The sequence below is a fragment of the Perognathus longimembris genome, chromosome 17 (assembly GCF_023159225.1).
Source record: "Perognathus longimembris pacificus isolate PPM17 chromosome 17, ASM2315922v1, whole genome shotgun sequence".
NCBI lineage: Eukaryota > Metazoa > Chordata > Mammalia > Rodentia > Heteromyidae > Perognathus > Perognathus longimembris.
In genome coordinates, this window is record NC_063177.1 from 16067194 (window position 1) to 16567752 (window position 500559).

At 46.3% G+C, this 500559-nt stretch overlaps 9 protein-coding genes, 1 long non-coding RNA gene, 3 other non-coding genes and 1 pseudogene across 21 annotated transcripts; 6 read left to right on the plus strand and 8 right to left on the minus strand.

The window, feature by feature from the left end:
* The first annotated feature begins 8745 nt into the window (after positions 1 to 8745).
* On the plus strand, positions 8746 to 23653 carry Mnt (MAX network transcriptional repressor). The gene is made up of 6 exons (XM_048366015.1): positions 8746 to 9235; positions 14137 to 14713; positions 15297 to 15338; positions 15479 to 15590; positions 19885 to 20077; positions 20256 to 23653. Exons 1-6 carry the CDS (start codon positions 9163 to 9165, stop codon positions 21032 to 21034), a joined length of 1776 nt encoding a protein of 591 aa, XP_048221972.1. The 5' UTR covers positions 8746 to 9162; the 3' UTR covers positions 21035 to 23653.
* A 3063-nt stretch (positions 23654 to 26716) lies between these two features.
* Positions 26717 to 69539, minus strand: Sgsm2 (small G protein signaling modulator 2). Of its 4 annotated transcripts, XM_048365168.1 has the most exons (25): positions 69073 to 69539; positions 61848 to 61923; positions 45568 to 45730; positions 45134 to 45295; positions 44785 to 44852; positions 44558 to 44703; positions 43351 to 43485; positions 42701 to 42825; positions 42225 to 42292; positions 41722 to 41882; positions 41456 to 41582; positions 39912 to 40046; positions 35658 to 35811; positions 33570 to 33634; positions 33332 to 33477; positions 32724 to 32852; positions 32506 to 32528; positions 32346 to 32403; positions 30814 to 31194; positions 30415 to 30539; positions 29576 to 29658; positions 29340 to 29449; positions 28907 to 29003; positions 28397 to 28564; positions 26717 to 28225 (listed from the first exon to the last, which is right to left on the minus strand). In XM_048365168.1, the coding sequence occupies exons 1-25, from the start codon at positions 69127 to 69129 to the stop codon at positions 28137 to 28139; spliced, it is 3051 nt and encodes a 1016-aa protein (XP_048221125.1). In that variant the 5' UTR covers positions 69130 to 69539; the 3' UTR covers positions 26717 to 28136. The 4 variants fall into 4 exon arrangements, with proteins under 4 accessions (XP_048221125.1, XP_048221124.1, XP_048221128.1 ...); XM_048365167.1 differs by having other exon boundaries at positions 32346 to 32528; positions 69073 to 69538; XM_048365171.1 differs by lacking the exon at positions 61848 to 61923 and having other exon boundaries at positions 32346 to 32528; positions 69073 to 69537.
* A 1036-nt stretch (positions 69540 to 70575) lies between these two features.
* Positions 70576 to 85420, plus strand: Tsr1 (TSR1 ribosome maturation factor). The gene is made up of 15 exons (XM_048365172.1): positions 70576 to 70729; positions 70911 to 71014; positions 72201 to 72420; positions 72894 to 73028; positions 73850 to 74274; positions 75112 to 75271; positions 75714 to 75868; positions 76311 to 76507; positions 79347 to 79509; positions 80170 to 80280; positions 80943 to 81075; positions 83522 to 83638; positions 84563 to 84703; positions 84815 to 84889; positions 85006 to 85420. Exons 1-15 carry the CDS (start codon positions 70633 to 70635, stop codon positions 85182 to 85184), a joined length of 2412 nt encoding a protein of 803 aa, XP_048221129.1. The 5' UTR covers positions 70576 to 70632; the 3' UTR covers positions 85185 to 85420.
* Positions 80393 to 80486, plus strand: LOC125366609. The gene has a single exon (XR_007213904.1). It is a non-coding gene; the product is annotated as a small nucleolar RNA SNORD91 family (small nucleolar RNA).
* On the minus strand, positions 80783 to 106293 carry Srr (serine racemase). Of its 4 annotated transcripts, XM_048365175.1 has the most exons (8): positions 105459 to 106293; positions 97839 to 98010; positions 89211 to 89337; positions 88947 to 89050; positions 86978 to 87097; positions 86788 to 86862; positions 86286 to 86495; positions 85363 to 85678 (listed from the first exon to the last, which is right to left on the minus strand). In XM_048365175.1, exons 1-8 carry the CDS (start codon positions 105491 to 105493, stop codon positions 85463 to 85465), a joined length of 1059 nt encoding a protein of 352 aa, XP_048221132.1. In that variant the 5' UTR covers positions 105494 to 106293; the 3' UTR covers positions 85363 to 85462. The 4 variants fall into 4 exon arrangements, with proteins under 4 accessions (XP_048221134.1, XP_048221132.1, XP_048221133.1 ...); XM_048365177.1 differs by lacking the exons at positions 85363 to 85678; positions 105459 to 106293 and adding an exon at positions 80783 to 80991 and having other exon boundaries at positions 97839 to 98287; XM_048365176.1 differs by lacking the exon at positions 97839 to 98010.
* On the plus strand, positions 81210 to 81297 carry LOC125366608. Its single transcript, XR_007213903.1, has one exon. It is a non-coding gene; the product is annotated as a small nucleolar RNA SNORD91 family (small nucleolar RNA).
* A 3934-nt stretch (positions 106294 to 110227) lies between the features above and the next one.
* Smg6 (SMG6 nonsense mediated mRNA decay factor) lies at positions 110228 to 360223 on the plus strand. Of its 2 annotated transcripts, XM_048365165.1 has the most exons (19): positions 110228 to 110414; positions 115227 to 116979; positions 117594 to 117786; positions 118229 to 118339; positions 124463 to 124569; positions 124820 to 124898; positions 127707 to 127817; positions 129080 to 129292; positions 170589 to 170650; positions 182874 to 183019; positions 234756 to 234872; positions 237271 to 237439; positions 249713 to 249914; positions 334700 to 334876; positions 339454 to 339600; positions 351888 to 352041; positions 354977 to 355188; positions 355482 to 355563; positions 358509 to 360223. In XM_048365165.1, the coding sequence occupies exons 1-19, from the start codon at positions 110327 to 110329 to the stop codon at positions 358637 to 358639; spliced, it is 4254 nt and encodes a 1417-aa protein (XP_048221122.1). In that variant the 5' UTR covers positions 110228 to 110326; the 3' UTR covers positions 358640 to 360223. The 2 variants fall into 2 exon arrangements, with proteins under 2 accessions (XP_048221122.1, XP_048221123.1); XM_048365166.1 differs by lacking the exons at positions 110228 to 110414; positions 115227 to 116979; positions 117594 to 117786; ... (3 more) ...; positions 127707 to 127817; positions 129080 to 129292 and adding exons at positions 151906 to 151911; positions 160850 to 160855.
* Positions 122695 to 123090, minus strand: LOC125365233. Its single transcript, XR_007213675.1, has 3 exons — positions 123019 to 123090; positions 122915 to 122916; positions 122695 to 122784 (listed from the first exon to the last, which is right to left on the minus strand). It is a non-coding gene; the product is annotated as an uncharacterized LOC125365233 (long non-coding RNA).
* Positions 218598 to 218711, minus strand: LOC125366617 (annotated as a pseudogene).
* LOC125366614 lies at positions 315834 to 315938 on the minus strand. The gene has a single exon (XR_007213908.1). It is a non-coding gene; the product is annotated as a small nucleolar RNA U13 (small nucleolar RNA).
* An 854-nt stretch (positions 360224 to 361077) lies between the features above and the next one.
* On the minus strand, positions 361078 to 364997 carry Hic1 (HIC ZBTB transcriptional repressor 1). Its single transcript, XM_048365173.1, has 2 exons — positions 364793 to 364997; positions 361078 to 363363 (listed from the first exon to the last, which is right to left on the minus strand). The coding sequence occupies exon 2, from the start codon at positions 363341 to 363343 to the stop codon at positions 361205 to 361207; it is 2139 nt and encodes a 712-aa protein (XP_048221130.1). The 5' UTR covers positions 363344 to 363363; positions 364793 to 364997; the 3' UTR covers positions 361078 to 361204.
* A 9163-nt stretch (positions 364998 to 374160) lies between these two features.
* Positions 374161 to 375376, minus strand: Ovca2 (OVCA2 serine hydrolase domain containing). The gene is made up of 2 exons (XM_048366203.1): positions 375074 to 375376; positions 374161 to 374897 (listed from the first exon to the last, which is right to left on the minus strand). Exons 1-2 carry the CDS (start codon positions 375246 to 375248, stop codon positions 374401 to 374403), a joined length of 672 nt encoding a protein of 223 aa, XP_048222160.1. The 5' UTR covers positions 375249 to 375376; the 3' UTR covers positions 374161 to 374400.
* Positions 374779 to 384500, minus strand: Dph1 (diphthamide biosynthesis 1). 2 transcript variants are annotated; one of them, XM_048366201.1, is made up of 13 exons: positions 384415 to 384500; positions 382068 to 382220; positions 381885 to 381948; positions 380359 to 380480; positions 379569 to 379726; positions 379293 to 379414; positions 377253 to 377321; positions 376788 to 376944; positions 376589 to 376689; positions 376061 to 376139; positions 375644 to 375784; positions 375387 to 375484; positions 374779 to 374897 (listed from the first exon to the last, which is right to left on the minus strand). In XM_048366201.1, the coding sequence occupies exons 1-12, from the start codon at positions 384473 to 384475 to the stop codon at positions 375404 to 375406; spliced, it is 1308 nt and encodes a 435-aa protein (XP_048222158.1). In that variant the 5' UTR covers positions 384476 to 384500; the 3' UTR covers positions 374779 to 374897; positions 375387 to 375403. The 2 variants fall into 2 exon arrangements, with proteins under 2 accessions (XP_048222158.1, XP_048222159.1); XM_048366202.1 differs by having other exon boundaries at positions 375387 to 375481; positions 384415 to 384481.
* A 5924-nt stretch (positions 384501 to 390424) lies between these two features.
* On the plus strand, positions 390425 to 466456 carry Rtn4rl1 (reticulon 4 receptor like 1). The gene is made up of 2 exons (XM_048367303.1): positions 390425 to 390763; positions 463329 to 466456. The coding sequence occupies exons 1-2, from the start codon at positions 390751 to 390753 to the stop codon at positions 464651 to 464653; spliced, it is 1338 nt and encodes a 445-aa protein (XP_048223260.1). The 5' UTR covers positions 390425 to 390750; the 3' UTR covers positions 464654 to 466456.
* Positions 466457 to 500559: the final 34103 nt, after the last annotated feature.

The following is a 500559-nucleotide window of genomic DNA, read 5'->3' on the forward strand; positions in this document are numbered from 1 at the left end:
CTAGAAGGAGAGCCAGGAATTCCCAGCTGGGGGACGTGGCTGACTGCAGCAGCCAGTCAACCTCCAGGGAGCCGGCAGCTTGTGTAGCTGCTTTTCCAGAAGAGCAAACTTCCCCCAGAGCTCTGCTGAACAACCCCCCGCTCCCCACCCTGGGGTGGGGGCTGTAGGTGAGTCTGGGGCCTGGGCCTGTGGATTTGCTGTTCATGGACTTGGTGTCTCTTGCTGGCAAGGGTGAGCACGGTGGTCTGACTTCATTTAGAACAGACATCACTGGATTCCTGCCTTCAGCTCCAACTGCGGCTATGCTATGGAACTTTTTTTTTTTTCCTGGTCCTGGAGCTTGAACATAGGGCCTGGATGCTGTCCCTGAGTCCCTTTGTGTTCAAGGCTTGCCCTCTGTCACTTGAGCCACAGCACCCCTTTCTGGCTTTTTCTGAGTAGTTTATTGAAGAGAAGAGTCCATGGACTTTTCTGCCTGGGCTGGCTTTGAACTGTGGTCCTTAGATCTCAGCTTCCTGAGTAGCTAGGATTACAGACGTGAGCCACAGGCACCTAGTTTGCTTATGGGGCCTTATAGACCAGATTCTGGCCAAGGTTTCAGACTGGCACAGATAGACTTGACTTGTTCATTCACAAAGGAAAGTCGCTCTTATGCCAAGAGCCAAGCAAGAAGGCACAGTGCCTGTGCCCTGACTCAAAGGGAGTGGCTTTTATTTAGCTCCTGCTGGTTACTGCCATGTGAGAAAGTATCTCACATGTGGCTGGATCTTCTGATTGTGTTGAGAGAAGCCAAAAATCCAGATTTATGATATGAGTACCTAATCATAAATCCTGGCAGTTAATCAGTATTTCATTTCTGGGGAGGGGGAGCCCTGCATGGTAAACCATCATGTTCTGTCTTCTTCTATGACTGGCTGGTAGAGCCAGTGTTTACTGCCTTCACCTTTCCCAACTCTTTCACTTCCCCCTGAGGTCTGCCTGCCCTCCTTTTAAAGGGCTTTTCTGTCCATAGGTCTTGTTTGCACTTTTCTTCCATTTCTGGATGATGTCATCTGCTCTTATGACTTCAGCTACTACCTTACAACATCCAAACATTAATCGTGTCTAAATCCAGTCCTGTCCTGAATGTCCACCATCTGCATACTTGGAGACTAGTGGACAGCTCCCCCAGACCATGGACATGTCTTAACTAATGTCTGTGTCTCCATTCCCATCCAGGTGCTGTCCAGATTAGAAATCTCTGCTCTTGCCAAGCGCCGGTGGCTCCCGCCTATAATTGTAGCTACTCAGAAAGCCGAGATCTGAAGATCACAGTTCAATGCCAGCCCTGGCAGGAGAATCTGTGAGACTCTTATCTCCAATTAACTTCTCCCAAAAGCCAGAAATGGAGCTGTGGCTCAAGTAGAGGAGTGCTGACCTTGAGAAAAAATGGCTCAGGGACAGTGCCCAGTGTTCAACCTCAGGACCTGTACAAAAATAAAAGAAAAATCCCTACTCTTCCCTTTTACTAAAGAAGACCTCTCTCTCCTATTCCTGTCAGCCTCCTCCTGAGAAGCCCATCAACCCCAGCCCCACTGACATGGCCTTCCTGAATGTTCCTCAAGGCCACCTGGGCTACAAAAACAGCCTTGATGATTTCTGAAGAGTTTCAGAGGAAGGCAGCAGAAAGAGCAGATCTCCAAATCTTGGGGGCAAGACTAGATGAGGAAACCTGCCTTGAATCCTTGAGAAGAAAGAGTAAGATGGAAAATAGGGCCAGATACAAGTGGAGTGAGATCAAACACCATGAAACCCCTATGGGAAAGGTCCTTCCTGATGATGCCAGGCCCATCTTTCCCCCTGCAGTGTACTCAAATTATTTTCCTTTTTTTTTTTTTATTTTAATTGCCAGTCCTGGGCCTTGAACTCAGAGCTTGAGCACAGTTCCTGGCTTCTTTTTGCTCAAGGTTAGCACTCTACCACTTGAGCCACAACGCCACTCCTGGCCATTTTCTATATATGTGGTGCTGGGGAATCGAACCCAGGGCTTCACATATATGAGGCAAGCACTACCACAAGGCCATATTCCCAGCCCTGTATTTTCCATTTTTATCTTTTTATATGCATATATACTATAAACAAATGTGGGTCATATTGCATATTCTTTTATAACCTTTTTCCATTAGCAGTATATTATGATGACTTTTATTCTGACTAGAACACTTGTGAAAATAAACATTGCTAACAAACACACTGCTGAGAGTCAACCAGTGTTGCTGTTGAGGTATATTAGCAGCGCTGTTTCCTTCCACATAGTTGAGACTCGATTTTCTAAATGGTTCTTATTGTGCATAACACTTCAGTGAATATCATTGTATAAGAAACTATGCATTTGTTTTAGGATAAATTTACATGTGTTCCTAAGGCAGAAGACATGCCTCTTACAGAAGCGGTTTTCTATACTTCGGCAGTTTGTTCACTAAAAAGGCTATGATCATTTGCATTTCCATGAGTACGTTTTTGCCACATTTGGAGAGCACTAGGAGGTTGCATTTTGAAATTTCTTTATCTTTGATGGGCCACAGATTATTCCATTGTTGGATTTTCTGATCTATAAACTCATGCATTCCCATGTCTATGCCTCTGTATATACATATATTTGTTTCTCATGTTCTAGATTTATGTTCTGGGTGGGTTTTGTTTTTTTTAAACAATTTTTGGGCTTGAACTCAGGGCCTGGGCACTGTCCCTGAGCTCTTTTGCTTAGGCAAGGGCTCTGGCACTACTTTGAGCCACAGCACCACTTCTGGTTTTCTGGTGATTAATTGGAGATGTGTCTTAATGGACTTTCCTGCTCAGGCTTGGCTGTGAACTGCGACCTCTGATCTCAGCCTTCTGAGTAGTTAGGATTACAGGTGTGAGCACCAGTGACCAGCTTGTGAGTTCATCTTTTTAAACCAAAGGTTCTTTTTCCTGTTCTGTAAATTACAAAGACACATCTTGCCAAGGCTTCCTTCTGTTTTGTCATTTACCTTTTCCTCTGGGGTGTGTGTGTGTGTGTGTGTGTGTGTGTGTGTGTGTTCATTCCCACGCTCTTGTTACATGTACTGGGGCTGGAACTCAGGGTCTTGCACTTTTGCTTAGTTTTCAAAGCTAGAGTTCTATCACATAAGCCACAGTTCCCCTTCCAGGTTTTAGCTGGTTTGTTGGAGAGACTTTGCTGCCCAGCCTGGCTTGGGACCACAATTCTTAGAACTCAGCCTCCCAAGTAGCTAGGATTACACGTGTGAGTCACTGGTACTCAGCACCTCTTCTAAATGATTACTTTTGTTTTCTTTTTATAGTTAGGAGATTCTAGAGGAAATCAGACCAATCCCACTATGACATTTTTTCTGTTAGCTCTCATTGGTACAAAGTTCCTTGGTGGAAAATGGCTATTTTATGATGGCTTCTGGGGGAGTTGTTACATGGGCACTTGACTGTAGGTGTGTGGTGTGTGGGCTAGGCCTATAACTACTCAACCATAGAGCGACTTCAGAAAGACAGCTGGTCGCTCATTAACAGGGACAGTGACTGGTTCTGTATAGGCTGTACCTATATAGGTGTACCAGGTCGGTAGCCTGGAAGTATGAGGAGAAATGCGGGCTGGCATGTGACGCCCTTAGGTTGGGTTCTGAATGGTGTCTCCACTCCACTGTCCAGGAGAGAGGCTGGGGCTCCTATTCGTTACCAGTGGTGTGGTGCAGCCAAGCCCTGGCTCTGGGATTTGCTGTGGGCTGGCCAGCCTGTTTCAGTCACTGCCTGGGCCTTACCAGCTCTTGTGAGTATTTCATAGCACTGCTCCTTCATCTCATGAGTTTGGAAGACTTGGAGCTACAGCCTGGCTTTGGAGTGTGAGTTTGGGCTGCCAGAACAGTAGACTTTGGTCCTCTTTGTGGGGCTCAGCTTGCATCTCCTGGAGTCCTGTGCCCTGGGAGCGGCCTTCTCTATCTCAGATGACTCCACCCCTGCGTCTTCCAGCTGGCTGTCGACTCATACTGCACACTCCACCCTCCACCTCTCTTTACTCCTCCCTTTGCCCATTCCATCCCTTGACTTGGATCCATTTCTCTCAGAAAGCCACCTCTTTTTTTCCTTCCAGGAGTTTCTAAAATCCTCATCCTGTCCTTATACCTTCCCACCAGATCAGCTTCTTCTACCCAGTCGCTGACCCAGCTCTAGCATCCCTGCTGTGGTTTCTCAGAGAAGCCCAGCATGTGGCTCCTCCTTCTGAACTGCATTTCTTTCCTCCTTACTCAGAGTCCACACCCAGAGTGATGCCAGGATAAGTCTGCCCCTTTCCCTCGTCACCCTCCCAGGCTAGATGAAGAATGGCCACCTTTCCAGGCAATGCCCCCACCCCATCCCCAAGGTCATGGAGCTCCTGGACCCAAGTCTGATTCTCACTCTTGGACTCAGCTCGTTTGTGGAGCTGCTGTCTGCAAAGTTTAATAATTATGTCTTTAATGAGGAAGGAAGGAGTTCACTCCTGTTCTTCACCCACTTCTGAGGCGTGCAGGGCCTCTTAATTCCACAGTGACCAGCCTCTTCTCTACTGGACACCTTGGTGACTGTCATTAGACACCTTCTCTTGGGAGGTCCTGCCAGATGACCCCAACCCTTCCAGCTGTGGTGTGAGGCAACAAAAAGGGAAACTTACCTGAGCAAGAAGGTGGAACCAGACTACTTGTGCCATGGGTTCTAGAGTGGGGGAGGGGAAAGGGAGATGAGACTCCTGTGAAGGAGTCCACTCATGACCAGTGGGTGCCTGCTGTTACTCTAAATCTTGTTCATTCTGACAGACTTGGCAGAAATGGGTTCATTTGACTAATCCAGCTTGTAAGCCTACCTTGTTTTTGTTTTTTTGTCCCAGCACTGGAGCTTGAATTTGGGTCCTTTAGCTTATTTTGCTCAAGGCTGATTCACAACCACTTGAGCCATAGTTCCATTTTCAGCTTTTTGCTGGTTAGTTGGAGAGAAGAGTCTCAAGACATTTCTGCCTGGCTCGCTTTGAATTGAGATCCTCAGATCTCAGTCTCCTGAGTAGCTAGAATTATAGGTGTGAACTAGCAGCACCTAGCTTAAGCCCACTTAATTTTAAGAGCAAAATGATCTGGGAACCTGACCATCTGATATGAATATTTCAGAGTCTTGGTGTATGTTGTTGGATCATCAAGCCCAGTGGCAGAACTTGAAACTTCTTCAGTGTAACTGTGGTGAAAAGCTCCCTTAAACCATTAGCAAAATAAGCTAGACTCAAAGGGTGGGGGGCAAAGTACCCTGTGGGATCTAGTATGAGAGTGTGTACTTTCAGTTTCTCATTGCTTGGAAGAAGTCCATAAAGCCTTGGAATTCTCCACACACAACCTGGCCTGGTTTGGGGGCTGGTGGGTGGAAGACAGTCTCCATAAGGAATTGTTTCTAGCTCAGCATATTAAAAACTGGGGGATGTAATGAGATTTGAACAGGGCAGCGTCGGGTACCAAGACGAGAGTAAGACTGAAAAGAGGATCAGCATCTTCTCCGGAAGTGCACAGTGATGGGTGTCCTCTTCTGCCCCCAAGGTCCTAAAAGTTAGAAGCCATCAAGAAACTTTAGGACCAACTTTGGATCACTCTCCAAGCCTGCTAAGCTTTCTGCTGAACAGTGACACATTTGCCAGAGTCTCCCCTGACTCCACCCCTTTGGAACAGGAAACTGGCTTGAAATGTCAAAACACCCCTCCATTCTGCTCCACTTTGGGGGTGCGGGGGCGTCCATCATGGGGCTTGAACAGCCTGGGCGCTGTCCCTGAGCTCTTCTGTTCAAGGCTAGCACTCTACCACTTGAGCCACAGTGCCACTTCTGGTTTTCTGGTAGTTAACTAGAGATGAGAGTCTGATGGACTTTCCTGCCCAGGCTGGCTTTGAACTGTGATCCTCAGATCTCAGCCTCTTGAGTAGCTAGGATTGCAGGTGTGAGCCACCCGTGCCGGCCTCCTCTCCACTTTTATGGTCCCTCCTTACAGGGGTCTCCACCTTCACTATCCATTCCCCAGCTGGAGGAAGCCATAGTTGATAAGAAATGCTGTTGAGTAATTTTCAGGTTCCTATAAGCAACAGGCCCAGCAAAAAGCCACTTTTCTAAACTCTAGCTTTTGCCTAATTCCCCCTGGCTGCTGTCACTGATATGACCCAAATAAACAGATGATCATGTGAAGCCAGTAAGGCTGTTTGTTTTAAATAGCAAGCATATCCACTAAGCTCTGGGCCAGATGGGTTATTGGAAGAGGCCAGCATTCAACTCTGTGTTCACCTCCAGTTTCATCCCAACCAGACTAAAGTACCTTCCAAATACTGCTCAGAGAGGTGCCTTCTTAATGATACAGAGCTGGTCCCTGCTGAGACAAGTCCAACAAAACTGGACTTTGGCCTCTAGAAAGGACTAGGTGTCTGTGAGTGCCATGATTACCTGTGGACAGGCTAGGTGCAGCTCCTGGGCTAACTTGGTCAATATCATCTCACATCACTTTAGAGTAGGAGACTCCCCTCCCCTGCTTCGCACCTTCAGTTTTTGGCAGTACTGGGGCTCCTGCACTTACTAGGAAGATGCTCACTGTTGAGTCCCAGAATAATTATTATTGGGTGGTATTGGAGTTTGGACTGAGAGCCTTGTGCTTTGCCAGGCAAGTGCCCTACCACTTAAGCCACATCTTCAGCTCCAGTATCCCTTTTCTCTAGTTGTACAGAGTGGGTCAGGCCCAACCACACCTAGCAAACATCACATTGTGAAGAAGGCGATGTTAGGGCCAGCACAGATCGTGCCTTCCTCAATCATCATCAAAGTCAGTGTCACCAGATATTCATGTATGATGGTCTCTTCATGCTCTACAGATGCTGGGGCACTAAATATGCCAAGATCCAAGGCTCTGTTTGGGCAGAGGGGAGGGCGTTTGATTTCTATGATCTCTGAAGGTTTTCTTTCTCACTGTGATGGTCATAAACGAGCATGAAGGAGTAAAAGACTAAAGCCACCAAGCACTAATTTATACTAGCTCTCTATGCTCCTGGCCCTTTTTCAGCTGGTCCCGGAAATAGGCGCATACACCTCTGAGGACACTGTGTGGATGGGATGGCAGCATGTTGAAGCCCAGGCCCCAGCTAGGATCGCGACTCCACTGGCACAGTCCCACTCTCCTTGACTGGTTAGCCAAGACACTTGGAGCCATAAATAAGGTTATGTCCTATGCCTAGCATTTGGACAGCAGAACTGGATATATTCCAGGGTGCCCCAAATATCCCTTCAGCCAGCTGGAGCCTGTCACTACCAATTGTACCAATGAGAATGGTGTGACCTCCATCAAAGAAGCCAAACAGGGTTGAGTTTTCAGCTAAAGGAAACCTCTGTTGCACAATCATAGTATGTTAAGCCTAAGCCTCCCCCCTCCCTACCCCCGTCAGCTTTTTTTTCTAGTTGGAGGTCCCGCCTCTGAACTTGCTTCAAAGGGGGATAAATGTTCTCCCTCCTGTGGCGGGGATCTTAGACAAGTCCCTTCCTGTCTCGGGGCTTCAGTTTCTTTATCTGTAAAGTGAGAGGATTTAGACAGGCTGGCCTCGGGGTCTAACTTTCTGATTGTACCCCAGGAGCCTCTAAGCACTGGAGCCAGGTAGAGAAGGGCGGGCGCGCCTGGCCTCCGGGAGACCGAAGTTCAAGCTAGTCGCTGCAACCCCGCCCCGCGCCCAGCCCGCGGCCTCGGCGGCCCAGTGGCCTGGAGGACCGGGCTTCCGCACTCCACGTCGTTGTTACCAATCTGGACCACACACCCCCCCAAGCTGCGTTTTAGTTGCTTCTCCCTGACGGCCGCCTGCCTCCTTGGCCCATAGCAAAAGGTGGCCTCTGGGGTGGCACTGTAGGAGTCTCCACCCTTACCAGACACGCACGGACAAAGACAAAAATTTAGAGGAAGAGACTTGGTTTTAAATAGGAGGGTGGTGAAAAGTAGAGGCTGGACCTGGTCACTACTGTAGATTCCCTTTAGGATGTATCAGCCTGTGTTCACCTATGGCCCCATCCGAACCCTCGTATGTGACCCTCCAGACACTGGCCCTTTAAACCGAAGGCTGGCGGTGCGGGGTGTCCATGTGGAGCTGCTCCATGCCGTGTTGTCCTGCCCGCCCATTGGCCCGCGGCCCGATTACGTAGCCTAATAGGATGCGAACGCACTGCGGGGGGAGGAACGGAGAGAAAACAAGGAGCCGGATCAGCCCTCCGCTCCGCGGGTTCTTCCGCGGCCAGCTGTCGTCAGCTCCGCCCAGGGGCGGATCCCGGGGGAATTGCGACAGCCGGGAAGTTGCGGGATTTAGGACACGTGTGGGTGTGGGAGGGGAGCGGAGACCTAGGCGTCCAGTCATAAATTTCCTTAGCCTGGCATATCCTTAGTTCAGCTAACCTGTCTTGGATTCTCCACTCTTCCTTCTTTCCAACCGGGAGAGACTCGACGTGAATAACCCGAGCACCTACCCTTATGCTCAACTTGTGGCTTACCACCGGGGCGGGGCGGGAAAGCGGAAAAACAGCGCACAAACCTGATTCCACCTCCCTCCCCCACCCAGGCCACGTGCGCGCGCGCGCGCGCGCGCTCTCTGCTCGTAGTGGGCGGGGTCAGCCGGCGCGCGACCCGCCCCTCCCTCCGTGAGGCGCCGCGGCCCTTCGGGCGGGGGCTCCGGTCCGGGCTTTGGCTGCGGCCCCGGTGTAGTAGCGGGGGCGGCGGCCGGGGGCAGCGCGGCTCCTTCCCTTGTTGTGTGTGTCGGTGCCTCCTCGCCATCTTGTTGCAAAGCCCTTTCTTGTCGGCGGGACTCCCGGGGGCCGCGGGGCGGGAGGCATCAGAAGGGAGGAAAAGAGGGAGGGAAAGAAGGGAGGTAGTGCCGCCTCTTTTTTGGCATCTATTTTTTTTGCATTTATTTTTATCTTTTTGCAAATAATTTGGGAGACATTGATTTTTTCTATCCGTGCTCCCCCGTTCTTTCCTGAGGAGTGCGCTGCTCCGCCCATCCCTGTCGCCCCCCGGAGGTGATCCCTCCCTCCTGCCCGCCCGCCAGCCTGACCTGTGCCTGGCTCGCGGGCCGCAGCCTCGGCCCCGGCGCGCCCCCGGCTGCTCTCGGCGCGATGAGCATCGAGACGCTACTGGAGGCGGCCCGCTTCCTGGAATGGCAAGCTCAGCAACAACAGAGAGCACGTGGTGAGCGGCCGGGCTGGGCCCCTGGGGCACCGGGTAAGGGGAGGCGAGTGACCCTGGTCCCTGAACCCACGCGAAGCCGCAAGCAGGGCCCCCTCTTCGGTGGCCGTGCATAGCTTCCCCCCAAGAGCTGCCGCCCAGGAAGAATGATGTGGGCAGTGAAAATAATTAATGAATTCATTAACATGCAGCAAAGGACCTGGTTCATTCGGGCACCACCCTAGTCGCCTGGCACCCCGGTACACTTTCCGTGGGGGGCTCCCTTTCGCGTGGGCCGGCGGCACCCAGGGTAGCATTGAGGATGTGTGAGCCGGGGGTTGAGGTAAGGGCTGATGTCGCGTGGGGGTGGCAGACCCGCGTGTGCGTGCGTGCATGGAGATGTGTAATGGGATCCACGGAGAGCAGATGAACGGACGTGTACACGGATGTGTGTACAGCACACGAGTGGGCGTGTGTGTAAGGGGTGGGGGTGGGGATTACTCTACTCGGAGCTGCTCTCCGGCTTTCCTGGTCCCGGCAGGAGGGTGCGGGGGGCGGGGGGGACACTCCCGGCAGATCTACGCGCCGCTCGGGGCGGAGGCGGCCTTTGCAGAATGAAATGACATCGCGTGTCTTATGATCCTAGCCAGCCCCGCCTGACCCCGCCTCCCAGAGCTGGGCTGGGTCCCGCGTCCGGGGTTTGAGTGAAAGGCGGGCTGATTGAGCGTGTCCGCAAATGCCCCACGAGCTGTGGGGGCAGTTCCTGGGCCCCTTCGCGCCACCCGGCTTTAGCCGGTGTGGAATGTGGCGTGTCTACGCGTTCCAAACCCGCTCTCGGCTGGAATGTTGCGTGTGCCTGCGTCCCAAGCCCGTTGGTTACACCGGGCGGTGACGTGGATGGGCCCCGCCCCCGACCACGTGCACGGGGGACACTCCCGCTGGGGACGGCGGGGCCGGCCCCTCCTCCCCGCCTAGCTCTCGGCCGGGGGCGGGGCCTGGGCGGGGCCGGCCAGAACCCTCGCGCCGGGTTGGGCCCTGGGTCGGGCCGCTGGGCTTCTCTCGGGGAGGGAGCCTTTGCCCTGGAAAGGAGGAGCGGAACTCACCCCTCGATTCTCGCCCGTATTTGCTCTTGAGGCGAGGGAAATGTTCAGAATCTCTGAGTGACAAGACACTTAGGACTTAGATTTCCCCACCTACCCCCCAAATCCTTCTCCCTAGTCCCTCGTGGCCCTGCACCGGCTGGAATGATCCGGACTGAAAAGGGATAAACGTCGGCGTTTCCTCCTTAGAGAAGAGAGACTAGGATTTTATGATCTGCCCCACGCATCCTTGGTGGTGCTGCAGAAATAGGGGCTGAGGAGGGAAGGACCGCTCATCTCCACGCTGCCGAGGAGGCTTCAGCCCCCGAACTCTGTGTGTGTGTGTGTGTGTGTGTGTGTGTGTGTGTGTGTGTGTGTGTGCAGTTCTCAGGGACTCCGTGCCTTCCTAGACCCCCTAGGACCCCTGGGCCGGCGGGTTGTGGTGGCGAGTGCTTCGCCCTCCTTTCCGTTCTCTCTGCCTATTGTTGCTTCAATGATGAGTCATGCAGGAGGTAGTAGTGTGTGTTGTGTGTGCGCGTGTGTGCGCGTGTGTGCGCGCGCGCAGGCAGCTTACGCCGGCGCCGGAGGGGGGGCGGTAGCCAGCCAGGGGCGGGGAGCTAAGGGTCCGCAGGCCTAGTCCAATCGGACTGGCCTCTTCAAGGTCAAGAGTCACTAGAGATGTGCCACACTCAAGTGTTTGGGTTTTGCAGGACTGGTGGGTTGGGACATCAGCCTACACGTCCCTCCACCCTTTTTTTTGGGGGGGGGGGGTCCCAGAGCTGGGTGAGGCAATGGGCGATGCACTAGCCAGAATGTCCTAGCCGTAGGGGGAGGACTGAGCACCAGGTCTGGAGATGCTAAGTTCCCTCCTGCCACTGTCAACACAATGCCAATCGGGAGTGTCAATCTGTGTCACTATGAGGCACCAAGAGGTGTGCTCGAGGTGAGCAGGACTGACCTGCTCTTGCCTCCAGGGTGCCCTCATTTCACCCTCATCTTGATTGAAGGATGGCCATATGGGGAAATGGAGAAGACCCTCCCCCCCACCTCATTCCTTCCACTCCTGCCCAGTTAAGCCCAGGGCTGGTCAGTTAGATGGAGGTGGGTGACATACGCTGCTTTGCAGGCAAAGGAATAGTTCTAAGAAGTTGTAGAGTCCTGCCCCTCCTCCAGGTGGTGAGAACTGGGGGTTAGCCAAGTTAGCTACTGGGTCACAGCTTCTTGATGCTGAATCAGGGAGTCTTAGGGGATGGATGGTGCTAAAAAGCCAAATCTGTTCCAAGAAAACATGCATCTAGAGTTGGTCTCAGCAGTTTAACCTCCAGAGTTCACTTTCTTCTTCTTAAGGTTCTGTCCTCTAGAGCAGCAAGAATGTGAGAGAAGAGGGTGGGATGTGAATCTGATGACCAGCTCTGAACAGAGATCCTCCTGTCCATTCCTCCTGCAACCTCAAGGGCAGGTTTTCTGGCCTAGACCAGACAGTTGGCTAACATGCTGGATGGACCTGAGGAAGGGTGCACACAGGAGCCTGTGTGAGAGAAGAGGAAAGGAAGGGCAAGGCCTTCCTGTGTTCTGCAGGGTGGCTTAATTTGGTCTTCCCTGGGGTTAATTTGGGCTCTTCTCCCTTGATTGGAGGATACTAGCCAGAGTATCCAGAGACTCCTGTCCATGTCCCACCCTAGATCTGCTTTGTATGCTAAGCTCTCTAGTAGTCTGTTGGAGAAAACTGGTGTGCACATTTGTGGATCCCCTTAACCTGGAGCTCTGTGCCTGCTAAGTCCCTAGGCCCCTCTAGCTTAAAAAGATTGCAGGTAGCACTCCTACAGTCTTGCTCTCTGGGCCTTAGGCTCTGGATTATCCCAAAGGGTGGGGATAAGTTCCTTGGGGGCAGGGGCAGCACCTGGGTAAGGCCTAGGGGAGATAAGTATGCATATATGTGGGTGAGAGGAAGTACACCTGTGGGTGCAGAACCCTTGAACTCTGTAGATTGTTCTTGAGGAAGGTCATAGCACCTGTGTATTTGGCCCTTCAGTGCCCTGGAGAGGGTGTCTTTGTGTAGGAAATGAGTGGCTGGGGACAGGAAGGATTGGTGACTGGTTCTGGCCTGGGGCAGCCTCCCTCCCTCCAGTCAGAGTTGCTCATGCTAGGCCAGGTGTGATGGACCTTTGCCATTCACCAGGTCCTTCCCCGCACCTGGGAGGCTTGTCTTCTTGGCTCTGGAAGAGGGGAAGGGAGGAGCAAAGGAGGTTGCCATCTCCTAGGGGAGCTTTGACTTGCTTTAAAATACAGGATTTGACTAGGTTCCCAGGACCCCTGGCCTTGGGGCCCTGTCTGTCTGCCCACGGACAGTGGGGCACTTGCTCCTAGGCTAATGGATATTTGGCTTTGAGGTTAAAGAAATGGAGATAGGGACTGTGTTAGGCCCTGAGCTGAAGGGCCTTATCTTGCCAGGCCTAGCCTGCTAGAATATAAGTCTGGAGCTGGAACTCAACAAGGCTTCTTTGCCAGTGTGGTTTGTAGGACACTGGAGCAGAAGGAACAGGTTTTCTCTAGGGCTGTAATCTAAGCCAGGGCAGGTGGGGAGAGGCCTGGAAAAGCAAGGCCTCCCCACATTGGAGCAGGCCTGCCCAGCTTGGCAGCTTAGCTTTCTGAAAGGCAGGGATGATCAGAAGAGGCCCTCTGAGTGGCAGCCCTGAGCTCTGGCTGCTGGGAAACCACTGAGCGCTTCGCTCTGAATACTTCCCCTCTGCTTCCTCCTTGGGCTTCTTCCCTGTGGGCAGGGCCAGCAGCTGGCCTGGGGCCTCAGAGCCAGTAACACTTGTGGAGGTTGTTCTGCTCTGTCCTAAGGAGGACTTAGCCCCCAACTCACATGGCCAATTTGGGCATGTCCACTCAGTGCTGTGTCCGCTCATTCACAGAGTGGTGAGTGCAGCAGGCGCAAGGGGCTGGTTGTCCAGTTCCTGCTTGTCTTGAGGCAGTGCAGCCCTGTAGCCAGGGCTGGGAAAGGACAGGGCAGAGAAGGCAAAGAGACACCCTGCTCCTTCTGTCCTCTGTCAGCTCCTGAGCAGGCCTCACCATCCTGCTTGGCTTTCAGCAGAGGAATTGAAGTGGCCAGTGAAGGTGGCCTGAGCCCATGGCGCTTCTCTCCTTCTACTAAAGAACCCAGCCTACCTTTCCTTCTGCCTCTTACCTTTCTAGTTTGTGCTGCTGCTGCTGGTGCAGACAGGAGGGACTGGGAGAAATGATTCCTAACACAAGGGGCAAGTGTGTTCATAAGTGGTCTCTTTGGAAAACAGAGGCCTGAGACCTAGTCTGGGAGTTTAGAAGTCCAGAAACGTGTCTCATCAAGGTGATATCCCTGCCCTACCTGTGACTTGGAGCCCTTGTGCAGAGGGATATGAGCGTATGTTAGTCCATATTGACATGGAAAGTACCAGGCATCTGGCTAGGTGTTAGACTTGCTGTGTGACCTGACCTGTCTGTGTTCACTTACTGCATCTGTGAAGTGGAAAGGGCTTCTCTGTACTTACCACATCTGTGAAATAAAGGTACTGCCTGCCCTGTAACAGGTGCTTTGTAAGTGCCGTGAAAGGCTTCCTCCGTTCTTCTATGGGGGCGGGCCTCTTCCCAGCTCTCTGACCTCATCTTGCCCTCTTGGGCACTGGCTGATCACTTGCCTACTCACTCAAGCTTCAGGCTGCCAGGCCTAAAGCAGCACCCTCACAGCTTCTAGTTACCTTTCCTGCAGCCTAGGCAGGAGTGTCATGGAGCACTGACTGGGTGAAGCAGCACCCAAAGTCATCAGCCCCGCTGACACTCCCTCCCATGTGTTCTTTCTCTGCATAGAGGAGCAGGAGCGGCTTCGCCTGGAACGGGAGCGGGAGCGGGAGCAGGAACAGAAGAAGGCCAGTAGCCTGGCCAGGCTAGCACATGCCCTGCCTGTGGAAGAACCCCGCATTGAGGCACCCCCGCTGCCCTTGTCCCCACCAGCTCCCCCACCAGCACCTCCACCTCCACTTGCCACTCCCACTCCACTGACTGTCATTCCTATTCCTGTAGTGACCAACTCTGCCCAGCCACTGCCCCCACTACCCCCTGCTGCCCAGCCTCTGCCCCTGGCACCTCGTCAACCAGCCCTGGTCAGCACTCCTGGACTCAGTATTAAGGAGCCTGCCCCATTGCCTACGAGGCCACAAGTACACACCCCTGCTCCTGGACTGCCAGACTCCAAGACCACTGTGGCCCCTACTGGCAGCCCCAAGCCTTTGCAGCCCCTCCCCACACCCATCCTGACCATAGCACCCCACCCTGGAGTACAGCCTCAGCTGGCCCCTCAGCAGCCACCCCCACCCACACTTGGGACTCTAAAGTTGGCACCAGCTGAAGAAGCCAAATCCAGTGAACAGAAGAAGAGGCCTGGGGGGTGAGTCGGGAGTGGGGCCGGTGGGATGGAGAGAACTGTCTGGCACCTGGGCTGTGTGTGCAAGAGAAGGTATCCTCACCAGCATGTCCTACCCAACTTAGAAATACCTCCTGTACAGACCAGACACGGTTTTCACTCTGCTTTTTCTGTCCTGAGAATGAATGGCCATCGCCTTCTTGTTCTCAGACCCTCTCCAATGCCATAACCCAGGGGCTTCTGCCACTTCCAGGCCTTTGGGAATGGGCCAGGGTCAACTGGCTGCTGAGCCCCAGCATCTCAGCTGTCTGTCTCAACAGTTGACCCGGGAGAGATGGAGGGTTACAGGGCGGGCGTGTGGATTGAAGAGCATAGTTACGCCCTGGGTAGATACAGGTTCTGCATAGGGCCGGGCATGTGGATTGAAGAGCATAGTTAGGCCCTGGGGAGATACAGGTTCTGCATAGGGCAAACACTTTCCATTGCCCATTGCTGCTATTAGAGTGTTGGGGACGAAAAAGCCTGTGTCATTTGGGGGTGGCAGCCGGGCTAGGGAAGGCAGCCTATTCAAGGCCCTTCCTGAGCCTCCTGTCTGTCTGGGTTTCAGGATCGGGACCAGAGAAGTCCACAACAAATTGGAGAAAAACAGGTGTGCGCGCGTGCGTGTGTGACTCGGCCCCAGCCCCGCCCTCTCCTGGGATTCGCCCACCCTGGGTTCTCCCCCCCCCCCCCACTCCTCCCCAGCCCCGGGCGCTGGCTGACCCGAGCTCGCTCCCTCTCCTCCCTCAGGAGGGCCCATCTGAAGGAGTGCTTCGAGACCCTGAAGCGCAACATCCCCAATGTGGACGACAAGAAGACCTCGAATCTGAGTGTGCTGCGGACGGCGCTGCGGTACATCCAGGTATGGGGGAGGGAAGCCGGGCCGGGCGGTGCCGCGCCAGGCCGCAGCGCCAGCTTCCTGCTCCGCAGCCCGCCCCGCCCTCCCGCGCTCGCCGGCTCCCCCGCCCGCCTCCACGCGGACGCTGAGCACATGGCCCCGCTGACGTCAGCGGGGCTCCCAGCCCGGGAGGGGAGCCGGCGGTGGGCGAGGGCGCGTGCGCGGGAGGGAGGGAGGGCGGCGCGGCGCGGCGCGCTCCTCTCCCGCGCGGCGTCTGCGGCCCCGGGCTGCGCCGCTGGCTCGCTGGGCGAGTGTGAGCACACCGCGCGTGACTGGGGCGACCGGGCCTGGCGTCGCTCCGCCCTCCTTGACGGCGGGAGTGGCCCGCGCGACCGTCGCTAGTGGCAATAAGTGGGACAGGAAGGTGGGGGAACTCCTGGGCGGAACCTCCCTCCGCTCGGCGGCGGTCCGCGAGGCTTAAGATCCTCTCGGTGTGGCGTACGCGCGGAGAGGCCGCGACTTGAAAAGGCTAATGCGGCGATCTGAGAGACAAACAGTCCTGGGCTCTTGAAGAAAAAAAAAAATGAGACTTCCACCCGTGTTGGGGGAACCAAAGAGGTGGTTGTTCTTTTTCTTTTAATCTTGTAGGGAACCCTCTTGGCTGCAGGTCCCCTCCCCTGGGCACGGGCGCCCCCCTGCAGCCGTGGGGAGCTAGCCGGTAGGGCAGTTGCCATGACGGCCTGGAGTTCTGGTTTCCTTGGAAACGGTCTGCGGGCTCGGCGTGCCCGAGAGGCGGGGGATGGGCGCGCGGCCGCGCGCGGCTGCCTCCTCGAGGCGGCCGTTGGGAGGGATGGGCGGGGCCTCGGGCTCCGGGCCGCGCGGGCGGGTGACGCCCCGGGGTCTCCCTGTGGGCCCCTTTGGGAAGCTTTCAGAGGGGGAGAGGATAGACGCCCACTTGGCCGGCCCCCCCTCGGCTCCCCTGTGGGGGGGGGCACAGTCCTGAAGCCGCCCGAGCCTGACTTGCTGGGAGAACCCGGCGCTGCTGCGTCTTTTCCCCACCCGCCCGCTCTCCCCTCCCCGCCGGCACACTCGCGCCTTTCCACCCGCCCTACCTTGCGAGGGGGAGGGACTGGCCGCTTTCCCGGTCGCTTCCCGGCAGCCAGGAGGGGGCAGGGCTAGCATCGTTGATTGGCTGGGCCAGACTTGGGGCGGGGCTCCTGGGCGCGCGGAGGGAGGGTGCGGCTGGCGGAGTGACGCAGCAAAGCCCGTCCGCGTGGGTGAGCGCGTGCTCCGAAGAGGCGGGGCCCCTTGCGGCTGGGTGGAGGGGCTAGCCGCGGGGCGCGGGAGGGGCTCCTGGTTACCCGGGGGCGGGGGGAGGGGGGGGAGCAGTTGAAGGTCAGATAGCTTACCAACGGGATTTTTTATTTTTTTGCAGAATTTAAGCCTGTAATTTAGGGTATAATTTGTCTTTAGCCAAGTGGCCTCTTGACAAATTCCTGTTGCTAGGCTGTGATATTTTCTTCAGTATGGTGAAGTTGAAAAAGTTGTAGTACCGAGGAGAGGTTTTGAAAAATTGAGATTATTCATGCAAATAACCCCAGGCACTGTAAAGGTTACTGTTATTAAGGATTGTTGCCGAGTAAAGGAGGGACTGCTAAGTTCCCCTATAGATGCATACTTGGGGAGTCTTGCCTAATAAGTGTACTTGGAAGTAATTCAGAGACTCAGAAGCAGCAGAAGGAAGCTCCTTAGGCTCCTGGCCGGACTGACTAGGAAGTGGGAAGGATCTGGGCAAGTTGTTGCTGAGACCTCCTGGATACTCTAGAGGCAGTCTCAGATAGTGTTGGAGCTTCAGAAGTAAGAGAGGTGTGGCAGTAAAGAAAAAGACATGGAGCCAGTGGCTCAATAATCCTAGCTACTCAGGAGGCTGAAATCTGAGGATCTTGGTTCAAAGCCCACCCAGGCAGGAAAAAGTCTGTGAGACTCTTATCTCCAATTAACCACCAGAAAATCGGAAGTGGCGCTGTGACTCAAGTGGTGGAGTGCTAGCCTTCAGCAAAAAGAAGCCAGGGACAGTGCTTAGGCCTGAGTCCAAGCCCCTGGACTGGCAAAAAATAAAATGAAATCTTGTGGCCTGGAGGTGCAGTCCAGTGGGTAGAATGCTTCCCTAGCTTGCATGAAGCTGGGGGTCTGATGACCCCTATCACCAGGAAAAAATAAATGTGAAACAGCATAGACTAAAGTTAGACTCTGGGGAAGCTTTCCAGGGACTTGTAGGCCTGTAGGGAATTGGACTGTGGGAAGAAGAGCTTTTGGTCCCTAATCCAAAAGTCAAGCCTTCCTGGAAGCCAGTAGAGTTAAGAGTGGCATCCACAGTCAGTCACCAGCCAATGATAGCTAAGTTACCAAGGGCCTGCCATTGATGTGGCCTCCTGTGCAGTCCCCCAGGGTAGAGCCAGGTGAGGCCACACAGGTGGGTGTGGTGTGGTGGTGGTGGGATCTCTTTCCTACTCTGTCTTTCTAGCAGAATGTGGGGAAAACAAGTTAAACTTGCAGTAAGGATAGTTAGTAGCAGGGGGCTGTGTAGTCAAGGCCAGTATGGAGTATGGCTTTATCTACATTATGTCTCCAGCACTGATAGTTTGAGATGAACATCTGATAGTATCTAATTTAATACTCAGATATGTGACAAGGGTATTGAGAAGGGCTTTGAGGTAGGATGATATCCTGGCCAGGCTTTGAACTGAAGAAGGATAGTGGAGGAGGTTTCAGGGACACAGGCTTGGTCTTGGAGCAGGAGCAAACAAGACAGTGGTGAAGATGGGAGGGTCTGTGTATAGGCATTGAGATAGACAGGGTTCAGAGGGGAAAACCAAGACAAATAGTGGGTCTGGTGTATGACAAGTGCATGTACTTGGACATATTCCCCAAGTATTGGAGGCTAGGTGCTCAAGAGAAGATTGATAGACTTGGAGCTCATACCTGTAATCTTAGCTACTTAGAAGGCTATGATATGAAGATCATGGTTCAAAGCCAGCCAGGGCAGCAGAATCAATGAGATTTTTTTTTTTTTTTTGCCAGTCCTGGGGCTTGGACTCTGGGCCTGAGCACTGTCCCTGGCTTCTTTTTTTTTTTTCTTTTTTTTTTGCTCAAGGCTAGCACTCTGCCACTTGAGCCACAGCGCCACTTCTGGCCATTTTCTGTATATGTGGTGCTGGGGAATCGAACCCAGGGCCTCATGTATATGAGGCAGGCACTCTTGCCACTAGCCCATATCCCCAGCCCTCAATGAGATTCTTATCTCTAGTTAACTATCACAAAATCAGAAGTGGAGCTGTGGCTCAAAGTGGTAGTGTTAGCCTTGAGCACAAAAGCTCAAGGACAGTGCCCAGGCCCTAAGTTCAAGCCCCATGACCAACATAAAAGAAAGAGATAGAGGGGCTGGGAATATGGCCTAGTGGCAAGAGTGCTTGCCTCGTATACATGAAGCCCTGGGTTCGAATCCCCAGCACCACATATATAGAAAATGGCCAGAAGTGGCACTGTGGCTCAAGTGGCAGAGCAGTAGCCTTGAGCAAAAAGAAGCCAGGGACAGTGCTCAGGCCCTGAGTCCAAGCTCAGGACTGGCAAAAAAAAGAAAGAAAGAAAGAAAAGAAAGAGATAGAGAGAGACTCAGGCTGGGTACCAGTGGCTCACACTTGTAATCCTGGCTTCTCAGGAGGTAGTGAAGACATGAGAAAGATGTGTGTTGAAGGGAGCTTAAAAATGAGGTGTGGCCTGGCAGTTTAGAACTGTAAGTTAGTCTGTGCAAAAGGGTAATTGGAGAAAAGGAGACAAGAGAGGTGGCTTTCCCGGAGTTTAGTTTGTCATCTCTAAGGACCAAGTTAGCAAGGGTTGGAAAAGTAAGATCCATCTGGGGCTCTTGAGGGAACAGGTTCTGAGGAGTACCCTGTGGTGTCAGTGACTGAGCAGAGGGGGAAAAGGTGGTGGCAACATCTGGAGTGGAGGTGCAGAGATGAAGCAAGAAGCAGTGAACTTGTTCCTGAAGGGTCAGGAACAAGTTGAGCTGGGCGTGGGAGAGCGCCCTCACACTTGGATCCAGACTGGCCTATATCTGCTTGCTTTCAGTGGTGTGTGTTCAAGAACCCTGAATGCCTAGTGTATGAGGCTGGCGTGTTCTCCAGTGGCACAAGTCCTGCCAGGCCCCTTGTCACTGTAGTGTCCCATGGGCCTGCTGGTGTGAAGTGAGGTTTTGGGAGTACCATGCGGCCTGTGGCTGCTGCTCAGGGTATCCTCCTGTGCCTTGCCCTGTCCCCAGTCCCTAAAGAGGAAGGAGAAGGAGTACGAGCACGAGATGGAGCGGCTGGCCAGGGAGAAGATCGCCACACAGCAGCGGCTGGCAGAGCTCAAACACGAGCTGAGCCAGTGGATGGACGTGCTGGAGATCGACCGCGTACTCCGGCAGACGGGCCAGCCTGAGGACGACCAGGCCTCTACTTCCACTGCCTCTGGTGAGCCCTGGCGCTGTGCTAGCCCAACACCTTCGGACATTGTTAGAAAAGTTGCTCCCTACCCCATCCTGTCCCCAGGCCCCTAGTGGCATCTCTGTCTGCCCCCACCCCCCACCCCACACACACACTTGTTTTCTGTGCCCTTCTGACCTGCTTCCTACTCCTTGTTCCCCCACAGAGGGTGAGGACAACATAGACGAGGATATGGAGGAGGACCGGGCAGGCCTGGGCCCACCTAAGCTGAGCCATCGTCCCCAGCCGGAGCTGCTGAAGTCTACCCTGCCACCTTCCAGCACTGCCCCTGCACCTTTGCCATCACATCCTCACCCCCATCCTCACCCAGTGGCTCTGTCTCCTGCCCATCTCCCCGTGCAGCCGCCGCCGCCGCCACCACCACCACAGCAGAAGACCCCGCTGCCAGCACCACCTCCCCCACCAGCCAACCCTGCCCAGACACTGGTGCCAGCTCCGGCTCATCTGGTGGCCACAGCTGGGGGTGGTTCCACAGTCATTGCCCACACAGCCACCACCCATGCCTCAGTCATCCAGACTGTGAACCATGTTCTACAGGGGCCAGGTGGCAAGCACATTGCCCACATCGCCCCCTCGGCCCCCAGCCCCGCTGTGCAGCTAGCACCTGCCACACCCCCCATTGGCCACATCACAGTGCACCCTGCCACCCTCAACCACGTGGCCCACCTTGGCTCCCAGCTGCCCTTGTACCCACAGCCTGTGGCAGTGAGCCAGCCCGTGGCAGTGAGCCACATTGCCCACACCCTCTCACACCAGCAAGTGAATGGCACAGCCGGGTTGGGGCCCCCAGCCACCGTCATGGCAAAGCCAGCCGTGGGGGCCCAGGTGGTACACCACCCCCAGCTGGTAGGCCAGACAGTGCTTAACCCAGTGACAATGGTCACCATGCCCTCCTTCCCAGTCAGCACACTGAAGCTGGCGTGAGGATGTGGCAACTCAGAGGCCCCCAGTGGGGGCAGGGAGGGGGACCTGTCCCTCCCTCTCCTACCCACCAGCTCCACACATTCCAGCCAGGCCCAGGCCCACCCAACCCACACCACCCCCAGGCCTCCTAGGGGAAGGGGGTGCAGAGACACTGAGCCAGGGGAGGGAGAGACCCCCAGGGAATTGGGGGCAGGGCAGGGTATTGCCCCGCTGCACTAGGGTTTGATAGAATAACTGCTGAGGATGTTGGTGGAGGTGCCACCCACCTGGCTAGTGCCAGCTCCTGTCCCCTGCAGTCAGTGTGATGCGGCCTCGTGCTCCCTGGCTTTCCCTCCCCCACCCACCTTCCTGTGCTGCTGCTATTGCTCTATCTGGTGAGGGGACAAAGCACCCCATCCCTCCCTCCCTGGCCTCCGTGTCCTTCTCTGGGACTTTCATAGAGAAAGTGGGGGGCAGAAATGAAGCCACGCGGGCCTGAAAGCTGGGGACAAGCCTGATGAGGGGCCCTTCTCTGAGTACAGGGGACAGATCCGATGAAATGGCTGGACTGGAGTCACACCCAGACAGGTGGGGGCCTGGGCCTGGTGCTCACTAACCCACTCAGAGTCACTGATTTGTTCCAGTAGAAACTATTTAAAATGGTTATCAACAATAAACCAAGCTGTTGCCAAGCTTCCCCATCCCTCCCACTTGGCTCTTGACCTCCAGAGGGCAGGCTGAGTTGAAGCTGTGGGAGATGAAAGAGGAGCCATCCTGTACCGCTCCCCTCACCCTGAGCTTGGCATTCAGCTTCCAGGAGGTCCTGTCTGGCTTTCGTGCCCTTGGTACTGTGTGGGGCCCACTCTCCCAGGAGCTGGGGGGCAGGCCTTTATAGGTCTGGGTTCCAGGAGCTTAGAAGCCACATTGTTGAGGCCTCAGGAAGTTGATGTCCAGGGACATGGCCAAAACCCTGAACCCCTTCCCAAACCGCCCTGGGATCTATGTAATAGGGGGGGCAGAGCTGGTCTACCCCCTGTTCAATGGAGGCTTTAGGGCCCCTCCATAGTGGGCTCTGCAGTGCACTGCCACCTCCCGCTGTGGGAAGTCTTAACTGGGCCAGTGACAGTGCTACACTTGGGGTCCGGAGGGAGGGTGCTGTGCTCGATGCTCTGCCTCGGCTGTGGTAGACTTTGGCTTCTCTTTGTGTGGATATTTATTACAAGTGGCCTTGTGTCAAGACACTCAGTTACACGCACACATGCACATTCAGCTCCCCACTGGACACTCACCAATGGCCTTTTGGTGTGGGGAAAGTGAATATCCCTAGGTGTTAAGTTTGCACTGGAGTCCAGTTGTGTGAGGGACCAGGAAAGGCCCACTGGATCCTCTGGAATGCCCAGGAGGGCACTTAAATGAATTTCCCCCTGAAATAAAGATTCCTTAGATGCCTAAAGAACTCCCAGTTCCTTCCTGGTCCTGGAGACCTCCCAGGGGACTTATTTCCATTTGTCTTGGGGTGGGGGTGGGGTGACAATAGGATGAGGTCTCCACTGACACCTCTGGCAGGGGAGCCCACCCCACAGGCTGGCTGTCTCGGCAGCCACTTCCACTCTTGCTCTGAGGGGGGAGGGGAGGCGGCTTCACTCTGGTGATGGTGAAAGAGCAGGGTCTGGTGCCAGCACAGAGCACTTTGGCAGACTTGCCACCCCCACTCACTTTTCCTTGTGTCCTGAGGCCAGTTCCAGAGTTCAAACTCCTGTTGGCCAGTCGCCCTCAGGCCTGCAGATACCTCATCATCCACCTGCCCTCCCCTCCCAGCCCCTAGTAGGGGGTCCTGATCTAGTGCCGAATGACTCTGTCCAGACTGGTGACGATGGGTGTTGTTGCTGTTGTTTTTCTTGTTTGTGAACTCTGTAATGCTGTGTGCCCTTGTGGGCAGCCACTTCCTGGCCCTTCCTTGGGCATTTCCCCCTGAAAGCTGTTAGGACCATATCTGTCCTCATCCTGTGGGACCACCTAGCCCTTCCCTCCCTAGCCCTTCCAGCCTGGGACACACACACACACACATACACACACATCTTACCTCTCATGCGTGTTTTACCCTTGTTCGGAGTGACTCACTGGCTGGGAGTCTTTACCTCGGGGAGAAGGGGGGAGTGGTTCCTTGGGGGCCAAAGAAGGGCAGGGAATGCCTGGAGGATAGCTGGGGTCACCATAGCCCCTGCTCTCTGGGAATAGCTGCTTCTCCCCCATCCCAGGGTCCCACCCCCAAGCCCCAAAGAGGTGGCCCTTGTTTACAGTGAGGACTCGGTCACTGTGTCTCCGTTTCCTGAAATACAAACTGTAGCGACCCCAGACTGTAGAAATTTTTATGTGTTTGGATACATCTGCTGTGTGGGAAAAAAACAAACTACAAAACCCCTAATTTTGTACATATTGTATTTTTACTATTGAACTGTATTCTAGTGGCTGTTCATGCTCCAAAACTTTAGGTATTGAGACATGAATACTATCCATGTAATAAGCACTTGCCTGGAATAAAATATAAAACTGAAATAAACCTGCACTGAAACCTGAGATGGAGCTGTCAGCCTGCAGCATCTGGGTCATTTTATTGCAAAAGGAGGTAGAGGCTCACTCAGGAGGCAGGGGCAGCAGGAATCTGCCAGCAAGGGCTGTGTAACAAAACCCTGTCTCAAAACACAAAAATGGCCAGACGCCTGTGACTTACACCTGTAATTCTAGCTCCTCAGCAGATAGATCTAGGGGATATTGGTTTGAGGCCAGCCTGAGCAGAAAAGTCTGAGAAAAGGCAAGGCTGAGGACTGGAGGCTTGGCTCAAGTGGTAGAGCTAGAGCACCAGCCAAGCAGAGCAAGCAAGCTGAATGAGTAACAAGCCCTGAATTCAAATCCCAGTACTACCCAAAAGCAAAGCCATCTGGAAGAGTTGGAGACAGCTGAAACAGCTCAAAGAGTAGAATACTTGCTTAACAAGTACAGTCCAGTCCTCCAGCTGTCCTGAGTTCAATACCCAGTAGAAAGGACAGGTAGTCCATACCCAGGATTGTTTGCGGAATAGACACTTATAGCAAACCATTTGAGACCCCAGTTATCACATGCCTCCAGCTTAGCACCTTTGGTCATCCTTACACCTTTGCTATATTTTATACTTCAACCATATATATATGTATATTATATATATATATATATATATATTTTTTTTTTTTTTTTTGCCAGTCCTGGGCCTTGGACTCAGGGCCTGAGCACTGTCCCTGGCTTCTTTTTGCTCAAGGTTAGCACTCTGCCACTTGAGCCACAGCGCCACTCTGGCTGTTTTCTGTATATGTGGTGCTTCAAGTATACGAGGCAAGCACTCTTGCCACTAGGCCATATTCCCAGCCCCTCCAATCATATATTTTACAAATAGCCCATTGGAGGAAATAAAGAGGTAGCCTAGCTGAGCAGATAAAGAAACAGGTTTGAGGTGGCCAAGCAACTTGTTAATAATGTCACATGGTCACATAATTGCTGGGCACCTCCAAGCTACATTCAGATCTCTCAATAGAATTTTCCCTCTAGCATTTGACACAGTTGACCTGGCCTGGCAGACACAGAGTGGGAGGGCAGAGTCGATCACCCCAGGAGTGTGGCACAAGCAGCAAGCAACTTCCAAGAAGGCCACTTTAGCTTTGGGTCATGACAAGACATCCTAGGGGTCCATATAGGTTTTTCAGGGAAGAGAAAAATAAGAGGAGGCCAGAGGCCAAGAAGTCATGTTACCAGCCGGATATGGAGGATCTTGTTCCCACCTTGTCATCTTAACCATCCAGCTCTTTGGCAGGCTGTCTCTGGAGTAAGTGGTGGGAAAATGAGGTCAAGGAACAGCTAGCTGGGCCTAGCCTCAGACCAGGCTGGCTTCTCCTTTATTGCACCTGACAGCTCCTCACAGAACTGGCCATGTGGATATAGGGGATTAGCCCTGAGGAAGGGAGCAGTAGCCATAATGTCCTGGAGGTTTTTTCTCCATTGAATGAAAAGGCTAAGCATCAAGCAATGTCAGTCCAAGTCCATCCCTGCCCCACAATCTCATCAGCTTTCACAAGTGAGATGTGGGCTCCCTCTGCTGGTTGATCCCGGAAAAGCTCAGGAGGACTATGGTTGAGGTTAACCCTTTGTGAGCACCCACTCCTTAGAAGCACTGCCCAGCATTGAGAATGCAGAGGCACCTTGCTCTGTGATGATCCATATCATCTGAGGGTAGACAAGATATCCTCCCTGTACTCAAGAAGTCTCCATAGTGTATCTGGAGCCTTTGGGAGAACAGTGCAGAAAAGAAATTCCAATTTTGAATCCAGTTGCCTCCATTTACTAATCCTTGCTCTGTGAGAGAGGAGGATTCACTTTCTGAGGCATGTCTGCTATTTCCTGCTCTTGCTAGAAGACTGTCCTCTGTCCTCTGCAGACCATTATTTTGGCTAGGAGACTCCTTGTGGTGCTAGCCCAGCCAGGGTCTGGGTAGAATAGGAAAAATGGCGATGATTTCTCCCAGGTGGTCACAGCAGAAGGAATTTTGGTTTCTCCAGGCCAGAACCAGCTGGAATATTCCCCAAATCTCCTAGCCCCAGAGTTCCTATACCAACTAGCTTCTTTGCCTGTATGGCTCAGGGCACTAGTCTTTGTTTTTTGGTTTGGGGGCGCTTTTTTTTTGTGGCAAGGGCTGAGGCTTCTACTTCAGGGTCTGGGTGCTCTCCTGCAGCTTTTTCTGCTCAAGGTTGGTACCAAACCTGCACATTAGATCTAAGACACTTTTCTGTCTGGGCTGGCTTTGAACCATGATCCTCAGATCTTAGCCTCCTGAGTAGTTAGGGTTACAGATGTGAGCCACCAGTGCCCAGCATGTGTTCCATCTTAATAGGATGCTAGGGCCATGGGCTGGACTTTCAGCCGAGTCAGTTGGGGGTAGTCCCTAGTGCCCAGAAAGTCATTTAGAGCCAGAAATCTTGTTGGGTGACAGAGGTCCTTTGCCTGGAGCCACTGAAGGTGTAACCAGTGGCACTGTGGGGTAGGCAAGAGCTTTACATGTTTCAGCAGGGTCTGTGCTTCTTGCAACTTCAGGGCCCAGCCTAACTCAGGTAATCTCAAAGGCATTGCTTAGAGTGCAAGAGTTACAGTCAAGAGGGACAGAGGGACAGGTCCTTCAGTGGTGGAAGGGGACCAGAGGATCCTCTTGTTCCCAGTAAGGCTTCAGCAACTCGCTGCTGCTGCTGCTGCTGCTGCTGCTGCTTAGGGGTGGGGGTGGGGAGGGAGGAGGCATAATGGGATGCTGGAGGGTGTGGCTCAAGTGGTAGATCACTTGCCTAGTAAGCATGAAGCCCTGGATTCAACACACAGTGCCACCAAAAAAGGATAAATAAATAAAAAGATAGAAAAGTACACAGAAACCTACTTTTACTCACAAGATAAACGTCACTGTCAATTTGATGTGGGACCATGATTTGGGGGTGAGGTTCCTCCAGGGTGTTGAGTATTTGGGGTCTGGCCATCAAGTTCTTGACTAATCCATGTCATCAAGGCTAGGGACTGGAGAGTTTATGTCTAGGAAACTCTCTAGGTTCCCTTTCTGTCATCCTTGACTTTGGAGGCTGGCATCTTTACTGTTCAATCATGGAGAATACAGAACCCGCCAATACATGGAGCCTCAAACATTGCCAAATGCTGTTTATTGGTCTATTACACTGAAGAGTATAGTTTCTGAGCCAAAATACACACACACACACACACAGTCTGTTCCTCACAAAACCACTTAGTCACTAAGGCAGGCACACATTTGCCACTCGTGCTTGGAGGCCGAGGACACATGGGCAGCAGGGGTAGGTGGGGGGAGGGGTGGTGGTGAAGTGCGGGGGGGGGGGGGGGGAGGGGCAGGAGCAGGTCGGGGAAGGTGTGCTAGGTGTGGAGGCTGCTGGCGCGCTCTCATGGTTCTCAGATGCAGGAAGTCTGCAGATTTTGGTGACTGCCAAGCAAGAGCCAGATGTGTGGCCTCCAGGCTCCAGAGCCAGGCCTAGCTTGCACATGTTTGGGTGGTGGGGGGTATGGAGCCAACAGAGCAAGCAGCATGCCTAGGCCTCAAGTCAAGGACAGGGCCCTTTCTGGTACACCTATGAATACAGTTTCTGGGTGCCTGGGTCTTCTGGCATCCTGAGATGCATGTGGAAGGCAGAGTTGGCTTTGCTTCTCCCCAGGGACAAATGAACCCAGGTAACCCCGAGCCCCTCAGCCCCAAGAACTCAGCCAATGCCTGGGCAAGCAACCAAGTGCATCCCAACAGAATCACCCTGGGCTACCTCGGAGAGCAAGTGTTCCTACTACATTCCAGATCATCCAACTGGCAAGAATGTGACTTATGCAGTCTTAGGGGTGGATCTAGTGCATAAAGCGAGGGCAGGGTGGCAAGGCAACACTGTACAGACCCATGTGGGAGTACTGCACAGCGGTGGGGAGTGGACAGGGTCGCCTCAGGTGGCCAGAGGCAGTGGCAGTGCTGCTGAGGTGGGGTGCTCCCACCCGGGGCTCATCTCTGACTGCCCAAGTCTCAGGGAGAGGGCCCAGATCACATGCCTGATAGGACAGTTGTAACTGTCCCGTTGGGACTGCAAAGGGACTCTCAGGAGAGATATAGCACAGGTCCCCTTACCCCCTACAACTCTTTCTAAGTGGTGCTCATGCCACTAGAGCCTTCCTCCCACCCCCTGCTAGCCCTACAGATTGACTAGAGATGGGTACTGGGGAACAGTCCAGGCTGAGGCTGCAGGTGGCAGTGGGGGGCTATTCCCAGTTGTTTTGAGAGGACAGAGTAGTTGTCCCCCAAGGCAGCTGCTCCCTGAGGCCAACTCCTCCCATCCCAGTCCTGGTCTGAGGGTATCCTGGCCCAACTTGCCCTACAGGGCCAACACTGCCCTCAGTCAGACGCCAGGCTCACATCACTTTGTTAGGAACACAGCTAGGCTGGCAGGGGCGGCAGGGGGAGTTAGGACCATCCGAGCTGCATTTGCCCGTCCTTTGTCTGTTGATACTCAGGGGCCTGGTGCTTGGGTTGTCCATGCTGCTGCCCCAGGTACAGCCCTCACTTGTTCTCTATGAGCATCTGCACCTTGTGGACAAGGTCCCGGGCAATCCGCAGGATCTCCTGGGCGTCATGATGCTCTGCCCGCTCTGAAGGAAACATAGGTAATTGTAGCCAGGTCCAGAGGCAGGGCAGTAGGCTGGAGGAGCCCTGTGGCTGGCCGCCCTGCCTGTGGGAAAGGGACCCTGGTATTCCTGAAAACCCTCCAGTTCTTCCCAGGCCCTGATGGGGACAGCAGGGATGGCTGGTCCAGCTCATACCATTGAAGAACTTGATGATGTCGGTGAAGTCCATGTTGTTGTCGCGGATAATCTCTCGGTAGGCCTCCACCAGAGCCAGGGCGATAAACAGGACAAAGTGCTCTGATGAGATGTGCCTTGCTGCCCAGATCACCTCCCACACGGCAAACACGTCCTCATACAGCAGCTCTGCAGACAGGAAGGGGCTCACCAGCATAGGCCTGGTGCTAATGCTGCCCTGGCTCACCTGGCTGCCCACATATAGCACTTCACTTCCTTGGGGAGATGAACTTTTAATACTTAGGGAAGACATGTAGTTTGAAAACATTCCAAAGGTCATCACCTATCAGTGTGATGGGGGCAGCCTGGGCTGTTCCGTGTGCTTTTCAACCTCGGGGAGGCTGAGGCCGAGCTGGCAGAGCACTGGCAGTGGTCCAAGGCTCGCCACATGGTGCCAAGATGCACTGACTGGGGAGAAGAGGGATCTCTCACATCTGTGACCCTAGCCCGGTGATCCCATCTATGTCTTACCTCTTTTAAAATCCAGCAGGAACCAGCGGTAACAGAAGTAGAAGTGGGTGTAGTCTCCATTCTGATGCATCAGCTCAAATAGCTCTGAGTCCAGAATCTCACAGGGGAGAAGGAAAGAGACTGATCCAAGGCTGCCTCCCTGCCCCCCTCAGCTGCCACGCACGGGGATGCGGCACAGTGCGCTGCACTGGGCGGGCCAGCTAAGGTCTCCTTGGGTGAAGGCTCTCTGCTGCCCCCTGCCTGTCTCTCTGGGAAGTATTCCTTCTGGAGTTCAGCACCATCACACATGCACACTTAAAATTCTTCTGTTTGTAACATGGACAACAACGCTTTTTGTTGTTTTAATGAACCTTCTAGCACACTTGGTGGTCTTAGTGGATAAACTAGCCTAGCACTGCCCAGTTAAGAGCCCCCAGGTGGCTTCAGACCTCACCTGGATGAGAGACCGCATGTTGGCAAAGTGGGAGTCCATGGCACCCCCGTTAGGGAAGTTCTGGCTCATCCTCTTCATGAGGTGGCTGAAGCAGCTGTAGGCCAGCTGATCTGCAGTGAGACGAGTGAGACCAGCAGAGCTCATGTTCCCACCCTTCCAAACCTAGCCATCTTCTCTCTGCATTTTGTCACCCAAACCCAGCTCCACTTGGTGAGTCCCCTCTCTGTGTCCCTCACCATTGTCGAGGATGACCAGGAGAGGTGCCAGCAGATCGCACATGCCCTGCACATAGCCCACATCCAGGTGCTCCCACACGTAGCTGAAACACCGGGGACAGTCACTATGTCACTGCGGCTGTGCTGTCCTTCCTTCCCTGTAGATACCTGGGGACAGGGCCTCTAGAGTAGCCTGCTACCCACAAGTCAGCCTTCCAACAGCCATACAGTATCTCCTGTGAGCCCCACGCTAGGAGCCTGGGAGACTATACATGGCCCATTCCCCAAGGCACTTGGGGACTCAGGGAAAGAAGAGGCCACCACAGCTTGGTATGTGGGACAGGGGAACAAAACTAGGAAAGGCTACCTGAAGAAGAGTGGCTGAATAGCTGGGTGCCAGTGGCTCAGCCTGTAAGCCTAGCTACTTGAGAGGCTGAGATCTGGGGATCATGGTTCAAAGCCAGCCAAGGCAGGAAAGTCCCCATGAGACTATAGTCTCCAATTAACCACTCAAAAACCAGAAGTAGCACTGTGGCTTAAGTGGTAGAGTGCTACCCTGGAGCATACAGAGCTCAGGGACAGTACCCAAGCTCTGAGTTCAAGACCTACAACCAACACAAAAAAAAAAAAAGAAAAAGAAGAAGAGTGGCTGAAGTGGGGGTCTGACAGACCTCAGGGTGCAGGATAGGGTGGGACCACTGCAGGGAAGTTGGTCTAGAGAGAGGGCAGCAGGTGTGAATTAGATGTAGGGGAGAGGAATAGGATATCTACCAGAACTAACCCCTCACAGAGGAACTGGTGGTGGCCTGGGCATGGGCCAGGGTCCCTGCTCCCCTCCCCAAGCCCGCCCCACATGGCACCTGCACATGATGTCTCTGAGCCTCTCCAGGTTGGAGGGAGTGAAGTACCAGTAGTTGCGGTCACATCTCTGTACGTCCTTGTCTATGCGGTGCAGATTTAAGGCCACGGTGTCCAGTAATTCTATCTGGAAGAGTGGATGGCCCTCAGGGGTGAGGCTGGACAGCCTCTCCCAGGTTGAGGCAAGAGGTGGGAAGCAAAGAAAGAGGCCCAATAGGGAAACCAGAACTCTTAGAACAAGGTCCTCTGAGGATGCTGAGAGATGGGCTTAGGGCTCCATGTCAGAACAGGCCGAGCACCCCACCACCCCAGTAGCCGCTCCCTAGGTGTTGTTGGGACATCCAGAGTACCTCTGGAGCCACTGGGAACAGTACCAAGGGCCACAAGGAGTTCTCACGTACAGTGTAGGCCGTAGCACACACAGCCTCCAGCTCTTCTCCTGCCTCCATCTCACTGGCTCTGGAAGCCTTCTCCTGGCTGAGCTCCTCTGGCTCCAAGAAAGGGTGGCCTGCAGGGTCTGGCCTGTTAGCGCCTTCTCCACCTCCATCCTCTTCAAAGCCCACACCCTGGCCCTCATCCAGACTAGACTGGATGCCAGAGGCCACCGAGTAATTTCGGGAGGAAGGCAACCCTGAGTCTGGAGAGTCAAACTCTACAGACAGCTGCTGTTCCACCACTGCTGTGCCTGGAATCCCAGCTCCTGCTTCCAGCTCGGGCTTTGGTCTAGAATCTTCAGGGCCCTGGGGGCCTGGAGGCTCCAGATCATCCACAGAGATGAACACCTAGTGAGAGTGAATCCACAGATATGGGCTCCTCTCAGGATCCCAGGACCTTGCTTTCTGTAGACCCAGCCCCCTCCCTGGGTCAGAATGCAGCCCAAATAGAGAATTCTCTTCCCACACTCCTTCTCCATTTCTTCCACCATCCCCCCGATTCTGGGCTTCACATTTTTGCTTAGCTTTTTCACTCAAGGCTGGTACTCTACCACTTGAGCCACACTTCCACTTCTGGCTTTTGCTGGCTAATTGGAGATAAATCTCTGATTTGTTGGCCTCGAACTTCCATCCTCAGATCTCAGCCTCCTGAGTAGATAGGTTACAAGTCACTGAACCCAGCTGTATTTTGTCTTTGAGATGGGGTTTTGCTAACTTTGCCTTGGCTGGCTTGGAACCCTTGATCATCCTGCCTCTGGCTCCCAAGTGCTGGGATGATAAGTGTATACCCCCAACACTGGGTCCATACTTCTTTAAGTCTTGCTTCAATGTATGTTTTCTGTTATTATTAGGAAGGGTTTAGTAAAGCAATAAGAGGCAATTTTGAACAAAAAAATAACAAACTGATAGCAGTATTCTTAAAAAAGAAACTTAGCAGTGTTAACTGGGTGTCAATCTTGCTGTCTAAACACAGGAGGGATGCATGGAAGAACTTGCCACTCATGCTCTCTCTGAACTAGCGCTGCATGGCCACTTCTACAAGGCCACAGACAATGTGTGGGGGAGGGCAGACCCTGCCAGTGGACACCAGTGGGACACAGAGTGTACTGGGTACCCTTGGTGCAGCCTCTGTAATTAGAGGCATGAGAGCAGATGGGGAAACTGAGGCCAGAGAGGGCAAGCTGTTGTCAGACACATGGCAAATCAGCAGGGGTAGAGGATGGATGCAAGACTGGACTCCAGGGTTGACTGTTGCTATCCTTGAGTTCTGTCTATAAGGAGGGAGGGCGTCCCTAAATCCCAACAGACTCCCTTCCTTCCCTGCCAGTCTGGTGAAATCAGCATCTTGTTAGAAAACAAGAAGTTGGCAGCAGAGGAGCAGCTACCCATTTTTTTTGGTGGAAGAAAATGAGATAGACACCTTAAGCCTTCTGCCTTGGGTCCCACTGTCAGTGAGTGGATAAAAGGCTTCCGCCCCCTCCCCCCACCGTGTGGCTCACATCATTGCTGATGGTCGAATCTCGGTGGATAAGGCGCTGCACGTGGCTGTCAATGCTGCTGCCCGAGGAGAACTTGGTGAGCATGGCTGGGTGAGCCTCCCGCTCCCGCTGCCTCACCACCACCTCACAAGCCTTCCACTCCGCCAGCACCTGCTGGTACCTTGCCGCCACAGCTGTGTCCACCTGTACTTGGACCACATCACGATCATGGCAGAGGGTACCCCAAAGCCTCCTCTTCAGGGCTGGCAGACACTGGATCTCTGGCCCAGAATCTCAAGGCTAGAGCGGGGCCTCGGGTGAGGGCTGTGGGGCTGTGCTGCTCTTTTCCTCTGCCATGTTTCCCATCTCCTGTACCCGACAGGCGTAAGGTTCTGTTACCTGTTCCATCTCCTTCTTGCTCATGCCAAACTTGTAGTGGCTGAGCAGGAAGGGCCAGACATCCTTTCGGATCTCGTGTTCCACACCTCCGTAGTAAACCTGCCGCAGCAGCTCCAGCTCCTTGTAGTTCTGAGGAACCCAGTGGTAAAGACTGTGTGGCTCCCATGCTCAAGTCCCAGCCCAGCTGACCAAGCCCCATCTCAAGGAGAACTCAGGCTATGGCTGGGACTCCTATGCTGGACCCCAGGCAAACCCTGTTTGGGGGAGCCAAGTCCTCTTGTGCCCCCTTCAGCTGGATGAGCTCTAGCCCCATCTCCTTCTTCACAGGGCAGGAAATGCAGCCCAGAGGGAGCCAAATGTCTGCCTGAGATCTCTGGAGCAAGTTAAGAAGCAGAACAGGTTCCCAGCCCAGTCCCTTCCCATGGAGACTCACAGACCCAGCAGTATGAGATTCTATGGGGACTCAGGCCACTTCCAGGAAGTCAACCCACTCCCTACCATGTTCCACCTGGAATCCTCATTCCTTCCAGGAAGCTACCCCCAGAGCAAGCAACTGTGCACAATGGCTACCCACCCCAGCCCTTTACCCATAACCCCAGAATCTGTACCTTTTTGTCCTTCTGGTACTTGCTCCACACATCCTTGGTGAGGCCTCCAGAGGCCCCAGGAGGCCGGTCAGGTGGAATGATGTTGTGATGCACCAGCGCTGACAAGTGGGTCCGCACCGTAGACAGGTGGCGGCAGTAGGCTAGCCCTGTGGTGGGCAGCCAGGACCCCATGATGGCGGGTGCCTCCTTCCCGCTTCCCGCCCCTACCATTCCCATCCCCACCTCATCACACACTCACAGCCATAGAAGGCCCGGGACACGATCTGTCTCTTCATGCTCTCGCACAGTAGCCGGAGGGGCAACCTGTGGAAACAATGTGGCGGGACCCACTGGTGGGGGAGGATGAGCAGCGTATTCTGGCTTGGGAGGCAGGCAGGTATGTGGAGTAGCAGATCACTGGGCTCCTCATCCCTGCTTCCCCTCTCCATAGGACTGCTCGGATCCCCCAATATTAATGCTGGGAAACTAACCTGGCTTTAGTGAATCTTGGTTTTCTCATGGAAAAATGGAGAAAGCTACCTGAGAGTGACCAGGAGCAACAGAAAAAACATGAAGTGACAGGTAAAGGAAAGCACCCAGCCAATGGCCCACACAAAGGCTGTGCGCACATTGTGCTTTCACACGACAGCTGTCAAGGGATGTGTTGAGTGCCCTTGGATATGTGTTTGTTTTGTTTCTGTTGCCAGTCCTGGGGTGTGGACTCAGGGCCTGAGCACTGTCCCTGGCTTCTTTTTGCTCTAGGCTAGCACTCTGCCACTTGAGCCACAGTGCCACTTCTGGCTTTTTTTCTACATATGTGGTGCTGAGGAATCGAACCCAAGGCTTCAGGTATACGAGGCGAGCACTTTACCACTGGGCCATATTCCCAGCCCCAGCCCTTGGATATGTGGCCCAACAACAGGCTTTGTGTCTACACTGGGGAAGTGAGCTGTAAGTGGGGAGCACTTATGATATGCAGGCACAACTCTGGACATGTTTTTTTTTGTTGTTGTTTGTTTTGTTGGTCGTGGGGCTTGAACGCTGGGGCTTGGGCACTGCCCCTGAGCTCTTGAGCTCGAGGCTAGCACTCTATCACTTGAGCCTCACTTCTGTGATTAATTGGAGATAAGAGTCTCATAGACTTTCCAGCCTGGGCTGGCTTTGAACCTTGATCCTCAGATCTCAGCCTCTGGATCGGTCTTGGGGAGACTTTCTTGCCCAGGCTGGCTTTGAACCATGATCCTCAGATCTCAGCCTCCTGAATAGCTAGGATTATAGGCGCGAGCCACTGGCACCTGGCCGTTTTATTTCTTTAAGCTAGTTCTAAGGCTTGAACGCAGGGCCTGGGCACTGCTGAAGGCTACCTTCTACCACTTGAGCCACAGGTCCACTTTTGCTTCATCTTTTTTTTTTTTTTTTTTTTTTTTGGCCAGTCCTGGGGCTTGGACTCAGGGCCTGAGCACTGTCCCTTGCTTCTTTTTGCTCAAGGTTAGCACTCTACCACTTGAGCCACAGTGCAACCTCTGGCCTTTTCTATATATGTGGTGCTGAGGAATCAAACCCAGGGCTTCATGTATACGAGGCAAGGACTCTTGCCACTAGGCCATATTCCTAGCCCCACAGGTCCACTTTTGACTTTTTCTTTTTTTGCCAGTCCTGGTCCTTGAACTCAGGGCCTGAGCACTGTCCCTGGCTTCTTTTTTTGCTCAAGGCTAGCACTCTGCCACTTGAGCCACAGCACCACTTCTGGCCATTTTCTATATATATGGTGCTGAGGAATCAAACCCAGGGCTTCATATATATGAGGCAAGCCCTCTTGCCACTAGGTCATATTCCCAGCCCTGACTTTTTCTTTATTCATTGCCAGCCCTGGGGCTTGAACTCTGGGCCTGGGTGCTCTCCCTAAGCTTTTTATGCTCAAGGCTGGTGCTCTACCAATTGAGCCACAGCACCACTTCTGGCTTTTTCTGAGTAGTTTATTAGAGATAAGAATCTCACAGACTTTTCTGCCCAGGTTGGCTTTGAACTGTGATCCTCAGATCTCAGCCTCCTGAGTAGCTAGGAGTGCAGGCGTGAGCCACCAGTGCCAGGCTTCATGTGGTCTTTACAAGTGTCTTAGAGAGTAGATGATAGCACCCCCACTTCATGGGGTGGGTGGCGGGGAGAGACTGAGATTGAGAGATTTAGAAACTTGCCGAAGTCACATGGGAAGCATAAGTAAAATTTGAACCCAGGTCTGTCCAATTCTAAAGGCGACCCTGCCATGCAAGCAACACAGACTGTAAAGACAGGACACGTGGATAGACTCATTAAGGGGAGGCTGGTATCCCAGGCTCTGCCTACTTACCGGTCGGGGACACAGCTGCAGTGGCTGGGGGTTGCATATGGGGAGCTGCTGGAGGAACAGGAGAGGCAGGAAGAACCCTGGCCACACAAGGGCTCCAGGTGCCAGGCTGTCAGACCGGGCCCAAAACCCTGCATCTCGATCATGTCGCCAGCATCTGAGGGCAGGAAAGGGCCATGGTCAGTGCTTGCCAAGCCTCTTGCCTCAAGCATCCTGTAGCGCATATGCCCACCTCTGTGCCCAGAGCTGCAGCATGAAGTCATCATCAGCTGAAAACCACAGGGGTGTGGTCCTGCCTAGTTCAAAGCCCAGAGATTAAAAATGGTAGAGAAAGCACCCGGCACTTCCCAGTCTCTCACAAGCCTGGAGAGGGCCAGTAAGAAGTCTTTGAGTGCAAAACAGAGTACTCAGACTGAGTTGTGTCTACTTACCTTCTAGAAAAGTGTTTGCTGGTAATAGAGATCTTACTAGCAGCAAACACTTTTCTGGAAGGTAGGGAAGCAAAGAAAAGGAACAGCAAAGGCCTAAGCTCCCAGGCAACCTGGCCTTTAAGGACTCAGGTTGGTTTGCTCAGGCAAACTCTAAGGTGCTCAGAAAGGTGCTTGAAAGCCTTCAAACTCTGACTCCTCTTCTTCAGAGAGTCTCCACTTCTCAAAGCTCCCAAAGAGCCCTGGAACCATCAGTCCCACTGTGGCCCTTGCCTTTCCAAGGGTTCTAGAGCTAGTGGCCAACAGCTACCTCCAGACACCCTGCGACCTAGTCTGACTGTACTTGGCATAGCAGCTCATAGGTGAGCTGGAAGGGAGGACAGAATTCCCATGGCTACCAGGGACTCTACAGGGCAGAGGTGGTGACTAGGCCCACAGGCCCACCACTTAACATCAGTCACAGATGAACATGCCCAGGTGCGGCCTCAGAAGACGGCTCCTTGGACACATCTACACCGCTGCAGAAGAGCCTTCCATCTCAGTTGGCCCTGCTGGGTCTACATCAGAACCGAATCAAGACCCTGGGGACTTTGCAGGACTGGAGTAGGGCAGGGTGCTGCACAGGAAGGACACTGGCAGCTCCAAGGAGCAATGGAGGTGATGCTCAGTGAGGCAAGGAAGTGAACGAACTAGGAGGGGAGGGCTGCAGACGTGAGGGGGAAGAGAGCAGAGAAGAGGAGAGAATGAGAGCGCCATGTAGGTTGAGACTTCTTTTAGCAGCAATTTTCTTAGTGATTCTAACATGAATTTGACTCAGCCTAAGCTCTGGTCTGTCATGATCTGAGGCAGGCCTCAGCCAGGTTTCTCTGGGAGCCAGACTCCAGTTCTGGGTATGCCTTGGTGGAGAAGACTGAGCTGCCTTGTCCCACCATGGCTGGGATTGTATATAAATATATATATATGTGTGTGTGTGTGTATATATATACATATATATGTATGTATGTATATATACAGATATAGATATAGATATAGATATAGATATCTGGCCCTTCAGCTCCACCAGGAGGCAAATTAAGGGAACATACATGGGGCAGAGGGGCTGCGGCTCTGGGAGTGAGGGGCTGCAAGCTATGAAGAGAGGGAAGGGACAAGTGCAGGAGGGGTGGGACAGGAACCCAACTCATGCCTCTGTAGCAGACAGAAGAGAGGCAAGTTCTAGGAGGACCTGGGATAGGAATCAGCCCAACTGGGCAGGCAGCAGGCAGCAGGCGGACAGGCAGGGGAGGACAACAGGTGCAGAGGTCAGAGGGGTGGGCACAGAGGGAAACAAGCTCATGCCCAGAAAGCAGGGGCCAATCAAGGCAAGTCTCCTGGGTCAATGCTTTTCACCTTAATTCTCCAGGAAGGAGCTGAACCAGCCAGCATTGAACACTGTCTGAATTAACCCAGTACAGACAGCTGGAGCTCTGGCATGACTGGGTGAGGGGTAGCAGGCAGAATGGGGAGGGTCTGCTGGGTCAGCTTTGACTCTGACTCTCTCCTCTGAGCATGAGGAAAGTGTAAAGCAAACAATCCAACAATCCGGGTAGGTGAACCCCACAGCCCCTAAGACTCCGAGTGAAAGGTGCCTGGCCTGGAGCAGAATTAGAGTGAACAGCATCTCTGCTCTGTGGAGGCAGCGGGAAAAGGAGGGAGAGGAGGGGAAGGAGAGGAGATTTGGACACCCCGCCACTTGAATCACATGCACAAGTCAAGCATGTTGCAGGCCTGAAAAGCAACAGCCAGCAGAACGGACTCAACAGTGTTGTCATTATGGACTAGAGTGGAAGTGGGGCTTCCATCCCTCGCGCCCCTCTGCCCCCCTCCCCCCAACCACCTATGGATTCTGTTCTTAAGCTCTTCCCCCTTGGCCAAGTATTGGGAGCCCAAGCATACTGGCGCTGTCTGGCACCTGAATTCTGCAAGAGGATCCCCAAACCAATCCTAAGGCCTCTGGAACTTAAGGTTTGGCAGTCTTGCTCATCTTGAAGGACTAATCAGTGGGCTTTCTTTTTTTTTTTTTTTTTTTTAATCAGTGGGCTTTCTATTGGCAAGTCTGCTAAGACAAGGGCTTCTTCTGCTGGAATCCTTCAGCCTTCTGCCTAGTTGTTAATTTGTGGATCAAAAAGGGACTCCTGGGGCTGAGAATATGGCCTAGTGGCAACAGTGCTTGCCTTGTGTACATGAAGCCCTTGGTTCGATTCCTCAGCACCACATATATAGAAAAGGCCAGAAGTGGCGCTGTGGCTCAAGTGGCAGAGTGCTAGCCTTGAGCAAAAAGCCAGGGACAGTGCTCAAGCCCTAAGTCCAAGCCCCAGGACTGGCAAAAAAAAAAAAAAAAAAAGGGACTCCTTGGTTCCCATTAGACCTACCCTGTGCAGCCAGTTAATCTGCAAATAAGCAGCAAGCCTCAGTCCAAGTCTGCAAGGAACCAGATGGCAGGATATGTGCAGGCAGTAAACCCAAGAAGTAGTATATTTGTACCTAGGCCTGGCCTATGGACTTGTGCTGGAAGGGCTGAGAGGGAGGGCAGGCCTGAGGGCGGGCATGTGGCAGGAAGAAGGGCAGCTAGCAGGGTTGGCTGAGGGGTGAGGGGTGTGTTGTAAGTCATGAGTCTGTCTGGGATAGGGAGGCTTGTCACTCATGGTCCAGCAACTGGGCTAAGGAATGTGCTCCTTTTGTGGAAGTGTAAGAGGAGTGTTATATATTCTGAGGCTCCCTTTACAGGGACATGGGAAATGGGAGAAGCAATTAATTCTGTGTCATGGAAGTAGACAGGGATAGGGAAGTTCCCTAACTTCCAAGAGAGCAGTGAGACCAGCCTTTCCTCAAGAGTCCCTTCCTTTTCCTCAAAGGGTTCCAGGCTGCTGGTGCTCCAAAGAGTAGGACTGCCTTTCCACCAATCTACATCTGTGCAAAAATAACTAATAAACAGGCAGTAGATAGAGAAATGCTGCCAGTTGTGGACACTGTTGTGCCATTTCCAATGAAGGGAACCTGTACAGTCTGAGACTCTGAGGTCCATGAGATGGGAACCCACTGCTGGGATATCCTTGGCATAGCACCAGGGGCCAGGGAGAATACTGAACTTTGGGATAGATATCGTTCAGCCCATCCTATGCATCAGGGGTGTATCTGTGACAAGAAGTTTGGTCCATGTGCCCTAAGCTTGTGTCTCTTTCTGGACAGCCCAATGAGACATTTCTAGGTTTCATGCTAATGCACCAGGCTCAATTTCTAACACCCTTAAGGAATGCTGCAAAAACTAAGTCCTGAGGTGTTTTCTTATGATGGCCTTCACCTCTTGCCTGACCTCTACAACCCCTACTCTTGCCCCAGAAAAGCACAGTACCTCTAGCCTGTTTCTGTTAAGTCAGAAATCAGAAGCATGGGGATGTGGCTGGCCTTCCTAATTCAGCAGAGAGAAAGAAAGAGACTACTATTGCCAGGCATTTCCAGCATGAAGGTCAGAAGAACGAAAGACTGAGGCCCATGAGAGGCAATCAAATAATCATTGGCTCCCCTCAGTGGCTCTTCTTCTCTCGAAGCACAAAGCTCTCTCCAACACCGCTCTCTCCAGTACCGCACACTTTTAATGTCCCCTTTTCTTGCCAGCACCTGCCCAGACTCCTCATGTCCTCCCTGGTCTGTAGCCTGACAGAAGGAAACCACCCTAGGTGCGAGTCCCCTAATGCCAACACTGCTGTTTGAGCCCCTGTGGTGGGTGGCAGGTGGGCCCAGGGGGTGGGGTGGAGGGTAAGGTGAGTCAGGGAGGGGGAGGGATAAAAACCTTTCATCGGATTGGGAGCTGTGAGGTTCCGCGAGCAGATCATTGAGAGCATCGCGTGTAGTTTATCCTCCTCTTCCTCATCATCGTCCACCGAGGCCGCGCGGCTGGCCGCTAGGTGGTGGTAGTTAATAGTGACTGCTCAAAGAAAATAGCGAGAGAGGCAGAGGCATGAGGACCCTGGTGAAGGGGGTCTGGGAACCTTCCAATGATTACTAGGTGAGTATGGAGGAAGGTGAGGGACTGGGAGAGCCCCAGAGTGCTACTCTTTGGAGGGATCCTCTCTAAGAAGAAGAGAAGCGAGCCATCTGGCTCTGTATGTGTGAAAGACAGGGACTATATGGGACAGGCTAGAGCTCAGGTGCTCACCATCCCTGGCCAAAGCTGGACAGAGTTACAGATTCTGATCATTCACCAGCTCCTGTCATAGTCAAGTTGGATTGAGTCTGAAGACTTCAGGGGTAAATCTCTCTTTTGAGGCTGTCAATTCAACCTTCTCCTCTCAGAGTTTTCCCAGAGCCACAGTAGTGGAGCCTGAGTCACTCAGCTGAGTCTCAGCATCAAGCACTCAGGATTTCCCTCTGGAGACTGAAGTGACCAGAAAGGGGAAGGTCAGTGATTGAAGAGGGGGAAACAGAGACCAAAGAATCTAAACTGTGTCAGCCTGAGAAACATCAGGTTCGCAAACCCATTCTGGCTAAAGATACCTTGTCAGGTGTATCTGGGAGGAACAGGCTCCTCCAAACCTTGCTGCCCTCCAAGACTGCTGGGAGGATTTGCTTGGTCACCTGCCTGTCAACCCACGCACACTTGTTGACTACTTTCTGGCACCTGTTAAGAACTGCAGGGAGCAGGTGGTCTAGTTGGCAGTAAGTGTTTGGGATGGCAAATTCCCTCACCTTATCTTCAAGAAATGTTGAGTCTAGTTCAAAGAAACTCCTGAGAAGCAGCAGCACTCTGATTAGAAAGGGAACTCTGGTGTTATTATAAACATATCCTCAGACCTTCAGGTTGGGAGGTGTGTGTCAAGTCAAAGCAGGATGCATGAAGACCCAGTGCCTTCAGGGCCCCAGCCCTCATATCCCAAACCCAAGTCATCCTCCAGATGCAACCCCTGCTCAGGGCAAACCTCCTCTCATCAGGAGCTGGTAGGAGGAGGCTTCAGTGAACAACTGGTACCATCCAAAACCATGCCCAGGTTGTTTCATGGGAGCCTGGCAGCCAGCAGGTGGCTAAAGAGGTAGTGAGGGTGTGCTACCCTCTATTTCTAGTCCCTTCACATTGACATCTAAGAATCTTACACAGTGATGCCTGGGTCTACTGAGCCGAGAGATTCCAGGTAAAGAGATTAGAATACTGCTAAGTAGATGGGAGGCAGGCTTTCCAAAGGAGGACCTATGGGGAGGTCCAATGAGGAGGCTAAGCGATGAACTTCTCAATCTGGCCTGGCCAGTGGCCTACGTCTGCTACCCTCTTGGATGATGTGGTGCTGCTCTACCTCCCAAACAGCTCTCTCCTCCTCCATTGGGAAAGCTTGGGACACTCACTGTGCTCATGTCTGTGCCCAGGGTAGATGATCCGGAACACGTAGTCTGTGGTCCGCCCCATGCCCAAGTCCTCCACGTCCACAGATCGTATGCTGCTGCGTTTCCGTAGCCTGGGGAACACCTTACCCTGCAGAGGGAGGGGGTGGTCAGCCTGTCCAGAGCAAAGTCCCACCCAAAGCTGCTCCTAAGAACTCCCTGTGGGGAAAGGAAGGGAGGTACCTTCCTTCACCCAGCCCTGCACCCAGAACCCCCCTGCCCTGAGGTACCTTCCCCTGCTGGGTCCACAGCGGGGGCTCAAGCTGTCCTCGAGGCAGCAGCCCATTCTCCAGACAGGACAGGAAGGACAGCAGGTGTCCTCCCTGTGGGAAGTGCAGTGGCGGCCTCTGGATGCCATCCTGGCTCACCAGCACGAGCGTGCCACCACTCTCTGGGGGGTGAACGTGGGTGAGTGAGGCCACCTCAGAGCTCCCTGTCCATCGCCACAACTCCTTGGCTAGGTTCCATAGCTGGTTAGGAGGATAGCCAGGCTGGCCAAGTGACTTTTTAATAGGGACAGCAGGAAGACTGGGGATGCAGTTCAGTAGTAGGACACGTGCTTAGCATGTACAAGGCCGTGGATTAAAATCTCCAGCACCACAAAATGAATGAACTCATTGATTAATAAATTGACTACTTAATAGGGACAGCAAGAGAGACACAAAGAGTCTGACACATGATGGGGAGAAGGTATCTTCCCTCTCACTCCTTTGCCAGGAACAAACAGACTTACTGTGCTGATGGCAGTGGATGCAGACAATCTGACTGAAGGGTACCACCAGGGCATAGTCCCAGTAAACACTGAAAAGGAACCAGTGTGGTGTTACTGTGTCCCAAGTCATACAATCTGCCTTCTTTGTCACTTAGCCCTAGCACCCCTTAAAACTTCCCTGAAGACAGGATGGTCTAGAGCTCTGTAATGACCTCAGCCAGCCTTGTCCCTCTTTGCTCCATGCTGTCCTCGTGGCACAGAGCCCGTCCGTCTCAGCTGCTTAGAGGTTGGCTTGAGCACGACTCATCATGGCCAGCCCAGGCTCAGTCTTAGAGGGTTTGGGAATCGCTCCAGGCAGCTTCATGCTGCAATTCTTGGCATTGGGATAGGAGCGAGCCTTGCCTCCCTGGAGCAGATTGAGTTTCTCCATTGCCCTCCCTATGGTCAAGTCTCCACTGATTTCCCTGCCTCCTGGGAGCAAGTGCCAAAGGCCCCACCTCTTTTCCAGCTCAGAGTCCCCCAAAGTCCCATTCATGAGCTGGTTGGGGGTCCATTTCAGAGTTAAGCTCTCTGCAGACTGGTGCAGGGAGAGATATCCAGGGACAGCCTCCATGTCCTCCTTCTACAGGGAAAAGACAACAGAAAACAAAGACAATGAGTAGTGGGGAGACTCCCAAGATGGCACAGGGAAACAAGCAGAAGGTGGAAGGCAGGCAGGCCAGGCTGGGCCAGCTCTGGGGTCCTGAGCTGCAGGTTGGGCAGAAGCAAGAATGATCAGGAAGTCACACAGTATATCTGGTTATCTTCTCTTCCTGGTTGTCCTGGTGCTATTTTCTCTGTCAGCCTCCTGGATGCCAGGTGTGTCCTAGGCCAGCCACACACACACTGGGCATTCACCCTGCTTGCTGGCTGCCATTTTTGCCCCTGGACAGCCTGGTTCTGTTAGCCAGAGCAGATGTCATCCCTGGCTCCTGCCAACTCCAGGCTAGGAATGAGTCATAGGAGACATCGGGGTGGGGGTAGGGCTGCCCTTCTCATTCTCTCTGGTCAAGCTCCTTAAGCAAGAAAGAACTTGTGGCTAGAGGCTTATAGATGTGGACCTTCAGAAGAAGACTGAAAGGAGGGGGGAGGCATCAAGCCTTCCTACCGGCTGAACCAGCACGTTGTTCTTGCCATAGAGCAGCCGAGTTCTTGAGTTCTGATGCAGGGATTCCACATACTCTCGAGCGCAGGCAGCTAGCCTGTCCTCGGACGCACTGCCACTAGAGTGCCGTTTCCGGATCTGCCAGGAAAGCCACAGCTCAGCCCCTGGCCTTGGGAAGTCAGGTTTAGGCTTCCATGCCCATCCTCTATAGTGAGCCCCAGTTTGCTTTTTTGTGTGTGTGCTGGTCCTGGGGCTTGAGCTCAGGGCCTGGGTGCTGCCCCTGAGTTTGCTTTGCTCAAAGTAAAGCTCTACCACTTGAGCCACAGTTCTACTTCCAGCCTTTTTGTTTTTGACAGTTCACTGTTCTATTTTTATTTATTTATTTATGTTTGGCCAGTCCTGGGGCTTGGACTCAGGGCCTGAGCACTGTCCTGGCTTCTGTTTGCTCAAGGCTAGCACTCTACCACTTGAGCCACAGCGCCACTTCTGGCCATTTTCTATATATGTGGTGCTGGGGAATTGAACCCAGGGCTTCATGTATATAAGGCAAGCACTCTTGCCACTAGGCGATATTCCCAGCCCTCTATTTTTATTATTTTAACTGTTTTCTTGTTGTCTTTTTGTCTTTTTTTTTTTTTTCCAGTCCTGGGCCTTAGACTCAGGGCTTGAGCTTCTTTTTGCTCAAGGCTAGCATTCTACCACTTGAGCCACTGCGTCACTTCTGGACATTTTCTGTATATATGTGGTGCTGGGGAATCGAACCCTGGGCTTCATGTATACAAGGCAAGCACTCTTGCCACTAGGCCACATTCCCAGCCCCTTGTTGTCTTTTTTGGTCCTGGGATTGGATGGGGATCAAACCCAGGACATTTGCTGGGCAAGTGCTTTGCTACTAAGCTACATCCCACCCCCTTCAGTAGTTTATTGGATATAAGAGTCTCATGGGCTTTTCTGCCTGTGCTGGCTTCAAGCCACAGTCCTCAGATCTCAGCCATCAGAGTAGCTAGGATGACATCATGGCATGGGCCACTGGCGCCCAGCCCCAGTTTGCCCTTAGCTAGCCTCTGATCCAAAGACAAGCATGGGCTCTGGGCATTTAGGCAAATGGTAGTGTGGACAGAAGGCTTTTCTAGGTGGCTACTGCATTGGGGCAAGTTTTCTCTTCTTGTAGACCCATAGCTATAACCTAGGGTGGGAGGGAGACACCCACCCCCAGGGCTGGGCGCTTTGCAGGAGAATCCTGGCGATTGGGGGGACCTCGGATACGGTGTCTCTGGACCAGCTCATCAGCAGAGGGGTCAGTCCAATAATGATCAGCTGTCTTGAGCTTTGTGTATTCCAAGGCACAGGGGCCCACTGTGGAGACAGGGATGATTAACTTAGATGGGGGCTCCCTTAACACCTGTTCCTCACACCACTAACCCCTCTCAGGCTCACCTAATAGAGAGGCCAGGATTGGGCCAAACACAGGGTCTGCCAGTAATGCTTCTTTCTCGTAGTACTTGCTGCCAGGAGGACAGAGGGACAGGGTCACTGCCAGGGTGCGTGGACCGTGTCCAGCTTAGTCAATCAGGCTCACCAGGAAGAGATGTCAGTTGCCAAGAAGGAATGAATACACAGGATGGGCTTTGTGGGGTTTCTGGTGTGGTCAATGCTTTGGAATTGCTAAAGGGGGAGGTGCAGGCATGCCTAGCTGCCAGGGGCTATTAAGGGTGGGGGTTGGGGGTAAGGCCTGTGCAGGACATGGGCTGGGGGAGAGGGTTTGGCTGGGGGATAGGGCAGTCACCTGCAGTTTTCCACCAGGTACTGCACAACCCTGTCCAGAACTTTCTCGATGAGTGCTGTGCGTACCCATATGTGTTTCAAGGCCTGTGGGCTGAGGGCTGGGGCCTTCCCACTGGCTGAGCCCTGTTTCCGCAGAGCCTCATGGCCACCTCCGGAGGATTTCCTGCAAAGACGAGTAAGGATTTCAGCACAATGGTCCAGGGGTAAACACCAAGTTGGTGGCACCAGATGTGGGAACTGGTGAGCTGAGACAGGCTGGGCTAGGATAGGGAGGTAAGGGAGTAGGACAGGACCAACTGTCACCCTCAAGCTGGTCCCTCATGGAAGTAGTACAAGTTCTGGGCCCAGAAGCCAACCTTTGGGTAGGTTGTCCTGGAAGCAGCAGATGCCAAGCAGAAGGAAAGACAGGTGAGGAGGGGCTAGTCCACAGCTCACCTGCCTTCTACTTGCTGCTGCAGCTCCTGAACCTTGTGACAAATCTCCCCAGCCACGGGGCATGTCTTCCCCACCTTGGTAAACAGAGCTGCCATCTTGTCACTGCGCAGGAAGCCAGCGGTACGGCGTCTCAGCTGATACAGGAGGCAAGCCTCCACCGCACCTGGGCCACAAGAGAAAACAACCTGAGCCTGGGTAAGTGGGGGACATTCTCTTTTCCATGACTGTAGAGAGGGAGGCAAGGTCAAGGTCAAGGGCAGGCCATGCCCTTTGCTACAACTAGGGGAGGGGGAAGGCTGGGGAAACATATCCTAATCTCCTTCCAAACCTCGCCCTTCCTGTTCCTCTGTCCCCACTACAGGTGGACTCAAAAGAGCTGTGGCTGTGTGATGTTCAAGCAGCTCCTCTTTTACATCTGGTAAATAGCACCACCCCAGATGGGCTATGAGGACCAATGCCACTCACTGGGGTGGTGTGAATAGTTCCAACTGTCCATGAAGACAAACAAGGACAGCACCTACAGGGTGGGGATGCAGACAACACCTGGCCCACTGCCTTCCCTGGAAAGCTTAGTGATGTGGTTGCTAAGGAACCAGGTTCTAGAGGAGCTGAAATATTGATGAAGCCACTGCAGAGATCGACCTGACAGTGGCCCCTGGATTATTGATGAGCGCAGCAGCTGAGAGTGAGATTTCTCTCATCCATGCTGAGAGGGTTTCCCTTCATTCATTCATACTTTTGGGGGGAAGGGACATTCAGTCTCTCTATTCATACCCTACTTAGCCCAGAAACCCTACAGGAAGGAAAGAAAGATTTGGTGGGAAAGGGCAGTGATTTTTCCCAGGGCACATATGGACTCTAAAAATGTTGGGCCATGACGAAGGCCCAACATGACGAAGCCTGGCGGCTGAGTGAATGGTGCTGGAAACAGACCAGGGGCTGAAGTCGATGGAGCATGTTGCTGCTTTTGTAAAGCCTGGGTAAGTAAATGACTTAATGCTTCAAGCCTTGTTTTATCATCTGTGAATTGGGAAAGACATCTTAGGACTGGTATGGGACACCACATGAGACAGGTTGTGTAGAACTCCTTATGGAGGGTAGAGATCTCAGAAGATACTGGAACCATGTCAGTTCCTGACTGCCAGCCTTCCTGTTGAGAGCCTATTCTATACTTAGTAAGAGCCAGATGTGGCAGGACCCAGATGCAGGACCCAGATGCATCACATGATTACAGGGTGCCCCATAGAGCCCATAGCACCCATGGAAGGATTGCTCTCTTAAATCTGGGGGACTGAGGTCCTGTCAAGTTTATGTTTTTTTGGTTTTCTTTGACGTTTACTTTGACTAGTACTGTTGGGATAGGCAACTGCCCTTAGGAAGTGATTAGTGAAAACTGACTTCCTAAGCTTTTGTTCTGCCTTTGAGCAACTGACAGTCACTGCTGTCCTATAAAGTAACCTCATGGTTAGGGGAGGTCTAGAAGGGAGAGAGGACCTAAGGACCACCTGGAGGATGGCCGGCTTGGTGACAGTAACCTAGGGGAGGGAAACAGGCAGGCCACTGCCCCTGACAGTGTCCTGCTCAGGCCTTGAAGATCTTGGAAAGGCACAGCCTTTCCGTCACAGTGTGATCACAAATCTGTGCACACATATATGGAGACAGAAGAACTGGCATGTCTCATGCATGTATAAGGCATGTGGGAGGATCTATGGCTCTAGTGTCCACACTGTTCTCCCCAGAGTCCGCACTGGTCCCTGGAGGTCTTATGTGGATCTAGCATGTACAGGTGAGTGACTCTTGGGTCTGGGTTGCTGCAGCTATAGGTGTGTTGTGCCTGTGGGAAGGCAGTGATCATTTCCTGGAATTAAATCCTCATCTAGATGTAGAGATAAGCCATGCTAAACAGAGCAGTGTGGCAGCAGGTGGCACCAGTCCTGCAGGGCATCATGTGCCTCCATGATGTGACTAATTGCAGGGATAATGAGTCATTAGCCTTGCCACCTTCCCCAGGCGACTGCAAATGCAGCCAGGCTGGGAGATGGGAGTGGCCACTCTGCTTGGCCTCACCCGCCCTCCTAGCCAGCCTCTCGGCAGAGGCAACCGGTTCTCTCCAGAGAGCAGGAGGAGGCAGTCCTCAGCAATTACTGCAATAAAGGAGTGCTGAGGGAAATCCAAACATCACGCCCAACCCCCTGCTCACCCCATGGCTCCTGAGTTCTTTCCGTGAAACTTAGGCAAGACGCCAGGCCCTGTCTGGGGAAGGAGAAATCCCTCTCACTCTCCACTTTGCAAGGGACCTGTTGTGCCAGATGTTTTTGGCCTAGTTCCACACCTCCCTTCACCAGTGATGGGTGAAACTATACAATGTTTTCTCCCATTCCCATGGTGGTATCCCCATGAGCAAATGAGCAAATTCAATGACAAATACTGTCCTGTGTTAATATGTAGGCATAAATAATAATAATATTAACAACAGATAATTATTACCCTAGGAGGGCTTGTGGATGGGCTTCTTGAGCTCCAAAGGCAGCCTAGAAATTATGTATAAACTGTATGTAAATTGTTGACATGCTCTAGAATGCATGAGTTGACTTTATTGGGGTGCGGGGGAGATCCTGAGGCTTGAACTCTGGGCGCTATCTCTGAGCTTTTGTGTGCAATGCTGGCACTCTACCACTTGAGCCACAGCTTCACTTTGGCTTTTTGGTAGTTCAGTAGTTCACCAAAGTCTCACAGGCTTTCCTGCCTGTGCTTGCTTCGAACTGTGATCCTCAGATCTCAGCCTCTTGAGTAGATAGGATTATAGGCATGTGCCAACAGAGCTCAGAGAGCTGATTTTTTTTTTTCCTTGCTAGGGAATCCATGGCTTTCAGCTTCTACAGAAGGCTACCTGATCCCTCTAAGAAATTAATAACTCCTCTAACATTTGAGTTTAGCAGAAACCCAAACATTCCCACTGAATGAAACTCCCTCCTCCCTCTCTCTTCCCCTCGAGCTCCAATATACAGTGAATACTACATTCAGAACTGTCTAAAGAGCCATTGCCAACAATATCCAACTTTGTTCTGAACATACTTTTCCAAGAGAGGCCTTTCACACTCAGATTGAATAGGGGACTGTCAAGCTCCCTTCCCCAGGGGGAAGTTTGTTAAAATCACAAGCTTGGGGCTGGGGATATGGCCTAGTGGCAAGAGTGCCTGCCTCATATACATGAGGCCCTGGGTTCGATTCCCCAGCACCACATATACAGAAAATGGCCAGAAGTGGCGCTGTGGCTCAAGTGGCAGAGTGCTCGCCTTGAGCAAAAAGAAGCCAGGGACAGTGCTCAGGCCCTGAGTCCAAGCCCCAGGACTGACCAAAAAAATAAATAAATAAAATAAAATCACAAGCTTATTCTCTCTCCAAGCAGATATCTAGGACCTCACTCCTCTTTCTGTACCAGATCTGCCACCAGGACCTGCAGGGTGAACAGCATGTAGGAGATTGCCCAGAGATAAAGTACTAAGTTGGCTGATTCCACCTGCTTACTAACTGATGAGCTGTATGGATCCCAGGCCCCTAGTCAAGGAGGTTTCAAACCCCTCTCCCCCATCTCAGGGGTCCAGTACAAACTGAATGAACCACAAGGTGACAGCCTTATTTACCATTTGACTCACTGATGGGACAAATACGTGAACTAATACTGGATTGGATGGCAAGGTCTGGGCAAACAAATGAAAATAAAGAGATAGGACTTAACGAGAATGATCCTCTCACTGCCCACACTGATCTTCCCATTGCCTTCAGTTTGTGCCAGATGAGCTCAGGGTACCTCTTCTACTGTCATCTATCCCATCCCACTGGCAGAAAGACTCAGAGAACAGCAGCTCTGAGTGGGCAGGAACACAGCTAAATTTAGCTTCAGCACTTTGCCATGAACACCCCTCCCCCCACTGAAAAGTCTGATGCCATCTTCCCAAGGAAAGCCTGGGAATTATAGGCGTCCCTCACCTACCCCCATCACCACCAGACCCACTAGCCCCTGACATACCCTTCAAGCCCAGTAAGTTACTGAGCTTAACAAATGCTACCTGGGCTGGAGACCACAATACTAATGAAATCCTATAGGGCCCTGCCTCCAACTCTTCCCAAGGACAGAGGGATGGAAGGTAAATGGAAAGCTGCTGAATCTGCTTGTATAAGGCTGATAGGAGAGGCTGGATAGTGAAACACCTATTTGGCAATTTGGCTCTATCAGTGAAGCAGATAATCTCTGTCCCTGCAGCTCCTCACTTCTGGAATTTTTCCTACAGATGTAACTGAACTGATCACATGTGTAGCAGCATAGGACTAGAAAGACCCACATGTCTATCAGAAGGGGTCAGGTTGGCTTGGATTTGTGGTTCAAGTGGTAAGCCTATGTGGTAAGTGTAAAGCCCTGAGTTCAAACGTCAATACTGTCAAAAAAAATAGGAGACAGGGTAGGTGAATATGGTAAGTTCACACGGTAGAATCTTGTGCAACTCTGAAAATCAATAAGAGGCTCTCTAGGAACGACAGCAAGTTTTCCCAAAGCAAGATGCAGATTAGTGGGATTGCATGACATCTCTCAGTTACAAAATGGGTAGGTTGACAAAGATTATTACTATTATCTTTTTTTAACTATGATTTTTTTTTTTTTGGCCAGTCCTGGGGCTTGGACTCAGGGCCTGAGCACTGTCCCTGGCTCCAAGGCCCAGGATTGGCCAAAAAAGAAGAAGAAGAAGAAGAAGAAGAAGAAGAAGAAGAAGAAGAAGAAGAAGAAGAAGAAGAAGAAGAAGAAGAAGAGGAAGAGGAAGAAGAAGAAGAAAGAAAAACCTCTGAAAGCCAGCAGCTCACACCTGTAGTTCTAGCTACTCAGGAGGCTGAGATCTGAGGATCACAATTTAAAGCCAGCTTGGGAAACAAAGTCCATGAGACTTTTATCCCCAATTAACCACCAAAAAGTGGAAAGCAGAGCTGTGGTTCAAGTAGTAGAGTGCTAACCTTGAGCAAAAAAAACTCAAGGATAGTGCCCAGGCCTTGAGGTCAAGCCCTAGAACCACCCCCCCACACACACATACACGCACACGCACATGCACACACACACACAAACAGCTCTATAACTGTACACAAGACACCTGTAAATGATAAGCAGAAGGGAAGTCTGTGAATGAGACCAGGGGAAGGAGTAAGGCATTAGGTTTGTACTGTCTATATAGTAATGATTTTAGAACGAGGTAAATATTAACAGTTCAAAAACTTCAGTTATAGTGCCTTAGTAGGTGGATCACCAAGAGTTCCTAACATGAGATGATGACAGGTTTTCTCCAAATAGGGTCTTCCAAATGGCTTGCTTCCTTAGCCAGCACCTGCTTAGGGCAGCAGTTGGTAACCTGAGTGGGGTAGGGGTCAGAGCAATAATACCATGGGCTGGAACAAACTCAGGTGTCTCAGGAGCTTGTAAAAAAAAACTGAGGCTAGGAATATGGCTTAGTGGTAGAGTGCTTGCCTAGCATGCATGAAGCCCTGAGTTTGATTCCTCAGTACCGTATAAACAGAAAAGGCCAGAAATGGCATTGTGGCTCAAGTGGTAGAATACTAGCTTTGAGCAAAAGAAGCTCAAGGACAGTGCCCAGGCCCTGAGTTCAAGCCCCAGGACTTTCAGGGAAAGAAAAGAAAAGAAAAGAAAAGAAAAGAAAAGAAACTAGAGCTGCCAGGAAATGCTGCAGTGGGTGGAAAGGGGTCCTCGGGGGCCTCAATAACAAGGTGCGGTCTGGGTTCCTCATTCCATCTTGCATCTCATGTGCAAATGCATCTACATTCAAAATTGTAGCCAAAGAGCCTGTATAGGCCTAGCCCCTGACTAGCCTGGTTATAGTATGACCCACTAAACAGCCTTCAAAGGACTAGCCAAATTTGGTTGAGGTATAGGAACACTCCCCCCGCAAGCTGGCACATCCTGATATGAAGCTGAGGGGCTGAGGTTGGGAGGAGAGCAAGTGTGGCAAGAGTGTAGCCAGCTCCCTGACCTGTGGCTTAGTCTCATCTTTACTCCCAGCTACCATCTGTGCAATGGAGGAGTTCCTTCATGGTTTCCATAGAGAACCAGAGGGAGGAAATTGTGTATAGCACAGTCAACATGGGTGATTGAATGGGTCTGAGAGCTTTCAGGGGCACTACTCAGAGTAGAGTTTTCAAAAGCTGAATGTCATGGGACACTGATGGGAGGAACAAAGAGGCATCACCAAACCTCTCTTCTTTCTTCTCTGATAGGCAGTTTTCACCCACCCAGAGTTAGGTAACGACCATTCAGAATGAATGTTTCTACTATAGACTGAGAGGGCTTTTCCTCTTAGCCCACACTGGCTATGAGCCCCCACTCTGGGGTGCATTCAGCCTTGTTCAACCTCAAAATAAGAAAGCACTCTTCCCATCTAGACCTTGACTGGGAAGAGAAAACTGGCCTGATATTCTGGACTAAGGTGGGGATAAATGAGTCTTGCCACACATACTCATTTCCCTTGCGTTCCTGGGGGTGTAGGACAGGGTTTGCAGGCAGAAGGTTCATAGTGGTTTCTGAAGGAATAGGGCTAGGCCCAGCTGAGCACAGTCACTCAGTTTGACAAGGGACTCACTGACTCCTAGGGTGTCTCTGGACGCCTTGAGCACCATTAAATGATGGCAGCTGAGTCTGCCTAAGTGCCAACTCCTCAGGAATCTCCCCACTCTTCCAGGTTCTACTCCTGGTGAGTCCTCAGGGGCACCAACCCCTCCCTGGGCAGCACAGACTCTGGGCCAAGACAATTGAGTTCCAACATTTAAAGCCATTGGCTCCTCTCCTTACTAGCTAGCTGTCTTACTGCAAATCAATAACCTTCCTTTGCTTTGCTGCAATCAGGGCAGATAATATGTCCTGCATCAATAGATGGTGGATGGTAGAAAGCAACTAACCATGAATGGTACAAAAGTCTTCGTGATGGCTGTCTGCATGCTGAAGGGGGTCAGGGAGCAATGGTGCCATTTACCCTGTGCTCATGCACATCCCCTGCCTTCCCTCCCACACTTGCCATGGTCAGGTCATGCTGTGCTCCGCTCTCAGGCCACTGAAACTCAGGCCCTGAATACTGGTGCCCAGAACCACCCACCTTGCCAAGGACTCCAGCAAATGACACTTCTCTTTCCTTTATCTTCCAATTTTCTCTCTTAAGATACTTCTCATTTATATGAACGTTTTATAACTTGTGCAACTTGAAAACACCCTACCTCCCTTGGCCTTGTGTCCTATCTGGGGTATGGCCCCACTTAGCTGTAGCTCTTTATGTAAAATTTCTCAAGAAAAACATCTATACTTGGGGCCAGGAGTTTGGCCTAATGGTAGAGTGCTTACCTAGCATGCATGAAGCCCTGGGTTTGATTCCTCAGTACCATATAAACAGAAAAAGCTGGAAGTGGTGCTGTGGCTCAAGTGGTAGAGTGCTACCCTTGAGCAAAAAGAGTTCAGGGACAGTGTTCAGGCACTGAGTTCAAGCCCCAGGACTGGCAAAAAAAATAAAATAAAAATCTATAATTGCTATCCCTTTTTCTTCCTCCTCTCATTCTCTTTTCCTTACTAACATTTTTTTTTTTTGGCCAGTCCTGGGCCTTGGACTGAGGGCCTGAGCACCATCCCTGGCTTCTTCCCGCTCAAGGCTAGCACTCTGCCACCTGAGCCACAGCACCCCTTCTGGCCGTTTTCCATATATGTGGTGCTGGGGAATCAAACCGAGAGCTTCATGTGTAGGAGGCAAGCACTCTTGCCACTAGGCCATACTCCCAGACCCCTTACTAACATTTTTTTAAGGTACTGGAAATCAAACCTAGAGCCTCATGTACATTAGGCAAGTGCCAATCCTCACATCTGCTTTCTGGGAGTAGGATGAGAGATTAGTAAATAGCTATAGGTACATTCTCAAGTGACAAGGCCAGGGTGTGAACTTGGGTCTGTCTGATTCCAAAGATGCAAGTCACACTGCATGCCCTCAGCCATGCCTCCCCTTGCCCCAGCCCCCAGCACAGGGGGAGGGGAACCAGTTCCTTCCTAAGTAATGGTTTCTAGATGGAAGGCAGAGAGCTAGTCTGAGGATCAGTTATTCACTGAATAGAGGTGGGAAGGAATCCCTTTTACTGGAAAGAGACTTGCTGAAAATTGTCTGGAGTCTGACTCTCAGAACGTACTGGAACATCTCTGGTTGTAATATCCCAGGTGGGATGTAAGCCTCCCATGGCACTTGCTGCTCTCCCTGCTCATTAGCATCTTCTTGCCATTACCCAAAGGACCTCACTGCAGGGCAGACCTTCCTGGCTAATGAAAGCTGCTTAGCAACAGGAAGCTGGTTAATAAAGCCTGATGTTTCTCCTGTCGACAGGCTCCACCCCTGTCTCCCATTACAGTGCACCCTCAGCCTGAAGGGACCTTTAAGTTGACCCTTTAAACACTGGAGGGCTAGGAAACTGGTGAGGTGGAGGCTAGGCTGGTTGGGCCCAACCCCCACCCCCCATGCCTGGGGGTTGGTGGTCCTGTGAAAAGGAAGACATTGAATCGGAGAGCCAACTGCCATCCAGGACACCTTAACTAAGGGTTAAGTTCAACTCCAGTGTCCATTCAGAATAGAGTAAACCAAGATACTGTGGAGGCAGACACACCCAGGGCTGAGCCAGAGGGGAGGACAGGCCCAGAGAAGCTTTTGATGCCTAGATTACCTGGATTTACCTCAGATCTTTCAATGAACAGCCAAGTAATAATTGAGTCTTCAAGCACCTGCATTACTATTTCAGATGCAGGATTCAAAGGCAGAACTTGGAATAATTTGCTGTTGAACTTGCCCTTGAGCACTCTGTCCCTTTGTACATGTTAAAAACACCTCCAAGGGAGGGATGCAGGAGATATTATCTGATGGATGTGAGGGTGAAGTTTATAAGCTACAGGAAAAACATGAAGCATTGATTTAATAGTATTTTTATTTTTCCTTTTGTGGTGCCACAGCTTAAGCTTGCTAGGCATAAGATTTTAAGATTTAAAAAAAAAAAGGAGTGGGGGCTGGGAATATGGGTTAGTGGCAGAGTGCTTGCCTAGCATGCATTAAGCCCTGGGTTCAATTCCTCAGACCACATAAACAGAAAAAGCCAGAAGTGGCGCTGTGGCTCAAGTGGTAGAGTGCAAAAAGAAGCCAGGGCCCTGAGTTCAAGGCCCAGGACTGGCCAAAAAATAAAAATAAAAAAGATAATGTGTGTAACCCTAGCTACTCAGGAGGCTGAGATTTAAGGATTGTGGCTCGAAGGCAGCCCAGGCAAGAAAGTTCTGTGACATTCTTTTTTTTTTTTTTTTTTGGCCAGTCCTGGGCCTTGGACTCAGGGCCTGAGCACTGTCCCTGGCTTCTTCCCGCTCAAGGCTAGCACTCTGCCACTTGAGCCACAGCGCCACTTCTGGCCATTTTCTGTATATGTGGTGCTGGGGAATCGAACCTAGGGCCTGGTGTATCCGAGGCAGGCACTCTTGCCGCTAGGCTATATCCCCAGCCCCTGTGACATTCTTTTTTATTTATTTATTTTTAATTTATTTATTAATTTAAAAAAATTTTGACAAGGTGTTGTGCAAAAGGGGTACAGTTACATAATAGGGCAGTGTGTACATTTCTTGTGATATCTTACACCCTGTTTTTCTTTTTTCTTTTTTTTTGGCCAGTCCTGGGCCTTGGACTCAGGGCCTGAGCACTGTCCCTGGCTTCCTTTAGCTCAAGGCTAGCACTCTGCCACTTGAGCCACAGCGCCACTTGTGGCCGTTTTCTGTATATGTGGTGCTGGGGAATTGAACCCAGGGCCTCATGTATACGAGACAAGCTCTCTTGCCACTGGGCCATATCCCCAGCCCCACCCTGTTTTTCTTTCCCTTCCCTAGATCATGTAGACATATATACATTACAGTGTACCAAAAACATATACAGTAGCCACGTGGCCTATGCCAAAGGAAATTTACCTAGGACTTTAAATGTAACACCAACAATAGAGTTTGCTTACTCCTGTCTTATATGAACAAACATACATAGCTTTTGAGCTACTGTGATCCACTGAGAGGTCTATTTTTTTTTTTTTTTTTTTTTTGGCCAGTCCTGGGCCTTGGACTCAGGGCCTGAGCACTGTCCCTGGCTTCTTCCCGCTCAAGGCTAGCACTCTGCCACTTGAGCCACAGCGCCGCTTCTGGCCGTTTTCTGTATATGTGGTGCTGGGGAATCGAACCTAGGGTCTCGTGTATCCGAGGCAGGCACTCTTGCCACTAGGCTATATGCCCCAGCCCCGAGAGGTCTATTTTTGACCTCTATATGTTGAGTAGTTGTTTGGTTTTAGTTACATAATGTAGGGTCACTGACCTATACCTGTGGGAAATACAATTTGACAAGAAGTTTTTGGTTTCACAGACCTGGTCTCTACTGTCTCCCCCTCCCCCACCTTAACAGTCATATATCAAGGAGATCATGCCCCTTTGTTTTCTGTGTTCTAGGCTTGTCTTGCTCAACGTTATTTGTTCAAGTTCTGACCATTTCCCTGCGAATAACAATATTTCACCATTTCTAATCGCTATGTAGTATTCCGTTGTGTATAGGTACCATATTTTTTGGATCCATTCATCTGTGGAGGGGCATCTGGGTTGTTTCGCTATTTTGGCTATTGTGAATTGTGCAGCAATAAACATGGAAGTGCAGATGTCTTTTTGATATCTTGGGACCTGTTGTTCAGGATAGATGCCTAGGAGTGGTATGGCTGGGTCATAGGGTAGGTCTATGTTGAGCTTTTGGAGGAACCTCCATACTGTTCTCCAAAGTGGTTGTATTAATTTGCACTCCCACCAACAATGGAGAAGGGTTCCTCTTTCCCCACACCCCCTCCAGCATTTGTTGTTGCCTGAGTTCAGAGTATAGGCCATTCTAACTGGAGTGAGGTGGTATCTCAGGGTTGTTTTTATTTGCATTTCCTTTACTACCAGGGATGTTGAACATTTCCTCATATGTTTCTTTGCCATTTTTATCTCTTCTCTTGTGAAGTCTCTCTTTAGCTCCTTTGCCCATTTCCTAATTGGTTTACTGGGCTTGGAGGGGCTTAGTGTTTTGAGTTCTCTGTAGATGACGGATATTAGGTCTTTGTCTGTTGCTGTGCTGGTAAAGATCCTTTTCCATATGGTTGGCTGTCTTTCTATTTTGGTGGCTATGTCTTTAGCTGTGCAGAAACTTTTTATTTTGTAGTAGTCCCATTTGTCGAGTCCTGTGACATTCTTATCTCCAATTAATCAACAAGAAGACAGAAGTAGAGGTATGGCTTGAGTGGTAGAGCACCAACCTTCAGTGGAAAAGCTAAGGGACAGTACCCAGGCTATGAGTTTAAACCCTGGTATCAAACACATGTAGACACACACACACACACACACACACACACACACACACAAACACACAGAGGGCTATTAAAGATCTCTTTTATATTATGGTGGTGTTGAGCCCATCGTTGGTGCCTCAGGTGAGCAGCACTGAAGCCACACTCTGTGCCCTGAGAGGCAGGAACAGCACATGGATAACCTCCCACCCCCATCCCTGCTGGCAGTCACATTTGCCAGCAAAGCTTCCTCACAAGGAAGCTTTCTACTTGCAGGGCTTGACTGGCTCCTAGATAGACAATTTTAGGGACAGCCACAGCAAACACTGAACCAATGTACCTTTCTTGTCTGTCCTGTATCTTGCCCCACCTCAATTCTGTGGCAGGAAGTCTGGCCACAATATCTCTGGGTTTGTCCACAGCCAGATTTTAACCTAGTGATTCTCTTTTTATTATCTGTCTGTCGGTTGGTCGGTCAGTTGGTCTGTCTCTCTTCTCTCTCCCTTTCTCTTTAGGTCTAGGGATTGAATTTAAGATCTCATGAATGCTAGAACAAGTACTCTACCACTAGAGCTACATCCATGCTCCTTAGGGACTCTGGTTCTGTTTTACGAACCCTCCAGGAAGCTTGTTTCAGATCCAAGTATCTGTATCCATATCTGTCTGTCTGTCTACACACACACACGCACACACACAGAGTATTGGAGTTTGAACTCAAGTCATGTGCTTACTCTGTCTGTTTGTCTGGAGCTCAACCACTTGAGCTAGACTTCCAACCCTGATTTTTTTTTTCATACTGGTCCTGGGGCTCTGAACTCAGAGCTTGGGCATTATCCCTCAGCCTTTTTGTTTAAGGCTGGTGGTCTACCACTTGGGCCATAGAGCCACTTCTGGCTTTTTGCTGGTTAATAGGAGAAAAAAAAATTGTCTTGGGGCTGGGAATATGGCCTAGTGGCAAGAGTGCTTGCCTCCTATACATGAAGCCCTGGGTTTGATTCCTCAGCACCACATATATAGAAAACGGCCAGAAGTGGCGCTGTGGCTCAAGTGGTAGAGTGCTGGCCTTGAGCAAAAAGAAGCCAGGGACAGTGCTCAGGCCCTGAGTATAAGCCCAGGACTGGCAAAAAAAAAAAAAGATTTATCTTACAGATTTGTCTGTTTGGGCTGGCTACAAACCTTGATCCTCATATCTCAGCCTCCTGAGAAGCTAGGATTATACATGTGAGTCAGTAAGGCCCAGCATGGCCCAAATACCAGTATTTGAAGGAAGCTCGTGCCTAGATCTGATCCTCAGCCACCTCCTAGTCCTCCTTTTCCTAGCACAGAGGGAAAGCATGGAGTTAAGAGCTCCAAGGATGCAGTCACTCTATTGTTAGACCAGTTTGCCCTGACTTCACTCTGACCCTGACTATATCATGCATATTTTATGAAATCCCATTCCTCCCAGAACAAAGCTGAATTCTGGACAAGGGTAGCACAACAGCACAAATGGTACAAACACAGTATTCATCTGGATCTCCTTCAGAATAAAAATGCATTCCCAAACACTTCCCAGAGTGAGAGAGATAGGGATAACAGAATTTCTAAAAAGCCAGAGGGTGTCATTTTCATTCAATACATATCTAGATCTCCCTCCTTCTCCCCCCAAGAATCCTGCTTATGATTCTACTGCATGGAAATGGCTTGCAGATGGAGAGAATAAAAATGTTGATAATCATTGCTTTAAATCAACCCTGTTTTGAGCCCAGATTTGGAATATCAATTAGTGTTATTTGGAACACCAATTTTGACAAAGTACAAGAAAATTTTGAGGGGGGGGTAAGGGGAGAGTCTCAGATGTCCCAGCTGCCTTGGCTTGGTTCTATTGGCAACCCTTCCTGCTCACGGTCTCCTCAGTAACTATGTACTGCGCGCAAAGCAGAGGCAGCAAACTGGCAGAGGCCTGCTGATACCTTTTGTCTGGCCCACACATTTTTAAAAATGGCAATTAGTCGTCTGCGTTTACACAGTAGAAAATTTCATTTTAAAAATCCCATACTTCTGTTTTTTTGGTTTTTTTCTTAAAAATAGAGGCCATGGGAAGCCCACATCCCCATAGAGGAATTGTGGCTGTCTCAGGGCAACTCTATCCAGGTCACTTTCAGTTCCTGCCACTACCTCCCATCTTCCATCTGGTCAGCTTAGCTTGTAGACATTTCTCTGTCTAGGCCTATATGCATTTAAGTTTGTACTGTTGGTCCTAAGGTATCTTTTGAAGACCCGCGGAATAAGGGCTCGTCTTCTCCCTGGTCTGAGCTTAAAATACTGAGGGCCTTGTTCTATTTCAGCAACTGAACTCAACTGAAAGTAGTAAAAACAAAAAACAACAACAAAAAAAAACACACCCCACATTCCTTTAGAGTGTGATATCCTAGCCTTCTGGAAAGAACCCCAAGCTCCCAGGCAAGAGACAAAAGTGAAAGCTCCACAGCTTCCCAGAGGCTTCTGAACCAATCACAGGACAGCTGACAGTTGTTTCCCACCCAAACAGCCAGAGTGTGGACAGCCTCAGCTTCTCTCCGGCTTGTTTTCCTCCAGTACCTTTTCCCTCATCTCCCATCCCTACCCACACATGGCACCCATGCACAAACTGTGCTCTTTGTTTCTGTTTTCTTTAGCATGTGTGCTTGACAAAGCCAAGCACCAAGCCACGTATATATAACAGGGCCACCTGCAGAGCCCCTCTGGTGATGACAACTAAGGGACCTGGTACAACTGGAAAGAAGAATTTTAAGGCTCTTCCAAGGTACTTACTGTGAGACTGGCAAGCTTTTTTTCCCCTAGCACAGGTGCCCTTGAGAAAAGGCGAGATCAAGTTGTGAACTTGATCATGTCATAGAACTGCAGAAATATACCAAAAAGGGAGATGAGGGAACCTAAATCCTACAAGCCAGTCTCCAACCTCAATATCCAAAGGAGAGAAAGAAACACATTTTCTGTTCTTACAATGCTAGAGACATTCATAGTCATCAACTCAATCCCCACAAAAACTTCTTGAGGTGAGAAGCATTGCTTTGATTTGTGTGTGTGTGTATGTGTATGTGCACACACTCTGGCCTCCCTGGGGCTTAAATTCAGGGCCTAAGCACAGTCCCTGAGCTTTTTTGTGCCCAAGACTAGTGCTTTACCACTTGAGCCACAGTTCCATTTCTGGCTTTTTTTTTTTTTTTTTTTGCACCAGTCCTGGGCTTGAACTCAGGGCCTGAGCACTGTCCCTGGCTTCTTTTTGCTCAAGGCTAGCACTCTACCACTTGAGCCACAGCGCCACTTCTGGCCGTTTTCTGTATATGTGGTGCTGGGGAATCGAACCCAGGGCTTCATGTACACGAGGCGAGCGCTCTACCACTAGGCCATATTCCCAGCCCCACATTTGTTTTCTTATCTCCCTAAACAGAATGTAAGTTCCTGGAGCAGAGACTTATCCATCTTGTCACTGCCATTTTCCTGCATGCAACAGGGGAATCACAGATTATGTAATCTGGAGCTTTCAGCAAGTGTTTGCTGCTGGACTCATGAATAGGGCAACACTGTCTCACTACACAACTACCAAAAGCATCCCTTCAGCATCTACACCATGCATTAGCCCCTGGTTGGATCCTGGGTGTGAGGGGGAGCAATAGCCTGCGTGCAGAGATACAAACACAAACATCTGCAAGTTGAAAAGGTTTTTATGGATATTTTCCCCTTCTATGGATGGAAGACTTTGACTACCCCTGCTAGCCGAATGCTTAAATACTTTTGCATCCAACCAAGTACATGTAGAGTTAAGATGATGTAACTACTCAGGCTGAATTAGTCAGAAAGTAAATGTGTCATAGGAAGTAGAAAGCATCCCCAAAGTACCAATCTTCCTCTAAAGTTCAAAAGCGGGTAAATCAGAGAAGTGGTTCCCAACCCTTAATTACCTCAGGCAAGGTTTCTCAAAGTATGGTCCCTGGACTGGCAATATCAGCCCTATCTGTGAGCTAGTTGGAAATGCAGATTTTCTTGCTGGCTCAAGCCTATAATTTTAACTACTTAGGAGACAGAGATGGGGAGGATCCCGGGTGAGGCTGGCACAGGGAAGAGTTCATGAGACTACTTCAACTCAGTGGCTGGGTGTAGTGGCGAATGCCTGTCTCCAACACAGAGAAGCACAAGTAGGAGGAGTGCCAAGACGACACTACCTTGAAAATAATGAATGCAAAAACAGGCTGGAGTCAGAGAATCAAGAGGCAGAGGACCTGCCTGGCAAATATGAGGCCCCAAGTTCAACCCCCTAATACCACCACCACCAAAAAAAAGAACACTCCCTCTCCAGCATCAGGTGACCTCTATACCTACTAGAATCAGATACTCTAGGCCTAGGAGCCAAGCCTGTGTTTTGTTTTGTTTTTTGCCAGTCCTGGGGCTTGAACTCAGTCAGGGCCTGAGCACTGTCCCTGGCTTCTTTTTGCTCAAGGCTAGCACTCTACCACTTGAGCCACAGCGCCACTTCCAGCTTTTTCTATATATGTGGTGCTGAGGAATCGAACCCAGGGCTTCATGTATACAAGGCAAGCACTGTACCACTAGGCCATATTCCCAGCCCTCAGGAGTGTGTTTTAACAAGCCCTTCAGGTAACTAAAATTGGAGAGCTATTATCCTAGGGAACTGAAAATGATAGATTCTTAGGCCCTGAAAATCCAATTGAATAGATCTGGGATGGGACCCAAGGAGAATTCAAGTGTTTTGGGTTGATGTGGACTTGTGGCTAAACATTTGAGTAGTAAACCTAAGGATTAATCTTTCTCTGCTCCAGGATGACATCCTCCTCAGCTCTAGACTCATCTCCCACCCTACCAGACCTAAGCCACTCACTCACCACACAAAGCAATGATGTGGCTGCTATCCTCATGCACAAACTTCCTGGTGACAGCCTCCTCCATGATTTGCTTCACCTGTGGATAAACAGATAACATCATTATTTTTATTTATTTTACTTTGGGAGGATACTGAGGACCAGACCCCAGGGTCTTATACATGGTAGGCAAGCACTCTACCATGAAGCCACATCTCTAGCCCAGTATTATTATATATCTGTGTGTATTAACATATTTATTAATTGACTGATTAATTAAATACTTCCTGCTCCAAGCCTTTTGGAGGGGAAATCAGGAAAACAGATGTCAAACCCATCAACTAAATGGTGTGGAGGTTCTAATCTAGGTGAAAGTGTCCTGCTTTGAGGATAAGAGGCACCTGTAATCCTAGCTTTGAAGCCAGCCAGGGCAGGAAAGCCTGTGAGATTCTTGTCTCTCATTAATCACAGAAAAGGCCAGAGTGTTGCTATGGCTCAAGTGATAGAGTGCTAGCTTTGAGCAAAAGAAGCTTAGGGACAGTGCCCAGGCCCTGAGTTCAAGCCCCAGGGACCACCTCCCCCCAAATAAATAAATAAGAGGCTATTTGTTCCCCTGCATTCAGCTGGGGCAGGGCTTCAGACAAATAGCCAGCCTCTCCTCTTCTCTTCTCTGAGGTTAGGATCCATTCATCCCTCAGGGACATTTGATATGTTCTCATTCTTTCTTTCTAGGTTCTAAAACTGATGTGTGTCACAGTGAGACCAAAGGAGGATATTTGTAGAAGAACACAAAGGTGCAATGTCTATGTGCATCTGATTATATAAAATAATATTTACTGAAATGAACTTCAGGAAATGGAAACAAGAAATTTTTCTCTTTGTTGCTGCCCTTTCCTTCCTTTCATCCTTCCTTCCTTCTTGTGGGGCTTGAACTCAGGGCCTGGCCACTATCCCTGAGCTCTTTTCCTCAAGGCTAGTGCTCTATCATTTGAAGCCACAGCTCCACTTCCTGGTTTTTGTCTTGTTTTTTTGCCAGTTGTGGAGCTTGAACTCATGGCCTGAGCACTGTCCCTGACTTCTTCATTTTTTGCTCAAGGCTAGCACATTCTACCCCTTGAGCCACAGCGCCACTTCTGGCCTCTTACATATATGTGGTAGTTGGGAATCGAACCCAGGGCTTCATGTATACGAGGCAAGCACTCTTGCCACTAGGCCATATTCCCACAGCCCCTCCACTTCCTGTTTTTGAGAGATTAAATGGAGGTTAGAGTTTCACAAGGATTTTTCTGCCTGGGCTGGCTTCAAACCAGGATCATCAGGGGCTGGGAATATGGCCTAGTGGCAAGAGTGCTTGCCTCGTATACATGAAGCCCTGGGTTCAACTCCCCAGCACCACATATACAGAAAACGGCCAGACGTGGCGCTGTGGCTGAAGTGGCAGAGTGCTAGCCTTGAGCAAAAAGAAGCCAGGGACAGTGCTCAGGCCCTGAGTCCAAGCCCCAGGACTGGCAAAAACAAACACACCAAAAACAAAAACAGCCCCACCGACCCAAAATCAGGATTATCAGATCTCAGCTGCCTGAGTAGCTAGGAATATAGGCGTAAGCCATTGGTACCCAGCTTTGTTTTCTTTTTGTCTTGTTTGTTCATTTATCTGTCTTTGGGAGGGCAAAGGGGACACAGAAATGGAGGGACAAAGGGTAAACAAATGTAGCAGTGGTACTCACTAGACACTATACTGACAATGAACTATACAATTTGTAGGAAGGGAATGGGAGGGAAAAACTAAGAGAGAGAGTGAAAGCACGACATTGTCTGAAAAGAAATGTACTCATTACCTGACTTATATAACTGTAACCCCTCTGTACAGCACCTTTATAATAACAATTAAAAAATTTTAAAAAGCCTGGGCTGGGGATATAGCCTAGTGGCAAGAGTGCCTGCCTCGGATACACGAGGCCCTAGGTTCGATTCCCCAGCACCACATATACAGAAAACGGCCAGAAGCGGCGCTGTGGCTCAAGTGGCAGAGTGCTAGCCTTGAGCAGGAAGAAGCCAGGGATGGTGCTCGGGCCCTGAGTCCAAGGCCCAGGACTGGCCAAAAAAAAAAAAAAAAATTTAAAAAAGCCTGAGGTATAGAGGCCTTAGTAAAATCTTCCAAATACCTTATTTATTTATTGCCAGTCCTGGGCCTTGGACTCAGGGCCTGAGTGCTGTCCCTTGCTTCTTTTTGCTCAAGGCTAGCACTCTGCCACTTGAGCCACAGCCCCACTTTTGGCCATCTTTTGTATATGTAGTGCTGTGGAATTGAACCCAGGGCTTCATGTATATGAGGCAAGCACTCTTGCCACTAGGCCATTCCTCAGCCCCTTCCAGATACCTTATAAGGTAAGGGACATCTTTTTCTTTCTTCCTTTCTTTTTTTTTTGGCCAGTTCTGGGCCTTGGACTCAGGGCCTGAGCACCTTCCCTGGCTTCTTCCCGCTCAAGGCTAGCACTCTGCCACCTGAGCCACTGCGCCCCTTCTGGCCATTTTCCATATATGTGGTGCTGGGGAATAGAACCGAGAGCTTCATGTGTAGGAGGCAAGCACTCTTGCCACTAGGCCATATTCCCAGCCCCTCTTCCTTTCTTTTTTTTGGCCAGTCCTGGGGCTTGAACTCTGGGCCTAGGAACTGTCCTTAGACTTCTTTTGCTCTACCAATTAAGCCACTTCTGGCTTTTCTTGTGATTAATTAGAGATAAGAGTCTAACATTTTCCTGCCCAGACTGGCTTCAAACCTTGATCCTCAGATTTCAGTCTCTTGATAGCTAAGATTATAGGCATGAGCCACTAGCACCTGGCCACTATCTTGACTTCTAACATCACTGGTTAGTTTTGCAGATATTTATTGATTTTGGTGATACTAAGGTTTAAACTCAGAGTCTGGTGCTTGCTAGACAGGTGCTCTGCCCCTTGAGTCATGTCTGGAGTCCTAAAACATGTATTTTTTGTTTTCATAAATAGAATAACAGGGGCTGGGGATATAGCCTAGTGGCAAGAGTGCCTGCCTCGGATACACGAGGCCCTAGGTTCGATTCCCCAGCACCACATATACAGAAAACGGCCAGAAGCGGCGCTGTGGCTCAAGTGGCAGAGTGCTAGCCTTGAGCGGGAAGAAGCCAGGGACAGTGCTCAGGCCCTGAGTCCAAGGCCCAGGACTGGCCAAAATAAATAAATAAATAAATAAATACAATAGAATAGAATAGAATAGAATAGAATAGAATAGAATAACAACCTTTAGTGTTTGTAGCTGTTTGGGAGTTTAGTTTTTGTTTTGTTTTGTTTTGTTTTTTGCTTGTCTGTGTAATTGTAAGATTCATCCATGTTGTATATATGTTGTAGATAGATATAAACGTTGTGTGTAGTTGTAGCTGGTTCATTCCAGATTGTGTGAACGCACAATTGACTGGCATCTGGGTAGTTTCCAGTTTAGGGTTTTTATGAATAGTCTTGCTGTGAACATTCTGGACACATATTTTGCTGAACATATGTATTGCTGGCTTTTTAAAATTTATATTTCTAAGCAAGGAATTTGTGATGCATATATTCTGCTTTGCTAGACTTTGCCAAAATGCTCTCCAAAGTCATTGTACTAACTTGCACTCCCATTGGTGGTTTATGAAGTTCTAGCTGCTCCCAACATTTCAGGCAAGCAATATTAAGATGTGGGGGAATGTGTAGGAGATAGATGCTAGCACTAGAGATCAGAAGATAATTTCCTCAACTCTAGTATAAAAACCTGCAGTAGGCAGAACTGGTCTTACCATTCTTTGGACAGTCAGTTGTAGTGTCCTGATGTTGCCTTCATTTAGCACTATACGGTTTGGAGAGTGGTAAGAGTCCAAAGCTTGCAGAAGGGGAAGGAAAGGGAAGAAAAAGGAGCCAGGCACCAGTGGTTCACACCTGTAATCCTAGCTACTCATGAGGCTGAGATCTGAGGATCAAGGTTCAAATCCATGAGACTTTTATCTCCAATTAACCACCAGAAAACCAAAAGTGGCACTGTGGCCTAAGTGGTACAGTGCAATCCTTGAGCTGAAGAGCTCAGGGATAGCACCCAGGCCCAGAGTTCAAGCCCCATGACCGACCATTAAAAAAAAACACATACACACAAAAAACCAGAAGGGAAGAAAAGGAGAAGGAAGAAGGGCCCAGAGGGTCTTCACTTCCTCCTTGATGGAACTGCTCATTATCAGTGGTTAGGTAAATGAGGATGGGATAAGATACATTCCTGTACTCTAAACTGTTAAAAGGGTCCTAAATGACTTCCCAAGGGGTATTTGTGTTTATTAGCAGAACATAATACCACAACTAAACATCCATAGGCATCTAAGTACCTGGTAGGACATATTTTTTGGGTTAGGAGGCTCTATAGTAGTTACTCTTACAAAGATATTAGAGGTCTCCGTGAAAAAGGCTGGCCTTGCCTAAATTGATTCTGGTTGTCTCTTCTTGGGGAGAGAAAAGGATTATGCTTTTTCTTTTCTTTTTTGTGTTGGTTCTGGGGCTTGAACTCAATGCCTGGAACACTGTCCCTAAGTTTTTTGCTCATGGCTAGCACTCTACCACTTGAGCCATAGCTCAGAGCTTCTGACTTTTTTGGTGGTTAACTGGAGATATGAGTCTCATGAATTTTCCTGTCTGGGCTAGCTTTCTTTTTTCTTTTTTTGGCCAGTCCTGGGCCTTGAACTCAGGGCCTGAGCACTGTCCCTGGCTTCCTTTTGCTCAAGGCTAGCATTCTGCCACTTGAGCCACAGTGCAGCTTCTGGCTGTTTTCTATATATGTGGTGGTGAGGAAGTGAACTTAGGGCTTCAGGTATAGAAGGCAAGCACTTTTGCCACTAGGCCATACTCCCTGCCTCCATCTGGGCTAGCTTTGAACCATGATTCTTATATCTCAGCCTCCTGAATAGCTAGGATTACAGCTTGAAACACTGGTGGTTGGCATGGATTTTTTTTTTCTGCAAACCAAGCACTGAAGGGGGAAATATATGAAGTGGAAAGCAGGGAAATCTGTCAGGAAGACACATTATACAGCTACGCCATATTTTGGACATGCCTTGGTGTGTGTGTGTATGTGTGTGTGTGCATGCACGTGCGTGCACGTGTGCACATGCACACACACTTGTTGATGCGGGTGATTAGACTTCAGGCCTCACATTCTCCTTAGACTCTCTCCTCACAGTTGGTACTCTATCACTTGAGCCACATTTCCAGTTTTGGCTTTTTTGTTGGTTAACTGGAGATGAGTCTCTTTTCCTTTTGTGCCAGTCCTGTGGCTTGAACTCAGTGCTTGGGTACTGCCCCTGGACTTTTTAGCTCAATGCTATCTCTCTACCACTTGAGTCACAGCTCTACTTCTGGTTTGTTTGTTGTTTTTTTTTTTTGGTAGTTAATTGGAGAAGAGAGCCTCACAGGCTTTCGTGCTTGGCTTGGCTTTGAACCTTGATCCTTAGATCTTGGCCCCCAGGGTAGCTAGGATTACAGGCATGAACAACTGGCACTCAGTCATGCTTGAGGTTTGTTGTTGTTTTTAAGAATCATTGTTGGAATAATTCAGTCTTCTAAGTACTGGAGGAAAAAAATCATTGTTTTCTGAAAAATCTTTTCCAGAATGCCTAATCAACCCTCAAATTCAGATCTCACCAATAATCACAGCAAATGTTTAATCAAATCTGTCTTAAATTTTTCGGTATGGCTTCCTTCCTGCATTTGTTCATACTCTTCCTGAAAGTCTCTGTCACCAGACCACTTTCTTCCTGGGGATAACCAGTAACTATTTTTTTTCTTTTCTTTCCCCTCCAGAGTTTGGGATTGAATTGAACCCGGGCCTCAAGTGTGCTAGGCAAGCTGTCTACCAATTTGGGGAGATCCAGGCAGAGGCTTAATGCTGATTTGATAGACACCCCCCACACACACACACCAGCTTAGGAAATCTTCATGTGGCCACTTCACAGCAAAGGCACAACAAAGCTTCTCACACAAGATGGGAAGGAGATGCCTTATGCCAGGGAGGGGAAAGGGAACTAAGGGCATAGTAGGTAACCCACAGTAAGGAACTCTGGGGGGAGTTTTCCAAGATTCTATGAGAATCCCGAGTCTCCTCCCCCATCTGAAACTCTAAGAAGGTTTAAGAGAACCAATATGGTAATTTTTAAACATGAGATAACATTATCCCTGTTTAAAAGGGGTGGTGGTGAAGAAATCAGGGCTCGGAGAGGTTAAGTAACTTAATCAAGGTCACAAAGAAGTAGGTTCAGGCTAATCCAAACTTCGATTCTACCAGTCCTCAGTCTCCAGGATCAACTGGCTTATTTATATATATAGTCACCGTGTGCCAGACAGTGGATAGCGCATAGTGAACAAAGCAGGCAGGTTCCCTGCCCTCTTGGAGTTCATTCGTCTGGCAGATATAGCCACCAAAGTGGTGAGGGAAGGAGGCCTCCATTCATTTCCTCTACTCTGCAGGCTTGAGCTCTCACACGCTGGTGAGTCATTCATATGTGCACCCTCCTCCCCCTCCCCCAATGAACATGGGCTTTTCAGCAGGATCAAGGTAAGATAGCTAGTGCAGAGGAGGACTCTTCTTTCTGACGTGAGGGCTTCCCTCAAAAGCAGAAAGAAATCGAGTCTAAAAACACCATTCTTACACACACACACACACACACACACACACACGGATTCGTGGGTAAGGAGGTGGGCGTGGAGGGAGAACAGAGAGAGTGCAGCAGACCAGGCAGCCACGACTCAGTTGCCGGAGGGATACCTAAGGGGGTGGCAGGACGCCGCTAGCGGGAGCTAAGCCCCCCAAATCACCCGCGCGGCGCCGCAGGATGCCCGTGGGGATCCGCCCCCTCCAGAAGTGGCACCGGGCAATGAATGGGCAAAGCTCCGGCTCTCCAGAACCCGCCGCCACCCCTCCCCCGACCGCGGTCCTCCGGGACTGCTGCCGTCACAGGGCGGGGAGCTGTGGGAGCGCGAAGCAAACAAGCACAGGGGTGCCACCTGGTCCCCGGGCGCTGCCCCCGCGCGGAGAGCCGCGGCCGCCGCAGCCGCTCCGGGACCCCGCCCCCGCCCGGCCCCGGCCCGGCTCGCAGGTGTCCGCACCCGGAGGTGGGCGCGGGCTTCCCCGTCCCGGGGCCGCGCGGACGTAGCGCGAGCCCCCCCCACCCCCCGCCCCAGCCTGGGGTCCGCACCCCGACTTTACCTCCTTTTTCACGTTCCACAGCAGTTTCTCTTTGGCTGCGTCCTCCGCGCTGCCCATGGTGCGGAAGGTGGTGGAGAGGCGGCCCCGAATGGCCCCGTGAAGCCCCCGCTCGCTCTCGCCACCTCCGAGCCGCTCAGCTCAGCGCCCCACGCGCAAGGCGGAGCCCCCTCCCGCCGCGCTCCCCGCCCGCCGCCGCCGCCGCCGCAGCCACTGCCCGGTGATCGGCTCCGCAGCCATCTTCCGAGCCCCGCACCGACGTCAGACAGCAGGCCCGGCCCCTTCCCACGGCTGGGAGGGGGGGGGGGGTGCGCACGGCGAAGGGGCGGGGGGCCCGGGCGCGGGGCGGCTGCGCGCGCCGGGGGGCGGCGGGCCCGGGGACCGCTGTCATGGCAACGCGCCCGCTCCCGCCCTGAGGGCGCAAACTCGCATTGTGAGCGCCGGTAGCCAGCCCAGCACTTGCACAGTCCAGCCACCTCTTGGACCCCAGAGGCTGCGCCTCAATTCTGATAGATGCCTCCCTAATTCCCACCCGCGAAGCTGGGAGGCCAAGGTCTCGCCCACGGGGAGAGCTCGCGATCGTCACCCGGTCCCAGGTCGCCTCCGAGGGCCCTCAGTCCGAGGGCCTCCGGTCGCTCAGTTGCAAAGCTTGTCGGAAGATCAGTGGGAAGGCAGCTGCTGTTTGGGGAGAACAGGAGCCAGAAGGCAGGAGGGTCACAGCCAGTCCCCACCCTTATCTGGGCTCTCCACATCCTATCTGGACCTTGTAACCGCTTTGTGGGGATTGGGGCGCCGAATGTAGTGAGGGACCGGCGGGAACTGTCCGGAGCCGATGAGGCGAGTGAAGAGTCTTCCACGCGACTTGCCTTTGGAATTGAAAGGGTGTTGAGGGAAAGAAAAAGGCTGCTGGGGTGAAGAATGCCTTTGGTCGTCAACTGTAGAGCGGCGCTCCTGGATCTGAGAGGAGGGGCTTAGGCCTCCCCGTGCACGAGTAGCCTTCCATTCAACATCTTTCTACGTGATACCACTTAACAGCGCAAAAAAAAAAAAAAAAAGGAAGGAAATAACTGGCAACAAACTGGACCTTTTGAAACAAGAGCTAGAGCTGGCACTATATCGGCTTTTTTTTTTTTTTTAATGTGCCGGTCCTGGGGCTTGAACTCAAGGCCTGGGCACAGTCCCTGAGCTTTTATGCTCAAGGCTGGCGCTCTGTCACTAGAGCCACAGCTCCACTTCTGGGCTTTTGGTGGGAGACGAGTCTTCAGGACTTTCCTGCACGTGCTGGCTTGGAGGCGTGAGCCTCAGATCTCAGCCTCCTAAATCGCTAGGATTACAGGCGTGAGCCACCGCTGCCCGGCTACATCCGGCGTTTTAAAGTCGCCAATCGCAGAGTGCGTCGTGGGAAAAGTTCCCGTCGCGGTTTCACTGAAACTGACAGGTTGGTGGAGAAGATCTCACTCCGCACGGAAGCCCCGCCTCCGGAAAAGGCGCTCCGGAGGGAGGGGCCGGAAGCATTCCGCTCGCCCCGGAAGTAGTGCCGGCTTGGTGCACGTGAACGGCGGCATGGCGGCTCACCGCTCCGGCCCGCTGAAACAGCAGAATAAGCCTCATAAAGGGGGGCGGCATCGGGGTCGAGGGTCGGCACAGCGAGATGGCAAAGGTGAGGAGACAAGGAAGGTAGAAGGGCTGTTTAACTGATAATAACTGCCTTTCCTTATGCCTGTACTGATGTAGTTAGGCCTGGTCCAGGGCAAAAGGCCTTTGGGGAGGTGGGCATAGAGAGAGGGGCCTCTTTGTTTATCTTCCGATCCAGACACGGTCTTTTCTGGTCTTCTTTCCAGGCCGCGTAGAAATGAAAATCCTGTGCAAGAAGATGAAAAAAGAACTGAGCAGAATAGACCAGAGGCATCGCGCCAGTCAACTCCGAAAGCAGAAGAAGGAGGCGGTGAGAAGAGTGGGGGGTTGGGAAAATGGTGTGGACTAACTGCAATTATACAGGGATGTGACTCTGGGAAGGGCTGCAAATAACCTTAGAATACAAGTTGACGCTACACTATTGGTCTAGATTCTTCTGTCCTTCCCCCCCCCCTCCCTCCCCCTGGTAGATAGTCAGGGCCTAGGGCCTGCGCACTTGACCCTGAGCTCTAGGCTAGCGCCCTACGACTTTGAGCCACAGCTCCACTTCCTTTTCTTGTGTGGTTAATTGGAGATTACAGGGACTTTTCTGCTTTGGCTGGCTTTGAGCCATGATTCTCAAATCTCAGTCTCCTGAGTAGCTAGGGTTACATGTGTGAGCCACCAGTGGCCAGCTGTGGTCTAGATCCTTTTTTTTTTTGGCCAGTCCTGGGGCTTGGGACTCAGGGCCTGAACACTGTCCCTGAGCTGCTTTTTGCTCAAGGCTAGCACTGTACCTTTTGAGCCACAGCACCACTTCTGGCTTTTTCTGTTTATGTGGTGCTGAGGAATCCTACCCAGGGCTTCATGCACACTAGGTTAGCACTCTTACCACTAAGCCATATTCCCAGCCCCAGCCCTAGATTCTTCCCCCCCGGCCAGTCCTGGGCCTTGGACTCAGGGCCTGAGCGCTGTCCCTGGCTTCCTTTTGCTCAAGGCTAGCACTATGCCACTTGAGCCACAGCGCCACTTCTGGCCATTTTCTGTATATGTGGTGCTGGGGAATCGAACCCAGGGCCTCATGTGTACGAGGCAAGCGCTCTTGCCACTAGGCCATATCCCCAGCCCCCCCTAGATTCTTATTAGAGCATTCTTTGCTTAGTCTGAGTGCCTGAAGGCTTCCCCCATACTTGGTGGCTTGTTTTAAGGAGGATGCTAATCCGTGCAGCCCCTAGCTGTATTCTTTTTTTTTTTTTTTTTGGCCAGTCCTAGGCCACGCGTGAACTCAGGGCCTGAGCACTGTCCCTGGCTTCTTTTTTGCTCAAGGCTAGCACTCTACCACTTGAGCCACAGCGCCCCTTCTGGCCATTTTCTGTATATGTGGTGCTGAGGAATCGAACCCAGGGCCTCATGTATACGAGACAAGCACTCTTGCCACTAGGCCATATCCCCAGCCCTCCCTAGCTGTATTCTTGAAAATGCTATACTGGAGCAAAATTTTCTGTTTCTTTTCTCAGGTTCTGGCAGAGAAGAGACATTTAGGCAGCAAGGATGGGCCTCCTCATCAGGTGCTGGTGGTGCCCCTGCACACCAGGATTTCCCTGCCTGAGTCCTTGGGACTGCTTCAGGATGGAGACTTGGGAACAGTATGCTTGAATGAATGGGGCAACACTCACAGCTTTATGCTACTGTGCCCACATTTGAAACATCGGTGGTTTTTCACATTTGCAAGGCCAGGTTAGAGCATATAATATTCTCTTCTTAAATTTATTTATTTATGTAATTAATTAATTAATTTTTTTTTTGCCAGTCCTGGGCCTTGGACTCAGGGCCTGAGCACTGTCCCTGGCTTCTTTTTGCTCAAGGCTAGCACTCTGCCACTTGAGTCACAGCGCCACTTCTGGCCATTTTCTGTATATGTGGTGCTGGGGAATCAAACCCAGGGCTTCAAGTATACGAGGCAAGCGCTCTTGCCACTAGGCCATATCCCCAACCCCTTAAATTTGTTTAGTTTACTTCTCTCCCCTCTCCCCTTCCCCCCCCACTTGGTGCTGAGAATCAAACCCAGGGTCTTACACATTCTAGACACATGCCATACTGCTGAGTATAGCCTGGTCTTGAACTGATGACCCTTTTTTCTCAGCCTTCATAGTGCTGGGTAATATTTGCTGAGTATAATGTGCTGTACCTGTTCTGTGTCTTATTTCCAGGGGATCTGCACACTGTGTTAGACATGGCTAAAGTGGCTGATACCATCCTGTTCCTCCTCGATCCACTTGAAGGCTGGGACAGTACTGGGGATTACTGCCTTTCCTGCCTCTTTGCCCAGGGCCTTCCCACCTACAGTGAGTTGGAGTATTAGAGGCCAGGACAGAAAGTGAATTAGTGTTTATTGTGTACCTATAGCTTTTCAGGCACTGTGCTTGGCATTTGGTTCAGGAATATATATGATGGATTGTATTGATGGTGGAGTGCACATGCAGATATTAAGTTTGATAATTTATGAGTGATCAGTTAAGGTGCCATTTTATTTCTTTTTTTTTTTTTTGGCCAGTCCTAGGGCTTGGACTCAGGGCCTGAGCACTGTCCCTGGCTTCCTTTTGCTCAAGGCTAGCACTATGCCACTTGAGCCACAGCGCCACTTCTGGCCATTTTCTATATATGTGGTGCTGGGGAATTGAACCCAGGGCCTCATGTATACGAGGCAAGCACTCTTGCCACTAGGCCATATCCCCAGCCCCTATTTCTGAGTTGACATTTGATAAGAAGAATGTAAAGTTTTGTTGTGACATTTTTCTTTTTTTTTTCTTGTTAGTCCTTGGGTTTGAAACTGGGCTTGGACTTTTTTTGCTCAAGGCCAGTACTCTATCACTTGGCCATAGCTTCACTTCTGACTTTATTTGGTGATTAATTGGAGATAAGAGTTTCATGGGTTTCCTCCCGACTGGCTTTGAAGTGCTGTCCTCAGATCTCAGCCTCCTGAGTAGTTAGGATTACAGGCATGAGCCACCAGTGCCAGCATCATTGTGACATTTCTTTAGGGTGGCTGAAGGTTGACTTTCTCAGTGATCTCTGGGATCACAATAGAACTGTTGGCTTGTTTGAACTGCAAGAGGATTTTCATGTAATGAGGCAATAATTACAACACCCTCTCTTTTGCTTTCAGCACTAGCTGTCCGAGGGGTTTCTAGCCTCCCACTGAAGAAACAAATAGATGCCAAAAAGAAGTTAAATAAAGTAGTAGAGAAGCGCTTTCCTGATGACAAACTCCTCTTGTTAGACACCCAACAGGAGGCAGGCATGCTACTTAGACATTTGGCTAACCAAAAGCAACGGCATCTTGCTTTTCGAGATCGGCGAGCCTACCTGTTTGCCCATGCTGCTGATTTTATGCCTAGTGAAGAGAATAACTCTATGGGCACCTTGAAAATCTCAGGTTATGTTCGTGGGAGGACTCTGAATGTAAATAGCTTGCTGCATATTGTTGGACATGGAGACTTCCAAATGAAACAGATAGATGCTCCCATGGATCCTTTCCCCCTAAATACTAGAGTGATCAAGACCCAGAAGGACTCAAGCATGGCAATGGAGGTGAGATTGATGCTTTTGCGTTTTTGTTTTTCTCCTTCCCTTTCAATGCTGGAGATCAAACCTAGGACCTCATGAATGCTAGACAACCATTTTCTCACTCGACTTGTGTTAAGGATTTATGTACAAGTTGGCACAAGATGGAAATTTAAATCCAGACAAGGTACTCTACATACCAGTGAGGAGATAGTTTGAAAAACAAGGCAATAAATAACTACAAGTATGTAGGTAAATTATATTTATCTAGTACTTTCGAGATATCCTACACTACATTGGCTCTGAGTTTATAGGAGGAACACAGCATGTGGTCATTCTCAAAGAACTTAGGAAAAAAGGGCAAATACCAGTGAAGTAAAGGTTTTAAGATAGGTTATAGTTACCATATGGACCTACTACTGTAGAAGCTGAGGAAATAGACTGGCAAATCACAAAAAAAGAAATCAGATAGCTTAATGTGGAATAGGGGCTGGGAATATGGCCTAGTGGCAAGAGTGCTTGCCTTGTTTACATGAAGCCCTGGGTTCGATTCCCCAGCACTACATAAGTAGAAAACGGCCAGAAGTGGCGCTGTGGCTCAAGTGGCAGAGCACTAGCTTTGAGCACAGAGGTTCAGGAATGGTGCCTAGGCCCTGAGTTCAAGCCCCAGGACGCCCCCCCCCCCAAAAAAAAAAAAAGAAAGAAAGTGGCGGAAACAGCTTGATAGGAATGAGAAGTAGTTATAGGGATAAGATTATGAAAGATCAAGAGCTAAGCAGAGGTGTAGAGTTAAAATGCCATTTGAAATGGAAACAGCCATTTGAAAAAATTTGGTTAATGTTTGACTGGCCTTTCGTTTTTCAGATTTGTGCTGTAGATGCTGCAACTAATATGGAGGAAGATCTTAAGGTACTAATGAAGGCAGACCCAGATAGACAGGAATCTTTGCAAGCAGAGGTCATCCCAGATCCAATGGAAGGGGAGCAAACCTGGCCTACTGAGGAGGAACTGAAGGAGGCAGATGGTTGGTAGTGGCAAACATCTTTGTTATTCACCTGATCTGGAATTGTAGATTTTTGTCTAGTTCCTTATATAGCATATCCTATGTAGGGTAGAGTGGGATGAGAATAACATTGGAATTCTGTTACTTCCTATATCCCCAAGTGCTATAGATTGCACAAAGCAAACATTGGACACAACTTTGTTCCATTTCTCAACATTGCATTATTTTATAATAAACAGATAATAAACAACTCTAGATGTACTGAAAGGCTTTATTTATCTGTGTAGGTCTTGCTAGTTGTGGGGCAGTTAGTTACATTTGAAAGTGCTGTACTGACCTGTCTACTAATGTTGTAACACATGTTGACAGTAGTGTCCAGCAACCTGTGGAGGCTAAAAAAGACCCAGGGAAAAGGAGGTGCATAATTTTGGGGGAGGTTTATAACTTGTTTGGGCTTTTACAGATTTTGTGAAACAAAGTTCAAAAGTGGTAAAGAAAGTTCCCAAAGGAACATCCATTTACCAAGCTGAATGGATTTTGGATGAAGGCGATGGCAGTGATGGGGAAGGAGATGAGTATGACATGGAACATGAGAATTTTATGGAGGAAGACTCTCAGGTAAGGAAATGGATCCTTAAACCACTTATATATAGAGCCCAGTACTAGGTGGAATGCAATCTTGACATTGCAGACAGTTTCTTAGTAATAACTGATTACAGGGAATGAGGTTTTAGAGATGAAGATTATTGATTAGAATTAGGTATTCTTGGCTGGGGATATGGCCTAGTGGCAAGAGAGCTTGCCTCGTACACATGAGGCCCTGGGTTCGATTCCCCAGCACCACATATACAGGAAAAAAAAAAAAGCGGCCAGAAGTGGCACTGTGGCTCAAGTGGCAGAGTGCTAGCCTTGAGCAAAAGGAAGCCAGGGACAGTGCTCAGGCCCTGAGTCCAAGGCCCAGGACTGGCCAAAAAAAAAAAGAATTAGGTATTCTTAGCTTACTGGGCTTTGGGGTAGAGATGAATGGGCTTATTGTGAGATAATTGCAGTCCTTTTACAGGTTGAGAGTGCTGAAGAGGAAGATGAAGAGGAATGTGAAACGATGACAACAGGAGAATCTGTGCGTGATGATCTGTATGATGAGAAAGTGGATGAAGAGGCTGAGGAAAAAATGCTGGAGAAATACAAACAAGAAAGACTGCAAGAAATGTTTCCTGATGAAATGGATACCCCCCGTGACGTGGATGCCAGAGTTCGGTTTGTCCACAAATCTCAGTTGAAATAATAAGTTTTTATTTAAAATTATGGTTCAGAACCATGTCATCATAATATAAAGAGAGAAAGACATTGTCCTTATATTCTATTTTGGAAAGGGAAACTAATATATGATCTGTGGAAAAGACTAGTGTTAAAATGACTTTATTTATTTTTGCCAGTCCTGGGGCTTGGATTTAGGGCCTGAACACTGTCCCTGGCTTTTGCTCAAGGTTAGCACTCTGCCACTTGACCCACAGTGCCACTTCTGGCCTTTTTTATATATGTGGTTCTGAGGAATCAAACCCAGGACTTCATGTACACAAGGCAAGCAGCACTTTTGCCGCTAGGCCATATTCCCAGCCCTGACTTAATTTATTTACTTCTTTATAATTACTGGAGCTTGAACTTGGGGTCTGGGTGTTGTTTCTGAGCTTCTTTTGCTCCCATTGAGCCACAGCTCTACTTCCAGCTTGGCCTCTGGAGATGACAAGTGTGGAGTACCATAACTGCCTAGATGTTACAGGACTTGAATGAGGGAGAAATACTAAGGTTAGCAGAAACTTCCTACAGAAGCTAATCGTCAGCTGAAGTATAATGTTTGTGGGTTTGGGAGAGATGTGGTAGGACAGCAAAGTACAGGCATGAAAGATAATCCTGCCTGCTCTGGATAGGAATCTGAAGCCAGAGTTAATGTTGGATGTTACAGTGGTAAAGGCTATTGCCAAAGATTTAGTTTGTCTGGTTAAAGAGCCACTCCCTGTCTGGCACCAGGATGCCACTCTAAATACTTATCCCCAGTGAGAAGTTTGGTTCTGAAATATTTATTACAAGTTGTTTCTAGAGTATGGTCTTTGTTTAAGCTATTTAGTTTTTTTCTGTTTTGAGAAGAGGAAAAGTTTATTTTGATTATGTGTTTAGATTTTTTTTTTTTTTTTTTTGGCCAGTCCTGGAGCTTTGACTCAGGGCCTGAGTACTGCCCTAGCTTCTTTTTGCTTAAGGCTAGCACTCTGCCACTTGAGCCATAGTACCTCTTCTGGCCATTTTCTGTATATGTGGTGCTGGGGAATCCAATCCAGGGCTTCATGTATACGAGGCAAGCACTCTTGTACTAGGCCAGCCCCTGTGATTAGATGTTTTTTTTTTTTTTTTGAGAAATGACAATTAGAATTCCCTTCCATTAGAATTCTCTCTCCATTATTGTCTTGTTTTTTTCCTTTTTTCTTGATGGTCCTGGGGTTTGAGCCTGTTTTCCTGTTTAGTAGGCAGGTGCCCTACCGTTTAAACCACACTCCTGGCCTTTTATCTTTTACAGTTATTTTTCAGGTAAGGTCTCCTGTTTTTGCCTTGGTTGGTCTCTGACAGCAGTCCTACCTATGCCTCTCTCTCTTTTTTTTTTATTGTTATAAGGATGATGTACAGCGGGAGATGGAATTTTATTAACTGATTTTGGTTGGGTTGACCTTAAACCATTTGGCCCACGAGGATTCTTCTGTTCTCCACTTTCAGAGTATCTGGCATTACAGACATTATCTACCATGCCTGATCCTCTTAGGGGTTTTTGTTTTGTGTTTGTGCCAGTCTTGTGGCTTGAACTCAGTGCCTGAGCACTATTTTTGAACTTTTTTGCTCAAGGTTAGTATTCTACCACTTGAGCCACAGTTCCATTTGTGACTTTTTTGGTAATTAGTTGGAGATAAGAATCTCATGGGCTTTCTGGCCCAGACTGGTTTGGAACCCTGATCCTCATATCAACCTCCTGAGTAGATAGGATTACAGGTATAGACTACTGGCACCTGACTCTTGTTTTTTGAGACCGGTCATGGCTCTGTAGCTCAAGCTGTACTGGTAGTTTCTATCTGTCACTGTCAGAACTCTGAGTGCTAGGGTTACATATAGAGAGAGAGAAAAAGAGAAATATACATACACATATATATATATAAATTTTTTTGCCAGTTGTGGGGCTTGAACTCTGGGCCTGGGCGCTGTCGCTGAGCTCTTCAGCTCAAGGCTAGCGCTCTACCACTTGAGTTACAGTGCCACTTCTGGTTTTCTGGTGCTTAATTGGAGATAAGAGTCTCACAGACAGGCTTTTCCTCCCCCGGGCTGGCTTTGAACTGTGATCCTAGGATCTCAGTCCCTTAAGTAGCTAGGATTATAGGTGTGAGCCATTGATGCCCGGCTTTAGTTATATATTGTTTATTTTATTTTTATTTTATTTTATTTTTTTTGGGGGGGGCCAGTCCTGGGGCTTGGACTCAGGGCCTGAGCACTGTCCCTGGCTTCTTTTTGCTCAAGGCTAGCACTCTGCCACTTGAGCCACAGCACCACTTCTGGCCATTTTCTGTATATGTGGTGCTGGGGAATTGAACCCAGGGCCTCATGTATACGACGCAAGCACTCTTGCCACTAGGCCATATCCCCAGCCCTTTAGTTATATATTATGGTGCTCAGGCTTTTTTGTATGTATGGGTAGGTCCTGGCACTTTTTTTTTTTTTTAGCTAGAGCCTTAACTAAGACAGTGGTATTTTTTTCTGCTTGTTTGGTTGGCTGGTTTTGGTGCCTGTCTTTAGGCATTGTCCTTGAGCCTTTCTTGCTCAGGGCTAGCCTCTACCACTTGAACTACAGCTTCACTTCTGGCTTTTTGGTAGTTAATTGAAGATAAGAGTCTCAATGACTTTCTTGCTCTGGCTGGCTTTACACTGAGAGCCTCAGATCTTAGCCTCCTGATTAGCTAGGATTATAGTATAGGCATGAGCCACTGGTGTCTGGCTCCTTAGCTGTTTTAGAGCTAATGTGAATCTTATGTAGTACATATACTTCAAATTTCTTATATTTTAGCTTTCAGAAATACAGAGGCCTCAAGAGTTTCCGGACATCTCCATGGGATCCTAAGGAAAACCTTCCTCAAGATTATGCTCGGATCTTTCAGTTTCAGAACTTCACTAATACTAGGAAACGTATCTTTAAAGAAATTGAAGAAAAAGAAGCTGAAGGAGCTGAGGTATCTTATCTGCCTTCCTGTCCATCCTGTAATTTGTGAGTGCAGTCATGTTGCCTGTTTTATTTCTTTCTTTTGCTCTTTTTTCTTGGGGGGGGGGCGGGTACAAGACTGGGACTTGAACTCTGTATTTGCTGCTTTAGTGGCACCATAACACTTGAGGCACACCCCTAACCCCTAAGAGATGGTTCTTTCTTTTTTTTTTCTATTTTACTTCTCTTGGCTTGAGAATGAGTATCTAATTTAGTTTTGTGCTTTCCTGCAGCTGAATCAGCTGTGTTAACAGAGTTATATCTGAGTAGTTGAAATGTCTGTGAGAGGGAGTCTTTCAGGAAGAAGATTAGTTTTATGTAATCTGAGAGACTAACATTTGGAGAAAAGTTTTGTCATTATTGAGACTTTAAGAGTAATCCTGTGCGCTGGGAATATGGCCTAGTGGCAAGAGTGCTTGACTCCTATACATGAAGCCCTGGGTTCTTCAATTCCCCAACACCACATATATAGAAAAAAAAAATGGCCAGAAGTGGCGCTGTGGCTCAAGCGGCAGAGTGCTAGCCTTGAGCAAAAAGAAGCCAGGGACAGTGTTCAGGCCCTGAGTCCAAGCCCAGGACTTGGGGGGGGGGGGGGGGAAGTAATCCTGTGATCTCTGTTTCCTTCTGGTAGGTTGGCTGGTACGTCACACTTCATGTCTCTGAAGTCCCTGTCTCAGTGGTTGAGTACTTCAAACAAGGAGCACCCTTGATTGCATTTTCTTTGCTCCCTCATGAACAGAAGGTAAATTAGTATCTGTGGGAAATAGTCACAAAAATGTTTCCAACCTATTCATGACATTTTGCTGATTGGGATATGAAGATTATGCCTTTATGATGTAGTGATTAAAGAATCATAGAGAAGTCAATGATGGTTATACCCAACATGTCTGAACCTGTCTGAAGCATCTCAGTGTTGCAGTCTGGTGTGGTTCTGAGACTTCTCCAGGATACCTGTGTTTTTCAGATAAGAATAGCAATAAAAATAAAAGGTATGTTAAGGTTTAGACCTCTTGTCTGTGTGACTGGTTGTGCACATTAGGATAGGGACAACTGCTCCAACTTTTAGTTGGTGGTGTAAGAGTTGAGAAAGAGACTTGAATGAATATGGTTTGAAGGCTGTAGTGGGTCGATGAGTAGAAGGGCACTGATTATTGCAGCAGAGGTTGCTGATTATTGCAGCAGAGGTTGAGCTCTTTTACGTTAGTTGTAGGAAAGTAAACTAACAAGTGCATGAGAACTCTGAGCATACTAATGGCAATTAAAGGGCTAATCTGTGTCATCATCCACACTACCCACTAACCAGTCTTTTCAGGTTTTAGAGTGAATCTGATGTCTGCTTTGCCTTCTTTCAGGTTAGTTTGTTGTATTCCTAGATTAGAAGCTTTTTTCTTACTTGGTCCTCAGATGTCAGTATTGAACATGGTGGTGAGTCGGAGCCCGGGCAACAATGAACCTGTGAAAGCCAAAGAGGAACTGATCTTTCATTGTGGATTTAGGCGTTTCCGAGCCTCACCTTTATTCTCTCAGCACACTTCAGGTCAGCAGTGTGGAAGCCTTTAGGTTCTCCACCATCTTACTTTTCTTTTTGGAGTCTGGGAGTGGTGGAAGGAGGGAAGAATACAAAGTTCCAGGTCTTATATGTCTGGGTTTGAAGTATTTTCGGTACTCTGGCTTAGGAGCCAATGATGTTTTTATGTCTGAACCTGTCTGAGGCATCATAGTGATGTTGCTTCTGTGTGGTACTGAGGCTTCTCTGTCATGAGTACTTGTATCCAAGTAAGTTTTGAATCATTTGGCAGTTTTACATAAAGAGGGGTCCCAAAGTGTGGAAAACATGGTGTCTGGCAGTGAATTAAAGGTTGGTGACTTTTGTGGCTCCCAGTTGAGTAAAGAAGAGATGGTGAGACTGCATTTAGAAGAAGGTGACCGGGGATACTTGTGGCAAAATTAAGTGTACTCCTGTATACTATGAGATAGGTTATCCTCTAATTTGGCCTTTTTTTTTTTTGCCAGTCCTGGGGCTTGGACTCAGGGCCTGAGCACTGTCCCTGGCTTCTTTTTGCTCAAGGCTAGCACTCTGCCACTTGAGCCACAGCGCCACTTCTGGCCATTTTCTGTGTATGTGGTGCTGGGGAATTGAACCCAGGGCCTCATGTATACGAGGCAAGCACTCTTGCCACTAGGCCATATCCCCAGCCCCTAATTTGGCATTTTTGAACATCACCATAGCTCATTTAGCTTCCAGCAATGGGAGGAGGAAGACATGAAGGCATTGTTGGTAGTCTGAATAGTTTTTATTCTCACACCATGCTATCTAAACAAAAGACTTTTTTTTGCCAGTCTTGGGGCTTGAACTCAGGGCCTGAGCACTACACCACTATGTCTGGCTTCCTTTTGCTCAAGGCTAATACTCTACCTACTTCTTGAGCCACAGCTCCACTTCCGGCCTTTTCTGTGTATGTGGTGCTGAGGAATCGAACCCAGGGTTTCATGTGTGCTAGGTGAGGACACTACCACTAGGCCACATTCTCAGCCCAAGAAAAGACTTAAATATTTTTCTTTTCCTCTGGCTTTCGTATTAAGGCCAAGGGTCAACAGACTATAGGTTTTAGGCCAGATTTGTCCAACTTGTTGTTTTTGTAACCCAGATTCATTGGAAGACTGTCATTTTAATTTTCTTTTTTTTTTTTTTTTTTTTTTTGTCGATTGTGGGCTTGAACTCTACTCTGGTCCTGGGTGCTGTCCCTGAGATCTTCAGCTCAAGCTTAGCGCTTTACCACTTGAGCCACAGCACCACTTCTGGTCTTCTGGTGGTTAATTGGAGATAAGAGTCTCACAGACTTTCCTTTCCTGCCCCAGATCCCCAGATCTCTTTGAACCTTGATCCTCAGATCTCAGCCTCCTGAGTAGCTAGTATTACAGATGTGAGCCACTGGTGCCCTGGCTGTTGGTTTATTTAGTTATTTTTCCAGTCCTGGCGCTTGAACTCAGGGCCTGAGCACTGTCGCTAGCTTCTTTTTGCTCAAGGCTAGCACTCTGCCACTTGAGCCACAGCAACACTTCTGGCCTTTTCTTTGTATGAGGAATCGAACCCAGGGCTTCATGTATATGAAGCAAGCACTCTTGCCACTAGGCCATCCATATTCCCAGCCTCTGTTTGTTTATTCTTTACATAGTGTCTCACTGTATATCTCAGGCTGGTCTTTAATTGTAATCCTCCCACCTCTGCCTACTGATTTATTTTTATATATATATATATATTTAAGTCTCCAGGTGTATATATTGTTTGTGGTTGCTTTTGTGTTACAGTGGCTGAGCTAAATAGTGAAACAGCATCTGTGTGGCTTCAAAGCCTAAAATATTTTTTTATATCTAGGCTGAAGCATTGGTCAGTGCCTGTCCAACACAGTATTGTTTTAGCAAAGCATTGATTCCTAAATGAGGTGGGGCTTTCCAATCCTCAAATCTCAATCTCCTGTGTAGCTAGGAATACAGCTGTGAGCCACCAGCACCCTGCTTGAAGAACTTTTTGAACCCTAAATACAGTTGAAGCTCCAATTGATAGCACAAAGTTACATCTTTCAGATGTGTTGAGACAACTTTTTATAAACGTTTTTTCATTACTAAACATTTTTTTCAATTTTGTACTCCAGGCTAGCCTCAAACACATAATTGTCTTGTCTCTAACTTCCAAGTGGTGGGATTACAGGTATACACCACCACACATACTCTGTGAGGTAGGGGAAAAAATTGGGTATTAGTGAAGTAAAGAAATATAAGCTGCTTTTGGTTTAGGAGTTGGCTTTGTACAGATAGTCTTTAAAAAATATTGAGTTGTTGGGAAAGAGCACTTGCCTGCCACGCACAAGGCCCTGGGTTTGATTCTCAACACTAGGGGAAGAGTTAACACTGATATAGCCCTTTCTGGATTATTTATGGTTTCTCAAAATGTTTGTGATTTTTCTTTTTCAATCCTATGGCAGCGGACAAACATAAATTTCAGAGATTCCTAACTGCTGATGCGGCTGTAGTGGTGACAGTGTATGCACCAATCACTTTTCCTCCTGCATCTGTCCTGCTTTTCAAGCAGAAAAGCAATGGTAAGTGTTCACAGTGGTGAATGTGCCTACAGGCCTTTGTAGCATTATCACTGTTTCCTGTGTTTAGATTTGGGAGTCGCCTGGTATGGAAAAGGTTAACAGTGATTTTCAAAATACCTCAGTCTCTGACTCACAGTAGGTCTAAGCTACTGATGACAAACTGGGTGCTGTGTTTATAATAGGTATGGGGAACAGGCTCAGAAGCAGTATCATTTAGTGGTCTTTACTTTTACTGTAGTTTCAGGATATAGCATAGTGCATTGCTTTTTTTTAGCAGTCCTGGGGCTTGAACTCAGGCCCTGAGCACTGTCCCTGACTTCTTTTTTTTTTTGGCCAGTCCTGGGGCTTGGACTTAGGGCCTGAGCATTGTCCCTGGCTTCTTTTTGCTCAACGCTAGCACTCTGCCACTTGTGCCACCGTGCCACTTCTGGCTGTTTTCTGTATATGTGGTGCTGGGGAATTGAACCCAGGGCCTCATGTATACGAGGCAAGCACTCTTGCCACTAGGCCATATTCCCTGCCCCTCTGACTTCTTTTTGCTTAAGGCCAGCATTCTAGCACTTGAGCCACAGCACCACTTCTTTTCTATGTATGTGGTGCTGAGGAATCAAACCCAGAGCTTCATGTATGCGAGACAAGTACTCCACCACTAGGCCATATTCCCAACCTCTCTACAGACTTTTTTTTTTGGCCAGTCCTGGGGCTTGGACTCAGGGCCTGAGCACTGTCCCTGGCTTCCTTTTGCTCAAGGCTAGCACTCTGCCACTTGAGCCACAGCGCCACTTCTGGCCGTTTTCTGTATATGTGGTGCTGGGGAATCGAACCCAGGGCCTCATGTGTACGAGGCAGGCACTGTTGCCATTAGGCCATATCCCCAGCCCCTCTCTACAGACTCTTGAACAGCCTCTTTTCTGTCTCCTGTAGGAATGCACAGCCTCATTGCTACAGGACATCTGTTATCAGTGGATCCAGACAGAATAGTCATCAAGAGAGTTGTTCTAAGTGGTCATCCTTTCAAAATTTTTACAAAGATGGCAGTAGTGCGTTATATGTTCTTCAACAGAGGTAACATGAAGGAGGAAGGATGGGATTTTATTGTGTTTGTGGTGGGAAAGTTGGGTTTACATTTTGTGGGTAAGTGTTTCATCTTGGTGTTCTATGTTTTCCATTCTTAAGAGGATGTGCTGTGGTTTAAACCAGTGGAACTAAGAACAAAGTGGGGCCGCAGGGGACACATCAGGGAGCCTTTAGGTAAGAATGTAAGGTTTGGGACCTAATAGATTTTTCCTGTGCTACTGTTGGAACTGGTGTGTGCTGCTTTTAAATTTTCTACTTCCAATGTTACTGATTTGCCATAATCTTTCTAGGTACCCATGGCCACATGAAGTGCAGTTTTGATGGGAAGCTAAAATCTCAAGACACGGTATTGATGAACCTTTATAAACGGGTATTCCCCAAATGGACTTACGATCCATATGTACCAGAACCTGTGTCTTGGGTGAAGAGTGAGAGTTCTTCAGCAGTGCCAGACGTGGACATAGAGTAATGGGTTCACTGGGATCTGACAACTCCAGTGATGGGAGCATATAGGCTGTGGTCAGGCAGTTTGTCACTGCTGTTTTGGCCTATTTGTCTGCTTCCCTGCTAAAAAATTTATTTTGACCTTCAGTATCTCATGTATGGAAAATTTTCTATTGCTAAATCCAAAAGGCTCATTGAATCTCTCTGAAATTTCTATTTTCCATTAGGGTTCTGAAAATTACGAAGAAAACCTAGGAAACTTCACATATCTGGAGACAGTCCTCTCTCTTCCTTTTGCATAAATTAAACAGAAACAAACTGATAGGGAGCTGGCCTTTCAGCCTCCTTCACCCAAGTTAGGGAGGATAAGTCTACATTTCCACCACTGAGCACAATACAAACATTCTTTACTTCTGGAGACACTGTTTGAAAATTCTGAGAAAGCACAGCAGCTACTCCAACACCAGCAGTAGGTTCAATGAGGAGTTTCATTCTCTCCCATACCAGCTGGGTTGCAAACTGTTGGTAAAGAAGGGAGTAAGGATTAGTGCAACAGGAGAAGGAAAAGGAATCTAGTAGTCTATACATTCTAAAAGCCAGATGAGGATAATACTCAGTCTGAATTTTCTTATCTCTCTCACGTGTTTGTGGTGTATGAGACTGGAGTTTGAATTCAGGATCATGTTTTTGTTTGCCAAATGCCTTACCACGTAAGATATATCTACAGACTCCTAGTCTGAATTTTCTTATTGCTAGGTACAGATAGATAACTTTTTTTTTTTTTTTTTGCCAGTCCTGGGGTTTGGACTCAGGGCCTGAGCACTGTTCCTGGCTTCTTTTTGCTCAAGGTTAGCACTCTGCCACTTGAGCCACAGCGTCACTTCTGGCCGTTTTCTGTATATGTGGTGCTGGGGAATTGAACCCAGGGCCTCATGTATACAAGGCAAGTACTCGTCCCACTGGGCCATATCCCCAGCCCCAGATAGATAACTTTTGACCTAACTCTGCTATGGTTGAAAAGTTTATTACAAACAGGTCATGAAGTCACCTAGTTTTAAGACCCTTTGTGTCAACTGCAATTCATAGAAGTTACCCTATTATTTATGTTTTCCTATTGAAGCCTTACCTTAATTTCTTCCTCCGTGACAGTGAAGACATCATCCACAAGGTCCCTTATGATAGGCCAGGTGTTTAAGCCAATGCTGGATTTGACACCATCTGCTATGGTTTCTGGAGGGTGAAGATTGGGGGTCAGTTCCCCTTTCAGTTTGGATTGATAGCAGTCATCTGCATTCAAGGGTTCAGCAGCATATACCTTCACGTTAGGTTTCAGAGCCTGGAAAGAGGAATATATGTCTGATAGTGGCCTTCAGTTGCTTGGACCACTGGGAAAGGTATACAGTATACACTGGTGTAAGCAGTAGGCTGGTAAAATGGATGTAGGGAAGGACTGAGGGAGCTGTTCCTTGTTTTTTCTGTGCTGTAAGGTTATCACAATGGCAGGCAAAGCGAGCCTTACATCTACAATATCAAGAAATGATGGTAATGATGATGACATATCCTAATGCACTTCGATGTAAATAAATCTGTTTCTAAAGCATGAAGTTCTTGAGAAGCTGTTTTCTCACCTTAATTGTAATTGCAATTCCAGCAGCCATTCCTCCTCCCCCTACAGGTACTACCAGTGCGTCCACCAAGGGAACCTGTGGTAAAAATACAAAGGTCAAATTAGTAAGCAGTTTTGTATTTACATATAAAATAATTGAATTTCTAGACAAACTACCAGCTAAATTGGAAGAGTTAATTAGGTTGTATTACCTGATTCAGTACTTCCAGGGCAATTGTCCCTTGCCCAGCTATCACTGCAGGCTCCTGGTTAGGGTGCACCATGATACCTTCTGTTTCTTCCAGGAGTCTTTTTGTAACCTTTTCTCTGGACTGAAACAATTCATTCATTTAGCTTACTTGACTTGAATTCAATATAGTTCCCAAAGCAATTGATTTAGGTCTTTTTGGGGGGGGGGTGAGTCATGGGGCTTGACCTCTGGACCAGGGTGCTGTCCCTAAGCTATTTTGCTCAAGGCTAGTGTTCTTTTTCTTTTTTGGCCAGTCCTGGAGCTTGAATTCAGGGCCTGAGAGCACTGTCCCTGGCTTCTTTTTGCTCAAGGCTAGCACTCTGCCACTTGAGCCTCAGTGCCACTTCTGGCCATTTTCTATATATGTGGTGCTGGGGAATCAAACCCAGGGCTTCATGTATATGAGGCAAGCACTCATTTTGAGCCACGGCTCCACTACTGATTTTAATGGGGCTTTTCTGCCTGCCTAGATGATCCTCTGATCTTAGCCTCCTGAGTAAAGATTACAGGCATGAGGGACTGGTGCCCAGCATTTGATTTAGCATTTTAACTCTTATTGATACTTTACTATTTTCCACATTTTGTTCAGTGGGGATAATTATAGCAGTAAACAGAACACACTCAAGAGTTATATTCTTTATTTTGTTTTTGTTGGTCCTGGGACTTGAACTGGGGCTTGCTTTATGCTCAAGGCTAGTGAGTTACATTCTTAAGAGTCAGATATAAGTAAATATAGGTATAAGTAAGTAAATGTATGGTATCAAGTACTTGGAGAAAAATGAATTTATCTTACATAGGGTGATCAGGAAGGGCTTTGATAAAATGACAAATTACAGATAGAACAATTGCTATTGATCTATAGAAGAAAATTCCAAGGAAGTGATAGTACTAAGTAGAAAGAATCCAAGGGTGCAGTGGTGTTTTTTGAGGAGCCACTAAAAAGTTAGTGTTTGAGTAATGGTAGGAGATTAAGTTAGGTAGGTAAGAGTTGTGGTTGGCAAGGCAAGTAAATCAGTGCTAGAATGATTGCTTAGTACATACAAGGCCAAGCGTTCCAGCCCAACCAATGAAAGATGCAATTTTAGGCCAGGTACTGATGGCTCAGGAGGCTGAGATCTGAGAATAGAAATAAGTGGATTATGGAAATAATTTTAAAAGATCATTTGCTGCAGGATATAAAAGGGTTGTCATTCCCCTCCCCCCCCCCCAAGGTTTTTGCCAGAGCAACTATCAGTGCTGCCATTTTTTAAGATGAGAAAGACTAGAAACAGGTCACTGGAGAGTAAGAGCAGTTTGGTGCTAGACATTGTCTAAAATGCCTCATAAGACATCCAAATAGCAAAGCTGTTGAATGCAAGTCTGAAAATAAGGGTAGATATGGCTGGAAAAATGCAGGAAACTGATGGTTCACGCCTATAATCCTAGCTACTCAGCCTCCTGAGGATTGAGGTTTGAAGCCAGCCTAGTAAAAATCTGAGAGACTTGTATCTTGAGGTGACCAGCAAGAAAAGGTGGCTCAAATGATAGAGTGGCAGCTTTGAGTGAAAAAGCTAATAAGAACAATAGGCCTTGAGTTTAAGCCCTAGTGCTGCCACCAGGAAAAGCAAAGATTTTTTTGTTTTGGCAGTCCTGGGGCCTGAGCACTGTCCCTGGCTTTTTGTTCAAGGCTAGCACTCTACCACTTGAGCCACAGTGCCACTTGTAGCTTTTTCTATATATGTGGTTGCTCAGGAATTAAACGGCTTCATGCATGCTAGGCAAGCACTCTGCCACTAGGCCACATTCCCAGCCCTGCAAAGATGTTTTTAATAGGCTAAGTAAGTACATCTAAGTTAAGAGAAAAGGTTAGGCAGGTTAACACAGACATGAAGTTAGGAAGAGCAGTTGGTCAAATGAGGTTGTTAAGGTGATAGTGAACACAGCTTTCTTACCTCATCACTCTGTTCACTATATACTATAGAGGCTCCATAGGCTTGTATTGCCAGTTTTTTACAGTTAGGAGCTGTTTGGGGAACCACAATATAAGCAGGAATACCTGAGAAGAGAAAAGTAATTTTTTAGTTAGTACAAGTTTAGGATGAATAGTTAATGTTCATTTTGCTGTAATCACATGAGGATTCCTAGTCCATGAGATACAGGATACTTCACACTCCTCTAATGATCTTACCCAGTACCCTGAGAAATAAGTCAAGTACCTTCCAGATTGGCAGCATAGGTGAGGGCCTGACCATGGTTTCCACTGCTGTGAGTAACAACAGCCTTGGGCTTCCCCTCTAAAGTGGATGAAATTAAGACTCTGATAGCATTAAGGGCACCACGAATCTGGAAAAGAAGGATGTTAAATCTAAGTGTGTATTCTGAGAAAAACATCTGAAGGTTGTTGTAGAAGCAAATAGGGTACACAGTATGCCTGTTGCTCTCAGGCTACTGACCTGTACAGCATGTTATACTAAACTACTGGAGGCAAAAAGGAACAGTAAAATGAGGTGTTAAAGGTAAATGAAAAACAAAACTATGCATTTATATAGGATACTTAACAAGTGTAGCTTACAGAACTAGGAATTGCTTTCAGTGGCTAATGAGAATGAGTCAGAAATATTATGAACTAGTTTGTACTTCATAAATACCATACAGCTAAGTTATTACTAAGTTTTGTGTTTTGGTGTTTGTTTTTTGTTGTTGTTGTTGTTCTTGAAAGTATTTTTCTGCCAGGCACTCATGGCTCACACACACAATCCTAGCTACTCAGGAAGCTGAGATCTTAGGATCACAAGTCAAAAATAGTAACTCATTCACACATTGATTGTATAAGGGATTTCTTTGTTTTTTAATTGTAAAGGTGATGGGTTACAGTTAGGTAAATCAGGTAATAAGTACATTTCTTTTTGAACACTGTCATCCTCTCCCTCATTTTCTCCCAGTTTTTTTTTTCCCTCCTGATCTATATAAAGGGTTTCATTGTGACATCCCTATTCATTCATACAATGTAGCCATCAACTGTATCCCTCTACCACTCCTGTATACGTATTTACATCCTCTTAAGAGTGATTTCACAACAGGCTTCATTTTATTTTTATTTTCTGTAAGCATACAAAGCACTCCAACTTTTAGTCTCACCCTCTCCTCCTGTGTAACTTTTTCACTTTATGAACTTTTTACTTTACAAAAATCTTTTAGATGATTGCTGGTGGTTCACACTTACAATACTAGCTACCCAAGAGGCTGAGATAGATTGGAGTTTGAAGGGAGCCTGTGCAAAAAAGTCCTCACTACTCTATATCCAATGAGTAAGCAAAATGCTCAGTTGGAGGGGCAAATTCAAGTGCTAGTGAACAAGCTGAGCAAGCATGTGTTTGAGTTCACCCCAGTACCAGCAAAAATTGAAAACAGTTAAGGAACAGCACCCACTTAGGCCTTGAATTCAAGCTCCAGTACTGGCTGAGTATGTGGGGCAAAAAGCTCAGGTTGGGTGTGTGGCTGTGTGGTTTTTATGGTGGAGTACTGGCCTAACATGAGTAAGGTCCTGGGTTCAAAAACATACAAGCTGGGCTGGGAATATGGCCTAGTGGTAAAGTGTTCGCCTTGTATACATGAAGCCCTGGGTTCGATTTCCCAGCACTACATATACAGAAAACGGCCAGAAGTGGCGCTGTGGCTCAGGTGGTAGACTGCTGGCCTTGAGCAAAAAGAAGCCAGGGACAGTGCTCAGGCCCTGAGTCCAAGCCCAGGACTGGCAAAACAAAACAAAACAAAATACAAGCTTTGAGACTAGTGAGTGGTCAAAGAGTAAATACTTACAGTTAAAGAACGACCAGTTATTGGGTAATAATACCTGCCAGCAACAATGCTGCTTTCTGACGAACAACAACAATGTAGCTTTCTGACGAAAGGCTGTATGCACACAGAACAGGAGCTTAAAGCTCAGGGCATTCATAAAGGAAATGCAAATCAAAACAACTCAGATTCCATCTCACCACAGTTAGACTGGCCAACATTGTGAATTTCAACGTGTATTGGTGGGATGGGGATAGGGAGGAACCCTACTGTGCTGTTGGTGAGAATATACAAATAGAACCACTCTGGACAGCAGTCTGGAGATTCCTCAACAAACTCAACATAGACCTTATGACCCAGCCATACCACTCCTTGGCATCTACCCTGAACATCATAAGCCAGGATATAATAAAGACATCCCCACATCCACGTTCATTGCCACACTATAGTGAAGATATGGAAATAGCCCAGATACCCCACAATAGATGAATGGATCCAAAAAAATGTACCTATACACAATGGAATTTAATACAGACATTAGAAAGATTAATGTCATTTTGCAGGGAAATGGGTGGAACTAAAACAATCATGTTAAGTGAGGTAAGCCAAGCTCAGAGAGACAAATGGTGCATCTTCTCTTTGATATGCGAATAATTAGCTCTAAAATACACTGTGATATGACAAATTATACAGGATCCCAAATACACAGTGAGGCCGAAAGGATACTCTTAGGAGAGAAATAAAGGCATAATGCCCAAGAGCTTCTTCATATTTATATAAAATAATACACATACACATACTGAAACAAACTCCAAGTTATGGAAATGAGAACTCCTTTTTAGTTTTTGATGATTTTGTCTTCTTTATGTATTCAAGAGTACATCTTTGGGGGCTGGGGATATGGCCTAGTGGCAAGAGTGCTTGCTTCGTATACATGAGGCCCCAGGTTCAATTCCCCAGTACCACATATACAGAAAATGGCCAGAAGTGGCGCTGTGGCTCAAGTGGCAGAGTACTAGCCTTGAGCAAAAAGAAGCCAGGGATAGTGCTCAGACCCTGAGTCCAAGGCCCAGGACTGGCAAAAAAAAAAAAAAAAAAAGTACATCTTTGGAAGGGTTGGGAGGAAGGTACAGAACTCAAGGGAAAAGGGGTGAAAAAAGTGCAGCAGTGGGGCTGGAAATGGGGCCTGGTGGTACAGTGCTTGCCTAGCATGCTTGAAGCCCTGGGTTCAATTCCTCAGCAACACATATACTGAAAAAGCTGGAAGTGGCCCTGTGGCTCAAGTGGTAGAGTGCTAGCCTTGAGGAAAAAGAAGCCAGGGACAGTGCCCAGGCCTTGAGTTCAAGCCCCAGAACTGGCAAAAAAAAAAAAAAATGCACCAGTGGAGCCCACTGGACACTGATGAAAAGTGAACTATACAACTCATAGATAGGAGATAAGGAACTGGAAGAGAATGAGAGAAGAGAAGACACTATATGAAAGGGAATGTACTCAATTACCTGACTCATGTATTTGTAATCCCTCTATATCTCTATAATAACAATTAGGTAAATTAATAATTTTTTTTTTTAAGCCAGTCCTGGGGCTTGGACTCAGGGCCTGAGCACTGTCCCTGGCTTCTTGCTCAAGGCTAGTACTCTGCTACTTGAGCCACAGCGCCCCTTCTGGCCATTTTCTGTATATGTGGTGCTGGGGAATCGAACCTAGGGCCTCATGTATATAAGGCAAGCACTCTTGCCACTAGGCCATATCCCCAGCCCGGTAAATTAATAATTAAAAAAAAAAACCTCAGGGGCTGGGAATATGGCCTAGTGGTAGAATGCTTGTCTTGTATACATGAAGCCCTGAGTTCAATTCCTCAGCATCACATATATAGAAAAAGCCAGAAGTGGCACTGTGGCTCAAGTGGTAGAGTGCTAGCCCTGGGCAAAAAGAGGCCAAGAACAGTGCTCAGGCCCTGAGTTCAAGGCCCAGGACTGGCAAAAACAAAAAACCCTCAGGCTTGTCTAGCATGCATGAAGCCCTGGGTTTGATTCCTCTGGCAAAAACAAAACAAACATCAGGGCATTGAACTCTGCTCTGAAGACTGGTGTTCTACCACTTGAGCCATGCCTCCACTTCCAGCTACTTGCTGGTTAATTGGAGATTAAGTCTCACAGACTTCTCTGCCCCAGGCTAGCTTTGCACCAAGATCCCTAGATCTCAGCCTTCCGAGTAAGTAGGATTACAGGTGTGAGCTACTAGTGTTTGCCTTGAAAGGATATTTTTAATATATAGTAAATTTTATTTGCCTTGAAAAACAATGCTGGAACTGGTTGAAAATGAAATGAAAATACAACTTGTTGTCCAAAAAGAAATATACTAATTACCAGACATATGTAACTGTAACCCCTCCATATATCACCTTTACTTTGTCATTGTTATTATTATTATTATTAATATTATTTTGCCAGTCTTGGGGCTTGAACTCAGGGCCTAGGCACTGTCCCTGGCTTCTTTTTCCTCAAGGCTAGCACTCTGCCACTTGAGCCACAGCATCACTTCAGGCTTTTTATGTGGTGCTGAGGAATTGAATGTAGGGCTTCAGGAACGGGAGGTGAGCACTCTACCACTAGGCCACATTCCCAGCCCCTTTATTATTATTTTATTTTATAATTTTTTTTGGGGGGGCGGTCAGTCATGGGGCTTGAATTTTGGGTCTGGGCATTGTCCCTAAGCTCTTCAGCTCAAGGCTAGCATTTTTTTTTTTTTTTTTTTGGCCAGTCCTGGGCCTTGGACTCAGGGCCTGAGCACTGTCCCTGGCTTCTTCCCGCTCAAGGCTAGCACTCTGCCACTTGAGCCACAGCGCCCCCTCTGGCCGTTTTCCATATATGTGGTGCTGGGGAATCGAACTGAGAGCTTCATGTGTAGGAGGCAAGTACTCTTGCCACTAGGCCATACGCCCAGCCTTCAAGGCGAGCATTTTACCACTTGAGCCACAGTGCCACTTCTGGTTTTCTGGTGGTTAATTGGAGATAAGAGTCTCATGGACTTTCCTGTCCAGACTGGCTTTGAACCAAGATCCTCAGATCTCAACCTCCTGAGTAGCTAGGATTACAGGCGTGAGCCACCAGTGCCTGGTTCTGTATATCACCTTTATAATAACAAATTTTTTTTTTTTTTTTTTGGCCAGTCCTGGGCCTTGGACTCAGGGCCTGAGCGCTGTCCCTGGCTTCTTCCCGCTCAAGGCTAGCACTCTGCCACCTGAGCCACAGCGCCACTTCTGGCCGTTTTCCATATATGTGGTGCTGGGGAAGCGAACAGAGAGCTTCATGTGTAGGAGGCAAGCGCTCTTGCCACTAGGCCATATTCCCAGCCCTATAATAACAATTTTTTTAAAAAATGCAGGAACTGGAGATGTAGCTCAAGTGGTGGAGTGCCAGAACTGAGTGAAAGAGCCCAGGGAGAGCAAAGCCTCAAGTTCAAGTCCTACTACTGTCACACGTGCACACGCAAACCACCACCACAACCAAGGAGAACTACAAAAACCTTAGCTGGGTGCTCACGCCTGTAATCCTAGCTACTTAGGAGGCTTAGATCTGAGGATCGAGATTCACAGCCAGCCCCAGGAAGGAAAGTCTGTGAGAGTGATACCCAATTAATTCCCAGAAAACTGAAAGTGGTACTGAGGCTCAAGTAGCAGAGAAATACAGCCTTGAGCAAAAATGCTTAGGGACAGTGCCCAGTCCCTGAGTTCAATCCCCATGATTGACAAAAACCAAAAAACTTAGCTGAGCGCCCATCTGTAATCCTAACTACTTACTGTAATCCTAGCTACTCAGGAGTCTGAAATCTGAGGATCACGGTTTGAAGCCATACTTGGCAGGAAACTCTCTGAGACTTTTATCTCTAATTAACCACTCAAAAAACTGGAAGTGGGGCTGGAGATATAGCCTAGTGGCAAGAGTGCCTGCCTCGGATACACGAGGCCCTAGGTTCGATTCCCCAGCACCACATATACAGAAAACGGCCAGAAGCGGCGCTGTGGCTCAAGTGGCAGAGTGCTAGCCTTGAGCGGGAAGAAGCCAGGGACAGTGCTCAGGCCCTGAGTCCAAGGCCCAGGACTGGCCAAAAAAAAAAAAAAAACAAAAACTGGAAGTAGGGGGTGTGGCTCAAGGTGGCAGACCACTAGCCTTGAACAAAAGAGGTCAGGGACAGGGCCCAGGCCATGAGTTCGAGCCTCAGGTCAAGCAAAAAAAAAAAAGTGTATGTGAGGTAAAAAGGAAGTTAGAGTCCTTTTAAAAAGATTTTTCCCCCTGCTATTGGGAATTGAACCCAGCTCCTTAAACACTCTTAACATGTTTCTACCTCTTTTTTTTTGGGCCAGTCCTGGGGCTTGAACTTGGGGCCTGAGCAGTGGCTCTGAGCTTCCTTTTGCTCAAGGCTAGCACTCTACCACTTGAGCCACTTCCTATCTTTTCTGTTTATGTGGTGCTGAAGAATTGAACCCAGGGCTTCATGTATGCTAGGCAGGCCCTCTACCACTAAGCCACATTCCCCATGTTTCTACCTCTTGAGCAACAATCTCAGCTAGAGAAAGATTATATATATGAATGTTCAACTAATTTGGTTGTTTATAAATGTAGGCGGTATTAGAGTTTGAGCTCAATGTCTCATGCTTACTAAATAGGTGCTTTTCCATTTGAGCCTTAACCCAAGCCCTTTTTTTGCTTCAGTTATTTTTCAGGTCAAATTTTTGCCTGAGGTGATATCAGGCATCAACCTTCCTTTTTGCTCTGTTTTCCTGGAACTTTAATCCTCTTTATGCCTCTAGAGTAGCTAGGATTACAGACATCAGGCATGGTTCTCAGCCTAGATATTTTTATTTAAAAGGTATTAATATATATAGTAAATTGACACAAAATGAGATGTTTAAAGTCCTATACAGGGTGATCACATCTCTACAGTCTAAGTTGATTTCTATTTTCTTTTCATTTTAAATGGCAGTGGAGTCTATGTTGCCCAGACTGGTGTTGAACTCCTGGGCTTAAAGTCTTCCACCCAGACTCCAGAGTAGCTGGAAATGTACACAGGAGTATGCCTTGAAGCACAGCTTATTGTCTTGGTTTAATCACTGGAAATTTGTTTCTCAAATAGGTCCTAGTTTGAACAATAATTATTATATATTAATAAATTATTGCAGACAGTATAGATTATATATGCATACTATATATTTTATATATTATTTTATTTGAATATATTATTGATTTTATTTATTACTTGGAATATATATATATATATATATCCCTAATTATAAGGATTTTTTTTTCCAGTCCTGGGGCTTTAAATCAGAGCCTGGGGGGCTGGGGATATAGCCTAGTGGCAAGAGTGCCTGCCTCGGATACACGAGGCCCTAGGTTCGATTCCCCAGCACCACATATACAGAAAACAGCCAGAAGCGGCGCTGTGGCTCAAGTGGCAGAGTGCTAGCCTTGAGCGGGAAGAAGCCAGGGACAGTGCTTGGGCCCTGAGTCCAAGGCCCAGGACTGGCCAAAAAAAAAAAAAAAAAAAAAAAAAAAAATCAGGGCCTGGTCACTGTCCCTGAGCTTCTTTTGCTCTCTACTACTTGAGCCACAGTGCCACTTCCTGCTTTTTCTGTTTATGTGGTACTGAGGGTTAAGCCACTAAGCCACATTCCCAGCCCCTAATTTTTTTATTTTTTATTGCTGGTCCTAGTGCTTAAACTCTAGGCCTCGCCTCTGTTCCTGAACTTCTTTTACTCAGGCTAGTGCTCTACCATTTGAGCCACGGCACTACTTCTGTCTTTTTCTGAATAGTTCATTAGATATAAGAGTCTCACAGACTTTCCCTCTGGACTGGATTCCAACCTTGATCCTCAGCTCTCAGCCTCCTGAGTAGCTAAGATTACAAGTGTGAGTCATCAGTGCCTGGCTACAGGGTAATTTTTAGATCATGAAAAAGTGGCTTTATCAGCTGGGTTGTGGCAGCCCGTGCCTATAATTCTAGTTTCTAGGAGCCTGAGCAATAAGGATTGCAATTCAAAGTTATCTGGGTCAAGAAAGTATGTAAGGGCTGGGAATATGGCCTAGTAGTAGATAGAGTGCTTGCCACATGTACATGAAGCCCTGGCTTCGACTCCTCGGCTCCATATATATAGAAAAAGCCAGAAGGGGCACTGTGGCTCAAGTGGTAGAATGCTAGCCTTGAGCAAAAAGAAGCCAGGGACAGTGCTTAGGCCCTGAGTTCAAGCCCCAGCACTGGCATAAATAAAGCAAAGTAAAACAAGAAACTCTGTAAGACTTTTTGTTTTTTTGCCAGTCTTGGAGCTTGAACTCAGGGCCTGAGCACTGTCCCTGGATGCTTTTTGCTCAAGGCTAGCACTCTGCCACTTGAGCCACAGCAACACTTCTGGCCTTTTCTATATATGTGGTGCTGAGGAATCGAACCCAGGGCTTCATGTATATGAGGCAAGCACTTTTGCCACTAGGCCATATTCCCAGCCCTCTGTAAGACTTTTATCTCTAACCACCCAAAAGTCAAGAAATGGAGCTGTGGCTCAAGTGGTAAAGTGCTACCCTTGAGCACAAAAGGTCAGAGAAAGCACTCAGGCCCTGTGTTCCACCCCTATGACCAGCACAAAACAAGTGGCTTATCAACACTATGACACTAGGTAAACAGGACTAGAAAAAAATTGCTTCAACCTTTTCTGTCCACCTGCAAAAACGTATTAATAGGGGCTGGGGATATAGCCTAGTGGCAAGAGTGCCTGCCTCGGATACACGAGGCCCTAGGTTCGATTCCTCAGCTCCACATATACAGAAAAAACGGCCAGAAACGGCGCTGTGGCTCACGTGGCAGAGTGCTAGCCTTGAGCTGGAAGAAGCCAGGGACAGTGCTCAGGCCCTGAGTCCAAGGCCCAGGACGGCCAAAAAAAAAAAAAAAAACGTATTAATTTACCTATCATATTGAGTGGTCAGGAGAATCAAATACATTTATGTGTTGAAGGAGTTTGGAAACATACACGATACACTAACAAGAATGATCTTTACCTTAAATGATCCAGTTTTCTGGAAGAGTTCACATTTGAAGAAAAGATTTCTCCCTGCTACTTGATTCAAAATTGAGCTTGTTAGCACTGGTGTGAGGTGGATATAATCTTGAATGTTGATATGAGCTTTTTCAACATCATCAAAGGAGATGCAGTATTGAGCACACATGGTTCTGAAACCCAGGAATAAGAATAGGGTCAAGTCTGAGACAGTCTGTTTATTGAGAAACATAACACAGGAGAATAGACCTATGTGGAACTGTTTCCATACTAAAATGCCAAAATTTCTGTATACCGGAGGGCTTGGCTTGAAGTAAGTTTTCTGATGTTTTTGGAAGCTAAAGCCCACTCTTCCACTTACACCATTCATGTCATGGCATTGCCACTGGTCTACATTTTTTGTTATTATGTAGCTGCTTAGATGAACTGGGTTCAAAATCTGCTATAATTCACCTACTACTGTGTGTGTGTGTGTGTGTGTGTGTGTGTGTGTGTGTGTGTGTGTAAGACAGTCTCATTGTGTCCAGGCTGATTTCAAAACTCCTGAGCTCAAGAGGATCTTCCTGTTCTATCCTGAGATCTGGAAGTGGTACCCCAGTCTCCCAGGTGCTGGAGCTATAGGTATGCACTATTGTGCCTGGCCTCAGTTTTATTTTTTAATTAACAGCTAGATGTGGTGGTTCATGCCTGTAATCTTAGCACTTGGCAGGGGAGGGAGACTGCTCGAATCCAGGGCCAACCTTGACTACATAGTGAGATCCTTTTTCAAAACCACTAATCCAGCCACTGGTGGCTCACACTTGTAATCTTAGCTACTTAGGAGGCTGAGATCAGACAGAGAATCACAATTCGAAGCTAGCCAGCAAAACCAGCAAAAAGCTGAAAGTAGAGGAATGGCTCAAGTGGTAGAGCACCAGCAGCATGCAATAAAACCAAGGAAGATATTGAGATTCTGAGTTCAAGCCCCTGTGCTGGTATGCAAGTACACACACGTACATGTACACACACAAAATTCTTGACTTCTCTGAAATTTTTGTTGGCTTCTCTCACAGATTAATTCTTTCATGTGAATTCTTTTAGCAAAACTCACTGTAAAATGTGAGACTCTTTATTTTTTTGGTGCCAGTCTCGGGGCTTGAACTCAGGGCCTAGGCACTGTCCCTGAGCTTTTTTGCTCGAACCTAGCACTCTATCACTTGGGCCACAGCACCACTTCTGGCTTTTTCTGTGTATATGGTACTGAGGAATCGAACCCAGGGCTTCATGCATGCAAAGCAAGCACTCTACTGCTAAGCCACATTCCCAGCCCTCTCCCTGTAAAATGTATACATTAAAATAATTGACATTGAGCAACACTGAATTTCATCCTGCCCAGAATTCAAGCCCCAGTATCAGCAGCTCTCCCAAACCCCCCAAATAAAAAATACTTAGCCTTCTCATGAACATGGATGATTTCAATTTAGTAAGCTTTTTAGAATTCTCAATATCTTTTCCCTGCTGTAGATGGAGCTCAGGATATAGCCTACCTCTTCTTTTTGTTTTCAGTCTTTGTATCAGTACTGGGATTTCAACTCAGGGTCCTGTATCTTTTTTTTTTTTTTGCCAGTCCTGGGGCTTGAACTCAGAGCCTGAGCACTGTCCCTGGCTTCTTTTTGCTCAAGGCTAGCACTCTGCCACTTGAGCCACAGCGCCACTTCTGGCCATTTTCTGTTTATGTGGTGCTGGGGAATCGAACCCAGGGTTTCATGTATACCAGGCAAGCACTCTTTGCCACTAGGCCATATCCCCAGCCTGGAGTTTTTTGTTTGTTTGTTTGTTTTTGAGACAGGGTCTTGCTATGTAGCTCTGGCAGCTGTGAACTCCTATTACTGTTTTCCATTTATAGTGATTTTTAATTGAACTATCTTGGGTCATCTACTGATAGATATCTGAACCAGTAACTATAGCTCAAATGAATGAAAGCATAGTTCTCCTGACCTTTTATTTCTTTTATTTTTTGTAGCACTAGGGACTGGACTGTGGACCTCACCTCACCCTTTTTATTTTGTGTGTGTGTGTGTGTGTGTGTGTGTGTGTGTGTGAGTGTGTGTGTGTCCTGGGGCTTGAACTCAGCAGGGCCTGGGCACTGTCCCTTAGCTTCTTTAACTCAAGGCTTTATCACTTGAGTCACAGTGCCACTTACAGCCTATTCTGAGTAGTTTACTGGAGGTAAGAGTATCATGGACTTTTCTGCCCAGGCTGATTTCGAACCATGATCTTCAGGTCTCAGCCTCCTGAGTAGCAGGATTACAAGCATGAGCCACCAGTGCCTGGCTTCCTTACCCTTTATTTATTTATTTATTTTTGGCCAGTCCTGGGGCTTGGACACAGGGCCTGAGCACTGTCCCTGGCTTCTTTTTGCTCAAGGCTAGCACTCTAGCACTTGAGCCACAGTGCCACTTCTGGCCAATTTCTGTATATGTGGTGCTGGGGAATTGAACCCAGGGCCTCATGTATACTAGGCAAGCACTCTTGCCACTAGGCCATATCCCCAGCCCTTCCTTACCCTTTAAAGAAAATAATCTTATTATCTGCAAATAATTTGTCTTTGCTTTATAAACATCTGGAAACTTTTTCAGTGATCTTATTGGTTTCTGTGAATTTGCCACCTTATGCTTTTCATAATTTCTATTTGAACAATTTAAAACTAGTATAAAGTTGTACATATTTACATTGCAAAATAGCCTCTATATCTGGTGTATTAATTTATTATTTCAGTCAAAAATATTGAGTACCTTCTGAATACACACACACACACACACACACACTTTTTTTTTTTTAATTTGGCCAGTCCTGGAGCTTGGGCTCAGGGCCTGAGCACTGTCCCCTGGCTTCTTTCTGCTCAAGGCTAGCACTCTATCACTTGAGCCACAGCACCACTTCTGGCTTTTTCTGTTTATGTGGGGCTGAGAAATTGGACCCAGGGCTTCATGCATGCCAGGCAAGCACTCTACCTCTAAGCCATATTTCCAGCCCCCTTCTGAATACACACACACACACACACACACACACACACACACACACACACACACATTTCTTTTGCCAGTCCTGGGCTTTGGACTCAGGGCCTGAGCACTGTCCCTGGCTTCTTTTTGCTCAAGGCTAGCACTCTGCCACTTGAGCCACAGCGCCACTTCTGGCCATTTTCTATATATGTGGTGCCTAGGAATTGAACCCAGGGCTTCATGTATACGAGGCAAGCACTCTTGCCACTAGGTCATATTCCCAGCCCCTTCTGAATATTTTAAAATAAATTTTCTCATTAAACTTAAAAAATGCTAGGACTATGTTGATACTACTAGGTTCTACTGTATAGAAAAAATAGTATCTTTTTAGGTGGTGGTATATACTTGGATATGAAGACCTAGTTGTAGATCTATGAAAACATTTTTTTTTTGTCAGTTGTAGGGGTTGAACTCAGAGCTTGTATGCTATCACTGAGCTCTTTTTGCTCAAGGCTAGCACTCTACCACTTATAGCCACAGCTCCACTTCTGAAAATGTATGGTTTTCTTAAAAGTAGAAAAGGAATTTCCTTTAAGCATGTAAAATACTGGCTGGGAATACGGCCTAGTGGCAAGAGTGCCTGACTCATATACATGAAGCCCTGGGTTCGATTCCCCAGCACCACATATATAGAAAATGGCCAGAAGTGGCGCTGTGGCTCAAGTGGCAGAGTGCTAGCCTTGAGCAAAGAGAAGCCAGGGACAGTGCTCAGGCCCTGAGTCCAAGGCCCAGGACTGGCAAAAAAACAAAACAAAACAAAACAAAGCATGTAAAATACTGTTTTAAAAGTGAATGGATGGGTTGGGAATATGGGTTAGTGGTAGACAGTGCTTGCCTGGCATGCATGAAGCCCTGGGTTCGATTCCTCAGTACCACAAGAACAGAAAAGGCCGGAAGTAGCACTGTGGCTCAAGCGGAAGAACACTGGCCTTGAGAAGAGAGAAGCTCAGGGACAGAGCCTGGGCCCTGAGTTTAAGCCCCAGGAATGGCAAAAAGAAAAGAAAAAGTGAGTGGATGTAGCTCCATTACAGGCTCACACCTGTAATCCTACCTACTCAGGAGGCTGAGATCTGAGGATAGCAGTCCAAAGCCAGTCAGGGTAGAAATGTTGGTGAGCCTCATTTATCTCCAATAAATCACTCAGAAAAAAGCCAGAAGTGGTGCTGTATCTGAAGTGGTGGGGCACAAAGAGGCTCAGGCACAGTGTCTAGGCCCTGAGCTCAAATCCCAGGAGCAGCAAAAAACAAAAACAAACACAAAAAATGGAAGAATGGATGTTGAATTCCCCTTTGTACAACCACATAATAATAATAATAGGGCCGGGAATATGGCCTAGTGGCAAGAGTGAAGCACTGGGTTCGATTCTTAAGCACCACATATATAGAAAATGGCTAGGAGTGGCACTGTGGCTCAAATGGCAGAGTGCTACTAGCCTTGAGCAAAAAGAAGCCAGGGACAGTGCTCAGGCCCTGAGTCCATGGCCCAGGACTGGCAAAAAAAAAAAAAAAAAAGTCGGGGGAGGCACTGGAAGTTTATGCTTATAATTTTAGTTACTCATGAGGCTGAGATCTGAGGATTGAAGTTTGAAGCTATTCTGGGCAAATTTGACAGACTCTTGTCTCTAATTAGCCAGCAAAAGCTGCAAGTGGAAGTTGGGCTCAAATGATAGTGTGTCACCATTGAACGAAACAGAGCAAGAGGCCTAGGATTCAAGCCCCCGGACTGGTGCACACACACACAAAAAGTAAAGGAGGGGCTGGGAATATGGCCTAGTGGTAAAGTGCTTGCCTCGCATACATGAAGCCCTGGGCTCCATTCCTCAGTACCACATATATAGAAAAAGCCAGAAGTGGTGTGGTGCTGTGGCTCAAGTGGTAGAGTGCTAGCCTTGAGCAAAAAGAAGCCAGGGACAGTGCTCAGGCGCTGAGTTCAAGCCCCAGGACTGGCAAAAACAAACAAACACAAAAACAAAAAACAACAAAACTAAACAACCCCCCCAAAAAAAACCTAAACAAGTAAAGGAAATTTGCAGCAGAGAATACTGAATAATAATAATACAGCCCATTTAACACTCATTCAAGTGTTTCCCCTGAAAAAGAGGAACACAATACTGTAGGTAAAGCCATTTTGGGCCTAATATGCTAAGACCAAAAATAAAAAACAACAACAGGGTGTTGCTATGTAGGCCAAGTTGGCCTTGAACTTTCATTCTTCCTACTTCTGTCTTCTTAGTACTGTGCTTATAAGCCATACCTGGAAAAGATTTTTATATCTGCCAACATTGGGAATTTAATTTGTAGAACCAAGCCCCAACTCCGTTATTTGGGGGAGGGTAGTTAGTGAGGTGAGAACTCAGGACATCATATTCCTAGGAAGGCACTCTAAGCTAAGCCTCCAGTCCTACAGATTTAAAAATGATAGAATAGATACTCAATTTTGAGCAGATGGTATCAGAATAGTTTGTGTACAACTCCATGTATATATGTACATAAATATGTGTGTGGATTTTTTTCTGTGTGGCACAGCAGGAATATATTATTATGTAGCTGAGGCTGGCTTTGAACTTTTTTTTTGCCAGTCCTGGGGCTTGAACGCAGAGCCTGAGTACTGTCTCTGGCTTCTTTTTGCTCAAGGATGGCACTCTACCACTTGAGCCATAGCACCACCTCTTGCCTTTTCTTTTCTTTTTTTTTTTTTTGCCAGTCCTAGGCCGTGAACTCAGGGCCTGAGCACTGTCCCTGGCTTCTTTTTGCTCAAGGCTAGCACTCTGCCACCTGAGCCACAGCGCCACTTCTGGCCATTTTCTGTATATGTGGTGCTGGGGAATTGAACCCAGGGCCTCATGTATACGAGGCAAGCACTCTTGCCACTAGGCCATATTCCCAGCCCCACTTCTTGCCTTTTCTGTTTATGTAGTTTTGAGGAATTAAACCCAGGGCTTCATGCACTCTACCACTAAGCTACATTTCCTGCCCCTGGCTTTGAACTTTTTTTGTGTGCCAATACTGGGTCTTGAACTCAGAGTCTGAACACTGTACTTGACTTCTTTTTGCTCATGGCTATCACTCTACCACTTGAGCCACAGGACCACTTCTGGCTTTTTTTTTTTTTTGCCTGTCCTGGGGCTTGGGGACTAGGGGCCTAAGCACTGTCCCTGGCTTCAATTTGCTCAAGACTAGCACTCTATCTCTTGAGCCATAGCACCACTTCTGGCTTTTTCTGTTTATGTGGTGCTGAGGAATTGAACCCAGGGCTTCATGCTTGCAAAGCAAGCACTCTACCATTAAGCCACCTTCCCAGCCCTTTTTTTCTTTTCTTTCTATATATGTGGTGCTGAGGAATCAAACCCAGGGCTTCATGTATTGGAGGCACGCACTCTACCATTAGGTCATACTCCCAGCCCTTTTGATCTTCCTGCCTTCATCCTTAGCCTGGGATTACAGGTGTGTGTCATCAAGCCTAACTTAGAATTTATATTTTTAGAAAAATCATTCTGGTTACATTATGGTGAACAAAAGGGAAGGCAACTAATGAAATCAAGGAGTCTAGTTAAGGAAATAAGTAAAGTATTTGGTTCTTAACATGAGGATAAAAGGTGCTTAGATGGCAAAAGCAAATTAAAAATAATTTATCTTGGAAACAGAAACCTAATTTTAGAAACGGGTAAGAATTTGGAAGTTTTCCAGAGAAGATACACAAAATTATGGAAATGCAAATCAAAATAACAACACCTTATACCATGAGATGGTTACAACAACAACAACAAAAACCTACCCAGAAAATAGTAAGTTGAAAAGATAATGACAAATGAGAACCCTTATGTATTTTCCGTGAAGGTGTAAAATGGTAGAGCTGCTAGGCAAATACTATACTTGCTTCTCAAAAAAATCATAGAACTATCATATGACCCAGCAGTTTCACTCTTGGAGGTAGACTCAAATGAACCCAAAAGAGTAGGGTCTCAATATACACACAGCTGCATTATTCATACTGTCTATCAGGGAAGAAACAACCCAGGTGTCCATGAACAAAAGAATGACTATGAAGTGGTATATATGCAATAGAGTAAACATTCATTTAAAGTATGAAATGCTGACACATGGTCTAACAGGGATGAATGTTGAGTATACTATGATAAATAAAGCCAATCACCAAAGGACACATAACTGCTTGATTCTATTTATTCTATTTATCTACCTCTAGGTAGAGGAGTCAAGTTCATGGAAGAATAGTTGGTAGGGGACGTGTGGGTTAGAGGAATGGGGAGTTGTTTAGTAGATGTGTATTTAATGTATTTAAAGAATCATACACTTAAAATGGTTAAATTGGTAAATTTTATGTGTACTTTTATCACACACACATATACACACACAATAGATGTATTTTAGAGGCTGAAATAAGTTAGGCCTGGGTTGCAAGAGAGAATAATCCAATTTGAACTAGTTTAGGTAAAAGAGGGTGTACAGATTCATTGGCTCAGGGAATCCAAGGAAGAGTTGAACAAACCATGGAATGAGGAGTTTCAGGAACAACTGGAACAAGCACCTGGATAGCTTCCAGGACTCTCAGCTCCTCACCTCTGCAGCTCTTTGCATGTCGGTATCTTTTTCATTGCAGACCAGCTGGCTCCATATGGCAGGACATGTGGCTGCTGATAGCTTCTGTTTTACATTTTATGGCTTCCACACTGGAGAGGGATTTTCTTTCTCAATTTCAGTTCAAAAAATTTGGGGTAAGAAATTCTGTCTGTCCCATTTTGGCCCAGAACCAGTAGCCAAGGGTGTGAGGTCAGTTAAAAAAACACAATTAAAGTATTTACAGAAACATGATCAAGTAACAGAATGAGATCTATAACATAGTATCAATTACATACATTTAAAACAGATACATACATAAAACAACATTATATATTATTTAAAGATACATGTATATTCATGGACATATATCAAACACATTAGTCATTCACCTAAAGGGAGGAGAGATGGAACATGGGTGGAGATTGAAATGAAAAGCAAAATGATAAAATGAGAATGGATTGTTGACAGTGAACAAAATAGTATAACTGTCTCATTTCTCTGCACTTGAGGGAAAATAACAGCAAAAGAGAAAATGATGAATGAAGCAAAGAGAAAGAAGAAAACAATGTACTGAGTGGGAGACAATGTAGGGAGGAGCAGGGGAGATGGTGGTATCAAGAGCAACTCATTATATAATTAAAAAAAAAAAAGGTTTTACTATGTGGAACAGGCTGGCTTAGAACTCATAATCCTGACTCAGACTCCCAAGTGCTGGAGTACCACCAAGCTTAATTTAATTTATTGAAACTTGAGACTAACAAAGAGGAAAATGAGAGATGAGCTAAGTTTGAACTGCTTATAAGGTATCTATCCTTTTAAAATTTCCTATCCATATATATCTATATCTATATCCAGACAGAACTATTTTAGCATTGATTTATTTTTCTTGCCAGTCCTAGGGCTTGAATTCAGGGCCTGGGCTGTCCCTGAGCTTTTTTCACTAAGACTAGTGGCTCTACCACTGGAGTCATTGCTCTACTTCTGGCTTTCTGGTAGTTTATTGGAGATAAGAGCCTCATGAACTTTACTGCCCCAGCTGGCTTTGAACCATGAACCTTAGATCTCAGCCTCTTGAGTAACTAGGATTACAGGCGTGAACTACCAATGCTGAGTTTAGCACTGATTTCTGAAAAGATAAGCTCTTTCACTTATGAACTTTCCCTTTTTTCTTATTTTCCTTTTGGTTGTTGGTACTAGGGTCTGAAATCAGGCCTTTGTGCTTGCAAGGCAAGCACTATCCCATGTCCTGGCCTTTTTTTACTCCCCCCCTTTTTAAAAAATCATTTTGTGCTTTTGCTTGATCTGGCTGGATTGATCTGGCTGGATTGCGTTTTTTCTTTTTTTTTTTTTTTTTTGCCAGTCCTGGGGCTTGAACTCAGGGCTTGGGCACTGTTCTTGAGCTTCTTTTGCTCAAGGCTAGCACTCTACTACTTGAGCCCCAGTGCCATTTCTGGCCTTTTCTGTTTATATTGTACTGAGGAATTGAACCCAGGGATTCATGCATGCTAAGCAAGCACTCTACCACCTAGCCACATTCCCAGCCTGACTGTAATACTCTTATTTGCTTCTTATGTAGCTGGGATAACAGATACCTACCATTATGTCCAGCTTTTTATTGGATGAAATAAGGTTTCTTGAAGTTTTTGCCCAGGATGGCCTTAAACTAAAATCATCCCAATGTTTGTCTCACAAGTAGTTAGGACTATAGGTGTAAGCCACCATGTCTGGCTTTTTCTATTTTCCTACATCTGCTGAAGGCTTATTTTCATTTTTCAAATAATAAAAGCACTAAGCCTACACATTAACTTCAACACTGCTTTAATTATATTGTCATGGATTTCATTATGCAGTGTTTTCATCTTAATTTCTAAATAAGCCTCATGCTCTTAGTCTTTGTTTATTCCCTGAGGTGAAGTCTCAGCTGACTACAGATATATGTCACTATACCTGGCTTTTCTTTTTTGCCTCGAGTTAAAAAATTAATAAATTATTATAATTTATTTCTTATTTGTAACTCGTCATTTCTAGTTTTATTGCTCAAAAGTGTGAAATGTGGGGCTGGGGATATAGCCTAGTGGCAAGAGTGCCTGCCTCGGATACACGAGGCCCTAGGTTCGATTCCCCAGCACCACATATACAGAAAACGGCCAGAAGCGGCGCTGTGGCTCAAGTGGCAGAGTGCTAGCCTTGAGCGGGAAGAAGCCAGGGACAGTGCTCAGGCCCTGAGTCCAAGGCCCAGGACTGGCCAAAAAAAAAAAAGTGTGAAATGTACTCTTCCCCTCCCCTCCCCCCCAATCAGGGCTTGACCTGTTGGAGATAATAGACTCCTGGGCTTTCCTGCCTAGGCTGGCTTTAAACCAATTTCCTCAGGTCTCAGTCTCCTAAGTAGCTAGGATTACAGGGATGAGCCACTGATGCCCAGACAATGTATACAATTTTTATTTTTAGGAATTGAATTATTCTCTCTCCCATTATCTAAATTTGCATTTTTGTTATCCAAATCCTTACTTTACAAATGTAAAACATGACAGCAATATATAAAGCCTTCAGTGTCAACCAACAAATTCACCTTTTCCCACAACAGTGACCGCTTTTTAATGTTTGGTATGTACTCCACACCATTTTGATGTTGTTAGATATTTATATATACAATGAAAGGTTTTTCTACAAACAAGATAGAAATCATACTATATATACTGTCTGCAAATAACTTTAAAGAAAAAGTATTTAATAATACATCTAGAGTATTGCTCCATGCCAATACTTAAAAGGTATTTTAATTTTTAATTTATTTTTTGCCAGTCCTAGAGATTGAACTCAGGGCTTGGGCACTGTCCCTGAGCTTCTTTTGCTCAAGGCTAGCACTCTACTTGAGTCACATCACCACTTCTGGATTTTTTCTGTTTAAGTGGTACTAAGGAATTGAACTGAAGGCTTCACGCACGCTTGTCTATAAACATACTATCACTAAGCCATATATTCCCAGCACCATATTTTAATTCTTTAAACTCAGAAAGCCTTTCTGAGTTTCTCAGGCCTAAATGTTTGCCATTGAATTTCTTTTTCCAATACTGGAATTGAACTCAGCACCAGCCAGGCAAACACACCTTATCACTAACCTACATCTCCAACCATTTTAAATTTCATTTTTTAGACTACGTTTCTCAAGCTAGCCTTGAACTTTTGATCCTCTGTTCAGCCTCTTGTGTGCTGAGATTACTGGTGTGCACCACCATGCCTAGCTTTGATTAGTACATTTGTTCTGGCCACTGAAATCATTCCCCTTCTTTAGGCCTGCAGAATCTTTGTACATCTATCGTCTTTCTCTTTATTCTTTTTTTTTTTTTTTTTTTTTTTTTTTTTTTTTTTTTTTTTTTGGCCAGTCCTGGGCCTTGGACTCAGGGCCTGAGCACTGTCCCTGGCTTCTTCCCGCTCAAGGCTAGCACTCTGCCACTTGAGCCACAGCGCCGCTTCTGGCCGTTTTCTGTATATGTGGTGCTGGGGAATCGAACCTAGGGCCTCGTGTATCCGAGGCAGGCACTCTTGCCACTAGGCTATATCCCCAGCCCTCTCTTTATTCTTAACCTTCCATGGCGAAGTGTCTGTCACACAATAAAAACAGGAACAATAAGCAGTTCTATGCTTTCATGCTCTGACTAAGCAAAAATTGTTGACTATTTGAGGCAGGAGAAGACAGCCTTAGGGGAGGGGCTTTTCCCATACCAGCTTTCAAGGGAGGTTCTCAGGCAAAAAAGGCTAAAGTAACAGTCTTCTGGTCTAATTAAAAGTTCAAAGATGGAAAAAAATTTAATATGAAAGATCTAGAGAAGGGATGCTGGCTTTCTTTTTTCTTTTTAAAAGAATCCACAGTAATGCCGACATTTGTTATCACACAGCTCCTTCCTTCTACAAAAGCAAACAACTGAAAATAGCTTTTGGAAGTCTGGAGGCTGGGGGGTAGGAGAGGGGAGAAGGAAAGGAGTGTGTGTGAAAAAAACCATGAAAAGATTTTGAGACCCTGGTGCTATCAAACTACGTATGCTGGGCAATTTAGTTATTCACTTCTAAGATTCAGATTCAGACCCCTGATCTTAAAAATAGAGATGATAAACGGGGCTGGTGGCTCAAGCCTGCAATCCTAGCTACTCAGGAAGCTGAGAGCTGAGGATCAGGGTTCGAAGCCAGTCCAAGCACAGTCCGTAAGCCTTTATCTCCAATGAACCCCCACCCAGCCCCACCCCCCAGCCCCACGGCCGGAAATAGAGCAGTGGCTCAAGCAGTAGAGCGCTAAGAGACAGCACCCAGTTCAAGCTCCGGTACCGTCCTCCTTCCCTCCTCCCCCTCCCCCAAAATGTGGCTGATAATAACAACTCGGACGCGATCTTTAAAGTCCCCAAACGAAAGCCCGGGGCGTTTCCAGGCCCGCGCGCGGCTGAAGACTCGGGCCTAACATGACTGGAGGAGTCCAGATCCGGGGGTGCCTCCGCCAACCCGAACCCCAGCAGTGTGCCGGGTGGCTACCGTAGCAGCGGCACAGGCAGCCTCCGCGCGAATGCCAGCCCGGCGAGCCAGACCGCGCCGCGCCGCACCTCACCTTGGCCCCGAGGCTTCGCCTTCACCTCCAGCCACCGCGCACCTTGCCCGCCTACACCTCTGCGCACGCGCGGCGCCCTCCTCCCGCCCAGCCCACCGTCAACCTGCGTTCAGTGCTTTTCCTCCCAGCGCGGCCACCGTCGTTGGCGGAGGGCGGGCAGGAGGGGGCGGGGAAAAGGGTGGGAGTGGGTTAGCGCGCGCCGCCCGTCCGTCGTGGTTTCCTGGCTGCGCGCGGCGGTGGCGGAGTTGCTGCAGCCTGAGCAGCAGTCGCGAAGATGGCGGAGGGGTTGGAGCGTGTGAGGATCTCCGCGTCGGAGCTGCGAGGGATCCTGGCCACCCTGGCTCCGCAGGCCGGGAACAGAGGTGAGTCGCGCCGCCCAGCTCCTGGGCCGGGCCTGCCCGCCCCGCCTCCCTCTCCTCCTCTGCCGCCTCCCCGCCCCATCGGCGGCGCTCCGGAGCCCCCGCCCCTACCCCAACAGTGGGGGCGGGGGCCTCAGACCGCGGGGGGCCCCGGCCTCTCGGTGTCCATCCCCGGGCTGGGACGGGGTCGCGTCCAGCCCGCCCTGGCTCTCTCCGGGGGAGCCCGGCCGGGCTTCCCGAGTCTCCACCCTCTTTCTGGTCTCGAAGGTGACTGTTCCCCGGTTCCCGGGGCCCTCTGGGACCAGCCCAGCGGACGCCCCCGTTAGGGGACGGCGAAGGGAAGGCAGTGCTGGGGGTCTTGGTGGGCGCCCCGGGGTGCGTGGTTTCTGAAAGAATCTGTCTGGAGTCGGCGAGGAGGAGCTGGGGAGATGGAGGAGAGAATTCAGGCCGGGACTTCCTTGCTGAACTTTTTCCCCCTAGGCGGGATTCTGAATCTCCGAGAAAAGCCTCCGGCGGGGTTGGCCTTGGCGTGTGTGGGAGCCTTTTTACTTTTTTTTTTTCTTTTTTTTCTTTAATCAGAGAGAATTGCCAGTTAAAGTCTCCAGGCACGTCTGGAAAGCGCCAAGAAAGACTCTTAGTCTTGTCTTACCTCTCCTCTGTTAGGTTGTGGAGATGTGTAAGAATTGTACTCATTTAGTGGGTGTATTCTGTAGGCTCTGGGAGTTCCGTGAGATTGGTTTTCCTTGGTCAACTGAGTTGGATTATTCAGGGCTGTTTTCTCCATCTACTCTGGAAAGTAGTAGTGTAGCTCTTCTAGCCCTTTCCTGGCCCCAGCCTAACTGTAAGGTTCATTGAGGGTTCTCTGAGGTTACACTGCTTTGTTTCATACTTGATGAAGTTCCCCCATACCCATCTCCTAACTGGGAACTGAACCCAGGGATTCCTGCGTGCTAGAGAAGCACTGTTACTTGAACCATACCCCAGCCCTATAAAGAATCTTTTTAAAATTCAGAAAGTATTAAAGCAGTATCATTTTCTTTTCTTCTGTTTTACCTATTTTGTTACAGTCACAAAAAAGTGGCTGTAAATGTGGATCATCTGGTACCCATAGACTAGTTTGCATTTGTGTTTACTGTACAATACAATACTTGGATTTTATGTAACAATCCATTTTGAGTAGTAGATAATATTTTACTAATACGTATCACTTGAAACGTTTAGTGAATACTTTTCATCTCCCCATCTTACTGAATATAACAGATACAAAAAACATACTTATGTATCATTCAGTAAGTTTGTGGAGCCTGGAGAATGGCTTATAAAGTTCTGTACTCTGTTTATGTATTTAGTGCTCAGTGTCTTGCTTGCTTGGCTGATGCTCTGCCACTTGAGCCATGCTTCCAGTCTACTATTTTACTGGTCAATTGGAAATGGAGTCTCACAGTTCTGCCAGGATTGACTTCAAACCATAATCCTCCAGCTCTAAGCCTCTTGACTAGGATTACAGGTGTAAGCCACTGCTGCCCAGCACTGTACTTTTTTTTTTTTTTTTAAGGTGTTGGTACTGGTGCTTGAACTCAGGGTCTGGGTGCTGTCCCTTAGCTTTTTCTCTCAAGGCTAGCTTTGAGCCACAGTTCCACTGTTGTGCCAAGTGGCGAGACAACCACCAAGAAGGCCACGGAGACTCAGATGTTCCGAAATGCAAAAGCAAGGCAAGGCTTTATTTAAGTGAGCTGCAACTCGGGCCACGTCCTACCCACCGACACAGCGGAGGTTAGGAGGAAGCCCCCGATTCCACAGGGCTTATAAAGGCAAAAAACAAAGTTACAACAATCAGGTGTTCAAGTAAGCAAGATTAGGACACAGGTACAAATCTGATTGGCTCAGGGTTGGGGCATTCTAGGGGTGGTCAGAGTTAAGCATTCCCAGCGGTTAGAGTTCTAGACAGACTGGGCCCTAATGGGCTTGTCCTGGGTCTGCTCACAGGGCCTGCTTATCTCAGGTTCACGTGGTAAAGTGGGGTTCACGTGGTAAAGTCAGACTTCAAAGTCTGGCACCTCACCACTTCTGGCTTTTTTTTCCTGATTACCTGGAGATAAGATTGTCACAGACTTTCCTGCCCAGGCTGGCTTTTTTTTTTTTTTTTTTTTTTTGGCCAGTCCTGGGCCTTGGACTCAGGGCCTGAGCACTGTCCCTGGTTTCTTCCCGCTCAAGGCTAGCACTCTGCCACTTGAGCCACAGCGCCGCTTCTGGCCGTTTTCTGTATATGTGGTGCTGGGGAATCGAACCTAGGGCCTCGTGTATCCGAGGCAGGCACTCTTGCCACTAGGCTATATCCCCAGCCCGCCCAGGCTGGCTTTGAACCATGATCCTCAGATCTCAGCATCCTAAGTAGCCAGGATTACAGGCATGAGCCACCAGCTCTTGGCCCAGCCACTGTACTCTTATTATTGAATGCCTTAGGCCTTGGTACTTTGACAGCATATCATAGTCCTTCCATCAGTATCTAGAAAAAGTTCCTCTGTAGAACATTTTTCTTCTCATATTCCATTGTCATAGTAGCAGTTAGCCTCCGTATTCTAATGATGAAAGTCTGGGTAGTATTTTCTTGAAATGACTCTGTTGACTGCTGTTAGAGAGTTGATAAGAATGAGAAGAGTTGAAAAATGTAAAAGGAATTGCTTCATGTTTTACTTCCATAGGAGGTTTGTGATTGGGTGATTGGTTTCTTAGAAGAGGATTATCTAGTCAAGTTCACAGACTGGGACTGAAAATTTTTTCTCCAGAGATGGAGATTATAGATTATAGATTGTTTTGCATATTTCTGTTTTTTCCTCTTTACTGGTTATTTGTTTGTTTATAGCACTAGGGATTGAACCTTAGGCCTTGTACATGCCAAACAGTTTGCCACTGAGCTGCATCACCAGCCTTGCTTTGCTTTTTTTTTTTTTTGCAAGTCCTGGGGCTTGAACTCAGGGCCTGAGCACTGTCCCTGCCTTTTTTTTGCTCAAGGCTAGCGCTCTGCTGACTTGAGCCACAGGGCCACTTCTGGCCTTTTCTATATATGTGATGCTGAGGAATTGAACCTAGGGTTCATGTATACAAGGCAAGCACTATTACCACTAGGCCATATTCCCAGCCCCAGCCCTGCTTTTTAAAAAACCTGTAAAGGTCTAGTGGTAAAGTGCTTGCCTAGCATGCATGAAGCCCTCCTGGGTTCGATTCCTCAGTACCACATAAACAGAAAAAGGTGGATGTGGCACTGTGGCTCAAGTGGTAGAGTGCTAGCCTTGAGCAAAAGAAGCTCAGGGATAGTGCCCAGGCCCTGAGTTCAAGCCCCAAGACTGGCACAAAAACAAAACAAAACAAAAAACAAGAACGAGACAACCTGTAAAGATTTTTGGTAGTGCCAACATTTGAACTAAGGGCTTCATGTTTGCTAGGCAGATGCTTTTGTGCTATCTGTCTAGCACCTATTTTTTTTTTTTTTTAGTTTGTGACAGGATCTTGCTAAGTTTCTGAAGTTGACTATATAGCCTGGGCTGGTTCAAAGTCTTCCTTCTACCTCAGTCTCCTTATTGCTGAGATTACAGTTGTGGCACACATCCATCCTCCCCTTTTTGAAGGCCTCCTGTGTGCCTTCCTTGGCAAGTACTGTACCATTAAGTCACCTCCCTTCCTCCAGCTGCCTGCAAATGGTAAAAAGAACTTAACCATCCTGGAAAAATATTAGAGACAAAAGAAAAGATTGTGGTGGATTCAAGAACTCTACATTGAATAATTTAATGCTGAAAATGTTAGAGATCAATTATTCTGACAATAATGAGGTAGTTTGGGTCTTGAGGTAATTTGAGGTCTTGGGGATCTGAATATGAATACTACTTGGCTTACCCAAAAGTATATAGGTCTTTCCTCCTTATTTTCTCAACCCAAGTATAAGTAGCTATAACACAGTTATATTCTTTTTTTAATTTTTATTGTCAAACTGATGTACAGAGAGGTTACAGTTTCATACGTTAGGCATTGGATACATTTCTTTTTTTAAACTTTTTTTTTGGCCAGTCCTGGGCCTTGGACTCAGGGCCTGAGCACTGTCCCTGGCTTCTTCCCGCTCAAGGCTAGCACTCTGCCACTTGAGCCACAGCGCCACTTCTGGCCATTTTCTGTATATGTGGTGCTGGGGAATCGAACCCAGGGCCTCATGTATACGAGGCAGGCACTCTTGCCACTAGGCCATATCCCCAGCCCCTGGATACATTTCTTATACTGTTTGTTAGCTCCTCCCTCATTCCCCCCTCCCCCCTCCCAGTTATATTCTTTATTTTTTTCTGTGAAGATTTATTAACACTAAGTGAAAAAAGCGCACAAAATTGTTTTTTGCTTTTTTTGCCAGTACTGGAGCTTAAACTCAGGGCCTGGGCACTGTCTGTGAGTTTCTTATGCTCTAGGCTAGCATTGTGCCACTTGAGCCACAGTATCACTTCTGGCTTTTTTTGGTACTGAAGAATGGAACCCAGGGCTTCATGTGTGCTAGGCAGGCACTCTACCACTAAGACACATTCCTAGCCCATAAAATTGTTAAGATAGCTTGCACACACAGTTTTGTTCTTAGCCTTGCTGCTTGATAAGCATGTATTATAAACCCAGAATTTCTGCCTTTACAGAAGAAAGTCTTTCTTGTTTACAATGATTAGCATTCGGATATGTAATTATTGCTCAACTTTTCTGTTACTTAACTAGAATGACAGTTTTCTCCCCTCCCTCCTCTTTTATTCTTTCTTCTATTTTACTCCTCAACTCTCTCCAACATAATAGAAAACATGAAGGAATTAAAGGAGCCCAGACAGCGCAAAGATAACAGGCGCCCAGATCTGGAAATCTATAAGCCTGGTCTTTCTCGATTAAGGAACAGACCTAAAATTAAGGAGCCTTCTGGGAGTGAGGAATTTAAGGATGAAATTGCTAATGACAGAGATTCTCCTGTGATTGGAAATGGTACACAGGTCATTAAAGATGTCTGCAAGGAAATGGACAATGAACAGCAAAATGAGCCTGTAGAACCAGAAAACAATCAGGCACAAGAGACTTTTTCTCGAACTGCTGGACAAGAGGATCGAAGCCTAAGAATCATCAAGAGAACAAAGAAACCAGACCTACAGATCTATCAACCTGGACGGCGGCTGCAGACCATTACCAAAGAGTCAACTAGCCGGGTGGATGAGGAAGAAATCCTTAGCCAGGTAGAACAATTGAGAGTAGAGGAAGATGAGTGTAAAGAAAAAATTGTAAAAGAGCAAGTTGTGAATAAGTTAGACAAAGCTGAGACAGAAAAGAACCAAAGTAATGACAGAGGAAGGACTACAAAAGGAGAAAAAGGAAAAAGGATTGAAAAAGGGGAGGGGATGAAGAAAGTGAATGAGGACCTAGCTCAAGGAAAGCCTGGATCTGCAAAGCGCTACTCTCGCTCAGACAAACGAAGGAACCGCTACCGCACTTGTAGTACCAGCTCAGCTGGTAGCAACAACAGTGCTGAGGGACCTAGCCTGACAGATAATGGATGTCGCCGCAGACGTCAGGATCGGACCAAGGAGAGGCCTCGGCTGAAGAAGCAAGTATCAATGTCCTCAACTGATTCCTTAGATGAAGATAAAATTGATGAGTCCTATGGGTTAGGGCCCAGGAGGAACTCAGAAAGGAAGAAGCATTTAGAGAGAGACTGGTCTGGCCATGGGGAGGGTGAACTGAAAAGCAAAGATAATCGAGGCACTCTTCGTGTCACTTTTGATACAGAAACTGTGAACAAAGATTCCCCTGTGGTGAGGTCATCTAGGGAGGATGTGGATAGGGCAAAGCCTGACAAAGGCTTGAACAATGGGGGCAAGGGCTCTGAGAAGCAGGAGTCTAAAAACCTGAAACAAGAACTTCGGGGTCGTGGTCGTGGCATTCTGATTCTGCCTGCCCATACTGCCCTATCTGTCACTTCAGTAGGTTCTCCAGAATCCACACCTTTGGGACCTCGACTTTTATTTGGATCTAGTACTAAGGGTTCTCGGAGTTGGGGCCGTGGAGGCACTACACGACGACTGTGGGACCCAAACAATCCTGATCAGAAACCTGCTCTAAAGAGCCAGACACCTCAGCTACATTTCTTGGACACTGATGATGAAGTCAGTCCTACATCTTGGGGTGATTCACGCCAGGCCCAAGCATCTTACTATAAGTTTCAAAACTCAGACAACCCCTATTATTATCCTCGGACACCAGGCCCTGCCTCCCAATATCCCTATACAGGATATAGCCCTCTACAATACCCAGTGGGCCCTACCAATGGTATGTACCCAGGACCTTACTACCCAGGATATCCAACTCCATCAGGGCAATACGTATGTGGTCCTCTTCCTGCGAGCACCATGAGTCCTGAGGAGATAGAGCAGCATGTGAGGAACATGCAGCAACAGGAGCTACATAGGCTTCTCCGTGTGGCCGATAACCAGGAGCTACAACTCAGCAACTTGCTTTCCAGGGATCGCATCAGTACTGAGGGCATGGAGAAGATGGCTCAGCTCAGGTATAGTGTGCTCTTTTCTAATTAGAGGGAAATGGGGATAATTTGGTGACTAAGGATAGTAGAAACCTTTTAGGTAAGCTACTGGGTGTTAGCTCCCTTTCATGTTTCTTTTTTCCCTTGTAGTGCTGGGAATCAAACTTAGGGCCTTGTACATGCAGGATAAGCTGTACCATTGAGCCACACCCCTAACCTCTTCACATTAGTGTAAGGGAAAGATAGTTGGAAAAAGGACAAGCTTTGGCTCTAGTCTCGAGAATGAGTATGCTTTCCTACCTTTTGTTTAAGAAAAAGAATTATCTTTTAGAAGCATAGAATCATGAAAAGTAAAGGCTTTCTAGAACACCAAGAAACAAGCAACATATAACTTACAGTGAAGACCTTATTTTATTTGTTAAATTTAGGTGTGCACGTATGGGGATATGCTCGTTACCTAGACATAACTGTTTTTGGAATGACACTGTGTTGTGCAGAATAGAAACTAAAGTGAATAGGATACCGGATCACATTTTGGTTTTCTTGCCAAGGAAGTGGTTAATTTGCAGAAAATTTAAATCTTGGGTCTAGCCTTTTCTGTGATATATTTGGAGCTCGAGGTTGCATGTATTTTATTTCAGAGCTGAACTGCTACAGCTGTACGAGCGCTGTATTCTATTAGATATTGAATTCTCTGATAATCAGAATGTGGATCAAATCCTATGGAAGAATGCTTTCTACCAGGTAATTGAGAAGTTCAGGCAGCTTCTCAAGGATCCAAATATTGAGAATCCAGAACAGATTCGGAACAGACTCTTGGAGCTCTTGGATGAGGTAAACCATCATCATTTTGTCTTCAGGATAAAAGCTTTAATGGATTTTTACTGCCTGAGATACTGTGTTTTAGAACAGAACATTGACAGAAAACTTCTTTTTTCTTGTGTGTAGGCCTGACATAACACTGTACTTCCTTAGGACTTTAACTTGCTGACAATTGGGAGTTAGTTTTGAGCTAGAAAACTTTCGCCTTGGCTTTTGGGGGTAAGGGTTGAGGGGGGAAGAAGAGTAGGTACGTGTATGTGTGTTTATAACTTTAAAACCATGGAGAGGCTTACACTATGAATTTTTCTTGTGCTTATTTGGTAGCCCAATACTGTATGTGCCTCACTTTACATAGGATGTCTGAGCACTGGCAGAACTTTGAGAGGGTCATTTGCCCCGGTTAGTAGGATAAAAATAGGTTAATAACATATTCTTTTTTTTCCCCTCTGTATAGGGTAGTGATTTCTTTGATAGTTTGCTTCAGAAGCTGCAGGTTACTTACAAGTTCAAACTGGAGGACTACATGGATGGTCTTGCCATTCGCAGCAAGCCATTACGCAAGACAGTAAGTCAGTTTCTTTATTTCGGATTTATTCATTTACTAAGCATTAATCTAGGGCTAGGCACTGTATTGAATGTTGAGGATGTAAGAATAAAAGATATAGTTCTGTGATATGGGACAGATGAAACCATCAATAGTAATGTCATATATATATAGAATGGTGAAGTGGCATAGATGGAACTGGCTCTAACTTAGGCTGGTGGGGAAAAGGAAAACTAAGAGACTGTTAAGCTGGGTCTTTTGTTGTTTTTCCTTTGTGGTTTGAGGGTTGGATTCAGGCAAGTGCTTTATTGAGCGTTATTAGCCAAACTTGAGTCTTAAAATACGATTAGGTTTTTCAAACGTAGGAGTAGTGGTTTAGAGGCACTGTGACAGAGAATGAGGTGTTATTGGGAAGGTGCAAGGAGTTCAGTATGCTGGTGTTTATAAAGTGGAGTGGATCTGTTGAAGGAGGTACAGCTAATGAAGTAGGAAGTGACTAGATCAGACTTAAAATTTTTTTTTGACCAGTCCTGGAACTTGAACTCAGGTCCCTGAGCTTTTGTAAAAGCTCAAGGCTAGTGCTCTTCCATAGTTCTGCTCTGGCTTTTTAGTGATTAATTGAAGACAGGAGTCTCATGGACTTTCCTACCCAGTATGGCTTTGAACCTCGATTCCCAAATCTCAACATCCTGAGAAGCTAGGATTACAGGTGTGAGCCGTAGGTACCTGGCTTAGATCAGACTTTTTTGTGTGGTACTATAGTTTGAATTCAGGGCCTCATGGTACTTTGCCAGTTTAGCTATGCTTCTTCTTTTTTTTTTTTTTTTTGGCCAGTCCTGGGCCTTGGACTCAGGGCCTGAGCACTGTCCCTGGCTTCTTCCCGCTCAAGGCTAGCACTCTGCCACTTGAGCCACAGCGCCGCTTCTGGCCGTTTTCTGCATATGTGGTGCTGGGGAATCGAACCTAGGGCCTCGTGTATCCGAGGCAGGCACTCTTGCCACTAGGCTATATCCCCAGCCCTAGCTATGCTTCTTGTAAGCTTATAGAATGCCCCCGGCCCAGACATAAGATCTGCCCTTTGGCTATGCGATTCCGCCCTTGGCTGATGATACCTGAGGGGCAGGCAGAGCACCTCCCACCTTAGTTGCATGAAGGTGAAAAGACCCCCTGAGAGAGAGTTCCCTCTCCATTTTCCTTTACTCCTCCGTGGGAACTTGGCCTTGATGGCCCTGCTGGCAATAAACTCTTTTGCTCTACGTGACTTCGTCTATGGTCTGTGGTTTTCTGGGATAATTTTCCTTTCACTTCTAGCACTAGGTCATACTTTTGAAGGCTGAGCTAACAAGGACCTTATTCTGTAAGCATTGGTGAGTCATTGGTTGATTTTTAGTAAACGTGTAACAGATTTGTTCTTAGAACCAGTCATTTTAGCATTTGAGCAAAACGATGAGTTTAAATGGATGTTGAGCAAGAGTGGAGATATAGGGAATTCAGGCTATAAATACATTGACTGTGGTAGAAAGAAGTATAGTGAAGAATGAAAAGAAAGTTGAAAAGATAGGGAAATAAAATTGAATTGCTGACCCATTTAGTAGGAGGGCTAAGATTGGAGGTATTAGGAATTTAGTTTATCTTCTAATACTGGAGTGGCTATAAAGGAAGAACACAGGTCATGTTTAGATATATTTAGGTGGGGTATCTAGCAGGAACTTGAAAATGAAAAAAAAACTATTTTGGAGTGTTTGAAACTTAGGAGAAAGTTAAGCTAGTGATAAAGATTGAGAAGCCATCAGTGTCTAGATGCTAGTTGAGCAGAAGTTGGGATACTGGAAGGCTTCTCAAAGGGGAGATCAGTTTTTTTGTTACTGTTGTTGTTGGTGTGGGGCTTGAACTCAGGGCCAGGGTGCTCTCCCTGACCTCTTGCTCAAGGATAATGTTCAACAACTTTGAGCCACAGTGCCACTTCCTGTTTTTTGAGTGGTTAATTGGAGATAAGAGTCTCTTGAGGACTTTCCTTCCAGGCTGGCTTCAAACCACTATCCTCAGATCTCAACCTCCTGAGTAGCTAAGATTACAGGAGTGAGCCACCAGCGCTTGGCTAGGAGATCATATATATATATATATATATATATATATATATATATATATATATATATATTTTTTTTTTTTTTTTTTTTTGGCCAGTCGTGGGCCTTGGACTCGGGGCCTGAGCACTGTCCCTGGCTTCTTTTTGCTCAAGGCTAGCACTCTGCCACTTGAGCCACAGCGCCACTTCCGGTTTTTTTCTATATGTGGTGCTGGGGAATTGAACCCAGGGCTTCATGTAAACGAGGCAAGCACTCTTGCCACTAGGCCATATTCCCAGCCCCTAGTAGATCATATTTTAAGGTGAGAGTTGGTAAACTTGTCAGTTGTATAGTTTCCAAATGTCAAGATTATTAAAAAGTGTTTATTGGGGGCTGGGAATATGGCCTAGTGGCAAGAGTGCTTGCCTCGAATACATGAAGCCCTGGGTTCGATTCCTCAGCATCACATATATAGAAAAGGCAGAAGTGGCGCTGTGGCTCAAGTGGCAGAGTGCTAGCCTTGAGCAAAAATAAGCCAGGGACAGTGCTCAGGCCCTGAGTCCAAGCTCCAGGCCTGGCAAAAAAACAAAACAAAACAACAACACACCAAAAAACAAAAAGTGTGTTTATTGGATCGAGTGACCTTATCAAGAGGTGTTTTTATTGCAGAGTATAGAAGTCAGATGGTGGTTCATGCCTGTAATCCTAGTTACTCAGGAGGCTGAGATCTGAGGATTGCAGTTGGAATCCAGCCCTGGCAGGAAAGCTCATGAGATTCTTATCTCCACTTAATCACCAAAAAGCTAGAAGTGGAGCTGTGACTCAAGTGGTAGAGCACTGTCATTAAGCAAAAAAGCCCAAGGACAGTGTCTAGTTCTTGAGTTCAAGCATCAGGACCAGCACAAAAAAAAAAAAGCTAGATTGTATCACAGAGAAGTAAAGTGGTAGAGATCACGAAAGTGCAAACAGACCATTCTTTTAAGAATCTTGGCTGTAGCTGGAAGTGCCAGGTGTGACTCAAGTGGTGGAGCGCCAGCCTTGAGCAGAAAAGCAAGAGTGTGAGGCCCTGAGTGCAAACCTCAGTATCAGCACCAAAACAAAACAGATTCTTGGCCATGAAGGCAAGAAGGGAAGATAGCTAAAAGAGAATAGAAGGTTAACGGAAGTTTTTGTTTTTGTGGTGCTGGGATCAAACCCAAGGCCTTATCCATGCTATACTCTACCACTGAGCTATGCCTGATCCCTTTATGTGTGCACACGCATGCTGGTACTGGGGTTGAATTCAGGGCCTGGGTGCTGTCTCTAAGCTTTTCTAAAGCTTTTATGGGAAAGCAAGTAAAGAGAAGCATTCTAAACAAGAATGAACAGTCTAACTGGTGGGTCTGAAGTTAGAAAAGATGTAGTGTTAGGGATACTGGTCCGAAGCATAGAGAGTTGGTGGAAAGTGGTGCTGAAGAGATATATCAGAGCCTTCACCAATCATGCTGCTGCCGGTGGAAAACCTCTGCAAGAATTTGGTATTTGGTCCCTCATCCTGATGGTAAAGTGACTGTAGTATTGTAACATAACTAGTTTTCTTTGTGCTGAATCAGTAAATATCTTTTTGAATAGTGTGGAATAATCAGGACCCTGAGGGTATGAGACATGATATATAACTTTCCTAAGGCACAAATTTGAGTTACATGTTAAGGTTGATGTGATCCTTCTTTAGCTTCCTGAGGAGTCAGTGTCCGTTTTCAATGCTGCTTTGTTCTTTATTTGGGACTGTTAAAGTTTTGTTTATATGAATTAAGCATCCACTCTGATTCCCCACTTCCCTGTTCCTTCCTCCTTCCCTATTTTCCCTTCCCCTTCCTCTCCCTTCTCCTCTCTCCCTCCCCTTCCTTTTCCCTTCCCTCTCCCTATCTTCTGTTCTCATATTTTTTGTATGTCAGTTCCAGGGCTTGAACTCAGGACCTTGAGCTCTTGCTTGCTCATGGCTGGTGTTCTGCCTATGAGCCATACCTCCAGTCAAGCATTTTGCTTGTGAATCAGAGATGGAGTCCAACAGACTTTTCTGCCTGGACTTGCTTCAAACCACAATCCTCTAAGTCTCAGCCTCCTGAGTAGATAGGATTACAGGTGTGAGCCTTGGTGCCTGGCTCACTGTATTGTTTTCTTACTGGATACCAGTGGCTAAAATGTATAGTTCTAGCACTCAGACAATTCTAAAAGATTCTTATCTCCAAATAACTAGCAAAAAGCCAGAAGTGAAAGCATGGTTCAAGTGGTAGAGTACCATCCTTGAGCAAGAAAGTTGAACAAGAGAGGTCCTGAGTTTTAGCTCCAAGCACAAACAGGAAAATGAAAATAAATATTGTCTTATTAGTGAGGAAACATGCTTATAGTACTATGTAGTCTCTTCACATATTGTTTTTTTTTTTTTTGTGGGGGGGGGGGCAGTCCTGGGCCTTGGACTCAGAGTCTCAGCACTGTCCCTGGCTTCTTTTAGCTCTAAGCTAGCACTCTGCCACTTGAGCCACAGCGCCACTTCTGGCCATTTTATGTATATGTGGTGCTGGGGAATTGAACACAGGGCTTCATGTTTATGAGGCAACCACTCTTGCCAGTAGGCCATATCCCAGCCGTCTTCACATATTGTAGGTATTTAGAAAAGGGTGATTTATTGTTTTAGGCAGAGAATGTAGTTTAGTAACTGAGGGAAGAGTATAATGATACAGAAAAACAATACATAGTTATCTTAATATTTATATACACTTCATAGTTTATGGAATATTTTGTTGTTGTTTTTTTGCCAGTCCTGGGGCTTGAACTCAAGGCCTAAGCACTGTCCCTGGCTTCCTTTTGCTCAAGGCTAGCACTCTACCACTTGAGCCACAGTGCCACTTCCTGCTTTTTCTATTTATGTGGTGCTGAGGAATCGAACCTAGGGCTTCATGTATATGAGGCAAGCACTTCACCAGTAGGCCATATTCTCAGCCCCGAGTTTATGGAATATTTTAATATTTATTTCTCCCTACATATTACCATGTAGTAGTCTTCTTTCTTTTTCCAATCCTGGGCCTTGAACTCAGGGCCTGGGTGCTGTCTCTGAACCCTTTTATGCTCAATTAGTGTTCTACCACTTGAGCCACAGTGCCACTTCTGGCTTTTTCTGGGTAGTTTATTGGAGATAAGGGTCTCATGGACTCATGGACTTTTCTGCCCCAGCTGTCTTTGAACCGCAATCCTCAGATCTCAGCCTCCTCAGTAGGTAGGATTATAGGCATGAGCCACCAGTGCCTGGGTACCATGTAGTATTTTTTTTTTTTTGCCAGTCCTGGGGCTTGAACTCAGGGCCTAAGCACTATCACTGGCTTCCTTTTGCTCAAGGCTAGCACTCTACTACTTGAGCCACAGTGCCACTTCTGGCTTTTTCTCTATATGTGGTGGTGAGGAATCGAACCCAGGGCTTCGTGTATACAAGGCAAATACTCTACCACTAGGCCATATTCCAAGCCCCTACCAGGTACTACATGGTACATACTCAAATGAACTCTAGTCTCAGGTGTCCCAAAGACTTTCTTGGGAATCACAACATCAGAAAGTCAGGTTACTTTGACCTTAATTTCAAAGTATATTCTTCATTTGCTTGCGGCTCAAAATAAGTATCACTTTTCGGGACTGGGAATGTAGTCTAGTGGTAGAGTGTTTGCTTAGCATGCATGAAGCCCTGGGTTCATTTCCTCAGCACCACATATACAGAAAAAGTCAGAAGTGGCGCTGTGCCTCAAGTGGTAGAGTGCCAGCCCTGAGCAAAAGGAAGCCAAGAACAGTGCTCAGGTCCTGAGTTCAAGCCCCAGGACTGGCAAAGGAAAAAAAAAAGACCTTTCTCCCTTCTGCCATTATATTTTAATCAGTAAAATTAGTATTATATGCTATTGACTGTATTTTGTTGGTCAAAGTTACTTGGCTGAGAGCATTATTCTTTGTTAAAGACTATTATTAGTACCTATTAATGCTGCTCTTATTTTAACCCCACCCCTTTTATTTAGTTTTTTTTGGGGGGTACTCTACTAACTCATTGTTTCTCTTGAAGGTAAAATATGCTTTGATCAGTGCTCAGCGATGTATGATTTGTCAAGGAGATATTGCTAGGTATCGGGAACAAGCCAACGATACAGCGAACTATGGGAAAGCGCGCAGGTACTTCTATCTCTCAGTTCATTATTTCTTTTCCCTGTTTGACATTAAATGAAGCCCTACTAAGCCATGGTTCATTTGAGCAATGATCTCTCATATAGATATGATATATGGGTGTCCCTATTGGTCACTTTAGTTGTGCTTTACCATTCTATATCTAGCTAACTCTCCAGAGAAAGTAGTAGGGCTGTCAGAATGAATTGAGAAAGAGTTGATACGGCGCTAACATTTTCCTACTGTTTTTCTCTTCTAGTTGGTACCTGAAGGCCCAGCACATTGCTCCCAAGAATGGGCGTCCCTATAACCAGTTGGCTTTGCTGGCAGTGTATACAGTAAGAAATTCTGTGGATGGGGGAAGTGTTTTGTAGGCAGTTTCCTTTTTTTTTTTTTTTGCCAGTCCTGGGCCTTGGACTCCGGGCCTGAGCACTGTCCCTGGCTTCTTCCCGCTCAAGGCTAGCACTCCGCCACTTGAGCCACAGCGCCGCTTCTGGCCGTTTTCTGTATATGTGGTGCTGGGGAATCGAACCTAGGGCCTCGTGTATCCGAGGCAGGCACTCTTGCCACTAGGCTATATCCCCAGCCCTTTTTTTTTTTTTTTTTTTGAGACTGAGTCTTGCTATGTAGCACAGGTAGCCTTGAACTTGTAATCTTATTACCTCAGCGTTGCAAATCCTGGAATTACAGGTATGAGCTACAGTGCTTGGCTGGAGCTTCTTAAAATATGAATTTTGATAGCATTAGCTCTTAGAGCTTGATTTCATTGGCTTATTGCAGCTTAAAGAATATCTTCTCCTGCTTTTCATCTTCAAACTTCTTTTGCACCTCTTACTTTCTTTTGCCAGTCCTGGGGCTTGGACTCAAGGCCTGAGCACTGTCCCTGGCTTCTTTTTGCTCAAGGTTAGCACTCTACGACTTGAGCCATTGCACCACTTCCGGCTTTTTCTGTATTTGTGGTGCTGAGGAATGGAACCCAGGGCTTCATGCATGCTAGGCAAGCACTCTACCACTAAGCCACATCCCCAGCCCCTCTCACTTGGCTTTTTTTTTTTGCTGGAGGCTGATGCTTTACCACTTGAGTCCCAACTGCGCTTCTGGCTTTTTGCTGGTTATAGATAAGAATTTCATGGACTTAGTTGAGCAGAGTTGATTTTTAGGTGTAAGAAGGGTTCTTTACATAGTTGAGATATTAAACCTGTCTCAGAAATATAACTTGTAAATATTTTCTCCCATTCTGGCCTTTTTCACTCTCCTGATAGTGTCATTTTATAAAAGTTGGGTTTTTGTGTTTTGTTTTTTTTTTTTAGTGTTGTATATGGAATGTAGAGCTTCTTTAGCTCTCACAAAAGCACTCTAGCCTTCTTAAGTTTGATGAAGTCCAGTTTAACTACAAATGTAGTATCAATAAGATGCAGTCTCAGCCATGCTCCAGTGGCTCAACTTGTTATCCTAACTTCTCAAGAGGCTGAGATCTGAGGATTGTAGTTCAAAAGTAACCTGTTGCTGTTATCTACAGTTAACCTCCAAAAGCCAGAAGTGGAATTGTGGCTCAAGTGGTAGCGATGCTAGCCTTAAGAAAAAAGGCTCATGGACAGCACACAGGTCTTGAATTCAAGTCCTAGGACTGGTCTGTACACACAGACACACACACATACAGACACAGACAGACAGACAGACACACACACACATACACATGCACACAAATGATGCAGTCTCAAATCAGATGAGTGGTTTAATCAGAGATTAGGGTAGATTGGAGTTATATTAAGAAAAGCTACCACTTAACTAGTGGTATGCCAGATAACGTGTTAAACTATGTATTAGGAAAATGTAATCCTCCCAAGAGCCACATTGTATAAACACCTCCATTTTGCAAACCACTAAACCCTTCTAGGTTGACTTGCTTTTTACAAGGCAAGCACTCTATCACTAGGCCATATTCCCAGCCCCAACTTGCTTTTTAATACATCAGGCTTAAATTCAAATTTAGCAATTGATTTTAGAATCTGTGTCTTCAGAATACTGGATGAATACATGATAAAAATTTTGAAGAGGGGCTGGGGATATGGCCTAGTGGCAAGAGTGCCTGCCTCATATACATGAGGCCCTGGGTTCGATTCCCCAGCACCACATATACAGAAAATGGCCAGAAGTGGCGCTGTAGCTCAAGTGGCAGAGTGCTAGCCTTGAGCAAAAAGAAGCCAGGGACAGTGCTCAGGCCCTGAGTCCAAGCCCCAGGACTGACCAAAAAAAAAAAAAAAATTTTTTTTTTTTGAAGAATGAGTAGGTGCTGGTGGAGAGAAGTTGGTATTTTAAATGTGTTTTCAGAGAATTACAGAAGTGAGAATGGGAAGTAAGAGACACTGAAGCTTTCTGATATTCTTCCTTCTTTGTTTTAATGGTTTCCTTCCTTCCTTCCTTCCTTTCTTTTTTTTGCCAGTCCTGGGGCTTGGACACAGGGCCTGAGCACTGTCATTGTCTTCTTTTTGTTCAAGGTTAGCATTCTACCACTTGAGCCACAGTGCCACTTTGGCTTTTACTGTATATGTGATGTTGAGGAATGGAACCCAGGGCTTCATGCATGCTAGGCAAGCACTCTACCACTAGGCCACATTCCCAGCCCTGGTTTTCTTTTTCTTTGTGTCTGGTTCTCTTCCTGTTCCTTTCTCCCTTCCTCCTTTTCCTTTCATTAAAACTTTGTGCATTTTAGTTAGGCAAGCCATCTCCTACTGAGCAAGATTTCAGCCTTCTTCTCCTCTCCCTCTCTTCTCTCTCTGCCCTCCCCTCCCCTCTTCTTTCCTCTTCTCCCCTCTTCTCTCCTCCCCTTCCTCCCTCCCTTCTTTCTGCCAATATAGGGCTTGAAATCAGGACTGTGGTGTCGCCCTTAGCTTTTTCTCTCAAGTCTGGTGCTCTGCTACTTGAGGTACTGCTTCACTTTTGGCTTTTTGGACGTTCCTGCCCGGGCTAGCTTTGAACTTCCATCTTTTTCCCATGGATTGCATTCAAATTTTCTTCTTACTGGAACTCCTTACAGCTTGATTGACAGGCTAGGGGAGAGACACTGATTTTCTGAGTATGCTTCCTCTTGTTGTCCGAAAGAAAATCAGCTGACTGTCTTTGGCCTTTTTTTTTTTTTTTTGCAGAGGAGGAAGCTTGATGCTGTATATTATTATATGCGCAGCTTAGCTGCCAGCAACCCTATCCTGACTGCCAAGGAGAGTCTAATGAGCTTGTTTGAAGAGACCAAGCGAAAGGTAAGACAGGATGCAGGTAGACTCATTTTTCCTAGAAAAATACATTTCTATTTGTGCCTCTGTGTCTTCAGGAATAACAAATAATATCATCAGGTGGGCCCATTGAGCTGTGCTGATGGGTTATCAGTTAGTCCCTGTGCAGATTGAAGTGCTTTCAGATCCCTGGGTGTACATGTATATCTAGCTCACAGAATTAATAACTTTTATGAGTCAAAGCAGGAGATTTTTCTGCTACATTGGTTTTTTTTTTTTTTTTTTTTTTTTTTTTTTTTGCCAGTCCTGGGGCTTGGACTCAGGGCCTGAACACTGTCCCTGGCTTCTTCTTGCTCAAGGCTAGCACTCTGCCACTTGAGCCACAGCGCCACTTCTGGCCATTTTCTGTATATGTGGTGCTGGGGAATCGAACCCAGGGCCTCGTGTATCCGAGACAGGCACTCTTGCCACTAGGCCATATCCCCAGCCCCATAAGTGATTTATTTTATTTTATTTTTTTTTTATTTTGGCCAGTCCTGGGCTTGGACTCAAGGCCTGAGCACTGTCCTTGGCTTCTTTTTGCTCCAGGTTAGTACTCTGCCACTTGAGCCACAGTGCCACTTCTGGCCATTTTCTGTATATGTGGTGCTGGGGAATCGAACCCAGGGATTCATGTATACAAGGCAAGCATTCTTGCCACTAGGGCATATTCCCAGCCCCCCCCTTTTTTTTTTTTTTTTTTTTTTGCCAGTCCTGAGGCTTGGACTCAGGGCCTGAGCACTGTCCCTAGCTTCTTTTTGCTCAAGGCTAGCACTCTGCCACTTGAGCCACAGTGCCACTTCTGGCCATTTTCTGTATATGTGGTGCTGGGGAATCGAACCCAGGGCCTCATGTATATGAGGCAGGCACTCTTGCCACTAGGCCATATCCCCAGCCCCGAGCCCCTTTTGTTTTGTTTTGTTTTTGGCCAGTCCTGGGCCTTGGACTCAGGGCCTGAGCACTGTCCCTGGCTTCCTTTTGCTCAAGGCTAGCACTCTGCCACTTGATCCACAGCGCCACTTCTGGCCGTTTTTTTTCTGTATATGTGGTGCTGGGGAATCGAACCCAGGGCCTCATGTATACGAGGCAAGCACTCTTGCCACTAGGCCATATCCCCAGCTCCTACATTGGTTCAGTAGCAAAGACTTCTTATTTTTTTTATGGTCCTTAGCTTATAAATGCAGGTGAAGACTTCTTTTGTTAGCTGAATCCCAGGGGATTCTGAGCTTGTGTGTCTGTGTGTTGTATAGGCAGAACAGATGGAAAAGAAGCAACATGAGGAATTTGAACTGAGCCCTGATCAGTGGCGGAAAGGAAAGAAGTCTACTTTCCGACATGTTGGAGATGACACCACTCGTCTGGAGATCTGGATTCATCCATCGCATCCCCGGTCTTCCCAGGGCACTGAGTCTGGGAAGGATTCTGAACAGGAGAATGGGCTGGGAAGCCTGAGCCCCAGTGATGTAAGTTCCTGAGGGTCATGCAGGGATCCAGACCACCTCACTAAGTCTGAGTGTTCCGGTTCATAAAGCTGTGTGGCAGTCCCACTCATCTCAGGGAATACTAGCCACTCGTGGTTCCTTTATAGCATCTTTGGTCTCGCCTACAGGTCTTTATTATGTGCTTCTCTTGCTCACCACTGTGTGGCACTGTGGCAAAATATAACATTAGAATTTTTTTTTTCCTGCTTTAGTCAGGCATCACCAGTATGATGGTGAAGAGCCTTTAGGATGTTGCACTTAATTTTTTTCTGTTTGTTGATACTATATTTAGAGAGTGAACTAAAGAAGCATAGGGAGATTGGTGTTAGTATGGCTTGTGATCAGTCTTTTTTTTTTTTTTTTTTTTTGCCGGTTCTGGGGTTCGAACTGTGGGCCTGGGCACTGTCCTTGAGCTGCTTTATTTTAATTTTTATTGTCAAGGTGATGTACAGAGGTGTTACAGTTACATACATAAAGTAGTGAGTATATTTCCTGTCAAACTTGTTACCTCCTCCCTCATTTCTCTCCCATCTTCCCTCCTCCCCAATCTCCCCATGCCCACCCCACAGCTGCTTTATGCTCAAGGCTAGCACTCTACCACTAGAGAGCCACAATGCCTTTTTTGGCCTCTTTTTTTTTTTTTGCCAGTCCTGGGACTTGAACTCAGGACTTGGGCACTTGGATTTGAACTCAAGACTTGGGCACTGTCCCTGAGCTTCTTTTTTTTTTTTTTTTTTTTGGCCAGTCCTGGGCCTTGGACTCAGGGCCTGAGCACTGTCCCTGGCTTCTTCCCGCTCAAGGCTAGCACTCCGCCACTTGAGCCACAGCGCCGCTTCTGGCCGTTTTCTGTATATATGGTGCTGGGGAATCGAACCTAGGGCCTCGTGTATCCGAGGCAGGCACTCTTGCCACTAGGCTATATCCCCAGCCCACCCTGAGCTTCTTTTTTGCTTAAGGCTAGCACTGTATCACTAGAGCCACAGTGTCACTTCTGGCTTTTTCTGTTTATGTGGTACTGAGGAATCGAACCCAGGGCTTCATGCATGCTAGGCAAGCACTCTACCCCTAAGCCACATTCCCAGCCCACTTTTGGCTTTTTCTGTGGTTGGCATTAGAGTCTCATGGACTTTTCTGCCTGTGCTGGCTTTGAACTGTGATCCTCAGATCTCAGCCTCCTGAGTAGCTAGGATTACAAGTGTGAGCTGTGATTAGCCTTTTATAAGATAGACTTTTATGACTCTTGGGCTTGGGCTTTTTTTTCCTTGAAGCCAGGAGAAATACCAGTAGAAAATCACAGGCTTATATGGAAGCTTTTTCTTTTTCATTTACTCACTAAATAACAATTGTGTACTTACAGTGTGTCAGGCACTAAATACACAGTAATATCTCTTTCTTTCATGGCAAGGAGGACACAAAAGTGAACAAGCAAAGTACAGTGTAACAAATTTTGCTTAGGGGAATATCCAGTTTTATGAGAGCTCATGGCTCTGAGACTATTGGTCAATTGAAGCAGTACTGGTCAGTTGAAATGTAAAGAATGAATAGATGTTAGCTAGAAGAGAAGGGAAAGCAGAATAGTAAAGTGTATTCCAGACAAAGGAATTCAAAGACCTGAAGTTAGGAAGAGAGGAAAGGAAAGAGTCAGGAAAGGAGAGGCATATATATATATATATATATATATATATATATATATATATATATGGAAGGGAAAGAAAGATGAGGGAGAGAGGACAGGGAGGAGGAAAGAGAGAAATGATAGAGAGAGAGAGAGAGACAGTGGGAGGGAGGGAAGGAGGGAGAGAGAAAGAGAGAGGAGAGAGAGAATGAATGAAAGAAATACAGAGACTGCAAGAGGTTGGTTGATTGTGCCTGAGAGTAATCCAAGTTACATGTGAAAGGGACATGAGCCAAGCAATGGCTTTGGAGCTGGGAGACATGAACAGATATAAGGTATATTAATAAGGCAGAAGCCAATCGACTTTATTGGATATGGGGAACTAAGGGACAAAAAAAAGTCACAATTTTGGGCTTGGAAGCAGGGTAGATGCTGGTTTATTTCATAAGTAGGGAGTAAAGATGGAACAGGTTTTAGGAAAAAAGGTGAATTTAATTTTGATAAGTTGAATTATTGATTCCCATGCGACATTGAAGTAGAGATACTCGGGTTAACAAATGTCTGAAACTTAAGGAGAGATGAAGATTTTTTTTTTTTTGCCAGTCCTGGGCCTTGAACTCAGGGCCTGATCATTGTCCCTGGCTTCTTTTTGCTCGAGGCTAGCACTCTGCCACTTGAGCCACAGCACCACTTCTAGCCATTTTCTATATATATGGTGCTGAGGAATTGAACCCAGGGCTTCATGTATACGAGGTAAACACTCTTGCCACTAGGCCGTATTTTTGAAAGAATCCTTTTGATGTTAAGGAAGCCATGAGAGTTGATTTGCTGGAGATTAAAAACAGAATAATTAATGATTGAAGATTTGAGAAAGAAGGACAAGAGTGGGAAGGACATAGAACCTGGGACATAGGTTAAGGAATTAATATGATTGAGGGAAAGAGATCTCTCTTTTTTATGATTGAGAGGAAGGATAAATTTTGGATTTACCTGAGGATACAGGTAAATTTTCAGATATTGTAGGTACAAGATAAGGAGGAGCCTTTTGTGTGTGTTGCTAGTCCTGGGGCTTGAACTCAGGTCCTGGGCAATGTCTCTGAGCTTTGTTTGCTCAAGCCTTGCATAGCACTCTACCACTTGAGCCACAGCACCACTTCTGGCTTTTTCTGTTTATGTGTTGCTGAGGAATCGAACCCAGGGCTTCATGCATGCTAGGCAAGCATTCTACCACTAAGCCACATTCCCAGCCCTGGGCCTTTTCTGTTTTTCTTTTTCCTCTTTGAAATTGGAATCATGGTTACTTATTAAGAATGTGTCAAAGGGGGCTGGGGATATGGCCTAGTGGCAAGAGTGCTTGCCTCCAATACATGAAGCACGTATACAGAAAACAGCCAGAAGTGGCGCTGTGGCTCAAGTGGCAGAGTGCTAGCCTTGAGCGGTAAGAAGCCAGGGACAGTGCTCAGGCCCTGAGTCCAAGGCCCAGGACTGGCCAAAAAAAAAAAGAATGTGTCAAAAATAATGGGATATGCCAGGCGCTGGTGGCTCATGCCTTTAATCCTTGCTACTCAGGAGGCGGAGATCTGAGGAATGGCCAGCTTGGGCAGGAAAGTCTGTGAGACTAAAAAGTCTGTGAGCTAAAGGGCTCATGGACAACACCCATGCCCAGAGTTCAAGCTCCACAACCAACATAATAATAATAATAATAATAATAATGTATCGGGTAGGAATACATTTCTTCTGGTGTTTAAAATTTCCTTTTATCTTCCTATTTACTTGTTAGTCCTTAGTTGTTTTGTGGATGACTTGGAAAGCAGTAATTGCTTATAATTAAGACCACCAGTTGGTGGTCTTCCATATGCTGTGTTCTGTGTAGGCTCCCAATATGTCTAGGTGCATTGAGTTGTTTGCTGTATTAGAAACCTCAGCTAGTTTGGATGTTATAGTCTAAACTAGAAGCCTATTTGGATAACAGATAAGTTGTGTTAATGGACAGGACAACTTGGACATTGGCCTCAATGTTGTGGAGCATTCCTCATAAACGATATAACTAATATTTTATAGATCTGTGTTCTAATAAGTTTATTTGTTGGTACTGGGGTTTGAACACAGGACCTTACACTTGCTAAGTAGGTGCCTCTGTCACTTAAGTTATGCCTTTACTTGTTTTTGCTTTGGTTATTCTTGAAATAGTGTCTTATATTTATACCTGGACAATTATCTTACTATTTATGCTTTCTGTAGTCAGGATGACCTGCATATGTCATCATGCTCAGCTTTTATTGATTGAGATGGAATTTCATGGACTTGTTTTATGCAGGTCTTGCTTGGGCCTTGAGCTCAGGGAATGGACACTGTCCTTGAGCTCTTCTGTTCAAGGCTAGTGTTCTATTACTTGAGCCACAGTTCAACTTCTGGCTTTTGGGTGGTTAATTGGAGGTAAGAGTTTCTCAGACTTTCCTGCCTAGGCTGGCTTTGAAAAACTCTGTCCTCAGAACTCAGCTTCCTGGGGCTGGGAATGTGGCTTAGTGGTAGAGTGTTTGCCTAGCATGCATGAAGCCCTGAGTTCAGTTCCTTAGTACCATATAAACCAAAAAATCTGGAAGCGGTGCTGTGGTTCAAGTGGTAGAGAGCTAGCCTTGAAGAGGATCTCAGGGACAATGCCCAGGCTCTGAGTTCAAGCCCCAGGACTGGTATGAGCCACCAGTACTCATGCCTTGAGCCATGAGTCTCCTAATCTCTTTCAAGTAGCTAGGATTACAGTTGTGAGCCACAATACTGTCTTATTTTCTTAACGTGCATAAGGGCTGAGCATGTAGATCAGTGGTAGAGCACTTGCTTAGCATGCACAAGGCCCTGGGTCCTAATCCCAAGTACCACAGGAGGAAGAATAAATGCAATGTCTACGTAAGTTTGTTTTTATTATTATTAAGGAAGAAATTTTCAGTATGTGATGTGTCATTGGACCCATTAATTTTATTAGTTTTTTTTGCTGGTACTGGGAATTAAATCTCAGGCCTTCAGAATATTGGGCATGTGTAGTACCATTGAGCTATATTCCCATTCCCAGTTATTTTTCTTTAATTTATTCAAAAGGATATTTAAATATATTCCTAGTAAAAATTTCAAATAATTTCAGATATAAAGTATCATTTTCTACCATTTGAGCCATGTTATTAGCCCTACATTTTTGCTTATTAATTGGAATTGGTAGTTTTATAACTTTTCTTCTGTCTCATAAGGAAACCATACTTTTTTTTTAACCAGGTTTTTCTGGTTCCAGGCAGTTTCCGTATTTTTTGTAGTAGGTTCTAATAATTTGGGTTGCTGTTTTGGTTCCTAGGAAGACATGTGTGAATTGATAAGAAGTAGGTGTTAGGAATACAAAAATGAAAACAACTGAAAATGATCTTCAGCTGGGCTCCAGTTGCTCATGCCTGTAATCCTAGCTGCTTGGGAGGCTGGGAAGCCAGTCTGGGCAGAAAAGTTTATGAGACCCCATCTCAGCTTATAGTTGGGTGCAGTGGTACATGCTTGTCATTCTAAGCTATGTGGGAGATAGAGATTGTGAGGATTATAGTTCCAAGATAGCCTGGGCAGAAAAGTCCACAAGACTATGTTTCAACATGAGGAAACTGAATGTGATGTCTAGAGCCTGTCATTCCAGTAACTATAGGAAATCTGAAATAGGCCGATTACTGTCCAGGTACATGCCCAGGCAGAAAGTGAGAGCCTATCCTAATAGGTGAAGCCAGCCACCAAATGGCATATGCTTATAAGCCCAGCTACACAGGAGGCTTAGATCTGAGGATCAAGGTTTGAAGCTAGCCTTGGCAAACAAATCTGACTTCCCTCACCCTCCTTTATTTGAATGCTGGTTCTGGTCGCTGAACTGAGGGCTTGGATACAGTCCTTGAGTTTTTTTTTTTTTTTTTTTTTTTTGTTCAAGGCTGTCATTTTGCCACTTGAGCCACAGCTCTACTTCTGGCTTATTGATGGTTACTTGGAGATTAAAAATCTCACTTTGGACTTTGCTGTCTTGTCTGGCTTCACAATTGGATCCTAGATCTCAGCCTACAGTTAGATAGGATTACAGCTGTGAGTCACTTGTGCCCCTACAAAAGACTCTTATCTCAAGTTAATAGCAAAAAGCCTAACTTGAGGCATGATTCAAGTGGTAGAGCACCAGGTGAGTATGAGCGAGAGGCCTTGATTTCTAGCCCTTAATATTAATTAGCACATGAAGAAAATAAAACAAAAAACTAGTGAAAAACAGGGCTGGAAATAGCTGTAGATTGCCTCCTTAACAAGTGTGAGACTGTGAGTTCAAACCTCAGTACTGCTGAGCAAAAATAATCTTTAAAAAAAAATTTTATTGACAAGGTGATGTACAGAGGGGGTACAGTTACATAATAAGGTAGTGAGTACACTTCTTGTCATATTTATTACACCCTCCCTCATTTTTCTTTCCCTTCCCTAGTTCAGATAAGCATATATACCATATCCAGTGTACCAAAATCATATACAGTAACCACAGGGGGTATGCCAAAGGAAATTCACCTAGTACATTAAACATAATGACAACAATAAAATCCTCCGGTCTCCATCTCTTGGAGTTCATTTTGCTTAGCCTCATCTTATATAATCATATGTATGTGGCTGTTAAGCTATTGTGATCCTCTGACAGGTCTATCTTAGACCTTTTTATGTTTATTTAGTAATTGTTTGGTTTTAGAGACATAACGTAGAGTCACTGACCAAAACATGTGGAAATACCTTTTGAAAAGAAGTTTGTTAGTTTAGAGTCATGATCTCTACTGCTCTCCCCACTCCCTAACATCTACATATCAGCGAGACCATGCGCCTTTGTTATCTGTGTTCTTAGGCTTGTTTCGCTCAGTATTATTTGTTCAAGATCTGACCATTTCCCTGCGAATGCCATTATTTTATCATTTCTAATCGCTGTGTAGTATTCCATTGTATACAGGTATCACATTGTTTGGATCCATTCATCTGTAGTGGGGCATCTGGCTTGTTTCCATATTTTGGCTATTGTGAATTGTGCAGCGATAAACATGGATGTAGGGGTTGGGAATATGGCCTAGTGGTAAAGTGCTTGCCTCGTATACGTGAAGCCCTGGGTTTGATTCCTCAGCACTACATATATTCCCTGTATAGTTAGGTTTATAGCCATGAACCACCAACACCTGGTCCTGAAATACTTATTTATTATTATTTATTTTACTTTTTTTTTTTTTTTTGCCAGTCCTGGGGCTTGAACTCAGAACTTGGACACACATCTGGAGCTTCTTTTGCTCAAGGCTAGCATGCCACCAGTTGAGCCACAGTGTCACTTCCGGCTTTTTCTGTGTGTGGTACCAAGGATTTGAACTCAGGGTTTCATGCATGCTGTGCAAGCACTCTTAACACTAAGCTACATTCCCAGCCCCTGAAATACTTATTTTTAACAAAAAATTTGGATTTTGCTACATATAATCTTCAGTTTGCTTTTAAACATGATCTACAGTGAGCTGGGGATATGGCCTAGTGGCAAGAGTGCTTGCCTCGTATACATGAGGCCCTGGGTTCGATTCCCCAGCACCACATATACAGAAAACAGCCAGAAGTGGCGCTGTGGCTCAAGTGGCAGAGTGCTAGCCTTGAACAAAAAGAAGCCAGGGACAGTGCTCAGGCCCTGAGTCCAAGGCCCAGGACTGGCCAAAAAAAAAAAAAAAAAAAAAGATCTACAGTAATGTAACATATAAGTTCCTAAAAATCACTGTGCTATGTGTAATTGTGCAATAAAAACCACAGAGCTTATGGGGGAAATGGAGTTGGGGAACAGCATTAAAAAAATTTAGTGACACAGTTTTGTTTTTTTTAAAAAGAACAAACTCAAACATGTTATGTTTTTAAAGGAATAAATATGTAGATTGGTACCAGGGGTTCACTCCTGTAATCCAAACTACTCAGGAAGCTGAGGATTGCAGTTTAAGGCCAGCTTGGGCAGGAAAGTTGCTTACCCCTAACTATACAAAAAAGCTGGAAGTGGAGCTGTGGCTCAAGTGGTAGAGCAACAGTCTCGAGTGAAAAAGACCTTGAAAAAAATGTGAAGTTTATGGGAATGGGCTTTGGAAGGGTTGCAGCTTATTTTAAGTGGTAGAAAGTTCCTTGAAATTGAAAACACCAGGTATAATATCAAATGTGTATAAGCATGGCTTGTAATGTGTTCAGTTCAAATGCTTTACTGAAGAAGCTAGTAGATGTTTGCATTGTGTTTGCATGCTTTTGTATATTCTCGAGTAGCCTGATGCAGCTGGGGACATTTTCTGGTGATCATTTGTTGGTTGTTTTTTTTGTGTGTGTGTGGGCAAAATCACGCATATGCAAACACAAAGTTTGTCATGCTCAAAATGTTTCCTAATGGGCTGGGAATATAGCCTAGTGGGAAGAGTGCTTGCCTTGTACACATGAAGCCCTGGGTTTGATTCCTCAGCATCATATATATAGAAAAGGCCAGAAGTGGCGCTGTGGCTCAAGTGGCAAAGTGCTAGCCTTGAGCAAAAAGAAGCCAGGGACAGTGTTCAGGCCCCGAGTCCACACCCCAGGACTGGCCAAAAAAAAAAAGAGTCTCACAAGGAGAGACTGTTCAGCCCGGGCTGGCTTTGAACTATGATTCTCAGATTTCAGCCTCCTGAGTAGCTAGGATTATAGGTATGAGCCACCAGTGCCTAGCCATTTAAATATTTTTGTGTGTTGCTTGTTCATATCAGTTGCCCTTTTTGAAAGCGAGTAGGTTTAGTAGCAGTCACTCCTTTGACAACTCATAGTTTCTAGCCCAAACCCTAAAATTCAGACCTGTGGATAAACAGAATGTTCAGCTTCATCTGGGTATTAATAATGATAATAATGTCCCACCTAGTTTGCTTTCTCTCTGTCAAGTGTGGCCTTTGAGTCTCTGAATGGTTCAGAAGGTTAGCTTGTGAGTTGTTGGTTTTCAGCCTTAAGATGTGGTTTGGGTTGAACATCAGCCTGTTAAGGGACTACCACCCCCAACTTTGAGTGGTGTTCTCTTGAGATTCACTTACAAACTGTTCCCTCTGCTCAGGAAGGCCATTTAAAGTCAGTATTGCCAGGGTTCTGGGCATTCTTTACTTTACAAATCTGCTTTTTGATGTATTTTATCTCCTTTTGGAAATCTGGGCAAAGGGTACTGCTTGGCTGTTGGGTTGTTGCTGATGGTCAATTAACTAAGTATATTAAATTAGAGTACCAAACATGATTAACACTGAAAGGCAATGGTGTGTGATGGAATTGCTAATGATTTTTTTCTGATTGATTCCCCCCCTTTTTTTTTTAGCACTTCAAGTAGAACATAATACTTCAGTGCTAGTGGCTCACACCTATAATCCTAGCTCTTTAGAAGACTGAGATCTGAGAATTGCGGTTTAAAAAGCCAGGCCAGGCAAACACATCCTTTTTTGTTTTTTCCCAGAGTATTTGTCTAATCGTTTTTTTTTTTTTTGGCTTGGACTCAGGGCCTGAGCACTGTCCCTGGCTTCTTCTTGCTCAAGGCTAGCACTCTGCCACTTGAGCCATAGCACCACTTCTGGCCATTTTCTTTTTTGCCAGTCCTGGGGCTTGGACTCAGGGCCTGAGCACTGTCCCTGGCTTCTTTTTGCTCAAGGCTAGCACTCTGCCACTTGAGCCACAGCGCCGCTTCTGGCCGTTTTCTGTATATGTAGTGCTGGGGAATCGAACCCAGGGCCTCATGTATACGAGGCAAGCGCTCTTGCCACTAGGCCATATCCCCAGCCCCTTCTGGCCATTTTCTGTATATGTAGTGCTGGGGAATCGAACCCAGGGCCTCATGTATACGAGGCAAGCACTCTTGCCACTAGGCCATATCCCCAGCCCGATTGTCTATTTTTTTTTTAATTAAATTTTATTGGCAAGGTGATGTACAGAGGGGGTACAGTATATAATAAGGTAGTGAGTATATTTCTAGGCAAATCCTTGAGACTTCTGTCTCTTCAAGGGTCAGAACTAAAGCTGTGGATTGACCTTTCCCCCTCTGGACAAAGATAGGGTCTAACTCATGTCTGGGCTGGCCTGGACTGAAGTACTCCTTTGTACTGTCCCATGTCTTTGGGATGACAGGCATGTACCAGTGCAGCCAGCCATTGACGGTCAAGATGGAGTCTCACAAACTTTTTTTAGTTTTTCTTTGGCTAACCTTGAACTGTGACCCTCACCTCCTAAATAGCTAAGATTACAGATTTGAGCCATTGTGCCCAGCCTTGTCTTGGAGGAAATTGCCTATGTCTTATTTATATAGGCCAAATGTATTCCATTTATTAACATTTCCTGTTGCATTAAAAAATGTACAAATCACACATGTATACTATAAAACAAATTTTTTTTTTTTTTGGCCAGTCCTGGGCCTTGGACTCAGGGCCTGAGCACTGTCCCTGGCTTCTTCCCGCTCAAGGCTAGCGCTCTGCCACTTGAGCCACAGCGCCGCTTCTGGCCGTTTTCTGTATATGTGGTGCTGGGGAATCGAACCTAGGGCCTCGTGTATCCGAGGCAGGCACTCTTGCCACTAGGCTATATCCCCAGCCCACTATAAAACAAATTTGAAAATGCAGTCAAACAATATTTTTTTTTGCCACTTGAGAGAACCACTATTAATTTCTTATTAGTATGCTCTTCCTGCATATTAAAACAGAGTACATTTTGATTAGAAATGTTAGTGTCCATTAACCTGGAAAGAAGGGACTAATCTATGTCTAATTATTAAATAACCCCAAATTTGATTGGAAAAATGATATTCCAACTGCTTAGGTTGATAACCTTATGTGAGTAGCACAAGAATGACATGGGAGGGCTGGGAATATGACCTAGTGGTAGAGTGCTTGCCTCATAAACTTGAAGTCCTGGGTTCTATTCCTCAGCACCACATATATAGAAAAGGCCAGAAGTGGTGCTGTGGCTCAAGTGGTACGGTGCTAACCTTGAGCAAAAAGAAGCCAGGGACAGTGCTCAGGCCCCGAGTTCAAGCTCTAGGACTGGCAAAAAAAAAAAAGAAAGAAAAGAAAGTCCTCCCTCCTGGGCATGAGAGAAATGTCTCAAGCCTTGTGACTAGGGGAAGTATGGGTTCAAAGATCTTGTGGATGTGGTGGTGTATATCTGTATGTCTGTAATCTCAGATACTCAGAATGCTGAGGTAGGAAGATTGTAAGTTTAAGGCTGTCCTGGATTACAAAAACAAGACCATGTCTCAAATTAAAGGGCTAAGGATATAGCTTGCCTACTATGTGTAAGGATCTGAGTTTTTTTTTTTTTTTTTTTTGGACAGTCCAGGGGCTTGAACTCAGGGCCTAAGCACTGACCCCTGGCTTCTTTTTGCTCAAGGCTAGCACTGTACCACGTGAGCCACAGCACCACTTCTGGCCTTTTCTATATATGTGGTGCAGCGCCACTTACGGCTTTTTCTGTTTATGGATGCTAGGCAAACACTCTACTGCTAAGCCACATTCTCAGCCCTGAGATATTTTTTTAACTGGAAAAAAAAATTGAAAAAAAAATTTTTTTTTTGCCAATCCTAAGCCACATCCCCAGAAAAGATTGCACCTTAAGGGTCTATTTTACCAGAGCATGAGAGATTAATTTGAATTTCTTTAGGTATTGAAATATTGTGAATGTGAAGGTGGAGAAGTTTTTAGGCTCTAATGCTGGGGTTAGTTTCTAGATTAGTGGGAATGGAGGTTCCAATAGATCTCTTTAAATTTCCTCAGTTACTTTTTTTCCATACTTGTTTTGTTTTTTTGGTACCCAGGTTTAACCTTCAGGGCCTTGTGCATTCTAAGTATGTATTTTATCATTGAGCAAAATCCCCAGCTGCCTTTAATATCTTTTTTTATTTTTTTCCAGTCTTGGGGCTTGAGTTTAGCGTCTGGGCTCTGTCCAAGAGCCTCTCTTTGCTCAAGGCTAGCACTCTACCACTTGAGCCACAGTGCCACTTCTGGCTTTTTCTGTATATGTGGTGCTGAGGAATTGAACCCAGGGCTTCCTGCATGCTAGGCAAGCACTCTACCACTAGGCCATATTCCCAGCCCTTTTGAAGTGTTTTATTTTTATTTATTTATTTATTTATTTATTTATTTATTTATTTATTTATTTGGCCAGCCCTTTTGAAGTGTATTTATCTATTTATCTATCTATCTACCTATCTATCTATCTATCTATCTATCTATTTATTTATTTATTTGGCCAGTCCTGGGCCTTGGACTCAGGGCCTGAGCACTGCCCCTGGCTTCCTTTTGCTCAAGGCTAGCACTCTGCCACTTGAGCCACAGCGCCACTTCTGGCCGTTTTCTGTATATGTGGTGCTGGGGAATCGAACCCAGGGCCTCATGTATACAAGGCAAGCGCTCTTGCCACTAGGCCATATCCCCAACCCTGAAGTGTTTTAATTAATCTCGATGTGGTGCCTCATGTCTATAATCCCAGCTACTTGGGAGATGGAAATTATTTTAACAAGTCAGCTATGTGTAATGATTCATGTCTGTAAGCCTAGCTCTAAAGGAGGTATAGGTAGGTGGTATAGGAGCTATAGGTGTCTGAGGCCAGTCTGATCAGCATGCAATATCCTATCCGAAAAATAACTAAAACAAAAAGAGGCTCAGGTAGCAGAGGCCCTGAGTTAAAACCCTGGTGCTGCTGAAAGAAAAAAATTTAAAGAAATATTTTAAAATGGGTAATATATTATGAAGATCTATATATGTATTTACTAATATATACATATGTATATCCTTATATATACATATACACGTACATATACGTGTGTATACACACATGCATGCATACATATATATATGGAAAGTTTTTTCCTAATTCTAAGAATGCGGTTATAAAAACTGAATAATATATGAATATATTTTTTTGCATGTAATCAGTAGTCCAGCAAGGGAGCATAGCTTCACTGTCAGAAACCTAGTCTAAGTGGCCTATAGAATAGAGCTTTTGCATACTCAGCTTGTATTTGCTTGAGGATTTAAAATTTTAATTGCTATTATAAAGATGATAGAGGAATCACAGTTAGCTAAGTCAGGTAAAGAGTACATTTCTTTTTGGACAATGTCACCCTTTCCCTCGCTTTCTCCCAGAGAGGACCGTTTTTGTTTGTTTGTTTGTTTTTGGCCAGTCCTTGGGCTTGCACTCTTGCCATTAGGCCGTATTCCCAGGTGAGGACTTTTTTTGTGTGTGCTGGTCCTAGGGCCCTAGGGCTTTTCACTGTCTCTGAGCTTTTTTCCCCCTCAAGGCTAGCACTCTACTACTTAAGCCACAGTTCCACTTTCAGCTTTTGGTAGTTAATTGGAGATAAGAGTCTCCTGGACTTTCCCTCCTTGGCTGGCTTTGAGCTATGTTCTTCAAATCTCAGCCTCCTGAGTAGCTAGGATTACAGGAATGAGCCACCAGTTCCTAGCAACTTGTTAAAAAAAGAGTATCTTATACAGGTATCATTTTCTTCAGACCCACTTTTTGTCTTGCTTTTCAGATTTTTTTTTTTTTGGCCAGTCCTGGGCCTTGGACTCAGGGCTGAGCTCTGTCCCTGGCTTCTCTTTTGCTCAAGGCTAACACTCTACCACTTGAGCCACAGAGCCACTTCTGGCTTTTTCTGTATATGTGGTGCTGAGGAGTCGAACCCAGGGCTTCATGCATGTAAGGCGAGCACTCTACCGCTAAGCCATATTTCCAGCCCTTGTCTTGCTTTTCAGTGTGCCTTATAGTTTGTACCTTTGAACTGGTGCTGTTGCCAACACCACAATACAGAAGAAAACTTCCGGTGTATGGGTAGTACACCCTCCTTCAGTAGTCAGAGTATTGGTTTAGAAGACAAGATGACTTACTTGCCTTGTTTTGGAGTGAGTTCCAATTCTTTTTTTTTTTTTTTTAACCAATCCTGGGGCTTGAACTCAGAGCCTGAGCATTGTCTCTGGTTTCTTTTTGTTCAAGGCTAGCACTCTGCCAACTTGAGCCACAGGGCCACTTCTGGCCTTTTTTATATATGTGGTGCTGAGGAATCGAACCCAGGGCTTCATGTGTACGAAGCAAGCACTCTTGCCACTAGGCCATATTCCCAGCCCCAGTTCTAATTCTTAGACTTGTATCATGAGCCTTTAAGTTTGTAGTTTCAGAGCTGGTGCCATTATGAAGCTTAGTAAAAGCTTTTAGCCTGATTTTCTCTGGAGAATTTAAGCATTTAATGTAATCTAAAATGTTAGAAAACAGTTTAGTCTCTGTGCTAGTAAGCAAATGTTTTATCTGTGATAACTTGATTATTTATTTCATTGGCTCATATATATTATCATGGCAGAAAGTCACACATTTTTAGCTTCATGGATGTAAGATTTGTGACTAATTTTTAGGTGGGTTACATGTGGCTTTTTTTGGGGGGGGGGATTTGACTTCATGTTACTTATTTGGTCTTCTGTATAGCAGTGTCTTGTATGAACCTTTTGCTGTACCCTTTCACTCTGGAAGCTATTTGAAAGACACCTTAGTCAACAGAGATTTGGCAGCAAGTCGTATAGGAATCCTACAAGAAAAGCTCCGGATGGCTGTGTTTTTAGGTCATAAGAAACCACTTGGTGAGATTATTGTCAAAGATCAGAAACTAGGACTGTGTTTTCAGATAATGTAAAATGTGCTGTGAAGAACAAATCTCTAATAGACAAGGACTGCGGTTGCTTGCCTGGACCCCTGCTGGACCCTAGGACTGAGTTCTTTGTGGTTGGCAGTGAGTAGAAGTTTCTCAAAGCACATTGGCCCTATCTACAGACCTTTAGCACCCTGTATGACCTCGGTCACCAAACCACTTCAGGGCTTTATTTTTATCCTGGCTGTTCATTTCAAGTGTGAGGTTGGTTTCTTTCCTCTGAAGTTCTCCGGAGGAAGTAAAAATGCCAAGGTGCAGTTGAGGCTGGTTAAACACTGAAACCACATTCTTCATCTTTCTGAGCTGAGCTTGAGACTTGTCATAAGCTATGCTGCAAAGACCCATCTTCTACTCTGTAAAGAAGCCTCCTCAGATAGATACTGGCTGTGATGTTTTGTATTTGTATTTTTAGACAAGTAAAACGCAGAAGTAGAAAAAAGGTGTACCTTCTTAATCTATGCTAGTCAGAAATCTAAGAATGGATACTTTAAAAAAATTTAGCATTTCCCAACTTAAGGTTTTTTCATCTTCGCCGAGGGTGTTGATGAGAACTCTCACAACTCACCAGGTCTCAGGAAGTCAGATTACCAATATATCCTGTTCGCGTGCATGTGTGTATTCTGTGTTACCCACAGGCCACCTTCCACCTCACGTGACCTTTAGTTATCACCCGGAAAGTCAGGACCCAGATACCAGTCAGAATTTCCAGGCTTTGTTTGGTTTAGACATTTTAGAAAATGTTAGCAATAATTGTAAAGAGACTTCTTTTGAGTGGCACGCATAGCAAATAGGAAGCAATATATCTTAAAGAGAGGAGGGAGGGACATTGTGTGTACCTTGTTAAGTAATGTGTTTGAAAGTGAACATTCAGAAGAAAACATGAGGGACTATAATCATGTAGAGATAGGATGGGATTGAGAGTTTTAAAATGGATTTGGCACAGTGCCAAGTAAAGAAAGGGAAAACATGAAAATGATTGTTGTTGATTGAGTAAGTGAATTGTGATTAGTCTTAAAAAAAACAAAAGAACTCTTAAGGTATATTCTTAGGTCTAAAGGCTCAATTCTAGCTGGGTGCTGGTGACTCATGCCTGTAATCCTAGCTACTCAGGAGACTGAGATCTGAGGATCACTGTTCAAAGCCAACCTGGACAGGAAAGTCCCTGAGATTCTTTACCTCCATTTAATCACAGAAAAAGCCAGAAGTGGTGCTGTGGCTCAAGTGGTAGAGCACTAGCCTTGAGTAAAAGGAGCTCAGGAACAGCACCCAGTTTCAGAATTCAAGCCCCAGGACTGGCAAAAAAATATAAATAAAAATAAAGGAATTCTACAGTTCTCATTTCATTCTTTAAAATTGTACTATGTGTTATTGGAATTATTGTTATTATTTTTTGGCTAGTCCTGGGCCTTGGACTCAGGGCCTGAGCACTGTCCCTGGCTTCTCTTTGCTCAAGGCTAGCACTCTGCCTCTTGAGTCACAGTGCCACTTCTGGCCATTTTCTGTATATGTGGTGCTGGGGAATTGAACCCAGGGCCTCATGTATACGAGGCAAGCACTCTTGCCACATCCCCAGCCCCTATTGGAATTAGTTAAAATGCATTCCATCACATTTTATTGTAATTGTTTGGTAGTTTTGGGCTTTGAGCTCAGTACTTTGCTTGTTAAGTAAGCGTATCACTGGAGCCATGCCTCCAGCCCATTAACTGTTTTTCCTTCTCCCATTCTTCTTCCTTCTTTCCTTTCCCCCATGGTTTTTTTCCTCTTTCCTCTCATTCCCTTCCCTACCTTCCTTTCCACTGTACTGGGAATTGATCTCAGGGTTTCTCAAATGCTAGGCAAGTGCTATACCACTTGAGTCAAGCCACAGCTGACCCTTTTGTTTTTATAGTTACTTTAAAACAAGGGTCTCAAACTTTTACCCAGTCTAGCTTTGAGCTTAAGATTCTCTTGCTTCTACCTTCCAAGCAGCTAGGATTATAGGAATATGTCACCATCCCTGGCTTATTTTTATATTATTGTTATTATTGATATAGTCCAGTTATGTTGCCCAGGGTGGTTCAAACTCCAAGCATAAGTGATATATCTTCTTCTCTTGCCTTAGCCTCTGGAGTAGTTGTAATTTCCTCTTAACTCTGAAATAGCCCTGGGTTCAATCTACATCCTTAAGTTAAAGTAAACCCGACTGAAATGAGTCAGGTAATGCTCTAAAACAAGGAAGACAAAAACCTGTTAGTTCCCTGTAAGCTAAGAGTGGTTATATTATTACATAGGAGTTGCTTAAAATTATAAGGAGTTGTGATAAAGGCCCCCTACTAAGTCTAAACTACTCTGACCTCTTGTAGAAAAAGTTTGAATTACTTTCCTTAGAAGCTAGGAGGAGAGGAGGCGGTTTTTCTTTAGGACATTGATTACCGAGGATGCTAGCACCTTTGAGGGCATACAGGCCATTTGGTAGGCCTGCCATTGCAGGATATTTAGCATTCTTGGCTTTACTCACTAGATTGCTAAATGCCCATTGTGGTCCACACACATTTCCAAACACTTCCTGAGAACTGTCCTTTTCTGGATGAGAACCACTGATTTCCAAGCTTGGTAAGATTTTTTTTAAAAATGTTAAGAAATACACCTTCTTGGGCTGGGAATAAGGCCTAGTGGTAGAGTGCTTGCCTAGCATGCATGAAGCCCTGGGTTCCATTCCTCAGCACCACATAAACAGAAAAGGCTGGAAGTGGTGCTGTGGCTCAAGAGGTAGAGCGCTAGCCTTGAGTAAAAAGAAGCCAGGGACAGTGCTCAGGCCCTGAGTTCAAGCCCCAAGACTGGGAAAAAAAAAAAAAGAAATACACCTTCTTAAGATTTTCTTTTTCATTTCTTCTCAGAGAAACAGTCTTGAGCTTAGATATTCATGGTATAGATCAACAATAGTGAGAGAGAACTTGAGTATCTAGTGGAAAAGATTGTTCAGAAGAACAGAATAAAATATTTTAAGGAAATCATTTGTTGAATATGTTTGTGGCCTTTTCATCCATTGAAGAATCAGTGAGATTGATTTATAATTTATGAAAGATTTGTTTTTGTGGTGCTCATACTTTCAAAAGTGGTATATTTGCCTCTCTGAGAAATGGCCATCTTTGGCCTTAATGTCTAGATGATGTTGAGGTTTGTGGGAACCTGTGTGGTATATTTCAGAGATTTGTTCAAAGCCAATGTAAAGATATCATTTTGGCATCTTATGAATAACCTGATATCCAGATTTATGCCAGAACTCTTAACATTAGAGAATTTTTCAGCCTGGGAGAGTTGACTGAGAAAAGTCCTTCTTTGGCTCTTTACCAAGTTAGACAAGGGAGCAATCAGCTGCTGAGTTCCAGCCAACTGGAATGTATGTAACTATAAATCGTCCCTTAGGATCCAACTCCCAGTCTGTGAAGAGCCTTCCAAATAAGAGTGAGTGTTACACATTGGATCTTGCTCAGTTTGCAGCTTCCATAGGAAGGCATACAGCAGTAAGGTGACAGGAGCAGATCACAATATATAATAACATACTGTTAGTTATTTGGGGTGAAAGACTATACTGACCTTTTTGTTTTCCTTCTCATGATTTTCTTCCTACCACCTCCTCTCCTCCTCTTCCTCTTCCTTCTTTTTCTTTTCTCTCCTCTTCCACCTTTTTCTTTCCTTTCCTCCTCCTCCTTCTCCTTTTTTTCCTCCAATTCAGGGCCTCTTGCTCTTACTTGGCTTGTTTCATTCATGGCCAGCACTCTACCACTTGAGCCATGCTTCTGCTTTTAGCTTTTTTCTGAGTAATTGGAGATAAGTCTGCCTGGGCTGGCTTTGAACCTTGATTATCAGATCTCAGCCTCCCAAGTAGCTAGGATTATAGGTACAAACCACCAACACCTGGCTCTCATAATTTTGTGTTTTTTTTTTTTTTCTGATTGAACTCTTGGGGAAATATACATGCAGTCCTTTCGTTCTGTAATTCCTTTTTGCTCTTATAAGTTCCAGTATTCCATCCCCTTATTTCACCATGGTGAAATAACATTTGGGCTGTAATAGAGAAGGTAAATAGTTGTTTTCTTGGTTCTTGGTCATCCCTTCATTTGCGGACTGTATTTTTTTTTTTACTTTAGGAGGATGCTCCATTTTTCCCCCTATTGGAAACCTTTTATTTTACTCACAAATGTTTAGTTTTGAAATTACTGCTTAGTTTTAGTCTCTTGAAAAAAATGTATTCTAGATCTGAAGTAATTAAAAATAATATCTAGATTATGTTTTTGATGCTTGAGTACTTGTAAAGTATATTTGGCCTCACTTTTTATTGTTAAGAACTTTCATCATCATTATTTTTTATTATTATTTTTAAATTTTTTTTTTTTTTTTTTTTTTTTTTTTTTTTTTTTTTGGGCCAGTCCTGGGCCGTGAACTCAGGACCTGAGCACTGTCCCTGGCTTCTTTTTTGCTCAAGGCTAGCACTCTGCCACTTGAGCCACAGCGCCCCTTCTGGCCATTTTCTGTATATGTGGTGCTGAGGAATCAAACCCAGGGCCTCATGTATATGAGGCAAGCACTCTTGCCACTGGGCCATATTCCCAGCCCCTCATCATCATTATTAGTTTATTATTTTGGTGCCAGAACTCAGGGCCTGGGTGTTGTCCCTTAGCTTTTTTTTTTTTTTTTTTGGCCAGTCCTGGGGCTTGGACTCAGGGCCTGAGCACTGTCCCTGGCTTCTTTGTGCTCAAGGCTAGCACTCTGCCACTTGAGTCACAGTGCCACTTCTGGCCATTTTCTGTATATGTGGTGCTGGGGAATCGAACCCAGGGCTTCATGTATATGAAGCAGGCACTCTTGCCACTAGGCCATATCCCCAGCCCTCAGTCCCTTAGCTTTTTTTAGCCTGGCACTCTACCACTTGAGCCACAGCTCTACTTTCTGGTTGTTGTGATAAGTGTCTTATGGACTGTTCCTGCCCAGGCTAGCTTCATCTGCATTTCTCAGATCTCTTCTCAGATCTCTTCCTCCTAAGTGGCTAGTATAAATGTTTTTTTCTTTTTCATCCACTGATCCAAAATTTGTTGAACATTCATTGTGGGAATTACAAGGCATCTCTATTTTTCGCCCATATCAATTATGCCTAAAACCACCATAGAGTGATGTAACTAGGAATCATGTTAGTTACCAGTAGTATTACTTTTACCAATATGTACTTGGATATACAATCAGTCTGTATTAAGGCAAATAATAATAGAGACCTATAGAGTCATTGTTATTTGCATTACATGGTGTCAGCTGTGGAAACCTATGGGAGAAATTTCTCCTTTTAGTACTAGAGATAGTTATGTAGGTTTTCTTTTCTTTCTCTCTTTTTAAATCTCACTCACATTTGTGAACTTGCTATTCAGAGTAATTCCCTATTTTAATTGTTCCAGATGTTATAACCAAACTGGTAACTTCCTCTAGTAAGTGCAACACACTTACTGGTGATCTCCTTATCCCATTTAAAGGTACGTTTTTTCTTATATAGCAAATACTTTTGTAAATTGCCTTAAATAACTGACTTCACAGGGTTTTTTTTTTTTTTTTTTTTTTCTCCTTTCTTTTTTGATAGTACTAGGTTTGAATTCCAGGAGCTCGCACTTGCAAGGCTGGTACTCTATGGCCTAGCCACACCTCCACCCAATTTTTTTACTGTTTATGTTATGATAGGATATTCCTAAACTCAGACCTGGACCGCAATCTGTTTTCACTCCTTTTAGCTGGGATGATAGGCATGTATCATCATGCTCAGTTTCTTTTGTTGAAATTGCTTCTTTTTTTTTTTTTTTTTTGCCAGTCCTGGGCCTTGGACTCAGGGCCTGAGCACTGTCCCTGGCTTCTTCCCGCTCAAGGCTAGCACTCTGCCACTTGAGCCACAGCGCCGCTTCTGGCCGTTTTCTGTATATGTGGTGCTGGGGAATCGAACCTAGGGCCTCGGGTATCTGAGGCAGGCACTCTTGCCGCTAGGCTATATCCCCAGCCCCTGAAATTGCTTCTTAAGAACTATATTTTCCATGGGGCCAGCCTTGAACTGAGATCCTTCCAGTTTCAGCCTTCCACATATCTAAGATGACAAGCATGTGCCCCTGTGTCCATTTCCTGGTTGAGAAGAGAGTCTTGTGTTGATGCCTGGGATGGCCTCCAACTGCAGTTCTCCTGTTCTCAGCTTCTCATAGCTATGATTACAGGCAAGATCCATTGTTGTCCAAGTTGGCTTTACAGTTTCATATGAACATTTTTCTCTCTTCACTTGTTTATTCAGTTGTAATACGCCCTCTCAGGTTAGCTAGCAGTCTCTGATGATCTCTGATTCTGATTATCTCTGATTACCTGTTCCTATTTAGGTAGTTTCCATAAATATTATATGTTAATTATTACATTAGGCACTTTGTGTAGAAAGATGCTTTCCTCAGAGTTACAATATAGTCAGAGAAATGGATAATATAAATAAATGCTTGTAATAAAGTGTTACAAGTATACTAATATAAACATATACTGTCACCAAGGTAATACAGAGAAAAAAGATTGACTCTGGGTGAACAAGGAAGGTCACAGAAGATAGCTTGTGTTCTTAATTTTCAAGAATGGAAGTTCTTTATGTGTAGATAGGAAGGAACAATAGAGATAAATCCATGGTGTGGGCTGGGTGCAGGTGGCTCATGCCTGTAATCTTAGCTACTCAGTAGAAGGCTGAGATCTGATTGTGGTTGAATCTAAACTGGGCAGGAAGATCTGTGAGACTCTTTACCTCCAATAAACTACTTAGAAAAAAACTGGAAGTGGCGCTGTGGCTCAAATAGAAGAGGCTAGCCTTGAGCAGAAGAACCTCAGGAACAGCTCCCAGGGTCAGTGTTCAAGCCTCAGGACCAGCAAAAAAAAAAGTAAAAAACATGGTATGGTTAAAAATTGATGGAAGCCAAATATGGTGGTTCAAGCCTATAATTCTAGACACTTGGGAAGTTAGACAGGAGGATAACAAGTTGGAGGCCTGCAAGACCTTATTTCACAAAAAGGAAGAGAGAGAGAGAGAGAAAGAAGAAGAAGAACAACAACAACAACAAAAGATCTAGTGATAGAGCTCAGTGGTAAAAGCACATCCCTAATATGCGTGAGGTCCAGGCCCCAGTACTATCAAAAACAAAAGAGAAAACCTGCAAAGAGTGGTTGCTTCTGAAATTCCTAGCTGAGTGACTGTCATTGGAATACCTTAGATCATGGTACAGATGTCCACACTGATGCTATCTCATTTGGAACTGAGGTTTCATCACAAAGAAGATTTAGGCTTTTGATTTGATCCAAGCTTAGAAGTGAATCCTTCAAATAGTTCTCCCCTGTTTTATTTTATGCATTAGCTAAAGTTGACTCATCCTGAAGTCATGCCTTCCATCATTCTGGGAAGCATTCTGAGCCAAACCCAGCTTGGCCTAAGAATAGGTTCTGCTTTGTGTTGTAACCATTGGCAATAAGTCCTGATCTTGCTCTTTTATATATGTAGCAAGACTGTATCCAGTGAAGCACAAAGGAAAAAGAAACTGGGTAAGAATCTACATTTGCATTTTTCTTGAGTGTTTCTTGGTAAAGATGCTAAAACCTACTTCTCTCTAGTGAAATGTTGAACTGACCTGTACCACAAATCTCTGATGTGAGGTCCTAATTTGTAAAGTAAACTTTTTTTGGAGGCAGTTGACATTTTCTCTGAGGAATTTCTTTGGCAAGTTTTCCTGTGCAGTTCTGGAGAGATCTGTAAAACAGTATGATGTTTAAAATACCTAAAAGTGACATATGTCAGAAAGCTGAATAAGGCATCAATAGATGCCCTTAGTACCATGAGATGCTGTCCCTTCAGGTCAGTGCAGATGTTATGGAATATATTCTTAATATTTAAAATTTTCCATTAGCAAATTTATCTTGTTCCTGTTTTCCACTCCCATGAAATAAGGGTAGATTTGATATTTAACATCAATGCAGCTTAACAGCTACAAAATTTTAAACTTTTACTATATCAGAGTTAGAATTGTGGTGGGGGTTAGCATATATGGGGCAAAGTGAAACACTTTTAGTACAGTCACCTTTTCACTACCTCAAGAGTTCAAATTTTGGTGGTGGTTTGCATATATGAAGAAGTTGCAGTGTAATGTATGGCAGGAAAAAAGATAAGTTGTTACAAACTGAGTGTACTTGTGGTTTTGTTTTGTTTTTGCCAGTCCTGGGGCTTGAACTCAGAGCCTGAGCCCTGTCCCTCCCTGGCTTCCTTTTGCTTAAGGCTAGCACTCTACCACTTGAGCCACAGTGCCATTTCTGGCTTTTTCTATATATGTGGTGCTGAGGAATCGAACCCAGGGCTTCATGTATACGAGATGAGCATTTTACCAGTAGGCCATATTCCCAACCCACTTGTGGTTTTATACTTGTGTCATTTTCATTCTTTTCTCCCATCTTAAATCTATACCCAAATTTTTCTTATACTTTTAATGGTAACAGTAACAGGGACAGAACACAGGAAAATAAATTAGGAAGAAGTTGATACTCATCCTCCATGCTTTCCTTGCTTTTTGATATCCATGTAAAGAATGATTTTGCTTAAGAGAAGATAAGAATAATGAATGAGAAACTTGGAAGATAAATTAAAGATGAAAGAGAGATTCAAAAGGTGTTTGATATGTGGGTTTTTTTGCATGCTGGTCTGGAGTTTAAACTCAAGGGTCTGGATGCCATCCCTGAGCTTTTTTGCTTAAGGCTAGTGCTTTACCACTTTGAGCCACAGCTTTACTTCTCATTTTTAGGTGGTTAATTGTAGATAAGGGTCTCAACGACTTTCCTGCTCAGGCTGGCTTTGAACTTTGATTCTGAAATCTCAGCCTCCTGAGTAGCTAGGATTACCAGCATGAATCACCTGTGATTTGTGTTGGTTTGTTTTTTAATTGATAGTTTGGGTGTAGGAAAAGATAAGGTGGACAAAAATCTATTTGGAAGCTGGCCTTTCGTTTAGTCACTAACTTCACTATTTGGAACTGAATCTCAATCAAAAGTATGATCTTGACCTTAATAATCTTGAACAATGTGGCTGTTGAGGGGAGAGAATAACGTTGTGGCCTGCTTACACCTGCACACGCTTATTTCAGGTCAGATGTGGAATCCCAGAACTTCTGTATATAACTTTGTCTTTGGTGTCAAGGTAAATGACAGGCTGTACTAGACTCTTGTTGTGGCTGTGTAATCCATTTTTATTCTAAGTTTTCTTCTTTCTGCTGTTAGCTGCCAGTGAGGTAGAGTTGCTTCTTTTGATAAAGAGCAGATACAGAGGTTCACATCCAAACCTGAATAGCCATTTTTAACTTGAAACACTTTTCCTAGGAGTTGATGCACCAGAATCCTTCCCTTATTTGGTGCCTTGTTTAAATGTGAAACTTGTATGAGGTTGCCAGCACTCCCTGTGTGCTGGTTATTTGCTTTTTGGTGCCCACAGCTGAGTAGTTTGTGAAATTATTTTAGTGACCACATGTGCCTTAAACTGAAGCCTCCTTCTCCTTTGGTTCTAAGATTTCTTTTTGCTCCTCCCTTTCCTGAGAGACTTAAAGGTTTTCCTGTGTTATTGTGGTAGCTAGGTAGGCAGAGATTGTTTCAAATATTTTTTTTTTGTGCTGTGAAGAGTCCTTTACTGATAGCAATACATATTTTGTGTGTGTGTGTGTGTCTCCTGGGGCTTGAACTCAGGGCCTGGGTATTGTTTCTGGCACTCTACCATTTGAGCAACAGCTCCATTTCTGACTTTTATTTTTGGTGGTTAATGAGAGGTCAGAGTCTCATGGACTTGTCTGCCTGGGCTGACTTTGAACCGTGATCCTCAGAGCTCATCTCCTGAGTAGCTAGGATTACAGGCATAAACCATTGGTGCTGGCAACTCTGACTCTTTCCTTATCAGTCAACAAGATGGTGGGTTTATCTAGAAAAATGTTATAGTTTTAATTTTTATTGTTACTATCTTATTGTCATGAAAATTAGACTTTTATTCACTTTTATCTTTCCACTGTCTTGCTGGCATTTTTCAACAATACATTTTTGTTAAGTACTTCTACCTACTTGTGTTGTATTACTTGGGCTAGAAGTATCCACTTCTTTTAATCTGCAAAACTCATTTGGTGTGGCCTGGTAGTCTCAGCGAATGACATCTAGAACCATTGGTGGTTTGTGTTTGAGGTTTCTTTAGTTTTTGGTCTTTACTGAAGATGAAAAGCATGATCTCTGGAGCCAGACCTTCTCTGTGCTCAGTTTCCTCATCTGTAACATGAAAATAATAGTAGTAGTACTCTCACAGGATAGTTGCAAGGTGAAATGAGTTATTAGGAATAAAGTGCTTAGAATATTTCCCTATGCATGGAACATGCCACAGATGTTTGACTATTATTATCAAGGTGTTTGAATAGTAAACATTCATATTGTTCAGTTGGGAAAACTTGAGACCTTCATGTCTAAAATGTGCTTAAGTATTTGAAGTACTTTTTTTTTCTGTTGGCAGTACTAGGGTTTAAACTCAGGGGCCTCATACTCTTTTGGCTTCCTTGCTTATGGCTGGCACCTTGGCTGGCACCTTGTCACTTGAGCCACAACTACAACCCTGCTTTTTGATGGTTAATTGGAGATGGAGTCTTGCAGACTTTTCTACTTGGGCTGGCTTTGAACTGTGATCCTTCAAATCTCACTCTGAGTAGCTAGGATTACATGTATGAGCTATCAGTGACTGGCTTTGGTACTTTTAACTCCTAAGTACAAGCCAGCACTATAAATTCAAACTGTCCATAGGGGGGTGTTATCCCCAAATTTCTAATAAATGCAGTCCAACAGTTAAAACAAGGTGTCAGGGGCCACAATGCCTTCTGTATAGGTTTTAATAGCTGGAAAGAATAGCAGAGCAACCAGTCCTTTGCTCACATTGATTGAACCCTTTTTGAGCCCCAGAGTATCTCTTCTGCTCAAGTTGCTTAGCATCCTGGAAATTGTGTGAGCATTCTAATCTTTAGAGTTAATACTTCATTTACTCACATATCACCTATTACTAATTTCTGAGATAATAGAAACGAACTGTTCACTAACAGAGATCACAGTCTACAGCTCTGCTGATAGCTATGCTAGCTATTTTTAATTAGCTAAAATGAAATAAAAATTGAATTCCTTAGTCACACTAGTCATCCCCATATGACTAGTGGCTACTGCATTGGTAAATGCAGATAATTCCATAATCATGAGATGCTTATCAGTCAGAGCTAGTCTAAAGAAAGATGTTTGTGCATAATTAAGATGTGCTGTGATAACCAGTAAAACAAAGGTACTTGAAATGTTTTCTGAGCCTGGACAATAAGGCATCAGTTCATCCTGAAGGGAGAAGTTCTGGGCAGACTTAAGCAAGGAAAAAAAGGGATTTTATTAAAGAAAGGAGTGCATAAGAAGACATTCTCTAAGGCAGAGAGTTCATAGCAACATGAAGGCTGAATTAGTGTACTGCAAGTACACTACATTACCAAAGGGTAATTGGTAATTCTACATTACCAAAGGGTAGTTTTTGTTAATCAGGGGTGGATATAGGAGCAGCAAAACAGGAAATACTATTTTTCATCAAGTATTTGATCATCTGTGATAGGAATTACTGGCGATACTGTGATGAACAAAATACATTATTATTATGATGATATGTATCTGATATGTGTGATAGATTTTTACATATATAAAATCATTTGGTGATAACATGCTTTGAAAGCAGAGCAAACAAAAGCAGTTCTTTTCATACTTTGTTCCACAGTATTATTTTTTATTTTTATTTTTTTGGCCATTCCTGGGGCTTGGACTCAAGGCCTGAGTACTGTCCCTGGCTTCCTTTTGCTCAAGGCTAGCACTCTGCCACTTGAGCCACAGCACCACTTCTGGCCGTTTTCTATATATGTGGTGCTGGGGAATTGAACCCAGGGCTTCATGTATACAAGGCAAGCGCTCTTGCCACTAGGCCATATCCCCAGCCCCTGTTCCACAGTATTATTATAATAATAACTAAATAGGGTGGCTTCTGACTATAATCCCAGTTACTCAGGAGGCAGAGATCAGGAGGATTGTAATTCAAGGGCAGCCTCAGCAAATGTTATTGAAACTCCCATCTCAACAACTAACTAAAGGCATAATGGCACATGTTTGTCCTCTCAGCTATACAGGAAATAGAAATAGGAAATAATGGTCCAGTCCCCCTGAATTTGTCAAAAGGCAAGACCCTATTTGAAAAATAAGGCTTAAAAAAAAAAAGAGCTGAGGATGTGGCTCCAAAGGTATGGAGTGCCTTCCCAGCAAGTGCAAGGCCCTGTGGGTGAGGCCTTGAGTTCAAATTCCATTACTAAAAAATGAAACAAATCTCATAGCCCACACCCCTCCCCCCAATGTTGGGATATTGAATCTAAGACTTTGTACTTGCTAGGCAAGTGGTCTGCTAACCTACATCCCCCTTAAAAAGTATACTGTTTGATTTTTCAAATTTTTATTATTCCTATTATCATTATTATTTTATGGTACTAGAGTTTGGACTCAGAGTCTTATACTTGCTAGGCAGATGTACTTACTTGCTCTGCCACTTGAGCTATGCTCTAGCCCTGATAAAAAATGTTGGGATGGAAGCCTGACATCATTAAAAAATTTTTTTTGGATAGTTATACTTTGCTGTAAAGATGTAGGAACATTTTAGAGATAGTAAATATGAAGGCCCCAAGGTGAGAGTATGCTCATTGACCAAACTGGAGGCAATAGGAGTGGAAAATGTGGGCCTTTTGAAGGCCACTTCAGGATGTTGGCTTTTACTGTGATACTAACTGTAGTCTTTTCTGGCCCATTCACTTGGCCTGGAATGTAGCAGATGAAAACTGCTACTGCTCAGGATCAAAATCTTTATCGAAATAAGATTTTGTTTTGTTTTGTTTTGTTTTGCCAGTCCTGGGGCTTGAACTTAGGGCCTGAGCACTGTCCCTAGCTCCCTCCCTCCCTCCTCCTCCTCCTTCTCCTCCCCTTCCTCCTCTTCCTCTTCCTCCTCCTCCTCCTCCTCCTCCTCCTTTTCCTCCTCCTCCTCCTCCTCCTCCCCCTCCTCCCTCTTCCCTCCTCCCTCTTCCCTCCTCCCTCCTCCCTCCTCCCTCCTCCCTTCTCCCTTCTCCCTCCTCCCTCCTCCCTCCTGTCCCAGGGCTTGAATTCAGGGCCTGGGCACTGTGCCTAAACTTCTTTTGCTCAAAGCTAGCACTCTACCACTTGAGCCACAGCACCATTTCAGGCTTTTGCTGTTTATGTGGCACTGAAGAATCAAACCCAGGGCTTCATGAATGCTAAGCAAGCACTCTACCACTAAGCCCTATTCCCAGCCCTGAGCTTCTTTTTTTGCTCAAGGCTAGCACTCTACCACTTGAGCCATATAGTGCCACTTCCATCTTTTTCTGTTTATGTGGTACATGCTAAGAAATTGAACACAGGGCTTTATGCATGCTGGGCAAGTACTCTACCACTAAGCCACATTCCCAGTGTTACTTTTTTCTTTGTTTTGTTTTTTGCCAGTCCTGGGGCTTGAACTCAGGCCCTGAGCACTGTCCCTCCCTGGCTTCTTTTTGCTCAAGGCTAGCACTCTGCCACTTGAGCCTCAGTGCCACTTCTGGCTTTTTCTATATATGTGGTGCTGAGGAATCGAACCCAGGGCTTCATGTATATGAGATGAGCACTTTACCACTAGGCCATATTCCTAGCCCCTCACTTTTTTCTTTGAATACCTTCTAAGTTTTGCTCAATTACCCTCTAACTAAGAGATGAGAATTCTGGCTTCTTCCCGCTCAAGGCTAGCACTCTGCCACTTGAGCCACAGCGCCGCTTCTGGCCATTTTCTGTATATGTGGTGCTGGGGAATCGAACCTAGGGCCTCGTGTATCCGAGGCAGGCACTCTTGCCACTAGGCTATATCCCCAGCCCCAAGAGATGAGAATTCTTGCAGGTACTGATAAGTATTTATTTCTCTACAACATTAATATTAATAGTATACTTTTTTCTTTTTTGTGTGTACGTGTATATTTATTACCTATGTAATATGTTAATCACTGTCTAACCTATATTTTAATACATCTTTCGAAGTAAGTGTATACTAAGTACCAAATATGTTAGACAACTTAAAATATTATTGAAAGCAAGTAAAGTAAGAGTATCTGAATAATCTCTAAAAATGAAGTCAGTGTTTCATTTAGTTTAAGACTTTTAAAAAAAGACTCATACTGATGCATGTGGCTTATACCTAGAATCTTAACTACTCAGGAGGATTAGAGCTAAAGATCAAGGTTTGAAGCTAGCTCAGGCAAGAAGTCCTTGAGACACTTATCTTCAATTAAACCAACAAAAAGTCAGAAGTGAAGGTGTGGTTCAAGTGGTAGAGAGCCAGCCTTGAGCAGAAAAGCAAAGTTCAGAGTGCAAGATCCAGGATTCCAGCCACAGTGTTGGCATTAAAAAAAAAAAAGACTCTTTTCCTTCAGTATTACTTGGAACTCAGTATTACTAGGACTAAGGGACAAGGATGGTGACAACGTGTGGATTAGTTATCTCTTTTTCTTCTCCAACTCCATTACCATAACCACAACCTCTTGCCTAGTTTCCTGACTTCTAGCATTTCCTCTTGCCCCTAGACCCCTACATTTTCTTAATTGCCAGAACGATTAAAAATTCAGCTTTGTTCCTGCCAGTCCTGGGCTTTTACTCAGGGCTTGAGCACTGTCCTTGGCTTCTTTTTGCTCCCTTGAGCCACAGCACCATGTCCAGCCTTTTCTGTTTATGTGGTGCTGAGGAATCAAACTCAGGGCTTCATGCATGTTAGGCAAGCACTCTACTGCTAAGCCACATTTCCAGCCCCTTGAGTACATTTCTTTTCTTTTCTTTCTTTTTTTCTTGTTTTTTTTTTTGGCCAGTCCTGGGCTTGGACTCAGGGCCTGAGCACTGTTCCTGGCTTCTTTTTGCTCAAGGCTAGCACTCTGCCACTTGAGCTACAGCGCCACTTCTGGACGTTTTCCATATATGTGGTGCTGGGGAATCGAACCCAGGGCTTCATGTATAAGAAGCAAGCACTCTTGCCACTAGGCCATATTCCCAGCCCCTCTTGAGTACATTTCTTATCAAACTTGTTACCTCCTTCCCCATTTTTCTCCCACCTTCTCTCCTCCCGAGTTCCCTCCCCCTTCCCCACAGTTGACAATTGGTTTACACATGCAGTTTTGTAAGTATTGCTGTTGCATTGGTTCGTCTTTTACCCTTTGTCTCTCCATTTTGATGTTCCCCTTCCCTTCCCTACTTCTGATAAATGTATATACAATACCCAGGGTACCAAAATCAGTTAGTGACATTAGGGGTAAAACCATGGGGAAGAAAGGCCAAAGAAGATGGCATAATTTCACATGGTACATTGAACATAACAATGATAAACCACCTGTTTCCCTAATTTGGAGTTCAGTTCATTTCGCTTAGCATCATCTTATGTATTCATATGTACATAGCTATTGAGCTATTGTGATCTTCTGCTAGGACTATAAGATGAAACTTTAACAAGAATCTCAATGACTTGGTCCTGCTTACCTCTCCAGCTTCTCACTTTCAGAATCAGTCTGTTAGCTATGCCAGCCCACTCTTAGGACCATCACTTAATGCTTTTTCCTTTGTTTATAACATTGAAGCAAGATCCTTTACACCCCTCCAAAGCCAATTTATTAATTTTCTCAACCTTCAGGTTTCAACTCCAGTTCTCTTCTGAGAGTTCTCTGATGTTTCTGTCATGTATATACGTAGCATTTTATCTTTTCCTAATCAAATTACTTTATAATTGTTTATTTCATCTAAGACAAGGATTATTTCTATCTGGTTCTTAGCTTGTGTTAAGTGTTTTATACATAGAAGATATATAGTAGGTTTCTGTTGGATAAATGAATGAACGAACAAACAACAATGTGGGGAGGACCTTACCATCCTCTTACATTCTATTGATGTATTCATTCATAAGAAGGTTTTGAGCTTGAGTATATGCCCTTGGAGGAGAACTGTTTTCTGGTTGCCTAACCTAATCACCAAGTAGGAGTCTCAGTGGAGACACAAGATGTCCCAGGTTTCCTATTGTTTGGGTTAGATGGGCATGAGAGTTCCCAGGCACTGAGATAAGATGAGTCAGAAAGCAGTCATTCAGAAAGTAAGCCAGTCAGAGTAACAGTGTTGTCCTTTGGCTGAACTTTCTTTCTGCAAATCTTGAGATGTTAAGCTGGTGGCACTTTTGAGGTGGTTTGCTACAGATTGTCAGGCCATGTCTAGGGGACTCATAAATCTTAATCTGGCACTCTCCCTTGATTAGGGATGTTTTAGGAAACATGCAGGAAGTCTCTGGCCTTAGTGAAGTCTTTATTAGGTTTCTATGTGTTTTCTTCCCACCTTGTCACTTAGCCCTATATAGTAGTTTTAATATGGAAGCTGGAGAGCCCATCAACAGTCTTGGTAGTGTTTGAATTCAAAAGCTTTGACAGCAGCAGTCTTGGGTATTTGGTGTATTTGTGCTATCAAAGAATAGGATAGAACTTGCACAAAAACTGGCAAGAAAGAGTACTTTTTAGTTGGAATCATACATTTGTGGCCTATCACATTGGAAAGAATGCTGAAATTGGGAGTTTTCCTCAGGTGGTTAGAGGTGGATGGTATTAAAATGTCCTGGGGTATGGATTCCTTTAAACCATACTCCTCCACATTGTTCCTCTTTCTAGTTAGTTAATCCTTGAGAACCACAGCTGTTTCCAGTACATTATGGTAGACTTCAGGTGTGGGACAGGTAGTAAAATTGAGACACTGTCTTTTACCTGTGTTAGCCCCAAGATGAGATTTTTTTTCTATAAAGGAACAGATAGTAAATATTTGGCTTTGTAGGTCATGTACCCATACCTACCCTTTGCTGCAGCTATTCAACTCTGTAGGGTGAAAGGCAGCCATAGACAGCATGTGAATGAATGTGGCTATGTTTCAACAGTTTATTTATTACATTGCAATTTAAATCCATATAACTTCATCTTATGAGAAATTTCCCCCCAAACAGAAAAAGTGTATTAAGGCTAACTTAGGCAACATAATGAGACTCCCCCCCCCCCAAAAAAAAAAAAAGAGTGCTGTGGCTCATACCTGTAATTATAGCTACTCATGAGGCTGAGACCTGGAAGCTCTTGGTTCTAGGCCATCCTAAGCAGAATAAAGTTTGAGAGACTCTTGTCTCCAAAATCACTAGCAAAATGCTCGACTGGAGATATGGAACAGGTGGTAGAGCTCCAGTTGTGAGCAAGAAGCCAGGAATGCAAGGAACAACAACAGAAATAAAAACACTTCATAGCACCCAGGCCCAGAGTTCAAGCCCCAGACACCCCCCCCCAAAAAAAAGAAGATGGATTTTGATGTCATTTTTCCTTCCAATAGGCCTTTGAGACATGCTTCTTGGCCCTCTTGTGCTGTTTTCTTTTCCTATATCTAAATTCTAAAAAGAGGAATACTGAAAATATTAACAAATAACTTTTCTCTTATTGATTGTGTTTTATTAATAAGTTTACACATTCTGTGTGCCAGGACCCCCTTCCTAACTTTATTGTTCCCTTAGATATCATCTCTCCTAGAAGTAGTGCAAGGAAATCATAATGCCTCCTAGCACCTTTAGATTGGTAGGCCTTGTCATAAGTTTTGGAACTTAAGTGGGGAGCTGGCAAGTTTGTATACTGTTTGTATCTTCTTGAACTAGAAGCTTCTCAGCATGAAGCACCCTGTCTTACTAGCTTAGAACACAGGGATGAAGGATGTTAAGTGGAAGTTACCAGTGTGATCACATCCTCTGCCACCCTGTGATTTCAGGCTTTTCAGAGACTGATAGATGGGCATTTTACCAACAGGAATTCTCACTTTTTTTTTCCTCAAGGTACTAGTGTTTGAACTCAGAGCCTTGTGCTTCCTAGGCAGGTGCTCTGACACTTGAGTCATGCCTCCAGTCCAAAACAGATGATCTTTACCTGTGTCATCACATATCTAAGAAAGAATTCCCTTTTTGAAACAACCAAGTTGTTTTGTTCGGTGCATACAACAAAGTTGTTTGGTGTATATGAAAATAAATTTTCTAATAAGAGTTGATAATGTTTATGCTTCTCAAATACACTTTACAAATGTATGTTGGAAGTCCTTTTAATACTGAACACTTAACTGTTCTTGAAATGATACATTGTGTTGTTTTACACAACTATGTTGAAGTAGGAACAACTATTCAGAGATTGAAATTGTGCATATTTTCTAATCCCATCCTGTTGTGTTGTATTGCTGCCACTGAACAGATTTCTGTTTCCTCCTTTCTTGTTCCAAGGTTCATAAAGCACTTAGAAATAATTTTGAGGAATAATTTCTAGGGCTTTATATAAAACATTCTTCAATATGCTTTAATTTGTATTTTATTTTATCCTTTCAGTTCTGCATTAGGTAATGTCAGTGGTTGAAATCAGTTAAGGAACAATCCAAAATAAATAAATAATTTCATACATTCACATAATACGCTTTGGTCATAGTCATCCCTCTATTACTTCTTATTAAGCCCCATCAATCCTTTGCCTTTTCCATGAGTTCTTTCACATCCCATTATAGTACCCTTTTTACTTTATTAGATGAATCAAACATATCAGAGAATGGATTTTAAAAAGACCAAAGTTTGTGGAAGTTTTCTTTTTTTTTTTTTTGGGCCAGTCCTGGGCCTTGGACTCAGGGCCTGAGCACTGTCCCTGGCTTCTTCCCGCTCAAGGCTAGCACTCTGCCACCTGCGCCATAGCGCCCCTTCTGGCCGTTTTCCATATATGTGGTGCTGGGGAATCGAACCGAGAGCTTCATGTGTAGGAGGCAAGCACTCTTGCCGCTAGGCCATATTCCCAGCCTCTGTGGGAGTTTTCTTGTTGTTCATTGTTATTTTTGTTTTTCTGTTGGCTACTTAGGGAGTTGGAGTAAAAAAAAAAATAAATTTTGGCCCGTCCTGGGGCTTTAAACTCAGGGCCTGGGCACTGTCCCTGAGCCTCTCTGTGCTGAAGGCTAGTGCTCTACCACTCTCTCCACAGTGCCACTTCTGGCCTTTTCTGTTTATGTGGTACTGAGAAATCGAACCCAGGGCTTTATGCATGCTAGGCAAGCAATCTACCATTAAGCCACAATCCTAAACTCATAATCTAATAGCCAATGAATGACAGACTTCATTCTAGAGATCTTCCAGCTGCTTTTAGCATCTCTGGACATAGCTAAGGAGTCCAAAGTGAATTAGTTTCAGATTTGAGCTAAGGAGATGGCACTTTAATGATTCCAGCACTACCTCTCATGGCTGCACCCAAGAAACAATTTTAGTTTCTGGTATACAGCATGTGAATGTGTGAGGGAGATCTGGAGGCAGATAGACTCAAATTTCTTTCTCTGCCTGAGTAAGACCAGGTAGGTATGTATTTAAAATTTTTTAATTACAGAAGTGGAAACCAATCCATGGTGGTGTGTTAGAGAATGAGGAAACTTAGATTAAGGCTTTTCTGACTGTGAACTTTGCATCAGCTAAGAGTTTTCCAAATGCCATGTGTAGTGAATTGTAAGCCTATAAACCTGGCACTCAGGAGATTCTGGGAGGAAGATTGCGATTTCTAGGCCAGCTTGGACTACATAGCTAGACCTTGTCTCAAAAATAAAGCAAAACAGGGCTGGGGATATAGCCTAGTGGCAAGAGTGCCTGCCTCGGATACACGAGGCCCTAGGTTCGATTCCCCAGCACCACATATACAGAAAACGGCCAGAAGCGGCGCTGTGGCTCAAGTGGCAGAGTGCTAGCCTTGAGCGGGAAGAAGCCAGGGACAGTGCTCAGGCCCTGAGTCCAAGGCCCAGGACTGGCAAAAAAATAAAAATAAAAAAAAATAAAGCAAAACAAAACACAATTCCTTCAAAAAAAAAAAAGGCTCAGGACAGAATTTACTTTGTAACATAGCATATACAGACCCTAGGCTTAATCCTCAGCAATGAAAAAAATTCTCTAAAAGTCTGCCTTTATGCTAGCACATTGTCAGGTGTAGATGTTGTTTATGGCCCATTTTGACAATGTATGATGAATCTGCTCCCTCTAGATAATATGGTTTACGTCTTGGATGCGTCTAAATTTGTTGTAGCCCCTTTCCAAATTGAAACATTATTGGTAATAACAAAGAGGAACTATTTTTTTAAGGTGACATACTTTCAGATTAAAAGCAAATCAGTGGTTCTGAAGATCAGAGAGAAATGTGTGCATACCTGAAAGTTCCCTTCACTCTTACTAGTTGAAAATGATACATTGAGGCCCAGTTTTTAAAATATATTTTTAAATTGTTATTATAAAGGTGATGTACAGAGGGGTTGCCATTTCACAAGTCAGGTAATGAGTACATTTCTTTTTGGACATTGTCACTCGTTCCTTCATTCTCTCCAAGTTTTTTTTTCCCCCACAGTTCCTGCCCACAAGTGGTATAGTTCATTTTATTTTATTTATTTATTTATTTATTTATATTTTTTATTTTTTTGCCAGTCCGGGAGCTTGGACTCAGGGCCTGAGCACTGTCCCTGGCTTCTTTTTGCTCAAGGCTAGCACTCTGCCACTTGAGCCACAGCGCCACTTCTGGCCATTTTCTGTATATGTGGTGCTGGGGAATCGAACCCAGAGCTTCATGTATACGAGGCAAGCACTCTTGCCACTAGACCATATCCCCAGTCCCCATTTTATTTTATTTTATTTTTTAAATCTGCTGAAACTTTATTGAAGCTAGATCTATTGATTGCAGAGCAAGATCATAATCATTATGGGACCATATTAACACATCCACTTTTTTTTTTTTTTTTTCCAGCTCTGGGGCTTGGACTCAGGGCTTGAGAACTGTCCCTGGCTTGTTTTTGCTCAAGGCTAGCACTCTACCATTTGAGCCACAGCACCACTTCCAGCTTTTTCTATATATGTGTGCTTAATAATCGAACCCAGGACTTCATGTATACGAGGCGAGCACTTTACCACTAGGCCATATTCCCAACCCCGGTATAGTTCATTTTAAAATAGTGTCTTCTAAGTACCACTGCTGCATTTGTTCACCTTTTGTCCCTCCAGTTCTGTGTGCTCTTTACCCCCCCCCCCCAGATAAACATACAAGAAAAAAGACCCAAGAAACAACAAAAACCACCAAAAAGCAAAAATAGACAATGTAAGGCACACTTTTTTTTTTTTTTTTTTTTTTTTGCTAGTCCTTGAGCTTGGACTCAGGGCTTGAGCACTCAAGGCTAGCACTCTGCCACTTGAGCCACAGCTCCACTATGGGCCATAGTTTCAGCCCTAAGGCCCACTTAAAAAAAAAAAAAAGATTTGTTAGTATACACTAGTTATACAAAGAAGGGTACTTTGTAACAATTCTATATTATGCAGATAACATCCCATCAACCCCCTCCCTCTTCACTTTCTCTTATTTCTCCCCTCTTCTTAAAATGGTTTCAACTGGTAAAACCCACTTTTTATTAGATAGTTTAAGTAGATATTAGCAAATTAAGTTGGCCTTATTTACTGCCCTAAGGGGAAGTATAGATCTAAGGGGAAGTATAGATAGAACTCTGATGTTCCAAAACCTCTTGGAGCTCCTGCTTTATTCCTGGTGGCATTCTCCTTTCAAACAATACAAGGTTCTTCCACAATCAGTAAAGAAAACTTGAACTGCTTTTCATTCATTCCTTCATCAAAACTGTTCATTAAATCAGTTTACCAGTTCTTTTTCTGAGGTTAAGGGAAATGAAACCAACCCTCCCTCCCTCCCTCTTTCTCTCTTTCTCTCTTTCTTTCTTTCTTTCTTTCTTTCTTTCTTTCTTTCTTTTCTTTCTTTCTTTCTTTCTTTCTTTCTTTCTTTCTTTCTCTCTCTCTCTCTCTCTCTCTCTCTCTCTCTCTTTCTTTCTTTCTTTCTGTCAGTTTTGGGGCTTGAACTCAGGGCCTGAGCGATGAGCCTCTTTCTGCTCAAGGCTAGTACTTTACCACTTGAGCCATAGCACCATTTCCAGTTGGTTTGTTATTGTTGTTGGTTGAGGGGCTTAAACTCTGGGCCTAGGTGCTTTCCTGAGCTCTTCAGCTGAAGGCTGGTGCTCTACCACTTGAGCCATAGTGCCACTTCTGGTTTTCTGGTGATTAATCGGAGATGAGTCTCTCAGACTTTCTTTGCCTGGGATGGCTTTGAACCAAGATCCTCAGACTTCACTTTCCTGAGTAGCTAGGATTATAGGGGAGAGCCACTGGCACCCAGCAACTTCAAATTTTTGTGTGATTAATTGGAGATAAGAGTCTCAGGGGAGCCTGGGGATTTAGCTCAGCGGAAGGGTGCCTGCCTGGCAAGCACAAGGCCCCAAGTTCGGTCCTCAGCCGGGGGTGGGGGGTGGGGTGGCGGGGAGAGCTATAAAAGAGTTTCAGGGGACTTTCCTGCCTGGGCTGGCTTCAAACCATGATCCTGAGACCTCAGCCTCCTGAGTAGCTAGGATTACAGGCATGAGCCACTGGTGCCTGCCTTGGGTTTAAGTTCTAACTGCCATTTAAAGTTGCTTAAATGTTAGGATTATTTTGGGGTATAGGGGTTGGTTTTAGGTTAGTAACATTCTTTTATTCCTGCCAAAGTACCCTTTACATGTACATACACCTAACTTTGTAAAGTATTCCTCCCAATTATGAATGAGTTAACTCATGCATGTCTAGTGATGGATATGGGAAGAAGGATAAGTGAGTTAAAATAGGAATGGAGAGAGAACATATATTTTTACCTTTGAAATAATTTGTATCTTTCCTATGAAAAAAGTTGTAAGAAGCTGGGCAGATGGCACTAAGGAGGATGAGGGTGGAGGACCTTGAGGTCAAGGCAGCTTAGGGTATATAGTGAGACCCCATTTCAAAAAGGAAAACAGGGCTGGGAATATGGCCTAGTGGCAAGAGTGCTTGCCTCATAGACATAAAGCCCTGGGTTCTATTCCCCGGCACCACATATATAGAAAACGGCCAGAAGTGGAGCTGTGGCTCAAGTGGCAGAGTGCTAACCTTGAGCAAAAAGAAGCCAGGGACAGTGCTTTGAGTCCAAGGCCCAGGACTGGCAAAAAACAACAACAACAACAAAAAACAACAAAGAAGCAGAAGGGATGAGCAGAGGGAAAGGAGGGGAAATGGAAAGGAAAAAGAAAAGGGAAGGGAGGGAAGGAAGGAAGAACGAAGGAAAAAGGAAGGGAAGGGAGGAGTGCTAAGGGAAGGAAAAGAAAGGGAAGGGAAAGGAAAGGAAAGGAGAAAAAACTGGGACTTAGGGTAATTTAGTCTATTCACTGAGATCTCACAGCAGGTAAATACATGACAGAGTTAATAGAACATAAGCATAACACAAGTATGTTTGATGAGAAAGTCTATATTGCTGACCATCTTCTACAAGTTGACCTAGATACCTAAATTCTAATCCAGGGTTTTTTTGCCAACATCAGCATTCCAATTAACAATTTGTTTTGCAGCAGTTCACCTTTCCTTTCTACTGATGGAAACCTAGTATCCCTAGGCCCAAACTCAGTTATCTTAAGGAGAATCTTCAGTTAAGTATCCTGAGGTTTTGTGTGTTGTTTTTTAAATTTTTTTATTAATTAAATTTTGTTGACAAGGTGTTGTGCAAAAGGGGTACAGTTACATAATAGGGCATTGAGTACATTTCTTGTGATATCTTACACCCTCATTTTTCTTTCCCTTCCCTAGAACAGGTAGGCATATATACAATACCTAGTGTACCAAAATCATAAACAGTAGCCATGTGGCATACACCAAAGGAAATTCACTTAGAACTTCCGTCAACAATAGAGTTTGCTTATCCTTGTCTTATATGATCATATATACATAGCTGTTGAGCTATTGTGATCCACTGAGAGGTCTATTTTAGACCTTTTTATGTTTAGTAGTTGTTTGGTTTTAGATACATAATGTGAGGTCGCTGACCCAAACCTGTGGAAATATCATTTGACAAGAAGTTTTTTGTTTCACAGACCTGGTCTTTACTGTCCCCCCCACCCCCACCTAACAGTCATATATCAAGGGTGCGTTTGTTTTTTTAAGCTGTCCTAGTGTTTTAAATTTAGGGCCTCATACTTGTTAGACAGGTCCCATAAGCCTTATTCTGAGTGTTTCAGCTATATAGATCATTGTTTGAATCTAGAATAGCTGATCAGTATAATTCATTTAAGGCAAAAAAAAAAAGACAAATTTGGCTTGTCCACTAAATTCAATATTGAAGTTATTGGTGACTTTTTGTATAGTAGCATTTATATAAGAGAGATGGAGCCAGGTGCTGATGGCTCAGGAGGGTGAGGTTCGAGGACTGTGGTTTGAAGCCAGCCTAGGCTGAAAAGACCATGAGCCTCTCTATCTTCAATTAACCACCAAAAAGTTGGAACTAGAACTAAGAGACAGCACCTAGTCACACAAAAAGAAGAGAGAGAGAATGTAGTTTTTTTTTCTTTTGATCAATTGTGGGGCTTGAACCCAGGCTGGCTTCAAATTGAAATCCTGAGATCTCAGCCTTCTAAGTGGCTAAGATTACAAAAATGACCCAATGGCACCCACCTTGGCCTCACTTTTTTTTTCCCTCGGTGGGGCTTGAACTCAGGACCTGGGTGCTATCCCTGAGCTTTCGTGCTGAAGGCTAGCATTCTACCACCTTGAGCCACAGTGTTACTTCTAGTGCTCTGGTGGTTAATTGGAGGTAAGAGTCTCTCAGACATTGCTGCCCAGGCTGGCTTGAAACCGTGATCCTCAGATCTCCATTTCCTAGGATTACAAGCATGAGCCATCAGTGCCCAGCTTTTGACTTCACTTTTTATTGTTAAGTCCTTCCATCATCACCATTATTTTGTTATTTTGATGCCAGTACTGGGGCTTGAATTCAGGGCTTGGGTACTGTCCCTTAGCTTTTTATCCTAGGCTGGCAGTCTACCACTTGAGTGACAGTTCTTATTTTTGGTGGTTGAAATAAGTGTCTCATGGAGCCACTGGCTTAGAATGACTGTAGTTTTGTGTTTGTTTTTTTTTAATTGGTGTTCTAGTCTGCAGGGGGATAAACCAGAAGAGGATATACCCTTACCTTGGAGGCCCTGGGAACTATCCAGGGCTACTGGACTGTTCCTTGCGCTAGTAATTACCTTCCTTTGGGTGGGCGGGGGGCAGTTCTGGGGCTTGGACTCAGGACCTGAGCACTGTCCCTGGCTTCTATTTGCTCTTCCTCTTGAGCTACAGCACCACTTCTGGCCTTTTCTGTTTATATGGTGCTGAGGAATCGAACCCAGGGCTTCAAGGGTGGTAGGCAAGCATTCTACCACTAAGACACCTTCCCAGTCCCCATAACTACCTTCTTGAATTAAAACTGTGGCTGTCTTTCTGCTAGGAAACAAGGTCCTGAGCATGTTGCTTCTAGGAAAATAGAGAAGGTGATAGTAACATTTAGTCTTTAAATTGCCTTTACTTTCTTTGGAATTATATTCAATTTTTCCCTTCTCCTTTATTATGCCCAGAGAGATCTCCTAGTTTTGATGAAAATAGTTTTTTAATAATTTTATTAATTTTGTTTATTTTTGCTGATATGGCATTGAGGAATTGAACCCAGGGCCTCATGCATGTTAGGCAAGTACTCTACCACTAAGCCTCATCATTCCCTTCTTGTAGTTTTTTTTTTTTTAAAGAAACTTGGACAAAGATGGTAAATTGGTAGCACATGGGCCAGAGATGGCTGGCAAATATGCTTTTTGTTGTTACTGTTTTGTTTCTTTAAATTTTTAAAATTAGAAGCCAATATTAAAAGCCAGAGGATTTCATATAAAAATCCAAATTCTGGTTCCAGTTTGGGCCCACATAGAACATTTGACTAGAACTGGAGAAAATAGCCATTGCTACCGTCTCTACTAGCTATCTTCAATGCATTTTAGACACTTGAGTGCTTCAGGCATAGAAGTTGAACTCCACTTTTAAAAGCAAGTAAAATACAATTTGATGAGCTAGTTTAGTAGTTACTATCCCTAATTATTAAAGAAAAATTTTGCTTTCCTGGGTTTGTAAAAAAATAGTAAGATTGAGGAGTTAGAGATGTGGTTTACTTAGTAGAGTGCTAGCCAATGAGGAACAGCATCCAGTACCAAGGATGGGGAAAAAAAAGAAACTGAGAGTCAGTGGCTCATGCCTGTAATCTTAGCTACTCAAGAGGCTGAGATCTAAGGATTGCAGTTCCAAGCCAGCCTGAGCAGGAAAGTCTGTAAGACTCTTATCTCAAATTAAATCACAGAAATAGTATGCTATGACTCAAGTGGTAGTGCTATCTTTGAATAAAAGGAGCTCAGGGACAGCATCCAGACCCAGAGTTCAAGCCCCAGGACCAGCAAAAAAAAAAAAAAAAAGAAAATAAGATTAGGGATTTCTTCTAAATTACTACTATCCTGCTGTTGTAAAAGTTTCCTTTATGGAACAGAGTGGCATCTAGATTCCAGAGAGAAATAGACTCTCAGGACTTTATTTTCTCTGTTAGTTGGGTCTGGTTTACAGCTTCATTTCCTGCACAGAGGCACCACTACCAGCAGAGGGTGTTGTCTGCTCACCAAGCCTGTTATAGTCTTGGCTCAGCTGAGCAACAGCTGTTGGGCATGTGCCCTGGGTTTCTGTGAGAGTTTGGGCATGTCCATTTGGTTCCCATCCCCAGTGCCCACCCCTTTAGACCCTGGCCAGGTTATTGTGTCACTGGGGACTCTGTTCAGTAACAGGAAACTGGGGAAAGTTTAATTGTTTTCTCCTCTCCCTTTTTCCCATGCAGCTGAACAAAAGGTTCATCCTCAGTTTTCTCCATGCCCATGGGAAGCTGTTTACCCGGATTGGGTAAGTGTGCAGGATGTTTATTTTATTTTCCTACATTACAAGTCATTTTGGAATTTAATATTGTTAGCAACTAGACTGTGTTTGTAACTGAGGGCACAGGGTGTGAATTCTTAGAGGCCTCCACCTTCTCATCCCTTCACTCTACTGCAGTACTCATGAAGTTTGGGAACTATTACTCTCCTGTCTGTCTGTCTGTCTGTCTGTCTCTCTCTCTTGCCAGTCCTGGGCTTGAACTCAGGGCCTGAGCACTATCCCTGGCTTCTTTTTGCTCAAGGTTAGCACTCTACCACTTGAGCCACAGTGCTGCTTCTGGCTTTTTCTGTTTATGTGGTGTTGAGGAATTGAACCTAGGGCTTCATGCATGCTAGGCAAGCACTCTACCACTAAGACACATTCCCAGCCCTCTTTTATTTTTTATTTTTTGGTCAGTTGTGGGGCTTAAACTCTGGGCCTGGGCGCTATCCCTGAGCTCTTTAGCTTAAGGCTAGTACTCTACCACTTGAGCCACAGCACCACTTGTGGTTGTCTGGTGGTTAATTAGAGATAAGAGTCTCACAGACTTTCTTGCTCGGGCTAGCTTTGAACCATGATCCTCAGATCTCAGCCTCCTGAGTAATTAGGATTACAGGCATGAGCCATTGGTGCCCTGCTCTGTATCTTTTTGTACCTTGTCTAAAACCCCTTTTTAAGGACAGTCTTTTCCTAACCTCCTCTTCTTACCTGCTTGGGTTTCTTGTTTCTTCTGCCTTCCAACTCAGCCCCTGGTGAGCCCTTGGGGGGCCGTGTATGTGCGCCTCTGGGAGCAGCTAACAGGGGACCTCCTTGGGAAAAAGTTGTTCATTTTCCTTCAAAGACAAGAGGAACATTTTCTTTATTTTATGTTCTTTTGACATATCTCTTCCTTCTGAGCCGTTTCCTATGCCCTACTGGTGTTAATAAATATCAAAACTTCCATGGTTTTGTCATCCACATGGATGGATCTACATATAATATCAGGGAAGGTAGTATGTGGAAAACCTTACTACTTCATACCTTAATTTTGTGGAAAAAGATTGTTTTCCCTACACACATCTTTTAAATTAGCATCAGTTTTACAAGGGAGTTTCAATTTGACATGTCTACATATGCATAAAATGTACCTGATCAGACTCCCCCTTCTTGCCAGATATTTAAGTTTTTATTAAGAATGCAAAGAGTTCTTCCTCCAAATATAAAATTCATTATTCTAAAGCCTGAAGATGCCTTCACAACAAAGCCAATGTATGCCAAGAATCTTTAGTATAGGACTTTCTTAGTTAAGAGATAGTGAAGAAAAAGAGATGATGGTGCTCCCAAGATAGGTTTTTTTTTTTGTTGTTGTTGGTTGTTAGATTTGTTCTGTTTTGGATTTGGTGTCTTGCCTGGAGCCTAGACTGGTCTTGAACTTAATATTCTACTCCCTCAGCTTTGTGAGTGCTTGGATTACAGGTGTGTACCACCACACCTGGCTTTATTTTGGATTTTAATTTTTCTGAGTTGGAGAATTTTTTGTGAGTTACCCTTAAAGGTGATTTGTTTTTGATGATAAATCCTCATTACAGTGTTCCCCTTTCACTTTCTGTCACAAATTTGTAAATTTATCTGTAATGCTAGATTTCCTTAGGAAGGAATAGGAACTATGTCAGTTTCCACATACTTTTGTATTTAACTCTCTTTTTGTTGTTGTTCATGGGGCTTGAACTCTGGGCCAGCTCAAGGCTAGTGCTCTACCACTTTGAGCCACAGGGTCACTTCTGGTATTTTTTGACAGTTAATTGTAGATAAGCATCTCACAGACTTTCCTGCATGGGCTGGCTTTGAACCTCAATCCTGAGATGCTTCCTGAGTAGATAGGATTACAGGCCTGAGCCATTGATACCTGGCTCTATTTAACTCTTTTGAGAAGCTGAAAGACTGTCCTGCTTGAAGAAATGCTGTCCTGTGGGTGTTGAAATGGAAAGTATGCTTCATATATATTGTTTGTATGTATGTATTGTATGTATGCATGCGTGTGTGTGTGTGTATGTGTGTGTGTGTATGTATGTATGTATTGTTTGGCATCAGCCTGGTCAAGTGTGACAGTAATGGCCATTTCAAGGGCAGTTTGGATTTTGAAATGACTTGGGGAATTAGACAAATGCCAAGAGATGAATCTCTATTAGTAGAAATAGGTGTGAAGTTAATTAGGGAAAATAAACCATATGCATTATTTAGCTGCCACTATTGTAAGCTCTACTCTGGAAGGAGTTGTGTTTTGTTTTGTTTTGAGCTTGACTAGGTAGTTTAGGCTGGAACTTGCTGCGTCTCCCAGGCTAGCCTCAAGCCGTGCATGATCCTTCTGAGTTTTTTCCTAACTTTATTGAATGGTGAGTGCATGGCATATGGCATTTTAAGATTGGAGATAAAGGATCCGGTATGTCAGTAGGTTACAGTAGTCTCAAGCCTGCTCATTGGTGAGTAATGTAAAGCTGCAGTTGTGAAATGGATGAATACATCATAGCAGGGAATAGTGTTGTGATATAATAATAAAAAAAACTTTAAAAGGTGCTCTTACCCCTTATCTCACTCTCTTTTTTTAGTTCTCATTTTTTTCATCTTCCTCTTCCTTACTCTTACTGCCTTTTCACTGCATGTTTTCTCTTCTTTCTGTCTTTATTTAGATTTTCCATTTTGAGCTGGGTAACTCCTGGTTGTAGGGGGCTGGCCTGTGCTTTGAAGGATGTTTAGCAGCATCCTGTCCTTTCAGCTATGTGCCAGTACCACTCTTCACATGCTACAGTCTGAAGATTAAAAATATCTCCAGACAGGCCAGATGTTCCTTGGGGGGGTGGTGTTATAAAATTGCCTATTATTGGGAAAAATCATTTTAGCTGTTTCTTGCTCTGGTAGTGAGTTTGGGGATTGAAAAAGTTGCAAATCAAGGTTGGGAATGTGGCTTAGTGGTGGAGTGGCTTGCCTAGCATGCATGAAGCCCTGGGTTTGATTCCTCAGCACCACATACTCAGAAAAAGCCAGAGGTTGTGCTGTGGCTCAAGTGGTAGAGTGCTAGCCTTGAGCAAAAAGAAGCCAGGGACAGTGCTCAGGCCCTGAGTTCAAGCCCAGGACTGGGAAAAAAAAAGTTACAAATCATACTTCAGAATATTTTATCAGGCTAAGTGTTAATCATACCTTTATTTCCCCCTTTTAAAAATTCTCTCTCCTTTCCCCCCCCCCTTCTGTTTTTTTGTTTTGTTTTTTGGTACCAGTTCTGGGGCTTGAATTCAGGGCCTGGGCACTGTCCTTGAGCTTTTTTGCTCAAGGCTAGCACTCTACTTCTTGAGCTTTCCAGCTTTTTGATGGTTAGTTGGAGATAAGAGTATCGGAATGGTTTAGATTGAGATCCTCAGATCTCAGTTTCCTGAGTAGCTAGGATTACAGGTGTGAGCCACAAATGCCCAGATAAAAATTCTCATATTTAAACACACATTTTGGAAGAATTTTGGGAAGAAGCTACAACTGTTATTAAAAAGCTGGGACCTTGGGTCTGGGAAGAAGAATTTATTTAAAAAACAGCAACAAGAACAACAAAAAAATACAAAGTGCTGACTCATGCCCATAATTCTAGCAATTTAGGAGGCCGAGATCTGAGGAACTAGGTTTGAAACCAGTCTACTGACAAATTTGTGAGACTTTCATCTCTAAAAATTAACCAGATGGGGCTGGGAATATGGCCTAGTGGCAAGAGTGCTTGCCTCCTTCCTACACATGAAGCTCTTGGTTTCATTCCCCAGCACCACATATATGGAAAATGGCCAGAAGGGGCAGCGCTGTGGCTCAGGTGGCAGAGTGCTAGCCTTGAGCGGGAAGAAGCCAGGGACAGTGCTCAGGCCCGGAGTCCAAGGCCCAGGACTGGCAAAAAAAAAAAAAAAAAAAACCAGAAAAAAGTCAAAAGTGAAAGGTGGGTGCCTGTGGCTCATGCCTGTAATCCTAACTACTCAGGAGGCTGAGATCTGAGGATCATGGTTCAAAGCCAACCCAGGCAGGAAAGTCTGTGAGGCTCTTATCTCCAATTAACCACCAGAAAATGGAAAGTGGCGCTGTGGCTCAAAAGTGGTAAAGCGCTAGCCTTGAGCTGAAGAGCTCAGGGACAGGTCCCAGGTCCAAAGTTCAAGCCCCACAACTGACAAAAAAAAAAAAAAAAAAAAAAAAGTCAGAAGTAAAGGTGTGGCTCAAGTGGTAGGACTCCAGACTTGAGCAAAAAAGCCAAGAGAGAACATACAGTTCTGAGTTCAAGCCCCAGTACTGGCACAAGAAAAAAAAAATTAGAGACCTGGAAACATGGCTCAAGTGGTAGAGTGCTTGCCTAGCAAGGTGCAAACCCATATAGTATAAATACATAAACAATAAACATATTATATGTATGTGTGTGTGTGTGTGTGTGTGTATATGTGCAATGAGCCCAAGTTACACTGCTGTTCAAAACCAGCTGGCAAGAAAATCTGCGGTATATTCCATATCTATATCTATATTCATATAGATACAGATATAGATAGATAGATAGATAGATAGATAGATAGATAGATTTATTAAAGTAGGTAGCCAATAAAGGAGGACAGCACGAGGTATTCAGGCAGGAGAGAAAAGTTTATTCCGGAACTGCTGGCTGGTGGCTGAGATAATGCTGGCTGGAGAGGAGGGCTGAACCACCGAAAGGCCTGGCCTTATCTAGGGCAGGGGCAGGAGGTATGGCCAGGTGGATTGGATGTGACCTCAAAGAAGGGGTAGGTAACTGCCTCCAGGTGTGCCAGTTACCTAGGTAACACAGGTACTTGGTGCAGACTTAAACAGGCGGGGGAATCTGCATAGAGCCCTCCCAAGGGTGGACCTTACATATATATACATATATATAGAGAGAGAGACAGACAGACAGACAGACATCCATCAGTAGAGTACTCTATTGCATTTAAATATTAGTCTAGATACTATATATTCTTTTTATGGAGTCCTAGTAACATAAATAGACTTATGGTTCAGTTGGAGTGGTTCAGGTGTGGGTTAGGTGTAAGAAAATTTCACAGTGAAGATGTTCGAGAATTTCTTTCACTGGAAGGCTTTAAAAAGGCATGTAGTAGTAGAGTGCTTGCCCCGCATACATGAAGCCAGGTTTGATTCCTTAGCACCACATATATAGAAAAAGCCAGCAGTGGCACTGTGGCTTAAGTGGTAGAGTGCTAGCCCTGAGCAAAAAAAGAAGCCAGGGACAGTGCCCAGGCCCAGAGTCTAAGCCCCAGGGCTGGCAAAAAAAAAAAAAAAAAAAAAAGAGAGAAAAGAGAAAAGGCATAGATTATCTAATTTATCCAAAATTCTTTTTATTGTGATTCAGATTATTTTTCAGGTTCTTTTTTATTCTTCAATATGTTTTATTGTCAGAAAATGAAAGGGCTGGGGTATGGTTCAAGTGATTAGAGTGCCTGCCAAATCAGGTAAATGACCTGAGTTCAAACTCTAGTAATGCCTCCCTCCCCCCGCCCCCAATAAAAAGACAATCAGCCTCAGTTTTACCGTTACAAAAGATTATTTATGTTAGTTCTTAGTGAGGAAATGAATATTTCAGCACCTGGTTGTGTATTCCTCTTACACTGTCCTAAAAGAAAAAGGAAATTAGCTTCAAGTTTATTTAGCAGGGCAGAGCAGCAAGTAACATTCCTGTTGTTAAAAAAGGGAAAAAAGTATGGAAGTCCATAAAACTAGAAAAACAGTGAGCACAAGACACATACAACATCATGGACTACTGCCTAATTATCAAGAAGATATGAAATGTAGGAGGCATTGAAAATGAATTAAGACCGAGGAAATTGTAATGATGAGCATCTCAAGGCACACCAGTATCATGTGCGCCTTTTGAGAAAAACTGACATCACACCAATCTGCAGTATTCTCAGCCACTGGCATTCCATGTGCATCCACATGCACTTGAATGCCTACAGTGTGCATGATAAGTCTGCTTCTTCTTTTTTTTTTTTTTTTGCCAGTCCTGGGGTTTGAACTCAGGGCCTGAACACTGTCCCTGGCTTCTTTTTACTCAAGGCTAGCACTCTACCACTTGAGCCACAGTGCCACTGCTGGCTTTTTCTACATATGTGGTGCTGAGGAATTGAACCCAGAGCTTCATGTATGAGGCAAGCACTCTTGTCACTAGGCCATATTCTCAGCCTCTGATAAGTCTGCTTCTTTCCAGCCTCAGCTAGCAAGAGGTGTATAGCTTTAATGAAATCAAATACCAAAAAGTTAAAACAACAACAAAAAATTTATCTGCAGGGTGCTGATGGCCAACCTCTGTAATCCTAGCTACTCAGAAGGTTGAGATATGAGGAAACCAGTATAGACTGGAAAGTCTTATGAGACTCTCTTTCCCCCCTGTCGGTTGTGGAGCTTGAACTTGGGGCCTGGGCTGTCTCTGAACTCTTGCTCAAGGCTAGTGCTTTACTACTTAAGCCACAGTGCCACTTCCGGTTTCCTGGTAGTTAATTTGGAGATAAGAGTTTCACGGACTTTCCCTGTTTGAGCTGGTTTTGAGCCAACATCCTCAGATCTCAACCTTTTGTGTAGCTAAGATTACAGGCATGAGCCACTAGTGATTGGCCTGTGAGACTCTTATCTTCAATTAACCACCAAAAAGCCAGATATGGAGCTGTGGCTTAAGTGGTGGAGTGCTAACCTTGAGCATAAAAACTCAGGGACAGTGCCCAAGTCCTGAGTTCAACTCCCAGGACCAGTACAAAACAATCAATAATTACAAGTCCTCGAAAGCAAACAAGTCAAAATTGCTGTGGGCTTCAGTTTCCTTATTACTATCCTTCCCCCCACCCCTTTTCTTCTTCTATCTTTTTAAAATTAAGTAGGAGTACAAAGGAGTTACCATTCCACCTAGTTAGTGCTATCTTGCTCAATTTTTTTAAATTACTAAGAAAAGTTAGAGAGTCTGATTGTTTCTACAGAGAATGTTGTCTAGCCTAGCTGTGTTTCCTAGCATCTGAGGAGTTGATCCTTCCCTGTTAGTCAGTATCTGAGTCATTCTGGAGTCTGGGTCCCAGTGTTGTCTGAAAGATTTGTTTCTTAAAACTGCCATTCAAATGAGACAAGGTGTTTCTAGAGACCACTTCACAAGATAGGCACTTAAGTCATTGAAATGCATAGCCTGAAAATGAGTGTACCTTTTGAGGATTAAAGAATAACGTTGGAATCCTCCTCTTAGACTCAGGAAAAGAAATTGAGTGCTGGGTGGCTCCTGACAGAGGCTTTCCTGGTCAGAGGCAGGTCAGACCTTCACTTGGCCTCCACTGAGAGGTTGGGAAGTTGGCAGCCTAGATTTGTGACAAATGAAGTCATTTTGCTTCCTATTAGTCTTGTTTAAAGTTGCTGTACTTCAGTTTTTACCTGCTTGCGTGGTTGTGCTATTGGCATAGCTTCAAGGGCTTTGGAATTCAAAGACTGGTATATTTATTTTGGACTTCTATTTTTTAAAAATATAATGTTTGTATCTTTGTTAAGTAGCAGATGTTTTAAAATACTGAAGTAAGTATTCATTGTGAAGAAAATCTTTTTCTTACTACACAGTGCTTACTGTAAAATATTTAGAAAACTTAAAAAAATTAAAAATAACTGTTTCCTACCACCCAGAGATAATTACCTTTATTATTTGGTATCTATTTTGGGGATAGATACACACACACCCCTACATACACACACACACATCATGTGCTCTTTTTCTTTTTTCTTTTTTTGGCTGTTCCTTATTTTGAAACAAGGTCTTAAGATGTGTAGCCCAAGCTGGCCTCACATTTGTGAGTCTCCTGCCTCAGTTTTCTGGGATTATCATCATACCTGGTGACACTGACTTTTTAAGTGTACATACTTAGTAAAATATGTACCTTTTAATATATTTTTGTACATCCTGTATTGGATGTACAAAAAGTGATATATTAAGTTGCTTTTAAACTACTTTTAAGGCATGTTTGTTTCTCCCACGTGATTATAAAATGTAATACACTCTTTAAAAACTAGTACTTGATGTGCAGATGTGCCAGCTTAGTCATCCTATTGTTGCTGTGTAGGTTGTTTCCAATTTTTTACTGTTTTTTTCTGATCCTTTAATTCCTCCTCTATTGCTATTGTACCTACAGTTTCATAATCATCTTGGTTTATATTTCATAATTTACATAAGCATTATTAAGAAAATCATAAAACATAACATAATGATTAAGGTTAAAATGTCAACTCTGCCCAACCCTGGGTCCTCCAAAGAGATAGCATGGGACATTGAGTTATTTATTCTTTGAGATCTTTTAACTGCATTTATATACTTATACTTGTGTTTTTTTATCTTGTCAGTTTTTTAAACTTAACAATATTAATTCATTTTTAGTATAGTTTTCTCTCTGTAGTATGAGCAAAGATTATTTCTAAAGATAAAGGAAGGTAAGGTAGTAAAAAGGAGGTAAAAGTGAGAGGATTTGATTCCAAAACTGAGAACCAGAAACCTCATTAACCCCTGAGGAGACTTATCTGTGTTACCCTCTGGTATTGCTTAACAAAGCTGATTTTGTCTTAGTAGAACCATCTTCTGCTTATATCTTACCTTCTTGTGTTTTTATATTTTTTGTATGTTTTTATCATTTTTTACTGGTGAGAGGCAAAGCAAAGACTTTTAGAAGCATAAAAAAAAAATAACACTATGGCAATATGTCCTGGTTTCATACGAGACTATAGTCAACCCAAGGAGTGTTAATGGATTTGTTTCAATTTCTACCCCAGGGAAGAGGCTTCCTCAGACTCCTCTTCCAAGCAGGACTGTCCCACGTGACACTTTTGTCCTGTCGTTCTGTGCTGGCTCTTTCCTACCTTTCAACACGGAGACACATGGCTCTGAAACTTGCCCAGTGTGGCTGAATTTCAAGCAGAGTGAACTCTGCTCTTCTCGTAATGAGACGTGCTAGCCCCCCTTCCCACCTCCAACCAGAGAGAGTGCTGCACAGTGTCAGGATTTAAAATGAAACCTTTGTTACAGCCCATGGGGAAACATGGATCCAGTCCAGCCCCAAACGTATCACTCTCTGCCATTCCAAATTTACCAAGAGTTTTGGCGTCTCTGAAACTTTTTAGAGGGGGAAAAAAGTTTGTCTTGTTTTGTTTTGGGGAGGCACTTGAAATGGCATGTGGGGGAAAAAAGCAAATGCATGGCAGGTTTTGTGCCAATGAAAATGAGGACAGCTCAGCAGAGAAGGGAACTGGAATGTAAACTGTAATTGACCCATAGCTGTGGCATGACTTCTGGGCACCAGAGGGGTCAGCAATAGAAGTTGCCATCCAAGGGCAAAGAATGAAGATTGCCGAAATTTGATTCAGTTTTAGGGTTTTCTAATCTGTAGTGGTTACTGCTCATCCAGGAAAGGCCAAAGTAGGGGTGAAATTAGCAGCACCTTTCGCTACAACTTGAGATTGTTTTGTGTCTTTTGAGAAGAAATCCTTCCCTGTGGCTTTCCAGAAGCTATTTATTAATCCAGCCTAGAGCTGTTCCCCACCCTACCCCTCAGTGTACCACAAGCAGTTTTCTTTGATGGGGGGGGAGGAGGGGGGAGGAGGAGGTGAGGGTGGATAAAGGATACTTTGCTGACCACGAATTGTTAGCATGGCTCTAAGACGGTGTGCTTGGTTTCTTTCTCGCTCACCAATTTTTAGTTTGCTTTTTATTTCGGAGGACTTCAACTGTGGTTTGTTCCTGTTGCCAAAGGAGCTTCAGGCATGCACCACTGTTTAGGATCCAGTGGCCACATTTGGCAAGCAGTGGTTTGAATGACCTCTCCTTAGGAGCCCTAGGTCACTGGCTGGATTTCTGCCTCCCTCCATTACAGGCTCTTCCTGTATTGGGAGTGGCAGTTGGCCAGGGCATTATATTTCCACTGGCCTGAAAACATACAGACCCTGATGAGTAGAGGCTTGTAAGAGGGAAAGGAACAACAGTACAGGAAAGGCTGAAACAAATGATTGGGGCCCTAGGTCTTGAGAATTCTGAAGAGGAAGTTTGGAATCTTTAGGTGGAGTAGTTATGATAACATCTAAGAAGATCACAGCAGAACTGTCATGTTTCCCCTCCCCTTCTATCCTCTTCCCTTCTTTCCCCTTATCCTCCCCTACTCTTTCCTTTTCCTTTCCTTTCTTAGCACTAGGTCTTACTAGTAACCTAGGCTGGTCTCTAACTTGTGATCCTCCTACTTCAAACTTGCAAGCGCTGAGATTGCAGGTGTGTACTATCACACAAGCTCTTGTTTTTTTTGGTTTTTGTTTTGTTTTGTTGCCAGTCCTGGGGCTTGAACTCAGGGCCTGAGCATTGTCCCTGGCTTCTTTTTGCTCAAGGCTAGCACTCTACCACTTGAGCCACAGTGCCACTTCTGGCTTTTTTCTATATATATGGTGCTGAGGAATTGAACCCAGGGCTTCATGTATGCAAGGCAAGCACTTTACCACCAGACCATATTCCTAGCCCTCACACAAGCTTTTATAACTGGTTTCTTGAAGTAACTCATTAAGAATCTTAGTATCATGAGATTCCTTTTATAGACTATAGTTTCCTTCTTTTCTTTTTATTTTTTTTTTGTCAGTCCTAGGATTTGAACTCAGGGCTTCATGCTTATTAGATAGGAGCTCTACCATTCAAACCATGTCCTCAGCCATTTTTTAATCTACATTCAGAAATTGTAATGGCTATGAAAATACAATATCAGCCAGGTGCCAGTGGCTCACACCTGTAACCCTAGCTACACAGGAGGCTGAGATTTGAGAGTCATGGTTTGAAGCCAGCCTGAGCAGGAAACTCCATGAAACTCTTATCTCCAATTAATCACAGAAAAAGCCGGAAGTGGCACTGTGGCTCAAGTGATAATGCGCTAGCCTTGGGCAAAAGGAACTCAGAGACAGCACCTAGGCCCGGAGTTCAAGCTCCAGGACCAGGGAAATAAAAGATACAATGCCTATTTCCCAAAAAAGAAAAATCATTCTTTATTTTTTAAGAGGCAAAAAGGGGTAATATGACTAGTTGTCTTACCCCAGCAACCCTTCAACAACCCACATGAACAACCTCTGAATTGTTCATTTCTTTCATTGTTCCATTTCTTATCAAAAGAAACAGGAATGGGAAGAATCCTAGAGTATACATGCATTTGCTATTATATCTTGAGTTGATTCCCAGCCCTCTAGCCCTTTCTTGCGTTAGTTATTTCTGGATAAAGTCTTGTGTCTGCCTGTGATTGGCTTTGGGCTGTGATCCTTCTATAAGTGCCTCTTCCTTGCATAGCTGGGATCACAGGCATATAACACCACACCCCAGCGCAGCTTAGAATATATGTGTTTTGTTTTTTGTTTTTTGTTTTGTTTTTGCCAGTCCTGGGGCTTGGACTCAGGGGCCTGAGAGCACTGTCCTGGCTTCTTTTTGCTCAAGGTTAGCACTCTACCTCTTGAGCCACAGTGCTACTTCCAGTTTTTTCTGTTTATGTGGTGCTGAGTAATTAAACCTAGGGCTTTGTGCATGCTAGGCAAGCACTCTACCACTAAGCCACATTCCCAGCCCTAGAATATAGTTTTAATATCAAAGTTTGAGAACTAAGGAAGTATTCAAGCTTAAAGGAAATTTCTTTACTATTTAGAAAAACTGTTTTGTTTTTTTTTTGGCCAGTCCTGGGCTTGGACTCAGGGCCTGAGCACTGTCCCTGTCTTCTTTTGCTCAAGGCTAGCACTCTGCCACTTGAGCAACAGCGCCACTTCTGGCCGTTTTCTCTATATGTGGTGCTGGGGAATCGAACCCAGGGTTTCAGGTATACGAGGCAAGCACTGTTGCCACTAGGCCATATTCCCAGCCCCAGAAAAACTGTTTTAATGAGAAAATTTTATGTCACCTTGAACCCAGTTACTGCCAGGGATTAGGAAATAGAATACCAAATCATTATAGTAACTGATAGTGATGATCCCAAGAACTGAGTTGTTTTCATCTCTGAATCCTGAACACTTTATTCCTTTTTCCTTAAATCTGTGCAAGATGGCATGGTACCAGGAATGTTTGTGAAAGTAAGAAAGAAGCATCCTAGGCATTAGTTGTTTGCATTTAAGGGTGTGTATGTGGATTGTCACTCTACTCTTGGGACTGTTCCTCACTAATAGGCCCCTGTATCTGCAGGATGGAGACATTCCCTGCAGTGGCTGAGAAGGTTCTCAAGGAGTTCCAGGTATTGCTGCAGCATAGTCCATCTCCTCTTGGAAGTACTCGAATGCTACAGCTTATGACCATCAACATGTTTGCTGTACACAACTCGCAGTTGAAAGGTAAGTAGCATCTAGTTATTTCATCTAGGAAGAGATTAGTCTAGTTTCTGTCCTATCTATGGTATCACTTCCTCAGTGCCACAAACACACGCACTGCCCTCCCAGCCATTGACTCTAAGATCATTAGTCTCTTCTCTGAAATCTGTAACACTATCAAGTGCTTGGGTATGATGAAAGGAGGGGACTGTGGTTATAGAGCTTCATTTGCAAACCAGGAGATGAAGTTGCACATCTGGCCATGCTAAAGGCAGCATCAAGTCTTGGAAGCTACAGACCCAGAGCCTCTCCCAAGGGAGAGGCATTGCTGAAATGTTTCACTGCAGAGACCATACACTTGGCAAGGACCGGGAATGGCTGTTTCTGGACTCTTGTACCCTGTTTGTTCAATATGGAAAAGTCTAGCTCCCTATGGGATATCCCTTGTGGGAGTCTGCCAAAGAATAAGAACAGAGAATTGATGAGTTTTGGTAACTCAAATCTGGAAGCAAAATACCACCAGGCCCAGAATTTGGCTAGTATACTGGCATGCATTCTGAAATCCTTTCTTGAACGTGGGGGGGGGGGGGGAGGAGGGGCCTAGGGAGAGAGAAAATGTGTATATATGTGATGGGGTAGGGGAGTTGGAGGAGGCAGATTGGCAGAGGTTGCTTTTTCTTGTGTTCTTTTTTGGATGGTACTAATGGGCTATGGCTTGCACTCAGGGCCTTTCATTTACTTAGCTTGTTGGTTTGGCTGGTATTTTACCACTTGAGCTACACTTCCTTACATTTTGCTGGTTATTTTGGAGGTGGGGTCTAGGGAATTTTTGGTGCAGGTGGCCTCAAATTATGATCCTCCAAATCTCAGCCTCTCAAATAGCTAGAATTATAAGTGTGAACACTAGGCTCAGATCTGGTATTTCTTTTTTTTTTTAATTTTTATTTTTTGGCCAGTCCTGGGCCTTGGACTCAGGGCCTGAGCACTGTCCCTGGCTTCTTCCCGCTCAAGGCTAGCACTCTGCCACTTGAGCCACAGCGCCGCTTCTGGCCGTTTTCTGTATATGTGGTGCTGGGGAATCGAACCTAGGGCCTCGTGTATCTGAGGCAGGCACTCTTGCCACTAGGCTATATCCCCAGCCCCAGATCTGGTATTTCTGAGCAGAGTGCTACTGACTCTATTATTGTACCTTTTCTTGGAGCTTTCTCTAACCCCAAAGTTTATTTCTCTTTCTGTTTGTTCCTGGAGAGTAATGTTCAACTTTTGGTGGAGAGGAATTTCTTCCCTGTTGAGTGGATCTACTATACTTTCCCTGGAAACAGGGTTCCTCCAAGGATTTGTATAGGTAGGTCCTTAGTTACTTGGGCTTTCAATCACATCTGAATCCTAGAGGAATCCTTTCAGGCTGCCTGGTATAGTATTCAAAATCCCAAGAGAAGGCAAAATGCATAGGCTTAAGGAGCTTTCTTGAACTTGGCTAGTTATTCTTGAGGCTATTCATTATGAGGCTATGAGGAGGAATGGGGTCCCGTGGAGCAGTGCTGGTTTTTAAGGAGGAGGAAAAAAATGTTTGTTTCTTCCCAAGAGAGGAGAGTCTACCAAGAAGGAACCTCACTGGACTCTGAAGGTGGGGTCTCCAAAGCTTCCCTCCTCATTTTCCTCCCTTCTACTAAAATAACTGCCATTGAACTAGTGGCCTATGATAAAGCTACAACACATTATTATTAACATCAAAAGACCCATGGCTGTTGAAGATACAAAGGTAAAGGACCTGCAGCTCTTGCCTGTAAACCATCTGTTTTGTCCATAGGAAGGAATACCTTGGTCATTTCTAGGCTGTTTTTTGTGTTTTTTAAATAAAATTTTTGTTTTACATTTGTGTGTTGGTACTGGGATTTGAACTCAGTTCCTCTTGTTTGCTAGGATGATACTCTACTGCTGAGCCATGCCCCCAGCACTTTGGACTTTTCATAGGCTACCAGTGAGTTTCCTTGTAGTTGTTAAGTACAGGTTAAAAAATATGTAAGAGTGGAAGTAAGGTAAGTACAAAGAAAGAAGGAAATAAGTCGTTCCATTTGAAGCCAGATATTTTTTGTAGATATTTTCCATGGTTGGTCTTAACAAATTCCCTGTAGCAAGGAATGACATATATAAAAGTCTGTCCTTGTGACTTCTCCTCATTACTAGCTGTGATCCAACTCTTACCTCTGTATCACAAGAGGAGCCTGAGCTAGGGTGATTGGTCACAGGCTCAAGGGTAGTTTGGAGAAAAACAGCCCAGGCTACAGGATATAACACTCAGCTAGGACACAGAGCTCTGTGGACATGCTGCCAAGTACCCGGTGTGCAGCTGAGGCGGCTGTCCAGACCCCACTGTGTGGGCTGCCATTGGGAGAGGGGTGAGCAGAGCACTCAGCAGGGCTGGTTGGTGGGAAGATGCACTTTTCCATTTCCCAGCACATGAGTCATCTTCTCTGGGCCCCTGTGCTGTGCTTGCACGGACAGTGGCAAGAAGGGGGTGTTGTGGCTGAGTAGCAGCATCTGTGCCGGGGGTGGAGCGGGAAGAGGGTTGGGGAGAGGGTAAAGATTTAAATCCTTCACTAATCAGCAGCAGTTTGAATCACATTTTTATGAGTAAGGAAGTGATAAATCAGCCCTGCATGTTCAGCCCCCAAGTGCCGTCAGCTGGTGCCCTTCTAAAGGTTTCTCTCCGCCAGTCTGCATGCTGTCAAGAGTCACCACCCAGCCATAGGTCCCTGGCTGTCTGAAACCAGGAAGTGCAAGGTCTGATGCTGCCTGGCCCTCCCAGGTGCTTGGGGTCTGTGGTGATTTGGCAGTCACTACAAGTTATAGAACATCTGGGCCATCATTTTTCTTTCCATTCTTTCTTGGATGTGTCCTTCTGGGTGGGTGTTTGTGTATGTCAGTTCCTGGACTCTGTGGAGGAGAGCATTCCATCCTGAAGCAGAAGTGATCTTGTGGCCCACAAAGCAGTCCAGATCCTCTCAATCTGTGCCTGAGTCTTCCCCAAGATGTGGGGTCAAAAGTATCATTTGGAGAGCAACAGAAAAGTCCTTACTTAAAAAAAGCATGTCCTTTGCTTATGCCTCTGATACTATCATGAGTCATTCATTTTTGTGCTCCAAAGCTGCCTTTGTAATAGCTAACTTATTTTCCTAATATCAGTAGCCCAGGGACAGAAATCATACTATCATTAACACTTCAGGGCGATTATTTTTGATATGTTTTCTTTGTGGATATAGAGCTGTTTAAAAGCTTTGTGTACTGTAGAAGGCAAAATGGAGGGAAGCTGAGATGGTGGGGAAAGAATGACATCTTACCCTACATTTGGCTTTTCCCTTAACTCTGCTCATGAAGTTGGAAGCTGGGAGGTTAGATTGACCCCTCTTTCATCCAGAGTCAGGTTCTTCCCACCCACTGGGAGAATATTTGTGAGCTCTCCTTCATATCATTTAGCCAACTGAACATTCAGGTCTTAGCAATTACCTTAAAACTCACGGGGTTGGGGGCTATTTATCGGAAGATTTTTATTTCCCCCTATCATGTAGGCCCTATGCAAAACCTTATTTTAGTGGGACTATAGAGAGTCTGGAATCTTAATACTCTACACTAAGGTAGTTGGAGACAAATAAATTTGAGGGATGGGATAGCATGTAGTATTGTTGAATGGGTGAGGAAGGCCATAGCTCTGAGAAAGCTGTTTTCCTTACCTGGCCTATATCCAAATGTGGTGAGATAGGTGGTTCCCAGAGTGATGTCACAATTGGTAATCTCTCAGTGGCATTCTGAGCCTGAAGGGAGAAAAGGCCTTCTCCACATGCCTCAGTATTTAATACTTCAGTAGCCATCTGATTGGCTGATTTGAGGTGAGGGTGAACTGCTGTTGATCTAAACCACAAGAACTCCAAGAATTTTAATTTTTTAAAAATTCTGTAATTTAAGGAAACAAATCTTGGTCTTTGAAGATGAATAATTGAAGCAACATTTATGATAGGGCATCACGGAAATGCCTTTGCATCCCCCATCTGTGCCCAATTTATTCCAGCTTAACCAGCCTACCTCACCACCCCCCCTTCTCCTCTTGCTTTCTATCTCCCCTCGTATTCTTCTTTAAAAACCTGTTTTATAATATTTGGAATCAAAACCATTTCAGGCACACACTGTTTTATTTTATTCTATTATTGGATTATATTTCCTATAAATCATTGGATGTTACTCATTGGCCACTGCTGGAATAACTTCCCTTTTCTTGCCCTGGCCGCTTCTTCTTCCTCTTCTACCAGGTTCATAGAATATGTTTCCATTTCAGCTTTGCCCAAAAGCCCTGATAGCAGCAAGAGGGCACCCAAGAGACACTTCTTTCTATGCTATTGATGTTGCTTGCTTTGAGAAAACATTTGGGAGCCAGAATTAAGGTAGAGCTCGACTGGCTTTTCTTTCATGATCATTTATGTTTGATTTTGTTTATTTTTGTCTTTTGTAAGACAGTATCTTGCTATATAGCCTGGGCTAACCTTGAACTGGCTATCTTTCTACCTCCTAAGTGTCAGGATTACAGTTATGCCACCTTGCCTGGGTTATGCCTGTTTTTTTTATGGTGTGAATAGTGTTGAATCATAGGAGAGAATGCCATCTGTGTATCTTCAGAAAGCTAGAAAACTACAGCCATCTATTTGGGACTTACAGGGCTTTAGCTTATTGTTATGTATGTGTGTGGACACTAGTTGAGACGTTCCCTTCACAACCAGAATTTGTCTTGTAGCATACAACCTTGGAAATTTTAGGAAAAACAATTTGCTCCCCTTTATTGATTCATATCTGTCTGAGTCTCTTACTGAAGCAAAATGTATGAAGTGCCTAATCCTCTGCTTTTCAGGACAGTTGTACAGGAAATCTACCTTTCATGAGGAGTTAGGCTTGAGTTTAGTTGGGTAAACTGTCCCTCTCTATCCCATGTGGTAGAAGTCCTTGGGCTCTTTATCTACAAGGATCCATGAGTAGATTGCTCTCAGTAAGCAGAGCTACCTGACTTGAAGTTTCAGGACTCTTTAGGTAAGAGTAAATTAATAGAAGGCTGGTGTGACTAGTAAATTTTGTGAGAAATAGAGTCAAAGCTCAGAATAGGTTAGACTTTGGAAGGAAGGCCAAAGAAAGCTACTTTTTTTTTTTTTTTTTTTTTTGCCAGTCCTGGGGCTTGAACTCAGGGCCTAGGCACTGTCCCTGAGCCTCTTTGTGCTCAAGGCCAGCACACTGTCACTTGAGCCACAGTGCCACTTCTAGCTTTTTGTAGCTCCCCCGCCCCCCAGCTCCAGGCCTTGCGCTTGCCAGGCAGGTGCTCTTCCACTGAGCTAAATCCCCAGTCCCTCACTTCTAGCTTTTTGAGTAGTTTATTGGAGATAAAAAGAGTCATGGTCTTTCCTGCCCCGGCTGGCTTTGAACTGCAATCCTGAGATCTCAGCCTCCTGAGTAGCTAGGATTACAGGCATGAGCCATCAATGCCCAGCTAAGGCTACATTCTTAAAACTTTGCACTCTCTCCCTAATGGGTAAACCAGTTGTTTAGCACAGGTTTCTTCTCTTAGCAGTTTGATTATGGATCTAACTATATAGTTTCTTGCAAAAGAAGAAGGGAAAAAGAAAAAGAGAGAACATGTAAAGAAGGAGACCTACCTATCTTTCCAACTCTGAATTCTAGGGTTTTGTTTTCAGAATCAGCCTATTACTTTTTAGGCTTAAAAGAAACAGTTATAAAAAGCTAAGGAAAACAAGAAAACTCAGTTATAAAAATCAAATTAGCATAGAAGTTATATCAGCTGAAGAAATCATTTTTGCTTCAAGATAGCACTATGACTTGGTGTCTATGGCCACTTTGGTGTGGAATGCACAAGTGTAATATCCTACTGTCCAGTTGTTATTGTGAACTATATCATTTCTGTTGCCACTTTATTGCTTCTCAATTTGATTTTCTTCCCTATCCAGATGAACTTAACTGAAAGAGAGATAATGTTTGGGAGAATTTTGGCAGCAGGATTTTCAGTTACCTTTTTCATGCATTAAAAGAAACTTTTCCTGCCTGGTGCTGGTGGCTCATGCCTGTAATCCAAACTACTCAGAAGGCTGAGATCTGAGGATCACAGTTTGAAGCCAGCCCAGGCAGGAAAGTCTATGAGATTATCTCATTAATCACAGAAAGCTGTGGCTTTTCAGAAGTAGAGTTGTGGCTCAAGTGGAAGAGTATTAGCCTTGAGCACAAATTCTCAGGGACAGCACCCAGATCCAGAGTTCAAGCCCAGGACAGTCCCCCCTCCCCCCCAAAAAAGAAACTTTTCCTGAGGAGGAAATTATAAATGTCTGTCTTCAAGGCATTGAGAGCTGTACAGAAGCCACAGGCCAGATCCACACTCGGTGTTGAATGCACAAAGAAAATAACTGCAATTTTCAGAGGATATGATTAGTGATACAATAGCAGAAACAACTGTGATAATACATGTTATATACAGTTACTATATACATGTTTTCATTTGCTTCTCCTGTTGTTAGGCAGATTCGACAGATATTTTGATGTCCTACTTCATAGATAAGAATAGTATCGGAGGGGCTGGGGATATGGCCTAGTGGCAAGAGTGCCTGCCTCATATACATGAGGCCCTGGGTTCGATTCCCCAGGACCACATATACAGAAAATGGCCAGAAGTGGCGCTTGGCTCAAGTGGCAGAGTGCTAGCCTTGAGCAAAAAGAAGAAGCCAGGGACAGTGCTCAGGCCCTGAGTCCAAGCCCCAGGACTGGCCAAAAAAAAAAAAAAAGAATAGTATCGGAAAGGTTATGTAACTTAGACAAGATTACAAAGCTAGTAAATTACACCTAGGTGTCAAGTATTCAGCCTTTTCCACCAGATGATATAAAAATGTCTCTGGACAGCTAGACAGTGCAAGAATTTTTCTCCTAATCTGAGTACTCTGCTATTCTTTGATGAGAAGAGTGATCCATGACTCAGATTTGGGAATAGAAGAGGATCAGAAGTAGAAGTGAGAGAGCTGGAGGGAATCAGAATTCTCCCAAGTGGCTTGGGACTCAGGGGCAAGGGGCACATGTAGCAAACTGGTAGAATGGTATGATTTGGACAACTTAAGTCTTCTGTGCTTCATGTTTGGTATTGTCATGTATAGAAAAAAAGATCCCTCTCACAATAGAGAGCATTATTTATGAGCAGTTGGTAAAAAGCTTATCTCTCTCTTGGAATTATGCCAATTATGCTACATATATATGTATATTATTTTTTGTTTATATTAGTGCTTTTACTGTGTTTGAACTGAGGGCCTGGAACTGCCCCTTACCTTTTTTGCTCAAGGCTGATGTCCTGTCACTTAGGCCACATTTCCACTTCTAGCTTTTTGCTTGTTAATTGGAGAGAAGCATCTCGTGGGCTTTTCTGCCTGGGCTTGCTTTGAACCATAATCCTCACATCTCAGCCTTTTGAGTAGCTAGGTTTATAGGTGTGGGCCACCAGTGCATACTCACTTCCTTTTTCTTTTTTGTCAGTCATGGGCTTGATCGAACTCAGGGTCTGGGTGCAATACCTGTGGTTTTGTGCCACAGCTGCTCCTTCAGTTGTCTGGTGGTTAGTTGGAGAGAAGAGTCTCACAGACTTTGCTGTCCAGGCTGGCTTTGAACCAGGATCCTTACATATCTCATCCTCCTGAGTCACTAGGATTATAGGTATGAACCCCCAGCACCCAACTCAAGTACTTTTAAAGTAGTATTTTAGGGCTAGGATGTAGCTCAGTGGCAAAGCACTTGTCTAGAAAGTGCAACATCCCAGGTCTGATCCCCAGTACCAAAAAAAAAAAAAGACAAAAATTTTTTAAAATTGTTATTATGTAGGTGATGTTCAGAGGGGCTACAGTTATATTCAGTCAGATAAAGGTACATTTCTTTTTGGACAATGTGACCTTTTCCCTCATTCTCTCCTAGTTTTTCCTTCCCATCCCCACCTACAAGTTGTATGGTCCATTTTTAACATAATGTCTTTTTAATTTTTTTTCTTTTTTTGTTGGTCCTGGGGCTTGAACTCAGGGCCTAAACTCTGTCCCTGAACCACTCTCTGCTCAGGGCTAGCTTTCTATTACTTGAGCCAAAGCTCCACTTCTTTTTCTGTTTATGTGGTACTGAGGAATTGAACCCAGGGCTTCATGCATGCTAGGCAAGCACGATACCACTAAGCTACATTCCCAGCTCCTTTAAAAAAAAAAAGAGAGAGACAGAGACAGAGAGAGAGAGAGTGAGTGAGAGAGAGTGAGAGAGTGTGTGTGTGTGTGTGTTTTAGTCCTGGGCTCAAACTCAGGATTGGGTCCTATTTCTGAGCTTCTTTGCTCAAGGCTTAGCAGTCTACCAGTTGAGCCACAGCTCCACTTCCAGCTTTTCTTTTTTTTTTTTTGGCCAGTCCTGGGCCTTGGACTCAGGGCCTGAGCACTGTCCCTGGCTTCTTCCCGCTCAAGGCTAGCACTCTGCCACTTGAGCCACAGCGCCGCTTCTGGCCGTTTCCTGTATATGTGGTGCTGGGGAATCGAACCTAGGGCCTCGTGTATCCGAGGCAGGCACTCTTGCCACTAGGCTATATCCCCAGCCCTCCAGCTTTTCTAATGATTAATTGGAAATTAGTCTCATAGACTTTCCTGCCCAGACTGGCTTCTAACTAAGATCCTCAGATCTCAGACCTCTGAGTAGCTAGGATTACCAGGAATGAGCCACCAGTGCCCAGCAAAATTTTATGTGTTTTTTTATTAGCATATATTAGTTATATAAGGTGAGTTTAATGTGACATTTTCATACATGTATACAGTGTATTTCTATTAACCTTACCTCTTTTATTACTCCCTATCCCCCTTCTAGTTTTTTAAAAAACAACATCAACAGATTTTATTGTTTTATTTTTCTACATGCATCCAAACTACACAGACCATATTCATCTCATTCATTCATTTTTTTTTCTCCCAGGCTTCTTTGATTCAATGTGCTTTGTGAATTATGTCCATGTTAATGTGTGCAGTCATAGTTCATTCATTTTCATTGCTGTATTACATTTTACTCATTTACTAGTTTATTCATTCTTGTATCAATGAGCATTTGGGTTCTTTTGTTTGGGGCTATCATGACCATTGAGACCATTGACATACATTGTAGTTATTGGGGGTGTGTGTGTGTATGTGTATTTCCTCTTCTTCCTTGCCTTCCTCCCTTCTCTCTTTTTTTTTTTAATGCCAGAACTGGGGCTTGAACTCAGCCTTGCCTTCTCACTTGGCTTTTTGTTCAAGGGTAGTGCTTTACCACTTGTAGTACCACATTCTCTACTTCAAGCTTTTTGCTGTTTAATTGTAGATAAGAGTCTCACAGACTTTTCTACCTGGGCTGGTTTCAAACTGTGATTTTCAAATCTCAGTATCTTAAGTGACTAGTATTATAGGCATGAGCCACTAGCACCTGGCTATACTATCCTATTCCCCCCCCCCCCCAGTCCTGGGTCTTGAACTCAGGGCCTGAGCACTGTCCCTGGCTTCTTTTTATTTATTTATTTTTGGTGGGGGGGCCAGTCCTGGAGCTTGGACTCAGGGCCTGAGCCCTGTCCCTGGCTTCTTTTTGCTCAAGGCTACCACTCTACCACTTGAGCCACAGCTGCTACTTCTGGCTTTTTCTATATATGTGGTGCTGAGGAATCAAACCCACAGCTTCATGTATACGAGGCAAACACTCTACCACTAGGCCATATTCTCAGCCCACTATCCTATTTTTAAAATCAGTTTTAGTAAGGAAAAGTTTATATTAAAAATGTATGTATAAATATGCATTTCAACTAATTTGATGCATTTATATGCCCAAGTAATCATCACATCAATATACAAAGTGTTTTCATCATCCAGAAAGTTCTTAATTGAACCCATACAATTGATCTCCATACTTGGCCCTAGGCTAATCTTTCGGTCACCTACAATTAGATCTATCTTTTCTATAGGCTTTTTTTTTTGTCAGTCATGGGGATTGAACTATAGGCCTGGGTGCTGTCCCTGAGCTCTTCTGCTCAAGGCTAGCACTCTACCACTTGAGCCACAGCACCACTTCCAGTTTTTTCTGAGTAGTTTATTGGAGATAAGAGTCTATGGACTTTCCTGCCCAGGCTGGTTTTGAACGGCGACCCTCAGATCTCAGCCTCCTGAGTAGCTAGGATTATAGGCGTGAGCCACCAGCGCCTGGCTTTGTCTAGAGGGTTTTTTGTTTGTTTGTTTTTTTGCCAGTCCTGGGGCTTGAACTCAGAGCCTGAACACTGTCCCTGGCATCTTTTTGCTCAAGGCTAGCACTCTACCACTTGAGCCACAGCACCACTTCTGGCTTTTTTTTTTTATATGTGATGCTGAGGAATCCAACCCAGGGCTTCATGTATGCGAGGCAAGTACTCTATCGCTAGGCCATATTCCCAGCCCCCTTTCTAGTTTATGTAAGTGGAATCATAATAATAGTGTGTTCACTTTGTGTTTGCTTTCTTTTTGTGTGTGTGTATGTTTATTTTCTTTGCTCAGCATAATGTTTCTGAGACCCGTATTATTACATATATATATACATATATATATTTCTTTTGTTTAGTACTCTTGTATGGAGATATGCTACACTTTTGTTTATCCAGGTATCTGTTGATGAACTTTTGTGTTGTTTCTAGTTTGGGGCTTCTAGGAATAAAGCTGTCATGACATTTGTAAATGTTATTTTAAGGACTTATTTTCATTTCTCTTATATAAATACCTAGTTGTGGACTTGCTTGGTCATAGTGTAAGTGTATGCTTTATTTCATAAGAGCCAGACACTTAAGGTTAGGTTAGGCTGTTGAAACCTGGAAGATGAGGGATGAAGCCAACCTTAGTAGAAAAGTCAGAGTCTATCTCCAATTAGCCAGCAAAATGCTGCTAGAGGTGTTACTCAAGTGATAGAATGCCATGTGTGAGCAAGAATGAGTTCAAGCCCTGAGGTTTTTTTTGTTTTTGTTTGTTGGATTTTTTTGTAATTTATTTATTAATTAAACAAAATTTTTTTGACAAGGTGTTGTGCAAAAAGGGTACAGTTACATAGTAGGGCAGTGTGTACATTTCTTGTGATATCTTACACCCTGTTTTTCTTTCCCTTCTCTAGGTCAGGTAGACATATATACAATACACAATGTACCAAGAACATATACAGTAGCCATGTGGCCCACGCTGAAGAAAGTTCACCTAGGGCTTTAAATGTAATGTCGACATTAGACAATATGTCGACAATAGTCTTATATGAACGTATATACATAGCTTTTGAGCTATTGTATTCCACTGAGAGGTCAAATTTTTTTTTTTTTTTTTTTTTTTTTTTTTTGGCCAATCCTGGGCCTTGGACTCAGGGCCTGAGCACTGTCCCTGGCTTCTCTTTGCTCAAGGCTAGCACTCTGCCACTTGAGTCACAGCGCCACTTCTGGCCATTTTCTGTATATGTGGTGTTGGGGAATCGAACCCAGGGCTTCAGGTATACGAGGCAAGCGCTATTGCCACTAGGCCATATCCCCAGCCCCTGAGAGGTCAATTTTTGACCTTTATATGTTGAGTAGTTGTTTGGTTTTAGTTACATAATGTTGGGTCGCTGCCCCAATCCTGTGGGAAATACCATTTGACAAGCAGTTTTTGGTTTCACAGACCTGGTCTCTACTGTCTCCCCTTCACCCCATCTTAACAGTCATATATCAGGGAGATCATGCCCCTTTGTTTTCTGTGTTCTAGGCTTGTCTCGCTCAACATTATTTGTGCAAGTTCTGACCATTTCCCTGCGAAAAACAATATTTCACCATTCCTAATCCCTATGTAGTATTCCATGTGTATAGGTACCATAGTTTTTGGATCCATTCATCTGTGGAGGGGCATCTGGGTTGTTTCCATATTTTGGCTATTGTGAATTGTGCTGCGATAAACATGGAAGTGCAAATGTCTTTTTGATATCTTGGGACCTGCCTAGGAGTGGTATGGCTGGGTCATAGGGTAGGTCTATATTGAGCTTTTTGAGAAACCTCCATACTGTTCTCCAAAGTGGTTGTACTAATTTGCACTCCCACCAACAATGGAGAAGGGTTCCTCTTTCCCCGCACCCCCTCCAGCATTTGTTGTTGCCTGAGTTCAGAGTATAGGCCATTCTAACTGGAGTGAGGTGGTATCTCAGGGTTGTTTTTATTTGCATTTCCTTTACTACCAGGGATGTTGAACATTTCCTCATATGTTTCTTTGCCATTTTTATCTCTTCTCTTGTGAAGTCTCTCTTTAGCTCCTTTGCCCATTTCCTAATTGGTTTACTGGGCTTGGAGGGGCTTAGTTTTTTGAGTTCTCTGTAGATGACGGATATTAGGCCTTTGTTTGTTGCTGTGCTGGTAAAGATCCTTTCCCATATGGTTGGCTGTCTTTCTATTTTGGTGGCTATGTCCTTAGCTGTGTAGAAACATTTTAATTTGTAGTAGTCCTATTTGTCGAGTCTCTCCCCTATTTGTTGTGCTCCTAGGACTATATTCAGGAAGTTCCTTCCTGTGCCTATAAGTTCTAGCGTCTTTCCTACTCTGTCCTTCAGTAGTTTCAGGGATTCAGGTCTGATATTGAGGTCTTTGCTCCATTGTTGATCTTGGTGCATGGTGATAGGCTTGGGTCTACTTGTTTTCTGCATACGGCTGCCCAGTTCTCCCAGTACCATTAGTAAGAGACTATGTTTATTCCATTGTATATCTTTAGTTCCTTTGTCGAATATCAGCTGACTGTAAGAGTGCAGTTTTATTTCTGGATCTTCAATTCTAATCCATTGGTCTTCCGATCTGTTTTTATACCAATACCAGGCTGTTTTTGTTATGATGGCCCTGTAGTAGAGCTTGAAGTCTGGTATTGTGATACCTCCTGCGTTGCTTTTTTTGCCTAGAATTGCTTTGGCTATTCTAGGTTTTTTGCTGTTCCATATGAATTTATGGATTGCTTTCTCTATTTCAGTGAAGAATGTAACTGGGATTTTGATAGGGATTGCATTGAATTTGTATAACAATTTGGGCAATATGGCCATTTTCACTGTATTGATTCTGCCTACCCATGAGCATGGGAGGTCTTTCCATCTCCTTGTGTCTTCTTTGATTTCCCTTATTAGATTTTTATAGTTCTCATTAAATAGGTCCGTCACGTCCTTGGTTAGGTTGATCCCTAGGTAATTTTTTTTTTTTTTGCTACTGTAAATGGAATTGTTTCCATAATTTCCTTTTCTGCTTGTACAGTGCTGGTGTACAGAAAAGCTGCTGACTTTTGTGGATTGATATTTGTATCCTGCTACTTTGCCAAAATGGCTTATTAGGTGTAGGAGTTTGGGGACTGAGTTTTTTAGGTCCTTCAGATCATGTCGTCTGCGAATAGGGATAGCTTTGATTTCTTCCTTGCCAGTGTGGATCCCTTTGATGTTCTCCTCTTGCCTTATTGCTATGGCTAGGGATTACAGCACTATGTTAAAAAGAAGTGGGGAGAGTGGGCATCCTCGTCTTGTTCCTGAGTTTAGGGGGAATGATTTTAGTTTCTCTCCATTTAATACGATGTTAGCAGTTGGTCTGTTGTATATGGCTTTTATTGTTTTGAGGAATGTTCCATCTATTCCTGTTCTCTCCAGAGCTTTTTTTTTTTTTTTTTTTTTTTTTTTTTGCGCCAGTCCTGGGCCTTGGACTCAGGGCCTGAGCACTGTCCCTGGCTTCTTTTTGCTCAAGGCTAGCACTCTGCCACTTGAGCCACAGCGCCACTTTTGGCCATTTTCTGTATATGTGGTGCTGGGGAATTGAACCCAGGGCCTCATGGATACGAGGCAAGCACTCTTGCCACTAGGCCATATTCCCAGCCCCCCTCTCCAGAGCTTTTAATTAGTATGGATGTTGTATTTTGTCAAAGGCTTATTGGGCATTGACTGAGATAACAATGTGATTCTTGATTTTAGTTCTGTTTATGTGGTGAATTACATTGATTGATTTACGGATGTTGAACCATCCTTGTGAATGTGGGATGAAGCCTACTTGGTAATGATGTATAATTTTCTTGATCATTTTCTGGATCCTGTTAGCTAATATTTTATTGAGAAGCTTTGTGTCTGTGTTCATTAGTGATATTGCTCTGTAGTTCTCTTTTTTTGTTGGGTCTTTGCCTGGTTTGGGAATGAGTATGATATTAGCTTCATAGAATGAGTTTGGGATTTCTCCCTCTGTTTCTATTTTGCGGAACAGTTTGAGGAGTAGTGGTATTAGCTCCTCACTAAAGGTTTTATAGACTTCATTGGTGAATCCATCTGGGCCTGGGCTTTTCTTTGTTGGAAGGTTCTTGATTACCTCCGGTATCTCGCTGTAAGTTATTGGTCTATTTAGTTGATTTATTTCTTCTTGGTTCAGTTTGGGCAGTTTATACTTCTCTAAGAATTGATCCATTTCTGTAAAATTATTTTATTTATCTATCTATCTATCTATCTATCTATCTATCTATCTATCTATCTATCTATCTATCTATCTATCTATCTGGCCAGTCCTGGGCCTTGGACTCAGGGCCTGAGCACCGTCCCTGGCTTCTTCCCGCTCAAGGCTAGCACTCTGCCACCTGAGCCACAGCGCCCCTTCTGGCCATTTTCCATATATGTGGTGCTGGGGAATGGAACTGAGAGCCTCAGGTGTAGGAGGCAAGCACTCTTGCTACTAGGCCATATTTCCAGCCCAAAATTATTGTTTTTTAATGAGTAGAGGTTCTGGAAATAGTTCCTTATGATTGTTTGAATATCGTGTGTACTTGTAATTTTTCCGGTGGTGTCCCTGATTTTACGTATATGAGTCTCTTCTTTTTTTTGTAAGTCTTGCGAGGGGTCTGTCAATTTATTTTCTCAAAGAACCAGCTTTTAGTCTTATTTATTTGTTGAATGGTCTTTCTATTTTCAATCAGATTTATCTCTTCTTTAATCTTTGTGATCTCTCTCCTAGTCATTTTAGATTCGATCATTTCTTGTTTCTCCAGTTGTTTTAGTTTCATCGTGAGGTTATTCACCTGCTCTGTTTCCATTCTTTTAATGTGAGTGCTGAGGGCGATGATCTTGCCCCTCAGTACTGCTTAGCTGTGTCCCATAGGTTTCTTTGTGATGTATTTTCATTGTCATTGTGGCTTAATGAATTCGTTAATTTCATCTTTAATTTGGTGTGTGGCCCAAGTGTTGGATAACAGTGTGAGGTTTAGCCTCCAAGAATGTGTATAGCCTCTGTGGTAACCGTTGTTTCCCACCGTTGTTACCGTTATTCCACTGTGGTCAGCTATAATACATGGGATGATGTCAATACTTTTGTATTTGCTGAGGTTCTTTCTGTGGGCTATGACATGTTCTCTTTTAGAGTATGATCCATGGGCTGCTGAGAAGAAGGTGTATTGGGTCTCTGTAGGGTGGAAGATTCTGTATAGATCTGTCAGATCCATTTGGGATAAGGTGTTACTTAGGTCCTCAGCTCCCTTGCTAATCCTCTGGGTGTTGGATCTGTCTCTTGGAGAGAGTGGGGTATTAAAGTCACCCACTATGATTGTGTTTGGGTCTATCTTGTTCTGTAGTTCTGTGAGAATTTGCTTGACATATGTAGGGCCTCTTTTGTTCAGTAAGTATTCATTTATCACCGTGATGTCTTGATTCTGGATTTTTCCTTGAATTAAAATGTAGTGACCTTCTTTGTCTTTTTGAGTTGATTTGAATGAGAAGTCCAGCTTGTCTGAGATCAGGATGGCTACTCCTGCCGTCTTGGTAGGTGCGTTTGCTTGGAAGATCTTGTTCATCCTTTCATTCAGAGCCTGTTTTTATACCTTGCTGTAAGGTGGGTCTCTTGTAGACAACAGATGGCAACTTTTTGTTTGCGGATCCATTCTGCCAGTCTGCTCTTCTTAATCGGAGAGTTTATACCGTTTATATTCAAAGAGATCAAGGATAAGAGTGTTTTTTCTCCTTCCATTTTCTTGTTAGGCTGTTTTTCCTCTTTTTTTTTCTTGTCTTTAGTGAGCTGCTCTTTCTGTTGGGCTCTGGCTATTGTAGTTTCTTTCTGTTTCTGTCTGTGTGTCTTGTACGATTTCTGTTGGGTGGGGTTCCCCTCTTAGAATTCGCTGCAGGGCTAGTTTTTTATTCACACACTCCTTTAGATCTTCTTTGCTATGGAAAGATCTGGTTTTCCCCTCGAATATGAACTCCAGCTTCGCTGGATATTTTATTCTAGGTTGGCAGTTGTTGGCTTGTAGGACTTGGATGGTGTTCTTCCATTCTCTTTGCTCATGGTAGGTTTGTGTGGAGAGGTCTGCGGTTATTCGGATCCTCTTCCTATTGTAATAAATTTCTTTCTTCGCTTTGGCTGCATTCAAAATTTGCTCTTTATTCTTGAGATCTGAAGTCTTGATTATTATGTGCCTGGGCATGGCTTTTCTAGGGTGTGGTCTACCAGGTGTCCTATAGGTCAAGCCCTGAGTTTTAAGACACACACACACACACACACACCATACACACATATTTTATAAGAATTTGCTGAGCTGTTTGTTTTCTGAAGTGGCGGCATCACATTTTCCAACAGTGTGAGAGTTCCACTTGTTTTGCATTCTGGTTAACTTTTTTTTTTTTTTTTTTGGGTTGGTGTGGGACTGGAATTCTGGGCCTGGGCACTGTCCCTGAACTTTTCAAGGCTAACACTCTACCACTTGAGCCACAGCACCACTTCTGGTGGTTAATTGGAGATAAGAGGCCCACTGACTTTCCTGCCTGGGCGGGCTTTGACCTTCGATTCTCAGATCTCAGCCTTCTGAGTAGCTAGGTTTATAGACATGAGCCACTACCAGTGCCTGGCTTGAATATTTGTTACTGTGTTTTTTATTTTAGGTATTCTAGTAGAGTAGTGTCCAGTGCTTTTTCATTTGAGCTTTAATTTCTGTTTCTCTAATGAATGAAGATTTTTTTTTGGGGGGGGAGGAAGTGATATTAAGCTATGAACTTAAAGCTTTGAACACGCTAACACTTTACCACTTGAGCACCACGCAATACTCCAAGACCTTTTTGCTTTTGTTACTCATCATATGTTCTCGGTCATCCTATTTATGCTTCCCACATAGCTGAGATGACAGATGTGGACCACCACATCCTGCTATTGATTGTGATGAAGTCTCACAAGCTTTTTGGTCTGGATTGGTCTCAAACCTTGATCCTTCTGATCTCTGCCTTCCAAGTAACTAGGATTACAGGAATAAGCCAGAAATGCCTGGGTACTACTGATTTTTTTTTTTTTTTTAACTCAAGGCCAGCCTTGAGTTTGCTAGGGAGACCTACCACCTGACCATGTACCATCCCTAACCTTACCTCTGCCTTCCCCAAGTGCTGACATTATAGGCATGTATCACCTACCATACCTGGCTTAAGACAGCTTCTTACTTTTTAATTGGTTTGCTGCTGTTGTTGTTGTCATTATTATTATTATTATTATTATTATTATTATTATTATTATTATTTTGGCCAGTCCTGGGCTTGGACTCAGGGCCTGAGCACTGTTCCTGGCTTCTTTTTGCTCAAGGCTAGCACTCTGCCACTTGAGCCACAGTGCCACTTCTGGCCATTTTCTGTATATGTGGTGCTGGGGAATTGAACCCAGGGCCTCATGTATACAAGGCAAGCACTCTTGCCACTAGGCCATATCCCCAGCCCCTGTTGTCATTATTTTGAAAGTAAGGGTTTGTGTAGACTTGCGTATTTAATTTTAGTTACTTTTTTTTTTTTTTTTGCATTTCAGATTCTTCTTAACTATTGTTTTCTTTATGCCTGAGGCATATTCTTTTGGATTTGTTTAGTGAAGTGTGTGTGTGTGTGTGTGTGTGTGTGTGTGTGTGTGTGTGTGTGTGTGTGTATGTGTGTGTGTGTTTGCTGGTAATTGGGGCTTGAGGTCAGCACTTTGTACTCTTGCTTGGTGTTTTTTGCTGAAGGCAGATTCTCTACCACATGAAGCACAGTTCTACTTCCAGGTTTGGTATGGTTTATTGGAGAGAAGAGTCTCACAGATTCCTCTTCCCATACTATCCTAGAATGGCAGTCCCCAGACCTCAGCTTTCTGAGAAGCTAGGATTATAGGCATGAGCCACAAGCACCCAGCTTGTGAAATTCTCTTGATGACAAACTTTCTTTTTTTTGTTTATTTTAAATATCTTTCTTTTACCTTTTTTCCCCCCTAGCGATTATATTTACTAATAATAGAATTGTAGGCTCATGGTTTTTCCCTCATCCTTTAGCCCATTTATGCTATTTTACTGTATTTGGATTTCTACTGTTGCTGATTAAGGGCAGCTGTCTGTCCCTCTTAATTGTTTTCCTTTAAAAGTAATCTATCTTTTCTTTCTGGGTGCTTTCCAGGTTTTTTTGTTTTTTGATTTTTTTAAACTTTGATGTTCTGCAGTTTTAGTGATTTGTCTAGCTTTGATTTTATTTATTATTATTTTTTCATATAGGGGAATTATTGGACTTCATGAAGTGTCTCTGAGTTCTTTTTTCCTCATCAGTTTTTGAATGCTCTTAGTTTTCACTTTTCAAATGTCACTTCTCCCCATGCTTTTTTCTTTTTTCTGCTTTGTCTCTCATGAGACTTATATTAGACTTCCTTTGTTTTTGCTTCTTTATTTTTTGTGTCAATTCTGGGGCTTGAACTCAGGCGTGGGCACTGTTCTTGAGCTTCTGGTTTTTTTGGTTCATGGCTAGTGCTCTACCACTTGAGCCACAGTATCACTTCTGGTTTTGTTTTTGTTTTTTTTTGCCCGTCCTAGGGCTTGAACTCAAGGCCTGGATGCTGTCTCCAAGCTTCTTTTGCTCAAGGCTAGCACTCTACCACTTGAACCACAATGCCATTTCTGGCCTTTTCTGTTTATGTGGTACTGAGGAATCGAACCCAGGGTTTCATGCGTGTTAGGCACGCATTCTACCACTAAGCCACCGTCTCAGCCCACTGTTGTATTTTTCTAAGTAGTATTTGGATAAGAGTCTCATGGACTTCCCTGACCAGTCTGACTTCAATCTTTGGTCCTTAGATCTCAGCCTCTTTTTTTTTGGCCATTTCCGGGCCTTGGACTCAGGGCCTGAGCACTGTCCCTGGCTTCTTACCGCTCAAGGCTAGCACTCTGCCAGCGCCCCTTCTGGCCGTTTTCCATATATGTGGTGCTGGGGAATCGAACTGAGAGCTTCATGTGTAGGAGGCAAGCACTCTTGCCACTAGGCCATATTCCCAGCCCCAAGATTTCAGCCTCTTGAGTAACTAGGATTATAGGCACAAGCCACCATTGCCTTGCATGCCCTTTGTTTTTGACATCTCTTAAATGTCTGCTTCATTTGTCTGACTCTTTTCTGCTTTCCAGGTCATAACCTAAGCTCCCTTTTTCAGTTTATTGAACTCTCTCTCTCTCTCTCTCTCTCTCTCTCTCGGGGTTTTTTTTTTTTTTTTTTTGTCAGTCCTGGGGCTGGAACTCAGGGCCTGAGCACTGTCCTTGGCTTCTTTTTGCTCAAGGCTAGCACTCTGCCACTTGAGCCACAGCGCCACTTCTGGCTGTTTTCTATACATTTGGTGCTGGGGAATTGAACCCAGGGCTTCATATATGAGGCAAGCACTCTTGCCACTAGGCCATATTCCCAGCCCTCTTTCTTTTTCAATCTGTTAAATATACCTCTTTGAGTTTTAAATTTTAATTATATATTTATCATTTCCAGATATTTTTTGTCATCTGCTCTGACTTTGTTTTCTTGTTCCATGAACATATTTGTGAGCTTATCTTTTATTTCCTTGAAATATATTATACATGGCTATTTTAGAGACAATCATCTGAAATAGTGTGGTTTGGACATAAGCCTTGTGGAATCCCAGCTTTATGGCAGGCGTCTTGGACTTTCCCCTAATGTTGCATATACCCACAAAACCTTGGAAACCAAAGTTCACATTTATCAGGTAGCAAGTTTTCAGAGGATAAAGGCTAGTTAAATTGCTATACTTCCTTTTACTCATTCCTTGGCCATAGGATTCCATTTTATTTTACTAGCTCATCAGTGCCTTCTAAAAAGTTTAAAACATCTTTTTATGATAATTAGTTGTGCCATTGGAACAGTGAATCTAGGTATTTAGTCTGCCTACCATATGACTGCTGGGAATGATAGTATTCTTTTTTACTTTTTATCATCACACTTAAGCTTTTTTTTTTTTTTTTTCCCCTTCTGCCTGTGAGCAGTGATAAAGTGTAACCAATATCCAGAATGGCCAGGGCATATTAGGCTGTTCTTCCTTTTCTAGCTCCTGTCCATTTTCTGTCCATTTGTATCATGGCAAATGGTAATATTGGGCACCTATCTAAAATTTTTTTCCCAGAGGTTTTCAATGTATGGAATACTTATTCTGCAAGCTAATTGAATAAAGAAATAGGTAAAGAAAAGGGGGAGGGGAAACTGCAGTTGGAGTGATAGGTACCATTTATTGCCAGAAGACTGTGAGCTAGAGATGTAAAAAAGATCACTTATTTCAGTCACATTACATTGGCTATCTGGTGAACCCAGATGGCCCACGAAGCCCTTTCCATTAGTTAGGGTACTCTGTGCCTTTGTTCTAAACTGCTGCTATTCATCTTTATATATCTTAGAACTGTTTGGTTACTTGCATGGCTCAGTTTTCATTCCAGAAGGCAGTCTGTCATATATTTTGGAATGTGCTTAGGGTAACGGGAGCTTTCTAGCTTGGTTAAGTCCTCTCTTCAGCTATAAAATCCATTTTGAAGCTTATGTTCAGAACATGCCCGTGTGATCCATTGGCCCAAGTGCCAACAGCAGATGCAGCAATTGACACGCTGCAGGGAATTTCCAACTGTGGGTACATTTCTGAAATCTGGACACGTGCTGTTCACACTTTGGCTTCTGAGGCAAGGATCAGTGGCCGAAAGAAGAGAGGGGTTGGCAGGGGACAGGAGGGAGAAAAAAAAACCTTAATGCCTGTCAGGGTTACAGGCTGTGTCAGCTTTCTTTTTCCTCTTCTCCAGCTGGCGTTGGTGGGGTAGAGTAAATCACTGTAGTGGTTATGAGCTGAACTCACTGGGGACTCTGTGAGGCACATCTGTGACGTCACCCTGTTATCACTGTCTGTTCTGGAAAACCTCTTTTCACCTCTCCCCTGAGAGAGGGTGATGCCCAGAACTTGTGCCAGGGTAGTGAACGGAGGGAAATATTTGGTAATCATTACTTTTGAGATACGGGCTAAGAACATGCATTCAAGATGTTATCACATTATTTAAGATTCATAATTGATGCTTAGCAAGTGAGAAGCCTTGAGTTCAAATCCCAGTACCACCACCCACCCACACATACACACATACACACACACACACAAAAATTCTTCCTTAGAAGAGAGAAATCCTTCTTGCACATACGATCTGATATGTATTGTGGGAAAGTCTTGAAACTGCTAAGTAATGTCTTATAGCCCCAGCCTCCTGCCTCCCTTCTAAATACATGCATGCATGCATGCGCATGCGCACACAGTCAGATCATGTCACTTCTCTAATTCAAAGTCTCCACTGGCTTCCCCTTTCATTCCAAATAAAAACCACAGTGTTTACAAGGCTTTTCTGTGTGGACCTATCCTCTCACCTCCTATGTTTACTTCAGCCATGCTGGCCTTCTTGCAGGTCCTCTGATAAGCTGGGGATTCCCCTACCTTTGGGATTTTGCATTAGCTGTTTTCTCTACTTGGAATGTTCTATGTCTAGCTATCATGGTGAATACTTCAATTCCTATCATCGACTCTGTTAGACCTTTCCCAACCATCCTAAATATTTTAACACTACTGTGCTGTGTTCTTACCTTCATTTCTGATCTCCCTTCCTATCCCTTTCACCTTTTCCCGAAATACTAAATAACATTTCTTATTGTGCCTATGTTACCATTTACATCTCTCTACTACTATGTCAGGATGTAAGCTTCTTGCACAAAGGTTTCTTTTTTTATCTGTCTTGTCTGAAGTGTCATGAGGATCTAGAATCATGCCTCATCTCAGTGAACATTGGTAACTTAGTTCAAGTCAAAAAATAGTTTGCCATCTGTTTACTTTCTTGTTTTCTGTTCAGATGAGTCTCCAGAAAATACAATTTTCAAATGCATATTCGAACCCTAACATTAAAATACACTAAATATGTTTAAGTCAATATCTTTGGGGTTCTGTAAAGCAAATTTCTTCAGAGCAGCCTAAGTTCTGTCTTTTCTGGTTTCCTAATCTTCCATCTTTTACTCTGTCCATTTTCCCTTCTCATAAATATTATTTTAATTTCTCCTGTACTTGTCTCCCATATTTTTACTATCACTTTATTAAGCAATTCTATCCTGTTTATGTAAACTAAATAATTTAAAAAAGATCCAGCATTTTGAGTCTTGTTTATAGAATGCAAAAGAAAGTGGAAACTATCTGTAAACCAACTACCTAAGAATGACATTCTTTTTTTTTTTTTTGCCAGTCCTGGGCCTTGGACTTGAGCACTGTCCCTGGCTTCTTTCTGCTCAAGGCTAGCTAGCACTCTACCTCTTGAGCCACAGCGCCACTTCTGGCTTTTTCCATATATGTGGTGCTGGAGAATCAAACCCAGGGCTTCATGTATACAAGGCAAGCACTCTTGCCACTATGCCATATTCCCAGCCCCTAGAATGACATTCTTTTCTATATTATGTATGAACAGTTCACACAGTTTTTAACAGAGTTGAAAATATACTAACTGTAAAATGTTTGGTTGTACCATTTTCACTTTCTATAAATATTTTAGTTATAAAATACCTTTTTTTTTTTTTTGAAACAGGGTCTCATTCGCCCCTGCTGGCTTCAAACTTGAGATCCTCTTATAAGCCCAGCCTCCAAAGTGCTAGGATTACAGGTGTAAGTTGTCATGCCCAGTTTGTAATGGATATCTTTATATATGAAACTTTTGTTTGCTTTAATATTGTTGGCATGTACCACCACACTCTCTACAAATATATTTTCATTTCTGTTAGCTAGAGGGAATTATAGCATCTTTTGTGGGGTAACTTTTTTTTCAGTTGGGAAGATATATAGAGTACGAAGATTAAATAAAACAGCATGAGAGCCAGGTGCCAGTGGCTCATGCTTGTAATCCTAGATACTGAGGAGGCTGAGTTCTGAGGATCACGATTTGAAGCTAGGCAGGACAGGAAAGTTTGTGAGACTCTTATTTCCAATTAACCACCAGAAAACTGAAAGTGGCTCGGTGGCTCCAAGTGGTAGAGTACTATCCTTGAGCAAAAGAGCTCAGGGACAGTGGCCAGGCCATGAGTTCAAGCCCCAAGACTGACCAAAAAAAAGAGCATGGGCAAGTAGATCTTTTGATTAGGTTTAAGAGTTATCAGTCAGCGTTTCAGTCCTCTTTTTTTTTTTTTTTTTTGGCCAGTCCTGGGCCTTGGACTCAGGGCCTGAGCACTGTCCCTGGCTTCTTCCCGCTCAAGGCTAGCACTCTGCCACTTGAGCCACAGCGCCACTTCTGGCCGTTTTCTGTATATGTGGTGCTGGGGAATCGAACCTAGGGCCTCGTGTATCCGAGGCAGGCACTCTTGCCACTAGGCTATATCCCCAGCCCCTCAGTCCTCTTTTTATACATTAGTTTGAGGTAAAGTTAGGTTGTCATGTCAGAATACAGTCTTCAGGTAAAAACTTGCCAGCTGGGAAAAACTCAGGCATGGGTATCTAGGTGAGTAGACTTGATGGCTTGTCATTTCAGGGAGGAAAGAAAATAGTTTTCTTTTGTGCTTATCCTGTTTTTCACTAATGACTAAATCACCTGTATTATAACAGAATATGAGATATACCACTTGACTTCAAGGTAAAGGGTTTTGGATTGAGCTATTTTTTGAACTGCACAGTAAGGCAGTAGTAGGCTATGTCTGTGGGACTCATGTGGCATCACCTCATAGGGTCATACTCAGTCATACATTTGGCTGGTGTTTCCCATAGTTTCCTCCAGTCAAAAGGACCCTTTTCACTGCTTTATTGCTCTTTGTCTTTGAAAGCACAATGGAAGGTATGCTGAGGGCAATGTTTCTGCTGGGTGTTTAGTGAGTTGGAGCACTTGACTATTTTGATCTCTCTGTGGAGGAGGATGGGTAAAAGTAATTTTTTTTTTTTTGGAATTTCTGTGCTTTATGGAGCTTGGAGAAAAATGTAGGGATAGAGAAGATGTATCTTGCCCATTGTAGAGAGTTGGTTGTGACTTTTCCATTTTCTGGTCTCTGGTTGACTCTTGGAAGAAAACACTGGGATTAGCTGCCAAAAATGAGATCTTTCCTTACTCCAAATGCCATGTGACCTCATGGTTATGAACTTTGTAATTGATCCCACTTTTGTAAAATAATACACATACATATATGAATTAAAATCAGGATTTTAAAAGTTTTTTGTAATGATCACAATACTTTAGTGAAAGAAACATTTTAAAAAATTGTAATGGCAAGTATGAAGTATTCATATTTAAGTAAAGCCAGGTTCTGATCATGATTGGATTTTTTTTACTTACTGCATCATAGAAACCTCTGGACCACCTCTAAACCTGTTTCTCAATCTAGTACTTGTATAGAAGACATTTAGTAAATGTTGTTGAAACATTTCCCCACAGTATGTTTGGCCAGTATTTCTCTCCTTCCATTAACGATAGATTTCTGTTTTCTCTCTTGAACTTGAATCTTAGAAGAAGCCACTCTGGTTTTGAGGATATACTAATTGTCAAATTTTCTTTTGACAGTGTTGATACTTTTAAGTCTTCTCTAATTCTAAAGTAACTAACAACCTGATAGACCAACTAGAGGACAGTCACTAATATTCTTTTTTTTTTTTTTTGCCAGTCCTGGGGCTTGGACCCAGAGCCTGAGCACTGTCCCTGGCTTCTTTTTGCTCAAGGCTAGCACTCTGCCACTTGAGCCACAGCGCCACTTCTGGCCGTTTTCTATATATGTGGTGCTGAGGGATTGAACCCAGGGCTTCATATATACAAGGCAAGCACTCTTGCCACTAGGCCATATTCCCAGCCCCCAGTCACTAATATTCTTGAAGATGCAGTTATCCTATCCTCATAAAGTAAGATTTCTCAACTGGACTATATATCCCTGAAGACAAGAGATTTTATCAAGTCCTCACCAGTGTTCAAGGCTGACTTTAAATATTCAGTCAATAGTGATTGGTGTACTAGGTTGTGGGAATATACAAAATGAGTTTAGATCAATAAGAAATTCACAAGTTCTTGCCTTTTAAAAACTTATAGATAAGTGATGTGCCTAGCAAAATGTTAATGTGTTGGGGCTATATTTTTTTAGTTCTTTGACATCCATGATGATCAAGGCCCCCTTTGAGATGGTCATGCGGCAGTAGATTGCTTTGAGAAACCAGAATTAAAATCCTTAGTATATATTCCCTTCCTCTTCTATTATTTCCAAACTGAGGGGATATCACTCTCACTTGGAAGAGAATAGAAAGCCAATTTTTTTTTTTTTTTTTTTTTTTTGCTAGTCCTGGGCCTTGGACTCAGGGCCTGAGCACTGTCCCTGGCTTTTTTTTTGCTCAAGGCTAGCATTCTGCCACTTGAGCCACAGCACCACTTCTGGCTGTTTTCTGTATATGTGGTGCTGGGGAATTGAACCCAGGGCCTCATGTATACAAGGCAAGCACTCTTGCCACTAGGCCATATCCCCAGCCCCAGAAAGCCAAATTTTTAGGTAAATTCCTTTTAATTACCTATGAGCCCAGGATGCTTCCTTAGAAGGGAGACTGGAGCAGCCATTTCAACCATAGTGATAGTACCTGCCATCACTTTTGACCTTATTTGAGGCCCCTGAAGGTTCAGAGCTGTCTTGGGAATGGATGGAAATGTTTGCAATATGTGTGCTATTTCTTTAAAAGAAAGTGTAGCGGAAGTGATGCTGTAGGGAACATCTGCACTTGGGGCTAAGTGGAGAAAGCGAGATGCGCCGCAGCTGGTGTAAGGCCCTGGCAGGCTGAGGCGCTGCTGTCTGTTGGGGTTTACTTCTGTCTACATTGAAACATGGCTTGGGAGGGGGTTGGTGGCCTACTGCCAGCCTCAGTTAGCCTGCCCTTCTCTTTCCTCTTTTCTCTTTACTCCCCCCTCCCTACTCCCCTCCCTCATGCTTTAAAGTCACATTTCCAGGCCAGACGTAGAATTAATCTCTGGGCACTTCACATTGCTGGCAGCTGAAAGCAGGATGTGGGATCTTTTTTTTTCTCTTTCTCTCTCTCTGCGTCTTGGCTGACTTTTTTACCTCTCGAAGAATTTGGAAGGCCGTGAGATTTCCCCCTCCCCACAAGTACTGTGGAGTTTTTCAGCACGCTGATCACCCTGCTGCGGCTTCACCCTAATAGACTTCATATGTTGATGCAGTTGACATCAGTATCAAACTATTTTACATGTGATCTGGTGTATTTCCTGAGGAAATCTGCAAGATATTTATTAAGAACTAATAAAATAAACCTCTCCATGAGTTTTTAGGTAGTTTTCAATTTTTCATGTCTCTCTCGTTTCCTCTTATCAATGAGTTGCTATTTTCTCTCTCTACTCTGACCATTGCAAAAGGAAACAAAAATAAATGTTTTAAACTGTTCCTGAAGGGACAGGGAGAGAATAGTTCTGCCATGATGTATCAGCCGGGGCTGTATTTTTAGTGCAGCATTGTAGAAACTAAAAATATCCTGTTATAGTGGATCCTTTTTTATAAGTGTGTGTGTGTGTGTGTGTGTGTGTGTGTTTATAATGTACGCACAAGTGCCTTTGTGCATCGGCAGCCGCTCTTCCCATTACAGCTGGACTCCATTAGTCCTTGAAAATTAATGTAATCCTAGTTAAGAAAAAAATTAATTACTCTACCAGAGCTGTGTTTCATCCAAAACTAGTGTTAGCTCCCTAGCTGGCAGCTTAGTTTGAGAGGCTCCAGGGACCCATGGAGTTGTGGCTTTGGTCTCACAGCATTTGCTGCTGTGCTTTTCCTGTTGAGAGCATTCCTCACTTTTTCAGGGCACCCATGTGGCGCCCAGCGAGTGTTTGTAGACCCCTCTTCTTAAGCGAACTACTGTGTTCTAGTGTGGTCATCCCCAAAAGGGATGTCCACCACAGGTTTATCTCACCTTGTTATAGGTTTTTATTAGATTTCTTTGCAACAGAGAAACTTTGGCAATGGTTGATTTCATGTGCCTTGGAGGGAAAATAACATTTGAAGTCTAAGAGATAGGTAGGGTTTGTCTAGTTAGGATTGTGTGGTCAGTTAAGACTGACAGTCATGTTTTGCCCTTACTATTTGTTTAATGTTTGGAGTGATTTGTTTAATTGTGATTTGTTATAAGTGGGTATGTCACAGTTGACTGCTGGTTTTTAATTGAACTACTCAGCCCTGGCCCTGATTTCGAGTAGCATTTTCAGCTTTGTGATCAGTGTTGTGGGGTCTGGTACAGGACACAGCCCAGAAGTAGTTGCAGTGCACGTCACCTTCATGATATAGCTCTCATGCAGTTGCCTGCTTTTGTTGTTGTTTCTCTCTGTGGTCCTGGACTAGTGTTAGCAGGATAGGTGGGAAGATGGGTTGTTTGTTTTCTTACTGGTCATTCTCCAGGCCCTCTGCTGAGAGTCAGGGCCGGATCCATCTGTCTTGGACTGCACTTCTCTTTTTCTGCTGAGCTGGGGCGTGGGCAGCATAGGCCTGTATAACTCGTGACAGGCCTCCCAACATGCCACGATGGCATGGATCCTGATGGAGCTGTTCAGAACAAAAACAGGGTTAGTGCCCTTTTGTTTCTTTTTGGGCATGTGCTGAGGCTTGTCTCTGGACCTTGTGTTCTTTCCTGCTAGTGGCTATAGGTCCTCCCCCAACCCCTTCCCATCATCCCCTGGCTGACAGTTGTTTAAGCCCTCAGCTTCCTGTACTTGATCTCCAAGCAGTGTAGTTTAGTAAAAGTAGTAATTAGGCCTTTTACAAATTTATTTTATTAGTGAAGAGAGTTGGTGTGTAATGGGCTATAATTCTAACACAGCCAGTTTGGAGATTAATAAAAAATGTAAAAAGAACACTTTTTAACAGAGGCAGTGGGCCTGTTACTTCAAGTTTTCAGCTGAGCCGAAATCAGAGCAGCCTGGGACCCATGGCCAATTGTGTTGCTGGGAGGATGCAGAGCCACGTTCCTTGTTGTTACAGTCTGTGCAGTGCCCGTCCTTGAGGGTGCTTTACGCTGGCGTTGGAAAAAAGGAAACTTTGTTTTCCAAGAACTCTGCTCTCTCTCTCAGCTTGATAAGCATTTAAAAATAAAAGCTGCACAATTGAAATTGGCAGTGCATCCTCATTCTTTTGTCTCTCTGTTTATTTTTTTCCCTCATCCCTCAACATGTGTGCTACAGCCCATGGTTATTACACCCTCAAGAATGATGTCCTGGAACTCAGCAAACTTGCACCAAGGTCTGCCCGCCCTGCTGTTTGAAGCTGGCTGAGGCATCAGGGCCTAGCACTGGGAGGTGGTGGATCAGGCTCACTAGCCCCATCTGTGGCACATTCTCCCTTTCTCCTGAAACCGCTGCCTGGAATTTTCAGTTCCACAATCCCAATTGTCAGCTCAATCTTTCTTGTTAGTTTTTGCAGTTAACTTAATTGATTTGTTTACCTCTCCATTGGAGGAGCTCAAAAAGAAAGTGTTTTGGCACTGATTAGGATCAGTTTTGTTTTGCCTTCTAAAAAATGATTCTTCTGAACCTAAGATTTTATAATATCAACCCAGAGAAAAGAAAAGCTACTATGGCTTTGACTTAGGGTGACTGTAGTCTGATTTTCTCAGAGAGAGAATAAATATTCACTGTTTGTGATTCTTAAAAAATTAATATATAGGAAGTGACACTATGGCTTAAGTGGTAGAGCACTAGTCTTGAGCTGAAGAGCTCAGAGACAGTGCGCAGGCCCAGAGTTCAAGCCCCACGACCAGAACCCCCCCCCCCCCATTAACATATTAGTTTATGAAGTGAGTGGTTTTGTGGTGATACTTAGAATTACTAGTAGCTCATCTTTTGCTCTCCAAAGTACCTTTAGGTCATAAAATCAGGCATCACTCTAGCTTAGATGAATTTGACAAAAACACTGCTTCCAGCCTGGTGCTGATGGCTCACGCCTGTAACCCTAGCTACTCAGGAGGCTGTGAGCTGAGGATCGCAGTTCAAAGCCAGCCCGGGCAGGAAAATCAACGAGACTTTTATCTCCACCAGAAGTGACGCTCTGGCTCGTGGTAGAGCGCTAGTGTTGGTCTGAAGACCTCAGGGACAATGCACAGGCCCAGAGTTCAAGCCCCCCATCTGTCCCCATTCACTCCCCCTCCAAAATAAAACCTCACTGCTTCCTACAAACTGTTAGTTTTTCCGTCTAGAAATGTAATGGTTTTCTGAGGCAGTGCTAAACCTGGCCCTAAGCATTGCATGCAGATTCCACTGGAGTTCCACACATGTGACCTCAGATAGAATTGCTGTATCTCTGTCTTTGGGGGAAGCCTGGCTTTCCTTCTTGAGTAGGTTCTGGTTAAGCCAACATTGAAATACCATTCCACTTGTTATAGCATTTCTGGTTATCATTGCCTGCTTGGTTGAGTCAGAACCTGGAGTTAGTTTGGTAGGGTGTGGTTTCAGGTTTGCAGACTTCCTGGTTGATGCCAGCAAAGGGTTGGTGCCTGATGTAACAGAATAGGGTGTTACTTCAGGTTAGTAGTCCCTGTTTTTGCTTGACTGGTTGGACTCAACCTGGTATTACTGTTTCCCAGAGAATATTTTTGGTTTGAAAACTGAAGGTCAGCAGTTCGAAAGTGCTGAACTTGAAGCCAGCTCTGTGGTTGCCTTGTGCCACTGGGCCAGCAGCATTGTAGTCTTGATCGATTGATCTGCAGCAATATGAAACCACGGATACTAACTGCCAGACAAAACTCCATCTCACCCCATTCCCTTATCCAACCTTTCCCTCTGCCCAAATCCTCCTCCTTACTGCTTGTGTGACTGTCTCACTCTTGGTTATGTATTTCACTTTTTTAGGTTTATCTTTTTCCATCTCCCTGTCTCTTTCCATGGCAGTTTTTAATAATGTTTTAGTTAGTTCCAGCCTTTTCCCTGAATGGATCCCATTGGAAAATGCATTTGAAAGGAAACAGTTATACACTTCCCTTCCTTTGAAACTCTGTTGGCACCTTTTCCAGTGCAGTAAACCACACAACATGTATTTTCAAAGTTTCCAAACACAGACACGCTGGCGTTAAATTTGTGAAAAAGTATTTTATTCAGCTGTATGGTAACTGGGACTTTGAGAGATGCTGATCAGATTTGAAATTGGTGCTGACTTTTGGAACTCCAGCAGGTTTTCAGATCTCTGCAGGAAATACAGCCACACTGACTCTTGGGAAGTCTTCGATGCTTTGCACTTTGGCCTTGAATTGCAGGGTTGAGCCGGAGGACTTGGGGCAGATGTAGATGTGGGGATCCCCAGCCACACCCACAAGAAAGCAGGGAAGTCAGTGAGTCATTGAAGAGTATTTTGTAGCTGTGTTGAACATAGGAACTGGAGGATTTTAAATGCCTTCTATTTAAAAAAGGTAAATTCTTTCTGTATTCTACAGCCAAGACGAAGTCCAAAACACTTGTTGTGTGGTTCATTATTTTCTTTAGGATGCCATTTCTAAGAAAAGCTTATTTATTGGCCTTCAAAGCAGTGTGATATTGCTAATGTTATAAATAATTACACTCCCCTCTTTTTCTAGTGTGTGTGTGTGTACGTGTGTACGTACATGCATGCGTGTGCGTACACAAACCAGCTAGTCCTGTGGCTTGAACTCAGGTCCTTGTGGCGCGGTCCCTTATCTTTTTTGCTCAAGTCTAGCACTCTATCACTGGAGCCACAGCCACACTTCTGGCTTTTTTTTTTTTTTTTTTTTTGAAGTTAACTGACGATAAGAATATCTTGGACTTTTCCTGCTGGCTTCAAACCTAGATCCTGAGATCTTATCTTTTTGATTGCTAGGATCGCAGGTGTGAGCATCTGACGCACAGCTCAATTAATAAGTTTGTTAAGCATTCATTATGTCTCTTCCTTTTTTGGAGGAGCTTTTGCCTTTTCAATTTAGACTTTTCTGAAATGGTTCTCTAAATTCTTTGTTTTCTGAAGTCCTTTCTTTCTCCTGTGGCATGCTAACAACATTTACTAAAGTTCTTACCTTGACTTTTCTCTTTCTTCTTTTGTGTATAGTAAAATCTCATGGTTTCAGTTAGCAGCTCTTCGTAGATCGATCCTGCCTGAATATTTCTTTTTATTTTTATTTTGGTACTAGTCTGGGAGCTTGAACTCAGGGCCTGGGTGCTGTCTATGAGCTTTTCTGCTCAAGTCTAGTGCTTTACCACTTTGAGCCACAGCTCCACTTCAGGCTTTTTGGTGGTTAATTGGAGATAAATTGGAGATAAATGTCTCTCTGCCCAGGCCGACTTTGAACTGTAATCCTCATATTTTGACCTCCAAAGCAGCTTGGATTATAGGCATGAGCCACTGGTGCCCTGCTCTGAATCTCTTTTGACTCGGAACTCCCATATTTCTAATTTCTGCTGGACATTTCACCTGTAGTCTCACCTATTTTTTCCTATTGTAAGTCATGATCTACATGAAGCACACTTAAGATCGAGATTTATATGTAGTTTATTCCCCAACCAACTTCTTGCAACACCTGAGAGGGCTTGAAGGAAGCAGGATTGGGGCAGAGGGAGAAGTTGAACTGTACTGCAGCTGTAACAAAAGCCTTGACCAGTCCTAAAAGGAAGTCTGGAGCTAGATCAGAACAGTTGACCTCAAGGGGTGAATCTTTGTGTACCCTCTGCTCCCTAGTGAACAGTTCACTGGTAGAGTGATATTTTGGAAGCACTTCTCTTGTAGAGCAAGTCTGGATGGAAGTGGCAATCAGCTGAGAGCCACCAATGCCATCAATTCCAACAGCTGGGTGGGGGTGAATGCTTTAGTTCTGGAAGGGCTCTAAGGCATGCACCAAATCATTTACTGCAGTTATGATTTGGTTCCTCCTGTGCACAATATTTCTGTTGTTGGTCCCAGTACCCTCCATAAACTAAGTCTGTCTCATGTCTCAGCCTTACTGTTTCAGTGGGGATTTTAGTTGTCTGTCTCATGTCTCAGCCTTACTGTTTCTGTGGGGGTTTTAGTTTGTTTTTGTCTTTATTTTTTTGCTGGGACTAGCGCTTGAACTCAGGGTCTGGATCTTGTCCCTTAGCTTTTTCCACTCAAGGCTTGCACTTTACCACTTGAGCCATAGCCACATTTCTGCCTTTTTTGCTGGTTAATTGAATATGAGAATCTTGTGGCCTTTCCTGCTCATTTTGGCTTTGAACTGAGATTCTCAGATCTCTACCTTCCGAGTAGATAAGATTACAGAAGTGAGCCACTGGCACTTGCCTTCCCCACTCAAATTTTTGCGTTTTGCTGGTACCAGTAGCTTACAACTATAAAGTATAATAAGACAGACTGAGGTATGAGGATCATGGTTCTATGCCAGCCTGGGCAGGAAACTCCATGAGATTCTTATCTCCAATTAACCACTAAAAATACCAGAAGGGGAGCTATGGCTTCAGTAGTAGAGAGCTAGCTTTGAACACAAAAGCTCAGGGACAGTGCCCAAGCCCTAAGTTCAAGCCTCAGCATTAAAAACCAAAATCACATTTTCTTATTGGGCATGGTACCCAGGCCTATAATTCCTAATTACTTAGGAAGCAGAGATTGATAGGATTGTGGTTTGAGCCATCCCTGAAAAAAATTAGCAAGGCTTCATCTTAATCAACAAGCTGGGCATAGTGGTGAGGCCTAGTTTTCAGCTCTTTGAGGGTTTAGTTCATATCTAATCCATCTTTGAAAAACAAAATGGCTAGAATGGAACTTTGCATGAAGTAGTGTCACATGCAGTCGTTACTTTTAGTAAATACTTTGAGTTGGACCAACACTATATGAAGTATCTCTCAGAACTGATAAGCTATAGTGACCATGCACTCTAGTATGTACTTGAGATTTACTGGAGTTTGCACAGGAGATCCCAACCTATTGAGATTAGAAATCCCAATAAGATTGGGGGAATGTGACAGATTGTAAATTCTGTGTTAGGGCAGCTTTGTGCTATGTGTATCCTATGAGTGTTAGGGACAGAAATATTGAATCCAGAGGTAGGAGGTCAATCAGGCAGCATAGTATAGGATTGATATTTGCTGAATTTTGAAAGAAGGGCTTAGATAACAGGAAAAACTTTGAGGAAGCAGATTTGGTATTTGGATTCCTCTACCATCTTTTGGTATAGGACTCCTCCCCCCTACCTCTCCCCACCCTTTTTAATTTTATTTCATTTCATTTTTTGGTGCTGGTCCTGGGGCTAGAACTCAGGGCCTGGGTGCTTTCCTTGAACTTTTGTACTCAAGGCTAATACTCTACCATTGGAGCCATAACTTCACTTCCAGCTTTTTGGTGGTCAGATGGAGACAAGAGTCTCATGGACTTTCCTAGGCTGTCTTTGAACCTGGCTCCTCAGATCTCAGCCTCTTGAGTAGCTAGGATTAGGTGAGCCACCAGCACCTAGCTTGAAGAAAGTTTTATAACACACAAACTAACTTTAAATAAACTATTAAAAGGTAACCAAGAAATACTATTCTGTTATGTATATGGGAAGACAAAAAACACATGTATCAAATCTATGAGTATTGTTCCAAAAACATATATATACACACACATACTGATGAGATATATTGGACTTTGAGATGTATAAAACAAAGTTAAAAATGCCACTAGCTTAAAAAATAACTTATTTCAAAAAAAGGCCCAGGAGTGGTGATATACACCTGGAATCTAGGCACTTGGTACACTAAGGCAAGAAGATTGACAGTTCAAGACCAGCCTGGGCTATACATCAAGACTCTTCCTCATAAAACCAAACCAAATTAAGGCAAACAAAATAAGAAAGCAATAGGAAAAAAAATCCATGAAGAATTTCTTTAAAATTAGAGATTCCTCGGGGCTGGGGATATGGCCTAGTGGCAAGAGTGCTTGCCTCCCATACATGAAGCCCTAGGTCCGATTCCCCAGCACCACGTATACAGAAAATGGCCAGAAGTGGCGCAGTGGCTCAAGTGGCAGAGTGCTAGCCTTGAGCAAAAAGAAGCCAGGGACAGTGCTCAGGCCCTGAGTCCAAGGCCCAGGACCAGCCAAAAAATAAAAAAATAAAAAATAAAATTAGAAATTCCTGATAACCCAAAATGACAGAGAAAGTGTCACAGAAACTCAAGTTTAAGTGCTTCAGGCAAATTGATGATTGGAGATTAGTCAAGAATGAAGACTGAGCTGGGTGCTGGTGGCTTATGGTCATAATCGTAGCTACTTAGGAGGCTGAGATGTAGAGGACTGCAGTTCTAGGACAGTCTGGGCAGAAAATCAGAGAGATACCATCTCCAAAAATAGCAGAAAGTCAGGCTAAAGATTTGGCTCAAAATGGCAGAGCACTGGCTAAGGAAGCTTGAAGTCTTGACTTCAAACGTTAGTATTGGCAATAAAAAGAACACTGAACACTGGTGGCCCTTGCCTCTAATCCTAGCTACTCAGGAGGCTGAGATCTGGTTCAAAGCCAGCCCAGGCAGGAAAGTCCATGAGACTCTTATCCCCAGTTAACCACCAGGAAGCTAGCTGGAAGTGGCTCAAAGTGGTAGAGTGCTAACCTTTAGTGAAAAAGCTCAAGGCTAGCACCCAGGCCTTGAGTTATAACCCTCACTACCACCACCACCACCACTACCACCACCACCACCACCACCACCACCACCACTAACAACAAAGAAAGAACACTGAAGAATTCTACAATATTAAAGTGACAATACTAGAAAATATTCTTGTTTTAAAATGACCAAATAGCTGGGCGCTGATGGCTCATGCCTATAATCCTAGCTGCTCAAGAGGCTGAGATCTGAGGATTGCAGTTTGGAGCTAGCTTGGGCAGAAAAGTCCCAGTGAGACTCTTAACTCCAATTAGCTACTCAAAAACCAGAAGTAGAGATGTGGCTCAAGTAGTAGAACGCTAGCTTTGAGCACAAAGAGGCTCAAGGAAGGAATCCAGGCCCTGAGTTCAAGCCTCACTACCAACAAAAAATAAATAAATTGACCATATATATATCAAAATATAGATGTAATTAAATATATACATATATAAACACAAAGGTACAAATGTGAAAGGGGAATTATCTTGACAATAACTTCAGATTATAAACATTTTGGGGGTATTTCTGAAACAAAAGAGCGTAACAGCATGCTGCAAAAGCAAGGGGATTATATAAAAAGCTAAATTTATATTTGAATGCTAATACAAAAAAAAAACCAAGAATCTATAATTCTGAGATTAGCACCTCTTGCCAAGTAGGTGTTTTTGTTTTTTTTTTCATGTCAGATGGGTAATGTGCCCACATCATAGCAAGGTTTAGAGGGAGGCATGTGTCTCACAAGTGCGTGATAACCCATTCAACCCAGTCATCATGCTTAGGAACCGGAAAAGAATCATTGCCAAACTGTTTTTAAAGTACCAGTTCTCCTTCATTTTCTTGGTGAGATTTTCTCTATTTGAGTGGATAGGACTGACCTGCCCTTGCCTGGTTCAAAAAAACTAAAAAGACCAGACTGGCACCAAAAAAGCCACCCCACCACCACCAAAAAAAGCAAACACCTGTTTTCAAGATTGTTTTTTGTTTGTATATTTATTTGGTTTTGCCACAGTATGCCCTTGTATAGAGTCCATGTTTTAAAAAAATTACTTTAGAGCTCCATGTTAAGAAAAGTTTTTTGTTTTTTTTTCCTGGAATGCTGATCTACCTATTCCTTTCTAGTAATGGCAGCTATACAATTGTTGGTGTTTCCTTATTTGATTTGGTTGTCAGAAAATCAGACCATTCATTTAGATCATTAAGCCCATGTAATCTGATTTTCTGACCTACTTTAATGTTATTCATTGTGTATGATTTGCTGTTATCACAAGTCTTTTTGGGATAATGTATAAAGGAATAAATAGAAGCAAAAAGTTTAATTTCATAAGCTAGTTTTGTGTATTACTAATGATGTATATAGATCTCTATAAGTGCTATTGACTGTTAATTAGCTTTCTGCTGTTACGCAAATACCTGAGATAATCAACTTAAATGGAGAAAAGATATTTGGCTCACAGTTTTAAAGATTTCAGTCGATGGTTGGTGGATTCTGTTGCTTTTGAGTATATGGCATTGCAAAGGCACTCAACCTCATGGCTAGGACACAAAAGTGGAGGGGTGGGGGAAGGTAAGGTCCCTTTATCTCCTTTAATAAAGGGCATGCTTCCAGTGACTCGAAGACTTCCCACTATCAAGGTGGGTAGCGAGCCAAAGCTATATAAATAGTAGTGACACATTAACCAGTCACACTTTTTACTACTGACCCTCAAAGTTTGGTTGATGGCTGTAATCTTGTATTTTGGAAAGCTCTCTGAGATAGCTAAATCTTCAAAAGCCTTCCAAGAAACACTGTACGTTCTTAGTATTTCCCTGTCCTACCTATCTTAGCATTGTTTTATTTTTGGCATTGTTTATAAACTTTGTTAGATGGTTATTTTGTTTTTTTTAAATCTTTTAGGAAGCTTTTAAAAGAAAAATAAATAAATTAATGTGCTAAGATGGAAGCTGAGCACTTCTCTGTCTCACTTCTTAGGCGCTTTCCCTGAGTCAGGATGTGTGCAAATATTATCTCTTGTTAACTTTCATTTTCAGCCCAAAGTGCTTCTCAGGCTTCATACTGTCAGAAGTACATTTCAAGCTGTCTGAATCAGCTGTCAAATCTCTCCTTACTATCAGTACTGTTGTTGTTTATTATTATTTATTTCATTCTTACTATTATTTAAAAGCCCTTTTGTAGGTTGGCTGCTGAGTTTAGTATGTCTGTTAGGAAGCCTCTTTCATACCTCTGCTCCTCTAACACCCTGAGATAACTTCTGACACAGGACTCTAGGTCTATGTCAAATTCTATAAGGCTTACTGCCTGGTATAATTAGTTACTGCTCTTTGCTATGCCCAAGTATTTCCTTCCCCCAAATAATGGGAGGCAAACTTCCTAAAACTATGGCAAGCAGAAACTGTCATATAGGATCTACTTGTAACTCTTCCAAATGAGCTACAGGAATGGCAGACCCTCTTCTTCTCAGCCCCATTACTAGAAGACTGATTTGGTGCCAGCATGCCATTTTGCTGGCAGCAGCTCTCCTTGCCCAAGAGTGAACATATTTTTGAATGACTTTAGAATCAGGCAGGAACTTCTGGGTGACAAAAATATTTATCCAGAGATATAGCTAAGGTGCGAATGTCCAGTGTGTAGTTTACACTGGTGTTTTACTTACTTTCCAGGAAATCTTAGGCAAATCAATACTAAAATTGTATGGGTATTTCCTGGAAAAAGTTCAGCGCTCACTCAGAAGTATGTTTGTTTTTACTAGTAGGGAGTAGATGGTTATTGTCCATCTTGCAAAGATGTATTGATAGAACCCCCAGGAAGCTGTTGACTCTAGAGCCTCATATAAGAGAAGGAAAACCAAGTGTTTGAGATGTTCTATCTCTTCTGGACATTTTTTCTCACTTTCAGAAGGTATTGGTGTTGTTTTGATGTTGTAAAGGAATTGACCTGATCAAAAGATTGGATTCCTCATTGTATAACTAACTGGATGGCCTTGATGAAGCAACTTTACTTGTCCTTGTTTGTCTCTAAATAGGGTATTGGTGTCAGTTTGCAGGGAAGGATTTTCCAAGTGTTACATCAACATACCCCTTTACATAGGACCTTGGTACATACTAGATACTCCAATTTACCAGTTGTTGTTTTTTTTGTTGTTGTTGTTTTTGTTTTTGCCAGTCCTGGGCCTTGGACTCAGGGCCTGAGCACTGTCCCTGGCTTCTTTTTGCTCAAGGCTAGCACTCTGCCACTTGAGCCGCAGCGCCACTTCTGGCCATTTTCTGTATATGTGGTGCTGGGGAATTGAACCGAAGGCTTCACGTATATGAGGCAAGCGCTCTTGCCACTAGGCCATATCCCCAGTCCCAATTTACCAGTTTTTAAAAAAGCATACTTAGTGTATTTTTAGACTATGTATATTTAATGTTTGCAGCTTTATGAAATTTGAAATAATCTATACATTTGTGAAACCATTACTGAACCAAGAGAGTGAACATGTCCTTTGCAAAATTCCTTTATATTCCTTTGCAATCCATTATTGGATTTTCTCTTCTAGTACCTGAGCAAGCACTGATTTGCTTTCTGTCATCATTGTTTCTCTCATTGTAATTTTCTGACATTGCATTTTGCTAAAATTTTATATAAATGAATTTGACAGTTTCTTCTCTTCACTTTGAATAATGATTTGACAATTATGCTATGGAGTGATTAAAAATTTGTTCTTCTATTGCTGATTAGTCTTTATTGTATGGATATACTGTAATTTGTTCATCCATTTACTTATTGATGAGCATTTTTCCATTGTTATGAATAAAAACTCAATAAATACTTTTGAAAAGTAAGGGAAGAGTGAAAAGCTTTAGATAGAAAGGAGAGAGTACATTTGGTCAAAATACATTAGAAGCATCAATGGAAATACCACAATAAAAGCGCTTTGTGCAATTAACGTATGTGAACTTAAAGAAACAACTGCTATGAGCATTCTCAGGTAAGCCTTTGTGCCAAGATAGGCTTTCATTTCTCTTAGGTAAATACTCAAGAGTGAGTGGCTGGGTAGTAAGTATATTTTAACTTTTTAAGAGACGAACATTTTTTTCCAAAGTGGTTGTATTACTTTATGTTCTCAAAGTAGTATGTGAGAATTTCAGTTGTTTTACATTGTAGCCAGCACTTGTTATTATTTATTTGTCTTTTTTTGATTGGAGCTATCTTGGTGGGGTTGGACTTAGTTGTATTTTTCATTGTCTTTTTTTTTGTTTTTGTTTTTGCCAGTCCTGGGGCTTGGACTCAGGGCCTGAGCACTGTCCCTGGCTTCTTTTTTGCTCAAGGCTAGCACTCTGCCACTTGAGCCACAGCGCCCCTTCTGGCCATTTTCTGTATATGTGGTGCTGGGAAATCGAACCCAGGGCTTCATGTATACGAGGCAAGCACTCTTGCCACTAGGCTATATCCCCAGCCCTTTTCATTGTCTTAATGATAACGTTGAGCCATGTTTTCCTATACGCCATCTCTATATTTTAAAAATTAATTTACTTTATTGTTGTTATAAAGGTGATGTGCAAAAATAAATAAATAAAGGCAATGTGCAGAGAGATTACAACTAGATGAGTCAGACAATGAATACATTTCCTTTTGTACACTCTTTTTCCTTCCCTCACTCTCTCCCAGTCCCTCCCTCCTATCTCTACCCATGAGTTGTATGGTTCATTTTCATTAGTGTCCAGTGAGCTACACTGCTGTACTTCTTATCCTGTTTCCCTCCAGTTCTGTACCCTCCCCCCCACTCTCCCAAAGATTTGAATATAGCATACATAAAGAAAAGAAGACAGGATCATCAAAAAATAAAACTTAGGCTGCAAATATGGCTTAGTGGTAGAGTGCCTAGCATTCATGAAGCCCAGGGTTCGATCTCTGAGTACCACATAAACAGAAAAAGCCAGAAGTGGCACTGTGGCTCAAGTGATAGAGTGCTAGCCTTGAGCAAAAGAAGCTCAGGGACAATGTCCAGGCCCTGAGTTCAAGTCCCAGGACTGAAAAGAAAAAATTAAAATTAAAAAAAAAGAAGGAAAATAAAAAGAAAGATCTCATTTCCATATCTTGGGGAGTTCGTTTCAATATACAAAGAGGCACATAGACATTGCACCTTTGTGTTTCTCTCCTAAGGGTATCCTCTTTTGGTCTCACTGTGTGTGAGTATCTTGACTCCTGTATAATTTATCATATCCCAGTGTGTTTTAGATCTAATTTCCTCATATCAGGCAGAACATGTGTTGTTTGTCTCTCTGAGCTTGGCTTACCTCACCATGATTTGTTCTAGTTCCATCCATTCTCTGCAAATGGCATAATTTTATTCTTTCTAATGTCTGTGTGAAATTCCATTGTATATAGGTACCACATTTTTTGGATCTACTCATCTATTGTGGGGCATCTGGGCTATTTCCATATATTGGCTATTGTGAATAATGTTGCAATAACGTGGATATACAGGTGTCTTTATCATATTCTGGCTCATGATATTCAGGATAAATGCCCAGGAGTGGTCTTAGGGAAGGTCTATGTTTAGATTTTTGAGGAACCTCCAGACTGCTTTCCAGAGAGGTTGTATTAGTTTACATTCCCACCAACAGTGAAATAGGGTTCCCTTTCCCCCACATCTCCTCCAACATTTGTTATTTGAATTCACAATGTTGTTCAATCTAAATGGGGTGAAATGGAATCTCAGAGTTGTTTTGATTTGCATTTCTTTTATGGCTAGGGATGATAAGCATTTCCTCATGTGTTTCTTTTTTTTTTTTTTTTAATTTTTATTTATTTTTGCCAGTCCTGGGCTTGGGACTCAGGGCCTGAGCCCTGACCCTGGCTTCTTTTTGCTCAAGGCTAGCACTCTTACCATTTGAGCATCAGTGCCACTTCTGGCCTTTTCTGTTTATGTGGTGCTGAGGATTCGAACCCAGGGCTTCATGCATGCTAGGCAAGCACTCTACTACTAAGCCACATTCCCAGTCCCCTCATGTGTTTCTTTGCTATTCTTCCCTCATCTTCTGATAAGTCTCTCCTTACCTCTCTTGCCCATTTAGTGATTGGTTTATTAGGTTTGGGAGGGGTTAGTTTCTTCAGCTCCTTGTATATATTGGATATTAGTCTTTTGTCTGATGTTTTGCTGATAAAGGTCTTCTTCCAGTCTGTTGGTTGGTTTTTTTTGTTTTTGTTTTTTTTTTTGTTTTGGTCGTTGTTTTTGCCAGTCCTGGGCTTGGACTCAGGGCCTGAGCACTGTCCCTGGCTTCTTTGTTTTTGCTCAAGGCTAGCACTCTGCCACTTGAGCCACAGCGCCACTTCTGGCGGAATCGAACCCAGGGCTTCATGTACACAAGGCAAGCACTCTTGCCACTAGGCCAAATTCCCAGCCTTAGTTGTTTTTTTAGTTTAGTAACTATGTCTGTAGATGTGCAGAAACTTTTTATTTTGGGGTAGTCCCACTTGTCAAGTCTCCCTTCTATCTATTGTGCCCCTGGGAGTCTCGTCAAGAAGTTTCTACCTTTACCTGTAAGTTTTAATGTTTCTCCTACTCTCTCACAGTAATTTCGAAGTTTTGGGTCTAACATTGAGATCTTTGATCCACTTTGAACTGATATTAGTGCATGGCAACAAACAGGGCTCCACGTTTGGTTTTCTGTATATTGATGCCATTTTCCCAACACCAACTATTGAAGAGGCTATTTTTTTTCACTGTATGTGTTTGGCTCTCTTATCAAATATCAGATAACTGTAAGTATATGGTTTTATTTCTGGGTCTTCTAATCTGTCCCCTTGATCTTTGGGTCTAGTTTTTTTTTTTTTTTTTGCCAGTCCTGGGGCTTGGACTCAGGGCCTGAGCACTGTCCCTGGCTTCTTTTTGCTCAAGGCTAGCACTCTGCCACTTGAGCCACAGTGCCGCTTCTGGCTGTTTTCTGTATATGTGGTGCTGGGGAATTGAACCCAGGGCCTCATGTATACGAGGCAAGCACTCTTGCCACTAGGCCATATTCCCAGCCCCTGGGTCTGTTTTTGTGCCAATACCAAGTTGTTTTGGTTGTAGCTTTGTAGTAGCAGCCTGAGGTCTGGATGATGATGATGATGCCCAGAATTTCTTTGCTGTTCTGGGTCTTTTGTTGTTCCATATAAATTTTTGGGTTGTTTCATCTGTCTTGTTAAAGAGCATTGTTGGAATTTTGACAGGGATTGCACTGAATTTGTATATAATTTTTGGCAGTATGGCCATTTTCACAATATTGATTCTACCGATCCATGAACATGGAAGGTCTTTCCATTTCCTGATATCCTTTTTAATTTTTTTTTCAGATTTTTATAGTTTTCGCTATAAACATCTTTGGTTAGGTTTATTCCTAGATTTTTTTTTTGAGGTGATTGCAAATGGAGTTGTTTTCCTGATTTCCCTTTCTGCTGTTCATTGTTAGCATACAGTAAAGCCACAGAAAGGCTATTTTTGTGGGTTCATTTTGTATCCTGCTACTTTGCCAAAGTGGTTGATCAGCTCTACATATTTTTTGTGTAAATTTTCATTTATTACTTAAGTTAAAAGAGTTTCTTGGGGCTGGGAATATGGCCTAGTGGCAAGAGTGCTTCCCTCTTATACATGAATCCCTGGGTTCGATTCCCCAGTGCCACATATATAGAAAATGGCCAAAAGGGGCGCTGTGGCACAAGTGGCAGAGTGCTAGCCTTGAGCAAAAAGAAGCCAGGGACAGTACTCAGGCCCAGAGTTAAAGGCCCAGGACTGGCAAAAAAAGAAAAAAAAAAGAATTTCTTGCATACTTTACATATGAATTCATCTTCTGATGTTTTGGGGAATTTGTTTGTTTTGGTCCTGGAATTGAACCCATGGTCTCAAGAATAGTGCTTTACCATTGAACTATACCTCAGTCTTCTGCTTATTGTTCTTGTTCTTGTTTTGTGGTACTGGGCATTAACCCGGAGTCTTGTATGTGTTAGGCAAATGTTCTACCACTTAAGCCATACTCCTAGCCACCCCCCTCTTTTTTTGGTGACACTAGGGTTTGGGCCTGTTTTCCTGCTAGGAAAACATTCTACTATTTGGTGCATACCTCTAATTTGCCCCTGCATTTTGTTTTGGAGATAGAGTCTCATTAACTTTGCCGGGGCTGGTTTCAAACCTGAGATTCTCTTTTCTCTGCCTCCTGAGAAGCTGGAATTATAGGTATATACCATCACAGCCAATTTTAGATAGGTATTTTAGAAATTTTTTACCAGTGAGAAAATTTTCTTTTTTTCTTTTTGGCCAGTCCTGGGCCTTGGACTCAGGGCCTGAGCACTGTCCCTGAGCTTCTTTTGCTCTAGGCTAGCACTCTACCACTTGAGCCACAGCACCACTTCTGGCTTGTTCTGTGTATGTGGTGCCGAGGAATCAACCCAGGGCTTCATGCATGCTAGGCAAGCACTCTACCACTAAGCCAGATCCCCAGCCCTGAGGTAATTTTTTTTATAAGGTATAAGAGTATATCAAGAGTATCTCTGTCTCTGTCTGTCTCTGTCTCTGTCTCTGTCTCCGTCTCCGTCTCTTTCTCTGTCTCTTGTCTGTCTCTCTCCATCTCTCCCCCTCCCTCTCCCCCTCCCCGTCCCCCTCCTCCTCCCCCTCCCGGTACTGAGGATTGAATTCTGGGCCTTGGGCTTGGTAGACTAAGCACTCTACCTCTAGAGTTATGTTTCCAGCCCATTTTGCTTTAGTTACTTTTCAGATAAGGTCTGTTTTTTCTAGAGCTGGCCTCAGACTGTGATCTTCCTCTTTCCTTATCCACCAATAGCTGGAGCAACCACAAGTGCACACCATCACTACAAGTTTATTCATTGAGAGATGGGGTGGAGGGTGCTAATTGCCAGGTTGGACTTTTATCTTCCTGATCTCCACCTCCTGAAATAAGTTTTTGTGTCTATTAAAAACCTTTCATGAGGTTTTGATAGTAGTTACATAAATCTAGGGATATAGTAGGGGGGATTGACACCTCTACAGTATTGCAGTTCTTGAACTTTTTATGCAGAACTAGTAAGTATATCAGAGATTAGTCTGAGGAGTAATCTAAGGCTTTTGTATTCATACTAAAGGAGAGAGAGGAGTAGTTGGAGTATTATACTCAAGTCATAGGCTTTGGCAAACTTGATATAGAAACGGTGTGGGTACAGAAGCAGACAGACTTACATTCAGATTACAGCTTTGGAATTTACTAGCTTTGTGGCCTCGTTGGGCAACTCATTTGAGTCAGTTTCCTCCACTGTTAAGAAGAGGGAATAAGGGCTGGGAATATGGCCTAGTGGCAAGAGTGCTTACCTCCTACATATGAAGCTCTCAGTTCGATTCCCCAGCACCACATATGTGGAAAACGGCCAGAAGGGGCGCTGTGGCTCAGGTGGCAGAGTGCTTGAGCGGGAAGAAGCCAGGGACAGTGCTCAGGCCCTGAGTCCAAGGCCCAGGACTGGCCCAAAAAAAAAAAAAGAGGGAATAAATGCCACCTATGCAAATCTTCATTAAGGTTTTGAGGCAATACTTGTAAATGCTATGTTCCTAAAATCTTATTGTCTTGGATTTACTCTGGCTGCAGTAGAATCATGCCATGTGTGATTAGGATCTGCAAGCAGGAGCTGATTAAGAACAGCAAACTTTTCTTGAACCTCTTCATGGTGCTAATTTTCAAGGATATGAAGTTTTGACATAGACTTGCCCTCAAGGGTCTTATAATTTTGTTAGGGAACCATGCTACCTATATAAAAATTCTAGGAGGTGTTAAATTTTGAAGACATGGGGCAGATGGTGAGTGCATCAAAAACATTCTGAATTTTGTTTGTCCTTTTGTAAATCAAGGTGGCTTCTGGATGATGTTGGTAAGACAGTGTTTGGAGATGGGAAAGAGTATGTACAGAATTAGGGGAAAGGAGTCATGTGGGACTATGTAATTAATTTTTATACTTTCCCCAGTAAACCATAGACCCTTTTTATGATGTCATGAGGGATTCCTTAATTTTGCAGCTGCTTCCTGATTACGTCAGAGAGGAGCCTCTCACCCCACAGCCTGGAGCTGCACTCCTACAAGAATTGGAAACAAATGAAGTGCTGAATATCTAATGGCTTCCACAGGGATAGCTAGTTCAGACTTCCCAGACTTCCTCATGCAAGGTCTTCCTCAAGTATTTCTGACCCCCTGAAGTGTCTTTGTTCTGGAAAGACAGAACTTGGCCCAGAGCCAAGCTGGTGGAGCCTGGGGACTTCTTGATATATACCTCCCTGTCTCCAGGTGTTCTGCAACCCTGAGTTTCTGCTCCTTTCCTAGATTTCCTTTGGTGGATGTCAGTTACCTTTCTTCAGTCTCAGGATCCTCTAGAATCTGGTGAGAGTATCAGTGACTGTCTTGTCTGTTCCAACAGTCATATCTCTTCCCTCCCTCACTTACCAACATCATTTTTACAATCTCTTTCTATAGCATTTTTTCTAATATACATTTCATTGACTTGACATTATAAAGTTTATGAAATGTTCTACATATATTTTCTCTTAGTTTAAACAAGTTCATGCCCTCTTAGCTTTCCCACTGATCTCTTTCTCTATTACTTTTTTCTAGCTACTGTAACCTGTTCTAAATGTTTTAACTAGATTAATCCTAAAACACCATTGTTTCATTCAAAGTTTCACTCAGAAACTTTTGAGTAAGTGCTCCCTTACTGTCTGTTGAAGCAAGCCCATGTTCTTTATTCAGCATTACAGGCCCTGAAGATTGTAGCCCCAGTTATACAACAGGGCCTCAAGTAACTCAAATCCTTTCTGCCTTGACCAGTTCTGCTAATGTTCATGTCTTACAACTCAGCTCAGAAATAGTCTTTTTCATGAGCCCTTTCCTTAGAGACACTAGATTAAATGATTTCCTATTCTCCCATGCACAAAAAAAGATCTTATTTCCATCTTCCCTATAACATGTAATACATTGCTTGAGTTGTAGTTCCTTGGGTATGTATATGTTCTTTTTTTTTTTTTTTTTGGCCAGTCCTGGGCCTTGGGCTCAGGGTCTGAGCACTATCCCTGGCTTCTTTTTGCTCAAGGCTAGCACTCTGCCACTTGAGCCACAGCACCACTTCTGGCCATTTTCTATATATGTGGTTCTGGGGAATCAACCCAGTGCTTCATGTATACGAGGCAAGCACTCTTGCCACTAGGCCATATTCCCAGCCCCTGTATGTGTTCTTTTTTTTTTTTTTAAATAATAAGTATCCCTTTATTTGTTGACTGCCATTACAAAAACTGATTCCAGTAGCAACAAAAGTGTTTTTCTTGATGTCAGAGGCAGTTACTACCCATAGTGTTAAGTAAAACAGTGCCTGTACGTGTTCTTATACACAGAATTCTCTCTAGTTTTCTTTTCTTTTCTTTTTTTGTCTGCTGGTACCCAGGCTTGAACAGCTAAGGACCTCACACTCTTGCATGACTTTTGTTCAAGGTCTGGCTCTTGCTCTCCTACTTGAACCATACCTCCACTTCTGGCTTCTTGCTGGTTAGAGATAAGAGTTTGGGCTAGCTTTAAACCATGATCCTCAGATCTCAGCCTCCTGAGTAGCTAGGATTATAAGCATGAGCCACCAGCACACAACTCCTAGTTTTAGTATTCCACAATTGAATACCCAAATAAAATTTTTTCTAATTGAGAGAGATCACTTTTTAGGAAGTTTATATTTGTTTTGCCCTTATGGCTCCCCACTTTCAGAATAATGTCAGAAGAAGCTATGAACTTTTATATAGTCTTGGAAGATATAATTTTTTAACAAAATTTTTTTGTGCTGGTACTTGGGCTTGAACAGCTCAGGGCCTCACTCTCATGTTTGGCTTCTTTTGCTCAAGGCTTGTGTTTGGCCATTTGAGCTACACCTTCACTTCTGGATTTTTACTATTTAATTTGAGATAAAATAGTTTGGGCTGGCTTCAAATCATGATCCTCAGAGCTCAGCTTCTTGAGTAGCTAGGATTATGAGCATGAGCTACCAGTATCAAGCTCCTTGTTTTAGTATCCTACAATTGAATACTCATTTTTTTTAATTAATGAGAGAAATCACTTTTTAGGAGGTTTTTACTACCCTTACATCTTCCAACTTTCAGAAGAATAGTAGAATAATCTAAATTATTACAGCCCTAGAAGATCTCAAGGGACCACAGATATAACAGTGAGAGCTCCTAAGGAGGAGAAATTTCCCACTCTCCCTGACTCTTGGCTGTTCTCTCTTCAGGAATATATCACAGCTTACCTTATGCCCAGCTGTTTCATTATAGTGCCTCAGTACTTTCCTTGGGTGTATCAGTACTTGATTCTTATGACTTACTCATTTCATTTCTCAGGAAATAAAATGGTGCCCAGAAGGCATGAACATCTCTGTTTTTGCTCTGAAATTTTGTTGTCAGTAGCCACAGAGAACTGTGGCTCTCGCTCTCACTGCCCACTTCCTATATACAAGAATTCTTGGGTGGGCTGCTTAGGAACTGTGCCAATCCTATGTTTGACTGGTGACTGACTCATGAGAAAAGTAGCCTGATAGCTGAAAGATAAGAGCCAACAAATCACCCCCAGGTGGTATTAGTTGGAGGTAACTGACCATTTATTTCCTCTTTGAGAGGAGACACAGTGGTCATCTTCCCTGAATTTTTCTTTAACTATGAGTGAAGTAGCCAAGCAGATAGTTGGTTTTCTGTGGTAGAATGGATAATGAAACCTAGGGCTCTCTGAATTTTTCCCACTGCCATCAGGGTTGCAGACTTATGTGTTACTTATCCTGTATCTGCCGTTCATTATTCTTCTCATCCTTTTGCCAGGAAGCTGGCTATGTGCACCAAGGGAACTCTACAATTTCATTGCTGCCAGGCTTTTCTGTGACTAGCCAAACCCCAGCCCACTGATAGGGTTTTTCTCCAAATCACTCCTTTACAAAAACTTGGTACCCTGTCCCAAAGTTGATCAGAAGCAGAGGTTCTGAATCACTATTTCTTGGCTGGGATTAGAGACCAAGGCAGGTGAGCCTGCCTCCTCTCCCCCTCCATCATTTCCCTACCCCTCCCGCCTCACTCCCATTTCCTGCAGGAGGATGCTTTGCCATCCTGGAGCCATCAGGCACAGCTTTGCTTTGGCAGCACCATTGCACACACACTGGTGGGAGAAGGGACATGTTTATCACTTTTCCTGGAGATTATCTGTTTAAGCACTTCTCTGACAGTTACAATAACAAGGGCAGTGTGTTGTGTTTCCCAGCAGAAGGACACTTGCTGTTGAAAGATGTATAGCACTAATTAGAAATACATAACATCCGGCCACATGGCAGCCTTCTCCCGGCCGCTCCATTTCCTGATTTCATACAACTTTGACGACAGTTGGTTTATGTTTTCCATGAGTATGTTCTCAGAAAAATGAGAAACTCTCCCTGTTGCTTAGGGGCAAGAAGTATATTTCTGCCTGAGCAGGTATTTAGCCATGGGACTACTGGGAGGTGTGGTCATTTGCCCACATGTGGGAAGAGGCAAAACTGAGTTCAGACCTCAGGTGACTTTGTTGGTAAGAAGTAATTCCATCTGACATTCTTAGCCAAAACCATCCCCCTAAACCCTTGAGCAAGCCTGCTTTTAGAAAGAAGGGGAAAGGCTATTTCACAATGTTAATGAGTTCCTCAGCTCATGTCAGGCTCCTGCTACCTGACACAAAGCCAGAGGAACCCAGGCAAATACCAAGATAAACAATGCCTTTTCCTCCCCACCCTACATCACTTGTTTGCCTGACCCAGCCCAACTACAGGGACACATACAGACATTTTTCAGACTAGGTCCAGTTTCCTAAGTCTGGACCCCAAAGTGGGTGGACTTTGGTAACCTAGATGCTCTTTTCCCACCTTCTTATATGAGAGCAAATAATCTCAAGGATATTCCTAGGGCTTCTGTTCCACAGAAGCCTATGCAAGGCCAAGAGCATCCTCCAAAAATACCATACATTTAATACATTTTTCATTTGAAATATATTTAGGTCCCAAGTTCCATCATTCCTTGAGTAAATAGTTTTTTTTCTTCAGCTTACTATATGGTCCTTTGGTTGTGGAAACCATGATTTATTTTTAGCTGTATTCTCCACATTACCAAGCACATTATAAATGCTCAGTGTGCTTATTGTACTGTTGTACCAGGGAGAAGATAAAGCCATTCAGAAAGTACTACAGATAGCCTGGTCAGTCCAAGACCCAGACATTCTGGGATAGCTTGTGAGATGTCTGCCTCCTTGATTAGGGCAGAGTGGCTTCCTGGTTTGTATCTTCCCGTTAGTTGGACGAAACACTTAAGCAAAACACTTAAGCAGGCAATGCCCTTGTACCTTACCCTAAGAGGATGTTAAGATGAAGCAACTGAGGTGACATAATTATGAAGAGTAGCTATGAAGCTGTCTTCTAGCTACTTCTCTGAGAGTTGTTAGTTGATCCCTCCCAGATCTATACCAAAAAGGTTCCTGTTTTTGCTACCCTACTTGGTCCCAGACCTTATTGTAGGAACCACCCCAGACTTCTCCGAGGCTGTGGAAGACTCTTAAGCAGTCCATTCTCTCTTATTCTCTCAGCTTGAACTCTGAAAGACAGTTTAGTCTGAGATTACTGTTCATCATAAAAATAGGACTGCTTGGTCAAAGTAAGCTCTCACTGCCCCATCTTACTCTTACCCAGGCTTTTGATAATGTCTTGCTGTATCGAGTCTCTTGGAGCAAAGACCTCTGTCTCTTCTATCCTTCTCTGTGTAATCCCATTTTAGGCATCTTCTACCAAAAATGCACAATTGGGGTACTGATATAGCTAGAGAGGCGGCAGGATTTGGCCTCTACTTGTCCTATCCCACCTTTCTGTGTCCTGAATTTATTCTCTGTTCAACTTTGCTGCAAATTAAGAGTTAGGCTGGGGCTGGGGATATAGCCTAGTGGCAAGAGTGCCTGCCTCGGATACACGAGGCCCTAGGTTCGATTCCCCAGCACCACATATACAGAAAACGGCCAGAAGCGGCGCTGTGGCTCAAGTGGCAGAGTGCTAGCCTTGAGCGGGAAGAAGCCAGGGACAGTGCTCAGGCCCTGAGTCCAAGGCCCAGGACTGGCCAAAAAAAAAAAACAAGAGTTAGGCTGATGGCAGTGCTTGGCAGGAGCCTGGATTAGCTGAGGTTGAACAGACTGTGCTGCAACCTGTAGCTGTGGTGGGGAGGAAAGACAGAAACTTTTCTTGGGACTACTTACACATTCTTGGTTGCTTGTTTTCTATCTCTTTAACAGAAGCTTAGTGCCTTACTAGGGTAGTGAGAGTGGTGATTTGTTCTTATCTTACGGATTCTTATCACTTCCATACTGCCTGCTACAGTTGAGTTGGAAAGTTAGAAGGTGACATTTGGAACCAGTGGGAATCTGGAAGGATGGCCACAATAGAATAATTGCTCCATTATGCTGTTCATATGTTGGGCCACCCTGAACAGCAGCCTGCTCCTGACTCCAGGGCTTCACTGTTAGGAATAGTTGTGGTTATATAGTGTTTTTTGAAGTAACAACTTCAACTAGACTCTTTGAGAAGACCAGAAAGCTGATAGAGGTTGAAATGTATAAAGGACCAAGATCAAACCTGTGGCTAATTATCCTTTTTAACACTTGGAGATTCTGAGTTCTCCAGTGTTATGGAAAACTAGCAAATTAGCTGCTGACAAAACTAGCCCCTGGATTCATCCCTATGAGGGTTGGGTGTCTCCTCCCCTGAGGCTACTGGTTGGACTGCTGCCTTATTTGTTACCAAATAATGGGGAAGCCATTGACACTGTATCAGTGTAAGTGGGAATGTGTGTGTTACTTTGTTACCTTGAAAGACCAACTCTACCCACTGACAGGAGTGGCTCTTTCCAGTGTGACCTGCAGCCAGCAGGAAGTTTAGCCAGGCTGAAAAAGAGAGGGATGGAGGGTACTAGTATTGGGAGCCAGGTTTATTATTTTAGCTGTACAACAACAAACACTAACATTGATTATGTGTATATTATGTACCAAGCACTATATAATTAACTCATTTAGTAAAAATACATTAATTGGCTGGGTTTTAGTGTCTCACACTTGTAATCCAAGCTACTCAGGAGGCTGAGATTCTGAGGATCACAGTTCAAAGCCAGCCTGGGCAAGAAAGTCCATATAACTCTTAATGTTAATTAACCACCAGGAAACTAGAAGTGGAACTGTAGCTCAAAGTGGTAGAATGCTAGCCTTGAGCAAAAGAGCTCAGGGACAGCACCCAAGCCCTGAGTTCAAACCCTGTGACCACCACCAACAACAAAAGATTAATTGTATCACATATGGTAGGAACAGCATAGAGGAGGAAGGCATGAAGCCAAACGCTTATGATTGAAGATAAAATTTTAATCCGTTAATAGTATTCCTGCTAGTTATACATTAGAGAGACTGGGATAATGAAATAAGTTTTTGTCACTGGAGCTTTATTAATAGCTAGCTAAAAGCAGAGACCTTATAGCTCTAACTCACCTTGCCCATCCTGAGCAAGGGGTCCTGGGAAAGTAATATAGGACAGAATTTCACACAGGTGATCCTTAGAGTTATTGAACATTTATCTATATGCCAGGCATACTGGTTAGTATTTTTCCTATATTATTTTACTTCACCTTATAATCTTCCTTCAAGAGGGAAAATTATTTCTACCCATAGTCTTAGATGAAGAAAAGGAAGCTCAGTAATGTGGCCAAGGAGGTATCCATCAGGAGATGTGAAAGCAATCATTGGCTCTCTGGTGTAATGAGGTTTACTTTGCTTCTCCTTAGACTGCTTCTCAGAGGAGTGTCGTTCTGTGATCCAGGAGCAAGCTGCAGCCCTGGGCCTAGCCATGTTTTCTCTACTGGTACGGCGTTGTACCTGCTTACTTAAGGAATCTGCCAAAGGTAAGCAGGAGGGCCCCCAACTAGTGAACTTTCCAGCTGCCCTGCCCTATCCAAATGAGCCTCAAAGTGCCAGGCTCCTTTCTCAGGTCTCCTGCTCTCCAGTCTTCCTCCTCCCACCTTGCCCTTTGCCACTTTAGTTCCATCTCTATTTGCAATCTGATAAGCTCTTAGGCCCTCTTTCTTCCTTGTGTACCTGTTTCCCACCCACCCCCCTCTCAGAGGGTGTTATGATTTACACTGTACCTATGAGCTATTGTGTATTCTTGCATCTTTAAAAAGACCGGGAAAGTGAGTTTCCATCCCTCCTCCCCCAAGTACGAGGGATCCAATATGCTTCCCTTTTTGCTTAAAATTGATATTTTATTTTTATCCTCTTATCTCTGTATCACTCTTTGGTTCCTGGTGGGTCCTATAACCACCATAGGACAGACATCTTGGGAGGCACACTGGACCCAGCAGGTACTATTTTAGCCCTGAAATTAAGGTATTATCCTTTGAAATCCCCTTAGAATTCTAGGCCTGATTACTCTAGCTATGTAAGGTAAGGCTGATGGTCACACTTTCCTCTCATCTCCTGATTAGTATTGGTAAGTAGTGAGGTCAGGCTGCTTATTGCCATACTACTAGCTTTGCCTTTAGACTTTGGAGCTGTTGTTTTTTTTTTCAGGAGAATGAGGAAGACACAACATTTTATTAAGAAATAATATCAAAACTAAGTGCCAGTGGCTCATGCCAGTAATCCTAGCTACTTAATGGGCTGAGATCTGAGGATTGCAGAGCCAACCCTAGGCAGGAAAGTCCGTGAAGCTCTTATCTCTAATTTACCACCAAAAAAAGCCTGAGGTGGAACTTTGGTAGAACACGAGCAAAGAAACTCAGGACAATGACTAGACTCTGAGTTCAAGCTCTAGGCCTGGAACACAAACAACAACAAGAAATAATGCCGGGGGCTGGGGATATAGCCTAGTGGCAAGAGTGCCTGCCTCGGATACATGAGGCCCTAGGTTCGATTCCCCAGCACCACATATACAGAAAACGGCCAGAAGCGGCGCTGTGGCTCAAGTGGCAGAGTGCTAGCCTTGAGCAGGAAGAAGCCAGGGACAGTGCTCAGGCCCTGAGTCCAAGGCCCAGGACTGGCCAAAAAAAAAAAAAAAAAAAAAAGAAAGAAATAATGCCGGGTTAACAGAACAGTTTTAAGACTAGTGCGAAGTACTTTTACATATCCTTCTTCAGACACCCTGCTCGTTAGCATTTTACTATATATTCTTACACACACACACACACACATGTACATGTGTGAGCGTACATGCAGGAGCACATACACACCTTTAAGCTCATTGTTGTTGTCCTGGACTATTTGATCTAAAATTGTAGGTGTAGTAGCCCTCTACCCCTAAATACTTCCTATTTCCTAGAACAAAGACATTGCCTAAACAGTCATCAAAATCAGAAAATCAGCATTCATATTATTGAATCTACCATTCTTATTCAGTTTGTACCAATGGTCTCTAATAAAGTTCTTTTGCTTTGCTTTTGAGATAGGGTCTCATTTCCAGTCTGGTCTCAAACTCATGATCCTCCTGCCTCCACCTCCACCTCCAAAGTGTATGCCATACACACTCAGGTCTAATTATGTTCTTTATAAAGAAAATGATTTTTTTCTGTTATAGAATCTAATCACACATAGTATTAAAATGATTGACATGCTTCTTTTTCCTTTTTCTTTTTTTTCCCCTACTGAGATAGGGATTGAGCCTGAAGCCTTGCTCATGTAAGGCAAGAACTGTACCACTGAGCTACATCTCCAGTCTTTTTTATCCCATTTTTTATTTTTAAGATGCTGGTATCAAACTCAAGGCCTTGCATGTGGTAGAGGTACACTGTACCAATATCCTTACTAGTCCTCAGTCCTAGATGTCGTATCTCTTTAGTCCCTTTTAATCTAGAATGTTTTCTTATTCTTTGTCTTTCATAGACTAACATTTTTGAAGTGTTCAATCCATTTGTTTTGTAAAAAAAAAAAAATCCACAATTTGGGTTTATGTGATGTTTTCTTATGATTCAGGTTATGCAGTTTTGGCAGGAACTCTGGTCCCACGTTGGCACTATGTTGAAGGAGCACTAGAAAAGAATGGGCTAACGGCCAGAGCAGAGATTTCAGTCAGCATTCAGGTGAAGCAGAAAGAGTCATCTCCAGGGCAAACCCAGTGCACTGGTTCTCTCTTTGTCCTACTTTTCAGAATCCTCTTAGGTGCTGGCACTTGTCCTCGCTTCTGGGCCCAGCTTTCCTGTGGACTTGGTCTCCCTTCCCTAAGAGCTTGCTGCCGTCCCAGCATCACAGGCATCACTCGGGGACCACAGCAGACATAGGCCCAGTTCTCACCCTTTGCCTCTGCAGCTCAGCTGTCCTCTCCCGAGGGCCAGGACGACCAAGATGACATCAAGGTGTCTTCCTTCGTCCCAGACCTGAAAGAACTGCTTCCCAGTGTGAAAGTCTGGTCAGACTGGATGCTCGGCTACCCAGATACCTGGAATCCTCCCCCCACATCTCTGGATCTGCCCTCACAGTGAGTTTGCCTGCCCATTCCTTTTGTACTGCCGGCCTTGACTCACCCATGTTCCCCTAGCTCCCCTCCTTCTCTTATCCTTGCTTTCTCCTACCCACAGCCCACACATTGCCCTGTTCCTTTCTTATTTGAATTTTGATTTTATCTTTCCATGAATACCTTCTGATGTCTTATTTTTGTCTGTTCTCCAGTCCTGTCCTCCTCTCTGTTGCTCTATAGTTCTCTCTGTTTTGTTCTTTGTCCTTGTCTTGCACTCTCATCCTTACTTCATATTGTTCATACTCATTGTTCCTTCAACTGCCTCTAGTTTGGATGTGTGTTAACATGTGTGGGAGAGACTTTGTCTCTTTTCTTTTTCTCCTTTGTCATTTTTTTCAGTCACTTCTGTTGATACTGTCTTCTGCATTCAGTCTCCTTAACTCCTTCCATGGCTTTTAGTGTAGGAGAGCATGAGTATGTGCACATCTTTCTTCATTTTCTCTTTCTTCATGCATTCCCTGTTTTCTCACCTAGTCTCCATCTCTTTTCCATATGTCAGTATGGTATCTCTGAAGACATCTGTTGGGGTATGGTATGTTGAGTTGAAAGTATGTGGGTCTGCCTGTCTGGATAGTCTGTAGATCTGTTTGTATATTTGTATGGTTAATTTTTCCTTTTTCAAATGGTGGTAAAACATCCAACAAACTTTGCTATCTTAATCATTTTTATGTTTACAATTCAGTGGCATAAATTATATTCACAGTGTTATGCAATCAGGTATGGCTGTTTCTTTGTTCATGTCTGGGTTTTGTCTGATTTTGACTGGAACCTTATGTCTATGTGTGTCTAAAAGTCTGTGTATCTTTGTGTCTCTTTTTGCCATGTGTGAAGATCTGATGTTTCTGTCTCCATATGGTTGTTTCTCTAGGCGTCTTTCAGGATGCTTGCTCATAACTGCACTGTGTATATATGTCCATGTGTATCTGTGGCCATGTGTCTTGTATTCCTATGTGTTTGTGTGATATATCCTGATGTGGGCCTATGACAATTTCTGCCTGTGTATCCTGTGTGTTCTTGGGTCTGTGGTTGTCTCTATAGGGTTCATATGTCACCATAGGGTTCTGTTTGAATGCCTGGATCTCTGTCAGTCTTTGTCTGCTTTAGTCCTATCCATGTCTCTATGTGACTGTCCTTTGCAAATGTGCTTTTGTATATGTTCCCAAAAGACTGTGTTCGTGTCCATGTTTTTCCAAAACCATGTTTGTATGTGTCTGATTACCTCTTTGTGATAATCTGGATCTCTGTTGAAGAAGGATTCTGTGTATGTGGCTTTGATTGTGACTGCCTGCCTGTCCCAACTTGTCTCTGCCTGCTTTTCTTGTCTTTGTCTGCTGGGTATGTATGTAATTATATCAGGAGTCAGCATACTATGTACCACAAAGTAAGAATGGTATACATTTTTAAATGGTTGGAAAAAAATCAAACGAATACTATTTCATGACTCGTGAAACGTATATGAAAGTCAGATTTGTTTTATGGGAATACAGCCATGCTTATTTGTTTACACTTGGTCTGTGGCTGCTTTCACACTACAGTGCTGGAGTTGAATGGTTGCCACAGAGACCGTACGGCCCACAATGTCTAAAACTGAATCCAGCTCATTACAGAGGAAGCTCACTGATCTTTGATATCTGTAGTTCTCTTCTGTTTTCCTCTTTGTATAGGACTGTCTGACATATATGTGTGTAGGCTCCATAACTGTTAATTCTACTGATGTTTACCTTTTTCCTTCTGCACACTTTCTCTGCTCCCTCCCTCTTTTCTTTCCTGTCTCTGTCTCTCATTCCCCAATTCCTTTTTTCCGTCAGTCATGGAGCTTCAACTCTGGGCCTTGGGGGCTGTCCTTGAGCTCTTCAGCTCAAGGCTAGCGCTCCACTACTTGAGCCATAGTGCCACTTCCGGTTTTCTGGTGGTCAATTGGAGATAAGAGTCTCACGAACTTTTCTGTCTGGGCTGGCTTTGAACCGTGATCTTCAGATCTCAGCCTCGCAAGTATCTAGGATTACAGGCATGAGCCACTAGTGCCTGGCCCCCAATTCCTTTTTATCTTTGCCTCTCAGTATTACTGCCTTTCTCTCTTGTCAGTCATCACTTCTTTCTTTCTCCCTCTCCTTCCCCAAACCCATTCTCTGCAATATAGTCTGTCTGGCAGGTATGTACACTGAAAGCTCCTTCGGGTTCTATGTGTGATTATATGTATTTCATAACAAGCATCCGTATCTAGTACTTCATCATTCATGTATAGGGATCTTCTGTAGGAGGAAGAAAATACTAGAGGATAAAATATGGAGACCTCGGCTGCTGCTGGAGAGTAGAGAGTTTCTGTGGGATAGCAGTTACCCATGTGTGTAGAGGGAAGGCTGCAGCGGAGACTTCTGGGTAGCAGTTTTTCTGTATGAGCTGTGTAGTGTAGTTGAACTTTCTCTATTCCTCCCAAAGTTTTTTCTTATTCCTTACTCCAAAATCTGCCTCTAGACTCTTCATCTCATTTTCTCCGATCCTTTCCCAGCTCTAGCTCTGCCATCATGTAAATGATACTCACAGCATCACTTTGCATCTTCCCTGTGAGTCCTCCTAGGTTTCCAAATTGTGCTCCAGACTCAGCTTCACAAGCCCAGGGCAAGCCCTGAGTTAGGCTGCTTGGGTCACATAAATACACTAATGGATCTGCTAATTACGGGCCACTCTTTCACAGCAAGTGATCCCCAAAAAGGTACCAAGTACAGTCTCAAACTTTTAGGCTATTTTCTGTTATGTGAACTAGGCAATTAATAGTTGGTGTTTTTTTTTTTGTGGGGGGGGGATTGAGCCAGGGAAAAACTCAGCCTTTCAAATATCTAAACCACTGTTTCTGAGCATGTATATGGGCAACTGAGTAGTATTCCCTTCCTCTTGGGAGTAGAGAAACAGACCATTTTTCCCTAGAGCGTGGGCCTTCCTGGGTCACTTCACCTCACAGCCATAGTTCCCTTAGATATGATCCATCCAGATCCTGAGCAATCAGGTCTGTTCACTGTCTTCTGCAGCACTTGTTCTTTCATCGCCTTTCTCCCTCACCCCCTTTGGCTTTTGTTTAGTTGAGGAAATGGAAAGCTCACATAGGAAATGCTGGACCTCATTTGCTTGAGGTGTTGAATCTTGCTTTCCCTTTGGATGCTGCAGCAAATGGCCCATTGCCGGGTCTGTGAGCTATTGCCCATCTTTGAACAAGGGCTCAAGCTAGAGCTGGGCATGAGATCCAAGCTGCAGCTGCCCCCAATGGGGCAGGGAGTCAGGACATGTGAAATATATTTGCTTCAATTCTTCAGGCTTTGCTTTACAGAGAGAACAAATCTGACCCAATATATACTGAAGCTGATTGTGCAGAAGTAAGTTCTGTGGGTATAGATTCCACTTACTCTACTGTGAATCTGCTCTGGGCAAGAAAAGTCAGTATGATCAGAAATTATGTCCCATTCTGCACTGTCTGCAGTCAGGCTATCTCTGAATTGCAAGTTCAAGCATAAAGGAGGGGATTGTGGTCCTTGGGCCTGACACCCCCATCTCCATACATGGTTGCTTAAGGATTGGTTCAATAGAGCAAATCTGGTCTCTGACTGGCACTGAGGCTAGTCTTTCCTCACCTTGTAATCTTCAGATCTGAGAACTGGAAAGGAATAAAGACTTTCCTCTCTGCTGTCTCTCTCTGCTGTCTCTCTCTCTCTCTCTCTCTCTCTCTCTCTCTCTCTCTCTCTCCCTCCCTACCTCCTTACCTCCCTCCCTCCTTTCCACCCATCCTTTTTTTGGACAGTCATGGGCCTTGAACTCAGGGCCTGGGTGCTGTCCCTGAGTTTTTTCTCTCAAGGCTAATGCTCTACTACTTTGAGCCACAGCATCACTTCTAGTTTCTCTGGTGGTTAATTGGAGGTAAGAGTCTCTTGGACTTTCCTGCCCGGGCTGACTTTGCACCACAGTCCTCAGCTCTCAGTCTCCTGAGTAGCTAGGATTACAGGCGTGAGCCACTGGTACCCAGCCTCTATTTTCTTAAATAGCTAGCTCCCTATATACTCCAAGACAATTCCTTGATTGAGAAATGGGCAAGGCATGATGGTTCTATGGGTTTCAAGCTCGTTATCTTGTATCTACCAATCTACTATGGGGCCTTTTACGCCATAGAAAGTGACACACTCAGGTGATTCCATAGATGTCAGAATTGGAGGGTTTAGGGATGCTCTCAAGAGAGTAGGAAAGAAATGGCTTCTGTTTACTCCCTCTCCTTGGCATGCTTTCCTTGGTCCTTGCCTGCATCTGTTCCCTGCAAAGACAAAAATTCATGTGATCCTAAGATAAGGTGACTAGATAGTCTATATTTCCATTTGCTTTTCCTCCAGAAATATTCCCAAATGGTCCCTTTGGCATGTTGGACCCTTACTTCATCTTTCTCCTTTCATTCCTTCTCCATCCTTCATTTGTTTTCCTCTCTCCTTGTATGGTTACAGAATCATTGCACAGCATCCATCACTCTCCTTGGGGAATTCCAAAGTTTAGTATTAGTCTTCTTAGTTTTCTCCTCTTTGCCCATGTTCCTCTTCTCTCTGGTCAGATCTATTTTTCCTAGGCAATAGCAGACACATATGGAACCCTTAAGATAATTGGTGACCAAATGCCATTGGTACTGTGATAAGGGAAGGATTTCAGGCTCACTTGTTTCTTTGCTGAGAGTGGTACTTAGTAAGTCTGTATGGTGGAGCCAGCATGTAAATTGACTTCACTTTTTTTTCTAATCCCTTAGAAGTTGTAATACGAGGGCATCATATCCCAGATGATTTCTAGGACAGAGGCAGTATAGCAGTGTTTGGAAAGTGGCCTTGTCCTCTGTAAAAGGCAGTGTGTAGAGTTTTTTGGTCTTTATGGAGCACACTGCAGTGTGTGGAGAGGCTTTCTACTTGACCCATTTGCTAGCATAGTTTCTGTGCTTTTGCGTACTAGGTTTCCTGTGATTCAGGAGAGGCAGCTGCTCCCTACTTCACCAAGTGAGTATGAGGAAAGGTACAAATGTCAGCTGAGCAGCAGGCTTCCCTGGGACTCTTGGCATCCAAAGACCTTGGGCAGGGCCAGGGCAGTGAGACAGCCTACCTTATTTCAGACTCTGCTGAAGCCAAATCTTCTCTCATCTTGATCTCTAGTTCTCAGTAAGTGAAAGAGTCAGGGGACTTTGAGAACATCCAAACCTAGCCCAGCTGTGGCAGTTGGTTTATTGCTTTCAGCTGGTACTTGAACCCAGGTCCTGGTCTTGGAGACTTTCCCAGGTTTAATCCCCAGAGCTTTCTCTGCAGCTGTATGACACTGCGCTGACCCCGAATGAGGATAGGAAAATAGAACCAGTGCCAAGCCAGAGTCTCTTTTTCATTTGGAGTCTGGCTGTCTGCCCATGACCAGGGTTACATAATGGGAAACATAGCTGGGGCTCTGGAGAGCCCGCGTTTCACCAGGCTGCCCAGACCTTCGCATTCTGATGCTATATATCTTCCTAATTGTAGCTCGGATGCATTTATCACACAGTTGGATCGGAGTACTGCTAAAAAAAAAAAACAACAAAAAACACCTCTAGAAATTCCTTGCTTCTTTTCCATTGCTTTTCTTGTATAGTCTGTATAACATGCTGGAAAAGACTCATAGGAGCCCTCGGAGGTACATCACCTAGGGAAAAGTAAACCGTAAGCTACTTTCCACAGGGAGCCTGCATGTGTTGACCTTGCACAAGAAAAAGAAATTTTTGAGTTAAAAAGCTAGCTAGTTCACTCACCCTTGTAGGGCAGCTCTGAAAGAAGAACTAATCCCAAATCTAATCAGCACCCTTTCAAGGACGCTTAATACGTCTTCCCTAAAGGACATTTTAGGAGGTCACCAAGTAATAGTCCATCAGCACTTCCCTGAAGGAAGTCGTGGTGACTGTGGGAAGCCCCTTTGCTACCCTGGCTCCCTACCCAGTCTCCCCGGCTCCGTGTTGGGGCGTCAGCACTACAGCCTGGCACCAAGGGGGTTCCTCTTCCTTCAAGTGCTGAGTAGGGGACACACGTGATCTCTCCCACGCCAGGAGCCTCTGTCCCCTCCCCACTTCTCCCACAGGACTCCTTGAGAGAGGAAGGGGTGTTGGCCTAAGCCTCCAGTCTGACCCTAGCAGGGTACAGCAGCTGACCCCAGGGAGAGTACTTTCCAGCTCTGAGCTGAGGTTATTTGGGTCCAGTGTGTGCTGCACTGAGAAGACGTGTTGGAGTGGTTACAGCTAAAAGTTTGGAGAGGCAGGAACCGTGAGAATCCGCACTAGGGAGGCCACCAAGAGCTCCACTCATGGAGAGCTCCACTCATGCGGTGGCAATGTCAAGATCCCTTAGGGGCTGCTTTTTCCCAAAACACAGTGCTGATGAGTTTAACACACCATATTGAAATGACAGAGGATACACATACACACATGGCTTGAGAGAACTAAAGTCCAATACTGTTCTGACCTAGATAAATTTGGGGAAGGGACATATTAGAGGTACTCTAGTACTTGACAAATCCTGGAATGGGGTTATGATGACCTGTTATTGGCCATAAAGCCTTAGCTGCACTGCTTAATACACAGGAAACATATCCTTGTAGTAGTACATGGTGACTGAGCTTCAGAATCTGATTAGGGTTAGACATTTTTTTTTTGTCGCAAAGACCCAAGTTGAGTTGCTTGTATAAATCAGGACTGTTGAAGGGATAATATTCAATTAGGACTTTATTGCTCATGTAAGAAACATCTCTTATTCTTGTAGAGTAGCTGCCAATGTCTTGAACTTGTGGAAGAGTGATCTGATTTCTTTATATCAGAAAGGCATCTAGAAGATACACTATGGTTAAGTCTCAGAGAAGGAACTACATAGGTTTCTTCTTATTTCCCATCCCAGGACCTATTGTAATGCTAGCACTGAGGTACTAGAACCATCCTGCTGCAAACAGATTTGGCATGACATCTTGGCTTTCAACAGAGCTTGCTAAAGCATGTAAGACCAAGTATTACCCTTTTAACTCTACTAGACCTGTTGAATTTAGGTTCCTTTCCGCTATTAGCTGCTCAGCCCCTGCCATTTTCTTTAGCTGAGTGAGAAGTGCTCCAGAATGACCAGGGGCATATGTTGGCTGTTGAACCAGTAAGTTGGAGAGTATTGGGCACCCATAGAGAAATAAGTTTTAAAAAGCAGATTATTTCCCATTGTGGGAACATTTAAGGCTTTTGCCTTTGTGTCTATACTAAACTATATTACATTTTGTGTCCTTTCTTTTTTTCAGATTCCTTGTGCTTAATTTAATTTCTGTGCCATCATGGCTATATTTCCAGATCTTCTCACCCTAGGAACCAAATGACCCAACTTGTTTCCCATCTGTATACTACTTTTCTGATCCTCCATAACTCTGAAACACAATGCAAGGCTTCTTCTCACTCAACTCTTTCCGGGTTTGTTCTGCAGCTGTGGAGTTTGAATGTTAGTGTTTAAACAAGCTGGTATTACACAGGAAATGGCCACCTCCACAGGCCCCTGCAGGCTTGTAACATGGGGTCATTGTACTTGATATTAATCACCAGTTAGCCTTTTCCCTCAGTAAAAATATGAAGGCGTGTGCAAGTACTTAGTCCTCCTTGGTCTCTCTAGAAAGAGAAACTGAGCCTGGTCTGATCATTCCAAAATGTAGTCTTCCCAGTCCCACACCAATTGGAGCTTTCTTACTTGACCCTTTTCCTGTTAAGTTGGCAGATATACCTTTCTTTCCGAGTGCCAGAAAGGGAGGTAGATTGTTGTGGAATAACACACTTCACATCCATCTCACCCTGTAATCTTTCAGAGAACATTGAAATTGAGTAGCATTCTTTATAAGGGAACTCTAGAATTTTAGGAACACAGCAACTCACTGTCCCACCTGAGAGCTGGACTCCTTAGTGCCCTGAACTGAAATGCTTTTCTAATGCTATTTGCAGAACTAACCCCAGCCTGAAGGGTTAATCTGATTCCCCAAGTCAATATCCCCCAAACAACCAGCCATGAGTGTGTGTTGGTTCATTTCTGTGAAATGTGTTTCCCCAGTCACCTGGGCTGGCCTGGGCTGCATTGTATCGGCCAGCAGCTGCACTGCACTCAAACTGACAGCTACATTAAACCTTGGAATTCTGAGGCAATAAAAAGTAAATTAACTCTTATTTTTTTCCTTTCCTGGTGGAGTAAGTGAATGCGTGTCTGTAGGGAAGTGAGTGAGCTTTGGTTCTGAGTACATACCTCTTAACTAGTCACTGCTGGTCTGTCCCAGGCTAGGATCTGGTGTTCAGACTCCAGCCAGGGGTCTGCTTTCCTGGTGTGTGGTGTGTTCTGTGGGGTTGGGCCAGTGGGTCACCGTGTAACTGCTGATCCCTGCACACTAATCACATCCCAGCTGCTGAGAGAGACTCCCTTACCATCATTCTGGGACCCATAAATTGGTTTATTGGACATATTTTCATATTCTCTGGCTGCTTTGTATCTGCTTGGTGAAGAGTGTACCCTGACTTTAGTAGGATTTTGTGCACTCTAGGAGCTTCCCCAAAGTATAGATTGAACCAGAACAAGCCAGAAGAACTTGACTGAGCCCATAGCATTCTAGAGTGACCATTTAGAAGCAAGTGTGATTTGAGATTATCAGAGATAACTTTGGGAAATCCTTCCTCAAACATTAAAAAAAAAAAAGACAGCTGTTTAAAGTTCCTCATAGTCACAAGAATTTGATTTGGGGTTCCTTAGCCAATCTTGAATCCTTAGGGTCCAAAGGTTGTTATAGGTTTGGAAGGTACTTCTGGTCCCAACCAGAAGTATGGGACTAAAGCAGGAAAATGCTAAGCCTTTCCCCTTCTACTTAGACAGGAAATACTCTTCACTAGCAGAATGACCTCCCAGCCCAGAGACCTAACTGGGGTAAGCCGAGGTGATGTTGCCAGGGTTCCAGGAATTACCTCATCCTCCTGCTAAAATACTCACTTTGCGTTCAGGTATCTCACCTAGATTTTCAGAGTGCCTCTCCCTGTTAGTGTTAGTTTCCAGACATATCCCACTCCCACATCTCTGTAAAGAGTCACTATGGTACATCACTAGTTGAATGTGTGTCTGTGGTGTTTACCAGGAGGAGCTAACATGATGTGAAGCATGAAATGAGCTTAGGTAATCCTACTGTGATACCAGAAGAAAGCAGCTACTCAGAATCAGAGTTCAAGTACAAGTTCAGGCTGAATCAGTATAAAAGTGACCTTTCATTGAAGCATTTTGTTTATTCCTTGATCAGCCTAATCTTGACCCTTAGGCCACTATTATTTGTGTTTCGGAGTTGGGAACTCAGGGCACTTCCTATGTCTTTTGGCACCAGCTTCTGCCTTACAAAATTAACATTAGAGTAGGGACTCTCATCCACCTTGTTTTTGCAGTGAGTCTTAAGGTTTTGGCACAAGGTGGGTGGTAATGGGCAAAAGGCAGATGTGGGCAGGGGTCCCCAGTGGTGGCCAGCAGTCTCTGGGAGGAGTCAGTTTTGGTTTATCTGAGCCTTAGGGGACAAGAGAGCATGGTAATAAGAACCACATGGTACCACATATTTCTTCATCTTGGATCCAAGATGGTAGGGGTGGGAAGATGAGAGAGGGACACTGGGGCCTCCCACTGTGGCAGACGTGGGTGATTTTCTGCCGCCTCTCTTGGGCTGGGGATGCCACTACCCACATCCCTAGTCCCCAACTGCATCCTGTAGCAGCCTTGACCTGCACAACACCAACCAGAGCTCCCAAGCCAAGAATTTAGCTGGGAGACTTTTCACCTTCTTCCTTCTCACTGTCGTCTTTCCTGTTTATTTTTCAAATTGCTGCTCTGCAGCCGAGCACTGCCTGTTGGCCAAAGCTCACCAAAGCTGTGGGATCAGACTCAGGCAGTGGGCTCAAGTGGCCAACAGGGCACTAGGGGAGGAAACAGGGAACTGGAAGAGCCTCCCTGTGCATCTCCCATGGGCAGCACTAACCTCAGAGGCGGCCCTGAGCAGCCCTATCACATCCGGTGCTTGTCTCTGCAGCCGGACCGGAGGATAAACTATCAGAGCTGTGGGGCAGTGCATCATTCCTCTTATTATTTTCTTCTCTGCAGATGGGGTCGTGGAAAGTTCAGTTCCTTTTAACCCTCAAAGTTCTGTTTATTCTACAGCTGGTAGCCTGAATGCTGCGTTTCCCATTACATCACAAAGGGGCTCAGGCAGATCTCTGCACAGAAACGTGTTGCAACTGTTTATTTTTTTCCATATTTAAACATTTCTGACAGCCAAACCCGGCTGAGCCAAAATATGGGGCTTTGTGAATGAGTCTGGTTGTTGGTTTCTGTGCAGAGAAAGGCTTTAGAAAAATTCTCATCCCTCCAGTGATTCTTCCCGAACATGTTCTTTTTCCTGGGCAAAGCCTGTGAAGTGAGTTACTTCTGCAGTACACGTGTGTTGATTATGTGCTGTTGTGTGATTAATGGGGCTGTGTTCCGCCTGGTTCCCAGGACACTCTTGAAAACAAGATGTTTCATTTCATTGCCTTTTCCTAGTGCAGTGATTACAGTAAATAACCTAGTTCAGCCTCCTTCCACCTGGAGCCAGGCAGGGAGTTCCCATACCTCTCCCTCACACGGTCTGCTAGCATCACTTTCAATAGTGTATATACCTTTCAGTGCCTTCTCAAAGTTCCTGGTCTCCAGAAGAAACATGACATGAGGTCAGAGGTCTTCATGTACACTAACTCTAGGATGATTATTACAGTTCATTTTGCATATTGTCTCTTGATGCTCCATCTCTTGAACCTACTTGCTAAAGTTTTCCTATAATTCTCCTAAGCATCTCACTCCTATTGGAGTACAATTTAGCCTGCATATGGTATTGCCTATTCGAGACTCCCATGTTTAGAGGCTTCTCTGGAGGAAAAAGCCAAGTCTACAAAGTTGGCTAGTGGCTGGGTACCAGTGGCTCATACCTGAAATCCTAGTTACTCAGAAGACTGAGATCTGAGGATTGTGGTTCAGGCAGAAAAGTCCATGCAACTCTTATCTCTAATGAAAAGCCAGAAGTGTAAGTGTGACTCAAGTGGTAGGTTCTAGCTTAGAGCAAAGAAGCTAGGGGAGAGAGAGATCTGCTCCCTAGATTGAGTTTAAGCCCTAGTACCAACTGTATAAACACACACACACACACACACACACACACACACACACACACACACACACACACACGACCTATATCTGACCCCAATTTGAGATATTCATAGAAGGTTAAAAATAGTTTGATGGATCCTTAGTACCCATCAAGTGTGAATCTGAACCACAGAAGATCATAACATCTGCCAATAAGTGATGGTGAGAGGGAAAAATGCACATTCTTTTAAGTGGAGTGAGTCAAACTTTATTATTTATTTCAGAGTTTCTTCTCAGGTTTTACCTGGATCTATTGAGGATGGGTGTTCAACCATTCTGATTTATGTAGGACTGGGTAATTGCAGAGAGATAGGGTGAAGGATGATGCTTTCAGTACTAAAACCAGGACAGTGCAGAACAGTTGGTCACCCTGTATCTAACCTGTAATTGAAAAGGACAGGGTCTAGTATAGCCAAGATAGTACTAGTAGTTGTTGATCTGCTGAAATATGTGAGAGGCTTTACCTTCTTGAGCAGATCTTGGGCAGGCCAGGAATGAGTTTTTTTGTTGTATCTCTATTTGTTTTCATGTGTATGTGGAAGTGATTCCTAAGAGGAAAACTCACATGACTCTTTGTATAGTTTGACTGGAACCTACCTATGTTACTGTGGCTAGAGGAATGAAGCCAGTACCCATTTTCTGGCTGTGTGGCATATACTTGGCTGCACAAGAGGGGAGAGTTGAGGGACATTTAGAGTGTTTGACTGTCTCAGCACTCTGTCTGGAAAGGTGACAGCATCTGCATTAGACAACTGAGTCTCCAAATTCTTTATCCTTTCTGGTTAGGATTAAAACTCCCCCTAATCAATTTGTGTAGAGGAACACATACATCCTAGATTGCTGCCATGAGCACAATTTCATATTCTTGCATTTTTGGAATGATTTCTTGGCAGCTGCCAGCCTGGACAACTTTTGCTGCCAGTACCTTTTTTTCTGACAAGTGCCAAGAATACTTTTGCTGGTCCCTCTTTAGAGCTGTTCTTTCTTTTTGACTTATTTCTCGTAGGGTTGCTGTGGATGTGTGGTCAACATTGGCCGATTTCTGTAACATATTGACAGCGGTGAATCAGTCTGAGGTGCCACTGTACAAGGACCCGGATGATGACCTCACCCTTCTTATCCTGGAAGAGGATCGGCTTCTCTCGGGTTTTGTCCCCTTGCTGGCTGCCCCTCAGGACCCCTGCTACGTGGAGAAAACCTCGGATAAGGTCAGCCCCAGGCCAAACGTCCTTCCCCATTCACTCCTCTTCTCAATTCTCCAGACTTTTTTATTCTTGGGAAGTTTTCTATGCAAACGGAACATGATTAAGTCATTGAGAAGGGTGTTAAGGGAAAATATCGACCTTTTAGCCGCTGACATCCAGCTCTATGTCCTGGAAAAAAAAAAAGCCCTCTCAACTTCCTTTGGGGGGTGTGTGTGTGTGTGTGTGTGTGTGTGTGTGTGTGTGTGTGTGCGTGTGTGTGCGCTCTCACTGGCATGTTGTATATACGATCATTTCCTCACTTGTTTAAATAGTGCAGCTTGTGTTGGCAGTGCTCTCACTCAGCTCCAAATGGTTTGCATCATGCTTAAAGCACCCTCCTTCCTCCCCCCTTCCTCCTTCCCCCAGCCACAAAACTCTGCACTAGGAAAACAGCCAGGGCTTTTTTCCTTCTCTAAGGAGGAGAGTGATAAATAGGTGACTAGAGAGAAGCAGACACCATGTGTTAACTTACAAAAAAAGCTTTTAGGAATATGAAGCATTCCCCGCTGCCTGGTTTCTATTCTCCTTCCTCTAAGGACTATGTTTTAACCTGACTTTTTTTTTTGTCTGTTTATAAAAAACAAAGCCCTTTCCCTATTGCACTGATAGGGGCTGTGGAGCTTCTAGTCTCTGCTTAACAGTTGGATCTTCAGCCAGGTGGAGAGTAGGCAGTCTGGGCTCTACTCATCTCATGTAGCAGTCACTTAGGCAGGGAGGTAGCAGTCACAGACCTTGAGGGCAGACTCTCCTGTCTGAGACAGGGGCACAGTGTGCCTGACTTCTCATCAGAGTGGTTGGCATCACATCCTTCGGGGGGGGAGGCCTTTGGCAAAGAGTACATACATAAATGTCTTCTTAGGAGGAAGTATTTTGACTCAGATGAAGTATGCACAGAGAGATATTTTTTAGAAAGTCAGTAGAGCTGAGCACCCATGGCTCATGCCTGTAATCCTTGTTCCTCAGAAGGCTAAGATCTGAGGACTGTGGTTCAAAGCCAGCCTCAGCAGGAAAGTCCATGAGACTCTTATCTCCAATAAACTATGAAAAAACAGGAAGTAGAGCTATGGCTCAAGTGGTAGAGTGTTAGTCTTTAGCAAAAGAAGCTCAGGAACAGCATCTGGACCCCCAGATGCTATTCAAGCCCCAGGACAAGCATGCTCGCACACGCGTGTGCGTGTACACACACACCAGTAAAAATGAAATTCTTAGACTGAGGATATAGCTTAATAGTAAAGTACTTGCCTAACATGCATATGTAAGACCATGGATTTAGTCCCCAACATGACCAAAAAAAAACAAACAAATGAAACCCTCCCAACATAAAGAAAAACGTAAATTCCTCACATGAGCTGCAAATATAAGAGAACTTAATACGTGTTTCTATAGCAGACACAAATATGAGATATTTCATAGTGAACATAATATTTTAAAAAATTTGTTCTTAATATAAATATTCACTGTAGGAAAACTGGAAACAAGCCAGGCACCGGTGGTTCATGCCTGTAATCCTAGTTACTCAGGAGGCTGAGATTTGAGGATTGTGGTTCGAAGCCAGCAGGAAAGTCTATGAGACTCTTACTTCCAATTACCCACCAGAAGACCACAAGTGGTACTTTGACTCAAAGTAGTAAAGTGCCAGCCTTGAGTGAAAAATCTCAAGGATAGCATCCAGGTCCTGAGTTCAAACCTCACAACCCAAAAAAGAAAGAACATTTGGAAACAGACAAAAAAGAAGAAAAAAAATCCACATCCTTCTACATGGTGATAACATCACTACTATTTTTTAATCATGTATAATTATATTTAACTGTAACTTATATGCATGCTTTACAAGTGTAGGGTAGAATGGAGGATGTAGCTCAATGGCAGAGTACTTGCCTCGTATGCACACAAAGCCTTGGGTTTGATTCTCAATACTGAAAAAAAACAGTAAGACAAAATAAAAAGCTGGGGATTATGTTATACATACTGCCTATAATCTGCTTTGTTTAATAAATAAAAAGCTGGGGATTATGTTATACATACTGCCTATAATCTGCTTTGTTTAATATTTTCAATATATCGTTATATAGAAGATGAAGCTAAGTAAAATGAACTCCAAGAGATGGAAACAGGAGGATTTTATTGTTGTCATTATGTTTAATGTACTAGGTGAATTTCCTTTGGCGTACCCCCTGTGGTCACTGTATATGATTTTGGTACACTGGATATTGTATATATGCTTATCTGAACTAGGGAAAGGAAAGAAAAATGAGGGAGGGTGTAACAGATATGACAAGAAATGTACTCACTACCTTACTATGTAACTGTACCCTCTCTGTACATCATCTTGTCAATAAAATTTAATTAAAAATATATATTGTTATATAGAATCCTCTCGTTTGGTGCTGGGGATTGACTATAAAAGCTTTTTTTTTTGTTTTGTTTTTTTTTTTTTGTTTGTTTTTTGCTTGAACTCAGGGTCTGAGCACTGTCCCAGGCTTCTATTTGCTCAAGGCTAGCACTCTACCACTTCAGCCACAGCACCACTTCCGGCCTTTTCTAGATATATGGTGCTGAGGAATCAAACCCAGGGCTTCATGTACATGAGTCAAGCACTCTACCACTAGGCCATATTTTCGGCCTGTTTTGCCTTTTTTTTTTTGGTCAGTCGTGGAGCTTGAACTCTGGGTCTGGGTGCTGTCCTTGACCTTTTTCAGTCAAAGCTAATGTTCAACCATTTTGAGCCACAGCACCACTTCCCATTTTCTGGTGGCTAATTGGAGATTAGAGTCTCATAGACTTTCCTGCTCAGGCTGGCTTTGAACTTTGGTCCTCAGATCTCAGCCTCCTTAGTAGCTAGGATTATAGGCACCCAGCAGTTTTTTTTATATGCCATACTTTCCTTATCCAATCTTTATTTTATAAACTCAAGGGAGTGTTGCCAATATTTTCACTGTTACAACAGTAAGTTGCTACTTCATAGCAGAATTCGAGCGTATATTCCCTTTGGTTAAATTTCTATAGGTAGAAGATGTAGACATTAATTGAAAATAAAATTTTTTTGGATAAGCTTAATGGATAAACTTATCTTAGGAAGATACTTGAGAAATGAGGAAAACTCATTTTATTCCTTTGCAGAAAAAAAAAATCCTTGATGCATATAATCCTAGCTTCTCAGGAGGCTGAGATCTGAGAATTGTGGTTCAAAGCCAACCCAGGCAGGAAAGTCCATGAAATTCTTACATTTAGTAAACTGCTCAGAAAAAGCTGGAAGTGACACTATGGCTCAAGTGGTAGAGCACTAGCCTTGAGCATAGAGAGGCCAGGGACAGAAGAGCCCAGGCCCTGAGTTCAAACCCCAGGACTGGCCAAAAAAAAAAAAATCCTTGAGTGAAATTCTGCTCCTATGGTCTCAGAAAGGGATAATAATAATATGGATGTGTAGGGGCTGGGGATATGGCCTAGTGGCAAGAGTGCTTGCCTCATATACACGAGGCCCTGGGTTCGATTCCCCAGCACCACATATACAGAAAATGGCCAGAAGTGGCGCTGTGGCTCAAGTGGCAGAGTGCTAGCCTTGAGCAAGAAGAAGCCAGGGACAGTGCTCAGGCCCTGAGTCCAAGCCCCAGGACTGGCCAAAAAAAAAAAGTCTTTCTTAATCAAACCTTGTCTGCAGTTCTTTGTTCAATAAAAATCTTTAAAAAAATATGGATGTATAGCACTGTAGCACTTGAGGCTAGGGATAGCTAACGTGTTGGTTATACTCTGTGGAAGGTAAAGAGTTAGAAGAGATGCAGATACTGAATTAGAGTAACTGTGGCTTGCACCAGAACTTGCTAGTGGTCTTCTGGATTACAGGGTGGTCTTGATTCCAGAGAGTCCTTTTGAGAGTTGGTCATTGAATTAGTGGGGGTTTTTTAGTGCAGAACAAGGGAAAAGTCCTAAGTGAATAGGTTAGGCTTTCTAATAAGCTTTGTCTTCTCCAGCTCATCAGCATTCCTAGCTGTACTGCTAAATACTAAGTCTTTGACCTGGCTAGAAAAGAACATAGAGCCAGCAGTTCACCCTCAGACCCTGGCAGTGATTCATAGCCTGTCCAGGAAATGGCTGCAGCTCACTTAGTCTAAGGCAAGGACTCTACTTCAAGGATGGTGAAATGGGTATGTTGAATGTTAGCATCTCAACATCCTACCCTGCTCCTATTCCTAAACTTACTCTTCCTTCAATATTTTCTATTGTAAATGGTGGCATTGACTTTTTAGTTGTGGTTCAAGACAGAATCTTGGGTTCTTTTTAGATCTTATTTTTCTCAACACCTTCATACCGACTCCTTCAGTAATACATGTCTTCTTTTTCTTCAGAATATATGCAGATACAATTCTTTCCTTAGTTCAACTCACTGAAAGGCCTTCTAACTAGTTTCTCTGGTTCCTCTTCCCTCCTACTCCTCAGTCTTTTTCAGCACAGCAACTAAAACATTAAATTAATTAAAAATAAATAAAAAATTAGAAAATCATCAGTTCTTTCTTCAAAACCTTTCAGTAACTGTTCTTTATTGAAGGCCAAAGTTTTATCAATCTCAATGGCCTCTGATGTCCTCAGCAATCTCACCACACCTCTACCCTGTTCATTCCCTGACCTCAGCTTCTACTATTCTTCTGGTATACTCTGGCCATATTGACAAAGATATCACTCTTTGTTGTTGTTGTTCCTCAAACAAACCACACACCCATGCCTAAGGATCTTATAGTTACTTTTCTCTTTGTTTGTTTGGTTGGTTGGTTTTTTGCCAGTCCTGGGGCATGAACTCAGGGCCTGAGCACTGTCCCTGCCTTCTTTTTGCTCCAGGCTTGCACTCTACCACTTGATCCACAGTGCCACTTCAGGCTTTTTCTATAAATGTGGTGCTGAGGAGTCGAACCCAGGGCTTCATGTATATGAGGCGAGCACTTTACCACTAGGCCATATTCCTAGCCCATTTCTCTTCTCTTAACCTGCAATATACTCTGTCCCAGATACTTGTGTGACTCTCTCACTTCCTTATGAATGTCTTCTTGTTAGAGAGGTATTCCCTGGCTACACTATAGAAAGTATTGCCTGCCTTCTTTTTCCTTTTACTCTACTTTATTGTACTCCATGGTGAGGAGAAATAATTCTTTATCATGTATCAGACTGAATTAAATGTACAGTATTCTTCCCACTAAACCTGCCATATTTGTACCTTCATTTTTAAAAGAGAACCTGAGGCTTAAGAGAAGAATGAAGAATGATGAAACACTCACTAAAGCTGTCTCCTCAGCTGACATAGATTATTAGAGATGTGTCAGAGGAAATCTTTAGGAACTCTTGACCTTTTAGAAATCTGATACTGGAGGAATGCAAAGGAAGGGATGACATTGTCCAAAAAAGAGAAATGTACTCATTCCCTGACTTAGGAAATAATAACACCTCTGTACAATACCTTAATACTAACAAAATTATATATTTTTTGTTCTTTTTGGTTCTCACACCAGGAGTTGAACCTGGGAAAATTATATTTTAAAAAAATCCTATAGACATTTTCTCCAGCATTTAGTAGTCATTACTATGAAATGTAAAATTCTCAAGGGCTCAGTCGTAACACCTTAAGTGATTTGATTACTAATTGACATCAGTCATATATTTGGTCTAACCTGGATGCTCATTAATAACATACTTATTGAGCACACATTACCTGTATAACGTGGGAGATCCAGACATATAAGGCAGATAGTGTAGTTTTTCATAAATTACCTTTTGTGTGTGCTAGTTCTGGGGTTGGAACTAGGGGCCTAAGTGCTATCCCGGAGCTTTTGTGCTTAAGGCTAACACTCTACCACTTCAGCCACAGCTCCACTTCCGGGTTTGTGGGGGTTTTTTTTTGGTTGTTTATTGAAGATCAGAGTCTTTTTTGTTATTGTTGTTTGTTTGGTTGGTTTTTTGTTTTTTTTTTTTTTTTTTTTGCCAGTCCTGGGGCTTGGAATCAGGGCCTAACTAAGCACTGTCCTTGGCTTCTTTTTGCTCAAGGCTAGCACTCTACCTCTTGAGCCACAGCGCCAGCACCGCTTCCGGCTGAGGAATTGAACCCAGGCAAGCACTCTACCGCTAAGCCACATTCCCAGCCCCAAATCAGTCTTAAGTACTTTCCTGACTGAGCTGGCTTTGAACCCATATTCTCAAATCAGCCTCCTGAGTAATTGGGATTACAGGCATGAGCCATCATTGCCTGGTTGGTTTTTTTTTTAATTTAAGTAGTGTATAAAAGGGGTTTATGAGTACAATGTATCTTCATCAATGTCACCCCTTCCATTGTTCTCTACCATCTCTCCCAACCCTACTTTGCCCCTCAAGTTGATTCATTTTCACACATGTAAGTTAAAAATTATGACTGTTTTCACCAACCCTTCCTCTTTTCAAATATTCTAGTTTTGAGAGGCCATTTGTGGCATATATAAATATGTCCTTAGCTGTGTACATCAATTTTAGCCTGTAAGCAGTGAGAAGTTCTTGTAGTTTTTTTGAGCTGGCTATATTCTAGTAAGATGTTGCATGCTCTCTGGACTCTAGATTTGAGGGTTTTGAATTTCTAAGTGGGGAAAAAAATAAGTTTTATAACATTAGTAAAGCTATGTTCAATGGAATCCACCACTGCAAGTTTTCTTGCATGATTTTACATTATAATGTACATTGCAAGGATAGCCATTGTGTACTTTCCCAGGCTTGCTCTTCACTCTTTTTCATTTATTACACCTCTTGTAAGATTAGTATTCTGCCTAAAATAAACCACAGTAGAAAGCCCAGATGTAAGATGAGCAAGAAGAGAAAAAGAAGACTGGCTTTTAAATTACTAAGAAAATAAAAAGGTGGTTTACACCTGTATTCTTGACTACTAAGGAGGCTGGGATTGGTGGAGCTTTCTTTGAAGCCAGCCCAGGCAAAAAAGCCCATGATACTCCACTTCCAGTTACCCAGCAAAAGTCAAACTGGAGGGGTGGTTCAACTGATAGAGTGCCATCATTGAGCAAGTGAGCTGGCCAAGTGAGAGTCACCAAGTTCAAACTCCATAATTCACAGATGTGGCGGGGGAGGGGAGGAGTGAGATAAAAAGAGCATTGGAGTAAAAATGATAGAGTGGAGCCAATTACTTTTTTTTTGGCCTGCCCTGGGGCTTGGTATAAGGGCCTGGGCACCGCCCCTGGCTTCTGTTTGCTCAAGGCTAGCACTCTGCCACTTGAGCCACAGTGCCACTTCTAGCTTTTCTGTTTATATAGTGCTGAGGAATGAACCCAGGGCTTCATGCATGCAAAGCAAGCACTCTACTGCTAAGCCACATTCCCAGCCCAGGAGCTGATTACTTTTTGAGAGAAGAATCACAGGTTTTGAAACCAGTCAGAGCCATCCAAGGGAAAGAAAGTGAGTGATCTTGCGAAATTCATTGAACGTCTTGTAGGCACCTGAATTCAAAGATTGAATAATTTACCCAAGGCAATATAGGTAGTAAAAAGGGGCATAGGATTAGAATCCTTGTTTTATGACTTCAAAACTCACATTCTGCTGGGCATGCTGGCACGTGCTTACTAGTGCGATATATTGGTTTGTCTACAGAAAAATCATTTTCAGCCAAGTATTTAGGAACAAACTGTGATGTATTTCCTTCTCTGTTTTACCTGTTTGATCCAAGAAGCCCTTGTAAAACATTTTTATATATTATAGTCACAAATACTTGTCAGATGTGTTCTGTGAATATTTCTTATAAGGTATAGGTGAAGTTTGTCTTTTTGTTTGTATAGCCTTAATTAATAGCAAAATTTTTACTTTGATGAAAGTTGAGGTGTAAGAAATTTTTGTTTTACCACAAAGATCATGAAGATTTTCTCAAGTGCTTTTAATGTTGTGTTTCTTTTTTTGTTTGTTTCTTTTTTTTTGGTTAGGAAAGTCTTGAACCTAGGGCCTTCCTTTTGTTTGCTAGCCAGCAGTTCTATCATTTGAATCATGGCCCCAGCCTTTTTTGCTTTAGTTATTCTGGGCATAGGGTCTCTGTTTATCTCTAGGTTGGACGGATTGTGAGCCTCCTATTTATGTTTCCCACATAACTGGGGTGACAGTTGCATTGTTTTTCGTTGGTTGTGATGGGGTCTCTTGAACTTTTTGCTTGGATTAGCCTAAAACCATGGTCCTCCCAATTTCTACTTTCCAAGCAGCTAAGATTACAGTGTGTGCTACCACACATGGCTTCACTTCCATTTTTATCTTCATAACTTGTAACTGTGTGTGTGTGTGTGCATGCGCGCACGCATTTACCCATGCCAGTACACACATGCCAGTACTGGGTCTTGAACTCAGCACCTGGGCACTGTCCTTTACCTTTGTATGTGTGTGTGCTTGTTATGAGGGCTTGAACTCAGGGCCTGAGCACTGTCCCTGGCTTCTTTTTGCTCAAAGCTAGCACTCTACCACTTAAGCCACAGCACCACTCTGGCTTTTTCTATATATGTGGTAGCTGAGGAATTGAACCCAGGGCTTCATGCATGCTGGGCAAGCACTCTACCACTAGACCACATTCCTAGCTCTGTCCCTGAACTTTTTTCTCAAGACTCTGAGTATTGAAACCAGGGCCTCACATATGTTAGGCAAGCATTCTACTACTATGTACTATATCCTCAGTTTTTTTCTACCATTTCAGTATGTTGTTAAACTCATTTACCCAACTTTTTCCCCCCCTCATTTTGCTTTTCAGCTCATCAATCCCTGCTTCATTTTTTCTTATAGTGTCCATTTCTCTGCTGACTTTGTTATTAATTTACTCACTGTTTTTGTACTGGGTGTTGTGGTATACATGTATAGGAGGCTGAGACAGGAGGATTGAGTTTGAGACTAGCCTGGAGATATATAGAGTGAGACCCTGCTTAAAATTTTTTTCCTTTTTTTTTTTTTTTTTTTTTGCCAGTCCTGGGGCTTGAACTCAGGGCCTAGGCACTGTCTCTGGCTTCCTTTTGCTCAAGGCTAGCACTCTACCACTTGAGCCACAGTACCACTTCTGGCTTTTTGCGTTTATGTGGTGCTGAGGAATCGAACCCAGGACTTCATGCATGCTAGACCAGCACTCTACAGCTAAGCCATATTCCCAGCCCTCCTTTAATTCTTTGAGTATTTCTTCTATTAATGTTTTGACATATTTCTGATAGCCACATCAGCTATTAGAATTGGCTAATTCCAACATCTGGGGTCATCTCACATTTGCTTTCCATCAGTTGCATTTTCCTATTTCTTTGATATTTGTTTAATATCAGTGGACATTGTATCTCCAGTCCATAGAGACTCTGATCTCCTTATCTTCCTCTGGAGAGGTATCTTTTTTTTAATTTTAGCTAAGAGTTAATGTACTGCCTGATGATTTTAAACTTGTGTGCGGGTAGGCTCTTATGCATTATTAGTGAAGATGTATAGAAAGCCAGGGTATTTCCTAAGCTTCAGTAATTTGACAGTTGTCAACTTCTAAACCCTGTCTCTGCAGTTTTTGTTTTAGACTAGATTTCAAGCTATTAAAAGAGGTTTGGATGAGGTCCAACTATAGGGTGTGGCTCTTATTCCTAAAGTGTGGGTGCTCTGCAGTGCTCAGCTGGGTGCTAAGTTTTCACAGTTAAAATCTCTTCAATTTCCCAGTGCTAGAACTCCTGCTCCAACATCCCCAGGCTGTGCTTTTCCCCTAGCACTACTAGACCTCTATTATCTCTTTCATCAGAGAATGGGATTCCAAGTAGGTATCTGATGCTTTTGCTCATTAGCTAGCACTCTACCACCTGAACCACACCTACAACCCATATCTTTGTTTTCTGTTCTTATCCCAAGCTGTATGGAAAGCTTCTGGTGATACTGGCGAGGATATATGCATTCTAGCCATCACCAGTGTATTCACTGAAGATGCTCACATGTTCTTTGTACCCTTTCTTTGCATAATTTCCTCCTGTCCATCATTTCCTTACATATGCTATTCACTTTGACCACTTGTAGTATCTGAAATTTTGCCCTCTGCCTTGTCAGCCCAGCAGAACTACCATAATTGGCTTAGGATTAAACTTCTGTTATAGTTGGGAAATTATTTCCAAAGCAGTGGACTGGATGATCACAGGCTCCTTTCATAAATTTATCTCAGGGATCAGTTTTACACTGCCTTTTGTCCACTACCCCAAAGTCCATTGCTCATATGTTTTATAGCTGTTGGTTTGGGGAAGACTGATCCACTACAAGACACTCTACCATATTCAGAAGCAGAAGCTGGCCTCCTTTTGCTTCTTAATTACCAAAGTAATCAAACTCTATGTAATAATATCAAAAAATAGAGAATGAGGGCCTGGGAGGTAGCTCTGGCAAAGTGCTTGCCTTGCAAGTGTAATGTCCTGGGTTTGATCCCCAGTACCAAAAGAAAAAAAAAAGAAAAAAAGAAAAAATAGAGAATGAGTCTGAGCTCTTCCCTTCTAAAGGTAGTTTTATACAGTTTAATACAGTTAATACAGTTTTATACAGTTTAATAGCCACCCTTTAAGACAGTCACACACACGTATAATTTTTCTAATAAAATTAAAGTGCATGTTTACATATTTGTTCTTTTTTCATAATATATCTTGAAACTCTGTAAATCAGTACATCTAAAGCTACCTCCATTGTAATATACTCCATTATAAACGTAATTTATCTATTAATTTATATTCATGTTTAATTTTTGTTATTACAAACAGTACTAGAATGGACTTGAACTTTATATGTAAATCTTTATATACATGTGTACTTTCTGTAGGGTAGTACCTTATAAGTAAAATTGCTTTGTCAAAAGATACTGTTTTAGTATTTTACCAGATTTGGAGCCCAATTTTTATTTATATACAAATTTATACTCCCTCTAACAATATATAAATGTCTCTCCCCTTATACTCTCATTAACACTGTATATCAGTATTTTATTGATATCAGTATTTTAAATTCCTGCTACTTTGGGTACAAGGATATAGCACTTTAACTGCCATTTGTTAACTAGCAGAGTAAATGATTTTTCTGTGTGTGTGTGTGTGTATATATATATATATATATATATATATATATATATATATAGTTTGTTTATGTCTTCGTTGTATATTTATGGCCTTACCCATCTCTTGCATTATTATTTATTACTAATCATATTCTGTTTTATATATTTTGTTCTGGTTCAGTTCAGTGGCTTGTTTTTATAATCTTGTTTTATCTTTTATAACATACAACTTCAGATTTGTTGATTGATTGCTGGTCCTGGGGCTTGAACTCTGGGCATGGGCATTGTCCCTGAGTTTGCTCAAGGTAAGCCACAGTGCCACATCTAGCTTTTTAAAGTAGTTTATTGGAGAGTCTCATAAGAGTCTCATGGACTTTCCTGCCCTGTTTGGCTTCAACCCACAATCCTCAGATCTCAGTCTCCTGAGTAGCTAGGTTAACAGGTATGAGCTACTGACGCCTGGCCTTTTATTTTATTTTATTGTTTTGAACTCAGGCCTTGTACTTGCTAACCAGGTACTCACTGTTGAGCTCTGTGTTTTGCTTGTGTGTTTGGTGCTAGGGCCTGAACTGAAGGCATGGGCACTGTCCCTGAGTTTTTGTACTCAAGGCTAGCACTCTACCATTTGAGCCACAGTTCCATTTGTGGCTTATTGCTGTTAATTGGCTTTGCTGATTACTTTTAAGATATGATCTCAGTTCCTGTCCGGCACAAGCCTTGACCATGATCTGCCTGTTTTGTCTTCCTGTATTTTCCAGGATGACAGGCATGTACTACTGTACTCATCTTCTCTCTGTTGAGGTGGAGTTTTGCATACTTTTTGCCTGGGCTGACTGGAAGCATTATCTTCCTAATCTTAGCCTCCCACATAGTTTAGGATGAAAAATATAAGCCATTATACCCACCTAGCCTTGGAGTGGGATCTCATGAGCGCTTCTGCTCTTAGGAAGGTCTTGAAGCTTGATTCTCTGATTCTCAGCTTCCCAAGGAACTAAGATGCAGGTGTGAACAACCGGTACCTGGCAAGTTAACATTTTTTAATAGAGGTAAATTTGTCTGTATTCCTGTGTGACCTTTGGGGTTTGTTACTGGCATTTTTTTGTTTTGTTTAAATAATGGTCTCTTCATCCTTGTACAGTCCAATTCTTGCTCATACTGTTTAGCTTGGTTTTTCTACCAAAAAAAGTTTGTGATTAATCAGATACACCATGATTTAGCCAGGTTTCCATTGCAATTTTACCTATAAAATAGGGCCTGCCATTTTTAACTATACCACATATTCCAGAATAGCCATCATTTAGAACAAAGGTTTTTCAGGATTTGATATTTTTGTATGTGATATCATTATTGTTGGTGACAGGAAAATGGATCTTTAGCTGCCTAAGAGTAAATTCAAGTGTTTCTTAACTACCAGTAAACTCAGAAACAAGCAGATGAAATCATATAAAACTTCATTTTTAGTAAGTGCTTATCTAGGATTACTTTTTTTTTAATCTCATGTGCGCATGCGCACACACACACCAGTGAAGAAGAGAAAATGAAAAACTGTTCTTAATTCTAGAGTGCAGGGAAAACGTGGTTTGCATATGTGCAGCAAAAAGCATTGGAAGGTTCGAATTGCACAATGAATGTAGGCTGAGCAGTTCCTTAATGAGGCCTACACATTGGGGGTGTCCTTTGCTCTTGTGCAATTAGGGAACTCCAGAGCTGCCTGAAAAAGGAATTTCTTTTCTATTTCTTATATACCACTTAAAAAAAAATCACTTTGGCCCTCTGTTTATGTCTTCTGTTTTCTTTTTTTTTTTTTTTTTTTTGGCCAGTCGTGGGCCTTGGACTCAGGGCCTGAGCACTGTCCCTGGCTTCTTCCTGCTCAAGGCTAGCACTCTGCCAGTTGAGCCACAGCGCCGCTTCTGGCCGTTTTCTGTATATGTGGTGCTGGGGAATCGAACCTAGGGCCTCATGTATCCGAGGCAGGCACTCTTGCCACTAGGCTATATCCCCAGCCCCTCTTCTGTTTTCTTGAATGCTTACTAGTTGTTTGTCTTTTCTTTTTTATTCTTTCTTTTTAGAAATTAATGACATATCCATGTCCCCTGCTTCTCTGACTGTAACTAGAAATGACTGAGGCAGGATTCATCTAGTGGGAGGAGTGTTCACAATGTAGTGGTTTTTAGGTTAGCTTCCTCTCAATTAGTACAATATCTAGCAGTACTTGAGTTCTGAGTGTTTGAAGTATAGAATACTAACCAGCCTGAATTTGCTGATTTCTTAGTATTAGAATTTTGCAGATCTTGTAACAAGTGTTCTGAAGTTTAGTTTGTTGCCTGTCTTGTTTTTAATAATGACCAACACTTCCTGATGAAGATAAACTGCAGAGATTACTAGAATGTAACATCAAACTTTTAAGCTGAAAGCATTAGGAGCCAACTAGTAAGATCCTGAACTAGACAGGAGTTTTCTTTGGCAAAAAAAGAAAAAAGAAAAGAAAAGTCCTTGTGTTCTCTCCTCATTCCTTTAGCCTGCTCAGTCATACCATGTGCTTCAAATACATGTTTTCAATTCCAGTTCTCTTTCACCTATCTTTGTGGTGGGGGTACTGGAACCTGTGCATCCTCATTTTGTTCTATTCTGGAGGAGTAGGAGAGGTAGTTGGGTCAGAGTGCCAGAAAAGCAGAAGTATATGGATTTCATAGCCACATGCACAAGTGTTTGTGGGGCAGGGAACTTCTAATGGAAAACATTTGTGTTGCATAGAAAACAGAGCACGGCCTGGTTAGAGTCTGTCTTCTCTGTCTGTCAGTCTGTTCCCTACTCGAACTAGTCATTGTTCTCCTGGGAGTCTCGGGCGTATTGTGGTTTCTTCTGAGTTTGCTATTCTCTAATCTTGCCAGAGTTTTTGTGTCATGGGTGGCCCCACGTGGGTTTTGGAGTGGGACTGCAAGAGTGGTGAGTAATGAATGATTCTGAGGGTACTCAAGCACACATATGGGCTTTGGACCCTTTGGAGGGTTCTCTTCAGGACCAAAAAGGGTCCCAGAGCAGACCATGGGAGAAACATGCTTAGGCTCACACAGATGTTTTTGTTGTTGTCATTTTGAGAGGTTGTTGTTGTTAGTTTTTTTTTTAGTTTTTCTTTTTGGCAGTACCAGGGTTTAAATTCAAGGCCTCCAGGGTCTTGAGGTTTTGCCTAGACTAGCTTCTGACTGGTCTGTAGCCTCCCATGTAGGTAGGATTACAGTTGTGAGCCACCTTGCCCAGTTTTGTTTTGTTTTTTTTGAGATTGGGGGGCTTACTAACTTTTTACTATGGCTAGCTTTGAACCACGGTCCTCCTGTTAGCCTCTAGCCAGTAGGTAGGAACCATATAGGCTTGAACCATATCATCATGCCCAACCCCAGAGCCTTTTTTTAGTGACTGCTTTCATTGCTAGCAAAGAAAAAAACTAGAAAAATGGAGACAAGGGTTCAGAAAGCTTACTGTTTGGGCTTGCCATTTCATTTGTAAATGTTCCTCAGGGATGCACCTGGGTGCCCAAACTGACAGGCTGATGTCAGTCAGGTTGTGTGGCTGGGTTCTCTTTGGGACATACAGAAGAGAGAGTGCTAGTTTCCCTGAGGATAGTGTCACTCCAAGATATGAAAGAATTACTGTAACTTGAGATGTGTCTTTTTCCCCCTTATAGCTCCCCTGAAATTCACATTTGTTCATAATTTTTTAAAGGAAAGAAAGAAAATGAAAAAATAAAAAAGCAACTTAACTCAGAGATTTCTGGGTCCCCAAGAAGGTACTTCACCAATGTGGTTTTCACATTTTCATAGTTTTGGCTGGTGAATAAGATTGAGCAGAAATTCTCCTTCCCCTGATAACAATACATTCAGATGCAGGATCAGGAGGGAGTGGATTAAAACCAGACGGTGGATGATTAATACTTTTGCTTATAGAGGTAGACATAGCAGCTTCCTCCATTTAAATTTTTTTAAACTTTTCTTTGCATTTGCATTTGTATATGTGCATAATTTGTATTTGTGTGCTCATGAAGGTTCTCTAGATGCACTCAGAAAGTGCTAGGTAGATTATTCTGTGAAGAAGGGTTGTGAAGACCTGCCACTATGACAGAGTGGGAATGTGTTCTTTTTTTTTTAGTTTAAAGGCTCTCTTAGCTCTCCAGGTCCTGCTGTAACACACATTTTTATCCACCAGACCCACTGTTTCCTGTGGCCATGTGACCTTATAAAATGTTTTTTCTTTTAAAATATTGTACTTTTGGAGGGGCCTCTCCCCATCATTTCATTACTAGATACAATGATATTAAAAGAACTTTATTATTACAGGAGTACTTTATGTTTTTGACCTCACTCACTGAAAACATGACAGATTTCTTAGAGTATGCTCTAAATGAGAGGTTGGCAGGTGTTTGTTTATTATTAAAATGCATTGAGGATTTATTTTTATTAGATTCTGTGCATATTAACCCATATAGGCCATGAGGCCTCCAGTTAGCCTAGGCCTCTGATTTCCCTGGTGATTTAAACTTGCATATGCTTTCCTGTGTGTAGAAACAGACCTCTGCCCAAATGAAACAGGAAATGAAGGGGGAGAAGGAAAACCAGGCTGGACTTGGTATCTTTTTTTATCTGCATAAAGAAGGTTGTTTTATCTCTGGAACAATGAAAAGTTTGAGGCACAAAGGGCATAAAATTCCTTTTATCTCAACAGGAAGTAGATTTGTGTGTGCATGTGTATGTGTGCTGGTCCTGGGGCTTGAACTCAGGTCTTGGGAGCTGTCCCAAGCTTTTTTGCTAAAGACTAGTGCTTTATCACTTTAGCCAAAGCTCCACTTTCAGCTTTTTTTTTTTTTTTTTTTTTTGGGCCAGTCCTGGGCCTTGGACTCAGGGCCTGAGCACTGTCCCTGGCTTCCTTTTTGCTCAAGGCAAGCACTCTGCCACTTGAGCCACAGCGCCACTTCAGGCCATTTTCTGTATATGTGGTGCTGGGGAATTGAACCCAGGGCCTCATGTATACGAGGCAAGCTCTCTCACCACTAGGCCATATCCCCAGCCCTCACTTTCAGCTTTTGGGGGTTAGTTAGAGATATGAGTCTCATGTACTTTACTGCCCAGGCTGGCCTCAACTGTGTTCCTCAAATCTGAGGCTCCTGAATCGCTAGGATTATAGGCATGAACCACTGGCACCTGGTGAGAAAGTAGCTTTTAAGTTGGGGGTGAAAGTAGGTTGTCTGGGCCCCTCACACTGTAACTCTTTGTACTCCATTCACAGAATGGAGAAATGTTCCTCTCATTCACCCCTTTCCCCAGGAACTCTGAGACCAAGATACATACACAGTTCTGTAATTATCACAATTAAATTACAGTATCACATTTCTCTCACTCCCCCCCAATTGACTCATACAACCAACTCCTCTCCCTGCCTTCATTCCTAGATAATTTTTCATCTGTTTATTGTCTCTATAACTTACCAGAATCATATCATATATAGCTTTTTCAATCTGGCAAATTCATCTGTGGTTGTTGTCTGTATCAGTAGTTCATTTTACTGTTATTGTATAGATATGCTACTTTTGTTTTTACCTATGCAGCTGATGAACATTTGAGATCTTGGAAATTTTGATAGTCATGGATAGTTCTGATATAAGTATTTGTTAAAAGAACCAATACCTAGGAATGGAATGGATGGTTCATATGGTAAGTGTATGTTTAACATAAAAACTGCCTACCTGTTTTCCAAAGAGACTGTACTACTATTGTATTCCTGCCATCAGTGTATGAGAATTACAGTTGTTCAGTATCCTTGTTAGCACTTAGTACTGTCAGGATTTTCCTTCCTTCCTTCCTTCCTTCCTTCCTTCCTTCCTTCCTTCCTTCCTTCCTTCCTTCCTTCCTTCCTTTCTTCCTTCCTTCCTTCCTTCCCTCCCTCCCTCCCTCCCTCCCTCCCTCCCTCCCTCCCTCCCTCCCTCCCTCCCTCCCTCCCTCCCTCTCTTCCTCCCTCCCTCCCTCCTTCCCCCCCCCTTTCTTTTTTGGTTGTGGAGCTTGAACTCAGGGCCCTGGCAATGTCCCTGAGGGTGGTTAATTGGAGCTAAGAGTCTCACAGTTAATAAAATGCCCAGGCTTAAGCTGGCTTCAAACTGTGATCCTGAGATCACAGCCTCTGCCATAGCTAGGATTACAGGCATGAGCCACCAGCACCTGGCTATTTTTCTTTGAGTCATTGTAATTCCCCATTGTGGTTTTAATTTGTTTTTCTCTGATGGCTAATGACGTTGAGCATCATTTCATGTGTTTATTTGTTGTATGTACATCTTCTTCGGTGAAATAAGTGTTCACATCTTTTGCATATTTTAAAATCGAACAATTTGTTTTCTTAGTCTTGTGAGGTCTTTATATACTCTGGATACACGTCCTTTGTCATATACATATGTGTTGCAAATATTTTCTTTCAATCTGTGGCAGGTCTTTCATTTCAGAGACTTAAATTTTGACTGATTAAATGCTGAAAGCTGAAGGTTTCAGACTTTCTTGGTAGAGGAAAGTAAGAAAACTGAGATCTTGGTCAGCACAAACATGTGAGGATCACCCCTTTTGAAGCTGTTTATTTAAAATAGGGAGGAAAGGGGTGAACTAAGATTGAGTTGTGCAGACAAATGTCAGAAGCTTTTTTCATTTCTTTCCCTCTCTCCTGCCTGGGCTCTACTTCCCATCATTCCAGATCCATTGAGGCCTCATCAGCTCTGGAAAACTCCCAACAGCATAATCAGGCCAGCTTCTTGCCCAGAGTATGTCCCTGTGGTGAAGTCCCTAATCCATCTCATCCAAGGAACCCCCTCTGTGAAGAGCTGCTTTCCGCCTCTGCTGGACTCTGCAAGCATGCCTCTGCAGAGCTAGTCAGGGCTCTGCCACTCAGGGTTCTGCCCTGAGAGCAGATTGGCACAGTCAGCCCCTGAGACAGGTGGGGTTCAGTTCTCAGAACATACATTAAATGTGGATGAGTTATTTACTTATCATGCAATTCTTTCCACAAGGAAGCCCTCCCTGCACCATTGAACAAAAGTCAAGAAAAGATGGAATCTTGTCACTTTGCTTGTTTGTTTGTGACTGGATTCTACTGTGTACTACAGGCTGACATCCACCTCCTGAGTGCTGGGATTACAGGCTTATGTCACTACTCCTGGAAAATCTTGTTATTTAATTGCTGATCCCCTTTGAATTGCTTTTCTTAAATGGAATTTGCCACCAACTACACCTTTGCAGAGTTGCTTTTTTTTTTTCTTTTCTGCATGATAACATGGATCACTAACACTGAATGTGATGGTCAGAGGCCTGCTTTGGTACTAGAGAGCCATCCATTTCTCCAAGATAATGGTGTCTGGTCAAGGCTCTCTGGCTTCTGACCCTAGTAGGAGTGATGTGTATGGAAAAGAATTTCTGACCCTTTACTAATCTTAGTTATTTGAATGCCTTTTTGTAAACAAAGCAGCAGCTTCCAGCTTTTCATTTTCTTCTCATAAAGGTACATATTCCTCTCCTTACTAAGGACAAATAAATTCAATTGGAAAATAAAACCATAATATAGAATTCTAGTTCACATTGCTTTAAAAACAGAAGGAGGGGTTAAAAACAAGTTCTGCAGTAAATCAGCAAATGTAGAATATAAGTGAAATGATCCCATCTGGAAAACCCTACCAATAGTGCCATGGCTGGTTTGTGAAGCAATGCAGATTGAAGAGTAAAAAAAGACCCTGTAGTCTTGAAAGATGACAAGCTCCTTAATTGATGTCCATTTCAGCTGGTACTGTGCCAGCTTATGTTGGCCCCAGTCCAGCGTTCCTGTAATTTGGGAGCCAGGTGTGAAGGATTTTTGTTCCATCTTGTTCCCCAGCATCTACAAAAGCCTCACACATCTCACTTGAGGCAGCAGCACTCTGTAGAAACAGATGTACAAGTAGAGGTGGAAGGAAGTATTACAGCTGGGTTGTGGGTATTAAAAAGAAAAAGTCTTTCTCACACTCAAGTAAGACTAGGTTTGAGGGTTAGTAGAAAAAGTATTTCGTAGCCTTGGTATGAGTTGTAACTACTAATATCCTAATTAGACTGGCAGTCTTTGTGACTTTTCAAAATGTCTTATTAGACATAGGCAAAAAACCTTTCATCATTTGCTTTGTTTGACTATGGGAATCACATATTAAGCCCAATATAAGGAATATCTCAAGATTGCCCTCAAAGTTGTATCTGATCACCATGGCATGTGAGGATCAAGAGAACAGAAGCACCTGAGAGATTAACTTTCAGTGTCTGGGAACATAATTATTTTCTTTGGAGCTGTTGAGGAACACATTAAAAAATACTTAACAGTATCCATCCAGTGCATTGATTTGGCCCTTGATTCTGTAGACTGTGAACACAATAGGCCAAAGATACTCTTTCCAGAATCCAACAAGCACTCTGTCACTTGAGCAACAACCCCTAACCCTTTTTGCTTTATTTATTTTTCAGATAGGCTCTCACACTTTTTGTCCAGGCCTGCCTAGACTGAGATCCTCCTCTCTGTGCCTTCCTGTAGCTGGGATTATAAGTGTTAACCACCATACTCAGCTTCTTTGTTGAGATGGAGTCTCAAGAACTTTTGCTAGGCTGGCCTCAAGCCACAACCCCCCTGATTTCTGCCTCTGAGTAGCTAGAATAACAAGAATTAGCCACCAGACCTAATCATTTTAACCTTTTTTTTTGTTTGTTTGTTGTTGTTGTTGTTGTTGTTTTTTGCCAGTCCTGGGCTTGGACTTAGGGCCTGACCACTGTCCCTGGCTTCTTTTTGCTCAAGGCTAGCCCTCTGCCACTTCAGCCACAGTGCCACTTCTGGCCATTTTCTGTATATGTGGTGCTGGGGAATCGAACCCAGGGCTTCATGTATATGAGGCAAGCACTGTTGCCACTAGGCCATATTCCCAGCCCCTTAACCATTTTTTTTTTTTGGCCAGTCCTGGGCCTTGAACTCAGGGCCTGAGCACTGTCCCTGGCTTCCTTTTTGCTCAAGGCTAGCACTCTGCCACTTGAGCCACAGCGCCACTTCTGGCCGTTTTCTGTATATGTGGTACTGGGGAATTGAACCCAGGGCCTCATGTATAGGAGGCAAGCTCTCTTGCCACTAGGCCATATCCCCAGCCCCCCTTAACCATTTTTTTTTCTGTCCCCTTAACCATTTTTTAAAGCATGCACTTCTGTGGCATTAAATATATCCACATTATTATGCAGTCTGTCACCAGAACTTGTCATCTTCGCCAATAAATAATAACTCCCCATTCCATCTCCCCCTAGTTTTGGGCAATTACAATTCTGTTTTCTCTCTCTATGAATTTGGCTCTCTATGAATGTCATATAAACCTCAAATTTGTCCGTTTGTGACTGGCTTATTTTACTTAATGTCATGTCTTCAGTGTTTATCCATGTTGTAGCATGTCGAAATTTCCTTCATTTTTTAGGGCACATTAATCCTAACTATTCAAAGAGATGAGTTCTGAAGACTAAGGTTTCAAGCTAGTTCGAGCAGACAAATCTATGAGACTTATTTCCAATTAATCAGAAAAAAGCCAGAAGTTGAGCTGTGGCTCAAGTGGTAGAACACCAGCCTTCAGCAGAAAAAAAAGTGAGAGCATGAAGCCCAGAGTTCAAGAGGCCCTAGTACTAGCACAGATTATTTTCCTTCCTTTGCAAAACCAAATAATATTTTGTTATAGATGTATACCACACTTTGCTTATCCATTCATCTGAGTGTTTTTGTTTGTTTGTTTGTTGCTTACTAGGGTTTGAACTCAGGCCTGCTGCCTTGCTAGACAAGCACCTTTGCCACTCAAGCCCTTCATTTATTGATTGACTTGTGGGTTGCTTCCACCTTTTTGCTGTTGTGAGCCATGCCACAATGAACAAAGATGTACCAGTATCTCTTTTGGGAACTTTCTGTTGGTTTTTTTAGGTATATACCCAAGAATAGAATTGCCACTCATAGGTAATTCTATGTTTAGATTTCTGAGAAATTGTCACCATTTCTCACAACAGCTATATAGAGATATATATGATATGTATCATCATATATGATACATGTGTATACTTTTACATTCTAACTATACCAGTGTTCCAGTTTCTCCACATTCTCGCCAACATTTATTATTTTCTAAATTTTTGTATTTTGGTTTTGTTTGTTTGATAAGGCTTCCTAGTAGGTATAAATTTTATTTTCTCATTATGTTTTTCATTTTGCATTTTCCTGATGACTAGTGATGTTGAGTATCTTTTCATGTATTTATTTGTGTATGTCTGTGTGTATTCTGAGAGCAAACCCAGGGCCTAGAACATGGTGAGAAAATATTACCTTAAGCTGTATCCCAGCCCATTATACATTTTAAAAATAGAAATTTTGCTTTCTCAGTTGATTGATCTTGATTGCCTGAGTATTCTCTTCTTCCTTTTGAGGCAAAGAGAGGCAGAAGCCAGGTGGAATAAAAGACAGTGTCCTGTGTGGACTGATTGTGGCACTAGACTATCCATATCACTTCTCTGGGCTCCTGTAACTTTTTTAAGAAAATTAATCTGTAACTTCCCTACCCTCAACTTTCCTATTGTAAGAATAGAAGGAGATCAAGTCTGTGAAATCACCTTGAAACATTACATGAAAGTACAATATAGATATTATCATCTGGGCCATTAAGTCTATTATTGCAGAAATTCTTCATCAAACCTAATAAGGTAAGACACATTTATCATCTTTTTGCCTTTAACCAAACATTGTAGGTTTCTTTGGTAGGTGAGGAAAACAAAACATAGCTGATCTACTTACTCAATAGCTCTTCATGTCCCAGCCTGAACTCTCTTCTCCGAACTCAGTGAGGGGTCAGTTCCTTGTCCTGTATTTTCCCCCCAAAATATGACCACACAGTCTGAGCAGCTTTTTTAGGGATGTGGATCATTGGCCTCATTACTTCCATATAAAGTAAGTATATTATATAATGTAACAGATACCTGCTGCTTAGTACTTGCCAAGCACAAGTATGTTTCCCCTATACCTTGCCAGGTGTTATTTAAAATTTGTGTTACTGGTTTTGTGTGTGTGTGTGTGTGTGTGTGTGTGTGTGTGTGAGCGCTTCAACACACATTGTTGTATTTTATTTTATTAATCATGTCCTCTAGGCTCTGTTTCTCCTGTAATTTCTTTGCTTCAGAAAAGTAAAATATTCAGGGAAGGATGTAGATCTGAAGGACTAAAAGCTGTGAAATCTACTTAAAAGTATCATTCATCTCCTCAGTAGCAGTTGCTCTAAGTTAGAATCTGGACGGCTCCAAAGCGCAAAGTGGTTGGTGCTCCCAAAACTGATGTAGCTTCCTAATAGAGTTCAGAATGTGGGTGGTCAGGCTCTCCTTTGTATGACTGCTAGTTCAAAGTATATTGTCTTGGGAAATTTTGGAGGACAGTGCAGCAACTTCAGCATAGCTTTATCTGTTACAGTCATAGAGATTTCAGTTCTTTTTAAAATTTTTAAAATAATAAACATCATGTTCTTGATGCAGCTTTCCACAATATCAGAACATAGTCTCATTTTTGTTTAGAGCACTGTTAGGTAACCCAGGAACTGCTACTGAAGGAGGAAACATTATCTTCATTACCTTTTAGTTTTGTGGCTTTGCTGATTTTTGGCTCAGGTGGGATATTGCATTTTGGAGAATTATAAGGTTTTTTTTTTGCGGCGGGGGGGCGGTTGACAGCACTGGAGATTGAACTCATGGCTTCACATTTGCTAGGCAGGCACTTGAGCCCCACTTCTAGCCCTTTTGTGTCTTGGTTATTTTTAATTAAAAAAAAATTTTAATGGAAGGAAATTGTATTGGTTTATATCAAGTATTAGAGGGAAGGATTCATTGTCATATCTATATTGTTATACTGTATTCAAATCAATTTTACCCCCTGTATCACCCTCCCTGTCTTAATTATTTTTGAGGTAGGGTCTGGTTTTATGCCTGGGCTGACCTTGGCTCTGATGTTACTACTACTTGTGATTCCTTCTGTTGCTGGGGATAACAAGCACTGCCACTGTAGCTAAGTCCTTGTGCCTCCTCCACTCAGCTGGGATGACAGGTAACACTACTGCCTAGCCATTGGTCAAGATGGAGTCTCAGTTACCTATCCATATCTGATTAAAGTATTTATCCCAATGTAATTAATTGCCTTAAATTTTTCTTTGTGAGAATGCACATATTAACTAGTAACCTTTTCTCTTATTTAATGTTTTATTTTTTTTCTCCTAGGTTGTAATTTACCTTCTACTTTAAAATGACATACTGTTTGTGGCATATGATTTTTATAAATTTATATTGAAGGATACAGTTTTACATCTAGAGATTGAAGTAAAGAAAGGTGGAGTCTTGTGAATGTGTATTACCCAGTCTATCCTCAAACCATTATTCCTATCTCTGCATCCCAGGTATCTAGGATTGCAGGTGTGAGCCAACACACCCAGGTACAAATATCTTTTCACTTAAGTCTTTCATTTTGTGTGTGTGTGTGTGTGTTTGTGTGCGTGCGCGCGCGCACACACATGCTGGTCCTAGGGCTTGAATTTGGGGGCCTGGGCACTGTCCCTGAGCTCTTTTGCTCAAAGCTAGCATTCAACCACCTGAGCCACAGCTCCACTTCTTGCTTTTTGTGGTTAATTGGAGATAAGAGTCTTATGGACTTTTTCTGCCTGGTCTGGCTTTGAACCTTGATTCTCAGATCTCATCCTCTGAGTAGCTAGGATTACAGGTGTCAGCCACCAGTACCCACCTAGCTCCTTCTCTTTCTCATAATCTGATCATCTTTGAATTTTCTTAAAAGCCTATTTCTGAAAACACAAATGAGAAGCTGCCAGGAATCTAGGCTCATGCAACTGAAATTATATAGTCACCATGTGCCAGCCCCTATGTTAATTAAGCACTTTGCATAGATTTCTTTTTCCTCTTTTTTTGTTTTTGTGGAGTTGGGGTCTTACCCTTCCTAAGCACACATTCTTTTGAGCTACAACCAGATTCCCTAGGTTATTTGCATTTATCTTTCCAGTATCCCTGAGAAGATATAGCATTACTATTTCCTCTTACAGGATAAGGAAGCTAAAGCTTAAGGGCAACAGTCATGGTTTTACTGAGTAACAGAATTAGAATTTAAATTCAGGGCTGTTGGACTCCAAAAAATAATCAACCACCTTAACCACTATGAGCATGTTCCCTCATCTCAAGAAAGATGTTAGGGGCTGGGAATGTGGCTTAGTGGTACTAGCATGCATGAGGTCCTGAGTTCAATTCCTCAGTACCATATAAATAAAATTGAAAGATATTACATGTATATGTGTCAGTAAGGGATGATATCTTCTTTTTAAAGTAAATAAATAATTTTCAAAGAAAAGGTTCAGTTCTGATTTCTTCAATTTTTATATGCAGAGTTTTAGACTCAGCCCATCTAATGGTGTCTTTTCTTTTTACTAGTTTGGTAGGATTAGTACCTGGAGTTGAATGTGATCTTTTTACCTGGCTTTTTTCACTGCATAATGTTTTCAAGGTTCATTATGCTGTATGTATCAGTACTTCACCAATACTTCATATTCTGGCTGAATAATATTCCACTTAATGGAAATTTTGTGCCATTGTTTGTTCATTCATCAGTTGGTGGACATTTGGATTATTTCCTTTTTTTGTATGAGTAATGTCACTCAACATTTGTGTACAAGTTTTGTTTGGACATGTTTTCATTTCTCTTGGGTATATACCTAGAAATGGAATCGTTTGGTCATGTGATTAACTTTTTGAGGAGCTTCTATTTTATTTTTTATTTTTTTGTCAGTCCTGGGCCTTGGACTCAGGGCCTGAAAACTGTCCCTGGCTTCTTTTTGCTCAAGGCTAGCACTCTGCCACTTCAGCCACAGCCCCACTTTTGGCCATCTTTTGTATATGTAGTGCTGGGGAATCGAACCCAGGGCTTCATGTATACGAGGCAAGCACTCTTGCCACTAGGCCATATTCCCAGCCCCCCAGGAGCTTCTAGATTAGACTTATTTTCCAAAAAGCTGTGAAATTGTATTCTCATTAGTAACAAATGTGCGAGTGCTCAATTTTTCCATATCTTTACCAACACTTCTTTATCTCTCTCTTTTTTTTTTTGCCATTCCTGGGGCTTGAACTCGGCCTGAGCACTGTCCTTGGCTTCCTTTTTGCTCGAGACTAGCACTCTACCACTTGAGCCACAGTGCCACTTCTGGCTTTTTCTGTATATGTGGTGCTGAGGAATCAAACCCAGGGCTTCATGCATGCTATGCAAGCACTCTACCACTAAGCCATATTCCCAACCCTCCTTTTTCTTTAATCTCTTTTTAAAAAATTTAAATCATCTTTAATGAGTGTGAAGTTGTATCTTATTGTGGTTTTGATTTGCATTTCTCAATCACTATGTTGCCCATCTTTTTATGTGCTGTATATCTTCTTAGCAGAACTGTCCGCTCCAATTTTTCCCCTCCCCCCATTTTTTCTTTCTTGTTTTTCCCTCCTTGTCCCCTCCCCCTCCTTTCCTTCATTCTTTTCTTAAGACAGGATTTCACTAATGTAACCCAGCCTGGCTTCAAACCCTGCAGTCCACCTGCCTCAGCCTCCAATGCTGGAATTATATGTGTATACCACCACATCTAGCTGAAGTTCTTAATTTTAATGAAGCCAATTAGTCCATTTTTCTTTTGTTACTTGTGCTTTGGTGTTCTGAGGACATTTTTAGACAAACACTGGACTGAGGGTGGAATTGAAATGGTCAAAGTGCTTACCTTTTATGCTCAAGGCCTCTGGGTTCCATCCCCAGTACAAGGAGGAAAATGGGCAAACAGAAAGGAGGATTTATCCTTACTAGTGGAAATTCCTTCTATCTAGAGAACATATTTTAAGAAAACCACCCCAGATGCATAAAAAGAATGGTGAGCAGTGATAGCAATTATAAAATCAGATCTGATTCACTGCAGTAGAGTCAAGATATCAGAGTCAGTCTCCTGACTAATGAAGTCAGTGGTCCTCCAGAGTCTGCAGTAGTCTGATTTAGATCATTCCCAGAGTTTTCTGTCGTGAGACAGTCACTATTAAAAAGTTTTTTCTCAGACTAAACAGTCTGCTTTCCCACTAATTGATTTTAGACAGGTTTTCTCAGAATCACAACTCTATTTTTCTCTAACACACCTTAGTATACTTGAAAGTCTGAAGTTTTCTTTTCTCAAAGCTAAACATACATTCTCCAGTATAATCAAATAGATTCTTATCCAGGGGCAGGTGGTTCATGCCTGTAATCTCAGCTACTGAAGAAGCTAAGATCCAGAAAATTGAGGTTCAAAACCAACCTAGGGCAGAAATTAACCAGCCAAATGCTAGACTGGTGTGGCTCAAGTGGTAGAGTACCAGTTGAGTAATAAGCAAACTGAGCAAAGGCCCTGAGAGAGAGGGGGAGAGAGGAAAGAGAGGGAAAAGAGGGAGAGAAGAAAGAAGGAAAGAGTTTGGCAACAATGGATCACACCTGTAATCCTAGCTATTCAGGAGGTTGAGATTTGACAATTGAAGTTCAAAGCCATCTTGGGCATACAAAGTCAAGAGCTTCTTATCTCCAATTAAACAGCAAAAAGCTGGAACTGGAGGCATGGCTCAAGTAGTAGAGTGCCAGCTGTGAGCAATAAAAATAACTGAGAACACAAAGACCTGAGTTCAGCTCAGGTTACATGCACAAAAAGAATGAAAGGAGGGAGAGTAGAGGAAGGATTCTTGACCAGTGCTATGAAATAGAACTTTCTGTGATGATAGAAATATGCTGTATCTAAACCATTCTTTTCGGTAGAACACTGGCGTTCTAAACATTCTTCTGGGCCGATTTCTCAGTATCACTTAGTGTGCCACCGGTCAAGTAGCATCAGCTTCACCTGGGAACATGCACTCTTTTAGGCCGTACCCCAGACTATGAATCTAAATGTTTTGGGGGTGGAGCTCAGCAGTCTGGTTTAGCAAGCTCCTCAGGTGATTGAACTGCCTTAGCGCTTGAAAGCCAATTCTAGGTCTTCAAGGTTTCTGTTAAAAGTAGGACTCAGGGCTGGGAATATGGCCTAGTGGCAAGAGTGCTTGCCTCCTACACATGAAGCTGTCAGTTCGATTCCCCAGCACCACATATATGGAAAATGGCCAGAAGGGGCACTGTGGCTCAGGTGGCAGAGTGCTAGCCTTGAGCGGGAAGAAGCCAGGGATGGTGCTCAGGCCCTGAGTCCAAGGACTGGCAAAAAAAAAAAAAAAAAGTAGGACTCAGGCATGGTCTGACCTGAACTGCTTGGTGGGGGCAGGCTCAAATGCGCTTATCTAGATAATATATTGACTGCATACTATAAAATAGATTCAGTGTGATTATAGAGAATTTTTTAAAAGTAAAGTGCCAGATGAAGTTTATAAAAAAAAAAGTTAAGGGGAATGTCCCACTAAATCTCACGTACAACCTTATAGGGCTGAATTAGAACCATGGGTTGTTGATTCTCAGCCTGGTATGTTCTCGTTTCATGAAATAAGCCCCACTGTTTGTTTGGCTTGGTGTCTCCCAGAAGAGAAAAAGCTGGTTCTTTGACATGTACTTCACCCTGTCCCCTTTGGGGGGCATTCCTGTCTGTTCTTCCATTATTTCCCCATTGCTAGGGTGTCTCTAGTCACACTCAGTGCCCTGGGAATACCTCCTCCTTTTTAGAGATTAATAAACTTCACATATATAGTTGTCTTCTTTTAATATGATTTTTGTCCTTTTCAGCTTGAAACCTAGAAGAGGAGTTGGCTTGTTCTTTTGTTGGCCCTGAGCCAGATGTCATAACTTCAGGCAGTGCCACGCTACATATCTCCAGCAGTTTGAAATGGAGAAGGAGCTAGAGATAAGATCAGCAGCTTTAGGTGATGGCATTGTTTCAAATAAACCATGCATGACCCAAAGCTTCCACTTCAAATGGGGAATGAAATTGCTTCATCCTTTGACAGCTTGCTCCATGAAAGAAATTTATCTTCACTTAATTGCTTTAGACCCCAGGAGGCTGCATACAGTAATTTCTGGGAGATAATTATATCAAATTTTTAAAAAATATGTGACTGTGGACGTGAATATGCAACTGCAGTGGACATGGAGGGGGACAGAGGTCCTGCTGAACTTACTGGTAGGTTTCTGTTCTCATTGCTGGAGTCTGCCTAGATTACTTACTCTCAGAAATCTGTTGGTATTGCCTTGTGCATCTGGCCATCCCCTGTGGTGAGGTAACATTCTGCTTCAAGTCCTGAAGTGGGGAGGGGTCAGGCTGGCTGGATGGCTTCCGGCTGCTTGTCTTCATCTAATCCTGCTGGGCACAGTCTGCCTACACTGTGGGCCAGAACCATTGGAAGTCATAGTCAGTGGCAGCTGAAACCCAGCAAACTTGTTGATTTTAAAACATGACTATTTAGATGTTAGGAATAAACTTCCTGTAGATGGGGACAAGCTTCTTAATCTAGGCATGTTTGAATTTCTAATTCTTGTTTCCTTGGCCTTTATATTTTAAGAGTCTAAGCTTCCTTTCTGTTGTCTTCACTAATCACAGCCACTGCCAGCTTCTACCCCACATTTTTTTCTTATTTCTGAAGTTCCAAGGCCTTTTTTCTACCTTCTGCTAAATAACTGTATCTCCATATTGCAATATAGCAATTCCTAGAATGACCATAGGTGTCCGAGTGTGAACACACTTCCCCAGGGTCATCTCTCAACACTTTATGCATCTCCCTTTAAGACTGCACACAGGGGCTGGGGATATAGCCTAGTGGCAAGAGTGCCTGCCTCGGATACACGAGGCCCTAGGTTCGATTCCCCAGCACCACATATACAGAAAACGGCCAGAAGCAGCGCTGTGGCTCAAGTGGCAGAGTGCTAGCCTTGAGCGGGAAGAAGCCAGGGACAGTGCTCAGGCCCTGAGTCCAAGGCCCAGGACTGGCCAAAAAAAAAAAAAGACTGCACACAGAACATTAAATTGTGAGCTTCATGAGACTTCTCTCTAATTGACATTCCTGACTGTGTGTTATGATGTGCTGTGGTATCACAGATCTCATGGGGATATTTGAGTAAGTCAGTGAGGCATAGCTGAATGACATGGTTTCTGGACATTCTTCCCTGAAGGACTAGAGAGCTGACTGGGAGGTGGCAGACCAGTGAGTACCTAACTCAGCTCGCAGCACAGGAGCCCCAGAATCAATCACAGTGGTCGGACTGAAGCAGAGAATCTGTAAAGCTAGCCACTTCGAGGCCTCCGGTTGTGTCCTACTCAAGTCCCCATGGTGCCTTCTGCTCACAGGGGTCATTTTCTTGTGTTCCTTGTCCCATCATTCTCACTGATTGGTCATACTGATTGGTCAGGATTGGTCATACTCCTTAGCTCATTTGGAGGGCAGAGTATTGCTCTTTAAATTACCCAAGAAACCTGACAGCTGGAATGAGTAAGCCAATTTGCATTTGAGGCCTACTAGTATGCCCCTGAGGGAAATCTAAAGCAAGTACTGTCACATTTCTTGGAGTCATATCAAGGGATTTTTGAAGGAATTATACTTTTGTTCATATCTAGAACATGAGCACCTGAGTTGCAACCTAGAGGGGTCATTGGGGCCAAGGGGTTTGTTCCCCATGTGTCCTTTGAGAAAAAAAAAAATTATGTGTGTTATCACTGTGTGTTATCACACACTGCTTCTTTCTGGAGCTGCCTTTCTTCTCCTCATTGGTCTATCAATCTGAGAGGAGAAACCTAAAAGGAGCTGCCCAGTCTGAAGTTGAAATACAGAGATCTCAGAGCACATAGATCTTGCTGGGCACTGGTGGCTCACATCTGTAAGCCAAACTACTTAGGAGGCTGAGATCTGAGGACCAAGGTTCAAAGCCAGCCTGAGCAGACAAACCCAACAAACCATCTCTTACTAACCAGCAAAAAGCCAGAAGTGAAAGAGGTGTGGCTCAAATGGTAGAGTGCCAGTCTTGAGCAAAAAAGCTAAGCAAGAGCCAGAGGCTCTGTGCAACACACAAAAAATAAGAAAGGAAGACATAGATCTTAGTTAGAAATGTTGCATGTAGGCAGCTGAAACAGGCCAGCAAATAGTCTACCACCTGTCCTTAGGATTTGGCTAATGCAGTTGAGATAGCAGATCTTTCAATGATATTAAATTGCCTGCATTATTATTATTATTTTTTTTTTTTGGCCTGTCCTGGGCCTTGGACTCAGGGCCTGAGCACTGCCCCTTGCTTCTTCCCCCTCAAGGCTAGCACTCTGCCACCTGAGCCACAGCACCCCTTCTGGCCGTTTTCCATATATGTGGTGCTGGGGAATCGAACCAAGAGCTTCATGTGTAGGAGGCAAGCACTCTTGCCACTAGGCCATATTCCCAGCCCTGCATTATTATTTTTCTTTCCTACTTTAGTTTTTTTTTTTTTTTTTTTTTTTGGCCAGTCCTGGGGCCTTGGACTCAGGGCCTGAGCACTGCCCCTGACTTCTTCCTGCTCAAGGCTAGCACTCTGCCACTTGAGCCACAGCGCCGCTTCTGGCCGTTTTCTGTATATGTGGTGCTGGGGAATCGAACCTAGGGCCTCGTGTATCCGAGGCAGGCACTCTTGCCACTAGGCTATATCCCCAGCCCCCCTACTTTAGTTTTTTAAATTTATTGTCAAGGTGGTGTACAGAGCCTGCATTATTATTTTAACCAACCTCCCACCCCTCTACATGAAACTATTTGTTCATCCTATTGATGAGTTGCTTATTTAATTTTTTTTTGTTGAGACAGGGTCTTGCTATGTAGTGAAGCTGACCTCAGCCTAGAGATCCTTTTGCCTCAACCTCTTCAATGCCAGGATTACATACAATGCCACCCCTAGCTGGGTTGCTCATTTTAAGACAGCTTTGTTTACCAAGGGATTCTCATGATCAGTTACCATGATTCAGGCTGTTTCTTTTAGATTGACTTTCTTGAAGAAGCAGAGCATGCCTGTTTCTCTTTGTTTTATTTATTTTTTTAAAGGGGCATATGAGACAAACTTGTTGTATAGGAGTTAGAAAAAAGGATAAACTTCTAGTGTCTTTAAGCAAAAAAAAAAAGTAGGGGCTGGGGATATGGCCTAGTGGCAAGAGTGCTTGCCTCATATACATGAGGCCCTGGGTTCGATTCCCCAGCACCACATATACAGAAAACGGCCAGAAGTGGCGCTGTGGCTCAAGTGGCAGAGTGCTAGCCTTGAGCAAAAGGAAGCCAGGGACAGTGCTCAGGCCCTGAGTCCAAGGCCCAGAACTGGCCAAAAAAAAAAAAAAAAAAAAAGTAGCCTTTTCAGGGTTTTTTTTAATGCACTTTTTGTGAGAATTTCATGTGTCCAGTTATTCTGGTGTTTATTAAAGCCTGAGGATATTTGTGTCTGTCTGTCTGTCTGTCTGTCTCTCCCAGGGGTGTGAGTGTGTGTTGAGCATGTGTATCTGTTCCTTTGGAAAGAAAATCATCCAACTCACATTCCAAGTAGGAAAGTAGAGACTTTCACATAACTAGTCTAGAAAAGAAAGCAGTTTGATATAGATAATTGAGGAAAAATAAGATAAATCCTATATGAATGGATGACATACAGTCTGCTCTTGGGATTTATTCTACAGCTGTCAGTAACTAATAACAATCACTACCCTCTCTGATATTAAATAAATCAAAATTAAATAAGATTTAAAGGGCTGGTAATATGGCCTAGTGACAATAGTGTTTGCCTCGTATACATGTAGGCCTAGGTTCCATTCCTCAGCACCAGATATATAGAAAATGGCCAGAAATAGTGCTGTGGCTCAAGTGGCAGAGTGCTAGCCTTGAGCAAAAAGAAGCTGGGGACAGTACTCAGGCCCTGAGTTCAAGGCCCAGGACTGGCAAAAGAAAAAAAAAATTAAAACTCAGTTTTGGGGTCTTGGGTCACACATCACATCCCAAATGGTCAATCTCTATGTGAAGTTAAAAGGCTGCTGTATTGTCAAGCATAGGTATAGAACATTTATTGCCAGAAGTTTTCTTGGACTTGGTGTTAGGATTGAGAAGTGTGACTTGATTTTTAAGGTTGGGGATAGGCAAAGGAGATGGGGGAAATGAAATGCTATTAAATGAGTACAAAGTTTCATATAGAAGGAAACTCTTGGTAATTTAGTGCACAGCATGGTGACTGCACTGAATGATAAAGTATATTTCAGAATAGCTTTTATAAAGGAATGGACTTTAATGATTCTCACCATAAAGAAGTGGTAAATATTGGGCATTTAATTATGTATTAATTAGCCTAATTTGGTCATTTTACAATGTGTACATTTATGCAAACATATGATACTCTGTAAATACAGCAATACTTTTTTTTTTTTTTTAACACGGGAGGGTCTCATTATGTTGTCCCAGGCTGGTCTCAAACTCCTCCTGGACTCAAGTGATACCTACCTCAACCTTTCAAGAAGCTGGGACTTCAGGCTTGTCCCATCACTTGGTTTAATAAAACTTCTATTTGTACTAGGAATTGAACCCGAGGTGTTGCACTTTCCAGGGAACTCTTCTACCACTTGAGCCACACCCCCAGTCATTTTGTTTTTAGTCTATTTTTCAGGAGGACTCAGGCTCAGGCTGGTCTTGAACCACTTAAACTTTCTCTAAAAGGCCTCATATAACATAGAGAATGCTGTGATTTGTCTGGCTAAAGTTGCCTAATTAGGAATGAATCTGCATCAGAAGTGGTAGACTTCAAAGACTGAAAAGTTATAAGAGTCATATTGAGATTACTTAGGCATGAATTTAGCATGGCATCGCATAATTCTCACCTACTCTGTATCAATACATTCTTAGCTTTCCATTCTTAGCTTCCCTGTTTTCATTAATGAAAATGGCATCAGCATTTTACATAGTACTGTCATGATGTGTTGTTTTACTGGATTCCCACTAATAGCTCTGGGAGGCATTGTCACATTTTATATATGCAAAAGACTGAATTTCAATAATAGGCCAGAACCCCATATATTATTTAGTTGACAGGTTTAGTTGACTATCAAGATTGATTGTCTTACATCCAGAGTAAAGAAATACCAAGATCAAGGGTGCTGTTTGGACACCAGTTTGGCAGACATATGGGCACTGTTGTAATTTGGATATAAAGTGCCTCCACTCATTTGTTGAAAGCTTGCTCCCCAACTAGTAGTAGTACTATTGAAGTGATTGGATCATGAGGATACTAACTCTGTCAAGGTAATTAATCTATTAATGAGTTCATACTTGATGAACAATTTTGGCTTTAAGGTTTGATTGGAAAAAGTAGGTCACTGGGGATGTGTCTTCGAAGAGTATATCTTTGCTCCAGCCCTTTTCTTGTCTGTCTCTGCTACTTGGCTGTCACGAAGTGCTGTACAACATCTCTACCTACCATGGTGTTATGCCACCCCTTGGCCCAGAAACAATGGAGTCAGCCAATCATGGGCCTATGAAACCATGTACCAAAATAAGTCTTTCCTCCTTTGAGTTATTTGTCACAGTAACGAAAAGGGACTAACTAATCCAGATGTAGACTTGTTAAGTTATTATAGTAAGATCACTGTTGACTTTCTAACTTTCCAAATTGACCATACCAGTTTATATTATACTTCCTATAAAAGTATCAGTTACCACTTTCCATACTTCTAGTTTTTGCCAGTTGGCTTAGGATTTGTTAGAATTTTAAGTCATATCCTCTTTTATTTTGCATTTTTCTTTTTAGAGAAGTTATACTTTTTATGTTATGTTTATTAGCCGTTTGAAATTCTTATTTTATGCAGCCTTACTATGTTATTCAAGCTGGTCTTGAACTCCTAAGCTCAAGTGATCCTCCTAGCTCAGCCTTCCTAGTGCAAGGACTATAGACCTCCCTCCTTCTATTTGTCCCCCCTCTATCCCTATTTCCATCCTCCCTTTTTTTTCTATTTTTATTTACTTTTTTAAAATTTTTAGTTATTGTTGCTACTGCTACTACTGCTACCTCCAGACAGGGTCTTTCTGTATAGCCCAGGGTGGCCTCAAACTCATTCCTCAGCCTAGAGCCCCAATTGGCCTTATACTTAGGTCCTCCTATCTCAGCCTCCATAGTTGTAAGATTACAGTCTTTAGCCACCATGCCTGGTGATCTCTTTTCTTTTAATTTCATTATCATACTCTCTGTCCCTTTTCTTTCCATTTCTTCTGAGTGAGTATTAATGGTTTCTGATTATGAATCATTTACCCGCAATGTGTGTTGCAAATATCCCTATCTACACTTTATCTTTTAAATTTATTATAGTGTTTTTGTTTATACAGAAATTTTTATGACAAAATTACCAATTGCTTTCTTTATGGTTTGTTTTTTATGGAAACATTTCTTTTTTAACTGAGAATATAGCTCACAGTTAAAGCACTGGCCTAACATCTAAGTCCCTGTGTTTGATCTCTCAAAGATCAGAAAGAAAGACGGAAGGAAAGAAAAGGAGGGAGGAAGGGAGGGAGAGAAAGGCAGAAAGAAAAAAAGGAAGGAAGGAAGGAAAGAAAGAAGGAAAAGAAGAAATTCATTCTTCCTGTGCAATATTGGCTATGTATTGTTAGCTGTTGACACTGGGTGATAGTACCAATTTCTGTGTGTGTGTGTGTGCGCGTGCGTGTGCACGTGTGTGTGCGTGCCTATCCTGGGGCTTGAACTCAGGGCCCAGGCACTGTCCCTGACCTTTCTTGCTCAAGGATAGCACTCTACCACTTGAGCCACAGCTCCACTTTTGGCTTTTTTTGGTAATTAATTGGACATAAGAGTCTCACAGACTTTCTTGCCCAGGATAGCTTTGAACCATAATCCTCAGCTCTCAGTCTCCTGAGTAGCTAGGATTACAGGCATGAGCTACCACCGCCCAGCTAAATTTATTATATTCATCTCTACTTTATACTTGACTATGCTTGAAATTTCCCATGATAAAATTAATTAAAACAAGATCATGAGAATGCATTTGTTGCAAATGTATTTAAGGATTTATTGTAAAGAAAATGTCACTTGGCTTAACAATAAGCTTATAACGTAGGAGGCAAAGATTTACTTTTTATCTCTGTGTAAGACTTTGGTGTGTTTTTTAAAATCCGCGCATTATTTATTTATTTATTTATTTATTTGCTGGTCCTGGGGTTTGAACTCAGGCCTGAGCACTGTCCCTGAGCCTCTTTGTGCTCAAGGCTAGCACTCTACCACTTGAGCCATGGCGCCACTCCTGGCTTTCTCTGAGTGTTGTTTTTTTTTTTTTAATTAATTAAATTTTGTTGACAAGATGTTGTACAAAAGGGGTACAGTTACATTATAGGGCAGTGAGTACATATCTTGTGATATCTTTTTTTTTTTCCAGTCCTGGGCCTTGAACTCAGGGCCTGAGCACTGTCCCTGGTTTCCTGTTTACTCAAGGCTAGCACTCTACCACTTGAGCCACAGCACCACTTCTGGCCATTTTCTACATATGTGGTGCTAAGGAATCAAACCCAGGGCTTCATGTATATGAGGCAAACACTCGTGCCACTAGGCTATATTCCCAGCCCTCTTGTAATATCTTTTTTTTTTTTTTTTTTTTTGCCAGTCCTGGGCCTTGGACTCAGGGCCTGAGCACTGTCCCTGGCTTCTTCTTCTTTTTTTTTTTTTTTTTGCTCAAGGCTAGCACTCTGCCACTTGAGTCACAGCGCCACTTCTGGCCATTTTCTGTATATGTGGTGCTGGGGAATCGAACCCAGGGCTTCAAGTATACGAGGCAAGCGCTCTTGCCACTAGGCCATATCCCCAGCCCCCTCTTGTGATATCTTACACCCTCATTTTTCTTCCCCTTCCCTAAATCAGGTAGGCATATATACAATACCCAGTGTACCAAAATCATATACAGTAACCACGTGGCATACGCCAAAGGAAATTCACCTAGAACTTTAAATGTAACGTCAACAATAGAGTCCTCCTGTGTCCTTCTCTTGTAGTTGTTTTTGCTTATCCTTGTCTTATATGATCTTACATAGCTGTTGAGCTATTGTGTTCCACTGATAGGTCTATTCTAGACCTTTTTATGTTTAGTAGTTGTTTGCTTTTAGATACATAATGTAATGTCGCTGAACCAAACCTGTGGAAATACCATTTGACCAGAAGTTTTTTGTTTCACAGACCTGGTCTCTACTGTCCCCCCACCCCCCACCCTAACAGTTACATAATCAAGGAGACCATGCTCCTTTGTTCTCTGTGTTCTAGGCTTGTCTCACTCAACTTTATTTGTTCAAGTTCTGACCATTTCCCTGCGAATATCAATATTTTATCATTTCTAATCGCTATGTAGTATTCCATTGTGTATAGGTACCACATTTTTTTGGATCCATTCATCTGTGGAGGGGCATCTGGGTTGTTTCCATATTTTGGCTATTGTGAATTGTCCAGTGGTAAACATGGATGTGCCGATGTCTTTTTGATATCCTGAGACGTGTTGTTCAGGATAGATGCCTAGGAGTGGTATGGCTGAGTCATAGGGTATGTCTATGCTGAGCTTTTTGAGGAACCTCCATACTGTTCTCCAAAGTGGTTATACTAATCTGCACTCCCACCAACAATGGAGAAGGGTTCCTCTTTCCCTGCATCCCCTCCAGCATTTGTTGTTGCCTGAGTTCAGAGTATAGGCCATTCTAACTGGAGTGAGGTGGTATCTCAGGGTTGTTTTTATTTGCATTTCCTTTACTACCAGGGATGTTGAACATTTCCAATGTTTCTTGGCCATTTTTATCTCTTCTCCTGTGAAGTCTCTCTTTAGCTCCTTGGCCCATTTAATAATTGGTTTACTGGGTTTGGAGGGGCTTAGTTTTTTGAGTTCTCTGTAGATGATTGATATTAGGCCTTTGTCTGTTGCTGTGCTGGTGAAGATCCTTTTTCCATATGGCTGACTGTCTTTCTAGTTTGGTGGCTATGTCTTTAGCTGTGCAGAAACTTTTTATTTTGTAGTAGTCCCATTTGTCGAGACTCTCCCCTATCTGTTGTGCCCCTGGGACTATATTCAGGAAGTTTCTTCCTGTGCCTATAAGTTGTAGCGTCTCTCCTACTCTGTCCTTCAGTAGTTTCAAGGATTCAGGTCTGATGTTGAGGTCCTTAATCCATTTTGAGTTCATCTCGGTGATAGGGTCTACTTTGAGTTTTCTACATATGGCTGCCCAGTTTTCCCAGCACCAGTAATTGAAGAGGCTATGTTTTTTCCATTGTATAAGACTTGGGTCTTTTTTTTTTTTATTTTTAAAAAATCGTTTTATGTGGCTGGGAATATGGCCTAGTGGCAAGAGTGCTTGCCTCCTATACATGAAGCCCTGGGTTCGATTCCCCAGCACCACATATATGAGTCATAGCGCCACTTCTGGCTTTTTGTAGAGTGCTAGCCTTGAGCAAAAGAAGCTCAGGGACAGTGCCTAGGCCCTAAGTTCAAGCCTCAGGACTGACAAAAAAAAAAAAAAAAGGTTCATCATAGCAAGCTAGGCATGGTTGCACACACCAAATCTTAGCACTTAGGAGGCTGAGGTATGAGGATCACTTAAACACAAGAGTTGGAGTATAGCTGAGGCAACATAGTGAGACCTTGTCTAAAAAATAAAATCATACAAGTTCACTTTTTTTGTTGTTGTTGTTGTTGTTTTTTGCCAGTCCTGGGGCTTGGACTCAGGGCCTGAGCACCGCCCCTGGCTTCTTTTTGCTCAAGGCTAGCACTCTACCACTTGATCCACAGCGCCACTTCTGGCTTTTTCTATATATGTGGTGCTGAGGAATCAAACCCAGGGCTTTATGTATATGAAACAAGCACTTTACCACTAGGCCATATTCCCAGCCCCACAAGTTCACTTTTTTAAAGTTCATTTTATATTTTCTACACACACACATACACACTCTTACATTTTATTTCTTCATCTATTGATAGACACTTGATTGCTTCTACCTTTTGACTATTGTAACCAATGCTACTGTAAATACTTGCTATATATGTATGTGTATATATATACACAGAATATGTGTATGTATACATATATGTGTGTATATGTATGTGTGTGTATATATTTATTTATTTGAATCCCTTTCAGTTCTTTTGGAATGTGCCTAAAGAATTGCTAGGTTCTATCATAAAATAATTTAACTTTGTGTGTGTGTGTGTGCTCACACGTGCTAGTCCTAGGGCTTGAACTCAGGGCCTGGATGCTATCCCTGCACTATTTTTGCTCAAGGTTAGTATTCTTATCACTTGAGTCACAGCTCCACTTCCATAATTTAACTTTTTTTTTTTTTTTTTTTTTTGGCCAGTCCTGGGCCTTGGACTCAGGGCCTGAGCACCATCCCTGGCTTCTTCCTGCTCAAGACTAGCACTCTGCCACCTTAGCCACAGCGCCCCTTCTGGCCGCTTTCCATATATGTGGTGCTGGGGAATCGAACCGAGAGCTTCATGTGTAGGAGGCAAGCTCTCTTGCCACTAGGCCATATTCCCAGCCCCCCATAATTTAACTTTTTGAAGAATCACCAAACAATTTTTCTCAGCATCTGAGCCATGTTATATCCATATGAGCAGTGTATGCGTTACATTTTTTCACATTCATTAATATTCATTAATTTTTTCATCCATCCATTATTTTTTTCATCCATCCTCATGAGTGTGAAGTAGTATATTATTGTGGTTTGACAAGTGCCCCTTATAACTAATGATGTTGAATATCATCTGTGTACTTATGGGTCATTTCCTGGTTTCATTAAATATTCTAGAGTCTTTCACCTGTTTTGTTTTGTTGGCTGTATTGAGGATCAACCCCAAGCCTTTGTGTATGCTAGTCCAGCACTTTACTATTGAGTCACATTTCATAGGCATCGTTTTTGTTTGTTTGTTTGTTTGGGTTTTTTAATTTTGTTTTTACCAGTCCTGGGCTTGAACTCAGAGCCTGGGCACTGTCCCTGAGCTTCTTTTGCTCAAGGCTAGTACTCTACTACTTGAACCACAGTGCCATTTCCAGCCTTTTCTGTTTATGTGGTACTGAGAAACTGGACCCAGGGCTTCATGCATACTAGCCAAGCACTCTACCACTAAGCTATACTCCCAACCCTTATTTATTTATTTTTTTGCCAGTCCTGGGACTTGAACTCAGGGCCTGGGTACTGTCCCCAAGCTTTCTTTGCTGAAGGCTAGCACTCTACCGCTTGAGCCATAGTACCACTTCTGGCCTTTTCTGTTTATGTGGTACTGAGGACTCAAACCCTGGAGTTCATGCATGCTAGCCAAGCACTCTACCACTAAGCCACATTCTTGGCCTGCCTTCCTTCCTTCCTTCCTTCCTTCCTTCCTTCCTTCCTTTCTTTCTTTTTTTTTTTTTTTGAGACAAAGTCTTACTATACAGCTTAGGCTAGACTCAATCTTACCACCCTCTGCCTCCACTTCCCTACTGCTGGAATTACGGTACAGGCATATACCACCATACCCAACACCCTTTGCCTATATTTGAGTTAGATGATTGGATGTTATTGTATTGTAGGAGTACATTATATATTTTGAATATAAATTTTCTTGTTATACCTATGATTTATTGAGTAGGATAAAAATCTGTTCACTCTCTTAGTAGTCCTTTGGTGAATTAAAGTGTGTGTGTGTGTGTGTGAGTGTGAGTGAGTGATTTCAGCTGAAGACCAGCCTCAACACATTAGATTCTTTTTACTATTAGCATGCGCTAATTATACAAGGGAGGAAATGGTTGTGCATACAATGTATTTCAACCACTCTCACCCCCTCTATCCATGTCCTACTTCCTAAAACAATTTCCCCAATTTTCATTGTTCTATTTTCGTACCATGCAAACAATCAACTTCAACTTTATTCATCTTCATTCACCCTCTTCAACCGGATTCTTAAGCAGCTCAGATTTGTAAACTATACCCCCAGAATTTATCTCAAGGCAGAGAAAGTTGGCATTTCGTACTCATTCATCAGAAAATTTTATTTTGTTTTTCTTTTTCTGGTTGTGAGGCTTGAACAGAGAATCAGGGCACTTTGGCTTAGCTCTGTTTTTGCTCAAGCCTACTTCTGTACTACTTGAGCCACAACTCTACTTCAAATAAAAATTTTAAAACTTGATAAAATTTGGTATATTTTTCTTTTATTGCCTGTGCCTATAATATAACTAGTGTCATCAAAATTCTCCATTTTCTTTTAAGAAGCTTCTAGTTCTAGCTTTTAAGTTTAGGTCTGATATATTTTTGGTTGATTTTTGCACAGTGTTAGCTAAGAATAAAGCATGATTCTTTTGTGGATATTCAGTTCTCCCAGTATCATTTGTTATAAAAAGAAACCTTTCCCTATCCACAGCCATGTCAAAAAATGGGCATGTATTGGTTTGTTTCTGAGTGCTGTATTCTATTTCATTTGGTATTATGTCTTTGCTTAGCCACATTGTTTTATTAATTTAGCTTTCTATATTGCTCCTTGACATACCATATGAATTTTAGAGTGTTTTGTTTGTTTCTGAAAAACTGTTCTTGTGATTTTGATGGGATTACATTGAATCTGTAGATTGCAGTGGGTAGTATTGTCCTTTTAGCTACACTAGGTTTTCTAAGCCATGAACATGGGATATCTTCCTGCTTATTGGAACTTGATTCTTCCTTCTCTACCTCCTTCTCATTCTTCTTCCTTATCCTTCCTGTTTCTTATGCCTTCTTCCTCCTCCTTTTTTCTTCTTCCTCTTCCTTTCTCCTCCTTTATCTCCTTAGTCCTCCTTTTTTCTCATCTTTCTCCCACCTCCTCCTTTTTCTTTCTTCTTTTTCCTTAGTTCTTCTTAAGACAAGGTCCCACTATATGTTTAGGTTGCTTCAGCATTCCTCCTGTTTTAAGTGCTGGGATTGGCCTCATGTGCTACCACACCTGAATTGGGAGTACTAGGAATCAAACCAATGATCTGTACGGTCCAGGCAAGCTCTCTGTACCTCTGAGCTGCATGGGGCCCCGGGTTTTTAAATTATGTTTAAGTTTAGGTAACTTGAGTCTCCACATGTAACTAATGGTCACCCTGTTGGACAAAAATAGCCCTGAGGAGATGAGATGGCTACATGTCTTGATGTACCATTCTCTCTTCTGTTTTCTTTTAGGAACTGTTTGTTTTATTAACTTTTTTTTTTGTTTGTTTTGAGATACCTTCCTATCCTGAGTGCTGGGATTATAGTCATGCATCATCCATCATACCTGACTAACCTGTTGGTGTTTTTTATTTTGTTTTGTTTTTTAAAATAAAAAGCTCTGCCTCTACAACAAATGCTGGAGGGGGTGCGGGGAAAGAGGAACCCTTCTCCATTGTTGGTGGGAGTGCAAATTAGTACAACCACTTTGGAGAACAGTATGGAGGTTCCTCAAAAAGCTCAGCATAGACATACCCTATGACTCAGCCATACCACTCCTAGGCATCTATCCTGAACAACACGTCTCAGGATATCAAAAAGACATCGGCACATCCATGTTTACCACTGCACAATTCACAATAGCCAAAATATGGAAACAGCCCAGATGCCCTTCCACAGATGAATGGATCCAAAAAATATGGTACCTATACACAATGGAATACTACATAGCGATTAGGAATGGTGAAATATTGATATTCGCAGGGAAATGGTCAGAACTTGAACAAATAATGTTGAGTGAGACAAGCCTAGAACACAGAAAACAAAAGGGCATGATCTCCCTGATACATGACTATTAAGAAAGGGTGACGGAGAGACAGTAGAGACCAGGTCTGTGAAACCAAAAACTGCTTGTCAAATGGTATTTCCCACAGGATTGGGGCAGCGACCCAATGTTATGTAACTAAAACCAAACAACTACTCAACATATAAAGGTCAAAAATTGACCTCTCAGTGGAATACAATAGCTCAAAAGCTATGTATGTACGTTCATGTAAGACTACTGTTGACATATTGTCTAATATCGACATTACATTTAAAGCCCTAGGTGAATTTTCTTGGGCGTAGGCCACGTGGATACTGTAAAGATATGTTCTTGATACATTGTGTATTGTATATATGTCTCCCTGACCTAGGGAAGGGAAAGAAAAACAGGGTGTAAGATATCACAAGAAATGTACACACTGCCCTACTATGTAACTGTACCCTTTTTGCACAACACCTTGTCAAAAAATTTGTGTTCAATTAATAAATTAATTTTTTTTAAAAAAGCTCTGCCTCTGAAGAAATTGAACTCTTTCTACTTTTTTTTCCACAGAAGCATGGGCACATGTTTTAAAAGAGATTCTTTGTCTAAGAGAAGATGGTGATTATTTTAATATTTATTCTTTGGTCACCATTCTGATGCTGTTCAACACAACAAATACCTTTATATGTCAATAATTATTCCACTCTCAACTTCATTTTCCTTGAAGGTTAAGAGTTTAAGAGACATAAGAAACAAAAACATGGGGCTGGGGATATGGCCTAGTGGCAAGAGAGCTTGCCTCTTATACATGAGGCCCTGGGTTCGATTCCCCAGCACCACATATACAGAAAACGGCCAGAAGTGGCGCTGTGGCTCAAGTAGCAGAGTGCTAGCCTTGAGCAAAAAGGAAGCCAGGGACAGTGCTCAGGCCCTGAGTCCAAGGCCCAGGACTGGCCAAAAAAAAACATCTGGGAGCTGGTGGCTCACACCTGTAATCCTAGCTACACAGGAGGCTGAGATCTGAGGATTGTGGTTCAAAGCTAGCCTGGGCAGGAAAGTCCATGAATTTCTTATCTCCAATTAACCACCAGAAAACCAGAAGTGGCACTTTGGCTCAAGTGGTAGAGTGCTAGCCTTAAGCTGAAGAGCTCAGGGACAGCACCCAGGCCCAGAATCCAAGCCCCATGACTGACAAAATAAACAAGCAAACAAATAAATGAATGATAAACTCCCCTTCGATTTCATTATCTCTCCTGTGAGATAAGAAGTAATGGAAGGATGCAGTATGCTGTGTTCCTATTATTATTCACAACTGTGTTCCATTCCCTGCTACTCCCCTCCCTAGGGAAAGCTGCAGGTTTTCTCAGAGTAAGCAGAAAAATTTATTGAGTGTGTTTGTGTGTGTGTGTCTGGGTGTCTGGGTGTGCACCTCAGGGCTAGCACTCTACCGCTTAGCTGTAGCTCTACTTCTGGCTGTTTCTGTAGTTAGTTGGAGAAAAGAGTCTCATTGGATTTCTTGTTTGGGCTATCTTCGAACCAAGATCCTCAGCTCTCGGCCTCCTGAGTAGCTAGGATTACAGGTGTGAGCCACTAGCACTCAGCTAAAATGGGAGTTTTCAAGCCTAGGGACTAAAAGACACACAAAGGTGCCTTTGGTCTCAGAAAGCCAGGGAGTGCTAGGTTTATATGTTTTATAGTAGTGTTCTGTTACAGCTGCAGCAGAGTAGCCCACCATCTACTTTGACCAGAAGTGGAACCTGTGTTCCTGGCCTCCTCATAACCACATCACATTAGATTCTCCTAAAAAAAGACTAGAATGTCCCTTGTATTTTCACAGACTAGCCCAGCAGCGAGTCAGTCCACTAAGATGATTTCTCAACCTTACTACCCTATGATCTGCACCACACCCTTATTCTCACTCCTCTCCATGTACAGAGATAACTTCTTTATTGTTAATAGCTTCCCCCATGTTACCCCCACACACACAGTTGGTCTGTCACTATGCTACTAAAATGCTTGTGCTAACACTTGGGTGTTCTGGTGTCAGAACTTAGAAGTGTCCTAACTGTCCCGCCCAGCCTCCTCAACTCTACCCCCTCTCCTAGGTTTTTGTGCTGGAATGCTATTCCTCTTGGATTTCAGCATGTGCAGTCTGCTTAGGGTGGTGCCTTGAGCTGTTCACAGGAGTACTGGTAATGTCTGGCCCTCAGAACTGCCAAAGGCAAAAAGCTGGCCTCTTCTCAGTTTAAAGCACATATTTGGATTGCTGGGGCAGTGTTAGATGGAGGGTGGAGTGAGCAAATACCACTCTCTTCTTACTGTGTTTTCAGGAAATGATTATAAAGCAGCTATAAGTGCAAATGAAGTCAAAAGAATGGATTGGCATCTGCCCTCCCACACACACCCCAAAAAATTAAAACATACACACTCTTCTGGACTCCACTTGAGAGCTACACCCTTATTGTTCTGCCGGGCTTAACTTTGGTGATATTTCAGAGCAAAGCATCTTTGTTAAACTATCTCTCTACTCCCTTAGAGAAGTCAGCAGTAGTTTGCTGAATGAGAATTGAACTTTCCCTTTAGGAAAACTGGGTTCCACTTTATCTGCTCCCATTCCAAGGAGAGTATGGACAGAGGCATAGAGATGGGTAGCCAGTGCCACTTTCAATCTTGGTAGATAGCCAGTTCCAGCATTGAAGTCCTCAGGGAGTAGGCTTCAGACTGGTAGTCAAATTGTCTGCAGGGTCAAGCTCACCTCCAATCCCTTCCAGCTGCCTTCTTCCCTTGCACAACTTTTTGCCTGGAACCTCCATGAGGCTAAGGCCATATGGCTCTTATGAATGTTGTCTGAACTCTTCTAAAGTGGGAAATTTTGCTATGCCGTGCACAGTACCCCTGCTCCTCCCCTCTCAGCAGCTGTTTGCCACTGACCGAGGTGGCGACTGAGCCTTGTGTGTGGCCAGAGTCAGTGACGAGCCTCCCACCCAGGCCTGGGGAAGCCCTCAGCCAATGTGGTTCCTGTGGCAGCAGCCAAACAAGCCAGAGCTCCTCATACCTTCAGGGTTGTGGTATAACAGCCAGCTTTATGCGGTGGCATTGTTTAGTGTTGGTTGACTTGACTTCTCTGTCCCCACCCTCACTGTTTAAGGGAATCTGGCCCTAACCCAGTAGCGAAGAAGCTGGCATTTCTGAGTGGCTTCCTGCTGTCTCTCATGTAGTGGAAGCCAGGACCACCTTCCATCTCTGCTTCCTACCCATGTGCCAAAGACCCATGGCCCCTCCGCACTCAGCCTCCTGCTGTGAAGTTTCAAGTTGCCTAAGATCAGGATCAGGCCATCTGCCAGGTTATCTGCCCAGATAAACATTTATTGTTTACTGGATGTGTTTCAGCTGCTATGGCTGGTCCCACTGGTGAAATTGTCTCGTTTCTTGAGGCTTTAGGCCAATATGTGGAGCTGAGATCCAGACAGAACTACTAGTGTCTGAGCTAAGTGACCAGCTACTTTGGTGTTAGCTTTGACATGTCCCCCCCCCCCCCACACACACACCTATTTCCAAAGCCAAATGTATATCTCTTTTTCCCAGTCCTGCCCTCTGGGTATTGAAACTGCCTCTGCATTTTCAATATCTTTAGACTGGGAATTTATGTAAGATCCAGTGTTATAAGGCAAACATCCAATGACCTTTTTTAGGTGGCAAAGCCAGCATTCCAACACTGTTTTCATTTAGCATGTCTTCCCTAACAGCTCATGACAGTGCTGTTTAGTGAGAGTGACAAGGAAAGAGGCAGATTTTCTATTTTAATCCAACTGTGGCTAGGACATCCAAATATTCATTGCCTTTTAAGTTTTTAGTGTATAATTGATTTCCCAACATTTTATTATATCGCAAAGTTGAGTTTTTAATTGTATTTTTTTTGTCTTTTCTTTTTTGGTACTGGGGGTCAAACCCAGGATGTTGCACTTGCTAGGTAAGCACTTTGCCACTGAGCTACATCCCAGCCCAAAGTTGAGTTTTATAATGAACTCTCTTATACCCAACACCTATGTTATGTCATTCTTGTTGTCATACTTGTCATAATTGCCTTAGCATGTTCCTTATGCCTGACCATCCTGTCTGTTTAGCTATCTAGCTGTCATTTGTGAAGATTGGAGTGATGCATGCTAGGCAGTTACTCTACCACTTATGCCACATGGCACAGTTCCTTTTTATTTGTTTGTTTGTTTATTTATTTATTTTTGCCAGTCCTGGGGCTTGGACTCAGGGCCTGAGCACTGTCCCTGGCTTCTTTTTGCTCAAGGCTAGCACTCTGCCACTTGAGCCACAACACTACTTCTGACCTTTTCTATATATGTGGTGCTGAGGAATCGAACCTAGGGCTTCATGTATGTGAGGCAAGCACTCTTGCCACTAGGCCATATTCCCAGCCCTCCTTTTTATTTTTTGAAAGTATGTCAGTACATTTCTGTTAAATCTTTCATCATGTGTATGTCATTGGATTCAGTATTAATTATTTTTTCTTTTGAGGCAAAACTCATATCTAATGAAATGCATAAATATTAACTGTTTCTTGACTAAATTCTAACAAATGTATACACCTGTGTAACCAAGAAACCTATCAAAATATAGAATCTCTTTTTCTTTTTGGTTTGAACTCAAAGCCTCTCACTTGATAAGCAGACACACTATCACTGGAGCTATGCCTCCAGCCCTTTTACTCCAGTTATTTTTGAAATGGAGTCCCATTTTTTGCCCAGGCAAGCCTAGACCATGACCCTCCTAATTACATTTCCCAACGTAACTGAGATGACAAGCAAGTGCTTCCATGCCTAGCTTTTTTGTTGAGGTACAGTCTTCTGCTTTCTCCCCACTACACACACACCCAGGCTAGCCTGGAACTGTAATCCACCTGATATCAGCCTTCCAAGTAGCTGAAATGACAGGTGTGTGACAACATACCTAGCTAAAACAGTCTTATCATCATGCTCTTTTTTCCTAACTCTGACCCCAAAGGCAATCTCTCTTTAGATTTTTCCATTGGAAATTAGCTTTGCCTGTTTTAGAACTTCATATGAATGAAATCATATATATTCTCTTGGGCAAGATTTCTTTCATTTAGCATGCGCTTGTTAAGATTCCTCCATTTTGTTATATGTAGATTGTTTCACCCCTGGCAGGGGGAGATGTGCAGGTGTGTGCGCCCCTAGACTAAGCTTGAACTCCAGGACAAGTTGGTCTCCCTTATCTCTTTTGCTCAAGGCTGGTGCTCTGTTACTTGAGCCACACTTCTGCCACCTGCTTTTTACTGGTTAAGTGGAGATAAGCATCTCAGGGACTTTTCTGCCCAAGCTGGCTCTGAACCACAGTGCTCAGATCCCAGCCTTCTGAGTAGCTACAATTACAGGATGGCCACTAGCACCCAGCTAAATTGTTCCTTTTTATTGCTAAATAGTATTCCATTTTATAAGTAGGTCACTGTTTATTCTCCAGTTGATAAACATCTAGAGTTTCTTCCACTTTGGGGCTATTTTTTTTAAGTTGCTGTAATTATATGTGTATAGAATTTGGTGGCCCTGAGTTCAGACCTTATTACTGCTGAAAAAAAGTAAGATCCTTGAGGCCATACCTTCTATTTACTCATTGCACTGTCATAATTGATAGGTGGTATGAACTGTGCTACTGTTACACTGTATTGTACTATATACATTGGTAAGTCCACTTAGTGACATAACTTTTTTGCTTAAAAGACATACAGATTTTATGCCTGTTGATTTAACATTAGTAAATTTGTCACAAATTTTATGCCTGTTGATTTAACATTAGTAAATTTGTCTTCTGGCTTTTTGGTGGCTATTGGAGATAAGAGTCTCGGGGACTTTTCTGCTTGGGCTGGCTTTGAATCATAGTCCTCAGATCTCAGCCTCTTGAGTAGCTAGGATTACAGGTATGATCCACTGGCACCTAGCCAAGAACTACTTTTTTTTTTTTTAATTTGTTTTGTTTTTGTTGCCAGGACTGGGGCATGGACTCAGGGCCTGAGCACTGGCCCTGCCCTCTTTTGCTCAAGGCTAGCACTCTGCCACTTGAGTCACAGCGCCACTTCCAGCTTTTTTCTATATATGTGGTGCTGAGGAATCGAATTGAACCCAGGGCTTGATGTATACGAGGTGAGCACTTTACCACTAGGCCATATTTAACACCTTTGCTCCAAACCCCTCCAGTGGATTCCTGTGTCACTCAGGAAACAAAAAAAATCAAGTCCCTCTCAAGGCTTCCTTCCTTTCTGATCTCATCTGTCACTCAGATAACCTACTCAGATATTCTACTTGGCTTTGCACTGCTCTTTGTCCTCACTGTTACTCCACTGTCTACTCTCTAACTTCCTTCACATACCTGTTCAGAGGTCAGCCTGATCAGAGTTCTTTCCCCAAGTACACCCTCTCCCTTGACTGCACGTGATCTGTATTCTTAGCATTTCTAGTATGTGATCGTGACTTTGGGTTTTTGTTTGTCAGTTCAGTTTGGGGAGGGCTGTTGGTTTGGTTTGGTATGGGTTTTTTGCTGGTACTAGAACTTGAACTCAGGACCTCACATGACTGGCTTTAGTACTGAATCCACACCTCCAGCCTGTCATTTAATTGGAGGTAATCTTAGACTTTCCTGCTCAGGCTGGCTTTAAACCATGTTCTTCTAGGTCTTAGCCTCCTTGAGTAGTTAGGATTACAAGTGCAACCCATAAACACCCACCTTTTATTTTTCTTCTGTTTATTTAACACTGCAATATAACAATTTTGTATTTATTTACTGTACTAATCGCTAATGTTTAGAGCTATTCCTCAGATTCCTGAGATCTAAGGATAGCAGTTTGAAGCCAGCCTGGGCAGGAAGTAGACTCTTATCTCTACGAAATTGCCAAAAAAGCCGGAAGTGAAGCTGTGACTCAAGTGGTAGAGGACTAGCCTTGAGCAAAAGAAATTCAGGAACAGTGCCCAATCCCTCAGTTCAAGACCCAAGACCAGTCGTCCCCCCCCAAAAAAAAAAATCAAAATCAACTAGACCAGTCAAAAAAAATAAAAATCAACTATTTCTCTAAATTTTTCACATTAAAAAAAAAAATCTCGCCTGGGAATGTGGCTTAGTGGTAGAGTGCATGGTTAGCATGCATGAAGTCCTGGGTTCGATTCCTCAGTACTACATAAACAGACAAAGCTGGAAGTGCTACTGTGGTGCAAGTGGTAGATTGCTAGCCTTGAGTAAAAAGAAGCTCAGGGACAGTGCCCAGGCACTGAGTTCAAGCCCCAGAACTGGCCAAAAAAAAAAAAAAAAAACCCAAAAACCTCACAAGTAACTGAAAGTTAAGAATAGAGTTGTTTGTCATTACACAGGTACAGGCCTGTAATCCTAACATTCATAGGTAGAAATAACAGGATTGAAAAGTTCAGGCCATGCTGGATTACATATTGAGACCTTGTCGCAAAGAACAGAATCAACCAACCAAGAAATAAATAATAAGACTAAAAGTAAGAATTTACTCATGTCAGGCTAGAGGCATGACAAGTAGAGCAGACAAAAGTCACTGACTCTGTTACTGGCCAAGAAAAAAGGAATATAAAAAAGAGTATATCACCTGGTGTGGAAGGAATTGTTTTACGGTTAATAGTCATAGAGGTCATAAGCATTGTAGACTAGATTGACAATGTACATCAAGGGTTAAGATTTTTTTTTTGGGGGGGGGATGAAGAAAGCAAGGGGGGATGGGTTGAGAGGGTAGGGGGAGAGAAGGAGGGAGAACAATGAGGAAGGGGGTTACAAGTATGACAAGAAATGTATATGTATTCACTACCTTAAGCATGTAACTATAACCCCTCTGTACATCATCTTGACAATTAAACAAAAGAATATATTAATGTAGCCTTTTTTATTCCTAATTTTATTTGTATATTCTCCATTTACTCAAATTTATAGCAATGTGGGGCTGGGGATATGGCCTAGTGGCAAGAGTGCTTGCCTCGTATACATGAAGCCCTGGGTTCAATTCCCCAGCACCACATATATAGAAAACGGCCAGAAGTGGCGCTGTGGCTCAAGTGGCAGAGTGCTAGCCTTGAGCAAAAAGAAGCCAGGGACAGTGCTCAGGCCCTGAGACCAAGGCCCAGGACTGGCCAAAAAAAAAAAAAAAATTATAGCAATGTGCATTTCTTAATTTTTCAAAAATTCCATTTCTAGGGCTGGGAATATGGCCTAGTGGCAAGAGTGTTTGCTTTGTATACATGAAGCCCTGGGTTCGATTCCCCAGCACCACATATATAGAAAATGGCCAGAGGTGGTGCTGTGGCTCAAGTGGCAGAGTGCTAGCCTTGAGCAAAAAGGCAGCCAGGGACAGTGCTCAGGCCCTGAGTTCAAGGCCCAGTACTGGCCAAAAAAAAAAAAAAATTCCATTTCTGTTTATCCTATTTAGTAACTAAACTGTATTCTATGCTCCTACATTTCTTTTTCTTTTTTGTTCTTTGACCAGTGCCTGGCTATTTTTCTTTCTTTCATTCATTCATTCAGAGTACGTGTGTGTGTGTATGTGTGTGTGTCTGTGTGTCTGTGTGTCTGTGTGTCTGTGTCTGTGTGTCTGTGTGTCTGTGTGTGTCTGTGTCCTGGGGCTTAAACTCAGGGCCTGGTCACTGTACCTGAGTGGAGCCACAGCTGTACTCTCCTGGTGATTAAGTGGAGATAAGAGTATCAAGGACTTTCTTGCCCAGACTGATTTTGAACCTTGATCCTCAGGTTTTAGTCTCCTAGGTAGCTAGGATTACAGCTGTGAGCCTCAGCCATTTATTTTCCTTATACCTGTTTTGTTTTACTTATATTGAACTTTTTTTTGGCCAGTCCTGTGACTTAGACTCAGGGCCTGAGCACTGTCCCGGGCTTCTTTTTGCTCAAGGCTAGCACTCTACCACTTGAGCAACAGCACCACTTCTGGCCTTTTCTATATATGTGGTGCTGAGGAATTGAACCCAGGGCTTCATGTATGTGAGGCAAGCACTCTTGCAACTAGGCCATATTCCCAGCCTTATATTGAACTTTTTACTTTAAATATGCCAGTACTTTGGCCACTTTGTGATCCATTTGGATATGTACTATTGTAATGATCTTATACTATGTTTTCTTCTATTTGATTCTAAAATTAAAATGCAACCTAATAATCTTTCATAAGTTTTATGAATTTTGAAAAAAAATCTCCTTTGTAGAATTCAAAAGGGTTCTGAATCATGCCATTTCTATTGTCTGTACTACTGTTTGACCTGGTAGATTTTTTTTTTTTTTTTTTTTTTTGGTTCCCTGAAAGGAAATCGAACTGGTAGATGTTTTCTAAAGTGAATCTACCACTGCAATTGGGCTTTTGCTAGGTTGTTTTTGTTTTGTTTGTATTTCAGAAGTTTTTGCTTCCTCATTTTGATTTCACTCCTGCTTTGTATTCCCACTTGGGTTTGTGTTTTAATTTGCTGGAGGTGTTTTTTCTCTTTGCCTAATAAGATTTTTGCCTATTCCTTACAAAAAAAACCACAGTCAGGCGCTGGTGGCTCATGCCAACAAAAAAAAAATCCAAAAATCCTTAGCAAGCTCTATACTATGCATTCAGGTATGTCTCTTTAAGGCTCTTTCGGTGTTTTAAAGTCCCCTAACTCCTTTTTGTTTGTTGAAGCTTATTAAATTTTTCAAAACAATGTTTTTGCTCAACTACTAATACTATATCACATGAGAATATATATTTAAGGGTTTTTTTCTTGGAAAGTATATTTTGAAAATATCTTTCTTTTGCCCTACTAGAGTAGTAACTTACCAATATTGAGACAAAATAAAGTCTAAGGTGAAAGCTGGGCAGTTGGCACATGCCTCAGGAACCTTCGATTGTAAGTTTGAGACCAGGCTAGCCTATGACACAAAGCCCTGTATCTAAAAAAAGTTAAAATCTGAGGCCAGTTGTATTTGGGGAATCTGTTTAAAATGCTTTTAGGGTTATGCTATTGTTGTTTTTATTCTTCGGAATGTAAAAGTGGATCAAGATATGTCTGAATTAAGGATGGCAAATGTCTAATAGGTGTAGGTATACTTTCATTCTATGCCAGAGACAGTTATTACTAAGTGTACATGGCATTCTTTCCTATTGAATACGAGTGAAGATTCATATTCCTTCAAACAATGAAACAGAGGGAAAAATTTTGTCATTTGTAGTATGTATCTTGGTAAGTTTCCTTTTATCCTCTCCTCCTTTCTTCCCTCTTTCTCCCCGTTTTTTTTTTTAAGTATTGCCCTTTGTTTATCAATCTTAATTATTATATGATTAAGCTTTTACTAAAATTCACACGGGAGCCACAAAGACCCCTAATAGCTGAGATGTAGTTCTGAGCAAAAGTACATTGCTGAAGGTATCATAATACCTGATTTTAGTACTACAAGATTAAGAGTATGAAAATACTAACAAGGCTAAGAGTAGGAGTTGGGGGGCGGGGAGGGGTAACAGCCAAACAACCAAAGTAACAAAAGAAGACAAAGGACCCAGAAATAAGAAAGACCATGTAGCTACAGCCATCTGGTTCTTGACAAAGGTGCCACAACCTATGTTGAAGAAAAGACAACCTCTTCAACAAATGATGCTGGAAAAAAACACATAAAAGACTGAAACTAGATCCCTATCTCTCTCACCCTCTACAACATTCAATTCAAAATGAATGGAAGACCTAAAGGAAGACCTGTAAATTTGAAACTAGTAGAAGAAAATATAGGAAAAATACCTCCAGGCAATGGCTCTGAACAGGGGACTAAGTAGCTCAGGAAATAGGAGCCAAGAAAAAAAAAAGGGGTGTGTTGGCTCACACCTGTAATCCTAGCTACTCAGGAGGCTGAGATCTGAGAATCACAGTGCAAAGCCAGCCTGGGCAGGAAAGGCCATGAGACTCTTACCTACGATTAGCTACTAGAAAACTGGAAGTCACACTGTGATTCAAGTGGTAGAGTGCTAGACTTGAGCTGAGAGGAGCTCAGGAACAGTGCCCAGGCCCAGAGTTGAAGCCCCATGACTGACAAAAACCAACAACAACAATGCTGGGAATATGGCCTAGTGGCAAGAGTGCTCATGAGGCTCTTGGTTCGATTCCCCAGCACCACACTATATGGAAAACGGCCAGAAGGGGTGCTGTGGCTCAGGTGGCAGAGTGCTAGCCTTGAGCGGGAAGAAGCCAGGGATGGTGCACAGGCCCTGAGTCCAAGGCCCAGGACTGGCCAAAAAAGAAAAAAACAACCAACAACAACAAAAAGAAAAAAAAAAGACAAATGAGATTGCATCAAATTAAAGAGCTTCTGCATACCAAACACAACATTTACCAGTTAAGAGACAGCCTACAGAAAGGGAGGTATTCTTTGCCAGCTCTTCAACTACAGGGATTTAGTATTGAAATATATGAAGAACTCAAAAAGTTACTCTAGGATCCAAGCCTCCCAAGGGAAGATAAAGCAGAGAATTCCAAGTTCCAAGCCAGCACAGGTGAAATAATGAGACCCTGTCTCAAGAAATTAACAACAACAAAACAACCACCAAAAGAATAAGTAGGGGGCTGGGGATATAGCCTAGTGGCAAGAGTGCCTGCCTCGGATACACGAGGCCCTAGGTTCGATTCCCCAGCACCACATATACAGAAAACGGCCAGAAGTGGCGCTGTGGCTCAAGTGGCAGAGTGCTAGCCTTGAGCGGGAAGAAGCCAGGGGCAGTGCTCAGGCCCTGAGTCCAAGGCCCAGGACTGGCCAAAAAAAAAAAAAAAAAAAAAAGAATAAGTAGGGGGCTGGGTATATGGCTTAGCAGTAGAGTGCTTGCCTAGCATACATGAAGTCCTGGGTTTGATTCCTTAGCACCACATAAACAAAAAAAAGCCAAAAGTGGTGCTGTGGCTCAAGTGGTAGAGTGCTAGCCTTGAACAAAAAGAAGCCAGGGACAGTGCTCAGGCCCTGAGTTCAAGGCCCAGGATTGGCAACAAAAAAAAAAAAGAAGAAGAAAAGAAAAAGAAAAGAAAGCAAAAGCAGCAATTGCTAGGGGTGGGACAGCAGAGGATCTAATGGGGTAGGGAGACCTTACACACTGTTGATGAGAATATAAATTAGCATTGCCATTATGGAAATAGGAAAAAAAATAAAGGCAAAAGTTGGAGAAGTTTCTAGGTCCTCTAATGTTCAACGTCTGTCAGGGGAGGTGGTAGTGGATTTTGGTTGGAGCCTGCTGTAGTCCTTCTCTCTTCCCACCATAATGGTGGGTGCAGTATATGGATTGAGGGTTCAGGGTCATCAAGGTTGTATTATATTTTACCAGTGACAGGTTGCATTTGCATCATAGTTCCCTTTGCATCCAGGAGTTACTGTTGGCCCCTACAAGCTTTGCAGCCTATAGGCTGAGCAGATTCCCACTCACTTCAGAGGCCCCCTGGTTTGCTCACATAGCCCTGGCAAATATCCAATGTAAGGGTTGTCTACTAAGTACATCCCAGAGTAGGGGAAGCAAACAGCACTGCGTTTTGCTCTGAAGGAGGAAGACCAACAACAGGATACTCAGCACCTTCAGACTCTGCTGGCAATAAACCACCCCAAAGGAAGGAAGAAGCTGCAGAAATCTAGCCATCAGAGATACCTTCCAGGCAGGAAACCATACACAGAATGGAGGCAGCTCTTGAGATTGGATTATCTATCTGCCAGCCATGGGCTCCAAGCTATCAGTATCTGCAGTAGTCCATGGTGACAGTACTCCCTCCTCACCACAAGCTTTTTGCACAAGGGCCTCAGTGATTATAGAGTTGCTTTTCTGTTTTTGTTTTTTAACATTCTGGATATGTCTTATATTGGATGTAATTCCTTTTTTTTTTTTTTTGCTTCTAATGGTATATTTTGTTTGCTTATTTATTTAAACTTGTTTATTTTTTTAAAGACATCTCACTATGTAGCCCAGAACTGGGCTTGAACGATTGCAGGTATGCACCTCCACTCTGGTTAGGTTAGGGGTGTCTTGCTGAACACAAATATTTAAATTTTTTTCCTTTTTTTTTTCTTAAGTTCTGAGTCAAACCCAGGTCCTTGAACATGCAAGTACTATACCACTAAGCAACAAATGAAGTCAATTTTTTTTTACAGCTAGTACTGAATTTTTCTGTTTTGCTAATTGATTTAGATTTGTTCATATTGTTTGTCTGGCCATGTTGTTCAGGCTGTCCTCAAAGTCCTGGACTCAAGCAATCCTCTGTCTTCAGCTTACAGTTGCTGGGGCTACAGGTTCTTAACACCATGACTACCTCGTTAGTGCTTTATAAGGATATGTTCACCTTTTCCAATGTCCAGGAAGATACTCTTCTATATTTTCTTCAAGATGTCTGTAATTTGCCTTTCATATTTAGATTTGACATTCATCCCACATCAGGTCTCACATATAGTGGGAGGTAAGGACAACACTACTTTTTTTTTTTTTTAAATCTGTGTAGATACTCAATTGTCCCAGTTCTGACCAAGTGACTATATGTATTTGGGTCTGTTTCTAAAATTTGTCCCACTCTAAAAGTAGTCCTTAGCTGGGCACTGGTGGCTCAGAGGCCTATAGTCCTTGCTATTCAAGAGGCTAAACCCAGCCCAGCAGGAAAGTTGATGAGACTCTTATCTCCAATAAACCACCAGAAAACCAGAAGTGGCACTGTGGCTCAAGTAGTAGAGCACTAGCCATGAACAAAAATGCTCAGGGACAGTGCCCAGGCCTGGAGTTCAAGCCCTTTGACTGAACCAAAAAAAGTATATCCTTGTATCATTACAGTAAGTCATATTGAATATTAGTTTGAAAGTGTTATTGTTTTCACTTACATTTTTCCTGTCATTTTTCTAGAGAGACGTTTACTTAGATGTTCCTAAGAACATCTTATTCACCTCCTATTCAACCTTAATGCTGTTTTATGTTTCAAGTGATTTTTAATCCTTATTAGGACAAGTCTATATTTTGTTTGTTTTGTTTTGTTTTTTGGCACTAAGTGGGGTTTTGACTCAGGGCCCACACTTACTAGGAAGGTACTCTACCACTTAAACCATGTCTCTAGCCAATTTTGCTATAGTTACTTTTCAGATTGTCTTCACAATTTTACCTAGGACTGGCTTCAAACCAAAGTCTTCCTATCTATGCCTCCTAGGACTTCCTTCTAGGATCACAGGTGTATACCACTATACTTGCTGGTTGAGATGAGGTCTTACTGATTTTTCTACCCAAACTGGCCTCCAGCCACAATCATTTTTATCTCTGCCTTCTAAAAGCTGAGATTATAGCCTTGTACCACCATATCACACTGTGTTTGTTTTGAGAGTTTAGATAGCCCTTATGATGTTTAGATATATAGAGAGGGAAAAGAAGAATGATTGATTTATGCAGTTAAAAGTTAACTCTCCTACAGAAGTGCAAAGGAGAAACCAGGGCTAGATATAACTATAGCAAGCAGCTAAAACCTGTGTTGCCTGGAACAGGTAAAGTTTCTCAACTTACCGTTCTTACTCTAGAACATTTGCCTCTTTTAGAAGCCAGCCTTGGCTTTGCCTTCCTTCTAACCACATTAGCTGCAAGACAACAGCTGGAAAGTTTCTTCTGATACTCCACTTCCCATCAGTCCTTTGGGACTCCGTTGTCTCTTCTACCTTTATCACAGCCCATCTTGGCTCTTGTTTTACTTGTTCCAATGTAATGATATTATTAGAGGGTATTGCTGCTAATGTCTCATCTACATTCTTACTAAGCCTGCAAATGCCTGCATACACTTTGTCTTTTTCCTCATTCCAGTCCAATCTGCAGCTTATCTTACAGAAAATTCCTCAGTTTTTGGTATGTGGTTGCCCTTTTCTTCAGTCATTAAAGCAGAAAACTGAAAGGGAAATGAGATTGCTAGAAGCGTGCATTTAAAGCCACCCCAATGCTAATTTGCAAAATATAATTTCTAGGGCCTAGAAATGTAACACAATGGTATGTCCTTACCTAGCATGTTCAAGACCCTGGATTCCATACTGAGAACTAAAGGAAAAATTGTTTATTGGTTTCCTCTTTTATTCTTCCTGTCAGACGATCATTCCATATTTCCTCTGGAATGTCATGAGGATGGCAGTTAGCATAGAAGCCTACAAATGGGGCAGTCTCCAATATCTTCCCTACCCCCCATACTGGAGCTTGAACTCCTTTGTACTTTTGTTTGACTTTTTCTACTCAAAGCTGGCACTCTACCACTTGAGCCCTTCCAGCATTTTTGCTGGTTAATTGAAGGTAAGAGTCTCATGGATTTTCTACTTGGTCTGGCTTCAAACCACAGTGTTTAGATCTCAGCCTCTTAAGTAGCTAAGATTACAGGCATGAGCCATCGGTAACTGGCTTCCAATATATCTTTAGTGGCTCCCAAAAGTTCTTTGGCTAAAGCTCAGTGCTGCATCTGTTTAACAATATTGACTCAAAAACGATATTTCATACTAGGTATGGTGGTACACACCTATAATTCCAGTACTTTAGAGGCTGAAGCAGAAGGACTAGAAATTTGAAGCTAGCCCAGGCAACATAAGCCTTTCAAAAAACAAAAAAGTGATATTTCCACTTGTTTAATGTTTTTCTGTTGTTTTTGTTTTTCTGTTTCCTGGTAGCTTCTTAAGAGCTTTGATGAATAGGTAAAGGCAGAAGGTAAAGGATTTCTGCTCTGAATGGTCAGTTTCACTATAAACCCCAGACCAATAGGTAAAGGCAGAAGGTAAAGGGTTTCTGCTCTGAATGGTCAGTGTCACTATAAACCCCAGACCATTCTAGTCACTGGTTGTTTTCGCTATGTCATCACCATTACCTACCTTCCTTCCTTCTTTCCTTCTTTCCTTCTTTCCTTCCTTCCTTCCTTCCTTCCTTCCTTCCTTCCTTCCTTCCTTCCTTCCTTCCTTCCTCCCTCCCTCCCTCCCTCCTTCCCTCCCTCCCTCCCTCCCTCCCTCCCTCCCTCCTTTCCTTCCTTCCCTCCCAGTCTTGAAGCTTGAACTCTGGGCCTGGGTGCTGTCCCTGAGTTTTTGTGTTCAAGGCTAACACCCTACCATTTGAACCACAGCTCTAGTTCCAGTTTTCTGGTGGTTGATTGGAGATGAGCGTCTCATGGACTTTCCTGCCTGGACTGGCTTTGAACCATGATCTTTAGATCTCAGCCTCCTGAGTAGCTATGTGAGCCACCAGCACCTGGTATATTTTTGGTTTTCAAATTGAATACTTTGAAGATCATTGTTCATTTTATTAAGGTGACGTATTTTAAATATACTTACATTATTTTGAGTGTGTATGTACACACACACAGGTTTATAACTTCACAACAAGCAGTTCTACTCTCCTAGGAAACTCAGCTCAAGGCTGGGAAGGTGGCTTAACAGTAGAGTGCTTGCCTAGCATGTATGAAGCCCTGGGTTCGATTCCTCAGTACCACATACACATAAAAAGCTGAAAGTGTCGCTGTGGTCAAGTGGTGGAGTGTTAGCCTTGAGCAAAAGAAGCTCAGAGACAGTGCCCAGGTCCTGAGTTCAAGCCCCAGGACTGGCAAAAAAAAACCAAAAAAAAAAAAACCACAGGACAGAACAATCCAATAATCAATGAAGATGCCCATTAAATTTTTCTGTGTTGTATATCAGTTTTAGAACCTGATTCTCCTGCTATCACAGCCTAGATATGAGTGAAGACAATGCCATCCATGCAGACTGAATCAGAATTGATTGTTTTGATACTCATGGTTTCAAAGTATCTGTTCATTTGTCTTCATTTGATAAGAATACCACATGGCTCTTTCGGCAACTATATAAGAGAAACTGACCCTGGGGTGAGGGATATAACTTGGGGGGTGATTTGAGAATTTTGTGCTCTTGCAGAGCAAGAGCCCTTTCCCAAGAGAGCTTGTTGAAGGCCAAAGTAGACCTTGCTTCTTGTTGTTGTTGTTGCTGGCACTCTACATATGGTTTTTTGCGAATTAACTGGAGTCCTATATTCTTTTTAACTCTTGTGCAGGTCATAATTCTCAGGAATTGGTAAGTAGAGTACCTGTTAAGAAACTTGAGGTTCCTCATACTTAACTTGTTTTTTAATGCCTAAAAATATTTACCTTCAAGTTTTAGAATAAAAGCATACAATTTTTTCAATTTTTATATTGAAATGCAAGAGAAATCTATAATAGGAACTTTAGGAAAGCTCTAAGCTTCATTTGTAAAGATACCTCCTTTCTGCCAAGAATGAAGCCTGATCAAAGTTCATACCTACCAATGTGGAGTCGGAGAGGGTAAATCACAGCTAAAGACCTTGGCACTTCTGTAAGAAATTTAAATAACAGGCAGACACAGAGATTTGTAAATATGTTCTTGGTGCCAGCTAAACCACAGAGAAGATACTGTATTTGTGGTCCAGGGAAGTTAAATATTTGTGGTTGAACTTAAAATTCAACATACAACTCTCATCTTTGGTGGAAGCTTTCCAGAAACTGCATGGAGGGCAGGCAAGCTGCACAAACTCTCAAGAGCCTTTCCTCTCACAGGGCTGGGCTAGAAAAGCCAGGTCTTTTTCTTCTTCTTCATACTGTGTAGCTGAGAATGTGTGGACATTCTGTTGCCCATCCTAGAAGGCTATTCTCAAGCCCTCTGTTTTATGACTCCATCCTTCAAGTCTGAACAAATGTTGCCTCACCTAAGATCCTTTCTCTAGCCATCTTATATAAGGTAGCAGTACTCTCTCCTCCTTTATTTCTGTCCCTGTTACTGTGCTTTACTTTTTTTCACAGTACTTACTTGGTTCTCAGTCTCTAGAATGGTAAGCTCCATGAGTGCAAAAACATCATTTTATTTACTGCTGTATTCCCTGAATAGGAGCTGCCACACCACAGCAGGTCCTTAATAAACATTTATTGATTGCATTCAGCAGAATACCTTAAAATGTTCCCGAAATTATCATCTAGAAAGGGACAAATTATTCTGTTCCACTTATACAATAGAACTCCAGACTGAAATCACCTCAAAGATCCTATTTTCTGTTCTGTGACAACTATAGGTTTGGTTGATATAGGTATTCAAGGTGGTACTTGTCTTCAAATACACAAGGCAATTCTTGCCATAACACTTGACCTAACACATCAAGACTGAGCAAAGTTTACCAGGCCACCAGTGGCTCACACCTGTAATCCCAGCTACTTGAGAGATTGAGATCTGCAGGATTATAGTTCAAAGCTAGCCCAAGCTGCAAAATCCACTAACTTCCATCTCCAATTAACCAGCAAAATGCCAGACTAAAAGAATGGCTCAAATGATAGAGTCCCATCTGTGAGCAAGCAAGCCCAGTAAGAGCATGAAGCCCCAAGCTCAAGCCCAGTACCAGCACAAAAGAAAAAACTGTGGCCTTTTGTCATTTGAGACTCCACCTGGCTGTGGAGTCATGTTGTTGGTGACCACTCCCACTCTTCTTGCGAACATGACTGATGACTTGAGCATGTCTTTAGGGGCCTTCTCCTACCTGCCTTTCTCTGCTGCCCTCTCTGAGTCCTCCTATTAGTCCTCTCAATACAGAGAAGAGTAAACACATTCATTTTTCTGACTAAATCTATTCTAGGACTTCATTATCATTGACTTTTACCATTTGGTATGAAATGTGCTAAAGAATTGATAGTCTAGAAACTAGAAGCGGAAAGATTTTTGTTGTTGTTTTTACTGATCCTGGTCCTGGGCATTGTCCCTGAGCCTCTTGGTGCTCAAGGCTAGCGTTCTACCATTTGAGTCACAGTGCCAGTTCTGACTTTTTCTGAGTAGTTTATTGGAGCTAAGCTTTGCATGAACTTTTCTGCTGGGCCTGGCTTTGAACTGTGTAGCTAGGATTATAGGCATGAGCCTCCAAAGCCCAGCTAAAAGATTATTTTCAGCTTTCTGTATCATATGTTTTTATTATGTGACATGTTTTTCAACTGTACGTTACGCATGATTTTGGCCTAGCACTTAAAGCTAGGACACCACCATATCATGACACGCCCAGAGAAGATGTTCTCATTAACTTCCTTATTGCTTTATCACTTTAAGAGTAGCTTGGGGCTGGGGATATGGCCTAGTGGCAAGAGTGCCTGCCTCATATACATGAGGCCCTGGGTTCAATTCCCCAGCACCACATATACAGAAAATGGCCAGAAGTGGCACTGTGGCCCAAGTGGCAGAGTGCTAGCCTTGAGCAAAAAGAAGCCAGGGACAATGCTCAGGCCGAGTCCAAGCCCCAGGACTGGCCAAAAAAAAAAAAAGAGTAGCTTTAGGGGGCTGGGGATATAGCCTAGTGGCAAGAGCGCTTGCCTCGTATACATGAAGCCCTGGGTTCGACTCCCCAGCACCACATATACAGAAAATGGCCAGAAGTGGCACTGTAACTCAAGTGGCAGAGTGCTAGCCTTGAGCAAAAAGAAGCCAGGGGCAGTGCTCAGGCCCTGGGTCCAAGCCCTAGGACTCCAAGCCCTAGGACTGGCAAGAAAAAAAAAAAAAAAGTAACTTTAGGCTAGTCATGATAATGCACATCTGTAATCCCAGGAGATTTGTGAGTTCATGGCCAGCTTTGGCTAATAGTGAGATGCTGACTCAAGTGAGAAGTGTCTTTAACTTAAGAATTTAGCCACAAGATTCAATGATGGATTTTAATTGTTATTGATTTTGGTTTAAAGTTGTGTGTATAGGTTTCCCTAATACAGGCTGACACCATATTTTATCCTCGTTCAGTCTTATTAGTGTGTAACACTAAAACTATATTTGCAAACAGTTTATAACTGTTTGTATGTCCTTTTAGGTGTGTGCTCCAAAAGTAGACTAGGCAGCTTTCTTGGTCTCTCTTTCAAATCCTGTGAGGATGTAAAACATAGGCTTGATAATCAGATGTGATCCATCAATTAATTCTTTTCTTTTTTTTTTCTTCCTGATGTTTGTTGTTCCTGGTACTCAGGGTCTAGGAGCTGTCCCTGAGCTTTTACACTCAAAGTTAGCACTCTACCACTTCAGGCTTTTTGGTGGTTAATTGGAAATAAGAGTCTCATGGTAACAAACAGTACAAGAAATGTACCCAAGGCCTAACATATGAAACTGTAATCTCTCTGTACATCACTTTGACAACAAATAAGAAAAAAATTTAATTTAAAATAAAAAAAAAAGAGTCTCATGGACTTTCCTGCCCAGGCTGTCTTCAGATTGTGATCCTCATATCTCAGCCTCCTGAGTAGCTAGGATTATAAGTGTGAGTCACTGGTACCTGGCTTGAGGTCCATCAGTTCTAATATTGTTTGCCAGCATGGTCCATTCTAGATACAAGTCATAATGTAAATTATGTTCCATGTGCCAGTTATAAGAACACTCCAGATAACTTATTTATTTAGTCTTTCTGGACTTGAGTTTACTTTATAAAGTGAGGCTAATAGGCTGGGCATGGAGATATGATGCTGTAATCTTAGCACTCAGGAGGCTTAAGGAAGGAAGATAATGAGTTCAAAACCAGGTTGGGCTATATAAGGAAGCTGTGTCTCAAAAAAAAAAAAAAAAAGGTGACAGTAGCCAGTTCATAAAATTTCATTAAGGATTAAATAAGCCTGTAACCCTAGCTACTTAGGAAGCTAAGATCTGAGGATTGTGACTCCTGAGACTCTTTACCCACCAAAAGTCCAGAAGTGGAGGTATGGCTCACATAGTAGAGCACCAGTTCAAGCTTTAATACAAGTATGTGTGAATATATGTGCATGCACACACACACCATTTCATTAAGAATTAATAAATTAAATTAAATAAGTCAAAATGTCAAGATTTTAAATATGTCTCATTCTCTTAAATCTTCCCAGGTCATCCTGCAGTTTTTGGCTTCTATTTTCTGCTAATTCTCACAAATACTTCATTATTTTCATTGTCTACATTTATTTGTCTATTTACTTCGGTGCTGGTACTGGGACTTGAACTAGGGGCCTGGATGCTATCTCTTAGCTTTTTTTTCTCAAGGCTGATGTTCTACCACTTGTGCCACACCCCCATTTTCCTGTTTACCCTTCCAGGTATTACCAGTGTCATACAGTTTGGGATGTCAAAAACCTGTTAGATTACTTGACTTATGTAACTGTAAACCCTTTATAAAACAAAAAATAAAATAAAAAACCTGTTAGATTTATTTTGTAGGCTGACTCGGGCCCAACAAGATAAGTAGGCAGGACTCAAAGTAGCTTTTTAGAAGGCAAGATAGGTGTGCATACAGTCATTTCATCTCAGAATTCGCCTGGAAATGTGAACCACAGCTTCAGAGTTCTTGGAGAACAACAAAACACCACTTGGAAAATGTAACTGTGCTATTGTGGGCATTCCAGCCCTTCTGCTGGACTCCTTTCAGCACCATTCCTTTCTGTAGTCCTACCCCATCTCAGCCCTGGCACACAGTCCCATGAAATGTCACCTGCCTTCTCTCTCTGGCCCCTTCCTTTGGCTGCTCAGTTTATTTTTTCCACATCCTCACCCTCTTCCAGCTCCAAGTTAAATAACCTTCACAGATGGCTTGTTTAAGAACACAGCATAGTGAACTGGGGTCCAGTAGGAGCTGCCAAAGCCCAGTACTGCTCTTACTCCAGTGGCTCTATACAACTTTGTTGTCAACTGCCTGGAAGTCTGCAGACATGGAACAGAAAGACTGGCAGGTGGGGGAAGCAGAATATCTCTTAGCAGTGTAAGCCTCTAGCCTCTAGTAAGCCTTTAGTTCTCACTTAGATTTACAAGTCAGATTCTGGAGCCCAATACATTGTATACTCCATTTTCTACAAAAGACAGTAAGAGCACTTTGTAGTTGGCAGTTCTCCCCTACTTTTTATAGCATGGAAACCCAACAGGAAATGGTAGTCCCGTTTTTGTTCGGGCTGATGGTTTGAGTCCTTACTGAACCTCTTTGTGAACTCCTGAGAGGTCCAGATCCCTGCCCTGCCTGACCTGAAGGGCAGTATTCCCAGCTGTCAGCACGCCCTAGGGAAGAGGGGAAACTTAGATGCCTATTGGAAATCCTGTAGAGAGACAAGACCCAGAATTTCATTCTTCCTTTCCTGTCAGCAAGGCCGTGGAGGTTTCCTGTCTGCCTTGTCATCAGCTTTGGAATACTTTTTTTCCAACAATACTCCCCCCAACCCATGCATGCAGTGGTTTATAAGCATTGCTCTTTTCATTTTCCCAGCACCCTCCTTCCTTCTGTCATAATCAGATGGGTCTGTTTAATTTTGCCCTCGTGACAGCACAGCCTTGTCCTTGTCCTTACAAAGTTATTCCTGTGGGATTGAAACCTCTCTGTCCCAGTGTCCCCCCCACCCCCTCTGTTTCCTCCTTGTTCTTTCTTCCCTAACAGCAGTCTTTATAAGTAGATTCCTCTGAGGTCTCTGAGGAGGGGGGAGTATGTGCTATTCGCTGCTCTAGAGTCTCTTTCCCTCAGCAAGCAAAGTTCCCTTGAGAGACCCCCACCTCCCTTCCTCCATTAAAGGGAATATAGGCAGCTTATCTACTTGAATTCTGGCATAACAAGGCAGGGAACAATGGCATGTACAGAGTGGTCTGGCCAGACAAAGGGAAGTTAACTCCGCTCCGGAAAGCAGACAGTTGAAGAAGCTTTCCTAGGAAAGGAAAGAAATGGAATGGAAAGAGAAAATTCTGTGATAAAAAAGAATTCTCTGTGATCCCAGTCAGAAATCAGTGTCTCTTCCTTAATCCTGGTCTTTCTACTGAAAAGTAATTTTTCTGTTTGTTTGTTTATTCATTTGTTTTTCTTATCCCGGAGGTAAAACCCAGACCTCACAGGTGCTAAAGCTTATGCTTTATACCTAAGCTACAGCCCTAGTAGAAGTAAACTATTATTCTTTCCTTTTCTTTCATACCTTGATGTAAGATCAAGGATTCACTGATGAATAACACAATCTTGTTTGTAAAGTAAGTTTCTGGGACTGACGGATTTGTAGAGCCTTGGGCTCCAGATAGGAGGGAGCTTTGATTTCCATTTCCATGCTCTCCAGTGGACTCTGCTCTCTACATCTCCTGTAAGAGCAGGACAGAATTTTCAGGGGAACTTTCATATTTAGGTCTTTTATTGGTGGTGGTGGTGGTTGTCATGGGGCTTGAATTCAGGGCCTGAGCACTGCACCGGAGCTTTGTTGCTGAAGGCCAGAGCTCTACTACTTGAGCCACAGCACCACTTCTGGTTTTCTGGTGGTTAGTTAGAGATAAGAATCTCACAGACTTTCCAGCCCAAGCTGGCTTTGAACTGTGATCCTCAGACCTCAGCCTCCTGAGTAGCTAGGATTGCAGGCCTGAGCCACCAGTGCTTGGCTCATATATCTCATATATAGATCTTAACACAATCCAACCATCACGAGTTTCCTGTATATTAATTCAGCTTATCAGCTGGCTGTATTGTGTCCAGGAAAATGAAATTAATCTGGATGAGACAATTCCTTTCAGGGCGAGTACCCTGAGAAGTTTTTCACTTTAGAATTTGTGTTCTTGGGCTGGGGATATGGCCTAGTGGCAAGAGTGCTTGCCTCCTATACATGAAGCCCTGGGTTCAATTCCCCAGCACCACATATACAGAAAATGGCCAGAAGTGGCACTGTGGCTCAAGTGGCAGATTGCTAGCTTTGAGCAAAAAGAAAAGAAGCCAGGGACAGTGCTCAGGCCCTGAGTCTAAGCCCCAGGACTTCCCCCCCCCCTCCAAAAAAAAAAAGAATTTGTGTTCTTTCTTGAAGTTTAGCCAAGCACCTATTCACTCTGCATTCATCTAAATGAAAAATTGTTTACTTTGTCCTAGGTGCCTTTGGGCACTGCTGGGCCAGGGCAAGTGTACTGTCTTTTAAGTGAGAAGGACTTGAAATAGGTCTCTTCTACAAAAGCACTCTGGGCTCTTTGCAAAAGTACTCCTGAGAGACAACAATTTAATGGATTAAACACATTCTTTTGAGAATGACCACTTTCAGTTCAAATCCACCTGTTTCACTGACTAGATATACATTTTCTTCTTTTTTTGTTTTCATGTCAGAAGGGTAATGTGCCCATAGTATAACAAGGTGTAGAGGGAGGCACATGTCACGCAAGCGCATGAGAACCCAATCATCATGCTCATGAACCAGAAAAGGACTACATTTTCTTCTTCTTCTTTTTTTTTTTTTTTGGCCAGTCCTAGGCCGTGAACTCAGGGCCTGAGCACTGTCCCTGGCTTCTTTTTTGCTCAAGGCTAGCACTCTACCACTTGAGCCACAGCGCCACTTCTGGCCATTTTCTGTATATGTGGGGCTGAGGAATCAAACCCAGAGCCTCACGTATACGAGGCAAGCACTCTTGCCACTAGGCCATATTCCCAGCCCCTACATTTTCTTCTTTTTAAATTATCTTTTAAGTAGGTATACAATGGAGTTTCAACCCAACATGTCAGCTTATGATTACAATGTATATTTATCATTGTCACCCCTTTTGTAATTCTACTCCATCTCTCCTAATCCCACATCCCCTCTAGATGTACATTTTCTCTGTGCTTCGGTTTCCTGTTCTTTCTATCTCACAGAATGAAACCAAATAGCATAGCTGGCACACTGGTGGCTCGCACTTACAATCCTACTCAAGAGGCTGAGATCTGGGGGTCACAGTTTGAAGCCAGCCTGGACACAAGAGTCTTATCTCCAAGTTCACCAACACAAACTGGAAGTAGGACTGTGGCTCAAATGGTAGAGCTAAAAAGCTCAGAGACAGAGTCTATGCTTCGAGTCCAGGCCACAGCATGGTGTGCATACACATACACACTTACAAAATCTTACACACACTAGGCTTAAGGCCTAGTAACCATCAATCATCACACTATATCCAGCTTTCTAATAAAAAGGATATTGTAGCCACAGAGAAGCTGTGACCAATGAAAATTGTGGGAGACTTAAGATGCCAATATACTCTACTTGTCACTAACCTGAACCTCTTCTTGCTTGCTCGTAACAACTGCCCAGCCTGAATTTGTTCAGTTTTTTTTTTTTCACTTGCAGGATATTATTTCATTATAAATATTCGAGAGCTTCAAAGCTTCTGAGTGACAGGCCTGGAAGGCATCCTGCCTCCTCTGTGCTGCCACAGAAATGCTGATAGCAGACTGGTGTCCAGAGACCATACCTTATACCTTTCTTAAGGGGCCTCTCTTGACTTTGGATTTGATGAGAAGTTAGCCAAAAAGTCTTCTGTCTTGTGGGCCCAGAGGTTTGGCTTTTACCCTCCAAATGGTCCAGTGGGAGCTACGGAGTGTTGGAGACAGCCATGGGAAAGAAATAGCTCACACAAGTACATGTTATGTGAGCCAGCAGCTCCCTTCTGCCTGCTGGAGCAAGCTCAGGGAGGCCGCTGACAAGAGTCTTCAGAACACTAAACAGGTGATTAAAATATCAGTGTAAGTCTCTCCAAGCCTTACAGACAGCCAAAGACTTAGTTTGGACACCAACAGAAATTTTCCGCTTTGGAGTTTTATACACTGGTCTGCTGTTTCTTCCTCAGCTCTGGCCAGAACAGCTTTGTGCTGTTCAAAATCTTCCCATCTTCCCGCGTGGCTTATCATATGAAAAGAACACCAGCCACCTTTCCCACCTTATCTCCAGCTCCTCACCCAGTTAGTTCAAATTTTGAATTGTTAGCCCTTTCAAATAGGCCAGGCCCAGCTCTTGTCATAGTCCCCTGGGCCACCATCAAGCCCAGTAACAAGATTGCCCTTCCTCCTTTCTAAGACCACTGTCCAGAATTATGGGACCTTATGAATGGAAAGAAAGATCCAGCAGTTCCACCCAGGGTATTTACCAAAAGATCTTCAATCATTTTGTTGAAAACATATCTTCATTCTCATGTTCATTACATTATTATTTACAATTGGCGAGTTATAGAGTCAAACTATATTTCTTTTTTTTTTTTTTTTTTTTTTTTTTTTTTGCCAGTACTGGGCCTTGAACTCAGGACCTGGCTTCTTTTTGCTCAAGGCTAGTACTCTGCCACTTGAGCCACAGCGCCACTTCTGGCCATTTTCTATATATGTGGTGCTTGGGAATCGAACCCAGGGCTTCCTGTATACGAGGCAAGCACTCTTGCCCACTAGGCCATATTCCCAGCCCATAGAGTCAAACTATATTTCTATCAGCAGATAAATGGATACAGAAAATGTATACATACTCAGGAGTACCATTTAGCCTTTTCTTCTTCTTCTTTTTTTTTTTTTTTGGTCAGTCATGGGGCTTGAATTCTGGGCCTGAGTGCTGTCCCTGAGCCATTCAGCTCTTTCTTTACCCCTTAAAAAGAAGACAATGGCCAGGAACTGGTGGCTCATGCCTGTAATCCTATCTACTCAGGAGGCTGAGATTGGAAGAACACAGTTCAAAACCAGCTCAGGCAGGAAAATCCATGAGACTCTTATCTCCAATTAACTCCCAGAAACCCAGAAGAGATGCTGTGACTCAAAGTGGTAGAGCACTAGCTCTGAGCAGAGAAGCTCAGGGACAGTGCCCAGGCCCTGAGCTCAAGCCCCACCTCTGAGATAAATTAATAAATAGCATTTTCTTTGCTATCATTTTCCTCTAATAAGGATGGAATTAAAGAAACATCATAAGTGAAATAAGCCAGGTATAGAAAAAGAGCTAGGTATTCTAACTTACATGTGGAATATAAAACAATTCAGAAGAAAAGTACAATGGTGAGTACCAGGGGCTGGAGATAGGAGCGGATCAGAAAGATGAGAGCTAAAGGCTACAAAGTCTCAGGAGGAAGAAGGAATTTGTGGAGGTTTGTGTGTTTTTGTTTTTTTTTTAAGTTTTAGAGTTACTAGGTAGCATGGTGAATGCAATTAATATAGTAAGCGAATGAATTTCAAATGTTATTACCACAAGAAATAATGAGAATGTGAGGTGACAGCAGAACACCAGTGGCTCAGGACTATAATCTCAACTACTTGAGATGCTGAAAACTTCCAGAAGGATTGCAGTTTGAGGCCATCCTTAGCAGAAAAGTTTGTGAGATCCCTTTTCAACCCAGAGTGGGGTGCTATGGTGTGCCCCTGTCATCCTAGCTCCATGGGAGACTGACATTAAGAAGGATTGTGGGTCCCAGCCAGAACTAGGCAGAGTAGTCCATGAAACTGTGTCTCACTGGAAGAGGCTGGGTATGGTGATGCATTCTGTCATTATAGCTATAACAAGAAGCCAAAAATAGATGGATTATAGTCCAGGCACACACCTGGGCAGGAAGTAATACCTTACCTGAAAATAACTAGCACAGAAAAGGACTAGGTATGTTGTTTGGCAGTAGTAGAGCAACTACCTAGCAAGTGTGAGGCCCTGAGTTCAAACCCTCGTATTGCCACAAATATGTAATCTGAGCTGCTATGTTAATTAGCTTGCTTTAATTGCCTTGTGTTCATGAATTATAACATCACTTTATATTTTTTTAAATAATGTCCACTTTAATAGTTCTTTTTTTTTTTTTTTTTTTTTTTTGGCCAGTCCTGGGGCTTGGACTCAGGGCCTGAGCACTGTCCCTGGCTTCTTTTTTTGCTCAAGGCTAGCACTCTGCCACTTGGGCCACAGCGCCACTTTTAGCCGTTTTCTGTATATGTGATGCTAGAGAATTGAACCCAGGGCTTCATGTATAGGAGGAAAGCACTCTTGCCACTAGGCCATATCCCCAGCCCCATAAAATCACTTTAAAACTCCATAAAAACATGATTATTAGCCAGGTCCAGTGGCTCAAGACTGTAATACTAACTACTCAGAGGCTGAGATCTGATAATTGCAGTTCGAAGCCAGCCTGGACAAAAAAGTCCATGAGACTTATCTCCAATTAAACACACACACACACACACACACACACACGCATGCATGCACGCACACACGCGCACATGCGCACCAGAAATGGAGCTATAGCTGAGTACTAGCTAGCCTTGAGCACAGAAGCTCAGGGACAGTGCCCAGAATCTGAGTTCAAGCCCCAGTACTGGCACACAAAAAATTTATCAACTATAGCTTTATAATGAAAAACAAAACCGTTGAGACAGGGTCTTCCTATAGTATCCAGGCTGACCTCAAAATCTTCCTGCCTCAGCCTCCTAGGTGCTAGAATTACAGCTATGTACCATTGTGCCCAGCTGTTGTTGTAGTAAAAAATTTTAGGGAGAAAATGGAAATTGTTAGCATTTTGCAGATGAGGTTCAGTAACTCCTGATGAGTTCACACAAGAGATCATGAGGTGATATTTCCATTAGATCTTGCATTCTCCAGACCTCTTGTGGAATGTCAGCTGCCTAGGAGAAGTGTATCCATCCTAGAAGGAGTTTGTTCTTCAAAAACTTAGCAAGAGGGGCTGGGAATATGGCCTAGTGGCAAGAGTGCTTGCCTCGCATAAATGAAGCCCTGGCTTCGATTCCCCAGCACCATACTTATAGAGAATGGCCAGAAGTGGCGTTGTGGCTCAAGTGGCAGAGTGCTAGCCTTGAGCAAAAAGAAGCCAGGGACAGTGCTCAGGCCCTGAGTCCAAGGCCCAGGACTAGCAAAAAAAAAAAAAACTTAGCAAGAAAGGCAGGCACTGGTGGCTTCTGCCTGTAATCCCAACTACTCAGGAAGCTGAGAACTGAGGATCATGGTTCGAAGCCAGACTGGGCAGGAAAGTTCATGAGACACTTATCTCTACTAAACTATTCAGAAAAAAATCAAACAGAAGTGGTACTGTGGTTCAAGTGGTAGAGCGCTAATCTTGAGCAAAAAAGAAGCTCAGGAACAGTGCCCTGAGTTCCAGCCTCCCTCCTCCCCCTTCTCCCCCCCCCCAAAAAAAAAAGTAAGAGACTGCTATTCTCCCTCCCTCTTATTTTCTCATGTAACTTTCCATACTGGGACAGCTCTTTCCCCTTGTAGAGATTGTGAGATTTTTCTACCTCACATACATGCAAATGCTCTGGACCCTTGGAGGCTGTAGGTAGTTAGAACAGTAAGAGCAAAGACACATTCCAGCCCCTCTACTTTCTTCCTTGAGCAAGTTACTCGCTTCTTTGTGCCTTGATTTCCTCCTCTGTGTAACTGAGGTAATGAGGTACCTACTTTATGAGGTTGTGGTGGGAATTGAGTTGGTTCAAGTAAAGCATTTGGCACAGTGCCTGGCATGTATTAACCAGTCACTGAGTGTTCACTCTAGTCTTGGAGGGTGCATGAAGCACGCAGCATGTTTTGTTGTGCCCTGGGAGGCCCAATGGTGCTTTCCTAGGAAAGCAACTCTAGTGAGGTGGCTGGAGCTTTGGACTAGGAGGTTATTGCATCTGCCTTCAGATCTTAGCTCTGCTGAACATGTTATTTAATTCCATTGAATTTCAGTTTCCTTCTATGTTACCTGAGTAATAGTAACTACATAGGATGATGAGGATTTTCTAAGTCCTAGAAAAGTGTAAGGTATGAGCTGGTACAGTGGTGCATGCCTACAATCCTAGCTACTCGGAAAACTAAAGCAGGAGGATTTCTTGAGCCCAGAAGCTAGAGGCCAGCCTAGGCAAAATAATGAGACTCTGTCTCAAAAACGGGGTGGGAGTTGAGGGTATAAGGTAAGATTATTTGCATCTTAGCTAAAATACAGCTGCATTTTAAAGAGTAGGGTAAAATTGTGAGCATTTTAACAACTTTGTGACCATTTTTACCAAATCTTCTACAGCGTTTTGTTTTTCTTTTTCTTTTTTTTTTTTTTTTGGTTGTGGGGCTTGAACTCTGGCCCTGGGAGCTGTTCCTGAGCTCTTCAATTCAAGGTTAGCACTACCACTGGAGCCACAGCACCATTTTCAGTTTTCTGGTGGTTAATTGGAGATAAGAGTCTCACAGACTTTGCTGCCCAGGCTGGCTTTTAACTATGATCCTCAGATCTCAGCCTCCTGAGGTAGCTAGGATTACAGGTGTGAGCCACCAATGCCCAGCTTACAGTGTTTAAAACAGTAATTATCAAACTTCAGTGTTCATAAGTACCTGGAGCAATTGTTTAGTCCAAAGTGGAGTCTAGGAATCTGCATTTGTGTGTGTGCGTACCTATCCTGGAGCTTGAACTCAGTCTGGACGGTCCCTGAGCTTTTATGCTGAAGGCTAGCACTCTACACTTAAGCCATAGCTCTACTTCCAGCCTTTTTGGTAGTTAATTGGAGATAGGAATCTCAGGGGCTTTCTTTCACAGGTTGGCTTCAAACCACATTTTTCAGATCTCAACCTCCTGAGTAACTAGGATTACAGCCATGGATCCCCAGCAGGAGTCTGCTTAAACAGGCTCATTAATTAAGTGATTCTGATGCAAGTAGTTCTGAAAAATGCTTTTCAGTTATTAGAGGTGACAAAGACAAATAATGCTTACTGACTTTGCCCTCTGTGCCAGGCATTTGACTTAATCCAAGCTATGAATAAACTTTAATTACTTTTAGTTATCAGAGCATGTCTTGTCTTCAACTATGAGACACAGACCACATTTTAGAATTAGGACTCTAGAAATGTAAGACTTGAAAATGCAACTTAAAATGGTTTCTCCCTCAGCTGGCATCGCAAAATTTTTCTGCACAATGATTTTTAATTTTCCATGGGAGTTCTCCAGATAAAGCTGTTATTTCTTTTTTCCCCCAAAATATTACATTAGCCACTGGGGATTTAGCTCAGTGGCAAAGCACACACTTAGTATGTATAAGGCCTTGGATTCGATTCCAGAACCAAAATATCAAAAACAAAAAGTCATTGGTGCTTTGAAGAGTAGTATTAAGCCTCACATCTAGTCAAGATCCATTGTATCTTGCCCAAGAAAAACAGCTTCTATTTAAGACAAGGCAAGACATGCACAGAGCTTGGCTTCTCATGGTATCTTATTTCACATTAGAAACCCTGAAGGCAGCCTGGCCAAAGAGACACCTATCCCTTAGGGATTCTGCGGCTCCTCCAGGAGCAGCACCCGAAGCAGAGTAGCATCTCTTGAGTCTAGCCAGAGGATCTGTGTTACACAACTTCAGGGAGCATGATTCACACAGTATACAATGTGGTCAGCACCCCTGTTAGGTCATCTGGAATGGTCCTAAGCCATCTGCCTGCATGATGAGTCATTCCCATGGTCCAAGTTCTCATAGTGCATACTATGAGTTCTCATACTACATGTAGGCAGCTTTTACTTCACACACACACACACACACACACACACACACACACACACACACAGAGCTTGCCCTCAAGAACTCTATTTACACAAAAATGGGGGGACAAATGGTGAACAACTGCAGCAGTGGTACTCCAGATACTAAGTGGAAAATAAACTATACAACTTGTGGGTAGAAACAAGAGGGGAAAACTGGGGGAGGGGAAGGGAAGGATTGATATTATCCAAAAAGAAACATACTCATTACCTGACTTACATAATTGTAACCTTCTGTATATCACCTTTATAGTAACAATTTTAAAAATATATTTTTTTTAAAAAGAACTCAGAAAAATCAAAGTGTATCATCGAGAGAAAGGTAATGAGAAGAATAATCAAACCAGTTGGGTGTAGTTATTGATGGTATGAGCTTGAGAGGCTGTGCATTCTCAGATAACAGGCTTTGGATCTATAGTAGAGCTCAGTGGAACAAGAATACAGCAAAATGTGCAGTGCAGGGGTAAATACACAGCACAAAGAGACCTTGAAAAATAATGTAGGTAGTGCTTACATTCAGTGGGAAGAGACATGATTTAGCCACATAAGTGAAAACAGTTTGATTAGAAGCTCACAGTTTGTCAGTAGTTCAAGGTGAACAACAAAGTTAGGTCATTTAGTCCTTTATAGAATTGAGGTCTAGAGCAGAACAAGGCGTGTTCTACACTCTTTGCTGCTGCCAGACCACACATGGGCATTCACTTTTGGAGACAATGTTAAAGAATAAGCAGGGGGCTGGGAATGTGGCTTAGCGGTAGAGTGCTTGCCTTGCATGCATGAAGCCCTGGGTTTGATTCTCAGCACTACATATACAGAAAAAGCTGGAAGTGGCACTGTGCCTCAAGAGGCAGAGTGCTAACCTTGAGCAAAAAGAAGCCAGGGACAGGGCGAAGGTCCTGAGTCCAAGCCCCAGGACTGGCAAAAAACAAAACAAAGATTAAGCAAGATGGTAAGGAGACTGTGGAAGTGAGGAGCAGTTGGGAAGTGGGATTGTTTAGCCTATAGAAAGTACAGCTCAGCAAACCCCCAATTATTTGAGGCCAGTCAGATAGAAGTAGGGTTAGAGTTTATAGGGGACCCCAGAGAACAGATTTAGAAGGATTAGAAGACAGAGTTGAACTTTTAAAAAAAAAATCTGAGTGTCAGTGGCTTACACTTAACAATCCTAGGTACTCAGGAGGCTTAGATCTGAGGATCAAAGCTTCAAATTAGCTAGGGCAGACAAAATTCAAAAGACTCTGGTCTCAGTTAACAAGCAAAAACCCAGAAGTAGAGGTCCAGCTCAAGTACTAGAGTGCTAGCCCTGAGAAAGCTTTGTAAAAGTGTAAGGTCCTGGGCTGGGAATATGGCCTAGTGATAGAGTGCTTGCCTTGCATACATGAAGCCCTGGGTTCGATTCCCCAGCACCACATATATAGAAAAAGCCAGAAGTGGCGCTGTGGCTCAAGTGGTAGAGTGCTAGCCTTGAGCAAAAAGAAGCCAGGCACAGCACTCAGGCCCTGAGTCCCAAGCCCCAGGACTGGCCAAAAAAAAAGAGTGTAAGGTCCTGAGTTCAAGCCCCTAGTAATGGCACAGAGGGGGAGTAGGTAGACAAGCAGTGAGCACTTTTACAATTAGAACATTCAAAAAAAAATGGAATGTGCTTCTCCTAGCAACAGTCCTCTCATATTGCATGATAAGGACTGAAAGTTTACCAGTTTTAACAACAAAAGAATCTGTTTACACAGTTAATGAAAATCAATTGCTTAATAGTAAGTATTGCTTGATTTTTAAAAGCTCCTCTCATGTCTTGAAGTTTTTTACCTAAAATTTCAAGAAAGGGTTGTATCACTGAGGGATGCTCAGAGGAGGTACTTTTTTTTACAGCCTGCAGTGATTGTTAAGCCCCTCCCAACCCTAGAGGACAAGGAAGCTCAAGTTGTAGCATATGAATAACACAGAGTTGAAGGCTGCTAATAGAGTCAAAAAAAAGATTAACAAATTGTAAGTCTAACCCCTTGAGGCTGAAATAAGAATAGTTTTCAAGTTTCTTTAGAATCCCCTCCCTGGACAGAAAATCCTATGAACTCAAGAACTGTGCTGGCCTTGTTCTGTTTTGTATACCCAGGATGTCTTGTATAGACTCTATCACATGGTGTAGGGCAAGAGAGGTATAGCATACCAGGGATACCTGGCAGGAGAGACAAAGACTAAATGCCTTCTTCAAAAGCCTTTTTTTGGGGGGAGGGGGGCAGTGCTGGTTTGAACTCAGAAATTGCACTTGCTAGAATAGGTACTCCCTTCGGCCCCTTCCGTAGCTCAGCTGGTAGAATAGGTACTCCCATCACTTGAGCCATGCCTCTAGTCCTTTTTATACACAGGCTAACATTGACCTCTATCTTCCTATTTATGCTTCCTTGCATAGCTAGGATGTGTACACAACTGTGCCCAGCTTTTTCTCGTGTCTATTTAAATGAGGTCTCAATAACTTTTTGCTCAGGAATTGTGATCCTTCCAGTCCCTTCCTTCCAAATAACTAAGATTGCATGTTCAATACCAGCCTATGCTACTTAACAAGACTCTTAAATTAAAAAAAGGGGGGGGGTGTTGTTTGTGTTGTATATGTGCTGGTCATGGGGGTTGAATTCAGGGCCTGGGTTCTGTCCCTGACCTTCTCTTTGCTCAAAGCTAGCACTCTAGCTCTTGAGCCATAGCTCTACTTCTGGATTTTTGGTAGTTTAGTGGAGGTAAGAGTCTCACAGACTTTCCTGCCCCAGCTGGCTTCGACCTGGGATCCTTAGATCTCAGATCACAATTTCCTGAATAGCTAAGCTTTCTAGTATATGTCACCAGTGCCCAGAAAGAAAAAAAAAAGTTTTGCCAGGCACTTGTGGCTCATCCCTATAATCCTAGCTACTTAGGAGGATGAGATCTGAGGACTGAGAACTGAAGCCAGCCTAGCCAGAAAGGTCCATGAGACCCCTATCCCCAGTGAACCAGCAAAAAGCCCGAAGTGGTGCTGTGGCTCAAATAGAAGGCCCTGAGATTAAGGCCCTGAGATTAAGCCCAAATGCCCATGTGTGTGCGTGTGCGCGCACACACACACATTTTTGTCATGCTTAAAGTGAAAGAATAAGGTGAAGTGATTCTATAAAGACAAAGTCTGTTTAAAACAAAACAGAAAAAAAAAACACCTATGAACAAATGGCCCATGAGGAGGGTAGATTGCACACTCATTGCCTAGGGCCTGGAGTTAGGACAGCAGTGTCCTGTTGGGGGGATCATAAAGGAAAAAAGGGCTTACCAGATTATAAAGCATGGAGATAGGCTGGGATTCATCTCCTAGCAAGGTTGAGCCCAAGGGAGGTCTCCATCATGACATCCTCAGGTTCATCAGCCTGAAAGGCATAAAGGAGATCTCTGGGTTTGGGGTTTTTTTTGTTTGTTTGGTTGGTTTTTTGCCAGTCCTGGGGCTTGAACTCAGGGCCTGAGCACTGTCCCTGGCTTCTTTTTGCTCAAGGATAGCACTCTACCACTTGAGCCACAGTGCTGCTTCTGGCTTTTTCTGTTTTATGTGGTACTGAGGAATCGAACCCAGGACTTCATTATGCAAGGCAAGCACTCTACCGCTAAGAAATAGTCCCAAGCCCAGGAGATCTCTGTTTTATGTCTTCCTCCTCCCTTGAGGGAAGAGAATTCTGCCTTCCTGGGTGCTATAGGTAATGACCAATGGGCATATAGTCTTCTCTTGATTTAGTCCTTTGATCTACCTGGAATGAACATTCCTTCCCTCACCCCACTAGAACAGGGACTTTGTCTTGTTCCTTGCTGAATTCCTTATCACACAGTAGACACTTAGTAAAAATTTGCTGTATTGAATGTAAATATGCTGTTGAATGCCACTGATGTCTCAGAAAGGACACTCCACACAGAATAAATAAAACCACATACAAATATGCAAGGGAGCATGAACACAAACCTTAGGGGTAGCCTCCTGGGCCTGGCTGCTGGAAGGCAAATAAGAATTTGATTCAAAGTGACTAGATCCTGAGATTCAGCAGCCCTGCCCAGAACTAACTAGCTGTGTGGAAACACTATAGTTATTTGCAGACTGAGATAGACAGCAGACTTTCATCCCCAGGGGCTGAGCTTGTAGCCTCCCCTGCTGGTTCAGTGAGTGAGGGCCCCAGTGCCTAAGTTCCAGGTTTCAGACTACCAAAAGCCAGACCTGAAAGGCTTGTGTTGGCAGTGCCAGTATCTGCCCCAACTCCTGCCAACATGGTTGGTTAAGCTGGAACACACTGCAGGGGAAGCAGGATTGGACTGCAGCCCAAGCTACTGCTCTCTTTAGTGCCCTCACTATTCAATGTGCACCTTGTTGAAATAGCAGAGTTCAGAGCTCTAAGAGGAGATGATAGTTTCTTTCCAGGGGGAACAGTTTACAAAAGCGAGTTGCATTTAGCCCAGGGAAGTCCAGGCTCCAAGCTGGCTTTGTTCAAAATGTCCAACCTCGGGAAATTCAGGTGGGTGGACAATACCATAGTTGAAATTTTCTCATCATTACTTCCATTTGGGGAGACCTGAGGCAAAGATTCTGCTGAGTCTTATTCAAGGAAGACATAATTAGCAAAGGCAAAGCCAACCCCCACTGTGAAAGAGCCAGGTAGCAAGGCACTTTTGGGTTACCACAAGATTTTACTTCTTATAGGTATTAATGCCATAATGGCATACTTATCCTAAAGTCGTGGTTCTGTTATTTTTCTTTTGGGGGAGGGGAGGGTGTCAGTCACGGGGCTTGAACTTTGGGCCTGCGTACTGTCCCTGAGCTCTTCAGTTCAAGGCTACCACTTGAGCCACAGTGCCACTTCCAGTTTTTCTGGCGGTTAGTTAGAGATAAGGATCTCATGGACTTTGCTGCCCAGGCTGGCTTTGAACTGTCATCGTCAGATCTCAGCCTCCTGAGATGCTAGGATTACAGGTGTGAGCCACTGGTGCCTGTCAAACTCAGGTTCTTATGAACTTTTCAGAGTCCTGTAGCATGCACATATATATGCATATATAATATGGTTAGGTCTTTGTGGAAAATAGGGAGAGGGAGGTCTAGATATGGTGACACATAACTGTAATCCCAGCCACTCAAGAAGCATGAGTGTGGGAGGGAGACAAAAGGGTTGTTAACAAATTGAGGCTGACACTGGGCAAAAAGCTTGAGATCCTACCCAAAGTTTAACAAAAGGTAAAAGAGCTGGGAGATGTGGTGTCTCAAGTGGCATAGTACTTGCCTAGGAAGTACAAACTTCAGTACTAGCTCCCCCACCCAAAAAAAAAACAAAACATTTTTTTAAGGTAAAGGGAAGAACCTACTAGATAGAGACGCCAGACCTTCCCTCTAACAAGTGGCCTGCTCAGTAGTCTAGTCTGTGTCTGGTGCTTTAACCTGAATACAGCATTTCAGCAGCTTCAGCAGCCAGGTGAGCATTCCAGGCTCCTCCTCCAGTGCTAGGCTATGTACTAACTAGCTCCATGCTAACTAGCTTCCTGGGTTTGGCTTCCAATCTCCTCTCTCACATCTCAGTGATGTGAGACACAATGCCCCTCCTGCCTCTGAGCAAAATGAAGCAAAGGGAAGGAGGAAAAATATCAACTACTTGTTTATTGAGTACTTAAGTAGGCCCTGGCATCTGGCTCAATTTTTGGTTTGTATTATCTCCTCTAAGCTTGACTAACAACTTGAGCAAAAAGGCTCTGAAAGGTTTAGTATCTTGTCTCTAGACACATAGTTAAGAAGTAGCAGTTAAGACTTGAACTCAGAAGCAAGGCACCAGTGCTCATACCAAGCCATCCAGAAGGCTAAAATCTGAGGATCACAATTTGAAGCCATTGGGGCAGAAAAGTGCGTGAGATTATTATCTCCATTTACTCACAGAAAAAGCCAGAAGTGGCGCTGTGGTTCAAGTGGTAGAGGGCTAGCCTTGAGCAAAAAGGAGCTCAAGGGCAGAGGATTCTGTGTTGTCTTGGCTTCCTTCTTGCCACATTAGAAGACTTAATTGCTGGTATACTTGTTTGTAAACATGATGAATATGGGTATGGAGAGCAGGTCACTCACCACTTTGAGAACAGGCAGCTATATAATGCCAGCTGATTAGTGACAGCCATATTATCTCCACTGAGAAGAAAAACAACACATTTGACCCATATAATGGAATAGTGTCATAGCTGCGGACTGACCAATGCTGTTAACATTTTATCTTGTGACTCAGGCCAGCCTTAGGACTAGGACTGTTTCTGGACATTGGATTTGGAAGTGACTTAGGAGAGCCAGAAGCTGGTGGTTCAGGACTATAATCCTAGCTATTCTGGAGGCTGAGCTATGAGGATTGTGGTTCAAAGCCTGCCTGAGCAGAAAAATGTATGAGACCCTTAACTCAGATCAGCAACAAGCCAAAAGTGGTAGTAGAGTACCACCAGCCTTGAGCAGAAAAGCTAAGGGGAGAGCTTGAGATCCTGAATTCAAGTCCCTGTACTGGCACACACACACATACACAGACACATAGAGTGACCGAGGAAGTGGCCAATACTTGGTGCCTTGCATAAAAATGAGACCACAATGCATCAGGGTAGGGAACAGGGCTGTTTGAGTTGATCCCTTGGGTTTCTTCTTCTGACCCATGGTCATTCAGCTTCAGCATAGCTTCCTTTCTCCTCTCTCACCCCTGACCATCTCTCTCCCTTCGAAATCAACTTGCTCTGGCTCAGGTAGGCTATGAGTGAGTGTCTCCCTGTCCTAAAGTGCTGCATTTATCATCTGAGTTGATTGTGCATCCTACTAGCCATTCTTTCTCCTGCCAGGAGTCTGCTCCCTGCCAGGAAGCCCCTCCCCCTAGGAATGTGAATAAACCATTTCCTCTGTCTTCTCAGCTCCAGAGGATTCCCTGTGTGGTATTCTTTATTTCTGTGTCTGAATTTTCATTGGCAGACCCTGTCTTGGGCTGACCCACCCTTGGCCTGTACAGAATTGTGCTTTCTACCCTTCAGTCTCCTGTGAGGGTAAGATGCTCATAGTTAGAAGTTCCTGGTTTGTGAAAACATATTAGTCTTGTAGCAAATCCTATAGGCTTGGCTCATTAAAGATGATAATTAGCCTATTGCTAATTGAACTCAGAAGCCAGCCAAGCAGCCTGTATTTTACCAGTCTTGGTGGTAGATTTGAAGGCTATTTTAAGGTTCCTTAATAATCTTAGCAAGACTTCACTTTTCCTGTCTGCATCTTATTTGCTCTGAGGACATTCTGTAAAATTAACAAGCTGTAAAGTTTGATTGAAGGTTTCAACAAATGTGAGAATAATTGGCTCCATTTAAGAGCAACAAGAAAAACAACCTGTAAACTTGAGTTTGTGAGGGGAAAACCTGTGTGATTTTTTTCTTTAGCCAGAGGAGCAGTAGCAAGCTAGACTTTTTAAGTTCAGAAAAAAAGGACTGGCTGATAGCGCGGGTTTAAATTCTGATTCCCACAAACCAAAAGTTCAGCAAAAGAAATCTTACAAAGTGACTAGCAACTGTTTTACTCATGACTTCCAAGGGGACTGTTTGGAGAAACAGGGACCCAATAAAAATATTGTGAGTTCCTCTTTCCCTAGAGCTTGCATCCAGAGGCCTGGTTCAGCTCTCCAACCCCTGCTCACATTCCCTGGCTGCACAGGGGTTTTCTCCTACCCAGAGGCTGCTCTGGGTTGCTGCCTTGGAACTCAGTGTACATTAATATGTGTTGTCTGGTGGTCAGTTCCTTTTCTCTCATCCTCTTCCCACCTTCCTTCTCTCTCACCCTTCCCTACCTCTAGACATCTCTGCCCAACTGTGCAGGTCCCTGCAGTGTGGCTATGGAGAGTTGCCAGTTTTCAAAACTAATCCACCTCCCCACTTAAGAAGACCAATAAGCCGGACTTCTCTGGCAACTTAGAGGTTTCTTCCCGCTTTTCTCAAGACCTAGCTTTCTCCTTGTCCCCACCTCCCACTCCCCTACTGCTGGCTCATGTTATGTCGCTAAGGAACTGAGCCTGGAAATCGGACAGGTGCCAGTGTCGCCTCCCCACATTGAGTTTTCAGTTTTCCTTTTTGCTTGGTTCTTTGCGTGTGGACCTCACGGGGTGATAACTGGAGCCCTGAAGCTCGAGGTTTCAGTTCCTGCTGATGATGGGGCAAGCTGCCTCAGACAATGTTTAGGGGAAAAGAAAGGGGCTTTCTTTGGATGCCTTTCTTTCAGCTCTTCCCTGATCTAAAGCCCCAGGTTTGTTTGTTTTTTTGTTGTTCAGAGCTGGAATGATTTATGTGAGCATTTGTCCGTTAATTTTTTGGAGTTCTTGATAATCCCCTACATTGGCTCTCCCTGCAGAAGGCCCAGGACTGCCACCAAGAATATGTACTGAGAAGGTTCTCAGGCCAGCAGTACTTTACCTACTTCTAGCCCTAGTCCAGCCCCAACTATGACCATCCCAGAAGCTTCTCTTCTCTAGCTCTTTCTCCTCTAGAGGATCTAGTGTTTGCCCGGGTTGCAATGAACATATACCATTTACGTTCTCAGCTTTTCACTGATACCGAATGGAAAAAATGTGCTCATGAACAGAGTTACTGTAGGGATTATGTCATAGATTTCATCTGGACTCCTTCCTCTTCAAGCAGGGAACCTAGCTTTAACCCCTCTCCTACCAGGAAATCCTCCTTGGACAAGCAGATAATCTTGGAGTTTGCTTTTTGCAGGCTGTTTGAAAGACTTCCCTTATTAGCCATATTAAACTGCTTGTGTTTCTGTCATCCTCATTGTGTTTTTATAGTCCTGACTTTACTACTAGAGACTTTGAATAGGGGAATATTTCCACAAGCCTTCTGGAGCATGCCATAGGGAAGAGAGTGTGGTCTTCTCTCCTCGTACTGGGCTTATTCTTCCAACATGAAGTTGGAATTGTCTCACAGGTGGGCCACATGACAGCCGGTTTCTCTAGACTCTGGGCAAGTCCTTGGCATTTCTGTCTCCCAGATCCCTTGTCTACTAAATAGCTCAATGCTGCATTTCTCACTGTCACACTCTCCTTAGAAACCTAAGGAGAATGCACAACTGTCACTGTTCTCCCAACTGATTGGATTGCAAAGAAGAGAGGATACTCCTAAGAGAGTAGGTTAATTTTCCCTCTAAACAGTTAACAGACCTCTTAGTAACAGCTAACAGACCGGGAGAAAGCCTTTTTGGTCAGTTCAGCATTAGTACCCTTGCTCTCTATAGGAACATAGCATACAGAAAGATGGAGATGAAAAACCGGGGAGGTGGGGGGACCTCGCTTTTGCTTGTCTGCCACACGATGGACAATTCCCACTGAACATCTAAGGATGTGCTGCAGGCAGGCTCAGGATGTCTGCCTCCCAGAGTCCTGCTGTGCCCTGGAAATCCCCATCTCCAGGAGTCCCACGTCCACACATGTGGCCTTTCTCCCTCTTGGCCAGGATTCACACACACACTTCCTGAGCCATACAGCTTACCACCCAGCCTGTGCCCTAACAGCAGTGGTGCTACTGCCCACCTGTCTGAAGACACTCTCATAGCACACTTTCTCTCTTCCCTGGGTAGGTGTCTGCTATAGACCAAGCAAGAGTTCCTATGGTCATCCAAGTGAGCCAAGGACCATCTGTCTCAAGCTTATAATGTTCTCCTCTCTACCCTCTTCTCACTCCTTCACCCCTACCTCCTCTCTATTCAGTGGCGGCAGCCTCATGCCAAAAAGGAAAGTCCTGGACCCATTACATAATTCTCCATAGTGCAAGCAGTAGCTGGGGCGTAAGGTCAGAGGTCATAGTGGGGTCAGGTGGCTGACACACACTGTAACGACAAGGTGGTTAAAATTAGACCACAGAGGAAACTGGCAGCCTTGTGGAAATGCAGAAGTTTCCTCTGTAAGTGAGAGGCTGGGGATGCAGGGAGGCCACTGTGCGTGCTGCCTGCCAGGCTATTACTCATTTCAGCTCTGTTCTTTAATGCCTTTTAGCCCCTGCTTCTGTATTTCTAGCCTTCCTCATCACATGTTTAAATACACGCTATGGAACCATGGTTACCTGACCTGACCCAAGGCAGGGCCTTCCTTCCTCCTCCAGGAAGGTAAGCCTAGGACCAGGCACCCTAATCTCAAGAGGCTTTCCTTTTTCTAAGCCTCTTTGTGGTAGCAGATAACTTTTTCAGGCCAGCCTTGCCAGGTAGAGGTGGTTAAGATACTTAGCCTGAGAGCCCAGCTTAGAGTGACCACAGAGCCCTGGTGAGTGGTGCTGAGGCCAGGAAGAAGATGACATAAGATAGTTATGAGGCACACAAGTGACTGGTGTGTGCTGCTCTTTCCCTGGCCTGCCCACCTGGTTGAGTGGCACTCATTTCCAGTGACCTAGAGAATGTGAATCGTGCCTGCATCATCTCCTTGTTTACCCAGCTGAGTTTCCCATAGTCTCCTGGTCTCTGCTGTGGACCTACTGTGTGCCCAACTTGTTCTCCAGCCCTTGCCAGTGAAGTGTGAAAAATATGAGATATCATCTTTGCCACCAGAGGGCTTAGACGAGGGAGGTAATATGTGCACCCACAAAATGAACCAAGTCAGTCTTCATAGCAAACCTTCACTGCATGATGCAGGTCTGAGTCCTTTTCCCATTTAGAAATGGGAAGAGAAGTGTGGGGCATTCAGTGTGGTCTGTACTCGTGATGATGCAGGGGCTGCCCCCAGTGGTGTGTCTAGCCACTGCAATGTGTTTCCCATGTGGAACCACCCTCAGGTTCTGAGATCCCTTGGTATGCACCCTGCCAGTGGGGATGACAGGATCCAGAGGTCAGAGAGAGGACTAGAAGGGCATCCAGTAGCAAGAATAGGGAAGGGTACAAAAGACCTAGGTGGGGCGAGGGCAAAGGTGTATGTATGTATGTGGTCTCTCAGGGGAGACCTCAGACTAGGTGACTGGATACTGATATCTGAGACACTAACAGATTTGACAGTTGCTCAGGGTGATGAGTTTCCTGTCAGCTACATGAGCCCCCACTTAACTGACAGGACCAGCATGTGTGTGCTGTTGGGGCTACATGGCAGCAGCTGGACCTGAGCCCTCAAGAACAGAGCTTTTATAGAACCACTCCCACCTGCTCTGCCCATATCTCCTCCTGAAAGTGTCCTGCCTGACCCCATTCTCATAGGCACGAGAAACTTGTAGGTAGGGCAGGAACTCCTCAGAAAGGTTCAAAATGACCTGGCTGAGATGAAGCAGCTAAGAAAGCTCTAGTCATTCACTTTGCAAGTTCTCCTGGAGGGAACCTGGGGAGGGGCAGCAAGGGGCGCCAGGAAGCAGTGTTCTGCTCTCCACTCCCTCCTGTTAATGGGATTCCAAGCTTAGAAGAATTTAATTTACCCCTTTTTGTAATATCAGAACTTTTGTAAAAAGCAGAGCTCCCCTAGGGCACCTGGCATTGGTCCTGGGGTTGTCCACTGCCCTAGAGATGACCTAAGGAGAGACCCTGGTGACTTCCTTCCTTCAGAAGACCTTGGTCCTTGGCCCTCTCTCATCTCCTTACACTCGCACGCTCCTGCTGCCACCCTTCCCAATAACTTTGACACACTTCTCAAGTGTCCTACAGCCAACAGTGTCTCTCAGCTTCATGTTCCCTTTCAGAAAATGCTGTTTTTCTTCTCTTCTCCCACCCTGTAGGTTATTGCAGCCGACTGCAAAAGGGTCACAGTGCTGAAGTATTTTCTGGAAGCCCTTTGTGGACAAGAAGAGCCTCTGCTGGCATTCAAGGGTGGAAAATATGTGTCAGTGGCACCAGTCCCAGACACCATGGGAAAGGAAATGGGAAGCCAAGAGGGAAAACAACTGGAAGATGAGGTACTATTCGGGAAGAGCCCACTGTGGCAGGGGGAAGGCTCCCCTCCCCCTGCCCAGACTGCAGCTTCTCTTTGGGATTATTTATAACCTCTTCAGCAGTGTCTCTGTTGATGGGACAGCCAGCTTCTTGAGATTACATTCTGCTGGTGTCCCTTACTGCTAGTCCACCTCCTTTGCCTACGTCTCACTATACTACGAGTTCCAGATGCTTCTTTTTAATGTTGCACTTGAAGAGAAAGGAGGGAAAGAAAGAAAAGAGTTTAATAATGTGCAGCTCTGGAGGCTTAGGAAAGGGAGAGGGAGGGGGGTGTTAGAGTTCAGCCTGAGGATCAAGTTTATAGATGTGCAGTGCTCAGTGCAGCACAGGCCTGAACTTCAGCCTCCAGCACTCATACAGGAAGAGCTGACATTGCTGGCCCCGGGTGGAAAATCACCCCTCCCCCAGCCTACTCTCCCTCCCTAGCTCCCTCCCTCCCTTTCCCTCCCTCCTGCACATCCTGATGTGATTAAGGAATTCTCCTCTTGTTTGTTTGCCCTTGGTTGTTCCTGTAGCCCTTGCTTTACTCCAGACTCTGTGTGTGTGCGCGCACAGTCTGTCTGTGTACCCAGTGCTACAAACTTCACTGACAGTTGCCCAACCCTTCAAGTATATGTCTTTCTGAGGATGATATTGAAGTGGGCCTACATTGCCTGGTTTGTGTGTCGGTTTAAATGAAGACTGCTGCCAGCTCTTCTGCTGTCTGTGGGTTCTTAGCACATGTGTGTGACAGTGTTGGAGCATGTGTGCATTTAACATCACTGTCATCCTGCCTGCTGTGCATCTGGGTGTAGATAATTCTGTCTAGTTGTAGGCACACATCTCACTTTTGCCTGAAGGTTGATTTTCCTTCTTTTTCCCTACTGTGTTAAAAACGGGGGTCTTAGGTGGGAAGGAATGTGGGAATGAGGAAAGGGACGGAAGCAATTCTAGCCAGAGGCCAGGTCACCCATAGGCCAACACAGTCATTTGGCCTGCAGCAGTCTCAAGCGCCCGGTGGAGCAGGGCGGGGTGCACCGATGAAATCAGCAACAGGCCAGGGAAGCCAGATGTCAGCTGGAAGCTGTCATTTGGGATCTGAGGCAGTGATAGAGTGGCCACCTTTGGAACAGAGTCTTCAGAGCAGCAGTCTTGGCCTGGCTTCATTGGGATAGCTGGAGAACCCCACCCCATGCTTGATGACACAGCGCTCAGCTTCCAGGACAGAGGTGGTTCCAGGGATATAGCTGAGCCCAAGATTCCAGACTCTCCAGATGAAACCTGGGCAGGGAATAATGGGAAAGAATGAGCTGTCGGCATGGGAGGAAACAGTGGCATTGCCAAAGCCATTGGGATGACCACACTTAAGGCATTCAGAGCAGTGGCACCACAGTCCCAAGTACTGTGGGGGAAGACTAAGACACAAAGCTGTGCTTCTGTCCTTTGTCTCACCTACACTGGAAGGCAAGGATAAACATGGAGGATAAGCTTGGCCATAAGAGATGTCTCCAGCCAGTGGAGTCTGCAGCACGAGCTGAGTTAGACAAGGAGTGTCTCCTCTCTCACAAAGAGCAGACCAGCTCTCTGGACCCAGATCTTAGCTGTGCAGATCTTAGCTCTGCCTCCTTCTGAGGCTTACTGACCAGGCAAATGTGTGTGACCCATACCAGGCTGCCCACTTCTTCCTTTTCCCACGAGCCTCCTGGGTTCCTTTATGTTAGTGGTCTCTGGGAAACCCTACTTACCCTGGTCTGTGTAATTTCATAACCTTGCACTTCCTCGTTTGCTATGAGAGCTAAGCAAACCTCAGACAAGCTTCTCTGACCCTCATTTGACCTTAATCCAGCTCACTTGAGGCCCATGATAACCCTGTGCATCACTGGTCCAAGCAGGCAGGGACACTGCAGGCACCCTATTTCCACTTGCTCCTATTCTGGTTAGCCCCAAGAACAAGGAAGCCTCCTTCCCATGGCTGGGGGTTATAATTAATTGGTGCCCGGAGATAAATAGCACCCAGACCCCTAGACTTCACAAGACAGCAACAGTTTTAGTCCTATCATCTCTCCTCCAACTGCAAAACGAGTTACTGAGACCATTGGAGGAGGTAGAGGATACTTTCAGACATCCTTCTTTGTGAGTGGGACAGAGACTAGTTCCGGGATATTGTCTAATCACCTATCTTCCACGGACCCTGCTCCCTAATCACCTACTCACTCACTCACTTAACCACCCTCTGCCAAGATCACAGACAGAGGAGAGAGCAGTCTAGAATAGCCTGACATGGGGCTGGGAATATGGCCTACTGGCAAGAGTGCTTGCCTCTTATACGTGAAGCCCTAGGTTCAATTCCTCAGCACCACATATAAAGAAAAGGCTAGAAGTGGCGCTGTGGCTCACGTGGTAGAGTGCTAGCCTTGAGCAAAAAGAAGCCAGGGACAGTGCTCAGGCCCTGAGTTCAAGGCCCAGGACTGGCAAAAAAATAAATAAATAAAATAGAATAGCCTGACAAAGGTGAGCCATTAAGGACTGGGTCTCGGCCTTCTGTCTCAGTTCAGGAATCCTTCAGCCCTGTGGGTTTGTTTGTTATGATTAATAGGGATTGTATCCCTTTTTTTGGTTTTGTTTTGCTTTGTACTAGTCCTATGACTTAAATTCAGGGCCTAGGCATTGTCTCTGAGCTTTTTTTGCTCAAGGCTAGTGCTCTACCACTTGAGCCACAGTTCCACTTCTGGCTTTTTGGTAGTTGATTAGAGATAAGAGTCTCACAGAGGGGGTGGGGGGAGGGGGGTATGAGAGACGAGGTAACAAACAGTACAAGTAATGTATCCAATGCCTAATGTATGAAACTGTAACCTCTCTGTACATCAGTTTGATAATAAAAATTAGAAAAAAAAAAAAAAGAGTCTCACAGAGTTTCCTGCCCAGGCTTTATACGGTGATCCTCAGATCTTTGTCTCCTAAGTAGCTAGGATTACAGGTGTGAGTCACCAGTGCCCACAAAGGGTACAGCCTTTGAAGTCAGACTTACTTGGATTTGAATCTCTATTCTGCCAGCTACTACCTATGTAACGTTGAATAGGTTGCTTTCTCTAAATTTTGGTTTCTTTGTTTGTTTTTGTTTTATCCCCAGTCCTGGGGCTTGGACTAAGGGCCTGAGCACTGTCCCTGGCTTCTTTTTGCTCAAGGCTAGCCCTCTACCACTTGAGCCATAGTGCCACTTCCGGCTTTTTCTGTTTATGTGGTACTAAGGAATTGAACCCAGGGCTTCATACATGCAAGGCAAGCACTCTACCCACTAAGCCATATTCCCAGCCCTAAATTTTGGTTTCTTAATTTTATAAAGAAAGAATGGAAGCTAGGAACCAGTCAGTGGCTCACATCTGTAATCTTAGCTGTTCAGGAAGCTGAAATCTGAGGATCACAGTTTGAAGCCAACCTAGACAGACATATCTGAGAGACTCTTACATCTGATTAACCAGCAAAAAGCTGGGAATTGAATATGGCTCAAGTGGTAGAGCACTACTAACTTAAAAAAAAACAAACAAAACTGACCAAGAGTACAAGGCCCTGAATTCAACCCTAGTAATGCACACCCCAAAACAAAGAGATGGTTAGAACAGCTATTTCATAGGCCACTGTGAGGATTAAACTAGTTACTATATAATGCAAAGCTCAGTATCTGCAGTACCTCAGTAGATGGTAGTGCTGATCATCATTATCATCATTATCATCATTATCATCCTATTAGAATCATAGGAATCATCTCCTGCTGAATCTCTCCCCTTGTACGGGTGCTGACTGTCCCTCAAAGGAAGCTCTCTGGGGCAGCTGCATGTTCTCCACTGACCAAGGCCAAAAGTGAGAGAGTGAGGAATGGAGCTGGGACCACCCGGGGAGTAATGGCTGTTGAGAGCTGAGGCTGCAATCAGGGAGGTGCCATCCCTGGGGAAGGCTGTGCTTGCCTTAAGCTGCTCCTTAAGTTAACTGGCCACCTCCTACCCTGCCCAAGCTCTGGAAGGGCAGCTGAACAAGGCCGTGTCATGTGAATTCCTGTAATGGGGCCAAGCAGTCCCCACACACCACCAGGCTGTGGTCTTAAAAAGAAACCAGAGCAAGGTCTGCTGAGCTACAGCATCTGCTCCTGATGCTCTCTGGGGCAAGGAAGCCTCCTCGTCTAATTCCCAGATGTTGGCCAGAGTTGATTCATATCAGTTCATTAGCATGAATTAAATTTAAATTGGGCAGTTTAGCTTTCCCTATTGTTTACCCTTTTGAATCATTTGCAATTTCAAAATGAAAACAGGTCCAACATGTGCATGAGGGAGAATAAGGAGTGTGAGTTCAAGCATACAAGGGTACAGGTATAATTGTGAGTGACTGACTTAGGTGTGACCAGATAAGAAAGGAGCCTTAGAGTGTAAATGGGAGCAGTGTGAGAGAAAGAGTAACAGTTTGGGGCACCATGGACAAAGAATAATTCCGGCCTGCAGGGCAGAGGGATGATTCAGGAAGTACCTGGCTCTCATCTTCTCTCTCCTGTGGTCTTCTTCATCATCCAAAGGAGGAGGACGTGGTGATTGAAGACTTTGAGGAAGATTCAGAAGCTGAAGGCAGTGGGGGTGAGGATGACATCAGGGAACTTCGGGCCAAGAAGATGGCTCTAGCCAGGAAGATAGCGGAGCAGCAGCGTCGCCAGGAAAAGATCCAGGTGAGGCCTGTCTGGGGAGAGTGATTCCCATGTAGAAGTGGCTGTACCCATGGTGAGGGGATGTTGGTAGATAGTAGGGATAAGTAGGCCCTTGCAGGAAGCAGCTGCATGTTCTCTCTACTGACTAAGGTCAGAAAGGAGAAAGAAATGGAGCGAGAGCCCTCAATGTCTTGTCCAGTTCCTCCCAATTTTCTTACTTCACCACTACATTCAGATAGCTTGTCTGGTGCCTGTGGTAATCTCCTTCTTCGAAAGCTCCAAGGCAGGGGCAGGGTCTTCTTTGACAATCTGATGAGCTCTTCTCCCCAGGGAGGCTCTATCAGTTACACCTCCATACATGGTTGTTCATGCAGTTTCAGGGTTTCAGAGTTCCTCTGCACCATACCCAGATTCTTGGGGAAAGAGTGTGCTAAACACGGGCTACTGATCTGACTTTCTAATGGACAGGGTACTCTCCACACCCTCCCAGAGAGAAGCTATCTAATCTTCCATGAAAAGATTTCCCTACTGTTAGCACTGTTGGAGACCCAAACCTTCACTTCCAGCAAGTTTTTCTGTATGGCTTTCCCAGGTCTGTCTCTTATCTAAGGCTTAGAGCAGGCAGGGAAGAGCCACTCATTCACCCCTTTATAGAATGTATGCATGAGGAAGTATTAAGCCACCCTGTTTGGTTTCTCTAGGGTAGATATATCTTCAGCCTTCTGCTCAGCTACCCATCTCCAGAGCAGGGTTTAATAAAGGTCAGGCAAACCTGATTATAATCCAGGCTCTGCCATTTAATTAGCCTTGCAACATTGGGTAACTCATTTAACTTCTCAGAGCCTCTTTCCTCATCTACAAAGTGAAAGTAATAACAGCAACTACTTCTTCATGTCTCCGTGAGGCCTGAATAGGACAGTGCATGTAAAGTGAGTAACACAGCACATGGGTCCTCTGTCTGAGAACAGTCTCATCGCTTTTCCCTGGGAATGGAAGTGATAGCAGTTTGGATTCATCCTCCTTTAGACACATTCCCGTTCCAGACACTTGGGATCCTGTGTGCAGTGCCTCTATCAGCCTGTTATAACAGTGTGGCTACCTGCTTAGCTTCCGGGGGCTATAAACTCATGTGGTCCAAAAAGCAGCTTCATTCTCAAGCCTCTCTTCCTGTGCTTTTCTTCCTCATCATTAGTCTTCCAAAAGTCCTTCCTTTCCTACTCACTACTACCTCCATATCGTGACTCTCAATCCTGAAATTATAGGAACTTGATCACAGATCACCAAGGACCTGTCTTTATCAAACTTCAGTCCTCATCATAGCTTCCCTGTAGCTTTGGACCCCAAAACTCCTTCCCTCTAGTTTTCCTTTAGCACATCAGAGTGAACATTCTGTCTTCTCTCTGCTGATTATACCATCCTCATCATTATATTTTTTTCTTCCCTCTTTCCTTTCTACTACTTGTTAGTCTTAGCAAGTTGAGGTGATAGTTAGCAAGTATTTGTGGTTGACTTCATAAATGATATCAGAGAGATAATAATATTTTTTTTCTACCCTAGCTTTTTACCCATGCTATTCAGTTCTTGATCCTATCTGTTCATTTATTCCCTCCTCTCTCCTTATTCCTATTGTCACTGCTATCCTAGTTCAGGGACTTAACTTGAATTGCAGCAGTCAAGGCCTCTGCATCATCGCACAGCTTCAGAAATGCCATTGACCATACAGTCTGTAAATGGCCTCTCCTGGAATTCAGTACCACAAGGCTCCTGTTTCACCCCATTTCTCCAGCACATCATTGTCTTCCCCAAAGAGCCATTCCTTCACTTGGAAATCATCAGTGCCTTTGCTTGTCTAGTGAAATGCAATCTAATTCCTTCGTATAGCATTTAAGACTATTTGATCTGTTCCTAGTCCGTTTTTCAAACCTCTTCTCCTACTCCTATATCTGCCATAAGCCATTGCTAGCTGTATGACATTAGACATAGCTAACTTCTTCTGTATCCTCATCCACAAAACAAACTCGGTACAGCTCCTACCTTTCAGAGTTAACTGTGAGACCTCAGAATAAACAACTATGTATGAAATACTTGTCACTAAGGCTCTTATGTCTGATGGAGACACTGATCTTTCTCCCTCCTCACTGTCCCTAGACAGTGAGAGACTCTACCCTTCCCACTCTTGGTTCTTTGTTGATGGCTGTCCCTCAATCCAAAGTACCTTTTTCTGTTCCACATTTCCTGTTACCTGTTGAAATTCTATTCCTTCTCTCAATCCCCAGGTGAAACTCCATCTCCCCAATGAAACCTTGTCTGATTTCCCCCAGGAAGTATTTATCACTCTGCTTAGTGTTCCTGTAGTGTTGATTTATACTTCATTCAGAACTGCTATCATGTCTCCTATTACAGTTATTTCTGGGTTTGTTTCCCTCAGTGTATTATGAAGTCCTTGGAATCAGGGACTGTGTCTTTAACTCTGTTAATCAAGTGATGTTGAACGATGACTTTGCTGGTGGCTGGGGACACAGTGAACAGAAACATGACATTCCAAAATACAGTGTAGTGAAGGAGCCAATCCTTAAACACATAACACATGATTTGACATAGAAGTGATTTTTTTCAACAAGATCAAGCAGGGTCAGAAACCAGTGGCTCACACCTGTAATCCTAGCTTTGCAGTAGGCTAAGACATGGAGGATTACAATTTGAAACCACCTCAAACAGAAAAGGCCATGAGGCTCCATCTCCAATTAACCAGCAAAATACTGGACCCAAGTCATGCATGGTTCAAGTGGTAGATCACCAGCCATGAGCAAGCTAGCCAAAAAAGCATAAAAGCCTTAATTCAAGCCCTAGTACTGACTCTCTCTCTCTCTCTCTCTCTCTCTCTCTCTCTCACACACACACACACACACACACACACACACACACAACTATAAAAATAAAATCAAGTAGGGCCACATATTGTGATGATGCTTGCATCACAAATAGCACTTAAGCTGAGGCCAGGGGGCTGGGAATATAGCCTAGTGGCAAGAGTGCTTGCCTTGTATACCTGAAGCCCTGGGTTCAATTCCTCAGCACCACATATATAAAAAAGGGTCTGGCACTGTGGCTCAAGTGGCAGAGTGCTAGGAGCAAAAAGAAGCCGGGGCCCAGGACTGGCCCCCCCCCCAAAAAAAAAGCTGAGGAAGAACGATCAAGAGTTTGAGGATAGTGTGAGCTACACAGCAAGTTCAGTGCCAGCCTGGGTTGTATAGTGAGACAAGGACCCAACACACTTGCCGAATTGCCATGTCTAATTTGGATACTTGAGCAAGGAGTAACCTTGATAAATGGAAGCCTAATGTGAGACCTGGCTTTGAGGGCCACTAGCTGGCCCCTGTCCTCGAAGGCATGCTATGTATAGACTGCTATGGCCCCTTTAAGAGCAGGCCCCACATGCACCACTGCTGGCGGCCCTGCCTCCTGTCAGCCTCCTTCCTCCAGCCTCATAGCCACAGGAGGATTTCTCAGCAGAGGAAAAATTCCCCCCTTCACTTCCCCCCCTCTCTTTAGTGCCCGGGGCCCTTCACTTCCATAATTCTTCATTTTCCAGCCTTGAATGTAAGCCAGACACATCTGTCTGGCCATATGCGTGAACCCTGGAGTCTGTGCCGAGGTGGCTGTAAAACAGGGCCGGTGAAGGCCCTTCTGGGAGAGCGCACACATGTGTGTGCCCTCGGGCCATTGGCTCCCTGCCCAGAACCACGGGGCTTCAGCGCTCCAAACCCATGTTAACCTTCTCTCTTTTTCCTCTTTTTGTTTAATTTAAGGGGGAAAATCCCAAGGAAAAGGTATAAATTGTCCTGGGAGTGAGGGAGAGGCTCCTAGCTAGAGAGGCCATTATTGTTGGCAGGTACCTGGGTCACACTAATACAATAAGGAAGAAAGGAGCATCGAGTGAATTAAGATGGGAGAGATGGGCTGTAAATTACACTGCTCTGAACCCCATCAGTCTCCAGGGTGTTAACCGAGAGGTGTAAGGCAAGTCCCCAGCTCCCAGCGCCTTTTACAGATGCAGCAAAACAGGAACCACACATGTTTGGGGAAGGGGATATGAAGATGGGGTTGAACAAAATCCCTCTGGCCCTCAGGATGGCTGTAAAATCCAAGTGAGATGTGGGGCCACACCCCCACTTTCCTGCTGCTCCCACCTAAACCCCTGGGCCTCAGCTCATCTGTGGGGATGGGGGAGGTGAGTTCTGCCTTCCCTCCGTAGCCTGTCCCTCCCTGCTTCCTGCGCTGCACAGAGGCTGGTAAGTGGGGCCGATTGGAGGTCAAAAAAGGGGTGTGGGGAGCTCTGGGACCTGTGCAGCTGGAGCTGTAGAGTCCAGGCAGGGCCCTGGATGTGGGGGGCACAAGTCTTCCCACCCAGGGCTTTGAGGCCACACTCTCTGGCTCAGTTGAGGCTTTTCCTTGGTGCCTGAAACAGTACTTCATGCTAGCTTGGTCTTGCCCACCTTACAGCCCTCACCCTGAGTTCTTCTCATTCCCATTGCCATTCTTGGGAAGTGTCCAGAGACCAGAACAGGGTACATGGTTTGTCTGGGAAATTGGTCAGAAGTGTTTCATTCCTCACCAGGCCCCCAGGGCCAAGCAGTCACTGAAAATCCTCCTCCAGGCACGAGGCGTGGCCTCTTGGCACCTCATTCTGGCCCAGGCCCTGTGAATCCCCTGCCTCCTCCCTGCCTCCATGAGGCTGTGCTGTGATTTGTGCTCCTGTCGGGCGGGGTCAGGTTTCCTGAGCAGTTGCAAACATCCCACCTGAAACATAACAGGCTCTTCCTCTGTCCACAGCTATTGTTTCCTTCTGCATTATGGCCACAGTCTTGCCCTGTAGCCAGCAATGACATGTGTTCTGAAAATAGCTTTGCTCCCCTGTCCCCTTCCCGCCCACCCACCCTCCTGAAGATGCAGTCACTTCTTTGTGGTAGCCCCAGGAGTTTCACTCTAAATATAGTCACAGTCTGCTCCTACTGCCACCCAGCTGGGGGGGCGGGGGTGTTGTGGAACAATGGGGTATGCAGAGAGCCCCCAACACCTGTATGGAAGCTAGCGGAAGGCAGACACTCAGCCCTGGCTCCTAGCTGTCGGAGGCAGGGTGGGAGCCAACAAACTACCAGGCCAGGGGCACGTTCACGCCAAAGCAGGAAAGCACATCAGCCGGCAGAGCCCGGCACCGCCCAAGCCCACTCCAGCCTCTACACACCAGGCTGCGGCCATCCAGTTTGCTCTAGCTTCTCCCACCTTATTAGCTCCAACAGTAGCATCCACAGGACCCTGTCCTCCCTCAGAATTGCGAAGCCGTTGCTGAAACTCCCTTGCACTGTGGACTGGGACAAAGCTCCAGCGTGTCGTGCTTAGTTCTGCTCCCTCTCCATGGTAAAGGGCACAAGTCTGGCTTTTTCAGAACAAGGGTAGATTCAGAACAAGTAGATTACTATGAGACTCTGTGATTGAGTTCATAGAACTCCTATGATACATTCATCTCTGTCCTAAGCCAGTCAAGGTAGCACAAGCCTGTGTTACCAGCTACTCAAGAGGCCGAGAGGGGGAGGGTCCCTTGAGCCTAGGAGTTTGAGACCAGCCTGAGCAATGTAGAGCGACCCTGTCCAAAAACCTAAAACAAACAAAAGAACCCATCTCTTATGGTAGGTAGTATAAAAGAAACTATAAGAAATAGACTCCTGGGGCTGGAAATATGGCCTAGTGGCAAGAGTGCCCTGGGTTCAACTCCTCAGCACTACATACACAGAAAAAGCCAGAAGGGGTGCTGTGACTCAAGTGGCAGAGTGCTAGTCTTAAGCAAAAAAGAAGCCAGGGACAGTGCTCAGGCCCTGAGTCCAAGGCCCAGGACTGGCAAAAAAAGAAAGAAAGAAAGAAAGAAATAGACTCCTTGAGCAGTTAGTATATGCTGAGCCTATGGTGCTTTCAGTCATCAGAGGATTCTAAGCAGCAATTTCCCATTGGCAACATACCCATATGAAGATGCACTCCTGCTGCTCCCAAAGGAGGCTCTGCCTGCTTTATATATTCAGTGCATTTATCTGTTCCCTTTGGTTTCTGCCAATGATTATCTCACCAGCTATTCACTTTTCCCCCTACTTTTTTCACTTTTCATTTACACCCACACACTTTTGTTTCTGGCCGTTAGGGGTTTGAACTCAGGGCCTTATGTTTGCTCAGCCTGCTTGCTTGACTAGTACTCTATTACTTGAACCATGTCTGTGACTGGCTTTTTGCTGGTTATTTTGTAGAGTAGGATTGCAGCTACCTGCATCCTACTTTACTGGTTATTTTTTGAGACAAGGTCACACTTCTTGCTCAGGCATATGTCTAGACTTTGACCTGTCTGCGGTAGGCTTTCTGTGATTGCTGGTATGACAGGCATACCCCACCATATACAGCTTCCTCTGTTGGGAAATCTCTTGGACTTTCTTGTCCAGACTGTCCTGGAACTGCTCCTCCCGTTTTCAGCCTCCCACTCAGCTAAGAGTACATGTGTGAGCCACTAACACCAGCTTTTGTTTTGTTTTTGTTTTTTTGCTGGTCCTGGGGCTTGAACTCAGGGCCTGAGGACTGTCCCTGGCTTCTTTTTGCTCAAGGCTAGTACTCTGCCTCTTGAGCCACAGTGCCACTTCTGGCCCTTTTCTATATGTGGTGCTGAGGAATCAAACCCAGGGTTTCATGTACACGAGGCAAGCACTCTACCGCTAAGCCATATTCCCAGCCCCTAGCACCCAACTTTTATCCATATAGTTGTTGTTGTTGTTGTTTGCCAGTGCTTGGGCTTGAACTCAAGTCCTGAGCACTGTCCCTGGCTTCTTTTTTATTTTTTGCTCAAGGCTAGCACTCTACCACTTGAGCCACAGTGCCACTTTCGGCTTTTTTCTATATATGTGGTGCTGAGGAATTGAACCCAGGGCTTCATGTATACAAGGCGAGCACTTTACCACTAGGCCATATTCCCAGCCCCTTATCCATATAGTTTTTTGTCATGTTTTAATTTTGTTTTTGCCAGTCCTGGGACTTGAACTCAGGGCCTGAGCACTGTCCCTGAGCTTCTTTTGCTCAAGGCTAGCCTTCTGCCACTTCAGCCACGGTGCCACGTCCAGCTTTTTCTGTGTATGTGGTACTGAGGAATTGAACCCAGGGATTATATGCATGCTAGGCAAGCACTCTACCACTAAGCCACATTCCCAGCCCTATCCATATAGTTTTTAAAAATCAATAGTAATGGCTAGGAATATGGCATAGTGGCAAATGTGCTTGCCTAGTATACATGAAGCCCTGGGTTCGATTCCTCAGTACCACATACATAGAAAAGGCCAGAAGTGGCACTGTGGCTCAAGTGTTAGAGTGCTAGCGTTGCCTTGAGTTCAAGCCCTAGGACTGGCAAAAAAGAAGAAGGAGGAGAAGGAGAAGAAGAAAGAGACATTAAAAAAAAAATCAAGGCTGGGAATATGGCCTAGTGGCAAGAGTGCTTACCTCCTATACATGAAGCCATGGGTTCGATTCCCCATCACCACATATATAGAAAACAGAAGTGGTGCTGTGGCTCAAGTGGCAGAGTGCTAGCTTTGAGCAAAAAGAAGCCAGGGACAGGGCTCAGGTCCTGAGTCCAAGCCCAGGACTGGCAAAAAAAAAAAAAAAAAAAATCAATAGTAATGTCCCACACAGGTGACTCATGCCTGTGATCCTAGCTACTCAGGAGGCTGAGATCTGAGGATTATGGTTCAAAACCAACTGGCTCCCCTTCCTCCCTCTGCCCAGTTCTCTACCAGCTTGTTCCAGTAAGCTCCTATACCTCAAGCAAAGTTGGTTACAAAGCACCTTGCAGAAATTGAATGAAGCTCCTTTTTATTCCTTCGTGCCAATGTGGTCTTTACTGACACCAGTGTGACTTGGAAGTGCCTCACTTTCCTTGGGTTCCCCAAGCACGGTCCAAGGACCAGTGCGGCCCAGGCTTATCCGAAATCAGAAGAATTCCAGTGGAACTCTCCTTCCGGGTCAGCACACTTGACTCCAGGCCAGGGCTAGGCGGTCTGAATCTCAGCATTCCAGTTGCGCCCCCCTCGCCCCCACCAGAGGCTTCTGCAACTTTTTATTCATACAAACAAAAATAAATCTCACTACCGGCCTCTGAACTCCATAGCAGCATGCTTCCCCTTCTCCCCGAGCATCCCATGGCTGTGAGTAGGGACTTGGCACTCTCCCCACTAGCATCACTTTTTCACTCCCTGCGCATCCTGTGTCCTTCTCTCACCGTGCGACCCAGAGATCAGAATGGGACGTGACGGCCGGCACAGGCGCCGAGCACAGCTGCCAGGAATCTGACGGGTAAAATCTGGAAAAGTTGGGAGGGCAAATGCTAGACACACACAGCGCCACTCAGAAAGGGCCGGAAACACAGACACCCATAGAGGAGTGCCTGTCTACTCCCAACCCTTCTTGATCTGCCATTCTTTTTAAGAGAATTAAACCAGTTTTGCAATCTAGGTATAACCCCCTCAAGCCCACAGGTACCCCAAGAGAAGAGGCTGCAGCCTTGTCTAATCTCCTGATTCTGCGAGGGCATGTGGGGAACAGGAAGCAGTTGTGTGGTGACTCACTGGGCAGAACCAGGTTAAGGGAAGTTGTCTGCAGGCGTCCCTGGGACCGGATGAGGGCAGCTCAGCTCTGATCACCCGCACACAGCTTGGCCCTGCCCCACCCCCAGGGAACTGACTGCCACCTCCCTAAGAGGCTGTGGCTAGTTCACCTTTCTAGTCACAAGCCAGAGTTCTAGGAACCCAGCGAAGTTACAGGTTTTGCCTCTTCCCTGTCACCAGAACAGCAGGTGTGCTCACTGCCTTCAGCCTCCCCCAGCTACCTGGCTTAAAGGGCCACCTGCCTATTGGCAGCATAAATGGAGAATGAGTCAAGGTCTAAGGCGGTAATTAACAGTTCACACAGTGAAAATGGCAGCCAGCAATCTTCTTGTTAAATCAGGACTGTAGGATCATTTCTGTGTGCATGTGTGTCTATCTGCCTGTGTCTGTGTGTGTGTGTATGTACGTACGCACGCTAGTCCTAAGCCTTGAACTCAGGGCCTGGGCTCTGTCCTTGCTCAGGGTAGCACTCTGCCACTTGAGCCACAGCTCCTGTTCAGCTGTTTTTGTAGTTTTATCTCACAGACTTTCCTGCTCAGGCTGGTTTCAAAACATGATCCTCAGATCTCAGCCACAAGCATAAGCCACCAGTGCCTGGATCCCAGGTCATTTCTCATAGCAAATGTGAGAGAAGTGGCAGGGTACTGCTAGGTCCTGGGCCATGTCACTGCTGGGGCCACTGCCCCTTATCTCCCCCAAGTCAGATGGAAGTTCTTTTTTTGCTCTCTCACCTAGAAAGGTTTGAGGTCTAGGGTACTAAGAAAAGTATTCCTGACAGCGGAAGAGCAAGATGAAGAGGAAAAGCCTGGGAAAAGCAAGAACAGCAATGTGGATGCTCCTCTGCGTGCAAAGGATGGGCAGAACCTTGTCTACTGAACCTGCTCTTCAGAAATGCTCAGGCTATAGTGGCAAGAATGCCTGCCTCGAATACACGAGGCCCTAGGTTCGATTCCCCAGCACCACATATACAGAAAACGGCCAGAAGCGGCGCTGTGGCTCAAGTGGCGGAGTGCTAGCCTTGAGCGGGAAGAAGCCAGGGACAGTGCTCAGGCCCTGAGTCCAAGGCCCAGGACTGGCCAAAAAAAAAAGAAAAAAAAAAAAGAAATGCTCAGGCTAGGGGCTGGGAATGCAGCTTAGTGGTAGAGTGCTTGCCTAGCATGCATGAAGCCCTGGGTCTGATTCCTCGGTACCACATATACAGAAAAGGCCGGAAGTGACGCTGTGGCTCAAGTAGTAGAGTGCTAGCCTTGAACACATAGAGGCTCAGGGACAGAGCCCAGGCCCTGAGTTCAAGCCCCAGTACTGGCATGGTTGGCCGGGGGGGGGGGGGAAGCTCAAGCCAAAAGTGGTAGAATATGCCACTCCCCCATTGGCAGCCCTCTGGGAAGGAGCAGTGACTAGGTCCCCTAGAAGTCGGCTGGCAGCGGGGCTATTTTCCCCTGTTGGAATGAGATCAGTAGGAAGACTGTGGCAGTCTGGGCCCCTCAGCCACATTTCTCATGCTGCCAGCGTCCTGTGGCCTGTGCCTGTACCAGATGTGGTAGCAGTGGCAGTAGCAACTTACTCATAGGGAAAGGTCCCTGGCAGGTCACAAAGAAACCACCCCCATCATTTAAAGGCATGCCCTTTCAGTTTTACTGTTACTCTTAGTGAATCCCCCTCACTGACTGTTGGTGGCCAGGCCCAGCACTGTAGGCCCCATCCCAGCTGGCACGCACATACTCTCCTTGCCCAATGCCTGTCTGTGCCCCTGCAGTTGTGTAGTAAGAGGCCATGGAAGGGTATGACAGGGCCTGGGACCTGCTCCTCTGTCCTGTGAGGTTTCTGCTGGTACCCACTTCCCTGTACTCTGTCTGGTACAGGTGACAACAGATCACTTCTTGGCCATGGCATCCACAGAAGAAACACAGTAATTAGTGACTATGTTCTATAGTGACAGGTATATCCAGGCCTGTCTTCACAAGCCACGGCCATGCATGGCTAACAGGCTTAGGAATACTGGACTTTCACTCATATGCATGAAAGTCTTTGGGATAGACAAACCCTGGACCCTGGGCTTCTGGGGAGTAAAAGTGGTGCACACACCTATGGTATCATGAGAGATGGCTGGTGATGTAGGATGATACTGAGGTTGTATTATGGCGATTAAGCTTGCAACTAGGAAGCACATGACTAGCTATCATCAAATCCTCAAAACCTTGGATAGCAATTCTGAAGATGAACCTAAGCAAAAAGTCAGTTTAAAGAAAACATGAGCCTAGTGCTGGTGGCTCACACCTGTAATCTCAGCTGCTTAGGAGGTTAAAATCTGAGGATCACTGTTCAAAGCCAACCCAGTCAGAAAAGTCCATGAGACTCTTATCTCTAATTATCCACCAAAAGGCCAGAAGTGGAACTACGGCTCAAGTGGTAAAGTGTTATGTTAACCTTGAATAAAAAAGCTCTGGGACAGCACCACAGGACCAGCACAAAAAAAACGAAAACATGAAGTCAATAATAGTACCTCTCGGGCTGGGAATATGGCCTAGTGGTAAAATGTTCGCCTCGTATACATGAAGCCCTGGGTTCAATTCCTCAGCACCACATATATAGAAAAAGCCAGAAGTGGCGCTGTGGCTCAAGTGGCAGAGTGCTAGCCTTGAGCAAAAGGAAGCCAGGGACAGTGCTCAGGCCCTGAGTTCAAGCCCCAGGACTGGCAACAAAAAACCAAACAATAATAGCATTCAAGTTTATGGCAAAGAATCTAAGTAGAACCAAAAAGGCCAGTGTGGGGCTGGGGATATAGCCTAGTGGCAAGAGTGCCTGCCTCGGATACACGAGGCCCTAGGTTCGATTCCCCAGCACCACATATACAGAAAACGGCCAGAAGCGGCGCTGTGGCTCAAGTGGCAGAGTGCTAGCCTTGAGCGGGAAGAAGCCAGGGACAGTACTCAGGCCCTGAGTCCAAGGCCCAGGACTGGCCAAAAAAAAAGCGACACGGTCACCAAAAAGGCCAGTGTTTAGAAAACAGTGTGCCAGGAGAGTGAAGATAGTGGAAGTTCTGATTGGTCTGGGTGTTGGCTCAGCATGCATGTGAGTTGGGGTTTAATTCACCTCACTGCATACACTCTTGGTGCTGCAGGAGACTGATTATTAGTGGCCAGTCAATTATTAATGGTCAGTTAATAGCACTTTTTCGCCACATTTTTGTTTTGTTGTTTATTCAGTTTTTAGTAGGTTTGTTTTAGTATACAGTGAATACAATCAAAATAACAAGTTCTGTTTTGGATATTCCTAAAAGCTTGAACTGAGAAGTGACCTTGTGTATGGTGCCTGCATAATGTCCATGAAACTCTTTTCCTCTCCAGAGAAGCAACTCCTTGAGTTTTTTAGCCTAAGGTTCTGTTTTCGGAGACCTGTTATATTTACTACCCTCAGGGTCCTTTCTGTCATAGGCAGGGTTTAGTGGTGCCCTATTTCCTGATAGCCATTTGGTCCGTGTTGACTTTGATTCAGGCCTGATGGGCCAGCTGCACCTCTGGAGGGGGTCAGGATACTGACACACTGTTGAGTCAGGGCCCTGGTTCTCCCACCTGCTTGCTTGCTCACTCTCTGGCTCCCTTACACTCTCTATCCCTGTAGGCTGTGCTGGAGGACCAGAGTCAAATGAGACAGATGGAGCTGGAGATCAGACCCTTGTTCCTCGTACCTGACACCAACGGCTTCATTGACCACCTGGCCAGTCTGGCACGACTGCTGGAGAGCAGGAAGTACATCCTGGTAGTGCCTCTCATCGGTGAGTGAGTGGCTAGGCTGAGGAGCCCTACACATGTGTAACAGCCCCCTCCCCTCACGCCCCAGGCCTGGGGCTGGGCAGGCAGAGCCCTGCTGTGCGTGTGTAAGACAGGATTTTCAGGGAAGCAGGGAATGCGTGGGGCAAGGAAAATTGTTTAATAATCAAAGCAGTTCAAATTATTACGGCTGATCCATGGCTTAAACTGCTTGAGCAAATGGACTCCTGTGTCCCAGCAAGCAGCGGCCGCATGAGCCCAGCCCTTGTTTTTATCCTTATAAAGCTTGCAGTAAAACAGCAAAGCTGGTTCCCGTTATTGGTAAACACTCAGCCCTGGCAGATAACGGCGATGCTGCTGGGTGGTCTGGCAGGGAGGCTGGGAGGATTTTGAAGTGGTTAGATGCCTTTGGTCTGATTGTCTTGTAGCTTTTCATGATCATTCTGTTGGGTTGAGGTAGCATTCTTCTGGCCCAGTGTCATCCCAAGGCCAGGCTGACAGGATCCCTCCAGAGCAAGCCCTTGGCTGTGGATTCCTACCACTTGAGTGCTTACCACTGCCTGGTCATTGGAGCTGGTGCAGGGTCAGTAGCTCGGGTCTCAGCAAGCTTGTTTTTCCTTGCTGAGCTGCTTCTGAGAGACTGTCTGGGCACCCTTGGTTCCTTGAGCTCCATGGTAGATCAGCCTTAGGATGACTTGGGCTCTGAGCTCCTGTTGAACCTAGCTGATACACTAGCAGAAGGTGTGGGAGATGGTTATGAAGCCCAGGCTTTTTAGTACACCCCTCTCAGCAGTCCCTTGAAGCAAGTTTGGGAACCCTGTCCTCTGGAAAAGCCACTAGACTGGCAGTCTGCCTGCCAAGCCACCTCTGACATCCATGCCAAGATGTTCCATTGGGCCTTCCCTCCCAATCCCAAGTGTCTTAGTGCCAGATGGGGATGGAAACAAAGGGCAGGAAACATCCGCCCCTTCAGAGCCTGTAGAACCCTGGGGGGTTGTGGGAAACACGTTAGCACCACCTGAGAATGTTGGCACTGAAGCAGCCCTCCTCCCTCCTACACCCTCCCCGTCTTCCTTCCCCCTCCCCATGTGGCCTGGCCAGAACCTCTTAAACCCAGGCCCTTAGACCTAAGGGAAGGTTTTCTGCACTTCAAAAGAGGAGCAACTTCTGTCATAGGGCAGAGCAGCAAGATCATCAGTCTGCTTCCCGGTTGCTTTACTGGGTCCTAGGGTGGGCTGCCTTTCAGGATATGCCTCTGTACTTTGCTCCCAGGAGGTTTTCAGGGAAAAGAAAGTGAACTGAACTTTTTTTTTTTTTCTAAATGGTTGGGGAAATTGTTCTAACAAAGAGAGCTTGCTCACATCTCAGGAGCTCCCAGTAGGTCAAAAAGCACCTCAGACATCTTTCTAGGCCAGCAAGATTCCTAGTCACTAGCCCTGATTGTTCCCCTAATGTGTGCTCAGTCTCCTTCCTGAGAGATCCAGGGAAAGGAAGAGCTGTGACTTTGAACCCTGAGGTTGTAGGGAAACCCAAATTTGATGGCAGAGGGACTCACAGGAAAATCCAGAGCACATAGGTAAAACAGAGTTGATGATCTCCAAGGACACTGGGACACACAGTGGGCTGGCCAGCCTCTCCAGGTCTGCTTCCACTGGGCAGACCCGTGCCCCCTCTGAGGGCTGTTGTGAGCAGCTCCTATTCATTTATTTATTCCTCGGTGGATTCAGAACAATGCCCAGTGTCAGAACAACAAAGGGTTAAGCCAACATCTTTCCCTGCTTGTTTCTTGTGCTCTTTAACCTGCTCCATGCTCCTTAGGCCTGACCCCAGCGTTGAGAAGTCCCGCCTGGTGCAGAAGCACAAACAAGTTTTCCCCTTTGAAGCCTGTTTAGTTTGGAAGCAGGAAAGCAGATTTTGGGATAGAATACCAGTTTTTCCTGTTTGATGTTCTGTTTGCTGTACCATATACCCATCCACCAATGTTCCCCAATCTCAGCCATGCATTCTGCGGACACCGCAATCTCAGATTGCTAAAAGCAAGGGCATCTTGTGTGTGTGTGTGTGTGTGTGTGTGTGTGTGTGTGTGTGTGTGTGTGTGTGTGCGTGCTTCCCACGTGGCCCCTTTCCAGAAAGTGTTTCTGAATACCCAGACAATGAGTGCCAGGCTCACTATGGAACAGCATGCTCATGCCGACTCAAGCCATGAATCATTGTACTAAAGAGAGGCCTCAGACCCCAAAGTCTCCCGGAGCCCCCAAGGATTGCATACTTCCCACTTGACCTCAGGCTTTTGGCTGGAATTTTGGAAAGAATCTTCACCAGAAATGAAGCCATGTCCCAGACACATAGACAGGCAGACAGGCATACACACACACACACACACACACACACACACACACACACACACACACACACACACAATCAAGGAGGTAATGTGCCAAGGTTATGGTTTTGAGAACTACCAGGGCACTGCAAGTGAAGCTCTGACTGTCCTTACTCTGCTGACTTCCCTGCACTCTGCCGGGTGGGGGGCGGGGGGGACATGTAGAACTTTGCCCCTCTTGGTCTGCTGGAGTAGGAGTCCTCAAAAGCTGATACTATACGCTCTCTGAAGGATCCTTTTTATTTGATCTGCAACTAAAGAATGCAATAGAGGGACCAGGTTCCTTCCTCGGAATACAGCAGCTCCAGAAAATTCCTGAGAGTTTCTACCAGGTGGAAGACAAGGCCTAGGGAAAGAGACAGAAAGGGGACGGACACTGAAAGTTGGGGACTCCTCTTGCCCCTCCTCTACTTTCACTGGAAGACTCCTGGGGGAAAGGTAGCCTCTGTGGTCTGTGAAGCAACTGACCAGAAAAGCAAGTGGACAGAGGCCTAGGATGAAGGCACATATAACTGCAGATTGCTGAGGCTGACACCTTCTATGCTGTGTCTTATCAGTGATCAATGAACTGGATGGCCTGGCCAAAGGACAGGAGACAGACCACCGGGCAGGAGGGTATGCCCGTGTAGTACAAGAAAAGGCCCGGAAGTCAATTGAGTTCCTTGAACGAAGATTTGAAAGTCGGGACTCTTGTCTGCGGGCCTTGACCAGCCGTGGAAATGAACTTGAATCCATCGCCTTTCGCAGTGAAGACATCACTGGCCAGCTGGTAAGACCCTCAGCAGGGAGGGAAAGCCCACGGCCCTCTGTTAGACCAGGGTTTCCAGAATGGAACAACTAAAGGAAAGTCTACCAGTCTGAGCAGCGGAGGGAGCAGCCACCTTCAAGAACTAGGAGTCGGGAATTCCTTGTCCCCTACATCACTGAGCACAGTTAGACTCAAGCAGAGCCAAACTAACATGACAGGGACTCCAGGACATGGCCCTGGAAGTATACCTCTGCCTCCTCCACATGGCGCCCCCTCCTGCCCAGTGGTGCTTCTCACACTGTCTTTCCTTCCAGGGTAACAACGATGACTTGATCCTTTCTTGCTGCCTCCACTACTGCAAAGACAAGGCTAAGGACTTCATGCCCACCAGCAAAGGTAGGGCCTAGCCTGTTCTCAGAACCAGCTGTCCCCTACCTCACCCATCCTCAGCCCCCGGGAAGAGTCCCTTCACTGACTGCTCTGGAAGTCCAGGCAGGCCTCTGCGAGACTGAGGCAAGCACATTTCCTGCCCTCCAGGTCAGACCTCCTGTCCCAGCTCTCCCACACCCAGAACTAGCAGGTGGGTACTGGCCCAGCCCAGGAAGCCCAGCTCAGGGCAGTGAGCTTTCCCACTTAGCCCGCATCCATTTCCTTTCTTGGGTCCTTGGTGAGTTTCCCTCTGACAGCAAGAATGTCTTTGTGATTCAGTGTAGCTTGTTCTGGCTGTGGTCTCCCTCGTCCAGCCCTGAGGAGTACAGTCCCCAGTGGCCGCACTCCTGCCTGTGTCAGTTTACCCTGGAACGAGCCTGGGGCAGAGGGGCCTCCCCATTGAGGAATTGTCCCTTCTTCCCTGTCTCTGTGGCTGGGAGCTGTGTACTTCACCGGCCCGCTGGAACTGGAGGCAGGGGAAAGAGCCTCCAGCCTAGTTTTCAAGAGCCTTTTTGGTGAGCGGAGGCCCACCGTGGGGCTCTTTTGCAAGTGCCTGATGACCTCACACTCATCCCTGAGCTTTCTGCACAGCACTACAGACTCATGACATGCGGGAGTTTTCTGCTCCTGGTTCCCAGGATTCTGACATTTCTTCTGGAAGGAATTCTAGCACCTCCTAGTTCAGTGTCATCTGCAAAGCTGGTAATTCTCACCACTGAATTTCTGCCTTCACCTTTTTTTTCTTTTGGTGTTACAGGACTGTGCACTCAGAGCCCCACGCTGGCTAGACAGGGGCTCTGCCTGCACCACCGAGCCTCACCCCACACTTTCTGTCTTCATATATATAGTTTGTCTGCTTTTTTTCTATTTTTTAACCTCTGTTTCCTCTGGCCATATGCTAGCCCTGGCTTTCATGCTGGCATAGGGATCATCTTCTCTCTCTCCTGCCTTACCATATCCATGTTAGCTAGTAGCTAGTAGTCGGAGTCTCTGTGCCAGGGGCCAGGGTCACAAGGCCAGAGCTTCTACCAGGGGGCCTCTAAGAAGGGCACTCCTGAGGAAGAGGTAGGCAGGACTGCAGAGGGCCTTATGAGGAAGCATGGCTCCGACGCTGCTCAGCCTTTGTTAGCACAGATGCATTGGGGCTTTGGCCCTGCTGGTCCCTCCACCACCCTAGTACACTCCAGCAGCCTCTGAGAACCATTGCCATCCTCAGGACCGCCTCTATCAGAATTACATCAGCAACGGCTGGTGTAATCAAACCCCATTTGTCAGTGTGAATTCTTAGCAGATTAACTTGTCAGATTCACAGAGAAACCGTCACCAAATGTTTATGTGTAAACGATGTTGAATTTTAAAATCATGTGGATTATGGCGGATGGGGCCTGACAAGATGACAGTCTCTGGTTTCTAACAAAGTGAAGTTACCAGTGTCAAAACAGAGGATGTTTATTGTTAAAAATGTCTCAAAGTATCCACAGAAACCCCTGCAGACCCCTGCCAGCAACGCTGGGCCTTGCTTGGCTGACCTAAGGCCTGGGACTCCTTGTCTGAGGCCCAGAGCCGGAACAGGAGGCTGTAGACAAACCTAGACAGGCAGCTGGGAGTCCCACACAGAAACAAGCACCATTCCCCACCCCCCGGGGAATGGGGGAGGAGGCCCAGGCAGTAGAGGGTGTCTTAAACCCCATATCCATTGGCCACTTAATTCACCCTCTATCCACCATAGCCCCTTGCCTCATGCCCTCCTTCTTTCTCTCACTGTCATCAGTACCAAGAGCCTCTCTTTCCTTTGTCCCCAAAATTCCTCCTTGAGGTTAAAAGCCAGTTGTTAGCCTCCCTGCCTGGAACAGACAGGCCTGAAAGCACTGGAGTGGGGACATGGATGTTTGTAATCCCCTATCCCCGCCAGCCCACGCAGTTTGTGAACACCACAGGATGTTTCCTGTGCTTCCCTGTCTGCTGGACCTCCGCTAGGAAGTAACCAGCTTGGGACAGGAGTGCATGTGCCACCCAGGTGGGCCAGCCAGAGGTGGCAGCGGCACTCGCATGACTACTTGGCCTGTTTTAAGTTCTCCTTAGTACATTAAAGGTCAGAGAGGGGAGGAGATAGTAAAGAGATTATGAAGTAATCTAAACAGAATGAAGGCTATGTTGTGTGGAGGAAGGTGTTTTAACTATATAACATTTGAATAAAGTAAATACGGCTAATTTGATCTCAGCTTTGTAGGGGAAAAGCATACACATGCACACTCACTCAGACACACACAGACACATACACACACACACAGAGTATATGTGTATAATCTAGAAGGATATACAAAGCTAAGCTACCGTAAGGCCCCAGATATCTGGGAGGATAATCCTGGTTTTGTTTGTTTCCTTTTAACTCTTCTGTACTGATAGGCATAGGTTACTTTTATTTAATAGAAGAATTTGGCCATAGTACCAGGACCTCTTTGGTAAAGCTCTTCCAGAAACTTGCCTGCCTCTCCCCAGGGCTCACTCAAGCTAACCTCTTCCCCCACACCTGGGGCCTGGCACGCTATTTCTGTTCAGCTTTGGCTTTCTGTCTCTCAGAAAGGTTTGTGAGTTCAGGGCCAGCCAAGCAGTCAGGAGTAGAAGGTAAGGAACTTGTACTCCTGGAGACTGTCTGTGGATGCCAGTGGATTTGGGCATTTCACAGGCACAGGCATAAGGGAGTCCCGTGTGGCAAGCAGGAGTTCAGAGCATAACCCCAGCCTCTGCCCAGCCTGACCCTCTAAGCAGCAAGAGGGGCACCCCGTCTGACAGTTGGAAAATGAAAAGGGCTTGCTTCCTCCAGAACTACCTTCCCCTCCCGGGTGAGCAGAACCTGCCATCTCTTTTGCCTCCTGTCCTCAGTGAAGTCCTTTTGCTTTCTATATCGACAGAAGAGCCAATCCGCCTGCTGAGGGAGGTGGTGTTGCTGACGGATGACCGAAACCTGCGTGTGAAGGCTCTGACGAGAAATGTGCCTGTGCGGGACATCCCAGCCTTCCTTACGTGGGCCCAGGTGGGCTGAGGGGGCCATGCTAGGGTCCACCAACAATGGAACCATTCCTGAGAGGCCACCAGGCACCCACTGTAGCACAGAAGATGCCCACGTGCCTGAGCCACCAATCCACCCAGATAATAAACCATCCTCTTCCAACCCACGCCGTGGCCGTGCTGTGGGGGAGCTGCTCCTCACAGAGCCCCTTCCAAGGGTCGGGTGGAAGCTGCTGGGGCCCTCCTGGGCTGCCAAGATTTAGCAGGGAGGTGGCTGGCTACAGTGACAACGGGTGGACAAGCCAGACAGGCCGCCCATGCTCTCAGCCTTTCTCCCCGTCTCGTTCAGGGCTGGGGCGAGGTCTGCTAACCCCCAAGACTTGGCCACTTTCTCTAGTGGTGATGGAGTAGGGGTTCTAGTTTCCATCAGATACAGGTGAAATCACAGACCCCTTTTAATATGCAGAACCTCTGGCATGAATGTGTCCTAGAGGCTTTGGCTGTGTTGTGAAGAAAGTGCCCGGGGTATTTGTCTCCCTGAGGCATAGATCCCCCCCAACACCCCACCATGGACCTTGTAGTTAGGTTCCATTCCTAATAGCAGCCCCAGTCCCCCAACCTCCACTACACCCCCCCACACATACACACACATCCATCCTTCTTCCTTGTCCTGTCAATCTGTGTCCCTTGCACTTTTCCCTGTTTCCCCTAAACTACCACGGGTCTTGAGGAACAGACATCTGGTCTCAGGCTCATACTTCCTGGGTGGGCTACTCACTCTGCTCACCTGCGCATTCCCCCCTCCTTGACCTTTTGCTGATCGCTTTTGGGGGAAATCCTTCAGACCTATCCTTCCATCACCAACCCTCATCCTGAACATCTCTTTGCCCTTCCCTTTGTAGTTGCTCTTTCACAGGCCCTGGTCCCCTCAACTTCCTCACCTCAGTTCCTCCTCATGGGGGTTCTCTGAATCTTCCTCCTCTACCACCTGTGGCAGGAACCTATTAAAGCTTTCCCACCCATCTTCCTTCCTTCCCCAGCCTCTGACAGAGAAGCTTCCAGACTAAAACAGCCCAGTCTGAGAGTAGGGTGGTGCAGTGCCTGGTGAAGCATTACCCAGCCCTAGAGGGTTCGCTCTGCTGCTGGCTTTTTTCCTTCTACTTCTAAGAAGAACTGATGGAGGTCCTTTACCTTTTTAAGTTTGTTGTTGCCCCTTCAGCTGGTGCCCTTATTCATGACTTAACTCTGGAAGTTTCCTACCAGTAATCACTTACACTGTAAGTGATGAGGGATACAGGAGGACTTAGGGGTATGCAGGGTCTTAAGTGGAGCAAAGGTAAATCTTGATGGCGCCAGTCAGAATCTCCCCACCCACTGTCCAGCCTGCCCAGAGGTTGGAAGCTTCCCTGAGGACCCTGGGCCTTCTCTAGACCCAGGACCATGCTAGGGGCCGGCAGGCGAACCAGGCTGGTGGTTTGGGGGTATGAGTGCCAAGGGCCTCGGTGCTCAGAAGACTGGCTCTTTGGGGTACAAGGTCCAGGCCCCCTCCTTTGAGATCCTCTCTTCTTGTCCCATTTGAAGCCCTGGTTTTGTTTCCTTAATAAATTTTTAGTTATGAAACAAACTTGACCTCTCACTGGTCTGTTTCTGGGGTAGAGGAGGGGTTGCTGGGCCAAGCTTGTATATCTGCCACCCACCCTGGTGTGGTCCACTCATATCCTTGTGTGGGGCACAAGAGAGCAGCAGGATTGGGGACCTTGGTTACTGCTTTATTGCTGTTTGGTTAGAGTATAGAAAATGGAAGCGGCTCTGGGAGAGCCTGTGTACAAGATAGGAAATATACAAACGAAGAGGAGGGAGCTAAGGAGACGGAATTCCAACCCAGCCCGTGGTGGGCTGGGGCTGGGGGCCACCCGGGGCGCATGCAATAAATATGGGCCGGGACCCCAGGAGAGGGGGACGAAGGGGGAGACACCAGAGTGGAAGACGGGTAGGCCGGGTCTGTCTCAGTCCTGGCTCCAGAATTCCTCACCCTGGTGGTTAAGAAAGAGGAGGGTTGGCCCTGGGGCTAGTGCCACTTGTGCAAAATGAGGAACTTCACATTATCAGTCCCGGGGCGATCGGGAGTGGGAGGCAGGGGCCCCTCCGGCGGCTCAGTCCCCTTCCCTCTCCCGAACTCTGCCCCGCGCTCCGACCCCAGCGGGGAGATTCACAGTGAGAATGGGTGTGGTCGCGAGGGCCGGAGGTAGGGCTGAGAGCGCCCGAACAATGGCACCCCTCCCCCCAAGAGCAGCACGGAGCCGGGGGAGGGGGCCAACGAACCACAGGAAGAAGGGGGAGAGGCCGGGGTCTCCTTTGGTCAAAGCTGATATCAAAAATATAAATCTCCCCTCCCCCACCCCGCCCCGCCCCACCCCCACCCCACCCCACCCCGGGCTAAGGCACAAAGCAATGAGGCCAGGTGAGGCCGCAGAGAGGCGGGGCCGCCCCTGCGGCGACTGTGCTGCTACTAGTGGTCGCGGGGCCTGCTTGCGGCCGCGCCGCTCCCCGAGAAGACCAGGCCGCGAGGCACAGGCCAGGCGGGCCCGCCACGGGCGCCCTAAGTCGGGGAGAAGCGGTCGATGGTCCGGCCGTCGGGCCCCGCGGCCAGGTGAGCGCCCTGGCTCAGCACCTCGGCCGCCTTGTCGGGGCTGAGGCCCAGCTCGGCCGTGAACTTGGCCAGCGGGTAGAGGCTCTCGAGCGCCACCTTGGGGTCGTGCAGGAAGTGCGTGGTCTGCGCCAGCAGTTCCGCCGCCGCCGCCTTGTCCTGCTGCTTCAGGCTCAGCTGTTCCGCCGTGAGGCGGGCCACGGCGAAGACGCCCTCGGGGAAGTCGAGCTTGCCCTTGCCGTCGGGGCCGGGAACGCCGGGGAGGCCCCCGAGCCCGGCCAGCGCCCCGGCGGCGCCGGCCGCCCCGCCCACGGCGTGCATCTTCATGTGGCTGATGAGGTTGCGTTGCTGCGCGAACTTGCCCCCGCACACCTGGCACTCGTAGGGCTTCTCGCCCGAGTGGATGCGCATGTGCTCGGTGAGGCGGTACTGGCGGGTGAAGCGCATGCCGCACGCGTCGCACGCGAAGGGCTTGAGGCCCAGGTGGCTGCGCATGTGGCGCGTCATGGTCCCGCGCTGCGTGAACTTCTTCCCGCAGATGGTGCACGGGTAGGGCCGCGTCAGCCAGTGCGTCTTCTCGTGCTGCCGCAGCGTGGCCGGGTCCTTGTAGCTCTTGTCGCACGACGCGCAGCGGTATGGCCGCAGCAGCTCTCCCAGGCCGCCCGGGGCCCCGGCGACCTTGTCCGCGCCGCCGCCAAAAGGGGGCCCGAGGCCCGCGGCCCCGGCCGCCATGTCGGCCGCCTCGGCCCGGCCGTACAGCGCCTCCTCCTCCTCCACGTGCGCCTCCACGTGCGCATTCAGCTGCTCGGAGCTCGGGAAGCCCTTGCCGCAGGGGATGCACACGTACAGGTTGTCGCCGAAGCTCTCGGGCTCCCCGTAGGCCAGGTGCGGGCAGGGGTAGCCCTCGAGGTGGCCTCCGGGCGGGCTGGGGTCCTCGCTGCTGCCCGTCTCCTCGCTGCTGCTCTTGTAGTCGTCGCCGTCGCCGCCGGCGCCGGGCCCGTCCAGGCTGCCGGGGTAGCGCGGCGGCGGCACGAGGCCGAGCGGCGGCCCCCCGGGGGACAGGGCCGGGTCCCCGCCGCGCTCCTCGCCGCGTTCGCCCGGGGAGCCGCGGTCCCGGCCCAGGTCGTCGCCGTAGGACCCTAGGCCAGGCTCGTGCTTCATCCAACGGTACAGGAGGCTGGAGCCGTCGGGGCGGCCCGGGGGCTCGGGTCCCGGGCTGGCGCCGCTGCCTCGGAACGGGTCGGGAGTCGGGGCGGCCTCCTCCAGTTTCTGGAAGGGCAGCGGCGGCAGCGCCGGCAGCGCGAGCGGGGGCTCCTTGTAGGCGGCGGGCCCGGCGCTGGGAGGGCTGTCGGGTCGCGGCGGCAGCTCGCGCTCCCCCAGCGGCCGCTCCGGGGCCGAGGAGCCGGGCGGGCTCTTCTTGGACAAGTCCAGGCCGCAGAGCGGGGAGCAGCGGCGCTCCGGGATGCAGAGGGCGGCGGCCGGGCCGGGGCCCGAGGCGTAAAGCTCGGCGCAGTGAGTGTTGACGGCGGCCTCGGGGCCGGCCGGCGGCTCGGCGCTGGGCGGAGGCGGGGGCCCGGCTGGGGACGAGTAGCAGGCCTGGATGACGGGCGTCGCGGCCCGCAGGCCCCGGCGGCCGTAGGGCGCGTAGCCGCCGCCGCCGCTGCCGCCGCCCCGCAGGTGGCAGTACTTGCCGTGGCGCTTGAGGCGCTTCTTGCAGAGCGCCACGAGGTCAGGGATCTGCAGGTAGCTGGCGGCGGCCAACACCGCGCCCAGGCTCGGCTCGGTCCCCGGGGCCACCGCGGCGGCTGCAGCCGCCTCGGCGCCGTCAGCCAGGCGGCCGGTGTAGATGAAGTCCAGCACCAGGCGGAACACGGCTGGGCTCACCATGTCATGGTCCAGGTTGAGCAGGTTGTCATGCACCACCAGGGACTTGAGGTAGGCGCTGCTGGCCGCCAGCACGTTCTTGTGCGCGCGGAAGAGGGCGTTCTGCACCACGATGATCACGTCGCACAAGAAGCCCTTGGTGCGCTGGTTGTTGAGCTGCAGGAGCAGCTGCCTCGAGTGGCCGGGCGCCTCCATCGTGTCCAGCATCGTCTGCCCAGCACACTCTCCTGCGGGGACACACACCAGCGGGGTAAGAGCCACGCAGCGCCCCAGCCGCCGGTGCCCGGCCCTCCGTCTCCTCCACTTCCCCTTCCCCTCAGCTGAGCGGGGCCATGGGGCACCGCGGCCTGGGCACTGGCGCAGGAGGACCGGCGGCCTCCGGGAGCGGCTGCCTAGGCCTGCCGGCCCGAAGCACGGTGGAGAGCAGGAGGAGGACGGGCGCGGATGGCGAGGAGGCCAGGCAGGCCTGGGTGCCCCAGGCCCAGGCGCTACCGGGCACACGGACTGGGTGCCGGGGACTTGCGAGGAGCCCACTGTTCAGGCGGAGTGACCCTTTCGGAGACAGTTGCCCGACTTAAGTAAAATGTCCGCTTCAGGAAAAGTCATTCAGGGCCAAGCAGTTTGCCCAAGTGGGGAGAAAAGGAGCCGAGTAAAGAGCCGCCCTCCCGCCTCGGGAGAAGTTGCCCCCGTTGGGGGAAATAACACGGGGGACCGGAGCGCGGTGCCCACCGAGGCACTGCCCGGGCCGGGGGCTGTCAGCCCCTGCTTGGGGCCCGGGGCAGTGGCGTGGGGAGCGGAGACAGCGGCTGCCGCGGCGGGCAGAGCGCGAAAGCCGGGCCCCGGCGCGGGGAGGGCGTTATATCGGGCAGGAGGCTGAGGCAGGAAGCAGGTGGGGGGGCGGGGGGAGCCACGCAGCTCCCAGGGGAGGGAGGGGGCAGCGCCCCGGGCGGGCACGGCGCGCGGCCCACGGCGGCCCTGACCCCGGCCTGCGCCCCACCCGCGTCCTGGCCCCAGCCCCGGCCTCGGCTCTGCACTCGCAGACCTGGCGCTTCCTGCCCCAGCTCCCCGCAGACCCCCGGAACCTCGCCGCCCCAAACTTGGGGAAAACTTTCCCAACTTCAGACAGGGCGGGAGGAGCGCGCCAACCCCCAGTCCCTCGGCTCCCAGCGTTTCCTCGCGGCCCCCTGGCCCGAGCCGACTCCACAGCTCCCCGGTCCTCCAGCTCGGCCGCCCGGCCCCATCCCCCGCGGGGCCCCGCACAACTTCGCGGCCCGTTACCTGCGGCCGCAGCCCGGCCGGGCTTCCCTCCCCGCGGCAGTGGCAGCTCCCAGCCCGCGCCCCACCCGCCCCGCTGCCAGGCGCCGAGCTGTGCCAGGGCAGCGCCCCTGCCAGCCCCGCCCGCCAGCTCCCCTGCTCTTCCCCTCTCCTCTCCAGCCCATGTGCGGGCAGAGCCGGCCCCGGGCCGCTGACCCCGCCGTGAACCCGGCAAGGAGCAGCGGCCCCGCCGTCCGAGTCCCCTGGGGAAGGCAATCGGAGCCCCGAACGCCAAGCACGATGGGGCGCCCGCGCCAAAGGATGCGCTAGAGGCGGCTAGCGCTCGAGTACCGGACCGTCCCGGGTCCCTGGTCCCTCCCGGTCCCCAACTCAAGGACCCACCTGGGGGGCATGTCGGAAGCCCCGGGCCCGGCTGACGGCGGATCCAGGGGGGACGTGGCTGCGCTGCCCTCCGCCCGCCGGGCCCGCAGTCGGTCTGTCCTGCCGGTCCGTCCTCTCCGCGTCCTGGTCGCGTCTCAGACCCGCCGCGCTTTCTGCACACTCTTATCTGGGGCTGTCCCGGCCGGCGGGCGCAGCCGCGGCTAGGGCGCCACCTTGCGGCCGCGCGCGCGAGCGCAGCCCGGCCACGAGCTCGCCCTCGCGCACCTGGAGGGACGGGGGCTCGCAGATGCCCGGCTCAGCTGCTGCAGCGCGGCAGGTTTTCACGTGCAGCTGTGCCCACCTGGAGACTCAAGTACAGAACCCGCGGGTGCCGTAAACCTTGCGGTGTTGAACTTAGTGCCCCCATGTATGCATCTCTATGAACACTGCCCGAAGTTCAGACAAGTCCTGTCCACAAGGAGGGGAACTCTGATGACGGCAGGCAGTGAGGGGAGATGCTGACACCGAGGTAGACAAGTTCGAAGAGGCTCTCAAGGAACGTTCCGGGACGCGCCTGTCCACCAGGCCCCGCCCCCAGCACGCCGCCCACACGCAGGGCACACGTGCTAAGTAGACACCGCGTAAACCGCTTGCCAGACCATAGCCAGGCTGGAGAGTCGTACATCTCTAGACCCCAGAACATTCCACTGGAAATAGCTGTGAAGAGCTTCTGGGGACTCCGCTGAGCAGGAGCGACCCCGACCTCCCACGTGAGCCATCTCCAGTAGCCTCGAGGGAATGAGTTTTTCTCCCACCCATCCACAACACAAACATGTCGTGGAGGCCGGTTGGCTTAAGACCTCGGAAAAGGTTCTGCACCCCACGTGAAGGATCGGTTCATGAGAGTGATGTTTCTTCCGGAAAGGAGGGGACACCCCCCCCCCCCAGCACAGGCTCCGGAAGTGTCCCCCGCAAAGCCCCGTGCAGGCGCTAGGACGGGTGCAAGCCCCACGTCTCAGTGGCCTACGCTCCGCCTCCTGCCCCCGCCCACACTGGGGGGAGGGAGGGGGGGGTCCCCGAAACCGCCCTCAGCTTCTGATTGGCTACACCTCCCTCAGCCACCAAGCGCGAAAGGCTGGGGCGCAGCGTTACCATGGTAACCGATGAGGTTCGCCCTGATCGCTTCTCTCCGAGGCCTTGGAGAGCTTAGCAACGGCGTGGGGCCGCTAGGCGGGCGGAGGCCGCACTCGCCGCGCGTCCGGCGTGGCTCTCCGGCTCCCTCCCCACGCCCCCGCTAGGGGTAGTGACTGAGTCACCCAGCCCGGGGCGGCTGCCGCCGTCACTGGCCGGACACCCAGATCTTGGGCGCCCCCCAGAGGCTGCTTCTCCTCCGCAGCCTCCTGGCCCGGCCCCGCCTTCTGGACCAAACTAGTCCGCCCGCCTGACTCCCGCCGCGGGGGGAGGGGGGTGCCCCGCCCCGTTCTCGCCCCGTGTTCCGAATCTGTCTTATCCAGATCGTCATCACTGGCAAATAGTGAGGTCCCACGGATGAAAACTGTGGACTCCGGCTTTTTGCCTCTGTAGGGGAAGCGGGCAGGGACGTCCCCGCCGGGCGGAGCGGGGCTTGTGGGCCCGGGTGGAAGAGTGTGCCGGAGGAAGGAGCGGGGAGGGAGCTGGGGGAAGGCTCAGCACCGGGCCTGTTCTTAGAGCTGGGTTCTGACGGATGAACACGAGTTCTCTGGCCGAGTAGGAAGAAGACCTTTCGGGTGAATGAAACTATTTGGATCAAGGTCTCAGCAAAATAAGGGGAATGCTAGGGGGTCCAATCCCGATAGACAGGACGTCTCTGACCTCATCTCTGACTTTCGTCTTTTTTCCTTTTGACCTGGTCAGATTATCTGAGCCTGATAGAGGAGTCCCTCGGCCCTGTGTGTCTCGTGCATGAGTGTGTCCACCGGCGACTCCCGTGTCTGTTGTGCCCACTGTCTTTGCTTTTATCTGTTAGCACCGGCTCCACTGCCCCACCTGCAGAGCTTTGCTGCGTTGTTCCGGAGGGTCCCACAGTCCTGCCCCGGCTCTGCTTCCTGCCCTCCCTGTCTAGCGCCTCCCTCACACACTTGTTTAGAACAGCCTGGGGTGGTCCAGAGCCATTCACTCTCTGGCACTAGGTAAGCATGGGCTGATGTCAATATTGACCCCCAATAACTCTACGGTCTCCAAAACCTGACCCACAGCACCCCGTGGAAGTCCCGGTCTGCCAAGCCGCTGAACCCTTGGGGGCTCCTTCATCATCACACGAGCTCTGCCAATAACCATTCTACAAGTCAGTGCTGAAGGAGCTCCTTGATGCCATAGCCAGGCATGCCAACCTGTCCTCCCTAGCTGCCCTTTCATTTGCTCTGGACTCCTGAAGGTTCCCCTCCAGGCCCCCTCTGGCCCCCTTGCACGTTTCTGTGGAGCCCGATCACCTTGCCCTCCCTCAGGCCTCCGGCTCCAGACGGGTACGCCCACACCGCCCAGGAGGGGGCCGGCTCTTCCCTCCCTGGTCCAGTCTGGGCATCGTACCCTTCTTCCCCCAGCCCTGAGATGCCAGAGCCCGGCGCTGTACCCGAAAGCCCCTAGGTGGGGACAGCTTCCTTTCCTACACTCCCCGAGGAAATGATGACAACATCCAAGTAGCCACACGGGGTGTGACGCCGCTACGAGGCACTCTATGATGTCACAGCCGTCGGATCTAGGAACCGAGGAGTGGGGTTAGGGGGTACCAGATGAGGACCCCCGTGGTCCAGGCGGGGGCAAAGGGCTGAGCCCCCAGAAGTCCCGCAGCTCCGGGAGAGAAAAGTGAATAAACACGTTCCCAGGCCGCCGCATCCTCCCCGCACTCCTCCCCGGGCCGCCTCCCCCACCTCCCGCGCGCCCGCAGTTCCGGAAAGTTAACCCCTTGCAGGCCTGGACAGGGGGTGCGCGCTCCCCCTACCCGATCCTGCTTCCGTGCACTCTCCTCCCCTCCCAACTCCTCGTCGCTCCCCCCTGCCCTCCCCCCGTCTCGCCACTATAAATAGCCCCTTTTCCCTTTTCCTAAATTCCCCGCTGACGTCGGCAGCGCGTCAGTGTGTAGGAGCCGGGGCCGCATGAATGAGCCGCCACGCGAGTACTACGCTCGCCTATAAAAGACGCGGCGCCCGCCGGGCTGCGGGAGGCGAGCGGGCGCGGGCGCGGGCGCGGCGCGCCAGGTAAGCGGGACCGACCGGCCGAGGGCCGCAGACGGGCTGCCGAGCCGACACCGAGGGGAGGCTCAGCGGAGCCTGGCGGGCGGCGGGCGGGAGGGTCTCTCCCGAGTGGGATGGGGACGGGACGGGGGAGGGGGGGGTCCTTGCAGCTGGCGGAACCCGGAGGCTGACTCAACCCCGCGCAGCACCTGCCCGGAGGGAGACGCCGCCACTTCGGAGGAGCATCAAGCAGATGGCAGACCCGAGTCCCCCAGGCTTTCTTAGGGGCTCCTGCGCCATCCTCCCAAGAAAGTGGGGAGAAGATGCTGGCACCCCGGGAGACGCGCCCCCTCCTCCTCCTCCTCCTCCTCCTCCTCCATCTCCCCGCAGCGCGGTGACTCAGCCTCGCTGCCCCGGACTGAGTGAGCGGGGGCGGCAGAGAGAGACAGAGGTCCACGCGGCCGCGGCCCGGCTCCGGCTCGTCCGCGACCCCCGCCCCGCAATCTGCCCGGGCGCCCCCTCCCTCCCCGTCCCGTCGGGCGGTCCCGCGGCGCCCAGGACTCCCCGCCCCTGCGAGCGGCGCGGTCCTCTCAGGACCGGGCGGGGCGGGGCTCCGGCCAGGCCGCCCCGCCCCGCCCCCACCGGCCCACCCCCGCCTCCGGAAGTGCCTTCCAGCTGGGACATCTTTGACGTCACAGAACTTTGACGTCAGGGGTCGCGTGCCTCTCCGCGAGCGCTGGGGCCGAGAAGGGCGGGAGGTGTGGTGGCGGTGGGGGCGAGGGAGGAGGAACAACAACAACGTCCCCCGCCGCGGGCGACCAGGGCACCCCCCCGCCCGGGCAGCGCGCCGGCACCTTGGCTCTAGACTGCTTACTGCCCGGGCCGCCCTCAGTAACAGTCTCCAGTCACGGCCACCGACGCCTGGCCCCGCCCCAGGATCGCGGACCTGGCTGCCCGCCCGCCGTGCTCCGGGACCCCGGGGGGCGGGGGGGGGGGCAGGGTGTCCCGCAACCCCTCGATCGCTGCCTGCGCCGTCGCTGTCCGCGGTGCTGACCCAGCGCGGGCGCCACCCAGGGGCGGTGGCGTGCTGGATCCCCAGGGACGACGAGGGGCCGCATGCCCACGCGCGCGCTCCACGCAGCCCCCGCGCCCGCTCCGCCGCCCCCAGCCCGCGTCGGCCCCCCCCCCACGGCCCCGCGGTGCTGACGTCAGCCGCCCGAGCCGCCGCCGCCGCGGTGCCGTCAGCGGCGCGCGCTCCGCCCCGCGTCTCCAGGGCAACCGTGGCTTTCGATTGTTACTGTGGGAACCGGAGGTAACAGTCTACAGCCATGGTCGCCCCGCAGCACGCCCACGCCACGCACCGCATCCCGCCAGCCGGGGGCTGGGGAGACACCGAGAGGAGGAGGAGGGGGCGGCGGTGCTGGCGCTGCAGGGGGTGGGGAGGCCGCGGGGGTAACCAGCGCGCGCGGGGAGGCGGAGGCGGTGCGCTGCGCATCCACCCCGGCGGGCACCGGCACCGGAGGAAACGCCGCCCGCTTCAGGCTGTGCGCCCCGCCCCCGGGTGCTGCCGCCCGGGATGGCAAGAGAAATGGGTGGCTCAGAGATGGGGATTTCTACCTCGTCCATGCCAGAGAGCCTTGCGGAGCCAAGAAGTCTGGAAGGACGTGTGCCTCCTGAGGGCTTAACAGGGCAGCAGAGGAGAAATTCTTAAATATGTTACACCTGTATTCCAAGAACCTCCTAAGTGAACAGGTAGAGGCGAGGAATACGCCTCAACCAATTTCCTGATGAGTCATAGCATTCCCCGAGTCCCTTCCCCTACTTTTTGGTGAGCCTGAAGGATTAAAAAAGGGCCCCTAGCCTTCAAGAATGAGTTACCCAGTCCTTCAAAGGTCTGAATGTACTGGCATTCTTCTTCCCTCTGTCTCTAGACGCTGAAATCCGTCCACTGGAGAGTTTAAATTTGACCCTAAGAGGAAAGCGCACCACAGGAGTGAAGTGACAGCCAAGTGTGAACAATGATCCTTTTCTTTTTTTTTCTTCTGTCGGTCGTGAAGCTTGAACTCAGGGCCTGGGCGCTGTCCCTGAGCTCTTCAGCTCAAGGCGGGCGCTCTACCGCTTGAGCCAGGGCGCCACTTCCACTTTCCTGTCTGAGCTGGCCTGGCACAGTATCCTCAGATCTCAGCCTCCTCAGCAGCTAGGATTCCAGCGAAATTACAGGCCACCAGCACCAGGCTACAATGATCTCTTTAAAGACATTATATAATTTATCACTGCCAGCACCACCCATCATGACAGGCTTCAAAGTATCGGGTGCAGAGTTTAAGGCCTAGTGTTAAGATAACCTACCACCCATTAATCCAACTCTCCTCTCCATACAATCCATCCTTCCTAAGTTACTTCTAAGAGAGTTGGTGCTGTCCTCCCAGCAAATCAACACCCTATTGCCCCATCCCCTCCTGAGGAGCTGCATCATCATGCCCAGCTGCCATGTCTGACTCTGACCCTTCTATGATATAGATTCTTGGCAGATACACTGTGAGGATAAATGGCATGTGCAAAACTTTGTAAACAGTAGGGAGCCTTTCCAGTCTTACATACTCTACTAGAATACTACATTTTGAGGGTGTTAGAAAACTTTAGCTCTGAGACTAGGTCACTGTTACGAGGTTATTTCCTGAGAAACTTTGCCCAGAACCTTAGGAATCGAAGGTGTGGAGGGGAAATAATGGTAAGGATTTTCTGAAGAGGCCAAGTCTTTGTAGTGAGAAGGGAAGTCCAGAAGTCTGACAGAATGTTGAGTTGTTTTGTAACTTCTCCAACATTGTTTTTCTGTCCTGTGTATGTCAGTCCTGGGGCTTGAATTTAGGCCTTGGGCACTGTCCATCAACTTTTTTTTTCCCCTCAAAAAAAAAAAATCACTTGGGGGGCTGGGGATATAGCCTAGTGGCAAGAGTGCTTACCTCGGATACATGAGGCCCTAGGTTCGATTCCCCAGCACCACATATACAGAAAACGGCCAGAAGTGGCGCTGTGGCTCAAGTGGCAGAGTGCTAGCCTTGAGCGGGAAGAAGCCAGGGACAGTGCTCAGGCCCTGAGTCCAAGGCCCAGGACTGGCCAAAAAAAAAAAAAAAAAAAAAAATCACTTGAACCACAGCTCTACTTACAGCGTTTTTGGGGAGAACAGGGTGCTTAACTAGAGATTACTGTCTCATGGGCTTTCCTATCTTAGTTGGCTTTGAACTGTGATCCTCAGATCTTGGCCTCCTGAGTAGTTAGGAGTACAGATGCGAGCCACCAGCACCCAGCTCCTTCAACCTTTTATGAATTAGAAAACTGAGTCACGGATAGGACACAAAACCCAAGTACTTCTCTTTTTCCATCGTGCAGCAGAGAAAATGACTAGAGCAAGGGGCAGTGGTGTGTACCTGCAGTTCCAGCTACTCAGCAAGACTGGGGCAGGACAGCTTAAGCATGAGCCCAGGAGTTCCAGGTCAGCCCTGACAACATGCGAGACCCAGTCTCTCACTCAAAAAGAATGACTAGAATTTAAAGGCAGTGTCAATTTGTTCTCTAATATAGTACTAAAAAAAAAAAAAAAAACAGGCAAGAATGTGAGTTCTCGGATCTGAATCCAACCTGGGTAAGTTACTCTGCTTGTCTCAACTGTAAAATTACCCTATTAGGTTAATAGTATTTATTTCACTGTCATGAAATTAAGTGATAAAAGTGCTGGGAGTGTAGCTAGATAAAATTCCTACTCAGCATGTCACAGGTCCTAAATTCAATCCCAGTACCAAAGTAAATTTAGGCAGGGCTGGGAATATGGCCTAGTGGCAAGAAGCCCTGGGTTCAATTCCCCAGCACCACATATATAGAAAAGGCCAGAGGTGGTGCTGGAGAGGGCCTGAGCACCCTCCCAGGCTTCGCCACAGCACCACCTCTGGCCTTTTCTATATATGTGGTGCTGAGAATCCAACCCAGGGCTTCATGGTGAAGCAAGCACTACCACTAGGCCATCTTCCCAGCCCTCACAATTGTCTCACACATTAAAAACGTTAGGTCAGGTTTTGTCAGCCAGCCATATAACTTGAACTCAAGGCCTAGGCACTGTCCCTGAACTTTTTCATTTAAGACCAGTACTCTACCACCATGAGCCACAGCTCCACTTCTGGTTTTCTGGTGGCTAATTGGAGATGAGTCCTGCCTGGGCTGGCTTCAAACCATGATTGAGTCAGCCTCCTGAATAGTAGGATTACAGGTGTGAGCCACTGGCGCCCAGCTAGGTCAGTGTTTCTTCAGGGGTGCTTCCACCAAGGTGCACCCCCAAGGGCTGCAGAATTTCCTTCTAGGGAATTTCCTTGCCAGAGGTATGTGTTCTGTCCTCTAAGGCAGTGGTTCTCAATACTTCAATGAAGAACCACGACAGTTTGCCCAGCAATTCTGACAGGCCTAGAATTGGCTCCAGTAATTCAGTTGTAATAGTCATGATGTAAGCAGTTTATAGGATCTGTGCAGGAGGTAAGTGGTATGGTCTCCTTAAGTTCTTTCTTGAACATTATATGAAGTGACATAGGATGTCATTATGATTTATGGACTTGGATATTGTATGATCCTCAGGAAGAAATCTCACCCCAAGCTTGGGCACTACTGTTCTACCTAATTCTGTTTTGTCTTAGCCACTCCTCCCTCTTAAAACTTTTAAGCCCTGGTTTAAGACCCATTCCTTAAGGAATCTTTTTTTTTTTTTGCCAGTTCTGTGGCTTGATCTCAGGGCCTGGGTGCTGTCCCTGAGCTTTGGTGCTCAAGGCTAGCACTTTACCACATGAGCCACAGCACCACTTACAGCTGGCTATAAATGGCAATCCTAAGATCTCAGCCTCTGGAGTAGCTAGGATTACAGGCGTGAGCCACCAGCACCCGCTTCTTCTCTTTTAATCCTCACAATAATACCAATGATGGGGGGCTGGGGATATAGCCTAGTGGCAAGAGTGCCTGCCTCGATTACACGAGGCCCTAGGTTCGATTCCCCAGCACCACATATACAGAAAACGGCCAGAAGCGGCGCTGTGGCTCAGGTGGCAGAGTGCTAGCCTTGAGTGGGAAGAAGCCAGGGACAGTGCTCAGGCCCTGAGTCCAAGGCCCAGGACTGGCCAAAAAAAAAAAATAATAATAATACCAATGATGACTGGTTTGCAGTCATCATTTCTGCCTCCAAGTACCTAGCTAAAGGCAGAGTATAACAACCAGGAGGATATGAGTCCTGATCTACAGATATATATTACAAAGAAACCAGGAATCCTAATGGGTCAAATCGAACAGGTCTAAAGGATGTCAATCTGACTCTTCCTTTCATCAATGGAGCAACTCTTTTAAAGAAAAAAAAGGGGAGAAATGGGCTGGGAATGTGGCTTAGCAATAGAGTGCTTGCCTAGTACACATGAAACTCTGGGTTCAATTCCTCAGCACCACATAAACAGAAAAGGCCACAGTGGTAGAGTGCTGGCCTTGAGCAAAAAAACTCAAGGACAGTGACCAGGGCAATGAGTTCAAGCTACAGGACCAGCAACGAGTGCACACACACACACACACACACACACAAAGGCAAGGCAAAGACCAGCTTCTCATCTGGTCAACACAGTTTCTAAAAGTACTATAAAACCCAGAAACCCAGCTGTCTCAGGACAGCTGGATCCTAGACAGCTTCTGGCTACACTAAGGTACCAAATTCCTAAGGGACATGTGATTTTTAGAAGGATGGACTGTGGGGTACTTGTGCAAATCTGCTTATTAATATCCCTAATACTGTGGTTTGCATTTTGCAGAGGCAAGGAAAAAGTTAGCAGAGAGTAGAAGGAAAACTGGCCAGAGCAGGCAGTCCTTAAAGTGCTCTGGGACTACCCAAGGGCAAATATTAGGACTACTTAGTCCTTGGTTACCAATTATCTCAAAACAGGGCAGATGTGGTCAAGTCAGAAAGAGGCAGTTTAGTCTCTGCAGTCTCTGGCTTCTATCCAAGGTCTGATACATCACCCTTCAAACTCATTATTCAGAGGAGCTAGAGCACTTAAGAAGGAAAAAGCAGAGAAAATAGCCAGGGATGAGGGGAGACAAGCCTGCAATTCTGTGATCCAGAATTGAGGAAACCTAGAATGTGTTTTTCTGTGGATAACAAAAACGATCAAAACCTGTACCACTTTATTGTGTGGCAGTCACAGTGATGTCAGCTTTCCCCTCTTACCTAGGAGTCTTAAGACCATATTTGAGTAAAACAAACTAAAGTCTAGTAAGGCTTTCTGCACTCCTTTTTTCTAGCAGAGCACAGGCTTATGAAAGTACAGAATTGATAGCAGAGCAGGGAAGGTCTGAGGATGTGGAAACAAGGGGGGGGAGGGCATGGGGGCTGCCCCAAGGCTAGAGCTATCTTTCTACAAACTGGTCCAAGAACTTGAGGTAGGCCTGGCGCTGGGATGCAGCTGCTGGAATGAAGTGGCCACCAGAGTGGGTGAGGGTGACAGCTTCAGGGAATCGGCCAGCCAGCTGCACACTTTCCTGAGAAGGGATGACTCGATCACTGTCCCCGAAAACATGAAGTGAAGGCAGTGACAAGGGACTCTGCAGGCTGGGTTCCTTGAAGCCTCGGGGGCAGAAACCAGAAACCAGGATAATAAACCGCGGCAAGGGGAAGCGGGGATCGCCTGCTTGGCCCAGGGCGCACACGTGGGCTACCAAGGCAGCCCCCTGGCTGAAGCCAAGAAGTCCATCGAACGGCCCCAGCTCGCTCAGGGCCCGAGCCACCGTCGTCAGGGCTTCCTCCAGGCCTCTGCACACCGTGGGCTCGTTCAGGGCCGAGAACTCGTCTGCCTCCGGTTCGGAAAACCACCAGCCTCGAGGTTGCTCCTCCGGAGAGCAAGGCCCTACAGAAGGAGAGGGCGGCATCAGACGAGAGGGAATGGGTGGAGGCGACAAGAGGAGGGCTGGGGAAGGACGGAGGTGGGAGACAGGGAAGGTTCGAAGTGGAGGCGGGTGAAGGGGACCCTGACGACGCAGGGCGGGCCTTTGCGGGGTGCTGAGGGATCAGGGCTCGTCTCACCGGAGTCCGGCGTGGGGCCCGCTGCGTCGAGGAGGGGGTGCGGGCCGCTGAGGCACACGAGCTCGGCGCGGCCCCGCAGCGCCTTCCTCAGCGCTCCCGTCTTCTCGCGGAAGCCCCGCTCGCTCTGCCGGAAGCCCGCCAGGCACAAAACTCGCAGCAGTCGCGGCGCAGCCATGCTACCGCAGCGCGCCACACTGGCACCGGAAGCGGCCCTTCCCCGAGCGGAAGTGGACTGCGAGGGGCGGGGCAAAGCGCCGGCACCACCCTGAAGGCGGGCCCGGGGGTGGGTGGGCGGAGCCAGAGCCCGGGATACCTGAGCCCGGAGGCTGGTCAGGTCTCCAGCGGCGCCACCTTCTCTCCGCAGCTGCAACTTTCGCAGACCGGACCTGGAGACCGGTGTGTGGTCTCCTCCTGCATTCAAGGTCGCAGACTTAGGGTCTGGCTTTTGCGGCTACCTCCGCTCCTGTGCATTTCCCTTTGCGGCCGCAGGGCGGCAGCCTTGGCTCTCTTCGCCAGGAAGGCGGCCGGAGCCGAGCTCCCGGGGGCTGTCTCACCAAGTCCCCCACCTACCTTCCTCAGAGCAGGGCCGCCGGGGCCCTGGGAAGTCCGATCCCGCCCGTGGTTCACTGTCCACGGCCCCAGGGAGCTGCCTGCGTAGAAGTCCATGGGATAGGGTTGCTGCCAGGCAATGTCCTTCAGGACCACAGCAGCCTAGGGGAGGAAAATTGGACAATTACACGCTAACATTTTCTGTGCCTAGATTATTGAACTGAATCCTAACAACGGCCTATGAAGAGCATATATTATCCCCATACTGCAGGAAGGAAAAGTAAGGCACAGAGTCAAGAAACTGGAAGCAAGGAAGAGGCTCAGCTGAGGGATTCAAGACCATGATTTCAGATTGCCCACCGACCCCACATTTCGGAGCCTTCCCTTGACAGGAGTACAAAGCCCACTCCCCAACCAATTTTCAAAACTTGGTGTTACCTCATAGGGTGTCAGCAGTGGCTTGGGGAAGGCTGTACCCCAGTCAATGGAGAGTCGTGGGCATGCCACCTGTACCCAGCTGGGAAGAGAACAGAGAGGTAAAATAGGAAGTGTGAACAGCTCCTCTTCAGAGCAGCCCAGTAAGTAAGGGGATTTATGAGTCCTTATGTAAAAACTGCCACCTACTACTGTTTACAGCACTTGCTTGCTTTGTCTTGGTTCCTCCTCTGTGAACTTTCTGAAGGCATGCAGCACATTTTTTTACCCCATTCCCAGAACCAATTTAATACCTAGTATACAGAGCAGGTGCTGTCAGATTCGTCTCCCCAGAGCTACTGTCATGTTGCCCCCAAGGCCAAAGCAGGTGACCCATTGTCAAGGTAGCCCCTGCTTGAGGCAATTGCTTGTCTAACAAAAATTTCATGACCATGTACGTGGCTTTCATTGACTGGAACCTGCATTCTGTCTGTGCTGCGCAGAACCCAACTTGAAGCCTCAAGTCAGGCAAGATAAGGTGAGGAAACTCACACATCCACCTCAGGAAGTAGACTGAGCTTGCTGGGGAAGATCTCAGACAGCAGCAGCCTCACAAAAGGAAGTTCTAAAGCTTGGAGCCGAGATTCCAGGTGCTGTTGGGCAAGGCAGGCAGCCAAAAGCTAAATCCCTTGACCTACAAACTGCTTTTCAGGCAGCCCCTTCCTCCGAGGACCATCCTAAGCCGTCTGACCTCCAGGATCTTGGGACTGCCCTGGCGGCCCAAAGTGCCCAAAATAAGGCCCCAGGACTTAGCAGAGCGAGCAGTGGCTATGGCTTCCTGGCGAGTGGCCTGCATGCGGTGGTGGTCATAATGTTCTCTGGATAGGACTTTGCTGTATGGGTCATACCTGGAAAAAAAGTTGCCAGAGTCAGTGACAGCCATTTTCCAGGTTCCTGCTGTATACAGGGTTCCCTGACACTGCCATCCAGCAGGGAATTAAGGAATCAGGCCCCTGACAAGAACAGGGATTGTCACTGGGGAGATCAATCCCACAGCCTGAGCAGGTAAGAGGAAGTGTTTCAGTGTGAATCCAGAAGCCCTGAGTCTAATGCTCAGGTATAGGACCCAAGTGACTCAGACCCTTACAGAGGGGCTGTTTAGTAAGCTTTAGGGGAAAAGGTTCTGACCCCTCCACAGCTGGTCACCATCACATACCGGTAGGCAGGAACACTGGGGTTGGCAATCATGACGGACTCCAGGTGGAAACGGCCATCTCCAAGGTACCTGCAGGGTGGTGTGGGGCAGAAGAAGCAGCACTCTGGCTTAGAGGCCCAGAGGACTGAGTTCAGCTGCCTTTTGGTTCCTTGATTTTCTCACACATAAAATGAGACTGCCTTGAATGCTTGGGAGACCCTTCTAGTTATGTAATGTACTTCCAAATAAGAACTCCCCACCTCAGCCTTCTGAGGTAAGACTAAAAAACAGCCAAGGTCTGGCTGGGAATATGGCCTAGTGGTAAAAGTGCTTGTCTCATATACATGAAGCTCTGGGTTCAATTCCTCAGTACCACATATATAGAAAAAGCCAGAGGTGGCGCTGTGGCTCAAGTGGCACAGTGCTAGTTTTGAGCAAAAAGAGGCCAGGGACAGTGCTCAGGCCCTGAGTTCAAGGCTGGCCAAAAAAAAAAAAAAAAACAGCCAAGGTCATGGTGAGGCTGACTAGCTAGAGAACCTAACTGGGAAGTTAGGGGACAGGTTCAATACAGATATTGGTTCCAGGGTACATTGACTATTATTTGCCCAAACCATCTCTGGCTCTCAGTACTGAGTTATAACAGCTGCTTTTAAAACAACTTGTTCTGAATTCTAATCCTCAAATAAGTACCTGTGAACTCAGTCATATTAAATACTCCTCTAAGACACCTATAGCATTCCTGTTTTAAAGATAGAATTGAGATTCAGAGATGCTGACATTTGCTTAAAGCTACAGAGCTGTGGGCTGGGAACATGGCCTAGTGGCAAGAGTGCTTGACTTGTATACATGAAGCCCTGGGTTCAATTCCCCAGCATCACATATATAGAAAACGGCCAGAAGTGGCACTAAGTGGCAGAGTGCTAGCCTTGAGCAAAGAGAAGCCAGAGACAGTGCACAGGCCCTGAGTCCAAGGCCCAGGACTAGCAAAAAAAAAGCTACAGAGCTGTTAAGCAATTAAATAGTGTATCAGACTGTGCCATGCAAGCTTTAGGAGACATCATCCCTAATAGTATCTTCCTGGGAGATGTCAGAGCCCATGACAGCTGCTGCTTCTCCCTTTTGGAGATGAATGCCGACACTCAGGGTATTCCTCAACACACACCTTGAAGCTCCCTATCAGCTCAGGATTGTTCAGGCACATGTGCACAGGAAATGCCCTCTGGGAGCAGGTCTAAACTAGGGAAGACCTGAATATGAGGCTCTGTCCTATGCAGGTGCAGCAAAACCTGTGGGACCAGCACCAAAAAGTCCAGGAACGGGTCTGACTTAAGGAAGGCCCATCCTTCTTCCCTGCCATTAGCAGGGAACCAGGCTCCCTCCTCATCCCAGCCAGGGGAGCTGTTGGCTCTGAGGCTGGCTGCATTCACACAACATTAAGCATTTCCATTACCTAAAATAATTAGGCAGCAGGAGACACGCTGCTCCTGCTTGTTAGCTGTCCGGATGCTAAATTAATGGGGCTGCAGCCTGGGTGTGCCCATCCATCTTCTCCAATTATATTCCCACCATTTCTAGCCACCCTCATTCCCACCCCCCATCAGGCCCTCTAATTCTTATCCCCACCCCAGACACAGCCTTCCAGATGGATGGTGGTCAGAACACTGGAAAGAAAATAAACCTGATATCTAGTCCCTATTTGGTCCCTACATTGCAGGCTGACCTTGAACATACAGCTTAGGAGCCTTAGACTCAGTTTCCTTTCCTATATAATGACATTTTTCATGTCTCTACAAAGTGGCCACCATTTTTTGCTTTTGTTGTTGGTTGTGGAACTTGAACTCAGGGCCTGGGTGCTGTTCCTGAGCTCTTTTGCTCAAGGATAGTGCTCTAGCACTTTGAGCCACAGCTCCACTTCTAATTTTCTGGTGGTTAATTGGAGATATGAGTCTCAGGGGGAATGTTCTTTTTCTGCCTGGGCTGGTTCCATCCTCAGCATCCTGAGTAGGATTACAGGCATGAGCCACCAGTGCCTGCCTAAAGTGGCCACCATTTTTAACTTACACAATGGCCTCCACCTCCTTGGTGAGTCGGGGGGATGTACAGCCTAGAATCTCTCCAGGAGACAGGGGCTTACATTGTGGGACACTCACACGATACTCGGCTTTCAGTTCCTGGGCAGCTGCCTGTAGGGATAATGAAGGAAGGAAAGAAAGTGGCTGGGAAAGGGAACCAGAGCCAGAGGAACAGATGGGGGCATCTAACAAGGAGACCCAGGAACAGCCTGGAAAGTGGCCTCTCTCTGCCTCAGGATGCTGAGACGATGTTCATCCACCTTACCTGTAAGGTCGACACAAACTGAATGGTGCTGACCAGAGCAAGGGAACTGGCTGTGGGAAAGGTAAGGCGGATAGAGTCCAAGAGGTGGGCTGTGTCTATCCGGATGTCAACGAAAACATACAGCACCCGAAAGTCTTGGACTGAAGTATCCATAGGAACTGTGGGGACAGAAAGATTCACAAAACCATTTTGGGAGGCAAGAAAAGGCAAAGGGAGGGCTGGGGATATGGCCTAGTGGCAAGAGAGCTTGCCTCGTTACATGAGGCCCTGGGTTCGATTCCCCAGCACCACATATACAGAAAACGGCCAGAAGTGGCGCTGTGGCTCAAGTGGCAGAGTGCTACCCTTGAGCAAAAAGGAAGCCAGGGACAGTGCTCAGGCCCTGAGTCCAAGGCCCAGGACTGGCCAAAAAAACAAAAAGAAAAGGCAAAGGGATGGCCCAGGCCCAATCTCTGGGCAAACAGGACCAGTGGCTTAGGCTCAGGGACAGAAATGAGATGGTAGGGAAGTAAAGCATCAAAGATCTGCTAGAACTCCTTGATCACTCTGCTGGGTACTCAGCTTGCTCTATCACCAGCAAGCTTTCAGACACCTGCATCTGGGACAGTAGTACCATTTCCAAAACAACCAAATCCAAAGGAAAGATCTACTTGCAAAGCAGGAAGGCCAATGCCACCCCAGATATCAGGAGAGGCCTTGTGCCTGCACCTGAGACAAGAGGACCTTGCTTTGGAAATTAGTGTATGGGCCTGCCTTCCTGCCTGAGCCCCAGTGTCCGGGCCCACCATACCCAGACAGCTGTGGCCATAGTGCACCAAGAAGTCAGCCCCCAAGGCTCTTGCAGTAAAGTCATCCACACAGCAAGCCCCATAGGTCACATCGCCCATCACCATCACTTCAGCCTCTGCGAACCTGAGGGGGAGACAATGGGACAGTGTTACCAGGAGTGAAGTGGAAGATGGTCCCCACTGTGAAGATATGTCGGGATTCAACTCCTCTCTCTCCACCTCTTCCAATTCCTTGGGTTGGCAGCTGCCAACAAAGAGTAGGAGGGGCACAGCTGCCACTTTCCTCAGCTCTGGCAGCAGCTTCTGAAACAGTTGCTGCATGAGCATGTTTCTGCAATACCCTAACTCCTTTATCCAGGTTCAGATGCAAGAGGGACCCCCAGCACTTGCTGGGCAGGCCTAGGAACGATGACAGATCCCTCCCCCTGACTGATGCCACCAGGGGCAATGACCATGCCTACACACACACAAAGGTCCCCACTCCTACATGTGCCCTGACATTGTGGCATGCATGGGCACAGCCTCCCTCTTGCCTGAACCCCCCCTTCCTCCATACCCATAGTCAAGACCCTGGGGGACAGGAGGGGAGGAGACCCATATACAGCTCCCATACAGCACATGGCACTGCCCATGTGCCTCATGTGCCAGGAAGAATGGGCTCTGGCCAGCACATTGTCATGGGATTTGCTGCCGGGCTTGAATCACTAGGTAGTGGGGAAGACCCTGAACCCTCTGGACCTGCCTTAGGAACAGAGCAGGAGGTCAAGTTCTTCCCTGGAAGGGGCCCACTCCTGGGGGACATGATCTGGCTCAGTAACTGGGGTACCCAGTTCTTCTTTTGAGGTGTGGTGGGGGAACCTGAGCTGCTGCCAGTCAGTCCCCTCCTCCACCCCTTCCCCAAATCAGGCTGTGTGCAGAAGCAGATTATTCAGCTCCTTAGAATGCAGCCCAGGCTCTGAGTCAGCCAGAGCACTTAATTTTTTATAGATTAAAATGTATGCAAATTGGCCTGAGCCCCAGAGTGCATCCCCAAGGGGCAAGAGTGTGGGAGCAGGGAAGTGGGTCTGTGGCAGCAGGAAGGGGGAGTAGGGTGGGGGCAGGGCAGCAGCAGGGAGGTGGGAGGTTCTCAGCACGAGATGACCTCCCCTCTCTTCATTCCGCTCCCCCCCCCTTACTTGTTCCAGATGGCTGAGCATTCACCCCCCTCCCAAGGATGGCTCATTGTACTGAAGAAATTTAGAAGGAGGGGGGCAGGGGGAATTGAATATCTTCCCAGAGGCACACTCTCCCAGCCTGGCTCAGCTCCCCTAAATGTGCCTAAGAAAAAGGTGCTCCCACCCACTCAGCCAGACCCTCCTCAGCTTTGTGCATTCTTAAGCTCCTCCCTAGGTCCTACTACTTGGTGTGGGCTTAGATATTTAACTTTTTTCTGCCCTAATTTTATAGGGGTGGGGACATGGACAAGCAGGCTTCTAAGCAAGCTGGAAGTTTTGTTTTGAGTTGGTCCCTTTGGTGCCCCAAGCCTCACCTTTCCAAAATATCCACAATGGTGCAGGCAAACAGTAGAAGCCCTTCAGGCATTTGCAAGGCCACTGCAAGACAGAAGGGAGGTAGGGGAAGCAGAAGACATTAGGTAGAAGCAGACTTGAGGGCTACAAGAGGCTGCTCCAGGCAACCTCTCCATCTCACCCGATAAATGCTCAGGGCTCACCCTTCTTGGCCTGGGCTTGTTGGATTCTCCAGATGGTCTTGGGAATCTCGAAGTTGTAGTTAGAAGGTAGGGCTTGGATGGCTGCCTGCAGCTGAGGGTTGTTCAGGATCTCAGGGGGGATCTGATTGGCCAATCGGCCCCGAGAGGACCGACCTAGAACAAATAGGAAAGTTCACATTCTGAGACCTATACTACCACCACTCAGTTAAACTGTTAATCCCAAGTGTAAGGCCCAGATTCCAGACACCAAGTTGTTCCAGGGTCCCACCCCACCACCCTGTTTTCATCTTGAAGGTAGAAAAATAATACACTAAAGCCCCTAAATGGCTCACCTCTTACCACCAAAGAGTAGAGATGACACTAGGGCACTGAGGGGCAATGCAACTCAAGTTCTACTGAGTAGGTCCACACTGCTTAATTCTTGCACTTTTCCCACTCCCATTTAAAAGGAATATAAGCACTGTAAACTCAACTGACAAGTTCCCAGTCCCATAGTTTCTCTTTATCCTCACTCCAGGAAGGGCACAAAGAACACTCTAGTAAGGATTATGGACATATAGGTAAGGACAGAAAACCTTGCCTTTAGGGACTAGCAGTGTAATAGCGCAGAGGATACAAATAACCTCCTGAATAAAGGAGATGATATTGGGGCTCAGTGCCTGAGCACTGTCCGTGGCTTGTTTTTGCTCAAGTCTAGCACTCTGCCACTTGAGCCACAGTGCCACGTCTGGCAATTTTCTGTATATGTGGTGCTGGGGAATTGAACCCAGGGCTTCATATATATGAGGCAAGCATTCTTGCCACTAGACCATATCCCCAGCCCCTGTTACTCATTTTTGTTTGTTATTTTAAGACAGGGTCTCACCATACAGCCCAGCCTGGCTTCAAACTCACAATTCTCCTACTTAAACCTCCTAAATCCTGGGATTACAGAAATACACCACCATGCCTCTCTCTACTGGTAGTAGTTCTTTGGTAAGGCTTCACAATACAGGTTAGAGCCTAGGGCTGGTGCCACATACCTGTAATCCTAGCTCTCAGGAGGCTGAGTTCTGAGGACCACAGTTCAAAGTCAGCCTGAGCAGAAAAGTCCCCCAGAGACTCTTATCTCCAATAAACTATTCAGAAAAGCCAAAAGTGGTGCTGTGGCTCACGTGGTAGAGTGCTAGCCTTGAACACAGAGGCTCAGGGAAAGCGCCCAGGCCCTGAATTCAAGCCCCAGGACTGGTTAAAAAGCAATACAGGTTGGCTCAACCCCTGTGTAACCTTTTAGGAGCTAATTCAGGAATAAGGTAAAGCAAGAAGTTAACTTATTGAATTAATGCTTATTGAGCTGTGACTGTAGATCAGAACTTCTATTCCGGGTCCCTAGGACAGGAGGGGTCCTCCTTAGATCTGTGCTTCAATCAATATGCAGGGGATGAAGGGGTACAGTGGTAGAACTAGCCTAGCAGGCTAAGGTTCTGAGACCAGATTTGTATATTATTATTAAGACTGTGTGTGGTGTGTTTGTGTGTGTGTGTGTACACACATGCACTGATCCTGGGACTTGAACTCAGGGCCTGGGCACTGTCCCTGAGCTTCTGTTGCTCAGGGATAACACTCCTTTGCGACGGTGCCACTTTGGCATTTTCCTAGTAGTTTGTTGGAGATATGAGTCTCATGGCCTTTCCTGTCCGGACAGGGATTATAGGCGCAAGCCAACAGTGCTCGGCCACACAGGATTTTTTTTTTTTTTTTTTGGCTAGTTGTTTCAAATGCCTTTTCTGGGCCCCTTGCAGAACTTGTGACAGGCCCAAGTCTCAGAGTGTGTGCTACGCTCGGTAGCTCAGTTAGTTCCCAGGGCCAGTAGTAGTTTCTTCCTTTTATCAAGAACTGTCATCTGCTGTTTAGGTCAACCCCGCCCGAGTCCCCCGTGAGATCCCGTTACGGTCTGCGCCTCGCGCAGGCCTGCCGCTCGGTGGGCACTCGGCACGCAGGAAGCCGCGCTCCTCCCCACAGCAAACACCGCTTCGCGAGCCCGGCGGGCACACTCGGGACGCCACGGGCCCGCTCCTCCCTGCCCTTCCCCTCCGGGCGAGCCCCGTCCACCCGCCACAGCTGCAGGGTGGCTGCCGACGGCCAGACGGCAAGCTCGTGCAACAGCGCTCGAGAGCGGGAAAAACAAAAACCCGCCTCCCGGGGCCCCGGGGACGGCGGCTCAGGGCGAGAGAACCGCGGGAAACTCCGGGGCCTGGCGTGGCGGAGAAAGGCGCCGCCGCCGCGGGTTCGGCCCCTGACCTGGGGCACGGCAGGGGTCCCCACCCCGAGAGGTGACGTCTAGAGGCCGCGGCGTGGCGGCACCCACCTCGGCCAGGGCCGTTTCGGCGGCCTGGCTCCGCTGCCTGGGACACCACCGGCGCCGCCATCGCCCGCCAGCCCACGTGGGGCGCCAAAAAGACAGCACTGGAGGAACGCCGAGAGCGCAGACCTCGCGATCGATCGCCGAACGGCCAGCGAGAGGGGCGGGGATTCCGGCTGGGCGGAGTCCAGGGAGGAGGAGACGAGGGCGGGGCTACCGTGGGCTCCACTTCGGTCTGGCAAGCCAGGACTATCAGAACCCCAGCTAAGGGCAATCTGACCAGTGTAGTCGAACTCCTGTGCCGGCCACCTTGGCCTGTATTTTCTTCCTAGACCTGACATTCTCAGACCAATGCTTCCCTAGAGGCGCGTGCCACGTCTTGCCAAGGGGAACACCCAACAACTCTTCCTGCTGTTCCCCATCTTCACTCCTAACTGGCAACCAGTGTTGTATTCTGGAGAGAATCCACCAAGCACTGTTGAAGGTGACAAATGAGTTTTGTTGGTCAGTTTGCAACTGCCTTGTCCCCCCACCCCCATGCCAGAGCTAGGAGCAGTTGCAGCCTCCAGAGTGTGAAGTTTCTTTCCTTTCTTCCTTTCCACAGGCTTCTCCTGTCCACAGGCCTCTGCAGGCTCTTGTTCTCCACAGGCCTCTGTTCTTCATAGGCCTCTCCCCTCTCTGAGGGACTCCACTTTCCACGTGGCTCTCCACCCACGGGCCTCCTCTCTGCTTTCTGCTTCTGCCCTGGCTTCCACAGGCACCAGGCTTCAGACTTTCCCACAGGCATCAGGCTCTAGACTCCTCAGCAGGCCTCAGGCTCTTCTCGAAGAGGCTGGGCTCTGCTCTGCCCCTCTCAGTCCGCTCTCCTCCTGCCTCTGGCTCTCAGCAGGCCTTGGCTCTGCAGGCCTCTCCTCTCTTCTGGCCCAGAGCTAGGCCTCTCTGGCCTCCATTCACTGCAGGCCCAGACTCGGGCCTCCCTGCACAGCTAGTCCGGCTTGGGGCTCCTCTGTCTGCAGGCCTGGGTCAGGCCTTTCCGCACCACAGGCCCTGGGCTTGGGCCTCCTCCATCCACAGGCCCAGGTTCATCCTTTCCTGTCCGCAGGCCCAGACTCCCCTGAAGCCTGAGGGGAACTGGGCACTGCTCAGCTCCAGGAGGCACTTCCTGGAGCTGTGCCTTGCTTTCTCCACTCTTTTATCTTTCTCCCTGCCCCCCAAATCCCACCCTTTTATGTCCCCTAGCTGTGTGCAGTCTGGGGGGGGGTTCCCTTTTATGCTCTGCAGTGGGACATGGCAATGCCCCTCTCCTTCCCCCTCCCCCCTTTATTACACCAGCAGTATGTCTGTGGATGCTGGGTGGCCACATTCGGAAGACTACCACTGCCCTCAATAAGACAGAACTCAGTGCCTGCCAGCTCAGCTCCAATTTGGGAGCCTTGGTGTGGATTTCTAGGGCAAGTGGGTGCCTTTACCACCTTAAGAGCCCACAGAGAAACTGCTGCTCAGGGGATGATCTGAACCTGGGGGGTTGGACATGGGGATGACTTCCAGAGAGAATGGGGGTAGCCATTACATTCATTTCCCTGAACCTTCTGGATCTTGGTCACCCTGCCTTGCCACTCCTCAGGGCTGGAAGGCTGTTCTGATCAGTGGTTAGAGCTTCAGGGACCACAAAGAGAAGGCAGAGCAAGCAGTGAGACAGTCTTGACCTTTAGAAGAGCAAAGTGCCTGTAGGACTGCCCCTCAAGAAAGTCGGTCTCAAGGAGCAGTGGTCTCCAGGGCTGCTTAGCTTGCCCCAGCCCACATCCTCCTTTCTCTGCCATGCTATTGTGAGCACTGCTGGCCCTTTAAGGTAGCTCTGTGGCCTCAGGCTCCCCTGGAGGCCCTACCTGCTTGGAAACCCCTAATTAAGGTACTGGGAGAAGTGAAAACAAGCAGCCAGGGACTGGGCTTGCCTGGGAGGCTGCCCTGAGTGGAGGGATGGCTAAGTATGCTGGGAGCAAGCAGCCAGGGAGAGCAGAAGAAGGGGTCAGTGCTCTCCCCTCAGACCCTGGCAAGCCCTAGTAACAGAATATGGCAAGTGTGGGTCCCAGGAAACACCCTTTTCATCTCAATAAGTCTATCCTGGCAAGGTGTGGTGATGGCGCACTCCTATATGACAGGAAAATTAAGAGTTCAAGCCCATCTGAGTTACATAGCAAGATCCTGTCGCAAAAAAGACAAAGCCAGGTGCAGCAACTCATGTTTGTAATCCTAGCTAGTCAGGAGGCTGAGAGCTGAGGATCACAGTTCCAAGCCAGTCTAGACAGGAAGGTCTGTGAGACTCTAGTCTCCAATTAATGACAAAACATAGAAGTGGAGCTGTGTATGGCTCAAGTGGTAGAGCACCAGTCATTAGCAGAAAAAGAAAGGGGCATTGAGTCTCTGAGGCCCAGTGTTCAAGCCACAGTACCAGCACACACACACACACACACACACACACACACACACACACACACACACACCTGAATTTCCCCTTCTCTCCTAGCTTCTTTGGACTCAGTAGGGTACTGGCTCTGAATTTCAGATCATAAATCCTATCTCTTCAGCACACTAAGGCAAAGCCCATGGAAAATTTCAATTTTTTTTGTTTGTTTTGTTTTGAAGCTTGGTCCTGGAGATGGAACTTAAGGCCTGAAGACTATCCCTGAGATGCTTTTATTTGTTGTTGTAGGTTGTGGGGCTTGAACTCAGGGCCTAGGCACTATCCCTGAGCTTTTTTTTTGTTTGAAGCTAGTACTCTACACTTTGTTTTGGTTTTGCCAGTCATGGGGCTTGAACTCAGGGCCTGAGCACTGTCCCTGGCTACTTTTTGCTCAAGGCTAGCTCTCTGTCATTTGAGCCACAGCACCACTTCTTTTTCTGTGTTGCTGAGGAATCAAACCCAGGGCTTCATGCATGCTAGGCAAGCACTCTACCACTAAGCCACATTCCCAGCTTTGAACTACACTTTGAACCACAGCTCTACTTCCGATTTTCTGGTGGTTAATTGGAAATAAATGTCTAACAGGTTTTCTTACCCAGGCTAGCTTCGAACCACGATTCTCAGCTCTGTCTTCTGAGTAGCTAGTATTACAGGCATGAGCCACCAGTGCCTGACTTCCCTGAGCTTTTTTGCTCAAGGCTAATGAGCTAACCACTTGAGTCACAGTTCCACTTCCAGGTGTGTGTGTGTGTGTGTGTAATTGGAAGAATCACTTTCCTGCCTGGGCTAGCTTTGAACTGCGGCCCATAGAGCTCAGCCTCCTGAGAAGTTAGGATTATAGGCATGAGCCACAAGTGCCTGGTTTTAGCATTCCACGTCAGATCGTTAACAAAGCAATGACTTCTTCCTGTTGCTCATCCCTAAGGGCCTATTGTTAGAGGAAAGATGATAAAGGTCCCATTCTCTTATAATATCGCCTTTGTCCTGAATGAACAACCTTGGACTATTAGGAAGCCCAGTAATGCCTGGAAGAACAGGTATTATAGTGCACCCCACAACATTGCAGTGCCGGACAGTAGGAGCTGACATTCAACTTGGGCTGAGGATATCTCCATCTGTCTGTGGGGGTCTCCCTTCCTGAGTTACTCAGAAGTCTGAGTAATTACTGTTTGACAAGAAGGCGGGTTCAGTACACCCCCCACATTACACCACAACACCTGCCTACGGCCACCCCCACCTCTTGGCCAGACTCCAAGTCAGCACCCAGCCTTTCCAAAGCCTGAAATAACTACTTAGCACACTCACTCCATCCTACTTAGCCTGATGCTAGAGTTTGTGGGGCAGAGGGTCACAAGGAGGCAGCTTGAGAGAGTGCTAAAAGAGGATTGCGTACCCTGATTCAAGCCCATCTTTAACACTGGTCTACTGTGTGACAGAAAGCAAATAAGCAGTTTGATCTTTCTGGGCTTTAGCTACAGAGGACCTCTGTAGCTCTCAGTGCCCTAGAGTTTAGCTCTGGTATCTGTCTAGCCAGGCTCAGGCACAGGTATGGGGTCACTGCAGGTTTGTACCTGGTGGAGGCTAAACGAATGCCTCATGTTGTTACCCCAAGAGAGATCTAGCTTAATTTCCTAAACAAAATTTTCTCACTTCTTGACATTTGCATTTTCACTCCTCCCTGGAATACCCTCCCCATCATGAAATCATCCCTTAGGGCACATCTTCTGTATTTCTTAATTATCCTTCACTTCCTTAGGTAACAAAGCATTCCCACACCTATAACCTCTGTCCCACTCTAAAATGGAATATGACTTTTTTTTTTTTGCCAATCCTAGGGCTTGAACTCAGGGTCCTAAGCACTGTCCCTGAGCTTCTTTTGCTCAAGGCTCTACCACTTGAGCCACAGCACCACTTCCAGCTTTTTCTGCTTATGTGGTACTGAGGAATCAAATTTACGCACTCTACCACTAAGCCACATTCCCAGCCCCCATATGCCTCTATCATCATCACTATGCCAGCTTCTGGAAATCTGAATGTGGACTCCTCATGCCAGCTTCCCAACAATGCTCTGTTTGATTATTTATTTAGTGCTATTCCTGGGGCTTGAACGCATGGCCTGTGCACTGTGTCCTGAGCTTTTGTGCTCAAGGCTAGTGCTCTGCCACTTTGATCCACAAGCCACTTCTGGCTTTTTTGTTAGTTTCCTGGAGGTCAGTGTTTCATAAACTTTCCTGCCCAGGCTGGCTTTGAACCTCCATTATCAGATCTCAGCCTCCTGAGTTGCTGGGATTACAGTCATGAGCCACTGGTGCCCAGTTCCTGCTTTTTTTTCTAAGCACCACCATCATTTACTCCATTAGAGTGTAAACTCCACGAGGACAGAGACCTTGTCTTTTTCTCTGGCTAAATTCCCAGAGATAGTAGTGCCTCACACATGATAAGCCTTCAATAAAAGGTGTGTTGAACGAATGAGTAGATCCAATCTTTTCCTATCTCAAAAAAAAAAAAACAAAAACAAAAAACCTCTCTTATACCGGGCCAGTAGGGGGTGCTGGCCTCCACCCAGGATCTCGCATGGTTTGAGTCTTCTCTCACATTCTGCCCAATGGGGTCCCTTCGGACCCGCTTGCTAAGCGATGTCTCTCCATTTTCCGAGACTCCCCGGAGTGGGCGGGGTGAGGACAGAAACAGCACCCCCCCCCCCGCCGCCCCGGCAGAGGTCGCCCACCGGAACCTCTCACTAGGTCCTTCCTACGGGATTTGCAACTGCACTTCCCCAAATGATTGCTGCTTTGTGCGTCCCCACCCCACCCCCCCCCCCAACAATGTCCTGGGACGCGGGATGGGGGACGGTTGGTTCTCCCGCGCTGTTCTGGGAAGAGCCGTCGAGCCTTGGAGGAGGAAGGGGCGCTGGCCAGGAAAGAGAGGGGCGGGGGTGCGGACTTGTGATCCGGACTCTGGGTAGCGGACTCCGGGGCGCACGCTTCCAGCCGCCTTTCCCGATGACCTCCAGCGACGAAGGGCGAGCCGGCGGGGGCTGGGCTGCGGGTGCGGGCTCCGGGAAGCCTGCGGGGCCCGGGAGGGCGTTTGGGGTGGCCCGACGACCCGCCTAGGGGCTGGGACAGGTGCTTGGACGGACGCGGACCCAGGATGGTCCCCGGGGGCGGGCACCGCGAAAACACCTTGGGAGGCGGCGCCGCATGGCTGAGCGCCGCTGCCCTGGGAATAGGACGGCGCTCGGCACCGCGAGCTGAGAGCACTTTCATAAATTTTGTATGGGAGGCGCTCCGTGAGCGGGGGCGGGGAGCGGAGCGGGAGGGAGGGAGCTAGCTAGCGAGGGAGGGAGGGAGGAGGAGAAGAGGTGGGGGAAGCCGGGGGGAGGAAGGGAGGCGCCCCGCTCCGCCGATCGCTCGGTCCTGCAAACGCGCGCCGGGCGCTTACCCCGGAGCTCGGCTGTGCGTTCGAGCGCCCTTTTGCAGCAGCCGCGGCGGCGGCTGCCCGAGGGGGCGGCGAGGAGGGGGCCACGGCCGGCCGGCCGGGGTGGGGGGCGGCGTCCTCCCTCAAAACCGCCTGCAAAGTGCTCGGAGCGGTAGAAGCAGGCCGCCGGCTCCGCGGAGCCAGCCGCTCGCCCCGGAGCTGGGAGAGCGCACGGGGGTCCGTTGGCAGTGCCGCGGTTGCTGGCGGGCGCCGGTGCCCTCGGCGCGAGGGGCTTGGGCTCACCATGCCCCAGCGGGGCCGGGCCGCCGGGCACAAGCGGATCCCCGGCTTGCCCCCGCCTCGGAGCACTCGGATTAGCTGCAGCTGGCGCCCGGGTATTTGAATCTGGACCCCGGGAGGGAGCGCACCTAGGCCGACCTCGGAGCGGCGGCCCCGCGGCCAACATGCTTCGCAAAGGTGAGGTGGAACGGCAGGGGCAAGTTGGAGTTGGAGGCGCACGGGGCAGAGCCACGAGCACGGGAGCTGTCCAGCACCGAGGATCGGGTCTGGGGAGCAGCCCCCGACGAGCCGGCTGGCTTTGTCTGTCGCGCCCGCCGAGGGGCTGCTGCCGGGGCCACAGTGGACTGTGGCGAGACGCGGGGTTTGCTCCGGGAACCGAGAGCCAGGCCTGGAGATGGAGCCCGAAGGGTCAGTCTGAGACCGGAGTGAGCGGCCTGTGTGTGTACATGGGGAGCTGGCCTCCTGGGACCTTTGCTTTGCCATTCTAAAGTTTTGCACTTGCAGGCTCCAAGCCCTGCGCGGGCACCCGCCCCGGCTTCTGCCGCTTGGCGGGGCCAGGTCCAGCCCGCGCTCCCGTGCAGCCGGCGGTCAGCCTCCGCGCAGCCTCGGCGCTCACCGCGTGCCGTGGGGCTCGCCGCGCGCGGCCGGGACGCGGGCGCCTTCCCAGCAGCCCTGGTCCATCCCCGGGGACGAGCTCTGGGCGTCCACGGAGGCCGGGGAGTGGCAAGCGCCTCCAGTCCGGTTCCTCAAACTTTCCCAAGGCTTGGATCGCAAGGACGCGAAGGCGAAAAGCCGTGCGGCGCCGGCAGCGAGCGCGGCCGGCGCCAGGCTCAACTTGAGAAGCGCTGGTCCCGCGACCACCTTGCCCGGACTCCCCGGCAGCCCCGCCGGAGACTGCGCGAGGCAAAGTTACCGCGGGAGTCAGGGAAGCCCTGCCGCGCCCCCACGTGGTTGCCGCGCGGGGTGCGGTCCCTCGGGCCCCCAGGAGGGCAGGTGACCGCGCCGCGAGCCCGAGGACTCGCTACCCGCAGCTCTGGCCTCTACGTTCACTGCTCTCCCAAGCCACGTCCCAGCGTGCTGTGGCGCCTAGCTGGGACCCCCGAGTCCCTGGCCTTGGCGGGGAGGGGGCCGAGGCGCGGCGCCCGCGCCTGGCTGTCCCCGCCCTGCGGGAGCCCAGTGAGGCGGGAGCTCAGGTAGCGGAGGGGCCTGATCCCTGCGCTCCGCGCTCCAGCCTTAATCCGCCCCTGTTTCCATGGCAACAGACCGAGGTGTCGTAAGCACCGGATTCTGACCTCACAGCAGGATGGGGAAGGAGAAAACGGGCAGGGGGAGGTGGTGGAGGTGGGGAGAAGTGAAGCCCCGTGATGGGAGGAGAGAAGCAGATACGGGGAGATGGAGGAGACTGAGATAAGCTGGTGAGACAGGTGGGTGGAAAAAAAAAAATCACGCCTTTTATGGGGGTAGGAAAGACCGAGTGGTGGGCTGGCCTTGGGCCAACCACTTGGTCGCCCAATTGTGCAGGGAGAGTCACAAACTTGTGTGTGACTTGTGCCCTCCACGTGGGTTGGTGCAGGATGAGGCGTGCGGGGGAGGACTGGCTGCATTTCACTGTGGTGTGGAAAAAGTCTCTGCGGCTAGTTGGAGAAACCGTTCCACTGTTCCACCCCAGTTCCTTTCCCTGCAGAAAGGCACAGAAAACCCTTTTCAGCAGTCTCTCCGTACGGGCCAGACTGTCTGCATGGAGATAGTGCTTTTTACGCCTGAGAACAGGCCTAAGTCTGAGAAGAAGCATGGAGCAAGCAAACTTGCCCAAGTGGGGAAGGCTTTCCAGGCAGTTTTAAAAGGCCGCCATGTCTGGGCTGTAGGTCTGTGATAGAGATAACAAGGAAGAACTGACATCTTTCTTCCCTTTTGGTCTTTTGTCTTTTGGCAGTGTACAGTTAAAAAATGAGCCACGAGGCAGCCCACACACTTTATTCATATGGTTTAGGTGCCCAGGGAGGCGCCAGCAGCATCGGGGAGCTTTCTTGGCTACTCTCTCTAGCCAGAGGCCCAGCTCAAGATGAGCCCGGTGCATTCTGGGGGCTGCTCCCTGGGGCTGGGAGGCTCCTTATCCTGCTCAAGAGGTAGCCACTGGAGGCTTGGCAGTCACGTGTGTTTGCTGTTTTTCCCTTCTTTGCACAGCCTGGTTGGTGGGAGAGGTTCCACCTGCAAAAGATGTTTGCACCCCTATTGGCCTGGGGGAAAAGGAGTAGAGAAAGCCTTATCTAGCACTGGCCTTGGGTGGCCTGGAGCTTGCTGCTGGGGCCTTATGTGAGCAAATGACTTTTGTTTTGGTCCTTTCCTGGGCAATTTCCTCTCCCAGTCTCTGATCTGATCCTTTAGATTTATCCCTTTTGCACACATGGAGAGTATGCCCAGATTATCTGTGGGGATTCTTAGGTGTGTGCCCAAAGCTGAAAGTATGCCTCAGGCTAATGCCAAGAGAACTAGCCATTGAAGTTTGTTTCTGGAATTGTTTCCAAAAGCTCCAGACCACACTGTTACAGAATATAGGCTGATATAGTTGTTGCCTATCAGATGCAAAGCCCTATATGGGGTCTATGACCTGAGCGAGTATAATAGTTGGATTTGAAAAAGGGTTTGATGGATGAAGAATGCATAGCCCTCCCTAGATCCTGAGAGCAAGGGGAAGAGGATGCTTTGGACCATGAAAGTTGTCTACCACTAGAGCCACACACTGCTCCACTTTGGTTAATTGGAGATAAAAGTCTCACAGGCTTTCCTGCCCCAGCTGGCTTCAAATGTCCATCTTCAGATCTCAACCTCCTTACTAGCTAAGATTACAAACATGAGTGACCAGCACCTAGTTCTTTCTGATTTCTGATTGTCCTATGAAGCCTGTCCCCTCGCAGGCTGTTTCAGGGGTAGTTGGGGGTACTGTCTTTGCATCTCTTAATGAATGGACTTTACTAGCTGCAGCCCCACCTCTGTGACCAGAAGCGCCCCAGTGGGATCCAGTTGCTGACAGAGCTGGTAGCTGTAGGCTTCAGCAGCTGCTCTACTTGCTCTTCCATCTCCTGGCATGCCCTGGCAGAATCGGGGATATAAAAAGCAAGCCTCTAGTTAAGAGAGATGAGAGGCAGGCAGGGCAAGCAAGGCCTGGAGCCATCCAGCAACATCCAGGAAGGAAGGGCAGCCTGCTGGGGGCTTTGCTTTGCCAGAGCAACCTGCTTAAGGTCAGGATCTATGGTTTTCATTTTTCGAGCTATAAAAACAGAATGCAAATCAAGAGCCTCTGGGCTAATACAGAACCTTTCCTTAAAGTTTTTGTCTTGTTAAGCAAGGAAAGAGAATGCCAAATAGGCTTTGTTAAGTGGCAGTCTAATTAATAATTTAAAATCTTGTAGCTGTCTTTCATTAGAATTTATCTGTACATCAACCACAAAATCAGTCAAACATACTCATTTATAAGTTAATGCCATCCTTGAATAATTCAACAAGAGCTAGATTAAGGCCTGCAACCCAGTATGATGCATTTTGTTTTCTTGGTTTCCGATAACCAGATGGGCTTATCTAGTGACTGAATTGGACTTCTTCCTTGTTGGAAGAAGGGAAAGGAGAATGAGGGGCCATGGTGTTATCAGATGTTCAGTAGATTTGAATCTAGAGGTTCCCTAGGTGATGGGAGATTCTCCCTGTGGACAGATGCAAGCAGGCAGCATCTCTGTATCTCTTTGAAGCCAAACAGGATTCAAAGCTGTTGACAATATAGACTTCTTAGCTCCAATAGAGAGAAGAGCGTTCATGGACAACCAAGATACTGATTTCTGCTGTGGAAGAAGCATGAAGGGAAATACAAGAGCCTTTATCCAAGAGGGCTAAGACAGTAGACTTTTTAAACCTAAGTCCAAGTACAGAAGTGGAATTTCAGTCTCTACACACCATTTCTGTCCAGATGGAGAAAAGTAGACCAGGAGAACCAATGTCACCAAAATGCCTCCTTCATCATCTTTGTGTGTGTGTGTGTGTACTGGAGCTTGGACTACAGGTCTCTGGCTCTCACTTGGCTTTTTCGCTCAAGACTGGTGCTCTACTACTTTAGCTACCCCACCTCCAGCTTTTTGGTGGTTAATTGGAAATAAGAGTCTCTCAGATTTATCTGCCCAGGCTGACTTCAAACCACAATCCTCAGATCTCAGCCTCCTGAATAGCTAGGATTACAGGTGTGAGCTATCAGTGCCTGGCCATCATTAACTTCTGATTGTCTACCTCCTTCCTCAAAACTCCTGGATCTTACTCTAGGAAAAAACCAAGAGGAGGAAATTTAGGGGAACAGCAGGATATCCCAGCAGAGAAGACACAGAAAAAGCTGCTAAGAAAAGGCCTTGCGTTCATATTCAATCTGCAGCTCGGATAAAGGCCAGGAAGCAGCATAGCATCCCCCTGTGAGCTCACACTATGTTAACAGTGTGTTTTGGTTCTGTTTCTATCATGACAACACGGGGCCAATTCTTCACTGCAGTTCCATATTCTTTGTATTTTTTTTTTTTTTGAGATAGGATCTCATTATATAGCTCAGGCTGACCTTGAACTTAGAGTCCTGCTACCTTGGCCTAAGTACTAGAATTACAAGTGTGCAACAGTTTCATTGTGCTCCATTTCAGTAGGGAAACTGTCCAGGATCCAAATTCCTAGCATAGGCATTCTGGTTTCTCCTTTGTAGGACAGAACTCCAGAGCATTCTGTGTCTGGCCCAGCCAACAACTTTCAGCCCTCCTAGGGTTAAAAGGTGCTATGTGTGGAGATGGGGTAGAGAATCAGAGCAAATATGCACTTGGAGCTTGGAGAAGTTCTTAGCCAAGTTTGACAAGAAGAAGTCTCGTTAAGAAAAGGCAATGTCATGGGCTGGGGATATGGCCTAGTTGCAAGAGTGCCTGCCTCCTATACATGAGGCCCTGGGTTTGATTCCCCAGCACCACATATACAGAAAATGGCCAGAAGTGGCGCTGTGGCTCAAGTGGCAGAGTGCTAGCCTTGAGCAAAAAGAAGCCAGGGACAGTGCTCAGGCCCTGAGTCCAAGCCCCAGGACTGGCGAAAAAAAAAAAGAAAAGGCAATGTCAGAGAAGAGGTAGGCGTTTGCTCCTTTGACCTGGGGCAGAGCTGACAGCAGATGGGCCCAAGGAAGGGGAGGCTTAGGAGGTGAATCCAACCCCAAGCTTTGGCTACATCTTTTGGACTGGACCTGAGGAAGGGAAGGGGGACAGTCATCTTGAAGGATGTCAAAAACGGGTCTGTTGAGTACCATCTGCAGTGAAGTAGTGGGTAAGGTTAAAACAGAGAGGAGATGACAGGGAGGGAACAGATGGCCGAGGAAGCAAAATAGCTTGGTGAACGGGAACAGAGCCTCCAGGGATGGGCAGAAGGCAGGACCTCAGTACTGAGTGCCGGAAGCAGCCCTTTCCTTGGGGTACAATAGCCAGGCTACCCTGGTAGATGTGAGTCAGAGAGCTGGGTATGGTAGAATGTCCCTATGATCTCAGCACTTGGGAGGCAGGAAGATCACAAGTTCCACGCCAGCTTGGGCTATACAGCAAATTCAAATCCATCATGGGCTATACAGAGTGAGACTCTGTCCCGATAATCCAAGGGCTGAGGAGCTTTCGCTCAGTTTGAGCACTTGCTTAGCATGTACGAAGATCTAGCTTCTGTCCCTAGCAAAAACAAATTTTGTTTTAGATTTAGTGCTGGTCCTGGGGCTTGAACTCAGAGCCTGGGCACTATCCCTGAGCTTTCGTGCTCAAGGTTGGTGTGCTACCACTTGGACGGACCACAGTTATATTTCTGGCCTTTTGGTAGTTAATTAGAGATAAGAGTCACATGGACTTTCCTGGCTGGCTTCAAACCATGATCCCCATCTGGGAATATGGCCTAGTGGCAAGAGTGCTTGCCTTGTATACATGAAGCCCTGGGTTCGATTCCTCAGCACCACATATATAGAAAATGGACAGAGGTGGCGCTGTGGCTCAAGTGGCAGAGTGCTAGCCTTGAGCATAAAAGAAGCCAGGGACAGTGCTCAGGCCCTGAGACCAAGCCCCAGGACTGGCAAAAAACCAAACCAAACCAAACCAAACCAAAAATAAACCATGATCCCCAGATCTCAGCCTTCTGGGTAGCTCAGATTACAGGATACCAGCATCCACCCCAAATAATTTAAAAAAGAGAGGGAGGCATTAGGACAGTGAATGGTCCAAGAGAAGACCTTAGAGGATTTTTTGTTTGTTTGTTTGTTTGTTTTTGTCTTTCCTTTTTTGGTACTGAAGATCAAACTCAGAATGTTGCAATGCTGGGCAAGTGCTTTGCCACTGAGCTACATTTCAGCCCTCTGCCAGCGACTGGCTTCAGGGTGAGGGTCACAGTTGCAGGGATGATGAATTGGGGTAGGAGTTATGGCTAGCTTGGTACCCACCACTACAGCAAGGGGAAGCTACCTTGGGTCTCAGGAAGATTCTTGGTTGTTGGGAGAAGATATGGATTCCAGCAGGGACTAGATCTTGCTTTCCAACTGCCTTCACTCCATTTCTTCTAATCCCTGTGCATGGGCTGACAATAGCTGTTTATGTTTGCTAAGTACTTTTTTTTTTTCTTTTCAGTCCTGGGGCTTGGGACTCAGAGCCAGAGCACTGTCCCTGGCTTCTTTTTGTTCAAGGCTAGCACTCTACCTCTTGAGCCACAGCACCATTTCTGGCCTTTTCTGTTTATGTGGTGCTGAGGAATTGAACCCAGGGCTTCATGCGTGCTAGGCAAGCACTCTACCACTAAGCCACATTCCCAGCCCACCTAAGTACTTCTTATTATGGGCTAAGTGCCTGATCTCATGCCATCTCCAAAATCATCCTGTAAACTGTGGCTATGCTTGTTCCCATATTAAAGATGAGGAAATGGAGGCACAGGCAGGTGCAGTCTCTGTGCCTGGGTCTCCCAGCTGGCACACTGCTGAATCAGGCTTTAGTCTTAGGCTTGTCCGCCCAGCCCCTGAGTTTCCATATCTCACGTACCCATCTGTCTTAATTTCTGTGGCATTTGTTTTGTGGGTTTCTGGGTGCCGCTGAATCATTTGTATCCTGGTAGTTCCCCTGCACTCCCTTCCTGTGTTCCTTGGGGAGTTTCTCTGGCTAGGATTGGGGCCCTGAGACACTGTCTCATGTGCCCCCTTTTACTTATTTTGGACAGACAGAGACACGATTGATAATTGTCTGTGGGAGCAAAGACTCCAGAACATACTGGCCTATGGAGCTGACAGCTGGTGGGCTAGGGAGGCAGCCCCCTCCACTTACACCTGTGCCCTCCTTCCATGGCCCAGCCCTAGCCTGCTAGGACTCAGAGCTTCTCCTATCCCATTCCAACATCTGCTGAATCCCAGATGAAGCCTGGCAGAGAGTCGGGCTGATCTTGGGGGTTGGGAAAAGCAGAATCCCATTTTGGGGAGTGGAGGCCCCTTCCACTATGGTGAGGCGGGCACCTGATGTAGCAGATTTGGTGGTGCTTCTGAGCCTGTGATTACTGTCGCATCAGTCAGGGGAGTTTGGAGACAAAACTGCAAACAGCCCCTGCTATCTGATTCACCCAAGTCACTCTGGGGGCCTCTGTGCTGGCACAGCAAGAGGGCTGGCACAATACAGAGTGTGTGTGTGTGTGTGTGTGTGTGTAGAAACACACCTGGCGAGCATGCAACAGGCTCTCAGTGTGCACACCTGAGGTTCACTGTTGTAAAGCAGTGCACCACTAGCATACTGGAGCGGACATGGCACCCACGCGCTCTTGGTCCACTAGCATGGCTTGGTGCCATGCGAGCTGGTGAGCCACTCTGTAAGGGGATCTAGGAGTGGGCGGGCCAGTGCTGTGTGCACCACATGTCGAGTACAAAGCTTGCAGAGTGCGTGTGTGGCTCGCCCTCACCCAGTGTGGGTGGGCACGACTTGTCACACATCTGCCAGGGGACAGACCAGTGCAGCCCCCAGAGATGGAGCCTCTTGGCAGCTTGCTGGCTTGATTCCAGAGGGTAGTAGCATTGCGGGGACAATTGCATTAGTCTGCAGGAAATCGAGCAAGTCTTTCCTGAGTCAGGAGAAAAGCTGGGCTCCCCGTGCAGCCTGTTGAAGCAATGTGAAAGTTTACTTTCCAAAGTGTCAGGGGCTGATCCCTCTCCTCTCTCTCCTCTCTTCTCTCTCTCTCTCTGTCTCCCTCCCTCCCTTCCTTTCTCCCTTCTTCCCTCTCTCCCTTCTTTTTCCTCTTTTCTTTCTGCTCCAGAGCCAACTGATAGTGAAGGCCTTTACATATGCTTATGTAGAGAGATTCATGAGGCCCTGGAGAGAGGGGGGCGGATTGGCATTCTTCTTACGATGATTTATTTATAGGACGATTGGATGATGGGATATGGAGGCCAAGGTGCCTCCATTAGCGAGAAGCACACAAGGCAGGAAGCCTTGCTCTGCGTTTGACATTTAGTGGGACGACTCCTACCAGGGAGCTGCTTTTTCTTTTAGAAGGTTTTGCCTTTAATGTTCTATTCATGGGCTTCTCTGGGCCGGCTGGGAGAAGGAAGGAGCATGTGGTGAAATCGGCCAGGGACTGGGGGCTGGCTGGCCTGAGGAGAAGCAGGGAGGTCACCCCGTGGCCAGCGTTGGGCAGCCTGGACAGGCTGGAGGCTGGAGAAAAGCAGCTCTGCTCTTGCGCCACAGGCAGTCTGCCTGCCCGCTGCCTCTCGTTGGCTTGTGCTGCATGCGACACGCTGCGTGTTTACTTTCCTGTCTATCTTTCTCTCCATGGGCTGCTGGGCTCTGTCTCTGACCGCAGCCCTGTGGCAATCATGGCTTTGGCCTTGCTATGGTTCTTTCCTTTCTGGGGACTTTAGGGTTATGGAAAGAAGATCCCTCCCCACCCCTACCCCCCAACCACAGATGGAATGCTGGGGCTGGGTTTTGACTGGCTCATTAGGATTCTGGACATGTCTCCTCTTGGAGCCTCAGTTTACCCACCTGTAAGATGACTAGGTTGATGATCTTTGAAATGCTCTTCACCAGTACACAAGTTGTTTCAAATGGTCCTCCGTGTCAGAGCTCAGAATATAACAATACATGCATGCATGCATGCATGGGAGGAGGCCCCCCTTTTTGGCCTCACAGGCAAGTTGGCTGCTTCTTCAGGTTGGAGACTCCTCCACTGCCCAAGGACCAGATGTTCCCATGATCCTCTGTCACCTTCCTCATCCCACTTGCAGTGCATCATGGGTGGAAACCTGCCTGCTCTCCTTTGGCTTCCTCAACCCCTCGTAGGCCCTCCTAGCCAGACAGTCACACCTGAAGACCACTAGTACACTGACATGAAGAGCAGTGACCATCCCCTGGGGTATAGAGTTCAAGTTCTGGATTCTGCAGTGGGGAGGGTTGTTCTTCCTGTGACCATTTGCCTATCTCCTCCTGGTGGCACAGAAGGGTCATCTTCAGGAACAACCTCCTTATCCCCAGCCACCCCTCACTCCTCAAGCCAGACTCTCAGTTTCTCCCCCTTCACTCTGCTGATGCGGCTCCAACCTTAGTCTAAACCTAATCAACCTTTCCTTTCTCTCCCCAACCACTGGGAGCCTAGATTGTGTCAGTCTTGCAGTTTCCCTGGTTCTCCCCTCCATCCTGCTGAAGCGACTTCACTTCTTGCCATCCCTCAGTTCCAGGCCTTCCTGGGCAAGTGCCTGGATCCTCCTCCTTTCTGTACTCTGCTGGTGGGGGGGGGGGGGGCTCTGCACTCCCCTAGGTGCAGTGGCCATTTGCTGATATCATTTCCAACCAAGGTGCTGCTCCTGATGTCCAGAGCATCTGTCAGGCCTGTACCCCCCCCCCCCCTTTCCCCAGTGATCCCCTCCACTGGCTCCTCAAACCTAGTGAGTCTGGAACTGTAGCGCTACTTTCTTACCCTTGGCTCACAGCAAATTGTACCTTCCCTGTTTTCCCCCATCTGGGTATCCAGCACCATCATTCTACTGTCCACACCAGCCCAAGAACGGGAATCCCCCGATGATCCCCTCTCACCCAGTCCCCTCCCCATAGTTTATCATGGAAAAGTCCTGCCTGCTCTCCCTCAGCTCCCCTCACACTTCCTCTGCTGCCTGGCCAGCCTCCCCCCAAGCCCAGGCTGATGTCCTCTTCCCACCATCCCAGTGGCCTCCCTGCCTCCTCACTTGCAGTCATCCGATGCAGGCTTTCCACTAAAGCCAGATTCTATAGTGCTGCCTCTTTTTTCTTCCTCTCTACACCTTTATTTTTTTTCATTGACACATTGTACATATTTATGGGGTACCATGTGATATTCTGTCACTCTCTTGCTTAAAAACCTTCAGAGATTGCCTTTTCCTTCAGGGGATGGCCTAGTCTTCACAGCAGAGCTGTCAAGCCCTCCTACCTAGTCCCACCTGCGCATTGCTCCCTGCTCTCTACTCCCTACTTTGAACTCTGAGCTCTAGGTCTGCTCCACTTCCATTCAACCAAATCATGTTAAATCTCTAAGGATTTGTGTGAGCAAATCTGCCTAGAACATTCCTTGTTGTTTCTTCTCCATTCACTCCTACCCTTCAGGTCTCAGCTAGCATATTATCATTTTCTCCCTCCCTCTCTCTCTCCCTCCCTCCCCCCCTCTCTCTCCCTCCCTCCCTCCCTTACTCCCTCCTTTCCTCACTCTCTCCCTTCCTCCCTTCCTGTGCCAGTACTAGATCTTGAGCTCAGGGCCTTTTTTGCTCAAGAATAGGACTCTGTCATTTGAGCCATACCTTCACTTAGGCTTTTTGGTGGTTACTTGAAGATAAGTTTCACAGACTTTCCTGCCCAGGCTGGCTTTGAATTGAGATCCTCAGATCTCAGCCTCCTGAGTAGCTAGGATTACAGGTGTAAGCCACCAGCACCTAGCCATAGTACCTTTTCTTTTCTTTCTTTCTTTTTGGTCAGTCATGGGGCTTGAACTCAGCGCCTGGGAGCTGGTCCCCAAGCTTTTGTGCTCAAGGCTTTCAGCCACTACTACTTTAAGCCATGGAGCCACTTCCATTTTCTGGTGATTTGTTGGAGATAACAGTTTCTTGGACTTTCATGCCTGGGCTGGCTTTGAACTGTGATCCTCAGATCTCAGCTGCCCAAATGGCTAGGATTACGGGTGTGAGCCACTGGTGCCCAGTTCACACTACTTTTTCTTAAGGAGTCTTCCTCCATTCCCTGGACTAAAGAGAGACCTGAACCTCCCTGTCCTAGCACTCAGCCCACTTATTTTTTTTTGCAGTTGTAGGACAGTTGCAGTTGTAGTTGAACTCAGGGCCTGGGTGCTATCCCTCCCTGAGCGCTTCTGCTCAAATCTAGTGCTCTACCACTTTGAGCCACAGCTCCACTTCTGGTTTTCGAGCTGTTAACTGGGGATAAGAATCTGGACTGGTTCTGTGATCCTCAGATCTCAGCCTCCTGAGTAGCTAGGATTGCAGACGTGAGCCACCAGTGCCTAATCACACTCAATTCACTTTATTGCAGTCACTTTCTATCTTACCTGCAGAAGATCAGTTCCCTGGGGCAGCTGGCCGTGATCCTCCTCCTTGTTTGGCCAAGCCTCTTTCCATCCTGCTCTCTATTGCTCATGCTATTGGACCGTCCAAGTTCAACAATAGGCTCCCACATCCTTTTGCCTTTGTTTGGGTTCAGCCAGTGGTGAGCCAGTCCTGGGCTTTCTGGGTTGCTCTACCAAAGGTGGTTACCCACAGATTTCCCCAGAAGCACAGCCAGGGACTAGGCTTCAAGTAAGTAGTTTATTTGGGCAAGTGATCTTGGAAAGACCAGGGGGAATAAATGAGGAGGCGAGGCAGAGAAAGCAAGGAACCAGTTTAGGGCCCCAGTCAATCCCTCTGGGTAAAGAGACTTTGGAATACAGTCTAAAACATGTACTTCTCACCCCAAGGTTGGGGGAGCTGGGGAGCTGTGTAGCTTCTGTGGGAAGTCCTAATTCCCTGGCAATCTTGGCCTGCTCTAAGGGTGAGCAAAGCCAGCTCTACTGCTAAAGAAAGCCTCAGGCAAAAAAGGGGGGTGGAAGGCAAGCTGAGTACTGAAATGGTACAAGCTATGGCTGTGGGCAGGTCCTGGCTGCTGCAGCTGCCCAGCTCCTGCCAGTGCTGCTGTCTGCTACTCTTTCTGTGTCTAACTTTGGTAAGAGCTTCCTCTTCTCCTTCTGCCTGTGTGCGTGTGTGTGAGTGTGAGTGCGCCTGCATTTGCGTGTGTGTATGTGACATTATCTCTAAGGACTTTCCTATCTCTCCTCCTCTCCCTTTCCCTTCCCCTCTTTTCCTCTCTTCTCCTCTCCTTTCCACCTTCACCTACCCTCATCCCCTCATCTTTATTCTGTTTCTGTGTCTCTGTCCGTGTGTCTGTCTCTCATTCCAGAACATGAACTCTGTGCCTGGAGCTCTTGCTCAGAGCTTGTGTACTCAAACCTAGTGCTCTACTACTGGAGCCACACCTCTAGCCTTGCCCCCTCCCTTATATATTCATCCAACTAGGCAATCCCAGAATGCTCTGGTTCTTATCAGGACCTGACTAAAACCAGCATTTCACATCAAATTAAATGTAGCACATACTGACATTCAGTTTAAAAAAAGTGCTGAATCGATAAGCTAATGCATATCTCTATGAGATGATGGGCTAATGAATATTAAATGATTGTACACATAGGTTCAAACACAAGAAATTTAGTCAAAACCTTAATTTCTTTTATAAGCATACATTAGTTGTGTAAAGGAGGTTTCATTATGCCATTTCCACATATGTAAGCAATGCATCCCCATCCTGATCGACTTCTTCCCTTCTATCACTCTCTCCTGTTCTACTTTCCCCTTCTTAAAACAATTTTTTTTTTTTGGCCAGTCCTGGGGCTTGGACTCAGGGCCTGAGCACTGTCCCTGGCTTCTTTTTGCTCAAGGCTAGCACTCTGCCACTTGAGCCACAGCGCCACTTATGGCCATTTTCTGTATATGTGGTGCTGGGGAATCGAACCCAGGGCCTCATGTATATGAAGCAGGCACTCTTGCCACTAGGCCATATCCCCAGCCCTTAAAACAATTTTAACAGGTTTCATTATGTTCTGCAAATAACTTGTTTTCATTTTCTATTAATTGTTCATGCAAGTAACTATTTCATTTACCCTCTTCATTATTCTTCCCCACACCCCCATATCTACCCCCTCCAACAGAGCCTGACAAAAACTTAACTTTAAAATTCTTTTGTAATCATAAAATTAAATCATGAATACCTAAGGGTTGTCTTTGTGGTTGTTGAGATGGGATCTCCCTATGTTGCCCATTCTATCTGTAGTCCAGAACACAGTCAGTCTTGAAATCTAGAGTTCAGCTTCCCCAGTATGCAGGCACTTGGCTAAACTTAATGCTTCTCAGAGAGAAAGAAAAAGGAAGTACCAAGAAACAGGAGGAAACGGAATTTTCTTTTCTTTTCTTTTTTTTTGGCCAGTCCTGGGCCTTGGACTCAGGGCCTGAGCACTGTCCCTGGCTTCTTCCCGCTCAAGGCTAGCACTCTGCCACTTGAGCCACAGCGCCGCTTCTGGCCATTTTCTGCATATGTGGTGCTGGGGAATCGAACCTAGGGCCTCGTGTATCCGAGGCAGGCACTCTTGCCACTAGGCTATATCCCCAGCCCCGGAATTTTCTTTTGAGATGTAGAATGAAGTGGAACCAAGCAGTGTTTCCCTGTGCAATGCTTTGTAAAAGCAGGGAAGCCAGTCTGGTTCGCCCCATGTTGTAGATGAGGATACTGAAGCTCAGAGGGACTGGACAGCTCTCAGCAGAGCTATGGCCGCCACTGCCTCACCCCAGCCCGACACTACTCTGGTTTCTGATGCACGAGGAAAGAACACAGCGCTCTCACTTTGAAAAGTTTAGACTTGCAGGGCAAATTTTATTTGTTTGTTTCTTTATTTATTTATTTTGTCAGTCATGGGACTAGAACTCAGAGCCTGGGCCCTGTTCCTGAGCTCTATTGTTCATGGCTAGTGCTCTGCCACTGTGAGTCACAGCGCCACTTCCGGTTTTTCAGTGGTTAATTGGAGGTAAGAGTCTCATGGGGACTGGCTTGGAGCCAGGATCCTCAGATCGCAGCCTCCTGAGTAGCTACGATTACAGATGTGAACCACCAGTGCCTTAGCAGATTTTTATGGAACCAAATTTGCCCTATGGATTCCAAGGCAAATTAAACCTCTCTCGGACACTCTGTGCTTCAGAGATCTGAGCTGTGTCAATGAGGCTGGACCCCACATGAGGAGGTAAATTTGGCCGCCAAAGCTGAGCTCAGGTAGATTCCAAGGTGAGAAGACTACCTCTTTTGCTGGGCACTGGTGTCTCACACCTGTAATCCTAGCTACTCAAGAGGCTGAAATGTGAGGATCGTGGTTTAAAGCCTGCCTGGGTAGGAAAGTCTATGAGGCTCTTATCTCCAGTCAATCACCAGAAATCCAAATGCAGCACTGTGATTCAAACTGGTAGAATGCTAGCCTTGAGCAAAAGAGCTCAGCACCTAGGTCCCAAGTTCAAGTCCCACAACTCACAAAAAAAAAAAAAAATACTGCCTTTTTTTGTGTCCTCCCTCCCCTCCCTCTCCCTCTTCCTTCTCTTCCCCTCCCTTCTTTCTCCCCTCCCGTCTCCTTTCCCCTCTCTCCCCTCTCTTTCTGGCAGGGAGGGCTCCCAAATTGCTGCCCAGGCTTCGGTATAAATAGAACATCTGAGCAGAGAGCAAGGCAGGGCAGTTCACAGGGCCCCACTGCAGAGAATGATGCAGCTGAGAGGGGACATTTCGCCACCGAATCCAGTTGTGGGGTGGCAACAGGTCCAGGGCAGCCTGGAAGTGACAGTGGCTGTGGTCTTCCTCTGAAGACAGATTGGATGAATGTGTAGGTATTCAATGTAGCCAATAGGGAGTGGAAGACATAGTACAGGAGAAAGGGGTTAGCGCTAAGTAAGTGCAGCCTCTCTCTGGGCCCTCTCTTGGCCCTCTCCCTCCCAGCCAGTTTCAACTTTATCTCTATTGCTTCTTCACCTTTCAAGAGACTTAGGGTGACTACCCAAAGCTCGCCCTTCAAAGCCAGCCTTTCCCTGTCCCTCCCCCCCAGTGCACTGCCTCAGCAAAAATAAATAAACAAATAAGAATAGAAAGTAATGAGAGCTGTTATTTTAGAGAGATGAGCTGGGAAGCCTTTCTGACAAAGTGACATTTGAATGGAGGCCAAAGTGAAGTATGGGAAGAAGCTGCAGATGATGCCCCTGCTTAGGAAGAACTCTCCAGATAGAAGGAAAGACAGTGAGTGCAAAGTCCCCGAGGCAGGAGTGTTCCTGATATGGTACCTGGCTGCCCCTGTGGTTGTGAGCAGGACAGGTGGTTATGAGGTACATACCATGTACCTTTGAGGAACATGAGTGCTGGGAACGAGTCCCAAATCTGTTGACCACTTGGCCAGGGACTCAGAGACCAAGGCAATAGCTATGACAGGGTAAAGGGAGGAATTGGGGATCCTTTGTATCAGAGTCAGACACCTCTTCTGTTTAGCTCTTTACGTGGTGCAGGCTATACCCTAAGCACCTGACCAGAGACCAAGTCTCATACTCCAAATCATATACTATAGAACTGAGCTCTGTGTGTAACTTTGTTCTCTTGTAGTCAGGCCTGAGTTCCTTGTGGATGCCATCATTTTCTATGTAGAGTGGGGCAGTGTGAAGGATGAAACCCAGGACGTTGTGTGTAGTAGACAAGCACTCCACCACAGAGCCCGGCCTCCCACCTCCTGAGTAACCGAACTCTCGTGTAGTCCAGGTACAGAGGGAGGAGAGGAAATCTGCAACCTGACAGGAATCACCCCACTTGAGCAAGGAGGGAAAGGAAGGCATAGGCATGGTGAGGGAGGTGTTCAAGCCAGGGCGGCTGGCTGGAGGTGGGCCTTCCTCCCCAGGCTCATCTCGCCAACCTTTCCAGCAGAATGGAAGGAATGTGGAAGGACTAGAGGACACGCGCATGTGCGGCACAGCCCTGAGCAGGCCACAGCCTTGGTCACAGCCAGTGACACCAGCAGTGGCAAACCTGCGGCAGGGCACACAGGAGGGGCATGATTCCTACAGAGCCTTCAGTGCCAGGGAGGAAGATGGCTGGTACAGCCAGAGTATATTTTTTTGACTTGCCAAATAATATATACCCATGACAGAAAACGCCAGGAAGCCACAAACTGAAAAAAAAAAAAAAAAGGATAAGAAAAAGGCAGAAAATCACTATAATCATACAACCCAGAGAATTTGTCCCTTCTAGGCTTCTGGTGCATTTAGAGCATCTTTCCACACTTCTCTCCTCCATTCTTATAAATGTACCCTATCTTGTTCATTGTATATTATCCCAAACATTCTGTCTTGGCAATGTGTGTACACATGCGTGCATGTGTGTGTGTGAGCATGCAGGGGTGAGGTAGGAGGTGAAGACTAGGGTTTGAACTCAGTCCCTGGGCACTGTCCCTGACCTTTTTTGCATGAGACTAGCACTCTACAACTCGAACCCCAGCTCCCCTTTTGGCTTTTTGGTGGTTAATGGGAGATGAGTCTTTCATATTTGTCTGCCTAAGCCATCTTCAAACCTCGGTACTCAGATCTCAGCCTCCTAAGTAGCTAAGATTATAGGCATGAGCATGGGCGCCCAGCCTGTATTGGCAATTCTAAGTCTCAGATGTGTGTGTGTGTGTGTGTGTGTGTGTGTGTGTGTGTGTGTGTGTGTGAATCAGTCCTGGGACTTGAACTCAAGGCCTGGGCACTGTCCCCAAGCTTTTCTGCTCAAGGCTAGCACTCTACTACTTTGAGCCACAGCTCCACTTTCAGTTTTCTGGTGGTTGAGATAATCTCATGGACTTTCCTGCTCAGACTGGCTTTGAATCATGACCCTCAGATCTCAGCCCCTTGAGTAGCTAGGATTACAGGCATGAGCCATCAGTGCCCAGCTTATTTACTTTTGAGATATGGTGTGTCTCACTTTGTCTTCTAGGCAGGCCTTGCATTTCTGGGCTTAGATGATTCTCTACCCTCAGTCTCCTGAGTAGCTAGGATTACAGGCAAGAGCCACAATTGCCATGCTCTTTTTGTTTATTTGAGGCAGGGTCTCTCCAGATAGCCCAGTCTAGTCACAAACCTGCTATATTAGTAGTCAAGCTGTCCATAAACCTTCATTCCTCCAGCTCCAGCCTCCTGAGTGCAGGATTACAGGTGTGTGCTACCATGTTGACCAAAGCCTTAGTGTTTTCTTTTTTGTGTTATTTTTTTCTAATTTTTATTTTTTGGCAGTTTGAATTCAAGGCCTCACTAGGCAGGTATTCTACTGCTAAGTCACACTTCCATCCATTTTTTTCCCTACTGGTTATTTTTGAGATAGAGTCTTACTTTCTACCCAGGTTTGTGATCCACTTTTAGGCTCTTTTTTTTTTTTTCTGGGATAACAGGCACACCACTGCATCTAGCTTCTATCCAAAGTAGCTAGGATTACAGACATGAGCCACCAGCATCTGGCAAAGTCTTAATGTTAATGGCTGCAGAATGCTCTTTAATGTGACTTGTCAAGTGATAAGACATCAGACTGGTAGAGCACACCATGGCCAACATCTGGTGGTCTTGGCTCCTGTGCTTTGTGGTCTCTAAGCAGGGGCAGTGAGACTGCCTCAACCAGCAGCCAGGTAAGAATTAAGGACAAAGAGGGGTGTGTGTGTGTGTGTATGTGTGTGTGTGTGTGTGTGTGTGTGCGCGTGCGCTGTGTGAATATAGTCTACCTCTCCAGTGAAGCAGACTGTGGGGGGCATAGATTATAGAGATTATAGAGGTATTCGTTTTCTCTGGGACTAGGTGGTTTGTGATGCTAGAAACTCTGAGGACAGACTGTGAGGAGAAACACAGCCTTTACTTTTGATTTTCAAGGAAGGTTGACAGATTTGCATACACTTTCAGAGTAGGTGATAGAAGAGATCTGAAAGCTCAGCTGAGAAAACTAAAGCTCAGAAAGCTTTGGTGACTTTCCCAATATTACATCATTAGAAATATCCAGCCAGCTGGGCACTGGTGGCTCATGTCTGTAATCCAGTCTACTCAGAAGGCTGAGATCTGAGGATTGCAGCTTAAAGCCAACCCAGGCAGGAAAGTCTGTGAGACTCCTATCTACAACTAGCCACCCAAAAGCTGGAAGCAGAGCAAGTGGCACTGTGGCTCAAGTGGTAGAGCACTAGCCCTGAGTTGAAGAGCTGCACAGGCCCTGAGTTCAAGCTTCATGACTGACAAAAAACAACAAAAACAAAACCCAAATGAAAAGCTAGAAGTAGGGCTGTGGCTCAAGTGGTAGAGTGCTAGACTTGGGCAGAAAAATCTCAGGGACACTGCCCAGGCCCTGAATTCAAGCCTGAAGGCACAAAAAAATAAAATGAGAAGAAGAGCAGGAGGAGGAGGAGAAGGAGCAAGAGGAGGTGGAAGAGTTGCAAGAGGAGATGGAGGAGATGGAGGTGGAGAAGGAAGAGAAGAAGGAGGAGGAGGAGGAGGAGGAGGAGGAGGAGGAGGAGGAGGAGGAGGAGGAGGAGGAGGAGGAGGAGGAGGAGGAGGAGGAGGAGGAAATATCCAGCGAATAGGGTCTACAGAATGCCTGATAGGCTGTCTGAGAACACATCTCTGAGCCTCTCCTATACCTCTCCTCTGATGGCCTCTACATTTGGTGCCCTTCCAGGCTGTACTAGTGGCCTTGCTTCTTAGTGCAGGCTTTCACCCCATATGGTAGGAGAGATTCATAGGACAAGCTTACTCTCAGTGTTGGTGGCCAAACCCTCCACCTCTGAGTGTGGAGGCACTTGGGATATGGTTAGATTTAGGTCCAAAGCTTGAGAGTTACATCTTTTCTTGGATTTGAATTCCTTCACAGATAAAAATGGAATTTATAAGCTTGCCTATCTCAGGCTGGGGACATAGTTCAGTGGACAAGTGCTTGTTTAGCTAGTATGCACAGGCTCTGGGTTCAATTCCTAGCACTGCAAATAAAATGGAAACAGACCAGGTGTGGTGGTGCATGTTTATAATTTCAGTACTTGGGAGGCAGAAGCAGGAGCATTACACGTTTAAGATCAGCCTAGGATACATAGTAAGACACTGCCTCAAAATAAAATAAAAAGCACCTGTTTTATGGGGTTGTGAAGATTAAACGAGATGGAGAGTAAACAGCTCTTGCCACGTTCCTATGACCTGACCTAGAATAGGAGCTCAGTGAACACCATCATCAATGTGAGCAGTAGCCATGATAAAGGCCTACCTAAAGCTCCTGGATGCCCATTGAAGGCTTGTCTCCTATCATCCAAAGCTGGTCAAGGGCAGGAATCGCAAGATCTCAGGGACAATTCACAAAGGGCAGGGGTGGGGGTACCTGTTTGGGAAGGACCTCCTCCTTCCTGAATTTTCTGCCTTTTTGTTCAGGGCCAAGGTAAAATTCCAGAAGGCAGTGCTTAGGAGAGGGTAGAAAGGGTAAAAGTGGTATGAAGTTGAAGACCTCTCCAAAAAATGGGTGCATTGTCCATCAACTGTGCCTTGTTAACCTTGTTAACTTTTGTTTTGTTTTGTTTTGGTGCTGGTCACGGGGCTTGAACTCTGGGTCTGGGCACTGTCCCTGAGCTCTTTTGCTCAAGGCTAGCATGGACTTTTCTGCCCAAACTGGCTTTGAACTGCAATTCTCAGATCTCAGCCTCCTCTAGCTAGGATTATAGGCATGAGTCACCATCGCTCAGGCTTGTTCCTGAGCTTGCTTGCTTTTTTCTTTCTTTGGCCAGTCCTGGGCCTTGAACTCCGGGCCTGAGCACTGCCCCTGGCTTCTTTTTGCTCAAGGATAGCACTCTGCCGCATGTGGTGCTGAGGAATTGAACCCAGGGCTTCATGTATAGAAGGCAAGCACTCTTGCCACTAGGCCATATTCCCAGGCCCCCCCCCCCTCTTTTTTTTAATGCTCAAGGTTAGCCCTCTACCACTTGAGCCACTTCCAGATCTACTTCCAGCTTTTTGGTGGTTAATTGGAGATAACAGTCTCATGGACTTTACTTCCCCAGGCCAGCTTGGAACTATGATCCTCAGATCTCAGCCTTCTGAGTAGCTAGGATTACAGACATGAGGCCCTGGCACCCAGCCTGTCACTCTTTTTTTTTTTTTTTTTTTTGCCAGTCCTGGGCCTTGGACTCCGGGCCTGAGCACTGTCCCTGGCTTCTTCCCGCTCAAGGCTAGCACTCTGCCACTTGAGCCACAGCGCCGCTTCTGGCCGTTTTCTGTATATGTGGTGCTGGGGAATCGAACCTAGGGCCTCGTGTATCCGAGGCAGGCACTCTTGCCACTAGGCTATATATATCCCCAGCCCCCCAGCCTGTCACTCTTAACTTCTCAATTGCCTCGTCTTCATTTCTTTTTTTTTTTTTTTGGCCAGTCCTGGGCCTTGGACTCAGGGCCTGAGCACTGTCCCTGGCTTCTTCCCACTCAAGGCTAGCACTCTGCCACTTGAGCCACAGCGCCGCTTCTGGCCGTTTTTTCTGTATATGTGGTGCTGGGGAATCGAACCTAGGGCCTCGTGTATCCGAGGCAGGCACTCTTGCCACTAGGCTATATCCCCAGCCCTCGTCTTCATTTCTAAAAGTCTCCCTCATCAGAATGGTAAACCCAGGGTACTGCCCCATGACAAGGAATCTGGCTGTGAGGCAGACACTGCTTCTTCTTTGGGTGTTCTGGAACTTACTACTATTCTACCTGGGTTTTCCTGAGGCCTCCACAGACAGCCAGGCAGAGAGGAGCAAGGGTTGAGGAGCCAGATAGGCAGAAATCAAGTCCTAGATTTACCTTTCTTTGGTGGCTGGCTTTGCTGGTCTTTCCCCTCCCTCTTCTTTGTTTCCGGCTCAGTTATGCCCGGCTGGAAGATCCACACCAAAAAGGCCAGGCTGCCAGCCCTGCAAGACCTGGCATCAGCCGGCTGCTAGACCCTTGCCAGGCTACCTTGGCATCTGTGCACCATGCTCAGTCATGGTCTGCCCCCTTTTCTACATGCAGAGATTTCTGGGAGGAGCAAGGAGCATTCCTGGAGCTGTCAGTGCCCTCTTAAGCCCAGCTGGGATGGAGCTTTCTTTTGCCACTCCTTTGAAAAGAACATGAGAAAGGCCTCTTACTGGGGGTGAAAGGAGGGGGATATCTTGAGAGGCCAGCAGGGATGGAGAGACAGCTTGGGAGCCCCAAATAGGGGTACAGATCTAGGGGCACACCCTAGCCTCTCTACTGAGTTGGGGGTTCCTCATTATACATGGATATAGAGGCTCTGTGTGCCTAGCTAGTAGCTAATTCTGGTATTTTTTTTACCAGTATTTTAGTATTCTAGTTTGTTTTTTGTTTTAGTGTTTTTAGTATTTTGATTTTGGTATTTTTATTAATAAAGTGACGACTATAGTTTCAACAGAATGAGAGAGAGAGGAGAGAAATGGAAGGAGGACAGAAGGAAAGGAAGAAAGAAAGAAAGAAAGAAAGAAAGAAAGAAAGAAGAAAAAAAGTCCTTGAGCAAATGCCGCTGCAGTGTCAGCCAGGACCTAAGATCTAGTACTATCTATTTTTTAATAATTGAGGGTAATAAATATGTATTTCTTTCTCTTCACCACCCCCCATCCTCCGAAGCTTGTCAGCTCCCTGCGTCTCTCCTCTGATCAGACCAAGTCTTCCCCAAGCAAAAAAAAAAAATCCTTTAAGCAAAAAGGATTAAAGCAGTGAAAGTAGGTCTGCCTGAGCTCTCCCCTCCCCCACCCATCCCTAGGGCTGGAGTGGAGAGGCCCCTAGGGGAGTCAAGGATGGGGTGGGGGTGGGGGGGTTGGTGAGTAACCCCCCCCACCCCCACCCCCATGGCCCACAAAGTCCTGGACTAGCCTGGGGAGGGGGGCGGGCAGCCTAGTTAGGGCTAATGTGAGGACCTGTCCCCCAACCCCTAGCAAATAGGAAGGAAAAAGGCTCTGGTCTCAGTTCCAGCTCCACTTTGCACAGTTTGCATGGTGACTTTGTGTTTTAGAGGCCTGTGTGGCTTTGGAGAGTCTCAATTTCTTTTTTTCTTTTTATATGTGTGTGTGCTGTTCTTGGGGCTTGAACTCAGAGCCTGGGTGCTGTCCCTGAACTGTTTTGCTCAAAGCTAGAGCCCTACTACTTGAGCCACAGCTCTACTTCCAGCACTTTTGGTGGTTAATTGGAAACTTTCCTGCCTGGGCTGGCTTTGAACTGCGAGCATCAGACCTCAGCCTCTTGAGTAGCTAGAATTATAGGCATGAACTACCAGCCGCTGGCAAGTCTCAGTTTCTTCATCTGTAAAATGGGCAAATAGAAACTACTCCCCAGAAGATTAAGTAAGGTGAAGATGTGCCACAATCTGGCACATAGTAAGTACAGAACAAATGAAATCGCCATCATTGTTTTTAATGGAATTCTAGGACATTGTATAGCCTGTCACCTTTCCCATCTGCTGACCCGCAGTAGTTCCCAAGTGCTTGCCCTGCCCTGGTTTTTCATGCTTCATCCCCAACCATTTTTAAGGGGGGGGGAGGGGTGCGTTGAGACCAAGGTTGGATGGGTGGCCCAAGACTGATAAAATTAGAACCTAGAGCCAGACTTGTATCCCTCAGCCCTCCAGGCCTGACACCCATACTTTATGCTGCTGCTTCACAGAAAGCTCAGCATCCCTGTCTAGTGGCTCCAAAATCTACCCACAAATCTCACCAGGTAAGGCCTAACTTGCCTGGCCAGGAAGGTAGCACCCGGGCATCAGTGTCTGCTGCTTGGCAGACCTGCCTTCCTCCTGCCCAGCTGCCAGCCTGCAGTTCTGCTGAAGCAGCAGCCCCAGCCCAGGCGGCTCCCTCCCTCTGCGCTGGGCACATGCATGCAGGGCTGTCTGCAGGTGTCCAGCTGTCTGTCCCGGCACCACATGGGTGCAGGGGACCCTGGCAGGCTCCAGTGTTTGGTGGTTGGCCAGGTGGCCTCCAGGGCCCTACTGCCCACCCCCCAGGCACACCCTGGCAGCACTGGGCCCTAGGCAGGAACAGAGAGGCAGGGCCAGGCCGGAGGGCAGGGAAAGCTGGAGGGAGGTGGCTATTTATAGCTGGCTTTGCTTTTGTTCCTTTTCCAGCAATGCTTCTCTTTAAATAGGAGCAGGGCTGGAGGCTGCAGCACTTTCCCAGCAGCCTGCAGTCAGTGCGCAGGCGTGTGTGCTCCAGTGAGTGTGTGTGTGGTGTGTAGGGGACACATGTGTAGGGATGGAGTAGGGGTGAGCACTTCAGTTCATGCTTGTGCATGTGTGTAGGGAGAGGTTAAAGAGGATGGAAGTTCTATGTGTAAGCATACACCAATACACCAATGTGGAATAGAGGAATAGAGGTGAATGAACTCTGATATGCACACATGTACTGGGATAGGCAGGGCAATTATGAGTATGTGGTGTTTTTGCTGCTGTTTTGAGACAAGATCTCATTATGTAGCCGAGGCTGGCCTTGAATTAGAGATCCTACTGCCTCCACCTCCTAAATGTTGGTATTACAGGTGTGCACTATCATACCCAGCATGTGTGTGTTTATATTGGTAGGTGTATGGGGGGGTGGAGCATGTGTGAGCATGCAGGTGTGTGTGTATAGTGATGGATCAGGACAGGGCAAGTGTGTGTGTGTGTGTGTGTGTGTGTGTGTGTAATGCGGAAAAGGGGAATGTACATCCACTCTGGTGCTAAGAGCAGTGTGTGGTGTGTGAGTGTGTGGCACGATGCTTACCGTGTTTAGGGATGGAAGGTGATGGAGGCCCTTACTTTGGGCGCGCACTGCCCCGCTGTACACCGCGTGAGGCTGAGGCCACGGCGGGCCGCGGCCTCCACTCCAGTCCCGTTTTGTGTGGGGTGTTCACTGCCTGCTTCGGTGTGCTGGGTGTGCTGGCGGGGAGGGTGTATACAGGGCCTCAGGGATCCTCGCCGGCTGCACCCCGCAGGCGTTTTTAGAGCCCAGGGGCACTCTGGGGAGGAAACCACTCCCTTTTCCCTTTCTCGGCTGCTAAGCCCGGGCCTAGTGGGGCCTAGCGGGCCTGGGCTCTCCCGCCGCAGCGCCGCCTTGGAGATCAGCTCCCTGGGCAGGCCCCCAGAGGAGACTCCAAGCTTCAGGGACCGGCCAGGGCGCTCCACCCGCCCTCACATCGCTCTCTGCCTCCGACTTCACATCTGCCAAATGGGGAGACTAAGCCCTCTGGGGGCTGCTGCGGGGATCCGCTCACACCGGGCTTGGGCCGTGCCTTTGCCCCGGGTGGGACCGATTTGCAGCCTAGCCGGGGCTCCCGGCGCCCAGACGGTGAGGTGAGCGCTGCCGGGGAGAAAGGGTGGGCCTGCCCGGGAGGGGCACGCGGAGGCCTGGGGCACCGAGCCTGGGCTCCGCCCTCGGCCCCCGGGCCGGCCTGGCCTCGCCCTGCTGCTCCCGTTCGATGCCACCGCACTCCCAGCCCCTCCCCCAAAGGCCAAACAAAACATAGTAAATATTTAATCCGGGCCCGGGAGCCAATGAGGCTTCCCCACCCCCTCCGCAGCCGTCTGGCTCCTCTGCCAGCCCCGGCTGCTCTCCTCGATAATGAGGCCTGGAGTAGCAGGGATCGATCTAGGCCTGGGGCGGGCGACTGGAGGGGGCCATCCTGCACCCTGGGGTGGCATCCCTGCCCAGGCCCTGGGGCCCACCCTAGCGCACCTGCGCCCTTGCTTTTCCTAGTCTGCTCTCCACCGGCCTGTGCCTGCCCACCTCCCAGTTAAAGAAGCCAGGGGCCAGCGGGTGGGGTGGGGAAGGCAGAGGTATGTTCCAAAGGGGGGTCAGTAAAGGGATGGGGCTGGGGTGAGACACCCCAGCCCCATCTGATGCCCCAGGCCAGCCCTGACTTCCAAGGTCAATAATAGCCTAAAGCTTGTAGGGGCTTTGGATGGGGCCTGGGTGGTCTAAGCCTCCCCATCTAATAGAGAATCTAGTGACATCCTTGCTGGCTGGTTTCATTCATGCAACCATCACTGAGTTCTACTAGATACCAGCTGTAGCCTACAGCCGGGAGACACACAGATCCTTACTGCAGACAGAACCGCCGGCCAGGGTAGACAAACAGTTAATAAATAAACACAAAGAGATGATTTCAGGTAATAAGTAAATTTAGTGTAGAGGGGAAAAAAAGTGTAATGTGATATTGTACCTGTCTGGGACAAAGAACAACATGAGCTAGAGTGGTGAGGAGCTGACAGATGACAGGTAGATCGGGATATAAAAATCATGCCTGGCCAATTTTTACAACATATGCAAAGGCCCAGAGGCAGGAAAGAAAATGGCATGCTCCAGGATTGGGAAGAAGGGTTGGGGAGGTTGAGTGTAGTGAAGGCAATGGCAGGTGCCTTAGGGTCTTGCAGGCTGTGGAGGAGTTTGGATTTTATTCTGAGTGCTGTATGATAGCATTAGAGGTTTTAAGCAAAGCAATGACATGATCTGATTTACATTTTTAAAAGCTTCCACTGGCTGCAGTGTGGAGGAAGGAAGGGAGGGAGTTAGGAGTCGCAGCAGAGAAGCCAGGTGGATGGGGGGCTGGTACAGCAGCATATATGAAGGAGGGCTAATGCCCTGCCTGGCTCAGGCAAGGACTGTGAAGTGGTCATCTATGCTCCTGCAGCTGGCAGAGGCCTCCAGCAGCCAGGAACAGCCTGCTCAGCAGCTCTTGGTTCACAAAGTCTCTGGGGTTCTGAACAGAGCCAAGACCTAGAGTTACCCTTGACCTGTCTCCCCTATCTAGCCTCCATGGTGGGCAGCCCAGGAAGTTTCCCTTTCTATTCTTTTTAGGAGCATTAAAAAGTGTTGACATGTTTTTTGTTTTTTTTTTGAAACAATTTCAGATCTGATATCTCCGCCAGATTGAGTTTGTAACCAGCTTTATTGTTTAAGCCTGCTGGGATTTCATCAAAGGCGTCTGCTGTTTACCCAGAACCATTTCATTGGAGAAAACAGCAAACAGACCTGCATTTCTATCTGATTTCACTTTTTCCCTTTTCTCATGAATTTAAGTGCTTGTGAAAAGCAAGGCTGATAAGGTAAAGCAGTGAGAATCAGACCCTGAGAGGGGGGCTCGGAAGGATCTCAGCTGAGGTTTATTAATAGAGCCCAGAAAAGCTAGGGGTAGCTACCCCCATGGGGGCTGAGAAGCATTCCTGGCCAGCTGCCAGGCCTCCCCAGGGAGACACTAGGGAGAGCCACAGAGAGCCACTGTTCTCCTGTACTCCGGCTAAGATTTCTCAGTCATCTCCTGGTATTTGCTGTGGTTTGTTTGTTTGTAACCAATTTCTAGTCCACCATCTCTCACTTGGAGCAAGAGATGGGTTCAGTGAGGCCCATTGTAGACTTCCTGGGACAAGTACCAAGGAGAAGCAAAGCAAAAGGCAAATGGAAGCCAGTTATGAGAGGAAATGGTCTTCCTGCTGCCTCTCTGCCAATGCTGGGGACTTGGCCTCTGGCTAGGGCATGCAGGGCAGGGCTCAGGGACTCTTTATTATCCACCCAGGGCTCCCTCTGCCTCCCTAAGGAATCTACAGTAGTATCTTCACCTGCCTCATAGGATGAGGGGCCTTTAAGCAGGCCTATTGACCCAGCAAATGTTATGGCCCAATAAAGGAGATGCTATTCTGCAGCCTATCAGATGGTGAGAAGTGTGGGTTAATGTGCCTGGTTCTGTTACTTGAGTGACTTGGCCTACAGTCCTTCCCCTACCAGTGATATATTAGACATACTTGTAAGGTCAATCGATTTGAACCAGTTAGCAGGAGGATAAGGACTTGTTTATCTTTAACTGCTGGTAGATCTTACAGCTAGCCATCCAAATAGGATGATAAGAGTACAGAGGTATTTCTTCAGCACTGGGTACCTGGCACACCACTGTGCTTTACAGCATTCTCACCAGTGGACTTTGGTCCATCAGAGCCCCTTGTCTATGAGATGAGGTCATTAGAAGGAAAGTGAGGGCAGGCCAGAGCCCTTGACTCCACAGTCCTGCTTACAGATTCCCCTCTCCAGGGAGAGATCAGCTGCTCGGGGGCTCCATGGCTTTCTCCATCCTGTCCTTTTGGGCTCAGAGCCTGCCCCAGTTTTCCTTCAAGAGTAGGGATACACATGTTCCACATTTCTCCTGCCCCCAAGAGACTTGGAGGGGCTGCCCTTGGAAGACCTATAAACACTAATTTACTCTGTACAAGTTTCTAGTCATGGTGGTGCATACCTGTAATGTCAGTACTCTGGAGACTGAGGCAGGACAACTACCAAATTTGGGATTTTTTTCTGTTTTTTGCATGCGTGTGCATGCACACACACACAGAGTACATGGTACTAGGACTTGAATTCAAGGCTGGGAAACTGTTGCTTAGCTTTTGCACTCAAAGCTGGTGCTCTACCACTTGACCCACACCTTCACTTCTGGCCTATTGCTGATTAATTGGAGATAGGCGTCTCACAGACTTTTCTGCCTTGGTTGACTTTGAGCCCTGATTCTCCGATCTCAGCCTCTGGAATGAGTCATCAGTGCCCCAGTGAGAACCACCAGTTTAAGACAAGCCTAGACTATACAATAAATACACACACACACACACACACACACACACACACACACACACACACACACACATTCCAATACCAGCTTCCTTTCAGATCAGGCCTCCTCCAGCCCAAGTAGGTCTCACAAATCTGTCTTAGAGGCCTGGAGGTGGGAGGTGGGCCTCTGTGGGCTGAGGTCTTTGGGCTGAGCAGGGAACTGAGGCCAGCCTGGCTTAACTGTGGATTTGGAATCTTTTCACGTGGCCTCACTGCCCTCAGCCTTCTGTGAGGTTAGGAAGAGGCAGAGGCTTTTTTCCCCCACATTATTGGTTGGGACAGACAAGCTCATAAGTCGGCCAACTCTGACCATCACTTTCCCCTGCCTTCCTCCTCCAGCCTACGAACGCCCGCAGGGCAAGCTTCTCAAGGCGCAGAGTGCATGCTTAACCCTGAGCTTAGGAACTAGAGCCACTGAGTGGGAGCTAGGGAGCAGTCAGGGTTTTCCTGCAAAGAGGGTAGAATGTAAGTATCCTAAGGAAGGGGAAGCTCAGAGGAGTCTGGCTGGCAGGAGCTGGGGGAAGGAGAGGGGAGGCGCTTTCCTTCCAATTCTGTCATCCTTGCTCAACTCAAGAGAGTTGCCTGGTTCTTCCTAAATTGCATCCCATCTCTCAGCATTCTCCTCTTAATAGTCTCACAGTGGTGAATCCTTGACCTTTGAGGGTGGGTTTGATTTTTTGGAAAAGGCCAAAAGTCATTTGAATCTGTGTGTTGGGAATAAAAGGATGAGCAATTTGCAGTATGTGATTTGTTTTTGTTGAGATTTCAAGAATTTTTTTTAAACCTGAAGCAACTCTAGGACTCTAAAGAATTAAGCCAGTTTTCTCACAAGGAAATTTCAGAAGAGCTCTAAGTCATGACGTTGCTTTGCAATGGAGGCTCAGGTCTGAACATGACCATGCTGAAAGAAGGGCAAAGGAAGGAAATTGATGCTTTATTGAGCTGCTACTATGGCCCTGGCACTTTACATACATTATTGCACTGGCTGAAGTCATTTTTGGAGTAAGGCCCATTTATTTTTTTTTAAATGATAAATAATCCATTATCTTTAGCTTCCTTCTCACAGTAATCCTATTAGATAAGTTCTTAGCCCATTTCACAAATGACATAAAATGACATATATATGTATTTATGCTCTGGGGTGATTTTTGCCAGTACTGGGGATTATATATGTATATACATATATATACATATTTATGTATATATTACATATATTTATGATTTTTTTTTTGCCAGTACCAGGGATTTGAATTTAAGTCTTTGAGCTGACTTGGCTTGCTTGGATGATGGTCTACCACTTGAGTCAAGCCTTTAGCTCTGTTTTTTGCCAGCTAATTGGAGATGGAGTCCCATGAACTTTCTTCCTAGGCTGGCTTTGAACCATGCACAGGTGACTTTTCTCCAGTACAGTTGACAAACTAAGTCCAAGGAAGGTAAATGGCCTCCCGGCATCTTTTTAATTTGTTTAAGCTGCTGGTAATGTGGTTCATACTTAAAACCCCAGTATTCTGGAGGCTGAGGCAGGAGAATCACAGGCTCAAGGGCAGGCTAGGCTATAGAATGAGACACACACACTACATAAACTTCCTTTTTGGATATCAGGGCTAATATTTGAACCCATGTCTGATTGATCCTACTTATCGCCATCTCCAGGAACACACAGCCTTAGTTTTATTACATCATAATGACACCATTCTGGCTGGGTTGGCACAAGATAAAAGCAGGTCATAAAAGAGTCACATGTCCGGGTGAAGTGCTGACTGTGTGCGGTGGCAGGCATCTTCAGGAGGTGCCAGGGAATGCGTGGGTGACAATGGCAAAGCATGAAGTATGGTGTTTATTAGGTACTGGCGAAGGCCTGAGAGTTCCAGATGCCAAGCCATGATAAGTGGGAACTGCCTGTCTCAGCGCTCACTCAGCTCCAAGAGCTGAGCAGGCTCCCAGTTTGGTGCCTTTGAATCAACTGGACTCTGGCACACCTGAGTCCCGGGAGTGTTCTGTAGATCATGATGGCAGCATGAGCAGCAGCCATACTTGGTGGAGGCTCATTCTATATCAGGCCTTCATTGCATCCTTAATCCTTCTGCATACTCCTAGCCCCCAACCTGGAAACTTGTAGCACCAATGGGGTCCCCAGCCATACAGATACAGTCTGGATTTTTTTTTAAAGCAGGGTTCTGCTATATAGCTCAAGTGGGCCTTGAACTCAGGATCCTCCTGCCTCCACCTCCCAAGTACTGGGATTGTAGTTGTGCACCATCACTCTCTGGTACAGGTTGGCACTCTGTGATTACAGAAAAGGCCTCTTTCCCTTGCTCTGAGGTGGTCACATGTCATGAATGCACAGGGGGCTGGCCTGCCCAAGGAAGGAGGGTGGGGGGCAGGGCGTAGTACACACCCACTGGCCTGGAGACACAGCTCCAACGGGACTCATCGGCCACAACCACAGGCCCTACTCTCTAAATTTAGCCATTCTACTTCCAGGAACTTGTCTTATGGACACCCTGGCCTGTGTGGGCAGAAATGCACAGAGGGAGCATGTGCGGCATTGTTGCTTCTAATAGCAGTAATTGCAAGCAGCCTGAACCCTTCGTAGAGGATCAGCGAGGTTGAACACAAGTCCCCCACCCCACCCAATGCCAAGGGACTCTTCAGTCCAAGGAAGAATGAGTGGCTTGAACTGATGTGGGACAGATGCCAAGTGACAACGCGGTGCTGATACACTGCCGTACCATTTGGGTTTTAGAAAGGAGATACTTACTTGTACGTGCTAGAAATTTTCTGGAAAGACACAAAAGAAACCATTAACAGTGGGATGTCTCTGAAGAAAGATACCAGGGACTGGAGTCTGCGTGAGGAAAGGAGACTTAGTTTTTATTGTATACCCTTTTGTGTTCTTGGGAATTTTTTTTCTTACTATGTGCATGAATTATCTTTTCTATTAAAAGGAAGTGGTGTGTATGTGTGTGGGGGGGGGGGGTAAACAAAGAAAAAAGTCCCCAGTCTTTATTTGGCCTCAGTCTACTTTTTCTTCCCTGCCTCCAATGTAAGTTGTGGTACTTTGACTCACAGGCCATTTTTCAGCTTCTCTTTCTCTCTCTGCTCCAGCCCATGCCCACCTCTCCCCAAGGCATCCATTACTGCCTCTTACAGGTACTTAAAACCTACCTTTTTGCCTTGAAATACAAATAACTCTAATCTGCAGAGAAGGCTGGGCTCCACTGCACTTCCAGAACAGACAGAAATCGCCTGGCACTGAGACGCTCGATAAATGTTTGCTGAATCGAATTGAATCTGTGACTCGGTTGGTTACACCAAGCAAGGTACTAATTGGCCAGGGTCAGGCAGCCAAATCCTGGGCAGGTTGGCTTTCCATGAACCTAGAGAGGGACTCTTTCCCTGTATGTAGGACCAACCCTTGCTCCAGTGTGGGTCTATATCACAAAGTGAAGGAGGGTAGGCACTGAGGGCACACTGTTCTCTCTTGAGGACACAGTTTAGAGGAACTTTAGCAAGCAGGACAGAACAACAGTAGGACAGACAGCCCCAGCTTTGGGAGAATCTGACTTTCCAAAGAAAAGCATCTGAATCCCGGTACTAGTGGCTCATGCCTGTTATCCTAGCTACTCGGAGGCTGAGAGCTGAGGATTGAAGTTCAAAGTCAGTCCAGGCAGGAAAGTCTGTGATATTCCTATCTCCAGTCAACACCCAGAACACCAGAAGTGATGATGTGGCTCAAAGTGGTAGAGCGGTAGCCTTGAGTGAAAGAGCTTAGGGATAGTGCCCAGGTCCTGAGTTTAAGCCCCCCAGCTGACCAAAACAAAACAAAAAATAGAATAGCATCCCAGTGGGCTTCAAAAGTCCCTTCTTCCTCTCCAGTCTCTCTTCCTTCCTCTTTTTTTTTTTATGCCTGTGCTGGGGCTTTGCACTGTGGCTTGACTTTTCCACCCAATGCTCATGCTCTACCACTTGAGCTACAGCTGGAAGTGGGGTCAGCTTTATGCTGATTAGTTGCAGATAGAAGTCTCAGGGCTTTCCTGTCTGGGCTGGAACTTTGAACTTTGGTCCTTAGATCTCAGACTCCTGGGTTGCTAGGATTACAGGTATGAGCCCCTTGCATCCCTTCCTTCTTTATATTAACTGTTTTGACTTTATTAGAAGAACTTTTAAATAGAGGTAGGATTCTCTGCTAAGTGTGGATGTGTCTTGCCTGTTGTATGTAGAAAGCAACCATTTTTTTAGTAGGTATCCTCCAACCCCCATGGAGTCCAGGGCCTCATACATGCTAAGCATGTGCTCAGCCACTGAAATACAACCCTAGCCCTTAACTTTTTCTGTCTAGAAAATTCACCAGCCTGGAGGAAGAAGACAGCATTGATCCCTTGCCCACGACCACCTTCTCCTTGAAATGAGTTCCCCCTGTGGTTCAATGGCCCAGAGCTCTATGCCATGCCCTGGCTGGTGCCTTTCTCCAGGCTGTAATCCAGCCATTTGGCACCAGGTCTAGGACTCCAGCCCGCTCATAGTTAGAGGCTTCTTGTCCCAGTAAGGGTTATTATGATGAGGAAGCATTTGCCTGCAAGCACAGTGAGTCAGAAAGTTTGATGTGCCTTCCAAAAAAAAAAGAGAGAGAGAGAGAGAAAGAAAAGCATCTATAATTTTTGACCACATTAATAGAAGTGTCCAAATCTAGGACGGTGAGGAATCTGGTTCTCTCTATGCTGAGCACCCACTGACTCATCCTCTCCTTCGTCATCGTCCACCAATGGCGTCTGCTCCCTGCACATTGCCTGAATCTGTCCCTTTCTCTCATTTCCGCCACTGCCTGCTCAGACCAGGGGCCCACATCTCCTGTTTGGAACAAGGCCTCTAGCCTCTTAATTGGTGTTCAAGATTCTTCTCTTGCTTCCACATCTGCTCACTGCAGCCAGGGGTGTTAGGGAACAGGATCCTTGGGGGCTTACAGTCCTTCGGTGGCTTCTCACAGCTCTGGAGGTACAAGCCGTGTGTGTGTGTGTGTGTGTGTGTGTGTGTGTGTGTGTGTGTGTGTGTATCCTCTGGCTTGAACTCAAGGTCTGGATGCTGTCCCCTGTGCAAAGCTCAAAGCTAGTGCTTTATCACCTGAGCCACAGTTCTACTTCTAGCCTTTTGGTAGTTAATTGAAAAGTTTTAATCCTCAGATCTCAGCCTCCTTACTAGCTAGGATTACAGGCATGAGCCACTGGCTCATGCAACAGGGTTTTATTTATTATTTTTATTTTGTGACTGGTCCCGGAGCTGCTTTTGTTCAAAGTTAGCACTCTACCACTTTGAGCCACAGCACCACTTCTGGGTTTTTTCTGTATAATTTGTTGGAGATAAGAGTCTCATGGCCTTTCTTGCCTGGGCTGGCTTTCAACCTCAATCCTCAAATCTCAGCCTCCTGAGTACCTAGGATAACAGGGATGAGCCACAAGCACCTGGCTCTTCTTTGTGTGAATCAAGGGTTCCATATGTAGCACAGGCTGGCCTCAAACTCCTAGCCTCCTCTTCTCCCCAACCTCCTGAGTGCTGAGCTTATAGGAATCTACTACCACAGGGAATATGGCCTAGTGGTAGAGTACTTGCCTCACATATATGAAGCCTCTGGGTTCGATTCCTTAGCAGCACATATATAGAAAAAAACCAAAAGTGGCTCTGTGACTCAGGTGCAAGCCTTGAGCAAAAAGAAGCCAGGGACAGTGCTCAGGCCCTGAGTCCAAGCCCCAGAACTAGCAAAAAAAAAAAAGACTGTACTACTATGATTGACAACAAAGAGGGCTTTCAAGATCTTTTGTGATCAGACACTGGCCTATCTGTCTGACCCTATGCCATACCACTGTGCCTCCTTGTGACTAGTTTTCTTTCTATTCTCATGGAAGTCTCCCTGCATATCCAGGGTCCCTAGCATCAAGACTATGTTGCCTACAAGGCTGTCTTCATCTACTTGGATAATCCCTTCTCTTCCTTTAAAACATCTCCTATGATACTTACTGAGTCCTCTAGCTTGGTTAGGCCTTCAATTATATATACTGACAGCAGTCATTCATTTGATCATTCATTCCTCAAACTGAACAACACCAGCAGCTGGCCATGTACACTTCTTCATGCTGAGGACATTGGTGAACAAGTTAGCTGAATTGATGAAAGTGGCCAAACATTGATGGGGACTTCATTATCTTTGGTCAGAGATTTTTTTTAATTGTTATATTTTTTAAAGTAGTTTGTACCAAGGGGTTGCCATTCAACAAAGCAATTTATGGATACAAGGCATCTTGATCAATGTTACCCCTTTCATCATTCTCCCCTTATACCTCCCAACCCCAAGAGATGATGGAAAGTACATAGGTATGTGCATACATCTGGGAATTCACATGTCTGCCTTGCAGGTACACACATGCACTGTGACTCTCTAGCCCTGAAATTACATACTAGAAGGACTTTTGATGTTTTGTTTTGTTTTTTTGTTATTGAAACTTACTCACAGCTGGTGCTCTATAACTTGAGCCATACCTTGAGCCCAAAAGGACTCATAAAAATACATTTGTGGGGCTGGGCATATAGCCTAGTGGTAGAGTGTTTGCCTAGCATATATGAAGCCCTGGGTTCAATTCTTCAGCACCACATATATAGAAAAAGCCGGAATTGGCACTGTGGCTCAAGTGGCAGAGTGCTAGCCTTGAGCATAAAAGAAGCCAGGGACAGTGCTCAGGCCCTGAGTTCAAGCCCCAGGACTGGCAAAAAAACAAGACAAGGGGCTGGGGATATGGCCTACTGGCAAGAGTGCTTGCCTCCTATACATGAGGCCCTGGGTTTGATTCCCCAGCACCACATATATAGAAAATGGCCAGAAGTGGCGCTGTGGCTCAGTGGCAGAGTGCTAGACAGTGCTCAGGCCCTGAGTCCAAGCCCCAGGACTGGCCAAAAAAAAACAACAAAAAAAAAAACAAGACAAAACAAAAAACACATTTGTGGCTGGGCACCAGTGGCTCATGCCTGTAATCCTAGCTATGCTGGAGGCTGAGACCTGAGGATCACAGTTTGTAGCCAGCTCAAGCAGGAAAGTCTGTGAGACTCATCTTTAAGTAACCACCCTCACCTACCACCTACCACTCCCCTCCTCCCAAAACACTGGAAGTGGAGCTGTGGCTTAAGTGGTAGAGCTTCAGCCTTGAGAGTAAAAGCTGAAGGACAGTGCCTGGCCCTGAATTCAAGCCCCAGTACCCCCCCACACACACACCGCTACACAAAATACACTTTGGGAAGCTGAGGCAAGAGGATTGCCACATGTCAAGGGCTAGGAAGACAATGAACAAACAAAAGAAAGCCCTACCTGGGTCTTGGGACATTCTAGTTACAAATGACAGAAACCTAAGCTATTGAAATAAAAAAAATCTCTCAGGTTCCTGAAAACTAAAAATTCATCCCCAGGTGCAACTTGATCACAGTGTCACTAGGAATGGATTTTTTTTTTCTTTTGGTTTGAAACAGGGTTTTATTATGTAGCCCAAACTGGCCTCAAACTCTTGCTCCTCCTGTCTCAGCCTCTCCAATACTTGGATTACAGATAAGCACCTACATACCTGACAGGACTTTTTTTTTTTTCCTCTTGTCTTGGCTTCCCCTGAATGTGCCTCATTCTGAGGAAACAGTAGCAGCTCGAGGCTACCTACCATCACTTCCTCTGCCAAGATAGAAGAGCTTTCCTTCCTTCAACAGTTTAAACCAAAGTTGTGATCTGAAATCACTGACTTACACTAGCTTGGCCCTGAAGCAGTCCTTGGGGCCTGAGAGGCTTGGGAGCAGGTGCTGATTGGGTACAAGCCCACCTCCAGGAACCAGCTCCCTCTAAACATCTGGCAGAGAGTCAGGTGGGCCAGTCCGCTTTGCTAATCAGTTTTTCTTTTTCACTCCACATTACCCGGACCCTGTTTGTCCCTCTTATCTGGTATAACAGCCCTGGGGTATACCACTTACTTTGCCCAAACCCCTCCTTTTGCAGATGAGGAAGCAGACACTGAGTGACTTCTCAAGGTCACACCACAAAGTCACAATAGATTGGAACTAGTGAGGCCTCTGGCCTGACTGTCTCATATGGTGGATGGACCCTGAGTCTCGGGTCAGCCTGGCAGATCTGATCCTGGATCTGACACTTGTAAGGTGTGAGATTGCAGTCATTTTCTGGGGCTACCCTAAATCACCACAAACTCAGGAGCTGAAAGCCATGGAAATTTATTCTCACACTGGTCTGGAGGCTATAAATCTGAAATCAAGGTATTCACAGGGTTGTGCCCCTCTGATTGTCAATCTGTTCCTATCTTTTCCAGCTTCTGGTGGCTGTTCCTTGTTGCTGATTTTGGGTATAGCTCAAGTGGTAAAGTGACTGCCTAGGAAGCTCAAAGCCTTGAGTTTAAATCCCAGTATTTTTTAAAAAGTAAAATAAACCCATATTCCTTGTGGTTGTATTGTTCCAATCTCTGCTTCTGTCTTCATGTGGCTTTTCTCTGTCTTCTCTCTCTTTTTTTCTTTCAGCAGTACTGGAATTTGAATTCAAGACCTCTACCATTTCATCTACACTCTCAGCCTCTTTGGTCTTTTTTTTTTTTTTTTGTTATAGGGCTTGAACACAGGGCACTGTCCCTGAACTGTTTCTGCTCCAGGATAGTGCTCTACCACTTTGAACCACAGCTCTATTTAAGGTTTTCTGGGGGTTAACTGGAGATAAGAGTCTCAAAGACTTTCCTGCCTAGGTTGGTTTTGAACCACAATCCTCAGATCACAGCCTCCTGAGTTGCTAGGATTACAGGCATGAGCCACCAATGCCCAACTTTTTTGTCTTTTATAAGGACATTTGTCATTAAATTTAGAATTCATCTGGATAATCCAGGATGAGCTTATCTCAAGATCCTTAACATTCTGGCTAACTTACCAGCCTGTTATTGAAGCTACTTGGGAGACAGAGATTGGAAGGGTATTGGTTCCAGGTCAGCTCAGGCAAAAACTTCATTGAGGTGTCATCTTAACCAATAAATTGGAGGTGGTAATTCATACTTGTAATCCCAGCCACTCAGAAGCTTAAGTAAAGATAAAGGTCTAAGGCAAAAAGCACAAGACCCTATCTAAAAAATAACTGCAGCAAAAAGAGCTAAAATGATAAAGCACCTGCCTAGCAAGTAAAGGCCATGAGTTCAACCTCCAATATCACCAAAACAAACAACAACAAAAAATCATTAAATACATCAGTAGGGGCTAGGGATATGGTCTAGTGGCAAGAGTGCTTGCCTCCTATACATGAGGCCCTGGGTTCAATTCCCCAGCACCACATATACAGAAAACGGCCAGAAGTGGTGCTGTGGCTCAAGTGGCAGAGTGCTAGCCTTGAGCAAAAAAAGAAGCCAGGGACAGTGCCCAGGCCCTGAGTCCATGCCCCAGGACTGGCCAAAAACAAAAAAACAAAAACAAAAAAAAAAAAACAAAAAACATCAGTAAAGACCCTTTCTCTAAATAAGGTCACACAAGTTCTAGGGAGTTGGATGTGAGGACATCATTTGTGAGTCACCATTCAATCCAGTCCAGGGAACCAAACAAGTCATCTGCTTTCTTCATTCTTCAGTTTAGTCATCTGTAAAATGATTTATACAGAGCCAGATGCTGGTGACTCCTGTAATCCTGGCTACTCAGGTAGCTGAGAGATGAAGATCAAAGTCCAAAGTCATGTCTGGCAGAAAAGCCCCTGAGACTCTTAGTTCCGATTAACTAACAGCAAGCTGGAAGTAGAGGTGTGGCTCAAGTAATAGAGTGCCAACCTTGAGTAAACAAAGCCAAGCAAGGCCCAAAGTGGAAGCCCCAGTCCCATCACACACACACACACACACACACACACACACACACACACACACACACACACCCCAGATAGAGATTTGTATAATTAATATGCACTAAAACTAAAGTCACAAGAAAGTAAAACAGGCTCTGTTGTGGTGGGAGGGAGACACCTTTATAGGGCTGGAATGTGAAGATTAACACAAGACCAACTTTACTAAGTCTTTCATAGAGTCAATTTTTTTTTTCCAGTCCTGGGACTTGAACTTAGGGACTTGGCACTGTCCCTGAGCTTCTTTTGCTCAAGGCTAGCATTCTACCACTTGCGCACAGCACTACTTTCAGCTTTTCCTGTGGTACTGAGGACTCAAACCTAAGGCTTCATGCATGCTAGGCAAGCACTCTACCACTAAGCCAAAATTCCCAGCACATGTTAATTATTATTATTACTCCCCTTCCTTCAACATGGCTTTCTTCCACAGGTAGGTCCAGCTTCCAATAAGTGGTAGTAGTATTAGGGGAGACAGAGCCGTTGAGATGGTGGCCTCACCTGGAGACATCCTTTTGTTCAGGCAGGCCAGAGTTAGCAGCAGAGAGGTGTCCTGTCAATCACCCCCTCACCCTGGTTCTGGCAGGCCAGCCTGGGAACCCTATGATTTACAGTGATGAAATGTAAATTGCTGAGATTCCATGCTTCCCGTGTGGTTGGGATCCCATCAGTGGCTCATTGCCTTTACCTGGGGCTCCTCTGCGTCTCATTTGGTGGATTCTGTCGGCCGAGCGCCTCCTCAGCCACCAACAACGGCTCCTTCCTCCATCTATCACACCTGCACTGTGACAATGTAATTTTTATCTCTGGTTGTTTATTTCTCAGATGGAACTACTTGTAAATTCCAAGAAGAAAATATATCCCTGTGTGTGACAGAACCAGCCCAGGGCGATTAATCTGGGCCTTTAAGCTGGGTACACAAACCTGGCTTATGTTGTTCTGGGCATAAGTGTCCAGAAATCAACCACAGTCATTAATTGTCTGCTGATGAAGCAGTGGTCCTAGAAGGGTTGGGTTCAGTAAGATGTGATTCAGATGGATAGAAAGGGGTATGTATGTTCATTTTCCATCTGCCAGGTGGCCAGCAGACCCTGGGGACAGTGAGAGGCAGGTGGCTTGAGGCCAAGAGGTAAAGAGGTAGAGGGAGAGACCCATATTTTTAAGGCTGAGTTGATAGTGGGTGTGAAAAGAGGGCACCAAAGCTTTGTGGGATGCTGAGAAATGGGTACCTTGATAAGAGCCTGAGCTTGGTTCAGATCCAAGTGCTACTACCTCTTACCATGTGCCTTCACTGAAGGGGAAGTTTTTGATCTGTCAGAGGGAGCCTTGTAGGGCCATTGGGAGACTTGAATCCCAAAGTCTGACAAATGCTTGTTGCATGTAATGGTGTTCAGCATAAGCGAGCTCCCTTTCTCCCAAAGGCCTGGGGGGCGGGGGGGAGCGCTCAGCCCTGCAGAACATGAAAGTCACAGAAATCATCAAAATTCTAGAGTTGGAAGGAATTTAGAGATCACTTAATGCAAACCTTAGAAGAGGTTGGGGAAGTAAAGTGACCTTGAGGTGGGGGGAGCCCTGTCTCTGATCACCAGCCCTCTGTCCCAGCATGTGCCTCTACACCAAGGAATTGGCCTGGGCTTCGGGGTCCATGAGTATGCTTGGGTTGGCCTTAGACATTCATAGCCCCCTGGGACAATGGATACTAATCTATGTACAGGTACACTGAGGAAAAGAGCTTTAGGGCCTTAACCAGATTCTCCCATCCAAGGGCTAACCAGGTCCCACCTTGCTTAACTTCTAAGATCAGATAAGATTGAGCACATTCAGGGAGGAATGTGGAGCCCTTTCGGTTCTGTAAAGAATCCCCCATTCAAGAAGATTAAGACTGATTTTGGTTTTGGTTTTTGTTTTATCGGTCATGAGGCTTGAACTCAGGGCCTGAGCACTGTCCCTGACTAAACTTTGCTCAAGGCCTAATGTTCTACTGTTTTGAGCCACAGCACCACTTCAGGTTTTCTGATGGTTAATTAGAAATAAGAGTCTCATGGATTTTCTGACCTAGGCTGGCTTTGAACTGTGATTCTCAGATCTTAACTTCTTGAGCAGCTAGGATTACAGGCATCATGAGCCATGATTGCCCAACTGATTAAGACTTTTTCTTTTTGGTCCTTGATTTTGTGGCTAAATGGTTTGTGTGGGTGTGGATGGGATGTTGCTCAGTCTCTTTCACCTGCATTTGGTGAACACAAGGTCTTTGTGTATGATGTGGGATTTCTTGGGCCTCAGGGGCCCTGCCAGTTCTTATTCCAGCCCAAAGCCTGGGAAACCAGCTCACAGATACCAGCCAGGGGCAGGGTATAGGCCTGTGCTTTATTGGTGGAGACATTTCTAGATTTTGACATTTTGGTCAGGTGTGGATTTTTGTGAAGCTTAAAGTTTCCTGTGAATGTGTATATGTATGTGTGTGAATGTGGGGGCCCCCTTTATAAGCAAGGATAGCAAGTCATAGAGTTCAGTGCACAGCCCCAGGAAAGCAATAGATGCTTTGTCAGTGTCACTGTAAATCAGCCTCTATGGTGAGGTTACTGGACAAATGTCTAAAGGGGAGTGTGAAGTCTCAGCATAGCTCTCCCACCAAATGTCCTCCCAGGGCCTATAGTCTTCCTCTGTGCTCAGTTTTCTGGTTGCTGACTGTTGGGTGCTTGAGATAGACTTGTGTAAGGAACCATTCTGCCTTCCTCAGTAAAGGGAGCCTCAGTACACAGAACAGTAATGTGTCTGCCCTCTGCCTCCTGCTGAGCTGTCCTCCTCTTATTCCTCAGCTTAGCCAGTGGCTGTGTCCCTCTCACTACGCTTCCAGTGGGCTAGATCTGCCTCTGTGAAGGCGGAGGAGAGGGCCTTCAGGGTGGGTGCGCACAGCGTGGGTGGCGCTTCCTCCCCTACTAGTTTCTGCAGAGATGAACAGAGCATGCCTCTTGCCCAGACTTTGGGCAAATGCTTGGCAGATGGAGGCTGGGCACATAGGAGCTATGGGCTCTTGCTCTCCTTCCCTTTCTCACTTGTCTGGTATTTGTGGCTGCCTGGCACTGACCTGGGGATAGGATGGTGGGAAAAATACTGTTTTGGGCAAGAGCTGAAACAGAGGACTTGGGTCTGGATCTGGCTCTGCCACTGTCTACTGTGGGAGCTTGCAAGCAGCCTTAGAGTTTCGTTTATCATCTAGAAAAAAAAGGTAAATACCTGCTTTGCTGGGCTTTTGAGTTCTGGAGGTTTATATGTGGTGTTGAGCACTTCTGTATTCTGTTAATATTTTGGAAGAGCCATCCTGCCTGTTGGAATTTACATCCTTGGCCCTCTGGTATCCTAATGATTTCCTTTTCTGACAGGTTTTAGAATTTCCTGAAAAATGAGCAAAGCATGGACAGGTGATCTGGGGGAATGGCTTGCTTGGCTGGTGCACTACCATTTGAGCCAGGCCTCTAGCCCTGCTTTTTTGCTGGTTATTTTGGAGATAACATTACTCAGACTTTTCTCCCCAGTCTGGCTTCAAACCAAGATCCTCTGGCTCTCAGCCTCCTGAGTAATCAGGATGGTAGGTGTGAGCGTATGCTGAAGTGTGGAGTTTTGAGGCTTCTCGCTTTCCCCCCAGCATATCTGGGGGAGATGGAACAAAGTGTCAGAGGCTTCAGCCCCCAGGGGTTCAGTACAGCTCCCAGGAGCTTCCTTCAAGGTTGAATGGGGGTTCCCCCATGAGAGTTCTTTCTCCGTGGCAGGAGCACCTTCACACTTGGCTGCTTCACACTACCTGCTGGTAAAGTAGAAGTCTAGGGTGGAAGGTAAGCGGAGGGTTGGGGAGGTGCTCCCCAAAGAGAAAGGCTTGCCCCACTAGGCAGAACTGGACTTGGTAGCCTGTTCCCCCTTTGCTGTCCTGAGAGGAGTGGGCTGTGCCTGGTCTTACTGATTGCAAGTGAACAAAAACCACCCGTGGGGGCTGGGAATATGGCCTAGTGGCAAGAGTGCTTGCCTCCTACACATGAAGCTCTGGGTTCGATTCCCCAGCACCACATATATGGAAAACGGCCAGAAGGGGCCCTGTGGCTCAGGTGGCAGAGTGCTAGCCTTGAGCGGGAAGAAGGGATGGTGCTCAGGCCCTGAGTCCAAGGCCCAAGACTAGCCAAAAAAAAAAAAAACAAAAAAACCAAAACCAAAAACCACCCGTGGAAGATGGATATGTTAATGGAAACTGATGAGGACCCCATGGAGAGGAAATAGTTCCTTAGAGGGAGGGAGAGCAGAAGGTCTAGGAGAGAGAATGGAATGTATTAAGAAGATTTGGGGCTTGACCTCAGGGCCTCTTAATAGGCACTCTACCACTAGAGTCATGCCCTCAGTCTTTTGGTTTTTAGTTCTTCCAAATAGGATCTGGTGCTAATTTGACCCACGCTGGGGCCTCCAAACACAAAATCCTCCTGCCTCCATCTCCCAAGTAGCTGTGACCATGTTTCTCCCCGCCCCCCCCACCGCCCCAACCCAGGAAGAATTCTTTGTGTGCCACCATTGCTCACCCACTGTTGTTGTTTCTTTTTTTTTGTGCCAGTACTGGGGCTTGAACCCAGAAAATCTACACATTGCCCTTACCTTTTTAATTTTTTTTTTTTGGTTGTGGGTCTTGGACTCAGGACCTGGGTGCTGTCCCTGAGCTCTTTTGATCAAGGTTGGCACTCTACCATTTTGAGATCAGAGTTTCATGGGTTCTTTCCTGCCTGGGATGGCTTTAAACTGCAATCCTCAGATCTCAGCCTCATGAGTACCTAGGATTATACTTATGAGCCACCAGCACCTAGCTATCCTTTAGCTTTTTTGCTTTTTTTCTTTTTTTTTGCTTAAGGCTGACATTCTACCACTTGAGCCACAGCTCCACTTCCAGCGCTTTTGATGATTAATTGGAAATAAGAGTCTGATGGACTTTTCTGCATGGCTGGCCTCAAACCATGATCCTCACATCTCACCCCTCCTAAGTAGCTAGGATTACAGGCATGAACCACTGGTGCCTCCCTCACTCTGTTTCACTTGCTGCCATACCTGCTGGTTGGTCATAGCCACTATCTAGGGAAGCCAGCTAGCTCACCAGCCCTCACTTGGGTTCAGGTCTGGGAGGCTGTCTGCACAGAAGATTAGAAATAGAATGTCAGGGTGGAAGGGACTAGGCACCATGGTGTTCTGATAGGGAATCACCCCAGCAACTCGGTGGCCTGTGTCTACTGGCAACCGCTTCCACACCCCAATGGAACTGTTTATTTTTTCCCTTGAATCCAGGCTTAAGTATTTGCTCTGTGCTAAATATCCTGTGTGCATCACCACACTTAATCTGCACAGCAGCCCTGTAAGTGGTCCTGTTTTCCTCCCCCATTTTATGGATGAACAAACTGAGAGGTCAAGAGACCAGCTCAAGGTTATACAACGCAGCCAGCCACCAGCTGAACTCCGAGGCCGGGTTCATTCCAAGCCCCGGAGCGGAGCCGCTATTCCTGGCTGCTGTTGCTGAGACTCGGTGCAGAACCCACCTGCGTGCTTCCTCCTGGACGGCTACTGCGGGCCGCCCCGACCTCTCCTTCCGAAGGCTCTGCTCCATTAGCACGTTCTCTGGGGACCGGAGAGAGTGTTTCTATGCCAAAGGAGCGACCGGGACCTAGAGAGGGAGGTGCCACCTGCCCCCATTCTCGAGGTGCAGTCCAAGCGCTGGGTTTGGGTAGGAGTGGGGTCAGCGTCTGGGGGTCCGGCTTGCCCCGGCTGGGGGTTCTCTGCCGGCAAGGTGGAATGCGATGCAGGGCTTGTCAGCAACCCCCGCCCCCCCACTGGAGATGCCCAGGGGCAATGGCGGGGGGGGGGGGCCCTCGCGGAGGGGACGGGAGGAGGGGTCGTGCATGCGGTGTGCAGCGGGGCGGGGCTCCCCTCGGCGCAGCTCCCACCTGGGCCGACCCTGCGGGGGCCGCTGGTTGGCTCCCTGGGAGTGCTACTCGTCCTATCGCGCACCTGCACAGTTGCCAGGCAACTGGGACTGAGTTGTAACACCTTGGCGAGAGCCAGGATGGTGTTTTTTGTTTCCTTGCTGCTCCGAGTCTCTCCTTAGAAGTTGTACAAAGATGGCACTTGCTTTCTGTCCCCAAAGAGACCCTGCCCCACAAATCCCCAGGTCCCCAGACCCCCGGCATCTCAGGCCAGACCTGCCTAGGGAGTCACAGTGTCGGGCCTCCCTTGCTGGGTCTCAGGCAGGTGAGGGGCTTGGAGAGCTCGGCACAGCTCCCTTATTGTGAGAAACAAATCTGAAGGGAACCAAAGACTTCCAAACTGGAGGATCCAGTAAGATACCCCACCACCACTGCAAATGTGGGGAAAACGCTGGCTCCAAGGTCATCAGGGTTATCATTGCAGTTACAGGCTGACTTCAGAATACCCTTGAGATGGCCTTGGGATGGGGGTGCAGCACATCCTGAGCCTGCCTTCTGGCTTTACACCCAGGTTATTATCTCGGTGTTCCCCAAAGTTGAATCCTGCCTCCCCCCTCCCCAGTGTCTCACCCATCTGTGTACCACCTGCACTATTTTTCCACTTCCTTTTTCTTCTGTAGATTGACCCACTTTCGCTTAAATAAATGTATTTAAAAAGGAAACTTGATAACACTTCTGTAAATGGAGACTCAGTATCACTTGCCATAAATAGAAAGTAACTGCAAAAATAAATACAAAGAGAGAAAACCTTATTAAATTTTAGCACATGGAGGCTGATCTAAGAGGGCTGTCATGATCATGAAATAATTGCTTATTAAGTATTTCCTCCGTGCCAGGCACTAGCTAAGCACTTTACAGGGATTAGCTCATTGCCTCTGTATTATTTGTATTCCCATTTCACAGATAGGGGACACTTGCTGTTGAGAGACTTCATGGGCTTAGGCCGAGGGCACACAGACAGATGAGATAACATTCAAAGCTGCATCCAGTGTCAGCTTTTCTTTTTTTTTTTTTTTTTAAACATGCTGATACAGGGCTTGAACTCATGCTCCCACTTGGCTTTTTCATTCAAGGCTGACACTCTACCACTGAAACCATACCTCTACTTCCAGCTTTGTGCTGGTTAATTGAGTATAAGAGTCTCTTGGATATGTCTTCCAGGAATGGCTTTGAACCCCCCATCCTTGGATCTCCGCCTCTTAAGTAGCTGGGATTACAGGTGTGAGCCACCAGCACTCTAGCCCAATGTCAGCTTTTGACCATGACCTGGGTTATCTTCCAGCATAGTGTCACTCCTGGCTTGCTGCCCTGGGTGCTGGGGGAGAGCCAGTTGAAGACCAAGACAATGATTTGAGCCTAACCCAACTGCGGTGGTTTGTGCTTGGCCTCAGAGAATATAACCCAAGAGCTTTCCACCAGCCTCGGGAGATAGCTAGCTCATTTTGTAGCTAGGAACTGAGATTCAATGAGGCCACGCCACCCACCCTGAATCACACTGTTTGCTGCTCTGTGGCTGGGCTGGGCTGTGGGTCCTGTCTCTCTCTGCAGTGCTAACACTCTTACACCTCTTTGTAGCTCATTCGACCTCATGCAGAGACAAGAACCTTTTATTCTTAGCAAATTTTAGAGCAGAGCAGAGCAGAGCAGAGCAGAGCCTTCTCACAGGGAACAGATTTCCACCTGGGGAGAGTAGGCATTTGTTGAACCCAGCCCAGGCTGTGGGCAGACACCTTTCCTTAGAGCCAATCCCTGTCTCTGGAACCATGATGAAGACCCCTGGGCATCCCCAGGACTCCTGTACTCACAGGCAGCAGTGTTTGTTTGTTTGTATTATCTGCCCTCCTGAAAATGTAGTCCATCATCCCCTATCAAAATAAGTGACTGTATTTCTCTATTTTTCACTCCAGAGCTGGCTCTTTCTTACCTGGAAGAGAAAGAACAAGGGCACATTTGGAGAGGGGAGGAAAATCATATGTTATTTTTAAAAGGTATTTTGAGTGAGTACTGAATAGAGTTCAAGAAAATTGCCTTAAAGACCTGTTCTCTGCAGGGATGGTGTTTCTCATGGCTCCCAAGTATTTGGAAACTTAATTGCACATTTGTACGGGCTACTGTTTTTATTTCTTTCTGGTCTCAGAGGTGGGCTTTGAAGATTGTGCTCTCCCTGTAATGGTTTTCTTTATCTCAAATAAATTTCGCACACCTGCAAGGTAGAGCTGCTTGAAAGAAACTGTGTCAGAATTGGCTCTCGATTTAATAAATCTGCAAATGGCGCAGGGTTCGCTGAGATGATGTGGCATTAGCTGGCTTTGAGCCTCCTGTCACAGGGGTGGGGCCTAATCCCCCTCTCCCCCACAGGGGCTATGCTCTCTGCTCATGCTCTGAACTGACAGAGCATCAACCCACAGCTTTGCTGGAATCCTTTCTCCACCCTTAGCTGGAAGCCAGTCGGGGTGGAGGAGACTGATTTCTGTGTGGGTGTTTGGGGCCTTTTAGGCCAAGATGCTAATAAGAGGCTTTTAGGTTAATTGTACAACTACAGCTCCCCACTGCTGGGGACTTCCTTGATCCCACACCACCTCTTCTCAGAGAACTACAAAGTCCACGTCAGAACGGTGTGGTGAGCAGGGTAGGAGTTACATGGAAGTGCTTCGGGTTGGGGGGCTGCCAATGTTCAGGGTGGTGGGAGAACCCTGTGATTGTGCACGACTCTCTCTGGTCCTAGAAACACACGGCAGGGCATGGTCTAAGGACGTAGGTTCTGGGAGCAGTAAGCCTGAGGTTGAAGGTAGGCTCCACAACTCTCCAGTGGCGGAAGGGCATAGGAGATTCCATTTGTCCCTTCAGCTCAGCACCAGACAGGCCTGGGAGACTGGACTGCTGATGACACCTGTTGGCTCCTGTCCTTGGGTTTCAGATTCAGCCAATAGGAGGTCCTGGCAGTTGAGGAGAGGCAGAGAGGTGGGTTTATGCTGGTTCCAGGCTGGCTCTGACTTGGACCAAAGGCCTCCACTGTCAGGGCCTTCTCCACATGGCTTCTCCGTTCTGGACTTGGATTGCTGGTCCTTTTCCTTGGCTCGTCAAGCCCCACAGTTGCCTTGCCAGTGGTTTCTTGCCTGTTGTTTACTATCCAGATGGATTCCCTAGGCCCACCCACATTATCTTTAAAGTTTTGTTTTTGAGTGTCTGTTTATTTATGCTAGAGACTGAATCTAGGGCCACCGCTTACCTGCCAACACCTTTGTCAATTGTCCCTTTAATAACCTTTTTCAAATTAGTTAATGTGCTGGGTGTCTGTGACTCAAGCTTGTGATCCTAGCTACTCAGGAGGATCTGAGAATCTGAGGATAGGATTCAAAGCTAGCCTGGGCAGCAGATAAGAATCTCTGAGACTCTAATATCCAATTAACCAACAAAAAAGCTGGAGGTAAGCTGTGGCTCAAGTGGTAGCATGTTAGTCTTGAGCAAAAAAAGCTCAGGACAGTACCCAGGCCCTGAGTTCAAGCCCCAGGACTGGCACACATGCATAAAAATTGACACCTAGCTGACTTCGTGGTTTTGGACAAGCCATTTATCTCTGAGCTTTGGTTTCCTCATGTGTTAGATGGAGTCTTAAAGAAACAAAAAGGTGCTGAGTGCCAATAGTCCATACCTACGATCCTAGCTACTCTGGACGCTGAGATCTGAGGATCCAGGTTCAACGCCAACCTGAGCAGCCAAATGAGGGAGACTCATTTCTTTTTTTTTCTTTTTGGCCAGTCCTGGGCTTGGACTCAGGGCCTGAGCACTGTCCCTGGCTTCTTTTTGCTCAAGGCTAGCACTCTGCCCCATGAGCCACAGTGCCACTTCTGGCCATTTTGTATATATGTGGTGCTGCGGAATCGAACCCAGGGCTTCATGTATATGAGGCAAGCACTCTTGCCACTAGGCCATGTTCCCAGCCCCTCATTTCTAATTAATCAGAAGAAAAGCTAGAAATGGAGATATGGCTGTAGTGGTAGCGTTCCAGCCTTGATCAAAAAGCTAAGGAAGAGTGCAAGGCCCTGAGTTCAAGCCCCAGTCCCACAAAAACAAAACAAGTTTGCTTAGTGTTGTAGTAAGAACTAATTGTAATAGTGTATGTGAAGTTCTGGCTCTGGCCTTGAGGATGGTAACCTTGACCCTCAGGCCAACCAGGGAGGGGGGGAGGGGGTTAGGGCCATCCCTCTGAGAGAGACAGAAATGACAGACAGCAATGGTCAAGCTCTGTGTTCTGGGACACATGGCAGTCTTCCCCTTAGTGCTCTGCTTTCTGTACAGAACTGAGAGCTATGGACCTGTGGCCTGGTTTGGGAAGAGACACCAGGACGCAGAATCCTGTAGGACACTGAAGCTGGTGTTTCTTAGAGGAAATAGCACATAGATGTTGTCCACCCTATCAGGAACCACACATTTTTAATCTTCATTTGGGATTACTGGGAAACAAAGCAGCCACAGATTCTGTGCATCATGGTGCTCCCTGTGAATATGAAGGAAGAAAGAGGTATGGTGGTGTTAGCATGTACTCTTAGCACTTGGGAGGAGGATGGAGAGGTCTCAAAAAAAGGCAGAGGTGGGGCGCAGCCTGGGACTGTGGCTTAGTGGTAGAGTGCTTGCCTAGCATACATGAAGCCCTGGGTTCAATTCCTCAGCACCACATAAACAGAAAAGGCCAGAAGTGGCGCTGTGGCACAAGTGGTAGAGTGCTAGCCTTGAACAAAAGAAGCCAGGGACAGTGCTCAGGCCCTGAGTCTAAGTCCCAGGACTGGCAAAAAAAGAAAACAAAAAGAAAGAAAGAAAAGACAAATCGGCCAGGAATGTAATGGTAGAGTGTAGTATGCACAAGACTCAGAGTTCAAATTTCAACTATTAAAAAAAAAAAAAAAAGATAGCTAGGTATCAGTGGTTCACACCTCTAAGTTTAGGTGCTCAGGAGGCTGAGACCTGAGGATTTCAATTTGAAGTTTGTTTTGGCAGAAAAGTTTGAAAGACCCCCATCTCCAATTAACCAGCAAAATTTCTAGACGGGATATGTGGCTCAAGTGGTAGAGGGCCAGCCATAAGTAAGAAACTTGAGTTAGAGAGGTGATAGAAGATATCCTCCTGAGCAGAGATGGGGGTGGGGCCCTGTGTATTTCCACCACAGCTCCCTGAAGAAAGGGACATAACTGGTACCACCAGGCAATTTGTGACATGTCAGCTCTGCAGTCATTCAGTCTTGGGTTTGAGGATTCTGGGACCAGAATGATAGCATAGTAAACAAGCCTGGAAGGGAGTCCTGTACTGTCAGCGTGGATGTCAGCACTTGTCTGGGAAGGTGAGTAGGGGGTGGGGGGTGGGTCTGGCTCCCGAGAGACTTACAGCACAGCAGTAACTCAGTAGTTACCACTTCTCAGAGATGAGAGTTCCAAGCCGGAGAGGAACAAACAGGAGCTAGTGTGAGCTAAACTATGGCTGGGGAAAGCTCCAGGGAAAAGGAAGCCCAATCCTGGGGACAAAGAGAAAGATTAAAAAAACAAAAAAGTGATTTCAGACGAGGAGCCACAAAGTGGATGCCTAGAATGCATGAAGCCTCGGATTCCATCTCCACTTGGCCAGGCTGAAGGGAGGTGATGTGTTCTGAAAGCAACTAGAAATCCAACTAGCACAGAGGAAGTAACAAGTTGGATAAGAAATGTACTCACTGCCTTACGTATGAAACTGTAACCTCTCTGTACATCACATTGACAATAAAGAAATAAAAAACAATCCAACTAGCATGGTGTATTTAGGACCTTGAAATCAGGTGGGATATTTAGGCCATAAAGTAGGACTGAGGGAGTGCATAGAGAGGAGTTCTCTGTTGGTATCATTGCTATACCTCTTGAGCCATACCCCCAGATGTGTGCTTTATATTTTTGTTTTTCAGATAGGGTCTCACTAACTTTGCCCTGGCTGACCTCAAACTCTAAATCATCCTATCTCTGCCTCTACCACACCAGGCAAGTGGAGGAATGCTTTATTTTTAAAAATTTGCGCCAGGCTGGGAATAATGTCTTAGTGGTAAAGTGTTTGCCTCACACACATGAAGCCCTGGGTTCAATTCCTCAGCACCACATATATAGAAAAAGCCAAAGTGGCACAGTGGCTTAAGTGGTAAAGTGCTAGTCTTGAGCAAAAAGAAGCCAGGGTCAGTGCTCAGGCCCTGAGTTCAAGCCCTAGGACTGGCAAAAAAACAAAAAACAAAATTGTGGGACTTAAACTCAGGGCTTCTTGCTATGACTTGGCTTTTCCATTTAAGGTTAGTGCTATACTACTTGGGCCATACTTTCAATTCCAGCCTTTTCCTGGTTAATTGGAGATAAAAGTCCTAAGGATTTTCTTGCCTCAGTTGGCTTTGAACCATGATCCTCAGATCTCAGTCAGCCTCCTGAGTAGTGAGGTTACAGGCATGAGCCATCAGCACCTTGCTTAATGAAGGAATGCCTAGCCTAGAGTTCACAGGTGGGCTGCAGAGCATCCCTGAACCTCTTGAGTGGTTGGGCTTTGCACTTTCTAGTTAATTCGTTAACCTCTTTGAGCCTCAGCTTTCCGGTCTCCAAAATGGAATTAAGACTGTCCAGGGTAACAGCTATATGACAGACACAATGTAAGGGCTTGATAAAGGGTGGCTGCAGGGCTGGGAATATGGCTTGGTGGTAGAGTGCTTGCTCAGAATACATGAAGCCCTGGAGAATCACATAAGCAGAAAAAGTTGGAAGTGGCGCTGTGGTTCGAGTGGTAGAGTGCTAGCTTTGAGCAAAAGAAGCTCAAGGACAGTGCCCAGGGCCTGAGTTCAAGCTCTAAGACTGGCAAAAAGAAAAAGAAAAAAAGAAAAGAATAGGAAAGAAAGAAAAGAAAAAAAAAAAGGGTGGCTACAGAGCTATAAGTGAGTGTATGTGGCATGCACTTCTGTAAGGGGGGGGTCTCCTACAGCTGACATGAAATTCCTTAAGGGGTCTCTGATTGAAAAAATGTTAAGCACCACTCGCTGCTTGAGAGGTTTAAAAATAGAGGAGTGTTAAGCATCAGAGAGTAGTGTTTATGCGAACTAAACGTGGCAGCGGGGCCTGCGGGCAGGGAAGCCTGCATGGAGCCCTTCTGTCCATCTGTTGGTTCCACCCTCCTTCCATCCATTTCCTTGGTTATCAAGCACTGCTGAGCACCGACTCAGCCAGGCCCCCTGCCAGGTGCGGAGGGCACACAGTCAAGAACATACTGACAATGGGGAAGAGAGATGGGCAGTGGCCAATCTCCAGAGATAGCCCCAACCCTCTTGCTGTTCCTGTCCTCAGGAGGGTTCTTTACCATGTGGAATCAGGGCTGCATCTGCAGCTTGATTTAACTAGTAGAACGCAGGTGGTGACAGCTCTGGCACTAAAGATTAAGAAGGCCTGCAGCCTCATTTGCATAGTTTGGGGAACAATAAGTCCCCATAAGTAGGCTAGCTATCTTATTAGGAAGCATGCGCAGGGACCAAATTGAGAAGAGAAACTCTAAGACCACAAGAGAGGGAAACAGGCCCAGATGTCCAGCATCTTAGTTCAGATGAGTTCAGCCTCTGCCACCACCTGATTTTAGCCACCCGAGACTCCTCCCACCGTGGGAACTGACCTGATGAACCTGTCTTTTTTTTTTTTTTTTTTTTTTTTTTTTTGGCAGTCCTGGGGCTTGAACTCAGGGCCTGAGCTCTGTCCCTGAGCTTCTGTTGCTGAAGGCTAGTGCTCTACTATTTGAGCCACAGTGTCACTTCTGGCCTTTCTGAGTAGGTTATTGGAGAAAAGAGTCTCACAGACTTTCCTGCCCAGTCTGGCTTTGAACCACAATCCTCAGATCTCAGCTTTCTGAGTAGCTAGGATTACAGGTATGGAACACCAGTGCCTGACTTCTGAGGAGTCTATTTGATTCATGGTCATAAGATCATGAAATGGTTTTTGTGAATCCCTCACTTAGTCCCTTTTTCTATTGCTATGATAGAATACTTGAAACTGGTTACTTTATAAAGAAAATAGGTTTATTTGGGCTCATGGTTCTGGAGGCTGTGAAGTCTAAGTGGCTTGTACCATGTTGGCTTTTGGTAAGGGCCTTGGTTGCTTCAGTTCATGATGGAAAGTGGAAGGGCAAGCAGGCACACTGGACAGACAAAGCACAGAGGGCAGTGTTCTCACAACCTGCTCTTGTGGTAACTAAACCAGTTATTGAGAGAGCAAGAGCTTGCCTACAAGGGAAAAGTATTAATCCACTCACGATGGTCCTGCTTTTCCTATACAAACCCTGGAGCAAATCCAGGAGTTGTGTCAAGGAAATCAGGGGAGATCCACAGAGTTCAAGGGGACTTTGTCCCCAGGGAGAGTGGAGGAAAGCTAGGCCTGGGAATGGCCGGGAGTTCCTGTGTGGGAAGGTGATGGGTCTCAGGTATGGGGCTTGAAGAGAGAGAAAAAGAGAGGAGAAGTAGGCTGACTTTTCAGAGTAATGTCTTTCAAGAACTTTGCCTATTCAGGGGTGGGGAGAGTCAGTAGCTATGGGTGGAGGGGGGATCAGTGAGGAAGGGGTTTGGGTTGAACAGATGAGTCTGGAGCACTAGAGAGAGGTAGATTGTGGGAGTGGGAGACTGAGGATGCTAAGCGAGGGGCCCAGTAAGCAGGCAAGGCAGCTGTTGGGGGCAACTACAGCTTTGGGCAGAATCCAAAGCTGCAAGTGGAGTGGTATGGGCCCACACAGTGTTTTGTTTTTGTTTTCTTTATTTGTTGAATTTGATGCCAACCAACTGCATACAAAAAAAAAAATCTAGAATTCCAGCCTCTGGCAAAATCCAAAGACACGATAACCCAGTGCCTCCTCCCCTCCCCCTTCCTTCAGAACAGCTGGAGTTGTAGCCCAGAGCCCTTGATGGGCCTGGCTTCTGGGTTGCCACCCGCACAATCTTCCCTGCTCCCCTCATCCTGTGCTGTTTCCTACAGAGCCCTGCTGGAAGCAAGTGAGCTGAACCCCTCAGGTGCGGAGAGGTGAGGGCAGATAGTCTGAAGCCAGTGGCTCAGAGGGCCGGAGGGGTGAGGGCTCACCCCATTATGGAAAGAGAGAGGGGAAGGCAGAGGAGAATGAGAGAGGAAACTGTGAAGAGCACAATGGCAATGCTGGAAGGCCAACTAAGATGGTGAACTAGAGGTCTGAAGTGGCTCTAGTTCACATCACTGGGGAACCACAGAGGGTTGAAGGGAGGAGAGGGGACAATTGACTTGCTTTGTCATCCAGGATCTGCCCCACCCAGCATTCGTATCCTTTAGCTCTATTAGCAGGTGGGCAAAAGTCCCCAAGATTCAGGGCCACACAGACAGGACCAGAAGACTCTCCCAGGAAGGAGTGTGCCCCTCAGATTCTGATCACAGTCCCCTCCCCTCCCTGTGACAGGCCCTGAGGAAAAGCTCTCTCTCACTTCCCGCTGAAGCATCTTGTGTCTGCCTCACTGCTGCCTCATGCTTTCTTCTATCCATTCCCACACATGGGGCTCAGCTTGCTCTCGACAGGAGAGGGGTCTCAATCCTGGGCCTCCCCAGGTAACAGCTCAACACACACTTCAAGATGAAAATGTCTCCATTCACATCCTCTGCAGGAATATTCTCTTCAGTCTTGCTGGGATTTGTGTGTGGCTTGGACACATGTCACCAGCTCCTGTTGAGTTGGAATGTAATTAGGTGATGGTAGGGGAAAAAAATTCCATCCATCTCCTGGGAATGCTGGAATAATGAGCCATCAAGAGGGGATGGAGGAGGTTGGCAGGGGTTGCTGACCTAAGTCGAAGCTGGGCTCATTCATTAGCTCCGGAGTTGCCCTGATCTGTTCCTCATCTCTGCTGTGGAAATGAGCCACCCCATTCTTGAGCGGGAGGCAGGAGCTGTAGTGAAGAGCTTGAAATGTTGTCCCAGGCTTTGAAGCAGGGAACGCAAGCAAGTCATCCTTTTCTGGCAGAAGCTGCAGTCATCCACCTAGGCAGGTGGCCACTTGCTAAACCCAGCCCAGGTGCGGAGCAGCAGAGTTGCCTGAGGGGTGGGCTGCACAAAGATGGGGGGCAGAGGGGCTTATGGGGAAGGGACATAGAGTGGGCAGAGGGGTCTTCATCAGGAGACAGAACCAGAGCCAAACTTGGAAGAATCCCAGGCCCATCAGAGTTAGTGAACCCCTTGAGAGCAGACCCCACTCAGCACTTCCCACCTACCCAATTCCTTGACAGATGCTCCTGGGAATATCAGAGAAGAGGCTGCTTGTGGCCCCAGCCTGCCCTGCTCAGCAGTCCCAGGACAGCTCCTCCTCCATCAGGCCACCAGTTTGTCCCACATGGCACTATTCAAAGCTCTCTACTAGAGCCAGGACATTTTACCTCGGGCAGCCCAGGAACTTCTAATCGATTTCCTCAGCCCCAAGTGAGCATGCTTTTGCCTCTTTCTAGTGGGACCTCATCAAGTCTTGGCAGCAAAGGCCACCTTCATGGGTGCGTCTGTCTTTGTTCTCTCTCTCTCTCCACTCTCTCCCTTCTGTTTGGGGATCAGACACAGGGAATTGAGTGTGCTTCCTTCAGCTGCACCCTCAGCTCCTCCCTCCCTCTCTCCTTTCCTTCCTTCCTCCCTCCCTTCCTTCCTTCCTTCCTTCCTTCCTTCCTTCCTTCCTTCCTTCCTTCCTTCCTTCCTTCCTTCCTTCCTTCCTTCCTTCCTTCTTTCCTTTTTTTCTGGTCCTGGAGCTTGAACTCAGGGCCTGGGCACTGAACTTCTTTGCTTAAGGCTAGCACTCTACCACTGGAACCACAGTTCTACTTCCAGCTTTTTTGTGTGTGTGTGTGCTTAATTGGTGATAAGCGCCTCATGGACTTTCCTGTCTGGCCTGACTTTTTTTCTTTTTTTTTGGCCAGTCCTTGGGCTTGGACTCAGGGCCTATGCACTGTCCCTGGCTTCTTTTTGCTCAAGGCTAGCACTCTACCACTTGAGCCACAGCGCCACTTCTGTCCATTTTCTGTATATGTGGTACTGGGGAATGGAACCCAGGGCCTCATGTATATGAGGCAGGCACTCTTGCTACTAGGCCATATCCCCAGCCCCTCTGGCCTGACTTTGAACTATAATTTCTTTGTTGTGTTTTTTTTGGCCAGTCCTGGGCCTTGGACTCAGGGCCTGAGCACTGTCCCTGGCTTCTTCCCGCTCAAGGCTAGCACTCTGCCACCTGAGCCACAGGGCCCCTTCTGGCCGTTTTCCATTTATGTGGTGCTGGGGAATCGAACCGAGAGCTTCATGTGTAGGAGGCAAACACTCTTGCCACTAGGCCATATTCCCAGCCCTTTGAACCATAATTTAATCCTCAGGTTTCAGCCTCCTGAATAGCTAGGACTCTTGGAATGAGCCACCAGAACCCAGATTTCCTTTATTCATTTTCTTTCTCCCTCTCCTCCGTCCCTTCTCCTCACCTCTGTGACTGATATTCCTGGGCTCTGTTTGCTCTCTACCAGAGCCGCCTCCTGGGCACTCAAACCCCTGGTTATGTCCCTGCCTTGTAGCTGCTGTCCACATGCCAGCACCACCCACTACAGTGCCATGAGGTCTGTCCACCACAGAGCAACCGTGCCCAGGCTCCACCCACCGGTGCTGGAGGGAAGAAGGAATGTCAGCAAAGCCTTTCAACTCCAGGCCCCTTCCCATCTCCCAAGACCTCCCATCCATCCACCTAGAGGGAATCACCAGCCTCCAGGGCTTATGGAGGCCCTTAAAGACATTTCAAGTCTAATTTCCTCTTCCATGTTCCCCATGCCAAAGACAATAAATCCATGGGTCTAAGGAGACCAGCCCTGGAGGGTGTTTCTCAGTCAGGACTAGCTCTGTCCAATAGGAAGATGAGCTACATGTAGTTTAAACTTTTTTGTTGTTGTCATTGGTCATGGGGCTTGAACTCTGGGCCTGGTTACTGTCCATGAGCTCTGCAGCATTGAACTGGGATCCTCAGATCTCAGCCTCCTGAATAGCTAGGATCAGAGGCGTCAGCCACCAGCACTGGCTTTTGCATTCTTTTTTATATACTCTTTGGAATAGCCACATCTCAACTGTCCTGGGCACCACAGCTATCTATATATGTGTCAGGTACTTGAGACCCCAGAATTTCCCACTCAAAAGTCCCCACCTATATCTGGTGCCCTTTTCCCCATGAAATTGCACCAGAGCTTGCTGGGTAAGAAGGGCCAGGAGTTTGGCTTGCCTCTGAGAATCGGCCAATTCTCTATGAGTTTGTTTTCTTTCTTAGCTTAAACTCCATTCTGATCCCAGAGACCAGAGTGATGGGACCCATGAATAGAAGAGGAACAGGGGAGACGGGACAACCAAGAGGCAATGGGAACCTGAGAGGTGACAGGGCTGGGGATCCAGAATAAGTGGCCTGGGCAGACCCAGATGACAGAAGGGAGCAATGTGTGGGTTCCACAGTCCACAGACAGGTTAATGGTTCACACTTACACACAATTGAATTTGCCCTTCTGAGACTCCTGGCTTTGGGGCAGGGCCTCTCCCCCAGGGAGCTCTGGTGGACTTCCAGAGCCACAGGGCCTGGTCCAGCCAGAGACCTGATTCAATCAAGAGAAATGAAGGACAGGGCTCAGACAGATAGCGCCCAGGGCCCTTAGGCTCAGCCCAGAAAGATAAGAGAGAGCTAATAGGGACTGGGAGATGGGGTGGAAGCAGTCTTTTCTGGTTCAGCTTCCTTTCCAGGAGTTCAAAGGGAAGGACCCTTCCTGAGCCTTGAAATACAGTTGACAGTTGTCTGTAATATACCTTGTCTCCTCTCCCTCTCCACCTTCATATCTCAAAAGTGCTTGCAGAATGATTCAAAATAAGAGCAATAGGAGCAAGTCATTTTTTCTTTGTGTCTGCAAGGTATTTATATGTGCTAGAATCAGGATGTGGAGGGCAATAGAGAAGAAGAAGAGGAAGAAGAAGAAGAAGAAGAAGAAGAAGAAGAAGAAGAAGAAGAAGAAGAAGAAGAAGAAGAAGAAGAAGAAGAAACAAACAAGCACACAAAAGAGACTCCAGTCAGGTATTGGTGGCTCATGCCTGTAATCCTATTCAGGAAGCTGAGAAAGGAGGATTGGGGTTCCAAGCCAGCTTAGGCAGAAAAGCCCATGAGACTCTCATCTCCAATTAACCAGCAGAAAGCCAGAAGTAGAGGTGTGGCTCTCGTGGTAAAACAACAGCCTTGAGCAAAAAAGCTAAGTAAGATGCCATTCTGTCTTTCCTCATCACTATATATACTTTCTGTGGGAAGTAAATGAAACAGTTGGGATAAATTGTAGAGGAGGAGTGCCCCATGATTCCTAAGGGCACATGCTCCCTCATGCCTCAGGTCTTTGACCCCTCCGTTTCCTTCCACTTGGAAATCCCTCCACCCCTCCAATGCCAACTGGGGTTTGCTTCACAATGGATAATGTATGTACTGGCTCATTCAGTCCACAAATAATAGTGAGGGCCTCCCAGGTGCTTAGCATGGTCCTGGATGCTGGAGATACCACAGGGAGCAAGGAAACATGGAGAAAGACAATAAACCCATAAGCAAACAAACGAGGTACTTTTAGAGCATGTTGAGTGCTGAAAGGGGAATAAGTGGAATGAGTTGGAGGGGCGGGGGAGAGCATTTATAGACAGGTAGGAGATGCCTGGATCTGAGACCTGACTGTAAAGAAGGACATAGTCCTGTCAAGGACCTTCCTGGCCACGTAGGAGCAGCCAGGGCTAAAACTTTGAGTCAAGCATTGTATGATTCCACTTCTAATGACTACCCAGAACAGGCAAGTCCACAAAGACAGCTGGTAGGTTCACAGATGCAGAGGGAGGCAGAGGAGGCAGAGGGAGGAAAAATGAAGAGTGACTACTAATAGGTATGGCAGCTCCATTTGGGGTGATTGAAATTTTCTAGAACCTGATAGTGTTCATAATTGTGCAAGATTATGAGTGTGCTTCATGCCACTGAATTGTGTGCTTTAAAATGGTAAATTTCATGGTATTTATCTATAGTATTTGTAGGCTTACCATAAAGCAAAACCTTCAAGGCAAGACTAGATTTTCTGTGGCCTAGGAGCAGAGGGTCAGTGTGGTTGCAGTAAGGAGGGTGGCACAGGACAGTGCTGGAGAGGTATTCTGCAGATCATGAGGCTCTGTGGGTTGATAACAGATTCTATTTTGTTCTGGAGCTTCGAGAAGCCACTGGAAGATTTCGGGCAGAAAAGCAACCGGATTTTACTTACTGTTTTGTTTTGTTTTTGTAGTGCTGGGGATCAAACCCAGGGCCTTACACATACAGGGCAAGCACTGTACCACTGAGCTGTACCCCCAGCCCTGAAATTAACTAGTTTGTTTTTTGTTTTTGGTAATCCTGGGCACTACCCCTGAGCTCATTTGCTCAAGGCTAGTGCTCCACCACTTTGAGCCACAGAGCCACTTCCCATTTTTCTGGTGGATAATTGGAGATAAGAGCTTCACAGACTTTCCTGCCTAGGCTGGCTTTGAGCCATGATCCTCAGATATCAGCCTCCTGAGTAGCTAGGATTACAGGCATGAGCCTGTACCTGGCACTGGCACTTCACTGGTTTTGAAGGTCCTCCAGCTGTGGGTGGTGATGGGACAGAAACAGACACAGGTGATCACTTGTTAGGGAGACCATGGCAGGACCCAGAGGAGAAGTAACAGTGGCCTAAGATAAGGTGGGAAGGGGTAGAGATGAAGTGATGTAAATTAAGGATATATATTTTGAAAGTGGAACCAATAGGACTTAGGAGATCAAAGGAAAAGAAAATGAAGGAAAGGAGTAATGGAAACTAGCACTTCTGTTTCTGAATGGCAGTGTCCCCTTCTGGGATGGGGAAATAGCTGAGGTCATGGTGGGCGTGAACTGCTTGTTAGACATCCACATGGAAACATCAGTATGGAGTGGTATGTCCAGTACTCAGGAAGGTAAGCCAGTGAGGACAAACAGTCATCATTTGGCATAATCATAGGATTACAGATCTGCCTCTGGGAGAAGTCTGGACACCAGCACATCGTAGGTGTTCATGAATGTCTGGAAGACATGGAATGATTATGTTCAGCCTTGTGTGGCATAGATTTCCCAGAGTATAGATGTTTGAGTTAGGAATGTAATATTGGAAGTGGCTGAGGAGGTTGGGCAACCTAGGAAACTCAAGAAGCCATTTGTGGGGTGAAGGGTGGTGAGAACCCAAAGGAGCCCTGGGTTCCAGCCTGCCCACTGCACATTCAGATAGGACCTAACCCTCCGCTTTTGTTCCCTGTGCCTCTCTGGGCATGATTCATATTTCAATATATTCCAGCTGTAAAGGGATCTGATTTTGAGCAGGTGGTAAGCCAGTACATGGAAATTTGATATATTTTGACTAATGCAGTTTGAAATTTGAAAACTGTAGACAATTTTATTCAAGATCCATTTTTATACCAACTCATTACTGGGGAGGGGGGGAGGCAAGATTTCAGGTTTCCTGTGAACCCAGACCTGTCACCACCAAGCCCTGCCAAACAAGGCTGGCCTGGCTGGCCTGGCTGTGCTCTGCCTGCTGCCTGTCTCCGTGGACTCCATCCCTCCCTGCCGGAAACTCTTTCTTTAGCAACCTCTTTCAAGTATCCCTCTGGGGGTTACTAGTCCAATTTAATCTGACCTTCAGCCCCACCTCTGTCGCACCAACTCCAGCAAATCCCTGGGGCTGGCACTTAAGACAAGTTTTGTGATACAGACGAGGGTATTACACAGAATTTCCACTTCCTTCTCCCTCTGCCTTGTCCATTTCCCAGGCCTCCTGCCTGTGAAGCTCCAGGAGAGGAATAAATAGTAGAGATGGGGTAGAGGCAAAGTGATCCTCAAGGGGGCAAGGACACAGCCCATGGGGCGTGAGGGGGATGCATGCTGGGAAACTGGAGAGGGTGCTGCTGGGAGAGTTTCTGAATGAGCAGTAGCTGCAAAGCAGAGCCATCTCTCCTCACATCACCGGATACCAAATCTGTCTTATTTGAATCCTGGCTCCACCATCTTGGGTGAATCACTAGCTTATTGAACCACATTTGTTTTCTCAATGGTAAAATAGGGATGTGAATATCTGCATAATAATTTGGGGGAGGGAATGTTCACAGAGTGTATGTGAGTGCCCCAGTAGGTTTTAACCCATGTGAATCCCCCGAAGTTCCCCCACTATCTCAGACAGACAGATAGAAGTCTGTCTCTGGGTAGCTCCCAATCTGTCTGGGAAAGCAGAGGAAAGGACTAGATCTCTGAACGCCCCCCCCCACCCCCAAGGCTGGTGACCTCCTAGGTGTAGTACTAAAGGCTTTGTGAGCTAAAGCTTCTAGAAGGTAACTTGTCAGTTCATCAAGAGGACTTTGGCCCCATGACCGACCCCCCCCCCAAAAAAAAGACTTGGATTCAATAATCTGATCTAAGAAAAGGATGGGAACTTGAACAAAGCTGTGTGCACAGAGATGTTCATCTCAGTGTTATTTAGTTATTTTCATTTAACTGACTCTCACATTGGCCCAGGTAGCACTTAGCATGTGTTACCATAGCCACATGGTGATAAATCAAAAGTCCCCGACAGGTATGCAGTGACAGTTCCCTCACCCTAAGTCCCCTGGCTTCTCAGCAGCCCTCCCAGAAGGCAACTAGAATTACTGATTTTTGTCATGATAATTTATAACAGTGAAAAATGAGAGACAATCTAAATGTTTCACAGATAAATAAATTATAACTTTTATCCACACAGTGGGATCCTCTACAGTCTCTCAAAATCATGCCTGTTACCACATATTTTTCTTTCTGTTAACCAAGTGTTGCCTCTGGCCTCAAGCCCTCTGCGTTTGCTGTTTCTCCTGGCTGCAATTCCACCTTCAAACTCTTAGAGCCTTGTTCCCATACACCTCACAGTTCTCACAGCTCCCTAGACCTCTTCCTCCTCCGCTTTTTAGATGTGGTGTGTGTGTGTGTGTGTGTGTGTGTGTGTGTGTGTGTGTGCATGTGTGCATGCACGCATGTGTGCACAGGTACTGAGACAGGTACTCAGAGAGCCTAGGCACTGTCCCTCAGCTTTTTCCACTCAGGGCTGGTGCTCTACCACTAGAACCACAGCTCCACTTCCAGCTTTTGCTAGTTAATTGGAGATAAGAATCTCATGGGCTTGTCTGCCTGGGATGGCTTTGAACCGCAATCCTCAGATCTTAGCCATCTGAGTAGCTAGGATTACAGATGTGAGCCATTGGCACCCAGCTGTAAGGGTGCAATTTTATATGGTCATGGCTGGCGGATGAGAGCCAAGCTCCCCATTACATGGCACTGCACTGGAGGTGGGGCTCCTCTGCCTGCTGGGCTCCTATTTCTTCCTTAACACAGGACAGCTGATGGAATGGAATGGTTAAAGCAGATAATGCGGGACACAGAGCCGCATATATAGTATGAACTCAACTTTATTTCTTGAAATAAAATTTTATTTAATTTTTATATTGCCCTATATAAATGAAGGAAGCGTTGAAAGAAGGCATAGCAAGGCCCTGTCGATGGCTGTCAAGGGTAATAATGGGAATATAGTAGTATCTCTTCCTTTTTGCTTCAATACTTTTCACATTTCTTTCTGCCAGCAACTATTATTTTAAAATCAAAGTACACAATGATGAATGACTTTAAAGGGATAACCTGATAAGTGAAAAAAAGACCTAGGAACATGTGGGAAACTCATGTGAAGTGCTCCCTGGGCCAAATCTCCCAAGGCTGATTTCAAGGACTGGCAGAGGTAGACCCTTGGCAAATACACCATGCTCCAGCCAGTGGGAAAGATGGGGGGAAATTGGAAGCCGAGGACCTGACCTGCGATGCTCAGCTGGGCTCCACAGGTGTCTGTCACAAGGGGCCAGACAGGAAAGATGCCATGGAAGGATCAGAGGAGAAAATGTGCAGGGAGAATGGAAAAGTCTACTGTGAGGGACTACACTGGGCATCCAGCAGGAAGTGAGAATTTGGGTAGAAGATGTGTCTGTGGGATTAGAAACCCTTGCTTGCAAACACTTTCAACTTCCTTGTCCTTTCTTAACTCTCTGGCCTCACCTAGAAACCTCACCCTTGGGCTACCTTTCCTTGCCTCTTTGCCACACCTGAGTAGCTAATATTGCTGGTAAAAGCCCCAGAGCTAGGCAGCAGCTAGAGCCATAGAGGACCCTGAGGTGACCAGGATAACCGGCTTAAATGATGCAAGAGGCCTACCTCTTCTGTCTCTTTCAGACCCTCTCTCTCATCTACCTCCATGCTCAGCCAAGGACCTCTCTAGAGAGAAAATAGCCCATCCCAGTCCAATTATATCGCCTTCTCCATGTATAACATAGTCCCCAGTTACAGCCAAACAGGTGTTCCTTCTCAGCCCTAGGTCCCATCTTCTTCTGCCCCCTCCCACCTACGGCTTCTCTCTCTCTCTCTCTCTCTCTCTCTCTTTCTCTCTCTCTCTTCTCTCCTTCTGATGAATCATGCTCATTGGCAAGCAAACAGACTCTATTTCTTCTTCTAAAAAAAAAAAAAACACCCAAAAACAAACAGTGAGAGGAGATGGGGGATGGAAAGAAGATGGTTAATGTGTGCAGGGGTGCAGCTGGATAGGAGGAGTAACTTCAAATGTTCTATAGCACAGTAGGAGAGCGGTGGTTGGCAATTAATTGTATATTTCAAAATAGCTAGTAGAATTTTGAATGTTCCCAAGACAAAGAAATGATAAATGTTGGAGTTGATGGATATGCTAATTGCTCTGATCTGATCATTACACATTGTGTACATGTTTTGAAATGTCACACTGTACCCCATAAATACACACACAATTACTATGTATCAGTTGAAGATAAAAACTATGATTTGAAAAAAAGTTTTTTTTTTTAAAAAGGGAAGATAATAACTGCCCTCAGCCCACACCCCTCCAGGGTCTCCCTCATTTCTCTGCCCCTATTCTTGGTAATATTTTGTGAATGAGTGGACTCTGAATGCCCACACACACCCTACTCCCAGTCCCCCAACAGGAGTCTTCCGGGCCCAATATTGACAGACAGGGCTACATGTTGTATTTTAACCAATGAAGTGTGAGCAGAGATGGTTTTTGTTGCCTGAAACACAGAAAAAAATTAGTATTGATCCCACCCACAAAACTTTTTCCTAGCAGTGTTCTGGGGCAGAGGTGCTCAATTCCACTTGACCTGGCTCCTTGGACAACTTCAGCCTTCCCATTATCTGTGAGACACAAGCCTTGGTGGTTGTGAGCCATTGTGGTTCCAGCACACCCTCACCTTTGCTGGCTGATCCTGGGCCATCTTCCCATCCTTACCTTTCAGTCACTCTTTGTCCATTCTAGTATGTTTTCTATCCTCACCATTCCTGCCAGAAATGAACTTGCCAGAGCCAACTCTTACCTCCACATGGCCAAGTCCACCAGGCACCTAGCTGTCATCATGTCAACTCTCCACAGCTTTCACATATTGATTTCTCTCTCCTTCTGGAAAGCCTCCACTTTCTGATTTGCCATACTTCCTAGCTCAACCCGTTTGCTTGTGACCTCACTGGCCACTCCTCCTTTGCTGACTCCTCCTCCTTCACTAGCTTCTCCCTTTTTTGCCCTCCTCCAGAACTATTGTGCTGCCATATATATAGGCTTGGATCCCTCTTGCCTCTCCTCTGCAACCCCATCCATTCCCACAGATTAAAAGACATCTCTATACCAATGGCTCCTGAGTGTACCACTCACTTCTGGGCTCCTGTGTTGTATATATCCAGCTGCCACCAACTAGATGTCTCTGTGAGATTCCACATGTCCTAAACTGAGCTCTTGGTTGGCCCCATGCCTGTTTTTCTAGGCTCCTTTAGTCTCACAGTGTTACCCTCTTCCTCTCAGTCATGAGGAAAGTACCTATGGTCCCTCTCAGCACACACAGGTTCATCTGTATCTAGAGAGTACTCTGTCCTCAGGACCCCAAGCATCTCTCAAAGACAATGATCACAGGTCTCCTGGCCTCCCTCTTGCTGCCCATCACCCATCCTCTAAGAGAAGTTCCTCCTATCCAGCCACATCACCCCTACCTCAGGACCTTCAGTGTTGTCTTGCCATATTCAGAATTGGATCTAAACTCTTTTTTCCCCAAATTTTTATTATCAAACTGATGTGGATCTAAACTCTTTAATGTGACTTTTAAGATCCTACCCCTGGTTCCTACCTTTTGGCTTTTATCTCCTGCTCCTTTACCTGCACCAAGATCAGTCCCACCCTAGAACCTTTGTACCTCTCATTGCCTAGAAGTCTCTTGCTCCTCTGCCTCTTACCTTTAGGTTTTTATTCAGGTGTCACTCCTCAGGGAGGCCCTCCAGGAGCACATAGAGAAAGTAAGTCCCTTTGTTCATCTGAATCTTCACACCTTCAAGTTCTGAGGACTTACAATTTGTCATTTTGAGGTTCGTTTTTTTGTTGTCTCCTCAGAATGGAGGCCCCAGGAGGGAAGGAGCTGTGGCTCCAGCTGTTACAGAGCCCAGACTCTCACAGAAATGAAGGAGGGCAGGGCAGTAGGTGCACCACAGGGTGATAGACAGGGTTGGGCTGTGCTCTGTACCCTGGTTGCCAGTCTTGAATGCTTCCCACTGGCTGCCAGGAAAGGATAGCTCTTTGGGGACTGGGAATACGAGTTCTTGGCAGAGAATTCTGCACCTGCTTCTCAAAGGTGGGGTTCCCTGTGGCTGAGAGCTCAGCCCTTCCCAGTATCAGGATCTTCAGTGTGAGACACTGCACCCAGCTCCCTCCCCCTCATGGCCCATGAGCGCCCCGGGGGCCCCATGTGGAGCAGGCAAGCAACTCCATAGACATTTACCACCGAGGACTGTGCCACCCTCATAGAAGCCCGCCCCCCCCCCCCGCCCCTCTACACACACAGGGGATATATCACTTATCTGTCTGGTTGCAGTGGGTCCACAGTGGGGCAGTTAGGGGGAAAGGCAGTTGCCTACACAGGAGCCCAAGCAGGAGAAGAGAGAGTTCAAAAACCTCCAGGGGAAGGAGGATGCTCAAAAAAATCCCTAGTCCTTATTTTGGGAGTCTGGATTGCCAGAGCCCACATACTGGGTCTCCAAACCAAGAAACACATTGAGTTAACAGGGCACTGAGCTAGGGAGGAGGCAGGAGGTGAAGGTAGAGCCCACAGTCCAGAGCTCCAGCAGAGAGCTCCATCCTCCAGAGCTCTGGCGTCCTGGGACATCAGGGTGGGTAGGGTGAAAGCCAAAGCCCCTTTGAGGATGGAGACAGCCCCAAGGCAGTCTGGGAGCAGCTCCTTTTGCCTAACCACACAGTGACACAATTGTCATCACTCAGGCAGGGCCTCCCACACAGTGGGCACTTCGCTCAATGTCCACACTCACAGACTAAGGCAGGTGCTCACTCCACTTTGCGGGTGAAGAAACTGAGGCCTCAAGAGGTTTCCTGATCCACATGTTGTTCAGGTATAATGCCCCCCCCACCCCCGGCACCGTGCTGCCACTGGGAACAAGCCTGGATAGTTCCTGGGTGTACAGTTGTCCATATGCAGCCTCCAGCTCTACCCTGCTCAGAGCCCAGGCAGTGAGGAGGCGGTGGACCCGATGGGAGGGCGTGGGGAGCCCCAAGTTGCTCCCACAAGGCCCTGTGAGAAGTTGGCAGCCCAATTAGTGCAGCCTTCATGGCCAGCCTGTTCCAGGGGACCAGGCAAGGCAGATGAAAGCTGAAAGGTTATTCCAACAAGGAGCCACCCACTTCTCAGCTAAGAGTGATCCTAGTGCTCCCGAGAAATTGAAGTGGGTGCATAATTCAGCATGTCAGGAGGAGAGGCAGAGCTGAAGCAAAGCGAAAGGGTGCGCTGGATAAGACAGATTCATTTCCCTCCCCACAGTGTGTGTCTCTGGCCCTGCCACTGGATACAAGGGAAGGCTGGGCTGCCATCCATAGGACCTGGAGACCAATGTTTACCTGTGTAAACATATGTTCTCAGATACGTGCATCACCATGCCTGTGTATAGACACGCAGCCACGTACACACACATAGATACTTCCACAGGCTTGCACACATGCACACATAAGCATGCACCTGTAGGCACACTCTACATACACAAGAACACATTCACACAGGTGTGTACATATGTACACCTGCCCAGACATCCACATGTCTACACACAGGCTCTATCTGGGCCCAAGCCTGCCTCTCTGGCTGACAGTGGGCCCAGGTTTGGTATCCTAGGACACACATGCCTCATGGCTTTCTCTTGAACCCCAAAGTTGTTGTTGTGTGTATGTGTGTATGTTTTGAGGGGAGTCATAATCTTGGCCCCCCCACTTTCAGTGATTTGTTCTTGTTGGTTTGGGAATGCCCTATTTTAGCACTGAAAGTCTCACATCTTGGAAAGCCTGCCCTAGGGGACCTTTGCCCCTGCCTAACCAACTCTGGGTCTTCCTTCCCAGAATTCTCCTAAAATGGATCCAGAGGCCCATTTCAAGTCTCTGCTCTCATCTTGAGGCACTGTGTCTCCTCAGAATTAATGAGAAAGCACCTACAGGGAGCCGGGCCCTGGGCCCAGGGTTTTATGAGCATTGCCTTTGAATCTCCTCTACCCCATGAACTCAAGAAGATGCCTAGACTGGATGCTGGTGGCTCAACCCTGTAATCCTAGCTACTCTGGAGGCTGAGATCTGAGGATCAAGGTTTGAAGCCAGCTTGACAGGAAAGTCTGTGGAACTTATCCCCAAATAACCAGCAAAAAGCTGGAAGTGGAACTGTGGCTCAAGTGATAGATTATTAGCCTTGAGAAAAAAACAAAGCTCAGGGACAGTACCTAGGCCCCAAGTTCAAGCCCCAGGACCAGTACAAAAAGAAAAACAAACAAACAGTAGTCTGCCTCACCCTGCCAATATTGCTGAGCTCTGGCCGTGTGTAGGCAATCCTGTCCTCGTAGAGTCAGCACTCAGCAGCAGAACACAGAAAGTTAATAGACGTGTGCTGTGTGTGAGAAGAGGGTGTAAGGTGAAACTGGGAAGGGACACCTTTCAAATAGGCTGCTCAGGAGAGTCTGTGCTGAGAAGCACTTTGGGCAGAGCTCAGCAGACACTCCGGGAAGGGTTCCAGGTAGAGGGAACAGCACATGCACAGGCTAGAGGCAGAGTGGCTAAGGTATGTAGGAGAGACTGCAGGCAGATCAGTAGGGATGGAGAAGGTGGGGCCTCTAGGCTGTGGTACAAACTGTGAGATGGGAGCCATAGAGAGTCTGAACAGAGTGTTTGGCTTGAGCAGCCAAAATGAAAGAGCCACCTTACGTAAGAGAGAGAAGACGTAAGTGGAGAAGGCTAGAGGGTGGGAGGAAGAGCAGAGTTTGGTTTGGATGGATTGCCGTGTGTGTGTGTGTGTGTGTGTGTGTTGTGTGTGTGTGCACACACACGTGTGTGCCAGTACTGGGGTTTGAATTCAGGACCTGAGTGCTGCCCCTTAGCTTTTTTTCCCCCTCCTCAAGGCTGTTGCTCTACCATTTGAGTCACGCCTCTACTTCTGGCTTTTTAGTGGTTACAGTCCTTTCCTGCCCTGGCTGGCGTCAAGCCTTGATCCTCAGATCTCAGCCTCTTGAGTAGTTAGAATTACAGGTGTGAGCCATGGGTGACTGGCTTGGATAGATGGCGATTGCTTTTGACAGATGGAGATGTGGGCTAGGTGGGGGGATCTCAGTGTCTGCCATCAAGAGGACAGACTGGAGCTTTAAGTGATTGCTCCATTTTCCAGGGTAAGGAAAGAAAGGCTCCCTCAAGTAAGGAGATAAACACTTTAGGTAGAAGATTCAGGATTTGAACCCAGGTGTCTCCAGCTCCAAAGCTGATCTGCTCCTACTGCTTTCTGCCATGGTCAGGAAGATGCTGGCCACCCTGCTCTCCCCGATCCCCCTTACTCCCCCGCGCACCTATGTCCAGTGGGGAGTCTTGATGAGAGGAGCTGGCTTCCTCATCTCCAGCCCTGGGCCAAGCTGTGAGGGGTGAGGAAGGGAGGGAGGAACTCACCAGGAAGCAACCTATGCTTAGGATACAAATGGCATAAGTGCCAAGTGGCCTGAGGCGCCAGCAGCCCCCTGAGCACAGCCACCTGGCCCATGGCCATCATCCACTCAGGGAAAGCATTGGGTTAGCATTGATTGGCTTGGAGAAGAGCCTCTGGCCAGGCTGGGGGAGGGGAGGAAGGACTACAGAGCCTGAGGGATGGATCACATAGCTGCCCAGTCTCCAAGCCTCAGAGAGCCCCCTTAGACCTGCTTAGGGGCCATGGGAATGCCAGCCCCAGGACAGGGAAGGAGCAGCCCCTCCGGTGCCAGCAGGCTGTATGAGCAAGCCTAGGCCCTTGGGGCCTGAAAGGGCTGGTCAGCTGCACCCACGCCTTGGGGAGCTGGAATCTGGAATCTGCTGGGTGGGTGGGGCCTGGCCCGCCAAACCCCGCTGCCCTGCTCCCCAGCCATGGGGCTTGGTCAGGACCCTCTGGGAGCCCCATTTCCTCCTCTGTGAAATGATGGCTGCTCCCAACCAGCCACTGTGCTCAGTTGGATTGGGTGCCTCTTGGTCCGTTCTCTTCTTGCTTCCAGGGGCTGGGAAGAACTAGTACCGTGCTACAATGGCCATCAGACTTTGGGCTGGGACAGGGGTCTGTTGGTGTGGGTCCCAGTGTCACGATCTCTGGCCACCCCAGCCCCGGGTTGCTGCTCTGCCCAACAGAGCTCAGGCTACAACTTTCTGCCTGATTTGAGGGGCCAGGTGAAGTGTGGGGGCTCCTTCCTGCTTTCCTGCCTCAGTGTCTTTGCACACGGTGCATCCTGTATCTTTTCTTTCCCACCCCTGGGAATGAACATAAACACATCTGGACTGGATATGGTGGCCCCCTGGGCTCAGGTCACTCAGCTCTGCTCCACGTCATGGCCCCAGCCCCCCAGATAGAGTTGTGTATGCAGGAAGGAGGCGGGAAAACAGTGCTAGAACTCTTGCCTGTTCTGCCTCTTTGCTGGGTGGGCATGCTCAGCCCTGAGCAGACTCCTCCCACAGAATCCTAAAGCAGCTCCATGGACAGGGACCCCTCTCCGCCCCATTTCCCAGATTACATACACCAGGAGACTGAAGAGCTGCCCAAGGCATGCCATTCCCTGGTGACCTCTGTGCAGATGGCACAGAGGTGGCAGGGTATATTCTCACACCTCCTCCCTCAACTTCCCATGCTGCCTCCCCAGGTGTTTATCCTGGGTCCCAGTACCTGGTCAGCCTGCCTAGTATTGTGAATCCTCAAGCAAAGATTCACATGAGTCATGACTGGGTCCTCCCCACACTGGCACTGCTGACTCTCTGGGACTCCAGAAGTTGGGGGTGGGGTGGGTAGGGGGAGTAAGTATTGAATGGAGAAAGGAATGAATGAGGCTGCAGAAAGGCTGGGGAGCTCAGACGTGTGGGAGGCTGGGAGTCGCTAAAAGGGCATCACCCAAAAAAGGAAGGCAGGAGGAGGTCTGGCTTGCTTGCTTCAGTTTCCTCAGGCTGAGCGCCGACCCCTCCTCCCCTACCCTACTTAGGAGAGGCCCTGATCATTTGCAATCTTCAAATGCACAGCAAAATCTCCAGGCCTCATTGTTAGTACATTAATCAGGCAATCAGCAGGGCAGGGCTTCCAAGAACTGCATGGCAGGGGCATAGGGAAAGCTGTGCCAGCCTCCTAGTGAAGATGCCAGCAGGATGACAGTCTAGAACCTGGCACCTGCTGGTGCAGGTAGAGGTGACAGAAGTAGGTGGGAATGGCTGGAGCACTGAGTCCAGAGTCTTGAAGACACCAGCTACCAGGGCAGGGAAGCACTCAGTGGACAGCCTCCCACCTCCAATTAGGAGGGGCTGGGGGATCTGGAAGGGCAGCCTTCCTGGCACAGACTGGCATCTGGGCAGTATTGGAAGACAGAGAGCAGCTGCCTTAGGCTCAGATCCCAGCAGCCCCCACCCACAGAAGGAGCCTTTCATGGTTCTCTGGCCTTTGGACAGAAGCCACGGCGACACATGTTCCCTGTGGCCTTGTTGCCCCAGACCCTAACATCACACCATGTTCTTTCTTGGGATAATAGGGAACTTGGCCCTTGCACCAAGACTTGGCTGGGGTCTCTTGTCCTCTTGTGGCCTTCTGAGAGGGAGGGCAGGGGCTGGCTCTGGTTTTGCCTTTGCTCTGTTCTGCCATGTGACCCTTGCCTCCTGTAAATGCTATAGTGCATTCTTGAGCTTTTTCATTTGTTTGTTTTTGTTTTGTTTACTAAACTGAGTTCACGGTCTGGTTTTTCCTGTATATTGGCATTCCCTAGAGGCACCTGCTTTCTATCTGAGGGGTACAACTTCCCACTGACCCCTAACTTCTCCTGGCTGTACAGAGCAACACTAAAGATGGGAGAGGGCTGTCCCCTGCCCCACTACACAGGGTAGACTGAGGATTAAAGGAGCACAGACAGAAGCCCTCTATCAACTCCAGTGAGCTGTACAAATGTCGAGTGGGATTAGTGCTAAGCCTGCCACAGCCCACCTTCCACAGTGGCAGACTGAGAAGGGGAAGTGCCTTTATGTGCACAGGACCCCCAACTTAAGCCGTACCATGTCCCCTTAAGCACAGAGAGCACCAGGAATGCCCTTGAACCAGGAGCCTGTGCTCTATCAGAGTGTCAAGGTGGGGGTTACACCTTGGGGAAGGTTCTAGCAGGTGAGACTTTCCTGAAAGAAAGCAACTGGGACAGGTGAGGGGTATAAGCTGAGGCTGGAGGCTCAGCCCTGTGAAAGGGGCAGCCAGTAAGGTTGGGCCCTCCCAGCCTGAATGTGGAGGCTGGAAGGCCTGGACAGGCTTCCTTGAGGCTGACAGAGATTTGGAATGTAGGCTTCTACTCCATCCTGTCCCTGCCTCCTCTTTCAGGGCTGGGACCCCGGATAAATGGAGATGGAAAGTGGGGACTGGAGAGGCTAGCGGAGAGAGAGACATCTCCTAGGTATGTTCTAGAGGTGGCCATAGCCTTGGCCTGGTCAGTAGGCTGTGCAGCTGGGTGACGGGAGGCCCCGCGGAGGCCGCACGGAGCACGGCCTGCCTCAGAAAGGGGCCTGTGCTGTGCTGCCACTACCACCGAGGTCATAATTGCTCTGAAATCACAACTGAACCCAATTATGCAAAAACTAAATTATGTGTGATGATTTTTATGTGCTGGAAACGTTGGGTAGAAGCTGGGTGATTACATGGGGGACGGGAAGCAGCTGCCACTCTCTGGGAGCCCATAACTCCCAACAGCTGGGAGCTGTCACTTCTTTATGATGCTGTTTCTGCTAGGAGCAAGGGGGTAGCAGCGGCGGTAAGACCCGCTCAGCCAGGATCCAACGCAGTCGCAGTCGTGGGAGCCAGGCGGTGGGTGGGGCCAGGAGGGTAGCTTCTCTCATCCTAAATACTCTGAACACAGCTGGCAGGAAGAAGACTCAGCTGAGCTGCTCTGGGCGCCTTAGCTATCCCGAGAGGCCTAGCTGAACAAGCCAGAAGATTAAGGGGCAAGAGGCTAACGTAGGCAAGGGGAGGTGGCTGCCCAGCTCTCCAGGGTGGGTTGCGGCAGGCCTGGAGCCTGTCCTCTCCACCCTGGCGCGCCTGGTGGGCTGCTTGGGGCAGCTGTGACCCTGGAGAAAGGCAGGTAATGACGATCTTCTGTAATGAGGCTACTCCGATAATGAGCATGGGGCTATTACCCGACCACAGGCTGGACACATCCGAAAATAAATTATTTTAAGGATCCATTAACGAATGCCTAATTAATGCCCAATTAGAGGGAAGCTACAGAGGAAATGCTCTGGACAATCAAGAGGCAAGGCCTGGTTTTGCAGTTTCGGCCTGGGAGCTCAAGTGAGATGGGGAGAGAGGAGGGGGGCCAGAAGGTGGTTTGGGATGGGGGCTGCTCCATCTGGCAATTTCATGGACCCCAGAGCAGATTCATAATCAGCCCTGGTGCCACACCATTCCCTCCCCATACAACTGTCCAGCTCAGTGAGGGAGAGTTACCGCTGTGTGGATTTTAGAAATAAGGAGACTGAGACACAGAAGGGGTGTTGCATATTTAAAGATATAGAAGACAATGTAAATGAGGCCTTTTTTTTTCCTCACTCTACCTTTTTAGCCATAGTGCCACTTCTGGCTTTTTCTGTTTATGTGGTACTGAGGAATCGAACCCCAGGCTTCATGCATGCTAGGGAAGCACTCCACCACTAAGTCAGCCCTAAATGAGACTTCACTGAAGTACACTTTGGTGTCATTCATGTATGCTTTGCTTGTTACTGGGAATATTTTTGTGTGTGTGCTAGAAATGGGGCTTTAACTTAGGGCTTTGCACTCTTGCTTGGCTTTTTCACGCAAGGCTGGTGCTCTACCACACAAGAGTCCAGCTTTTTGCTGGTGAATTGGAGCTAAGAATCTAGGACTTTCCTGCGTAGTCTGACTTTGGCCTTGATCCTCAGATCTCAGCCTCTTGAGTAGCTAGGTTACAGGTATGAGCCACCACAGTGCCCAGATTTATTTGGAATAGTTTAGATAAGATGATTCCTCAGGACTCCTGATACTATATTTACTTTGTCAGAACTACTATCTGGTAGATAATGGCAAGCAAGTGGCAGAGCTGGGATCAGAGCCGGAGGCTGACCATTTGGGTCCATAAGTGTGGCCCTCACAGCAGCAGAGCTGACAAAGATGAAGAGGTGAAGCACCACTGCTGAGAAGTAGAGCTGAAGAGGCTTTAGGGGCAGAGCTAAGGAGATATTGGGGTGATCAGGGCCTCTACCCCAAATTTACCTTCCAGCCTAAGAGATGCATGCTACAGTACAGTCAAGAACAGACACCGCCCCCCCCCCCAGGAGGGCCATATGCCAGTCCCCATCCCACCCTCCTGACCTGTCTGTCTCCCCAATCCCCAGGCAGACCCTGACTGGCTGTGCTGTCTCTCTCCCTGCCAGGGTGCTGTGTGGAACTGCTGCTGCTGCTGCTGGCTGGGGAGCTTCCCCTGGGTGGCGGCTGCCCGCGGGACTGTGTGTGCTACCCAGCGCCCATGACTGTCAGTTGCCAGGCACACAACTTTGCTGCCATCCCAGAGGGCATCCCCGAAGAGAGCGAGCGCATCTTCCTGCAGAACAATCGCATCACCCTCCTGCAGCAAGGCCATTTCAGTCCCGCCATGGTCACCCTGTGGATCTACTCCAACAACATCACCTTCATCGACCCCAACACCTTTGAGGGCTTTGTGCACCTGGAGGAACTGGACCTCGGTGACAACCGGCAGCTGCGGACACTGGCACCCGAGACTTTCCAGGGCCTGGTGAAACTTCATGCCCTCTACCTCTATAAGTGTGGGCTTAGTGCCCTGCCTGCGGGCATCTTTGGAGGCCTGCACAGCCTGCAGTACCTCTACTTGCAGGAAAACCACATTGAGTACCTCCAGGATGACATCTTTGTGGACCTGGTCAACCTCAGCCACTTGTTTCTCCATGGCAACAAGCTGTGGAGCCTAGGCCAGGGCCCATTCCGGGGCCTGGTCAACCTGGATCGGCTGCTGTTGCATGAGAATCAGCTGCAGTGGGTCCACCACAAGGCTTTCCATGACCTCCACAGGCTGACCACCCTATTCCTCTTCAACAACAGCCTCTCAGAGCTGCAAGGTGAATGCCTGGCCCCCCTGGCAGCCCTGGAGTTCCTTCGCCTCAATGGCAACACCTGGGACTGTGGCTGCCGGGCCCTATCCCTGTGGGAATGGCTGCGGAGATTCCGAGGCTCCAGCTCTGCCGTCCCCTGTGCCACCCCGGAGCTGAGGCAAGGCCAGGACCTGAAGCTGCTGAGGGCCGAGGACTTCCGGAACTGCACAGGGCCAGCCTCCCCACACCAGATCAAGTCACACACGCTCACCACCACCGACAGGGCTGCTCGCAAAGAGCACCACCTACCCCACGGCCCCACCAGGGACAGGGGCCATCCGCATGGCCATCTTCCCGGCTCCAGGTCAGGCTCCAAGAAGCCAGGGAAGAACTGTACCAGCCACAGGAACCGAAACCAGATCTCGAAGACGGGCGCTGGCAAGCAGCCCCACGAGCTGCAGGACTATGCCCCCGACTACCAGCACAAGTTTGGCTTTGATCTCATGCCCACAGCACGACCCAAAAGGAAGGGCAAATGTGCCCGCAGGACCCTCATCCGTGCCCCCAGTGGGGTGCTGCAGGCTTCCTCGGGCATTTCCCTGGGGGCCTCACTCCTGGCTTGGATACTGGGGCTGGCAGTGACTCTTCGCTGAGGACTCCGGGCACTAGCACCCAGCACTGCCACATGTCCATCAAGGAACAGAATTTCTTTTCTTTTCTTTTTTATAAGCGGAGGATCTGCTGGGTTTCAGGAAAAGGCTGATAGAGCCTTCAGCTGCTATCTGGACCCTCCCCGGTGGAATATAAATCCCAGTGTACAGCTATAGACGGGAGGGGATTAGCACATCTCACCCAGCAGCCCCAGCCAGGCTCAGCCAAGCACCCCTGGACAGTGTCCGCTCCAACATGGCACAGGAAGTGAATCCTTCATTCGCAGTGATGGGACAAGCTCCTCTCCAGGGAGCTGGGCTCTGTGGAATCTCAACCATTTGAGAGATCATGGGAAGGGCCCCGCCGTTCTTGGAGGAAGCAGGATTCAGAACACACAAGGCTCGCCCAGAGCCAGCTGGGTCGACCAGCAGTCTGGGAACACTCAAGCAGGTGGCATCCTAGCCCTTTCCTGAGGCCACTTAATCAACTGGCCCTGAATCTAGCGCTATGTCACCTTCGACCCCTCCCTCGGGGAGGAGAGGGGGGAAACACCTCTCATTCCTGATGTCTCAGGCAACCCTGGCAGACCCAGGTTCAATTGCTGGGGTCCAAGAACCAATTACCAAAGGAAAGACCATCAGAGGCTGAAATCTAGAATTATCACATGCAATGAGATTCTCACAGAAGGTGCAGTTTTATACCTATGTCCACTTATATATATATATACATATATATACACACACACACGCTCCACATCTATCTCTATATATATATACATACAAAATGCACAGGTTCTCTGCCCCTCCCCCAGCCACTCCGTTACCAAACTGTATGTCTTATCATGTTTATAAACTATAAGGATTGTACTGGTGATTTCTAGCAAGAAATAAACGATAGAATTTTTGCCTAGAATCCCAGCCTGGCAACAATAGTCCCTAGGTAAGCTGGGCTTAATCAGGGCTAGGGGCAAGATAACACTGATAAGGGTTAGGGAGAAAGGGGAGGCAGTGAGAATCACTTCAGGGGACCAATATTCTTAGACATTTAGAACATCACCTTGTTTTTATATGCAAACACAAGCTTGTCTGGCGCCCTGAAGCACCCCATCACCCCTACTGTAGAAGCTGTGGGAGTCAGGATGACACGTGGGAAGCAGCGTGTTGGATGTCAGGGAGCCAGGTGCTGGGGCCATCTAGACAGAAGGAGAGGGATGGGACTTGGGGATTTGTAAGCCAGCAGGCAAGGCAGCATCCACAGTGTTAGTCCAACGGGTTGGACAGTGTCTTCATTCTAGCATTTTGCAAGTGATGGTCAAGACAGGCCAGAGAGACTAAGTGGAAGCCCAGGCCGGGAGCATGGCTCAGCTGCTGAGTTTTAACCTGAGGCTGTTTGGTGGGTGACTTGGCAAGGGCTTGGAAGCAGGGCACCATGAGTTGGCCTTAACATCAGGAAAAGGATGAGGGCTTTTCAAGAACTATCTCCTGCATTATAGATGCCTCCTCTCTCCTGGCCCTCTGGAGATAGCTGGGGATAGGCAGAGGTCAGAGGGCTAAACTCAGAGGTCAGGAGCTGGGATGCAGGGAACCTAGCAGACAAGCCCCATCAGGGGAGAGGGGCTGCTAGCTAGGGGCCCAGGCAAGCACAGTCTCTTTTTGCGCTTTGCACAAACCTGAGTTCTCCACCAGAGAGAATGTGTGTGAGGAGTGAGAAACACTGAATCCAATTAAGAGAGAAAAATAATAATAAATTTTTTTTTCTTGGACAAGAACCTGTTTTTCATTTCCTAACCCCGCATTCCTGATGGGGTGGCAGATCCTGGGCTTGGGTGGGGTGGGCGAGCCTGGCCAGGCACAGATCTAAGAACACAGCATACTTGTTGGCAGAAGGAACCGTAGGGGGCAGGGGCACCATGACTCACAGGGACCCACAAGAGCAGGTATGCATGTGTGTGTACGCGTGCATGCACACGCGCGCGCACACACACACAAGTTGTTCTCTCTTCCATCGATCTTCAGCAGAACATGATTCACTTCCCACATTCTAGCTGTACTGGGTCGGCACCATCTCTATCTCCACAGCAGACTGGTCCTGGATCCTTCTGGTCTGTTCCCATGAGCCTCAGCAGCAGCTGCTGAGTTATTGATTCTCAGGAGGCTGGAAGGGAACAGCCAGTTCCTGCGGCCTAGGGTTTTCCAGGAAGCCAGGGACTGGCTGGGACAGTAGCAGACAGACCCTGGAGGCTGTGTCTGTTGCTCTGGTAGTGAAATCAGCCAGAAGTTGAGGGCTGATTTCACTGTCAAGCTCTGGACATTCACCAGAGGGGACCTAGTGACAGCAGGACAAAACAGCTTGGACTTGCTATGGCTTCCAGCAGTCTTCCTGCTCTGACCTAGGCCGGTGCCCTGTCATAGCTATCCCTTAGAATCAAGGAGGTTGTTAGGTTGTTGATTTCATTTCCAACCTCACACAGCAAAGCTCTCAGTGGGAAAATCAAACGTCTAAGCAGTTTATTAAATTTTTTTAAAGACTTAGTAAGTCCTATATCATAGAAGTAAAATGTCAGGAGGAAAAATGTTAATGTCTCATAAAGCCTGTTTCTGTCCAGTCCAGCACAGCCTCTGACTGCCCACTGTCATTACAGGCCCAGCAGCCAGGCCCTGGTAGCTGGGTGTATTTTTAGTAGATTTCTCCTCTAGGAGGGAGGAGGAATGAAAGCAGCTGGGTTGAAGATAACATTGCTTGTCACTCAGCAGCTCCTAGGCCACACAGGTATGATGACACCACTGCCCAAATATAAAAACAAGTTGACAAATCAGGTCTACTCTGAGCTTCTGTTCACCAGATCTAGCTGCGTCTGAGTCATCCAAGAGCAGGGTACTCAGAACAATGCATACCCTATCCTCCTGGGGTTTGAAGTCACCTGTCTGCTCCTACTGAGACCTGTGCCCTGTCATCTTTGCTCATACTTTCTGACTAATTATAATTTTTTTATTGTCTGTTTCAAGGGGAAGACTGGGGTTTAAACTTAAGGCCCTCTGACTGTTAGACAAGTGCTCTACCACTTGAACCACTCCTCCAGCCCAACTGAAGACTTTTTGAGAGCCCCAGAAAGAATCTTCCCTCCTATATCCTTTTCCTTTCCCTCCTCCAAGGCAGTCCTCTGCTCTAGGATGATGGGGATACAGGCAACCCAAATGGAGGTGCTAGCTGGCCCCGGTGGTCTCAGAATCACTCCACACAATCTCCCATGACCACAGAACTTGGACCTCTGCTATGCTCAACAAATACTGGCCCAAGGCTCCCATGTGACATGGCTCTAAAAGTTGCTCAGAATTTCCCTTCCTCTCTCTTTTTTTTCTTTGACAGTATTAGTGTTTGAACTCAAGGACTCAAGCTTGCTAGGCAGATGCTCTACTGCTTGAACCAGGCCTACATCCTTTATTTGCCTTAGCTATTTTCCAAGTAAGGTCTTGCTTTTGCCCAGGGCCAGCCTCAGAGAGCTCTCTGCCTCCACCTAGCTCAGATTATAAGCACGTACCAACATGCCTGGAAGGTACTCAAGTCTCCAGTGTAGGACTGATGTCTGTATTATCACTCCCATCTCTCCAAAATGAGGAACTTGTTGGGGCTGGGGGAGTCAGAGGATTTCTAGGAGGTGGCATTTCTCTGGTCTCTGAAGATGAGGAGTGGGCCACAGAAGAGCACAGAGAGGATTCCAGGAGAGAGCTGGGGGCTCTCACTAGCAGAGCCCTTCAGGGTGTCTACAACCAACTGCCATTTGAGACTAAGAATGCTGTTTGCTGGGGCTTGGAGAGACCAGCCTGGCAATGGGGAAGCCCAAGTGTCACTCAGAAACTTGGACTCTGCCTTGGAAGTAAAAGGAATGTGTGGTTCTGCCATTTGCGCTCTTCCCCGCCCCCCTCCCCAGCCTCTCTACAAGCACATGACCCCCCTTGTGGCACCCTTACCACTATCTCTCAACAGAGGGTTTCATCATTGCCACTTGCCTCCTGTTTTCAGCCAAATCCTCTGTGCCAGCAAGCTGGAACGCTTGCTGGAAATCTGCCTGGGCCAGAGTCCCATTCCCAGACACCTGCTGCTTCCAAGCTCGGAATGCTTTCCATAATCATTTAGTCTCTGCAGCCTGCACTCCTGGCTTCCCCCATCCCCTGGCCTTTTCCACACATACCTGCTTCTCAGGACTACCAGGAATCCGCAGGGCCACTCCCCTGAACTCCATCTTCTCCCTTCCCCCTCCTGCCAGGCTCAATCATTACCAGGGAGCCAGAATCCCACTTAGCAAATGTTTACTCCTCACCTAGCTAATCACTCAGCACTCCACAGCCCATAAGAGCCCCCTGGAAGCCTGAGCTCAGCTCTGAGGATGTTGGGGCAGTGGGGGTGGGGGCGGGCCAGAAAGGCTTCTCCCAGGACGAGGATGGGCTGTAGGGTCTGGGCTCAGAGAGAATGAGTGTGAATGAGTGTGCTGTGCAGGGAGTTGGCAATCCGCAGCAAATTCTCCTTTGTGATAGCCTATGTGATACCATGTGCCCAGGCTGTCCCCATCTGTCCCCCTGGGCTCCTGGAGGCCCTCCTAAATGTTAACCTGGAAGGACTCATTCTTTTTTTTTCCTTCTTTTTTTTTCTTTTGTCAGTCCTGGGCCTTGAACTCTGGGCCTGGGCACTGTCCCTGAGCTCTTGTGCTCAAGGCTAGTGCTCTACCACTTGAGCTACAGCACCACTTCCAGCTTTTTGTGGTTAATTGGAGATAAGAGTTTCATGGACTTTTCTGCCTAGGCTGGCTTTCCACTGCAATCCTTATAGCTCAGCCTCCTGAGTATCTAGGATTGCAGGTATGAGCCACTGATGCCCAGCTAGGAGTCACTCTTTATTTGTGTACATTGACACAGGGTCTCACTATATAGCTCAGACTGGCTTCAAACAGATCCTCCTGCCTCCTCCTCCTGAGTGCCTGGGTTGTCTGTGTGTATTTGTGGATGAAGGAAGGATGGGTGCATGTTCTGACAGTCCCATCCACCACCTCTCTTGAAGTGCCCTTCTCTGGCCAGGGCTGCATTCTGGTACCACAGATCCAGCCCCTCTCTCTAGCTTCCTTAAAGCAGGAGTTTCAGGGAGCCATCACTCCATCCCATGTCACCAGTCCCCCACTATCAGCTTGCAATGGGCCAATTTTCTTTTGCCTTCTGTCTACTCAGAAAAAATATCTCAAGAACCTTTGACTGTGTGTTAAAGTATCCTTTACAATTCCATGCTCCCCATCTCTTTCTGCTCCTCTAATTGTCCCTTTTAACTCACTATGCTTCCTGTATAAATCTCCCAGTCTCCCCCTTTTCAGGCTGTTAATAAATACGAGCTCTCAGGAAATATACATAAACATCCATTGTTGGCTAAATAACTCACAACACAAGCAAAAAGCTAGAAAAGAAAAAGAAAGGAGGCTCCGCAAAACAAATGCCCCACCCGTGCTCTCTTGAGTTACCCTCACCTTTCTTAAGAAGGCTCTCGAATCAGGGTAATGTACAGCACTAAAAAGACCAGTGGGTGCCGGTCCCAATAATGCCCCAGGAGAGAAAGAAGTGAGGGGGAGAAAAAGAAGCTGCGGGGGCACATGAACGGGGCTTCCTACAGGAGCAGGGAGGGGTGGGGACAAAGGAGACCTGATGTAGGGAGTGGCAGCTAGTTTAAGCGGGATTTCAGTGAGTCCCTTACCTCCAAAAGAAGTGGGTCAGTCTTCGCCAACACAGAGCCAGCCGGCACTGCTGTGGCCCACCCCCCACCTTCCTCCTTTCAGCTCTCATTTCTCATTAGAGTGCGAGTCTCTAAGCACTGAGAGGGTGGGGCAGGCTGTGCCTTTGTGTCACTGGTTTCTATGTGGCAGTGCGTACACTAATGGCATGCCTGAATGGCAGAATTTGACATTGCTGCTTCAAAATGTGCTCGGGTCACAGTGCTTTCCAAATTGGCTGAGGCTTCACACCACCCCCTGCTCCTTTACCCTAGCAGCCCGGTGCCCCTGCCAGCCTCGGCTTCAGCGGCTCCCTCTGAGGGCCTCCGACAGGAGAGGAAGCGAGACGTGTATTAAACTCTTCAATCTCTGTAAGTACCATTCCCCAGGAGATCCACTCAGAAGAAAAAGGCAATGCCAGTGCTCAGGACCTAAATATGCAGGAGGTGATAGGAGCCTAGCGCCTCTGTGTCACCCTCCCCCCCTCGTCCCTCCGCTCAGAGGTCAGTCATGTTCTGTGTGGTGTCACCCAGGGGGGTGACTTGCTGCTTCCGTGGGTGGGACCCCACGGATCATCACTAAGAAGACTTTCTCCATGATGAGGGCCAGCTGGTAGACCTATAGAGGCCACAGCCGCGGCACTGGATAGGCACAGGAAGGGGGTCTCTGAGCAAGACCTGCAGAGCGATGCCGTAGAGACAGCACAGCTCCATGGGGCAGTTGTGTGGATACGTGAGAGGCAGGGAATGATGGAAACAGACAGGGGGCACCATCCAGAGAGAAGCACGCGTGCACACACACACACACACACACACACACTCAGGCAGGACTCCTGTCATTCTCCCTCATACAGCTGAGTTGGGGGACATTCACATAGATAATAGATCTGAGTACTGACAATGTTCCAAGCCCTGGATGCCCCCATGAACAAAGCAAGCTCCCCATGTGCAGGGTACATGTCAGCCAAGAAGGCAGCCAGAAAACAGAATCTCTTTTCGTTGAGCTGCAATGGTAGTCTTCAGGAGAGGGACACTCTGGAGAGACTGAAGCCTGCTGGTAACCACCATAGGTCACAGGCTGGTAACTGCCATGGGATGTGACAAGATGGCAGATCTGATCCAAGACCAGAGCCCAGGCATTTCCCACTAATGGGCCCTAAGGGCTTTGTCTGACTCCCAGGTGATGGAGGCTCCAGAGAGGCTGAGCACTTTTAGTCTAACTGGTGCTCTGCTTTCTGGTACTCGCCTGGAGGCTCCAAGCTCCCCTGGCCAGCCAGGCCACATTCACATTCTGCCCCTGCACCAGGGGTCACAGGGGTCTCCAAGGTGTTTTTATTCTTTATCCGGGTGTGTGAGCCTCAGAGGCACCGAGGTCCCTGACCTCTGGTCTCGCCTGCCACCCTGAGAGTCTCTCACTGTTTTATCTGTGGCATTTCAAGTGCTACCAAGCGTCTGGCACTTTGCAAGTCAAAGGTACAAACTCTTCTGAATTTCCACACCAGCTCATTTCCAGGAGACAGCCCCAGGCTGGTCTTCTCAGCTGTGGCCAGAGCCCCTCAGAAGAGAGGCTCAGACCTACCTTAGGCGGGTCCCACTGCACGGAACCAACACCGCATAGAGACTCAGCATTCTAGAAGGCACTGTGCTTTGCTCCTGACTGCAAGCTGCTGTGAACTCCAAGCCTGTGAGCCCCACCTCCTGCCTAAATTTATCCTATTGCTGCCTTCCCTCCCTCTATAATACCCTTAGACTAGACAAATATCCCTCCCAGACTCACAGGTAATGTCTGGGGGTCTCCCTGAAATTTCACCTCCTGATCATCCTCCTCTGATCTCACCCTGGACTATAACACTGGCCTCAGACTCCCTAGGGGCCACTGGAGGCTGCCCCCTGTTTCCTACTCCTTTGGCCTTCTCATCCAGCAAAGGTTTCATTTCTGAGTTACTGACCCACTTCAGTCCCTGCCCTCCAGACAGGCCGCAGACAGGCCATGACCCTATCTTCTTGAAGACCTTTTCTCATCCATAATCTCTCCAACAGCCAGTGGCAAGTGAAAAGGAAAAAGCAACCTAGAGTCCCACAGTAGTTCATGATTTGAAAGCCCCTCACAGACGTTACCTTATAGCAATTGAAGTGGCCCCTCTGGGGAGATTTAATTATAATTCCCACTTTGCAGATATGAAGAAATTAGCTTTCTTGTCCTTCTTTCTCCCAAATGGAAGGATTCCAAGCATTTCAGAAAGTCCCACCAGTGGGCCCAGTCCCAGGTGCCCCATGGCAAGATAGTCCCACACTGGGGGACCCAGCTCTTCCCTGCACCCCAGGAACTTCAAGCTCTGAAGAGGTGATCTGCAGAAGCTTTGGAGAAAAAGTCAGATCTGCTTTGTGCTTTTCTTTCTCTCTTCCCTTCCTCTTTCTTTTCCTTCCTTCTTTCCTTCCTTCCTTTCTTTCTTTCTTTCTTTCTTCCTTCCTTCCTTCCTTCCTTCCTTTTCTCCCTCCCCCCACCTTTCTTTTTGGTCGTTCTGGGGCTTGAACTCAGGATCTGGATGCTGGCCTGAGCTTTTCTGCTCAAACTTAGCATTCTACCGCTTTGAGCCACAGCTGCACTTCTGGTTTTCTGGTGGTTAATTGGAGATAAGAGTCTCATGAACTTTCCTGCCTGGGCTGGCTTCAAACTGCAACCCTCAGATCTCAGCCTCCTGAGTAGCTAGGATTATGTGCTTTTCTTAGAGGTTCTCTCTGTTGCTCTGTCCCTTCAAACTTTCCCAAACAAGGTAACCGGAATTGCCAACCTAGGTGACTAAAGGAGCTAGCAAGAACCCCAATCCTATCTTGTCTGCCTTCTATTCCACCAAGAACAGGGTTGCAATGGCAGAAAACTCCCAATTAGACAAGTGCTTGTTCTCTCAGGCATTTTGTGATTACTGTTTGTTTTTGTTTTCCTTTTTTGGTGCCTTTATTGGGACTTGAACTCAGGACCTCACACTCTCTTTTGGCTTTTTGGCTCAAGGATGGCTCTCTACCACTTGAGCCCCACCCCCGCTTCTGACTCTTTGCTGGTTAACTGGAGATAAGAGTCAGGTTTGTCTGTCTGGGCTGGCTTTGAACCTCAATCCTCAGATTATAGGTGTGAGAGATGCCCATCATCTCTCAGTTTCTTTTTTTTTTTTTTTGGCCAGTCCTGGGCCTTGGACTCAGGGCCTGAGCACTGTCCCTGGCTTCTTCCCACTCAAGGCTAGCACTCTGCCACTTGAGCCACAGCGCCGCTTCTGGCCGTTTTCTGTATATGTGGTGCTGGGGAATCGAACCTAGGGCCTCTTGTATCCGAGGCAGGCACTCTTGCCACTAGGCTATATCCCCAGCCCATCTCTCAGTTTCTTGACAGTTGTAGCTGGCTCCCTGTTTTTGGAAGGACCTCTTGGATGCCAATAACTATGGGCAGAGAAAGCAGACCTGGCACTATTGCCCTTCGTCCTACAGGGCACATGAGCTTTCCACCAAGTAAATGCAAAAGAAGAGAGGCTGGGGTGGGGTGCATAGTAGATCATTTGCCTAGCTGTGTGCAAGGCCCTAGGTTGCACCCCCAGCCTGCAAAACAAAAGAAAAGGTTGACCTTGAGGTCTTCAAGAACCACTTAAAATGGATGTGCCTCTCCTTTCCCCCTCCTCAGTGGCTTCATTTTCTTATATCTCTGCTTCAAGCATTTTGGCTAATTCATTTTGAGCATTTTCTCAGAGATTTGTGTGTGTATGTGTGTGAATCCCATGGCTGTTTGGGGAATTTCTATTGTCTTCTCATTGTTTTTGTTCACTTGAAAAATTAACTTAAGATCTTCATATCGAGTGATAGAGGGGATGACTGGATTGGAATACATTGTAAACATGCATGGAAATGTCACAATGAAATCCCTTCTGTGTAAATAATGTATGCTAATTAAAAAAATGGTCTGAGGGCTGGGAATATAGCCTAATGGCAAGAGTGCTTGACTCATATACATGTAGCCCTGGGTTCGATTCCCCAGCATCACATATATAGAAAATGGCCAGAAGTGGCGCTGTGGCTCAAGTGGCGGAGTGCTAGCCTTGAGCAAAGAGAAGCCAGGGACAGTGTTCAGGCCCTGAGTCCAAGGCCCAGGACTGGCAAAAAAAAAAAAAAAAAGGTCTGGGATTGTAGCTTAGTGGTAGAGTGCTTGCCTAGCATGCATGAAGCCCTGGGTTCCATTCCTCAACACCACATAAACAGAAAAGGCTGGAAGTGGCACTGTGGCTCAAGAGGTAGAGTGCTAGCTTTGAGCAAAAAGCAGCCAGGGACAGTGCTCAGGCCCTGAGTCCCAAGCCCCAAGACTGGCAAAACAAACAAAGAAACAAAAAAGAAAACACCTTCATCTGGGCACCAGTGGCCTGTAATCCCAGCTACTCAGGGGTTGACTCATAGTTCAAAGCCAGCCTGGGCAGAAAAGTCCCTGTGAGACTCATATCTTCAATAAACAAATGACTCAAAAACCAGAAGTAGTGCTATGGCTTCAGTAGTAGAGCGCTAGCCTTGAGCACAGAGGCTCAGGGATGTACCCAGGTGCTGAGTTCAAGCCCCACAACCAACAAATTTTTTTCTTTTAAGTTTCAGCGATTCTACAGCCACAGCTGCATTTATGGCTTTTTGGTGTTTAATTGGAGATAAGAATCTCACAGACTTTCTTTCCAGGCTAGCTTCGAACACCTCAGCTCTCTCTGCCTTCTGAGTAGCTAGGATTCCAGGTGTGAGCCACTAGTACCCGGCTTTCTTGTTTGGCTTGTATTTGCTCATGCCTAGCACTCTTCCACTTGAGCCATATCTCTATTTCTGCTCTTTTGCTGGTTAATTGAAGATAAGAGCCTCACAAACTGGTCTGCTCCAACTGGCTTCAAGCCTTGATCCTCAGATCTTAGCCCCCTGAGTAGCTAGGATTATAAGCATAACCCCTGGTGCCTGGAACATTTAAATTTTTAATTCTGTTTTCAGGTAATGGCATTTATTTTACCCAGTTAGATCATTTTTCTTATGCTAAAACAATATTGCTGCTGAGCACCAGTGGTTCCTGCTACTGTTGCTAGCGACTGGCTAGCTACTCAGGAGGTTGAGATGTGAGGATCATGGCTCCAAGTCAGCCGGGTCAGGAGAAATGTGAAATTCATATCTCCAATTAACAAACCAAAAAGCCAGAAGTGCCATTAACCACCAAAAAAGCCAGAAGGGAAGCTTTGTTCAACTGGTAAAGTATTATCCTTAAGCAAAGAAAAGTTCAGGGGCAGCACCCAGGTCCTGAGTTCAAGCCCCAGAACCAGCACACACACACACACACACACACACATGCACGCGCGCACACACACACACACACACACACACAACTACTGATAAGGAGAAAAAGAAAACATCCAACATGCCCCCCCCAAAAAAAAGTAATGGTCACCACTTCTGCTTGGTTATTTAATTTTTTTTTATCATTGGACTGAGAAATGAAAGATGAGAAATGTCTGTTCAAATAAAGGTTCTTGCTCAAGTCTCTTTCACAGCCTGGGAAGGATGATTGGACCTTCCCTCCCTGACCTATTGGGGCCACTATGCCGTAGGGGCAGCTTATTCTTGGCGGTGAGGGCAAAATGGCTTCAAAGGCTGTAGCAGAAAAATAGCTGCTCTTGACTAATTTGTCTGTTTAAAGACAAAGATCTGGCTCCATAGCACAGGCTGTCCTTGAACTTGTGATCCTCCTTTTCAGTCTCCCAAGTGTTAGGATTATAGGCTTGGCTCTAGCACATGCAGCTCCAACCTGCTTTTGACCAAATTGCCTCCTTTCCTACTGTCTCACACAGGGGAAATGAGATGAGGGGGAAGGATTAAAGTCTCCTGAAAGACAGTAGCAGAATTTAAGCCCAGGCACCCTGCTTCCTTTCCATCCTAAAAGCTGTGCAACTGGTAGAAGCAAAGCTCCCCAGGAACTGTGTTTTCCTAATGCTAGCTTGAAGACAAGGGGAGCCTGTGATTGGCAATTTCACCGATTTGCAATGAAACATTAATGTAGTGGGCTTTTCATTAAGCCAAATTTATTCAATCTAAAGATAATCCTTTATTCCAAAATTGCATCTTTTTTATTTGGTTGAAGGAGGCCGAGGGTGTTATGAAAAGACTTTTCTTTTATGAAAGAAAGGGTCTCTAGTTGGCCAAAGAAAATATTGGCAACCAAAGCAGTCCCTCCAAAGTCTGGAATTTTATGGCTCCGTGGATCCCCAGATTCTGGAAATGGTAGTTCTGGGAGAATCTGGCAGTTCAGACCTTGCTTTTTACAGTTCTCCACCCCACCCTCAACCCTACTCAAGCCAGAGGCCGCTTACCTGCACCTTCCTCTTCAGCCCATCCTCCTCCCTCTTTATTACCTGTCTCTCCATTATTTGCAGACAATTATCTGCAATAACTAGCCAATTACCCTTAAACACAATTATACTCTTCCATCAGCAAACACGGATGTTCTTTTCTTGGGTCTTTTAATGAAGCCGATATTAAGGAGATGCTTTATTTACATAAAAGTCAAATGGCTCCCTTTTAGGAGGGTTTGGGTGCAATGTTTGCATCTTAACAAGAGAACGGGTGTGGAGACTTCCGGTGGGGTAGAAACAAAGATGGAAGGACTTATTCTGGAGCTGTTTTAGAAAGGTAAGATGCCCAGGGGAGCCATGTAGTGTGGGGCCTCCCTCCCCAAGCTGATGGGATCTAAAAGTGCGGATGCAAGGCCGCTGCTGGGCACTGGGCTCAGCCCTGAAGTGGAAATGGTTCCAAAGTGCCTGCATCTGACTGACCCCAGCTCTAGCCTCCCCTCCCCCAGCCACCTCCAAGGACTGCTAATCGCTTCAGGGAGTCAGACTGAAATGTGTGCCTCACCCTTGGCTGCTCAGGAAAGCTTTATCCTGGGTGAAAACCCAGATGGACCTGAACCTCAACATAGCTTCTGCCAAGGTGGGTGGGGGGTGGGGGATGGAGAAGCTAAAGGTGCTCTTCCAGCCCTTGAATGAAAAAACAAAGGGAAGGGCTATAGTTTTATCTCTTAGCAGATGCTCCTCTCCTTATGCTTTGGGCCCTTCCTAGTGGACTGTTGGTACTTGATTGGTCATGGCCAAAACAACAGCAAGTTCTTTCGAAGTTAGAACACACACACACACACACACACACACACACACACACACACACACACACAGAGAGAGAGAAGTCTGCCCCTGCTGGGTTTTTAAAGAGCTGTTTTCTTCCTGAGCTCTATGGCATGGTGGCTCTAATCTGAAATTTCTTTTTAATCATAGCAGGAGTCCCAATTAGCGTATTGGGTAATCTTTCAAGTAGAACTGGGAGTTCCGTGACCAGAGAGAGCAGAGGCAATATTCTCTGCGAAGCCCCTGAGAAATACGGCACAGAAAGCAGTTGGGCCTATGTACACATGTGTGACAATGAACATCTGGCATACCACCATTCCAGGACCAGGGGTGTGCACCCTGCACCCCTTGATCTCCAGTGTCATGCTGGAGAAAATGTAGAGGATATTGCCTCTGGCTAGAAATGCTGGCTCCGTGAGCTGACATGACATATCTACCCTAAGGGTAGGTGGGGTGGGGGGGAGGCAGGTAACTAAGCTTCTTTCAAGACAATGGGCACAGTGTTCGGGGAGAGGAGTCCCTCTGGTTTCCATGATATGGCCTCACTGGGGTTCAGCCAACACTCAGGGCCAGCTCAGATCCAGCACTGCCAGTGACCTACTTTCCTTTGTTGTTGTTTTTGGAAGTGCTGATGTCAATGCAGAATTCAGCAGAGAGGCTGAGTGAGAAAAAAGAGAGAAGGAGGGGGGAGGAGAAGGGAAAGAGCAAAGGGGGAGGGACAGAAAAGAGCAGGGAGCAAGCAAGTGTCAGATGGAGATAATGGTGGCATGTTAGCTGCCAGTGCGCCAGCCTGCCAGCTGGGTACCCATACTGGCCCCATCAGTACAGTTGGGATCAGTCTGGGCCTATGGCTTCAGGCTAAGTAAACAGCCAAGAGGCCCCATCCAGCTTCCTCTCCCCTCCACACACAAGGGGCAGGATGTGGTGCCCGGCCAGCATGCCTGGATCTTTGATCTGTCTTCCCACTCGTAAGGAGGTAGGCGCATGGGGCACCTCCACTCTCTCCTGGGTGCCCAGAGATGCTGGGTGTGTGTCATGCCTTCAGTGGGGTCCCACACAACCACCCTGGAAATTGGAATTTGGTAGAGGCTCTCCACACGTGCCAGGGCTGGAGGAAATTGGTCTTTGAGGATGCTGAAAGCAGTTTCTCTATTCACTCCCTTGCTCCTTGGTAACCCACATGATACAGCTCTGCTAGCACCTCACCTGTTTCACCTCCCATTCTCTGGTGCCCCAGGACAACTGCAGGGATTGGGGTGGGGGGGAAGCCTCAGGCTTTTTCTTTGCCAGTTCTGGGGCTTGAGCTCAGGGGGTTAGGGTGCTGTCCCTTAGCTTTTCTGCTCAAGGCTAGCATTCTATCACTGAAGCCACACCTCTATTTCCAGCTTCAGTTTGACTGGTTCATTAAAGATAAAAAGTCTCATGAGGGCTTGGAATATGGCTTAGTGCTTGCCTCCTATACATGAAGACCTGGGTTTGATCCCTCAGCACCACATACACAGAAAAGGCCGGAAATGGCGCTGTGGCTCAAATGGCAGAGTGGTAGCCTTGAGCAAAAAGAAGCCAGGGACAGTGCTCAGGCCCTGAGTTCAAGCCCCAGGACTGGCAAAAAAAAAAAAAAAAGTCCCATGATAGACTTTCCTGACTGGGCTGGTTTAGAACCATGATCCTCAGATCTCAGCCTCTTGAATCGCTAGAATTATAGATAGATTATAGAGCCACTGGTGCCCAGACTGGTGCCTCAGTCTGTTTCATTCAGGGTTACAATCATTCCCACAAGCTGCCTGTTCCCCTGGTGTGAAAAACAGCTTGACTTCTCTATTCCACAGCCGAGGGTGCACTCCAGCTCCAGGATGACAGGGACTCTGGCCCCACTGTGTCAGCGCTGGCTGTGAGCAGAAGCCACAGGTGAAGTCTCTCAGCGGAGCCCTTCCTTTCTCAAGACATTTGCTCAAAAGGCTCTTTATGATGAAACAATTGCAGATCCACATTTTCTTGAAACCGAGCGTGGTAGGCCATAAGATGATTCTGCGGATATCTGACCATCCATGTTCCCCTATGTACCTAAGAGACTCCTTTCAGGTGGGGCTGGGAGCAGGGGAGGGTGCCACATTCTTGCCCTCTTGGACCCTTCAGCCTTCAAACAAGCATGGCACATGACGAACATCATTCTTTCCTGCTCCACAAGCTCATACATTTTTCAGATACAGAGGAGACAAAGCCCTCGTCTGCTGAAATTAGACCCGGAAAAATAGGTTACCTGACAATTACTTGTTTCTAAGTGGAGCATGATCTAGTGGCGGGAGCTCTAGATGGGCTGTTGGGGCTGTGCCTTCTCCCAACTTACTGCTTCTTAACCTCTCTCAGTCCCTGGCTTCGGAGTCGGGGATAATAATTCTCCTCACCTCCCTCCCTCCCCAGGCAGGTGGAAGCATAATGAATCAATGACTGAAGAACTCTGAAGAGGCCAGGCTCGGATGCTGTGTAAGTACATAGCACCACCAGCCACCTTCTCAAATCTACATCAGGCTGATTTATTTACCTCCCGTGAAAGAGACAACAATCATCATATTTACACTTCACGCTGCAGCAGCTTCCTGTATTTCCCTACAGCGTCCCTCCTCTCCCTTGCTAAAGACCTCCATTCAATATCCTGGCTGCCTTTCCTGGGAAGAGGTGGACCCTCTCCCAACCTCTCTCTGGCCACACACACCCCAGCCTTCCTCCCCACAATCCAGAGGAGGCCACAGCCTCCCCATGGAAGGATAAGGAAATGAATTCCATAGGCAAAAGATGTTTTCCAGGGGGCTGGGAATGTGGCTTAGTGGTAGAATGCTTGCCTAGCATGCATGAAGCCCTGGGTTCCACTCCTCAGTACCACATAAACAGAAAAAGCTGGAAGTGGAGCTGTGACTCAAGTGGTAGATCACTAGCCTTGAACAAATGCAGCTTGGGGACAGTGTCCAGGCCCTGAGTTCAAGCCTCAGGACTGGCAAAAACAAACAAACAAACAAACAAAACCCCACTGAAAACAAAAAGATGTTTCCTAGCCAGGTGCTAGTAGCTCACACCTTGCTCCACAGGAGGCTGAGATCTGAGGATCGGAGATCAAAGCAGGAAAGTCCATGAGACCCTTATTTCTAATGAACCACCCAAAAGGCAGAAGTTGGGGCTGTGGCTCAAGTGGTAGAGCACTAGCCTTCAGCAGGAAAGCTCAAGGACAGTGCCATTGCTAGTAATTAAGAAGCAAAGCAGAGGTATATGGAAAACTAAATGTTTAAATGTTGAGTCATTTAAAGAGTGTCCTGGTGCTCCTGTTCCTGTTACCACACAGGGCCTCCGATGAGTGGCAATTAAGGCTGGCACAGGTAGGGCTCACCTGCCGAGCCGGGGGAGGGGACAGACACACCCTCCAGTTATTGCTTTTGGGTACAGCACTGGATTGTTTTTTCCCCCTTTCTTTCTGGCTTTGACAACCCCTTCATTTTCAACAGCATTCAGGACTTGGTGCTTTTACACAGAAAATCATATTAAAAGGAAAAAAAAATAAAAAGAAGAAGGGGGGGAAGAATGAAAAGAAAAGGTCTGAAAGGTTCTTATTAGTTCTGAAGATTTGGAACGGCTCCTCAGGCATCCAAGCCTGGCTAGGAGAATTTGCTATGGCCAGCGTGTGATATTCTGTAGCAACAGGGACCAGAGCAAGAGCTCCTTGGGTGCCACCTGCCAGGAGACAGGATAAATGATCGTCTGTCCTCAGAGCACAGCCCAGGGACTGATTCCCCAACACGGATGCGTGAGGGAGATGTCAACAGAGGTCCCCTAAAGAATGATGTCTCTATTTCCATGCTAATCTGGGGCTGGCTGCACAAGAAGGGAGGCTTCTGTCTGAAAAGCAGAATGGAGCCACCAGAGCTCAAAGGGCTGCTGCTGTTTCCTCCAGAAGGAGGCAGGGGGCTGTGTGCAGGTGGCAGGAGTAGGGTGGGGTGGCTCAATATCCCTCACTAGCTGCCTTCAGGCCCCTTGTGGGCTGATCTTCAGCTCCTGGAAAACAGAACTGGTTCCTGCTATCTCCAAAGGCACGCCACTGCCGGCCCTGCCAGCTTATCTTCCCAGTGCTTTCGAGATCAAAACCCCCAAACTCGTTAACTCAAAACTTTGTTTCGGGAACAATATCCACCGAGGTGCCCAATGTGGAGCCACCTTTCATGAAAAGGGCTTTCAACATGAAAACTCACCGTCGATGACAATGGGCACTTGGCCACTGCCGTTCAGAATGAGATGCCCAGGAAAGAAGAAAACAGCTGTGTCCAAGTCAAAACAGATTAAACTCATGGCTGGCAGAACGTGGCTGAAAGATGTCTATGGACTATACCCATGGTGCCACTTTTTCTCTCGTTTAAAGATGGATTTTTTTCAGTTGAGTGCTGGTGGCTCACGCCTGTAATTCTAGCTATTTAAGAAGCTGAAATCTGAGGATTGAGGTTTGAAGCCAGCCTGGGCAAGAAAGTCTGTGAGGTTCTAATCTCCAAATAACCACTAAAAAGCTAGAAGTAGAGCTGTGGCTCAAGTAGTAGAGCACCAGCTTTGAGCAAAAAAGTCAAGGGACAGTATCCAGACCCTGGGTTCAAACCCACAGGTTCAGCACAAAAAGAAGAAATAATTGTGGTTTTGAAAATGCTCCTCCCGGGGCTGGGGATATAGCCTAGTGGCAAAAGTGCCTGCCTCGGATACACGAGGCCCTAGGTTCGATTCCCCAGCACCACATATACAGAAAACGGCCAGAAGCGGCGCTGTGGCTCAAGTGGCAGAGTGCTAGCCTTGAGCAAAAAGAAGCCAGGGACAGTGCTCAGGCCCTGAGTCCAAGGCCCAGGACTGGCCAAAAAAAAAAAAAAGAAAAGAAAATGCTCCTCCTGCTGTCGATGATGGATGGTGTTTATTTATTTATTTATTTATGTGTGTGTGTGCGTGTGTGTACTGGTACTGGGGCTTGAACTCAGAGCCTTGTGTTCCTGCTTGGCTTTTTCACTTAAAGCTGATATTCTATCACTTGAGCCACAGTGCCTCTTCTGGCTTTTTGGTGATTAATTGGAGATGACAGTCTTATGGGCTTTTCTGCCCAGGTTGGCTTCAAACTACAATCCTTAGATCTCAGCCTCCTGAGGCACGAGCCACCAGCACCCAGAGATGATGTGCTTAAAAAAAATTTTTTTTTTTAACAGAGGACTTGGACCCTGCCTGATGACCCTGTATTCCTTGGTGCTGTGGTTAAGATGTCATCCAGTGACCGACTGGAACACAAAAACAAAGCTAAGCACAGGACACAGGTATACCTGATGCAGAAATCAGCAGACAGCAGAAGCATTTGAATAAGAGAAATAGTGGGCGGTGTGGCAGGGTTTTTTCAGAGCAGCCCTGGAAAGGAGAAATTCCATAGAAACTTGAGTGAACCCTTAGCGTTCCTCAGTGACCCAGCCCAAGGAAGAGGAGAGAATTCAAGATGTTGGAAAGATAGTTTCCCAGGGCTGCTGAGACAAATGACCACCAACAGGGCAGCTTAAAAGAGCAGAAATTCATGCCATGTGGCTTTGGAGATGTGAAGTCTGAAGTCAAGGTGGTGGCAGAGTTGGTGTCTTCTAGAGGCTCTAAGGGACAATCTGTTTCAGACTTTCTCCAACTTGTTTGTTTGTTTGGTCTTGGGGCTTGAACTCTGGGTCTGGCCGCTGTCCCTGAGCTCTTTAGCTCCAGGCTAGTGCTCTACCACTTGAGCTACAGAGCCACTTCCGGTTTCCTGGTAGTTAATTGGAGATAAGAGTCACATGGAGGGGCTGGGGATATGGCCTAGTGGCAAGAGTGCTTGACTTGTATACATGAGGCCCTGGGTTCGATTCCCCAGCACCACATATATAGAAAACGGCCAGAAGTGGCGCTGTGGCTCAAGTGGCAGAGTGCTAGCCTTGAGCAAAAAGAAGCCAGGGACAGTGCTCAGGCCGTGAGTCCAAGCCCCAGGACTGCCCCCCCCCCCCCCCGCCAAAAAAAAAGAGTCACATGGACTTTCCTGCCTGGGCTAGCTTTGAACCATGATCCTCAGATCTCAGCCTCCTGAGTAGCTAGGATTACAGGCGTGAGCCACTGGCACCCAGCCCTTTCTCCAACTTTTGGTGGCGGCCAGTAATGCTTGGCTTGTAGAAACATCACTCTAACATCTGCCTCTCTTTACCTTACTTTCTTTGTTTCCTATCTCCTATCTCTTTCTTTGATAAAGACACTTGTCATCGAATGTATGGCCCAACCTTATTCAATATAATCTTCTAAAGACCAGGCTAGTGTCATTATACCCACAAACACTCCTTTTTTGCCTAAGGTTACCTTCACAGGTTCTAGATAGAGCCACCACTTAGCCACCTATGAGAGCCGAAGCTATCTGGACATCTGTTTCCAGGACTGAGACTTGTCTCTGTGATTAGTCAGCAGTTTACCAGATCATCTGCCTAACAGTGGGGATTTCCCAGCAGCCCTTGGGGCACCTGTGATTTTTAGATCTGTAACAAAAGCCTCAGGGATGTCTAGACTTTCTTCAAAGCCAGGCCACACCTTCTAAAACTATTTCACTGTCTCAAGAGTGTCACTCATCCTACAGTTCCTTCTCTCTGAAAGTGACAGGTCACCACAAGCCTCATGCCCACAAGGCATCCTGGGGGAGGAAAGGAACCAAAAGGAAAGTGTAGGCCGAGCACTAAAACCAGAACTGTGTCTCCTCACCTGAGACCCACCTGTGCAAGGCCTAAGCCCAGGGCTCCCCTTCTTTAAGGGCTTTGCAAATGTTTTCCAGACCTTTCCTTTCCTTTCCTTTGGTACCAGGATTCAAACTTGGTATCTAACACTTTCTCTTCTTGACTGATGCTCTACCACCTGAGCCGTGCATCTAGCCTTGCCTTGCCTTTCTTTTTTTCCTTTTCCCCCCTTTCTTCTCCTCTCCTTTCCTCTTTTCTCCCTTCTCCTTTCCCTTTCCTCCTCCTCCCCCTCCCCTTTTCCTTCCTTTCTCCACTTCCCTCTCCCCTTCTCTTTCTTTCTCTTTTGAGAAAGGGTCCCACTATATAGTCTGCTGTGCTGAGCTCATGATCCTCCGGCTTCAGTCTCCTAAGTGCTAGATCTACAGGCATGTACCGCCACCCCTGAGTCCCAGCCTTTTCTTAATAGAAAATTGATGGGTGCTCTTTGGGTGCTAAGGTGACCTATTGAGCCAGCTGTGGGAGCCCACCCCTGTGATCCCAGCATGCAAGGCACTGAGTCAGGATTGAGTTTGAGGTCAATTTGGGGTCCATAGCAACACCCTGTCTCAAAACAAAACAAGCAAACCAAAAACCCAACCTAGGGCTGGGACTGTGGCTTAGTGGTAGAGTGCTTGCCTAGCATGCATGAAGCCCTCGGTTTGATTCTTCAGTACCACATACACAGAAAAAGCCGGAGTTGGTGCTGTTGCTCAAGTGGTAGAGTACTAGCCTTGAGCAAAAGAAGCTCAGGGAAAGAGCCAAGCCCTGAGTTCAAGCCCCAGGACTGGCATAACAAAAACCAAAACCAACCTAGATCCTATCTGCAATGTCATCTACCTACTGTCCCAGATTTGCCTTCTGGAGCCCTAGACCATCGCTCACACCTGTCATCCTAGCTGCTCAGGAGGCTGAGATCTGAGGATAGTAGTTCAGAGCCAGCCCAGTCAGAAAAGTCCCATGAGAATCTTATCTCCAATAACCACTCAAAAACAGAACTGGAGCTGTGGCTAGCCTTGGGCAAAAGAACTCAGGGCCCTGAGTTCAAGGCCCACAACTGACAAAAATAAGAAAAGAATGGAGGCTGCTACCACCAGGAAGCCTCTACAGTTGAGAGGCCAGGGCATGCATCACAGTGGGGCCATACCTACCCAAAGGCTTTCTGCCCCTCCATGGACATGGCACAGATAACCACCCTCAGTGCTTTATCTTTTTGGTGGCACTAGGATTTGAACTCAGGACTTTGCACCCACTAAGCAGGCATTCCACTTCTTGAGCCACACCTTTTTTTTTTTTTTTTTTTAAAGTAAGTTCTCACAATTCTGTCTGGGCCAGCCTGAATGGTGAGCCTCCTATTTCTACTTCCTGCATGGCTGAGATGGCAATGAGGTGTGCTCTCTCCCTCCTTGCTTTATTGATGGAGATTGGCTGGCCTCGAACCTTGATCCTCCAGATTTCAGCCTTCTAAGTGATTAAGATTACAAGTGTAAGCCACTGCACCAACCTCTGTGTGTGTATGCATGTGTGTGTGTGTGTGTGTGTGTGTTTGAGAGAGAGAGAGAAAAGAGGAAGAGAGAGAGAGAGAGAGAGAGAGAGAGACTAGTTATTAGAGCTCCAACTTATGGCCCTGCACATAGGAGGTATAGACTCTGCCACTCTCCTGCTATCCCCAGCTCTTAACAATGCACTTTTAGAATTCAACCTATTAAGGGTAGGTGCTTTGTGGGTATTGTTTCTTGATATTTAGCATACACAAGTTATACAAGGAGGATTCCACTGTGATACTTCCAGACATGGCCCTGCTTCATACACAGGTGCGAATTCTAATGCCAGATACATGGACGGTGTGGGATTTGAACCCAGATCTATCTGACCAGTTTTCGTACTCTTGCCTCCCTGATGTCTACGAGAAGCAGTCTTCCTTCTGCAGGGGAGGTGGGGGGGAGGCTGGGGCTGAGAAGTAGGGATGGAGGAAGCAGAAACCAGCTTTCTATCTAAGCCAAGCAATAATGTTTTATTTTCATTGCACTGAACATATACTTCAGTGACACTTGATTTAACACACACACACACACACACACACACACACACACACACACACCTGGTTTTTGAGAAATGTCAAGTACTACATTTCGGTGGATGTGTCTAGAACAATCAAAAGGTTGAACAGATAGGAAGCTTCATGGAAAGTTTCTTCCAAAGGTGATCACTAAGGTTTGAAAAGAGCAGAGCAGGTCTCTGGCCCCACTGATTTCTCTCCCACTGTGAATTCCAACCTCTCAAGGCAGGAGTAGAAGGGTGTAGGGTGCCCCAATAGATGTCCAGAACCTCAGATAGCACCAGGCCCTAAATATATTAGGTTTTCTCCAATACATTCACACCTATGATAAAATGCAAATTTATAAACAGGCACAGTAAAAGGTTAACAATTGGAACTAATAAAATAAAGTCAGGCACTGGTTGCTGGTGCCTGTAATCCTAGCTAACTCAGGAAGCTGAGATCTGAGGATCATTGTTTGAAGCCAGCCCAGGCACGAAAGTCTGTGAGACTTTTTTTTTTCTTTGCTAGTCATGGGGCTTGATCTCAGGGCTTGGACACTGTTCCCTGAGCTTTTTCACCCAAGGCTAGCATGCCACCACTAGAGCCACAGTGCCACTTCTGGTTTTCTGGTGGTTAATTGGAGATATAAAAGTCTCACCGATTTTTTTTCTTTCCTGCCTGGGCTGACTTTGAACCACAGTTCTCAGATCTCAGTCTCCTGAGTAGCTAGGATTACAGGTGTGAGCCACCAGCTCCTGGCTCTTCAATTAACCACCAGAAAACCACAAGTGGCTCTATGGCTCATTGTGATAGGATGCTAGCCTTGAGCAAAAGAGCTCAGGGACAGTACCCAGGCCCTGAACTCAAGTCCTAGGACTAGCACACATACAAAAAGACAGCAACAGCTCAGAGACAGCACCTAGACCCTGAGTTCAAGCCCCAGGATGGGCACCAAACAAACAGACAATAATACACTCAGAAGTTAGGTGACTATGGTGTCCCCCACCCCCAGATGGGGTGACACAGTGCCCATGGGTGAGATAAAGCGAGGTGAATGACAAAGGCAACATGACATAACATTGGGCGGTCATTGGCCTTTTCTGTTGAACCCTGGGAGCAGCACAATGAAATCCTCCTGCTTCCATCCCACTACCATCTGTGCCGGGATGTGCACTGTCTCTTTGTGCAGTGTGTCCAGGCTGATTGTGCTACCCAGGCCCGTCCATTAGTCACTTAGTTCCAACCTCAGTTATCCTAGCTCCCTATTCATTGTTTTCAGGTCATCCTCAGAATGATGTGACATTTAAAACTTATGAATTATTTCTGGAATTTTTCATTTGATAATTTTCAGACTCGACTTGAGCACAGGTAACTGGAGGTATTAAAGGTGCAACTACAGATAAGGGGCATGACTGGGGTTATTCTCCCTTGCAGGATTGTAGAATATTCTAGGCTTTCTTTTTCTCACAGTTACTGAGTTTCCTCTTCACTTCCTCCCTGTGAGGTGCAAGTTGGCTTCATTGTACAGGTGAGGATGTCCAAAGAAGTGGGTTCCCAAGGTGGAGTTCTTGAAGGGAGGCAGGAGAATAATCAGGGGTCCATTGCTCCCCTCTATCCTCCTCACATGATTCCCACCAACCCTTTGCAGGCTTCAAAGTCCTGAAAGGAAGTGACCACTCAAGATCTGGCCAAAGAGTTGGGAAGGGAGCAGGAAAGAAGAGAGAGAGAGAGAGAGAGAGAGAGAGAGAGAGAACTGTGATAGGAACAGGAAGAACTACAGACGGTGTCATCAAACCTGGAGACTCTGATGATAGATTTGGCCAGGGACACAGATGCCAACAAACACATCCAGGTTATATCAAGGAGATAGAATCAGAAGACTTTTGTTGTTGCTTGAGCTCTGGGGTTTGAACTCTGGGCCTGGGTGCTGTCCCTGGACTCCTTTTGCTCAAGGTCAGCCCTCAATCACTTGAGCCACAGCACCACTTTCATCTTTTTCTGTGATTCTATTGGAGATAAAGAGTCTCAGGGCCTTTCCTGCCAGGGCTGGCTTCAAACCACAATCTTCAGATCTCAGCCTCTTGAGTAGCTAGGATTACAGGTGTGAGCTAGCCACCAGTCCCTGGCTCAGAAGTCCTCTGAAAGTAAATGATCTTCCCACTTGTAAGCCCCCCTTCTTGGGAGCACGAGCTTGCCCTCAGCAATAAGAGTTGGCCCAGAGAGATCTGGAAGGCTGGCAGCAACTTGTCCCTGCTAGTGTGACTGTGGGGAGACTAGATCCCAGACACAGGTGCTTCTCTGAGGTCATATTGTCTAATGAATTAAGGTTAACAGCCATACAGTGAAAGAAAGGGCATTGCACTTTATTCTACCACCACCTCACTTCTGAGTAAATACCTAGGGGCATTGCTTCATTCAGTCATCAAATGCCAGTAGCTGCGCTGAATGACACGCTCATGGCTCCTGACAGGCCCTCAGAGGACCCAAGAGGTCAGGCTTTGCATGTGGCTCCTGCAAAATGCCCAGACCACAGACAGGGAGGTAGCTCAGTGGTACAGCGCCTGCCCAGCATGCCAGGTTCAATCTCCAGCAACACCAGAAAATAAATAAATAAATCCTTCAAGGACAAAGGAAAGTTTAACGGTCATGCTTCAAAAGATTCTGTTGGTTTAATAATTCGTGCCTAGAGGACACTGGCTCCTGTAGCCATAGATTCCCACAGCTTGGCTTCTTCTCCACAGCCCCAGAGAGCTCATTCCGGAGTGCCCCAAAGTCCACATTTCTATTTTGGGGACCCTTCTGCTCTTACACATGGAAAAATGGAGAGTTGAGGTTTACATGGTCATTTTTGTTATAGTAATGAAAGCCTTGAAGTGATCACAAAAGGAAAATGGGAAAATCTGCCACCTAAAAAGAGCCCAGGCAAATTATTATAGCAACTGAATCCTAAAAGGAATTTTCAAGTAAAAAATATGGCTCATGTGAAGTTGTTATGGCAACTGACATTTAAAAGTAACTGGATTTGGGCAAGTTTCTTTCTCCACCCTCTCTGCAAAGTCTTGCAGGAACTTCATGCTAAAATTATGCTTTAATTTTAATTAGCCAAATAGGTCATAAATATAGCTTATTCCCAAATCCTTACAATTTCTACCCTGTGAGCAAGCTGATCTACTAATGAGAAAATATTTCCACAAAACCCACTTCCCATTAAGGACTCCTATCCAATATTTTTCTAATATAATTTATCAATTTAAACACATTGTATAATGTGATATTCTGTAGCATTCCATTAAAGTGATAAATAGCAGTAAGGAGGAAGAAAAAACACACCAAGAGATTAAACATATTGCAAGCAGTGTAACTGTATTTAAATAACTCGAGCCATTGCGGAGGCAAACACACTGTTCTCATCACCAAATACAGTCTAAACTCAGATCTGCATATCCTTGACTGTAAGGGTATTAATAGGACAGAAGAAGGGGGGCAATAAGAAATGACAGGCGACTTCAGAAGAAATAAATTTTCTATTAGGTTTTGTTATAAGATTACATCAAAGCAGTTCATATGTTTTAATCTGGGGAGAGAAAAAGTAAGTACTTGGGGTTTGTGCCTGGGGGCTGCCTCTGTGTACTGAACCAGACAGTTTGCATAATGAATGATTTTCATTCAATCAGGATCTCAGCATAGATAGCTCCCACTCAAAGGTCCAGGGCACAGGCTCAAAGTTTTTATCTCCCAGCTCCACCTGCTGGACAAAAAGTGCATTACAGAAAGGAAGGGTTCAAGGCCCCATTTCAGAGCCACCGTTGGAAATTCGGGCAGTACATAAAGTTAGAGGCTCTAAGGCTTCCCAGGGCTAATATGGACCTCCAGAAGATAGTAAAAAGCATTGCTTTTTAATAATTCCTGTCATAGGTTGAGACGGCTCAAGAAGGCCGTGGCATAAAATCTTTTGTCCTTTCTACTGCTTCCTGAATTACAGATTTTAAAAATCTCTACTTGTGTTCTGAGTCAAGATTAAAGTTCCTGGAAGGCAGTGTGCCTCGAGTGTGGGCAGACAGAGTCACTGGTTAAAAACTCCATGCTGCCCAACGTGGTGGTGCATGCCTGGAATCCTAGCTGCTTAAGAAGCTGAGGTTTGAGGATTGTGGTTTGAAGCCAGCCCCACACTGGAAAGTCTCTGAAACTCTTCACTCCAATTAACCACCAAAATGCCACAAGTGGAGTTGTGACTCAAGTGATTAGAATGCCAACCCTGAGCGAAAAAGCTATAGGAAAGCACCCAGGCCTTGAGTTCAAGCCCTAGTACTGGCGCGCACACACACACACACACACGAACAACAAACCTCCAAATGCAATTCCTACCTGTCTGTCATGGCTCCAGCCCCCTCCTCCACCAAGCTCCCCCCCCCCGCCCCCGTGTCTGAGGCATCAAAAATGAGGTGAAGAAGCACCTCAAATAAAATTAGATTTTCATGCACAATGGAAAACAAAGCTGAACCAATCATTTTTGAAAACCTGGCACAGATGACATTGGCTTGCAGGAAGGTATGCAGGGTGCCAGGACCCTGGGCTGGGCCTAATCCGCCTTTATCCAAGGGTTTAGCGCATGGCTCCCACTGCTCTCTTCCCCTAGCTCGAGCTGTGGAACAGCCAGGCCTCACCTGGCTCTTCCCCAGCACGGCCAGCCACGGGGCTGCTCTCGCACCGGGAGGCTGGGCCAGGATGGGGAGCGACATCAAGCCGAGTGAAACTGTTTTCGAAAACCTGGGATGATCATTTAAATGTTTAAAATATGCACATGGTAATTCAAAACTAATTACCCTGAGCACATTTGAAACATTTATGCCATCATCTCTGGATCCAGCCTCCTGATTGTGCAATGCAACTCACTCTGGTGTTTCTATAAACTGCTTCAGCAATTTTAACTTCCAGGCTAAATCAGGCAGGCTCTGCCTCCCGCCCCTGCCTGGCGAAGAGACCCCAGCCCTGACTTCTCCCAGAGGAGGCGGCGCTTTGTTCCCAGGAGAGCCATTTGTCACGGTCTTGTAGTTCTGCCTGCCGAATCATTGCTCTTATGGCTGTTCATAATTGTCATCTCCATTATTTAATTTAGGCGAAAATGACCTTTCTCCCCACTGACTTTTTTTCCCTCCCTTTCTCCTGGTTCCTCTCCATTTCCTCTTCCTCAACACTTGGTCCCCTATTTCCCAACCCACCCAGGCCTATGGAAAGTTCCCTTGACATTCGTATCCTACCTGGTTCTTCTCCATCTTGGGAGTAAAGTAGGGTGTTTTCTGGGTGATCTGGTGGCCACATCCACCAGCCCTTTGCGTGTGTGTGTGTGTGTGTGTGTGTGTGTGTGTGTGTGTGTGTGTGTATGCATACGTGTGTGCATGTCAGTACTAGGACTTGACCTCAGATTCTAGGCATTGTCTCTCAGCTTTTTCACTCAAGGCTGGTTATATCTACCACTTGAGCCACAGCTCCACTGGTGGTGTTTTGGGTGGTTGATTGGAGATAAGAGTCTTCAAGATGTTCCTCTCCAGGCTGGCTTTGGACATTGATCCTCAGATCTCAGCCTCCTAAGTAGTAAGGATCACAGGTGTGAGCCACAGATGCCCAACTCTAGCAGCTCTCAAGAGCCAGGACACAGGCAGGCCACTCTGAACCCTCAGCCTCCCCCTTCCCGACACAATGCCAGACGTGTGCCTACCCCCCTCCCCCACCTTGCACAGCCCACTCCGCTTACAGACTAGACTAATTAGACCTAGGCAGGTCCTGAAGCAAATTCATTCCTCCTTTTTTTTTTTTCCCCAGAATAAAATGAGTTCTCTTCCTTTGGGGGTACTAAACCAGCATGCCGGTGGCAAAAAGACTGAGCAGGGTGATGTGGCCGAAATCACTGGGCCTTCCCAAGTCTATGAGAGGAGAGTGACCTCGGGTGGGGGCGGGAGCCCCCGCCACAGCAAGAAATAAGCTTGGGTTATAATGCTCCAGGAAGCAGAGGAATGAGGGCTGCCTCCTTATTAGAGCTTTCAAGATGCCAGTGGCAGGTTTTTAGATGTTTGGGGATCTAAAACTGGGTTAGCTTCCCACAGTCAGCTGAAGTTTGACAGAGTGATATTACGGGTTTAACTAGAGCCATTAAGAGACTCTTCATTATCCCCACACACCACCACCACTAAAGTTATCACACGAGCCATAATGCAAGAGAGAATTTTCATTCCATCAACAAGAGAGGGAGCCAGTCTATCTTTGTCCAAAGGAAATGAGCAGCCCAGCATGAAGCTTGTGAGGAATTGAGTGTACAACACTCCAATAACATCCCCTGCAGGATTTCCTCAGCGATTTCGTCGGCTAAGCAGAGCGGCTGTACGGGAGCAATGTTCTCATGTACCTGGCTTGCAGGAACACCAGCTCCACGAGCCACTGAAAGGTCAATTAACAACCAAGGAGCCTCAAGAAGACCTACATTCCACAAGGCTTAAGTATTAAGCTCCAAGGAAATCAAGATCCCGGCCATTCTCCTCAAGTTCAGCAATCTCAATTATTATTTTCCTACCAAGATCTACCACTCCAACTCAAGTAATTTCCTCGGTATCACCTGTGCCTAGTTTACATTCTCCTTTGCAGGGCCTTTGATGTCAGATGGACTTTGGCTCCTGCCAAGCCTTTTTTTTTGCACCTTCAGATGACAGCTTACAAGAGCCTCTGACAGCTTGTCCATCCCCCCCCCCCTTTACAATACAACATGCTGTAAATAACTCCATTTGTTTGTAAGAAGTGGTCTTGCAGTTTGTGACCCTTCCTCTCTCAGATTAAACTTGAGAAAGGATAAGCTTTTTTTTTTTGGGGGGGGGGGAGTGTATTTTGCTGCCCCTGGGGCATGAACTCAAGGCCAAGGTTCTGTTCCTTAGTTTTTTCTTCTCAAGGCTAGTACTCTACTACTTGAGCTACTTCTGGCTTGTTGCTGATTAACTGGAAGTAAGAGTCTCAGGGAATTTTTCTGCCCAGGCTGGCTTTGAACTGTGCTTCTCAGGTCTCAGCCTTCTGAGTAGCTAGGGAGGGGATCACAGGCATGAGCCACCATCAGCAGCTTGGGACAAACCTACTTCCTTTGCATTTCTTGTGCATCTCCAATAGTCCTCACCCATTGGAGACACCCAGGTTAGATATAAGTGACCCAACCTAGTAGTCATTTACAGTTGGAGTGGCCTGACCCCAGATCCCCACCCCCACACTGAGCAAAAATGGCACCCACCCCTCCCTCCTTCAGATGTTGCTGGCATCCTATAACTTGCCCAAAGCCAGATTTATTGCTTCTGCTGTAAAGTGTATCCTCTCTAAGCCTCACTTAAAAGCTACCACTTGGCAGAAGATCAAGTGAGAAGTGCAGGATAGCAGGTGATGGTTAGGGTAGGAGGAGGGGGAGGGGAGGCTGGGGTGGAGCAAATAATTGAAGCAGAGAGAGGGAGAGAGAGAGAGAAAGAGAGAGAGAGAGAGAGAGTTACCAGCTCAATATTTAACGTAACTGGTAATTTGCTGTGACAATTATGCCACGAACAGAACACTACTACTATGCATGAATGTCGCTCGCTAATTAAGAGGCCTCTGCCTTTCCTAGTCACCCGCACAGCACTTTAATAACACACGCGCACGCACACACACATACTCACATGCACGCGCGCGCACACACATACACACACATACACACACACACACGTCTTGGCTCCAGGAGCTCAGGGTTCCATTAGGAGCATGTGCAGTCCAGGGCTGTGACATGCACATTGCCCTGTGAGCGATACTGCCCAGTTAAGCCTCTAACCCCTTCAATTCGCCCTCGGATGGAGAGGAGAGAGCATCTTCCAGGCCCTCACGCCACGAGCTCCATTTGACTGACAGGCATCTTCCCAGAAAGCTGGTGCGTGCCTCCACTGTAAATCAACCTGCTTTCCCACAGCACACTTGGCACAGGTCTGATCCTTAAAGAGTAACTTTAATAAGAATTTTCACCAAAATAAAAGTCCATGGGAACAAATCTTTCTCCTGGAGAGGGAGAGGGGTATGAATGGGGACACACACACTGCAAGCCAAAGACTTGGAAATGAAACAATATTATTAACATCATGCTAATAAAAAAGGATGCTGCCATCTTCTAAATTGCTAGATTCCTGAAGCCAGGCAAACTACTTTTCCTCCTCCTTTTCTTCCTTTTTCTTTTCCTGCTTAACTAGTGGCTCCTTTATGGAAGGTATGCTGCCCTGAGAGCCCATTAGAAGAGAGTTTGTTTACAGGAACACACCTTATAAAGCTATTCAGATTTTAAATAAATAGCAGAGAAGGAGGTGGTGGAGCAAGGGTACTGGGGAAGCAGAAAGGCTTCTATGGAAGGCAGGCTTTGCATTACAAGCCCAAGTGCTGGGGAGATTGAGCAAACCTATATGCTTCTAAAATTTTAGGCCAATACCAATGACCACTGTACCATGGCTGACTGAAGATATAAATAAACTTCAACATGAACAGCAGTGTCAATGAGGAAAGGAGATGAGAGCCCAATGCAGACTTATTTTTAAAAAATCCTGGGGGTTCTGGGCTCCAATTCAGGACAGGGTATTCATGAACAGAGCTATGCGGCTCCCTGCAGCGAGCTCTCCTGCTTTCTGCAGGCGCCAGTCCCTCAGTTACCTAACCATTGAAAGGAAGCTGTACCTCACACAAGTTAAATATAGGCTGGGTTATCTGCATTTTACAAGCACCAAGAGCATTATCTGAGAAAGCTGTCATTTTTAATGACAGCACAAACTTCCAATTACCAACTGGGTAATACACCAGGGAACAGGGATAATTTTATAAGAATGGCTCACCATTATTAAAAGTTTACATGATCACTTTGGAATTGGATATAAATATTTCACATGGGGTGGATGAGATTAACTTTTTCAAGTGGTTTATAGGGGGCTGGAAAAAATAGAGGGTTTGGGAATTTTTTTTTGAAAATTATACTTTTTAAGGTATATCACCGGCTGAGAAATAAAAGCACCAGGTGAGAGTAGTGAAGTGGCTGGCAAAGTGGAAAGGCTATGGAAATGGCCAGGTGGTTGCTTCCAAGTCTCTGATCCACCTATAAGTGCACTGGCCCAATGAAAGAGCTAGGAGTCTGCCATCAGTCAGTACACGTGAGGACCTCTTAGGCTCCCTGTGGTCAGACATTGACCCTGGAACCTACTTCCTTTGGAGCTTTGCTTTTCTTCGGTGGTACTGGGGCCTCATGCTTAAGAGGCAGGTGCTCTGCACTTGAGTCCACCCTTCCTTCCTAAGCCCTCTGGAGCTTTCTTTCTTTCTTTCTTTTTTTCCAATCCAACTTCCTGGCATCTACATTTTGTATCAGTGGTCAGTGAAGAGTAACTACAGGAAAGTGTGACATTTTTTTCCCTTGTGGACGGACAGCCCCTGACCTAAAGGGAGGTTTTCTTTCATGTCTTGGGCTAAGCAGTTTTGAGGCCTCTGCTGAGGACTCCAATCTCTAGTCATCTTTCTTTCTTTCTTTTTTTTTTTTTTTTTGGTCAGTTGTGGGGCTTGAACTCAGGGCTTGGGTGCTGTCCCTGAGCCTCTTTGTGCTCAAGGCTAGTGCTCTACCACTTAAGCCACAGCATCACTTCTGGTTTTTGGGTGGTTTATTGGAGACAAGAGTTTCACAGAGATTTTTCTGCCTGGGCTGGCTTCAAACTGTGATCCTCAGACCTCAGCCTCCTGAGTAGCTATACTTAGAGGCATGTGCCACCGGTGCCTGGCTGCTGCTGCTGCTGCTGCTGCTTCTTGTGTGTGTGTGTGTGTGTGTATGTGTGTGTGTATGTGTGTGTGCCAGTCCTGGGGCTTCAATTCATGGCGTGGACATTGTCCCTGAGCTTCTACCACTTAAGCTCCAGCTCCACTGACAGCTTTTTTTTTTTTTTTTTTGGCCAGTCCTGGGCCTTGGACTCAGGGCCTGAGCACTGTCCCTGGCTTCTTCCCGCTCAAGGCTAGCACTCTGCCACTTGAGCCACAGCGCCACTTCTGGCCGTTTTCTGTATATGTGGTGCTGGGGAATCGAACCTAGGGCCTCGTGTATCCGAGGCAGGCACTCTTGCCACTAGGCTATATCCCCAGCCCCACTGACAGCTTTTTGGTGATGAATTACAGATAAGAGTCTCATGGACCTTCCTGCCCTGGCTCGCTTTAAGCTACCATCCTCAAATCTCAGCCTTCTGAGTAGCTAGGATTACATGTGTGAGCCACTGGCACGCAGCTTCCAGTGATCTTTCTATCAACTGAATTTTAATTTCACTGTGCTACAACTACTTAGCCAGAAGCCTTGTTCCAAATGCACACAGTTCCTGGGGACACAATTATCTGGGGGCCTGTAGCACAGCAGGCACTTAGCATGCTTGAGGCCCTGGGCTCAATCAGCACCATGGAAATCAAATAAAACAAGCGAGACTCTATGCCAGGGGTTCATGCCTATAATCCTAACTACTGAGACAATTAAGATTTGAGGACTGTAGTTCAAAGCCATCTTGGGCAGTAAAATCCATGAGACACTTATCTTTAATTTACCACCAAAACGCCAGAAACCGAGCTGTGGCTCAAGTGGTAGACTGTCAGCCTTGAGGGATAATCAGAGCTTAGACCCTGAGTTCAAGCCCTAGGATTGGCACCAGAAAAAACCAGTGAGCAGGGTGCTGGTGGCTCATACCTCATAATCCCAGCTACTTGGGAGGCTGAGGCTGGGAAGATTGTGGCTCTAGGGAAGCCTGAGCACAAAGTCCTTGAGACTGTCTCTATATTAAGGAAGTTGGATACAATGGCGCATGCCTGTGATTCCAGTTAAGCACAGGAAGCCTGAAAGAGGCGAAGTAAGGCTCACACATACATCAGGTGGAGCATAAGAACTTAAACAAAACAGTATAACATGTTTGGGGCTGGGGGGAGGGCAGGGGGACACAGGAAAGGAGAAAATAAGGGTGAGTTGTCATTATATACAATGTACATCATAATAAAATTGAACTATGTATCTTGGGGTAGGGATGGGAAGGGGAAAATGGAAGGGGAAGAACTGTGGAAAGGGTGACTTTGAGCAAGGTGCATTGTACTCATAATCTGACTAATGCAATTGTAATCCTTTGCACAATTACATATTTTTAAGTGAAAAACAGGGCTGGAAGCATGGCTCAGCAGAAACATGAAACCAAGTTCAAAATGCCCAGTACCATCAAAAAGGAGAAAAAAAGTCACCTGGAAGGAGGCAAAACAGGTAGGTGTCAGGGAAAACAACTACCTACTTGCTTCCTCAAAGTCATCAAAGCTGCCAGCACAAATATAATCAAAAGATGAGATCATTAACTGATCACTTTAGAGGAAAGATCAGGTACTTTACAAAGCAAGCCAAACGTGTTCCCAGAAGGCCATTTCTAAAACACTGGCAGAAAATGAAGGTGTTGGCTCTCTGTGGCTACAATCCAAGTCCTTGGGGTAGGGAAGATGAAATTTGGACAGTTCGAAAGCTTCCCTCCCCTGTCCTCCCTCCCCCCTGCTTTATCTACCGGCTTCTAAGGGTCTGCTCAAATTACCTGCCAGCCTTTGAAGCTACAAGAGTTAGACAAATTATCACTGATCACAGCAACAGACAAAACACAACAGCATGAGAAGCTTATATTACACTGCGGAAAAGCGGAAGTATTCACATCCAGAAGAACTAAGTTGACAATCAGAGTTTGTTGGGCATAGTAGCACACACCTGTAATCCCAGTAGCTGGGAGGCTAAAGGAAGATGAATCCGAGACCACTTGGGCTGCACAGAGAGACCCTGTCTACACACACACAACTACTTTCTCTTTCTGGGGTTTGAACTCAGGGCCTTGTGCTTGCTAGATAGAATGCTTTACCACTTGAACCATGCCTCTAGCCTTTATTGTTCAGGAAGGGTCTTGATTTTTTGCCTGGGCTAGCCTTGGAATGATCCTATCTATGCCCTCCACACTGGGGATTGATTACACACTGGACCCAGCTTGTTTGCTGAGATGGAGGTTTTACTGACTTTCTGCCCAGCTGGTGTCAACTGCAATCCTCCTGATCTTCTCCTCTCAAGGCGTTATGATTACAGGCGTGAGCCACCATGCACAGCCCAAATCTACTTGTACTGAAGTAAAGTCCATCCTACAGGCGGCATTACAGAATGGTAGGGATGGGATAATCTCTACATCGAGCCACATCCACACCCTCATATTTTTATGAAAACATAGATACATACCATAGACAGCTTAAGAGTGGTTAATGTTGGTTGGTAGGATTTTTTTTTTCCAGTCCTTGGCTTGGCCTCAGGGCCTGAGCACTGTCTCAGGCTTCTTTTTTGCTCAAGGCTAGCACTCTGCCACTCGAGCCACAGCACCACTTTTGGCAGTTTTCTATATATATGGTGCTGGGGAATTGAACCCAGGGCTTCATGTATATGAGGCAAGCACTCTTGCCACTAGGCCATATTCCCAGCCCCGGTTGGTAGGATTATGGGTGATGTTATTTATTATACTTAAAAGAACAAATTTTTATTTTTCATTTCAGTGGCCAATATACTAAATGCATATCACAGTAGTAATGGCTGATGTTTTTTAAACAAGTAGGTTTTTTTTTCTAATGAATATGGATTACTTGCAGAAGAAATAATCAATGGCCCAAATTATTCTTTCCTTTTTTAAACGAACATGAGCTGGGAGCCAGTGGCTCATACCTGTAACTCTAGCTACTCAGGAGGTTGGGATCTGAAGATTGTAGTTCAAAACAAGCCTGGGCGGGAAAATCTGTGAGACTCTCATGTCCAATTAACCACCAAGAAGTCAGAAATGGAGTTGTGGCTCAAGTGGCAGAGCACTAGCCTTGAGCATGAAAGCTCAGGGACAGCGCCCCCACATACACACCCCCAAAAACCCATGAACAATATTTAACATGAGATTGATAATAAACTCACATGGCTAAGGTTCCCCCCCAAGAAAATATGAAAATAACATCTAACTACCCACCAAGAAAAGCCTGAAGTAGAACTGTGACATGTGGTAGAGTGCCAGCCTTAAGCAAAAAAGCTAAGGGAGTTCATGAGGCTCTGAGTTCAAGCCCCAGGACCAGCGTACACATACACATATACAAGAGTAAGAGCCACCAAGCCATGTAAAAAAGTGGAGACTGGAGCTGGGAGCTCATAACAGTAATCCTACCCACTCAGGAGTCTATGATCTGACGATCAAGGTTTAAAGCCAGGTGAGGCAGCAAAATCTGAGTATTGCCTCTAATTCACCACTAAAAAGCCAGAAGTAGAGCTCTGGCTCCACAGCACTAGTCTTGAGCACAAAAGCTCAAGGGTAGTGTCCAGGTTGAGTTTCAGTCCCTAGACTGGCATGCAAAAACAAGAACAAGCCAGGCACTGGTGGCTCACTCCTGTAATCCTAACTATTCAGGAGACTGAGATTTGAGGATGGTGTTCAATGCCAGCCCAGGCAGGAAAGTCCATGAGGCTCTTATCTTCAATCAGCCACCAGAAAACCGGAAGAGGCACTGTGCCTCAAGTGGTTGAGTGCTAGCTTGAGCTGAAGAGCTCAGGGACAGCGCCCAGGCCCAGAGTTCAAGACCCACAACTGACAAAAACATAAAGAAAAACAAAACAAAGTGCAGAATTAGAGGAAGAGAAACTGTGAGACAAGGAAAGAATCCATTTAGGAGGGGGCGGTGGCTTTCCTACAAGTGCAAAGCAGGAAGGAGGATGAGCAACCAGTTTCATTTTCTATAAATACAACTTTGGCAGGCGTATCGTCCAAGAAACACAAGTCAATATAAACCTTTATATACTGGGCTGCCAAACTTCACTTTTAGACAGTATATTAATTATGTAGTCAATAGCATGGGTTTCATTAGCGTATTAAATACCACGATCAATATTATTTATACTTTTCGAAGACAGGCCACTCAGGAAAAAAAAAAGTTGGGGAGGGGACACTTTTGACCCTGCAGTTCAAAATGTCAGAATAGCACACTAGAGATTAGCAAGGCTTTAATGGAAAGCATAAAACACTGAAAATATAGACAGAAATCAGATTATTACTGTTTGGTTTTTTTGCTTTGCTTTTCACAATGAGACGAGAGGGAATTCAAGTACCATT

What these genes read in the sequence shown, in the direction of transcription:
- Mnt (XM_048366015.1), top strand. Translation starts at nt 9,163, where the DNA reads ATGAGCATCGAGACGCTACTGGAGGCGGCCCGCTTCCTGGAATGGCAA. An exon ending in CAGAAGAAGAGGCCTGGGGG is followed by an intron (nt 14,714 to 15,296) that starts GTGAGTCGGGAG and finishes TCTGGGTTTCAG; the next exon opens with GATCGGGACCAGAGAAGTCC. An exon ending in AACAAATTGGAGAAAAACAG is followed by an intron (nt 15,339 to 15,478) that starts GTGTGCGCGCGT and finishes CTCCTCCCTCAG; the next exon opens with GAGGGCCCATCTGAAGGAGT.
- Sgsm2 (XM_048365167.1), bottom strand. Translation starts at nt 69,129, where the DNA reads ATGGGCAGCGCGGAGGACGCAGCCAAAGAGAAACTGCTGTGGAACGTG. An exon ending in GACTCTGAGCTGGAAAAGAG is followed by an intron (nt 42,293 to 42,700) that starts GTGGGGCCTTTG and finishes GTTCCTTTTCAG; the next exon opens with TGTTTACTGGGACTATGCCC. An exon ending in CATCATCAAGTTCTTCAATG is followed by an intron (nt 28,226 to 28,396) that starts GTATGAGCTGGA and finishes TGTTTCCTTCAG; the next exon opens with AGCGGGCAGAGCATCATGAC.
- Tsr1 (XM_048365172.1), top strand. Translation starts at nt 70,633, where the DNA reads ATGGCGGCTCACCGCTCCGGCCCGCTGAAACAGCAGAATAAGCCTCAT. An exon ending in TGCTCCCTCATGAACAGAAG is followed by an intron (nt 80,281 to 80,942) that starts GTAAATTAGTAT and finishes CTTGGTCCTCAG; the next exon opens with ATGTCAGTATTGAACATGGT. An exon ending in TTTCAAGCAGAAAAGCAATG is followed by an intron (nt 83,639 to 84,562) that starts GTAAGTGTTCAC and finishes TGTCTCCTGTAG; the next exon opens with GAATGCACAGCCTCATTGCT.
- Srr (XM_048365174.1), bottom strand. Translation starts at nt 98,207, where the DNA reads ATGAATGGTGTAAGTGGAAGAGTGGGCTTTAGCTTCCAAAAACATCAG. An exon ending in AGAAAACTGGATCATTTAAG is followed by an intron (nt 89,338 to 97,838) that starts GTAAAGATCATT and finishes CTTCTTTTCCAG; the next exon opens with ATTCGTGGTGCCCTTAATGC. An exon ending in GAATTGCAATTACAATTAAG is followed by an intron (nt 86,496 to 86,787) that starts GTGAGAAAACAG and finishes TCCTCTTTCCAG; the next exon opens with GCTCTGAAACCTAACGTGAA.
- Smg6 (XM_048365165.1), top strand. Translation starts at nt 110,327, where the DNA reads ATGGCGGAGGGGTTGGAGCGTGTGAGGATCTCCGCGTCGGAGCTGCGA. An exon ending in GAGAAGATGGCTCAGCTCAG is followed by an intron (nt 116,980 to 117,593) that starts GTATAGTGTGCT and finishes ATTTTATTTCAG; the next exon opens with AGCTGAACTGCTACAGCTGT. An exon ending in GAAAACAACTGGAAGATGAG is followed by an intron (nt 334,877 to 339,453) that starts GTACTATTCGGG and finishes CATCATCCAAAG; the next exon opens with GAGGAGGACGTGGTGATTGA.
- Hic1 (XM_048365173.1), bottom strand. Translation starts at nt 363,343, where the DNA reads ATGCTGGACACGATGGAGGCGCCCGGCCACTCGAGGCAGCTGCTCCTG.
- Ovca2 (XM_048366203.1), bottom strand. Translation starts at nt 375,248, where the DNA reads ATGGCTGCGCCGCGACTGCTGCGAGTTTTGTGCCTGGCGGGCTTCCGG. An exon ending in GGGCCCCACGCCGGACTCCG is followed by an intron (nt 374,898 to 375,073) that starts GTGAGACGAGCC and finishes CTCCTTCTGTAG; the next exon opens with GGCCTTGCTCTCCGGAGGAG.
- Dph1 (XM_048366201.1), bottom strand. Translation starts at nt 384,475, where the DNA reads ATGGCGGCGCCGGTGGTGTCCCAGGCAGCGGAGCCAGGCCGCCGAAAC. An exon ending in ATTGTGGATATTTTGGAAAG is followed by an intron (nt 380,481 to 381,884) that starts GTGAGGCTTGGG and finishes TCTCCCCCTCAG; the next exon opens with GTTCGCAGAGGCTGAAGTGA. An exon ending in CCCAGTGTTCCTGCCTACCG is followed by an intron (nt 376,945 to 377,252) that starts GTATGTGATGGT and finishes CTTTTTTTCCAG; the next exon opens with GTATGACCCATACAGCAAAG.